This window comes from Lonchura striata, chromosome 15 (genome assembly GCF_046129695.1).
Source record: "Lonchura striata isolate bLonStr1 chromosome 15, bLonStr1.mat, whole genome shotgun sequence".
Taxonomy (NCBI): domain Eukaryota; kingdom Metazoa; phylum Chordata; class Aves; order Passeriformes; family Estrildidae; genus Lonchura; species Lonchura striata.
This window is the reverse complement of record NC_134617.1, coordinates 18,526,695-19,099,751: the sequence shown is the minus strand read 5'-3', so window position 1 is coordinate 19,099,751 and position 573,057 is coordinate 18,526,695. Positions and strand designations below refer to the sequence as shown.

General features: G+C 52.2%; 5 protein-coding genes and 2 long non-coding RNA genes across 7 annotated transcripts; 3 read left to right on the top strand and 4 right to left on the bottom strand.

Annotated features, from left to right (window-relative positions):
• Nucleotides 1–294,590: 294,590 nt before the first annotated feature.
• On the top strand, nucleotides 294,591–532,805 carry LOC144247141 (uncharacterized; the record flags this gene model as incomplete). The annotated part of the gene is made up of 2 exons (XM_077786745.1): nucleotides 294,591–295,282; nucleotides 530,479–532,805. Coding segments are annotated over 2 exons (1,377 nt in total), but the record flags the coding sequence as incomplete, so codon positions are not given.
• On the bottom strand, nucleotides 303,506–450,803 carry LOC144247136 (uncharacterized). The gene is made up of 2 exons (XM_077786730.1): nucleotides 449,693–450,803; nucleotides 303,506–303,975 (listed from the first exon to the last, which is right to left on the bottom strand). The coding sequence occupies exons 1-2, from the start codon at nucleotides 450,801–450,803 to the stop codon at nucleotides 303,506–303,508; spliced, it is 1,581 nt and encodes a 526-aa protein (XP_077642856.1).
• On the bottom strand, nucleotides 317,822–318,825 carry LOC144247133 (uncharacterized). Its single transcript, XR_013340836.1, has 2 exons — nucleotides 318,530–318,825; nucleotides 317,822–318,081 (listed from the first exon to the last, which is right to left on the bottom strand). It is a non-coding gene; the product is annotated as an uncharacterized LOC144247133 (long non-coding RNA).
• LOC144247131 (olfactory receptor 14J1-like) lies at nucleotides 372,456–373,388 on the bottom strand. The gene has a single exon (XM_077786727.1). It carries the CDS (start codon nucleotides 373,386–373,388, stop codon nucleotides 372,456–372,458), a length of 933 nt encoding a protein of 310 aa, XP_077642853.1.
• LOC144247137 (olfactory receptor 14J1-like) lies at nucleotides 422,294–423,096 on the bottom strand. Its single transcript, XM_077786731.1, has 2 exons — nucleotides 422,536–423,096; nucleotides 422,294–422,338 (listed from the first exon to the last, which is right to left on the bottom strand). Exons 1-2 carry the CDS (start codon nucleotides 423,094–423,096, stop codon nucleotides 422,294–422,296), a joined length of 606 nt encoding a protein of 201 aa, XP_077642857.1.
• LOC144247135 (uncharacterized) lies at nucleotides 458,851–462,020 on the top strand. The gene is given in 5 exon segments (XM_077786729.1): nucleotides 458,851–458,862; nucleotides 459,562–459,782; nucleotides 459,864–460,187; nucleotides 460,250–460,993; nucleotides 460,995–462,020. Coding segments are annotated over 5 exon segments (2,310 nt in total). The 3' UTR covers nucleotides 462,004–462,020.
• LOC144247132 (uncharacterized) lies at nucleotides 510,353–513,338 on the top strand. The gene is made up of 2 exons (XR_013340835.1): nucleotides 510,353–512,190; nucleotides 513,210–513,338. It is a non-coding gene; the product is annotated as an uncharacterized LOC144247132 (long non-coding RNA).
• Nucleotides 532,806–573,057: the final 40,252 nt, after the last annotated feature.

Below are 573,057 nucleotides of genomic sequence, written 5' to 3'. Positions count from 1 at the left end.
TGTACTCTTCCATTTCCACGTCCATCTCCTCATCCTCATCAACCTCCATCTCTTCCTCTCCAGTCTGTTCTCCATCCACCTCCATCTCCTCCTCCGTATCCATTATTGTGTCCACCTCCATCTCTTCCTCTCCTCTCTTTTCTCCCTCCACTTCCATCTTCTCCTCTCTATCAGTCTGTCTGTCCACCTCCATCTTGTCTTCTCTACCTGCAACAGCCTGCAGAGGTAGAAAACCTCAGAGTGGGGTCCCTGTCCCACCCCATCCCCCCAGAACTCCAGCCCACACCCGGGCAGCTGGGGGGATCCACCTCCATGGAATGGCACCGTACCTTCCTCAGGACAAATGTGAGCATCCTGCAGGGATGGATGACACAATCCAGGCCTTAGGCAGCTTTTGAGACTGATGAGATGAGGTCTCGGGGGCAGGAACAAGAAGGGTGACAGGAGCAGCAGGAGCAGCGTGCAGCGTGTGCTGAGCCCAGGGCCAACGGTCGTGTTGTGCTGCTTGCTGGCTGCTGGCAGTTCCAGATGGGACATGGATTGTGACATGACCACTGAGCTAGAGAGCCTTTGGTTCCATGCTTAGCAACGTTCCCCCAGACCATGGTGCTCAGAGCCCTGTTCCCAAGGATGGAGCATCCACAGCCTGGGCCAGTGCCTCAGCACCCTCAGTGGAAGAGAGCAGCTTCCTCAGATCCAACTTCAATCAGCCTCCTGCAGCTGAAAGCCGTCCCCCCTTGTCCTGTTGCCACAGGCCCTGTGGAACACCCTGTCCCAATCTTTCTTGTGGCACCCTTGCAGTCCTGCAGAGCTGCAGTGAGGCCTCCCCAGGGTCTCCTCTTTCCAGGCTGAGCATCCCCAGCCCCACGTGGAAAGCAGGCAGTGTGATCTGGGGGAGTCCAGGCTGGAGTCAAATGGCATCAGGAACTGAGAGACGGAAGCTTTAGGCCCAGGTTTGCCTCTCAATGTACAAAATTAATAAGAGTGGAGGGCAAGATGGTGGGACACTGCTTCTGCTCTAATTGGTGAATATAGTTTCTGTTTTTTTTCTTTTTTTCTCTCATGCCGTTGCAGTTTTGGCTGTTTGAAAGGAAGCTTGGCACAATATCCATTGTCTTCTCCATTTGGGAATCACCGAGCAGAGTTTGGGCAAGCTGATGTTGCAGAGCAAATCCTGCAAATGTACTGGTCATCCTGAGCCTGGAGAATGCAGTTAAACCCAGCCAAAAGTAATTTCTGGAAAGTCAAGCCTGGTGTACATTCTCTTGACTTTGGCTATGCCAACTTCACCTGAGTCTTATGAAAAAGCAAACAAAAGACTCAAACCAAAACAGACAAAACCTAGAAACAAACAAACCCATGCAAACCAATCAAACAAAGAAACTAAAAAAACCCCAAATAAAACCAAAGGGAATGAAGAGTTAGTATTACTTTTGAGTTCATCACAGCAGGTAAATGGCTGCTTTCCACAGGATCACCATAAAAAGCCACAGATAACAGCTGCTCCAAAATACACCCAACAGGAGAACCATCAAAGTGATACATAGCAACTCTGGGGGCAGCTCCCCATTAAGGTGAGGGATGAGCACACAGTGCTACAGCTCCAGCCTTCCCCACCCTGCAGGCTGCTCTTTGCTCCTGATGTAAGAGCCTTGCAGGACTGTGGCCCCTCTCGGTGCATTATAAATCATTCCCACAGCTCTCACTTGAGCCACTGGCATGTCCAGAGCGAGATCCAGGCACAATCCTACTGCCCACTGAGCCTCTCTGGGAGATCCTGAGCATCTTCCTGCCCAGAGCCACAAAAGAGCTCAGGCTCTGCCTGAACTGGGTTTTCAGGGGAGGTTTCCATATCCCTGCGAGATGTGCTCATCCTTCATCAGGCTGTGCCCAGCCTGGATCAGGGCAGGTTGGATGCCACATGGGATCCATCCTTTGCCCTGCCATGTGATCCTCCATGCAGTGGGGATAAAAAGCCCAGCACTGGGGAACCCCAGGTGCTGCAGCAGGGATAGTTTTGGGAGAAACACGGAGCTGTGCATGGCCAGCTTGAAGTCTGCACTGCTGCGAGCACCAGGCCTGCCATGCTGAGCCCAGGGCCACAACCAGTGCTCACCCGGGCTGGGACATTGAGTCCCAACATGGGATCCCATGGGACAGGGCACGCTGGGATTCGCCCCTGCAGCTCCCCAGTGTGTCCAGAGAGACAGCAAGGAGACAGTGACCTCTGTCAGCGGGACCCTCTGAGTGGGACAACCACTGCTGGGGTGGCTGTGCCAGCTCCCCCATGAACCTCCAGCCCTGGGAACCGGGAGCAAGTGGAAAACACAACTTGGCCAATACTGCCTGTGCTGGAAGCAAATGGAAAGAGAACTGGGGTGTGAAAACCCAAGGTTGTTTATTTACATAAGAACAGCAATGAAAACACAGAACACATTTACTTTTGTAAGAATATTTGTAATAACAACAATTTATAGAATGTATATACCTAAGAACATATCTAACAACAATATTTGAAATGTATTTACAGAAGACAAAACGAAGCCCTAAAACCTATATGCCAAAAACAAGAACAAACTCTAAAAACTATGTACAAAACGGGTGCCATTTCAGTCCAGGATCTCCATCATTTCGGGAAGAAAAGCAGGTGCCATGGTCACTCCAGTCAGGCACAGAGGGCTCTACCGTGTGTCCCCAGGCTGGCACACTGGGACTCTGCTGCCAGAGCTGAGGCTGGCTGGTTCTGGGGCCTGGGCCCCAGGCACTGCCATGGGGCTTGTGTGGCCCAAAGCAAGAACAGGACAGGCTGGGCATGGCCAGCAGAACCCAAGGCACTGGGTACCACGTGCCTGAGCAGGGACCACCCAGCCCAATCCCGCCCCAGCCTGGCTGAAGGGAACCCACTGTGCCTGTGGGGACCACATGCCTGTCCTGCTGCTGGCATTGCTCTTCATCCCAGGACCATGGCCTCCTCTTCATCTTCCTCATCAATGTCCATCTCCTCGGTGTACTCTTCCATTTCCACGTCCATCTCCTCATCCTCATCAACCTCCATTTCTTCCTCTCCAGTCTGTTCTCCATCCACCTCCATCTCCTCCTCCGTATCCATTATTGTGTCCACCTCCATCTCTTCCTCTCCTCTCTTTTCTCCCTCCACTTCCATCTTCTCCTCTCTATCAGTCTGTCTGTCCACCTCCATCTTGTCTTCTCTACCTGCAACAGCCTGCAGAGGTAGCAAAACCTCAGAGTGGGGTCCCTGTCCCACCCCATGCCCCCAGAACTCCTGTCCACACCCAAGCAGCTGGCGGGATCCACCTCCATGGAATGGCACCGTACCTTCCTCAGGACAAATGTGAGCATCCTGCAGGGATGGATGACACAATCCAGGCCTTAGGCAGCTTTTGCGACCGATGAGATGAGGTCTCGGGGACAGGAACAAGAAGGGTGACAGGAGCTGCAGGAGCAGCGTGCAGCGTGTGCTGAGCCCAGGGCCAACGGTCGTGTTGTGCTGCTTGCTGGCTGCTGGCAGTTCCAGATGGGACATGGATTGTGACATGACCACTGAGCTAGAGAGCCTTTGGTTCCATGCTTAGCAACGTTCCCCCAGACCATGGTGCTCAGAGCCCTGTTCCCAAGGATGGAGCATCCACAGCCTGGGCCAGTGCCTCAGCACCCTCAGTGGAAGAGAGCAGCTTCCTCAGATCCAACTTCAATCAGCCTCCTGCAGCTGAAAGCCGTCCCCCCTTGTCCTGTTGCCACAGGCCCTGTGGAACACCCTATCCCAATCTTACTTGTGGCACCCTTGCAGTCCTGCAGAGCTGCAGTGAGGCCTCCCCAGGGTCTCCTCTTTCCAGGCTGAGCATCCCCAGCCCCACGTGGAAAGCAGGCAGTGTGATCTGGGGGAGTCCAGGCTGGAGTCAAATGGCATCAGGAACTGAGAGACGGAAGCTTTAGGCCCAGGTTTGCCTCTCAATGTACAAAATTAATAAGAGTGGAGGGCAAGATGGTGGGACACTGCTTCTGCTCTAATTGGTGAATATAGTCTCTGTTTTTTTCTTTTTTTCTCTCATGCCCTTGCAGTTTTGGCTGTTTGAAAGGAAGCTTGGCACAATATCCATTGTCTTCTCCATTTGGGAATCACCGAGCAGAGTCTGGGCAAGCTGATGTTGCAGAGCAAATCCTGCAAATGTACTGGTCATCCTGAGCCTGGAGAATGCAGTTAAACCCAGCCAAAAGTAATTTCTGGAAAGTCAAGCCTGGTGTACATTCTCTTGACTTTGGCTATGCCAACTTCACCTGAGTCTTATGAAAAAGCAAACAAAAGACTCAAACCAAAACAGACAAAACCTAGAAACAAACAAACCCATGCAAACCAATCAAACAAAGAGACTAAAAAAACCCCAAATAAAACCAAAGGGAATGAAGAGTTAGTATTAGTTTTGAGTTCATCACAGCAGGTAAATGGCTGCTTTCCACAGGATCACCATAAAAAGCCACAGATAACAGCTGCTCCAAAATACACCCAACAGGAGAACCATCAAAGTGATACATAGCAACTCTGGGGGCAGCTCCCCATTAAGGTGAGGGATGAGCACACAGTGCTACAGCTCCAGCCTTCCCCACCCTGCAGGCTGCTCTTTGCTCCTAATGTAAGAGCCTTGCAGGACTGTGGCCCCTCTCGGTGCATTATAAATCATTCCCACAGCTCTCACTTGAGCCACTGGCATGTCCAGAGCGAGATCCAGGCACAATCCTACTGCCCGCTGAGCCTCTCTGGGAGATCCTGAGCATCTTCCTGCCCAGAGCCACAAAAGAGCTCAGGCTCTGCCTGAACTGGGTTGTCAGGGGAGGTTTCCATATCCCTGCGAGATGTGCTCATCCTTCATCAGGCTGTGCCCAGCCTAGATCAGGGCAGGTTGGATGCCACATGGGATCCATCCTTTGCCCTGCCATGTGATCCTCCATGCAGTGGGGATAAAAAGCCCAGCACTGGGAAACCCCAGGTGCTGCAGCAGTGATAGTTTTGGGAGAAACACGGAGCTGTGCATGGCCAGCTTGAAGTCTGCACTGCTGCGAGCACCAGGCCTGCCATGCTGAGCCCAGGGCCACAACCAGTGCTCACCCGGGCTGGGACATTGAGTCCCAACATGGGATCCCATGGGACAGGGCACGCTGGGATTCGCCCCTGCAGCTCCCCAGTGTGTCCAGAGAGACAGCAAGGAGACAGTGACCTCTGTCAGCGGGACCCTCTGAGTGGGACAACCACTGCTGGGGTGGCTGTGCCAGCTCCCCCATGAACCTCCAGCCCTGGGAACCGGGAGCAAGTGGAAAACACAACTTGGCCAATACTGCCTGTGCTGGAAGCAAATGGAAAGAGAACTGGGGTGTGAAAACCCAAGGTTGTTTATTTACATAAGAACAGCAATGAAAACACAGAACACATTTACTTTTGTAAGAATATTTGTAATAACAACAATTTATAGAATGTATATACCTAAGAACATATCTAACAACAATATTTGAAATGTATTTACAGAAGACAAAACGAAGCCCTAAAACCTATATGCCAAAAACAAGAACAAACTCTAAAAACTATGTACAAAACGGGTGCCATTTCAGTCCAGGATCTCCATCATTTCGGGAAGAAAAGCAGGTGCCATGGTCACTCCAGTCAGGCACAGAGGGCTCTACCGTGTGTCCCCAGGCTGGCACACTGGGACTCTGCTGCCAGAGCTGAGGCTGGCTGGTTCTGGGGGCTGGGCCCCAGGCACTGCCATGGGGCTTGTGTGGCCCAAAGCAAGAACAGGACAGGCTGGGCATGGCCAGCAGAACCCAAGGCACTGGGTACCACGTGCCTGAGCAGGGACCACCCAGCCCAATCCCGCCCCAGCCTGGCTGAAGGGAACCCACTGTGCCTGTGGGGACCACATGCCTGTCCTGCTGCTGGCATTGCTCTTCATCCCAGGACCATGGCCTCCTCTTCATCTTCCTCATCAATGTCCATCTCCTCGGTGTACTCTTCCATTTCCACGTCCATCTCCTCATCCTCATCAACCTCCATTTCTTCCTCTCCAGTCTGTTCTCCATCCACCTCCATCTCCTCCTCCGTATCCATTATTGTGTCCACCTCCATCTCTTCCTCTCCTCTCTTTTCTCCCTCCACTTCCATCTTCTCCTCTCTATCAGTCTGTCTGTCCACCTCCATCTTGTCTTCTCTACCTGCAACAGCCTGCAGAGGTAGCAAAACCTCAGAGTGGGGTCCCTGTCCCACCCCATGCCCCCAGAACTCCTGTCCACACCCAAGCAGCTGGGGGGATCCACCTCCATGGAATGGCACCATACCTTCCTCAGGACAAATGTGAGCATCCTGCAGGGATGGATGACACAATCCAGGCCTTAGGCAGCTTTTGAGACCGATGAGATGAGGTCTCGGGGACAGGAACAAGAAGGCTGACAGGAGCTGCAGGAGCAGCGTGCAGCGTGTGCTGAGCCCAGGGCCAACGGTCGTGTTGTGCTGCTTGCTGGCTGCTGGCAGTTCCAGATGGGACATGGATTGTGACATGACCACTGAGCTAGAGAGCCTTTGGTTCCATGCTTAGCAACGTTCCCCCAGACCATGGTGCTCAGAGCCCTGTTCCCAAGGATGGAGCATCCACAGCCTGGGCCAGTGCCTCAGCACCCTCAGTGGAAGAGAGCAGCTTCCTCAGATCCAACTTCAATCAGCCTCCTGCAGCTGAAAGCCGTCCCCCCCTTGTCCTGTTGCCACAGGCCCTGTGGAACACCCTGTCCCAATCTTTCTTGTGGCACCCTTGCAGTCCTGCAGAGCTGCAGTGAGGCCTCCCCAGGGTCTCCTCTTTCCAGGCTGAGCATCCCCAGCCCCACGTGGAAAGCAGGCAGTGTGATCTGGGGGAGTCCAGGCTGGAGTCAAATGGCATCAGGAACTGAGAGACGGAAGCTTTAGGCCCAGGTTTGCCTCTCAATGTACAAAATTAATAAGAGTGGAGGGCAAGATGGTGGGACGCTGCTTCTGCTCTAATTGGTGAATATAGTCTCTGTTTTTTTTCTTTTTTTCTCTCATGCCGTTGCAGTTTTGGCTGTTTGAAAGGAAGCTTGGCACAATATCCATTGTCTTCTCCATTTGGGAATCACCGAGCAGAGTCTGGGCAAGCTGATGTTGCAGAGCAAATCCTGCAAATGTACTGGTCATCCTGAGCCTGGAGAATGCAGTTAAACCCAGCCAAAAGTAATTTCTGGAAAGTCAAGCCTGGTGTACATTCTCTTGACTTTGGCTATGCCAACTTCACCTGAGTCTTATGAAAAAGCAAACAAAAGACTCAAACCAAAACAGACAAAACCTAGAAACAAACGAACCCATGCAAACCAATCAAACAAAGAGACTAAAAAAACCCCAAATAAAACCAAAGGGAATGAAGAGTTAGTATTAGTTTTGAGTTCATCACAGCAGGTAAATGGCTGCTTTCCACAGGATCACCATAAAAAGCCACAGATAACAGCTGCTCCAAAATACACCCAACAGGAGAACCATCAAAGTGATACATAGCAACTCTGGGGGCAGCTCCCCATTAAGGTGAGGGATGAGCACACAGTGCTACAGCTCCAGCCTTCCCCACCCTGCAGGCTGCTCTTTGCTCCTGATGTAAGAGCCTTGCAGGACTGTGGCCCCTCTCGGTGCATTATAAATCATTCCCACAGCTCTCACTTGAGCCACTGGCATGTCCAGAGCGAGATCCAGGCACAATCCTACTGCCCGCTGAGCCTCTCTGGGAGATCCTGAGCATCTTCCTGCCCAGAGCCACAAAAGAGCTCAGGCTCTGCCTGAACTGAGTTGTCAGGGGAGGTTTCCATATCCCTGCGAGATGTGCTCATCCTTCATCAGGCTGTGCCCAGCCTGGATCAGGGCAGGTTGGATGCCACATGGGATCCATCCTTTGCCCTGCCATGTGATCCTCCATGCAGTGGGGATAAAAAGCCCAGCACTGGGGAACCCCAGGTGCTGCAGCAGTGATAGTTTTGGGAGAAACACGGAGCTGTGCATGGCCAGCTTGAAGTCTGCACTGCTGCGAGCACCAGGCCTGCCATGCTGAGCCCAGGGCCACAACCAGTGCTCACCCGGGCTGGGACATTGAGTCCCAACATGGGATCCCATGGGACAGGGCACGCTGGGATTCGCCCCTGCAGCTCCCCAGTGTGTCCAGAGAGACAGCAAGGAGACAGTGACCTCTGTCAGCGGGACCCTCTGAGTGGGACAACCACTGCTGGGGTGGCTGTGCCAGCTCCCCCATGAACCTCCAGCCCTGGGAACCGGGAGCAAGTGGAAAACACAACTTGGCCAATACTGCCTGTGCTGGAAGCAAATGGAAAGAGAACTGGGGTGTGAAAACCCAAGGTTGTTTATTTACATAAGAACAGCAATGAAAACACAGAACACATTTACTTTTGTAAGAATATTTGTAATAACAACAATTTATAGAATGTATATACCTAAGAACATATCTAACAACAATATTTGAAATGTATTTACAGAAGACAAAACGAAGCCCTAAAACCTATATGCCAAAAACAAGAACAAACTCTAAAAACTATGTACAAAACGGGTGCCATTTCAGTCCAGGATCTCCATCATTTCGGGAAGAAAAGCAGGTGCCATGGTCACTCCAGTCACGCACAGAGGGCTCTACCGTGTGTCCCCAGGCTGGCACACTGGGACTCTGCTGCCAGAGCTGAGGCTGGCTGGTTCTGGGGCCTGGGCCCCAGGCACTGCCATGGGGCTTGTGTGGCCCAAAGCAAGAACAGGACAGGCTGGGCATGGCCAGCAGAACCCAAGGCACTGGGTACCACGTGCCTGAGCAGGGACCACCCAGCCCAATCCCGCCCCAGCCTGGCTGAAGGGAACCCACTGTGCCTGTGGGGACCACATGCCTGTCCTGCTGCTGGCATTGCTCTTCATCCCAGGACCATGGCCTCCTCTTCATCTTCCTCATCAATGTCCATCTCCTCGGTGTACTCTTCCATTTCCACGTCCATCTCCTCATCCTCATCAACCTCCATTTCTTCCTCTCCAGTCTGTTCTCCATCCACCTCCATCTCCTCCTCCGTATCCATTATTGTGTCCACCTCCATCTCTTCCTCTCCTCTCTTTTCTCCCTCCACTTCCATCTTCTCCTCTCTATCAGTCTGTCTGTCCACCTCCATCTTGTCTTCTCTACCTGCAACAGCCTGCAGAGGTAGCAAAACCTCAGAGTGGGGTCCCTGTCCCACCCCATGCCCCCAGAACTCCTGTCCACACCCAAGCAGCTGGGGGGATCCACCTCCATGGAATGGCACCGTACCTTCCTCAGGACAAATGTGAGCATCCTGCAGGGATGGATGACACAATCCAGGCCTTAGGCAGCTTTTGAGACTGATGAGATGAGGTCTCGGGGACAGGGACAAGAAGGCTGACAGGAGCTGCAGGAGCAGCGTGCAGCGTGTGCTGAGCCCAGGGCCAACGGTCGTGTTGTGCTGTTTGCTGGCTGCTGGCAGTTCCAGATGGGACATGGATTGTGACATGACCACTGAGCTAGAGAGCCTTTGGTTCCATGCTTAGCAACGTTCCCCCAGACCATGGTGCTCAGAGCCCTGTTCCCAAGGATGGAGCATCCACAGCCTGGGCCAGTGCCTCAGCACCCTCAGTGGAAGAGAGCAGCTTCCTCAGATCCAACTTCAATCAGCCTCCTGCAGCTGAAAGCCGTCCCCCCCTTGTCCTGTTGCCACAGGCCCTGTGGAACACCCTGTCCCAATCTTTCTTGTGGCACCCTTGCAGTCCTGCAGAGCTGCAGTGAGGCCTCCCCAGGGTCTCCTCTTTCCAGGCTGAGCATCCCCAGCCCCACGTGGAAAGCAGGCAGTGTGATCTGGGGGAGTCCAGGCTGGAGTCAAATGGCATCAGGAACTGAGAGACGGAAGCTTTAGGCCCAGGTTTGCCTCTCAATGTACAAAATTAATAAGAGTGGAGGGCAAGATGGTGGGACGCTGCTTCTGCTCTAATTGGTGAATATAGTCTCTGTTTTTTTTCTTTTTTTCTCTCATGCCGTTGCAGTTTTGGCTGTTTGAAAGGAAGCTTGGCACAATATCCATTGTCTTCTCCATTTGGGAATCACCGAGCAGAGTCTGGGCAAGCTGATGTTGCAGAGCAAATCCTGCAAATGTACTGGTCATCCTGAGCCTGGAGAATGCAGTTAAACCCAGCCAAAAGTAATTTCTGGAAAGTCAAGCCTGGTGTACATTCTCTTGACTTTGGCTATGCCAACTTCACCTGAGTCTTATGAAAAAGCAAACAAAAGACTCAAACCAAAACAGACAAAACCTAGAAACAAACGAACCCATGCAAACCAATCAAACAAAGAGACTAAAAAAACCCCAAATAAAACCAAAGGGAATGAAGAGTTAGTATTAGTTTTGAGTTCATCACAGCAGGTAAATGGCTGCTTTCCACAGGATCACCATAAAAAGCCACAGATAACAGCTGCTCCAAAATACACCCAACAGGAGAACCATCAAAGTGATACATAGCAACTCTGGGGGCAGCTCCCCATTAAGGTGAGGGATGAGCACACAGTGCTACAGCTCCAGCCTTCCCCACCCTGCAGGCTGCTCTTTGCTCCTGATGTAAGAGCCTTGCAGGACTGTGGCCCCTCTCGGTGCATTATAAATCATTCCCACAGCTCTCACTTGAGCCACTGGCATGTCCAGAGCGAGATCCAGGCACAATCCTACTGCCCGCTGAGCCTCTCTGGGAGATCCTGAGCATCTTCCTGCCCAGAGCCACAAAAGAGCTCAGGCTCTGCCTGAACTGAGTTGTCAGGGGAGGTTTCCATATCCCTGCGAGATGTGCTCATCCTTCATCAGGCTGTGCCCAGCCTGGATCAGGGCAGGTTGGATGCCACATGGGATCCATCCTTTGCCCTGCCATGTGATCCTCCATGCAGTGGGGATAAAAAGCCCAGCACTGGGGAACCCCAGGTGCTGCAGCAGTGATAGTTTTGGGAGAAACACGGAGCTGTGCATGGCCAGCTTGAAGTCTGCACTGCTGCGAGCACCAGGCCTGCCATGCTGAGCCCAGGGCCACAACCAGTGCTCACCCGGGCTGGGACATTGAGTCCCAACATGGGATCCCATGGGACAGGGCACGCTGGGATTCGCCCCTGCAGCTCCCCAGTGTGTCCAGAGAGACAGCAAGGAGACAGTGACCTCTGTCAGCGGGACCCTCTGAGTGGGACAACCACTGCTGGGGTGGCTGTGCCAGCTCCCCCATGAACCTCCAGCCCTGGGAACCGGGAGCAAGTGGAAAACACAACTTGGCCAATACTGCCTGTGCTGGAAGCAAATGGAAAGAGAACTGGGGTGTGAAAACCCAAGGTTGTTTATTTACATAAGAACAGCAATGAAAACACAGAACACATTTACTTTTGTAAGAATATTTGTAATAACAACAATTTATAGAATGTATATACCTAAGAACATATCTAACAACAATATTTGAAATGTATTTACAGAAGACAAAACGAAGCCCTAAAACCTATATGCCAAAAACAAGAACAAACTCTAAAAACTATGTACAAAACGGGTGCCATTTCAGTCCAGGATCTCCATCATTTCGGGAAGAAAAGCAGGTGCCATGGTCACTCCAGTCACGCACAGAGGGCTCTACCGTGTGTCCCCAGGCTGGCACACTGGGACTCTGCTGCCAGAGCTGAGGCTGGCTGGTTCTGGGGCCTGGGCCCCAGGCACTGCCATGGGGCTTGTGTGGCCCAAAGCAAGAACAGGACAGGCTGGGCATGGCCAGCAGAACCCAAGGCACTGGGTACCACGTGCCTGAGCAGGGACCACCCAGCCCAATCCCGCCCCAGCCTGGCTGAAGGGAACCCACTGTGCCTGTGGGGACCACATGCCTGTCCTGCTGCTGGCATTGCTCTTCATCCCAGGACCATGGCCTCCTCTTCATCTTCCTCATCAATGTCCATCTCCTCGGTGTACTCTTCCATTTCCACGTCCATCTCCTCATCCTCATCAACCTCCATTTCTTCCTCTCCAGTCTGTTCTCCATCCACCTCCATCTCCTCCTCCGTATCCATTATTGTGTCCACCTCCATCTCTTCCTCTCCTCTCTTTTCTCCCTCCACTTCCATCTTCTCCTCTCTATCAGTCTGTCTGTCCACCTCCATCTTGTCTTCTCTACCTGCAACAGCCTGCAGAGGTAGCAAAACCTCAGAGTGGGGTCCCTGTCCCACCCCATGCCCCCAGAACTCCTGTCCACACCCAAGCAGCTGGGGGGATCCACCTCCATGGAATGGCACCGTACCTTCCTCAGGACAAATGTGAGCATCCTGCAGGGATGGATGACACAATCCAGGCCTTAGGCAGCTTTTGAGACTGATGAGATGAGGTCTCGGGGACAGGGACAAGAAGGCTGACAGGAGCTGCAGGAGCAGCGTGCAGCGTGTGCTGAGCCCAGGGCCAACGGTCGTGTTGTGCTGTTTGCTGGCTGCTGGCAGTTCCAGATGGGACATGGATTGTGACATGACCACTGAGCTAGAGAGCCTTTGGTTCCATGCTTAGCAACGTTCCCCCAGACCATGGTGCTCAGAGCCCTGTTCCCAAGGATGGAGCATCCACAGCCTGGGCCAGTGCCTCAGCACCCTCAGTGGAAGAGAGCAGCTTCCTCAGATCCAACTTCAATCAGCCTCCTGCAGCTGAAAGCCGTCCCCCCTTGTCCTGTTGCCACAGGCCCTGTGGAACACCCTGTCCCAATCTTACTTGTGGCACCCTTGCAGTCCTGCAGAGCTGCAGTGAGGCCTCCCCAGGGTCTCCTCTTTCCAGGCTGAGCATCCCCAGCCCCACGTGGAAAGCAGGCAGTGTGATCTGGGGGAGTCCAGGCTGGAGTCAAATGGCATCAGGAACTGAGAGACGGAAGCTTTAGGCCCAGGTTTGCCTCTCAATGTACAAAATTAATAAGAGTGGAGGGCAAGATGGTGGGACACTGCTTCTGCTCTAATTGGTGAATATAGTCTCTGTTTTTTTTCTTTTTTTCTCTCATGCCGTTGCAGTTTTGGCTGTTTGAAAGGAAGCTTGGCACAATATCCATTGTCTTCTCCATTTGGGAATCACCGAGCAGAGTCTGGGCAAGCTGATGTTGCAGAGCAAATCCTGCAAATGTACTGGTCATCCTGAGCCTGGAGAATGCAGTTAAACCCAGCCAAAAGTAATTTCTGGAAAGTCAAGCCTGGTGTACATTCTCTTGACTTTGGCTATGCCAACTTCACCTGAGTCTTATGAAAAAGCAAACAAAAGACTCAAACCAAAACAGACAAAACCTAGAAACAAACAAACCCATGCAAACCAATCAAACAAAGAGACTAAAAAAACCCCAAATAAAACCAAAGGGAATGAAGAGTTAGTATTAGTTTTGAGTTCATCACAGCAGGTAAATGGTTGCTTTCCACAGGATCACCATAAAAAGCCACAGATAACAGCTGCTCCAAAATACACCCAACAGGAGAACCATCAAAGTGATACATAGCAACTCTGGGGGCAGCTCCCCATTAAGGTGAGGGATGAGCACACAGTGCTACAGCTCCAGCCTTCCCCACCCTGCAGGCTGCTCTTTGCTCCTGATGTAAGAGCCTTGCAGGACTGTGGCCCCTCTCGGTGCATTATAAATCATTCCCACAGCTCTCACTTGAGCCACTGGCATGTCCAGAGCGAGATCCAGGCACAATCCTACTGCCCGCTGAGCCTCTCTGGGAGATCCTGAGCATCTTCCTGCCCAGAGCCACAAAAGAGCTCAGGCTCTGCCTGAACTGAGTTGTCAGGGGAGGTTTCCATATCCCTGCGAGATGTGCTCATCCTTCATCAGGCTGTGCCCAGCCTAGATCAGGGCAGGTTGGATGCCACATGGGATCCATCCTTTGCCCTGCCATGTGATCCTCCATGCAGTGGGGATAAAAAGCCCAGCACTGGGGAACCCCAGGTGCTGCAGCAGTGATAGTTTTGGGAGAAACACGGAGCTGTGCATGGCCAGCTTGAAGTCTGCACTGCTGCGAGCACCAGGCCTGCCATGCTGAGCCCAGGGCCACAACCAGTGCTCACCCGGGCTGGGACATTGAGTCCCAACATGGGATCCCATGGGACAGGGCACGCTGGGATTCGCCCCTGCAGCTCCCCAGTGTGTCCAGAGAGACAGCAAGGAGACAGTGACCTCTGTCAGCAGGACCCTCTGAGTGGGACAACCACTGCTGGGGTGGCTGTGCCAGCTCCCCCATGAACCTCCAGCCCTGGGAACTGGGAGCAAGTGGAAAACACAACTTGGCCAATACTGCCGGTGATGGAAGCAAATGGAAAGAGAACTGGGGTGTGAAAACCCAAGGTTGTTTATTTCCATAAGAACAGCAATGAAAACACAGAACACATTTACTTTTGTAAGAATATTTGTAATAACAACAATTTATAGAATGTATATACCTAAGAACATATCTAACAACAATATTTGAAATGTATTTACAGAAGACAAAACGAAGCCCTAAAACCTATATGCCAAAAACAAGAACAAACTCTAAAAACTATGTACAAAAGGGTGCCATTTCAGTCCAGGATCTCCATCAGTCCGGGAAGAAAAGCAGGTGCCATGGTCACTCCAGTCAGGCACAGAGGGCACTTCCGTGTGTCCCCAGGCTGGCACACTGGGACTCTGCTGCCAGAGCTGAGGCTGGCAGGGTCTGGGGGCTGGGCCCCAGGCACTGCCATGGGGCTTGTGTGGCCCAAAGCAAGAACAGGACAGGCTGGGCATGGCCAGCAGAACCCAAGGCACTGGGTACCACGTGCCTGAGCAGGGACCACCCAGCCCAATCCCGCCCCAGCCTGGCTGCAGGGAACCCACTGTGCCTGTGGGGACCACATGCCTGTCGTGCTGCTGGCATCGCTCTTCATCCCAGGACCATGGCCTCCTCTTCATCTTCCTCATCAATGTCCATCTCCTCGGTGTACTCTTCCATTTCCACGTCCATCTCCTCATCCTCATCAACCTCCATCTCTTCCTCTCCAGTCTGTTCTCCATCCACCTCCATCTCCTCCTCCGTATCCATTATTGTGTCCACCTCCATCTCTTCCTCTCCTCTCTTTTCTCCCTCCACTTCCATCTTCTCCTCTCTATCAGTCTGTCTGTCCACCTCCATCTTGTCTTCTCTACCTGCAACAGCCTGCAGAGGTAGAAAACCTCAGAGTGGGGTCCCTGTCCCACCCCATCCCCCCAGAACTCCAGCCCACACCCGGGCAGCTGGGGGGATCCACCTCCATGGAATGGCACCGTACCTTCCTCAGGACAAATGTGAGCATCCTGCAGGGATGGATGACACAATCCAGGCCTTAGGCAGCTTTTGAGACTGATGAGATGAGGTCTCGGGGGCAGGAACAAGAAGGGTGACAGGAGCAGCAGGAGCAGCGTGCAGCGTGTGCTGAGCCCAGGGCCAACGGTCGTGTTGTGCTGCTTGCTGGCTGCTGGCAGTTCCAGATGGGACATGGATTGTGACATGACCACTGAGCTAGAGAGCCTTTGGTTCCATGCTTAGCAACGTTCCCCCAGACCATGGTGCTCAGAGCCCTGTTCCCAAGGATGGAGCATCCACAGCCTGGGCCAGTGCCTCAGCACCCTCAGTGGAAGAGAGCAGCTTCCTCAGATCCAACTTCAATCAGCCTCCTGCAGCTGAAAGCCGTCCCCCCTTGTCCTGTTGCCACAGGCCCTGTGGAACACCCTGTCCCAATCTTTCTTGTGGCACCCTTGCAGTCCTGCAGAGCTGCAGTGAGGCCTCCCCAGGGTCTCCTCTTTCCAGGCTGAGCATCCCCAGCCCCACGTGGAAAGCAGGCAGTGTGATCTGGGGGAGTCCAGGCTGGAGTCAAATGGCATCAGGAACTGAGAGACGGAAGCTTTAGGCCCAGGTTTGCCTCTCAATGTACAAAATTAATAAGAGTGGAGGGCAAGATGGTGGGACACTGCTTCTGCTCTAATTGGTGAATATAGTCTCTGTTTTTTTTCTTTTTTTCTCTCATGCCGTTGCAGTTTTGGCTGTTTGAAAGGAAGCTTGGCACAATATCCATTGTCTTCTCCATTTGGGAATCACCGAGCAGAGTTTGGGCAAGCTGATGTTGCAGAGCAAATCCTGCAAATGTACTGGTCATCCTGAGCCTGGAGAATGCAGTTAAACCCAGCCAAAAGTAATTTCTGGAAAGTCAAGCCTGGTGTACATTCTCTTGACTTTGGCTATGCCAACTTCACCTGAGTCTTATGAAAAAGCAAACAAAAGACTCAAACCAAAACAGACAAAACCTAGAAACAAACAAACCCATGCAAACCAATCAAACAAAGAAACTAAAAAAACCCCAAATAAAACCAAAGGGAATGAAGAGTTAGTATTACTTTTGAGTTCATCACAGCAGGTAAATGGCTGCTTTCCACAGGATCACCATAAAAAGCCACAGATAACAGCTGCTCCAAAATACACCCAACAGGAGAACCATCAAAGTGATACATAGCAACTCTGGGGGCAGCTCCCCATTAAGGTGAGGGATGAGCACACAGTGCTACAGCTCCAGCCTTCCCCACCCTGCAGGCTGCTCTTTGCTCCTGATGTAAGAGCCTTGCAGGACTGTGGCCCCTCTCGGTGCATTATAAATCATTCCCACAGCTCTCACTTGAGCCACTGGCATGTCCAGAGCGAGATCCAGGCACAATCCTACTGCCCACTGAGCCTCTCTGGGAGATCCTGAGCATCTTCCTGCCCAGAGCCACAAAAGAGCTCAGGCTCTGCCTGAACTGGGTTTTCAGGGGAGGTTTCCATATCCCTGCGAGATGTGCTCATCCTTCATCAGGCTGTGCCCAGCCTGGATCAGGGCAGGTTGGATGCCACATGGGATCCATCCTTTGCCCTGCCATGTGATCCTCCATGCAGTGGGGATAAAAAGCCCAGCACTGGGGAACCCCAGGTGCTGCAGCAGGGATAGTTTTGGGAGAAACACGGAGCTGTGCATGGCCAGCTTGAAGTCTGCACTGCTCTGAGCACCAGGCCTGCCATGCTGAGCCCAGGGCCACAACCAGTGCTCACCCGGGCTGGGACATTGAGTCCCAACATGGGATCCCATGGGACAGGGCACGCTGGGATTCGCCCCTGCAGCTCCCCAGTGTGTCCAGAGAGACAGCAAGGAGACAGTGACCTCTGTCAGCGGGACCCTCTGAGTGGGACAACCACTGCTGGGGTGGCTGTGCCAGCTCCCCCATGAACCTCCAGCCCTGGGAACCGGGAGCAAGTGGAAAACACAACTTGGCCAATACTGCCTGTGCTGGAAGCAAATGGAAAGAGAACTGGGGTGTGAAAACCCAAGGTTGTTTATTTACATAAGAACAGCAATGAAAACACAGAACACATTTACTTTTGTAAGAATATTTGTAATAACAACAATTTATAGAATGTATATACCTAAGAACATATCTAACAACAATATTTGAAATGTATTTACAGAAGACAAAACGAAGCCCTAAAACCTATATGCCAAAAACAAGAACAAACTCTAAAAACTATGTACAAAACGGGTGCCATTTCAGTCCAGGATCTCCATCATTTCGGGAAGAAAAGCAGGTGCCATGGTCACTCCAGTCAGGCACAGAGGGCTCTACCGTGTGTCCCCAGGCTGGCACACTGGGACTCTGCTGCCAGAGCTGAGGCTGGCTGGTTCTGGGGCCTGGGCCCCAGGCACTGCCATGGGGCTTGTGTGGCCCAAAGCAAGAACAGGACAGGCTGGGCATGGCCAGCAGAACCCAAGGCACTGGGTACCACGTGCCTGAGCAGGGACCACCCAGCCCAATCCCGCCCCAGCCTGGCTGAAGGGAACCCACTGTGCCTGTGGGGACCACATGCCTGTCCTGCTGCTGGCATTGCTCTTCATCCCAGGACCATGGCCTCCTCTTCATCTTCCTCATCAATGTCCATCTCCTCGGTGTACTCTTCCATTTCCACGTCCATCTCCTCATCCTCATCAACCTCCATTTCTTCCTCTCCAGTCTGTTCTCCATCCACCTCCATCTCCTCCTCCGTATCCATTATTGTGTCCACCTCCATCTCTTCCTCTCCTCTCTTTTCTCCCTCCACTTCCATCTTCTCCTCTCTATCAGTCTGTCTGTCCACCTCCATCTTGTCTTCTCTACCTGCAACAGCCTGCAGAGGTAGCAAAACCTCAGAGTGGGGTCCCTGTCCCACCCCATGCCCCCAGAACTCCTGTCCACACCCAAGCAGCTGGCGGGATCCACCTCCATGGAATGGCACCGTACCTTCCTCAGGACAAATGTGAGCATCCTGCAGGGATGGATGACACAATCCAGGCCTTAGGCAGCTTTTGCGACCGATGAGATGAGGTCTCGGGGACAGGAACAAGAAGGGTGACAGGAGCTGCAGGAGCAGCGTGCAGCGTGTGCTGAGCCCAGGGCCAACGGTCGTGTTGTGCTGCTTGCTGGCTGCTGGCAGTTCCAGATGGGACATGGATTGTGACATGACCACTGAGCTAGAGAGCCTTTGGTTCCATGCTTAGCAACGTTCCCCCAGACCATGGTGCTCAGAGCCCTGTTCCCAAGGATGGAGCATCCACAGCCTGGGCCAGTGCCTCAGCACCCTCAGTGGAAGAGAGCAGCTTCCTCAGATCCAACTTCAATCAGCCTCCTGCAGCTGAAAGCCGTCCCCCCTTGTCCTGTTGCCACAGGCCCTGTGGAACACCCTATCCCAATCTTACTTGTGGCACCCTTGCAGTCCTGCAGAGCTGCAGTGAGGCCTCCCCAGGGTCTCCTCTTTCCAGGCTGAGCATCCCCAGCCCCACGTGGAAAGCAGGCAGTGTGATCTGGGGGAGTCCAGGCTGGAGTCAAATGGCATCAGGAACTGAGAGACGGAAGCTTTAGGCCCAGGTTTGCCTCTCAATGTACAAAATTAATAAGAGTGGAGGGCAAGATGGTGGGACACTGCTTCTGCTCTAATTGGTGAATATAGTCTCTGTTTTTTTCTTTTTTTCTCTCATGCCCTTGCAGTTTTGGCTGTTTGAAAGGAAGCTTGGCACAATATCCATTGTCTTCTCCATTTGGGAATCACCGAGCAGAGTCTGGGCAAGCTGATGTTGCAGAGCAAATCCTGCAAATGTACTGGTCATCCTGAGCCTGGAGAATGCAGTTAAACCCAGCCAAAAGTAATTTCTGGAAAGTCAAGCCTGGTGTACATTCTCTTGACTTTGGCTATGCCAACTTCACCTGAGTCTTATGAAAAAGCAAACAAAAGACTCAAACCAAAACAGACAAAACCTAGAAACAAACAAACCCATGCAAACCAATCAAACAAAGAGACTAAAAAAACCCCAAATAAAACCAAAGGGAATGAAGAGTTAGTATTAGTTTTGAGTTCATCACAGCAGGTAAATGGCTGCTTTCCACAGGATCACCATAAAAAGCCACAGATAACAGCTGCTCCAAAATACACCCAACAGGAGAACCATCAAAGTGATACATAGCAACTCTGGGGGCAGCTCCCCATTAAGGTGAGGGATGAGCACACAGTGCTACAGCTCCAGCCTTCCCCACCCTGCAGGCTGCTCTTTGCTCCTAATGTAAGAGCCTTGCAGGACTGTGGCCCCTCTCGGTGCATTATAAATCATTCCCACAGCTCTCACTTGAGCCACTGGCATGTCCAGAGCGAGATCCAGGCACAATCCTACTGCCCGCTGAGCCTCTCTGGGAGATCCTGAGCATCTTCCTGCCCAGAGCCACAAAAGAGCTCAGGCTCTGCCTGAACTGGGTTGTCAGGGGAGGTTTCCATATCCCTGCGAGATGTGCTCATCCTTCATCAGGCTGTGCCCAGCCTAGATCAGGGCAGGTTGGATGCCACATGGGATCCATCCTTTGCCCTGCCATGTGATCCTCCATGCAGTGGGGATAAAAAGCCCAGCACTGGGAAACCCCAGGTGCTGCAGCAGTGATAGTTTTGGGAGAAACACGGAGCTGTGCATGGCCAGCTTGAAGTCTGCACTGCTGCGAGCACCAGGCCTGCCATGCTGAGCCCAGGGCCACAACCAGTGCTCACCCGGGCTGGGACATTGAGTCCCAACATGGGATCCCATGGGACAGGGCACGCTGGGATTCGCCCCTGCAGCTCCCCAGTGTGTCCAGAGAGACAGCAAGGAGACAGTGACCTCTGTCAGCGGGACCCTCTGAGTGGGACAACCACTGCTGGGGTGGCTGTGCCAGCTCCCCCATGAACCTCCAGCCCTGGGAACCGGGAGCAAGTGGAAAACACAACTTGGCCAATACTGCCTGTGCTGGAAGCAAATGGAAAGAGAACTGGGGTGTGAAAACCCAAGGTTGTTTATTTACATAAGAACAGCAATGAAAACACAGAACACATTTACTTTTGTAAGAATATTTGTAATAACAACAATTTATAGAATGTATATACCTAAGAACATATCTAACAACAATATTTGAAATGTATTTACAGAAGACAAAACGAAGCCCTAAAACCTATATGCCAAAAACAAGAACAAACTCTAAAAACTATGTACAAAACGGGTGCCATTTCAGTCCAGGATCTCCATCATTTCGGGAAGAAAAGCAGGTGCCATGGTCACTCCAGTCAGGCACAGAGGGCTCTACCGTGTGTCCCCAGGCTGGCACACTGGGACTCTGCTGCCAGAGCTGAGGCTGGCTGGTTCTGGGGGCTGGGCCCCAGGCACTGCCATGGGGCTTGTGTGGCCCAAAGCAAGAACAGGACAGGCTGGGCATGGCCAGCAGAACCCAAGGCACTGGGTACCACGTGCCTGAGCAGGGACCACCCAGCCCAATCCCGCCCCAGCCTGGCTGAAGGGAACCCACTGTGCCTGTGGGGACCACATGCCTGTCCTGCTGCTGGCATTGCTCTTCATCCCAGGACCATGGCCTCCTCTTCATCTTCCTCATCAATGTCCATCTCCTCGGTGTACTCTTCCATTTCCACGTCCATCTCCTCATCCTCATCAACCTCCATTTCTTCCTCTCCAGTCTGTTCTCCATCCACCTCCATCTCCTCCTCCGTATCCATTATTGTGTCCACCTCCATCTCTTCCTCTCCTCTCTTTTCTCCCTCCACTTCCATCTTCTCCTCTCTATCAGTCTGTCTGTCCACCTCCATCTTGTCTTCTCTACCTGCAACAGCCTGCAGAGGTAGCAAAACCTCAGAGTGGGGTCCCTGTCCCACCCCATGCCCCCAGAACTCCTGTCCACACCCAAGCAGCTGGGGGGATCCACCTCCATGGAATGGCACCATACCTTCCTCAGGACAAATGTGAGCATCCTGCAGGGATGGATGACACAATCCAGGCCTTAGGCAGCTTTTGAGACCGATGAGATGAGGTCTCGGGGACAGGAACAAGAAGGGTGACAGGAGCTGCAGGAGCAGCGTGCAGCGTGTGCTGAGCCCAGGGCCAACGGTCGTGTTGTGCTGCTTGCTGGCTGCTGGCAGTTCCAGATGGGACATGGATTGTGACATGACCACTGAGCTAGAGAGCCTTTGGTTCCATGCTTAGCAACGTTCCCCCAGACCATGGTGCTCAGAGCCCTGTTCCCAAGGATGGAGCATCCACAGCCTGGGCCAGTGCCTCAGCACCCTCAGTGGAAGAGAGCAGCTTCCTCAGATCCAACTTCAATCAGCCTCCTGCAGCTGAAAGCCGTCCCCCCTTGTCCTGTTGCCACAGGCCCTGTGCAACACCCTGTCCCAATCTTACTTGTGGCACCCTTGCAGTCCTGCAGAGCTGCAGTGAGGCCTCCCCAGGGTCTCCTCTTTCCAGGCTGAGCATCCCCAGCCCCACGTGGAAAGCAGGCAGTGTGATCTGGGGGAGTCCAGGCTGGAGTCAAATGGCATCAGGAACTGAGAGACGGAAGCTTTAGGCCCAGGTTTGCCTCTCAATGTACAAAATTAATAAGAGTGGAGGGCAAGATGGTGGGACACTGCTTCTGCTCTAATTGGTGAATATAGTCTCTGTTTTTTTTCTTTTTTTCTCTCATGCCGTTGCAGTTTTGGCTGTTTGAAAGGAAGCTTGGCACAATATCCATTGTCTTCTCCATTTGTGAATCACCGAGCAGAGTCTGGGCAAGCTGATGTTGCAGAGCAAATCCTGCAAATGTACTGGTCATCCTGAGCCTGGAGAATGCAGTTAAACCCAGCCAAAAGTAATTTCTGGAAAGTCAAGCCTGGTGTACATTCTCTTGACTTTGGCTATGCCAACTTCACCTGAGTCTTATGAAAAAGCAAACAAAAGACTCAAACCAAAACAGACAAAACCTAGAAACAAACAAACCCATGCAAACCAATCAAACAAAGAGACTAAAAAAACCCCAAATAAAACCAAAGGGAATGAAGAGTTAGTATTAGTTTTGAGTTCATCACAGCAGGTAAATGGCTGCTTTCCACAGGATCACCATAAAAAGCCACAGATAAGAGCTGCTCCAAAATACACCCAACAGGAGAACCATCAAAGTGATACATAGCAACTCTGGGGGCAGCTCCCCATTAAGGTGAGGGATGAGCACACAGTGCTACAGCTCCAGCCTTCCCCACCCTGCAGGCTGCTCTTTGCTCCTGATGTAAGAGCCTTGCAGGACTGTGGCCCCTCTCGGTGCATTATAAATCATTCCCACAGCTCTCACTTGAGCCACTGGCATGTCCAGAGCGAGATCCAGGCACAATCCTACTGCCCGCTGAGCCTCTCTGGGAGATCCTGAGCATCTTCCTGCCCAGAGCCACAAAAGAGCTCAGGCTCTGCCTGAACTGGGTTGTCAGGGGAGGTTTCCATATCCCTGCGAGATGTGCTCATCCTTCATCAGGCTGTGCCCAGCCTGGATCAGGGCAGGTTGGATGCCACATGGGATCCATCCTTTGCCCTGCCATGTGATCCTCCATGCAGTGGGGATAAAAAGCCCAGCACTGGGGAACCCCAGGTGCTGCAGCAGTGATAGTTTTGGGAGAAACACGGAGCTGTGCATGGCCAGCTTGAAGTCTGCACTGCTGCGAGCACCAGGCCTGCCATGCTGAGCCCAGGGCCACAACCAGTGCTCACCCGGGCTGGGACATTGAGTCCCAACATGGGATCCCATGGGACAGGGCACGCTGGGATTCGCCCCTGCAGCTCCCCAGTGTGTCCAGAGAGACAGCAAGGAGACAGTGACCTCTGTCAGCGGGACCCTCTGAGTGGGACAACCACTGCTGGGGTGGCTGTGCCAGCTCCCCCATGAACCTCCAGCCCTGGGAACCGGGAGCAAGTGGAAAACACAACTTGGCCAATACTGCCTGTGCTGGAAGCAAATGGAAAGAGAACTGGGGTGTGAAAACCCAAGGTTGTTTATTTACATAAGAACAGCAATGAAAACACAGAACACATTTACTTTTGTAAGAATATTTGTAATAACAACAATTTATAGAATGTATATACCTAAGAACATATCTAACAACAATATTTGAAATGTATTTACAGAAGACAAAACGAAGCCCTAAAACCTATATGCCAAAAACAAGAACAAACTCTAAAAACTATGTACAAAACGGGTGCCATTTCAGTCCAGGATCTCCATCATTTCGGGAAGAAAAGCAGGTGCCATGGTCACTCCAGTCACGCACAGAGGGCTCTACCGTGTGTCCCCAGGCTGGCACACTGGGACTCTGCTGCCAGAGCTGAGGCTGGCTGGTTCTGGGGCCTGGGCCCCAGGCACTGCCATGGGGCTTGTGTGGCCCAAAGCAAGAACAGGACAGGCTGGGCATGGCCAGCAGAACCCAAGGCACTGGGTACCACGTGCCTGAGCAGGGACCACCCAGCCCAATTCCGCCCCAGCCTGGCTGAAGGGAACCCACTGTGCCTGTGGGGACCACATGCCTGTCCTGCTGCTGGCATTGCTCTTCATCCCAGGACCATGGCCTCCTCTTCATCTTCCTCATCAATGTCCATCTCCTCGGTGTACTCTTCCATTTCCACGTCCATCTCCTCATCCTCATCAACCTCCATTTCTTCCTCTCCAGTCTGTTCTCCATCCACCTCCATCTCCTCCTCCGTATCCATTATTGTGTCCACCTCCATCTCTTCCTCTCCTCTCTTTTCTCCCTCCACTTCCATCTTCTCCTCTCTATCAGTCTGTCTGTCCACCTCCATCTTGTCTTCTCTACCTGCAACAGCCTGCAGAGGTAGCAAAACCTCAGAGTGGGGTCCCTGTCCCACCCCATGCCCCCAGAACTCCTGTCCACACCCAAGCAGCTGGCGGGATCCACCTCCATGGAATGGCACCGTACCTTCCTCAGGACAAATGTGAGCATCCTGCAGGGATGGATGACACAATCCAGGCCTTAGGCAGCTTTTGCGACCGATGAGATGAGGTCTCGGGGACAGGAACAAGAAGGGTGACAGGAGCTGCAGGAGCAGCGTGCAGCGTGTGCTGAGCCCAGGGCCAACGGTCGTGTTGTGCTGCTTGCTGGCTGCTGGCAGTTCCAGATGGGACATGGATTGTGACATGACCACTGAGCTAGAGAGCCTTTGGTTCCATGCTTAGCAACGTTCCCCCAGACCATGGTGCTCAGAGCCCTGTTCCCAAGGATGGAGCATCCACAGCCTGGGCCAGTGCCTCAGCACCCTCAGTGGAAGAGAGCAGCTTCCTCAGATCCAACTTCAGTCAGCCTCCTGCAGCTGAAAGCCGTCCCCCCTTGTCCTGTTGCCACAGGCCCTGTGGAACACCCTATCCCAATCTTACTTGTGGCACCCTTGCAGTCCTGCAGAGCTGCAGTGAGGCCTCCCCAGGGTCTCCTCTTTCCAGGCTGAGCATCCCCAGCCCCACGTGGAAAGCAGGCAGTGTGATCTGGGGGAGTCCAGGCTGGAGTCAAATGGCATCAGGAACTGAGAGACGGAAGCTTTAGGCCCAGGTTTGCCTCTCAATGTACAAAATTAATAAGAGTGGAGGGCAAGATGGTGGGACACTGCTTCTGCTCTAATTGGTGAATATAGTCTCTGTTTTTTTCTTTTTTTCTCTCATGCCCTTGCAGTTTTGGCTGTTTGAAAGGAAGCTTGGCACAATATCCATTGTCTTCTCCATTTGGGAATCACCGAGCAGAGTCTGGGCAAGCTGATGTTGCAGAGCAAATCCTGCAAATGTACTGGTCATCCTGAGCCTGGAGAATGCAGTTAAACCCAGCCAAAAGTAATTTCTGGAAAGTCAAGCCTGGTGTACATTCTCTTGACTTTGGCTATGCCAACTTCACCTGAGTCTTATGAAAAAGCAAACAAAAGACTCAAACCAAAACAGACAAAACCTAGAAACAAACAAACCCATGCAAACCAATCAAACAAAGAGACTAAAAAAACCCCAAATAAAACCAAAGGGAATGAAGAGTTAGTATTAGTTTTGAGTTCATCACAGCAGGTAAATGGCTGCTTTCCACAGGATCACCATAAAAAGCCACAGATAACAGCTGCTCCAAAATACACCCAACAGGAGAACCATCAAAGTGATACATAGCAACTCTGGGGGCAGCTCCCCATTAAGGTGAGGGATGAGCACACAGTGCTACAGCTCCAGCCTTCCCCACCCTGCAGGCTGCTCTTTGCTCCTGATGTAAGAGCCTTGCAGGACTGTGGCCCCTCTCGGTGCATTATAAATCATTCCCACAGCTCTCACTTGAGCCACTGGCATGTCCAGAGCGAGATCCAGGCACAATCCTACTGCCCGCTGAGCCTCTCTGGGAGATCCTGAGCATCTTCCTGCCCAGAGCCACAAAAGAGCTCAGGCTCTGCCTGAACTGGGTTGTCAGGGGAGGTTTCCATATCCCTGCGAGATGTGCTCATCCTTCATCAGGCTGTGCCCAGCCTAGATCAGGGCAGGTTGGATGCCACATGGGATCCATCCTTTGCCCTGCCATGTGATCCTCCATGCAGTGGGGATAAAAAGCCCAGCACTGGGAAACCCCAGGTGCTGCAGCAGTGATAGTTTTGGGAGAAACACGGAGCTGTGCATGGCCAGCTTGAAGTCTGCACTGCTGCGAGCACCAGGCCTGCCATGCTGAGCCCAGGGCCACAACCAGTGCTCACCCGGGCTGGGACATTGAGTCCCAACATGGGATCCCATGGGACAGGGCACGCTGGGATTCGCCCCTGCAGCTCCCCAGTGTGTCCAGAGAGACAGCAAGGAGACAGTGACCTCTGTCAGCGGGACCCTCTGAGTGGGACAACCACTGCTGGGGTGGCTGTGCCAGCTCCCCCATGAACCTCCAGCCCTGGGAACCGGGAGCAAGTGGAAAACACAACTTGGCCAATACTGCCTGTGCTGGAAGCAAATGGAAAGAGAACTGGGGTGTGAAAACCCAAGGTTGTTTATTTACATAAGAACAGCAATGAAAACACAGAACACATTTACTTTTGTAAGAATATTTGTAATAACAACAATTTATAGAATGTATATACCTAAGAACATATCTAACAACAATATTTGAAATGTATTTACAGAAGACAAAACGAAGCCCTAAAACCTATATGCCAAAAACAAGAACAAACTCTAAAAACTATGTACAAAACGGGTGCCATTTCAGTCCAGGATCTCCATCATTTCGGGAAGAAAAGCAGGTGCCATGGTCACTCCAGTCAGGCACAGAGGGCTCTACCGTGTGTCCCCAGGCTGGCACACTGGGACTCTGCTGCCAGAGCTGAGGCTGGCTGGTTCTGGGGGCTGGGCCCCAGGCACTGCCATGGGGCTTGTGTGGCCCAAAGCAAGAACAGGACAGGCTGGGCATGGCCAGCAGAACCCAAGGCACTGGGTACCACGTGCCTGAGCAGGGACCACCCAGCCCAATCCCGCCCCAGCCTGGCTGAAGGGAACCCACTGTGCCTGTGGGGACCACATGCCTGTCCTGCTGCTGGCATTGCTCTTCATCCCAGGACCATGGCCTCCTCTTCATCTTCCTCATCAATGTCCATCTCCTCGGTGTACTCTTCCATTTCCACGTCCATCTCCTCATCCTCATCAACCTCCATTTCTTCCTCTCCAGTCTGTTCTCCATCCACCTCCATCTCCTCCTCCGTATCCATTATTGTGTCCACCTCCATCTCTTCCTCTCCTCTCTTTTCTCCCTCCACTTCCATCTTCTCCTCTCTATCAGTCTGTCTGTCCACCTCCATCTTGTCTTCTCTACCTGCAACAGCCTGCAGAGGTAGCAAAACCTCAGAGTGGGGTCCCTGTCCCACCCCATGCCCCCAGAACTCCTGTCCACACCCAAGCAGCTGGGGGGATCCACCTCCATGGAATGGCACCATACCTTCCTCAGGACAAATGTGAGCATCCTGCAGGGATGGATGACACAATCCAGGCCTTAGGCAGCTTTTGAGACCGATGAGATGAGGTCTCGGGGACAGGAACAAGAAGGGTGACAGGAGCTGCAGGAGCAGCGTGCAGCGTGTGCTGAGCCCAGGGCCAACGGTCGTGTTGTGCTGCTTGCTGGCTGCTGGCAGTTCCAGATGGGACATGGATTGTGACATGACCACTGAGCTAGAGAGCCTTTGGTTCCATGCTTAGCAACGTTCCCCCAGACCATGGTGCTCAGAGCCCTGTTCCCAAGGATGGAGCATCCACAGCCTGGGCCAGTGCCTCAGCACCCTCAGTGGAATAGAGCAGCTTCCTCAGATCCAACTTCAATCAGCCTCCTGCAGCTGAAAGCCGTCCCCCCTTGTCCTGTTGCCACAGGCCCTGTGGAACACCCTGTCCCAATCTTACTTGTGGCACCCTTGCAGTCCTGCAGAGCTGCAGTGAGGCCTCCCCAGGGTCTCCTCTTTCCAGGCTGAGCATCCCCAGCCCCACGTGGAAAGCAGGCAGTGTGATCTGGGGGAGTCCAGGCTGGAGTCAAATGGCATCAGGAACTGAGAGACGGAAGCTTTAGGCCCAGGTTTGCCTCTCAATGTACAAAATTAATAAGAGTGGAGGGCAAGATGGTGGGACACTGCTTCTGCTCTAATTGGTGAATATAGTCTCTGTTTTTTTTCTTTTTTTCTCTCATGCCGTTGCAGTTTTGGCTGTTTGAAAGGAAGCTTGGCACAATATCCATTGTCTTCTCCATTTGTGAATCACCGAGCAGAGTCTGGGCAAGCTGATGTTGCAGAGCAAATCCTGCAAATGTACTGGTCATCCTGAGCCTGGAGAATGCAGTTAAACCCAGCCAAAAGTAATTTCTGGAAAGTCAAGCCTGGTGTACATTCTCTTGACTTTGGCTATGCCAACTTCACCTGAGTCTTATGAAAAAGCAAACAAAAGACTCAAACCAAAACAGACAAAACCTAGAAACAAACAAACCCATGCAAACCAATCAAACAAAGAGACTAAAAAAACCCCAAATAAAACCAAAGGGAATGAAGAGTTAGTATTAGTTTTGAGTTCATCACAGCAGGTAAATGGCTGCTTTCCACAGGATCACCATAAAAAGCCACAGATAACAGCTGCTCCAAAATACACCCAACAGGAGAACCATCAAAGTGATACATAGCAACTCTGGGGGCAGCTCCCCATTAAGGTGAGGGATGAGCACACAGTGCTACAGCTCCAGCCTTCCCCACCCTGCAGGCTGCTCTTTGCTCCTGATGTAAGAGCCTTGCAGGACTGTGGCCCCTCTCGGTGCATTATAAATCATTCCCACAGCTCTCACTTGAGCCACTGGCATGTCCAGAGCGAGATCCAGGCACAATCCTACTGCCCGCTGAGCCTCTCTGGGAGATCCTGAGCATCTTCCTGCCCAGAGCCACAAAAGAGCTCAGGCTCTGCCTGAACTGGGTTGTCAGGGGAGGTTTCCATATCCCTGCGAGATGTGCTCATCCTTCATCAGGCTGTGCCCAGCCTGGATCAGGGCAGGTTGGATGCCACATGGGATCCATCCTTTGCCCTGCCATGTGATCCTCCATGCAGTGGGGATAAAAAGCCCAGCACTGGGGAACCCCAGGTGCTGCAGCAGTGATAGTTTTGGGAGAAACACGGAGCTGTGCATGGCCAGCTTGAAGTCTGCACTGCTGCGAGCACCAGGCCTGCCATGCTGAGCCCAGGGCCACAACCAGTGCTCACCCGGGCTGGGACATTGAGTCCCAACATGGGATCCCATGGGACAGGGCACGCTGGGATTCGCCCCTGCAGCTCCCCAGTGTGTCCAGAGAGACAGCAAGGAGACAGTGACCTCTGTCAGCGGGACCCTCTGAGTGGGACAACCACTGCTGGGGTGGCTGTGCCAGCTCCCCCATGAACCTCCAGCCCTGGGAACCGGGAGCAAGTGGAAAACACAACTTGGCCAATACTGCCTGTGCTGGAAGCAAATGGAAAGAGAACTGGGGTGTGAAAACCCAAGGTTGTTTATTTACATAAGAACAGCAATGAAAACACAGAACACATTTACTTTTGTAAGAATATTTGTAATAACAACAATTTATAGAATGTATATACCTAAGAACATATCTAACAACAATATTTGAAATGTATTTACAGAAGACAAAACGAAGCCCTAAAACCTATATGCCAAAAACAAGAACAAACTCTAAAAACTATGTACAAAACGGGTGCCATTTCAGTCCAGGATCTCCATCATTTCGGGAAGAAAAGCAGGTGCCATGGTCACTCCAGTCACGCACAGAGGGCTCTACCGTGTGTCCCCAGGCTGGCACACTGGGACTCTGCTGCCAGAGCTGAGGCTGGCTGGTTCTGGGGGCTGGGCCCCAGGCACTGCCATGGGGCTTGTGTGGCCCAAAGCAAGAACAGGACAGGCTGGGCATGGCCAGCAGAACCCAAGGCACTGGGTACCACGTGCCTGAGCAGGGACCACCCAGCCCAATCCCGCCCCAGCCTGGCTGCAGGGAACCCACTGTGCCTGTGGGGACCACATGCCTGTCGTGCTGCTGGCATTGCTCTTCATCCCAGGACCATGGCCTCCTCTTCATCTTCCTCATCAATGTCCATCTCCTCGGTGTACTCTTCCATTTCCACGTCCATCTCCTCATCCTCATCAACCTCCATCTCTTCCTCTCCAGTCTGTTCTCCATCCACCTCCATCTCCTCCTCCGTATCCATTATTGTGTCCACCTCCATCTCTTCCTCTCCTCTCTTTTCTCCCTCCACTTCCATCTTCTCCTCTCTATCAGTCTGTCTGTCCACCTCCATCTTGTCTTCTCTACCTGCAACAGCCTGCACAGGTAGCAAAACCTCAGAGTGGGGTCCCTGTCCCACCCCATGCCCCCAGAACTCCTGTCCACACCCAAGCAGCTGGGGGGATCCACCTCCATGGAATGGCACCGTACCTTCCTCAGGACAAATGTGAGCATCCTGCAGGGATGGATGACACAATCCAGGCCTTAGGCAGCTTTTGAGACCGATGAGATGAGGTCTCGGGGACAGGAACAAGAAGGCTGACAGGAGCTGCAGGAGCAGCGTGCAGCGTGTGCTGAGCCCAGGGCCAACGGTCGTGTTGTGCTGCTTGCTGGCTGCTGGCAGTTCCAGATGGGACATGGATTGTGACATGACCACTGAGCTAGAGAGCCTTTGGTTCCATGCTTAGCAACGTTCCCCCAGACCATGGTGCTCAGAGCCCTGTTCCCAAGGATGGAGCATCCACAGCCTGGGCCAGTGCCTCAGCACCCTCAGTGGAAGAGAGCAGCTTCCTCAGATCCAACTTCAATCAGCCTCCTGCAGCTGAAAGCCGTCCCCCCTTGTCCTGTTGCCACAGGCCCTGTGGAACACCCTATCCCAATCTTACTTGTGGCACCCTTGCAGTCCTGCAGAGCTGCAGTGAGGCCTCCCCAGGGTCTCCTCTTTCCAGGCTGAGCATCCCCAGCCCCACGTGGAAAGCAGGCAGTGTGATCTGGGGGAGTCCAGGCTGGAGTCAAATGGCATCAGGAACTGAGAGACGGAAGCTTTAGGCCCAGGTTTGCCTCTCAATGTACAAAATTAATAAGAGTGGAGGGCAAGATGGTGGGACACTGCTTCTGCTCTAATTGGTGAATATAGTCTCTGTTTTTTTCTTTTTTTCTCTCATGCCCTTGCAGTTTTGGCTGTTTGAAAGGAAGCTTGGCACAATATCCATTGTCTTCTCCATTTGGGAATCACCGAGCAGAGTCTGGGCAAGCTGATGTTGCAGAGCAAATCCTGCAAATGTACTGGTCATCCTGAGCCTGGAGAATGCAGTTAAACCCAGCCAAAAGTAATTTCTGGAAAGTCAAGCCTGGTGTACATTCTCTTGACTTTGGCTATGCCAACTTCACCTGAGTCTTATGAAAAAGCAAACAAAAGACTCAAACCAAAACAGACAAAACCTAGAAACAAACAAACCCATGCAAACCAATCAAACAAAGAGACTAAAAAAACCCCAAATAAAACCAAAGGGAATGAAGAGTTAGTATTAGTTTTGATTTCATCACAGCAGGTAAATGGCTGCTTTCCACAGGATCACCATAAAAAGCCACAGATAACAGCTGCTCCAAAATACACCCAACAGGAGAACCATCAAAGTGATACATAGCAACTCTGGGGGCAGCTCCCCATTAAGGTGAGGGATGAGCACACAGTGCTACAGCTCCAGCCTTCCCCACCCTGCAGGCTGCTCTTTGCTCCTGATGTAAGAGCCTTGCAGGACTGTGGCCCCTCTCGGTGCATTATAAATCATTCCCACAGCTCTCACTTGAGCCACTGGCATGTCCAGAGCGAGATCCAGGCACAATCCTACTGCCCGCTGAGCCTCTCTGGGAGATCCTGAGCATCTTCCTGCCCAGAGCCACAAAAGAGCTCAGGCTCTGCCTGAACTGGGTTGTCAGGGGAGGTTTCCATATCCCTGCGAGATGTGCTCATCCTTCATCAGGCTGTGCCCAGCCTGGATCAGGGCAGGTTGGATGCCACATGGGATCCATCCTTTGCCCTGCCATGTGATCCTCCATGCAGTGGGGATAAAAAGCCCAGCACTGGGGAACCCCAGGTGCTGCAGCAGTGATAGTTTTGGGAGAAACACGGAGCTGTGCATGGCCAGCTTGAAGTCTGCACTGCTGCGAGCACCAGGCCTGCCATGCTGAGCCCAGGGCCACAACCAGTGCTCACCCGGGCTGGGACATTGAGTCCCAACATGGGATCCCATGGGACAGGGCACGCTGGGATTCGCCCCTGCAGCTCCCCAGTGTGTCCAGAGAGACAGCAAGGAGACAGTGACCTCTGTCAGCGGGGCCCTCTGAGTGGGACAACCACTGCTGGGGTGGCTGTGCCAGCTCCCCCATGAACCTCCAGCCCTGGGAACCGGGAGCAAGTGGAAAACACAACTTGGCCAATACTGCCTGTGCTGGAAGCAAATGGAAAGAGAACTGGGGTGTGAAAACCCAAGGTTGTTTATTTACATAAGAACAGCAATGAAAACACAGAACACATTTACTTTTGTAAGAATATTTGTAATAACAACAATTTATAGAATGTATATACCTAAGAACATATCTAACAACAATATTTGAAATGTATTTACAGAAGACAAAACGAAGCCCTAAAACCTATATGCCAAAAACAAGAACAAACTCTAAAAACTATGTACAAAACGGGTGCCATTTCAGTCCAGGATCTCCATCATTTCGGGAAGAAAAGCAGGTGCCATGGTCACTCCAGTCACGCACAGAGGGCTCTACCGTGTGTCCCCAGGCTGGCACACTGGGACTCTGCTGCCAGAGCTGAGGCTGGCTGGTTCTGGGGCCTGGGCCCCAGGCACTGCCATGGGGCTTGTGTGGCCCAAAGCAAGAACAGGACAGGCTGGGCATGGCCAGCAGAACCCAAGGCACTGGGTACCACGTGCCTGAGCAGGGACCACCCAGCCCAATCCCGCCCCAGCCTGGCTGCAGGGAACCCACTGTGCCTGTGGGGACCACATGCCTGTCCTGCTGCTGGCATTGCTCTTCATCCCAGGACCATGGCCTCCTCTTCATCTTCCTCATCAATGTCCATCTCCTCGGTGTACTCTTCCATTTCCACGTCCATCTCCTCATCCTCATCAACCTCCATCTCTTCCTCTCCAGTCTGTTCTCCATCCATCTCCATCTCCTCCTCCGTATCCATTATTGTGTCCACCTCCATCTCTTCCTCTCCTCTCTTTTCTCCCTCCACTTCCATCTTCTCCTCTCTATCAGTCTGTCTGTCCACCTCCATCTTGTCTTCTCTACCTGCAACAGCCTGCACAGGTAGCAAAACCTCAGAGTGGGGTCCCTGTCCCACCCCATGCCCCCAGAACTCCTGTCCACACCCAAGCAGCTGGGGGGATCCACCTCCATGGAATGGCACCGTACCTTCCTCAGGACAAATGTGAGCATCCTGCAGGGATGGATGACACAATCCAGGCCTTAGGCAGCTTTTGAGACTGATGAGATGAGGTCTCGGGGACAGGAACAAGAAGGGTGACAGGAGCAGCAGGAGCAGCGTGCAGCATGTGCTGAGCCCAGGGCCAACGGTCGTGTTGTGCTGCTTGCTGGCTGCTGGCAGTTCCAGATGGGACATGCATTGTGACATGACCACTGAGCTAGAGAGCCTTTGGTTCCATGCTTAGCAACGTTCCCCCAGACCATGGTGCTCTGAGCCCTGTTCCCAAGGATGGAACATCCACAGCCTGGGCCAGTGCCTCAGCACCCTCAGTGGAAGAGAGCAGCTTCCTCAGATCCAACTTCAATCAGCCTCCTGCAGCTGAAAGCCGTCCCCCCTTGTCCTGTTGCCACAGGCCCTGTGGAACACCCTGTCCCAATCTTTCTTGTGGCACCCTTGCAGTCCTGCAGAGCTGCAGTGAGGCCTCCCCAGGGTCTCCTCTTTCCAGGCTGAGCATCCCCAGCCCCACGTGGAAAGCAGGCAGTGTGATCTGGGGGAGTCCAGGCTGGAGTCAAATGGCATCAGGAACTGAGAGACGGAAGCTTTAGGCCCAGGTTTGCCTCTCAATGTACAAAATTAATAAGAGTGGAGGGCAAGATGGTGGGACACTGCTTCTGCTCTAATTGGTGAATATAGTCTCTGTTTTTTTTCTTTTTTTTCTCTCATGCCATTGCAGTTTTGGCTGTTTGAAAGGAAGCTTGGCACAATATCCATTGTCTTCTCCATTTGTGAATCACCGAGCAGAGTCTGGGCAAGCTGATGTTGCAGAGCAAATCCTGCAAATGTACTGGTCATCCTGAGCCTAGAGAATGCAGTTAAACCCAGCCAAAAGTAATTTCTGGAAAGTCAAGCCTGGTGTACATTCTCTTGACTTTGGCTATGCCAACTTCACCTGAGTCTTATGAAAAAGCAAACAAAAGACTCAAACGAAAACAGACAAAACCTAGAAACAAACAAACCCATGCAAACCAATCAAACAAAGAGACTAAAAAAACCCCAAATAAAACCAAAGGGAATGAAGAGTTAGTATTAGTTTTGATTTCATCACAGCAGGTAAATGGCTGCTTTCCACAGGATCACCATAAAAAGCCACAGATAACAGCTGCTCCAAAATACACCCAACAGGAGAACCATCAAAGTGATACATAGCAACTCTGGGGGCAGCTCCCCATTAAGGTGAGGGATGAGCACAGAGTGCTACAGCTCCAGCCTTCCCCACCCTGCAGGCTGCTCTTTGCTCCTGATGTAAGAGCCTTGCAGGACTGTGGCCCCTCTCGGTGCATTATAAATCATTCCCACAGCTCTCACTTGAGCCACTGGCATGTCCAGAGCGAGATCCAGGCACAATCCTACTGCCCGCTGAGCCTCTCTGGGAGATCCTGAGCATCTTCCTGCCCAGAGCCACAAAAGAGCTCAGGCTCTGCCTGAACTGGGTTGTCAGGGGAGGTTTCCATATCCCTGCGAGATGTGCTCATCCTTCATCAGGCTGTGCCCAGCCTGGATCAGGGCAGGTTGGATGCCACATGGGATCCATCCTTTGCCCTGCCATGTGATCCTCCATGCAGTGGGGATAAAAAGCCCAGCACTGGGGAACCCCAGGTGCTGCAGCAGTGATAGTTTTGGGAGAAACACGGAGCTGTGCATGGCCAGCTTGAAGTCTGAACTGCTGTGAGCACCAGGCCTGCCATGCTGAGCCCAGGGCCACAACCAGTGCTCACCCGGGCTGGGACATTGAGTCCCAACATGGGATCCCATGGGACAGGGCACGCTGGGATTCGCCCCTGCAGCTCCCCAGTGTGTCCAGAGAGACAGCAAGGAGACAGTGACCTCTGTCAGCGGAACCCTCTGAGTGGGACAACCACTGCTGGGGTGGCTGTGCCAGCTCCCCCATGAACCTCCAGCCCTGGGAACCGGGAGCAAGTGGAAAACACAACTTGGCCAATACTGCCTGTGCCGGAAGCAAATGGAAAGAGAACTGGGGTGTGACAACCCAAGGTTGTTTATTTACATAAGAACAGCAATGAAAACACAGAACACATTTACTTTTGTAAGAATATTTGTAATAACAACAATTTATAGAATGTATATACCTAAGAACATATCTAACAACAATATTTGAAATGCATTTACAGAAGACAAAACGAAGCCCTAAAACCTATATGGCAAAAACAAGAACAAACTCTAAAAACTATGTACAAAAGGGTGCCATTTCAGTCCAGGATCTCCATCAGTCCGGGAAGAAAAGCAGGTGCCATGGTCACTCCAGTCAGGCACAGAGGGCACTTCCGTGTGTCCCCAGGCTGGCACACTGGGACTCTGCCGCCAGAGCTGAGGCTGGCTGGGTCTGGGGGCTGGGCCCCAGGCACTGCCATGGGGCTTGTGTGGCCCAAAGCAAGAACAGGACAGGCTGGGCATGGCCAGCAGAACCCAAGGCACTGAGTACCACGTGCCTGAGCAGGGACCACCCAGCCCAATCCCGCCCCAGCCTGGCTGCAGGGAACCCACTGTGCCTGTGGGGACCACATGCCTGTCGTGCTGCTGGCATCGCTCTTCATCCCAGGACCATGGCCTCCTCTTCATCTTCCTCATCAATGTCCATCTCCTCAGTGTACTCTTCCATTTCCACGTCCATCTCCTCATCCTCATCAACCTCCATCTCTTCCTCTCCAGTCTGTTCTCCATCCACCTCCATCTCCTCCTCCGTATCCATTATTGTGTCCACCTCCATCTCTTCCTCTCCTCTCTTTTCTCCCTCCACTTCTATCTTCTCCTCTCTATCAGTCTGTCTGTCCACCTCCATCTTGTCTTCTCTACCTGCAACAGCCTGCAGAGGTAGCAGAACCTCAGAGTGGGGTCCCTGTCCCACCCCATCCACCCAGAACTCCAGCCCACATCCGGGCAGCTGGGGGGATCCACCTCCATGGAATGGCACCGTACCTTCCTCAGGACAAATGTGAGCATCCTGCAGGGATAGATGACACAATCCAGGCCTTAGGCAGCTTTTGAGACCGATGAGATGAGGTCTCGGGGGCAGGAACAAGAAGGCTGACAGGAGCAGCAGGAGCAGCGTGCAGCGTGTGCTGAGCCCAGGGCCAGCGGTCGTATTGTGCTGCTTGCTGGCTGCTGGCAGTTCCAGATGGGACATGGATTGTGACATGACCACTGAGCTAGAGAGCCTTTGGTTCCATGCTTAGCAACGTTCCCCCAGACCATGGTGCTCAGAGCCCTGTTCCCAAGGATGGAGCATCCACAGCCTGGGCCAGTGCCTCAGCACCCTCAGTGGAAGAGAGCAGCTTCCTCAGATCCAACTTCAATCAGCCTCCTGCAGCTGAAAGCCGTCCCCCCTTGTCCTGTTGCCACAGGCCCTGTGCAACACCCTGTCCCAATCTTTCTTGTGGCACCCTTGCAGTCCTGCAGAGCTGCAGTGAGGCCTCCCCAGGGTCTCCTCTTTCCAGGCTGAGCATCCCCAGCCCCACGTGGAAAGCAGGCAGTGTGATCTCGGGGAGTCCAGGCTGGAGTCAAATGGCATCAGGAACTGAGAGACGGAAGCTTTAGGCCCAGGTTTGCCTCTCAATGTACAAAATTAATAAGAGTGGAGGGCAAGATGGTGGGACACTGCTTCTGCTCTAATTGGTGAATATAGTCTCTGTTTTTTTCTTTTTTTCTCTCATGCCGTTGCAGTTTTGGCTGTTTGAAAGGAAGCTTGGCACAATATCCATTGTCTTCTCCATTTGGGAATCACCGAGCAGAGTCTGGGCAAGCTGATGTTGCAGAGCAAATCCTGCAAATGTACTGGTCATCCTGAGCCTGGAGAATGCAGTTAAACCCAGCCAAAAGTAATTTCTGGAAAGTCAAGCCTGGTGTACATTCTCTTGACTTTGGCTATGCCAACTTCACCTGAGTCTTATGAAAAAGCAAACAAAAGACTCAAACGAAAACAGACAAAACCTAGAAACAAACAAACCCATGCAAACCAATCAAACAAAGAGACTAAAAAAACCCCAAATAAAACCAAAGGGAATGAAGAGTTAGTATTAGTTTTGAGTTCATCACAGCAGGTAAATGGCTGCTTTCCACAGGATCACCATAAAAAGCCACAGATAACAGCTGCTCCAAAATACACCCAACAGGAGAACCATCAAAGTGATACATAGCAACTCTGGGGGCAGCTCCCCATTAAGGTGAGGGATGAGCACAGAGTGCTACAGCTCCAGCCTTCCCCACCCTGCAGGCTGCTCTTTGCTCCTGATGTAAGAGCCTTGCAGGACTGTGGCCCCTCTCGGTGCATTATAAATCATTCCCACAGCTCTCACTTGAGCCACTGGCATGTCCAGAGCGAGATCCAGGCACAATCCTACTGCCCGCTGAGCCTCTCTGGGAGATCCTGAGCATCTTCCTGCCCAGAGCCACAAAAGAGCTCAGGCTCTGCCTGAACTGGGTTGTCAGGGGAGGTTTCCATATCCCTGCGAGATGTGCTCATCCTTCATCAGGCTGTGCCCAGCCTGGATCAGGGCAGGTTGGATGCCACATGGGATCCATCCTTTGCCCTGCCATGTGATCCTCCATGCAGTGGGGATAAAAAGCCCAGCACTGGGGAACCCCAGGTGCTGCAGCAGTGATAGTTTTGGGAGAAACACGGAGCTGTGCATGGCCAGCTTGAAGTCTGCACTGCTGCGAGCACCAGGCCTGCCATGCTGAGCCCAGGGCCACAACCAGTGCTCACCCGGGCTGGGACATTGAGTCCCAACATGGGATCCCATGGGACAGGGCACGCTGGGATTCGCCCCTGCAGCTCCCCAGTGTGTCCAGAGAGACAGCAAGGAGACAGTGACCTCTGTCAGCGGGACCCTCTGAGTGGGACAACCACTGCTGGGGTGGCTGTGCCAGCTCCCCCATGAACCTCCAGCCCTGGGAACCGGGAGCAAGTGGAAAACACAACTTGGCCAATACTGCCTGTGCTGGAAGCAAATGGAAAGAGAACTGGGGTGTGAAAACCCAAGGTTGTTTATTTACATAAGAACAGCAATGAAAACACAGAACACATTTACTTTTGTAAGAATATTTGTAATAACAACAATTTATAGAATGTATATACCTAAGAACATATCTAACAACAATATTTGAAATGTATTTACAGAAGACAAAACGAAGCCCTAAAACCTATATGCCAAAAACAAGAACAAACTCTAAAAACTATGTACAAAAGGGTGCCATTTCAGTCCAGGATCTCCATCAGTCCGGGAAGAAAAGCAGGTGCCATGGTCACTCCAGTCAGGCACAGAGGGCTCTTCCGTGTGTCCCCAGGCTGGCACACTGGGACCCTGCCGCCAGAGCTGAGGCTGGCTGGGTCTGGGGGCTGGGTCCCAGGCACTGCCATGGGGCTTGTGTGGCCCAAAGCAAGAACAGGACAGGCTGGGCATGGCCAGAAGAACCCAAGGCACTGGGTACCACGTGCCTGAGCAGGGACCACCAGCCAAATCCCGCCCCAGCCTGGCTGCAGGGAACCCACTGTGCCTGTGGGGACCACATGCCTGTCGTGCTGCTGGCATTGCTCTTCATCCCAGGACCATGGCCTCCTCTTCATCTTCCTCATCAATGTCCATCTCCTCGGTGTACTCTTCCATTTCCACGTCCATCTCCTCATCCTCATCAACCTCCATCTCTTCCTCTCCAGTCTGTTCTCCATCCACCTCCATCTCCTCCTCCGTATCCATTATTGTGTCCACCTCCATCTCTTCCTCTCCTCTCTTTTCTCCCTCCACTTCCATCTTCTCCTCTCTATCAGTCTGTCTGTCCACCTCCATCTTGTCTTCTCTACCTGCAACAGCCTGCAGAGGTAGCAAAACCTCAGAGTGGGGTCCCTGTCCCACCCCATGCCCCCAGAACTCCTGTCCACACCCAAGCAGCTGGCGGGATCCACCTCCATGGAATGGCACCGTACCTTCCTCAGGACAAATGTGAGCATCCTGCAGGGATGGATGACACAATCCAGGCCTTAGGCAGCTTTTGAGACCGATGAGATGAGGTCTCGGGGACAGGAACAAGAAGGCTGACAGGAGCTGCAGGAGCAGCGTGCAGCGTGTGCTGAGCCCAGGGCCAACGGTCGTGTTGTGCTGCTTGCTGGCTGCTGGCAGTTCCAGATGGGACATGGATTGTGACATGACCACTGAGCTAGAGAGCCTTTGGTTCCATGCTTAGCAACGTTCCCCCAGACCATGGTGCTCAGAGCCCTGTTCCCAAGGATGGAGCATCCACAGCCTGGGCCAGTGCCTCAGCACCCTCAGTGGAAGAGAGCAGCTTCCTCAGATCCAACTTCAATCAGCCTCCTGCAGCTGAAAGCCGTCCCCCCTTGTCCTGTTGCCACAGGCCCTGTGGAACACCCTGTCCCAATCTTACTTGTGGCACCCTTGCAGTCCTGCAGAGCTGCAGTGAGGCCTCCCCAGGGTCTCCTCTTTCCAGGCTGAGCATCCCCAGCCCCACGTGGAAAGCAGGCAGTGTGATCTGGGGGAGTCCAGGCTGGAGTCAAATGGCATCAGGAACTGAGAGACGGAAGCTTTAGGCCCAGGTTTGCCTCTCAATGTACAAAATTAATAAGAGTGGAGGGCAAGATGGTGGGACACTGCTTCTGCTCTAATTGGTGAATATAGTCTCTGTTTTTTTCTTTTTTTCTCTCATGCCGTTGCAGTTTTGGCTGTTTGAAAGGAAGCTTGGCACAATATCCATTGTCTTCTCCATTTGTGAATCACCGAGCAGAGTCTGGGCAAGCTGATGTTGCAGAGCAAATCCTGCAAATGTACTGGTCATCCTGAGCCTGGAGAATGCAGTTAAACCCAGCCAAAAGTAATTTCTGGAAAGTCAAGCCTGGTGTACATTCTCTTGACTTTGGCTATGCCAACTTCACCTGAGTCTTATGAAAAAGCAAACAAAAGACTCAAACCAAAACAGACAAAACCTAGAAACAAACAAACCCATGCAAACCAATCAAACAAAGAGACTAAAAAAACCCCAAATAAAACCAAAGGGAATGAAGAGTTAGTATTAGTTTTGAGTTCATCACAGCAGGTAAATGGCTGCTTTCCACAGGATCACCATAAAAAGCCACAGATAACAGCTGCTCCAAAATACACCCAACAGGAGAACCATCAAAGTGATACATAGCAACTCTGGGGGCAGCTCCCCATTAAGGTGAGGGATGAGCACACAGTGCTACAGCTCCAGCCTTCCCCACCCTGCAGGCTGCTCTTTGCTCCTGATGTAAGAGCCTTGCAGGACTGTGGCCCCTCTCGGTGCATTATAAATCATTCCCACAGCTCTCACTTGAGCCACTGGCATGTCCAGAGCGAGATCCAGGCACAATCCTACTGCCCGCTGAGCCTCTCTGGGAGATCCTGAGCATCTTCCTGCCCAGAGCCACAAAAGAGCTCAGGCTCTGCCTGAACTGGGTTGTCAGGGGAGGTTTCCATATCCCTGCGAGATGTGCTCATCCTTCATCAGGCTGTGCCCAGCCTGGATCAGGGCAGGTTGGATGCCACATGGGATCCATCCTTTGCCCTGCCATGTGATCCTCCATGCAGTGGGGATAAAAAGCCCAGCACTGGGGAACCCCAGGTGCTGCAGCAGTGATAGTTTTGGGAGAAACACGGAGCTGTGCATGGCCAGCTTGAAGTCTGCACTGCTGCGAGCACCAGGCCTGCCATGCTGAGCCCAGGGCCACAACCAGTGCTCACCCGGGCTGGGACATTGAGTCCCAACATGGGATCCCATGGGACAGGGCACGCTGGGATTCGCCCCTGCAGCTCCCCAGTGTGTCCAGAGAGACAGCAAGGAGACAGTGACCTCTGTCAGCGGGACCCTCTGAGTGGGACAACCACTGCTGGGGTGGCTGTGCCAGCTCCCCCATGAACCTCCAGCCCTGGGAACCGGGAGCAAGTGGAAAACACAACTTGGCCAATACTGCCTGTGCTGGAAGCAAATGGAAAGAGAACTGGGGTGTGAAAACCCAAGGTTGTTTATTTACATAAGAACAGCAATGAAAACACAGAACACATTTACTTTTGTAAGAATATTTGTAATAACAACAATTTATAGAATGTATATACCTAAGAACATATCTAACAACAATATTTGAAATGTATTTACAGAAGACAAAACGAAGCCCTAAAACCTATATGCCAAAAACAAGAACAAACTCTAAAAACTATGTACAAAACGGGTGCCATTTCAGTCCAGGATCTCCATCATTTCGGGAAGAAAAGCAGGTGCCATGGTCACTCCAGTCACGCACAGAGGGCTCTACCGTGTGTCCCCAGGCTGGCACACTGGGACTCTGCTGCCAGAGCTGAGGCTGGCTGGTTCTGGGGGCTGGGCCCCAGGCACTGCCATGGGGCTTGTGTGGCCCAAAGCAAGAACAGGACAGGCTGGGCATGGCCAGCAGAACCCAAGGCACTGGGTACCACGTGCCTGAGCAGGGACCACCCAGCCCAATCCCGCCCCAGCCTGGCTGCAGGGAACCCACTGTGCCTGTGGGGACCACATGCCTGTCGTGCTGCTGGCATTGCTCTTCATCCCAGGACCATGGCCTCCTCTTCATCTTCCTCATCAATGTCCATCTCCTCGGTGTACTCTTCCATTTCCACGTCCATCTCCTCATCCTCATCAACCTCCATCTCTTCCTCTCCAGTCTGTTCTCCATCCACCTCCATCTCCTCCTCCGTATCCATTATTGTGTCCACCTCCATCTCTTCCTCTCCTCTCTTTTCTCCCTCCACTTCCATCTTCTCCTCTCTATCAGTCTGTCTGTCCACCTCCATCTTGTCTTCTCTACCTGCAACAGCCTGCACAGGTAGCAAAACCTCAGAGTGGGGTCCCTGTCCCACCCCATGCCCCCAGAACTCCTGTCCACACCCAAGCAGCTGGGGGGATCCACCTCCATGGAATGGCACCGTACCTTCCTCAGGACAAATGTGAGCATCCTGCAGGGATGGATGACACAATCCAGGCCTTAGGCAGCTTTTGAGACCGATGAGATGAGGTCTCGGGGACAGGAACAAGAAGGCTGACAGGAGCTGCAGGAGCAGCGTGCAGCGTGTGCTGAGCCCAGGGCCAACGGTCGTGTTGTGCTGCTTGCTGGCTGCTGGCAGTTCCAGATGGGACATGGATTGTGACATGACCACTGAGCTAGAGAGCCTTTGGTTCCATGCTTAGCAACGTTCCCCCAGACCATGGTGCTCAGAGCCCTGTTCCCAAGGATGGAGCATCCACAGCCTGGGCCAGTGCCTCAGCACCCTCAGTGGAAGAGAGCAGCTTCCTCAGATCCAACTTCAATCAGCCTCCTGCAGCTGAAAGCCGTCCCCCCTTGTCCTGTTGCCACAGGCCCTGTGGAACACCCTATCCCAATCTTACTTGTGGCACCCTTGCAGTCCTGCAGAGCTGCAGTGAGGCCTCCCCAGGGTCTCCTCTTTCCAGGCTGAGCATCCCCAGCCCCACGTGGAAAGCAGGCAGTGTGATCTGGGGGAGTCCAGGCTGGAGTCAAATGGCATCAGGAACTGAGAGACGGAAGCTTTAGGCCCAGGTTTGCCTCTCAATGTACAAAATTAATAAGAGTGGAGGGCAAGATGGTGGGACACTGCTTCTGCTCTAATTGGTGAATATAGTCTCTGTTTTTTTCTTTTTTTCTCTCATGCCCTTGCAGTTTTGGCTGTTTGAAAGGAAGCTTGGCACAATATCCATTGTCTTCTCCATTTGGGAATCACCGAGCAGAGTCTGGGCAAGCTGATGTTGCAGAGCAAATCCTGCAAATGTACTGGTCATCCTGAGCCTGGAGAATGCAGTTAAACCCAGCCAAAAGTAATTTCTGGAAAGTCAAGCCTGGTGTACATTCTCTTGACTTTGGCTATGCCAACTTCACCTGAGTCTTATGAAAAAGCAAACAAAAGACTCAAACCAAAACAGACAAAACCTAGAAACAAACAAACCCATGCAAACCAATCAAACAAAGAGACTAAAAAAACCCCAAATAAAACCAAAGGGAATGAAGAGTTAGTATTAGTTTTGATTTCATCACAGCAGGTAAATGGCTGCTTTCCACAGGATCACCATAAAAAGCCACAGATAACAGCTGCTCCAAAATACACCCAACAGGAGAACCATCAAAGTGATACATAGCAACTCTGGGGGCAGCTCCCCATTAAGGTGAGGGATGAGCACACAGTGCTACAGCTCCAGCCTTCCCCACCCTGCAGGCTGCTCTTTGCTCCTGATGTAAGAGCCTTGCAGGACTGTGGCCCCTCTCGGTGCATTATAAATCATTCCCACAGCTCTCACTTGAGCCACTGGCATGTCCAGAGCGAGATCCAGGCACAATCCTACTGCCCGCTGAGCCTCTCTGGGAGATCCTGAGCATCTTCCTGCCCAGAGCCACAAAAGAGCTCAGGCTCTGCCTGAACTGGGTTGTCAGGGGAGGTTTCCATATCCCTGCGAGATGTGCTCATCCTTCATCAGGCTGTGCCCAGCCTGGATCAGGGCAGGTTGGATGCCACATGGGATCCATCCTTTGCCCTGCCATGTGATCCTCCATGCAGTGGGGATAAAAAGCCCAGCACTGGGGAACCCCAGGTGCTGCAGCAGTGATAGTTTTGGGAGAAACACGGAGCTGTGCATGGCCAGCTTGAAGTCTGCACTGCTGCGAGCACCAGGCCTGCCATGCTGAGCCCAGGGCCACAACCAGTGCTCACCCGGGCTGGGACATTGAGTCCCAACATGGGATCCCATGGGACAGGGCACGCTGGGATTCGCCCCTGCAGCTCCCCAGTGTGTCCAGAGAGACAGCAAGGAGACAGTGACCTCTGTCAGCGGGGCCCTCTGAGTGGGACAACCACTGCTGGGGTGGCTGTGCCAGCTCCCCCATGAACCTCCAGCCCTGGGAACCGGGAGCAAGTGGAAAACACAACTTGGCCAATACTGCCTGTGCTGGAAGCAAATGGAAAGAGAACTGGGGTGTGAAAACCCAAGGTTGTTTATTTACATAAGAACAGCAATGAAAACACAGAACACATTTACTTTTGTAAGAATATTTGTAATAACAACAATTTATAGAATGTATATACCTAAGAACATATCTAACAACAATATTTGAAATGTATTTACAGAAGACAAAACGAAGCCCTAAAACCTATATGCCAAAAACAAGAACAAACTCTAAAAACTATGTACAAAACGGGTGCCATTTCAGTCCAGGATCTCCATCATTTCGGGAAGAAAAGCAGGTGCCATGGTCACTCCAGTCACGCACAGAGGGCTCTACCGTGTGTCCCCAGGCTGGCACACTGGGACTCTGCTGCCAGAGCTGAGGCTGGCTGGTTCTGGGGCCTGGGCCCCAGGCACTGCCATGGGGCTTGTGTGGCCCAAAGCAAGAACAGGACAGGCTGGGCATGGCCAGCAGAACCCAAGGCACTGGGTACCACGTGCCTGAGCAGGGACCACCCAGCCCAATCCCGCCCCAGCCTGGCTGCAGGGAACCCACTGTGCCTGTGGGGACCACATGCCTGTCCTGCTGCTGGCATTGCTCTTCATCCCAGGACCATGGCCTCCTCTTCATCTTCCTCATCAATGTCCATCTCCTCGGTGTACTCTTCCATTTCCACGTCCATCTCCTCATCCTCATCAACCTCCATCTCTTCCTCTCCAGTCTGTTCTCCATCCATCTCCATCTCCTCCTCCGTATCCATTATTGTGTCCACCTCCATCTCTTCCTCTCCTCTCTTTTCTCCCTCCACTTCCATCTTCTCCTCTCTATCAGTCTGTCTGTCCACCTCCATCTTGTCTTCTCTACCTGCAACAGCCTGCACAGGTAGCAAAACCTCAGAGTGGGGTCCCTGTCCCACCCCATGCCCCCAGAACTCCTGTCCACACCCAAGCAGCTGGGGGGATCCACCTCCATGGAATGGCACCGTACCTTCCTCAGGACAAATGTGAGCATCCTGCAGGGATGGATGACACAATCCAGGCCTTAGGCAGCTTTTGAGACTGATGAGATGAGGTCTCGGGGACAGGAACAAGAAGGGTGACAGGAGCAGCAGGAGCAGCGTGCAGCATGTGCTGAGCCCAGGGCCAACGGTCGTGTTGTGCTGCTTGCTGGCTGCTGGCAGTTCCAGATGGGACATGCATTGTGACATGACCACTGAGCTAGAGAGCCTTTGGTTCCATGCTTAGCAACGTTCCCCCAGACCATGGTGCTCTGAGCCCTGTTCCCAAGGATGGAACATCCACAGCCTGGGCCAGTGCCTCAGCACCCTCAGTGGAAGAGAGCAGCTTCCTCAGATCCAACTTCAATCAGCCTCCTGCAGCTGAAAGCCGTCCCCCCTTGTCCTGTTGCCACAGGCCCTGTGGAACACCCTGTCCCAATCTTTCTTGTGGCACCCTTGCAGTCCTGCAGAGCTGCAGTGAGGCCTCCCCAGGGTCTCCTCTTTCCAGGCTGAGCATCCCCAGCCCCACGTGGAAAGCAGGCAGTGTGATCTGGGGGAGTCCAGGCTGGAGTCAAATGGCATCAGGAACTGAGAGACGGAAGCTTTAGGCCCAGGTTTGCCTCTCAATGTACAAAATTAATAAGAGTGGAGGGCAAGATGGTGGGACACTGCTTCTGCTCTAATTGGTGAATATAGTCTCTGTTTTTTTTCTTTTTTTTCTCTCATGCCATTGCAGTTTTGGCTGTTTGAAAGGAAGCTTGGCACAATATCCATTGTCTTCTCCATTTGTGAATCACCGAGCAGAGTCTGGGCAAGCTGATGTTGCAGAGCAAATCCTGCAAATGTACTGGTCATCCTGAGCCTAGAGAATGCAGTTAAACCCAGCCAAAAGTAATTTCTGGAAAGTCAAGCCTGGTGTACATTCTCTTGACTTTGGCTATGCCAACTTCACCTGAGTCTTATGAAAAAGCAAACAAAAGACTCAAACGAAAACAGACAAAACCTAGAAACAAACAAACCCATGCAAACCAATCAAACAAAGAGACTAAAAAAACCCCAAATAAAACCAAAGGGAATGAAGAGTTAGTATTAGTTTTGATTTCATCACAGCAGGTAAATGGCTGCTTTCCACAGGATCACCATAAAAAGCCACAGATAACAGCTGCTCCAAAATACACCCAACAGGAGAACCATCAAAGTGATACATAGCAACTCTGGGGGCAGCTCCCCATTAAGGTGAGGGATGAGCACAGAGTGCTACAGCTCCAGCCTTCCCCACCCTGCAGGCTGCTCTTTGCTCCTGATGTAAGAGCCTTGCAGGACTGTGGCCCCTCTCGGTGCATTATAAATCATTCCCACAGCTCTCACTTGAGCCACTGGCATGTCCAGAGCGAGATCCAGGCACAATCCTACTGCCCGCTGAGCCTCTCTGGGAGATCCTGAGCATCTTCCTGCCCAGAGCCACAAAAGAGCTCAGGCTCTGCCTGAACTGGGTTGTCAGGGGAGGTTTCCATATCCCTGCGAGATGTGCTCATCCTTCATCAGGCTGTGCCCAGCCTGGATCAGGGCAGGTTGGATGCCACATGGGATCCATCCTTTGCCCTGCCATGTGATCCTCCATGCAGTGGGGATAAAAAGCCCAGCACTGGGGAACCCCAGGTGCTGCAGCAGTGATAGTTTTGGGAGAAACACGGAGCTGTGCATGGCCAGCTTGAAGTCTGAACTGCTGTGAGCACCAGGCCTGCCATGCTGAGCCCAGGGCCACAACCAGTGCTCACCCGGGCTGGGACATTGAGTCCCAACATGGGATCCCATGGGACAGGGCACGCTGGGATTCGCCCCTGCAGCTCCCCAGTGTGTCCAGAGAGACAGCAAGGAGACAGTGACCTCTGTCAGCGGAACCCTCTGAGTGGGACAACCACTGCTGGGGTGGCTGTGCCAGCTCCCCCATGAACCTCCAGCCCTGGGAACCGGGAGCAAGTGGAAAACACAACTTGGCCAATACTGCCTGTGCCGGAAGCAAATGGAAAGAGAACTGGGGTGTGACAACCCAAGGTTGTTTATTTACATAAGAACAGCAATGAAAACACAGAACACATTTACTTTTGTAAGAATATTTGTAATAACAACAATTTATAGAATGTATATACCTAAGAACATATCTAACAACAATATTTGAAATGCATTTACAGAAGACAAAACGAAGCCCTAAAACCTATATGGCAAAAACAAGAACAAACTCTAAAAACTATGTACAAAAGGGTGCCATTTCAGTCCAGGATCTCCATCAGTCCGGGAAGAAAAGCAGGTGCCATGGTCACTCCAGTCAGGCACAGAGGGCACTTCCGTGTGTCCCCAGGCTGGCACACTGGGACTCTGCCGCCAGAGCTGAGGCTGGCTGGGTCTGGGGGCTGGGCCCCAGGCACTGCCATGGGGCTTGTGTGGCCCAAAGCAAGAACAGGACAGGCTGGGCATGGCCAGCAGAACCCAAGGCACTGAGTACCACGTGCCTGAGCAGGGACCACCCAGCCCAATCCCGCCCCAGCCTGGCTGCAGGGAACCCACTGTGCCTGTGGGGACCACATGCCTGTCGTGCTGCTGGCATCGCTCTTCATCCCAGGACCATGGCCTCCTCTTCATCTTCCTCATCAATGTCCATCTCCTCAGTGTACTCTTCCATTTCCACGTCCATCTCCTCATCCTCATCAACCTCCATCTCTTCCTCTCCAGTCTGTTCTCCATCCACCTCCATCTCCTCCTCCGTATCCATTATTGTGTCCACCTCCATCTCTTCCTCTCCTCTCTTTTCTCCCTCCACTTCTATCTTCTCCTCTCTATCAGTCTGTCTGTCCACCTCCATCTTGTCTTCTCTACCTGCAACAGCCTGCAGAGGTAGCAGAACCTCAGAGTGGGGTCCCTGTCCCACCCCATCCACCCAGAACTCCAGCCCACATCCGGGCAGCTGGGGGGATCCACCTCCATGGAATGGCACCGTACCTTCCTCAGGACAAATGTGAGCATCCTGCAGGGATAGATGACACAATCCAGGCCTTAGGCAGCTTTTGAGACCGATGAGATGAGGTCTCGGGGGCAGGAACAAGAAGGCTGACAGGAGCAGCAGGAGCAGCGTGCAGCGTGTGCTGAGCCCAGGGCCAGCGGTCGTATTGTGCTGCTTGCTGGCTGCTGGCAGTTCCAGATGGGACATGGATTGTGACATGACCACTGAGCTAGAGAGCCTTTGGTTCCATGCTTAGCAACGTTCCCCCAGACCATGGTGCTCAGAGCCCTGTTCCCAAGGATGGAGCATCCACAGCCTGGGCCAGTGCCTCAGCACCCTCAGTGGAAGAGAGCAGCTTCCTCAGATCCAACTTCAATCAGCCTCCTGCAGCTGAAAGCCGTCCCCCCTTGTCCTGTTGCCACAGGCCCTGTGCAACACCCTGTCCCAATCTTTCTTGTGGCACCCTTGCAGTCCTGCAGAGCTGCAGTGAGGCCTCCCCAGGGTCTCCTCTTTCCAGGCTGAGCATCCCCAGCCCCACGTGGAAAGCAGGCAGTGTGATCTCGGGGAGTCCAGGCTGGAGTCAAATGGCATCAGGAACTGAGAGACGGAAGCTTTAGGCCCAGGTTTGCCTCTCAATGTACAAAATTAATAAGAGTGGAGGGCAAGATGGTGGGACACTGCTTCTGCTCTAATTGGTGAATATAGTCTCTGTTTTTTTCTTTTTTTCTCTCATGCCGTTGCAGTTTTGGCTGTTTGAAAGGAAGCTTGGCACAATATCCATTGTCTTCTCCATTTGGGAATCACCGAGCAGAGTCTGGGCAAGCTGATGTTGCAGAGCAAATCCTGCAAATGTACTGGTCATCCTGAGCCTGGAGAATGCAGTTAAACCCAGCCAAAAGTAATTTCTGGAAAGTCAAGCCTGGTGTACATTCTCTTGACTTTGGCTATGCCAACTTCACCTGAGTCTTATGAAAAAGCAAACAAAAGACTCAAACGAAAACAGACAAAACCTAGAAACAAACAAACCCATGCAAACCAATCAAACAAAGAGACTAAAAAAACCCCAAATAAAACCAAAGGGAATGAAGAGTTAGTATTAGTTTTGAGTTCATCACAGCAGGTAAATGGCTGCTTTCCACAGGATCACCATAAAAAGCCACAGATAACAGCTGCTCCAAAATACACCCAACAGGAGAACCATCAAAGTGATACATAGCAACTCTGGGGGCAGCTCCCCATTAAGGTGAGGGATGAGCACAGAGTGCTACAGCTCCAGCCTTCCCCACCCTGCAGGCTGCTCTTTGCTCCTGATGTAAGAGCCTTGCAGGACTGTGGCCCCTCTCGGTGCATTATAAATCATTCCCACAGCTCTCACTTGAGCCACTGGCATGTCCAGAGCGAGATCCAGGCACAATCCTACTGCCCGCTGAGCCTCTCTGGGAGATCCTGAGCATCTTCCTGCCCAGAGCCACAAAAGAGCTCAGGCTCTGCCTGAACTGGGTTGTCAGGGGAGGTTTCCATATCCCTGCGAGATGTGCTCATCCTTCATCAGGCTGTGCCCAGCCTGGATCAGGGCAGGTTGGATGCCACATGGGATCCATCCTTTGCCCTGCCATGTGATCCTCCATGCAGTGGGGATAAAAAGCCCAGCACTGGGGAACCCCAGGTGCTGCAGCAGTGATAGTTTTGGGAGAAACACGGAGCTGTGCATGGCCAGCTTGAAGTCTGCACTGCTGCGAGCACCAGGCCTGCCATGCTGAGCCCAGGGCCACAACCAGTGCTCACCCGGGCTGGGACATTGAGTCCCAACATGGGATCCCATGGGACAGGGCACGCTGGGATTCGCCCCTGCAGCTCCCCAGTGTGTCCAGAGAGACAGCAAGGAGACAGTGACCTCTGTCAGCGGGACCCTCTGAGTGGGACAACCACTGCTGGGGTGGCTGTGCCAGCTCCCCCATGAACCTCCAGCCCTGGGAACCGGGAGCAAGTGGAAAACACAACTTGGCCAATACTGCCTGTGCTGGAAGCAAATGGAAAGAGAACTGGGGTGTGAAAACCCAAGGTTGTTTATTTACATAAGAACAGCAATGAAAACACAGAACACATTTACTTTTGTAAGAATATTTGTAATAACAACAATTTATAGAATGTATATACCTAAGAACATATCTAACAACAATATTTGAAATGTATTTACAGAAGACAAAACGAAGCCCTAAAACCTATATGCCAAAAACAAGAACAAACTCTAAAAACTATGTACAAAAGGGTGCCATTTCAGTCCAGGATCTCCATCAGTCCGGGAAGAAAAGCAGGTGCCATGGTCACTCCAGTCAGGCACAGAGGGCTCTTCCGTGTGTCCCCAGGCTGGCACACTGGGACCCTGCCGCCAGAGCTGAGGCTGGCTGGGTCTGGGGGCTGGGTCCCAGGCACTGCCATGGGGCTTGTGTGGCCCAAAGCAAGAACAGGACAGGCTGGGCATGGCCAGAAGAACCCAAGGCACTGGGTACCACGTGCCTGAGCAGGGACCACCAGCCAAATCCCGCCCCAGCCTGGCTGCAGGGAACCCACTGTGCCTGTGGGGACCACATGCCTGTCGTGCTGCTGGCATTGCTCTTCATCCCAGGACCATGGCCTCCTCTTCATCTTCCTCATCAATGTCCATCTCCTCGGTGTACTCTTCCATTTCCACGTCCATCTCCTCATCCTCATCAACCTCCATCTCTTCCTCTCCAGTCTGTTCTCCATCCACCTCCATCTCCTCCTCCGTATCCATTATTGTGTCCACCTCCATCTCTTCCTCTCCTCTCTTTTCTCCCTCCACTTCCATCTTCTCCTCTCTATCAGTCTGTCTGTCCACCTCCATCTTGTCTTCTCTACCTGCAACAGCCTGCAGAGGTAGCAAAACCTCAGAGTGGGGTCCCTGTCCCACCCCATGCCCCCAGAACTCCTGTCCACACCCAAGCAGCTGGCGGGATCCACCTCCATGGAATGGCACCGTACCTTCCTCAGGACAAATGTGAGCATCCTGCAGGGATGGATGACACAATCCAGGCCTTAGGCAGCTTTTGAGACCGATGAGATGAGGTCTCGGGGACAGGAACAAGAAGGCTGACAGGAGCTGCAGGAGCAGCGTGCAGCGTGTGCTGAGCCCAGGGCCAACGGTCGTGTTGTGCTGCTTGCTGGCTGCTGGCAGTTCCAGATGGGACATGGATTGTGACATGACCACTGAGCTAGAGAGCCTTTGGTTCCATGCTTAGCAACGTTCCCCCAGACCATGGTGCTCAGAGCCCTGTTCCCAAGGATGGAGCATCCACAGCCTGGGCCAGTGCCTCAGCACCCTCAGTGGAAGAGAGCAGCTTCCTCAGATCCAACTTCAATCAGCCTCCTGCAGCTGAAAGCCGTCCCCCCTTGTCCTGTTGCCACAGGCCCTGTGGAACACCCTGTCCCAATCTTACTTGTGGCACCCTTGCAGTCCTGCAGAGCTGCAGTGAGGCCTCCCCAGGGTCTCCTCTTTCCAGGCTGAGCATCCCCAGCCCCACGTGGAAAGCAGGCAGTGTGATCTGGGGGAGTCCAGGCTGGAGTCAAATGGCATCAGGAACTGAGAGACGGAAGCTTTAGGCCCAGGTTTGCCTCTCAATGTACAAAATTAATAAGAGTGGAGGGCAAGATGGTGGGACACTGCTTCTGCTCTAATTGGTGAATATAGTCTCTGTTTTTTTCTTTTTTTCTCTCATGCCGTTGCAGTTTTGGCTGTTTGAAAGGAAGCTTGGCACAATATCCATTGTCTTCTCCATTTGGGAATCACCGAGCAGAGTCTGGGCAAGCTGATGTTGCAGAGCAAATCCTGCAAATGTACTGGTCATCCTGAGCCTGGAGAATGCAGTTAAACCCAGCCAAAAGTAATTTCTGGAAAGTCAAGCCTGGTGTACATTCTCTTGACTTTGGCTATGCCAACTTCACCTGAGTCTTATGAAAAAGCAAACAAAAGACTCAAACCAAAACAGACAAAACCTAGAAACAAACAAACCCATGCAAACCAATCAAACAAAGAGACTAAAAAAACCCCAAATAAAACCAAAGGGAATGAAGAGTTAGTATTAGTTTTGAGTTCATCACAGCAGGTAAATGGCTGCTTTCCACAGGATCACCATAAAAAGCCACAGATAACAGCTGCTCCAAAATACACCCAACAGGAGAACCATCAAAGTGATACATAGCAACTCTGGGGGCAGCTCCCCATTAAGGTGAGGGATGAGCACACAGTGCTACAGCTCCAGCCTTCCCCACCCTGCAGGCTGCTCTTTGCTCCTGATGTAAGAGCCTTGCAGGACTGTGGCCCCTCTCGGTGCATTATAAATCATTCCCACAGCTCTCACTTGAGCCACTGGCATGTCCAGAGCGAGATCCAGGCACAATCCTACTGCCCGCTGAGCCTCTCTGGGAGATCCTGAGCATCTTCCTGCCCAGAGCCACAAAAGAGCTCAGGCTCTGCCTGAACTGGGTTGTCAGGGGAGGTTTCCATATCCCTGCGAGATGTGCTCATCCTTCATCAGGCTGTGCCCAGCCTGGATCAGGGCAGGTTGGATGCCACATGGGATCCATCCTTTGCCCTGCCATGTGATCCTCCATGCAGTGGGGATAAAAAGCCCAGCACTGGGGAACCCCAGGTGCTGCAGCAGTGATAGTTTTGGGAGAAACACGGAGCTGTGCATGGCCAGCTTGAAGTCTGCACTGCTGCGAGCACCAGGCCTGCCATGCTGAGCCCAGGGCCACAACCAGTGCTCACCCGGGCTGGGACATTGAGTCCCAACATAGGATCCCATGGGACAGGGCACGCTGGGATTCGCCCCTGCAGCTCCCCAGTGTGTCCAGAGAGACAGCAAGGAGACAGTGACCTCTGTCAGCGGGACCCTCTGAGTGGGACAACCACTGCTGGGGTGGCTGTGCCAGCTCCCCCATGAACCTCCAGCCCTGGGAACCGGGAGCAAGTGGAAAACACAACTTGGCCAATACTGCCTGTGCTGGAAGCAAATGGAAAGAGAACTGGGGTGTGAAAACCCAAGGTTGTTTATTTACATAAGAACAGCAATGAAAACACAGAACACATTTACTTTTGTAAGAATATTTGTAATAACAACAATTTATAGAATGTATATACCTAAGAACATATCTAACAACAATATTTGAAATGTATTTACAGAAGACAAAACGAAGCCCTAAAACCTATATGCCAAAAACAAGAACAAACTCTAAAAACTATGTACAAAACGGGTGCCATTTCAGTCCAGGATCTCCATCATTTCGGGAAGAAAAGCAGGTGCCATGGTCACTCCAGTCACGCACAGAGGGCTCTACCGTGTGTCCCCAGGCTGGCACACTGGGACTCTGCTGCCAGAGCTGAGGCTGGCTGGGTCTGGGGGCTGGGCCCCAGGCACTGCCATGGGGCTTGTGTGGCCCAAAGCAAGAACAGGACAGGCTGGGCATGGCCAGCAGAACCCAAGGCACTGTGTACCACGTGCCTGAGCAGGGACCACCCAGCCCAATCCCGCCCCAGCCTGGCTGCAGGGAACCCACTGTGCCTGTGGGGACCACATGCCTGTCCTGCTGCTGGCATTGCTCTTCATCCCAGGACCATGGCCTCCTCTTCATCTTCCTCATCAATGTCCATCTCCTCGGTGTACTCTTCCATTTCCACGTCCATCTCCTCATCCTCATCAACCTCCATTTCTTCCTCTCCAGTCTGTTCTCCATCCACCTCCATCTCCTCCTCCGTATCCATTATTGTGTCCACCTCCATCTCTTCCTCTCCTCTCTTTTCTCCCTCCACTTCCATCTTCTCCTCTCTATCAGTCTGTCTGTCCACCTCCATCTTGTCTTCTCTACCTGCAACAGCCTGCAGAGGTAGCAAAACCTCAGAGTGGGGTCCCTGTCCCACCCCATGCCCCCAGAACTCCTGTCCACACCCAAGCAGCTGGGGGGATCCACCTCCATGGAATGGCACCGTACCTTCCTCAGGACAAATGTGAGCATCCTGCAGGGATGGATGACACAATCCAGGCCTTAGGCAGCTTTTGAGACTGATGAGATGAGGTCTCGGGGGCAGGAACAAGAAGGCTGACAGGAGCAGCAGGAGCAGCGTGCAGCGTGTGCTGAGCCCAGGGCCAATGGCTGTGTTGTGCTGCTTGCTGGCTGCTGGCAGTTCCAGATGGGACATGGATTGTGACATGACCACTGAGCTAGAGAGCCTTTGGTTCCATGCTTAGCAACGTTCCCCCAGACCATGGTGCTCAGAGCCCTGTTCCCAAGGATGGAGCATCCACAGCCTGGGCCAGTGCCTCAGCACCCTCAGTGGAAGAGAGCAGCTTCCTCAGATCCAACTTCAATCAGCCTCCTGCAGCTGAAAGCCGTCCCCCCTTGTCCTGTTGCCACAGGCCCTGTGGAACACCCTGTCCCAATCTTACTTGTGGCACCCTTGCAGTCCTGCAGAGCTGCAGTGAGGCCTCCCCAGGGTCTCCTCTTTCCAGGCTGAGCATCCCCAGCCCCACGTGGAAAGCAGGCAGTGTGATCTGGGGGAGTCCAGGCTGGAGTCAAATGGCATCAGGAACTGAGAGACGGAAGCTTTAGGCCCAGGTTTGCCTCTCAATGTACAAAATTAATAAGAGTGGAGGGCAAGATGGTGGGACACTGCTTCTGCTCTAATTGGTGAATATAGTCTCTGTTTTTTTTCTTTTTTTCTCTCATGCCGTTGCAGTTTTGGCTGTTTGAAAGGAAGCTTGGCACAATATCCATTGTCTTCTCCATTTGGGAATCACCGAGCAGAGTCTGGGCAAGCTGATGTTGCAGAGCAAATCCTGCAAATGTACTGGTCATCCTGAGCCTGGAGAATGCAGTTAAACCCAGCCAAAAGTAATTTCTGGAAAGTCAAGCCTGGTGTACATTCTCTTGACTTTGGCTATGCCAACTTCACCTGAGTCTTATGAAAAAGCAAACAAAAGACTCAAACCAAAACAGACAAAACCTAGAAACAAACAAACCCATGCAAACCAATCAAACAAAGAGACTAAAAAAACCCCAAATAAAACCAAAGGGAATGAAGAGTTAGTATTAGTTTTGAGTTCATCACAGCAGGTAAATGGCTGCTTTCCACAGGATCACCATAAAAAGCCACAGATAACAGCTGCTCCAAAATACACCCAACAGGAGAACCATCAAAGTGATACATAGCAACTCTGGGGGCAGCTCCCCATTAAGGTGAGGGATGAGCACAGAGTGCTACAGCTCCAGCCTTCCCCACCCTGCAGGCTGCTCTTTGCTCCTGATGTAAGAGCCTTGCAGGACTGTGGCCCCTCTCGGTGCATTATAAATCATTCCCACAGCTCTCACTTGAGCCACTGGCATGTCCAGAGCGAGATCCAGGCACAATCCTACTGCCCGCTGAGCCTCTCTGGGAGATCCTGAGCATCTTCCTGCCCAGAGCCACAAAAGAGCTCAGGCTCTGCCTGAACTGGGTTTTCAGGGGAGGTTTCCATATCCCTGCGAGATGTGCTCATCCTTCATCAGGCTGTGCCCAGCCTGGATCAGGGCAGGTTGGATGCCACATGGGATCCATCCTTTGCCCTGCCATGTGATCCTCCATGCAGTGGGGATAAAAAGCCCAGCACTGGGGAACCCCAGGTGCTGCAGCAGTGATATTTTTGGGGGCAACACGGAGCTGTGCATGGCCAGCTTGAAGTCTGCACTGCTCTGAGCACCAGGCCTGCCATGCTGAGCCCAGGGCCACAACCAGTGCTCACCCGGGCTGGGACATTGAGTCCCAACATGGGATCCCATGGGACAGGGCACGCTGGGATTCGCCCCTGCAGCTCCCCAGTGTGTCCAGAGAGACAGCAAGGAGACAGTGACCTCTGTCAGCGGGGCCCTCTGAGTGGGACAACCACTGCTGGGGTGGCTGTGCCAGCTCCCCCATGAACCTCCAGCCCTGGGAACCGGGAGCAAGTGGAAAACACAACTTGGCCAATACTGCCTGTGCCAGAAGCAAATGGAAAGAGAACTGGGGTGTGAAAACCCAAGGTTGTTTATTTACATAAGAACAGCAATGAAAACACAGAACACATTTACTTTTGTAAGAATATTTGTAATAACAACAATTTATAGAATGTATATACCTAAGAACATATCTAACAACAATATTTGAAATGTATTTACAGAAGACAAAACGAAGCCCTAAAACCTATATGGCAAAAACAAGAACAAACTCTAAAAACTATGTACAAAAGGGTGCCATTTCAGTCCAGGATCTCCATCAGTCCGGGAAGAAAAGCAGGTGCCATGGTCACTCCAGTCAGGCACAGAGAGCTCTTCCGTGTGTCCCCAGGCTGGCACACTGGGACTCTGCTGCCAGATCTGAGGCTGGCTGGGTCTGGGGGCTGGGCCCCAGGCACTGCCATGGGGCTTGTGTGGCCCAAAGCAAGAACAGGACAGGCTGGGCATGGCCAGCAGAACCCAAGGCACTGGGTACCACGTGCCTGAGCAGGGACCACCCAGCCCAATCCCGCCCCAGCCTGGCTGCAGGGAACCCACTGTGCCTGTGGGGACCACATGCCTGTCGTGCTGCTGGCATCGCTCTTCATCCCAGGACCATGGCCTCCTCTTCATCTTCCTCATCAATGTCCATCTCCTCGGTGTACTCTTCCATTTCCACGTCCATCTCCTCATCCTCATCAACCTCCATCTCTTCCTCTCCAGTCTGTTCTCCATCCACCTCCATCTCCTCCTTCGTATCCATTATTGTGTCCACCTCCATCTCTTCCTCTCCTCTCTTTTCTCCCTCCACTTCCATCTTCTCCTCTCTATCAGTCTGTCTGTCCACCTCCATCTTGTCTTCTCTACCTGCAACAGCCTGCAGAGGTAGCAAAACCTCAGAGTGGGGTCCCTGTCCCACCCCATGCCCCCAGAACTCCAGCCCACACCCGGGCAGCTGGGGGGATCCACCTCCATGGAATGGCACCGTACCTTCCTCAGGACAAATGTGAGCATCCTGCAGGGATGGATGACACAATCCAGGCCTTAGGCAGCTTTTGAGACTGATGAGATGAGGTCTCGGGGGCAGAAACAAGAAGGCTGACAGGAGCAGCAGTAGCAGCGTGCAGCGTGTGCTGAGCCCAGGGCCAGCGGTCATGTTGTGCTGCTTGCTGGCTGCTGGCAGTTCCAGATGGGACATGCATTGTGACATGACCACTGAGCTAGAGAGCCTTTGGTTCCATGCTTAGCAACGTTCCCCCAGACCATGGTGCTCAGAGCCCTGTTCCCAAGGATGGAGCATCCACAGCCTGGGCCAGTGCCTCAGCACCCTCAGTGGAAGAGAGCAGCTTCCTCAGATCCAACTTCAATCAGCCTCCTGCAGCTGAAAGCCGTCCCCCCTTGTCCTGTTGCCACAGGCCCTGTGGAACACCCTGTCCCAATCTTACTTGTGGCACCCTTGCAGTCCTGCAGAGCTGCAGTGAGGCCTCCCCAGGGTCTCCTCTTTCCAGGCTGAGCATCCCCAGCCCCACGTGGAAAGCAGGCAGTGTGATCTGGGGGAGTCCAGGCTGGAGTCAAATGGCATCAGGAACTGAGAGACGGAAGCTTTAGGCCCAGGTTTGCCTCTCAATGTACAAAATTAATAAGAGTGGAGGGCAAGATGGTGGGACACTGCTTCTGCTCTAATTGGTGAATATAGTCTCTGTTTTTTTCTTTTTTTCTCTCATGCCCTTGCAGTTTTGGCTGTTTGAAAGGAAGCTTGGCACAATATCCATTGTCTTCTCCATTTGGGAATCACCGAGCAGAGTCTGGGCAAGCTGATGTTGCAGAGCAAATCCTGCAAATGTACTGGTCATCCTGAGCCTGGAGAATGCAGTTAAACCCAGCCAAAAGTAATTTCTGGAAAGTCAAGCCTGGTGTACATTCTCTTGACTTTGGCTATGCCAACTTCACCTGAGTCTTATGAAAAAGCAAACAAAAGACTCAAACCAAAACAGACAAAACCTAGAAACAAACAAACCCATGCAAACCAATCAAACAAAGAGACTAAAAAAACCCCAAATAAAACCAAAGGGAATGAAGAGTTAGTATTAGTTTTGAGTTCATCACAGCAGGTAAATGGCTGCTTTCCACAGGATCACCATAAAAAGCCACAGATAACAGCTGCTCCAAAATACACCCAACAGGAGAACCATCAAAGTGATACATAGCAACTCTGGGGGCAGCTCCCCATTAAGGTGAGGGATGAGCACACAGTGCTACAGCTCCAGCCTTCCCCACCCTGCAGGCTGCTCTTTGCTCCTAATGTAAGAGCCTTGCAGGACTGTGGCCCCTCTCGGTGCATTATAAATCATTCCCACAGCTCTCACTTGAGCCACTGGCATGTCCAGAGCGAGATCCAGGCACAATCCTACTGCCCGCTGAGCCTCTCTGGGAGATCCTGAGCATCTTCCTGCCCAGAGCCACAAAAGAGCTCAGGCTCTGCCTGAACTGGGTTGTCAGGGGAGGTTTCCATATCCCTGCGAGATGTGCTCATCCTTCATCAGGCTGTGCCCAGCCTAGATCAGGGCAGGTTGGATGCCACATGGGATCCATCCTTTGCCCTGCCATGTGATCCTCCATGCAGTGGGGATAAAAAGCCCAGCACTGGGAAACCCCAGGTGCTGCAGCAGTGATAGTTTTGGGAGAAACACGGAGCTGTGCATGGCCAGCTTGAAGTCTGCACTGCTGCGAGCACCAGGCCTGCCATGCTGAGCCCAGGGCCACAACCAGTGCTCACCCGGGCTGGGACATTGAGTCCCAACATGGGATCCCATGGGACAGGGCACGCTGGGATTCGCCCCTGCAGCTCCCCAGTGTGTCCAGAGAGACAGCAAGGAGACAGTGACCTCTGTCAGCGGGACCCTCTGAGTGGGACAACCACTGCTGGGGTGGCTGTGCCAGCTCCCCCATGAACCTCCAGCCCTGGGAACCGGGAGCAAGTGGAAAACACAACTTGGCCAATACTGCCTGTGCTGGAAGCAAATGGAAAGAGAACTGGGGTGTGAAAACCCAAGGTTGTTTATTTACATAAGAACAGCAATGAAAACACAGAACACATTTACTTTTGTAAGAATATTTGTAATAACAACAATTTATAGAATGTATATACCTAAGAACATATCTAACAACAATATTTGAAATGTATTTACAGAAGACAAAACGAAGCCCTAAAACCTATATGCCAAAAACAAGAACAAACTCTAAAAACTATGTACAAAACGGGTGCCATTTCAGTCCAGGATCTCCATCATTTCGGGAAGAAAAGCAGGTGCCATGGTCACTCCAGTCAGGCACAGAGGGCTCTACCGTGTGTCCCCAGGCTGGCACACTGGGACTCTGCTGCCAGAGCTGAGGCTGGCTGGTTCTGGGGGCTGGGCCCCAGGCACTGCCATGGGGCTTGTGTGGCCCAAAGCAAGAACAGGACAGGCTGGGCATGGCCAGCAGAACCCAAGGCACTGGGTACCACGTGCCTGAGCAGGGACCACCCAGCCCAATCCCGCCCCAGCCTGGCTGAAGGGAACCCACTGTGCCTGTGGGGACCACATGCCTGTCGTGCTGCTGGCATCGCTCTTCATCCCAGGACCATGGCCTCCTCTTCATCTTCCTCATCAATGTCCATCTCCTCGGTGTACTCTTCCATTTCCACGTCCATCTCCTCATCCTCATCAACCTCCATCTCTTCCTCTCCAGTCTGTTCTCCATCCACCTCCATCTCCTCCTCCGTATCCATTATTGTGTCCACCTCCATCTCTTCCTCTCCTCTCTTTTCTCCCTCCACTTCCATCTTCTCCTCTCTATCAGTCTGTCTGTCCACCTCCATCTTGTCTTCTCTACCTGCAACAGCCTGCAGAGGTAGCAAAACCTCAGAGTGGGGTCCCTGTCCCACCCCATGCCCCCAGAACTCCTGTCCACACCCAAGCAGCTGGGGGGATCCACCTCCATGGAATGGCACCATACCTTCCTCAGGACAAATGTGAGCATCCTGCAGGGATGGATGACACAATCCAGGCCTTAGGCAGCTTTTGAGACCGATGAGATGAGGTCTCGGGGACAGGAACAAGAAGGGTGACAGGAGCTGCAGGAGCAGCGTGCAGCGTGTGCTGAGCCCAGGGCCAACGGTCGTGTTGTGCTGCTTGCTGGCTGCTGGCAGTTCCAGATGGGACATGGATTGTGACATGACCACTGAGCTAGAGAGCCTTTGGTTCCATGCTTAGCAACGTTCCCCCAGACCATGGTGCTCAGAGCCCTGTTCCCAAGGATGGAGCATCCACAGCCTGGGCCAGTGCCTCAGCACCCTCAGTGGAATAGAGCAGCTTCCTCAGATCCAACTTCAATCAGCCTCCTGCAGCTGAAAGCCGTCCCCCCTTGTCCTGTTGCCACAGGCCCTGTGCAACACCCTGTCCCAATCTTACTTGTGGCACCCTTGCAGTCCTGCAGAGCTGCAGTGAGGCCTCCCCAGGGTCTCCTCTTTCCAGGCTGAGCATCCCCAGCCCCACGTGGAAAGCAGGCAGTGTGATCTGGGGGAGTCCAGGCTGGAGTCAAATGGCATCAGGAACTGAGAGACGGAAGCTTTAGGCCCAGGTTTGCCTCTCAATGTACAAAATTAATAAGAGTGGAGGGCAAGATGGTGGGACACTGCTTCTGCTCTAATTGGTGAATATAGTCTCTGTTTTTTTTCTTTTTTTCTCTCATGCCGTTGCAGTTTTGGCTGTTTGAAAGGAAGCTTGGCACAATATCCATTGTCTTCTCCATTTGTGAATCACCGAGCAGAGTCTGGGCAAGCTGATGTTGCAGAGCAAATCCTGCAAATGTACTGGTCATCCTGAGCCTGGAGAATGCAGTTAAACCCAGCCAAAAGTAATTTCTGGAAAGTCAAGCCTGGTGTACATTCTCTTGACTTTGGCTATGCCAACTTCACCTGAGTCTTATGAAAAAGCAAACAAAAGACTCAAACCAAAACAGACAAAACCTAGAAACAAACAAACCCATGCAAACCAATCAAACAAAGAGACTAAAAAAACCCCAAATAAAACCAAAGGGAATGAAGAGTTAGTATTAGTTTTGAGTTCATCACAGCAGGTAAATGGCTGCTTTCCACAGGATCACCATAAAAAGCCACAGATAAGAGCTGCTCCAAAATACACCCAACAGGAGAACCATCAAAGTGATACATAGCAACTCTGGGGGCAGCTCCCCATTAAGGTGAGGGATGAGCACACAGTGCTACAGCTCCAGCCTTCCCCACCCTGCAGGCTGCTCTTTGCTCCTGATGTAAGAGCCTTGCAGGACTGTGGCCCCTCTCGGTGCATTATAAATCATTCCCACAGCTCTCACTTGAGCCACTGGCATGTCCAGAGCGAGATCCAGGCACAATCCTACTGCCCGCTGAGCCTCTCTGGGAGATCCTGAGCATCTTCCTGCCCAGAGCCACAAAAGAGCTCAGGCTCTGCCTGAACTGGGTTGTCAGGGGAGGTTTCCATATCCCTGCGAGATGTGCTCATCCTTCATCAGGCTGTGCCCAGCCTGGATCAGGGCAGGTTGGATGCCACATGGGATCCATCCTTTGCCCTGCCATGTGATCCTCCATGCAGTGGGGATAAAAAGCCCAGCACTGGGGAACCCCAGGTGCTGCAGCAGTGATAGTTTTGGGAGAAACACGGAGCTGTGCATGGCCAGCTTGAAGTCTGCACTGCTGCGAGCACCAGGCCTGCCATGCTGAGCCCAGGGCCACAACCAGTGCTCACCCGGGCTGGGACATTGAGTCCCAACATGGGATCCCATGGGACAGGGCACGCTGGGATTCGCCCCTGCAGCTCCCCAGTGTGTCCAGAGAGACAGCAAGGAGACAGTGACCTCTGTCAGCGGGACCCTCTGAGTGGGACAACCACTGCTGGGGTGGCTGTGCCAGCTCCCCCATGAACCTCCAGCCCTGGGAACCGGGAGCAAGTGGAAAACACAACTTGGCCAATACTGCCTGTGCTGGAAGCAAATGGAAAGAGAACTGGGGTGTGAAAACCCAAGGTTGTTTATTTACATAAGAACAGCAATGAAAACACAGAACACATTTACTTTTGTAAGAATATTTGTAATAACAACAATTTATAGAATGTATATACCTAAGAACATATCTAACAACAATATTTGAAATGTATTTACAGAAGACAAAACGAAGCCCTAAAACCTATATGCCAAAAACAAGAACAAACTCTAAAAACTATGTACAAAACGGGTGCCATTTCAGTCCAGGATCTCCATCATTTCGGGAAGAAAAGCAGGTGCCATGGTCACTCCAGTCACGCACAGAGGGCTCTACCGTGTGTCCCCAGGCTGGCACACTGGGACTCTGCTGCCAGAGCTGAGGCTGGCTGGTTCTGGGGGCTGGGCCCCAGGCACTGCCATGGGGCTTGTGTGGCCCAAAGCAAGAACAGGACAGGCTGGGCATGGCCAGCAGAACCCAAGGCACTGGGTACCACGTGCCTGAGCAGGGACCACCCAGCCCAATCCCGCCCCAGCCTGGCTGCAGGGAACCCACTGTGCCTGTGGGGACCACATGCCTGTCCTGCTGCTGGCATTGCTCTTCATCCCAGGACCATGGCCTCCTCTTCATCTTCCTCATCAATGTCCATCTCCTCGGTGTACTCTTCCATTTCCACGTCCATCTCCTCATCCTCATCAACCTCCATCTCTTCCTCTCCAGTCTGTTCTCCATCCACCTCCATCTCCTCCTCCGTATCCATTATTGTGTCCACCTCCATCTCTTCCTCTCCTCTCTTTTCTCCCTCCACTTCCATCTTCTCCTCTCTATCAGTCTGTCTGTCCACCTCCATCTTGTCTTCTCTACCTGCAACAGCCTGCAGAGGTAGCAAAACCTCAGAGTGGGGTCCCTGTCCCACCCCATGCCCCCAGAACTCCTGTCCACACCCAAGCAGCTGGGGGGATCCACCTCCATGGAATGGCACCGTACCTTCCTCAGGACAAATGTGAGCATCCTGCAGGGATGGATGACACAATCCAGGCCTTAGGCAGCTTTTGAGACCGATGAGATGAGGTCTCGGGGACAGGAACAAGAAGGCTGACAGGAGCTGCAGGAGCAGCGTGCAGCGTGTGCTGAGCCCAGGGCCAACGGTCGTGTTGTGCTGCTTGCTGGCTGCTGGCAGTTCCAGATGGGACATGGATTGTGACATGACCACTGAGCTAGAGAGCCTTTGGTTCCATGCTTAGCAACGTTCCCCCAGACCATGGTGCTCAGAGCCCTGTTCCCAAGGATGGAGCATCCACAGCCTGGGCCAGTGCCTCAGCACCCTCAGTGGAAGAGAGCAGCTTCCTCAGATCCAACTTCAATCAGCCTCCTGCAGCTGAAAGCCGTCCCCCCTTGTCCTGTTGCCACAGGCCCTGTGGAACACCCTATCCCAATCTTACTTGTGGCACCCTTGCAGTCCTGCAGAGCTGCAGTGAGGCCTCCCCAGGGTCTCCTCTTTCCAGGCTGAGCATCCCCAGCCCCACGTGGAAAGCAGGCAGTGTGATCTGGGGGAGTCCAGGCTGGAGTCAAATGGCATCAGGAACTGAGAGACGGAAGCTTTAGGCCCAGGTTTGCCTCTCAATGTACAAAATTAATAAGAGTGGAGGGCAAGATGGTGGGACACTGCTTCTGCTCTAATTGGTGAATATAGTCTCTGTTTTTTTCTTTTTTTCTCTCATGCCGTTGCAGTTTTGGCTGTTTGAAAGGAAGCTTGGCACAATATCCATTGTCTTCTCCATTTGGGAATCACCGAGCAGAGTCTGGGCAAGCTGATGTTGCAGAGCAAATCCTGCAAATGTACTGGTCATCCTGAGCCTGGAGAATGCAGTTAAACCCAGCCAAAAGTAATTTCTGGAAAGTCAAGCCTGGTGTACATTCTCTTGACTTTGGCTATGCCAACTTCACCTGAGTCTTATGAAAAAGCAAACAAAAGACTCAAACCAAAACAGACAAAACCTAGAAACAAACAAACCCATGCAAACCAATCAAACAAAGAGACTAAAAAAACCCCAAATAAAACCAAAGGGAATGAAGAGTTAGTATTAGTTTTGATTTCATCACAGCAGGTAAATGGCTGCTTTCCACAGGATCACCATAAAAAGCCACAGATAACAGCTGCTCCAAAATACACCCAACAGGAGAACCATCAAAGTGATACATAGCAACTCTGGGGGCAGCTCCCCATTAAGGTGAGGGATGAGCACAGAGTGCTACAGCTCCAGCCTTCCCCACCCTGCAGGCTGCTCTTTGCTCCTGATGTAAGAGCCTTGCAGGACTGTGGCCCCTCTCGGTGCATTATAAATCATTCCCACAGCTCTCACTTGAGCCACTGGCATGTCCAGAGCGAGATCCAGGCACAATCCTACTGCCCGCTGAGCCTCTCTGGGAGATCCTGAGCATCTTCCTGCCCAGAGCCACAAAAGAGCTCAGGCTCTGCCTGAACTGGGTTGTCAGGGGAGGTTTCCATATCCCTGCGAGATGTGCTCATCCTTCATCAGGCTGTGCCCAGCCTGGATCAGGGCAGGTTGGATGCCACATGGGATCCATCCTTTGCCCTGCCATGTGATCCTCCATGCAGTGGGGATAAAAAGCCCAGCACTGGGGAACCCCAGGTGCTGCAGCAGTGATAGTTTTGGGAGAAACACGGAGCTGTGCATGGCCAGCTTGAAGTCTGCACTGCTGCGAGCACCAGGCCTGCCATGCTGAGCCCAGGGCCACAACCAGTGCTCACCCGGGCTGGGACATTGAGTCCCAACATGGGATCCCATGGGACAGGGCACGCTGGGATTCGCCCCTGCAGCTCCCCAGTGTGTCCAGAGAGACAGCAAGGAGACAGTGACCTCTGTCAGCGGGGCCCTCTGAGTGGGACAACCACTGCTGGGGTGGCTGTGCCAGCTCCCCCATGAACCTCCAGCCCTGGGAACCGGGAGCAAGTGGAAAACACAACTTGGCCAATACTGCCTGTGCTGGAAGCAAATGGAAAGAGAACTGGGGTGTGAAAACCCAAGGTTGTTTATTTACATAAGAACAGCAATGAAAACACAGAACACATTTACTTTTGTAAGAATATTTGTAATAACAACAATTTATAGAATGTATATACCTAAGAACATATCTAACAACAATATTTGAAATGTATTTACAGAAGACAAAACGAAGCCCTAAAACCTATATGCCAAAAACAAGAACAAACTCTAAAAACTATGTACAAAACGGGTGCCATTTCAGTCCAGGATCTCCATCATTTCGGGAAGAAAAGCAGGTGCCATGGTCACTCCAGTCACGCACAGAGGGCTCTACCGTGTGTCCCCAGGCTGGCACACTGGGACTCTGCTGCCAGAGCTGAGGCTGGCTGGTTCTGGGGCCTGGGCCCCAGGCACTGCCATGGGGCTTGTGTGGCCCAAAGCAAGAACAGGACAGGCTGGGCATGGCCAGCAGAACCCAAGGCACTGGGTACCACGTGCCTGAGCAGGGACCACCCAGCCCAATCCCGCCCCAGCCTGGCTGCAGGGAACCCACTGTGCCTGTGGGGACCACATGCCTGTCCTGCTGCTGGCATTGCTCTTCATCCCAGGACCATGGCCTCCTCTTCATCTTCCTCATCAATGTCCATCTCCTCGGTGTACTCTTCCATTTCCACGTCCATCTCCTCATCCTCATCAACCTCCATCTCTTCCTCTCCAGTCTGTTCTCCATCCATCTCCATCTCCTCCTCCGTATCCATTATTGTGTCCACCTCCATCTCTTCCTCTCCTCTCTTTTCTCCCTCCACTTCCATCTTCTCCTCTCTATCAGTCTGTCTGTCCACCTCCATCTTGTCTTCTCTACCTGCAACAGCCTGCACAGGTAGCAAAACCTCAGAGTGGGGTCCCTGTCCCACCCCATGCCCCCAGAACTCCTGTCCACACCCAAGCAGCTGGGGGGATCCACCTCCATGGAATGGCACCGTACCTTCCTCAGGACAAATGTGAGCATCCTGCAGGGATGGATGACACAATCCAGGCCTTAGGCAGCTTTTGAGACTGATGAGATGAGGTCTCGGGGACAGGAACAAGAAGGGTGACAGGAGCTGCAGGAGCAGCGTGCAGCGTGTGCTGAGCCCAGGGCCAACGGTCGTGTTGTGCTGCTTGCTGGCTGCTGGCAGTTCCAGATGGGACATGCATTGTGACATGACCACTGAGCTAGAGAGCCTTTGGTTCCATGCTTAGCAACGTTCCCCCAGACCATGGTGCTCTGAGCCCTGTTCCCAAGGATGGAACATCCACAGCCTGGGCCAGTGCCTCAGCACCCTCAGTGGAAGAGAGCAGCTTCCTCAGATCCAACTTCAATCAGCCTCCTGCAGCTGAAAGCCGTCCCCCCTTGTCCTGTTGCCACAGGCCCTGTGGAACACCCTGTCCCAATCTTTCTTGTGGCACCCTTGCAGTCCTGCAGAGCTGCAGTGAGGCCTCCCCAGGGTCTCCTCTTTCCAGGCTGAGCATCCCCAGCCCCACGTGGAAAGCAGGCAGTGTGATCTGGGGGAGTCCAGGCTGGAGTCAAATGGCATCAGGAACTGAGAGACGGAAGCTTTAGGCCCAGGTTTGCCTCTCAATGTACAAAATTAATAAGAGTGGAGGGCAAGATGGTGGGACACTGCTTCTGCTCTAATTGGTGAATATAGTCTCTGTTTTTTTTCTTTTTTTTCTCTCATGCCATTGCAGTTTTGGCTGTTTGAAAGGAAGCTTGGCACAATATCCATTGTCTTCTCCATTTGTGAATCACCGAGCAGAGTCTGGGCAAGCTGATGTTGCAGAGCAAATCCTGCAAATGTACTGGTCATCCTGAGCCTAGAGAATGCAGTTAAACCCAGCCAAAAGTAATTTCTGGAAAGTCAAGCCTGGTGTACATTCTCTTGACTTTGGCTATGCCAACTTCACCTGAGTCTTATGAAAAAGCAAACAAAAGACTCAAACCAAAACAGACAAAACCTAGAAACAAACAAACCCATGCAAACCAATCAAACAAAGAGACTAAAAAAACCCCAAATAAAACCAAAGGGAATGAAGAGTTAGTATTAGTTTTGATTTCATCACAGCAGGTAAATGGCTGCTTTCCACAGGATCACCATAAAAAGCCACAGATAACAGCTGCTCCAAAATACACCCAACAGGAGAACCATCAAAGTGATACATAGCAACTCTGGGGGCAGCTCCCCATTAAGGTGAGGGATGAGCACAGAGTGCTACAGCTCCAGCCTTCCCCACCCTGCAGGCTGCTCTTTGCTCCTGATGTAAGAGCCTTGCAGGACTGTGGCCCCTCTCGGTGCATTATAAATCATTCCCACAGCTCTCACTTGAGCCACTGGCATGTCCAGAGCGAGATCCAGGCACAATCCTACTGCCCGCTGAGCCTCTCTGGGAGATCCTGAGCATCTTCCTGCCCAGAGCCACAAAAGAGCTCAGGCTCTGCCTGAACTGGGTTGTCAGGGGAGGTTTCCATATCCCTGCGAGATGTGCTCATCCTTCATCAGGCTGTGCCCAGCCTGGATCAGGGCAGGTTGGATGCCACATGGGATCCATCCTTTGCCCTGCCATGTGATCCTCCATGCAGTGGGGATAAAAAGCCCAGCACTGGGGAACCCCAGGTGCTGCAGCAGTGATAGTTTTGGGAGAAACACGGAGCTGTGCATGGCCAGCTTGAAGTCTGCACTGCTGCGAGCACCAGGCCTGCCATGCTGAGCCCAGGGCCACAACCAGTGCTCACCCGGGCTGGGACATTGAGTCCCAACATGGGATCCCATGGGACAGGGCACGCTGGGATTCGCCCCTGCAGCTCCCCAGTGTGTCCAGAGAGACAGCAAGGAGACAGTGACCTCTGTCAGCGGAACCCTCTGAGTGGGACAACCACTGCTGGGGTGGCTGTGCCAGCTCCCCCATGAACCTCCAGCCCTGGGAACCGGGAGCAAGTGGAAAACACAACTTGGCCAATACTGCCTGTGCCGGAAGCAAATGGAAAGAGAACTGGGGTGTGACAACCCAAGGTTGTTTATTTACATAAGAACAGCAATGAAAACACAGAACACATTTACTTTTGTAAGAATATTTGTAATAACAACAATTTATAGAATGTATATACCTAAGAACATATCTAACAACAATATTTGAAATGCATTTACAGAAGACAAAACGAAGCCCTAAAACCTTAATGGCAAAAACAAGAACAAACTCTAAAAACTATGTACAAAAGGGTGCCATTTCAGTCCAGGATCTCCATCAGTCCGGGAAGAAAAGCAGGTGCCATGGTCACTCCAGTCAGGCACAGAGGGCACTTCCGTGTGTCCCCAGGCTGGCACACTGGGACTCTGCTGCCAGAGCTGAGGCTGGCTGGGTCTGGGGGCTGGGCCCCAGGCACTGCCATGGGGCTTGTGTGGCCCAAAGCAAGAACAGGACAGGCTGGGCATGGCCAGCAGAACCCAAGGCACTGAGTACCACGTGCCTGAGCAGGGACCACCCAGCCCAATCCCGCCCCAGCCTGGCTGCAGGGAACCCACTGTGCCTGTGGGGACCACATGCCTGTCGTGCTGCTGGCATCGCTCTTCATCCCAGGACCATGGCCTCCTCTTCATCTTCCTCATCAATGTCCATCTCCTCAGTGTACTCTTCCATTTCCACGTCCATCTCCTCATCCTCATCAACCTCCATCTCTTCCTCTCCAGTCTGTTCTCCATCCACCTCCATCTCCTCCTCCGTATCCATTATTGTGTCCACCTCCATCTCTTCCTCTCCTCTCTTTTCTCCCTCCACTTCTATCTTCTCCTCTCTATCAGTCTGTCTGTCCACCTCCATCTTGTCTTCTCTACCTGCAACAGCCTGCAGAGGTAGCAGAACCTCAGAGTGGGGTCCCTGTCCCACCCCATCCACCCAGAACTCCAGCCCACATCCGGGCAGCTGGGGGGATCCACCTCCATGGAATGGCACCGTACCTTCCTCAGGACAAATGTGAGCATCCTGCAGGGATAGATGACACAATCCAGGCCTTAGGCAGCTTTTGAGACCGATGAGATGAGGTCTCGGGGGCAGGAACAAGAAGGCTGACAGGAGCAGCAGGAGCAGCGTGCAGCGTGTGCTGAGCCCAGGGCCAGCGGTCGTGTTGTGCTGCTTGCTGGCTGCTGGCAGTTCCAGATGGGACATGGATTGTGACATGACCACTGAGCTAGAGAGCCTTTGGTTCCATGCTTAGCAACGTTCCCCCAGACCATGGTGCTCAGAGCCCTGTTCCCAAGGATGGAGCATCCACAGCCTGGGCCAGTGCCTCAGCACCCTCAGTGGAAGAGAGCAGCTTCCTCAGATCCAACTTCAATCAGCCTCCTGCAGCTGAAAGCCGTCCCCCCTTGTCCTGTTGCCACAGGCCCTGTGCAACACCCTGTCCCAATCTTTCTTGTGGCACCCTTGCAGTCCTGCAGAGCTGCAGTGAGGCCTCCCCAGGGTCTCCTCTTTCCAGGCTGAGCATCCCCAGCCCCACGTGGAAAGCAGGCAGTGTGATCTCGGGGAGTCCAGGCTGGAGTCAAATGGCATCAGGAACTGAGAGACGGAAGCTTTAGGCCCAGGTTTGCCTCTCAATGTACAAAATTAATAAGAGTGGAGGGCAAGATGGTGGGACACTGCTTCTGCTCTAATTGGTGAATATAGTCTCTGTTTTTTTCTTTTTTTCTCTCATGCCGTTGCAGTTTTGGCTGTTTGAAAGGAAGCTTGGCACAATATCCATTGTCTTCTCCATTTGGGAATCACCGAGCAGAGTCTGGGCAAGCTGATGTTGCAGAGCAAATCCTGCAAATGTACTGGTCATCCTGAGCCTGGAGAATGCAGTTAAACCCAGCCAAAAGTAATTTCTGGAAAGTCAAGCCTGGTGTACATTCTCTTGACTTTGGCTATGCCAACTTCACCTGAGTCTTATGAAAAAGCAAACAAAAGACTCAAACCAAAACAGACAAAACCTAGAAACAAACAAACCCATGCAAACCAATCAAACAAAGAGACTAAAAAAACCCCAAATAAAACCAAAGGGAATGAAGAGTTAGTATTAGTTTTGAGTTCATCACAGCAGGTAAATGGCTGCTTTCCACAGGATCACCATAAAAAGCCACAGATAACAGCTGCTCCAAAATACACCCAACAGGAGAACCATCAAAGTGATACATAGCAACTCTGGGGGCAGCTCCCCATTAAGGTGAGGGATGAGCACAGAGTGCTACAGCTCCAGCCTTCCCCACCCTGCAGGCTGCTCTTTGCTCCTGATGTAAGAGCCTTGCAGGACTGTGGCCCCTCTCGGTGCATTATAAATCATTCCCACAGCTCTCACTTGAGCCACTGGCATGTCCAGAGCGAGATCCAGGCACAATCCTACTGCCCGCTGAGCCTCTCTGGGAGATCCTGAGCATCTTCCTGCCCAGAGCCACAAAAGAGCTCAGGCTCTGCCTGAACTGGGTTGTCAGGGGAGGTTTCCATATCCCTGCGAGATGTGCTCATCCTTCATCAGGCTGTGCCCAGCCTGGATCAGGGCAGGTTGGATGCCACATGGGATCCATCCTTTGCCCTGCCATGTGATCCTCCATGCAGTGGGGATAAAAAGCCCAGCACTGGGGAACCCCAGGTGCTGCAGCAGTGATAGTTTTGGGAGAAACACGGAGCTGTGCATGGCCAGCTTGAAGTCTGCACTGCTGCGAGCACCAGGCCTGCCATGCTGAGCCCAGGGCCACAACCAGTGCTCACCCGGGCTGGGACATTGAGTCCCAACATGGGATCCCATGGGACAGGGCACGCTGGGATTCGCCCCTGCAGCTCCCCAGTGTGTCCAGAGAGACAGCAAGGAGACAGTGACCTCTGTCAGCGGGACCCTCTGAGTGGGACAACCACTGCTGGGGTGGCTGTGCCAGCTCCCCCATGAACCTCCAGCCCTGGGAACCGGGAGCAAGTGGAAAACACAACTTGGCCAATACTGCCTGTGCTGGAAGCAAATGGAAAGAGAACTGGGGTGTGAAAACCCAAGGTTGTTTATTTACATAAGAACAGCAATGAAAACACAGAACACATTTACTTTTGTAAGAATATTTGTAATAACAACAATTTATAGAATGTATATACCTAAGAACATATCTAACAACAATATTTGAAATGTATTTACAGAAGACAAAACGAAGCCCTAAAACCTATATGCCAAAAACAAGAACAAACTCTAAAAACTATGTACAAAAGGGTGCCATTTCAGTCCAGGATCTCCATCAGTCCGGGAAGAAAAGCAGGTGCCATGGTCACTCCAGTCAGGCACAGAGGGCTCTTCCGTGTGTCCCCAGGCTGGCACACTGGGACCCTGCCGCCAGAGCTGAGGCTGGCTGGGTCTGGGGGCTGGGTCCCAGGCACTGCCATGGGGCTTGTGTGGCCCAAAGCAAGAACAGGACAGGCTGGGCATGGCCAGAAGAACCCAAGGCACTGGGTACCACGTGCCTGAGCAGGGACCACCAGCCAAATCCCGCCCCAGCCTGGCTGCAGGGAACCCACTGTGCCTGTGGGGACCACATGCCTGTCGTGCTGCTGGCATTGCTCTTCATCCCAGGACCATGGCCTCCTCTTCATCTTCCTCATCAATGTCCATCTCCTCGGTGTACTCTTCCATTTCCACGTCCATCTCCTCATCCTCATCAACCTCCATCTCTTCCTCTCCAGTCTGTTCTCCATCCACCTCCATCTCCTCCTCCGTATCCATTATTGTGTCCACCTCCATCTCTTCCTCTCCTCTCTTTTCTCCCTCCACTTCCATCTTCTCCTCTCTATCAGTCTGTCTGTCCACCTCCATCTTGTCTTCTCTACCTGCAACAGCCTGCAGAGGTAGCAAAACCTCAGAGTGGGGTCCCTGTCCCACCCCATGCCCCCAGAACTCCTGTCCACACCCAAGCAGCTGGCGGGATCCACCTCCATGGAATGGCACCGTACCTTCCTCAGGACAAATGTGAGCATCCTGCAGGGATGGATGACACAATCCAGGCCTTAGGCAGCTTTTGAGACCGATGAGATGAGGTCTCGGGGACAGGAACAAGAAGGCTGACAGGAGCTGCAGGAGCAGCGTGCAGCGTGTGCTGAGCCCAGGGCCAACGGTCGTGTTGTGCTGCTTGCTGGCTGCTGGCAGTTCCAGATGGGACATGGATTGTGACATGACCACTGAGCTAGAGAGCCTTTGGTTCCATGCTTAGCAACGTTCCCCCAGACCATGGTGCTCAGAGCCCTGTTCCCAAGGATGGAGCATCCACAGCCTGGGCCAGTGCCTCAGCACCCTCAGTGGAAGAGAGCAGCTTCCTCAGATCCAACTTCAATCAGCCTCCTGCAGCTGAAAGCCGTCCCCCCTTGTCCTGTTGCCACAGGCCCTGTGGAACACCCTGTCCCAATCTTACTTGTGGCACCCTTGCAGTCCTGCAGAGCTGCAGTGAGGCCTCCCCAGGGTCTCCTCTTTCCAGGCTGAGCATCCCCAGCCCCACGTGGAAAGCAGGCAGTGTGATCTGGGGGAGTCCAGGCTGGAGTCAAATGGCATCAGGAACTGAGAGACGGAAGCTTTAGGCCCAGGTTTGCCTCTCAATGTACAAAATTAATAAGAGTGGAGGGCAAGATGGTGGGACACTGCTTCTGCTCTAATTGGTGAATATAGTCTCTGTTTTTTTCTTTTTTTCTCTCATGCCGTTGCAGTTTTGGCTGTTTGAAAGGAAGCTTGGCACAATATCCATTGTCTTCTCCATTTGGGAATCACCGAGCAGAGTCTGGGCAAGCTGATGTTGCAGAGCAAATCCTGCAAATGTACTGGTCATCCTGAGCCTGGAGAATGCAGTTAAACCCAGCCAAAAGTAATTTCTGGAAAGTCAAGCCTGGTGTACATTCTCTTGACTTTGGCTATGCCAACTTCACCTGAGTCTTATGAAAAAGCAAACAAAAGACTCAAACCAAAACAGACAAAACCTAGAAACAAACAAACCCATGCAAACCAATCAAACAAAGAGACTAAAAAAACCCCAAATAAAACCAAAGGGAATGAAGAGTTAGTATTAGTTTTGAGTTCATCACAGCAGGTAAATGGCTGCTTTCCACAGGATCACCATAAAAAGCCACAGATAACAGCTGCTCCAAAATACACCCAACAGGAGAACCATCAAAGTGATACATAGCAACTCTGGGGGCAGCTCCCCATTAAGGTGAGGGATGAGCACACAGTGCTACAGCTCCAGCCTTCCCCACCCTGCAGGCTGCTCTTTGCTCCTGATGTAAGAGCCTTGCAGGACTGTGGCCCCTCTCGGTGCATTATAAATCATTCCCACAGCTCTCACTTGAGCCACTGGCATGTCCAGAGCGAGATCCAGGCACAATCCTACTGCCCGCTGAGCCTCTCTGGGAGATCCTGAGCATCTTCCTGCCCAGAGCCACAAAAGAGCTCAGGCTCTGCCTGAACTGGGTTGTCAGGGGAGGTTTCCATATCCCTGCGAGATGTGCTCATCCTTCATCAGGCTGTGCCCAGCCTGGATCAGGGCAGGTTGGATGCCACATGGGATCCATCCTTTGCCCTGCCATGTGATCCTCCATGCAGTGGGGATAAAAAGCCCAGCACTGGGGAACCCCAGGTGCTGCAGCAGTGATAGTTTTGGGAGAAACACGGAGCTGTGCATGGCCAGCTTGAAGTCTGCACTGCTGCGAGCACCAGGCCTGCCATGCTGAGCCCAGGGCCACAACCAGTGCTCACCCGGGCTGGGACATTGAGTCCCAACATAGGATCCCATGGGACAGGGCACGCTGGGATTCGCCCCTGCAGCTCCCCAGTGTGTCCAGAGAGACAGCAAGGAGACAGTGACCTCTGTCAGCGGGACCCTCTGAGTGGGACAACCACTGCTGGGGTGGCTGTGCCAGCTCCCCCATGAACCTCCAGCCCTGGGAACCGGGAGCAAGTGGAAAACACAACTTGGCCAATACTGCCTGTGCTGGAAGCAAATGGAAAGAGAACTGGGGTGTGAAAACCCAAGGTTGTTTATTTACATAAGAACAGCAATGAAAACACAGAACACATTTACTTTTGTAAGAATATTTGTAATAACAACAATTTATAGAATGTATATACCTAAGAACATATCTAACAACAATATTTGAAATGTATTTACAGAAGACAAAACGAAGCCCTAAAACCTATATGCCAAAAACAAGAACAAACTCTAAAAACTATGTACAAAACGGGTGCCATTTCAGTCCAGGATCTCCATCATTTCGGGAAGAAAAGCAGGTGCCATGGTCACTCCAGTCACGCACAGAGGGCTCTACCGTGTGTCCCCAGGCTGGCACACTGGGACTCTGCTGCCAGAGCTGAGGCTGGCTGGTTCTGGGGGCTGGGCCCCAGGCACTGCCATGGGGCTTGTGTGGCCCAAAGCAAGAACAGGACAGGCTGGGCATGGCCAGCAGAACCCAAGGCACTGTGTACCACGTGCCTGAGCAGGGACCACCCAGCCCAATCCCGCCCCAGCCTGGCTGCAGGGAACCCACTGTGCCTGTGGGGACCACATGCCTGTCCTGCTGCTGGCATTGCTCTTCATCCCAGGACCATGGCCTCCTCTTCATCTTCCTCATCAATGTCCATCTCCTCGGTGTACTCTTCCATTTCCACGTCCATCTCCTCATCCTCATCAACCTCCATTTCTTCCTCTCCAGTCTGTTCTCCATCCACCTCCATCTCCTCCTCCGTATCCATTATTGTGTCCACCTCCATCTCTTCCTCTCCTCTCTTTTCTCCCTCCACTTCTATCTTCTCCTCTCTATCAGTCTGTCTGTCCACCTCCATCTTGTCTTCTCTACCTGCAACAGCCTGCAGAGGTAGCAAAACCTCAGAGTGGGGTCCCTGTCCCACCCCATGCCCCCAGAACTCCTGTCCACACCCAAGCAGCTGGGGGGATCCACCTCCATGGAATGGCACCGTACCTTCCTCAGGACAAATGTGAGCATCCTGCAGGGATGGATGACACAATCCAGGCCTTAGGCAGCTTTTGAGACTGATGAGATGAGGTCTCGGGGGCAGGAACAAGAAGGCTGACAGGAGCAGCAGGAGCAGCGTGCAGCGTGTGCTGAGCCCAGGGCCAATGGCTGTGTTGTGCTGCTTGCTGGCTGCTGGCAGTTCCAGATGGGACATGGATTGTGACATGACCACTGAGCTAGAGAGCCTTTGGTTCCATGCTTAGCAACGTTCCCCCAGACCATGGTGCTCAGAGCCCTGTTCCCAAGGATGGAGCATCCACAGCCTGGGCCAGTGCCTCAGCACCCTCAGTGGAAGAGAGCAGCTTCCTCAGATCCAACTTCAATCAGCCTCCTGCAGCTGAAAGCCGTCCCCCCTTGTCCTGTTGCCACAGGCCCTGTGGAACACCCTGTCCCAATCTTACTTGTGGCACCCTTGCAGTCCTGCAGAGCTGCAGTGAGGCCTCCCCAGGGTCTCCTCTTTCCAGGCTGAGCATCCCCAGCCCCACGTGGAAAGCAGGCAGTGTGATCTGGGGGAGTCCAGGCTGGAGTCAAATGGCATCAGGAACTGAGAGACGGAAGCTTTAGGCCCAGGTTTGCCTCTCAATGTACAAAATTAATAAGAGTGGAGGGCAAGATGGTGGGACACTGCTTCTGCTCTAATTGGTGAATATAGTCTCTGTTTTTTTTCTTTTTTTCTCTCATGCCGTTGCAGTTTTGGCTGTTTGAAAGGAAGCTTGGCACAATATCCATTGTCTTCTCCATTTGGGAATCACCGAGCAGAGTCTGGGCAAGCTGATGTTGCAGAGCAAATCCTGCAAATGTACTGGTCATCCTGAGCCTGGAGAATGCAGTTAAACCCAGCCAAAAGTAATTTCTGGAAAGTCAAGCCTGGTGTACATTCTCTTGACTTTGGCTATGCCAACTTCACCTGAGTCTTATGAAAAAGCAAACAAAAGACTCAAACCAAAACAGACAAAACCTAGAAACAAACAAACCCATGCAAACCAATCAAACAAAGAGACTAAAAAAACCCCAAATAAAACCAAAGGGAATGAAGAGTTAGTATTAGTTTTGAGTTCATCACAGCAGGTAAATGGCTGCTTTCCACAGGATCACCATAAAAAGCCACAGATAACAGCTGCTCCAAAATACACCCAACAGGAGAACCATCAAAGTGATACATAGCAACTCTGGGGGCAGCTCCCCATTAAGGTGAGGGATGAGCACAGAGTGCTACAGCTCCAGCCTTCCCCACCCTGCAGGCTGCTCTTTGCTCCTGATGTAAGAGCCTTGCAGGACTGTGGCCCCTCTCGGTGCATTATAAATCATTCCCACAGCTCTCACTTGAGCCACTGGCATGTCCAGAGCGAGATCCAGGCACAATCCTACTGCCCACTGAGCATCTCTGGGAGATCCTGAGCATCTTCCTGCCCAGAGCCACAAAAGAGCTCAGGCTCTGCCTGAACTGGGTTTTCAGGGGAGGTTTCCATATCCCTGCGAGATGTGCTCATCCTTCATCAGGCTGTGCCCAGCCTGGATCAGGGCAGGTTGGATGCCACATGGGATCCATCCTTTGCCCTGCCATGTGATCCTCCATGCAGTGGGGATAAAAAGCCCAGCACTGGGGAACCCCAGGTGCTGCAGCAGTGATATTTTTGGGGGCAACACGGAGCTGTGCATGGCCAGCTTGAAGTCTGCACTGCTCTGAGCACCAGGCCTGCCATGCTGAGCCCAGGGCCACAACCAGTGCTCACCCGGGCTGGGACATTGAGTCCCAACATGGGATCCCATGGGACAGGGCACGCTGGGATTCGCCCCTGCAGCTCCCCAGTGTGTCCAGAGAGACAGCAAGGAGACAGTGACCTCTGTCAGCGGGGCCCTCTGAGTGGGACAACCACTGCTGGGGTGGCTGTGCCAGCTCCCCCGTGAACGTCCAGCCCTGGGAACCGGGAGCAAGTGGAAAACACAACTTGGCCAATACTGCCTGTGCCAGAAGCAAATGGAAAGAGAACTGGGGTGTGAAAACCCAAGGTTGTTTATTTACATAAGAACAGCAATGAAAACACAGAACACATTTACTTTTGTAAGAATATTTGTAATAACAACAATTTATAGAATGTATATACCTAAGAACATATCTAACAACAATATTTGAAATGTATTTACAGAAGACAAAACGAAGCCCTAAAACCTATATGGCAAAAACAAGAACAAACTCTAAAAACTATGTACAAAAGGGTGCCATTTCAGTCCAGGATCTCCATCAGTCCGGGAAGAAAAGCAGGTGCCATGGTCACTCCAGTCAGGCACAGAGAGCTCTTCCGTGTGTCCCCAGGCTGGCACACTGGGACTCTGCTGCCAGATCTGAGGCTGGCTGGGTCTGGGGGCTGGGCCCCAGGCACTGCCATGGGGCTTGTGTGGCCCAAAGCAAGAACAGGACAGGCTGGGCATGGCCAGCAGAACCCAAGGCACTGGGTACCACGTGCCTGAGCAGGGACCACCCAGCCCAATCCCGCCCCAGCCTGGCTGCAGGGAACCCACTGTGCCTGTGGGGACCACATGCCTGTCGTGCTGCTGGCATCGCTCTTCATCCCAGGACCATGGCCTCCTCTTCATCTTCCTCATCAATGTCCATCTCCTCGGTGTACTCTTCCATTTCCACGTCCATCTCCTCATCCTCATCAACCTCCATCTCTTCCTCTCCAGTCTGTTCTCCATCCACCTCCATCTCCTCCTTCGTATCCATTATTGTGTCCACCTCCATCTCTTCCTCTCCTCTCTTTTCTCCCTCCACTTCCATCTTCTCCTCTCTATCAGTCTGTCTGTCCACCTCCATCTTGTCTTCTCTACCTGCAACAGCCTGCAGAGGTAGCAAAACCTCAGAGTGGGGTCCCTGTCCCACCCCATGCCCCCAGAACTCCAGCCCACACCCGGGCAGCTGGGGGGATCCACCTCCATGGAATGGCACCGTACCTTCCTCAGGACAAATGTGAGCATCCTGCAGGGATGGATGACACAATCCAGGCCTTAGGCAGCTTTTGAGACTGATGAGATGAGGTCTCGGGGGCAGAAACAAGAAGGCTGACAGGAGCAGCAGTAGCAGCGTGCAGCGTGTGCTGAGCCCAGGGCCAGCGGTCATGTTGTGCTGCTTGCTGGCTGCTGGCAGTTCCAGATGGGACATGCATTGTGACATGACCACTGAGCTAGAGAGCCTTTGGTTCCATGCTTAGCAACGTTCCCCCAGACCATGGTGCTCAGAGCCCTGTTCCCAAGGATGGAGCATCCACAGCCTGGGCCAGTGCCTCAGCACCCTCAGTGGAAGAGAGCAGCTTCCTCAGATCCAACTTCAATCAGCCTCCTGCAGCTGAAAGCCATCCCCCCTTGTCCTGTTGCCACAGGCCCTGTGGAACACCCTGTCCCAATCTTTCTTGTGGCACCCTTGCAGTCCTGCAGAGCTGCAGTGAGGCCTCCCCAGGGTCTCCTCTTTCCAGGCTGAGCATCCCCAGCCCCACATGGAAAGCAGGCTGTGTGATCTGGGGGAGTCCAGGCTGGAGTCAAATGGCATCAGGAACTGAGAGACGGAAGCTTTAGGCCCAGGTTTGCCTCTCAATGTACAAAATTAATAAGAGTGGAGGGCAAGATGGTGGGACACTGCTTCTGCTCTAATTGGTGAATATAGTCTCTGTTTTTTTTCTTTTTTTCTCTCATGCCGTTGCAGTTTTGGCTGTTTGAAAGGAAGCTTGGCACAATATCCATTGTCTTCTCCATTTGTGAATCACCGAGCAGAGTCTGGGCAAGCTGATGTTGCAGAGCAAATCCTGCAAATGTACTCGTCATCCTGAGGCTGGAGAATGCAGTTAAACCCAGCCAAAAGTAATTTCTGGAAAGTCAAGCCTGGTGTACATTCTCTTGACTTTGGCTATGCCAACTTCACCTGAGTCTTATGAAAAAGCAAACAAAAGACTCAAACCAAAACAGACAAATCCTAGAAACAAACAAACCCATGCAAACCAATCAAAGAGACTAAAAAAACCCCAAATAAAACCAAAGGGAATGAAGATTTAGTATTAGTTTTGAGTTCATCACAGCAGGTAAATGGCTGCTTTCCACAGGATCACCATAAAAAGCCACAGATAACAGCTGCTCCAAAATACACCCAACAGGAGAACCATCAAAGTGATACATAGCAACTCTGGGGGCAGCTCCCCATTAAGGTGAGGGATGAGCACACAGTGCTACAGCTCCAGCCTTCCCCACCCTGCAGGCTGCTCTTTGCTCCTGATGTAAGAGCCTTGCAGGACTGTGGCCCCTCTCGGTGCATTATAAATCATTCCCACAGCTCTCACTTGAGCCACTGGCATGTCCAGAGCGAGATCCAGGCACAATCCTACTGCCCGCTGAGCCTCTCTGGGAGATCCTGAGCATCTTCCTGCCCAGAGCCACAAAAGAGCTCAGGCTCTGCCTGAACTGGGTTTTCAGGGGAGGTTTCCATATCCCTGCGAGATGTGCTCATCCTTCATCAGGCTGTGCCCAGCCTGGATCAGGGCAGGTTGGATGCCACATGGGATCCATCCTTTGCCCTGCCATGTGATCCTCCATGCAGTGGGGATAAAAAGCCCAGCACTGGGGAACCCCAGGTGCTGCAGCAGGGATAGTTTTGGGAGAAACACGGAGCTGTGCATGGCCAGCTTGAAGTCTGCACTGCTGCGAGCACCAGGCCTGCCATGCTGAGCCCAGGGCCACAACCAGTGCTCACCCGGGCTGGGACATTGAGTCCCAACATGGGATCCCATGGGACAGGGCACGCTGGGATTCGCCCCTGCAGCTCCCCAGTGTGTCCAGAGAGACAGCAAGGAGACAGTGACCTCTGTCAGCGGGACCCTCTGAGTGGGACAACCACTGCTGGGGTGGCTGTGCCAGCTCCCCCATGAACCTCCAGCCCTGGGAACCGGGAGGAAGTGGAAAACACAACTTGGCCAATACTGCCTGTGCCGGAAGCAAATGGAAAGAGAACTGGGGTGTGAAAACTCAAGGTTGTTTATTTACATAAGAACAGCAATGAAAACACAGAACACATTTACTTTTGTAAGAATATTTGTAATAACAACAATTTATAGAATGTATATACCTAAGAACATATCTAACAACAATATTTGAAATGTATTTACAGAAGACAAAACGAAGCCTTAAAACCTATATGGAAAAAACAAGAACAAACTCTAAAAACTATGTACAAAAGGGTGCCATTTCAGTCCAGGATCTCCATCAGTCCGGGAAGAAAAGCAGGTGCCATGGTCACTCCAGTCAGGCACAGAGAGCTCTTCCGTGTGTCCCCAGGCTGGCACACTGGGACTCTGCTGCCAGAGCTGAGGCTGGCTGGGTCTGGGGGCTGGGCCCCAGGCACTGCCATGGGGCTTGTGTGGCCCAAAGCAAGAACAGGACAGGCTGGGCATGGCCAGCAGAACCCAAGGCACTGTGTACCACGTGCCTGAGCAGGGACCACCCAGCCCAATCCCGCCCCAGCCTGGCTGCAGGGAACCCACTGTGCCTGTGGGGACCACATGCCTGTCGTGCTGCTGGCATTGCTCTTCATCCCAGGACCATGGCCTCCTCTTCATCTTCCTCATCAATGTCCATCTCCTCGGTGTACTCTTCCATTTCCACGTCCATCTCCTCATCCTCATCAACCTCCATCTCTTCCTCTCCAGTCTGTTCTCCATCCACCTCCATCTCCTCCTTCGTATCCATTATTGTGTCCACCTCCATCTCTTCCTCTCCTCTCTTTTCTCCCTCCACTTCCATCTTCTCCTCTCTATCAGTCTGTCTGTCCACCTCCATCTTGTCTTCTCTACCTGCAACAGCCTGCAGAGGTAGCAAAACCTCAGAGTGGGGTCCCTGTCCCACCCCATCCCCCCAGAACTCCAGCCCACACCCGGGCAGCTGGGGGATCCACCTCCATGGAATGGCACCGTACCTTCCTCAGGACAAATGTGAGCATCCTGCAGGGATGGATGACACAATCCAGGCCTTAGGCAGCTTTTGAGACTGATGAGATGAGGTCTCGGGGACAGGAACAAGAAGGGTGACAGGAGCAGCAGGAGCAGCGTGCAGCGTGTGCTGAGCCCAGGGCCAACGGTCGTGTTGTGCTGCTTGCTGGCTGCTGGCAGTTCCAGATGGGACATGGATTGTGACATGACCACTGAGCTAGAGAGCCTTTGGTTCCATGCTTAGCAACGTTCCCCCAGACCATGGTGCTCAGAGCCCTGTTCCCAAGGATGGAACATCCACAGCCTGGGCCAGTGCCTCAACACCCTCGGTGGAAGAGAGCAGCTTCCTCAGATCCAACTTCAATCAGCCTCCTGCAGCTGAAAGCCGTCCCCCCTTGTCCTGTTGCCACAGGCCCTGTGGAACACCCTGTCCCAATCTTTCTTGTGGCACCCTTGCAGTCCTGCAGAGCTGCAGTGAGGCCTCCCCAGGGTCTCCTCTTTCCAGGCTGAGCATCCCCAGCCCCACGTGGAAAGCAGGCAGTGTGATCTGGGGGAGTCCAGGCTGGAGTCAAATGGCATCAGGAACTGAGAGACGGAAGCTTTAGGCCCAGGTTTGCCTCTCAATGTACAAAATTAATAAGAGTGGAGGGCAAGATGGTGGGACACTGCTTCTGCTCTAATTGGTGAATATAGTCTCTGTTTTTTTTCTTTTTTTCTCTCATGCCGTTGCAGTTTTGGCTGTTTGAAAGGAAGCTTGGCACAATATCCATTGTCTTCTCCATTTGCGAATCACCGAGCAGAGTCTGGGCAAGCTGATGTTGCAGAGCAAATCCTGCAAATGTACTCGTCATCCTGAGCCTAGAGAATGCAGTTAAACCCAGCCAAAAGTAATTTCTGGAAAGTCAAGCCTGGTGTACATTCTCTTGACTTTGGCTATGCCAACTTCACCTGAGTCTTATGAAAAAGCAAACAAAAGACTCAAACCAAAACAGACAAAACCTAGAAACAAACAAACCCATGCAAACCAATCAAACAAAGAGACTAAAAAAACCCCAAATAAAACCAAAGGGAATGAAGAGTTAGTATTAGTTTTGAGTTCATCACAGCAGGTAAATGGCTGCTTTCCACAGGATCACCATAAAAAGCCACAGATAACAGCTGCTCCAAAATACACCCAACAGGAGAACCATCAAAGTGATACATAGCAACTCTGGGGGCAGCTCCCCATTAAGGTGAGGGATGAGCACACAGTGCTACAGCTCCAGCCTTCCCCACCCTGCAGGCTGCTCTTTGCTCCTGATGTAAGAGCCTTGCAGGACTGTGGCCCCTCTCGGTGCATTATAAATCATTCCCACAGCTCTCACTTGAGCCACTGGCATGTCCAGAGCGAGATCCAGGCACAATCCTACTGCCCGCTGAGCCTCTCTGGGAGATCCTGAGCATCTTCCTGCCCAGAGCCACAAAAGAGCTCAGGCTCTGCCTGAACTGGGTTGTCAGGGGAGGTTTCCATATCCCTGCGAGATGTGCTCATCCTTCATCAGGCTGTGCCCAGCCTGGATCAGGGCAGGTTGGATGCCACATGGGATCCATCCTTTGCCTTGCCATGTGATCCTCCATGCAGTGGGGATAAAAAGCCCAGCACTGGGGAACCCCAGGTGCTGCAGCAGGGATAGTTTTGGGAGAAACACGGAGCTGTGCATGGCCAGCTTGAAGTCTGCACTGCTGCGAGCACCAGGCCTGCCATGCTGAGCCCAGGGCCACAACCAGTGCTCACCCGGGCTGGGACATTGAGTCCCAACATGGGATCCCATGGGACAGGGCACGCTGGGATTCGCCCCTGCAGCTCCCCAGTGTGTCCAGAGAGACAGCAAGGAGACAGTGACCTCTGTCAGCGGGACCCTCTGAGTGGGACAACCACTGCTGGGGTGGCTGTGCCAGCTCCCCCATGAACCTCCAGCCCTGGGAACCGGGAGGAAGTGGAAAACACAACTTGGCCAATACTGCCTGTGCCGGAAGCAAATGGAAAGAGAACTGGGGTGTGAAAACTCAAGGTTGTTTATTTACATAAGAACAGCAATGAAAACACAGAACACATTTACTTTTGTAAGAATATTTGTAATAACAACAATTTATAGAATGTATATACCTAACAACATATCTAACAACAATATTTGAAATGTATTTACAGAAGACAAAACGAAGCCTTAAAACCTATATGGAAAAAACAAGAACAAACTCTAAAAACTATGTACAAAAGGGTGCCATTTCAGTCCAGGATCTCCATCAGTCCGGGAAGAAAAGCAGGTGCCGTGGTCACTCCAGTCAGGCACAGAGAGCTCTTCCGTGTGTCCCCAGGCTGGCACACTGGGACTCTGCTGCCAGAGCTGAGGCTGGCTGGGTCTGGGGGCTGGGCCCCAGGCACTGCCATGGGGCTTGTGTGGCCCAAAGCAAGAACAGGACAGGCTGGGCATGGCCAGCAGAACCCAAGGCACTGGGTACCACGTGCCTGAGCAGGGACCACCCAGCCCAATCCCGCCCCAGCCTGGCTGCAGGGAACCCACTGTGCCTGTGGGGACCACATGCCTGTCGTGCTGCTGGCATTGCTCTTCATCCCAGGACCATGGCCTCCTCTTCATCTTCCTCATCAATGTCCATCTCCTCGGTGTACTCTTCCATTTCCACGTCCATCTCCTCATCCTCATCAACCTCCATCTCTTCCTCTCCAGTCTGTTCTCCATCCACCTCCATCTCCTCCTTCGTATCCATTATTGTGTCCACCTCCATCTCTTCCTCTCCTCTCTTTTCTCCCTCCACTTCCATCTTCTCCTCTCTATCAGTCTGTCTGTCCACCTCCATCTTGTCTTCTCTACCTGCAACAGCCTGCAGAGGTAGCAAAACCTCAGAGTGGGGTCCCTGTCCCACCCCATCCCCCCAGAACTCCAGCCCACACCCGGGCAGCTGGGGGGATCCACCTCCATGGAATGGCACCGTACCTTCCTCAGGACAAATGTGAGCATCCTGCAGGGATGGATGACACAATCCAGGCCTTAGGCAGCTTTTGAGACTGATGAGATGAGGTCTCGGGGACAGGAACAAGAAGGCTGACAGGAGCAGCAGGAGCAGCGTGCAGCGTGTGCTGAGCCCAGGGCCAACGGTCATGTTGTGCTGCTTGCTGGCTGCTGGCAGTTCCAGATGGGACATGGATTGTGACATGACCACTGAGCTAGAGAGCCTTTGGTTCCATGCTTAGCAACGTTCCCCCAGACCATGGTGCTCTGAGCCCTGTTCCCAAGGATGGAGCATCCACAGCCTGGGCCAGTGCCTCAGCACCCTCAGTGGAAGAGAGCAGCTTCCTCAGATCCAACTACAATCAGCCTCCTGCAGCTGAAAGCCGTCCCCCCTTGTCCTGTTGCCACAGGCCCTGTGGAACACCCTGTCCCAATCTTTCTTGTGACACCCTTGCAGTCCTGCAGAGCTGCAGTGAGGCCTCCCCAGGGTCTCCTCTTTCCAGGCTGAGCATCCCCAGCCCCACGTGGAAAGCAGGCAGTGTGATCTGGGGGAGTCCAGGCTGGAGTCAAATGGCATCAGGAAATGAGAGACGGAAGCTTTAGGCCCAGGTTTGCCTCTCAATGTACAAAATTAATAAGAGTGGAGGGCAAGATGGTGGGACACTGCTTCTGCTCTAATTGGTGAATATAGTCTCTGTTTTTTTCTTTTTTTCTCTCATGCCGTTGCAGTTTTGGCTGTTTGAAAGGAAGCTTGGCACAATATCCATTGTCTTCTCCATTTGTGAATCACCGAGCAGAGTCTGGGCAAGCTGATGTTGCAGAGCAAATCCTGCAAATGTACTGGTCATCCTGAGCCTGGAGAATGCAGTTAAACCCAGCCAAAAGTAATTTCTGGAAAGTCAAGCCTGGTGTACATTCTCTTGACTTTGGCTATGCCAACTTCACCTGAGTCTTATGAAAAAGCAAACAAAAGACTCAAACCAAAACAGACAAAACCTAGAAACAAACAAACCCATGCAAACCAATCAAACAAAGAGACTAAAAAAACCCCAAATAAAACCAAAGGGAATGAAGAGTTAGTATTAGTTTTGAGTTCATCACAGCAGGTAAATGGTTGCTTTCCACAGGATCACCATAAAAAGCCACAGATAACAGCTGCTCCAAAATACACCCAACAGGAGAACCATCAAAGTGATACATAGCAACTCTGGGGGCAGCTCCCCATTAAGGTGAGGGATGAGCACACAGTGCTACAGCTCCAGCCTTCCCCACCCTGCAGGCTGCTCTTTGCTCCTGATGTAAGAGCCTTGCAGGACTGTGGCCCCTCTCGGTGCATTATAAATCATTCCCACAGCTCTCACTTGAGCCACTGGCATGTCCAGAGCGAGATCCAGGCACAATCCTACTGCCCGCTGAGCCTCTCTGGGAGATCCTGAGCATCTTCCTGCCCAGAGCCACAAAAGAGCTCAGGCTCTGCCTGAACTGGGTTTTCAGGGGAGGTTTCCATATCCCTGCGAGATGTGCTCATCCTTCATCAGGCTGTGCCCAGCCTGGATCAGGGCAGGTTGGATGCCACATGGGATCCATCCTTTGCCCTGCCATATGATCCTCCATGCAGTGGGGATAAAAAGCCCAGCACTGGGGAACCCCAGGTGCTGCAGCAGGGATAGTTTTGGGGGCAACACGGAGCTGTGCATGGCCAGCTTGAAGTCTGCACTGCTCTGAGCACCAGGCCTGCCATGCTGAGCCCAGGGCCACAACCAGTGCTCACCCGGGCTGGGACATTGAGTCCCAACATGGGATCCCATGGGACAGGGCACGCTGGGATTCGCCCCTGCAGCTCCCCAGTGTGTCCAGAGAGACAGCAAGGAGACAGTGACCTCTGTCAGCGGGACCCTCTGAGTGGGACAACCACTGCTGGGGTGGCTGTGCCAGCTCCCCCATGAACCTCCAGCCCTGGGAACCGGGAGCAAGTGGAAAACACAACTTGGCCAATACTGCCTGTGCCAGAAGCAAATGGAAAGAGAACTGGGGTGTGAAAACCCAAGGTTGTTTATTTACATAAGAACAGCAATGAAAACACAGAACACATTTACTTTTGTAAGAATATTTGTAATAACAACAATTTATAGAATGTATATACCTAAGAACATATCTAACAACAATATTTGAAATGTATTTACAGAAGACAAAACGAAGCCCTAAAACCTATATGGCAAAAACAAGAACAAACTCTAAAAACTATGTACAAAAGGGTGCCATTTCAGTCCAGGATCTCCATCAGTCCGGGAAGAAAAGCAGGTGCCATGGTCACTCCAGTCAGGCACAGAGAGCTCTTCCGTGTGTCCCCAGGCTGGCACACTGGGACTCTGCTGCCAGATCTGAGGCTGGCTGGGTCTGGGGGCTGGGCCCCAGGCACTGCCATGGGGCTTGTGTGGCCCAAAGCAAGAACAGGACAGGCTGGGCATGGCCAGCAGAACCCAAGGCACTGGGTACCACGTGCCTGAGCAGGGACCACCCAGCCCAATCCCGCCCCAGCCTGGCTGCAGGGAACCCACTGTGCCTGTGGGGACCACATGCCTGTCGTGCTGCTGGCATCGCTCTTCATCCCAGGACCATGGCCTCCTCTTCATCTTCCTCATCAATGTCCATCTCCTCGGTGTACTCTTCCATTTCCACGTCCATCTCCTCATCCTCATCAACCTCCATCTCTTCCTCTCCAGTCTGTTCTCCATCCACCTCCATCTCCTCCTTCGTATCCATTATTGTGTCCACCTCCATCTCTTCCTCTCCTCTCTTTTCTCCCTCCACTTCCATCTTCTCCTCTCTATCAGTCTGTCTGTCCACCTCCATCTTGTCTTCTCTACCTGCAACAGCCTGCAGAGGTAGCAAAACCTCAGAGTGGGGTCCCTGTCCCACCCCATGCCCCCAGAACTCCAGCCCACACCCGGGCAGCTGGGGGGATCCACCTCCATGGAATGGCACCGTACCTTCCTCAGGACAAATGTGAGCATCCTGCAGGGATGGATGACACAATCCAGGCCTTAGGCAGCTTTTGAGACTGATGAGATGAGGTCTCGGGGGCAGAAACAAGAAGGCTGACAGGAGCAGCAGTAGCAGCGTGCAGCGTGTGCTGAGCCCAGGGCCAGCGGTCGTGTTGTGCTGCTTGCTGGCTGCTGGCAGTTCCAGATGGGACATGCATTGTGACATGACCACTGAGCTAGAGAGCCTTTGGTTCCATGCTTAGCAACGTTCCCCCAGACCATGGTGCTCAGAGCCCTGTTCCCAAGGATGGAGCATCCACAGCCTGGGCCAGTGCCTCAGCACCCTCAGTGGAAGAGAGCAGCTTCCTCAGATCCAACTTCAATCAGCCTCCTGCAGCTGAAAGCCATCCCCCCTTGTCCTGTTGCCACAGGCCCTGTGGAACACCCTGTCCCAATCTTTCTTGTGGCACCCTTGCAGTCCTGCAGAGCTGCAGTGAGGCCTCCCCAGGGTCTCCTCTTTCCAGGCTGAGCATCCCCAGCCCCACATGGAAAGCAGGCTGTGTGATCTGGGGGAGTCCAGGCTGGAGTCAAATGGCATCAGGAACTGAGAGACGGAAGCTTTAGGCCCAGGTTTGCCTCTCAATGTACAAAATTAATAAGAGTGGAGGGCAAGATGGTGGGACACTGCTTCTGCTCTAATTGGTGAATATAGTCTCTGTTTTTTTTCTTTTTTTCTCTCATGCCGTTGCAGTTTTGGCTGTTTGAAAGGAAGCTTGGCACAATATCCATTGTCTTCTCCATTTGTGAATCACCGAGCAGAGTCTGGGCAAGCTGATGTTGCAGAGCAAATCCTGCAAATGTACTCGTCATCCTGAGGCTGGAGAATGCAGTTAAACCCAGCCAAAAGTAATTTCTGGAAAGTCAAGCCTGGTGTACATTCTCTTGACTTTGGCTATGCCAACTTCACCTGAGTCTTATGAAAAAGCAAACAAAAGACTCAAACCAAAACAGACAAAACCTAGAAACAAACAAACCCATGCAAACCAATCAAAGAGACTAAAAAAACCCCAAATAAAACCAAAGGGAATGAAGATTTAGTATTAGTTTTGAGTTCATCACAGCAGGTAAATGGCTGCTTTCCACAGGATCACCATAAAAAGCCACAGATAACAGCTGCTCCAAAATACACCCAACAGGAGAACCATCAAAGTGATACATAGCAACTCTGGGGGCAGCTCCCCATTAAGGTGAGGGATGAGCACACAGTGCTACAGCTCCAGCCTTCCCCACCCTGCAGGCTGCTCTTTGCTCCTGATGTAAGAGCCTTGCAGGACTGTGGCCCCTCTCGGTGCATTATAAATCATTCCCACAGCTCTCACTTGAGCCACTGGCATGTCCAGAGCGAGATCCAGGCACAATCCTACTGCCCGCTGAGCCTCTCTGGGAGATCCTGAGCATCTTCCTGCCCAGAGCCACAAAAGAGCTCAGGCTCTGCCTGAACTGGGTTTTCAGGGGAGGTTTCCATATCCCTGCGAGATGTGCTCATCCTTCATCAGGCTGTGCCCAGCCTGGATCAGGGCAGGTTGGATGCCACATGGGATCCATCCTTTGCCCTGCCATGTGATCCTCCATGCAGTGGGGATAAAAAGCCCAGCACTGGGGAACCCCAGGTGCTGCAGCAGTGATAGTTTTGGGAGAAACACGGAGCTGTGCATGGCCAGCTTGAAGTCTGCACTGCTGCGAGCACCAGGCCTGCCATGCTGAGCCCAGGGCCACAACCAGTGCTCACCCGGGCTGGGACATTGAGTCCCAACATGGGATCCCATGGGACAGGGCACGCTGGGATTCGCCCCTGCAGCTCCCCAGTGTGTCCAGAGAGACAGCAAGGAGACAGTGACCTCTGTCAGCGGGACCCTCTGAGTGGGACAACCACTGCTGGGGTGGCTGTGCCAGCTCCCCCATGAACCTCCAGCCCTGGGAACCGGGAGCAAGTGGAAAACACAACTTGGCCAATACTGCCTGTGCCGGAAGCAAATGGAAAGAGAACTGGGGTGTGAAAACTCAAGGTTGTTTATTTACATAAGAACAGCAATGAAAACACAGAACACATTTACTTTTGTAAGAATATTTGTAATAACAACAATTTATAGAATGTATATACCTAACAACATATCTAACAACAATATTTGAAATGTATTTACAGAAGACAAAACGAAGCCTTAAAACCTATATGGAAAAAACAAGAACAAACTCAAAAAACTATGTACAAAAGGGTGCCATTTCAGTCCAGGATCTCCATCAGTCCGGGAAGAAAAGCAGGTGCCATGGTCACTCCAGTCAGTCACAGAGAGCTCTTCCGTGTGTCCCCAGGCTGGCACACTGGGACTCTGCTGCCAGAGCTGAGGCTGGCTGGGTCTGGGGGCTGGGCCCCAGGCACTGCCATGGGGCTTGTGTGGCCCAAAGCAAGAACAGGACAGGCTGGGCATGGCCAGCAGAACCCAAGGCACTGGGTACCACGTGCCTGAGCAGGGACCACCCAGCCCAATCCCGCCCCAGCCTGGCTGCAGGGAACCCACTGTGCCTGTGGGGACCACATGCCTGTCGTGCTGCTGGCATTGCTCTTCATCCCAGGACCATGGCCTCCTCTTCATCTTCCTCATCAATGTCCATCTCCTCGGTGTACTCTTCCATTTCCACGTCCATCTCCTCATCCTCATCAACCTCCATCTCTTCCTCTCCAGTCTGTTCTCCATCCACCTCCATCTCCTCCTTCGTATCCATTATTGTGTCCACCTCCATCTCTTCCTCTCCTCTCTTTTCTCCCTCCACTTCCATCTTCTCCTCTCTATCAGTCTGTCTGTCCACCTCCATCTTGTCTTCTCTACCTGCAACAGCCTGCAGAGGTAGCAAAACCTCAGAGTGGGGTCCCTGTCCCACCCCATCCCCCCAGAACTCCAGCCCACACCCGGGCAGCTGGGGGATCCACCTCCATGGAATGGCACCGTACCTTCCTCAGGACAAATGTGAGCATCCTGCAGGGATGGATGACACAATCCAGGCCTTAGGCAGCTTTTGAGACTGATGAGATGAGGTCTCGGGGACAGGAACAAGAAGGGTGACAGGAGCAGCAGGAGCAGCGTGCAGCGTGTGCTGAGCCCAGGGCCAACGGTCGTGTTGTGCTGCTTGCTGGCTGCTGGCAGTTCCAGATGGGACATGGATTGTGACATGACCACTGAGCTAGAGAGCCTTTGGTTCCATGCTTAGCAACGTTCCCCCAGACCATGGTGCTCAGAGCCCTGTTCCCAAGGATGGAACATCCACAGCCTGGGCCAGTGCCTCAACACCCTCGGTGGAAGAGAGCAGCTTCCTCAGATCCAACTTCAATCAGCCTCCTGCAGCTGAAAGCCGTCCCCCCTTGTCCTGTTGCCACAGGCCCTGTGGAACACCCTGTCCCAATCTTTCTTGTGGCACCCTTGCAGTCCTGCAGAGCTGCAGTGAGGCCTCCCCAGGGTCTCCTCTTTCCAGGCTGAGCATCCCCAGCCCCACGTGGAAAGCAGGCAGTGTGATCTGGGGGAGTCCAGGCTGGAGTCAAATGGCATCAGGAACTGAGAGACGGAAGCTTTAGGCCCAGGTTTGCCTCTCAATGTACAAAATTAATAAGAGTGGAGGGCAAGATGGTGGGACACTGCTTCTGCTCTAATTGGTGAATATAGTCTCTGTTTTTTTTCTTTTTTTCTCTCATGCCGTTGCAGTTTTGGCTGTTTGAAAGGAAGCTTGGCACAATATCCATTGTCTTCTCCATTTGCGAATCACCGAGCAGAGTCTGGGCAAGCTGATGTTGCAGAGCAAATCCTGCAAATGTACTCGTCATCCTGAGCCTGGAGAATGCAGTTAAACCCAGCCAAAAGTAATTTCTGGAAAGTCAAGCCTGGTGTACATTCTCTTGACTTTGGCTATGCCAACTTCACCTGAGTCTTATGAAAAAGCAAACAAAAGACTCAAACCAAAACAGACAAAACCTAGAAACAAACAAACCCATGCAAACCAATCAAACAAAGAGACTAAAAAAACCCCAAATAAAACCAAAGGGAATGAAGAGTTAGTATTAGTTTTGAGTTCATCACAGCAGGTAAATGGCTGCTTTCCACAGGATCACCATAAAAAGCCACAGATAACAGCTGCTCCAAAATACACCCAACAGGAGAACCATCAAAGTGATACATAGCAACTCTGGGGGCAGCTCCCCATTAAGGTGAGGGATGAGCACACAGTGCTACAGCTCCAGCCTTCCCCACCCTGCAGGCTGCTCTTTGCTCCTGATGTAAGAGCCTTGCAGGACTGTGGCCCCTCTCGGTGCATTATAAATCATTCCCACAGCTCTCACTTGAGCCACTGGCATGTCCAGAGCGAGATCCAGGCACAATCCTACTGCCCGCTGAGCCTCTCTGGGAGATCCTGAGCTTCTTCCTGTCCAGAGCCACAAATGAGCTCAGGATCTGCCTGAACTGGGTTGTCAGGGGAGGTTTCCATATCCCTGCGAGATGTGCTCATCCTTCATCAGGCTGTGCCCAGCCTGGATCAGGGCAGGTTGGATGCCACATGGGATCCATCCTTTGCCCTGCCATGTGATCCTCCATGCAGTGGGGATAAAAAGCCCAGCACTGGGGAACCCCAGGTGCTGCAGCAGTGATAGTTTTGGGAGAAACACGGAGCTGTGCATGGCCAGCTTGAAGTCTGCACTGCTGTGAGCACCAGGCCTGCCATGCTGAGCCCAGGGCCACAACCAGTGCTCACCCGGGCTGGGACATTGAGTCCCAGCATGGGATCCCATGGGACAGGGCACGCTGGGATTCGCCCCTGCAGCTCCCCAGTGTGTCCAGAGAGACAGCAAGGAGACAGTGACCTCTGTCAGCGGGACCCTCTGAGTGGGACAACCACTGCTGGGGTGGCTGTGCCAGCTCCCCCATGAACCTCCAGCCCTGGGAACCGGGAGGAAGTGGAAAACACAACTTGGCCAATACTGCCTGTGCCAGAAGCAAATGGAAAGAGAACTGGGGTGTGAAAACTCAAGGTTGTTTATTTACATAAGAACAGCAATGAAAACACAGAACACATTTACTTTTGTAAGAATATTTGTAATAACAACAATTTATAGAATGTATATACCTAAGAACATATCTAACAACAATATTTGAAATGTATTTACAGAAGACAAAACGAAGCCTTAAAACCTATATGGAAAAAACAAGAACAAACTCTAAAAACTATGTACAAAAGGGTGCCATTTCAGTCCAGGATCTCCATCAGTCCGGGAAGAAAAGCAGGTGCCATGGTCACTCCAGTCAGGCACAGAGAGCTCTTCCGTGTGTCCCCAGGCTGGCACACTGGGACTCTGCTGCCAGAGCTGAGGCTGGCTGGGTCTGGGGGCTGGGCCCCAGGCACTGCCATGGGGCTTGTGTGGCCCAAAGCAAGAACAGGACAGGCTGGGCATGGCCAGCAGAACCCAAGGCACTGGGTACCACGTGCCTGAGCAGGGACCACCCAGCCCAATCCCGCCCCAGCCTGGCTGCAGGGAACCCACTGTGCCTGTGGGGACCACATGCCTGTCGTGCTGCTGGCATTGCTCTTCATCCCAGGACCATGGCCTCCTCTTCATCTTCCTCATCAATGTCCATCTCCTCGGTGTACTCTTCCATTTCCACGTCCATCTCCTCATCCTCATCAACCTCCATCTCTTCCTCTCCAGTCTGTTCTCCATCCACCTCCATCTCCTCCTTCGTATCCATTATTGTGTCCACCTCCATCTCTTCCTCTCCTCTCTTTTCTCCCTCCACTTCCATCTTCTCCTCTCTATCAGTCTGTCTGTCCACCTCCATCTTGTCTTCTCTACCTGCAACAGCCTGCAGAGGTAGCAAAACCTCAGAGTGGGGTCCCTGTCCCACCCCATCCCCCCAGAACTCCAGCCCACACCCGGGCAGCTGGGGGATCCACCTCCATGGAATGGCACCGTACCTTCCTCAGGACAAATGTGAGCATCCTGCAGGGATGGATGACACAATCCAGGCCTTAGGCAGCTTTTGAGACTGATGAGATGAGGTCTCGGGGACAGGAACAAGAAGGGTGACAGGAGCAGCAGGAGCAGCGTGCAGCGTGTGCTGAGCCCAGGGCCAACGGTCGTGTTGTGCTGCTTGCTGGCTGCTGGCAGTTCCAGATGGGACATGGATTGTGACATGACCACTGAGCTAGAGAGCCTTTGGTTCCATGCTTAGCAACGTTCCCCCAGACCATGGTGCTCTGAGCCCTGTTCCCAAGGATGGAGCATCCACAGCCTGGGCCAGTGCCTCAGCACCCTCAGTGGAAGAGAGTAGCTTCCTCAGGTCCAACTTCAATCAGCCTCCTGCAGCTGAAAGCCGTCCCCCCTTGTCCTGTTGCCACAGGCCCTGTGGAATACCCTGTCCCAATCTTTCTTGTGGCACCCTTGCAGTCCTGCAGAGCTGCGGTGAGGCCTCCCCAGGGTCTCCTCTTTCCAGGCTGAGCATCCCCAGCCCCACGTGGAAAGCAGGCAGTGTGATCTGGGGGAGTCCAGGCTGGAGTCAAATGGCATCAGGAAATGAGAGACGGAAGCTTTAGGCCCAGGTTTGCCTCTCAATGTACAAAATTAATAAGAGTGGAGGGCAAGATGGTGGGACACTGCTTCTGCTCTAATTGGTGAATATAGTCTCTGTTTTTTTTCTTTTTTTCTCTCATGCCGTTGCAGTTTTGGCTGTTTGAAAGGAAGCTTGGCACAATATCCATTGTCTTCTCCATTTGTGAATCACCGAGCAGAGTCTGGGCAAGCTGATGTTGCAGAGCAAATCCTGCAAATGTACTCGTCATCCTGAGGCTGGAGAATGCAGTTAAACCCAGCCAAAAGTAATTTCTGGAAAGTCAAGCCTGGTGTACATTCTCTTGACTTTGGCTATGCCAACTTCACCTGAGTCTTATGAAAAAGCAAACAAAAGACTCAAACCAAAACAGACAAAACCTAGAAACAAACAAACCCATGCAAACCAATCAAACAAAGAGACTAAAAAAACCCCAAATAAAACCAAAGGGAATGAAGAGTTAGTATTAGTTTTGAGTTCATCACAGCAGGTAAATGGCTGCTTTCCACAGGATCACCATAAAAAGCCACAGATAACAGCTGCTCCAAAATACACCCAACAGGAGAACCATCAAAGTAATACATAGCAACTCTGGGGGCAGCTCCCCATTAAGGTGAGGGATGAGCACACAGTGCTACAGCTCCAGCCTTCCCCACCCTGCAGGCTGCTCTTTGCTCCTGATGTAAGAGCCTTGCAGGACTGTGGCCCCTCTCGGTGCATTATAAATCATTCCCACAGCTCTCACTTGAGCCACTGGCATGTCCAGAGCGAGATCCAGGCACAATCCTACTGCCCGCTGAGCCTCTCTGGGAGATCCTGAGCTTCTTCCTGTCCAGAGCCACAAATGAGCTCAGGTTCTGCCTGAACTGGGTTGTCAGGGGAGGTTTCCATATCCCTGCGAGATGTGCTCATCCTTCATCAGGCTGTGCCCAGCCTGGATCAGGGCAGGTTGGATGCCACATGGGATCCATCCTTTGCCCTGCCATGTGATCCTCCATGCAGTGGGGATAAAAAGCCCAGCACTGGGGAACCCCAGGTGCTGCAGCAGTGATAGTTTTGGGAGAAACACGGAGCTGTGCATGGCCAGCTTGAAGTCTGCACTGCTGTGAGCACCAGGCCTGCCATGCTGAGCCCAGGGCCACAACCAGTGCTCACCCGGGCTGGGACATTGAGTCCCAGCATGGGATCCCATGGGACAGGGCACGCTGGGATTCGCCCCTGCAGCTCCCCAGTGTGTCCAGAGAAACAGCAAGGAGACAGTGACCTCTGTCAGCGGGACCCTCTGAGTGGGACAACCACTGCTGGGGTGGCTGTGCCAGCTCCCCCATGAACCTCCAGCCCTGGGAACCGGGAGGAAGTGGAAAACACAACTTGGCCAATACTGCCTGTGCCGGAAGCAAATGGAAAGAGAACTGGGGTGTGAAAACTCAAGGTTGTTTATTTACATAAGAACAGCAATGAAAACACAGAACACATTTACTTTTGTAAGAATATTTGTAATAACAACAATTTATAGAATGTATATACCTAAGAACATATCTAACAACAATATTTGAAATGTATTTACAGAAGACAAAACGAAGCCTTAAAACCTATATGGAAAAAACAAGAACAAACTCTAAAAACTATGTACAAAAGGGTGCCATTTCAGTCCAGGATCTCCATCAGTCCGGGAAGAAAAGCAGGTGCCATGGTCACTCCAGTCAGGCACAGAGAGCTCTTCCGTGTGTCCCCAGGCTGGCACACTGGGACTCTGCTGCCAGAGCTGAGGCTGGCTGGGTCTGGGGGCTGGGCCCCAGGCACTGCCATGGGGCTTGTGTGGCCCAAAGCAAGAACAGGACAGGCTGGGCATGGCCAGCAGAACCCAAGGCACTGGGTACCACGTGCCTGAGCAGGGACCACCCAGCCCAATCCCGCCCCAGCCTGGCTGCAGGGAACCCACTGTGCCTGTGGGGACCACATGCCTGTCGTGCTGCTGGCATTGCTCTTCATCCCAGGACCATGGCCTCCTCTTCATCTTCCTCATCAATGTCCATCTCCTCGGTGTACTCTTCCATTTCCACGTCCATCTCCTCATCCTCATCAACCTCCATCTCTTCCTCTCCAGTCTGTTCTCCATCCACCTCCATCTCCTCCTTCGTATCCATTATTGTGTCCACCTCCATCTCTTCCTCTCCTCTCTTTTCTCCCTCCACTTCCATCTTCTCCTCTCTATCAGTCTGTCTGTCCACCTCCATCTTGTCTTCTCTACCTGCAACAGCCTGCAGAGGTAGCAAAACCTCAGAGTGGGGTCCCTGTCCCACCCCATCCCCCCAGAACTCCAGCCCACACCCGGGCAGCTGGGGGATCCACCTCCATGGAATGGCACCGTACCTTCCTCAGGACAAATGTGAGCATCCTGCAGGGATGGATGACACAATCCAGGCCTTAGGCAGCTTTTGAGACTGATGAGATGAGGTCTCGGGGGCAGGAACAAGAAGGGTGACAGGAGCAGCAGGAGCAGCGTGCAGCGTGTGCTGAGCCCAGGGCCAACGGTTGTGTTGTGCTGCTTGCTGGCTGCTGGCAGTTCCAGATGGGACATGGATTGGGACATGACCACTGAGCTAGAGAGCCTTTGGTTCCATGCTTAGCAACGTTCCCCCAGACCATGGTGCTCAGAGCCCTGTTCCCAAGGATGGAGCATCCACAGCCTGGGCCAGTGCCTCAGCACCCTCAGTGGAAGAGAGCAGCTTCCTCAGATCCAACTTCAATCAGCCTCCTGCAGCTGAAAGCCGTCCCCCCTTGTCCTGTTGCCACAGGCCCTGTGGAATAGCCTGTCCCAATCTTTCTTGTGGCACCCTTGCAGTCCTGCAGAGCTGCGGTGAGGCCTCCCCAGGGTCTCCTCTTTCCAGGCTGAGCATCCCCAGCCCCACGTGGAAAGCAGGCAGTGTGATCTGGGGGAGTCCAGGCTGGAGTCAAATGGCATCAGGAAATGAGAGACGGAAGCTTTAGGCCCAGGTTTGCCTCTCAATGTACAAAATTAATAAGAGTGGAGGGCAAGATGGTGGGACACTGCTTCTGCTCTAATTGGTGAATATAGTCTCTGTTTTTTTTCTTTTTTTCTCTCATGCCGTTGCAGTTTTGGCTGTTTGAAAGGAAGCTTGGCACAATATCCATTGTCTTCTCCATTTGGGAATCACCGAGCAGAGTCTGGGCAAGCTGATGTTGCAGAGCAAATCCTGCAAATGTACTCGTCATCCTGAGGCTGGAGAATGCAGTTAAACCCAGCCAAAAGTAATTTCTGGAAAGTCAAGCCTGGTGTACATTCTCTTGACTTTGGCTATGCCAACTTCACCTGAGTCTTATGAAAAAGCAAACAAAAGACTCAAACCAAAACAGACAAAACCTAGAAACAAACAAACCCATGCAAACCAATCAAACAAAGAGACTAAAAAAACCCCAAATAAAACCAAAGGGAATGAAGAGTTAGTATTAGTTTTGAGTTCATCACAGCAGGTAAATGGCTGCTTTCCACAGGATCACCATAAAAAGCCACAGATAACAGCTGCTCCAAAATACACCCAAGAGGAGAACCATCAAAGTAATACATAGCAACTCTGGGGGCAGCTCCCCATTAAGGTGAGGGATGAGCACACAGTGCTACAGCTCCAGCCTTCCCCACCCTGCAGGCTGCTCTTTGCTCCTGATGTAAGAGCCTTGCAGGACTGTGGCCCCTCTCGGTGCATTATAAATCATTCCCACAGCTCTCACTTGAGCCACTGGCATGTCCAGAGCGAGATCCAGGCACAATCCTACTGCCCGCTGAGCCTCTCTGGGAGATCCTGAGCATCTTCCTGCCCAGAGCCACAAAAGAGCTCAGGTTCTGCCTGAACTGGGTTGTCAGGGGAGGTTTCCATATCCCTGCGAGATGTGCTCATCCTTCATCAGGCTGTGCCCAGCCTGGATCAGGGCAGGTTGGATGCCACATGGGATCCATCCTTTGCCCTGCCATGTGATCCTCCATGCAGTGGGGATAAAAAGCCCAGCACTGGGGAACCCCAGGTGCTGCAGCAGTGATAGTTTTGGGAGAAACACGGAGCTGTGCATGGCCAGCTTGAAGTCTGCACTGCTGTGAGCACCAGGCCTGCCATGCTGAGCCCAGGGCCACAACCAGTGCTCACCCGGGCTGGGACATTGAGTCCCAACATGGGATCCCATGGGACAGGGCACGCTGGGATTCGCCCCTGCAGCTCCCCAGTGTGTCCAGAGAGACAGCAAGGAGACAGTGACCTCTGTCAGCGGAACCCTCTGAGTGGGACAACCACTGCTGGGGTGGCTGTGCCAGCTCCCCCATGAACCCCCAGCCCTGGGAACCGGGAGCAAGTGGAAAACACAACTTGGCCAATACTGCCTGTGCTGGAAGCAAATGGAAAGAGAACTGGGGTGTGAAAACCCAAGGTTGTTTATTTACATAAGAACAGCAATGAAAACACAGAACACATTTACTTTTGTAAGAATATTTGAAATAACAACAATTTATAGAATGTATATACCTAAGAACATATCTAACAACAATATTTGAAATGTATTTACAGAAGACAAAACGAAGCCCTAAAACCTATATGCCAAAAACAAGAACAAACTCTAAAAACTATGTACAAAACGGGTGCCATTTCAGTCCAGGATCTCCATCATTTCGGGAAGAAAAGCAGGTGCCATGGTCACTCCAGTCACGCACAGAGGGCTCTACCGTGTGTCCCCAGGCTGGCACACTGGGACTCTGCTGCCAGAGCTGAGGCTGGCTGGGTCTGGGGGCTGGGCCCCAGGCACTGCCATGGGGCTTGTGTGGCCCAAAGCAAGAACAGGACAGGCTGGGCATGGCCAGCAGAACCCAAGGCACTGGGTACCACGTGCCTGAGCAGGGACCACCCAGCCAAATCCCGCCCCAGCCTGGCTGAAGGGAACCCACTGTGCCTGTGGGGACCACATGCCTGTCCTGCTGCTGGCATTGCTCTTCATCCCAGGACCATGGCCTCCTCTTCATCTTCCTCATCAATGTCCATCTCCTCGGTGTACTCTTCCATTTCCACGTCCATCTCCTCATCCTCATCAACCTCCATCTCTTCCTCTCCAGTCTGTTCTCCATCCACCTCCATCTCCTCCTCCGTATCCATTATTGTGTCCACCTCCATCTCTTCCTCTCCTCTCTTTTCTCCCTCCACTTCCATCTTCTCCTCTCTATCAGTCTGTCTGTCCACCTCCATCTTGTCTTCTCTACCTGCAACAGCCTGCAGAGGTAGCAAAACCTCAGAGTGGGGTCCCTGTCCCACCCCATCCCCCCAGAACTCCAGCCCACACCCGGGCAGCTGGGGGGATCCACCTTCATGGAATGGCACCGTACCTTCCTCAGGACAAATGTGAGCATCCTGCAGGGATGGATGACACAATCCAGGCCTTAGGCAGCTTTTGAGACTGATGAGATGAGGTCTCGGGGGCAGGAACAAGAAGGCTGACAGGAGCAGCAGGAGCAGCGTGCAGCGTGTGCTGAGCCCAGGGCCAACGGTCGTGTTGTGCTGCTTGCTGGCTGCTGGCAGTTCCAGATGGGACATGGATTGGGACATGACCACTGAGCTAGAGAGCCTTTGGTTCCATGCTTAGCAACGTTCCCCCAGATCATGGTGCTCAGAGCCCTGTTCCCAAGGATGGAGCATCCACAGCCTGGGCAAGTGCCTCAGCACCCTCAGTGGAAGAGAGCAGCTTCCTCAGATCCAACTTCAATCAGCCTCCTGCAGCTGAAAGCCGTCCCCCCTTGTCCTGTTGCCACAGGCCCTGTGGAATACCCTGTCCCAATCTTTCTTGTGGCACCCTTGCAGTCCTGCAGAGCTGCGGTGAGGCCTCCCCAGGGTCTCCTCTTTCCAGGCTGAGCATCCCCAGCCCCACGTGGGAAGCAGGCAGTGTGATCTGGGGGAGTCCAGGCTGGAGTCAAATGGCATCAGGAACTGAGAGACGGAAGCTTTAGGCCCAGGTTTGCCTCTCAATGTACAAAATTAATAAGAGTGGAGGGCAAGATGGTGGGACACTGCTTCTGCTCTAATTGGTGAATATAGTCTCTGTTTTTTTTCTTTTTTTCTCTCATGCCGTTGCAGTTTTGGCTGTTTGAAAGGAAGCTTGGCACAATATCCATTGTCTTCTCCATTTGTGAATCACCGAGCAGAGTCTGGGCAAGCTGATGTTGCAGAGCAAATCCTGCAAATGTACTCGTCATCCTGAGGCTGGAGAATGCAGTTAAACCCAGCCAAAAGTAATTTCTGGAAAGTCAAGCCTGGTGTACATTCTCTTGACTTTGGCTATGCCAACTTCACCTGAGTCTTATGAAAAAGCAAACAAAAGACTCAAACCAAAACAGACAAAACCTAGAAACAAACAAACCCATGCAAACCAATCAAACAAAGAGACTAAAAAAACCCCAAATAAAACCAAAGGGAATGAAGAGTTAGTATTAGTTTTGAGTTCATCACAGCAGGTAAATGGCTGCTTTCCACAGGATCACCATAAAAAGCCACAGATAACAGCTGCTCCAAAATACACCCAAGAGGAGAACCATCAAAGTAATACATAGCAACTCTGGGGGCAGCTCCCCATTAAGGTGAGGGATGAGCACACAGTGCTACAGCTCCAGCCTTCCCCACCCTGCAGGCTGCTCTTTGCTCCTGATGTAAGAGCCTTGCAGGACTGTGGCCCCTCTCGGTGCATTATAAATCATTCCCACAGCTCTCACTTGAGCCACTGGCATGTCCAGAGCGAGATCCAGGCACAATCCTACTGCCCGCTGAGCCTCTCTGGGAGATCCTGAGCATCTTCCTGCCCAGAGCCACAAAAGAGCTCAGGTTCTGCCTGAACTGGGTTGTCAGGGGAGGTTTCCATATCCCTGCGAGATGTGCTCATCCTTCATCAGGCTGTGCCCAGCCTGGATCAGGGCAGGTTGGATGCCACATGGGATCCATCCTTTGCCCTGCCATGTGATCCTCCATGCAGTGGGGATAAAAAGCCCAGCACTGGGGAACCCCAGGTGCTGCAGCAGTGATAGTTTTGGGAGAAACAAGGAGCTGTGCATGGCCAGCTTGAAGTCTGCACTGCTGTGAGCACCAGGCCTGCCATGCTGAGCCCAGGGCCACAACCAGTGCTCACCCGGGCTGGGACATTGAGTCCCAACATGGGATCCCATGGGACAGGGCACGCTGGGATTCGCCCCTGCAGCTCCCCAGTGTGTCCAGAGAGACAGCAAGGAGACAGTGACCTCTGTCAGCGGAACCCTCTGAGTGGGACAACCACTGCTGGGGTGGCTGTGCCAGCTCCCCCATGAACCCCCAGCCCTGGGAACCGGGAGCAAGTGGAAAACACAACTTGGCCAATACTGCCTGTGCCGGAAGCAAATGGAAAGAGAACTGGGGTGTGACAACCCAAGGTTGTTTATTTACATAAGAACAGCAATGAAAACACAGAACACATTTACTTTTGTAAGAATATTTGTAATAACAACAATTTATAGAATGTATATACCTAAGAACATATCTAACAACAATATTTGAAATGTATTTACAGAAGACAAAACGAAGCCCTAAAACCTATATGCCAAAAACAAGAACAAACTCTAAAACCTATGTACAAAAGGGTGCCATTTGAGTCCAGGATCTCCATCAGTCCGGGAAGACAAGCAGGTGCCATGGTCACTCCAGTCAGGCACAGAGGGCTCTTCCGTGTGTCCCCAGGCTGGCACACTGGGACTCTGCTGCCAGAGCTGAGGCTGGCTGGGTCTGGGGACTGGGCCCCAGGCACTGCCATGGGGCTTGTGTGGCCCAAAGCAAGAACAGGACAGGCTGGGCATGGCCACCAGAACCCAAGGCACTGGGTACCACGTGCCTGAGCAGGGACCACCCAGCCCAATCCCACCCCAGCCTGGCTGCAGGGAACCCACTGTGCCTGTGGGGACCACATGCCTGTCGTGCTGCTGGCATTGCTCTTCATCCCAGGACCATGGCCTCCTCTTCATCTTCCTCATCAATGTCCATCTCCTCGGTGTACTCTTCCATTTCCACGTCCATCTCCTCATCCTCATCAACCTCCATCTCTTCCTCTCCAGTCTGTTCTCCATCCACCTCCATCTCCTCCTCCGTATCCATTATTGTGTCCACCGCAATCTCTTCCTCTCTTCTCTTTTCTCCCTCCACTTCCATCTTCTCCTCTCTATCAGTCTGTCTGTCCACCTCCATCTTGTCTTCTCTACCTGCAACAGCCTGCAGAGGTAGCAAAACCTCAGAGTGGGGTCCCTGTCCCACCCCATCCCCCCAGAACTCCAGCCCACACCCGGGCAGCTGGGGGGATCCACCTCCATGGAATGGCACCGTACCTTCCTCAGGACAAATGTGAGCATCCTGCAGGGATGGATGACACAATCCAGGCCTTAGGCAGCTTTTGAGACTGATGAGATGAGGTCTCGGGGGCAGGAACAAGAAGGGTGACAGGAGCAGCAGGAGCAGCGTGCAGCGTGTGCTGAGCCCAGGGCCAACGGTCGTGTTGTGCTGCTTGCTGGCTGCTGGCAGTTCCAGATGGGACATGGATTGTGACATGACCACTGAGCTAGAGAGCCTTTGGTTCCATGCTTAGCAACGTTCCCCCAGACCATGGTGCTCAGAGCCCTGTTCCCAAGGATGGAACATCCACAGCCTGGGCCAGTGCCTCAGCACCCTCAGTGGAAGAGAGCAGCTTCCTCAGATCCAACTTCAATCAGCCTCCTGCAGCTGAAAGCCGTCCCCCCTTGTCCTGTTGCCACAGGCCCTGTGGAACACCCTGTCCCAATCTTTCTTGTGGCACCCTTGCAGTCCTGCAGAGCTGCAGTGAGGCCTCCCCAGGGTCTCCTCTTTCCAGGCTGAGCATCCCCAGCCCCACGTGGAAAGCAGGCAGTGTGATCTGGGGGAGTCCAGGCTGGAGTCAAATGGCATCAGGAACTGAGAGACGGAAGCTTTAGGCCCAGGTTTGCCTCTCAATGTACAAAATTAATAAGAGTGGAGGGCAAGATGGTGGGACACTGCTTCTGCTCTAATTGGTGAATATAGTCTCTGTTTTTTTTCTTTTTTTCTCTCATGCCGTTGCAGTTTTGGCTGTTTGAAAGGAAGCTTGGCACAATATCCATTGTCTTCTCCATTTGTGAATCACCGAGCAGAGTCTGGGCAAGCTGATGTTGCAGAGCAAATCCTGCAAATGTACTCGTCATCCTGAGGCTGGAGAATGCAGTTAAACCCAGCCAAAAGTAATTTCTGGAAAGTCAAGCCTGGTGTACATTCTCTTGACTTTGGCTATGCCAACTTCACCTGAGTCTTATGAAAAAGCAAACAAAAGACTCAAACCAAAACAGACAAAACCTAGAAACAAACAAACCCATGCAAACCAATCAAACAAAGAGACTAAAAAAACCCCAAATAAAACCAAAGGGAATGAAGAGTTAGTATTAGTTTTGAGTTCATCACAGCAGGTAAATGGCTGCTTTCCACAGGATCACCATAAAAAGCCACAGATAACAGCTGCTCCAAAATACACCCAACAGGAGAACCATCAAAGTGATACATAGCAACTCTGGGGGCAGCTCCCCATTAAAGTGAGGGATGAGCACACAGTGCTACAGCTCCAGCCTTCCCCACCCTGCAGGCTGCTCTTTGCTCCTGATGTAAGAGCCTTGCAGGACTGTGGCCCCTCTCGGTGCATTATAAATCATTCCCACAGCTCTCACTTGAGCCACTGGCATGTCCAGAGCGAGATCCAGGCACAATCCTACTGCCCGCTGAGCCTCTCTGGGAGATCCTGAGCATCTTCCTGCCCAGAGCCACAAAAGAGCTCAGGCTCTGCCTGAACTGGGTTGTCAGGGGAGGTTTCCATATCCCTGCGAGATGTGCTCATCCTTCATCAGGCTGTGCCCAGCCTGGATCAGGGCAGGTTGGATGCCACATGGGATCCATCCTTTGCCCTGCCATGTGATCCTCCATGCAGTGGGGATAAAAAGCCCAGCACTGGGGAACCCCAGGTGCTGCAGCAGTGATAGTTTTGGGAGAAACACGGAGCTGTGCATGGCCAGCTTGAAGTCTGCACTGCTGCGAGCACCAGGCCTGCCATGCTGAGCCCAGGGCCACAACCAGTGCTCACCCGGGCTGGGACATTGAGTCGCAACATGGGATCCCATGGGACAGGGCACGCTGGGATTCGCCCCTGCAGCTCCCCAGTGTGTCCAGAGAGACAGCAAGGAGACAGTGACCTCTGTCAGCGGGACCCTCTGAGTGGGACAACCACTGCTGGGGTGGCTGTGCCAGCTCCCCCATGAACCTCCAGCCCTGGGAACTGGGAGCAAGTGGAAAACACAACTTGGCCAATACTGCCGGTGCCGGAAGCAAATGGAAAGAGAACTGGGGTGTGAAAACCCAAGGTTGTTTATTTACATAAGAACAGCAATGAAAACACAGAACACATTTACTTTTGTAAGAATATTTGTAATAACAACAATTTATAGAATGTATATACCTAAGAACATATCTAACAACAATATTTGAAATGTATTTACAGAAGACAAAACGAAGCCCTAAAACCTATATGGCAAAAACAAGAACAAACTCTAAAACCTATGTACAAAAGGGTGCCATTTCAGTCCAGGATCTCCATCAGTCCGGGAAGAAAAGCAGGTGCCATGGTCACTCCAGTCAGGCACAGAGGGCTCTTCCGTGTGTCCCCAGGCTGGCACACTGGGACTCTGCTGCCAGAGCTGAGGCTGGCTGGGTCTGGGGGCTGGGCCCCAGGCACTGCCATGGGGCTTGTGTGGCCCAAAGCAAGGACAGGACAGGCTGGGCATGGCCAGCAGAACCCAAGGCACTGGGTACCACGTGCCTGAGCAGGGACCACCCAGCCGAATCCCGCCCCAGCCTGGCTGAAGGGAACCCACTGTGCCTGTGGGGACCACATGCCTGTCCTGCTGCTGGCATTGCTCTTCATCCCAGGACCATGGCCTCCTCTTCATCTTCCTCATCAATGTCCATCTCCTCGGTGTACTCTTCCATTTCCACGTCCATCTCCTCATCCTCATCAACCTCCATCTCTTCCTCTCCAGTCTGTTCTCCATCCACCTCCATCTCCTCCTCCGTATCCATTATTGTGTCCACCTCCATCTCTTCCTCTCCTCTCTTTTCTCCCTCCACTTCCATCTTCTCCTCTCTATCAGTCTGTCTGTCCACCTCCATCTTGTCTTCTCTACCTGCAACAGCCTGCAGAGGTAGCAAAACCTCAGAGTGGGGTCCCTGTCCCACCCCATGCCCCCAGAACTCCAGCCCACACCCGGGCAGCTGGGGGGATCCACCTCCATGGAATGGCACCGTACCTTCCTCAGGACAAATGTGAGCATCCTGCAGGGATGGATGACACAATCCAGGCCTTAGGCAGCTTTTGAGACTGATGAGATGAGGTCTCGGGGGCAGGAACAAGAAGGGTGACAGGAGCAGCAGGAGCAGCGTGCAGCGTGTGCTGAGCCCAGGGCCAGCGGTTGTGTTGTGCTGCTTGCTGGCTGCTGGCAGTTCCAGATGGGACATGGATTGTGACATGACCACTGAGCTAGAGAGCCTTTGGTTCCATGCTTAGCAACGTTCCCCCAGACCATGGTGCTCAGAGCCCTGTTCCCAAGGATGGAGCATCCACAGCCTGGGCCAGTGCCTCAGCACCCTCAGTGGAAGAGAGCAGCTTCCTCAGATCCAACTTCAATCAGCCTCCTGCAGCTGAAAGCCGTCCCCCCTTGTCCTGTTGCCACAGGCCCTGTGCAACACCCTGTCCCAATCTTTCTTGTGGCACCCTTGCAGTCCTGCAGAGCTGCAGTGAGGCCTCCCCAGGGTCTCCTCTTTCCAGGCTGAGCATCCCCAGCCCCACGTGGAAAGCAGGCTGTGTGATCTGGGGGAGTCCAGGCTGGAGTCAAATGGCATCAGGAACTGAGAGACGGAAGCTTTAGGCCCAGGTTTGCCTCTCAATGTACAAAATTAATAAGAGTGGAGGGCAAGATGGTGGGACACTGCTTCTGCTCTAATTGGTGAATATAGTCTCTGTTTTTTTTCTTTTTTTCTCTCATGCCGTTGCAGTTTTGGCTGTTTGAAAGGAAGCTTGGCACAATATCCATTGTCTTCTCCATTTGTGAATCACCGAGCAGAGTCTGGGCAAGCTGATGTTGCAGAGCAAATCCTGCAAATGTACTCGTCATCCTGAGGCTGGAGAATGCAGTTAAACCCAGCCAAAAGTAATTTCTGGAAAGTCAAGCCTGGTGTACATTCTCTTGACTTTGGCTATGCCAACTTCACCTGAGTCTTATGAAAAAGCAAACAAAAGACTCAAACCAAAACAGACAAAACCTAGAAACAAACAAACCCATGCAAACCAATCAAACAAAGAGACTAAAAAAACCCCAAATAAAACCAAAGGGAATGAAGAGTTAGTATTAGTTTTGAGTTCATCACAGCAGGTAAATGGCTGCTTTCCACAGGATCACCATAAAAAGCCACAGATAACAGCTGCTCCAAAATACACCCAACAGGAGAACCATCAAAGTGATACATAGCAACTCTGGGGGCAGCTCCCCATTAAAGTGAGGGATGAGCACACAGTGCTACAGCTCCAGCCTTCCCCACCCTGCAGGCTGCTCTTTGCTCCTGATGTAAGAGCCTTGCAGGACTGTGGCCCCTCTCGGTGCATTATAAATCATTCCCACAGCTCTCACTTGAGCCACTGGCATGTCCAGAGCGAGATCCAGGCACAATCCTACTGCCCGCTGAGCCTCTCTGGGAGATCCTGAGCATCTTCCTGCCCAGAGCCACAAAAGAGCTCAGGCTCTGCCTGAACTGGGTTGTCAGGGGAGGTTTCCATATCCCTGCGAGATGTGCTCATCCTTCATCAGGCTGTGCCCAGCCTGGATCAGGGCAGGTTGGATGCCACATGGGATCCATCCTTTGCCCTGCCATGTGATCCTCCATGCAGTGGGGATAAAAAGCCCAGCACTGGGGAACCCCAGGTGCTGCAGCAGTGATAGTTTTGGGAGAAACACGGAGCTGTGCATGGCCAGCTTGAAGTCTGCACTGCTGCGAGCACCAGGCCTGCCATGCTGAGCCCAGGGCCACAACCAGTGCTCACCCGGGCTGGGACATTGAGTCGCAACATGGGATCCCATGGGACAGGGCACGCTGGGATTCGCCCCTGCAGCTCCCCAGTGTGTCCAGAGAGACAGCAAGGAGACAGTGACCTCTGTCAGCGGGACCCTCTGAGTGGGACAACCACTGCTGGGGTGGCTGTGCCAGCTCCCCCATGAACCTCCAGCCCTGGGAACTGGGAGCAAGTGGAAAACACAACTTGGCCAATACTGCCGGTGCCGGAAGCAAATGGAAAGAGAACTGGGGTGTGAAAACCCAAGGTTGTTTATTTACATAAGAACAGCAATGAAAACACAGAACACATTTACTTTTGTAAGAATATTTGTAATAACAACAATTTATAGAATGTATATACCTAAGAACATATCTAACAACAATATTTGAAATGTATTTACAGAAGACAAAACGAAGCCCTAAAACCTATATGGCAAAAACAAGAACAAACTCTAAAACCTATGTACAAAAGGGTGCCATTTCAGTCCAGGATCTCCATCAGTCCGGGAAGAAAAGCAGGTGCCATGGTCACTCCAGTCAGGCACAGAGGGCTCTTCCGTGTGTCCCCAGGCTGGCACACTGGGACTCTGCTGCCAGAGCTGAGGCTGGCTGGGTCTGGGGGCTGGGCCCCAGGCACTGCCATGGGGCTTGTGTGGCCCAAAGCAAGGACAGGACAGGCTGGGCATGGCCAGCAGAACCCAAGGCACTGGGTACCACGTGCCTGAGCAGGGACCACCCAGCCGAATCCCGCCCCAGCCTGGCTGAAGGGAACCCACTGTGCCTGTGGGGACCACATGCCTGTCCTGCTGCTGGCATTGCTCTTCATCCCAGGACCATGGCCTCCTCTTCATCTTCCTCATCAATGTCCATCTCCTCGGTGTACTCTTCCATTTCCACGTCCATCTCCTCATCCTCATCAACCTCCATCTCTTCCTCTCCAGTCTGTTCTCCATCCACCTCCATCTCCTCCTCCGTATCCATTATTGTGTCCACCTCCATCTCTTCCTCTCCTCTCTTTTCTCCCTCCACTTCCATCTTCTCCTCTCTATCAGTCTGTCTGTCCACCTCCATCTTGTCTTCTCTACCTGCAACAGCCTGCAGAGGTAGCAAAACCTCAGAGTGGGGTCCCTGTCCCACCCCATGCCCCCAGAACTCCAGCCCACACCCGGGCAGCTGGGGGGATCCACCTCCATGGAATGGCACCGTACCTTCCTCAGGACAAATGTGAGCATCCTGCAGGGATGGATGACACAATCCAGGCCTTAGGCAGCTTTTGAGACTGATGAGATGAGGTCTCGGGGGCAGGAACAAGAAGGGTGACAGGAGCAGCAGGAGCAGCGTGCAGCGTGTGCTGAGCCCAGGGCCAGCGGTTGTGTTGTGCTGCTTGCTGGCTGCTGGCAGTTCCAGATGGGACATGGATTGTGACATGACCACTGAGCTAGAGAGCCTTTGGTTCCATGCTTAGCAACGTTCCCCCAGACCATGGTGCTCAGAGCCCTGTTCCCAAGGATGGAGCATCCACAGCCTGGGCCAGTGCCTCAGCACCCTCAGTGGAAGAGAGCAGCTTCCTCAGATCCAACTTCAATCAGCCTCCTGCAGCTGAAAGCCATCCCCCCTTGTCCTGTTGCCACAGGCCCTGTGCAACACCCTGTCCCAATCTTTCTTGTGGCACCCTTGCAGTCCTGCAGAGCTGCAGTGAGGCCTCCCCAGGGTCTCCTCTTTCCAGGCTGAGCATCCCCAGCCCCACGTGGAAAGCAGGCAGTGTGATCTGGGGGAGTCCAGGCTGGAGTCAAATGGCATCAGGAACTGAGAGACGGAAGCTTTAGGCCCAGGTTTGCCTCTCAATGTACAAAATTAATAAGAGTGGAGGGCAAGATGGTGGGACACTGCTTCTGCTCTAATTGGTGAATATAGTCTCTGTTTTTTTTCTTTTTTTCTCTCATGCCGTTGCAGTTTTGGCTGTTTGAAAGGAAGCTTGGCACAATATCCATTGTCTTCTCCATTTGTGAATCACCGAGCAGAGTTTGGGCAAGCTGATGTTGCAGAGCAAATCCTGCAAATGTACTGGTCATCCTGAGCCTGGAGAATGCAGTTAAACCCAGCCAAAAGTAATTTCTGGAAAGTCAAGCCTGGTGTACATTCTCTTGACTTTGGCTATGCCAACTTCACCTGAGTCTTATGAAAAAGCAAACAAAAGACTCAAACCAAAACAGACAAAACCTACAAACAAACGAACCCATGCAAACCAATCAAACAAAGAGACTAAAAAAAAACCCAAATAAAACCAAAGGGAATGAAGAGTTAGTATTAGTTTTGAGTTCATCACAGCAGGTAAATGGCTGCTTTCCACAGGGTCACCATAAAAAGCCACAGATAACAGCTGCTCCAAAATACACCCAACAGGAGAACCATCAAAGTGATACATAGCAACTCTGGGGGCAGCTCCCCATTAAGGTGAGGGATGAGCACAGAGTGGTACAGCTCCAGCCTTCCCCACCCTGCAGGCTGCTCTTTGCTCCTGATGTAAGAGCCTTGCAGGACTGTGGCCCCTCTCGGTGCATTATAAATCATTCCCACAGCTCTCACTTGAGCCACTGGCATGTCCAGAGCGAGATCCAGGCACAATCCTACTGCCCGCTGAGCCTCTCTGGGAGATCCTGAGCATCTTCCTGCCCAGAGCCACAAAAGAGCTCAGGCTCTGCCTGAACTGGGTGTTCAGGGGAGGTTTCCATATCCCTGCGAGATGTGCTCATCCTTCATCAGGCTGTGCCCAGCCTAGATCAGGGCAGGTTGGATGCCACATGGGATCCATCCTTTGCCCTGCCATGTGATCCTCCATGCAGTGGGGATAAAAAGCCCAGCACTGGGGAACCCCAGGTGCTGCAGCAGGGATAGTTTTGGGAGAAACACGGAGCTGTGCATGGCCAGCTTGAAGTCTGCACTGCTCTGAGCACCAGGCCTGCCATGCTGAGCCCAGGGCCACAACCAGTGCTCACCCGGGCTGGGACATTGAGTCCCAACATGGGATCCCATGGGACAGGGCACGCTGGGATTCGCCCCTGCAGCTCCCCAGTGTGTCCAGAGAGACAGCAAAGAGACAGTGACCTCTGTCAGCGGGACCCTCTGAGTGGGACAACCACTGCTGGGGTGGCTGTGCCAGCTCCCCCATGAACCTCCAGCCCTGGGAACTGGGAGCAAGTGGAAAACACAACTTGGCCAATACTGCCGGTGCCGGAAGCAAATGGAAAGAGAACTGGGGTGTGAAAACCCAAGGTTGTTTATTTACATAAGAACAGCAATGAAAACACAGAACACATTTACTTTTGTAAGAATATTTGTAATAACAACAATTTATAGAATGTATATACCTAAGAACATATCTAACAACAATATTTGAAATGTATTTACAGAAGACAAAACGAAGCCCTAAAACCTATATGGCAAAAACAAGAACAAACTCTAAAAACTATGTACAAAAGGGTGCCATTTGAGTCCAGGATCTCCATCAGTCCGGGAAGAAAAGCAGGTGCCATGGTCACTCCAGTCAGGCACAGAGGGCTCTTCTGTGTGTCCCCAGGCTGGCACACTGGGACTCTGCTGCCAGAGCTGAGGCTGGCTGGGTCTGGGGGCTGGGCCCCAGGCACTGCCATGGGGCTTGTGTGGCCCAAAGCAAGCACAGGACAGGCTGGGCATGGCCAGCAGAACCCAAGGCACTGGGTACCACGTGCCTGAGCAGGGACCACCCAGCCCAGTCCCGCCCCAGCCTGGCTGCAGGGAACCCACTGTGCCTGTGGGGACCACATGCCTGTCCTGCTGCTGGCATCGCCCTTCATCCCAGGACCATGGCCTCCTCTTCATCTTCCTCATCAATGTCCATCTCCTCGGTGTACTCTTCCATTTCCACGTCCATCTCCTCATCCTCATCAACCTCCATCTCTTCCTCTCCAGTCTGTTCTCCATCCACCTCCATCTCCTCCTCCGTATCCATTATTGTGTCCACCGCAATCTCTTCCTCTCCTCTCTTTTCTCCCTCCACTTCCATCTTCTCCTCTCTATCAGTCTGTCTGTCCACCTCCATCTTGTCTTCTCTACCTGCAACAGCCTGCAGAGGTAGCAAAACCTCAGAGTGGGGTCCCTGTCCCACCCCATGCCCCCAGAACTCCAGCCCACACCCGGGCAGCTGGGGGGATCCACCTCCATGGAATGGCACCGTACCTTCCTCAGGACAAATGTGAGCATCCTGCAGGGATGGATGACACAATCCAGGCCTTAGGCAGCTTTTGAGACTGATGAGATGAGGTCTCGGGGGCAGGAACAAGAAGGGTGACAGGAGCAGCAGGAGCAGCGTGCAGCGTGTGCTGAGCCCAGGGCCAGCGGTTGTGTTGTGCTGCTTGCTGGCTGCTGGCAGTTCCAGATGGGACATGGATTGTGACATGACCACTGAGCTAGAGAGCCTTTGGTTCCATGCTTAGCAACGTTCCCCCAGACCATGGTGCTCAGAGCCCTGTTCCCAAGGATGGAGCATCCACAGCCTGGGCCAGTGCCTCAGCACCCTCAGTGGAAGAGAGCAGCTTCCTCAGATCCAACTTCAATCAGCCTCCTGCAGCTGAAAGCCGTCCCCCCTTGTCCTGTTGCCACAGGCCCTGTGGAACACCCTGTCCCAATCTTTCTTGTGGCACCCTTGCAGTCCTGCAGAGCTGCAGTGAGGCCTCCCCAGGGTCTCCTCTTTCCAGGCTGAGCATCCCCAGCCCCACGTGGAAAGCAGGCAGTGTGATCTGGGGGAGTCCAGGCTGGAGTCAAATGGCATCAGGAACTGAGAGACGGAAGCTTTAGGCCCAGGTTTGCCTCTCAATGTACAAAATTAATAAGAGTGGAGGGCAAGATGGTGGGACACTGCTTCTGCTCTAATTGGTGAATATAGTCTCTGTTTTTTTTCTTTTTTTCTCTCATGCCGTTGCAGTTTTGGCTGTTTGAAAGGAAGCTTGGCACAATATCCATTGTCTTCTCCATTTGTGAATCACCGAGCAGAGTTTGGGCTAGCTGATGTTGCAGAGCAAATCCTGCAAATGTACTGGTCATCCTGAGCCTGGAGAATGCAGTTAAACCCAGCCAAAAGTAATTTCTGGAAAGTCAAGCCTGGTGTACATTCTCTTGACTTTGGCTATGCCAACTTCACCTGAGTCTTATGAAAAAGCAAACAAAAGACTCAAACCAAAACAGACAAAACCTACAAACAAACGAACCCATGCAAACCAATCAAACAAAGAGACTAAAAAAAAACCCAAATAAAACCAAAGGGAATGAAGAGTTAGTATTAGTTTTGAGTTCATCACAGCAGGTAAATGGCTGCTTTCCACAGGGTCACCATAAAAAGCCACAGATAACAGCTGCTCCAAAATACACCCAACAGGAGAACCATCAAAGTGATACATAGCAACTCTGGGGGCAGCTCCCCATTAAGGTGAGGGATGAGCACAGAGTGGTACAGCTCCAGCCTTCCCCACCCTGCAGGCTGCTCTTTGCTCCTGATGTAAGAGCCTTGCAGGACTGTGGCCCCTCTCGGTGCATTATAAATCATTCCCACAGCTCTCACTTGAGCCACTGGCATGTCCAGAGCGAGATCCAGGCACAATCCTACTGCCCACTGAGCCTCTCTGGGAGATCCTGAGCATCTTCCTGCCCAGAGCCACAAAAGAGCTCAGGCTCTGCCTGAACTGGGTGTTCAGGGGAGGTTTCCATATCCCTGCGAGATGTGCTCATCCTTCATCAGGCTGTGCCCAGCCTAGATCAGGGCAGGTTGGATGCCACATGGGATCCATCCTTTGCCCTGCCATGTGATCCTCCATGCAGTGGGGATAAAAAGCCCAGCACTGGGGAACCCCAGGTGCTGCAGCAGGGATAGTTTTGGGAGAAACACGGAGCTGTGCATGGCCAGCTTGAAGTCTGCACTGCTCTGAGCACCAGGCCTGCCATGCTGAGCCCAGGGCCACAACAAGTGCTCACCCGGGCTGGGACATTGAGTCCCAACATGGGATCCCATGGGACAGGGCACGCTGGGATTCGCCCCTGCAGCTCCCCAGTGTGTCCAGAGAGACAGCAAGGAGACAGTGACCTCTGTCAGCGGGACCCTCTGAGTGGGACAACCACTGCTGGGGTGGCTGTGCCAGCTCCCCCATGAACCTCCAGCCCTGGGAACTGGGAGCAAGTGGAAAACACAACTTGGCCAATACTGCCGGTGCCGGAAGCAAATGGAAAGAGAACTGGGGTGTGAAAACCCAAGGTTGTTTATTTACATAAGAACAGCAATGAAAACACAGAACACATTTACTTTTGTAAGAATATTTGTAATAACAACAATTTATAGAATGTATATACCTAAGAACATATCTAACAACAATATTTGAAATGTATTTACAGAAGACAAAACGAAGCCCTAAAACCTATATGGCAAAAACAAGAACAAACTCTAAAAACTATGTACAAAAGGGTGCCATTTGGGTCCAGGATCTCCATCAGTCCGGGAAGAAAAGCAGGTGCCATGGTCACTCCAGTCAGGCACAGAGGGCTCTTCCGTGTGTCCCCAGGCTGGCACACTGGGACTCTGCTGCCAGAGCTGAGGCTGGCTGGGTCTGGGGGCTGGGCCCCAGGCACTGCCATGGGGCTTGTGTGGCCCAAAGCAAGGACAGGACAGGCTGGGCATGGCCAGCAGAACCCAAGGCACTGGGTACCACGTGCCTGAGCAGGGACCACCCAGCCCAATCCCGCCCCTGCCTGGCTGCAGGGAACCCACTGTGCCTGTGGGGACCACATGCCTGTCGTGCTGCTGGCATCGCTCTTCATCCCAGGACCATGGCCTCCTCTTCATCTTCCTCATCAATGTCCATCTCCTCGGTGTACTCTTCCATTTCCACGTCCATCTCCTCATCCTCATCAACCTCCATCTCTTCCTCTCCAGTCTGTTCTCCATCCACCTCCATCTCCTCCTCCGTATCCATTATTGTGTCCACCGCAATCTCTTCCTCTCCTCTCTTTTCTCCCTCCACTTCCATCTTCTCCTCTCTATCAGTCTGTCTGTCCACCTCCATCTTGTCTTCTCTACCTGCAACAGCCTGCAGAGGTAGCAAAACCTCAGAGTGGGGTCCCTGTCCCACCCCATCTCCCCAGAACTCCAGCCCACACCCGGGCAGCTGGGGGGATCCACCTCCATGGAATGGCACCGTACCTTCCTCAGGACAAATGTGAGCATCCTGCAGGGATGGATGACACAATCCAGGCCTTAGGCAGCTTTTGAGACTGATGAGATGAGGTCTCGGGGGCAGGAACAAGAAGGGTGACAGGAGCAGCAGGAGCAGCGTGCAGCGTGTGCTGAGCCCAGGGCCAACGGTCGTGTTGTGCTGCTTGCTGGCTGCTGGCAGTTCCAGATGGGACATGGATTGTGACATGACCATTGAGCTAGAGAGCCTTTGGTTCCATGCTTAGCAACGTTCCCCCAGACCATGGTGCTCAGAGCCCTGTTCCCAAGGATGGAGCATCCACAGCCTGGGCCAGTGCCTCAGCACCCTCAGTGGAAGAGAGCAGCTTCCTCAGATCCAACTTCAATCAGCCTCCTGCAGCTGAAAGCCGTCCCCCCTTGTCCTGTTGCCACAGGCCCTGTGCAACACCCTGTCCCAATCTTTCTTGTGGCACCCTTGCAGTCCTGCAGAGCTGCAGTGAGGCCTCCCCAGGGTCTCCTCTTTCCAGGCTGAGCATCCCCAGCCCCACGTGGAAAGCAGGCAGTGTGATCTGGGGGAGTCCAGGCTGGAGTCAAATGGCATCAGGAACTGAGAGACGGAAGCTTTAGGCCCAGGTTTGCCTCTCAATGTACAAAATTAATAAGAGTGGAGGGCAAGATGGTGGGACACTGCTTCTGCTCTAATTGGTGAATATAGTCTCTGTTTTTTTCTTTTTTTCTCTCCTGCCCTTGCAGTTTTGGCTGTTTGAAAGGAAGCTTGGCACAATATCCATTGTCTTCTCCATTTGTGAATCACCGAGCAGAGTTTGGGCAAGCTGATGTTGCAGAGCAAATCCTGCAAATGTACTGGTCATCCTGAGCCTGGAGAATGCAGTTAAACCCAGCCAAAAGTAATTTCTGGAAAGTCAAGCCTGGTGTACATTCTCTTGACTTTGGCTATGCCAACTTCACCTGAGTCTTATGAAAAAGCAAACAAAAGACTCAAACCAAAACAGACAAAACCTACAAACAAACGAACCCATGCAAACCAATCAAACAAAGAGACTAAAAAAAAACCCAAATAAAACCAAAGGGAATGAAGAGTTAGTATTAGTTTTGAGTTCATCACAGCAGGTAAATGGCTGCTTTCCACAGGGTCACCATAAAAAGCCACAGATAACAGCTGCTCCAAAATACACCCAACAGGAGAACCATCAAAGTGATACATAGCAACTCTGGGGGCAGCTCCCCATTAAGGTGAGGGATGAGCACACAGTGCTACAGCTCCAGCCTTCCCCACCCTGCAGGCTGCTCTTTGCTCCTGATGTAAGAGCCTTGCAGGACTGTGGCCCCTCTCGGTGCATTATAAATCATTCCCACAGCTCTCACTTGAGCCACTGGCATGTCCAGAGCGAGATCCAGGCACAATCCTACTGCCCGCTGAGCCTCTCTGGGAGATCCTGAGCATCTTCCTGCCCAGAGCCACAAAAGAGCTCAGGCTCTGCCTGAACTGGGTTTTCAGGGGAGGTTTCCATATCCCTGCGAGATGTGCTCATCCTTCATCAGGCTGTGCCCAGCCTAGATCAGGGCAGGTTGGATGCCACATGGGATCCATCCTTTGCCCTGCCATGTGATCCTCCATGCAGTGGGGATAAAAAGCCCAGCACTGGGGAACCCCAGGTGCTGCAGCAGGGATAGTTTTGGGAGGAACACGGAGCTGTGCATGGCCAGCTTGAAGTCTGCACTGCTGTGAGCACCAGGCCTGCCATGCTGAGCCCAGGGCCACAACCAGTGCTCACCCGGGCTGGGACATTGAGTCCCAACATGGGATCCCATGGGACAGGGCACGCTGGGATTCGCCCCTGCAGCTCCCCAGTGTGTCCAGAGAGACAGCAAGGAGACAGTGACCTCTGTCAGCGGAACCCTCTGAGTGGGACAACCACTGCTGGGGTGGCTGTGCCAGCTCCCCCATGAACCTCCAGCCCTGGGAACTGGGAGCAAGTGGAAAACACAACTTGGCCAATACTGCCGGTGCCGGAAGCAAATGGAAAGAGAACTGGGGTGTGAAAACCCAAGGTTGTTTATTTACATAAGAACAGCAATGAAAACACAGAACACATTTACTTTTGTAAGAATATTTGTAATAACAACAATTTATAGAATGTATATACCTAAGAACATATCTAACAACAATATTTGAAATGTATTTACAGAAGACAAAACGAAGCCCTAAAACCTATATGGCAAAAACAAGAACAAACTCTAAAAACTATGTACAAAAGGGTGCCATTTGGGTCCAGGATCTCCATCAGTCCGGGAAGAAAAGCAGGTGCCATGGTCACTCCAGTCAGGCACAGAGGGCTCTTCCGTGTGTCCCCAGGCTGGCACACTGGGACTCTGCTGCCAGAGCTGAGCCTGGCTGGGTCTGGGGTCTGGGCCCCAGGCACTGCCATGGGGCTTGTGTGGCCCAAAGCAAGGACAGGACAGGCTGGGCATGGCCACCAGAACCCAAGGCACTGGGTACCACGTGCCTGAGCAGGGACCACCCAGCCCAATCCCGCCCCAGCCTGGCTGCAGGGAACCCACTGTGCCTGTGGGGACCACATGCCTGTCGTGCTGCTGGCATCGCTCTTCATCCCAGGACCATGGCCTCCTCTTCATCTTCCTCATCAATGTCCATCTCCTCGGTGTACTCTTCCATTTCCACGTCCATCTCCTCATCCTCATCAACCTCCATCTCTTCCTCTCCAGTCTGTTCTCCATCCACCTCCATCTCCTCCTCCGTATCCATTATTGTGTCCACCTCCATCTCTTCCTCTCCTCTCTTTTCTCCCTCCACTTCCATCTTCTCCTCTCTATCAGTCTGTCTGTCCACCTCCATCTTGTCTTCTCTACCTGCAACAGCCTGCACAGGTAGCAAAACCTCAGAGTGGGGTCCCTGTCCCACCCCATCCCCCCAGAACTCCAGCCCACACCCGGGCAGCTGGGGGGATCCACCTTCATGAAATGGCACCGTACCTTCCTCAGGACAAATGTGAGCATCCTGCAGGGATGGATGACACAATCCAGGCCTTAGGCAGCTTTTGAGACTGATGAGATGAGGTCTCGGGGGCAGGAACAAGAAGGGTGACAGGAGCAGCAGCAGCAGCGTGCAGCGTGTGCTGAGCCCAGGGCCAACGGTTGTGTTGTGCTGCTTGCTGGCTGCTGGCAGTTCCAGATGGGACATGGATTGTGACATGACCACTGATCTAGAGAGCCTTTGGTTCCATGCTTAGCAACGTTCCCCCAGACCATGGTGCTCAGAGCCCTGTTCCCAAGGATGGAGCATCCACAGCCTGGGCCAGTCCCTCAGCACCCTCAGTGGAAGAGAGCAGCTTCCTCAGATCCAACTTCAATCAGCCTCCTGCAGCTGAAAGCCGTCCCCCCTTGTCCTGTTGCCACAGGCCCTGTGGAACACCCTGTCCCAATCTTTCTTGTGGCACCCTTGCAGTCCTGCAGAGCTGCAGTGAGGCCTCCCCAGGGTCTCCTCTTTCCAGGCTGAGCATCCCCAGCCCCACGTGGAAAGCAGGCAGTGTGATCTGGGGGAGTCCAGGCTGGAGTCAAATGGCATCAGGAACTGAGAGACGGAAGCTTTAGGCCCAGGTTTGCCTCTCAATGTACAAAATTAATAAGAGTGGAGGGCAAGATGGTGGGACACTGCTTCTGCTCTAATTGGTGAATATAGTCTCTGTTTTTTTTCTTTTTTTCTCTCATGCCGTTGCAGTTTTGGCTGTTTGAAAGGAAGCTTGGCACAATATCCATTGTCTTCTCCATTTGTGAATCACCGAGCAGAGTCTGGGCAAGCTGATGTTGCAGAGCAAATCCTGCAAATGTACTGGTCATCCTGAGGCTGGAGAATGCAGTTAAACCCAGCCAAAAGTAATTTCTGGAAAGTCAAGCCTGGTGTACATTCTCTTGACTTTGGCTATGCCAACTTCACCTGAGTCTTATGAAAAAGCAAACAAAAGACTCAAACCAAAACAGACAAAACCTAGAAACAAACAAACCCATGCAAACCAATCAAACAAAGAGACTAAAAAAACCCCAAATAAAACCAAAGGGAATGAAGAGTTAGTATTAGTTTTGAGTTCATCACAGCAGGTAAATGGCTGCTTTCCACAGGATCACCATAAAAAGCCACAGATAACAGCTGCTCCAAAATACACCCAACAGGAGAACCATCAAAGGAATACATAGCAACTCTGGGGGCAGCTCCCCATTAAGGTGAGGGATGAGCACACAGTGCTACAGCTCCAGCCTTCCCCACCCTGCAGGCTGCTCTTTGCTCCTGATGTAAGAGCCTTGCAGGACTGTGGCCCCTCTCGGTGCATTATAAATCATTCCCACAGCTCTCACTTGAGCCACTGGCATGTCCAGAGCGAGATCCAGGCACAATCCTACTGCCCACTGAGCCTCTCTGGGAGATCCTGAGCATCTTCCTGCCCAGAGCCACAAAAGAGCTCAGGCTCTGCCTGAACTGGGTTTTCAGGGGAGGTTTCCATATCCCTGTGAGATGTGCTCATCCTTCATCAGGCTGTGCCCAGCCTGGATCAGGGCAGGTTGGATGCCACATGGGATCCATCCTTTGCCCTGCCATGTGATCCTCCATGCAGTGGGGATAAAAAGCCCAGCACTGGGGAACCCCAGGTGCTGCAGCAGGGATAGTTTTGGGAGAAACACGGAGCTGTGCATGGCCAGCTTGAAGTCTGCACTGCTCTGAGCACCAGGCCTGCCATGCTGAGCCCAGGGCCACAACCAGTGCTCACCCGGGCTGGGACATTGAGTCCCAACATGGGATCCCATGGGACAGGGCACGCTGGGATTCGCCCCTGCAGCTCCCCAGTGTGTCCAGAGAGACAGCAAGGAGACAGTGACCTCTGTCAGCGGGACCCTCTGAGTGGGACAACCACTGCTGGGGTGGCTGTGCCAGCTCCCCCATGAACCTCCAGCCCTGGGAACTGGGAGCAAGTGGAAAACACAACTTGGCCAATACTGCCGGTGCCGGAAGCAAATGGAAAGAGAACTGGGGTGTGAAAACCCAAGGTTGTTTATTTACATAAGAACCGCAATGAAAACACAGAACACATTTACTTTTGTAAGAATATTTGTAATAACAAAAATTTATAGAATGCATATACCTAAGAACATATCTAACAACAATATTTGAAATGTATTTACAGAAGACAAAACGAAGCCCTAAAACCTATATGGCAAAAACAAGAACAAACTCTAAAAACTATGTACAAAAGGGTGCCATTTCAGTCCAGGATCTCCATCAGTCCGGGAAGACAAGCAGGTGCCATGGTCACTCCAGTCAGGCACAGAGGGCTCTTCCGTGTGTCCCCAGGCTGGCACACTGGGACTCTGCTGCCAGAGCTGAGGCTTGCTGGGTCTGGGGGCTGGGCCCCAGGCACTGCCATGGGGCTTGTGTGGCCCAAAGCAAGAACAGGACAGGCTGGGCATGGCCACCAGAACCCAAGGCACTGGGTACCACGTGCCTGAGCAGGGACCACCCAGCCCAATCCCGCCCCAGCCTGGCTGCAGGGAACCCACTGTGCCTGTGGGGACCACATGCCTGTCGTGCTGCTGGCATCGCTCTTCATCCCAGGACCATGGCCTCCTCTTCATCTTCTTCATCAATGTCCATCTCCTCGGTGTACTCTTCCATTTCCACGTCCATCTCCTCATCCTCATCAACCTCCATCTCTTCCTCTCCAGTCTGTTCTCCATCCACCTCCATCTCCTCCTCCGTATCCATTATTGTGTCCACCTCCATCTCTTCCTCTCCTCTCTTTTCTCCCTCCACTTCCATCTTCTCCTCTCTATCAGTCTGTCTGTCCACCTCCATCTTGTCTTCTCTACCTGCAACAGCCTGCACAGGTAGCAAAACCTCAGAGTGGGGTCCCTGTCCCACCCCATGCCCCCAGAACTCCAGCCCACACCCGGGCAGCTGGGGGGATCCACCTCCATGGAATGGCACCATACCTTCCTCAGGACAAATGTGAGCATCCTGCAGGGATGGATGACACAATCCAGGCCTTAGGCAGCTTTTCAGACTGATGAGATGAGGTCTCGGGGACAGGAACAAGAAGGGTGACAGGAGCAGCAGCAGCAGCGTGCAGCGTGTGCTGAGCCCAGGGCCAGCGGTCGTGTTGTGCTGCTTGCTGGCTGCTGGCAGTTCCAGATGGGACATGGATTGTGACATGACCACTGAGCTAGAGAGCCTTTGGTTCCATGCTTAGAAACGTTCCCCCAGACCATGGTGCTCAGAGCCCTGTTCCCAAGGATGGAGCATCCACAGCCTGGGCCAGTGCCTCAGCACCCTCAGTGGAAGAGAGCAGCTTCCTCAGATCCAACTTCAATCAGCCTCCTGCAGCTGAAAGCCGTCCCCGCTTGTCCTGTTGCCACAGGCCCTGTGGAACACCCTGTCCCAATCTTTCTTGTGGCACCCTTGCAGTCCTGCAGAGCTGCAGTGAGGCCTCCCCAGGGTCTCCTCTTTCCAGGCTGAGCATCCCCAGCCCCACGTGGAAAGCAGGCAGTGTGATCTGGGGGAGTCCAGGCTGGAGTCAAATGGCATCAGGAACTGAGAGACGGAAGCTTTAGGCCCAGGTTTGCCTCTCAATGTACAAAATTAATAAGAGTGGAGGGCAAGATGGTGGGACACTGCTTCTGCTCTAATTGGTGAATATAGTCTCTGTTTTTTTTTCTTTTTTTCTCTCATGCCGTTGCAGTTTTGGCTGTTTGAAAGGAAGCTTGGCACAATATCCATTGTCTTCTCCATTTGTGAATCACCGAGCAGAGTCTGGGCAAGCTGATGTTGCAGAGCAAATCCTACAAATGTACTGGTCATCCTGAGCCTGGAGAATGCAGTTAAACCCAGCCAAAAGTAATTTCTGGAAAGTCAAGCCTGGTGTACATTCTCTTGACTTTGGCTATGCCAACTTCACCTGAGTCTTATGAAAAAGCAAACAAAAGACTCAAACCAAAACAGACAAAACCTAGAAACAAACAAACCCATGCAAACCAATCAAACAAAGAGACTAAAAAAACCCCAAATAAAACCAAAGGGAATGAAGAGTTAGTATTAGTTTTGAGTTCATCACAGCAGGTAAATGGCTGCTTTCCACAGGATCACCATAAAAAGCCACAGATAACAGCTGCTCCAAAATACACCCAAGAGGAGAACCATCAAAGTAATACATAGCAACTCTGGGGGCAGCTCCCCATTAAGGTGAGGGATGAGCACACAGTGCTACAGCTCCAGCCTTCCCCACCCTGCAGGCTGCTCTTTGCTCCTGATGTAAGAGCCTTGCAGGACTGTGGCCCCTCTCGGTGCATTATAAATCATTCCCACAGCTCTCACTTGAGCCACTGGCATGTCCAGAGCGAGATCCAGGCACAATCCTACTGCCCACTGAGCCTCTCTGGGAGATCCTGAGCATCTTCCTGCCCAGAGCCACAAAAGAGCTCAGGCTCTGCCTGAACTGGGTTTTCAGGGGAGGTTTCCATATCCCTGCGAGATGTGCTCATCCTTCATCAGGCTGTGCCCAGCCTGGATCAGGGCAGGTTGGATGCCACATGGGATCCATCCTTTGCCCTGCCATGTGATCCTCCATGCAGTGGGGATAAAAAGCCCAGCACTGGGGAACCCCAGGTGCTGCAGCAGGGATAGTTTTGGGAGAAACACGGAGCTGTGCATGGCCAGCTTGAAGTCTGCACTGCTCTGAGCACCAGGCCTGCCATGCTGAGCCCAGGGCCACAACCAGTGCTCACCCGGGCTGGGACATTGAGTCCCAACATGGGATCCCATGGGACAGGGCACGCTGGGATTCGCCCCTGCAGCTCCCCAGTGTGTCCAGAGAGACAGCAAGGAGACAGTGACCTCTGTCAGCGGGACCCTCTGAGTGGGACAACCACTGCTGGGGTGGCTGTGCCAGCTCCCCCATGAACCTCCAGCCCTGGGATCCGGGAGCAAGTGGAAAACACAACTTGGCCAATACTGCCTGTGCCAGAAGCAAATGGAAAGAGAACTGGGGTGTGAAAACCCAAGGTTGTTTATTTACATAAGAACAGCAATGAAAACACAGAACGCATTTACTTTTGTAAGAATATTTGTAATAACAACAATTTATAGAACGTATATACCTAAGAACATATCTAACAACAATATTTGAAATGTATTTACAGAAGACAAAACGAAGCCCTAAAACCTATATGGCAAAAACAAGAACAAACTCTAAAAACTATGTACAAAAGGGTGCCATTTGAGTCCAGGATCTCCATCAGTCCGGGAAGACAAGCAGGTGCCATGGTCACTCCAGTCAGGCACAGAGGGCTCTTCCGTGTGTCCCCAGGCTGGCACACTGGGACTCTGCTGCCAGAGCTGAGGCTGGCTGGGTCTGGGGGCTGGGCCCCAAGCACTGCCATGGGGCTTGTGTGGCCCAAAGCAAGAACAGGACAGGCTGGGCATGGCCAGCAGAACCCAAGGCACTGGGTACCACGTGCCTGAGCAGGGACCACCCAGCCCAATCCCGCCCCAGCCTGGCTGCAGGGAACCCACTGTGCCTGTGGGGACCACATGCCTGTCGTGCTGCTGGCATCGCTCTTCATCCCAGGACCATGGCCTCCTCTTCATCTTCCTCATCAATGTCCATCTCCTCGGTGTACTCTTCCATTTCCACGTCCATCTCCTCATCCTCATCAACCTCCATCTCTTCCTCTCCAGTCTGTTCTCCATCCACCTCCATCTCCTCCTCCGTATCCATTATTGTGTCCACCTCCATCTCTTCCTCTCCTCTCTTTTCTCCCTCCACTTCCATCTTCTCCTCTCTATCAGTCTGTCTGTCCACCTCCATCTTGTCTTCTCTACCTGCAACAGCCTGCAGAGGTAGCAAAACCTCAGAGTGGGGTCCCTGTCCCACCCCATCCCCCCAGAACTCCAGCCCACACCCGGGCAGCTGGGGGGATCCACCTCCATGGAATGGCACCGTACCTTCCTCAGGACAAATGTGAGCATCCTGCAGGGATGGATGACACAATCCAGGCCTTAGGCAGCTTTTGAGACCGATGAGATGAGGTCTCGGGGACAGGAACAAGAAGGCTGACAGGAGCAGCAGCAGCAGCGTGCAGCGTGTGCTGAGCCCAGGGCCAACGGTTGTGTTGTGCTGCTTGCTGGCTGCTGGCAGTTCCAGATGGGACATGGATTGGGACATGACCACTGAGCTAGAGAGCCTTTGGTTCCATGCTTAGAAACGTTCCCCCAGACCATGGTGCTCAGAGCCCTGTTCCCAAGGATGGAGCATCCACAGCCTGGGCCAGTGCCTCAGCACCCTCAGTGGAAGAGAGCAGCTTCCTCAGATCCAACTTCAATCAGCCTCCTGCAGCTGAAAGCCGTCCCCCCTTGTCCTGTTGCCACAGGCCCTGTGCAACACCCTGTCCCAATCTTTTTTGTGGCACCCTTGCAGTCCTGCAGAGCTGCAGTGAGGCCTCCCCAGGGTCTCCTCTTTCCAGGCTGAGCATCCCCAGCCCCACGTGGAAAGCAGGCTGTGTGATCTGGGGGAGTCCAGGCTGGAGTCAAATGGCATCAGGAACTGAGAGACGGAAGCTTTAGGCCCAGGTTTGCCTCTCAATGTACAAAATTAATAAGAGTGGAGGGCAAGATGGTGGGACACTGCTTCTGCTCTAATTGGTGAATATAGTCTCTGTTTTTTTCTTTTTTTCTCTCATGCCCTTGCAGTTTTGGCTGTTTGAAAGGAAGCTTGGTACAATATCCATTGTCTTCTCCATTTGTGAATCACCGAGCAGAGTCTGGGCAAGCTGATGTTGCAGAGCAAATCCTGCAAATGTACTGGTCATCCTGAGCCTGGAGAATGCAGTTAAACCCAGCCAAAAGTAATTTCTGGAAAGTCAAGCCTGGTGTACATTCTCTTGACTTTGGCTATGCCAACTTCACCTGAGTCTTATGAAAAAGCAAACAAAAGACTCAAACCAAAACAGACAAAACCTAGAAACAAACAAACCCATGCAAACCAATCAAACAAAGAGACTAAAAAAACCCCAAATAAAACCAAAGGGAATGAAGAGTTAGTATTAGTTTTGAGTTCATCACAGCAGGTAAATGGCTGCTTTCCACAGGATCACCATAAAAAGCCACAGATAACAGCTGCTCCAAAATGCACCCAACAGGAGAACCATCAAAGTGATACATAGCAACTCTGGGGGCAGCTCCCCATTAAGGTGAGGGATGAGCACACAGTGCTACAGCTCCAGCCTTCCCCACCCTGCAGGCTGCTCTTTGCTCCTGATGTAAGAGCCTTGCAGGACTGTGGCCCCTCTCGGTGCATTATAAATCATTCCCACAGCTCTCACTTGAGCCACTGGCATGTCCAGAGCGAGATCCAGGCACAATCCTACTGCCCACTGAGCCTCTCTGGGAGATCCTGAGCATCTTCCTGCCCAGAGCCACAAAAGAGCTCAGGCTCTGCCTGAACTGGGTTGTCAGGGGAGGTTTCCATATCCCTGCGAGATGTGCTCATCCTTCATCAGGCTGTGCCTAGCCTGGATCAGGGCAGGTTGGATGCCACATGGGATCCATCCTTTGCCCTGCCATGTGATCCTCCATGCAGTGGGGATAAAAAGCCCAGCACTGGGGAACCCCAGGTGCTGCAGCAGTGATAGTTTTGGGAGAAACACGGAGCTGTGCATGGCCAGCTTGAAGTCTGCACTGCTCTGAGCACCAGGCCTGCCATGCTGAGCCCAGGGCCACAACCAGTGCTCACCCGGGCTGGGACATTGAGTCCCAACATGGGATCCCATGGGACAGGGCACGCTGGGATTCGCCCCTGCAGCTCCCCAGTGTGTCCAGAGAGACAGCAAGGAGACAGTGACCTCTGTCAGCGGGGCCCTCTGAGTGGGACAACCACTGCTGGGGTGGCTGTGCCAGCTCCCCCGTGAACGTCCAGCCCTGGGAACCGGGAGCAAGTGGAAAACACAACTTGGCCAATACTGCCTGTGCCAGAAGCAAATGGAAAGAGAACTGGGGTGTGAAAACCCAAGGTTGTTTATTTACATAAGAACAGCAATGAAAACACAGAACACATTTACTTTTGTAAGAATATTTGTAATAACAACAATTTATAGAATGCATATACCTAAGAACATATCTAACAACAATATTTGAAATGTATTTACAGAAGACAAAACGAAGCCCTAAAACCTATATGGCAAAAACAAGAACAAACTCTAAAAACTATGTACAAAAGGGTGCCATTTGAGTCCAGGATCTCCATCAGTCCGGGAAGACAAGCAGGTGCCATGGTCACTCCAGTCAGGCACAGAGGGCTCTTCCGTGTGTCCCCAGGCTGGCACACTGGGACTCTGCTGCCAGAGCTGAGGCTTGCTGGGTCTGGGGGCTGGGCCCCAGGCACTGCCATGGGGCTTGTGTGGCCCAAAGCAAGAACAGGACAGGCTGGGCATGGCCAGCAGAACCCAAGGCACTGGGTACCACGTGCCTGAGCAGGGACCACCCAGCCCAATCCCGCCCCAGCCTGGCTGCAGGGAACCCACTGTGCCTGTGGGGACCACATGCCTGTCGTGCTGCTGGCATCGCTCTTCATCCCAGGACCATGGCCTCCTCTTCATCTTCCTCATCAATGTCCATCTCCTCGGTGTACTCTTCCATTTCCACGTCCATCTCCTCATCCTCATCAACCTCCATCTCTTCCTCTCCAGTCTGTTCTCCATCCACCTCCATCTCCTCCTCCGTATCCATTATTGTGTCCACCTCCATCTCTTCCTCTCCTCTCTTTTCTCCCTCCACTTCCATCTTCTCCTCTCTATCAGTCTGTCTGTCCACCTCCATCTTGTCTTCTCTACCTGCAACAGCCTGCACAGGTAGCAAAACCTCAGAGTGGGGTCCCTGTCCCACCCCATGCCCCCAGAACTCCAGCCCACACCCGGGCAGCTGGGGGGATCCACCTCCATGGAATGGCACCATACCTTCCTCAGGACAAATGTGAGCATCCTGCAGGGATGGATGACACAATCCAGGCCTTAGGCAGCTTTTCAGACTGATGAGATGAGGTCTCGGGGACAGGAACAAGAAGGGTGACAGGAGCAGCAGCAGCAGCGTGCAGCGTGTGCTGAGCCCAGGGCCAACGGTCGTGTTGTGCTGCTTGCTGGCTGCTGGCAGTTCCAGATGGGACATGGATTGTGACATGACCACTGAGCTAGAGAGCCTTTGGTTCCATGCTTAGCAACGTTCCCCCAGACCATGGTGCTCAGAGCCCTGTTCCCAAGGATGGAGCATCCACAGCCTGGGCCAGTGCCTCAGCACCCTCAGTGGAAGAGAGCAGCTTCCTCAGATCCAACTTCAATCAGCCTCCTGCAGCTGAAAGCCGTCCCCGCTTGTCCTGTTGCCACAGGCCCTGTGGAACACCCTGTCCCAATCTTTCTTGTGGCACCCTTGCAGTCCTGCAGAGCTGCAGTGAGGCCTCCCCAGGGTCTCCTCTTTCCAGGCTGAGCATCCCCAGCCCCACGTGGAAAGCAGGCAGTGTGATCTGGGGGAGTCCAGGCTGGAGTCAAATGGCATCAGGAACTGAGAGACGGAAGCTTTAGGCCCAGGTTTGCCTCTCAATGTACAAAATTAATAAGAGTGGAGGGCAAGATGGTGGGACACTGCTTCTGCTCTAATTGGTGAATATAGTCTCTGTTTTTTTTTCTTTTTTTCTCTCATGCCCTTGCAGTTTTGGCTGTTTGAAAGGAAGCTTGGCACAATATCCATTGTCTTCTCCATTTGTGAATCACCGAGCAGAGTCTGGGCAAGCTGATGTTGCAGAGCAAATCCTGCAAATGTACTGGTCATCCTGAGCCTGGAGAATGCAGTTAAACCCAGCCAAAAGTAATTTCTGGAAAGTCAAGCCTGGTGTACATTCTCTTGACTTTGGCTATGCCAACTTCACCTGAGTCTTATGAAAAAGCAAACAAAAGACTCAAACCAAAACAGACAAAACCTAGAAACAAACAAACCCATGCAAACCAATCAAACAAAGAGACTAAAAAAACCCCAAATAAAACCAAAGGGAATGAAGAGTTAGTATTAGTTTTGAGTTCATCACAGCAGGTAAATGGCTGCTTTCCACAGGATCACCATAAAAAGCCACAGATAACAGCTGCTCCAAAATACACCCAAGAGGAGAACCATCAAAGTAATACATAGCAACTCTGGGGGCAGCTCCCCATTAAGGTGAGGGATGAGCACACAGTGCTACAGCTCCAGCCTTCCCCACCCTGCAGGCTGCTCTTTGCTCCTGATGTAAGAGCCTTGCAGGACTGTGGCCCCTCTCGGTGCATTATAAATCATTCCCACAGCTCTCACTTGAGCCACTGGCATGTCCAGAGCGAGATCCAGGCACAATCCTACTGCCCACTGAGCCTCTCTGGGAGATCCTGAGCATCTTCCTGCCCAGAGCCACAAAAGAGCTCAGGCTCTGCCTGAACTGGGTTGTCAGGGGAGGTTTCCATATCCCTGCGAGATGTGCTCATCCTTCATCAGGCTGTGCCCAGCCTGGATCAGGGCAGGTTGGATGCCACATGGGATCCATCCTTTGCCCTGCCATGTGATCCTCCATGCAGTGGGGATAAAAAGCCCAGCACTGGGGAACCCCAGGTGCTGCAGCAGTGATAGTTTTGGGAGAAACACGGAGCTGTGCATGGCCAGCTTGAAGTCTGCACTGCTCTGAGCACCAGGCCTGCCATGCTGAGCCCAGGGCCACAACCAGTGCTCACCCGGGCTGGGACATTGAGTCCCAACATGGGATCCCATGGGACAGGGCACGCTGGGATTCGCCCCTGCAGCTCCCCAGTGTGTCCAGAGAGACAGCAAGGAGACAGTGACCTCTGTCAGCGGGGCCCTCTGAGTGGGACAACCACTGCTGGGGTGGCTGTGCCAGCTCCCCCATGAACCTCCAGCCCTGGGAACCGGGAGCAAGTGGAAAACACAACTTGGCCAATACTGCCTGTGCCAGAAGCAAATGGAAAGAGAACTGGGGTGTGAAAACCCAAGGTTGTTTATTTACATAAGAACAGCAATGAAAACACAGAACACATTTACTTTTGTAAGAATATTTGTAATAACAACAATTTATAGAATGCATATACCTAAGAACATATCTAACAACAATATTTGAAATGTATTTACAGAAGACAAAACGAAGCCCTAAAACCTATATGGCAAAAACAAGAACAAACTCTAAAAACTATGTACAAAAGGGTGCCATTTCAGTCCAGGATCTCCATCAGTCCGGGAAGACAAGCAGGTGCCATGGTCACTCCAGTCAGGCACAGAGGGCTCTTCCGTGTGTCCCCAGGCTGGCACACTGGGACTCTGCTGCCAGAGCTGAGGCTTGCTGGGTCTGGGGGCTGGGCCCCAGGCACTGCCATGGGGCTTGTGTGGCCCAAAGCAAGAACAGGACAGGCTGGGCATGGCCAGCAGAACCCAAGGCACTGGGTACCACGTGCCTGAGCAGGGACCACCCAGCCCAATCCCGCCCCAGCCTGGCTGCAGGGAACCCACTGTGCCTGTGGGGACCACATGCCTGTCGTGCTGCTGGCATCGCTCTTCATCCCAGGACCATGGCCTCCTCTTCATCTTCCTCATCAATGTCCATCTCCTCGGTGTACTCTTCCATTTCCACGTCCATCTCCTCATCCTCATCAACCTCCATCTCTTCCTCTCCAGTCTGTTCTCCATCCACCTCCATCTCCTCCTCCGTATCCATTATTGTGTCCACCTCCATCTCTTCCTCTCCTCTCTTTTCTCCCTCCACTTCCATCTTCTCCTCTCTATCAGTCTGTCTGTCCACCTCCATCTTGTCTTCTCTACATGCAACAGCCTGCAGAGGTAGCAAAACCTCAGAGTGGGGTCCCTGTCCCACCCCATCTCCCCAGAACTCCAGCCCACACCCGGGCAGCTGGGGGGATCCACCTCCATGGAATGGCACCATACCTTCCTCAGGACAAATGTGAGCATCCTGCAGGGATGGATGACACAATCCAGGCCTTAGGCAGCTTTTGAGACCGATGAGATGAGGTCTCGGGGACAGGAACAAGAAGGCTGACAGGAGCAGCAGCAGCAGCGTGCAGCGTGTGCTGAGCCCAGGGCCAACGGTTGTGTTGTGCTGCTTGCTGGCTGCTGGCAGTTCCAGATGGGACATGGATTGGGACATGACCACTGAGCTAGAGAGCCTTTGGTTCCATGCTTAGAAACGTTCCCCCAGACCATGGTGCTCAGAGCCCTGTTCCCAAGGATGGAGCATCCACAGCCTGGGCCAGTGCCTCAGCACCCTCAGTGGAAGAGAGCAGCTTCCTCAGATCCAACTTCAATCAGCCTCCTGCAGCTGAAAGCCGTCCCCCCTTGTCCTGTTGCCACAGGCCCTGTGCAACACCCTGTCCCAATCTTTTTTGTGGCACCCTTGCAGTCCTGCAGAGCTGCAGTGAGGCCTCCCCAGGGTCTCCTCTTTCCAGGCTGAGCATCCCCAGCCCCACGTGGAAAGCAGGCTGTGTGATCTGGGGGAGTCCAGGCTGGAGTCAAATGGCATCAGGAACTGAGAGACGGAAGCTTTAGGCCCAGGTTTGCCTCTCAATGTACAAAATTAATAAGAGTGGAGGGCAAGATGGTGGGACACTGCTTCTGCTCTAATTGTTGCATATAGTCTCTGTTTTTTTCTTCTTTTCTCTCATGCCCTTGCAGTTTTGGCTGTTTGAAAGGAAGCTTGGTACAATATCCATTGTCTTCTCCATTTGTGAATCACCAAGCAGAGTCTGGGCAAGCTGATGTTGCAGAGCAAATCCTGCAAATGTACTGGTCATCCTGAGCCTGGAGAATGCAGTTAAACCCAGCCAAAAGTAATTTCTGGAAAGTCAAGCCTGGTGTACATTCTCTTGACTTTGGCTATGCCAACTTCACCTGAGTCTTATGAAAAAGCAAACAAAAGACTCAAACCAAAACAGACAAAACCTAGAAACAAACAAACCCATGCAAACCAATCAAACAAAGAGACTAAAAAAACCCCAAATAAAACCAAGGGGAATGAAGAGTTAGTATTAGTTTTGAGTTCATCACAGCAGGTAAATGGCTGCTTTCCACAGGATCACCATAAAAAGCCACAGATAACAGCTGTTCCAAAATGCACCCAACAGGAGAACCATCAAAGTGATACATAGCAACTCTGGGGGCAGCTCCCCATTAAGGTGAGGGATGAGCACAGAGTGCTACAGCTCCAGCCTTCCCCACCCTGCAGGCTGCTCTTTGCTCCTGATGTAAGAGCCTTGCAGGACTGTGGCCCCTCTCGGTGCATTATAAATCATTCCCACAGCTCTCACTTGAGCCACTGGCATGTCCAGAGCGAGATCCAGGCACAATCCTACTGCCCGCTGAGCCTCTCTGGGAGATCCTGAGCATCTTCCTGCCCAGAGCCACAAAAGAGCTCAGGCTCTGCCTGAACTGGGTTGTCAGGGGAGGTTTGCATATCACTGCGAGATGTGCTCATCCTTCATCAGGCTGTGCCCAGCCTGGATCAGGGCAGGTTGGATGCCACATGGGATCCATCCTTTGCCCTGCCATGTGATCCTCCATGCAGTGGGGATAAAAAGCCCAGCACTGGGGAACCCCAGGTGCTGCAGCAGTGATAGTTTTGGGAGAAACACGGAGCTGTGCATGGCCAGCTTGAAGTCTGCACTGCTGCGAGCACCAGGCCTGCCATGCTGAGCCCAGGGCCACAACAAGTGCTCACCCGGGCTGGGACATTGAGTCCCAACATGGGATCCCATGGGACAGGGCACGCTGGGATTCGCCCCTGCAGCTCCCCAGTGTGTCCAGAGAGACAGCAAGGAGACAGTGACCTCTGTCAGCGGGGCCCTCTGAGTGGGACAACCACTGCTGGGGTGGCTGTGCCAGCTCCCCCATGAACCTCCAGCCCTGGGAACCGGGAGGAAGTGGAAAACACAACTTGGCCAATACTGCCTGTGCCGGAAGCAAATGGAAAGAGAACTGGGGTGTGACAACCCAAGGTTGTTTATTTACATAAGAACAGCAATGAAAACACAGAACACATTTACTTTTGTAAGAATATTTGTAATAACAACAATTTATAGAATGCATGTACCTAAGAACATATCTAACAACAATATTTGAAATGTATTTACAGAAGACAAAACGAAGCCCTAAAACCTATATGGCAAAAACAAGAACAAACTCTAAAAACTATGTACAAAAGGGTGCCATTTGAGTCCAGGATCTCCATCAGTCCGGGAAGAAAAGCAGGTGCCGTGGTCACTCCAGTCAGGCACAGAGAGCTCTACCGTGTGTCCCCAGGCTGGCACAGTGGGACTCTGCTGCCAGAGCTGAGGCTGGCTGGGTCTGGGGGCTGGGCCCCAGGCACTGCCATGGGGCTTGTGTGGCCCAAAGCAAGAATAGGACAGGCTGGGCATGGCCACCAGAACCCAAGGCACTGGGTACCACATGCCTGAGCAGGGACCACCCAGCCCAATCCCGCCACAGCCTGGCTGCAGGGAACCCACTGTGCCTGTGGGGACCACATGCCTGTCCTGCTGCTGGCATCGCTCTTCATCCCAGGACCATGGCCTCCTCTTCATCTTCCTCATCAATGTCCATCTCCTCGGTGTACTCTTCCATTTCCACGTCCATCTCCTCATCCTCATCAACCTCCATCTCTTCCTCTCCAGTCTGTTCTCCATCCACCTCCATCTCCTCCTCCGTATCCATTATTGTGTCCACCTCCATCTCTTCCTCTCCTCTCTTTTCTCCCTCCACTTCCATCTTCTCCTCTCTATCAGTCTGTCTGTCCACCTCCATCTTGTCTTCTCTACCTGCAACAGCCTGCACAGGTAGCAAAACCTCAGAGTGGGGTCCCTGTCCCACCCCATGCCCCCAGAACTCCAGCCCACACCCGGGCAGCTGGGGGGATCCACCTCCATGGAATGGCACCATACCTTCCTCAGGACAAATGTGAGCATCCTGCAGGGATGGATGACACAATCCAGGCCTTAGGCAGCTTTTCAGACTGATGAGATGAGGTCTCGGGGACAGGAACAAGAAGGGTGACAGGAGCAGCAGCAGCAGCGTGCAGCGTGTGCTGAGCCCAGGGCCAACGGTCGTGTTGTGCTGCTTGCTGGCTGCTGGCAGTTCCAGATGGGACATGGATTGTGACATGACCACTGAGCTAGAGAGCCTTTGGTTCCATGCTTAGCAACGTTCCCCCAGACCATGGTGCTCAGAGCCCTGTTCCCAAGGATGGAGCATCCACAGCCTGGGCCAGTGCCTCAGCACCCTCAGTGGAAGAGAGCAGCTTCCTCAGATCCAACTTCAATCAGCCTCCTGCAGCTGAAAGCCGTCCCCGCTTGTCCTGTTGCCACAGGCCCTGTGGAACACCCTGTCCCAATCTTTCTTGTGGCACCCTTGCAGTCCTGCAGAGCTGCAGTGAGGCCTCCCCAGGGTCTCCTCTTTCCAGGCTGAGCATCCCCAGCCCCACGTGGAAAGCAGGCAGTGTGATCTGGGGGAGTCCAGGCTGGAGTCAAATGGCATCAGGAACTGAGAGACGGAAGCTTTAGGCCCAGGTTTGCCTCTCAATGTACAAAATTAATAAGAGTGGAGGGCAAGATGGTGGGACACTGCTTCTGCTCTAATTGGTGAATATAGTCTCTGTTTTTTTTTCTTTTTTTCTCTCATGCCCTTGCAGTTTTGGCTGTTTGAAAGGAAGCTTGGCACAATATCCATTGTCTTCTCCATTTGTGAATCACCGAGCAGAGTCTGGGCAAGCTGATGTTGCAGAGCAAATCCTGCAAATGTACTGGTCATCCTGAGCCTGGAGAATGCAGTTAAACCCAGCCAAAAGTAATTTCTGGAAAGTCAAGCCTGGTGTACATTCTCTTGACTTTGGCTATGCCAACTTCACCTGAGTCTTATGAAAAAGCAAACAAAAGACTCAAACCAAAACAGACAAAACCTAGAAACAAACAAACCCATGCAAACCAATCAAACAAAGAGACTAAAAAAACCCCAAATAAAACCAAAGGGAATGAAGAGTTAGTATTAGTTTTGAGTTCATCACAGCAGGTAAATGGCTGCTTTCCACAGGATCACCATAAAAAGCCACAGATAACAGCTGCTCCAAAATACACCCAAGAGGAGAACCATCAAAGTAATACATAGCAACTCTGGGGGCAGCTCCCCATTAAGGTGAGGGATGAGCACACAGTGCTACAGCTCCAGCCTTCCCCACCCTGCAGGCTGCTCTTTGCTCCTGATGTAAGAGCCTTGCAGGACTGTGGCCCCTCTCGGTGCATTATAAATCATTCCCACAGCTCTCACTTGAGCCACTGGCATGTCCAGAGCGAGATCCAGGCACAATCCTACTGCCCACTGAGCCTCTCTGGGAGATCCTGAGCATCTTCCTGCCCAGAGCCACAAAAGAGCTCAGGCTCTGCCTGAACTGGGTTGTCAGGGGAGGTTTCCATATCCCTGCGAGATGTGCTCATCCTTCATCAGGCTGTGCCCAGCCTGGATCAGGGCAGGTTGGATGCCACATGGGATCCATCCTTTGCCCTGCCATGTGATCCTCCATGCAGTGGGGATAAAAAGCCCAGCACTGGGGAACCCCAGGTGCTGCAGCAGTGATAGTTTTGGGAGAAACACGGAGCTGTGCATGGCCAGCTTGAAGTCTGCACTGCTCTGAGCACCAGGCCTGCCATGCTGAGCCCAGGGCCACAACCAGTGCTCACCCGGGCTGGGACATTGAGTCCCAACATGGGATCCCATGGGACAGGGCACGCTGGGATTCGCCCCTGCAGCTCCCCAGTGTGTCCAGAGAGACAGCAAGGAGACAGTGACCTCTGTCAGCGGGGCCCTCTGAGTGGGACAACCACTGCTGGGGTGGCTGTGCCAGCTCCCCCGTGAACCTCCAGCCCTGGGAACCGGGAGCAAGTGGAAAACACAACTTGGCCAATACTGCCTGTGCCAGAAGCAAATGGAAAGAGAACTGGGGTGTGAAAACCCAAGGTTGTTTATTTACATAAGAACAGCAATGAAAACACAGAACACATTTACTTTTGTAAGAATATTTGTAATAACAACAATTTATAGAATGCATATACCTAAGAACATATCTAACAACAATATTTGAAATGTATTTACAGAAGACAAAACGAAGCCCTAAAACCTATATGGCAAAAACAAGAACAAACTCTAAAAACTATGTACAAAAGGGTGCCATTTCAGTCCAGGATCTCCATCAGTCCGGGAAGACAAGCAGGTGCCATGGTCACTCCAGTCAGGCACAGAGGGCTCTTCCGTGTGTCCCCAGGCTGGCACACTGGGACTCTGCTGCCAGAGCTGAGGCTTGCTGGGTCTGGGGGCTGGGCCCCAGGCACTGCCATGGGGCTTGTGTGGCCCAAAGCAAGAACAGGACAGGCTGGGCATGGCCACCAGAACCCAAGGCACTGGGTACCACGTGCCTGAGCAGGGACCACCCAGCCCAATCCCGCCCCAGCCTGGCTGCAGGGAACCCACTGTGCCTGTGGGGACCACATGCCTGTCGTGCTGCTGGCATCGCTCTTCATCCCAGGACCATGGCCTCCTCTTCATCTTCCTCATCAATGTCCATCTCCTCGGTGTACTCTTCCATTTCCACGTCCATCTCCTCATCCTCATCAACCTCCATCTCTTCCTCTCCAGTCTGTTCTCCATCCACCTCCATCTCCTCCTCCGTATCCATTATTGTGTCCACCTCCATCTCTTCCTCTCCTCTCTTTTCTCCCTCCACTTCCATCTTCTCCTCTCTATCAGTCTGTCTGTCCACCTCCATCTTGTCTTCTCTACATGCAACAGCCTGCAGAGGTAGCAAAACCTCAGAGTGGGGTCCCTGTCCCACCCCATCTCCCCAGAACTCCAGCCCACACCCGGGCAGCTGGGGGGATCCACCTCCATGGAATGGCACCATACCTTCCTCAGGACAAATGTGAGCATCCTGCAGGGATGGATGACACAATCCAGGCCTTAGGCAGCTTTTGAGACCGATGAGATGAGGTCTCGGGGACAGGAACAAGAAGGCTGACAGGAGCAGCAGCAGCAGCGTGCAGCGTGTGCTGAGCCCAGGGCCAACGGTTGTGTTGTGCTGCTTGCTGGCTGCTGGCAGTTCCAGATGGGACATGGATTGGGACATGACCACTGAGCTAGAGAGCCTTTGGTTCCATGCTTAGAAACGTTCCCCCAGACCATGGTGCTCAGAGCCCTGTTCCCAAGGATGGAGCATCCACAGCCTGGGCCAGTGCCTCAGCACCCTCAGTGGAAGAGAGCAGCTTCCTCAGATCCAACTTCAATCAGCCTCCTGCAGCTGAAAGCCGTCCCCCCTTGTCCTGTTGCCACAGGCCCTGTGCAACACCCTGTCCCAATCTTTTTTGTGGCACCCTTGCAGTCCTGCAGAGCTGCAGTGAGGCCTCCCCAGGGTCTCCTCTTTCCAGGCTGAGCATCCCCAGCCCCACGTGGAAAGCAGGCTGTGTGATCTGGGGGAGTCCAGGCTGGAGTCAAATGGCATCAGGAACTGAGAGACGGAAGCTTTAGGCCCAGGTTTGCCTCTCAATGTACAAAATTAATAAGAGTGGAGGGCAAGATGGTGGGACACTGCTTCTGCTCTAATTGTTGCATATAGTCTCTGTTTTTTTCTTCTTTTCTCTCATGCCCTTGCAGTTTTGGCTGTTTGAAAGGAAGCTTGGTACAATATCCATTGTCTTCTCCATTTGTGAATCACCAAGCAGAGTCTGGGCAAGCTGATGTTGCAGAGCAAATCCTGCAAATGTACTGGTCATCCTGAGCCTGGAGAATGCAGTTAAACCCAGCCAAAAGTAATTTCTGGAAAGTCAAGCCTGGTGTACATTCTCTTGACTTTGGCTATGCCAACTTCACCTGAGTCTTATGAAAAAGCAAACAAAAGACTCAAACCAAAACAGACAAAACCTAGAAACAAACAAACCCATGCAAACCAATCAAACAAAGAGACTAAAAAAACCCCAAATAAAACCAAGGGGAATGAAGAGTTAGTATTAGTTTTGAGTTCATCATAGCAGGTAAATGGCTGCTTTCCACAGGATCACCATAAAAAGCCACAGATAACAGCTGTTCCAAAATGCACCCAACAGGAGAACCATCAAAGTGATACATAGCAACTCTGGGGGCAGCTCCCCATTAAGGTGAGGGATGAGCACAGAGTGCTACAGCTCCAGCCTTCCCCACCCTGCAGGCTGCTCTTTGCTCCTGATGTAAGAGCCTTGCAGGACTGTGGCCCCTCTCGGTGCATTATAAATCATTCCCACAGCTCTCACTTGAGCCACTGGCATGTCCAGAGCGAGATCCAGGCACAATCCTACTGCCCGCTGAGCCTCTCTGGGAGATCCTGAGCATCTTCCTGCCCAGAGCCACAAAAGAGCTCAGGCTCTGCCTGAACTGGGTTGTCAGGGGAGGTTTGCATATCACTGCGAGATGTGCTCATCCTTCATCAGGCTGTGCCCAGCCTGGATCAGGGCAGGTTGGATGCCACATGGGATCCATCCTTTGCCCTGCCATGTGATCCTCCATGCAGTGGGGATAAAAAGCCCAGCACTGGGGAACCCCAGGTGCTGCAGCAGTGATAGTTTTGGGAGAAACACGGAGCTGTGCATGGCCAGCTTGAAGTCTGCACTGCTGCGAGCACCAGGCCTGCCATGCTGAGCCCAGGGCCACAACAAGTGCTCACCCGGGCTGGGACATTGAGTCCCAACATGGGATCCCATGGGACAGGGCACGCTGGGATTCGCCCCTGCAGCTCCCCAGTGTGTCCAGAGAGACAGCAAGGAGACAGTGACCTCTGTCAGCGGGGCCCTCTGAGTGGGACAACCACTGCTGGGGTGGCTGTGCCAGCTCCCCCATGAACCTCCAGCCCTGGGAACCGGGAGGAAGTGGAAAACACAACTTGGCCAATACTGCCTGTGCCGGAAGCAAATGGAAAGAGAACTGGGGTGTGACAACCCAAGGTTGTTTATTTACATAAGAACAGCAATGAAAACACAGAACACATTTACTTTTGTAAGAATATTTGTAATAACAACAATTTATAGAATGCATGTACCTAAGAACATATCTAACAACAATATTTGAAATGTATTTACAGAAGACAAAACGAAGCCCTAAAACCTATATGGCAAAAACAAGAACAAACTCTAAAAACTATGTACAAAAGGGTGCCATTTGAGTCCAGGATCTCCATCAGTCCGGGAAGAAAAGCAGGTGCCGTGGTCACTCCAGTCAGGCACAGAGAGCTCTACCGTGTGTCCCCAGGCTGGCACAGTGGGACTCTGCTGCCAGAGCTGAGGCTGGCTGGGTCTGGGGGCTGGGCCCCAGGCACTGCCATGGGGCTTGTGTGGCCCAAAGCAAGAATAGGACAGGCTGGGCATGGCCACCAGAACCCAAGGCACTGGGTACCACATGCCTGAGCAGGGACCACCCAGCCCAATCCCGCCACAGCCTGGCTGCAGGGAACCCACTGTGCCTGTGGGGACCACATGCCTGTCCTGCTGCTGGCATCGCTCTTCATCCCAGGACCATGGCCTCCTCTTCATCTTCCTCATCAATGTCCATCTCCTCGGTGTACTCTTCCATTTCCACGTCCATCTCCTCATCCTCATCAACCTCCATCTCTTCCTCTCCAGTCTGTTCTCCATCCACCTCCATCTCCTCCTCCGTATCCATTATTGTGTCCACCTCCATCTCTTCCTCTCCTCTCTTTTCTCCCTCCACTTCCATCTTCTCCTCTCTATCAGTCTGTCTGTCCACCTCCATCTTGTCTTCTCTACCTGCAACAGCCTGCACAGGTAGCAAAACCTCAGAGTGGGGTCCCTGTCCCACCCCATCTTCCCAGAACTCCAGCCCACACTCGGGCAGCTGGGGGGATCCACCTCCATGGAATGGCACCGTACCTTCCTCAGGACAAATGTGAGCATCCTGCAGGGATGGATGACACAATCCAGGCCTTAGGCAGCTTTTGAGACTGATGAGATGAGGTCTCGGGGGCAGGAACAAGAAGGGTGACAGGAGCAGCAGGAGCAGCGTGCAGCGTGTGCTGAGCCCAGGGCCAACGGTCGTGTTGTGCTGCTTGCTGGCTGCTGGCAGTTCCAGATGGGACATGGATTGTGACATGACCACTGAGCTAGAGAGCCTTTGGTTCCATGCTTAGCAACGTTCCCCCAGACCATGGTGCTCAGAGCCCTGTTCCCAAGGATGGAGCATCCACAGCCTGGGCCAGTGCCTCAGCACCCTCAGTGGAAGAGAGCAGCTTCCTCAGATCCAACTTCAATCAGCCTCCTGCAGCTGAAAGCCGTCCCCCCTTGTTCTGTTGCCACAGGCCCTGTGGAACACCCTGTCCCAATCTTTCTTGTGGCACCCTTGCAGTCCTGCAGAGCTGCAGTGAGGCCTCCCCAGGGTCTCCTCTTTCCAGGCTGAGCATCCCCAGCCCCACGTGGAAAGCAGGCAGTGTGATCTGGGGGAGTCCAGGCTGGAGTCAAATGGCATCAGGAACTGAGAGACGGAAGCTTTAGGCCCAGGTTTGCCTCTCAATGTACAAAATTAGTAAGAGTGGAGGGCAAGATGGTGGGACACTGCTTCTGCTCTAATTGGTGAATATAGTCTCTGTTTTTTTCTTTTTTTCTCTCCTGCCCTTGCAGTTTTGGCTGTTTGAAAGGAAGCTTGGCACAATATCCATTGTCTTCTCCATTTGTGAATCACCGAGCAGAGTCTGGGCAAGCTGATGTTGCAGAGCAAATCCTGCAAATGTACTGGTCATCCTGAGCCTGGAGAATGCAGTTAAACCCAGCCAAAAGTAATTTCTGGAAAGTCAAGCCTGGTGTACATTCTCTTGACTTTGGCTATGCCAACTTCACCTGAGTCTTATGAAAAAGCAAACAAAAGACTCAAACCAAAACAGACAAAACCTAGAAACAAACAAACCCATGCAAACCAATCAAACAAAGAGACTAAAAAAACCCCAAATAAAACCAAAGGGAATGAAGAGTTAGTATTAGTTTTGAGTTCATCACAGCAGGTAAATGGCTGCTTTCCACAGGATCACCATAAAAAGCCACAGATAACAGCTGCTCCAAAATACACCCAAGAGGAGAACCATCAAAGTAATACATAGCAACTCTGGGGGCAGCTCCCCATTAAGGTGAGGGATGAGCACACAGTGCTACAGCTCCAGCCTTCCCCACCCTGCAGGCTGCTCTTTGCTCCTGATGTAAGAGCCTTGCAGGACTGTGGCCCCTCTCGGTGCATTATAAATCATTCCCACAGCTCTCACTTGAGCCACTGGCATGTCCAGAGCGAGATCCAGGCACAATCCTACTGCCCACTGAGCCTCTCTGGGAGATCCTGAGCATCTTCCTGCCCAGAGCCACAAAAGAGCTCAGGCTCTGCCTGAACTGGGTTTTCAGGGGAGGTTTCCATATCCCTGCGAGATGTGCTCATCCTTCATCAGGCTGTGCCCAGCCTGGATCAGGGCAGGTTGGATGCCACATGGGATCCATCCTTTGCCCTGCCATGTGATCCTCCATGCAGTGGGGATAAAAAGCCCAGCACTGGGGAACCCCAGGTGCTGCAGCAGGGATAGTTTTGGGAGAAACACGGAGCTGTGCATGGCCAGCTTGAAGTCTGCACTGCTCTGAGCACCAGGCCTGCCATGCTGAGCCCAGGGCCACAACCAGTGCTCACCCGGGCTGGGACATTGAGTCCCAACATGGGATCCCATGGGACAGGGCACGCTGGGATTCGCCCCTGCAGCTCCCCAGTGTGTCCAGAGAGACAGCAAGGAGACAGTGACCTCTGTCAGCGGGACCCTCTGAGTGGGACAACCACTGCCGGGGTGGCTGTGCCAGCTCCCCCATGAACCTCCAGCCCTGGGATCCGGGAGCAAGTGGAAAACACAACTTGGCCAATACTGCCTGTGCCGGAAGCAAATGGAAAGAGAACTGGGGTGTGAAAACCCAAGGTTGTTTATTTACATAAGAACAGCAATGAAAACACAGAACGCATTTACTTTTGTAAGAATATTTGTAATAACAACAATTTATAGAACGTATATACCTAAGAACATATCTAACAACAATATTTGAAATGTATTTACAGAAGACAAAACGAAGCCCTAAAACCTATATGGCAAAAACAAGAACAAACTCTAAAAACTATGTACAAAAGGGTGCCATTTGAGTCCAGGATCTCCATCAGTCCGGGAAGACAAGCAGGTGCCATGGTCACTCCAGTCAGGCACAGAGGGCTCTTCCGTGTGTCCCCAGGCTGGCACACTGGGACTCTGCTGCCAGAGCTGAGGCTGGCTGGGTCTGGGGGCTGGGCCCCAGGCACTGCCATGGGGCTTGTGTGGCCCAAAGCAAGAACAGGACAGGCTGGGCATGGCCAGCAGAACCCAAGGCACTGGGTACCACGTGCCTGAGCAGGGACCACCCAGCCCAATCCCGCCCCAGCCTGGCTGCAGGGAACCCACTGTGCCTGTGGGGACCACATGCCTGTCGTGCTGCTGGCATCGCTCTTCATCCCAGGACCATGGCCTCCTCTTCATCTTCCTCATCAATGTCCATCTCCTCGGTGTACTCTTCCATTTCCACGTCCATCTCCTCATCCTCATCAACCTCCATCTCTTCCTCTCCAGTCTGTTCTCCATCCACCTCCATCTCCTCCTCCGTATCCATTATTGTGTCCACCTCCATCTCTTCCTCTCCTCTCTTTTCTCCCTCCACTTCCATCTTCTCCTCTCTATCAGTCTGTCTGTCCACCTCCATCTTGTCTTCTCTACCTGCAACAGCCTGCAGAGGTAGCAAAACCTCAGAGTGGGGTCCCTGTCCCACCCCATCCCCCCAGAACTCCAGCACACACTCGGGCAGCTGGGGGGATCCACCTCCATGGAATGGCACCGTACCTTCCTCAGGACAAATGTGAGCATCCTGCAGGGATGGATGACACAATCCAGGCCTTAGGCAGCTTTTGAGACTGATGAGATGAGGTCTCGGGGGCAGGAACAAGAAGGGTGACAGGAGCAGCAGGAGCAGCGTGCAGCGTGTGCTGAGCCCAGGGCCAACGGTCGTGTTGTGCTGCTTGCTGGCTGCTGGCAGTTCCAGATGGGACATGGATTGTGACATGACCACTGAGCTAGAGAGCCTTTGGTTCCATGCTTAGCAACGTTCCCCCAGACCATGGTGCTCAGAGCCCTGTTCCCAAGGATGGAGCATCCACAGCCTGGGCCAGTGCCTCAGCACCCTCAGTGGAAGAGAGCAGCTTCCTCAGATCCAACTTCAATCAGCCTCCTGCAGCTGAAAGCCGTCCCCCCTTGTTCTGTTGCCACAGGCCCTGTGGAACACCCTGTCCCAATCTTTCTTGTGGCACCCTTGCAGTCCTGCAGAGCTGCAGTGAGGCCTCCCCAGGGTCTCCTCTTTCCAGGCTGAGCATCCCCAGCCCCACGTGGAAAGCAGGCAGTGTGATCTGGGGGAGTCCAGGCTGGAGTCAAATGGCATCAGGAACTGAGAGACGGAAGCTTTAGGCCCAGGTTTGCCTCTCAATGTACAAAATTAGTAAGAGTGGAGGGCAAGATGGTGGGACACTGCTTCTGCTCTAATTGGTGAATATAGTCTCTGTTTTTTTCTTTTTTTCTCTCCTGCCCTTGCAGTTTTGGCTGTTTGAAAGGAAGCTTGGCACAATATCCATTGTCTTCTCCATTTGTGAATCACCGAGCAGAGTCTGGGCAAGCTGATGTTGCAGAGCAAATCCTGCAAATGTACTGGTCATCCTGAGCCTGGAGAATGCAGTTAAACCCAGCCAAAAGTAATTTCTGGAAAGTCAAGCCTGGTGTACATTCTCTTGACTTTGGCTATGCCAACTTCACCTGAGTCTTATGAAAAAGCAAACAAAAGACTCAAACCAAAACAGACAAAACCTAGAAACAAACAAACCCATGCAAACCAATCAAACAAAGAGACTAAAAAAACCCCAAATAAAACCAAAGGGAATGAAGAGTTAGTATTAGTTTTGAGTTCATCACAGCAGGTAAATGGCTGCTTTCCACAGGATCACCATAAAAAGCCACAGATAACAGCTGCTCCAAAATACACCCAAGAGGAGAACCATCAAAGTAATACATAGCAACTCTGGGGGCAGCTCCCCATTAAGGTGAGGGATGAGCACACAGTGCTACAGCTCCAGCCTTCCCCACCCTGCAGGCTGCTCTTTGCTCCTGATGTAAGAGCCTTGCAGGACTGTGGCCCCTCTCGGTGCATTATAAATCATTCCCACAGCTCTCACTTGAGCCACTGGCATGTCCAGAGCGAGATCCAGGCACAATCCTACTGCCCACTGAGCCTCTCTGGGAGATCCTGAGCATCTTCCTGCCCAGAGCCACAAAAGAGCTCAGGCTCTGCCTGAACTGGGTTTTCAGGGGAGGTTTCCATATCCCTGCGAGATGTGCTCATCCTTCATCAGGCTGTGCCCAGCCTGGATCAGGGCAGGTTGGATGCCACATGGGATCCATCCTTTGCCCTGCCATGTGATCCTCCATGCAGTGGGGATAAAAAGCCCAGCACTGGGGAACCCCAGGTGCTGCAGCAGGGATAGTTTTGGGAGAAACACGGAGCTGTGCATGGCCAGCTTGAAGTCTGCACTGCTCTGAGCACCAGGCCTGCCATGCTGAGCCCAGGGCCACAACCAGTGCTCACCCGGGCTGGGACATTGAGTCCCAACATGGGATCCCATGGGACAGGGCACGCTGGGATTCGCCCCTGCAGCTCCCCAGTGTGTCCAGAGAGACAGCAAGGAGACAGTGACCTCTGTCAGCGGGACCCTCTGAGTGGGACAACCACTGCCGGGGTGGCTGTGCCAGCTCCCCCATGAACCTCCAGCCCTGGGATCCGGGAGCAAGTGGAAAACACAACTTGGCCAATACTGCCTGTGCCGGAAGCAAATGGAAAGAGAACTGGGGTGTGAAAACCCAAGGTTGTTTATTTACATAAGAACAGCAATGAAAACACAGAACGCATTTACTTTTGTAAGAATATTTGTAATAACAACAATTTATAGAACGTATATACCTAAGAACATATCTAACAACAATATTTGAAATGTATTTACAGAAGACAAAACGAAGCCCTAAAACCTATATGGCAAAAACAAGAACAAACTCTAAAAACTATGTACAAAAGGGTGCCATTTGAGTCCAGGATCTCCATCAGTCCGGGAAGACAAGCAGGTGCCATGGTCACTCCAGTCAGGCACAGAGGGCTCTTCCGTGTGTCCCCAGGCTGGCACACTGGGACTCTGCTGCCAGAGCTGAGGCTGGCTGGGTCTGGGGGCTGGGCCCCAGGCACTGCCATGGGGCTTGTGTGGCCCAAAGCAAGAACAGGACAGGCTGGGCATGGCCAGCAGAACCCAAGGCACTGGGTACCACGTGCCTGAGCAGGGACCACCCAGCCCAATCCCGCCCCAGCCTGGCTGCAGGGAACCCACTGTGCCTGTGGGGACCACATGCCTGTCGTGCTGCTGGCATCGCTCTTCATCCCAGGACCATGGCCTCCTCTTCATCTTCCTCATCAATGTCCATCTCCTCGGTGTACTCTTCCATTTCCACGTCCATCTCCTCATCCTCATCAACCTCCATCTCTTCCTCTCCAGTCTGTTCTCCATCCACCTCCATCTCCTCCTCCGTATCCATTATTGTGTCCACCTCCATCTCTTCCTCTCCTCTCTTTTCTCCCTCCACTTCCATCTTCTCCTCTCTATCAGTCTGTCTGTCCACCTCCATCTTGTCTTCTCTACCTGCAACAGCCTGCAGAGGTAGCAAAACCTCAGAGTGGGGTCCCTGTCCCACCCCATCCCCCCAGAACTCCAGCACACACCCGGGCAGCTGGGGGGATCCACCTCCATGGAATGGCACCGTACCTTCCTCAGGACAAATGTGAGCATCCTGCAGGGATGGATGACACAATCCAGGCCTTAGGCAGCTTTTGAGACCGATGAGATGAGGTCTCGGGGACAGGAACAAGAAGGCTGACAGGAGCAGCAGCAGCAGCGTGCAGCGTGTGCTGAGCCCAGGGCCAACGGTTGTGTTGTGCTGCTTGCTGGCTGCTGGCAGTTCCAGATGGGACATGGATTGGGACATGACCACTGAGCTAGAGAGCCTTTGGTTCCATGCTTAGAAACGTTCCCCCAGACCATGGTGCTCAGAGCCCTGTTCCCAAGGATGGAGCATCCACAGCCTGGGCCAGTGCCTCAGCACCCTCAGTGGAAGAGAGCAGCTTCCTCAGATCCAACTTCAATCAGCCTCCTGCAGCTGAAAGCCGTCCCCCCTTGTCCTGTTGCCACAGGCCCTGTGCAACACCCTGTCCCAATCTTTCTTGTGGCACCCTTGCAGTCCTGCAGAGCTGCAGTGAGGCCTCCCCAGGGTCTCCTCTTTCCAGGCTGAGCATCCCCAGCCCCACGTGGAAAGCAGGCTGTGTGATCTGGGGGAGTCCAGGCTGGAGTCAAATGGCATCAGGAACTGAGAGACGGAAGCTTTAGGCCCAGGTTTGCCTCTCAATGTACAAAATTAATAAGAGTGGAGGGCAAGATGGTGGGACACTGCTTCTGCTCTAATTGTTGCATATAGTCTCTGTTTTTTTCTTCTTTTCTCTCATGCCCTTGCAGTTTTGGCTGTTTGAAAGGAAGCTTGGTACAATATCCATTGTCTTCTCCATTTGTGAATCACCAAGCAGAGTCTGGGCAAGCTGATGTTGCAGAGCAAATCCTGCAAATGTACTGGTCATCCTGAGCCTGGAGAATGCAGTTAAACCCAGCCAAAAGTAATTTCTGGAAAGTCAAGCCTGGTGTACATTCTCTTGACTTTGGCTATGCCAACTTCACCTGAGTCTTATGAAAAAGCAAACAAAAGACTCAAACCAAAACAGACAAAACCTAGAAACAAACAAACCCATGCAAACCAATCAAACAAAGAGACTAAAAAAACCCCAAATAAAACCAAGGGGAATGAAGAGTTAGTATTAGTTTTGAGTTCATCACAGCAGGTAAATGGCTGCTTTCCACAGGATCACCATAAAAAGCCACAGATAACAGCTGTTCCAAAATGCACCCAACAGGAGAACCATCAAAGTGATACATAGCAACTCTGGGGGCAGCTCCCCATTAAGGTGAGGGATGAGCACACAGTGCTACAGCTCCAGCCTTCCCCACCCTGCAGGCTGCTCTTTGCTCCTGATGTAAGAGCCTTGCAGGACTGTGGCCCCTCTCGGTGCATTATAAATCATTCCCACAGCTCTCACTTGAGCCACTGGCATGTCCAGAGCGAGATCCAGGCACAATCCTACTGCCCGCTGAGCCTCTCTGGGAGATCCTGAGCATCTTCCTGCCCAGAGCCACAAAAGAGCTCAGGCTCTGCCTGAACTGGGTTGTCAGGGGAGGTTTGCATATCACTGCGAGATGTGCTCATCCTTCATCAGGCTGTGCCCAGCCTGGATCAGGGCAGGTTGGATGCCACATGGGATCCATCCTTTGCCCTGCCATGTGATCCTCCATGCAGTGGGGATAAAAAGCCCAGCACTGGGGAACCCCAGGTGCTGCAGCAGTGATAGTTTTGGGAGAAACACGGAGCTGTGCATGGCCAGCTTGAAGTCTGCACTGCTGCGAGCACCAGGCCTGCCATGCTGAGCCCAGGGCCACAACAAGTGCTCACCCGGGCTGGGACATTGAGTCCCAACATGGGATCCCATGGGACAGGGCACGCTGGGATTCGCCCCTGCAGCTCCCCAGTGTGTCCAGAGAGACAGCAAGGAGACAGTGACCTCTGTCAGCGGGGCCCTCTGAGTGGGACAACCACTGCTGGGGTGGCTGTGCCAGCTCCCCCATGAACCTCCAGCCCTGGGAACCGGGAGGAAGTGGAAAACACAACTTGGCCAATACTGCCTGTGCCGGAAGCAAATGGAAAGAGAACTGGGGTGTGACAACCCAAGGTTGTTTATTTACATAAGAACAGCAATGAAAACACAGAACACATTTACTTTTGTAAGAATATTTGTAATAACAACAATTTATAGAATGCATATACCTAAGAACATATCTAACAACAATATTTGAAATGTATTTACAGAAGACAAAACGAAGCCCTAAAACCTATATGGCAAAAACAAGAACAAACTCTAAAAACTATGTACAAAAGGGTGCCATTTGAGTCCAGGATCTCCATCAGTCCGGGAAGAAAAGCAGGTGCCGTGGTCACTCCAGTCAGGCACAGAGAGCTCTACCGTGTGTCCCCAGGCTGGCACAGTGGGACTCTGCTGCCAGAGCTGAGGCTGGCTGGGTCTGGGGGCTGGGCCCCAGGCACTGCCATGGGGCTTGTGTGGCCCAAAGCAAGAATAGGACAGGCTGGGCATGGCCACCAGAACCCAAGGCACTGGGTACCACATGCCTGAGCAGGGACCACCCAGCCCAATCCCGCCACAGCCTGGCTGCAGGGAACCCACTGTGCCTGTGGGGACCACATGCCTGTCCTGCTGCTGGCATCGCTCTTCATCCCAGGACCATGGCCTCCTCTTCATCTTCCTCATCAATGTCCATCTCCTCGGTGTACTCTTCCATTTCCACGTCCATCTCCTCATCCTCATCAACCTCCATCTCTTCCTCTCCAGTCTGTTCTCCATCCACCTCCATCTCCTCCTCCGTATCCATTATTGTGTCCACCTCCATCTCTTCCTCTCCTCTCTTTTCTCCCTCCACTTCCATCTTCTCCTCTCTATCAGTCTGTCTGTCCACCTCCATCTTGTCTTCTCTACCTGCAACAGCCTGCACAGGTAGCAAAACCTCAGAGTGGGGTCCCTGTCCCACCCCATCTTCCCAGAACTCCAGCCCACACTCGGGCAGCTGGGGGGATCCACCTCCATGGAATGGCCCCGTACCTTCCTCAGGACAAATGTGAGCATCCTGCAGGGATGGATGACACAATCCAGGCCTTAGGCAGCTTTTGAGACTGATGAGATGAGGTCTCGGGGGCAGGAACAAGAAGGGTGACAGGAGCAGCAGGAGCAGCGTGCAGCGTGTGCTGAGCCCAGGGCCAACGGTCGTGTTGTGCTGCTTGCTGGCTGCTGGCAGTTCCAGATGGGACATGGATTGTGACATGACCACTGAGCTAGAGAGCCTTTGGTTCCATGCTTAGCAACGTTCCCCCAGACCATGGTGCTCAGAGCCCTGTTCCCAAGGATGGAGCATCCACAGCCTGGGCCAGTGCCTCAGCACCCTCAGTGGAAGAGAGCAGCTTCCTCAGATCCAACTTCAATCAGCCTCCTGCAGCTGAAAGCCGTCCCCCCTTGTTCTGTTGCCACAGGCCCTGTGGAACACCCTGTCCCAATCTTTCTTGTGGCACCCTTGCAGTCCTGCAGAGCTGCAGTGAGGCCTCCCCAGGGTCTCCTCTTTCCAGGCTGAGCATCCCCAGCCCCACGTGGAAAGCAGGCAGTGTGATCTGGGGGAGTCCAGGCTGGAGTCAAATGGCATCAGGAACTGAGAGACGGAAGCTTTAGGCCCAGGTTTGCCTCTCAATGTACAAAATTAGTAAGAGTGGAGGGCAAGATGGTGGGACACTGCTTCTGCTCTAATTGGTGAATATAGTCTCTGTTTTTTTCTTTTTTTCTCTCCTGCCCTTGCAGTTTTGGCTGTTTGAAAGGAAGCTTGGCACAATATCCATTGTCTTCTCCATTTGTGAATCACCGAGCAGAGTCTGGGCAAGCTGATGTTGCAGAGCAAATCCTGCAAATGTACTGGTCATCCTGAGCCTGGAGAATGCAGTTAAACCCAGCCAAAAGTAATTTCTGGAAAGTCAAGCCTGGTGTACATTCTCTTGACTTTGGCTATGCCAACTTCACCTGAGTCTTATGAAAAAGCAAACAAAAGACTCAAACCAAAACAGACAAAACCTAGAAACAAACAAACCCATGCAAACCAATCAAACAAAGAGACTAAAAAAACCCCAAATAAAACCAAAGGGAATGAAGAGTTAGTATTAGTTTTGAGTTCATCACAGCAGGTAAATGGCTGCTTTCCACAGGATCACCATAAAAAGCCACAGATAACAGCTGCTCCAAAATACACCCAAGAGGAGAACCATCAAAGTAATACATAGCAACTCTGGGGGCAGCTCCCCATTAAGGTGAGGGATGAGCACACAGTGCTACAGCTCCAGCCTTCCCCACCCTGCAGGCTGCTCTTTGCTCCTGATGTAAGAGCCTTGCAGGACTGTGGCCCCTCTCGGTGCATTATAAATCATTCCCACAGCTCTCACTTGAGCCACTGGCATGTCCAGAGCGAGATCCAGGCACAATCCTACTGCCCACTGAGCCTCTCTGGGAGATCCTGAGCATCTTCCTGCCCAGAGCCACAAAAGAGCTCAGGCTCTGCCTGAACTGGGTTTTCAGGGGAGGTTTCCATATCCCTGCGAGATGTGCTCATCCTTCATCAGGCTGTGCCCAGCCTGGATCAGGGCAGGTTGGATGCCACATGGGATCCATCCTTTGCCCTGCCATGTGATCCTCCATGCAGTGGGGATAAAAAGCCCAGCACTGGGGAACCCCAGGTGCTGCAGCAGGGATAGTTTTGGGAGAAACACGGAGCTGTGCATGGCCAGCTTGAAGTCTGCACTGCTCTGAGCACCAGGCCTGCCATGCTGAGCCCAGGGCCACAACCAGTGCTCACCCGGGCTGGGACATTGAGTCCCAACATGGGATCCCATGGGACAGGGCACGCTGGGATTCGCCCCTGCAGCTCCCCAGTGTGTCCAGAGAGACAGCAAGGAGACAGTGACCTCTGTCAGCGGGACCCTCTGAGTGGGACAACCACTGCCGGGGTGGCTGTGCCAGCTCCCCCATGAACCTCCAGCCCTGGGATCCGGGAGCAAGTGGAAAACACAACTTGGCCAATACTGCCTGTGCCGGAAGCAAATGGAAAGAGAACTGGGGTGTGAAAACCCAAGGTTGTTTATTTACATAAGAACAGCAATGAAAACACAGAACGCATTTACTTTTGTAAGAATATTTGTAATAACAACAATTTATAGAACGTATATACCTAAGAACATATCTAACAACAATATTTGAAATGTATTTACAGAAGACAAAACGAAGCCCTAAAACCTATATGGCAAAAACAAGAACAAACTCTAAAAACTATGTACAAAAGGGTGCCATTTGAGTCCAGGATCTCCATCAGTCCGGGAAGAAAAGCAGGTGCCATGGTCACTCCAGTCAGGCACAGAGGGCTCTTCCGTGTGTCCCCAGGCTGGCACACTGGGACTCTGCTGCCAGAGCTGAGGCTGGCTGGGTCTGGGGGCTGGGCCCCAGGCACTGCCATGGGGCTTGTGTGGCCCAAAGCAAGAACAGGACAGGCTGGGCATGGCCAGCAGAACCCAAGGCACTGGGTACCACGTGCCTGAGCAGGGACCACCCAGCCCAATCCCGCCCCAGCCTGGCTGCAGGGAACCCACTGTGCCTGTGGGGACCACATGCCTGTCGTGCTGCTGGCATCGCTCTTCATCCCAGGACCATGGCCTCCTCTTCATCTTCCTCATCAATGTCCATCTCCTCGGTGTACTCTTCCATTTCCACGTCCATCTCCTCATCCTCATCAACCTCCATCTCTTCCTCTCCAGTCTGTTCTCCATCCACCTCCATCTCCTCCTCCGTATCCATTATTGTGTCCACCTCCATCTCTTCATCTCCTCTCTTTTCTCCCTCCACTTCCATCTTCTCCTCTCTATCAGTCTGTCTGTCCACCTCCATCTTGTCTTCTCTACCTGCAACAGCCTGCAGAGGTAGCAAAACCTCAGAGTGGGGTCCCTGTCCCACCCCATCCCCCCAGAACTCCAGCACACACCCGGGCAGCTGGGGGGATCCACCTCCATGGAATGGCACCGTACCTTCCTCAGGACAAATGTGAGCATCCTGCAGGGATGGATGACACAATCCAGGCCTTAGGCAGCTTTTGAGACTGATGAGATGAGGTCTCGGGGGCAGGAACAAGAAGGGTGACAGGAGCAGCAGGAGCAGCGTGCAGCGTGTGCTGAGCCCAGGGCCAACGGTCGTGTTGTGCTGCTTGCTGGCTGCTGGCAGTTCCAGATGGGACATGGATTGTGACATGACCACTGAGCTAGAGAGCCTTTGGTTCCATGCTTAGCAACGTTCCCCCAGACCATGGTGCTCAGAGCCCTGTTCCCAAGGATGGAGCATCCACAGCCTGGGCCAGTGCCTCAGCACCCTCAGTGGAAGAGAGCAGCTTCCTCAGATCCAACTTCAATCAGCCTCCTGCAGCTGAAAGCCGTCCCCCCTTGTTCTGTTGCCACAGGCCCTCTGGAACACCCTGTCCCAATCTTTCTTGTGGCACCCTTGCAGTCCTGCAGAGCTGCAGTGAGGCCTCCCCAGGGTCTCCTCTTTCCAGGCTGAGCATCCCCAGCCCCACGTGGAAAGCAGGCAGTGTGATCTGGGGGAGTCCAGGCTGGAGTCAAATGGCATCAGGAACTGAGAGACGGAAGCTTTAGGCCCAGGTTTGCCTCTCAATGTACAAAATTAGTAAGAGTGGAGGGCAAGATGGTGGGACACTGCTTCTGCTCTAATCGGTGAATATAGTCTCTGTTTTTTTCTTTTTTTCTCTCCTGCCCTTGCAGTTTTGGCTGTTTGAAAGGAAGCTTGGCACAATATCCATTGTCTTCTCCATTTGTGAATCACCGAGCAGAGTCTGGGCAAGCTGATGTTGCAGAGCAAATCCTGCAAATGTACTGGTCATCCTGAGCCTGGAGAATGCAGTTAAACCCAGCCAAAAGTAATTTCTGGAAAGTCAAGCCTGGTGTACCTTCTCTTGACTTTGGCTATGCCAACTTCACCTGAGTCTTATGAAAAAGCAAACAAAAGACTCAAACCAAAACAGACAAAACCTAGAAACAAACAAACCCATGCAAACCAATCAAACAAAGAGACTAAAAAAACCCCAAATAAAACCAAAGGGAATGAAGAGTTAGTATTAGTTTTGAGTTCATCACAGCAGGTAAATGGCTGCTTTCCACAGGATCACCATAAAAAGCCACAGATAACAGCTGCTCCAAAATACACCCAACAGGAGAACCATCAAAGTGATACATAGCAACTCTGGGGGCAGCTCCCCATTAAGGTGAGGGATGAGCACACAGTGCTACAGCTCCAGCCTTCCCCACCCTGCAGGCTGCTCTTTGCTCCTGATGTAAGAGCCTTGCAGGACTGTGGCCCCTCTCGGTGCATTATAAATCATTCCCACAGCTCTCACTTGAGCCACTGGCATGTCCAGAGCGAGATCCAGGCACAATCCTACTGCCCGCTGAGCCTCTCTGGGAGATCCTGAGCATCTTCCTGCCCAGAGCCACAAAAGAGCTCAGGCTCTGCCTGAACTGGGTTGTCAGGGGAGGTTTCCATATCCCTGCGAGATGTGCTCATCCTTCATCAGGCTGTGCCCAGCCTAGATCAGGGCAGGTTGGATGCCACATAGGATCCATCCTTTGCCCTGCCATGTGATCCTCCATGCAGTGGGGATAAAAAGCCCAGCACTGGGGAACCCCAGGTGCTGCAGCAGTGATAGTTTTGGGAGAAACACGGAGCTGTGCATGGCCAGCTTGAAGTCTGCACTGCTGTGAGCACCAGGCTGCCATGCTGAGCCCAGGGCCACAACCAGTGCTCACCCGGGCTGGGACATTGAGTCCCAACATGGGATCCCATGGGACAGGGCACGCTGGGATTCGCCCCTGCAGCTCCCCAGTGTGTCCAGAGAGACAGCAAGGAGACAGTGACCTCTGTCAGCGGGGCCCTCTGAGTGGGACAACCACTGCTGGGGTGGCTGTGCCAGCTCCCCCATGAACCTCCAGCCCTGGGAACCGGCAGCAAGTGGAAAACACAACTTGGCCAATACTGCCTGTGCCAGAAGCAAATGGAAAGAGAACTGGGGTGTGAAAACCCAAGGTTGTTTATTTACATAAGAACAGCAATGAAAACACAGAACACATTTACTTTTGTAAGAATATTTGTAATAACAACAATTTATAGAATGTATATACCTAAGAACATATCTAACAACAATATTTGAAATGTATTTACAGAAGACAAAACGAAGCCCTAAAACCTATATGGCAAAAACAAGAACAAACTCTAAAAACTATGTACAAAAGGGTGCCATTTGAGTCCAGGATCTCCATCAGTCCGGGAAGAAAAGCAGGTGCCATGGTCACTCCAGTCAGGCACAGAGAGCTCTTCCGTGTGTCCCCAGGCTGGCACAGTGGGACTCTGCTGCCAGAGCTGAGGCTGGCTGGGTCTGGGGGCTGGGCCCCAGGCACTGCCATGGGGCTTGTTTGTGGCCCAAAGCAAGAACAGGACAGGCTGGGCATGGCCAGCAGAACCCAAGGCACTGGGTACCACGTGCCTGAGCAGGGACCACCCAGCCCAATCCTGCCCCAGCCTGGCTGCAGGGAACCCACTGTGCCTGTGGGGACCACATGCCTGTCCTGCTGCTGGCATTGCTCTTCATCCCAGGACCATGGCCTCCTCTTCATCTTCCTCATCAATGTCCATCTCCTCGGTGTACTCTTCCATTTCCACGTCCATCTCCTCATCCTCATCAACCTCCATCTCTTCCTCTCCAGTCTGTTCTCCATCCACCTCCATCTCCTCCTCCGTATCCATTATTGTGTCCACCTCCATCTCTTCCTCTCCTCTCTTTTCTCCCTCCACTTCCATCTTCTCCTCTCTATCAGTCTGTCTGTCCACCTCCATCTTGTCTTCTCTACCTGCAACAGCCTGCAGAGGTAGCAAAACCTCAGAGTGGGGTCCCTGTCCCACCCCATCCCCCCAGAACTCCAGCCCACACCCGGGCAGCTGGGGGGATCCACCTCCATGGAATGGCACCGTACCTTCCTCAGGACAAATGTGAGCATCCTGCAGGGATGGATGACACAATCCAGGCCTTAGGCAGCTTTTGAGACTGATGAGATGAGGTCTCGGGGGCAGGAACAAGAAGGGTGACAGGAGCAGCAGGAGCAGTGTGCAGCGTGTGCTGAGCCCAGGGCCAACGGTTGTGTTGTGCTGCTTGCTGGCTACTGGCAGTTCCAGATGGGACATGGATTGGGACATGACCACTGAGCTAGAGAGCCTTTGGTTCCATGCTTAGCAACGTTCCCCCAGACCATGGTGCTCAGAGCCCTGTTCCCAAGGATGGAGCATCCACAGCCTGGGCCAGTGCCTCAGCACCCTCAGTGGAAGAGAGCAGCTTCCTCAGATCCAACTTCAATCAGCCTCCTGCAGCTGAAAGCCGTCCCCCCTTGTCCTGTTGCCACAGGCCCTGTGGAACACCCTGTCCCAATCTTTCTTGTGGCACCCTTGCAGTCCTGCAGAGCTGCGGTGAGGCCTCCCCAGGGTCTCCTCTTTCCAGGCTGAGCATCCCCAGCCCCACGTGGAAAGCAGGCAGTGTGATCTGGGGGAGTCCAGGCTGGAGTCAAATGGCATCAGGAACTGAGAGACGGAAGCTTTAGGCCCAGGTTTGCCTCTCAATGTACAAAATTAATAAGAGTGGAGGGCAAGATGGTGGGACACTGCTTCTGCTCTAATTGGTGCATATAGTCTCTGTTTTTTTCTTCTTTTCTCTCATGCCCTTGCAGTTTTGGCTGTTTGAAAGGAAGCTTGGTACAATATCCATTGTCTTCTCCATTTGTGAATCACCAAGCAGAGTCTGGGCAAGCTGATGTTGCAGAGCAAATCCTGCAAATGTACTGGTCATCCTGAGCCTGGAGAATGCAGTTAAACCCAGCCAAAAGTATTTTCTGGAAAGTCAAGCCTGGTGTACATTCTCTTGACTTTGGCTATGCCAACTTCACCTGAGTCTTATGAAAAAGCAAACAAAAGACTCAAACCAAAACAGACAAAACCTAGAAACAAACAAACCCATGCAAACCAATCAAACAAAGAGACTAAAAAAACCCCAAATAAAACCAAGGGGAATGAAGAGTTAGTATTAGTTTTGAGTTCATCACAGCAGGTAAATGGCTGCTTTCCACAGGATCACCATAAAAAGCCACAGATAACAGCTGCTCCAAAATACACCCAACAGGAGAACCATCAAAGTGATACATAGCAACTCTGGGGGCAGCTCCCCATTAAGGTGAGGGATGAGCACACAGTGCTACAGCTCCAGCCTTCCCCACCCTGCAGGCTGCTCTTTGCTCCTGATGTAAGAGCCTTGCAGGACTGTGGCCCCTCTCGGTGCATTATAAATCATTCCCACAGCTCTCACTTGAGCCACTGGCATGTCCAGAGCGAGATCCAGGCACAATCCTACTGCCCACTGAGCCTCTCTGGGAGATCCTGAGCATCTTCCTGCCCAGAGCCACAAAAGAGCTCAGGCTCTGCCTGAACTGGGTTTTCAGGGGAGGTTTGCATATCACTGCGAGATGTGCTCATCCTTCATCAGGCTGTGCCCAGCCTGGATCAGGGCAGGTTGGATGCCACATGGGATCCATCCTTTGCCCTGCCATGTGATCCTCCATGCAGTGGGGATAAAAAGCCCAGCACTGGGGAACCCCAGGTGCTGCAGCAGGGATAGTTTTGGGAGAAACACGGAGCTGTGCATGGCCAGCTTGAAGTCTGCACTGCTGCGAGCACCAGGCCTGCCATGCTGAGCCCAGGGCCACAACAAGTGCTCACCCGGGCTGGGACATTGAGTCCCAACATGGGATCCCATGGGACAGGGCACGCTGGGATTCGCCCCTGCAGCTCCCCAGTGTGTCCAGAGAGACAGCAAGGAGACAGTGACCTCTGTCAGCGGGGCCCTCTGAGTGGGACAACCACTGCTGGGGTGGCTGTGCCAGCTCCCCCATGAACCTCCAGCCCTGGGAACCGGGAGCAAGTGGAAAACACAACTTGGCCAATACTGCCTGTGCCGGAAGCAAATGGAAAGAGAACTGGGGTGTGAAAACCCAAGGTTGTTTATTTACATAAGAACAGCAATGAAAACACAGAACGCATTTACTTTTGTAAGAATATTTGTAATAACAACAATTTATAGAATGCATATACCTAAGAACATATCTAACAACAATATTTGAAATGTATTTACAGAAGACAAAACGAAGCCCTAAAACCTATATGCCAAAAACAAGAACAAACTCTAAAAACTATGTACAAAAGGGTGCCATTTCAGTCCAGGATCTCCATCAGTCCGGGAAGAAAAGCAGGTGCCGTGGTCACTCCAGTCAGGCACAGAGAGCTCTACCGTGTGTCCCCAGGCTGGCACAGTGGGACTCTGCTGCCAGAGCTGAGGCTGGCTGGGTCTGGGGGCTGGGCCCCAGGCACTGCCATGGGGCTTGTGTGGCCCAAAGCAAGAACAGGACAGGCTGGGCATGGCCACCAGAACCCAAGGCACTGGGTACCACGTGCCTGAGCAGGGACCACCCAGCCCAATCCCGCCCCAGCCTGGCTGCAGGGAACCCACTGTGCCTGTGGGGACCACATGCCTGTCGTGCTGCTGGCATCGCTCTTCATCCCAGGACCATGGCCTCCTCTTCATCTTCCTCATCAATGTCCATCTCCTCGGTGTACTCTTCCATTTCCACGTCCATCTCCTCATCCTCATCAACCTCCATCTCTTCCTCTCCAGTCTGTTCTCCATCCACCTCCATCTCCTCCTCCGTATCCATTATTGTGTCCACCTCCATCTCTTCCTCTCCTCTCTTTTCTCCCTCCACTTCCATCTTCTCCTCTCTATCAGTCTGTCTGTCCACCTCCATCTTGTCTTCTCTACCTGCAACAGCCTGCGGAGGTAGCAAAACCTCAGAGTGGGGTCCCTGTCCCACCCCATCCCCCCAGAACTTCAGCCCACACCCGGGCAGCTGGGGGAATCCACCTTCATGGAATGGCACCGTACCTTCCTCAGGACAAATGTGAGCATCCTGCAGGGATGGATGACACAATCCAGGCCTTAGGCAGATTTTGAGACCGATGAGATGAGGTCTCGGGGACAGGAACAAGAAGGGTGACAGGAGCAGCAGCAGCAGCGTGCAGCGTGTGCTGAGCCCAGGGCCAACGGTCGTGTTGTGCTGCTTGCTGGCTGCTGGCAGTTCCAGATGGGACATGGATTGGGACATGACCACTGAGCTAGAGAGCCTTTGGTTCCATGCTTAGCAACGTTCCCCCAGACCATGGTGCTCAGAGCCCTGTTCCCAAGGATGGAGCATCCACAGCCTGGGCCAGTGCCTCAGCACCCTCAGTGGAAGAGAGCAGCTTCCTCAGATCCAACTTCAATCAGCCTCCTGCAGCTGAAAGCCGTCCCCCCTTGTCCTGTTGCCACAGGCCCTGTGGAACACCCTGTCCCAATCTTTCTTGTGGCACCCTTGCAGTCCTGCAGAGCTGCAGTGAGGCCTCCCCAGGGTCTCCTCTTTCCAGGCTGAGCATCCCCAGCCCCACGTGGAAAGCAGGCAGTGTGATCTGGGGTAGTCCAGGCTGGAGTCAAATGGCATCAGGAACTGAGAGACGGAAGCTTTAGGCCCAGGTTTGCCTCTCAATGTACAAAATTAATAAGAGTGGAGGGCAAGATGGTGGGACACTGCTTCTGCTCTAATTGGTGAATATAGTCTCTGTTTTTTTTCTCTTTTTCTCTCATGCCCTTGCAGTTTTGGCTGTTTGAAAGGAAGCTTGGTACAATATCCATTGTCTTCTCCATTTGTGAATCACCGAGCAGAGTCTGGGCAAGCTGATGTTGCAGAGCAAATCCTGCAAATGTACTGGTCATCCTGAGCCTGGAGAATGCAGTTAAACCCAGCCAAAAGTAATTTCTGGAAAGTCAAGCCTGGTGTACATTCTCTTGACTTTGGCTATGCCAACTTCACCTGAGTCTTATGAAAAAGCAAACAAAAGACTCAAACCAAAACAGACAAAACCTAGAAACAAACGAACCCATGCAAACCAATCAAACAAAGAGACTAAAAAAAACCCCAAATAAAACCAAAGGGAATGAAGAGTTAGTATTAGTTTTGAGTTCATCACAGCAGGTAAATGGCTGCTTTCCACAGGATCACCATAAAAAGCCACAGATAACAGCTGCTCCAAAATACACCCAACAGGAGAACCATCAAAGGAATACATAGCAACTCTGGGGACAGCTCCCCATTAAGGTGAGGGATGAGCACACAGTGCTACAGCTCCAGCCTTCCCCACCCTGCAGGCTGCTCTTTGCTCCTGATGTAAGAGCCTTGCAGGACTGTGGCCCCTCTCGGTGCATTATAAATCATTCCCACAGCTCTCACTTGAGCCACTGGCATGTCCAGAGCGAGATCCAGGCACAATCCTACTGCCCACTGAGCCTCTCTGGGAGATCCTGAGCATCTTCCTGCCCAGAGCCACAAAAGAGCTCAGGCTCTGCCTGAACTGGGTTTTCAGGGGAGGTTTCCATATCCCTGCGAGATGTGCTCATCCTTCATCAGGCTGTGCCCAGCCTGGATCAGGGCAGGTTGGATGCCACATGGGATCCATCCTTTGCCCTGCCATGTGATCCTCCATGCAGTGGGGATAAAAAGCCCAGCACTGGGGAACCCCAGGTGCTGCAGCAGGGATAGTTTTGGGAGAAACACGGAGCTGTGCATGGCCAGCTTGAAGTCTGCACTGCTCTGAGCACCAGGCCTGCCATGCTGAGCCCAGGGCCACAACCAGTGCTCACCCGGGCTGGGACATTGAGTCCCAACATGGGATCCCATGGGACAGGGCACGCTGGGATTCGCCCCTGCAGCTCCCCAGTGTGTCCAGAGAGACAGCAAGGAGACAGTGACCTCTGTCAGCGGGGCCCTCTGAGTGGGACAACCACTGCTGGGGTGGCTGTGCCAGCTCCCCCATGAACCTCCAGCCCTGGGAACTGGGAGCAAGTGGAAAACACAACTTGGCCAATACTGCCGGTGCCGGAAGCAAATGGAAAGAGAACTGGGTTGTGAAAACCCAAGGTTGTTTATTTACATAAGAACAGCAATGAAAACACAGAACACATTTACTTTTGTAATAATATTTGTAATAACAACAATTTATAGAATGTATATACCTAAGAACATATCTAACAACAATATTTGAAATGTATTTACAGAAGACAAAACGAAGCCCTAAAACCTATATGGCAAAAACAAGAACAAACTCTAAAAACTATGTACAAAAGGGTGCCATTTGAGTCCAGGATCTCCATCAGTCCGGGAAGACAAGCAGGTGCCATGGTCACTCCAGTCAGGCACAGAGGGCTCTTCCGTGTGTCCCCAGGCTGGCACACTGGGACTCTGCTGCCAGAGCTGAGGCTGGCTGGGTCTGGGGGCTGGGCCCCAGGCACTGCCATGGGGCTTGTGTGGCCCAAAGCAAGAACAGGACAGGCTGGGCATGGCCAGCAGAACCCAAGGCACTGGGTACCACGTGCCTGAGCAGGGACCACCCAGCCCAATCCCGCCCCAGCCTGGCTGCAGGGAACCCACTGTGCCTGTGGGGACCACATGCCTGTCGTGCTGCTGGCATCGCTCTTCATCCCAGGACCATGGCCTCCTCTTCATCTTCCTCATCAATGTCCATCTCCTCGGTGTACTCTTCCATTTCCACGTCCATCTCCTCATCCTCATCAACCTCCATCTCTTCCTCTCCAGTCTGTTCTCCATCCACCTCCATCTCCTCCTCCGTATCCATTATTGTGTCCACCTCCATCTCTTCCTCTCCTCTCTTTTCTCCCTCCACTTCCATCTTCTCCTCTCTATCAGTCTGTCTGTCCACCTCCATCTTGTCTTCTCTACCTGCAACAGCCTGCGGAGGTAGCAAAACCTCAGAGTGGGGTCCCTGTCCCACCCCATCCCCCCAGAACTCCAGCCCACACCCGGGCAGCTGGGGGGATCCACCTTCATGAAATGGCACCGTACCTTCCTCAGGACAAATGTGAGCATCCTGCAGGGATGGATGACACAATCCAGGCCTTAGGCAGCTTTTGAGACCGATGAGATGAGGTCTCGGGGGCAGGAACAAGAAGGGTGACAGGAGCAGCAGGAGCAGCGTGCAGCGTGTGCTGAGCCCAGGGCCAACGGTTGTGTTGTGCTGCTTGCTGGCTGCTGGCAGTTCCAGATGGGACATGGATTGTGACATGACCACTGAGCTAGAGAGCCTTTGGTTCCATGCTTAGCAACGTTCGCCCAGACCATGGTGCTCAGAGCCCTGTTCCCAAGGATGGAGCATCCACAGCCTGGGCCAGTGCCTCAGCACCCTCAGTGGAAGAGAGCAGCTTCCTCAGATCCAACTTCAATCAGCCTCCTGCAGCTGAAAGCCGTCCCCCCTTGTCCTGTTGCCACAGGCCCTGTGGAACACCCTGTCCCAATCTTTCTTGTGGCACCCTTGCAGTCCTGCAGAGCTGCGGTGAGGCCTCCCCAGGGTCTCCTCTTTCCAGGCTGAGCATCCCCAGCCCCACGTGGAAAGCAGGCAGTGTGATCTGGGGTAGTCCAGGCTGGAGTCAAATGGCATCAGGAACTGAGAGACGGAAGCTTTAGGCCCAGGTTTGCCTCTCAATGTACAAAATTAATAAGAGTGGAGGGCAAGATGGTGGGACAATGATTCTGCTCTAATTGATGAATATAGTCTCTGTTTTTTTTCTTTTTTTCTCTCATGCCGTTGCAGTTTTGGCTGTTTGAAAGGAAGCTTGGCACAATATCCATTGTCTTCTCCATTTGTGAATCACCGAGCAGAGTCTGGGCAAGCTGATGTTGCAGAGCAAATCCTGCAAATGTACTGGTCATCCTGAGCCTGGAGAATGCAGTTAAACCCAGCCAAAAGTAATTTCTGGAAAGTCAAGCCTGGTGTACATTCTCTTGACTTTGGCTATGCCAACTTCACCTGAGTCTTATGAAAAAGCAAACAAAAGACTCAAACCAAAACAGACAAAACCTAGAAACAAACAAACCCATGCAAACCAATCAAATAAAGAGACTAAAAAAACCCCAAATAAAACCAAAGGGAATGAAGAGTTAGTATTAGTTTTGAGTTCATCACAGCAGGTAAATGGCTGCTTTCCACAGGATCACCATAAAAAGCCACAGATAACAGCTGCTCCAAAATACACCCAACAGGAGAACCATCAAAGTGATACATAGCAACTCTGGGGGCAGCTCCCCATTAAGGTGAGGGATGAGCACAGAGTGGTACAGCTCCAGCCTTCCCCACCCTGCAGGCTGCTCTTTGCTCCTGATGTAAGAGCCTTGCAGGACTGTGGCCCCTCTCGGTGCATTATAAATCATTCCCACAGCTCTCACTTGAGCCACTGGCATGTCCAGAGCAAGATCCAGGCACAATCCTACTGCCCGCTGAGCCTCTCTGGGAGATCCTGAGCATCTTCCTGCCCAGAGCCACAAAAGAGCTCAGGCTCTGCCTGAACTGGGTTTTCAGGGGAAGTTTCCATATCCCTGCGAGATGTGCAAATCCTTCATCAGGCTGTGCCCAGCCTGGATCAGGGCAGGTTGGATGCCACATGGGATCCATCCTTTGCCCTGCCATGTGATCCTCCAGGCAGTGGGGATAAAAAGCCCAGCACTGGGGAACCCCAGGTGCTGCAGCAGGGATAGTTTTGGGAGAAACACGGAGCTGTGCATGGCCAGCTTGAAGTCTGCACTGCTCTGAGCACCAGGCCTGCCATGCTGAGCCCAGGGCCACAACCAGTGCTCACCCGGGCTGGGACATTGAGTCCCAACATGGGATCCCATGGGACAGGGCACGCTGGGATTCGCCCCTGCAGCTCCCCAGTGTGTCCAGAGAGACAGCAAGGAGACAGTGACCTCTGTCAGCGGGACCCTCTGAGTGGGACAACCACTGCTGGGGTGGCTGTGCCAGCTCCCCCATGAACCTCCAGCCCTGGGAACTGGGAGCAAGTGGAAAACACAACTTGGCCAATACTGCCTGTGCCGGAAGCAAATGGAAAGAGAACTGGGGTGTGAAAACCCAAGGTTGTTTATTTACATAAGAACAGCAATGAAAACACAGAACACATTTACTTTTGTAAGAATATTTGTAATAACAACAATTTATAGAATGCATATACCTAAGAACATATCTAACAACAATATTTGAAATGTATTTACAGAAGACAAAACGAAGCCCTAAAACCTATATGGCAAAAACAAGAACAAACTCTAAAAACTATGTACAAAAGGGTGCCATTTCAGTCCAGGATCTCCATCAGTCCGGGAAGACAAGCAGGTGCCATGGTCACTCCAGTCAGGCACAGAGGGCTCTTCCGTGTGTCCCCAGGCTGGCACACTGGGACTCTGCTGCCAGAGCTGAGGCTGGCTGGGTCTGGGGGCTGGGCCCCAGGCACTGCCATGGGGCTTGTGTGGCCCAAAGCAAGAACAGGACAGGCTGGGCATGGCCAGCAGAACCCAAGGCACTGGGTACCACGTGCCTGAGCAGGGACCACCCAGCCCAATCCCGCCCCAGCCTGGCTGCAGGGAACCCACTGTGCCTGTGGGGACCACATGCCTGTCGTGCTGCTGGCATCGCTCTTCATCCCAGGACCATGGCCTCCTCTTCATCTTCCTCATCAATGTCCATCTCCTCGGTGTACTCTTCCATTTCCACGTCCATCTCCTCATCCTCATCAACCTCCATCTCTTCCTCTCCAGTCTGTTCTCCATCCACCTCCATCTCCTCCTCCGTATCCATTATTGTGTCCACCTCCATCTCTTCATCTCCTCTCTTTTCTCCCTCCACTTCCATCTTCTCCTCTCTATCAGTCTGTCTGTCCACCTCCATCTTGTCTTCTCTACCTGCAACAGCCTGCACAGGTAGCAAAACCTCAGAGTGGGGTCCCTGTCCCACCCCATGCCCCCAGAACTCCAGCCCACACCCGGGCAGCTGGGGGGATCCACCTCCATGGAATGGCACCGTACCTTCCTCAGGACAAATGTGAGCATCCTGCAGGGATGGATGACACAATCCAGGCCTTAGGCAGCTTTTGAGACTGATGAGATGAGGTCTCGGGGACAGGAACAAGAAGGGTGACAGGAGCAGCAGGAGCAGCGTGCAGCGTGTGCTGAGCCCAGGGCCAACGGTCGTGTTGTGCTGCTTGCTGGCTGCTGGCAGTTCCAGATGGGACATGGATTGTGACATGACCACTGAGCTAGAGAGCCTTTGGTTCCATGCTTAGCAACGTTCCCCCAGACCATGGTGCTCTGAGCCCTGTTCCCAAGGATGGAGCATCCACAGCCTGGGCCAGTGCCTCAGCACCCTCAGTGGAAGAGAGCAGCTTCCTCAGATCCAACTTCAATCAGCCTCCTGCAGCTGAAAGCCGTCCCCCCTTGTCCTGTTGCCACACGCCCTGTGGAACACCCTGTCCCAATCTTTCTTGTGGCACCCTTGCAGTCCTGCAGAGCTGCAGTGAGGCCTCCCCAGGGTCTCCTCTTTCCAGGCTGAGCATCCCCAGCCCCACGTGGAAAGCAGGCAGTGTGATCTGGGGGAGTCCAGGCTGGAGTCAAATGGCATCAGGAACTGAGAGACGGAAGCTTTAGGCCCAGGTTTGCCTCTCAATGTACAAAATTAATAAGAGTGGAGGGCAAGATGGTGGGACACTGCTTCTGCTCTAATTGGTGAATATAGTCTCTGTTTTTTTTTCTTTTTTTCTCTCATGCCGTTGCAGTTTTGGCTGTTTGAAAGGAAGCTTGGCACAATATCCATTGTCTTCTCCATTTGTGAATCACCGAGCAGAGTCTGGGCAAGCTGATGTTGCAGAGCAAATCCTACAAATGTACTGGTCATCCTGAGCCTGGAGAATGCAGTTAAACCCAGCCAAAAGTAATTTCTGGAAAGTCAAGCCTGGTGTACATTCTCTTGACTTTGGCTATGCCAACTTCACCTGAGTCTTATGAAAAAGCAAACAAAAGACTCAAACCAAAACAGACAAAACCTAAAAACAAACAAACCCATGCAAACCAATCAAACAAAGAGACTAAAAAAACCCCAAATAAAACCAAAGGGAATGAAGAGTTAGTATTAGTTTTGAGTTCATCACAGCAGGTAAATGGCTGCTTTCCACAGGATCACCATAAAAAGCCACAGATAACAGCTGCTCCAAAATACACCCAACAGGAGAACCATCAAAGTGATACATAGCAACTCTGGGGGCAGCTCCCCATTAAGGTGAGGGATGAGCACACAGTGCTACAGCTCCAGCCTTCCCCACCCTGCAGGCTGCTCTTTGCTCCTGATGTAAGAGCCTTGCAGGACTGTGGCCCCTCTCGGTGCATTATAAATCATTCCCACAGCTCTCACTTGAGCCACTGGCATGTCCAGAGCGAGATCCAGGCACAATCCTACTGCCCACTGAGCGTCTCTGGGAGATCCTGAGCATCTTCCTGCCCAGAGCCACAAAAGAGCTCAGGCTCTGCCTGAACTGGGTTTTCAGGGGAGGTTTCCATATCCCTGCGAGATGTGCTCATCCTTCATCAGGCTGTGCCCAGCCTGGATCAGGGCAGGTTGGATGCCACATGGGATCCATCCTTTGCCCTGCCATGTGATCCTCCAGGCAGTGGGGATAAAAAGCCCAGCACTGGGGAACCCCAGGTGCTGCAGCAGGGATAGTTTTGGGAGAAACACGGAGCTGTGCATGGCCAGCTTGAAGTCTGCACTGCTCTGAGCACCAGGCCTGCCATGCTGAGCCCAGGGCCACAACCAGTGCTCACCCGGGCTGGGACATTGAGTCCCAACATGGGATCCCATGGGACAGGGCACGCTGGGATTCGCCCCTGCAGCTCCCCAGTGTGTCCAGAGAGACAGCAAGGAGACAGTGACCTCTGTCAGCGGGACCCTCTGAGTGGGACAACCACTGCCGGGGTGGCTGTGCCAGCTCCCCCATGAACCTCCAGCCCTGGGAACTGGGAGCAAGTGGAAAACACAACTTGGCCAATACTGCCGGTGCCGGAAGCAAATGGAAAGAGAACTGGGGTGTGAAAACCCAAGGTTGTTTATTTACATAAGAACAGCAATGAAAACACAGAACACATTTACTTTTGTAAGAATATTTGTAATAACAACAATTTATAGAATGCATATACCTAAGAACATATCTAACAACAATATTTGAAATGTATTTACAGAAGACAAAACGAAGCCCTAAAACCTATATGGCAAAAACAAGAACAAACTCTAAAAACTATGTACAAAAGGGTGCCATTTCAGTCCAGGATCTCCATCAGTCCGGGAAGACAAGCAGGTGCCATGGTCACTCCAGTCAGGCACAGAGGGCTCTTCCGTGTGTCCCCAGGCTGGCACACTGGGACTCTGCTGCCAGAGCTGAGGCTGGCTGGGTCTGGGGGCTGGGCCCCAGGCACTGCCATGGGGCTTGTGTGGCCCAAAGCTAGAACAGGACAGGCTGGGCATGGCCAGCAGAACCCAAGGCACTGGGTACCACGTGCCTGAGCAGGGACCACCCAGCCCAATCCCGCCCCAGCCTGGCTGCAGGGAACCCACTGTGCCTGTGGGGACCACATGCCTGTCGTGCTGCTGGCATCGCTCTTCATCCCAGGACCATGGCCTCCTCTTCATCTTCCTCATCAATGTCCATCTCCTCGGTGTACTCTTCCATTTCCACGTCCATCTCCTCATCCTCATCAACCTCCATCTCTTCCTCTCCAGTCTGTTCTCCATCCACCTCCATCTCCTCCTCCGTATCCATTATTGTGTCCACCTCCATCTCTTCCTCTCCTCTCTTTTCTCCCTCCACTTCCATCTTCTCCTCTCTATCAGTCTGTCTGTCCACCTCCATCTTGTCTTCTCTACCTGCAACAGCCTGCGGAGGTAGCAAAACCTCAGAGTGGGGTCCCTGTCCCACCCCATCCCCCCAGAACTCCAGCCCACACCCGGGCAGCTGGGGGGATCCACCTTCATGAAATGGCACCGTACCTTCCTCAGGACAAATGTGAGCATCCTGCAGGGATGGATGACACAATCCAGGCCTTAGGCAGCTTTTGAGACTGATGAGATGAGGTCTCGGGGGCAGGAACAAGAAGGGTGACAGGAGCAGCAGGAGCAGCGTGCAGCGTGTGCTGAGCCCAGGGCCAACGGTTGTGTTGTGCTGCTTGCTGGCTGCTGGCAGTTCCAGATGGGACATGGATTGTGACATGACCACTGAGCTAGAGAGCCTTTGGTTCCATGCTTAGCAACGTTCCCCCAGACCATGGTGCTCAGAGCCCTGTTCCCAAGGATGGAGCATCCACAGCCTGGGCCAGTGCCTCAGCACCCTCAGTGGAAGAGAGCAGCTTCCTCAGATCCAACTTCAATCAGCCTCCTGCAGCTGAAAGCCGTCCCCCCTTGTCCTGTTGCCACACGCCCTGTGGAACACCCTGTCCCAATCTTTCTTGTGGCACCCTTGCAGTCCTGCAGAGCTGCAGTGAGGCCTCCCCAGGGTCTCCTCTTTCCAGGCTGAGCATCCCCAGCCCCACGTGGAAAGCAGGCAGTGTGATCTGGGGGAGTCCAGGCTGGAGTCAAATGGCATCAGGAACTGAGAGACGGAAGCTTTAGGCCCAGGTTTGCCTCTCAATGTACAAAATTAATAAGAGTGGAGGGCAAGATGGTGGGACACTGCTTCTGCTCTAATTGGTGAATATAGTCTCTGTTTTTTTTCTTTTTTTCTCTCATGCCGTTGCAGTTTTGGCTGTTTGAAAGGAAGCTTGGCACAATATCCATTGTCTTCTCCATTTGTGAATCACCGAGCAGAGTCTGGGCAAGCTGATGTTGCAGAGCAAATCCTGCAAATGTACTGGTCATCCTGAGCCTGGAGAATGCAGTTAAACCCAGCCAAAAGTAATTTCTGGAAAGTCAAGCCTGGTGTACCTTCTCTTGACTTTGGCTATGCCAACTTCACCTGAGTCTTATGAAAAAGCAAACAAAAGACTCAAACCAAAACAGACAAAACCTAGAAACAAACGAACCCATGCAAACCAATCAAACAAAGAGACTAAAAAAACCCCAAATAAAACCAAGGGGAATGAAGAGTTAGTATTAGTTTTGAGTTCATCACAGCAGGTAAATGGCTGCTTTCCACAGGATCACCATAAAAAGCCACAGATAACAGCTGCTCCAAAATACACCCAACAGGAGAACCATCAAAGTGATACATAGCAACTCTGGGGGCAGCTCCCCATTAAGGTGAGGGATGAGCACACAGTGCTACAGCTCCAGCCTTCCCCACCCTGCAGGCTGCTCTTTGCTCCTGATGTAAGAGCCTTGCAGGACTGTGGCCCCTCTCGGTGCATTATAAATCATTCCCACAGCTCTCACTTGAGCCACTGGCATGTCCAGAGCGAGATCCAGGCACAATCCTACTGCCCGCTGAGCCTCTCTGGGAGATCCTGAGCATCTTCCTGCCCAGAGCCACAAAAGAGCTCAGGCTCTGCCTGAACTGGGTTTTCAGGGGAGGTTTCCATATCCCTGCGAGATGTGCTCATCCTTCATCAGGCTGTGCCCAGCCTGGATCAGGGCAGGTTGGATGCCACATGGGATCCATCCTTTGCCCTGCCATGTGATCCTCCAGGCAGTGGGAATAAAAAGCCCAGCACTGGGGAACCCCAGGTGCTGCAGCAGTGATAGTTTTGGGAGAAACACGGAGCTGTGCATGGCCAGCTTGAAGTCTGCACTGCTGCGAGCACCAGGCCTGCCATGCTGAGCCCAGGGCCACAACCAGTGCTCACCCTGGCTGGGACATTGAGTCCCAGCATGGGATCCCATGGGACAGGGCACGCTGGGATTCGCCCCTGCAGCTCCCCAGTGTGTCCAGAGAGACAGCAAGGAGACAGTGACCTCTGTCAGCGGGACCCTCTGAGTGGGACAACCACTGCTGGGGTGGCTGTGCCAGCTCCCCCATGAACCTCCAGCCCTGGGAACCGGGAGCAAGTGGAAAACACAACTTGGCCAATACTGCCTGTGCCGGAAGCAAATGGAAAGAGAACTGGGGTGTGAAAACCCAAGGTTGTTTATTTACATAAGAACAGCAATGAAAACACAGAACACATTTACTTCTGTAAGAATATTTGTAATAACAACAATTTATAGAATGTATAAACGTAAGAAAATATCTAACAACAGTATTTGAAATGTATTTACAGAAGACAAAACGAAGCCCTAAAACCTATATGGCAAAAACAAGAACAAACTCTAAAAACTATGTACAAAAGGGTGCCATTTGAGTCCACGATCTCCATCAGTCCGGGAAGAAAAGCAGGTGCTGTGGTCACTCCAGTCAGGCACAGAGAGCTCTTCCGTGTGTCCCCAGGCTGGCACACTGGGACTCTGCTGCCAGAGCTGAGGCTGGCTGGGTCTGGGGGCTGGGCCCCAGGCACTGCCATGGGGCCTGTGTGGCCCAAAGCAAGCACAGGACAGGCTGGGCATGGCCACCAGAACCCAAGGCACTGGGTACCACGTGCCTGAGCAGGGACCACCCAGCCCAATCCAACCCCAGCCTGGCTGCAGGGAACCCACTGTGCCTGTGGGGACCACATGCCTGTCCTGCTGCTGGCATTGCTCTTCATCCCAGGACCATGGCCTCCTCTTCATCTTCCTCATCAATGTCCATCTCCTCGGTGTACTCTTCCATTTCCACGTCCATCTCCTCATCCTCATCAACCTCCATCTCTTCCTCTCCAGTCTGTTCTCCATCCACCTCCATCTCCTCCTCCGTATCCATTATTGTGTCCACCTCCATCTCTTCCTCTCCTCTCTTTTCTCCCTCCACTTCCATCTTCTCCTCTCTATCAGTCTGTCTGTCCACCTCCATCTTGTCTTCTCTACCTGCAACAGCCTGCACAGGTAGCAAAACCTCAGAGTGGGGTCCCTGTCCCACCCCATCCCCCCAGAACTTCAGCCCACACCCGGGCAGCTGGGGGGATCCACCTTCATGGAATGGCACCGTACCTTCCTCAGGACAAATGTGAGCATCCTGCAGGGATGGATGACACAATCCAGGCCTTAGGCAGCTTTTGAGACCGATGAGATGAGGTCTCGGGGACAGGAACAAGAAGGGTGACAGGAGCAGCAGGAGCAGCGTGCAGCGTGTGCTGAGCCCAGGGCCAACGGTCGTGTTGTGCTGCTTGCTGGCTGCTGGCAGTTCCAGATGGGACATGGATTGTGACATGACCACTGAGCTAGAGAGCCTTTGGTTCCATGCTTAGCAACGTTCCCCCAGACCATGGTGCTCTGAGCCCTGTTCCCAAGGATGGAGCATCCACAGCCTGGGCCAGTGCCTCAGCACCCTCAGTGGAAGAGAGCAGCTTCCTCAGATCCAACTTCAATCAGCCTCCTGCAGCTGAAAGCCGTCCCCCCTTGTCCTGTTGCCACAGGCCCTGTGGAACACCCTGTCCCAATCTTTCTTGTGGCACCCTTGCAGTCCTGCAGAGCTGCAGTGAGGCCTCCCCAGGGTCTCCTCTTTCCAGGCTGAGCATCCCCAGCCCCACGTGGAAAGCAGGCAGTGTGATCTGGGGGAGTCCAGGCTGGAGTCAAATGGCATCAGGAACTGAGAGACGGAAGCTTTAGGCCCAGGTTTGCCTCTCAATGTACAAAATTAATAAGAGTGGAGGGCAAGATGGTGGGACACTGCTTCTGCTCTAATTGGTGAATATAGTCTCTGTTTTTTTTCTTTTTTTCTCTCATGCCGTTGCAGTTTTGGCTGTTTGAAAGGAAGCTTGGCACAATATCCATTGTCTTCTCCATTTGTGAATCACCGAGCAGAGTCTGGGCAAGCTGATGTTGCAGAGCAAATCCTGCAAATGTACTGGTCATCCTGAGCCTGGAGAATGCAGTTAAACCCAGCCAAAAGTAATTTCTGGAAAGTCAAGCCTGGTGTACATTCTCTTGACTTTGGCTATGCCAACTTCACCTGAGTCTTATGAAAAAGCAAACAAAAGACTCAAACCAAAACAGACAAAACCTAGAAACAAACGAACCCATGCAAACCAATCAAACAAAGAGACTAAAAAAACCCCAAATAAAACCAAGGGGAATGAAGAGTTAGTATTAGTTTTGAGTTCATCACAGCAGGTAAATGGCTGCTTTCCACAGGATCACCATAAAAAGCCACAGATAACAGCTGCTCCAAAATACACCCAACAGGAGAACCATCAAAGTGATACATAGCAACTCTGGGGGCAGCTCCCCATTAAGGTGAGGGATGAGCACACAGTGCTACAGCTCCAGCCTTCCCCACCCTGCAGGCTGCTCTTTGCTCCTGATGTAAGAGCCTTGCAGGACTGTGGCCCCTCTCGGTGCATTATAAATCATTCCCACAGCTCTCACTTGAGCCACTGGCATGTCCAGAGCGAGATCCAGGCACAATCCTACTGCCCGCTGAGCCTCTCTGGGAGATCCTGAGCATCTTCCTGCCCAGAGCCACAAAAGAGCTCAGGCTCTGCCTGAACTGGGTTTTCAGGGGAGGTTTGCATATCACTGCGAGATGTGCTCATCCTTCATCAGGCTGTGCCCAGCCTGGATCAGGGCAGGTTGGATGCCACATGGGATCCATCCTTTGCCCTGCCATGTGATCCTCCATGCAGTGGGGATAAAAAGCCCAGCACTGGGGAACCCCAGGTGCTGCAGCAGTGATAGTTTTGGGAGAAACACGGAGCTGTGCATGGCCAGCTTGAAGTCTGCACTGCTGCGAGCACCAGGCCTGCCATGCTGAGCCCAGGGCCACAACCAGTGCTCACCCGGGCTGGGACATTGAGTCCCAACATGGGATCCCATGGGACAGGGCACGCTGGGATTCGCCCCTGCAGCTCCCCAGTGTGTCCAGAGAGACAGCAAGGAGACAGTGACCTCTGTCAGCGGGACCCTCTGAGTGGGACAACCACTGCTGGGGTGGCTGTGCCAGCTCCCCCATGAACCTCCAGCCCTGGGAACCGGGAGGAAGTGGAAAACACAACTTGGCCAATACTGCCTGTGCCGGAAGCAAATGGAAAGAGAACTGGGGTGTGAAAACCCAAGGTTGTTTATTTACATAAGAACAGCAATGAAAACACAGAACACATTTACTTTTGTAAGAATATTTGTAATAACAACAATTTATAGAATGTATAAACCTAAGAACATATCTAACAACAATATTTGAAATGTATTTACAGAAGACAAAACGAAGCCCTAAAACCTATATCTCAAAAATAAGAACTAATTCTTAACACTATGTACAAAAGGGTGCCATTTGAGTCCAGGATCTCCATCAGTCCGGGAAGAAAAGCAGGTGCCATGGTCACTCCAGTCAGGCACAGAGGGCTCTACCGTGTGTCCCCAGGCTGGCACAGTGGGACTCTGCTGCCAGAGCTGAGGCTGGCTGGGTCTGGGGGCTGGGCCCCAGGCACTGCCATGGGGCTTGTGTGGCCCAAAGCAAGAACAGGACAGGCTTGGCATGGCCAGCAGAACCCAAGGCACTGGGTACCACGTGCCTGAGCAGGGACCACCCAGCCCAATCCCGCCCCAGCCTGGCTGCAGGGAACCCACTGTGCCTGTGGGGACCACATGCCTGTCGTGCTGCTGGCATCGCTCTTCATCCCAGGACCATGGCCTCCTCTTCATCTTCCTCATCAATGTCCATCATCTTGGTGTACTCTTCCATTTCCACGTCCATCTCCTCATCCTCATCAACCTCCATCTCTTCCTCTCCAGTCTGTTCTCCATCCACCTCCATCTCCTCCTCCGTATCCATTATTGTGTCCACCTCCATCTCTTCCTCTCCTCTCTTTTCTCCCTCCACTTCCATCTTCTCCTCTCTATCAGTCTGTCTGTCCACCTCCATCTTGTCTTCTCTACCTGCAACAGCCTGCAGAGGTAGCAAAACCTCAGAGTGGGGTCCCTGTCCCACCCCATCCCCCCAGAACTCCAGCCCACACCCGGGCAGCTGGGGTAGTCCACCTTCATGGAATGGCACCGTACCTTCCTCAGGACAAATGTGAGCATCCTGCAGGGATGGATGACACAATCCAGGCCTTAGGCAGCTTTTGAGACCGATGAGATGAGGTCTCGGGGACAGGAACAAGAAGGGTGACAGGAGCAGCAGGAGCAGCGTGCAGCGTGTGCTGAGCCCAGGGCCAACGGTCGTGTTGTGCTGCTTGCTGGCTGCTGGCAGTTCCAGATGGGACATGGATTGTGACATGACCACTGAGCTAGAGAGCCTTTGGTTCCATGCTTAGCAACGTTCCCCCAGACCATGGTGCTCAGAGCCCTGTTCCCAAGGATGGAGCATCCACAGCCTGGGCCAGTGCCTCAGCACCCTCAGTGGAAGAGAGCAGCTTCCTCAGATCCAACTTCAATCAGCCTCCTGCAGCTGAAAGCCGTCCCCCCTTGTCCTGTTGCCACAGGCCCTGTGGAACACCCTGTCCCAATCTTTCTTGTGGCACCCTTGCAGTCCTGCAGAGCTGCAGTGAGGCCTCCCCAGGGTCTCCTCTTTCCAGGCTGAGCATCCCCAGCCCCACGTGGAAAGCAGGCAGTGTGATCTGGGGGAGTCCAGGCTGGAGTCAAATGGCATCAGGAACTGAGAGACGGAAGCTTTAGGCCCAGGTTTGCCTCTCAATGTACAAAATTAATAAGAGTGGAGGGCAAGATGGTGGGACACTGCTTCTGCTCTAATTGGTGAATATAGTCTCTGTTTTTTTCTTTTTTTCTCTCATGCCCTTGCAGTTTTGGCTGTTTGAAAGGAAGCTTGGCACAATATCCATTGTCTTCTCCATTTGTGAATCACCGAGCAGAGTCTGGGCAAGCTGATGTTGCAGAGCAAATCCTGCAAATGGACTGGTCATCCTGAGCCTGGAGAATGCAGTTAAACCCAGCCAAAAGTAATTTCTGGAAAGTCAAGCCTGGTGTACATTCTCTTGACTTTGGCTATGCCAACTTCACCTGAGTCTTATGAAAAAGCAAACAAAAGACTCAAACCAAAACAGACAAAACCTAGAAACAAACAAACCCATGCAAACCAATCAAACAAAGAGACTAAAAAAACCCCAAAGAAAACCAAAGGGAATGAAGAGTTAGTATTAGTTTTGAGTTCATCACAGCAGGTAAATGGCTGCTTTCCACAGGATCACCATAAAAAGCCACAGATAACAGCTGCTCCAAAATACACCCAACAGGAGAACCATCAAAGTGATACATAGCAACTCTGGGGGCAGCTCCCCATTAAGGTGAGGGATGAGCACACAGTGCTACAGCTCCAGCCTTCCCCACCCTGCAGGCTGCTCTTTGCTCCTGATGTAAGAGCCTTGCAGGACTGTGGCCCCTCTCGGTGCATTATAAATCATTCCCACAGCTCTCACTTGAGCCACTGGCATGTCCAGAGCGAGATCCAGGCACAATCCTACTGCCCGCTGAGCCTCTCTGGGAGATCCTGAGCATCTTCCTGCCCAGAGCCACAAAAGAGCTCAGGCTCTGCCTGAACTGGGTTGTCAGGGGAGGTTTCCATATCCCTGCGAGATGTGCTCATCCTTCATCAGGCTGTGCCCAGCCTGGATCAGGGCAGGTTGGATGCCACATGGGATCCATCCTTTGCCCTGCCATGTGATCCTCCATGCAGTGGGGATAAAAAGCCCAGCACTGGGGAACCCCAGGTGCTGCAGCAGTGATATTTTCAGGAGAAACACGGAGCTGTGCATGGCCAGCTTGAAGTCTGCACTGCTGTGAGCACCAGGCCTGCCATGCTGAGCCCAGGGCCACAACCAGTGCTCACCCGGGCTGGGACATTGAGTCCCAACATGGGATCCCATGGGACAGGGCACGCTGGGATTCGCCCCTGCAGCTCCCCAGTGTGTCCAGAGAGACAGCAAGGAGACAGTGACCTCTGTCAGCGGGGCCCTCTGAGTGGGACAACCACTGCTTGGGTGGCTGTGCCAGCTCCCCCATGAACCTCCAGCCCTGGGAACCGGGAGCAAGTGGAAAACACAACTTGGCCAATACTGCCTGTGCCGGAAGGAAATGGAAAGAGAACTGGGGTGTGAAAACCCAAGGTTGTTTATTTACATAAGAACAGCAATGAAAACACAGAACACATTTACTTTTGTAAGAATATTTGTAATAACAACAATTTATAGAATGTATATACCTAAGAACATATCTAACAACAATATTTGAAATGTATTTACAGAAGACAAAACAAAGCCCTAAAACCTATATGCCAAAAACAAGAACAAACTCTAAAAACTATGTACAAAAGGGTGCCATTTGAGTCCAGGATCTCCATCAGTCCGGGAAGAAAAGCAGGTGCCATGGTCACTCCAGTCAGGCACAGAGAGCTCTTCCGTGTGTCCCCAGGCTGGCACACTGGGACTCTGCTGCCAGAGCTGAGGCTGGCTGGGTCTGGGGGCTGGGCCCCAGGCACTGCCATGGGGCTTGTGTGGCCCAAAGCAAGAACAGGACAGGCTGGGCATGGCCAGCAGAACCCAAGGCACTGGGTACCACGTGCCTGAGCAGGGACCACCCAGCCCAATCCTGCCCCAGCCTGGCTGCAGGGAACCCACTGTGCCTGTGGGGACCACATGCCTGTCCTGCTGCTGGCATTGCTCTTCATCCCAGGACCATGGCCTCCTCTTCATCTTCCTCATCAATGTCCATCTCCTCGGTGTACTCTTCCATTTCCACGTCCATCTCCTCATCCTCATCAACCTCCATCTCTTCCTCTCCAGTCTGTTCTCCATCCACCTCCATCTCCTCCTCCGTATCCATTATTGTGTCCACCTCCATCTCTTCCTCTCCTCTCTTTTCTCCCTCCACTTCCATCTTCTCCTCTCTATCAGTCTGTCTGTCCATCTCCATCTTGTCTTCTCTACCTGCAACAGCCTGCGGAGGTAGCAAAACCTCAGAGTGGGGTCCCTGTCCCACCCCATCCCCCCAGAACTCCAGCCCACACCCGGGCAGCTGGGGGGATCCGCCTCCATGGAATGGCACCGTACCTTCCTCAGGACAAATGTGAGCATCCTGCAGGGATGGATGACACAATCCAGGCCTTAGGCAGCTTTTGAGACTGATGAGATGATGTCTCAGGGGCAGGAACAAGAAGGGTGACAGGAGCAGCAGGAGCAGCGTGCAGCGTGTGCTGAGCCCAGGGCCAACGGTCGTGTTGTGCTGCTTGCTGGCTGCTGGCAGTTCCAGATGGGACATGGATTGTGACATGACCACTGAGCTAGAGAGCCTTTGGTTCCATGCTTAGCAACGTTCCCCCAGACCATGGTGCTCAGAGCCCTGTTCCCAAGGATGGAGCATCCACAGCCTGGGCCAGTGCCTCAGCACCCTCAGTGGAAGAGAGCAGCTTCCTCAGATCCAACTTCAATCAGCCTCCTGCAGCTGAAAGCCGTCCCCCCTTGTCCTGTTGCCACAGGCCCTGTGGAACACCCTGTCCCAATCTTTCTTGTGGCACCCTTGCAGTCCTGCAGAGCTGCAGTGAGGCCTCCCCAGGGTCTCCTCTTTCCAGGCTGAGCATCCCCAGCCCCACGTGGAAAGCAGGCAGTGTGATCAGGGGGAGTCCAGGCTGGAGTCAAATGGCATCAGGAACTGAGAGACGGAAGCTTTAGGCCCAGGATTGCCTCTCAATGTACAAAATTAATAAGAGTGGAGGGCAAGATGGTGGGACACTGCTTCTGCTCTAATTGGTGAATATAGTCTCTGTTTTTTTCTTTTTTTCTCTCATGCCGTTGCAGTTTTGGCTGTTTGAAAGGAAGCTTGGCACAATATCCATTGTCTTCTCCATTTGTGAATCACCGAGCAGAGTCTGGGCAAGCTGATGTTGCAGAGCAAATCCTGCAAATGTACTGGTCATCCTGAGCCTGGAGAATGCAGTTAAACCCAGCCAAAAGTAATTTCTGGAAAGTCAAGCCTGGTGTACATTCTCTTGACTTTGGCTATGCCAACTTCACCTGAGTCTTATGAAAAAGCAAACAAAAGACTCAAACCAAAACAGACAAAACCTAGAAACAAACAAACCCATGCAAACCAATCAAATAAAGAGACTAAAAAAACCCCAAATAAAACCAAAGGGAATGAAGAGTTAGTATTAGTTTTGAGTTCATCACAGCAGGTAAATGGCTGCTTTCCACAGGATCACCATAAAAAGCCACAGATAACAGCTGCTCCAAAATACACCCAACAGGAGAACCATCAAAGTGATACATAGCAACTCTGGGGGCAGCTCCCCATTAAGGTGAGGGATGAGCACACAGTGCTACAGCTCCAGCCTTCCCCACCCTGCAGGCTGCTCTTTGCTCCTGATGTAAGAGCCTTGCAGGACTGTGGCCCCTCTCGGTGCATTATAAATCATTCCCACAGCTCTCACTTGAGCCACTGGCATGTCCAGAGCGAGATCCAGGCACAATCCTACTGCCCGCTGAGCCTCTCTGGGAGATCCTGAGCATCTTCCTGCCCAGAGCCACAAAAGAGCTCAGGCTCTGCCTGAACTGGGTTGTCAGGGGAGGTTTCCATATCCCTGCGAGATGTGCTCATCCTTCATCAGGCTGTGCCCAGCCTGGATCAGGGCAGGTTGGATGCCACATGGGATCCATCCTTTGCCCTGCCATGTGATCCTCCATGCAGTGGGGATAAAAAGCCCAGCACTGGGGAACCCCAGGTGCTGCAGCAGTGATATTTTTGGGAGAAACACGGAGCTGTGCATGGCCAGCTTGAAGTCTGCACTGCTGTGAGCACCAGGCCTGCCATGCTGAGCCCAGGGCCACAACCAGTGCTCACCCGGGCTGGGACATTGAGTCCCAACATGGGATCCCATGGGACAGGGCACGCTGGGATTCGCCCCTGCAGCTCCCCAGTGTGTCCAGAGAGACAGCAAGGAGACAGTGACCTCTGTCAGCGGGACCCTCTGAGTGGGACAACCACTGCTGGGGTGGCTGTGCCAGCTCCCCCATGAACCTCCAGCCCTGGGAACTGGGAGCAAGTGGAAAACACAACTTGGCCAATACTGCCTGTTCCAGAAGCAAATGGAAAGAGAACTGGGGTGTGAAAACCCAAGGTTGTTTATTTACATAAGAACAGCAATGAAAACACAGAACACATTTACTTTTGTAAGAATATTTGTAATAACAACAATTTATAGAATGCATATACCTAAGAACATATCTAACAACAATATTTGAAATGTATTTACAGAAGACAAAACGAAGCCCTAAAACCTATATGGCAAAAACAAGAACAAACTCTAAAACCTATGTACAAAAGGGTGCCATTTCAGTCCAGGATCTCCATCAGTCCGGGAAGAAAAGCAGGTGCCATGGTCACTCCAGTCAGGCACAGAGGGCTCTACCGTGTGTCCCCAGGCTGGCACAGCGGGACTCTGCTGCCAGAGCTGAGGCTGGCTGGGTCTGGGGGCTGGGCCCCAGGCACTGCCATGGGGCTTGTGTGGCCCAAAGCAAGAACAGGACAGGCTGGGCATGGCCACCAGAACCCAAGGCACTGGGTACCACGTGCCTGAGCATGGACCAGCCAGCCCAATCCCGCCCCAGCCTGGCTGCAGGGAACCCACTGTGCCTCTGGGGACCACATGCCTGTCCTGCTGCTGGCATTGCTCTTCATCCCAGGACCATGGCCTCCTCTTCATTTTCCTCATCAATGTCCATCTCCTCGGTGTACTCTTCCGTTTCCACGTCCATCTCCTCATCCTCATCAACCTCCATCTCTTCCTCTCTAGTCTGTTCTCCATCCACCTCCATCTCCTCCTCCGTATCCATTATTGTGTCCACCTCCATCTCTTCCTCTCCTCTCTTTTCTCCCTCCACTTCCATCTTCTCCTCTCTATCAGTCTGTCTGTCCACCTCCATCTTGTCTTCTCTACCTGCAACAGCCTGCAGAGGTAGCAAAACCTCAGAGTGGGGTCCCTGTCCCACCCCATCCCCCCAAAACTCCAGCTCACACCCGGGAAGCTGGGGGGATCCGCCTCCATGGAATGGCACCGTACCTTCCTCAGGACAAATGTGAGCATCCTGCAGGGATGGATGACACAATCCAGGCCTTAGGCAGCTTTTGAGACTGATGAGATGAGGTCTCGGGGGCAGGAACAAGAAGGCTGACAGGAGCAGCAGGAGCAGCGTGCAGCGTGTGCTGAGCCCAGGGACAACGGTCGTGTTGTGCTGCTTGCTGGCTGCTGGCAGTTCCAGATGGGACATGGATTGTGACATGACCATTGAGCTAGAGAGCCTTTGGTTCCATGCTTAGCAACGTTCCCCCAGACCATGGTGCTCAGAGCCCTGTTCCCAAGGATGGAGCATCCACAGCCTGGGCCAGTGCCTCAGCACCCTCAGTGGAAGAGAGCAGCTTCCTCAGATCCAACTTCAATCAGCCTCCTGCAGCTGAAAGCCGTCCCCCCTTGTCCTGTTGCCACAGGCCCTGTGGAACACCCTGTCCCAATCTTTCTTGTGGCACCCTTGCAGTCCTGCAGAGCTGCAGTGAGGCCTCCCCAGGGTCTCCTCTTTCCAGGCTGAGCATCCCCAGCCCCACGTGGAAAGCAGGCAGTGTGATCAGGGGGAGTCCAGGCTGGAGTCAAATGGCATCAGGAACTGAGAGACGGAAGCTTTAGGCCCAGGTTTGCCTCTCAATGTACAAAATTAATAAGAGTGGAGGGCAAGATGGTGGGACACTGCTTCTGCTCTAATTGGTGAATATAGTCTCTGTTTTTTTCTTTTTTTCTCTCATGCCCTTGCAGTTTTCGCTGTTTGAAAGGAAGCTTGGCACAATATCCATTGTCTTCTCCATTTGTGAATCACCGAGCAGAGTCTGGGCAAGCTGATGTTGCAGAGCAAATCCTGCAAATGTACTGGTCATCCTGAGCCTGGAGAATGCAGTTAAACCCAGCCAAAAGTAATTTCTGGAAAGTCAAGCCTGGTGTACATTCTCTTGACTTTGGCTATGCCAACTTCACCTGAGTCTTATGAAAAAGCAAACAAAAGACTCAAACCAAAACAGACAAAACCTAGAAACAAACAAACCCATGCAAACCAATCAAATAAAGAGACTAAAAAAACCCCAAATAAAACCAAAGGGAATGAAGAGTTAGTATTAGTTTTGAGTTCATCACAGCAGGTAAATGGCTGCTTTCCACAGGATCACCATAAAAAGCCACAGATAACAGCTGCTCCAAAATACACCCAACAGGAGAACCATCAAAGTGATACATAGCAACTCTGGGGGCAGCTCCCCATTAAGGTGAGGGATGAGCACAGAGTGGTACAGCTCCAGCCTTCCCCACCCTGCAGGCTGCTCTTTGCTCCTGATGTAAGAGCCTTGCAGGACTGTGGCCCCTCTCGGTGCATTATAAATCATTCCCACAGCTCTCACTTGAGCCACTGGCATGTCCAGAGCGAGATGCAGGCACAATCCTACTGCCCGCTGAGCCTCTCTGGGAGATCCTGAGCATCTTCCTGCCCAGAGCCACAAAAGAGCTCAGGCTCTGCCTGAACTGGGTTGTCAGGGGAGGTTTCCATATCCCTGCGAGATGTGCTCATCCTTCATCAGGCTGTGCCCAGCCTGGATCAGGGCAGGTTGGATGCCACATGGGATCCATCCTTTGCCCTGCCATGTGATCCTCCATGCAGTGGGGATAAAAAGCCCAGCACTGGGGAACCCCAGGTGCTGCAGCAGTGATAATTTTGGGAGAAACACGGAGCTGTGCATGGCCAGCTTGAAGTCTGCACTGCTGTGAGCACCAGGCCCGCCATGCTGAGCCCAGGGCCACAACCAGTGCTCACCCGAGCTGGGACATTGAGTCCCAACATGGGATCCCATGGGACAGGGCATGCTGGGATTTGCCCCTGCAGCTCCCCAGTGTGTCCAGAGAGACAGCAAGGAGACAGTGACCTCTGTCAGCAGGACCCGCTGAGTGGGACAACCACTGCTGGGGTGGCTGTGCCAGCTCCCCCATGAACCTCCAGCCCTGAGAACCAGCAGCAAGTGGAAACCACAACTTGGCCAATACTGCCTGTGCCAGAAGCAAATGGAAAGAGAACTGGGGTGTGAAAACCCAAGGTTGTTTATTTACATAAGAACAGCAATGAAAACACAGAACACATTTACTTTTGTAAGAATATTTGTAATAACAACAATTTATAGAATGTATATACCTAAGAACATATCTAACAACAATATTTGAAATGTATTTACAGAAGACAAAACGAAGCCCTAAAACCTATATGGCAAAAACAAGAACAAACTCTAAAAACTATGTACAAAAGGGTGCCATTTGAGTCCAGGATCTCCATCAGTCCGGGAAGAAAAGCAGGTGCCATGGTCACTCCAGTCAGGCACAGAGGGCTCTTCCGTGTGTCCCCAGGCTGGCACACTGGGACTCTGCTGCCAGAGCTGAGGCTGGCTGGGTCTGGGGCCTGGGCCCCAGGCACTGCCATGGGGCTTGTGTGGCCCAAAGCAAGAACAGGACAGGCTGGGCATGGCCACCAGAACCCAAGGCACTGGGTACCACGTGCCTGAGCAGGGACCACCCAGCCCAATCCCGCCCCAGCCTGGCTGCAGGGAACCCACTGTGCCTGTGGGGACCACATGCCTGTCCTGCTGCTGGCATCGCTCTTCATCCCAGGACCATGGCCTCCTCTTCATCTTCCTCATCAATGTCCATCTCCTCGGTGTACTCTTCCATTTCCAAGTCCATCTGCTCATCCTCATCATCCTCCATCTCTTCCTCTCCAGTCTGTTCTCCATCCACCTCCATCTCCTCCTCCGTATCCATTATTGTGTCCACCTCCATCTCTTCCTCTCCTCTCTTTTCTCCCTCCACTTCCATCTTCTCCTCTCTATCAGTCTGTCTGTCCACCTCCATTTTGTCTTCTCTGCCTGCAACAGCCTGCAGAGGTAGCAAAACCTCAGAGTGGGGTCCCTGTCCCACCCTATCCCCCCAGAACTCCAGCCCACACCCAAGCAGCTGGGGGGATCCACCTTCATGGAATGGCACCGTACCTTCCTCAGGACAAATGTGAGCATCCTGCAGGGATGGATGACACAATCCAGGCCTTAGGCAGCTTTTGAGACTGATGAGATGAGGTCTCGGGGGCAGGAACAAGAAGGCTGACAGGAGCAGCAGCAGCAGGGTGCAGCGTGTGCTGAGCCCAGGGCCAACGGTCGTGTTGTGCTGCTTGCTGGCTGCTGGCAGTTCCAGATGGGACATGGATTGTGACATGACCACTGAGCTAGAGAGCCTTTGGTTCCATGCTTAGCAACGTTCCCCCAGACCATGGTGCTCAGAGCCCTGTTCCCAAGGATGGAGCATCCACAGCCTGGGCCAGTGCCTCAGCACCCTCAGTGGAAGAGAGCAGCTTCCTCAGATCCAACTTCAATCAGCCTCCTGCAGCTGAAAGCCGTCCCCCCTTGTCCTGTTGCCACAGGCCCTGTGGAACACCCTGTCCCAATCTTTCTTGTGGCACCCTTGCAGTCCTGCAGAGCTGCAGTGAGGCCTCCCCAGGGTCTCCTCTTTCCAGGCTGAGCATCCCCAGCCCCACGTGGAAAGCAGGCAGTGTGATCAGGGGGAGTCCAGGCTGGAGTCAAATGGCATCAGGAACTGAGAGACGGAAGCTTTAGGCCCAGGATTGCCTCTCAATGTACAAAATTAATAAGAGTGGAGGGCAAGATGGTGGGACACTGCTTCTGCTCTAATTGGTGAATATAGTCTCTGTTTTTTTCTTTTTTTTCTCTCATGCCCTTGCAGTTTTGGCTGTTTGAAAGGAAGCTTGGCACAATATCCATTGTCTTCTCCATTTGTGAATCACCGAGCAGAGTCTGGGTAAGCTGATGTTGCAGAGCAAATCCTGCAAATGGACTGGTCATCCTGAGCCTGGAGAATGCAGTTAAACCCAGCCAAAAGTAATTTCTGGAAAGTCAAGCCTGGTGTACATTCTCTTGACTTTGGCTATGCCAACTTCACCTGAGTCTTATGAAAAAGCAAACAAAAGACTCAAACCAAAACAGACAAAACCTAGAAACAAACAAACCCATGCAAACCAATCAAACAAAGAGACTAAAAAAACCCCAAAGAAAACCAAAGGGAATGAAGAGTTAGTATTAGTTTTGAGTTCATCACAGCAGGTAAATGGCTGCTTTCCACAGGATCACCATAAAAAGCCACAGATAACAGCTGCTCCAAAATACACCCAACAGGAGAACCATCAAAGTGATACATAGCAACTCTGGGGGCAGCTCCCCATTAAGGTGAGGGATGAGCACAGAGTGGTACAGCTCCAGCCTTCCCCACCCTGCAGGCTGCTCTTTGCTCCTGATGTAAGAGCCTTGCAGGACTGTGGCCCCTCTCGGTGCATTATAAATCATTCTCACAGCTCTCACTTGAGCCACTGGCATGTCCAGAGCGAGATCCAGGCACAATCCTACTGCCCGCTGAGCCTCTCTGGGAGATCCTGAGCATCTTCCTGCCCAGAGCCACAAAAGAGCTCAGGCTCTGCCTGAACTGGGTTGTCAGGGGAGGTTTCCATATCCCTGCGAGATGTGCTCATCCTTCATCAGGCTGTGCCCAGCCTGGATCAGGGCAGGTTGGATGCCACATGGGATCCATCCTTTGCCCTGCCATGTGATCCTCCATGCAGTGGGGATAAAAAGCCCAGCACTGGGGAACCCCAGGTGCTGCAGCAGTGATATTTTTGGGAGAAACACGGAGCTGTGCATGGCCAGCTTGAAGTCTGCACTGCTCTGAGCACCAGGCCTGCCATGCTGAGCCCAGGGCCACAACCAGTGCTCACCCGGGCTGGGACATTGAGTCCCAACATGGGATCCCATGGGACAGGGCACGCTGGGATTCGCCCCTGCAGCTCCCCAGTGTGTCCAGAGAGACAGCAAGGAGACAGTGACCTCTGTCAGCGGGACCCTCTGAGTGGGACAACCACTGCTGGGGTGGCTGTGCCAGCTCCCCCATGAACCTCCAGCCCTGGGAACTGGGAGCAAGTGGAAAACACAACTTGGCCAATACTGCCTGTTCCAGAAGCAAATGGAAAGAGAACTGGGGTGTGAAAACCCAAGGTTGTTTATTTACATAAGAACAGCAATGAAAAGACAGAACACATTTACTTTTGTAAGAATATTTGTAATAACAACAATTTATAGAATGCATATACCTAAGAACATATCTAACAACAATATTTGAAATGTATTTACAGAAGACAAAACGAAGCCCTAAAACCTATATGGCAAAAACAAGAACAAACTCTAAAACCTATGTACAAAAGGGTGCCATTTCAGTCCAGGATCTCCATCAGTCCGGGAAGAAAAGCAGGTGCCATGGTCACTCCAGTCAGGCACAGAGGGCTCTACCGTGTGTCCCCAGGCTGGCACAGCGGGACTCTGCTGCCAGAGCTGAGGCTGGCTGGGTCTGGGGGCTGGGCCCCAGGCACTGCCATGGGGCTTGTGTGGCCCAAAGCAAGAACAGGACAGGCTGGGCATGGCCACCAGAACCCAAGGCACTGGGTACCACGTGCCTGAGCATGGACCAGCCAGCCCAATCCCGCCCCAGCCTGGCTGCAGGGAACCCACTGTGCCTCTGGGGACCACATGCCTGTCCTGCTGCTGGCATTGCTCTTCATCCCAGGACCATGGCCTCCTCTTCATTTTCCTCATCAATGTCCATCTCCTCGGTGTACTCTTCCGTTTCCACGTCCATCTCCTCATCCTCATCAACCTCCATCTCTTCCTCTCTAGTCTGTTCTCCATCCACCTCCATCTCCTCCTCCGTATCCATTATTGTGTCCACCTCCATCTCTTCCTCTCCTCTCTTTTCTCCCTCCACTTCCATCTTCTCCTCTCTATCAGTCTGTCTGTCCACCTCCATCTTGTCTTCTCTACCTGCAACAGCCTGCAGAGGTAGCAAAACCTCAGAGTGGGGTCCCTGTCCCACCCCATCCCCCCAAAACTCCAGCTCACACCCGGGAAGCTGGGGGGATCCGCCTCCATGGAATGGCACCGTACCTTCCTCAGGACAAATGTGAGCATCCTGCAGGGATGGATGACACAATCCAGGCCTTAGGCAGCTTTTGAGACTGATGAGATGAGGTCTCGGGGGCAGGAACAAGAAGGCTGACAGGAGCAGCAGGAGCAGCGTGCAGCGTGTGCTGAGCCCAGGGACAACGGTCGTGTTGTGCTGCTTGCTGGCTGCTGGCAGTTCCAGATGGGACATGGATTGTGACATGACCATTGAGCTAGAGAGCCTTTGGTTCCATGCTTAGCAACGTTCCCCCAGACCATGGTGCTCAGAGCCCTGTTCCCAAGGATGGAGCATCCACAGCCTGGGCCAGTGCCTCAGCACCCTCAGTGGAAGAGAGCAGCTTCCTCAGATCCAACTTCAATCAGCCTCCTGCAGCTGAAAGCCGTCCCCCCTTGTCCTGTTGCCACAGGCCCTGTGGAACACCCTGTCCCAATCTTTCTTGTGGCACCCTTGCAGTCCTGCAGAGCTGCAGTGAGGCCTCCCCAGGGTCTCCTCTTTCCAGGCTGAGCATCCCCAGCCCCACGTGGAAAGCAGGCAGTGTGATCAGGGGGAGTCCAGGCTGGAGTCAAATGGCATCAGGAACTGAGAGACGGAAGCTTTAGGCCCAGGTTTGCCTCTCAATGTACAAAATTAATAAGAGTGGAGGGCAAGATGGTGGGACACTGCTTCTGCTCTAATTGGTGAATATAGTCTCTGTTTTTTTCTTTTTTTCTCTCATGCCCTTGCAGTTTTCGCTGTTTGAAAGGAAGCTTGGCACAATATCCATTGTCTTCTCCATTTGTGAATCACCGAGCAGAGTCTGGGCAAGCTGATGTTGCAGAGCAAATCCTGCAAATGTACTGGTCATCCTGAGCCTGGAGAATGCAGTTAAACCCAGCCAAAAGTAATTTCTGGAAAGTCAAGCCTGGTGTACATTCTCTTGACTTTGGCTATGCCAACTTCACCTGAGTCTTATGAAAAAGCAAACAAAAGACTCAAACCAAAACAGACAAAACCTAGAAACAAACAAACCCATGCAAACCAATCAAATAAAGAGACTAAAAAAACCCCAAATAAAACCAAAGGGAATGAAGAGTTAGTATTAGTTTTGAGTTCATCACAGCAGGTAAATGGCTGCTTTCCACAGGATCACCATAAAAAGCCACAGATAACAGCTGCTCCAAAATACACCCAACAGGAGAACCATCAAAGTGATACATAGCAACTCTGGGGGCAGCTCCCCATTAAGGTGAGGGATGAGCACAGAGTGGTACAGCTCCAGCCTTCCCCACCCTGCAGGCTGCTCTTTGCTCCTGATGTAAGAGCCTTGCAGGACTGTGGCCCCTCTCGGTGCATTATAAATCATTCCCACAGCTCTCACTTGAGCCACTGGCATGTCCAGAGCGAGATGCAGGCACAATCCTACTGCCCGCTGAGCCTCTCTGGGAGATCCTGAGCATCTTCCTGCCCAGAGCCACAAAAGAGCTCAGGCTCTGCCTGAACTGGGTTGTCAGGGGAGGTTTCCATATCCCTGCGAGATGTGCTCATCCTTCATCAGGCTGTGCCCAGCCTGGATCAGGGCAGGTTGGATGCCACATGGGATCCATCCTTTGCCCTGCCATGTGATCCTCCATGCAGTGGGGATAAAAAGCCCAGCACTGGGGAACCCCAGGTGCTGCAGCAGTGATAATTTTGGGAGAAACACGGAGCTGTGCATGGCCAGCTTGAAGTCTGCACTGCTGTGAGCACCAGGCCCGCCATGCTGAGCCCAGGGCCACAACCAGTGCTCACCCGAGCTGGGACATTGAGTCCCAACATGGGATCCCATGGGACAGGGCATGCTGGGATTTGCCCCTGCAGCTCCCCAGTGTGTCCAGAGAGACAGCAAGGAGACAGTGACCTCTGTCAGCAGGACCCGCTGAGTGGGACAACCACTGCTGGGGTGGCTGTGCCAGCTCCCCCATGAACCTCCAGCCCTGAGAACCAGCAGCAAGTGGAAACCACAACTTGGCCAATACTGCCTGTGCCAGAAGCAAATGGAAAGAGAACTGGGGTGTGAAAACCCAAGGTTGTTTATTTACATAAGAACAGCAATGAAAACACAGAACACATTTACTTTTGTAAGAATATTTGTAATAACAACAATTTATAGAATGTATATACCTAAGAACATATCTAACAACAATATTTGAAATGTATTTACAGAAGACAAAACGAAGCCCTAAAACCTATATGGCAAAAACAAGAACAAACTCTAAAAACTATGTACAAAAGGGTGCCATTTGAGTCCAGGATCTCCATCAGTCCGGGAAGAAAAGCAGGTGCCATGGTCACTCCAGTCAGGCACAGAGGGCTCTTCCGTGTGTCCCCAGGCTGGCACACTGGGACTCTGCTGCCAGAGCTGAGGCTGGCTGGGTCTGGGGCCTGGGCCCCAGGCACTGCCATGGGGCTTGTGTGGCCCAAAGCAAGAACAGGACAGGCTGGGCATGGCCACCAGAACCCAAGGCACTGGGTACCACGTGCCTGAGCAGGGACCACCCAGCCCAATCCCGCCCCAGCCTGGCTGCAGGGAACCCACTGTGCCTGTGGGGACCACATGCCTGTCCTGCTGCTGGCATCGCTCTTCATCCCAGGACCATGGCCTCCTCTTCATCTTCCTCATCAATGTCCATCTCCTCGGTGTACTCTTCCATTTCCAAGTCCATCTGCTCATCCTCATCATCCTCCATCTCTTCCTCTCCAGTCTGTTCTCCATCCACCTCCATCTCCTCCTCCGTATCCATTATTGTGTCCACCTCCATCTCTTCCTCTCCTCTCTTTTCTCCCTCCACTTCCATCTTCTCCTCTCTATCAGTCTGTCTGTCCACCTCCATTTTGTCTTCTCTGCCTGCAACAGCCTGCAGAGGTAGCAAAACCTCAGAGTGGGGTCCCTGTCCCACCCTATCCCCCCAGAACTCCAGCCCACACCCAAGCAGCTGGGGGGATCCACCTTCATGGAATGGCACCGTACCTTCCTCAGGACAAATGTGAGCATCCTGCAGGGATGGATGACACAATCCAGGCCTTAGGCAGCTTTTGAGACTGATGAGATGAGGTCTCGGGGGCAGGAACAAGAAGGCTGACAGGAGCAGCAGCAGCAGGGTGCAGCGTGTGCTGAGCCCAGGGCCAACGGTCGTGTTGTGCTGCTTGCTGGCTGCTGGCAGTTCCAGATGGGACATGGATTGTGACATGACCACTGAGCTAGAGAGCCTTTGGTTCCATGCTTAGCAACGTTCCCCCAGACCATGGTGCTCAGAGCCCTGTTCCCAAGGATGGAGCATCCACAGCCTGGGCCAGTGCCTCAGCACCCTCAGTGGAAGAGAGCAGCTTCCTCAGATCCAACTTCAATCAGCCTCCTGCAGCTGAAAGCCGTCCCCCCTTGTCCTGTTGCCACAGGCCCTGTGGAACACCCTGTCCCAATCTTTCTTGTGGCACCCTTGCAGTCCTGCAGAGCTGCAGTGAGGCCTCCCCAGGGTCTCCTCTTTCCAGGCTGAGCATCCCCAGCCCCACGTGGAAAGCAGGCAGTGTGATCAGGGGGAGTCCAGGCTGGAGTCAAATGGCATCAGGAACTGAGAGACGGAAGCTTTAGGCCCAGGATTGCCTCTCAATGTACAAAATTAATAAGAGTGGAGGGCAAGATGGTGGGACACTGCTTCTGCTCTAATTGGTGAATATAGTCTCTGTTTTTTTCTTTTTTTTCTCTCATGCCCTTGCAGTTTTGGCTGTTTGAAAGGAAGCTTGGCACAATATCCATTGTCTTCTCCATTTGTGAATCACCGAGCAGAGTCTGGGTAAGCTGATGTTGCAGAGCAAATCCTGCAAATGGACTGGTCATCCTGAGCCTGGAGAATGCAGTTAAACCCAGCCAAAAGTAATTTCTGGAAAGTCAAGCCTGGTGTACATTCTCTTGACTTTGGCTATGCCAACTTCACCTGAGTCTTATGAAAAAGCAAACAAAAGACTCAAACCAAAACAGACAAAACCTAGAAACAAACAAACCCATGCAAACCAATCAAACAAAGAGACTAAAAAAACCCCAAAGAAAACCAAAGGGAATGAAGAGTTAGTATTAGTTTTGAGTTCATCACAGCAGGTAAATGGCTGCTTTCCACAGGATCACCATAAAAAGCCACAGATAACAGCTGCTCCAAAATACACCCAACAGGAGAACCATCAAAGTGATACATAGCAACTCTGGGGGCAGCTCCCCATTAAGGTGAGGGATGAGCACAGAGTGGTACAGCTCCAGCCTTCCCCACCCTGCAGGCTGCTCTTTGCTCCTGATGTAAGAGCCTTGCAGGACTGTGGCCCCTCTCGGTGCATTATAAATCATTCTCACAGCTCTCACTTGAGCCACTGGCATGTCCAGAGCGAGATCCAGGCACAATCCTACTGCCCGCTGAGCCTCTCTGGGAGATCCTGAGCATCTTCCTGCCCAGAGCCACAAAAGAGCTCAGGCTCTGCCTGAACTGGGTTGTCAGGGGAGGTTTCCATATCCCTGCGAGATGTGCTCATCCTTCATCAGGCTGTGCCCAGCCTGGATCAAGGCAGGTTGGATGCCACGTGGGATCCATCCTTTGCCTTGCCATGTGATCCTCCATGCAGTGGGGATAAAAAGCCCAGCACTGGGGAACCCCAGGTGCTGCAGCAGGGATAATTTTGGGAGAAACACGGAGCTGTGCATGGCCAGCTTGAAGTCTGCACTGCTCTGAGCACCAGGCCTGCCATGCTGAGCCCAGGGCCACAACCAGTGCTCACCCGGGCTGGGACATTGAGTCCCAACATGGGATCCCATGGGACAGGGCACGCTGGGATTCGCCCCTGCAGCTCCCCAGTGTGTCCAGAGAGACAGCAAGGAGACAGTGACCTCTGTCAGCGGGGCCCTCTGAGTGGGACAACCACTGCTGGGGTGGCTGTGCCAGCTCCCCCATGAACCTCCAGCCCTGGGAACCGGGAGCAAGTGGAAACCACAACTTGGCCAATACTGCCTGTGCCACAAGCAAATGGAAAGAGAACTGGGGTGTGAAAACCCAAGGTTGTTTATTTACATAAGAACAGCAATGAAAACACAGAACACATTTACTTTTGTAAGAATATTTGTAATAACAACAATTTCTAGAATGTATATACCTAAGAACATATCTAACAACAATATTTGAAATGTATTTACAGAAGACAAAACGAAGCCCTAAAACCTATATGGCAAAAACAAGAACAAACTCTAAAAACTATGTACAAAAGGGTGCCATTTGAGTCCAGGATCTCCATCAGTCCGGGAAGAAAAGCAGGTGCCATGGTCACTCCAGTCAGGCACAGAGGGCTCTACCGTGTGTCCCCAGGCTGGCACACTGGGACTCTGCTGCCAGAGCTGAGGCTGGCTGGGTCTGGGGGCTGGGCCCCAGGCACTGCCATGGGGCTTGTGTGGCCCAAAGCAAGAACAGGACAGGCTGGGCATGGCCACCAGAACCCAAGGCACTGGGTACCACGTGCCTGAGCAGGGACCACCCAGCCCAATCCCGCCCCAGCCTGGCTGCAGGGAATCCACTGTGCCTGTGGGGACCACATGCCTGTCCTGCTGCTGGCATCGCTCTTCATCCCAGGACCATGGCCTCCTCTTCATCTTCCTCATCAATGTCCATCTCCTCGGTGTACTCTTCCATTTCCACGTCCATCTCCTCATCCTCATCAACCTCCATCTCTTCCTCTCCAGTCTGTTCTCCATCCACCTCCATCTCCTCCTCCGTATCCATTATTGTGTCCACCTCCATCTCTTCCTCTCCTCTCTTTTCTCCCTCCACTTCCATCTTCTCCTCTCTATCAGTCTGTCTGTCCACCTCCATTTTGTCTTCTCTGCCTGCAACAGCCTGCAGAGGTAGCAAAACCTCAGAGTGGGGTCCCTGTCCCACCCCATCCCCCCAGAACTCCAGCCCACACCCGGGCAGCTGGGGGGATTCACCTTCATGGAATGGCACCGTACCTTCCTCAGGACAAATGTGAGCATCCTGCAGGGATGGATGACACAATCCAGGCCTTAGGCAGCTTTTGAGACTGATGAGATGAGATCTTGGGGGCAGGAACAAGAAGGGTGACAGGAGCAGCAGGAGCAGCGTGCAGCGTGTGCTGAGCCCAGGGACAACGGTCGTGTTGTGCTGCTTGCTGGCTGCTGGCAGTTCCAGATGGGACATGGATTGTGACATGACCATTGAGCTAGAGAGCCTTTGGTTCCATGCTTAGCAACGTTCCCCCAGACCATGGCGCTCTGAGCCCTGTTCCCAAGGATGGAGCATCCACAGCCTGGGCCAGTGCCTCAGCACCCTCAGTGGAAGAGAGCAGCTTCCTCAGATCCAACTTCAATCAGCCTCCTCCAGCTGAAAGCCGTCCCCCCTTGTCCTGTTGCCACAGGCCCTGTGGAACACCCTGTCCCAATCTTTCTTGTGGCACCCTTGCAGTCCTGCAGAGCTGCAGTGAGGCCTCCCCAGGGTCTCCTCTTTCCAGGCTGAGCATCCCCAGCCCCACGTGGAAAGCAGGCAGTGTGATCTGGGGGAGTCCAGGCTGGAGTCAAATGGCATCAGGAACTGAGAGACGGAAGCTTTAGGCCCAGGATTGCCTCTAAATGTACAAAATTAATAAGAGTGGAGGGCAAGATGGTGGGACGCAGCTTCTGCTCTAATTGGTGAATATAGTCTCTGTTTTTTTTCTTTTTTTCTCTCATGCTCTTGCAGTTTTGGCTGTTTGAAAGGAAGCTTGGCACAATATCCATTGTCTTCTCCATTTGTGAATCACCGAGCAGAGTCTGGGCAAGCTGATGTTGCAGAGCAAATCCTGCAAATGTACTGGTCATCCTGAGCCTGGAGAATGCAGTTAAACCCAGCCAAAAGTAATTTCTGGAAAGTCAAGCCTGGTGTACATTCTCTTGACTTTGGCTATGCCAACTTCACCTGAGTCTTATGAAAAAGCAAACAAAAGACTCAAACCAAAACAGACAAAACCTAGAGACAAACAAACCCATGCAAACCAATCAAACAAAGAGACTAAAAAAACCCCAAATAAAACCAAAGGGAATGAAGAGTTAGTATTAGTTTTGAGTTCATCACAGCAGGTAAATGGCTGCTTTCCACAGGATCACCATAAAAAGCCACAGATAACAGCTGCTCCAAAATACACCCAACAGGAGAACCATCAAAGTGATACATAGCAACTCTGGGGGCAGCTCCCCATTGAGGTGAGGGATGAGAACACAGTGCTACAGCTCCAGCCTTCCCCACCCTGCAGGCTGCTCTTTGCTCCTGATGTAAGAGCCTTGCAGGACTGTGGCCCCTCTCGGTGCATTATAAATCATTCCCACAGCTCTCACTTGAGCCACTGGCATGTCCAGAGCGAGATCCAGGCACAATCCTACTGCCCGCTGAGCCTCTCTGGGAGATCCTGAGCATCTTCCTGCCCAGAGCCACAAAAGAGCTCAGGCTCTGCCTGAACTGGGTTCTCAGGGGAGGTTTCCATATCCCTGCGAGATGTGCTCATCCTTCATCAGGCTGTGCCCAGCCTGGATCAGGGCAGGTTGGATGCCACATGGGATCCATCCTTTGCCCTGCCATGTGATCCTCCATGCAGTGGGGATAAAAAGCCCAGCACTGGGGAACCCCAGGTGCTGCAGCAGTGATAGTTTTGGGAGAAACACGGAGCTGTGCATGGCCAGCTTGAAGTCTGCACTGCTCTGAGCACCAGGCCTGCCATGCTGAGCCCAGGGCCACAACCAGTGCTCACCCGGGTTGGGACATTGAGTCCCAACATGGGATCCCATGGGACAGGGCACGCTGGGATTCGCCCCTGCAGCTCCCCAGTGTGTCCAGAGAGACAGCAAGGAGACAGTGACCTCTGTCAGCGGGGTCCTCTGAGTGGGACAACCACTGCTGGGGTGGCTGTGCCAGCTCCCCCATGAACCTCCAGCCCTGGGAACCGGGAGCAAGTGGAAACCACAACTTGGCCAATACTGCCTGTGCCGGAAGCAAATGGAAAGAGAACTGGGGTGTGAAAACCCAAGGTTGTTTATTTACATAAGAACAGCAATGAAAACACAGAACACATTTACTTTTGTAAGAATATTTGTAATAACAACAATTTATAGAAGGTATATACCTAAGAACATATCTAACAACAATATTTGAAATGTATTTACAGAAGACAAAACAAAGCCCTAAAACCTATATGGCAAAAACAAGAACAAACTCTAAAAACTATGTACAAAAGGGTGCCATTTGAGTCCAGGATCTCCATCAGTCCGGGAAGAAAAGCAGGTGCCATGGTCACTCCAGTCAGGCACAGAGGGCTCTTCCGTGTGTCCCCAGGCTGGCACACTGGGACTCTGCTGCCAGAGCTGAGGCTGGCTGGGTCTGGGGGCTGGGCCCCAGGCACTGCCATGGGGCTTGTGTGGCCCAAAGCAAGAACAGGACAGGCTGGGCATGGCCAGCAGAACCCAAGGCACTGGGTATCACGTGCCTGAGCAGGGACCACCCAGCCCAATCCCGCCCCAGCCTGGCTGCAGGGAATCCACTGTGCCTGTGGGGACCACATGCCTCTCGTGCTGCTGGCATCGCTCTTCATGCCAGGACCATGGCCTCCTCTTCATCTTCCTCATCAATGTCCATCTCCTCGGTGTACTCTTCCATTTCCACGTCCATCTCCTCATCCTCATCAACCTCCATCTCTTCCTCTCCAGTCTGTTCTCCATCCACCTCCATCTCCTCCTCCGTATCCATTATTGTGTCCACCTCCATCTCTTCCTCTCCTCTCTTTTCTCCCTCCACTTCCATCTTCTCCTCTCTATCAGTCTGTCTGTCCACCTCCATTTTGTCTTCTCTGCCTGCAACAGCCTGCAGAGGTAGCAAAACCTCAGAGTGGGGTCCCTGTCCCACCCCATCCCCCCAGAACTCCAGCCCACACCCGGGCAGCTGGGGGGATTCACCTTCATGGAATGGCACCGTACCTTCCTCAGGACAAATGTGAGCATCCTGCAGGGATGGATGACACAATCCAGGCCTTAGGCAGCTTTTGAGACTGATGAGATGAGGTCTTGGGGGCAGGAACAAGAAGGGTGACAGGAGCAGCAGGAGCAGCGTGCAGCGTGTGCTGAGCCCAGGGACAACAGTCGTGTTGTGCTGCTTGCTGGCTGCTGGCAGTTCCAGATGGGACATGGATTGTGACATGACCATTGAGCTAGAGAGCCTTTGGTTCCATGCTTAGCAACGTTCCCCCAGACCATGGCGCTCTGAGCCCTGTTCCCAAGGATGGAGCATCCACAGCCTGGGCCAGTGCCTCAGCACCCTCAGTGGAAGAGAGCAGCTTCCTCAGATCCAACTTCAATCAGCCTCCTGCAGCTGAAAGCCGTCCCCCCTTGTCCTGTTGCCACAGGCCCTGTGGAACACCCTGTCCCAATCTTTCTTGTGGCACCCTTGCAGTCCTGCAGAGCTGCAGTGAGGCCTCCCCAGGGTCTCCTCTTTCCAGGCTGAGCATCCCCAGCCCCACGTGGAAAGCAGGCAGTGTGATCTGGGGGAGTCCAGGCTGGAGTCAAATGGCATCAGGAACTGAGAGACGGAAGCTTTAGGCCCAGGATTGCCTCTCAATGTGCAAAATTAATAAGAGTGGAGGGCAAGATGGTGGGACGCAGCTTCTGCTCTAATTGGTGAATATAGTCTCTGTTTTTTTCTTTTTTTCTCTCATGCCCTTGCAGTTTTGGCTGTTTGAAAGGAAGCTTGGCACAATATCCATTGTCTTCTCCATTTGTGAATCACCGAGCAGAGTCTGGGCAAGCTGATGTTGCAGAGCAAATCCTGCAAATGTACTGGTCATCCTGAGCCTGGAGAATGCAGTTAAACCCAGCCAAAAGTAATTTCTGGAAAGTCAAGCCTGGTGTACATTCTCTTGACTTTGGCTATGCCAACTTCACCTGAGTCTTATGAAAAAGCAAACAAAAGACTCAAACCAAAACAGACAAAACCTAGAAACAAACAAACCCATGCAAACCAATCAAACAAAGAGACTAAAAAAACCCCAAAGAAAACCAAAGGGAATGAAGAGTTAGTATTAGTTTTGAGTTCATCACAGCAGGTAAATGGCTGCTTTCCACAGGATCACCATAAAAAGCCACAGATAACAGCTGCTCCAAAATACACCCAACAGGAGAACCATCAAAGTGATACATAGCAACTCTGGGGGCAGCTCCCCATTAAGGTGAGGGATGAGCACACAGTGCTACAGCTCCAGCCTTCCCCACCCTGCAGGCTGCTCTTTGCTCCTGATGTAAGAGCCTTGCAGGACTGTGGCCCCTCTCGGTGCATTATAAATCATTCTCACAGCTCTCACTTGAGCCACTGGCATGTCCAGAGCGAGATCCAGGCACAATCCTACTGCCCGCTGAGCCTCTCTGGGAGATCCTGAGCATCTTCCTGCCCAGAGCCACAAAAGAGCTCAGGCTCTGCCTGAACTGGGTTGTCAGGGGAGGTTTCCATATCCCTGCGAGATGTGCTCATCCTTCATCAGGCTGTGCCCAGCCTGGATCAAGGCAGGTTGGATGCCACGTGGGATCCATCCTTTGCCTTGCCATGTGATCCTCCATGCAGTGGGGATAAAAAGCCCAGCACTGGGGAACCCCAGGTGCTGCAGCAGGGATAGTTTTGGGAGAAACACGGAGCTGTGCATGGCCAGCTTGAAGTCTGCACTGCTCTGAGCACCAGGCCTGCCATGCTGAGCCCAGGGCCACAACCAGTGCTCACCCGGGCTGGGACATTGAGTCCCAACATGGGATCCCATGGGACAGGGCACGCTGGGATTCGCCCCTGCAGCTCCCCAGTGTGTCCAGAGAGACAGCAAGGAGACAGTGACCTCTGTCAGCGGGGCCCTCTGAGTGGGACAACCACTGCTGGGGTGGCTGTGCCAGCTCCCCCATGAACCTCCAGCCCTGGGAACCGGGAGCAAGTGGAAACCACAACTTGGCCAATACTGCCTGTGCCACAAGCAAATGGAAAGAGAACTGGGGTGTGAAAACCCAAGGTTGTTTATTTACATAAGAACAGCAATGAAAACACAGAACACATTTACTTTTGTAAGAATATTTGTAATAACAACAATTTCTAGAATGTATATACCTAAGAACATATCTAACAACAATATTTGAAATGTATTTACAGAAGACAAAACGAAGCCCTAAAACCTATATGGCAAAAACAAGAACAAACTCTAAAAACTATGTACAAAAGGGTGCCATTTGAGTCCAGGATCTCCATCAGTCCGGGAAGAAAAGCAGGTGCCATGGTCACTCCAGTCAGGCACAGAGGGCTCTACCGTGTGTCCCCAGGCTGGCACACTGGGACTCTGCTGCCAGAGCTGAGGCTGGCTGGGTCTGGGGGCTGGGCCCCAGGCACTGCCATGGGGCTTGTGTGGCCCAAAGCAAGAACAGGACAGGCTGGGCATGGCCACCAGAACCCAAGGCACTGGGTACCACGTGCCTGAGCAGGGACCACCCAGCCCAATCCCGCCCCAGCCTGGCTGCAGGGAATCCACTGTGCCTGTGGGGACCACATGCCTGTCCTGCTGCTGGCATCGCTCTTCATCCCAGGACCATGGCCTCCTCTTCATCTTCCTCATCAATGTCCATCTCCTCGGTGTACTCTTCCATTTCCACGTCCATCTCCTCATCCTCATCAACCTCCATCTCTTCCTCTCCAGTCTGTTCTCCATCCACCTCCATCTCCTCCTCCGTATCCATTATTGTGTCCACCTCCATCTCTTCCTCTCCTCTCTTTTCTCCCTCCACTTCCATCTTCTCCTCTCTATCAGTCTGTCTGTCCACCTCCATTTTGTCTTCTCTGCCTGCAACAGCCTGCAGAGGTAGCAAAACCTCAGAGTGGGGTCCCTGTCCCACCCCATCCCCCCAGAACTCCAGCCCACACCCGGGCAGCTGGGGGGATTCACCTTCATGGAATGGCACCGTACCTTCCTCAGGACAAATGTGAGCATCCTGCAGGGATGGATGACACAATCCAGGCCTTAGGCAGCTTTTGAGACTGATGAGATGAGATCTTGGGGGCAGGAACAAGAAGGGTGACAGGAGCAGCAGGAGCAGCGTGCAGCGTGTGCTGAGCCCAGGGACAACGGTCGTGTTGTGCTGCTTGCTGGCTGCTGGCAGTTCCAGATGGGACATGGATTGTGACATGACCATTGAGCTAGAGAGCCTTTGGTTCCATGCTTAGCAACGTTCCCCCAGACCATGGCGCTCTGAGCCCTGTTCCCAAGGATGGAGCATCCACAGCCTGGGCCAGTGCCTCAGCACCCTCAGTGGAAGAGAGCAGCTTCCTCAGATCCAACTTCAATCAGCCTCCTCCAGCTGAAAGCCGTCCCCCCTTGTCCTGTTGCCACAGGCCCTGTGGAACACCCTGTCCCAATCTTTCTTGTGGCACCCTTGCAGTCCTGCAGAGCTGCAGTGAGGCCTCCCCAGGGTCTCCTCTTTCCAGGCTGAGCATCCCCAGCCCCACGTGGAAAGCAGGCAGTGTGATCTGGGGGAGTCCAGGCTGGAGTCAAATGGCATCAGGAACTGAGAGACGGAAGCTTTAGGCCCAGGATTGCCTCTAAATGTACAAAATTAATAAGAGTGGAGGGCAAGATGGTGGGACGCAGCTTCTGCTCTAATTGGTGAATATAGTCTCTGTTTTTTTCTTTTTTTCTCTCATGCTCTTGCAGTTTTGGCTGTTTGAAAGGAAGCTTGGCACAATATCCATTGTCTTCTCCATTTGTGAATCACCGAGCAGAGTCTGGGCAAGCTGATGTTGCAGAGCAAATCCTGCAAATGTACTGGTCATCCTGAGCCTGGAGAATGCAGTTAAACCCAGCCAAAAGTAATTTCTGGAAAGTCAAGCCTGGTGTACATTCTCTTGACTTTGGCTATGCCAACTTCACCTGAGTCTTATGAAAAAGCAAACAAAAGACTCAAACCAAAACAGACAAAACCTAGAGACAAACAAACCCATGCAAACCAATCAAACAAAGAGACTAAAAAAACCCCAAATAAAACCAAAGGGAATGAAGAGTTAGTATTAGTTTTGAGTTCATCACAGCAGGTAAATGGCTGCTTTCCACAGGATCACCATAAAAAGCCACAGATAACAGCTGCTCCAAAATACACCCAACAGGAGAACCATCAAAGTGATACATAGCAACTCTGGGGGCAGCTCCCCATTGAGGTGAGGGATGAGAACACAGTGCTACAGCTCCAGCCTTCCCCACCCTGCAGGCTGCTCTTTGCTCCTGATGTAAGAGCCTTGCAGGACTGTGGCCCCTCTCGGTGCATTATAAATCATTCCCACAGCTCTCACTTGAGCCACTGGCATGTCCAGAGCGAGATCCAGGCACAATCCTACTGCCCGCTGAGCCTCTCTGGGAGATCCTGAGCATCTTCCTGCCCAGAGCCACAAAAGAGCTCAGGCTCTGCCTGAACTGGGTTCTCAGGGGAGGTTTCCATATCCCTGCGAGATGTGCTCATCCTTCATCAGGCTGTGCCCAGCCTGGATCAGGGCAGGTTGGATGCCACATGGGATCCATCCTTTGCCCTGCCATGTGATCCTCCATGCAGTGGGGATAAAAAGCCCAGCACTGGGGAACCCCAGGTGCTGCAGCAGTGATAGTTTTGGGAGAAACACGGAGCTGTGCATGGCCAGCTTGAAGTCTGCACTGCTCTGAGCACCAGGCCTGCCATGCTGAGCCCAGGGCCACAACCAGTGCTCACCCGGGTTGGGACATTGAGTCCCAACATGGGATCCCATGGGACAGGGCACGCTGGGATTCGCCCCTGCAGCTCCCCAGTGTGTCCAGAGAGACAGCAAGGAGACAGTGACCTCTGTCAGCGGGGTCCTCTGAGTGGGACAACCACTGCTGGGGTGGCTGTGCCAGCTCCCCCATGAACCTCCAGCCCTGGGAACCGGGAGCAAGTGGAAACCACAACTTGGCCAATACTGCCTGTGCCGGAAGCAAATGGAAAGAGAACTGGGGTGTGAAAACCCAAGGTTGTTTATTTACATAAGAACAGCAATGAAAACACAGAACACATTTACTTTTGTAAGAATATTTGTAATAACAACAATTTATAGAAGGTATATACCTAAGAACATATCTAACAACAATATTTGAAATGTATTTACAGAAGACAAAACAAAGCCCTAAAACCTATATGGCAAAAACAAGAACAAACTCTAAAAACTATGTACAAAAGGGTGCCATTTGAGTCCAGGATCTCCATCAGTCCGGGAAGAAAAGCAGGTGCCATGGTCACTCCAGTCAGGCACAGAGGGCTCTTCCGTGTGTCCCCAGGCTGGCACACTGGGACTCTGCTGCCAGAGCTGAGGCTGGCTGGGTCTGGGGGCTGGGCCCCAGGCACTGCCATGGGGCTTGTGTGGCCCAAAGCAAGAACAGGACAGGCTGGGCATGGCCAGCAGAACCCAAGGCACTGGGTATCACGTGCCTGAGCAGGGACCACCCAGCCCAATCCCGCCCCAGCCTGGCTGCAGGGAATCCACTGTGCCTGTGGGGACCACATGCCTCTCGTGCTGCTGGCATCGCTCTTCATCCCAGGACCATGGCCTCCTCTTCATCTTCCTCATCAATGTCCATCTCCTCGGTGTACTCTTCCATTTCCACGTCCATCTCCTCATCCTCATCAACCTCCATCTCTTCCTCTCCAGTCTGTTCTCCATCCACCTCCATCTCCTCCTCCGTATCCATTATTGTGTCCACCTCCATCTCTTCCTCTCCTCTCTTTTCTCCCTCCACTTCCATCTTCTCCTCTCTATCAGTCTGTCTGTCCACCTCCATTTTGTCTTCTCTGCCTGCAACAGCCTGCAGAGGTAGCAAAACCTCAGAGTGGGGTCCCTGTCCCACCCCATCCCCCCAGAACTCCAGCCCACACCCGGGCAGCTGGGGGGATTCACCTTCATGGAATGGCACCGTACCTTCCTCAGGACAAATGTGAGCATCCTGCAGGGATGGATGACACAATCCAGGCCTTAGGCAGCTTTTGAGACTGATGAGATGAGGTCTTGGGGGCAGGAACAAGAAGGGTGACAGGAGCAGCAGGAGCAGCGTGCAGCGTGTGCTGAGCCCAGGGACAACAGTCGTGTTGTGCTGCTTGCTGGCTGCTGGCAGTTCCAGATGGGACATGGATTGTGACATGACCATTGAGCTAGAGAGCCTTTGGTTCCATGCTTAGCAACGTTCCCCCAGACCATGGCGCTCTGAGCCCTGTTCCCAAGGATGGAGCATCCACAGCCTGGGCCAGTGCCTCAGCACCCTCAGTGGAAGAGAGCAGCTTCCTCAGATCCAACTTCAATCAGCCTCCTGCAGCTGAAAGCCGTCCCCCCTTGTCCTGTTGCCACAGGCCCTGTGGAACACCCTGTCCCAATCTTTCTTGTGGCACCCTTGCAGTCCTGCAGAGCTGCAGTGAGGCCTCCCCAGGGTCTCCTCTTTCCAGGCTGAGCATCCCCAGCCCCACGTGGAAAGCAGGCAGTGTGATCTGGGGGAGTCCAGGCTGGAGTCAAATGGCATCAGGAACTGAGAGACGGAAGCTTTAGGCCCAGGATTGCCTCTCAATGTGCAAAATTAATAAGAGTGGAGGGCAAGATGGTGGGACGCAGCTTCTGCTCTAATTGGTGAATATAGTCTCTGTTTTTTTCTTTTTTTCTCTCATGCCCTTGCAGTTTTGGCTGTTTGAAAGGAAGCTTGGCACAATATCCATTGTCTTCTCCATTTGTGAATCACCGAGCAGAGTCTGGGCAAGCTGATGTTGCAGAGCAAATCCTGCAAATGTACTGGTCATCCTGAGCCTGGAGAATGCAGTTAAACCCAGCCAAAAGTAATTTCTGGAAAGTCAAGCCTGGTGTACATTCTCTTGACTTTGGCTATGCCAACTTCACCTGAGTCTTATGAAAAAGCAAACAAAAGACTCAAACCAAAACAGACAAAACCTAGAAACAAACAAACCCATGCAAACCAATCAAACAAAGAGACTAAAAAAACCCCAAAGAAAACCAAAGGGAATGAAGAGTTAGTATTAGTTTTGAGTTCATCACAGCAGGTAAATGGCTGCTTTCCACAGGATCACCATAAAAAGCCACAGATAACAGCTGCTCCAAAATACACCCAACAGGAGAACCATCAAAGTGATACATAGCAACTCTGGGGGCAGCTCCCCATTAAGGTGAGGGATGAGCACACAGTGCTACAGCTCCAGCCTTCCCCACCCTGCAGGCTGCTCTTTGCTCCTGATGTAAGAGCCTTGCAGGACTGTGGCCCCTCTCGGTGCATTATAAATCATTCCCACAGGTCTCACTTGAGCCACTGGCATGTCCAGAGCGAGATGCAGGCACAATCCTACTGCCCGCTGAGCCTCTCTGGGAGATCCTGAGCATCTTCCTGCCCAGAGCCACAAAAGAGCTCAGGCTCTGCCTGAACTGGGTTGTCAGGGGAGGTTTCCATATCCCTGCGAGATGTGCTCATCCTTCATCAGGCTGTGCCCAGCCTGGATCAGGGCAGGTTGGATGCCACATGGGATCCATCCTTTGCCCTGCCATGTGATCCTCCATGCAGTGGGGATAAAAAGCCCAGCACTGGGGAACCCCAGGTGCTGCAGCAGTGATATTTTTGGGAGAAACACGGAGCTGTGCATGGCCAGCTTGAAGTCTGCACTGCTCTGAGCACCAGGCCTGCCATGCTGAGCCCAGGGCCACAACCAGTGCTCACCCGGCTGGGACATTGAGTCCCAACATGGGATCCCATGGGACAGGGCACGCTGGGATTCGCCCCTGCAGCTCCCCAGTGTGTCCAGAGAGACAGCAAGGAGACAGTGACCTCTGTCAGCAGGATCCTCTGAGTGGGACAACCACTGCTGGGGTGGCTGTGCCAGCTCCCCCATGAACCTCCAGCCCTGGGAACCGGGAGCAAGTGGAAACCACAACTTGGCCAATACTGCCTGTGCCACAAGCAAATGGAAAGAGAACTGGGGTGTGAAAACCCAAGGTTGTTTATTTACATAAGAACAGCAATGAAAACACAGAACACATTTACTTTTGTAAGAATATTTGTAATAACAACAATTTCTAGAATGTATATACCTAAGAACATATCTAGCAACAATATTTGAAATGTATTTACAGAAGACAAAACGAAGCCCTAAAACCTATATGGCAAAAACAAGAACAAACTCTAAAAACTATGTACAAAAGGGTGCCATTTCAGTCCAGGATCTCCATCAGTCCGGGAAGAAAAGCAGGTGCCATGGTCACTCCAGTCAGGCACAGAGGGCTCTACCGTGTGTCTCCAGGCTGGCACACTGGGACTCTGCTGCCAGAGCTGAGGCTGGCTGGGTCTGGGGGCTGGGCCCCAGGCACTGCCATGGGGCTTGTGTGGCCCAAAGCAAGAACAGGACAGGCTGGGCATGGCCACCAGAACCCAAGGCACTGGGTACCACGTGCCTGAGCAGGGACCACCCAGCCCAATCCCGCCCCAGCCTGGCTGCAGGGAACCCACTGTGCCTGTGGGGACCACATGCCTGTCCTGCTGCTGGCATCGCTCTTCATCCCAGGACCATGGCCTCCTCTTCATCTTCCTCATCAATGTCCATCTCCTCGGTGTACTCTTCCATTTCCACGTCCATCTCCTCATCCTCATCAACCTCCATCTCTTCCTCTCCAGTCTGTTCTCCATCCACCTCCATCTCCTCCTCCGTATCCATTATTGTGTCCACCTCCATCTCTTCCTCTCCTCTCTTTTCTCCCTCCACTTCCATTTTCTCCTCTCTATCAGTCTGTCTGTCCACCTCCATTTTGTCTTCTCTACCTGCAACAGCCTGCAGAGGTAGCAAAACCTCAGAGTGGGGTCCCTGTCCCACCCCATCCTCCCAGAACTCCAGCCCACACCCAAGCAGCTGGGGGGATCCACCTTCATGGAATGGCACCGTACCTTCCTCAGGACAAATGTGAGCATCCTGCAGGGATGGATGACACAATCCAGGCCTTAGGCAGCTTTTGAGACTGATGAGATGAGGTCTTGGGGGCAGGAACAAGAAGGGTGACAGGAGCAGCAGGAGCAGCGTGCAGCGTGTGCTGAGCCCAGGGCCAACGGCTGTGTTGTGCTGCTTGCTGGCTGCTGGCAGTTCCAGATGGGACATGGATTGTGACATGACCACTGAGCTAGAGAGCCTTTGGTTCCATGCTTAGTAACGTTCCCCCAGACTATGGTGCTCAGAGCCCTGTTCCCAAGGATGGAGCATCCACAGCCTGGGCCAGTGCCTCAGCACCCTCAGTGGAAGAGAGCAGCTTCCTCAGATCCAACTTCAATCAGCCTCCTGCAGCTGAAAGCCGTCCCCCCTTGTCCTGTTGCCACAGGCCCTGTGGAACACCCTGTCCCAATCTTTCTTGTGGCACCCTTGCAGTCCTGCAGAGCTGCAGTGAGGCCTCCCCAGGGTCTCCTCTTTCCAGGCTGAGCATCCCCAGCCCCACGTGGAAAGCAGGCAGTGTGATCTGGGGAAGTCCAAGCTGGAGTCAAATGGCATCAGGAACTGAGAGACGGAAGCTTTAGGCCCAGGATTGCCTCTCAATGTACAAAATTAATAAGAGTGGAGGGCGAGATGGTGGGACGCAGCTTCTGCTCTAATTGGTGAATATAGTCTCTGTTTTTTTCTTTTTTTCTCTCATGCTCTTGCAGTTTTCGCTGTTTGAAAGGAAGCTTGGCACAATATCCATTGTCTTCTCCATTTGTGAATCACCGAGCAGAGTCTGGGCAAGCTGATGTTGCAGAGCAAATCCTGCAAATGTACTGGTCATCCTGAGCCTGGAGAATGCAGTTAAACCCAGCCAAAAGTAATTTCTGGAAAGTCAAGCCTGGTGTACATTCTCTTGACTTTGGCTATGCCAACTTCACCTGAGTCTTATGAAAAAGCAAACAAAAGACTCAAACCAAAACAGACAAAACCTAGAAACAAACCAACCCATGCAAACCAATCAAACAAAGACACTAAAAAAACCCCAAAGAAAACCAAAGGGAATGAAGAGTTAGTATTAGTTTTGAGTTCATCACAGCAGGTAAATGGCTGCTTTCCACAGGATCACCATAAAAAGCCACAGATAACAGCTGCTCCAAAATACACCCAACAGGAGAACCATCAAAGTGATACATAGCAACTCTGGGGGCAGCTCCCCATTAAGGTGAGGGATGAGCACAGAGTGCTACAGCTCCAGCCTTCCCCACCCTGCAGGCTGCTCTTTGCTCCTGATGTAAGAGCCTTGCAGGACTGTGGCCCCTCTCGGTGCATTATAAATCATTCCCACAGCTCTCACTTGAGCCACTGGCATGTCCAGAGCGAGATCCAGGCACAATCCTACTGCCCACTGAGCCTCTCTGGGAGATCCTGAGCATCTTCCTGCCCAGAGCCACAAAAGAGCTCAGGCTCTGCCTGAACTGGGTTGTCAGGGGAGGTTTCCATATCCCTGCGAGATGTGCTCATCCTTCATCAGGCTGTGCCCAGCCTGGATCAAGGCAGGTTGGATGCCACGTGGGATCCATCCTTTGCCCTGCCATGTGATCCTCCATGCAGTGGGGATAAAAAGCCCAGCACTGGGGAACCCCAGGTGCTGCAGCAGTGATAGTTTTGGGAGAAACACGGAGCTGTGCATGGCCAGCTTGAAGTCTGCACTGCTGTGAGCACCAGGCCTGCCATGCTGAGCCCAGGGCCACAACCAGTGCTCACCCGGGCTGGGATATTGAGTCCCAACATGGGATCCCATGGGACAGGGCACGCTGGGATTCGCCCCTGCAGCTCCCCAGTGTGTCCAGAGAGACAGCAAGGAGACAGTGACCTCTGTCAGCGGGGCCCTCTGAGTGGGACAACCACTGCTGGGGTGGCTGTGCCAGCTCCCCCATGAACCTCCAGCCCTGGGAACCGGGAGCAAGTGGAAACCACAACTTGGCCAATACTGCCTGTGCCGGAAGCAAATGGAAAGAGAACTGGGGTGTGAAAACCCAAGGTTGTTTATTTACATAAGAACAGCAATGAAAACACAGAACACATTTACTTTTGTAAGAATATTTGTAATAACAACAATTTCTAGAATGTATATACCTAAGAACATATCTAACAACAATATTTGAAATGTATTTACAGAAGACAAAACGAAGCCCTAAAACCTATATGGCAAAAACAAGAACAAACTCTAAAAACTATGTACAAAAGGGTGCCATTTCAGTCCAGGATCTCCATCAGTCCGGGAAGAAAAGCAGGTGCCATGGTCACTCCAGTCAGGCACAGAGGGCTCTTCCGTGTGTCCCCAGGCTGGCACACTGGGACTCTGCTGCCAGAGCTGAGGCTGGCTGGGTCTGGGGGCTGGGCCCCAGGCACTGCCATGGGGCTTGTGTGGCCCAAAGCAAGAACAGGACAGGCTGGGCGTGGCCACCAGAACCCAAGGCACTGGGTACCACGTGCCTGAGCAGGGACCACCCAGCCCAATCCCGCCCCAGCCTGGCTGCAGGGAACCCACTGTGCCTGTGGGGACCACATGCCTGTCCTGCTGCTGGCATCGCTCTTCATCCCAGGACCATGGCCTCCTCTTCATCTTCCTCATCAATGTCCATCTCCTCGGTGTACTCTTCCATTTCCACGTCCATCTCCTCATCCTCATCAACCTCCATCTCTTCCTCTCCAGTCTGTTCTCCATCCACCTCCATCTCCTCCTCCGTATCCATTATTGTGTCCACCTCCATCTCTTCCTCTCCTCTCTTTTCTCCCTCCACTTCCATCTTCTCCTCTCTATCAGTCTGTCTGTCCACCTCCATTTTGTCTTCTCTACCTGCAACAGCCTGCAGAGGTAGCAAAACCTCAGAGTGGGGTCCCTGTCCCACCCCATCCCCCCAGAACTCCAGCCCACACCCAAGCAGCTGGGGGGATCCACCTTCATGGAATGGCACCGTACCTTCCTCAGGACAAATGTGAGCATCCTGCAGGGATGGATGACACAATCCAGGCCTTAGGCAGCTTTTGAGACTGATGAGATGAGGTCTTGGGGGCAGGAACAAGAAGGGTGACAGGAGCAGCAGCAGCAGCGTGCAGCGTGTGCTGAGCCCAGGGCCAACGGCTGTGTTGTGCTGCTTGCTGGCTGCTGGCAGTTCCAGATGGGACATGGATTGTGACATGACCACTGAGCTAGAGAGCCTTTGGTTCCATGCTTAGTAACGTTCCCCCAGACCATGGTGCTCAGAGCCCTGTTCCCAAGGATGGAGCATCCACAGCCTGGGCCAGTGCCTCAGCACCCTCAGTGGAAGAGAGCAGCTTCCTCAGATCCAACTTCAATCAGCCTCCTGCAGCTGAAAGCCGTCCCCCCTTGTCCTGTTGCCACAGGCCCTGTGGAACACCCTGTCCCAATCTTTCTTGTGGCACCCTTGCAGTCCTGCAGAGCTGCAGTGAGGCCTCCCCAGGGTCTCCTCTTTCCAGGCTGAGCATCCCCAGCCCCACGTGGAAAGCAGGCAGTGTGATCTGGGGAAGTCCAAGCTGGAGTCAAATGGCATCAGGAACTGAGAGACGGAAGCTTTAGGCCCAGGATTGCCTCTCAATGTACAAAATTAATAAGAGTGGAGGGTGAGATGGTGGGACGCAGCTTCTGCTCTAATTGGTGAATATAGTCTCTGTTTTTTTCTTTTTTTCTCTCATGCTCTTGCAGTTTTCGCTGTTTGAAAGGAAGCTTGGCACAATATCCATTGTCTTCTCCATTTGTGAATCACCGAGCAGAGTCTGGGCAAGCTGATGTTGCAGAGCAAATCCTGCAAATGTACTGGTCATCCTGAGCCTGGAGAATGCAGTTAAACCCAGCCAAAAGTAATTTCTGGAAAGTCAAGCCTGGTGTACATTCTCTTGACTTTGGCTATGCCAACTTCACCTGAGTCTTATGAAAAAGCAAACAAAAGACTCAAACCAAAACAGACAAAACCTAGAAACAAACCAACCCATGCAAACCAATCAAACAAAGAGACTAAAAAAACCCCAAAGAAAACCAAAGGGAATGAAGAGTTAGTATTAGTTTTGAGTTCATCACAGCAGGTAAATGGCTGCTTTCCACAGGATCACCATAAAAAGCCACAGATAACAGCTGCTCCAAAATACACCCAACAGGAGAACCATCAAAGTGATACATAGCAACTCTGGGGGCAGCTCCCCATTAAGGTGAGGGATGAGCACAGAGTGCTACAGCTCCAGCCTTCCCCACCCTGCAGGCTGCTCTTTGCTCCTGATGTAAGAGCCTTGCAGGACTGTGGCCCCTCTCGGTGCATTATAAATCATTCCCACAGCTCTCACTTGAGCCACTGGCATGTCCAGAGCGAGATCCAGGCACAATCCTACTGCCCACTGAGCCTCTCTGGGAGATCCTGAGCATCTTCCTGCCCAGAGCCACAAAAGAGCTCAGGCTCTGCCTGAACTGGGTTGTCAGGGGAGGTTTCCATATCCCTGCGAGATGTGCTCATCCTTCATCAGGCTGTGCCCAGCCTGGATCAAGGCAGGTTGGATGCCACGTGGGATCCATCCTTTGCCCTGCCATGTGATCCTCCATGCAGTGGGGATAAAAAGCCCAGCACTGGGGAACCCCAGGTGCTGCAGCAGTGATAGTTTTGGGAGAAACACGGAGCTGTGCATGGCCAGCTTGAAGTCTGCACTGCTGTGAGCACCAGGCCTGCCATGCTGAGCCCAGGGCCACAACCAGTGCTCACCCGGGCTGGGATATTGAGTCCCAACATGGGATCCCATGGGACAGGGCACGCTGGGATTCGCCCCTGCAGCTCCCCAGTGTGTCCAGAGAGACAGCAAGGAGACAGTGACCTCTGTCAGCGGGGCCCTCTGAGTGGGACAACCACTGCTGGGGTGGCTGTGCCAGCTCCCCCATGAACCTCCAGCCCTGGGAACCGGGAGCAAGTGGAAAACACAACTTGGCCAATACTGCCTGTGCCGGAAGCAAATGGAAAGAGAACTGGGGTGTGAAAACCCAAGGTTGTTTATTTACATAAGAACAGCAATGAAAACACAGAACACATTTACTTTTGTAAGAATATTTGTAATAACAACAATTTCTAGAATGTATATACCTAAGAACATATCTAACAACAATATTTGAAATGTATTTACAGAAGACAAAACGAAGCCCTAAAACCTATATGGCAAAAACAAGAACAAACTCTAAAAACTATGTACAAAAGGGTGCCATTTCAGTCCAGGATCTCCATCAGTCCGGGAAGAAAAGCAGGTGCCATGGTCACTCCAGTCAGGCACAGAGGGCTCTTCCGTGTGTCCCCAGGCTGGCACACTGGGACTCTGCTGCCAGAGCTGAGGCTGGCTGGGTCTGGGGGCTGGGCCCCAGGCACTGCCATGGGGCTTGTGTGGCCCAAAGCAAGAACAGGACAGGCTGGGCGTGGCCACCAGAACCCAAGGCACTGGGTACCACGTGCCTGAGCAGGGACCACCCAGCCCAATCCCGCCCCAGCCTGGCTGCAGGGAACCCACTGTGCCTGTGGGGACCACATGCCTGTCCTGCTGCTGGCATCGCTCTTCATCCCAGGACCATGGCCTCCTCTTCATCTTCCTCATCAATGTCCATCTCCTCGGTGTACTCTTCCATTTCCACGTCCATCTCCTCATCCTCATCAACCTCCATCTCTTCCTCTCCAGTCTGTTCTCCATCCACCTCCATCTCCTCCTCCGTATCCATTATTGTGTCCACCTCCATCTCTTCCTCTCCTCTCTTTTCTCCCTCCACTTCCATCTTCTCCTCTCTATCAGTCTGTCTGTCCACCTCCATTTTGTCTTCTCTACCTGCAACAGCCTGCAGAGGTAGCAAAACCTCAGAGTGGGGTCCCTGTCCCACCCCATCCCCCCAGAACTCCAGCCCACACCCAAGCAGCTGGGGGGATCCACCTTCATGGAATGGCACCGTACCTTCCTCAGGACAAATGTGAGCATCCTGCAGGGATGGATGACACAATCCAGGCCTTAGGCAGCTTTTGAGACTGATGAGATGAGGTCTTGGGGGCAGGAACAAGAAGGGTGACAGGAGCAGCAGCAGCAGCGTGCAGCGTGTGCTGAGCCCAGGGCCAACGGCTGTGTTGTGCTGCTTGCTGGCTGCTGGCAGTTCCAGATGGGACATGGATTGTGACATGACCACTGAGCTAGAGAGCCTTTGGTTCCATGCTTAGTAACGTTCCCCCAGACCATGGTGCTCAGAGCCCTGTTCCCAAGGATGGAGCATCCACAGCCTGGGCCAGTGCCTCAGCACCCTCAGTGGAAGAGAGCAGCTTCCTCAGATCCAACTTCAATCAGCCTCCTGCAGCTGAAAGCCGTCCCCCCTTGTCCTGTTGCCACAGGCCCTGTGGAACACCCTGTCCCAATCTTTCTTGTGGCACCCTTGCAGTCCTGCAGAGCTGCAGTGAGGCCTCCCCAGGGTCTCCTCTTTCCAGGCTGAGCATCCCCAGCCCCACGTGGAAAGCAGGCAGTGTGATCTGGGGAAGTCCAAGCTGGAGTCAAATGGCATCAGGAACTGAGAGACGGAAGCTTTAGGCCCAGGATTGCCTCTCAATGTACAAAATTAATAAGAGTGGAGGGTGAGATGGTGGGACGCAGCTTCTGCTCTAATTGGTGAATATAGTCTCTGTTTTTTTCTTTTTTTCTCTCATGCTCTTGCAGTTTTCGCTGTTTGAAAGGAAGCTTGGCACAATATCCATTGTCTTCTCCATTTGTGAATCACCGAGCAGAGTCTGGGCAAGCTGATGTTGCAGAGCAAATCCTGCAAATGTACTGGTCATCCTGAGCCTGGAGAATGCAGTTAAACCCAGCCAAAAGTAATTTCTGGAAAGTCAAGCCTGGTGTACATTCTCTTGACTTTGGCTATGCCAACTTCACCTGAGTCTTATGAAAAAGCAAACAAAAGACTCAAACCAAAACAGACAAAACCTAGAAACAAACCAACCCATGCAAACCAATCAAACAAAGAGACTAAAAAAACCCCAAAGAAAACCAAAGGGAATGAAGAGTTAGTATTAGTTTTGAGTTCATCACAGCAGGTAAATGGCTGCTTTCCACAGGATCACCATAAAAAGCCACAGATAACAGCTGCTCCAAAATACACCCAACAGGAGAACCATCAAAGTGATACATAGCAACTCTGGGGGCAGCTCCCCATTAAGGTGAGGGATGAGCACAGAGTGCTACAGCTCCAGCCTTCCCCACCCTGCAGGCTGCTCTTTGCTCCTGATGTAAGAGCCTTGCAGGACTGTGGCCCCTCTCGGTGCATTATAAATCATTCCCACAGCTCTCACTTGAGCCACTGGCATGTCCAGAGCGAGATCCAGGCACAATCCTACTGCCCACTGAGCCTCTCTGGGAGATCCTGAGCATCTTCCTGCCCAGAGCCACAAAAGAGCTCAGGCTCTGCCTGAACTGGGTTGTCAGGGGAGGTTTCCATATCCCTGCGAGATGTGCTCATCCTTCATCAGGCTGTGCCCAGCCTGGATCAAGGCAGGTTGGATGCCACGTGGGATCCATCCTTTGCCCTGCCATGTGATCCTCCATGCAGTGGGGATAAAAAGCCCAGCACTGGGGAACCCCAGGTGCTGCAGCAGTGATAGTTTTGGGAGAAACACGGAGCTGTGCATGGCCAGCTTGAAGTCTGCACTGCTGCGAGCACCAGGCCTGCCATGCTGAGCCCAGGGCCACAACCAGTGCTCACCCGGGCTGGGATATTGAGTCCCAACATGGGATCCCATGGGACAGGGCACGCTGGGATTCGCCCCTGCAGCTCCCCAGTGTGTCCAGAGAGACAGCAAGGAGACAGTGACCTCTGTCAGCGGGGCCCTCTGAGTGGGACAACCACTGCTGGGGTGGCTGTGCCAGCTCCCCCATGAACCTCCAGCCCTGGGAACCGGGAGCAAGTGGAAACCACAACTTGGCCAATACTGCCTGTGCCGGAAGCAAATGGAAAGAGAACTGGGGTGTGAAAACCCAAGGTTGTTTATTTACATAAGAACAGCAATGAAAACACAGAACACATTTACTTTTGTAAGAATATTTGTAATAACAACAATTTATAGAATGTATATACCTAAGAACATATCTAACAACAATATTTGAAATGTATTTACAGAAGACAAAACGAAGCCCTAAAACCTATATGCCAAAAACAAGAACAAACTCTAAAAACTATGTACAAAAGGGTGCCATTTCAGTCCAGGATCTCCATCAGTCCGGGAAGAAAAGCAGGTGCCATGGTCACTCCAGTCAGGCACAGAGGGCTCTTCCGTGTGTCCCCAGGCTGGCACACTGGGACTCTGCTGCCAGAGCTGAGGCTGGCTGGGTCTGGGGGCTGGGCCCCAGGCACTGCCATGGGGCTTGTGTGGCCCAAAGCAAGAACAGGACAGGCTGGGCGTGGCCACCAGAACCCAAGGCACTGGGTACCACGTGCCTGAGCAGGGACCACCCAGCCCAATCCCGCCCCAGCCTGGCTGCAGGGAACCCACTGTGCCTGTGGGGACCACATGCCTGTCCTGCTGCTGGCATCGCTCTTCATCCCAGGACCATGGCCTCCTCTTCATCTTCCTCATCAATGTCCATCTCCTCGGTGTACTCTTCCATTTCCACGTCCATCTCCTCATCCTCATCAACCTCCATCTCTTCCTCTCCAGTCTGTTCTCCATCCACCTCCATCTCCTCCTCCGTATCCATTATTGTGTCCACCTCCATCTCTTCCTCTCCTCTCTTTTCTCCCTCCACTTCCATCTTCTCCTCTCTATCAGTCTGTCTGTCCACCTCCATTTTGTCTTCTCTACCTGCAACAGCCTGCAGAGGTAGCAAAACCTCAGAGTGGGGTCCCTGTCCCACCCCATCCCCCCAGAACTCCAGCCCACACCCAAGCAGCTGGGGGGATCCACCTTCATGGAATGGCACCGTACCTTCCTCAGGACAAATGTGAGCATCCTGCAGGGATGGATGACACAATCCAGGCCTTAGGCAGCTTTTGAGACTGATGAGATGAGGTCTTGGGGGCAGGAACAAGAAGGGTGACAGGAGCAGCAGCAGCAGCGTGCAGCGTGTGCTGAGCCCAGGGCCAACGGCTGTGTTGTGCTGCTTGCTGGCTGCTGGCAGTTCCAGATGGGACATGGATTGTGACATGACCACTGAGCTAGAGAGCCTTTGGTTCCATGCTTAGTAACGTTCCCCCAGACCATGGTGCTCAGAGCCCTGTTCCCAAGGATGGAGCATCCACAGCCTGGGCCAGTGCCTCAGCACCCTCAGTGGAAGAGAGCAGCTTCCTCAGATCCAACTTCAATCAGCCTCCTGCAGCTGAAAGCCGTCCCCCCTTGTCCTGTTGCCACAGGCCCTGTGGAACACCCTGTCCCAATCTTTCTTGTGGCACCCTTGCAGTCCTGCAGAGCTGCAGTGAGGCCTCCCCAGGGTCTCCTCTTTCCAGGCTGAGCATCCCCAGCCCCACGTGGAAAGCAGGCAGTGTGATCTGGGGAAGTCCAAGCTGGAGTCAAATGGCTTCAGGAACTGAGAGACGGAAGCTTTAGGCCCAGGATTGCCTCTCAATGTACAAAATTAATAAGAGTGGAGGGCGAGATGGTGGGACGCAGCTTCTGCTCTAATTGGTGAATATAGTCTCTGTTTTTTTCTTTTTTTCTCTCATGCTCTTGCAGTTTTCGCTGTTTGAAAGGAAGCTTGGCACAATATCCATTGTCTTCTCCATTTGTGAATCACCGAGCAGAGTCTGGGCAAGCTGATGTTGCAGAGCAAATCCTGCAAATGTACTGGTCATCCTGAGCCTGGAGAATGCAGTTAAACCCAGCCAAAAGTAATTTCTGGAAAGTCAAGCCTGGTGTACATTCTCTTGACTTTGGCTATGCCAACTTCACCTGAGTCTTATGAAAAAGCAAACAAAAGACTCAAACCAAAACAGACAAAACCTAGAAACAAACCAACCCATGCAAACCAATCAAACAAAGAGACTAAAAAAACCCCAAAGAAAACCAAAGGGAATGAAGAGTTAGTATTAGTTTTGAGTTCATCACAGCAGGTAAATGGCTGCTTTCCACAGGATCACCATAAAAAGCCACAGATAACAGCTGCTCCAAAATACACCCAACAGGAGAACCATCAAAGTGATACATAGCAACTCTGGGGGCAGCTCCCCATTAAGGTGAGGGATGAGCACAGAGTGCTACAGCTCCAGCCTTCCCCACCCTGCAGGCTGCTCTTTGCTCCTGATGTAAGAGCCTTGCAGGACTGTGGCCCCTCTCGGTGCATTATAAATCATTCCCACAGCTCTCACTTGAGCCACTGGCATGTCCAGAGCGAGATCCAGGCACAATCCTACTGCCCACTGAGCCTCTCTGGGAGATCCTGAGCATCTTCCTGCCCAGAGCCACAAAAGAGCTCAGGCTCTGCCTGAACTGGGTTCTCAGGGGAGGTTTCCATATCCCTGCGAGATGTGCTCATCCTTCATCAGGCTGTGCCCAGCCTGGATCAAGGCAGGTTGGATGCCACGTGGGATCCATCCTTTGCCCTGCCATGTGATCCTCCATGCAGTGGGGATAAAAAGCCCAGCACTGGGGAACCCCAGGTGCTGCAGCAGTGATAGTTTTGGGAGAAACACGGAGCTGTGCATGGCCAGCTTGAAGTCTGCACTGCTGCGAGCACCAGGCCTGCCATGCTGAGCCCAGGGCCACAACCAGTGCTCACCCGGGCTGGGATATTGAGTCCCAACATGGGATCCCATGGGACAGGGCACGCTGGGATTCGCCCCTGCAGCTCCCCAGTGTGTCCAGAGAGACAGCAAGGAGACAGTGACCTCTGTCAGCGGGACCCTCTGAGTGGGACAACCACTGCTGGGGTGGCTGTGCCAGCTCCCCCATGAACCTCCAGCCCTGGGAACCGGGAGCAAGTGGAAAACACAACTTGGCCAATACTGCCTGTGCCGGAAGCAAATGGAAAGAGAACTGGGGTGTGAAAACCCAAGGTTGTTTATTTACATAAGAACATCAATGAAAACACATTTACTTTTGTAAGAATATTTGTAATAACAACAATTTCTAGAATGTATATACCTAAGAACATATCTAACAACAATATTTGAAATGTATTTACAGAAGACAAAACGAAGCCCTAAAACCTATATGCCAAAAACAAGAACAAACTCTAAAAGCTATGTACAAAAGGGTGCCATTTCAGTCCAGGATCTCCATCAGTCCGGGAAGAAAAGCAGGTGCCATGGTCACTCCAGTCAGGCACAGAGGGCTCTTCCGTGTGTCCCCAGGCTGGCACACTGGGACTCTGCTGCCAGAGCTGAGGCTGGCTGGGTCTGGGGGCTGGGCCCCAGGCACTGCCATGGGGCTTGTGTGGCCCAAAGCAAGCACAGGACAGGCTGGGCATGGCCAGCAGAACCCAAGGCACTGGGTACCATGTGCCTGAGCAGGGACCACCCAGCCCAATCCCGCCCCAGCCTGGCTGCAGGGAACCCACTGTGCCTGTGGGGACCACATGCCTGTCCTGCTGCTGGCATCGCTCTTCATCCCAGGACCATGGCCTCCTCTTCATCTTCCTCATCAATGTCCATCTCATGATTGGTTGCTATGTGACTTGTACTATTATCTTAAAAGTATCTTTATGTTCGATACATGCCTGTCCAGCTGGCCTTGCAGTTAGAACAGCTTAGTACCCCCTTTGTTCTTCTCTATCTACTTCTACATACTAAGCAATTTCAATATCCTGCTTTCTGCTCATCATCTATTCTTCAGGGCCATGCGAACTTTGCAGCAGTCACGTAGCCCTCCCTATTTGGATTAATTTTACAGTATCATGTCCCTTGTCGTTCAACCATTCCTCTGTCAGGCTCTCTTCATCTCCCCCGTTTTCCTTTTGGACAAGAAGGTGTGCATTCAACATTTTCTGCAAAAGCTGCTGCATCAAGCCTTGTAAGCAAGTAAACACACAGGGCAAAACAAGCAAAAGTATCACAATTATGCTTAGAACTATTATGCCATATTTGATGATGTCCCTCAACCATGGTCCGATCCCCAATCCTTTCAACCAGCCTTCCAAGCCCAATCCGTCCTCCACCTTCAACTGTTGAGTTAGCTCGGTCAATTTTCGTATTTGCTTATGGATAGATGTAGAGTGATCAGATAAGTTCATGCAGCACATTCCTTCAAATTCCTCACAACCATGACCTTGGGCTAGCAATAGGAAATCTATAGCCGCCCTATTCTGCAGTGTGGCATGTCTTACTCAGTCTACGTCCAAAAGCATGTCACTTAAGGCCTTCGATGTAGCATTCGTCTGTTTAGCTAGCCAGCATCCCAGCTTGTTGAGTTGAGCTAATGCTCCTGCTGAGGCAACACCAGGCGCTAGGAAAGAGGCAGCAATAATCACCTCAGGGGACCAAAATCTAACATTATCTTGACAGTTACTGGCAAAGTTATGTACACTGCATCACAATCTGCTGCCATGATGACGCCGAGCCATGTCTAATATCATTGATGTGTTGGGTGTCAGCAATGACAATCTTCCTAACGAACAAGGGCCTCCCTTTATTTTGGAAGGTATGCCAGCCCAAGCTCTGTCACCACAAATAAAGAATATTCCTCGGGGCAAAGAAAGCGGATTATTTGTTGACTTTGAAACCTTTTTGGCCGTGTACTGACACCAGATACTACTGTTTCTGTAAATTGGCAAAGTGGAATTAACGACAATTGCAGACTCATTGATTCTCTGTTGCTTGCTTGTCCAGTTAAAGTACAAACAGCAATCCATGCCAACTGCCCCCAGTAGCTCTAGCTCCTGGGGTTCTGCCGGGGCGATCGGTAAGTAGGGCACCCACCTGTCCCAATTATCTACAGTAGTATTCAAATTTAAATTATCACAAGTTGGAACACGTGTAGGACATGGCCATGTATCCAATGGTAGACCGACTAGGCAGGTGGAAAACGGATTGCCTGGGGAAGATAAAGCAAGACAGATGGACTCTTGCCCTGTTAGATTTGCCATTGTGACCCATACATTTGTTTTAGGTTGAGGTGGGACGTATGCCTGCACACTTAGCAGCACGGCTGCGACGACGAAACCTCCTACACTGCGTGTCCCATTCCTCTGGGTCAACTTGCCACTGAATGGGGATGCCGATACCATTCTGACAACAGGAATCTATAATCCCTGTCCTTTTAACACCTAGAATTTTCTCTACTAAGTGCTGTACCCTCCAAGCTAGCCTTCTTAATTCCAGGTCTTCTGTATTTTCTATTAATCTCAGGCTCTCCCTGATAGGCTGACCTGTTAGTCGTGTTAAAGCGCGCTGTGGTGAGTCAAAGCTCCACTGGCGCTGACAGGTAAGACACCAGAATGCAGAGGTAAGGTGGTGCTGATGAATCCACCAACGATGAGAGCACCCTCCACAATATATTTTTACCCAAGATTGGTGGTCATAACTATTGCAAGTCAAGCAAGCAAGCGGACAAAAGCGGTCAAAGTCTCTAGCTAAATGAGGCAAGAGGCAGTCTTCAACTTCTCTCTGCAAGTCAAACAGGAACTTAGTCTGAAACTCTTCTTCTAGATCATACAGGATCCTGGAGATTGTCCTCTGTAGGCGCTGCCTCCTCCTCTGCTCCGGGCTGGTCATTGGTGGGCCGCACCCACTTAGCTGGGACCCACACAGTACCTGTTGGTGTAGAAACACACAGATAGCCCCTGCCCCAGTATAATACTTTGGCTGGACCTTGCCAAATCCCTGTTTTTGGATCTCTATACCTGACTACCATTTGCGGAGGGGTAGGGGCTTTAGAGGCAAAATGAGTAATTGCTGCGGGTAACCCCCCATCTCCAAAAATACATAAGTGATTAAGCACAAACAGGCATTTCAATAACCTATCCTGCACGCTGACTGTATCAATGTATTTTTCCAGATATTGTTTAAGAGTTCCATTGGTTCTCTCTACTATTGCCTGTCCAGTAGGGGAGTTTGCAATCCCTGTAACGTGTGTGATGTTCCATGTTTGCATAAAGCGGGCAACACGTTTACTGCAATAAGCAGGGCCATTATCAGTCTTGATCGTCTGAGGCACTCCCATAACCGCGATACAGCTGCTGAGATGTCGCTCCACATGAAGGGCCCGTTCTCCTGTCTGAGCAGTAGCCCATATGTAATGGCTGTAAGTATCAATAGTCACATGGACGTACTTCAAGCGACCAAAACTAGGTACATGGGTGACATCCATCTGCCAAAGTTCATTAGCTTGCAGGCCTCGCGGATTTACTCCTATTCCCAGGCCCACTCCTCTGTTGTGATGGCTACATATGGGGCAAGCCTTAACAATAGCTCTAGCTTCTTGTAGTGGAATACGGAACTCCTGTGATAGGCCTTTGGCATTCTGATGAAAGATAGCATGGTTCTCTCGGGCCATTGTTTGCAGTGGAAGTCCTACTTGATGAGCAATTGACACTGACACTAATTTGTCGGCTCTGGCATTGCCTGCTCCCAGTCCTTCATTCCATTTGTGGCTGCAGACATGTATGATAGAATATGCCTCCCTTCTGTTCCTTAAGGTGCGCTTTAATTGAAGAAAGAGCTCGTAAAGGCGCTGATTTTGGACCTCCTTGATGGCGGCATCTTCAATCCTTGATGCCACTCCTACGACATAGAGTGAGTCAGAAACAACGTTCAGCGGCCCCAACAAGTGAGACACTGCCCAAATAACTGCCCTTAACTCCAATGTCTGTAAGTTGTCCTGAAATGTTGCCTCCAGTATCTGGTAATGCCATTGTTGTTCTGTCTTCCAGACCACAGCCGCTCTGCGTGATTTGCGGCCTGCGTCTGTGAAAGCTGTAATGGCATTTGAGATAGGCTTCTCCTTTCTGAGGGGTTTCTGTATCCATGTCCATTTTCCTACCCATTGTAATTGTTTGGGTGTAAGGGGTCCTGTACTAACAGTAGCTGCAGATGAAAGCAATGCTTCGGCAAGGGGTGCAGAGTTTAGAAGGTACCAGTCCAAAGTGGGTTTTTCCATGGGTATATTGATTTTTACTGGTTCTGAACCACTTATCTCTAAAATACGAGTACGTCCCTTCTTGATAAGTGTTGCCAGGCTGTCGACCTTGGAGGTTACTGTTCTTTTTTGCTGTAATGGGGGTGAGATCCATTCTAGCACCACCGTCTCCCCCGTTTTCTTTTCATGCTGGGTGACAGCCCCTAATAGGTGGTCCTCAGTGTTCCAAATGGTCAAATGGAAAGGAAGATCAGGATCAAGACGTCTCACAAAACCAGTAGAGATGCAGTGTGTAATGTCGTGTAAAGCACGACGTTGATCTGACGTCAGATGAACTGGAGTGCAGGGATCGGTTCCTTTGAGGAGTGGGCGCAGTTTATCTAAAAGAGTATTAGGAATTCCAGTAACTGGCTTGAGCCATTGTAGGTCGCCCAAAAGCCTTTGCGCTTCATGCAAGGTGTTGACTGATGACTGGATAGATAGCTTCTGTGGTGTAATTCGCTGTTGAGTGATCGTCCATCCCAAGTATTTCCATGGAGCAGAAAATTGAATTTTGTTGGCTGCAATGACGAGAGAAGACTTCTCTAAGGTATGCAGGATATAATGGATTTGAGAGTCTAAAAAGGGGGTTGCTTGTGCGAACAGAATATCATCCATGTAGTGATAGATGATGGTATCGGGCATGCGTTGTCGCAGTGGCTGAAGTGCTGCATCCACATATAGCTGACAAATTGTAGGCGAATTACGCATTCCTTGTGGCAAAACCGTCCATTCAAATCTCCTGGCTGGCTCGCCATGATTGAGGGCAGGGAGAGTAAAGGCAAACCTTTTAGTATCTGCAGGGTGCAGAGCAATAGTAAAAAAGCAGTCTTTCAAATCTATAACTAAAATGGGCCATTCTTGTGGTAACATAGCAGGATTCGGCATCCCCGGTTGCAGTGCTCCCATAGGTTCCATCTGATCATTTACTGCTCTGAGATCATGCAAGAGCCGGTAATTGCCCGACTTTTTCTTGATAACAAAGATCGGAGTGTTCCAAGGGCTTGTGGATGGTCTAAGATGTCCCTGCTTGTATTGTTCATCAACCAACAAATGTGCCTGCTCCAGACTTTCCCGTTTCAAAGGCCATTGCTTAACTACCACAGGCTCGTTAGTAGTCCATGTAAGTGGTAGCGGGAAGATCCAAGCAATGGCCGTCACTGAAAAGAATGATCGTTGGTAAGGACGAGGCCCAACTGGGCCAGAACATCACGGCCAATCAAGCATTGAACAGCAGGTGGTAAGGTTGTTATAGAGAGCGCTGCAGACGCCTGTCTCCCTTCAATTTCAACAGTCAGCACTGGGGTGCGGCTTGCGAGTGTCATTCCGCCAATGCCGCTCACCGTGGTTGCTGTGGGCTGGGTGGGCCAAGACGCAGGCCAATGACCTGGGTCAATAATGCTGGTATCTGCGCCCGTATCCAGAAGTCCTTTAAGCACAATGCTGTGTCCCTGATGGATCAAGCGACAGGATTTCCTGGGGCGGGTGTTGAGATCCAAGGTAAGCAATGCGAGACCTCCTGTTGAGCCAAATCCCTCTGGAGTCCTGGGGACTTGGGATATAGGTTCCAATCCTTTGGTCATTTGTGGCAGTGGGATTAACTGAGCAATCCTTTGACCTTTTGGTACTGTCACAGGGGGATATGGCGTATGAGCAATGATCATGATTTCGCCGCAGCAGTCGGCATCGATGATCCCTGGTTCCACAAAGAGGCCTAAAATAGAGGCTGAAGAGCGGCCAATAATGAGTCCTCCCATAGCTTGTCCGTGTATTCGCAAGGGGCCATGGATTCCAGTTGGAATTTTATGTGGTCTTGAAGTTAGGAGATCAGTGTCTACTGCGGCTGCCAAGTCCAGGCCGAGGCTCCCGCAGGTGGCAGGCTGGAATTGCTGAGTGGCTTCATTTCTGCAGCTGCTATTTGTGTCCCGGCGCGGCCGCTGATCGCGCTGCTCCTGAAGTTTCCCTGCTTCTTTTTGCATGCGTTAGAGTTGTGGGTGTTTGATTGGCATCTGCCACACCAGACTCCTGTTGCTCCACATTCCCTTTGAGTGTGACCTAAGTTTCCACAGCGGTAGCATTTTACACGTGCCCCCCCAGTAGTATTAGAATGGGGGCGCCCAGCCGTAGCCTGAAGGGGAGCAAGGGCTGCTAAAACCTGATTTTGAGAGCTTGCCTGTTCTCGTAATCCCTGTCCTATCTCTTGCAAAGCATTAACCAATAGTGCCTGAGTTCCAACTGGTACTGAAGCAGCCTTTTCTAGCAATGCTTGGACAGTCCAATCCCCAGGGATAGAAGTAATCAAATTTCTAGTTGTGGGATTGCTATTCTGGAGTATGCACTGCTTAAGTAGGGCATCCTGCATATGATCAGCCACCCCTGCTTTGGACAACGCCTCCATTATTTTATCTACGAATGTGCCAAGAGGCTCCTCCCTGCCTTGTTTAATCCCCATATATATTGGAATTCCACCCGGGGTCTTGACTTTGTCTATGGCTCTTCTTGCCACCACTGTGGCTTCTCTTAATTTGTCAGGTCCTAGTGCCGCCTGTTGTTCTAAGCGTACATGATTACCCTGTCCCATGAGTTCGGCTACAGTAAGCCCTGCCAAAGGATCCCCCTGAGCCCTTGGTAAATTGGCACTTCTCTCCGCTTCCTCTCTCCAGCGTGCCTCAAAAAGTAAGCGTTGATGCGGCGTGAAGATCAATTTGGCCATTCCCCTAACATTGGAAGGCAATAAAGTGTGAGCATTAAAAATAAAATCAAGCATTTGCTTGGCAGGCTCACTGGCGATACCATAGCTCCCCACAGTAGCGCGCAGCTGTGTCAACAGTTTCCAGTCCATGCTCTGGACCTGCGCAGTGTACCCCCCGTCGCCATTCGGCGAAAATATCACCGGAAACGCAAGGGTTTCCTGTGCTGCCGTGAAGAGCTCAGCGTCCCCCGTCTGCATGCCCTCCTGTGCAATAGCAGCCCATAACTCACGTCGTCCCTTAGCCATGGCCTCCACGAGGTCAGAATCTGCCCTAGGGACAGGCGCCTGGCCGGGAGACGGCGGATGCCGCGAGGAGGGTGCTACGGTAACATTTTGAATTACCGGAGGGGGACGCGATGGTGGGGGTAGAGGGGGAGCTGATGGCAGCACCTCAATGCCACGAGTATCTGTGGGCGGTGCAGGCATTTCAGGAGCAGAGATGGGGACAGGGAAATTTGTAAGGACCGGAGGGTTAGGCTCACTAGAAGAAAGCGAGGGTTCATATTCCTTATTTTTCTCCCCGGCCGTCCGTATCCCTTCCACCGCCTTCTTTTCTGCCTGACACATTAGCAATTCACTATGAACTACCCGCCAAAGCTTTCCCATCTTCTTACCCGTTTTATCCTCATCTAACACTAACTCCACCAACTTATCCCCATATTTCCTCCATTCGGAAAGTTCACGAACACTATGGGGGTTAACGAAAAAGCCGTAAGACTCAGCATGATGCAATAGCGAAGGGAGATCCTTATCTAAGTCAATCCCCCTAATCTGCCTTTTTCTAAGAGAAGCACTAAATAAATCATATGCTGCTTGCCTTTCCATGATTACGTCGGTACCGTTGCTGGCTCCTTCAGGCTTCGGCAGCACGTATCGGCTGAGCCCGCTTCTACAGTCACTCAGGGCGCAGAGCAGAGCGTTTCGCCTCTTCTCTTTATTTTCGCCGTCCTTCCAGCTGCAGGACCCGAACTCCAACGTAGCACCTCTCTCGCCTTAGGCTCGGATCAGGTCCCTGCTTTCGGGGGCCAGTTGTTAGAGGGAATGCCGCGGGAGACAAGACTCATGATATCATGATCATCAAGTCTCAGTTTATTGTAACAGATTACACAGTTTATATATATTCGTTAATTAGCTCATACATATTGCAAAAGCCAAGCTCATGATTGGTTGCTATGTGACTTGTACTATTATCTTAAAAGTATCTTTATGATCGATACATGCCTGTCCGGCTGGCCTTGCAGTTAGAACAGCTTAGTACCCCCTTTGTTCTTCTCTATCTACTTCTAAATACCAAGCAGTTTCAATATCCTGCTTTCTGCACACCATCTACTCTTCAGGGCCACGCGAACGTTGAAGCAGTCACGTAGCCCTCCCTATTTGGATTAATTTTACAGTATCATGTCCCTTGTTGTTCAACCATTCCTCTGTCAGGCTCTCTTCACTCTTCCATTTCCACGTCCATCTCCTCATCCTCATCAACCTCCATCTCTTCCTCTCCAGTCTGTTCTCCATCCACCTCCATCTCCTCCTCCGTATCCATTATTGTGTCCACCTCCATCTCTTCCTCTCCTCTCTTTTCTCCCTCCACTTCCATATTCTCCTCTCTATCACTCTGTCTGTCCACCTCCATCTTCTCTACCTACAACAGCCTGCAGAGGTAGCAAAACCTCAGAGTGGGGTCCCTGTCCCACCCCATGCCCCCAGAACTCCAGCCCATACCCGGGCAGCTGGGGGGATCCGCCTCCATGGAATGGCACCGTACCTTCCTCAGGACAAATGTGAGCATCCTGCAGGGATGGATGACACAATCCAGGCCTTAGGCAGCTTTTGAGACTGATGAGATGAGGTCTCGGGGACAGGAACAAGAAGGGTGACAGGAGCAGCAGGAGCAGCGTGCAGCGTGTGCTGAGCCCAGGGCCAGCGGTTGTGTTGTGCTGCTTGCTGGCTGCTGGCAGTTCCAGATGGGACATGGATTGTGACATGACCATTGAGCTAGAGAGCCTTTGGTTCCATGCTTAGCAACGTTCCCCCAGACCATGGCGCTCAGAGCCCTGTTCCCAAGGATGGAGCATCCACAGCCTGGGCCAGTGCCTCAGCACCCTCAGTGGAAGAGAGCAGCTTCCTCAGATCCAACTTCAATCAGCCTCCTGCAGCTGAAAGCCGTCCCCCCTTGTCCTGTTGCCACAGGCCCTGTGGAACACCCTGTCCCAATCTTTCTTGTGGCACCCTTGCAGTCCTGCAGAGCTGCAGTGAGGCCTCCCCAGGGTCTCCTCTTTCCAGGCTGAGCATCCCCAGCCCCACGTGGAAAGCAGGCAGTGTGATCTGGGGGAGTCCAGGCTGGAGTCAAATGGCATCAGGAACTGAGAGACAGAAGCTTTAGGCCCAGGTTTGCCTCTCAATGTACAAAATTAATAAGAGTGGAGGGCAAGATGGTGGGACACTGCTTCTGCTCTAATTGGTGAATATAGTCTCTGTTTTTTTTCTTTTTTTCTCTCATGCCGTTGCAGTTTTGGCTGTTTGAAAGGAAGCTTGGCACAATATCCATTGTCTTCTCCATTTGTGAATCACCGAGCACAGTCTGGGCAAGCTGATGTTGCAGAGCAAATCCTGCAAATGTACTGGTCATCCTGAGCCTGGAGAATGCAGTTAAACCCAGCCAAAAGTAATTTCTGGAAAGTCAAGCCTGGTGTACATTCTCTTGACTTTGGCTATGCCAACTTCACCTGAGTCTTATGAAAAAGCAAACAAAAGACTCAAACCAAAACAGACAAAACCTAGAAACAAACAAACCCATGCAAACCAATCAAACAAAGAGACTAAAAAAACACCAAATAAAACCAAAGGGAATGAAGAGTTAGTATTAGTTTTGAGTTCATCACCGCAGGTAAATGGCTGCTTTCCACAGGATCACCATAAAAAGCCACAGATAACAGCTGCTCCAAGATACACCCAACAGGAGAACCATCAAAGTAACACATAGCAACTCTGGGGGCAGCTCCCCATTAAGGTGAGGGATGAGCACAGAGTGGTACAGCTCCAGCCTTCCCCACCCTGCAGGCTGCTCTTTGCTCCTGATGTAAGAGCCTTGCAGGACTGTGGCCCCTCTCGGTGCATTATAAATCATTCCCACAGCTCTCACTTGAGCCACTGGCATGTCCAGAGCGAGATCCAGGCACAATCCTACTGCCCGCTGAGCCTCTCTGGGAGATCCTGAGCATCTTCCTGCCCAGAGCCACAAAAGAGCTCAGGCTCTGCCTGAACTGGGTTCTCAGGGGAGGTTTCCATATCCCTGCGAGATGTGCTCATCCTTCATCAGGCTGTGCCCAGCCTGGATCAGGGCAGGTTGGATGCCACATGGGATCCATCCTTTGCCCTGCCATGTGATCCTCCATGCAGTGGAGATAAAAAGCCCAGCACTGGGGAACCCCAGGTGCTCCAGCAGTGATATTTTTGGGAGAAACACGGAGCTGTGCATGGCCAGCTTGAAGTCTGCACTGCTGTGAGCGCCAGGCCTGCCATACTGAGCACAGGGCCACAACCAGTGCTCACCCGGGCTGGGACATTGAGTCCCAACATGGGATCCCATGGGACAGGGCACACTGGGATTCGCCCCTGCAGCTCCCCAGTGTGTCCAGAGAGACAGCAAGGAGACAGTGACCTCTGTCAGCGGAACCCTCTGAGTGGGACAACCACTGCTGGGGTGCCTGTGCAAGCTCCCCCATGAACCTCCAGCCCTGGGAACCGGGGGCAAGTGGAAAACACAACTTTGCTAATACTGCCTGTGCCGGAAGCAAATGGAAAGAGAACTGGGGTGTGAAAACCCAAGGTTGTTTATTTACATAAGAACAGCAATGAAAACACAGAACACATTTACTTTTGTAAGAATATTTGTAATAACAACAATTTATAGAATGTATATACCTAAGAACATATCTAACAACAATATTTGAAATGTATTTACAGAAGACAAAACGAAGCCCTAAAACCTATATGCCAAAAACAAGAACAAACTCTAAAAACTATGTACAAAAGGGTGCCATTTCAGTCCAGGATCTCCATCAGTCCAGGAAGAAAAGCAGGTGCCATGGTCACTCCAGTCAGGCACAGAGGGCTCTACCGTGTGTCCCCAGGCTGGCACACTGGGACTCTGCTGCCAGAGCTGAGGCTGGCTGGGTCTGGGGGCTGGGCCCCAGGCACTGCCATGGGGCTTGTGTGGCCCAAAGCAAGCACAGGACAGGCTGGGCATGGCCACCAGAACCCAAGGCACTGGGTACCACGTGCCTGAGCAGGGACCACCCAGCCCAATCCCGCCCCAGCCTGGCTGCAGGGAACCCACTGTGCCTGTGGGGACCACATGCCTGTCCTGCTGCTGGCATCGCTCTTCATCCCAGGACCATGGCCTCCTCTTCATCTTCCTCATCAATGTCCATCTCCTCGGTGTACTCTTCCATTTCCACGTCCATCTCCTCATCCTCATCAACCTCCATCTCTTCCTCTCCAGTCTGTTCTCCATCCACCTCCATCTCCTCCTCCGTATCCATTATTGTGTCCACCTCCATCTCTTCCTCTCCTCTCTTTTCTCCCTCCACTTCCATCTTCTCCTCTCTATCACTCTGTCTGTCCACGTCCATCTTGTCTTCTCTACCTGCAACAGCCTGCAGAGGTAGCAAAACCTCAGAGTGGGGTCCCTGTCCCACCCCATCCCCCCAGAACTCCAGCCCACACTCGGGCAGCTGGGGGGATCCGCCTCCATGGAATGGCACCGTACCTTCCTCAGGACAAATGTGAGCATCCTGCAGGGATGGATGACACAATCCAGGCCTTAGGCAGCTTTTGAGACTGATGAGATGATGTCTCAGGGGCTAGAACAAGAAGGGTGAGAGGAGCAGCAGGAGCAGCGTGCAGCGTGTGCTGAGCCCAGGGCCAACGGTTGTGTTGTGCTGCTTGCTGGCTGCTGGCAGTTCCAGATGGGACATGGATTGTGACATGACCATTGAGCTAGAGAGCCTTTGGTTCCATGCTTAGCAACGTTCCCCCAGACCATGGTGCTCAGAGCCCTGTTCCCAAGGATGGAGCATCCACAGCCTGGGCCAGTGCCTCAGCACCCTCAGTGGAAGAGAGCAGCTTCCTCAGATCCAACTTCAATCAGCCTCCTGCAGCTGAAAGCCGTCCCCCCTTGTCCTGTTGCCACACGCCCTGTGCAACACCCTGTCCCAATCTTTCTTGTGGCACCCTTGCAGTCCTGCAGAGCTGCAGTGAGGCCTCCCCAGGGTCTCCTCTTTCCAGGCTGAGCATCCCCAGCCCCACGTGGAAAGCAGGCAGTGTGATCTGGGGGAGTCCAGGCTGGAGTCAAATGGCATCAGGAACTGAGAGACGGAAGCTTTAGGCCCAGGTTTGCCTCTCAATGTATAAAATTAATAAGAGTGGAGGGCAAGATGGTGGGACACTGCTTCTGCTCTAATTGGTGAATATAGTCTCTGTTTTTTTTCTTTTTTTCTCTCATGCCGTTGCAGTTTTGGCTGTTTGAAAGGAAGCTTGGCACAATATCCATTGTCTTCTCCATTTGTGAATCACCGAGCAGAGTCTGGGCAAGCTGATGTTGCAGAGCAAATCCTGCAAATGTACTGGTCATCCTGAGCCTGGAGAATGCAGTTAAACCCAACCAAAAGTAATTTCTGGAAAGTCAAGCCTGGTGTACATTCTCTTGACGTTGGCTGTGCCAACTTCACCTGAGTCTTATGAAAAAGCAAACAAAAGACTCAAACCAAAACAGACAAAACCTAGAAACAAACAAACCCATGCAAACCAATCAAACAAAGAGACTAAAAAAACCCCAAATAAAACCAAAGGGAATGAAGAGTTAATATTAGTTTTGTCGTGGTTTGACACGGAAAGATAATTTTTTCCGGAAGGAAGAGGTCAATTTAGATCTTGTCCAATTGAAAGTAGACACGCCTCTGAGAACACAGAGGGGTTGAAAGCAGAATTCCCAGGGGAACTCGCTCTCTTTGGTTCCGGTCAGCGTGCAGTGCAGACCTTCCCCCGCCCAGCCACGAGCTGGGTGGGGGAGGGGAAGCCCCCATGGCCTGAGAAAGGTAGGCCGAAAGCCCCAAGGGTGGTGAAAGGACTGGAACCGGGCTGGCCCCTGCAGATGGAAGGGTGGAAGAAATCTGGGATGTCTCCATTTCCCCCCCCCAGAGTTCCTCTCCTGAGAGGGAGAGAGAAAGCCGCAAGGAAGGAGGAGCGGGGGGAGCTGCTGCAAGGTGCCCAGTTGTGTGGGAGTTGCTGAATGTCCGGGCATCGAGCCATCCTGGGAGTTCGGACTTTTAACCCTTCCTTGAGAAATGAAAGCTTTGTGAATTTTCCTTTCCCCTCCTCGGTTTGAAAGAGAGGAAGAGGGACACCTTGGACCCTGGGATGGGATGTTGGAAGGAGGAATTCTGGATGGGAGGGGGACAAGGAGTGGCTTTTGGCTCGACTTTTCCATGTTAGCCACAACCTGAACCAAATCTTCTCCTTCAAGAGGGACTGTGTTTTGGGAGGATGCCAGTGAGTCAAGAGACCTGCTTCAGCTGAGAAAAAGACAAAAGTGGAGTGAACAGAGAAAAGGTTGGGGGGTTTGTGGTGGCGCCCCCTTGCCCTGGAAAGGAAAAGAGAAGAGAAGAAGATCTCTGTTCTTGAGCCCTCGGCCCCAGGGGAAAATGGGGGGGGGACTGTGGTCCCAAACAATGAAAAACTGAACTGTTGTTTTCTCCCCTCTTGGCAGGGCATCCTTGAAAGGGAAAATCCTAAAAGCAGTCTGTCCATCCATGCATTGGTGGTGAGAGCACTGTGCATGGAAAGGAGAAGGGTCACCATGGCAAACTTTTTCTCCGGGCGGTGCCATGTGTGACATGGAAACACAGGATGTGAAGCTGTGTTTCTTGGGGGGGTCTGTGGCACAGGAGAGACTCTGTTCCCTCGATGGACTGAGTATCAGTTGTTTGAAGAGTGGAAACCTGATTGGGGTCCAGATTGTTCTCACTGTGGTTTGTTGGAGTTGGGTGGTGGGGGGGAGGAATGTTTTGCAAGGTTTTCATTTGGATCTTTGTGTGGTTTTTTTTTCCCTTCTTTAGTTTTCTCTTTTCTTTTGTAGTGGTAGTTTAATAAAGTTTTTTCCTGTTATTAGGCTTGGGCCTGCTTTGCTCTATTCTAGATTCCACATCACAGCATTCAAGGTAGGGATCACATTTTCATGGGGGCACTGGCATTGTGCCAGTGTCAAACCATGACAAGTTTTGAGTTCATCACGGCAGGTAAATGGCTGCTTTCCACAGCATCACCATAAAAAGCCACAGATAACAGCTGCTCCAAAATACACCCAACAGGAGAACCATCAAAGTGATACATAGCAACTCTGGGGGCAGCTCCCCATTAAGGTGAGGGATGAGCACAGAGTGCTACAGCTCCAGCCTTCCCCACCCTGCAGGCTGCTCTTTGCTCCTGATGTAAGAGCCTTGCAGGACTGTGGCCCCTCTCGGTGCATTATAAATCATTCCCACAGCTCTCACTTGAGCCACTGGCATGTCCAGAGCGAGATCCAGGCACAATCCTACTGCCCACTGAGCCTCTCTGGGAGATCCTGAGCATCTTCCTGCCCAGAGCCACAAAAGAGCTCAGGCTCTGCCTGAACTGGGTTCTCAGGGGAGGTTTCCATATCCCTGCGAGATGTGCTCATCCTTCATCAGGCTGTGCCCAGCCTGGATCAGGGCAGGTTGGATGCCACATGGGATCCATCCTTTGCCCTGCCATGTGATCCTCCATGCAGTGGAGATAAAAAGCCCAGCACTGGGGAACCCCAGGTGCTGCAGCAGTGATATTTTTGGGAGAAACACGGAGCTGTGCATGGCCAGCTTGAAGTCTGCACTGCTGTGAGCGCCAGGCCTGCCATACTGAGCCCAGGGCCACAACCAGTGCTCACCCGGGCTGGGACATTGAGTCCCAACATGGGATCCCATGGGACAGGGCACACTGGGATTCGCCCCTGCAGCTCCCCAGTGTGTCCAGAGAGACAGCAAGGAGACAGTGACCTCTGTCAGCGGAACCCTCTGAGTGGGACAACCACTGCTGGGGTGCCTGTGCAAGCTCCCCCATGAACCTCCAGCCCTGGGAACCGGGGGCAAGTGGAAAACACAACTTTGCTAATACTGCCTGTGCCGGAAGCAAATGGAAAGAGAACTGGGGTGTGAAAACCCAAGGTTGTTTATTTACATAAGAACAGCAATGAAAACACAGAACACATTTACTTTTGTAAGAATATTTGTAATAACAACAATTTATAGAATGTATATACCTAAGAACATATCTAACAACAATATTTGAAATGTATTTACAGAAGACAAAACGAAGCCCTAAAACCTATATGCCAAAAACAAGAACAAACTCTAAAAACTATGTACAAAAGGGTGCCATTTCAGTCCAGGATCTCCATCAGTCCAGGAAGAAAAGCAGGTGCCATGGTCACTCCAGTCAGGCACAGAGGGCTCTACCGTGTGTCCCCAGGCTGGCACACTGGGACTCTGCTGCCAGAGCTGAGGCTGGCTGGGTCTGGGGGCTGGGCCCCAGGCACTGCCATGGGGCTTGTGTGGCCCAAAGCAAGCACAGGACAGGCTGGGCATGGCCAGCAGAACCCAAGGCACTGGGTACCACGTGCCTGAGCAGGGACCACCCAGCCCAATCCCGCCCCAGCCTGGCTGCAGGGAACCCACTGTGCCTGTGGGGACCACATGCCTGTCCTGCTGCTGGCATCGCTCTTCATCCCAGGACCATGGCCTCCTCTTCATCTTCCTCATCAATGTCCATCTCCTCGGTGTACTCTTCCATTTCCACGTCCATCTCCTCATCCTCATCAACCTCCATCTCTTCCTCTCCAGTCTGTTCTCCATCCACCTCCATCTCCTCCTCCGTATCCATTATTGTGTCCACCTCCATCTCTTCCTCTCCTCTCTTTTCTCCCTCCACTTCCATCTTCTCCTCTCTATCACTCTGTCTGTCCACGTCCATCTTGTCTTCTCTACCTGCAACAGCCTGCAGAGGTAGCAAAACCTCAGAGTGGGGTCCCTGTCCCACCCCATCCCCCCAGAACTCCAGCCCACACTCGGGCAGCTGGGGGGATCCGCCTCCATGGAATGGCACCGTACCTTCCTCAGGACAAATGTGAGCATCCTGCAGGGATGGATGACACAATCCAGGCCTTAGGCAGCTTTTGAGACTGATGAGATGATGTCTCAGGGGCTAGAACAAGAAGGGTGAGAGGAGCAGCAGGAGCAGCGTGCAGCGTGTGCTGAGCCCAGGGCCAACGGTTGTGTTGTGCTGCTTGCTGGCTGCTGGCAGTTCCAGATGGGACATGGATTGTGACATGACCATTGAGCTAGAGAGCCTTTGGTTCCACGCTTAGCAACGTTCCCCCAGACCATGGTGCTCAGAGCCCTGTTCCCAAGGATGGAGCATCCACAGCCTGGGCCAGTGCCTCAGCACCCTCAGTGGAAGAGAGCAGCTTCCTCAGATCCAACTTCAATCAGCCTCCTGCAGCTGAAAGCCGTCCCCCCTTGTCCTGTTGCCACACGCCCTGTGCAACACCCTGTCCCAATCTTTCTTGTGGCACCCTTGCAGTCCTGCAGAGCTGCAGTGAGGCCTCCCCAGGGTCTCCTCTTTCCAGGCTGAGCATCCCCAGCCCCACGTGGAAAGCAGGCAGTGTGATCTGGGGGAGTCCAGGCTGGAGTCAAATGGCATCAGGAACTGAGAGACGGAAGCTTTAGGCCCAGGTTTGCCTCTCAATGTATAAAATTAATAAGAGTGGAGGGCAAGATGGTGGGACACTGCTTCTGCTCTAATTGGTGAATATAGTCTCTGTTTTTTTTCTTTTTTTCTCTCATGCCGTTGCAGTTTTGGCTGTTTGAAAGGAAGCTTGGCACAATATCCATTGTCTTCTCCATTTGTGAATCACCGAGCAGAGTCTGGGCAAGCTGATGTTGCAGAGCAAATCCTGCAAATGTACTGGTCATCCTGAGCCTGGAGAATGCAGTTAAACCCAACCAAAAGTAATTTCTGGAAAGTCAAGCCTGGTGTACATTCTCTTGACGTTGGCTGTGCCAACTTCACCTGAGTCTTATGAAAAAGCAAACAAAAGACTCAAACCAAAACAGACAAAACCTAGAAACAAACAAACCCATGCAAACCAATCAAACAAAGAGACTAAAAAAACCCCAAATAAAACCAAAGGGAATGAAGAGTTAATATTAGTTTTGTCGTGGTTTGACACGGAAAGATAATTTTTTCCGGAAGGAAGAGGTCAATTTAGATCTTGTCCAATTGAAAGTAGACACGCCTCTGAGAACACAGAGGGGTTGAAAGCAGAATTCCCAGGGGAACTCGCTCTCTTTGGTTCCGGTCAGCGTGCAGTGCAGACCTTCCCCCGCCCAGCCACGAGCTGGGTGGGGGAGGGGAAGCCCCCATGGCCTGAGAAAGGTAGGCCGAAAGCCCCAAGGGTGGTGAAAGGACTGGAACCGGGCTGGCCCCTGCAGATGGAAGGGTGGAAGAAATCTGGGATGTCTCCATTTCCCCCCCCCAGAGTTCCTCTCCTGAGAGGGAGAGAGAAAGCCGCAAGGAAGGAGGAGCGGGGGGAGCTGCTGCAAGGTGCCCAGTTGTGTGGGAGTTGCTGAATGTCCGGGCATCGAGCCATCCTGGGAGTTCGGACTTTTAACCCTTCCTTGAGAAATGAAAGCTTTGTGAATTTTCCTTTCCCCTCCTCGGTTTGAAAGAGAGGAAGAGGGACACCTTGGACCCTGGGATGGGATGTTGGAAGGAGGAATTCTGGATGGGAGGGGGACAAGGAGTGGCTTTTGGCTCGACTTTTCCATGTTAGCCACAACCTGAACCAAATCTTCTCCTTCAAGAGGGACTGTGTTTTGGGAGGATGCCAGTGAGTCAAGAGACCTGCTTCAGCTGAGAAAAAGACAAAAGTGGAGTGAACAGAGAAAAGGTTGGGGGGTTTGTGGTGGCGCCCCCTTGCCCTGGAAAGGAAAAGAGAAGAGAAGAAGATCTCTGTTCTTGAGCCCTCGGCCCCAGGGGAAAATGGGGGGGGGACTGTGGTCCCAAACAATGAAAAACTGAACTGTTGTTTTCTCCCCTCTTGGCAGGGCATCCTTGAAAGGGAAAATCCTAAAAGCAGTCTGTCCATCCATGCATTGGTGGTGAGAGCACTGTGCATGGAAAGGAGAAGGGTCACCATGGCAAACTTTTTCTCCGGGCGGTGCCATGTGTGACATGGAAACACAGGATGTGAAGCTGTGTTTCTTGGGGGGGTCTGTGGCACAGGAGAGACTCTGTTCCCTCGATGGACTGAGTATCAGTTGTTTGAAGAGTGGAAACCTCATTGGGGTCCAGATTGTGTCTCACTGTGGTTTGTTGGAGTTGGGTGGTGGGGGGGAGGAATGTTTTGCAAGGTTTTCATTTGGATCTTTGTGTGGTTTTTTTTTCCCTTCTTTAGTTTTCTCTTTTCTTTTGTAGTGGTAGTTTAATAAAGTTTTTTCCTGTTATTAGGCTTGGGCCTGCTTTGCTCTATTCTAGATTCCACATCACAGCATTCAAGGTAGGGATCACATTTTCATGGGGGCACTGGCATTGTGCCAGTGTCAAACCATGACAAGTTTTGAGTTCATCACGGCAGGTAAATGGCTGCTTTCCACAGCATCACCATAAAAAGCCACAGATAACAGCTGCTCCAAAATACACCCAACAGGAGAACCATCAAAGTGATACATAGCAACTCTGGGGGCACCTCCCCATTAAGGTGAGGGATGAGCACAGAGTGCTACAGCTCCAGCCTTCCCCACCCTGCAGGCTGCTCTTTGCTCCTGATGTAAGAGCCTTGCAGGACTGTGGCCCCTCTCGGTGCATTATAAATCATTCCCACAGCTCTCACTTGAGCCACTGGCATGTCCAGAGCGAGATCCAGGCACAATCCTACTGCCCGCTGAGCCTCTCTGGGAGATCCTGAGCATCTTCCTGCCCAGAGCCACAAAAGAGCTCAGGCTCTGCCTGAACTGGGTTCTCAGGGGAGGTTTCCATATCCCTGCGAGATGTGCTCATCCTTCATCAGGCTGTGCCCAGCCTGGATCAGGGCAGGTTGGATGCCACATGGGATCCATCCTTTGCCTTGCCATGTGATCCTCCATGCAGTGGGGATAAAAAGCCGAGCACTGGGGAACCCCAGGTGCTGCAGCAGTGATATTTTTGGGAGCAACACGGAGCTGTGCATGGCCAGCTTGAAGTCTGCACTGCTGTGAGCACCAGGCCTGCCATGCTGAGCCCAGGGCCACAACCAGTGCTCACCCGGGCTGGGACATTGAGTCCCAACATGGGATCCCATGGGACAGGGCACACTGGGATTCGCCCCTGCAGCTCCCCAGTGTGTCCAGAGAGACAGCAAGGAGACAGTGACCTCTGTCAGCGGAACCCTCTGAGTGGGACAACCACTGCTGGGGTGGCTGTGCCAGCTCCCCCATGAACCTCCAGCCCTGGGAACCGGGAGCAAGTGGAAAACACAACTTGGCCAATACTGCCTGTGCCGGAAGCAAATGGAAAGAGAACTGGGGTGTGAAAACCCAAGGTTGTTTATTTACATAAGAACAGCAATGAAAACACAGAACACATTTACTTCTGTAAGAATATTTGTAATGACAACAATTTATAGAATGTATATACCTAAGAACATATCTAACAACAATATTTGAAATGTATTTACAGAAGACAAAACGAAGCCCTAAAACCTATATGCCAAAAACAAGAACAAACTCTAAAAACTATGTACAAAAGGGTGCCATTTCAGTCCAGGATCTCCATCAGTCCAGGAAGAAAAGCAGGTGCCATGGTCACTCCAGTCAGGCACAGAGGGCTCTACCGTGTGTCCCCAGGCTGGCACACTGGGACTCTGCTGCCAGAGCTGAGGCTGGCTGGGTCTGGGGGCTGGGCCCCAGGCACTGCCATGGGGCTTGTGTGGCCCAAAGCAAGCACAGGACAGGCTGGGCATGGCCAGCAGAACCCAAGGCACTGGGTACCACGTGCCTGAGCAGGGACCACCCAGCCCAATCCCGCCCCAGCCTGGCTGCAGGGAACCCACTGTGCCTGTGGGGACCACATGCCTGTCCTGCTGCTGGCATCGCTCTTCATCCCAGGACCATGGCCTCCTCTTCATCTTCCTCATCAATGTCCATCTCCTCGGTGTACTCTTCCATTTCCACGTCCATCTCCTCATCCTCATCAACCTCCATCTCTTCCTCTCCAGTCTGTTCTCCATCCACCTCCATCTCCTCCTCCGTATCCATTATTGTGTCCACCTCCATCTCTTCCTCTCCTCTCTTTTCTCCCTCCACTTCCATCTTCTCCTCTCTATCACTCTGTCTGTCCACCTCCATCTTGTCTTCTCTACCTGCAACAGCCTGCAGAGGTAGCAAAACCTCAGAGTGGGGTCCCTGTCCCACCCCATCCCCCCAGAACTCCAGCCCACACTCGGGCAGCTGGGGGGATCCGCCTCCATGGAATGGCACCGTACCTTCCTCAGGACAAATGTGAGCATCCTGCAGGGATGGATGACACAATCCAGGCCTTAGGCAGCTTTTGAGACTGATGAGATGATGTCTCAGGGGCTAGAACAAGAAGGGTGAGAGGAGCAGCAGGAGCAGCGTGCAGCGTGTGCTGAGCCCAGGGCCAACGGTTGTGTTGTGCTGCTTGCTGGCTGCTGGCAGTTCCAGATGGGACATGGATTGTGACATGACCATTGAGCTAGAGAGCCTTTGGTTCCATGCTTAGCAACGTTCCCCCAGACCATGGTGCTCAGAGCCCTGTTCCCAAGGATGGAGCATCCACAGCCTGGGCCAGTGCCTCAGCACCCTCAGTGGAAGAGAGCAGCTTCCTCAGATCCAACTTCAATCAGCCTCCTGCAGCTGAAAGCCGTCCCCCCTTGTCCTGTTGCCACAGGCCCTGTGGAACACCCTGTCCCAATCTTTCTTGTGGCACCCTTGCAGTCCTGCAGAGCTGCAGTGAGGCCTCCCCAGGGTCTCCTCTTTCCAGGCTGAGCATCCCCAGCCCCACGTGGAAAGCAGGCAGTGTGATCTGGGGGAGTCCAGGCTGGAGTCAAATGGCATCAGGAACTGAGAGACGGAAGCTTTAGGCCCAGGTTTGCCTCTCAATGTATAAAATTAATAAGAGTGGAGGGCAAGATGGTGGGACACTGCTTCTGCTCTAATTGGTGAATATAGTCTCTGTTTTTTTTCTTTTTTTCTCTCATGCCGTTGCAGTTTTGGCTGTTTGAAAGGAAGCTTGGCACAATATCCATTGTCTTCTCCATTTGTGAATCACCGAGCAGAGTCTGGGCAAGCTGATGTTGCAGAGCAAATCCTGCAAATGTACTGGTCATCCTGAGCCTGGAGAATGCAGTTAAACCCAACCAAAAGTAATTTCTGGAAAGTCAAGCCTGGTGTACATTCTCTTGACGTTGGCTGTGCCAACTTCACCTGAGTCTTATGAAAAAGCAAACAAAAGACTCAAACCAAAACAGACAAAACCTAGAAACAAACAAACCCATGCAAACCAATCAAACAAAGAGACTAAAAAAACCCCAAATAAAACCAAAGGGAATGAAGAGTTAATATTAGTTTTGTCGTGGTTTGACACGGAAAGATAATTTTTTCCGGAAGGAAGAGGTCAATTTAGATCTTGTCCAATTGAAAGTAGACACGCCTCTGAGAACACAGAGGGGTTGAAAGCAGAATTCCCAGGGGAACTCGCTCTCTTTGGTTCCGGTCAGCGTGCAGTGCAGACCTTCCCCCGCCCAGCCACGAGCTGGGTGGGGGAGGGGAAGCCCCCATGGCCTGAGAAAGGTAGGCCGAAAGCCCCAAGGGTGGTGAAAGGACTGGAACCGGGCTGGCCCCTGCAGATGGAAGGGTGGAAGAAATCTGGGATGTCTCCATTTCCCCCCCCCAGAGTTCCTCTCCTGAGAGGGAGAGAGAAAGCCGCAAGGAAGGAGGAGCGGGGGGAGCTGCTGCAAGGTGCCCAGTTGTGTGGGAGTTGCTGAATGTCCGGGCATCGAGCCATCCTGGGAGTTCGGACTTTTAACCCTTCCTTGAGAAATGAAAGCTTTGTGAATTTTCCTTTCCCCTCCTCGGTTTGAAAGAGAGGAAGAGGGACACCTTGGACCCTGGGATGGGATGTTGGAAGGAGGAATTCTGGATGGGAGGGGGACAAGGAGTGGCTTTTGGCTCGACTTTTCCATGTTAGCCACAACCTGAACCAAATCTTCTCCTTCAAGAGGGACTGTGTTTTGGGAGGATGCCAGTGAGTCAAGAGACCTGCTTCAGCTGAGAAAAAGACAAAAGTGGAGTGAACAGAGAAAAGGTTGGGGGGTTTGTGGTGGCGCCCCCTTGCCCTGGAAAGGAAAAGAGAAGAGAAGAAGATCTCTGTTCTTGAGCCCTCGGCCCCAGGGGAAAATGGGGGGGGGACTGTGGTCCCAAACAATGAAAAACTGAACTGTTGTTTTCTCCCCTCTTGGCAGGGCATCCTTGAAAGGGAAAATCCTAAAAGCAGTCTGTCCATCCATGCATTGGTGGTGAGAGCACTGTGCATGGAAAGGAGAAGGGTCACCATGGCAAACTTTTTCTCCGGGCGGTGCCATGTGTGACATGGAAACACAGGATGTGAAGCTGTGTTTCTTGGGGGGGTCTGTGGCACAGGAGAGACTCTGTTCCCTCGATGGACTGAGTATCAGTTGTTTGAAGAGTGGAAACCTGATTGGGGTCCAGATTGTTCTCACTGTGGTTTGTTGGAGTTGGGTGGTGGGGGGGAGGAATGTTTTGCAAGGTTTTCATTTGGATCTTTGTGTGGTTTTTTTTTCCCTTCTTTAGTTTTCTCTTTTCTTTTGTAGTGGTAGTTTAATAAAGTTTTTTCCTGTTATTAGGCTTGGGCCTGCTTTGCTCTATTCTAGATTCCACATCACAGCATTCAAGGTAGGGATCACATTTTCATGGGGGCACTGGCATTGTGCCAGTGTCAAACCATGACAAGTTTTGAGTTCATCACGGCAGGTAAATGGCTGCTTTCCACAGCATCACCATAAAAAGCCACAGATAACAGCTGCTCCAAAATACACCCAACAGGAGAACCATCAAAGTGATACATAGCAACTCTGGGGGCAGCTCCCCATTAAGGTGAGGGATGAGCACAGAGTGCTACAGCTCCAGCCTTCCCCACCCTGCAGGCTGCTCTTTGCTCCTGATGTAAGAGCCTTGCAGGACTGTGGCCCCTCTCGGTGCATTATAAATCATTCCCACAGCTCTCACTTGAGCCACTGGCATGTCCAGAGCGAGATCCAGGCACAATCCTACTGCCCACTGAGCCTCTCTGGGAGATCCTGAGCATCTTCCTGCCCAGAGCCACAAAAGAGCTCAGGCTCTGCCTGAACTGGGTTCTCAGGGGAGGTTTCCATATCCCTGCGAGATGTGCTCATCCTTCATCAGGCTGTGCCCAGCCTGGATCAGGGCAGGTTGGATGCCACATGGGATCCATCCTTTGCCCTGCCATGTGATCCTCCATGCAGTGGAGATAAAAAGCCCAGCACTGGGGAACCCCAGGTGCTCCAGCAGTGATATTTTTGGGAGAAACACGGAGCTGTGCATGGCCAGCTTGAAGTCTGCACTGCTGTGAGCGCCAGGCCTGCCATACTGAGCCCAGGGCCACAACCAGTGCTCACCCGGGCTGGGACATTGAGTCCCAACATGGGATCCCATGGGACAGGGCACACTGGGATTCGCCCCTGCAGCTCCCCAGTGTGTCCAGAGAGACAGCAAGGAGACAGTGACCTCTGTCAGCGGAACCCTCTGAGTGGGACAACCACTGCTGGGGTGCCTGTGCAAGCTCCCCCATGAACCTCCAGCCCTGGGAACCGGGGGCAAGTGGAAAACACAACTTTGCTAATACTGCCTGTGCCGGAAGCAAATGGAAAGAGAACTGGGGTGTGAAAACCCAAGGTTGTTTATTTACATAAGAACAGCAATGAAAACACAGAACACATTTACTTTTGTAAGAATATTTGTAATAACAACAATTTATAGAATGTATATACCTAAGAACATATCTAACAACAATATTTGAAATGTATTTACAGAAGACAAAACGAAGCCCTAAAACCTATATGCCAAAAACAAGAACAAACTCTAAAAACTATGTACAAAAGGGTGCCATTTCAGTCCAGGATCTCCATCAGTCCAGGAAGAAAAGCAGGTGCCATGGTCACTCCAGTCAGGCACAGAGGGCTCTACCGTGTGTCCCCAGGCTGGCACACTGGGACTCTGCTGCCAGAGCTGAGGCTGGCTGGGTCTGGGGGCTGGGCCCCAGGCACTGCCATGGGGCTTGTGTGGCCCAAAGCAAGCACAGGACAGGCTGGGCATGGCCAGCAGAACCCAAGGCACTGGGTACCACGTGCCTGAGCAGGGACCACCCAGCCCAATCCCGCCCCAGCCTGGCTGCAGGGAACCCACTGTGCCTGTGGGGACCACATGCCTGTCCTGCTGCTGGCATCGCTCTTCATCCCAGGACCATGGCCTCCTCTTCATCTTCCTCATCAATGTCCATCTCCTCGGTGTACTCTTCCATTTCCACGTCCATCTCCTCATCCTCATCAACCTCCATCTCTTCCTCTCCAGTCTGTTCTCCATCCACCTCCATCTCCTCCTCCGTATCCATTATTGTGTCCACCTCCATCTCTTCCTCTCCTCTCTTTTCTCCCTCCACTTCCATCTTCTCCTCTCTATCACTCTGTCTGTCCACGTCCATCTTGTCTTCTCTACCTGCAACAGCCTGCAGAGGTAGCAAAACCTCAGAGTGGGGTCCCTGTCCCACCCCATCCCCCCAGAACTCCAGCCCACACTCGGGCAGCTGGGGGGATCCGCCTCCATGGAATGGCACCGTACCTTCCTCAGGACAAATGTGAGCATCCTGCAGGGATGGATGACACAATCCAGGCCTTAGGCAGCTTTTGAGACTGATGAGATGATGTCTCAGGGGCTAGAACAAGAAGGGTGAGAGGAGCAGCAGGAGCAGCGTGCAGCGTGTGCTGAGCCCAGGGCCAACGGTTGTGTTGTGCTGCTTGCTGGCTGCTGGCAGTTCCAGATGGGACATGGATTGTGACATGACCATTGAGCTAGAGAGCCTTTGGTTCCATGCTTAGCAACGTTCCCCCAGACCATGGTGCTCAGAGCCCTGTTCCCAAGGATGGAGCATCCACAGCCTGGGCCAGTGCCTCAGCACCCTCAGTGGAAGAGAGCAGCTTCCTCAGATCCAACTTCAATCAGCCTCCTGCAGCTGAAAGCCGTCCCCCCTTGTCCTGTTGCCACACGCCCTGTGCAACACCCTGTCCCAATCTTTCTTGTGGCACCCTTGCAGTCCTGCAGAGCTGCAGTGAGGCCTCCCCAGGGTCTCCTCTTTCCAGGCTGAGCATCCCCAGCCCCACGTGGAAAGCAGGCAGTGTGATCTGGGGGAGTCCAGGCTGGAGTCAAATGGCATCAGGAACTGAGAGACGGAAGCTTTAGGCCCAGGTTTGCCTCTCAATGTATAAAATTAATAAGAGTGGAGGGCAAGATGGTGGGACACTGCTTCTGCTCTAATTGGTGAATATAGTCTCTGTTTTTTTTCTTTTTTTCTCTCATGCCGTTGCAGTTTTGGCTGTTTGAAAGGAAGCTTGGCACAATATCCATTGTCTTCTCCATTTGTGAATCACCGAGCAGAGTCTGGGCAAGCTGATGTTGCAGAGCAAATCCTGCAAATGTACTGGTCATCCTGAGCCTGGAGAATGCAGTTAAACCCAACCAAAAGTAATTTCTGGAAAGTCAAGCCTGGTGTACATTCTCTTGACGTTGGCTGTGCCAACTTCACCTGAGTCTTATGAAAAAGCAAACAAAAGACTCAAACCAAAACAGACAAAACCTAGAAACAAACAAACCCATGCAAACCAATCAAACAAAGAGACTAAAAAAACCCCAAATAAAACCAAAGGGAATGAAGAGTTAATATTAGTTTTGTCGTGGTTTGACACGGAAAGATAATTTTTTCCGGAAGGAAGAGGTCAATTTAGATCTTGTCCAATTGAAAGTAGACACGCCTCTGAGAACACAGAGGGGTTGAAAGCAGAATTCCCAGGGGAACTCGCTCTCTTTGGTTCCGGTCAGCGTGCAGTGCAGACCTTCCCCCGCCCAGCCACGAGCTGGGTGGGGGAGGGGAAGCCCCCATGGCCTGAGAAAGGTAGGCCGAAAGCCCCAAGGGTGGTGAAAGGACTGGAACCGGGCTGGCCCCTGCAGATGGAAGGGTGGAAGAAATCTGGGATGTCTCCATTTCCCCCCCCCAGAGTTCCTCTCCTGAGAGGGAGAGAGAAAGCCGCAAGGAAGGAGGAGCGGGGGGAGCTGCTGCAAGGTGCCCAGTTGTGTGGGAGTTGCTGAATGTCCGGGCATCGAGCCATCCTGGGAGTTCGGACTTTTAACCCTTCCTTGAGAAATGAAAGCTTTGTGAATTTTCCTTTCCCCTCCTCGGTTTGAAAGAGAGGAAGAGGGACACCTTGGACCCTGGGATGGGATGTTGGAAGGAGGAATTCTGGATGGGAGGGGGACAAGGAGTGGCTTTTGGCTCGACTTTTCCATGTTAGCCACAACCTGAACCAAATCTTCTCCTTCAAGAGGGACTGTGTTTTGGGAGGATGCCAGTGAGTCAAGAGACCTGCTTCAGCTGAGAAAAAGACAAAAGTGGAGTGAACAGAGAAAAGGTTGGGGGGTTTGTGGTGGCGCCCCCTTGCCCTGGAAAGGAAAAGAGAAGAGAAGAAGATCTCTGTTCTTGAGCCCTCGGCCCCAGGGGAAAATGGGGGGGGGACTGTGGTCCCAAACAATGAAAAACTGAACTGTTGTTTTCTCCCCTCTTGGCAGGGCATCCTTGAAAGGGAAAATCCTAAAAGCAGTCTGTCCATCCATGCATTGGTGGTGAGAGCACTGTGCATGGAAAGGAGAAGGGTCACCATGGCAAACTTTTTCTCCGGGCGGTGCCATGTGTGACATGGAAACACAGGATGTGAAGCTGTGTTTCTTGGGGGGGTCTGTGGCACAGGAGAGACTCTGTTCCCTCGATGGACTGAGTATCAGTTGTTTGAAGAGTGGAAACCTCATTGGGGTCCAGATTGTGTCTCACTGTGGTTTGTTGGAGTTGGGTGGTGGGGGGGAGGAATGTTTTGCAAGGTTTTCATTTGGATCTTTGTGTGGTTTTTTTTTCCCTTCTTTAGTTTTCTCTTTTCTTTTGTAGTGGTAGTTTAATAAAGTTTTTTCCTGTTATTAGGCTTGGGCCTGCTTTGCTCTATTCTAGATTCCACATCACAGCATTCAAGGTAGGGATCACATTTTCATGGGGGCACTGGCATTGTGCCAGTGTCAAACCATGACAAGTTTTGAGTTCATCACGGCAGGTAAATGGCTGCTTTCCACAGCATCACCATAAAAAGCCACAGATAACAGCTGCTCCAAAATACACCCAACAGGAGAACCATCAAAGTGATACATAGCAACTCTGGGGGCACCTCCCCATTAAGGTGAGGGATGAGCACAGAGTGCTACAGCTCCAGCCTTCCCCACCCTGCAGGCTGCTCTTTGCTCCTGATGTAAGAGCCTTGCAGGACTGTGGCCCCTCTCGGTGCATTATAAATCATTCCCACAGCTCTCACTTGAGCCACTGGCATGTCCAGAGCGAGATCCAGGCACAATCCTACTGCCCGCTGAGCCTCTCTGGGAGATCCTGAGCATCTTCCTGCCCAGAGCCACAAAAGAGCTCAGGCTCTGCCTGAACTGGGTTCTCAGGGGAGGTTTCCATATCCCTGCGAGATGTGCTCATCCTTCATCAGGCTGTGCCCAGCCTGGATCAGGGCAGGTTGGATGCCACATGGGATCCATCCTTTGCCTTGCCATGTGATCCTCCATGCAGTGGGGATAAAAAGCCGAGCACTGGGGAACCCCAGGTGCTGCAGCAGTGATATTTTTGGGAGCAACACGGAGCTGTGCATGGCCAGCTTGAAGTCTGCACTGCTGTGAGCACCAGGCCTGCCATGCTGAGCCCAGGGCCACAACCAGTGCTCACCCGGGCTGGGACATTGAGTCCCAACATGGGATCCCATGGGACAGGGCACACTGGGATTCGCCCCTGCAGCTCCCCAGTGTGTCCAGAGAGACAGCAAGGAGACAGTGACCTCTGTCAGCGGAACCCTCTGAGTGGGACAACCACTGCTGGGGTGGCTGTGCCAGCTCCCCCATGAACCTCCAGCCCTGGGAACCGGGAGCAAGTGGAAAACACAACTTGGCCAATACTGCCTGTGCCGGAAGCAAATGGAAAGAGAACTGGGGTGTGAAAACCCAAGGTTGTTTATTTACATAAGAACAGCAATGAAAACACAGAACACATTTACTTCTGTAAGAATATTTGTAATGACAACAATTTATAGAATGTATATACCTAAGAACATATCTAACAACAATATTTGAAATGTATTTACAGAAGACAAAACGAAGCCCTAAAACCTATATGCCAAAAACAAGAACAAACTCTAAAAACTATGTACAAAAGGGTGCCATTTCAGTCCAGGATCTCCATCAGTCCAGGAAGAAAAGCAGGTGCCATGGTCACTCCAGTCAGGCACAGAGGGCTCTACCGTGTGTCCCCAGGCTGGCACACTGGGACTCTGCTGCCAGAGCTGAGGCTGGCTGGGTCTGGGGGCTGGGCCCCAGGCACTGCCATGGGGCTTGTGTGGCCCAAAGCAAGCACAGGACAGGCTGGGCATGGCCACCAGAACCCAAGGCACTGGGTACCACGTGCCTGAGCAGGGACCACCCAGCCCAATCCCGCCCCAGCCTGGCTGCAGGGAACCCACTGTGCCTGTGGGGACCACATGCCTGTCCTGCTGCTGGCATCGCTCTTCATCCCAGGACCATGGCCTCCTCTTCATCTTCCTCATCAATGTCCATCTCCTCGGTGTACTCTTCCATTTCCACGTCCATCTCCTCATCCTCATCAACCTCCATCTCTTCCTCTCCAGTCTGTTCTCCATCCACCTCCATCTCCTCCTCCGTATCCATTATTGTGTCCACCTCCATCTCTTCCTCTCCTCTCTTTTCTCCCTCCACTTCCATCTTCTCCTCTCTATCACTCTGTCTGTCCACCTCCATCTTGTCTTCTCTACCTGCAACAGCCTGCAGAGGTAGCAAAACCTCAGAGTGGGGTCCCTGTCCCACCCCATCCCCCCAGAACTCCAGCCCACACTCGGGCAGCTGGGGGGATCCGCCTCCATGGAATGGCACCGTACCTTCCTCAGGACAAATGTGAGCATCCTGCAGGGATGGATGACACAATCCAGGCCTTAGGCAGCTTTTGAGACTGATGAGATGATGTCTCAGGGGCTAGAACAAGAAGGGTGAGAGGAGCAGCAGGAGCAGCGTGCAGCGTGTGCTGAGCCCAGGGCCAACGGTTGTGTTGTGCTGCTTGCTGGCTGCTGGCAGTTCCAGATGGGACATGGATTGTGACATGACCATTGAGCTAGAGAGCCTTTGGTTCCATGCTTAGCAACGTTCCCCCAGACCATGGTGCTCAGAGCCCTGTTCCCAAGGATGGAGCATCCACAGCCTGGGCCAGTGCCTCAGCACCCTCAGTGGAAGAGAGCAGCTTCCTCAGATCCAACTTCAATCAGCCTCCTGCAGCTGAAAGCCGTCCCCCCTTGTCCTGTTGCCACAGGCCCTGTGGAACACCCTGTCCCAATCTTTCTTGTGGCACCCTTGCAGTCCTGCAGAGCTGCAGTGAGGCCTCCCCAGGGTCTCCTCTTTCCAGGCTGAGCATCCCCAGCCCCACGTGGAAAGCAGGCAGTGTGATCTGGGGGAGTCCAGGCTGGAGTCAAATGGCATCAGGAACTGAGAGACGGAAGCTTTAGGCCCAGGTTTGCCTCTCAATGTATAAAATTAATAAGAGTGGAGGGCAAGATGGTGGGACACTGCTTCTGCTCTAATTGGTGAATATAGTCTCTGTTTTTTTTCTTTTTTTCTCTCATGCCGTTGCAGTTTTGGCTGTTTGAAAGGAAGCTTGGCACAATATCCATTGTCTTCTCCATTTGTGAATCACCGAGCAGAGTCTGGGCAAGCTGATGTTGCAGAGCAAATCCTGCAAATGTACTGGTCATCCTGAGCCTGGAGAATGCAGTTAAACCCAACCAAAAGTAATTTCTGGAAAGTCAAGCCTGGTGTACATTCTCTTGACGTTGGCTGTGCCAACTTCACCTGAGTCTTATGAAAAAGCAAACAAAAGACTCAAACCAAAACAGACAAAACCTAGAAACAAACAAACCCATGCAAACCAATCAAACAAAGAGACTAAAAAAACCCCAAATAAAACCAAAGGGAATGAAGAGTTAATATTAGTTTTGTCGTGGTTTGACACGGAAAGATAATTTTTTCCGGAAGGAAGAGGTCAATTTAGATCTTGTCCAATTGAAAGTAGACACGCCTCTGAGAACACAGAGGGGTTGAAAGCAGAATTCCCAGGGGAACTCGCTCTCTTTGGTTCCGGTCAGCGTGCAGTGCAGACCTTCCCCCGCCCAGCCACGAGCTGGGTGGGGGAGGGGAAGCCCCCATGGCCTGAGAAAGGTAGGCCGAAAGCCCCAAGGGTGGTGAAAGGACTGGAACCGGGCTGGCCCCTGCAGATGGAAGGGTGGAAGAAATCTGGGATGTCTCCATTTCCCCCCCCCAGAGTTCCTCTCCTGAGAGGGAGAGAGAAAGCCGCAAGGAAGGAGGAGCGGGGGGAGCTGCTGCAAGGTGCCCAGTTGTGTGGGAGTTGCTGAATGTCCGGGCATCGAGCCATCCTGGGAGTTCGGACTTTTAACCCTTCCTTGAGAAATGAAAGCTTTGTGAATTTTCCTTTCCCCTCCTCGGTTTGAAAGAGAGGAAGAGGGACACCTTGGACCCTGGGATGGGATGTTGGAAGGAGGAATTCTGGATGGGAGGGGGACAAGGAGTGGCTTTTGGCTCGACTTTTCCATGTTAGCCACAACCTGAACCAAATCTTCTCCTTCAAGAGGGACTGTGTTTTGGGAGGATGCCAGTGAGTCAAGAGACCTGCTTCAGCTGAGAAAAAGACAAAAGTGGAGTGAACAGAGAAAAGGTTGGGGGGTTTGTGGTGGCGCCCCCTTGCCCTGGAAAGGAAAAGAGAAGAGAAGAAGATCTCTGTTCTTGAGCCCTCGGCCCCAGGGGAAAATGGGGGGGGGACTGTGGTCCCAAACAATGAAAAACTGAACTGTTGTTTTCTCCCCTCTTGGCAGGGCATCCTTGAAAGGGAAAATCCTAAAAGCAGTCTGTCCATCCATGCATTGGTGGTGAGAGCACTGTGCATGGAAAGGAGAAGGGTCACCATGGCAAACTTTTTCTCCGGGCGGTGCCATGTGTGACATGGAAACACAGGATGTGAAGCTGTGTTTCTTGGGGGGGTCTGTGGCACAGGAGAGACTCTGTTCCCTCGATGGACTGAGTATCAGTTGTTTGAAGAGTGGAAACCTGATTGGGGTCCAGATTGTGTCTCACTGTGGTTTGTTGGAGTTGGGTGGTGGGGGGGAGGAATGTTTTGCAAGGTTTTCATTTGGATCTTTGTGTGGTTTTTTTTTCCCTTCTTTAGTTTTCTCTTTTCTTTTGTAGTGGTAGTTTAATAAAGTTTTTTCCTGTTATTAGGCTTGGGCCTGCTTTGCTCTATTCTAGATTCCACATCACAGCATTCAAGGTAGGGATCACATTTTCATGGGGGCACTGGCATTGTGCCAGTGTCAAACCATGACAAGTTTTGAGTTCATCACGGCAGGTAAATGGCTGCTTTCCACAGCATCACCATAAAAAGCCACAGATAACAGCTGCTCCAAAATACACCCAACAGGAGAACCATCAAAGTGATACATAGCAACTCTGGGGGCACCTCCCCATTAAGGTGAGGGATGAGCACAGAGTGCTACAGCTCCAGCCTTCCCCACCCTGCAGGCTGCTCTTTGCTCCTGATGTAAGAGCCTTGCAGGACTGTGGCCCCTCTCGGTGCATTATAAATCATTCCCACAGCTCTCACTTGAGCCACTGGCATGTCCAGAGCGAGATCCAGGCACAATCCTACTGCCCGCTGAGCCTCTCTGGGAGATCCTGAGCATCTTCCTGCCCAGAGCCACAAAAGAGCTCAGGCTCTGCCTGAACTGGGTTCTCAGGGGAGGTTTCCATATCCCTGCGAGATGTGCTCATCCTTCATCAGGCTGTGCCCAGCCTGGATCAGGGCAGGTTGGATGCCACATGGGATCCATCCTTTGCCTTGCCATGTGATCCTCCATGCAGTGGGGATAAAAAGCCGAGCACTGGGGAACCCCAGGTGCTGCAGCAGTGATATTTTTGGGAGAAACACGGAGCTGTGCATGGCCAGCTTGAAGTCTGCACTGCTGTGAGCACCAGGCCTGCCATGCTGAGCCCAGGGCCACAACCAGTGCTCACCCGGGCTGGGACATTGAGTCCCAACATGGGATCCCATGGGACAGGGCACACTGGGATTCGCCCCTGCAGCTCCCCAGTGTGTCCAGAGAGACAGCAAGGAGACAGTGACCTCTGTCAGCGGAACCCTCTGAGTGGGACAACCACTGCTGGGGTGGCTGTGCCAGCTCCCCCATGAACCTCCAGCCCTGGGAACCGGGAGCAAGTGGAAAACACAACTTGGCCAATACTGCCTGTGCCGGAAGCAAATGGAAAGAGAACTGGGGTGTGAAAACCCAAGGTTGTTTATTTACATAAGAACAGCAATGAAAACACAGAACACATTTACTTCTGTAAGAATATTTGTAATGACAACAATTTATAGAATGTATATACCTAAGAACATATCTAACAACAATATTTGAAATGTATTTACAGAAGACAAAACGAAGCCCTAAAACCTATATGCCAAAAACAAGAACAAACTCTAAAAACTATGTACAAAAGGGTGCCATTTCAGTCCAGGATCTCCATCAGTCCGGGAAGAAAAGCAGGTGCCATGGTCACTCCAGTCAGGCACAGAGGGCTCTACCGTGTGTCCCCAGGCTGGCACACTGGGACTCTGCTGCCAGAGCTGAGGCTGGCTGGGTCTGGGGGCTGGGCCCCAGGCACTGCCATGGGGCTTGTGTGGCCCAAAGCAAGCACAGGACAGGCTGGGCATGGCCAGCAGAACCCAAGGCACTGGGTACCACGTGCCTGAGCAGGGACCACCCAGCCCAATCCCGCCCCAGCCTGGCTGCAGGGAACCCACTGTGCCTGTGGGGACCACATGCCTGTCCTGCTGCTGGCATCGCTCTTCATCCCAGGACCATGGCCTCCTCTTCATCTTCCTCATCAATGTCCATCTCCTCGGTGTACTCTTCCATTTCCACGTCCATCTCCTCATCCTCATCAACCTCCATCTCTTCCTCTCCAGTCTGTTCTCCATCCACCTCCATCTCCTCCTCCGTATCCATTATTGTGTCCACCTCCATCTCTTCCTCTCCTCTCTTTTCTCCCTCCACTTCCATCTTCTCCTCTCTATCACTCTGTCTGTCCACCTCCATCTTGTCTTCTCTACCTGCAACAGCCTGCAGAGGTAGCAAAACCTCAGAGTGGGGTCCCTGTCCCACCCCATCCCCCCAGAACTCCAGCCCACACTCGGGCAGCTGGGGGGATCCGCCTCCATGGAATGGCACCGTACCTTCCTCAGGACAAATGTGAGCATCCTGCAGGGATGGATGACACAATCCAGGCCTTAGGCAGCTTTTGAGACTGATGAGATGATGTCTCAGGGGCTAGAACAAGAAGGGTGAGAGGAGCAGCAGGAGCAGCGTGCAGCGTGTGCTGAGCCCAGGGCCAACGGTTGTGTTGTGCTGCTTGCTGGCTGCTGGCAGTTCCAGATGGGACATGGATTGTGACATGACCATTGAGCTAGAGAGCCTTTGGTTCCATGCTTAGCAACGTTCCCCCAGACCATGGTGCTCAGAGCCCTGTTCCCAAGGATGGAGCATCCACAGCCTGGGCCAGTGCCTCAGCACCCTCAGTGGAAGAGAGCAGCTTCCTCAGATCCAACTTCAATCAGCCTCCTGCAGCTGAAAGCCGTCCCCCCTTGTCCTGTTGCCACAGGCCCTGTGGAACACCCTGTCCCAATCTTTCTTGTGGCACCCTTGCAGTCCTGCAGAGCTGCAGTGAGGCCTCCCCAGGGTCTCCTCTTTCCAGGCTGAGCATCCCCAGCCCCACGTGGAAAGCAGGCAGTGTGATCTGGGGGAGTCCAGGCTGGAGTCAAATGGCATCAGGAACTGAGAGACGGAAGCTTTAGGCCCAGGTTTGCCTCTCAATGTATAAAATTAATAAGAGTGGAGGGCAAGATGGTGGGACACTGCTTCTGCTCTAATTGGTGAATATAGTCTCTGTTTTTTTTCTTTTTTTCTCTCATGCCGTTGCAGTTTTGGCTGTTTGAAAGGAAGCTTGGCACAATATCCATTGTCTTCTCCATTTGTGAATCACCGAGCAGAGTCTGGGCAAGCTGATGTTGCAGAGCAAATCCTGCAAATGTACTGGTCATCCTGAGCCTGGAGAATGCAGTTAAACCCAACCAAAAGTAATTTCTGGAAAGTCAAGCCTGGTGTACATTCTCTTGACGTTGGCTGTGCCAACTTCACCTGAGTCTTATGAAAAAGCAAACAAAAGACTCAAACCAAAACAGACAAAACCTAGAAACAAACAAACCCATGCAAACCAATCAAACAAAGAGACTAAAAAAACCCCAAATAAAACCAAAGGGAATGAAGAGTTAATATTAGTTTTGTCGTGGTTTGACACGGAAAGATAATTTTTTCCGGAAGGAAGAGGTCAATTTAGATCTTGTCCAATTGAAAGTAGACACGCCTCTGAGAACACAGAGGGGTTGAAAGCAGAATTCCCAGGGGAACTCGCTCTCTTTGGTTCCGGTCAGCGTGCAGTGCAGACCTTCCCCCGCCCAGCCACGAGCTGGGTGGGGGAGGGGAAGCCCCCATGGCCTGAGAAAGGTAGGCCGAAAGCCCCAAGGGTGGTGAAAGGACTGGAACCGGGCTGGCCCCTGCAGATGGAAGGGTGGAAGAAATCTGGGATGTCTCCATTTCCCCCCCCCAGAGTTCCTCTCCTGAGAGGGAGAGAGAAAGCCGCAAGGAAGGAGGAGCGGGGGGAGCTGCTGCAAGGTGCCCAGTTGTGTGGGAGTTGCTGAATGTCCGGGCATCGAGCCATCCTGGGAGTTCGGACTTTTAACCCTTCCTTGAGAAATGAAAGCTTTGTGAATTTTCCTTTCCCCTCCTCGGTTTGAAAGAGAGGAAGAGGGACACCTTGGACCCTGGGATGGGATGTTGGAAGGAGGAATTCTGGATGGGAGGGGGACAAGGAGTGGCTTTTGGCTCGACTTTTCCATGTTAGCCACAACCTGAACCAAATCTTCTCCTTCAAGAGGGACTGTGTTTTGGGAGGATGCCAGTGAGTCAAGAGACCTGCTTCAGCTGAGAAAAAGACAAAAGTGGAGTGAACAGAGAAAAGGTTGGGGGGTTTGTGGTGGCGCCCCCTTGCCCTGGAAAGGAAAAGAGAAGAGAAGAAGATCTCTGTTCTTGAGCCCTCGGCCCCAGGGGAAAATGGGGGGGGGACTGTGGTCCCAAACAATGAAAAACTGAACTGTTGTTTTCTCCCCTCTTGGCAGGGCATCCTTGAAAGGGAAAATCCTAAAAGCAGTCTGTCCATCCATGCATTGGTGGTGAGAGCACTGTGCATGGAAAGGAGAAGGGTCACCATGGCAAACTTTTTCTCCGGGCGGTGCCATGTGTGACATGGAAACACAGGATGTGAAGCTGTGTTTCTTGGGGGGGTCTGTGGCACAGGAGAGACTCTGTTCCCTCGATGGACTGAGTATCAGTTGTTTGAAGAGTGGAAACCTGATTGGGGTCCAGATTGTGTCTCACTGTGGTTTGTTGGAGTTGGGTGGTGGGGGGGAGGAATGTTTTGCAAGGTTTTCATTTGGATCTTTGTGTGGTTTTTTTTTCCCTTCTTTAGTTTTCTCTTTTCTTTTGTAGTGGTAGTTTAATAAAGTTTTTTCCTGTTATTAGGCTTGGGCCTGCTTTGCTCTATTCTAGATTCCACATCACAGCATTCAAGGTAGGGATCACATTTTCATGGGGGCACTGGCATTGTGCCAGTGTCAAACCATGACAAGTTTTGAGTTCATCACGGCAGGTAAATGGCTGCTTTCCACAGCATCACCATAAAAAGCCACAGATAACAGCTGCTCCAAAATACACCCAACAGGAGAACCATCAAAGTGATACATAGCAACTCTGGGGGCACCTCCCCATTAAGGTGAGGGATGAGCACAGAGTGCTACAGCTCCAGCCTTCCCCACCCTGCAGGCTGCTCTTTGCTCCTGATGTAAGAGCCTTGCAGGACTGTGGCCCCTCTCGGTGCATTATAAATCATTCCCACAGCTCTCACTTGAGCCACTGGCATGTCCAGAGCGAGATCCAGGCACAATCCTACTGCCCGCTGAGCCTCTCTGGGAGATCCTGAGCATCTTCCTGCCCAGAGCCACAAAAGAGCTCAGGCTCTGCCTGAACTGGGTTCTCAGGGGAGGTTTCCATATCCCTGCGAGATGTGCTCATCCTTCATCAGGCTGTGCCCAGCCTGGATCAGGGCAGGTTGGATGCCACATGGGATCCATCCTTTGCCTTGCCATGTGATCCTCCATGCAGTGGGGATAAAAAGCCGAGCACTGGGGAACCCCAGGTGCTGCAGCAGTGATATTTTTGGGAGAAACACGGAGCTGTGCATGGCCAGCTTGAAGTCTGCACTGCTGTGAGCACCAGGCCTGCCATGCTGAGCCCAGGGCCACAACCAGTGCTCACCCGGGCTGGGACATTGAGTCCCAACATGGGATCCCATGGGACAGGGCACACTGGGATTCGCCCCTGCAGCTCCCCAGTGTGTCCAGAGAGACAGCAAGGAGACAGTGACCTCTGTCAGCGGAACCCTCTGAGTGGGACAACCACTGCTGGGGTGGCTGTGCCAGCTCCCCCATGAACCTCCAGCCCTGGGAACCGGGAGCAAGTGGAAAACACAACTTGGCCAATACTGCCTGTGCCGGAAGCAAATGGAAAGAGAACTGGGGTGTGAAAACCCAAGGTTGTTTATTTACATAAGAACAGCAATGAAAACACAGAACACATTTACTTCTGTAAGAATATTTGTAATGACAACAATTTATAGAATGTATATACCTAAGAACATATCTAACAACAATATTTGAAATGTATTTACAGAAGACAAAACGAAGCCCTAAAACCTATATGCCAAAAACAAGAACAAACTCTAAAAACTATGTACAAAAGGGTGCCATTTCAGTCCAGGATCTCCATCAGTCCGGGAAGAAAAGCAGGTGCCATGGTCACTCCAGTCAGGCACAGAGGGCTCTACCGTGTGTCCCCAGGCTGGCACACTGGGACTCTGCTGCCAGAGCTGAGGCTGGCTGGGTCTGGGGGCTGGGCCCCAGGCACTGCCATGGGGCTTGTGTGGCCCAAAGCAAGCACAGGACAGGCTGGGCATGGCCAGCAGAACCCAAGGCACTGGGTACCACGTGCCTGAGCAGGGACCACCCAGCCCAATCCCGCCCCAGCCTGGCTGCAGGGAACCCACTGTGCCTGTGGGGACCACATGCCTGTCCTGCTGCTGGCATCGCTCTTCATCCCAGGACCATGGCCTCCTCTTCATCTTACTCATCAATGTCCATCTCCTCGGTGTACTCTTCCATTTCCACGTCCATCTCCTCATCCTCATCAACCTCCATCTCTTCCTCTCCAGTCTGTTCTCCATCCACCTCCATCTCCTCCTCCGTATCCATTATTGTGTCCACCTCCATCTCTTCCTCTCCTCTCTTTTCTCCCTCCACTTCCATCTTCTCCTCTCTATCAGTCTGTCTGTCCACCTCCATCTTGTCTTCTCTACCTGCAACAGCCTGCAGAGGTAGCAAAACCTCAGAGTGGGGTCCCTGTCCCACCCCATCCCCCCAGAACTCCAGCCCACACTCGGGCAGCTGGGGGGATCCGCCTCCATGGAATGGCACCGTACCTTCCTCAGGACAAATGTGAGCATCCTGCAGGGATGGATGACACAATCCAGGCCTTAGGCAGCTTTTGAGACTGATGAGATGATGTCTCAGGGGCTAGAACAAGAAGGGTGAGAGGAGCAGCAGGAGCAGCGTGCAGCGTGTGCTGAGCCCAGGGCCAACGGTTGTGTTGTGCTGCTTGCTGGCTGCTGGCAGTTCCAGATGGGACATGGATTGTGACATGACCATTGAGCTAGAGAGCCTTTGGTTCCATGCTTAGCAACGTTCCCCCAGACCATGGTGCTCAGAGCCCTGTTCCCAAGGATGGAGCATCCACAGCCTGGGCCAGTGCCTCAGCACCCTCAGTGGAAGAGAGCAGCTTCCTCAGATCCAACTTCAATCAGCCTCCTGCAGCTGAAAGCCGTCCCCCCCTTGTCCTGTTGCCACAGGCCCTGTGGAACACCCTGTCCCAATCTTTCTTGTGGCACCCTTGCAGTCCTGCAGAGCTGCAGTGAGGCCTCCCCAGGGTCTCCTCTTTCCAGGCGGAGCATCCCCAGCCCCACGTGGAAAGCAGGCAGTGTGATCTGGGGGAGTCCAGGCTGGAGTCAAATGGCATCAGGAACTGAGAGACGGAAGCTTTAGGCCCAGGTTTGCCTCTCAATGTATAAAATTAATAAGAGTGGAGGGCAAGATGGTGGGACACTGCTTCTGCTCTAATTGGTGAATATAGTCTCTGTTTTTTTTCTTTTTTTCTCTCATGCCGTTGCAGTTTTGGCTGTTTGAAAGGAAGCTTGGCACAATATCCATTGTCTTCTCCATTTGTGAATCACCGAGCAGAGTCTGGGCAAGCTGATGTTGCAGAGCAAATCCTGCAAATGTACTGGTCATCCTGAGCCTGGAGAATGCAGTTAAACCCAACCAAAAGTAATTTCTGGAAAGTCAAGCCTGGTGTACATTCTCTTGACGTTGGCTGTGCCAACTTCACCTGAGTCTTATGAAAAAGCAAACAAAAGACTCAAACCAAAACAGACAAAACCTAGAAACAAACAAACCCATGCAAACCAATCAAACAAAGAGACTAAAAAAACCCCAAATAAAACCAAAGGGAATGAAGAGTTAATATTAGTTTTGTCGTGGTTTGACACGGAAAGATAATTTTTTCCGGAAGGAAGAGGTCAATTTAGATCTTGTCCAATTGAAAGTAGACACGCCTCTGAGAACACAGAGGGGTTGAAAGCAGAATTCCCAGGGGAACTCGCTCTCTTTGGTTCCGGTCAGCGTGCAGTGCAGACCTTCCCCCGCCCAGCCACGAGCTGGGTGGGGGAGGGGAAGCCCCCATGGCCTGAGAAAGGTAGGCCGAAAGCCCCAAGGGTGGTGAAAGGACTGGAACCGGGCTGGCCCCTGCAGATGGAAGGGTGGAAGAAATCTGGGATGTCTCCATTTCCCCCCCCCAGAGTTCCTCTCCTGAGAGGGAGAGAGAAAGCCGCAAGGAAGGAGGAGCGGGGGGAGCTGCTGCAAGGTGCCCAGTTGTGTGGGAGTTGCTGAATGTCCGGGCATCGAGCCATCCTGGGAGTTCGGACTTTTAACCCTTCCTTGAGAAATGAAAGCTTTGTGAATTTTCCTTTCCCCTCCTCGGTTTGAAAGAGAGGAAGAGGGACACCTTGGACCCTGGGATGGGATGTTGGAAGGAGGAATTCTGGATGGGAGGGGGACAAGGAGTGGCTTTTGGCTCGACTTTTCCATGTTAGCCACAACCTGAACCAAATCTTCTCCTTCAAGAGGGACTGTGTTTTGGGAGGATGCCAGTGAGTCAAGAGACCTGCTTCAGCTGAGAAAAAGACAAAAGTGGAGTGAACAGAGAAAAGGTTGGGGGGTTTGTGGTGGCGCCCCCTTGCCCTGGAAAGGAAAAGAGAAGAGAAGAAGATCTCTGTTCTTGAGCCCTCGGCCCCAGGGGAAAATGGGGGGGGGACTGTGGTCCCAAACAATGAAAAACTGAACTGTTGTTTTCTCCCCTCTTGGCAGGGCATCCTTGAAAGGGAAAATCCTAAAAGCAGTCTGTCCATCCATGCATTGGTGGTGAGAGCACTGTGCATGGAAAGGAGAAGGGTCACCATGGCAAACTTTTTCTCCGGGCGGTGCCATGTGTGACATGGAAACACAGGATGTGAAGCTGTGTTTCTTGGGGGGTCTGTGGCACAGGAGAGACTCTGTTCCCTCGATGGACTGAGTATCAGTTGTTTGAAGAGTGGAAACCTGATTGGGGTCCAGATTGTGTCTCACTGTGGTTTGTTGGAGTTGGGTGGTGGGGGGGAGGAATGTTTTGCAAGGTTTTCATTTGGATCTTTGTGTGGTTTTTTTTTCCCTTCTTTAGTTTTCTCTTTTCTTTTGTAGTGGTAGTTTAATAAAGTTTTTTCCTGTTATTAGGCTTGGGCCTGCTTTGCTCTATTCTAGATTCCACATCACAGCATTCAAGGTAGGGATCACATTTTCATGGGGGCACTGGCATTGTGCCAGTGTCAAACCATGACAAGTTTTGAGTTCATCACGGCAGGTAAATGGCTGCTTTCCACAGCATCACCATAAAAAGCCACAGATAACAGCTGCTCCAAAATACACCCAACAGGAGAACCATCAAAGTGATACATAGCAACTCTGGGGGCACCTCCCCATTAAGGTGAGGGATGAGCACAGAGTGCTACAGCTCCAGCCTTCCCCACCCTGCAGGCTGCTCTTTGCTCCTGATGTAAGAGCCTTGCAGGACTGTGGCCCCTCTCGGTGCATTATAAATCATTCCCACAGCTCTCACTTGAGCCACTGGCATGTCCAGAGCGAGATCCAGGCACAATCCTACTGCCCGCTGAGCCTCTCTGGGAGATCCTGAGCATCTTCCTGCCCAGAGCCACAAAAGAGCTCAGGCTCTGCCTGAACTGGGTTCTCAGGGGAGGTTTCCATATCCCTGCGAGATGTGCTCATCCTTCATCAGGCTGTGCCCAGCCTGGATCAGGGCAGGTTGGATGCCACATGGGATCCATCCTTTGCCTTGCCATGTGATCCTCCATGCAGTGGGGATAAAAAGCCGAGCACTGGGGAACCCCAGGTGCTGCAGCAGTGATATTTTTGGGAGCAACACGGAGCTGTGCATGGCCAGCTTGAAGTCTGCACTGCTGTGAGCACCAGGCCTGCCATGCTGAGCCCAGGGCCACAACCAGTGCTCACCCGGGCTGGGACATTGAGTCCCAACATGGGATCCCATGGGACAGGGCACACTGGGATTCGCCCCTGCAGCTCCCCAGTGTGTCCAGAGAGACAGCAAGGAGACAGTGACCTCTGTCAGCGGAACCCTCTGAGTGGGACAACCACTGCTGGGGTGGCTGTGCCAGCTCCCCCATGAACCTCCAGCCCTGGGAACCGGGAGCAAGTGGAAAACACAACTTGGCCAATACTGCCTGTGCCGGAAGCAAATGGAAAGAGAACTGGGGTGTGAAAACCCAAGGTTGTTTATTTACATAAGAACAGCAATGAAAACACAGAACACATTTACTTCTGTAAGAATATTTGTAATAACAACAATTTATAGAATGTATATACCTAAGAACATATCTAACAACAATATTTGAAATGTATTTACAGAAGACAAAACGAAGCCCTAAAACCTATATGCCAAAAACAAGAACAAACTCTAAAAACTATGTACAAACGGGTGCCATTTCAGTCCAGGATCTCCATCAGTCCGGGAAGAAAAGCAGGTGCCATGGTCACTCCAGTCAGGCACAGAGGGCTCCACTGTGTGCCCCCAGGCTGGCACAGCGGGACTCTGCTGCCAGAGCTGAGGCTGGCTGGGTCTGGGGGCTGGGCCCCAGGCACTGCCATGGGGCTTGTGTGGCCCAAAGCAAGCACAGGACAGGCTGGGCATGGCCAGCAGAACCCAAGGCACTGGGTACCACGTGCCTGAGCAGGGACCACCCAGCCCAATCCCGCCCCAGCCTGGCTGCAGGGAACCCACTGTGCCTGTGGGGACCACATGCCTGTCCTGCTGCTGGCATCGCTCTTCATCCCAGGACCATGGCCTCCTCTTCATCTTCCTCATCAATGTCCATCTCCTCGGTGTACTCTTCCATTTCCACGTCCATCTCCTCATCCTCATCAACCTCCATCTCTTCCTCTCCAGTCTGTTCTCCATCCACCTCCATCTCCTCCTCCGTATCCATTATTGTGTCCACCTCCATCTCTTCCTCTCCTCTCTTTTCTCCCTCCACTTCCATCTTCTCCTCTCTATCACTCTGTCTGTCCACCTCCATCTTGTCTTCTCTACCTGCAACAGCCTGCAGAGGTAGCAAAACCTCAGAGTGGGGTCCCTGTCCCACCCCATCCCCCCAGAACTCCAGCCCACACTCGGGCAGCTGGGGGGATCCGCCTCCATGGAATGGCACCGTACCTTCCTCAGGACAAATGTGAGCATCCTGCAGGGATGGATGACACAATCCAGGCCTTAGGCAGCTTTTGAGACTGATGAGATGATGTCTCAGGGGCTAGAACAAGAAGGGTGAGAGGAGCAGCAGGAGCAGCGTGCAGCGTGTGCTGAGCCCAGGGCCAACGGTTGTGTTGTGCTGCTTGCTGGCTGCTGGCAGTTCCAGATGGGACATGGATTGTGACATGACCATTGAGCTAGAGAGCCTTTGGTTCCATGCTTAGCAACGTTCCCCCAGACCATGGTGCTCAGAGCCCTGTTCCCAAGGATGGAGCATCCACAGCCTGGGCCAGTGCCTCAGCACCCTCAGTGGAAGAGAGCAGCTTCCTCAGATCCAACTTCAATCAGCCTCCTGCAGCTGAAAGTCGTCCCCCCCTTGTCCTGTTGCCACAGGCCCTGTGGAACACCCTGTCCCAATCTTTCTTGTGGCACCCTTGCAGTCCTGCAGAGCTGCAGTGAGGCCTCCCCAGGGTCTCCTCTTTCCAGGCGGAGCATCCCCAGCCCCACGTGGAAAGCAGGCAGTGTGATCTGGGGGAGTCCAGGCTGGAGTCAAATGGCATCAGGAACTGAGAGACGGAAGCTTTAGGCCCAGGTTTGCCTCTCAATGTATAAAATTAATAAGAGTGGAGGGCAAGATGGTGGGACACTGCTTCTGCTCTAATTGGTGAATATAGTCTCTGTTTTTTTTCTTTTTTTCTCTCATGCCGTTGCAGTTTTGGCTGTTTGAAAGGAAGCTTGGCACAATATCCATTGTCTTCTCCATTTGTGAATCACCGAGCAGAGTCTGGGCAAGCTGATGTTGCAGAGCAAATCCTGCAAATGTACTGGTCATCCTGAGCCTGGAGAATGCAGTTAAACCCAACCAAAAGTAATTTCTGGAAAGTCAAGCCTGGTGTACATTCTCTTGACGTTGGCTGTGCCAACTTCACCTGAGTCTTATGAAAAAGCAAACAAAAGACTCAAACCAAAACAGACAAAACCTAGAAACAAACAAACCCATGCAAACCAATCAAACAAAGAGACTAAAAAAACCCCAAATAAAACCAAAGGGAATGAAGAGTTAATATTAGTTTTGTCGTGGTTTGACACGGAAAGATAATTTTTTCCGGAAGGAAGAGGTCAATTTAGATCTTGTCCAATTGAAAGTAGACACGCCTCTGAGAACACAGAGGGGTTGAAAGCAGAATTCCCAGGGGAACTCGCTCTCTTTGGTTCCGGTCAGCGTGCAGTGCAGACCTTCCCCCGCCCAGCCACGAGCTGGGTGGGGGAGGGGAAGCCCCCATGGCCTGAGAAAGGTAGGCCGAAAGCCCCAAGGGTGGTGAAAGGACTGGAACCGGGCTGGCCCCTGCAGATGGAAGGGTGGAAGAAATCTGGGATGTCTCCATTTCCCCCCCCCAGAGTTCCTCTCCTGAGAGGGAGAGAGAAAGCCGCAAGGAAGGAGGAGCGGGGGGAGCTGCTGCAAGGTGCCCAGTTGTGTGGGAGTTGCTGAATGTCCGGGCATCGAGCCATCCTGGGAGTTCGGACTTTTAACCCTTCCTTGAGAAATGAAAGCTTTGTGAATTTTCCTTTCCCCTCCTCGGTTTGAAAGAGAGGAAGAGGGACACCTTGGACCCTGGGATGGGATGTTGGAAGGAGGAATTCTGGATGGGAGGGGGACAAGGAGTGGCTTTTGGCTCGACTTTTCCATGTTAGCCACAACCTGAACCAAATCTTCTCCTTCAAGAGGGACTGTGTTTTGGGAGGATGCCAGTGAGTCAAGAGACCTGCTTCAGCTGAGAAAAAGACAAAAGTGGAGTGAACAGAGAAAAGGTTGGGGGGTTTGTGGTGGCGCCCCCTTGCCCTGGAAAGGAAAAGAGAAGAGAAGAAGATCTCTGTTCTTGAGCCCTCGGCCCCAGGGGAAAATGGGGGGGGGACTGTGGTCCCAAACAATGAAAAACTGAACTGTTGTTTTCTCCCCTCTTGGCAGGGCATCCTTGAAAGGGAAAATCCTAAAAGCAGTCTGTCCATCCATGCATTGGTGGTGAGAGCACTGTGCATGGAAAGGAGAAGGGTCACCATGGCAAACTTTTTCTCCGGGCGGTGCCATGTGTGACATGGAAACACAGGATGTGAAGCTGTGTTTCTTGGGGGGGTCTGTGGCACAGGAGAGACTCTGTTCCCTCGATGGACTGAGTATCAGTTGTTTGAAGAGTGGAAACCTCATTGGGGTCCAGATTGTGTCTCACTGTGGTTTGTTGGAGTTGGGTGGTGGGGGGGAGGAATGTTTTGCAAGGTTTTCATTTGGATCTTTGTGTGGTTTTTTTTTCCCTTCTTTAGTTTTCTCTTTTCTTTTGTAGTGGTAGTTTAATAAAGTTTTTTCCTGTTATTAGGCTTGGGCCTGCTTTGCTCTATTCTAGATTCCACATCACAGCATTCAAGGTAGGGATCACATTTTCATGGGGGCACTGGCATTGTGCCAGTGTCAAACCATGACAAGTTTTGAGTTCATCACGGCAGGTAAATGGCTGCTTTCCACAGCATCACCATAAAAAGCCACAGATAACAGCTGCTCCAAAATACACCCAACAGGAGAACCATCAAAGTGATACATAGCAACTCTGGGGGCACCTCCCCATTAAGGTGAGGGATGAGCACAGAGTGCTACAGCTCCAGCCTTCCCCACCCTGCAGGCTGCTCTTTGCTCCTGATGTAAGAGCCTTGCAGGACTGTGGCCCCTCTCGGTGCATTATAAATCATTCCCACAGCTCTCACTTGAGCCACTGGCATGTCCAGAGCGAGATCCAGGCACAATCCTACTGCCCGCTGAGCCTCTCTGGGAGATCCTGAGCATCTTCCTGCCCAGAGCCACAAAAGAGCTCAGGCTCTGCCTGAACTGGGTTCTCAGGGGAGGTTTCCATATCCCTGCGAGATGTGCTCATCCTTCATCAGGCTGTGCCCAGCCTGGATCAGGGCAGGTTGGATGCCACATGGGATCCATCCTTTGCCTTGCCATGTGATCCTCCATGCAGTGGGGATAAAAAGCCGAGCACTGGGGAACCCCAGGTGCTGCAGCAGTGATATTTTTGGGAGCAACACGGAGCTGTGCATGGCCAGCTTGAAGTCTGCACTGCTGTGAGCACCAGGCCTGCCATGCTGAGCCCAGGGCCACAACCAGTGCTCACCCGGGCTGGGACATTGAGTCCCAACATGGGATCCCATGGGACAGGGCACACTGGGATTCGCCCCTGCAGCTCCCCAGTGTGTCCAGAGAGACAGCAAGGAGACAGTGACCTCTGTCAGCGGAACCCTCTGAGTGGGACAACCACTGCTGGGGTGGCTGTGCCAGCTCCCCCATGAACCTCCAGCCCTGGGAACCGGGAGCAAGTGGAAAACACAACTTGGCCAATACTGCCTGTGCCGGAAGCAAATGGAAAGAGAACTGGGGTGTGAAAACCCAAGGTTGTTTATTTACATAAGAACAGCAATGAAAACACAGAACACATTTACTTCTGTAAGAATATTTGTAATAACAACAATTTATAGAATGTATATACCTAAGAACATATCTAACAACAATATTTGAAATGTATTTACAGAAGACAAAACGAAGCCCTAAAACCTATATGCCAAAAACAAGAACAAACTCTAAAAACTATGTACAAACGGGTGCCATTTCAGTCCAGGATCTCCATCAGTCCGGGAAGAAAAGCAGGTGCCATGGTCACTCCAGTCAGGCACAGAGGGCTCCACTGTGTGCCCCCAGGCTGGCACAGCGGGACTCTGCTGCCAGAGCTGAGGCTGGCTGGGTCTGGGGGCTGGGCCCCAGGCACTGCCATGGGGCTTGTGTGGCCCAAAGCAAGCACAGGACAGGCTGGGCATGGCCAGCAGAACCCAAGGCACTGGGTACCACGTGCCTGAGCAGGGACCACCCAGCCCAATCCCGCCCCAGCCTGGCTGCAGGGAACCCACTGTGCCTGTGGGGACCACATGCCTGTCGTGCTGCTGGCATCGCTCTTCATCCCAGGACCATGGCCTCCTCTTCATCTTCCTCATCAATGTCCATCTCCTCGGTGTACTCTTCCATTTCCACGTCCATCTCCTCATCCTCATCAACCTCCATCTCTTCCTCTCCAGTCTGTTCTCCATCCACCTCCATCTCCTCCTCCGTATCCATTATTGTGTCCACCTCCATCTCTTCCTCTCCTCTCTTTTCTCCCTCCACTTCCATCTTCTCCTCTCTATCACTCTGTCTGTCCACCTCCATCTTGTCTTCTCTACCTGCAACAGCCTGCAGAGGTAGCAAAACCTCAGAGTGGGGTCCCTGTCCCACCCCATCCCCCCAGAACTCCAGCCCACACTCGGGCAGCTGGGGGGATCCGCCTCCATGGAATGGCACCGTACCTTCCTCAGGACAAATGTGAGCATCCTGCAGGGATGGATGACACAATCCAGGCCTTAGGCAGCTTTTGAGACTGATGAGATGATGTCTCAGGGGCTAGAACAAGAAGGGTGAGAGGAGCAGCAGGAGCAGCGTGCAGCGTGTGCTGAGCCCAGGGCCAACGGTTGTGTTGTGCTGCTTGCTGGCTGCTGGCAGTTCCAGATGGGACATGGATTGTGACATGACCATTGAGCTAGAGAGCCTTTGGTTCCATGCTTAGCAACGTTCCCCCAGACCATGGTGCTCAGAGCCCTGTTCCCAAGGATGGAGCATCCACAGCCTGGGCCAGTGCCTCAGCACCCTCAGTGGAAGAGAGCAGCTTCCTCAGATCCAACTTCAATCAGCCTCCTGCAGCTGAAAGCCGTCCCCCCCTTGTCCTGTTGCCACAGGCCCTGTGGAACACCCTGTCCCAATCTTTCTTGTGGCACCCTTGCAGTCCTGCAGAGCTGCAGTGAGGCCTCCCCAGGGTCTCCTCTTTCCAGGCGGAGCATCCCCAGCCCCACGTGGAAAGCAGGCAGTGTGATCTGGGGGAGTCCAGGCTGGAGTCAAATGGCATCAGGAACTGAGAGACGGAAGCTTTAGGCCCAGGTTTGCCTCTCAATGTATAAAATTAATAAGAGTGGAGGGCAAGATGGTGGGACACTGCTTCTGCTCTAATTGGTGAATATAGTCTCTGTTTTTTTTCTTTTTTTCTCTCATGCCGTTGCAGTTTTGGCTGTTTGAAAGGAAGCTTGGCACAATATCCATTGTCTTCTCCATTTGTGAATCACCGAGCAGAGTCTGGGCAAGCTGATGTTGCAGAGCAAATCCTGCAAATGTACTGGTCATCCTGAGCCTGGAGAATGCAGTTAAACCCAACCAAAAGTAATTTCTGGAAAGTCAAGCCTGGTGTACATTCTCTTGACGTTGGCTGTGCCAACTTCACCTGAGTCTTATGAAAAAGCAAACAAAAGACTCAAACCAAAACAGACAAAACCTAGAAACAAACAAACCCATGCAAACCAATCAAACAAAGAGACTAAAAAAACCCCAAATAAAACCAAAGGGAATGAAGAGTTAATATTAGTTTTGTCGTGGTTTGACACGGAAAGATAATTTTTTCCGGAAGGAAGAGGTCAATTTAGATCTTGTCCAATTGAAAGTAGACACGCCTCTGAGAACACAGAGGGGTTGAAAGCAGAATTCCCAGGGGAACTCGCTCTCTTTGGTTCCGGTCAGCGTGCAGTGCAGACCTTCCCCCGCCCAGCCACGAGCTGGGTGGGGGAGGGGAAGCCCCCATGGCCTGAGAAAGGTAGGCCGAAAGCCCCAAGGGTGGTGAAAGGACTGGAACCGGGCTGGCCCCTGCAGATGGAAGGGTGGAAGAAATCTGGGATGTCTCCATTTCCCCCCCCCAGAGTTCCTCTCCTGAGAGGGAGAGAGAAAGCCGCAAGGAAGGAGGAGCGGGGGGAGCTGCTGCAAGGTGCCCAGTTGTGTGGGAGTTGCTGAATGTCCGGGCATCGAGCCATCCTGGGAGTTCGGACTTTTAACCCTTCCTTGAGAAATGAAAGCTTTGTGAATTTTCCTTTCCCCTCCTCGGTTTGAAAGAGAGGAAGAGGGACACCTTGGACCCTGGGATGGGATGTTGGAAGGAGGAATTCTGGATGGGAGGGGGACAAGGAGTGGCTTTTGGCTCGACTTTTCCATGTTAGCCACAACCTGAACCAAATCTTCTCCTTCAAGAGGGACTGTGTTTTGGGAGGATGCCAGTGAGTCAAGAGACCTGCTTCAGCTGAGAAAAAGACAAAAGTGGAGTGAACAGAGAAAAGGTTGGGGGGTTTGTGGTGGCGCCCCCTTGCCCTGGAAAGGAAAAGAGAAGAGAAGAAGATCTCTGTTCTTGAGCCCTCGGCCCCAGGGGAAAATGGGGGGGGGACTGTGGTCCCAAACAATGAAAAACTGAACTGTTGTTTTCTCCCCTCTTGGCAGGGCATCCTTGAAAGGGAAAATCCTAAAAGCAGTCTGTCCATCCATGCATTGGTGGTGAGAGCACTGTGCATGGAAAGGAGAAGGGTCACCATGGCAAACTTTTTCTCCGGGCGGTGCCATGTGTGACATGGAAACACAGGATGTGAAGCTGTGTTTCTTGGGGGGTCTGTGGCACAGGAGAGACTCTGTTCCCTCGATGGACTGAGTATCAGTTGTTTGAAGAGTGGAAACCTGATTGGGGTCCAGATTGTGTCTCACTGTGGTTTGTTGGAGTTGGGTGGTGGGGGGGAGGAATGTTTTGCAAGGTTTTCATTTGGATCTTTGTGTGGTTTTTTTTTCCCTTCTTTAGTTTTCTCTTTTCTTTTGTAGTGGTAGTTTAATAAAGTTTTTTCCTGTTATTAGGCTTGGGCCTGCTTTGCTCTATTCTAGATTCCACATCACAGCATTCAAGGTAGGGATCACATTTTCATGGGGGCACTGGCATTGTGCCAGTGTCAAACCATGACAAGTTTTGAGTTCATCACGGCAGGTAAATGGCTGCTTTCCACAGCATCACCATAAAAAGCCACAGATAACAGCTGCTCCAAAATACACCCAACAGGAGAACCATCAAAGTGATACATAGCAACTCTGGGGGCACCTCCCCATTAAGGTGAGGGATGAGCACAGAGTGCTACAGCTCCAGCCTTCCCCACCCTGCAGGCTGCTCTTTGCTCCTGATGTAAGAGCCTTGCAGGACTGTGGCCCCTCTCGGTGCATTATAAATCATTCCCACAGCTCTCACTTGAGCCACTGGCATGTCCAGAGCGAGATCCAGGCACAATCCTACTGCCCACTGAGCCTCTCTGGGAGATCCTGAGCATCTTCCTGCCCAGAGCCACAAAAGAGCTCAGGCTCTGCCTGAACTGGGTTCTCAGGGGAGGTTTCCATATCCCTGCGAGATGTGCTCATCCTTCATCAGGCTGTGCCCAGCCTGGATCAGGGCAGGTTGGATGCCACATGGGATCCATCCTTTGCCTTGCCATGTGATCCTCCATGCAGTGGGGATAAAAAGCCGAGCACTGGGGAACCCCAGGTGCTGCAGCAGTGATATTTTTGGGAGAAACACGGAGCTGTGCATGGCCAGCTTGAAGTCTGCACTGCTGTGAGCACCAGGCCTGCCATGCTGAGCCCAGGGCCACAACCAGTGCTCACCCGGGCTGGGACATTGAGTCCCAACATGGGATCCCATGGGACAGGGCACACTGGGATTCGCCCCTGCAGCTCCCCAGTGTGTCCAGAGAGACAGCAAGGAGACAGTGACCTCTGTCAGCGGAACCCTCTGAGTGGGACAACCACTGCTGGGGTGGCTGTGCCAGCTCCCCCATGAACCTCCAGCCCTGGGAACCGGGAGCAAGTGGAAAACACAACTTGGCCAATACTGCCTGTGCCAGAAGCAAATGGAAAGAGAACTGGGGTGTGAAAACCCAAGGTTGTTTATTTACATAAGAACAGCAATGAAAACACAGAACACATTTACTTCTGTAAGAATATTTGTAATGACAACAATTTATAGAATGTATATACCTAAGAACATATCTAACAACAATATTTGAAATGTATTTACAGAAGACAAAACGAAGCCCTAAAACCTATATGCCAAAAACAAGAACAAACTCTAAAAACTATGTACAAACGGGTGCCATTTCAGTCCAGGATCTCCATCAGTCCGGGAAGAAAAGCAGGTGCCATGGTCACTCCAGTCAGGCACAGAGGGCTCCACTGTGTGCCCCCAGGCTGGCACAGCGGGACTCTGCTGCCAGAGCTGAGGCTGGCTGGGTCTGGGGGCTGGGCCCCAGGCACTGCCATGGGGCTTGTGTGGCCCAAAGCAAGAACAGGACAAGCTGGGCATGGCCACCAGAACCCAAGGCACTGGGTACCACGTGCCTGAGCAGGGACCACCCAGCCCAATCCCGCCCCTGCCTGGCTGCAGGGAACCCACTGTGCCTGTGGGGACCACATGCCTGTCCTGCTGCTGGCATCGCTCTTCATCCCAGGACCATGGCCTCCTCTTCATCTTACTCATCAATGTCCATCTCCTTGGTGTACTCTTCCATTTCCACGTCCATCTCCTCATCCTCATCAACCTCCATCTCTTCCTCTCCAGTCTGTTCTCCATCCACCTCCATCTCCTCCTCCGTATCCATTATTGTGTCCACCTCCATCTCTTCCTCTCCTCTCTTTTCTCCCTCCACTTCCATCTTCTCCTCTCTATCAGTCTGTCTGTCCACCTCCATCTTGTCTTCTCTACCTGCAACAGCCTGCAGAGGTAGCAAAATCTCAGAGTGGGGTCCCTGTCCCACCCCATCCCCCCAGAACTCCAGCCCACACCCGGGCAGCTGGGGGGATCCACCTCCATGGAATGGCACCGTACCTTCCTCAGGACAAATGTGAGCATCCTGCAGGGATGGATGACACAATCCAGGCCTTAGGCAGCTTTTGAGACTGATGAGATGAGGTCTCGGGGGCAGGAACAAGAAGGGTGACAGGAGCAGCAGGAGCAGCGTGCAGCATGTGCTGAGCCCAGGGCCAACGGTTGTGTTGTGCTGCTTGCTGGCTGCTGGCAGTTCCAGATGGGACATGGATTGTGACATGACCATTGAGCTAGAGAGCCTTTGGTTCCATGCTTAGCAACGTTCCCCCAGACCATGGCGCTCTGAGCCCTGTTCCCAAGGATGGAGCATCCACAGCCTGGGCCAGTGCCTCAGCACCCTCAGTGGAAGAGAGCAGCTTCCTCAGATCCAACTTCAATCAGCCTCCTGCAGCTGAAAGCCGTCCCCCCTTGTCCTGTTGCCACAGGCCCTGTGGAACACCCTGTCCCAATCTTTCTTGTGGCACCCTTGCAGTCCTGCAGAGCTGCAGTGAGGCCTCCCCAGGGTCTCCTCTTTCCAGGCTGAGCATCCCCAGCCCCACGTGGAAAGCAGGCAGTGTGATCAGGGGGAGTCCAGGCTGGAGTCAAATGGCATCAGGAACTGAGAGACGGAAGCTTTAGGCCCAGGTTTGCCTCTCAATGTACAAAATTAATAAGAGTGGAGGGCAAGATGGTGGGACGCAGCTTCTGCTCTAATTGGTGAATATAGTCTCTGTTTTTTTTCTTTTTTTCTCTCATGCCGTTGCAGTTTTGGCTGTTTGAAAGGAAGCTTGGCACAATATCCATTGTCTTCTCCATTTGTGAATCACCGAGCAGAGTCTGGGCAAGCTGATGTTGCAGAGCAAATCCTGCAAATGTACTGGTCATCCTGAGCCTGGAGAATGCAGTTAAACACAGCCAAAAGTAATTTCTGGAAAGTCAAGCCTGGTGTACATTCTCTTGACTTTGGCTATGCCAACTTCACCTGAGTCTTATGAAAAAGCAAACAAAAGACTCAAACCAAAACAGACAAAACCTAGAAACAAACGAACCCATGCAAACCAATCAAACAAAGAGACTAAAAAAACCCCAAATAAAACCAAAGGGAATGAAGAGTTGGAATTAGTTTTGACTTCATCACAGCAGGTAAATGGCTGCTTTCCACAGGATCACCATAAAAAGCCACAGATAACAGCTGCTCCAAAATACACCCAACAGGAGAACCATCAAAGTGATACATAGCAACTCTGAGGGCAGCTCCCCATTAAGGTGAGGGATGAGCTCAGAGTGGGAAGACGCAGGACGCGTGAGTATAGGCCGGTTTCCCGCTCGGTTTGGGGTGGTTTTCCCGGAGTGCTGTGTGTGAGAGGTCTCATAGAGACCAAGTGAGTGCGGACTCTGTATTAGTGCGTTTTCCATTCCCCGCGAGGGGCTTGGCCACGAACCAGGGGAGCACGTGTGTGAGAAATTGAGTGCACTCCGGAAGATGGGACAGAGGAAAAGCAAGCCCTCTGGTCCCATAGGAGAGGGGACCCATGCTAAGCTTCCCCAGATTCCCAGGGATAGCCCCTTGGGTTTGATGATAATTAATTGGGATGCTTTCCCATCTAGAAAAGGGAAAGACAAAGTTAAAATGATACATTATTGTATGGAAGTGTGGGGGGGGAAACAAATTAGGGGAGACCATTTGTATTGGCCGGTATTCGGGTCCCTTGAGGATTGGATTTGTCAGGCTCTAAATATATATGTTAACTCAAAGGAAGCCTTTGATTCAGAAGAGAGCAAATATGCTTCCCTGTGGACAGTTGGGGAGACAAGGACAAAACTATTTGCCTTATCAGCCAGGGAAGAGAACAAGAAAAACAAGGAGGATTATGGCTGCAGTTGTGCGGGAAGGGCCTAACCCTAATTCCCGTGCAAGGAATGTAGAACAAAGGGAGAATCGGGAGCAGAGTTATATTTCTAGGGAAGGAAAAGGAAGAGGTCGTGAAATTGTCTGCTTCTACTGTGGAAAGAAGGGACATATGAAGAGGGGATGCAGACAATGGATAGCGGATGAGAAGGCCTTTAAGGAAGATTAGGGGTGTCAAGGGCTCTATTTGTTGGGGAAGAAACATCATAAGGAGCCCTTGGTAAAGCTTAAAGTGGGACCCCAACAACAAGAGATGGAATTTTTAGTGGATACCGGGGCTGAAAGATCCACGGTGCAAGCCTTGCCGCTTGGATGTAAAAAGTCATCTGACACTGTACATGTAATTGGGGCAAAAGGAGAGTGTCGCGGCGCGGCATGCGCCCCCCCTCGCCGTGATACCCCGAGCGGTGGCGTGCTGGGCGGCGAGAGGGAAGAGAAGGGGCGGCCGCTCCCCCCGGGGTGCTCTGCTGTCCCAGTCGGTGGCGCAGGAACAGAGGAAGGCGACATGGGACTTGGGGGTGAACAAGATGGATTTATTCAGTGAGCCCCAAGACCTTATGGAGAGGGTGAACAAAGGTTTTATACAGAACTCAAGAGGAGGGGAGTAGGAACAACAACCAATGAGGGTAGGGCTGGGGAGGAGTTTAAGGCAGGACTAACATAGCACAAACCAATCAGGGGAAACAGGGGAGGGGAGTAACACAAAGTAACCAATAGGGTGTTGAGCCTCACTAAATAGACAGGGAATGGTCTGGAAGTAGGGGAGGAGGCCGAGAGGAATGACAGGGAATGTTCTGGGGAAAGGGGCAGGGAAAGGGAGGATTGACAACTTGGAGGGGAGTGGGTTAGGGAAGAGCTTGGGAAGATTGACAGTTGGGGAGAGGAGGAGATTGGGGGGTTGGGGGGTGAACAGACACTGAACAAATATCAAATAAAATAAAAACACACCACCGCATCTCCCCCTTTCTTTTTACAAAAGGAAGGAGAGTTTTGGTGTTTAAACATATCAATACATCATATAAATAATACAAACTTCATATTCAAGATACAGTAAAATCATATGGTAAAATTACAAATTACTAAATGGACATAAGTTGAAAACTATCAGAAAAATATAAACTAATTACGATTACAGGATTACTTAATATAAAATATACAAAATTGTTTTTGATATATAATACAAAAGTAAATGGACCACATGAAATAAAAATTTTGAAGTACTTTAGGACAAAGCTTAGAGACATCTGCTATAATATAGTGTAAAAAACTTAACTCTACACATTAATGAAGTTGATGAAATCTGAGTTCTGGAAATAAATTAAAACAGATGCTTTGCTGTTAAATGACAGAGCTTCAATTAACTCAGAAAAAAATCATATGTCTCCCAGTCCCTACTGCCGATTAAGACTTTTCTAGCAAATTGTAATTTGTTTTTCTGGAAGAACTTACATGACTTGAACCTCAATATGTTCCACTATGAAATCTTATGGAACTGAAAACTCATGTTGATATAAATCAAATAAGGTTAAAACCCAATTTAGTTAAGAATTAATTCTTGGCTGCTGTGCAGATAATTTTAATTTAGTTTAAAGTGTAAACACCTAAGGCAGATGCCAGTACTGACACAAACATCCAGCAGCATCTGATTTAACATTGTGACACATTCTTATATTCTCTGTTGGACAGTATTAGCACGACCATTCGGAAATCAAAGTGAGGAAACATTGAAATGGAGTGCTCTTCTCCCAGGAAATAATTTATAAAACTTCTTTCAGACATTTCTGACCATTTGGCAACACACAGGCTAAGAAGCGCTATTGACTCCATGTACTTAAGATGAACAGTTGTGTTTGTAAACTTTTATATAATAGAATTAAAATGCTTATCATTTCACAATCACAACAAATTAATATCATATCATTACTTAAAGGAGTAAGAGTTCAAGACCAAGTATTTCTTCAGAACTCCAGAACAGCTAGGACAGAGTCTTATCTTCAGAGTTCTGGGAGCACTTATGCAGTTCTGTCTAAGAAAACACAAGCTATAAAGAATTCAAGGAAATGTGGTCATAGGTCTTAAATGTCTCACAGCTTTCTGCCATGGCATTTGTGTGAAATCATCAGCTCAAGGGTACGTATTTTTGTACTTGCTGGGATCCAATCTCTGCGACATAAACTGCTTCACTCCTCATGTCTACATCCACAAGATGTGGCTTGATTTCATCAGCCAGCTGGACACTGTGGACTACGGCACAGTCCCCAATGGAGCCAACTGGAGGTGCTGCCAAGATTGCCAACCGGTTGATATTCAGCTGAGCTACAATCAGGTATTTGTAATCAGCAGTAAACCTGACAGAATAAAGTCCATCTTCTGAAAAACAGCCGCTCCAATACTCGAGCCACTCTCCCGTAATCTTATCTGTGCCTGTTGGTGGCTTTGAGAGAGCCTGCCGCCGTGGAGGCTGGGCTTGTTGCTGCTGCTGTTGAGCCAGTTGGAGATGGGTGGCTGTGTAGAGGAGCTGGAACTGGTGGTGCTGGAACTGCTGCTGCTTGGCTCAGGTTGAGGGAATGGCCTGCAACTTTGTCTGGCCAAATTGTTCTTACATCAGACACAAAACTACTCAAAACTTTCTGTTTTGCTGCTCTGAGTAGCAATCTAAAATAATGTAAATAATATTAGATGGGATGGTTAAGTGATTGAAAACAAGCAGAAATAAATATTGGAATCTAATTGAAACAACTGCAATAAAACAATTGAAATAAAATATTTGAATTTGAATAAAACAATTATAATTAAATTAATTGGAATTAAAATTACATAATTGTAATAAAGAAACAATTGTAACAAACAATGATAATAAAGATAAATAATGCGTTAAAATAATTAAAATGAATAAATCTAAGAAACAATCAAATAGAATTGAAATCAGATTTACCAAGAATAATTAAAAATCAGGTGATTGAAATAGAAGGAAATAATTAACAGAATTTAAACTAAATAATGGAATTAGAGTGATTGAAATCACTACTATCCAACTTAAATAGAATGATTAAATAGAATTATTGGAATTAAATAATTAATTTGGACAATTTTTTGTCTAATAACACAATCAAATAAAGTAATTGATAAACTGAAAACAATTAAGATGTAGATTTAATATAAAACTATATTATTCAAATGATTCCAACAAAAACAACTAAATAAGATAATTTGAATAATCTATATTAAAAGATCAACTAAATATAACTAATAAATTTTAAACCTCGCAGCAATGCAGCAAGCCTAAAGTAGCGCAGCAGCTACATGATCCTTGTAGCAATGATGATCACAAATGCAGCCTTTCTTTCTATAAAATATAACTTAACAAGTAAATTATTCGAAAAATAATTAGAAGTAAAAGGAAGATTTTGTAGTTAAATAAAAAGGAACATTGGGTAGGGTACATTAAGGAATAGGTTGGGGAAATCAGACAATCACTTAATTAGTGATTGCCATGATTAGTAGGGGAATCGGTAAAGGGTGGACAGGGATGCCGCCATTTTAGGGGGAAGACAAAATGGCGGATCCTCAGTCCCGGGTTTCGGCTCTTTGTCCTTGGAGGAAGATCCCTCCCGACCTTCCCCTCAGAGGACGAGCCCGAAGAAGGAGGGGAATGTCCAACCCCGCCTCCCCCAATAGGAACTGGCCTCGTGCAGGGACGGTGCAGGGCCATTGGGGAAGGGATGGGACTGGCGGGAAACTAGGGGCGGAAAAGAAGGGTCAAGGCGGGAAAGCAGGTTCCAAGCAGCGTGGCCAGCGCCATCTTGGCAGGGGGTGCCGGGTACACTGCCCTTAGTTTGAGCAGTGTCCGGCAGGGCACTTGGGGCGGCTTGGCCATAGCCATCCCCAAGGGAGGATAGGGAAAAGGTTTAGGAAAGTCCGAGGGGATGAGGGTATGGGGAGCTTCACAGAAGCAAAGGGAAATTTACAGGAGGGGGGCCCGACTCAGGTGGATATAAAGAGCCTCTTTTAATAACCCTCCCATAATTAACATGTTGCCCTCTTAACTGTTCCTTATTGGTGTTTTTTCTCTACCCCCTCCGTCCAGCCCAGCATGGGGAGGGGAGGATAGAAAAAACACCCTCTCAAGAAAAAGAAAAAGCGATCAAATATGGGTCCCCACAGAAGACTAGGGGAAAAGTACTACTCAAAGGTAGCCCCCCCCCAGAAAAAGAAAACCCACCCGCCTGCCAGGGACATGCAAGGCTACAGCCCCTGTCTGGGCGCAGACGGGGGTTAAAACACGAAAAGAAAAGTGGCAGACCCAGCCACCCGTCGGGGCGACCCCAACCCCGTATAGCCCACCTTACCTTCTGGGCCCGGGCGGTGATGACTTGAATCTTTTTCTTGATCTGATGGAAGAATCGCCCTCGAACTGGAGGTGTTCCCTCTCGGTCTGGCCCTTCCGGAGGCCTGGGTGTTCCCGTTAAACCAGGACTCGTCCCCGAAGCCCTGGTTTCGGCCACTATCGGCCTCTGGTGGTCTCACTGCCAATGCTGACCGAGGAACCCCTTCTCGGTCAGCCCTTCTTCGGGCTCCCCCGAGCCACTGCCAGACCGCCCCTCTTCGCCCTTAGGTAAGTCTACCCGCCAAAAAAATTTGCAGCCCGGCCGTGGCTGCTCCCAGGCAGGGTAGAGAGCACGATGACAAGGGCGCAAGAGGGTCCCGGAGCCTCAATCTTCTCCGCTCGGCGTCCGGCTCCTCTTAGCACCGGGCAGAGCTCTCACGGCCGCAGATGTTCTTCTTCCCTCCTTCTTCTCCTGTGAGGCGGGCGCCCCCACGAATTTGCCCGTTTCTTCTAGAAGACGAAGGAGGGAACCATCCTCTGCTACCATTTGTCGCGGCGCGGCATGCGCCCCCCCTCGCCGTGATACCCCGAGCGGTGGCGTGCTGGGCGGCGAGAGGGAAGAGAAGGGGCGGCCGCTCCCCCCGGGGTGCTCTGCTGTCCCAGTCGGTGGCGCAGGAACAGAGGAAGGCGACATGGGACTTGGGGGTGAACAAGATGGATTTATTCAGTGAGCCCCAAGACCTTATGGAGAGGGTGAACAAAGGTTTTATACAGAACTCAAGAGGAGGGGAGTAGGAACAACAACCAATGAGGGTAGGGCTGGGGAGGAGTTTAAGGCAGGACTAACATAGCACAAACCAATCAGGGGAAACAGGGGAGGGGAGTAACACAAAGTAACCAATAGGGTGTTGAGCCTCACTAAATAGACAGGGAATGGTCTGGAAGTAGGGGAGGAGGCCGAGAGGAATGACAGGGAATGTTCTGGGGAAAGGGGCAGGGAAAGGGAGGATTGACAACTTGGAGGGGAGTGGGTTAGGGAAGAGCTTGGGAAGATTGACAGTTGGGGAGAGGAGGAGACTGGGGGGTTGGGGGGTGAACAGACACTGAACAAATATCAAATAAAATAAAAACACACCACCGCAGGAGAGCCCTTTGAGGTATCTGTTATCAAGGATGTGATGGTAGAAACTGATTCCAAATTTGGTATAGGTTCTTTACTACTGGTACCTGAAGCAGATTACAATTTATTAGGGAGAGATCTGATAATAGAATTGGGTATTAATTTAGAAATTGTAAATAAAGAATTACAGATAAAGCTCTGCCCTTTAAGGGTGGAGGATGAAAAGAAAATTAATCCTGAGGTGTGGTATACCCCAGAAACGGTGGGGAAATTGCAGATTAAGCCTTTCTCAGTGGAAATAAGTAATCCTGGCAAACCCGTAAGAATAAAACAATACCCTATCCCTAGGGAGGAAAAATTAGGACTAAAACCTGAAATAGATAGGTTATTGGAAAAAGGGCTTTTAGAGCCCTGTATGTCTCCCTTCAATACTCCCATCCTGCCTGTAAAAAAAGTCAGATGGGTCCTACAGATTGGTGCACGATTTAAGAGAAATAAATAAGAGGACTTTGGCCCGGTTTCCAGTAGTTGCAAATCCATATACTTTGTTGAGCCGTCTGGGACCTGAAAATCGATGGTATAGTGTTATTGATCTAAAGGATGCCTTTTGGGCATGCCCCCTGGATGAGAAAAGTAGGGATTATTTTGCATTTGAATGGGAGGAAGGGAATTAGCTCACAGGCCTTTTGCCAAAATACAAATAGACCTCACTGAAATGCCTAAAGTGGGTAGATATAAATATTTGTTAGTAATAGTAGATCATCTCACCCATTTTGTAGAGGCTTACCCCACTACTCGGACTACTGCTCAGACAGTGGTCAGAATATTATTAGAAGAAATAATCCCTAGATATGGGATAGTAGAAACAATAGATTCTGATAGGGGACCCCACTTTGTGTCCAAAATAACTGATATCTCACATACTCTGGGAATTAAGTGGGAATACCATACCCCATGGCATCCCCAAAGTTCGGGAAGAGTGGAAAGAATGAATGGGGAACTAAAAAAGCAATTAACCAAATTAATAATAGAAACAAAATTGACATGGGTCAAGTGTCTCCCTTTAGCCCTATTGTACATAAGAACAAGACCCAGAGCAGATGTTGGGATTTCCTCTTTTGAAATGCTATACGGGATGCCATATGATTTGGAGGAACCCCGAGACCACCCCCGGTTGAAGGACTATAAAATAACCTCATATATTATTGCCTTAATAAAACGCCGCAATGAACTTTGGGAAAAAGGAATCATTACGCAAAGACCCCCTTTAGATTTAAAAATACATAAAATGCACCCAGGAGACTATGTGTTAATAAAATCCTGGAAAGAATCTACACTAACCCCACAATGGGAAGGTCCTTATCTTGTGTTACTCACTACAGAAACTGCAATTTGGACTGCAGAAAGAGGATGGACACATGCCAGTCGAGTAAAAGGACCAGTTAACAACACTGTGTGGCAAGTAACCAGTCCTCCCGGGAACCTGAAATTGAAGTTACAGAGAAACTAATGGACTCTTATCAGATTGAATACACATCAGACTTATATTACTTAGATAGTGGACTAATTAGTAATTCAAGTGTTAGAGTAAAGTGTAAAAATCAAAATTGTAATTGCTATCCTTTTGTATGCTATATCTGTAAGGTGTGTGGGGAACGGTGGTGGTCACATTGCAACAGAGGGTATCCTCCACGAGGAACTTGCAATTCCTGTTGGAACGTACAAAGAGAGATTACAGCTTGGGTACTGACCTGTAAAGTGACTAGAGGGGAAATCCGATTGGAATCTAAAGAGTGGTGGGAAATTTTCTCAAAGGGCATTCACCCAGACTATTACTGCTACCATACAAACGAGCCGAGCCCATTTGTGGCAGAGATCATAGAAGGCCTTTGTAGGAAAGACCTAAAAGGGGTCAGTTGTACCGCACCGGAGGTAAAAGATCAGAATTGGCGTTCTTATTGCATGCGGCAAGGCACTAGAGGGCATAAATCCCCTCCTGAAGAATACTCTTGCTGCCGAGAAGATGGTACACCCTGTGGCTCGAAGCACCCGAGTCGACGGGCGAGGCAGAGGAGTAAACAGCTGTGGAGGAAGGAGTCCTCAGGATGGAATACGCAAGCAATATTTGCGGAACTACCCCGGGACTGGGAGTAACAAAGGCAGAAATAGTTTTTGGGCTCAAGGGTATTTTGGTGATAACCAGCTAATAGAGGGAAAGAAGTCACAAGTGTATAATTGTTGCAGTGTGAGAAACCAGACCCCACATGCCATTTGCTTACTGCTTGTGATTTTCCTTTGTATATCTTGTAATACTGCGGAAGTAACAACTCATGAACCTTTCAAGTGGACTTTAGGAAGATGGGAGGATTCACGAGTTATAAGGAGCTGGAACTGGGGTGGCATCCCTAGTAAATCAACAAAAGGAATTTAAAGCATTAAGAATTTCAGTAGATAAAGATCTGAGTAAAATTGAGCAGGCCATCGATGGATTAGTAAAATCATTACGGTCCCTATCTGAGGTGGTGTTGCAGAACAGAAGGGGTTTAGACTTGCTATTATTACAACAAGGGGGATTGTGTGTAGCCCTGAAGGAGGAATGCTGTGCATACGCTGATCATACTGGAGTTGTTACAGACACCATGGCAGAATTAAGGAGAAGATTAGAGCAGAGAAAGAGGGAAAGAGAGGCACAGCAAAGTTGGTATGAATCATGGTTCAATCAATCTCCTTGGTTAACTACCTTGTTATCCACCCTTGCAGGACCTCTGATATTGATAATATTGGGACTGACCTTTGGGCCATGCATCTTCAATAAGGCAATAGAAATAGTGAAGGGACGCTTAGAGGCAGCACATTTAATGCTCATTAGGGCAAAATATGAACCCATACACGATGTAGATGAGACCCTAATACTAAGTCACCAAGAGTTACAAAGATTCAGTGAACAAAATAAAGATGAACAAGAAAAAGGGGGGAATTGAGATAAGTAGAAGATCATTTGTTCACTGTGGTATGCTTGCTTACCTTGGTTTGCATAAGAATGTACTGGTGTGTCTTTGAAATGCTTATTTGCTTACAAGGTGATAAGGAGGTTGAGATTAAAGTCCTGGGTGTGTGTATCTGGTCTGCTTGCTGTATCTCAAAAGAAGAGACTTAGAAACTATCACAACGACCAGACTCAGACTACATCTGGAGAGTCACGCCTGCAAGGAGAAGGGGGGGAATAAAAGGAAGGTTGGGACAGAACATTTTTGCGCGCCGTTGGTGGAGAAGGAGACTCCCGGCCGCCCAGCGCTGTGCTTTGCCTGCCTTACTCGCTTGCTATTTTAAATAAAATTTCTTTATTGAATTAAGACACTTCAAATTGTCGTGTAACAATTTATAACAGGGCCCTAAAAAATTCTGCTGGATTGAGGGATAAGCATGCCCAAGAGCATCCAGGATTAAACCTGCTGGGTTGAGGGATTTGCATTCCAAGAGCACCCAGGGTTGCAAGATTTAAGATATGCCCACGGGGATCTGGGGTTGGACAACAGTAACATTAACACCTAAAATTCTGCTGGGTTGAGAGACATCCAGGATTAAACATGCTGGGTTGATGGATTAACATTCCATGAGCACTCAGGGTGTAGATATGTAATGTAGACTGTTTGAAAGTAAAAGGTATCTTCTTGTTGTATGTGAGAGTGAGTGAAAAATAAAAGTGAGTAAATGTAGATTAATGGAAGTGCATATAATGTAGATTGTTTATTTTGAGCTTTACTTTATCTCCTTGGAGGGAGGTGGATTGTGTTGAATGGTATTGTGAGAGAAAGGACTTTTTGAGTAGTTGAAAGAAGGTGGTATTCAGGTTGTTAGAGAAAGTGGGAAACAGAGGCAGAGGACTTGTGAAGAAACGTGAGGAATGGACTATCACATCTAAACTGGTGACACCAAATTGACTTTCAACCAGGACTGGGTGGTAATGGTTTGGGAAGACCCAAATGATCCAAGGCAGGTACAAAGAATAACACCTAACTGAGAAATAAGGCAAAGTTTGCATCACTGGTTCTAAGCCCTGCCTGAATAAGCCCTGAGACGCCTCCGACACCTTCTTGGAAGAGGAACACTGCCACTTCAAACAGGAGGATCGGGAGTGTTTGAGTCAAAGAGTTCTTATAGTCTGGCCTTAGCCTGTGACTTGTACAGGGAAGAAAGGAAATTGCCATCAGTGCTATACTGTATACTTTATTTGATTCATCCCAATACTGGACATGCCAGCTGGGTTACAAGTGAATGTTCAAATTATGGGAATAATTGGTGTTGTATCTCACAAAATCTATGTTCTTGTTGCAAGACGTATCAGTACTGAATCAATTCCCAATACAGATAGAACTCAAAACAACTGAAGTAATAACTCTGTTTTGTGGATGGGAATTATTAGTGCCTGTTGACTGAGAGATACCTGAGGAACAATGGGAAACCACAGTTAAGGAGTGTCAAAAAGGACTTGCCTAAAAATATCAGTAAAAAGGAGTGACAAGGGAAACAGAGGGCAAGCCTGGATTGAGCACTGTACTCACCAGCGAGAAGATCACACGTACCTGCTGTGGGCAGCAACCCCACAGGCAGGGGAGGTGGGGGTATAAGCCATGCCAGACCTCTGTCATTCCTGTTTCTGTCTCCCATTTGTTGTCTTTTCCCTTCTGAGATAGCAGCAAGATCGTGTCACAAATGTTACAGAAAGTGTTACATGCAAAGAAACCAAAGTTCCTTTTTGTTACACACACCCATGTCAACAGCCACAGACTCACCCAAATTGAGTACCTGCAGGCAAAATGGGGAAAAATATTGGATTACAAGGAAATTAGGAAAATGTGATAATAGATGGGGCATCGAATGTCTGAAAGGAGAGAGATGGATTTGCTTTACATTTGATCTTAGAGATATAGTCCAAGATTTGGTATAAAGACAATTAATAAACAAAAAGGTGAAACCAGCACAGCAATCTAGCTCTGTATTGACTCCAAATTGTATACTGCGTCATATTATAGGCCTCCATGCTGTTATAGAGGAGATAACAAAGCTGCTCAGGCACTGGAATTAATATCAAATTGTGAGAAACTGCATTGACTTGTTTGTTCATCAAAAGTATGAAATTAGGATAAAAGGGGGGGAAGTCGGGACATGGAATTTGCAGGCTTGACTGGTAACCACAAACAAAGATTGTGAAAGATTTTGCAGGACTGGCTGGAACTGATAACCGCAGTGGAAACCCATTGTTGCTGAAAACTGATAAACCAAAGTGGAAGAAGACACACCACCCCACTTGTGAAATCCATTGTTTTTGGGACTGATAACCACGGTGGAACGAGACTCACCACCCCCACTCATGCAAGATAAAAAGGGACTGAAGAGAAGGAAAGGTTGTCAGCTTTTGGTGGAGCCAGGCTCCCAGCTGAACCCAGCGCTGTTTTGCTTGCTATCGCTTGCTGTAATTAATAAAATTATTAATTGATCTTAAAAGGCTGAATCAAATTATTCGCCTCAACTTATAACAGATTTGGTGCCGTGACTCAGATCGGAACACCCAGAGAGGAGGTCTCCTGAGGAGGCGCCCCACTGCCTTTGCTTTAACAGTGGCCTTACGGGGACACTCCTCCCCGGACTCCGACCGATGAACCTAAAATCCGATAGCAAGCAAGGAACTGCCGGCTACCCCCTTAATCTTTGTGCACGAAGCCCCAGGCGAAGACACCGGATGGTGTAAGTATTTTCCGAAGGACCTGGTGTCCGGAGGAGGCCTGTTCTGGGAGAACGGGACCGCCTGGTCGGGGGTGGGGATCCTGGAGTGTGATGAGTGTGATGTATGAGAGGGGAGCCGGCAGCTCGGACTGCCCAAGCAAGTGCGGACCTCATAGTAGTGTGGTTCCCATATCTGGCGACGGACTGGGCCACGAATTGAGGGAAGCAAGTGTGTGTGTGAGAGAAGGCACTCCAGAAGATGGGTCAGAGGAAAAGCAAGCCTGCTGAACCCATGGGTGGGGGAATCCCCGTAAAACTTCCCCATATTTCAGAGGATAGTCCATTAGGCTTAATGATTAAATATTGGAATGCCTTTCCTTCTAGGAATGGAAAAGGTAAAGTAAAAATGGCTCATTACTGCATGGAAGTTTGGGGGGGAAAACAAATAAGAGGGGATCAGTTATATTGGCCAGTATTTGGGTCTTCTGAGGATTGGATCTGTCAGGCCCTAAATATTTACGTTAATTCAAAAGAACCCTTTAATCTAGAAGAAAGTGAATATGCAGCCCTCTGGATAAGAGGAGAAACAAGAGCAAAATTATTTGCTCTCAATACCGAGAGGAAGAAAAAGAGGTCAAAAGAAATTTAATTACCTCCAGGCATTCCCCCTCCATACATACCACCACCACCCCCACCTCTTCCATTGCCACCTCCACCGCCACAGCTTTTAGACCCCCCCCTCCCGGAACCTTCGCTAATCGACCACCCGGGTCCCTCGGCACCCACCCAAGAATTATCGGAGGATGAGGGACCGGAAGGTGAAAGGTTGGAGGAAAATATCCCTGAGGGTTCTCGGCGAGTAACCCGAAGCCAGACCCAACAAAAGGGAAAGCAAGAATTGGGTATATTTCCCCTTAGAGAGCATGGAATGGGAATGGTGCCTAACCCGAATGCTGCGCAACCAGGACAGCCTGCTCAGATTCTGGGAATAGGGTACATATCCGTCCCATTAAACTCAGGGGATGTTAGGGAATCTAAAAAGGAAATGGGACATTTGTTAGAAGATCCTTTAGGGGTGGCGGAGCGGTTGGATCAATTTTTGGGACCTAATATTTATACTTGGGAGGAGATGCAATCCATGTTAGGGATTTTGTTTTCTGCAGAAGAAAGGAGAATGATTAGAGAAACGAGCATGAGAATCTGGGATGATGAACATCAACAGGGACCATTAGCAGATATTAAATGGCCCCTACATAATCCCCAGTGGAATAATCAAGACCCGTTACACCGTACCCATATGGGCGATTTGCGAAATATAATAATACAGGGAATAAGGAAGGCTGTCCCTCATGGACAGAATGTACAAAAGGCATTCAAGGAACAACAAAAGAAGGATGAAGATCCAACTGAGTGGTTGGAGAGGCTGAGAAAAGCCTTTCAGTTATATTCAGGGGTGGACCCTAACACTCCTGAAGGTGACACATTGTTGAAAGTTCATTTTGTGGTAAATTCGTGGGTGGATATTGGAAAGAAGTTGGAAAAGTTAGAAGGGTGGCAAGCAAGGGGGCTGGATGAGTTACTGTGGGAGGCCCAGAAGGTTTATGTTAGGAGGGAGGATGAGAACTACAAGAAGAAGTCTAAGATTATGTTAGCAGCTGTAAGGGAAGGACAGAGGCAATCTCCCCAGAGAAGGGGTGGTGGTCACCCAGGAGGTTTGAGGGGAGCTGGTCGACAGGTGCATGAAGGAAGACAAGGTGGAGGAGATAGAATTGTTTGCTTTTATTGTGGGGAAAAGGAACATATGAAGCAGGAATACTGACAAAGGATGGCTGATGAAGAGCAGTTTAAGGAAGATTACAGGTGTCAGGGGCTCTATCTGCTGGGGACAAGAGAAAGAACAAAGCCCTTGGTAAAATTAAAAAAAAAAAAAAAGTCCCCAGCAGCAAGAATATGAGTTCCTTGTGGACTCAGGGACGGAAAGATCGACCGTCCAGACCCTTCCCCAAGGGTGTAAGATTTCATCTGAAATAATACAGGTGATTGGAGCCAAAGGGGAACCCTTTGGAGTACCTATAATCAAGGATGTGCTCTTAAAAAGTAACTCCAAATTAAGAATTGGGTCGTTTTTATTAGTACCAGAAGCAGATTATAATTTACAGGGAAGGGATTTAATGATTGAATTAGAAACAGGGATAGAGATTAATAAGGGAGAACTGACAGTAAAATTGTGTCCTCTCCAGGCTGAAGATGAGAAAAAGATTAATCCAGAAGTTTGGTACACCCCTGAAAGTATAGGAAAATTAAGTATTAAACCCTTTGAAGTAACTATTAGGAACCCGGAGATACCTGTCAGAATTAGACAATATCCTATATCTAAGGAGGGGAGGCAAGGACTGAAACCAGAAATAGAAAGGCTTTACAAAAAAAAAAAAAACAAAAAACCAGGCTTACAGGCGATAGTGGCCACTGCTCTCCTAGTAGAGGAAGCTGGGAAGATAACCTTTAGAAGTGAGCTAAAAACCTTATCTCCCTATAACATTCATGGAGTTTTGCAACAGCAGGCCGACAAATAGATAACGGATGCCAGATTCCTAAAGTATGAAGGCATCCTAGTCTCCTCTCCTAAGTTAAGAAACAATGGGCCTGAAAAACCCAGCCCAGTTTTTTTTATATAAAGAACCAATTACAGAACTAACACATTATTACCTCCAACAAATAAAAGAACAAACAAAAATAAGGCCAGATCTTGAGGAAGAAAAACTAAAAGAAGGGACTCAATTATATGTGGACAAGTTCTCTCAAGTTCTGAGAAAAAAAAAAAAACAAAAAAAAAATCCGGGTATGCTATAATAGATGAGAAAAACATTTAAGACAGTAGAATCTAGTCCCCTTAGCCCCAGCTGGTCGGCCCAAGCATGCAAATTATATGCTGTGCTTAAAGCTCTAAATTTATTGAAAGGAAAAAGTGGGACTATTTTTACTAATTCTAAATATGCCCATAAAGTAGTTCATACTTTTAGTAAAATTTGAGAAGAAAAGAAGACTACAAAAACTGCAATACGGATGGCCGAAAAAGAGTGGACGCATGCCAGTCGAGTTAAAAGTCCAGCCACCACGGATGACCAGTGGAAGGTAGACAGCCAGCCTGGGAATTTGAAGGTTACCATTAAGAAAAATCTATGAACTCTGTGTACATCATTTAAGTCGATCGCAAAAGAGAACAAAAAGGGATATAATTACCTACTTATTAGTAATTATTTAGTAGTTTATAATAAGGTAAATTATAATTATTATCCTTTTGTATGTGTTAGTAATTATTTTAACGATTATTTAATAATTTGTAATAAGGTAAATTGTGATTGTTGTCCTTTTAAGTTCTTTACATGTAAAATTTGCCAAGAACGGTGGCAGGTCCATTGCCAAGGGGGGAAGCCACCAACTGGGGTCTGAACAGAAATTGTGGTAAAATCAAGAAAATTGAAAAATCAGTAGATTTGTTTGGAGTCTGAGGACTGGTAAAAAAAAAAAACAAAAAAAGAAAAACTTTATATATATATATATATATATATATATATATACACACCAAAGGAGTGCATCAGGAAACTTTTGTTTCCATACTAACGAACCCACTCCATTTGTTGCCCAAATTCTAAAAAGGTGTTGTCAGAGGGAACTAAAGGGGGTCCCATGCCACCCACCCCCGGTCAAAGATAAAAATAGGGAACAGTACAAAGTTAGGCGGGAGCAGGGGAAGGGACGCCTAGGCAAGTACCGCTGCTGCCGAGAAGATAATTTACCTCGCGGCTCGAAGCAACCGGGTCGGCGAGCGAGGCAGAGGGGAAAAAGCCAGGTCCCCCCGCAATGGAATAATGCTGAAATGCTCCAACTATTGCCAACTGAGTACTAGGCTCCCCCAGACGACCGGTCTAATTTCCTCTGAAACACCAGAAAGGCAACAAACCCAAAAAGGGAAAACAGAATATCATGCCACAAAAACAAGGTCAGGACCCCACCCTTATTGGCAAATTATAAGTATTTTAATGCTTTATATCATACATAAGGGGGAGAGTTCCCCGGTCCTGCACCAGCCCTTTAAGTGGACGCTAACCGGAATAGATGGCAGGGTAATTCGGAGTCAGATAACATCCAAACCCCCTATTTTTACCCCACAGTTATGTGAACTAGCCCCTGTAGAGCCCTGTTTTAATACCGCAGGATTTTACATGTGTCCAGCATCGAACCCAGGAAAGGGGTATTGCAATTACCCTGGAGAATATTTCTGTGGGTACTGGGGGTGTGAAACAATAGCCTCAGACTGGCAAGCAGCAGGAGATAAATTTCTTAAAGTATCATGGGGACCCTATGGGTGTACCCCTCCACAAAAGGATTCTAGTGGCGCCTTCTTGGGCGGGTGGAAAGGGAGTTGCCAATTTGTACATTTAAACATAACTGAGCCCACAGACCCAGGATGGATGGTGGGAAGATCATGGGGCTTTCGGTATTGGGAACCTGGAAAAGACAGAGGGAGCGTATTTACCATAAAGAAAGGGCCTGTACCAGCAGACACATAGGCAGTGGGCCCTAATCCTGTAATAGTTGGGGATTTAACAGCTAGGAACCTGATAACGGATAACCAAACTACAACTCCTACAACAGCGCCAAGTGGGGATTCCCGGTTTAACACTCTCTGGAAATTAATGGAGGGAGTATATAAAGTCTTAAATGCTACTCAGCCAGAATTAACAGAACACTGTTGGCTCTGCTTTGATGTTAGGCCTCCATTTTACGAAGCTGTAGGGATATCTGAAAAAGCGAGACGTCTTAATAGTAGCAATCCCCCGCAATGTAATTGGAAAGATTCCCGGGGTAAAGGAATGACTTTGGCTTCAATAACAGGGAGGGGACGATGTATTGGCAGAGTACCCACACACCTGGAATATTTATGTGAGACTGTTACTAAAGCTAAATGGGAAGATACTCCAGCTAAATGGCTAGTTCCTGCTAAAAACACCAAGTGGATCTGCTCAAAAGGAGGATTCACCCCCTGTATTTCCTTAGAAATATTTAACAAAACCTCTAACTATTGTATACAGGTGGCTGTGATTCCCAAAATTATCTATCACCCCAACGAATATATGTATAATGTACAAAACATCCCAGAACACCACATACAAAAACGAGAGCCTTTGACCGCACTTACAGTGGCAGTTTTAATGCTTGCAGTGGGAGCAGGTATCGGTACGGGAGTAGCCTCCCTAGTAAAACAAACAAAGGAGTTTAATTCCCTGAGGATTGCTGTAGACGAAGATTTGGAACGTATAGAACAATCAATATTAGCATTGGAAAAGTCAGTAAGGTCCTTGTCGGAAGTAGTTCTGCAGAATAGAAGAGGACTAGATCTTCTATTCTTACAACAGGGAGGACTGTGTGCGGCTCTCCGGGAAGAATGTTGTGTGTATGCAGATCACACTGGGGTGGTACGAGACACTATGACAAAACTGGAAGCAGGACTTGAGAAAAGGAAAAGGGAAAGGGAGGCCCAGCAGAGCTGGTATGAGACCTGGTTTAATCACTCCCCTTGGTTAACTACCTTGCTATCTACAATTGCGGGTCCTTTAATATTATTAGTGTTAGGAATAACATTTGGCCCATGTATATTCAACAAGGCAATTGAAATAGTAAAAAGAAGATTGGAAGCAGCACACCTGATGCTAATCAAACCCAAATATGAAACTCTCCCTGGAGAACCTGAAGTAAAAGGGACTTTGATTCTAGCCCACCAAGAAATAAAACGATTTGATGAACAAAATGATAAAATATGAAATGGGAGACTGTGAGAAACTGCATTGACTTGTTTGTTCATCAAAAGTATGAAATTAGGATAAAAGGGGGGGAAGTCGGGACATGGAATTTGCAGGCTTGACTGGTAACCACAAACAAAGATTGTGAAAGATTTTGCAGGACTGGCTGGAACTGATAACCGCAGTGGAAACCCATTGTTGCTGAAAACTGATAAACCGAAGTGGAAGAAGACACACCACCCCACTTGTGAAATCCATTGTTTTTGGGACTGATAACCACGGTGGAACGAGACTCACCACCCCCACTCATGCAAGATAAAAAGGGACTGAAGAGAAGGAAAGGTTGTCAGCTTTTGGTGGAGCCAGGCTCCCAGCTGAACCCAGCGCTGTTTTGCTTGCTATCGCTTGCTGTAATTAATAAAATTATTAATTGATCTTAAAAGGCTGAATCAAATTATTCGCCTCAACTTATAACAAATTCATAAAGGCCAAACAAAAACTGCAGTGTACCAGAATAGGCTGGCTTTAGACCATTTATTGGCTAATGAAGGGGTGTTTGTGGAAAGTTTAATATATCAGATTGTTGAAAATAGATGACAACGGGGAGGTCATCCTAGAAAAAAACAACCCAGATACCAATCCAAAAATGGGAAAACAATGTTAAAAACTAACTAGTGGGGTAATGTATTGAGCATGGGATGGTGGAAGAAATGGGGATTCTTCCTTTTATGTGTTACAACTGTTATAAATTAAAATTTGTCCAGCCAAATTAATATGAAAAAATAAAATATTTATTTTGCAATCAAATTCTATCTAGGCCAGCCACAAGGAAAGAACAGAGCCGAGCCCGGGGTCGGCCCTGGGTGTGCAACGAAGAGGTCAGCCTCAGCAGAGGTTTTCCTCTAAGCCCACACACCTCCATCCTGGCACAAGCGGTTTTTATAGGGAAAATTCTGCCCGAGGCCAAGATTTCAGCAATCAGTCTTTTCTTCCATTAAGAGTCTATATGTTAATGAGATTTTCTTTTTTGGTGATGAGGGAGAACAATTCAGTGTCTGGAGTTTGTTGAATCCCTTGATGAAATTTACGGGAGGGAACGCTGCATTCACCTGTGTCTGCCCAAGGATTTCCATGATATCCATCTCGGGTCCTTCAGGCAAGGATCAGCACCGGGGTTCCTGTATCTCCCCAGCCATGGCCCATCTCCTGGGGAGCCGCACCTTCTTACTTGTAAATCAGTTTCCAATATACACCCGGTCTCACCTGCGAGGGTGGGGGGGGGAATCCTTATACAAACGTGTAGAGTGTTAGAGTGTTCTAACAAATCCAACAAATATTCAATGTCACATATATCATATTAGAAATGGCGCCAATTATATCTGCTACATATAACAGTATGGTAAATGTAGCTTTGTAGATAAAATGAAGCTTTAGTAGTAAAAAAGAAACTATGTATGTGTGTGGGGGGCGGGGGGTTTAAGGAATGAGATACTCGCTTCAAGGAACACGCAAATTCTCCAGAGAAGAGCAATTTATGGTTTTCTTATTAGAAGAAGCTGATTTCTTCACGCCTTGCTCAGACTCGAAGACCCCGTGGGGATTAAAGAAAACAGTTGACATACAACAGAGTTTTTTGTTTCAAATATAATGTATGCATAACCACGAAGGATATATGAATATGCAACAGTGTATTGTTTTAGGGGTGATTCCTTTATTCACAAGGTACATTCCTCTTGGCTTAAGTACCAGAGAGCAGCTGGACCTCAGATATTCTTTCTTTTTTATTGTCTTGTAATTGTCTTAACTCTAAATTTTTATCAGTCTAATTCTATTCCTATTTTTTCCACCATTTTATTATTATAAAAATTTTAAAATTCTAAAAACCAAGTGATTGGCATTTTTCACAAATTCCTATCAGGAGACAGAGAACCCATTTATCATTTCAATGGCATCATTAGATTACAAACTGTCCTCGGAATGAGAACCAACCAGACAGCTCCAGCTCCTGACCTTCCTGCCGACCAAGCCACTGAAATGAGGAACACAACATTTCACCAGGGGATGGGATCAGATTATCTGTTAGCAGGAAAAAAAGCAGTTTGAGGAAAACTAAATGACTCAAACTGCTGCTGGCAAAGAGATGACAAGGGGAAAGTGTTGAAAAAGATAATAAAGGAAATAGGAAAGCAGTTTATGTACGGGTCCAAGCATGGAAAGGATGGGAATGAGACACGGTTTTCCGGCTCCCCGGCAGACCAGGGGTTAAACGTTGGGTGTCTCCTGGATTGTCCCCGGAAAGCGCCCATCTCTGCACCGAGCTACCTTTTTTCATTTGTAAATTAGGTCTTTCTTTCTCTGCCAACTGTGGTTTCTCCAGCCCCGGCTGCAGTCACTGGTCATTTAAAACTTTAAGAATCTTTTTGTACAAGCACAACTGACTTGATGCATATTTTATATAAGCACGAATTATTCCATAACATATATTAGAATGGGGCTGAGGAAATCTCCCTGCAGGTCCATGGAGATGCAGAGATCCCCTGCGGGTCCACGGGGATGCAGAGATCCCCCTGCAGGTCCATGGGGATGCAGAGATCCCCTGCAGGTCCATGGGGATGCAGAGATCCCCTGCAGGTCCATGGGGATGCAGAGATCCCCTGCAGCCTCTGGAGGAGCCGGGCTGGAGCTCGGCGATGCCTGAGAGGAGGCTGTGAGCCCGCGGGCAGAGGGGCCCCGCTGGAGCAGCCTGTCCTGGCAGGACTGAGCCCGTGGCACAGTGACCCACGCTGCAGCACTCGGAGGGGGCTGTGCCCAGGGGATGGACTCCGCTCCGAGAAGTTCCTGGAGAAGTCTCGGCCGGGAGAGAGCGCAGGGTGCAGCAGGGAACGACTCCTGTCCCTGAGCAGAGGGAGAAGCCCCGGGGGATGAGCTGAGCATGGCCCCATTCCCTGTCTCCTGCCCTGCCGGGGGAGGAGGTGCAGCTGGGAGCAGGGAGGCGTGGGGAAAGCTGCATTTAAGGCTCTGCACCGACTTCTCCTTCTCCTGCTCCGAGTCTTTGGAGTTTTCTGCCAGAAATCTCTCCCCTGCCCCACCCACCCACAGGGCTTCGGGCAGGTTTCCCTTTTCGGGGGAAATCAAAGCGAAGCACTGATGCGCTAACGAGGGGCAGGGGAAGTGAGGCTCCTGGGCTTCCCGAAGAGGCGGAGGCACGGGAGGCGCAGGGCCGGGAAAGCCGTGGCGGGAGGCGCGGAGAAGTTTGTTTGTGTGGGCAGCTCAATCCCGGCTCGGCCCGGGCCCGTGCCGGGGCTGTTCCTCATCTCCGGCTTTCCCCTCACGCAGCCCGGGGGCGCCGAGAGCGCGGGGCGAGGCGGGGCCGTGCGCAGAGCCCGCCCCGAGCTCGCTGCCATTGGCCGCCGGTGCCGTCAGTCGCGGTTGCGGCGCGCTGATTGGTGGGAGCGGGGCGCGGCGCGGCCCCGGCGGCGGGCTGAGGGCGGCCGTGGCCGCGCAGCGCCGCCATTGGCCGAGCGGCTGTGCGGGCCCGGCAGCGGCGGCAGCGGCCGGAGCGCGGTGAGGCGGCGGCGGCGGAGCTCGGAGGCGGCCCCGGCGCAGGTGGGAGCCGCGCTGGGCTCTGCGGGGGCTCGGGGCTGGCTGCGGGCGGAGGGGGCGGCAGGGGGCTCCGGCGGCTCGCCGGTGCCGTGTCCGGCCCGTGCCGGCCCCTGGCTGAGGGCGCTGCGGGAGCGGCTGCCCGCGGTCTCCTTCCCGCCGGGGCCGGGCAGGAGCCGCTGCCGGAGCAGCGCTGGCTCGGCCCGGCTGCTGTGGGTAGGACAGAGGGGCTGCCCCGCGGCCGGGAGCGGGCGGGGAAATTCCCGTCGCCGGAGGTTCGTGTGCCCGGGGGAGAGCGAGGAGTCCTGTCAAAGTGACTTTATTGCCGAGCAGGGGCAGAGGCCGTGGGGCATTTGCCGTGCGCTCTCTGCCGTGGCTGTAGTCCGCAGCCTCCTTTTTATCCTCATTTTCCCAGCGGCATCTCCCTCTGCCTTTGCCCACCGGCTGAGTTCCTTGGAAGGTTCCGACTTCCCGATGCGCCTGGAGCCTGTCCTCGTTAATGTGCACCCTCCATTTGTAGAACAGCCGATATTCATGTCTCTGTTAAGTCTTTGTTCTTCTCCTCGAAGTTCGGGAATGTAGCGGCACTTTGAGCAGCTGTCTGGGTAGATTTGGAACATTTATTGGACCTGATGGTTTCTCACGTTGCTTCCTTATCTACAAGTGCCCGGCCCTATCTCCAGGCAGATTCACTCCTTGACTCTGTTTTGTTCTTCCCGGGTCCTCTTTGGTTTTGGGATTATTCTCGGTGCCCTCATTCCCTGTCCTTTTGTCGCCGTTTGTGGATCAGGAGGCCTGGCTGCCACCTGCATGCCCTGGCTCAGCTGCTGGATGAGCTGCACTGCCAAGGTGTGGAGCATGGTAAAAAGATGAGAGTTGCTGCAGCACAGAAGAGGAGAAGCAGCATTCCTTTAACCCCTGGTGTGCTGGGTAGCCACGAAAGGGTGTCCCATTCCCATCCTTTCCATGTTTGGAGGAATACATAAACTGCTCTCCTATTTCCTTTGTTAGCTTTTTCAGCACTTTTCCCTTGTAATTTCTTTACCAGCAGCCGTTTAAGCCATTTAGTTTTCCACAAACTCCTGTTTTTTCTGCTAACAGATAATCTGATCCCATCCCCTGGTGAAATGTTGTGTTCCTCATTTCAGTGGCTTGGTCGGCAGGAAGGTCAGGAGCTGGAGCTGTCTGGTTGGTTCTTATTCTGAGGACAGCTTGTAATCAAATGATGCCATTGAAATGATAAATGGGTTCTCTGCCTCCTGATATGAATTGGTTTGGGTTCCCAGGGGCTGGTCCATGGTGTTGTAGGATTTGTTCTGGTGGCCCTTCAATGCTTTTCCCCATTTTAGGGTGCTCCCGCAAGCTAGGGTTGCATCAATTGACCGTTTTTTTCTTATTCCATCATCAAATACTTGAATTCCAACTGATTTCCCTAAACCTCTTCTAGCAAAAACCCCAGTGCTCTGATACAGCCTGTACAGCACAGACAGAGGCAGCAGATGTTGGAGTGGGCAGAGGGATGATCCCCCCCCCCTTATTTTAGTGAAGTTTTCCCAACATTCTCCATTTGCTGTTTCCCTTTGCAGCTTCAGCTTTTCTGTTTCAGAGTCAGACATCCTCAGCATGGGCTCTGCTTTCATCTGTGCAGATTCCATCTGTGCAAGCAGGCAGAGCTCGGGGTGAGGGGCAGAGGGGATCAGCCAATTCCTGCCCCAGGCAAGAAGAGCCAGGTACATTGTCTCCTCTATGCCCCAGCGGTGTTAATTTGCATTTCTAAAGCTCCTGTCCAGACTGCCTGCTTAAGAGTTTAGGGGTCACCTTTATATCTCTTCTAGTGATGCAGCCTAAAGGTGAACTTCAAAAAACCCAGATCAAAATTTTGGTATCTTTTACAGCTACGCACAAACATAGACAAAAAATCCCAAGGTAATTCAGCTTTTTCTACTTCCCCCCCCTCAGAAAAAAAAACTCATTCTCACATCCTTTACCCGGATTTCTTTGCTTCTGCTGTTAATGAGGTGGGAAGTGCTGGATTTCCTTCTCAGCCTTTTGCAGACCAGGTGTCTGCAGCCCTGCCGGGGGCAGTGTCTGGGGTAGGTGTTGGTTGCTGTTTGCTGCTGGGGTTGATGTTTTGCTGCTGGTCGTTATCTTTGTGGGTCTCTTTTGGGCCATTCCCAGTGTGTTGAGATGTGAAACTCATCTCCACTGAGTGGTGTAACATCCCTTAACAAAACCTTTAACATTTGTTTCCCCAAGGCCAAGGCAAAGCAAGCCTGAGTAGAGAAATCAAAGGTTAACAATGTTCAAGTCTGTGAGCTGGTCTATTTTCCATGGATGCACTGGCAGGCAGGGCAGTGTGTGAGTGTGAGTGAGAGCCAGAGTGGAATTGTCCTGGTGTCTCCCCAGCAGCTGTGGCAGTGCAGGCCCAGCGAGCACTGAAGCTGCAGCAGTGGCAGCAAGGGCTGGCCCCGGTGGCTGGAGCTGCCCAGGGAGGGTGGCCAGGCCGAGGATTTCAGCAGAGGAGGTGTGGGCAGGCCCAGGGCCTTGCCCCGCTGTGGAGCCCTGGCTGCTGCTGCGCTGCCTTCAGTGCAGGCTCAGGGGGGCCTCCCATCCTCCTGCTGCAGGCGGGAAGTGCAAATCTCCGGGGCTGCAGAGACCTGGAGCCCAGGCTGAGGGGTCCCCCCGTGTTCAGCTGTGCTGGCGGCTGTTTCTGGCCTCGGGGCCCCTTGGCATGGGCCACGCCACTTGGCCACCAGTGGTGCTGCTTTGCACTCCTTAGGCAGAGCCCATGTCCTGCTTGGATGTTGGCAGCAGCAAAGTGCCAAGGCAGGCTCTGTGCCAGCCCAGCTTCCTGGGGGAGAGATTGCACCAGAGACAGGATTCTGGCCACGGACTGCTTTAAATGTGCATCCCTTATCTCCACCCTGCACTAGGTGGAGAATTCCCAGGTAAGGATTCCCGAGATCAATTGCAAGGGGAAATAATGGAATATCTGCCCTGGGTGTGGCCCTTCTTCTTGCCCAAGCCAATGGCAAAAGCCGTCCCCATGGCATCTTGGTTTCTATCCCCAGCTTCCAAAGGTGTTTCTTTCTTTCCCCATTCATTCTTTGTACCCAGCCTGAGCTGTGGGGGTGCCAGGGGTTCTGGAGGTCCCACTGTATTCCTAAAGCTGCCATAACCCCCTGGAGAATCTTTCCTGGAGAATGAGTTCTGCTTGTCTGAGTCTGTTTCTTCCACAATCCCTTTTATTGGAATTATTATTTTTAGAAATACCCTAATAAGTGATCCAGTAGTTGCTGAGCAATCAGAATTGCTTTTGCCCCCGTTAGGTAAGGTGGTGTCACCAGAAGATATTGAAGCCTTCCTGCTCAGGGCATTTCAGTGCCAGGCTCTTACAAGCACACACAGCTGTGCTGGTTGAGCTGACCATGGGGGTAACCTGCGCTTTGTCTGATTCCCTTTCCTCAATAACAGCGTGTCTTGGAACTCTTTTCCCTTCTGCTGCCCTTGAAGAGCCATCCACAAAGACATTTTCTGCCTCAGGCCAGGCAATGTCTCCTGAATCTCCCCCAGGCTGGGTCTGGAGCTGTGTCACTTGAATGCAGTGCTGGGTTTCTTCCCAGCCCCTCTGTGGGCTGTTCAAACAGGAGGCTGGGTTAAACCCTTCCCCTGTCCTCAGTTCTGAACCCTCCTGTGCCACTGAACAAGTTTCACACTGTAATAACCGAGCACTGCTCATCCATTGCGAGGCTCTTTTGGTGATCAAAGCTTGAACTTGATGGCAGACTGGAACAGTTGGAGATCCTGTTGTCATCAGGTTTTGGGCCTCGGTTCTGTTGAAGCTGTGGCTGCACAATTCTGCAGACAATGAGGCCACTTTGGCCACTGGGTGAAACATTTTGGCCCAAGGATTCCTTTGGCATGGCCCTGTTGAACATTCATCTGCAATTCCAATTTCTTTTCTGAGTGTGGAAGAGCCCCAGCTGAGGCATCAATATTTTTGGTTGTTCATTTTCTCAAGTTTTGCTCACTTTCTCGTGTCCATACCACAGCCTGGAGGCTGTCTGGGGTTAAAAAGTCCTGCAATGCTCTGGCTGGAACAGAGAATCCTCAATCCAGGCTGTGGAATTCCTGTTAATCCTCAGAATTGTCGCAGATCTTTTTTGGTTTTGGGAAATGTTACTTCTCATATTGCCCAGACCTTCTCTAGGTCAATCTACCATAAACCTTCAGTCAAAATATGTCCCAAATATTTAATCTTTGTCTCCATCATTTCCACTTCTTTTTCAGATACTCAAAAGGTATTTTTTCGATAGCAAATTGAGCCATTTCACAGGGTCTTTGGCTAGCACTTGTTCTTGTTCTCCTCATTGGAGCCATTCGATTCCCTGACTGGCAGGATAGGAGTGCTGTAGGGAGACATCCCTGGCTCCAAGAGCCCTGCCTTTAGCAGGGACTCCATACCAGACTGTGAGCCCTTCCTTCCCTCCCCTGGAACAGGGTGTTGCTTTTAGACACCACTTGTCCTGGTTGCTTCCAAGTAACTTGGAGAGGCTCCACATCAAATTTTCCCTGGGGCTGCCCACACCTCTGGGTTCCCTTCAGCAGAGGCCTTGGCAGACATTTGACACGAAGGTACAGCAGCAATAGCCTCTGTATCACCTTTTACAATATTGCAATGCCACCATCAAATTCCTTCCTAGTTAATAACAATCAGAGTAGGAAGAAAAAGAAATTAGTTTATTTCAAATCTATCCTCCAAAGCATGTAATAATGATTGAACAAATGATACCAGCTCAGCTTTCCCATTTATTCCCTTAATAATGAAAACATTCCTTTACAGTTTTCCCCCCTTAGGTGTAAGATTCAGAGTGGATGGAGAGGCCCCTGTGTCCATCAGGAGAGGCCTCCTCTGGATGCAGACCCAGCCTGAATGTTCTCCAGGGCTCCAGTGTGGTGGGTCCCCGGTGGGATGGGAGCTCAGAGAGCCCTGCCAATCCATGTCCATGCAGGGGTGGACTTGCTCCTGCTGAGGGTGCTGCTGTCTGTGCTTGCAGTGTCCTTGTGGGCTGCAGCTGGAGCCCTGACTCCTCACCAGGGGCTGTTTGGGTGGGCTGTGCCCTGGCCAGGAGGGCAATGCCTCTGCCAGGTGCTTGTGGCCGACCCCGTCATGCCCCGGGTGCTGGGGCCCCCTTGGGCCCTGGGGTTGATCCCTCAGGGGCTGAGGGAACTCTGCCGTGGCCTTTGCCTTCAGCTTGGCCTTTTGCTCATCCCTTCTTGCCTTCAGCTGCTGTGCCCTTGTGCCCAAGTGCTGCAGGGCCTTCTTGTGCCACTCCTGCAGCCCCGGTCACTGCCTGTGGGTGCTCATCCTGTGAGAGCTGCTGAGCTTTCTGCAAAACCTTTCCTTTCTGCAGGGACCCAAACCAAATCCTGAACAGCAAATCCTGATCCTTCCATGTGCACTCTGCATTTCCCAGCTGTTCCTTTGTGTTCCCCGTTGTGCTCAGGGTCCCTGCCCAGCCCGTGTGGCAGAGCCGGTGCCTGTCCTGCCGCAGTGTCCAAAGGCGGCCCCCCCGGCGGGCAGGGCCGGCAGCTCCCCGGGGCCGGGCAGCGGCCGGGGCGTCCCGCAGCCTCCTGGGGGCCGGGGGCCACTGCCGGCCCTGCCCGGGGCTGGTGGGGTCAGGCAGCGCCCGGCGCTGAGCCCCGGCTGCCCCACAGCCCCGGCCTGGCCCCGCAGCTCCCCACAGGCCCCAGCCCGTGCTCCCGGTGCCGCACCTCTGCGCCCGGTGCTGCCGCAGAGAAACCCCTGCCATCCTGACCTCCTGCTTTTCCTCTCCTGGAAACTGGGAATTCAAAATATTAGCTGGCAAATTGTGAGGTTAAGACTCTGTGGAAAAACATCCCTATCCAGAGTATTTTTCTCTTCCTTCTCTTTGCTATCATCCTTTTTCTTACCACATCGATTCCTCCTGCTGCTTCTTGCCTGAACCATATTGCTGCACACTCCCCTTCACCTGATTCCTTCCCAGCACACCAACTCCATCCATCCCCTGTTGTCCAAATCCCTTCTCCACTTCTTCTGCATTCTCCCAAGGGACCCTTCAGAGACATTTTGGGATCATCATCCCTTTGGCCAGGACCCCTCCCTGGCTTTCCCTTTTCTCCCCTCCATGGGTGCCCTGCCATGTTCACTCCCCGAGGATCCCAGGGCACTCACTGATGAGATTTTCAGTGCTCTCTCCCTGCTGACTCTTCACAGACCCCCTGATGTGTCACTCGTCTGTCTCCTGGTCACTCCCGGGTCCCCAATCAATCCCCGGTGCTGCCGCCAGCCAAGGGAGCCGATCACCCAAAGTGGGTGAGGCACCTTCAGCTGCACTCCCTGCCCGCCGCCCCGGAGGGTGGAAGGAATTTGGGATGAGCCCCAGGGTGTGTGGAAAAATTGACATCACCAGAGGATTCTGTCCACAGAGCAGACAGAGGAGTCCTGTAAATGGAATTTTATTCCTAAAAATGGGAGAGGCCATGGGACATTCCCCATGGGATCTCTCCAATTGTTGGAGGACACAGCTTCCTTTTCATCCTATTTCTCCTGGCCACATCTCCCTCTGCTTTCCCCATTGGCTGAAGTACTTGAGCGCTACAGACTTCCCAATCCACCTACTACATACCCACCTTGATATGCTCCGTGCTTTCATATAGCAAACGATATTCATGGCTCTGTTAAGTCTTGTTCTTCTGGAAGCTCATGAATAGAGCAGGACCTTGGCTGAGCAGCAGTCTCTATCATCAATTAGTAACATTTTCTGAAACCGATGTCTTCTCCTGTCACTTCCTAACATAAAATTCCCTGGCCCTATCTCCGAGCAGATTCAGAGCATCTGTTAGTAAAGACACTTTCCTGTTGTTCCTTTCATGGGGTCCCCCGTTTGTGGGACATCCCCCCTGGAGCAGGGTGTCCCCTCTGTGCTGCAGCCCCAGGGCTCGGGCAGAGCTCAGCCAATCAGAGCCCGCGGCGCTGATGACTCACCAGTTGCCAGGCAGACTCGCAGCTCCCCGCGTTCCCCACCTGGACCCACCTGCGCCCCCCCTCGGCCCCATGGCCCCGCGAGGGGAATTTGGGGAGGTGGGAGTGGGGCAGCACCAAGGCCGGGCCCCCCCGCGCTGTCCTGGCGGGAGCGGCTGCAGTGGGGACCGAGTGCGGGCAGGAGCGGCCGAGAGCCCAGCGCTGCCCCAGCCCGGCCTGCCCCAGCTCCATCCCTGCCCCTGCGCTGGGATGCTGTGGGGCTGGGGGGAAGAGGGAGCCGGCAGTGGGTGCTGGGCCTGGGGCCAGGAGGAGAAGGGAAGGAGAAGCAGGCTTGAGGAACAGAATGGTCAAAGGATGCAGGTGGCAGGAGAAGGTGGGATTGTGCAGGAGAAGGAAAAATAGCAGGAGGAAAAGGAGTGTGAGGAAGAGTAGAGACACAGGAGGAGAAGGAGGAGCAGAAAGAGGAAGCAGCAGAAGGTTCCACCCCTCCCTGTGTCTGCAGCCTCCCCCCCAGCCCAGGAGTGCTGCTCCCCCCACATGCAGCAGGTGACTATGGAGGGGGGTCCACGATTTTCAGGGGGTGAATCTTGGTGTTTCTGAGCTTTCTTGGGCTAAATGTTGGTGCTTTGGTTTTATGTGGCAGCTGAATCTTTATGTTTTGGAGGAGGTTTTTCCTGAGCTGTGATGTTTAGGGAGTTTTTGTTCTGTGTCTTGAAGTTTGCAGGATTTTTGGGCTGAATCTTGGTGTTTTGTGTCTTAAGAAACCTTGCTTTCCCTGGGGTTTCTTATAGACACAAGATTCCCAATAACTTCCTCCTTGGGCAAGGAGGAACCTCCAGTCCAAGATGCTCTCCTCCTGTTTTTTCCCCAAACCAGGATTTGACATTACCAGGGCGTGGCTGGATGGAGGAGGAGGAAAAGCCCCGGAGATGCTGCAGGAGGAGGAGCTGCAAACCCAGCCCAGGGAGCTGCAGGGAGGAAAGAGCCCCCCTGAGCCAGGAAGGCGGGCGGAGATCCAGGCAGAGCTCGGAGCTGGTGGAGAAGCCTCATGGCAGGGAGAAGCCCCACAAGTGCTTGGAATGTGGGAAGGATTTCAGCCGGAGCTCCAGCCTGGTCTGTCATCAGAGGATCCATACTGGGGAGAGGCCCTACGAGTGTGAGGAGTGTGGGAAGAGGTTTCGGACCACTGCCAATCTCCTCGTACATGAGCGGATTCACACAGAGGAGAGGCCCTACCGCTGCCCCGACTGTGGGAAGGGCTTCAAGCAAAACTCCAACCTCACTATGCACCGGCGCATCCACACTGGAGAGAGGCCCTACGAGTGTGGGAAGTGTCAGAAGAGTTTCATACACATGTCTGGCCTGATCGAGCACCAGGTGATCCACACTGGGGAACGGCCCTATGACTGTTTGGAATGTGGGAAGAGCTTTGGGTGGAGCTCTGCCCTGAGAACACACCAGCGCATCCACACTGGGGAACGGCCCTACGAGTGTCCCCAGTGTGGGAAGAGGTTTCAGACCAGCTCCAGTGTCCTCAGACATGAGCGGATTCACACAGAGGAGAGGCCGTTCCGCTGCCCTGAATGTGGGAAGGGCTTCAAACGAAACTGCCACCTCACCATGCACCAGCGCATCCACACCGGGGAGAGGCCCTACGAGTGTGGGAAGTGTGGGAAGAGCTTCTCCATGAGCTCAAACTTGACCACACACCAACGGAGGCACCACTAAGGGAAGCCCTGTGAGTGCCCCACGTGAGGAAAGAGCTTGGAGTGAGGGAAGAGAGTGAGGAAAGAGCTCAGTGTTACCAGGTGATGTGATGTCATGAAGAATGTGTACCCAATGGGAAATTGTTACCAAAAACAGAGCCCTCTATAAGCCCCATACAAGTCAATCCCTGTATAAACACCTGGTACACTCAATAAAATTGGCTTTGGTCTAAACTGGGATGTCCCCGTCTCTCCATGGTGGATAACCCTGTTGTGGGTGATCCCCGTTGGCTGGGGGAAGGCGCTGGAGGGATTTCTTTCCCTTCTCCTGGTGCTGCCGTGGTTTGGTTGGTAATAAATTCCCTCCCTGTGCCCAGGCCGGGTCTGTTGTCCCCGTGCCGGTGCTCGGGGCGGGATCTCTCCCGTTCCTTCTCTGCACTGCCGGGCCTCTCCTCAGCCAATGAGAGAACGCGGTGGAGAAGAGTCAGCCAATCAGCGAGAGCGGGGCTGATGACTCACCAGTTGCCGGGCAGACCCGCAGCAGGCAGTGTTCCCCACCTGGACCCGCCCTCCCTGCCCAGGGCCGGCCCCGCCGTGGGGTCCCCCCAAGTCCCTCCCCAGTGCCCCCATGAACTGGGCTGGGTTTAACTGGGAAGCTTTACTGGGAACACTGGGAGCAGGGGGCAGGGGCAGAGTGACAGCAGGGCTGGGGGACACTCGACCCCCCCAAAATCAGCCTGGGGATGGAGTGGGGGGGTGCTGGCCGGGCCCGAGGCCACTGGGAGGGGCTGGTCGGCTCAGGAGCTCAGTGGGCAGAGAAAAGGGGGTGACACTGGGCTGGGGGCCCTGGGGAGCACACAAACTCCAGAGGAGAGGGGACACGACTCACGGGACTCCCCAGACTCTCTTGTGCAGGTAGAACCCGATCCCCAGTGCCAGGAAGACAAAACCCAACTCAGGAGTCTCCAGTTCCTGTCAGCATCTTGCTGTGGCAGCATCCAGCAGCATCTCTGGAGTTTCCACAGGGGTCAGGATCTCCCAAAAACTCTCACAGACACCTAGACCCCTCCAAGCACCCTCCAGGTCACTCCCAGCCCACTTAGGATCCCCTGAAACCTCCCTCTTGATCCCTTCCTGACCTCCCCAGGACCCACCAAAGCCCCTCCTGTCCCTCTCAGGATCCCACAGCCTCCTTCCAGTCGCCCCCACTGCCCCAGGACCCCCAAATCCTCTCCCAGTCTCTTCCCAGTGCCTACCAGGACTTCCAGAACCCCATCCTACCCTCCCCAGTATCCTTCAAACCTCTTCTTAGCCCTTCCAAACCTACAACCTCCTCTCCCAGTTAAAATCAGGCTCTCTCCAACTCCCTCCCAGGTGCTCCCAGCACATCCCAGTGGCTCTCCCAGCACCCCCAGTTCCTCCCCCGTACCCCAGTTCTGGGTCACAGGGAGTTCCAGGCTGAGGTGAGCCCAGCCTGGGTTGGGGTTTCCAGCAGCACCAGGAGCTGGTGGGTCCAGTCCCCGTTGGGGACCACGTTGGTGGCCACCACAGAGAACTCCTGCTGGCCCTGGAACCACCTCAGCTGGATGGGAGCAGGCGGCTGGGGCCGGGCTGGGAGCTCGAGGGCAGCAGAGAGATGGACACGCTGGGGGGCACTGGGAGAGAGTGGGTGTAATAAATAAAATGGTCGGTGTTCATCAAAATGAATGTTAAAGGAGATAATTTGAACTGAGTAGGGAATGCAACTAGCATAGAAGACTGTGTAACTAATTATATACAAGTTGACTTTTAGGCCAAGGACAATCTGCAAGGAAGATGAGGAGCCTTCATTCCTATGACCACCTAGGGCAGAAAAAAAGACCCCCAGCAACCAATTGCACCGGCACAGAGTGCATCGAGAGAAAATACGTCACCTGGAAATAAAAAGGGACTATAAAAACAAAAAGGTCAAAGTGGGAAGGTGTGCCGTGGCAGAGCAGAGGCTCCCCGGCCACCCAGCGTTGTTCTTTTGTGCCCTGGGCTGTGGGGCCATCTCCGCGTCTCTGCTGCTCTCCAGGCTTCTCAGGAAACGCTGCTCTGTGCGGCCGAGTTCCTCAAGAGGAGGGATCTTGGAGAGCTGGTGCAGAACCAGAAGCTGTGGCAGTTCCCCGAGTGCCTGGTAAGGAGGGCCGGGAAGCCGCAGCCCCAGCCTGGAGCAGCCCCTGAGCGCGGTGCTCGGTGTGCGGGCTGGCAGCTGTGCCCCTGCCCGCTGCTGCAGCCCGAGGCTGCGCGGGCTCTGCTCCAGGCTCCTGCGGCCCGAGCCGGGTGCCCATGGAGCCCCGGCCCGGGGGGCTGTGGGGCCAACCCTTCCCTCCTGTCGCTCTCTCCAGCTGGCAGAGGACAGCAGCAGCGTGGCCGAGCACCTGCGCCGGGCCCTGCCCTACCTGCAGAGCCCACAGGAGCCCCTGCGAGAGGCGGCCGTCAGGTTCATGGGTGAGCCACGAGCCGGGCCAGGAGGGCGTGTGGGCACAGGGCTGGCGGCGCCGCTGGCAGGGAGCTGTGCCCGGGGCCTGACAGGCTCTGTGTTCCCAGGGACGGCCGGGCGGCACCTGAGGGGGAGGAAGGAAGAGCTCCAGCTCCTCTCTGAGGGTGACCGAGGGCAGCGGGCTGCCAGCGGGGGCGGCCGGGGGAGCTGTGAGCCCTGCCCCGGCTGCGGAGGGCTCTGCTCCCAGTGCGGACCAGGGCCGGCGTGGGCAGAGCACACAGAGCTTTCAGGGCACCTGGGGATTCGTGGCCAGCAGCTTTGGGCTGATCCAGCTGGTCCCTGCTCCCTGCTGGCCATGGCCAGAGCCGGCTGGGATGGCCCTGGCACAGGGATCTCCTCGGGTCCCCTCAGATGCGGGAACTGACCATGGCGCTGTTCCTCTCTCTTTCAGCCCTTGAAGGCTTGGAAAATGACATCAGTGTGGACGTCGCAAGCCTGGCAGTTCAAACACCGTACATCGTCCAGGAAGCAGAGAGAGCTCCATATTCCATCTTTGACAGCCTGCGTGATCGGCTCTGCAGGGCATGGAGGAGACGGCCTCGTCTGTCGGGGCTCGGCTGGCTGCGCTGCTGGAGCTCTGCAGAGAGCTGATCCCAAAGGCTCTGTCTGCTGGGGCCACCTGAGCCAGCAGGAATGTTTAGTTTCTTTAAGATTGTTCTTTTCTTTCTTTTTGTTTTTCTTTAGCTTTAAATATAGGATGTGTTGCTATAGACAGACTCCCAGGATCTTTCTTTGGCTACCCAGGCTCTGCAGGGCCAAGGGGAAGAGGGAGAAAAGGGTTCCTGGGCTCAGCAAGCTGCCCAGGCATGCAGGGTTGCAGGGAAAATGGCCAGAAGCCCCTTGGCCTTTGGTGGTTCTGCTGAAGCCTCTGTGCTGCCCACAGAGCAGATGGGCAGGGCCTGGAGCTGTGGGGATCTCTGTGAGAGCGGTGCCTGTAGATGGCCACAAGCCCTGTCCCAGGCAGGAAGCGCCATCCGTGTCCTCCTGCCCGTGTGTTGCTGGCTGGATTGCTGAGAGCTCCCAGGTGCCTCTTGCTGGGGCTCCTCTGGAGCTCCTGTGGGGCTGTGGCGCTGCTGCCGAGCAGGCTGGCTGGGCTGGGGAGACCCTGAGGGGACGGGGCCACAAAGGGATGAGGGGCTGCGGGAGCCCTGACAGGACAAGGCAGTGGGAAGGCACGGGGGGGACGTGTGAGGGAGTGGGTAACGTTGGCTCGGGGAGGAAAGTGGGTTGGAGCCAAAGAGACCACTCACCCCGATGTTCGTGAGGCAAACAGAGCACATTTATTCTCAAGCCCTTCTTTCTAAAGGGCCTTTGAAAACCCAGTCTGGATGATTTCACTGCTCTGATCTCTGTGCCCCTTCAGATTCTGGCCTGGGCAATGCCTGCAGCCTTGGGAGAGATGTGATGGGCCCGGCCCCTGTCAGTCAAACCAGGGCTGGTACATTCACCCCGTACAAGCCAGCCTGCACGGTGACACGGCAACAGAGTGCGAGGCACAGCTCCGGGAGCTCCCCGTGAACCTCAGCTCTGGGACCACTGTCTGCCCCAAGCTTCAGGGGCTGCAGTGGGAGCCCGGTTGGGCTCTGCCCTGGGGCCATCCTGCAGGGACAGCTGCAAACAGGGAGCATTCCCTGCCACAAAGAGCCAAGGCAGGGCTGCAGGGCAGCTGCTCCAGCCCCGACTGCACTGCTGAGTGCTGTGCTCTGGGGCTGGGGCTCCCCGCACAGGAGACTGCACTGGTGTGCCAGAGGAGACACAGAAGCTGCAGCTTCAGCCTAACTGAGGTGGGTGCGTGGGCTGGGAAGAGTGGGGAGGCTCCAGGGGATTCACAGAGCTCATCCTGCTGCAAGGACGAGGAAAAGGGAGCGGGAACTCAGCAGTGACGAGAGCTGGGGGCTGGAGAGCAGCTCTCAATGACACTAAAATCCCACCAGACCTCTGAGACATTGCTGCTCCTCAGCCAGTGACAGGATGAGTCCCTATGCCTGGGGCTCAGCCTTCCTCATGGTGAGGGGCACCAGGGAAGGCAAGAGTGTGATGGAGACTGGAATAGGCTGGGAACTCACTGGGGGAAAAGAGGGAGCAGTTGGGTAGTAAAAGGCAGGTGGGAGAGAGAACTGTTCAGAGAAGGGCTGAGCTACTTCTTGAGCAAGCTGCAAAAACTCATTTGGGGTCATCCCAGATTGATTTCATTTCAGAAGTTATTGAACAAGCTTATTTTTGGGTGGTGGCATGTTTTCTCTTGAAGGTGTACACTCTGCAGACTTGAGCTGTGTGTCCTGGTTTGTAAGATAAGCTTGTATTCTATTTGCCAGCTGTTGAAGGTTGGGGCAGGTTTGTTATCTCTCCCAAAGACAATGGTTTGCCCCGTAGAGGTAATGGTTTGTTTATACACCATTGACTGACTCACTGCAGGGCTGGTAAATGTAACACCATCCCATTGTGAGATGTTCCACCCAGAGGGGGAAGCCAAGCACTCTTTTATGGTATAAAGTGGTACCTTTTTGGGGACAGAGCAGCTCTCTCTTTGGGGGATTGCCAGAGAAGCAGCTACTTCGGCGGGATTCCTGGAGAAGCGGCTGGAGCGCAGTGAGGCGGCGGCGGCGGAGCTCAGAGGCGGCCCCGGCGCAGAGGAAGACCGACCTGACTGCCACCAGATCTTCAGAGGAAAACTATACCCTTCTAAAGATCACCACTGCAGCTGCAATTCATCACCCACTGCAAGAGGAGCAGCTGTCATTCCAACTGGACTGCTACCAGCACCCCGACTCCTCAGGGTGTCAGGTCGTGGACTTTATCACTAGTTTTTGTTTGTACCAATTGCATTTGCCTTTTTAAATTGTTATCTAGTTTTCTCCTAGTAAAGAATTGTTACTCCCATTCCCATATCTTTGCCTGAGAGCCTTTTAATTTAAAAATCCTGGTAATTCGGAGGGAGGGGGGTTTACCTTCTCCATTGCACAGGAGGCTTTTGCCCTCCTTCACAGACTCCTGTCTTGTCAAACCAAGACAGATTTTGGCGCATCAATGTGGGGCTCGAGGGCATTGAGAGGGAAAAAGGATTAACAGTTCTTAAGTAATTTGGTTTTTTGTTGTGTGTAGAAACATCTTAAGCATCACCATGTGGTCTAGTTTATCTTGATTTGGGTGGCATGTGATCGTAGCTATACTTTTCCCATTTGCAGACCCTTATCTAAAAATGGGTCCTATAACTAAGGCTACTGTGTCTGTTATCAAGTTTGGCTTCTGGGTTAATTAGGTAAGGAATTCATGGATCTTTAATTTCCTCTGGAAGGCAGGTACATGGATTCATAGCTATCACACATTAACTGTATGTTTTTGGGGTTACTTTAATAACGGTACCTACTGCGAGGAAATAGCACCTGGGCAAACTTTCTCCCAACCTTTTAACCATCTTTTTGGGTCTGCTCCACCAGTTCTCAAAGGGTTAAGATCCTTTCTAAGTGCTAATGATATCGTACAATGGGTGGTGTTGCTGATCTGCCTGTTTTATTTAGCACTCAGAGATAAGGGAAGATTAACCTGGATAACTACCCTCACACCTACACCACAGACTCGAGATGCTGCTGCTCCAGAGCCTGACCCTGCCCCACAGCCCACCTCAGAAATGAACCGCCCAGATTGGGTGAGGGCTCTGGTTAAGGAGATACGAGAGATGCTGAAGGAGTGCATTTCCCCAGCTGGTGAGAAACCGGCCCTTTGCCTTGAGGAGGGACAGTCTAATAGCACAGCTGTGGAACCCACAGATGTTACAACTGTCCAGGTTCCAGCTGAACCACAAAGGCAGTCACGGTCAGCAGCAGTTGCCCCGGTAGAAACAAGGAAGTCTAAGGTGAAAGCAGAGCACCCTGCAGATAGGGACAGGAATGGAGGAACCTCACAACCCACAGGGGAGCCAGAGATTGCTATCATCACCGAGTCCCTGACGTACGAAAGTCTTCGCAATCTGCATAAAGACATTGTGCGACGAGGGCATGAGGCTTATGCTACCTGGCTACTCTGGGTTTGGGATCTTATGGGTACAGGCGTGCAGCTGGATGGTGGTGAGGCAAGGAACTTGGGACCCTTGACCCAGGACTCGGGTATAAATCAGGTTTTTGTAAGGGAACCAGGGTCCCTTTCTCTCTGGGAGCGGCTCTTAATGAGTGTCAGGGAGAGGTTTGTCCACAGAGAGAGAATGCAAGAGCACCATCATAGAATGCGCTGGAAGACCCTCGAGGAAGGGATCCAACAGCTGAGGGAAGTGGCAGTATTGGAGGTACTCTTTGGGAGGGATGGACGACACAATAATGACCCCGACAAGGTCAGGTGTACGGGACAAATGCTGTGGAGTCTGGCAAATCTTGGGCCATCTCAATACACCACCTTCATTGCAACAATCAATGCTGACGCTCACTGAGAGACAGTGGGTTCTGTTGCCAACATACTTAGGAATTATGAGAGTATGATTAATGGCCCAATGCAGGCTCATATCTCAGCTGTGATTAAGGAGCAGCAAGATGATGACAAGAACTGGGGACTCCGAGTTGGGCTTCGTCTTCCTGGCACTGGGGATCGACTGTACCTGCGCAAGAAAGGGGGGTCCCAGGGGTCGTGTCTCCCCTCCCCCAGAGTGTGGGTGCTCGCCGGGGTCCCCAGCCCCGTGTCACCCCCTTTTCTCTGCCCACAGAGCTCCTGAGCCGCCGGCGGCCGCAGCCTCTCCCTGTGACCTCGGGCCTGGCCGGGACCACCACTCCATCCCTACGCTGATTTTGGGGGCGTCCTGTGTCCCCCCAGCCCTGCTGTCACTCTGCCCCTGCCCGCCTGCTCCCAGTGTTCCCAGTAAAGCTTCCCAGTTAAACCCAGCCCAGTTCATGGGGGCACTGGGGAGGGACTTGGGGGGACCCCACGGCGGGGCCGGCCCTGGGCAGGGAGGGCGGGTCCAGGTGGGGAACACTGCCTGCTGCGGGTCTGCCCGGCAACTGGTGAGTCATCAGCCCCGCTCGCTCTCATTGGCTGACTCTTCTCCACCGCGTTCTCTCATTGGCTGAGGAGAGGCCCGGCAGTGCAGAGAAGGAACGGGAGAGATCCCGCCCCGAGCACCGGCACGGGGACAACAGACCCGGCCTGGGCACAGGGAGGGAATTTATTACCAACCAAACCACGGCAGCACCAGGAGAAGGGAAAGAAATCCCTCCAGCACCTTCCCCCACCCAACGGGGATCACCCACAACAGGGTTATCCACCATGGAGAGACGGGGACATCCCAGTTTAGAGCAAAGCCAATTTTATTGAGTGTACCAGGTGTTTATACAGGGATTGACTTGTATGGGGCTTATAGAGAGCTCTGTTTTTGGTAACAATTTCCCATTGGTTACACATTCTTGGTGACATCCAGTAACCTGGGAACATTTATTTTATCACAAAGTCTCACACCATGTTGCTTGGCCACTTCTTGCCCAGGGAGACTTAAACTGTGTCTGTGTCTCCCACAGTTTCTGCTCAGTCAGGCCTCAGGTATCGGGCCCCTTTATCAGCTCCATTGCTTTACTCTCTGTTTTATTCCCCATATGGGGGCACCAGGGCTCTGCCCCACGGGGGTCACTGGGGATCATCCAGCCCAGATCCTTCCATGGGGGATGGAGCTGCAGCAGCACACCAAGCTCTTCCCTCACTCTCTTCCCTCACTCATGGCACTCACAGGGCTTCCCTTAGTGGCGCCTCCTTTGGTGTTGGGTCAAGTTTGAGATCTGTGAAAAGCCCTTCCCACACTTCCCACACTCGTAGGGCCTCTCCCCAGTGTGGATGCGCCGGTGCACGGTGAGGCTGGAGCTTTGCTTGAAGCCCTTCCCGCAGTCAGGGCAGCGGAATGGCCTCTCCTCTGTGTGACTCCGCTCATGTCTGAGGACATCGGAGCTGGTCCGAAACCTCTTCCCACACTGGGAACACTCGTAGGGCCTTTCCCCAGTGTGGATGCGCTGGTGTTTTCTCAGGTCTGAGCTCCACCCAAAGCTCTTCCCACAATCCAAGCACTCATAGGGCCGTTCCCCAGTGTGGATCACCATGTGCCGGAGCAGGTCCGAGCTGTCTCTGACACTCTTCCCACACTCCCCACACTCGTAGGGCCTCTCCCCAGTGTGGATCCTCTCGTGCCGGATCAGGGTGCAGCTCCGGCTGAAACCTTTCCCACATTCCAAGCACTTGTGGGGCTTCTCCCTGCCATGAGGCTTCTCCACCAGCTCCGAGCTCCGCCTGGATCTCCGCCCGCCTTCCTGGCTCAGGGGGGCTCTTTCCTCCCTGCAGCTCCCTGGGCTGGGTTTGCAGCTCCTCCTCCTGCAGCATCTCCGGGGCTTTTCCTCCTCCTCCATCCAGCCACGCCCTGGCAATGAAAAATCCTGGTTTGAGGGAAAAACAAGAGGAGAGCACCTTGGACTGGAGGTTCCTCCTTGCCCAAGTTCATCTCAGGAAGTCATTGGGAATCTTGTGTCTGTAAGAACCTCCAAAACACCAAGATTCAGCCCAAGAATCCCACAAACTTTAAGACACAAAACAAAACCTCCCCAAACATCACAGCTCAGCAAAAACCTCCTCCAAAACATAAAGATTCAGCTGCCACATAAAACCAAAGCACCAACATTTAGCCCAAGAAAGCTCAGAAACACCAAGATTCACCCCCTGAAAATCGTGGACCCCCCTCCATAGTCACCTGCTGCATGTGGGGGGAGCAGCACTCCTGGGCTGGGGGGGAGGCTGCAGACACAGGGAGGGGTGGAACCTTCTGCTGCTTCCTCTTTCTGCTCCTCCTCCTCCTCCTGTGTCTCTACTCTTCCTCACACTCCTTTTCCTCCTGCTATTTTTCCTTCTCCTGCACAATCCCACCTTCTCCTGCCACCTGCATCCTTTGACCATTCTGTTCCTCAAGCCTGCTTCTCCTTCCCTTCTCCTCCTGGCCCCAGGCCCAGCACCCACTGCCGGCTCCCTCTTCCCCCCACACCCACAGCATCCCAGCGCAGGGGCAGGGATGGAGCTGGGGCAGGTCGGGCTGGGGCAGCGCTGGGCTCTCGGCCGCTCCCGCCCGCACTCGGTCCCCACTGCAGCCGCTCCCGCCAGGACAGCGCGGGGGGGCCCGGCCTTGGTGCTGCCCCACTCCCACCTCCCCAAATTCCCCTCGCGGGGCCATGGGGCCGAGGGGGGGCGCAGGTGGGTCCAGGTGGGGAACGCGGGGAGCTGCGAGTCTGCCTGGCAACTGGTGAGTCATCAGCGCCGCGGGCTCTGATTGGCTGAGCTCTGCCCGAGCCCTGGGGCTGCAGCACAGAGGGGACACCCTGCTCCAGGGGGGATGTCCCACAAACGGGGGACCCCATGGAAGGAACAACAGGAAAGTGTCTTTACTAACAGATGCTCTGAATCTGCTCGGAGATAGGGCCAGGGAATTTTATGTTAGGAAGTGACAGGAGAAGACATCGGTTTCAGAAAATGTTACTAATTGATGATAGAGACTGCTGCTCAGCCAAGGTCCTGCTCTATTCATGAGCTTCCAGAAGAACAAGACTTAACAGAGCCATGAATATCGTTTGCTATATGAAAGCACGGAGTATATCAAGGTGGGTATGTAATAGGTGGATTGGGAAGTCTGTACCTCTCAAGTACTTCAGCCAATGGGGAAAGCAGAGGGAGATGTGGCCAGGAGAAATAGGATGAAAAGGAGGCTGTGTGCTCCAACAATTGGAGAGATCCCATGAGGACTGTCCCCTACTCTTTCCCATTTTTAGGAATTAAATTATTTTACAGGATTCTCTGTCTGCTTTGTGGACAGAATCCTCTGGTGATGTCAATTTTTCCACACACCTTGGGGCCCATCCGGAATTCCTTCCACTGTCCGGGGCGGCGGGCAGGGAGTGCAGCTGAAGGTGCCTCACCCACTTTGGGTGATCGGCTCCCTTGGCTGGCGGCAGCACCGGGGATTGATTGGGGACCCGGGAGTGAGCAGGAGACAGACGAGTGACACATCAGGGGGTCTGTGAAGAGTCAGCAGGGAGAGAGCACTGAAAATCTCATCAGTGAGTGCCCTGGGATCCTCGGGGAGTGAACATGGCAGGGCACCCATGGAGGGGAGAAAAGGGAAAGCCAGGGAGGGTCCTGGCCAAAGGGATGATGATCCCAAAATGTCTCTGAAGGGTCCCTTGGGAGAATGCAGAAGAAGTGGAGAAGGAATTTGGACAACAGGGGATGGATGGAGTTGGTGTGCTGGGAAGGAATCAGGTGAAGGGGAGTGTGCAGCAATATGGTTCAGGCAAGAAGCAGCAGGAGGAATCGATGTGGTAAGAAAAAGGATGATAGCAAAGAGGAGGAAGAGAAAAATACTCTGGATAGGGATGTTTTTCCACAGAGTCTTAACCTCACAATTTGCCAGCTAATATTTTGAATTCCCAGTTTCCCAGACAGGAAAAGCAGGAGGTCAGGATGGCAGGGGTTTCTCTGCGGCAGCACCGGGCGCAGAGGTGCGGCACCGGGAGCACGGGCTGGGGCCTGTGAGGAGCTGCGGGGCCAGGCCGGGGCTGTGGGGCAGCCGGGGCTCAGCGCCGGGCGCTGCCTGACCCCACCAGCCCCGGGCAGGGCCGGCAGTGGCCCCCGGCCCCCAGGAGGCTGCGGGACGCCCCGGCCGCTGCCCGGCCCCGGGGAGCTGCCGGCCCTGCCCGCCGGGGGGGCCGCCTTTGGACACTGCGGCAGGACAGGCACCGGCTCTGCCACACGGGCTGGGCAGGGACCCTGAGCACAGGGGGAAAACAAAGGAACAGCTGGGAAATGCAGAGTGCACATGGAAGGATCAGGATTTGCTGTTCAGGATTTGGTTTGGGTCCCTGCAGAAAGGAAAGGTTTTGCAGAAAGCTCAGCAGCTCTCACAGGATGAGCACCCACAGGCAGTGACCGGGGCTGCAGGAGTGGCACAAGAAGGCCCTGCAGCACTTGGGCACAAGGGCACAGCAGCTGAAGGCAAGAAGGGATGAGCAAAAGGCCAAGCTGAAGGCAAAGGCCACGGCAGAGTTCCCACAGCCCCTGAGGGATCAACCCCAGGGCCCAAGGGGGCCCCAGCACCCGGGGCATGACGGGGTCGGCCACAAGCACCTGGCAGAGGCATTGCCCTCCTGGCCAGGGCACAGCCCACCCAAACAGCCCCTGGTGAGGAGTCAGGGCTCCAGCTGCAGCCCACAAGGACACTGCAAGCACAGACAGCAGCACCCTCAGCAGGAGCAAGTCCACCCCTGCATGGACATGGATTGGCAGGGCTCTCTGAGCTCCCATCCCACCGGGGACCCACCACACTGGAGCCCTGGAGAACATTCAGGCTGGGTCTGCATCCAGAGGAGGCCTCTCCTGATGGACACAGGGGCCTCTCCATCCACTCTGAATCTTACACCTAAGGGGGGAAAACTGTAAAGGAATGTTTTCATTATTAAGGGAATAAATGGGAAAGCTGAGCTGGTATCATTTGTTCAATCATTATTACATGCTTTGGAGGATAGATTTGAAATAAACTAATTTCTTTTTCTTCCTACTCTGATTGTTATTAACTAGGAAGGAATTTGATGGTGGCATTGCAATATTGTAAAAGGTGATACAGAGGCTATTGCTGCTGTACCTTCGTGTCAAATGTCTGCCAAGGCCTCTGCTGAAGGGAACCCAGAGGTGTGGGCAGCCCCAGGGAAAATTTGATGTGGAGCCTCTCCAAGTTACTTGGAAGCAACCAGGACAAGTGGTGTCTAAAAGCAACACCCTGTTCCAGGGGAGGGAAGGAAGGGCTCACAGCCTGGTATGGAGTCCCTGCTAAAGGCAGGGCTCTTGGAGCCAGGGATGTCTCCCTACAGCACTCCTATCCTGCCAGTCAGGGAATCGAATGGCTCCAATGAGGAGAACAAGAACAAGTGCTAGCCAAAGACCCTGTGAAATGGCTCAATTTGCTATCGAAAAAATACCTTTTGAGTATCTGAAAAAGAAGTGGAAATGATGGAGACAAAGATTAAATATTTGGGACATATTTTGACTGAAGGTTTATGGTAGATTGACCTAGAGAAGGTCTGGGCAATATGAGAAGTAACATTTCCCAAGACCAAAAAAGATCTGCGACAATTCTGAGGATTAACAGGAATTCCACAGCCTGGATTGAGGATTCTCTGTTCCAGCCAGAGCATTGCAGGACTTTTTAACCCCAGACAGCCTCCAGGCTGTGGTATGGACACGAGAAAGTGAGCAAAACTTGAGAAAATGAACAACCAAAAATATTGATGCCTCAGCTGGGGCTCTTCCACACTCAGAAAAGAAATTGGAATTGCAGATGAATGTTCAACAGGGCCATGCCAAAGGAATCCTTGGGCCAAAATGTTTCACCCAGTGGCCAAAGTGGCCTCATTGTCTGCAGAATTGTGCAGCCACAGCTTCAACAGAACCGAGGCCCAAAACCTGATGACAACAGGATCTCCAACTGTTCCAGTCTGCCATCAAGTTCAAGCTTTGATCACCAAAAGAGCCTCGCAATGGATGAGCAGTGCTCGGTTATTACAGTGTGAAACTTGTTCAGTGGCACAGGAGGGTTCAGAACTGAGGACAGGGGAAGGGTTTAACCCAGCCTCCTGTTTGAACAGCCCACAGAGGGGCTGGGAAGAAACCCAGCACTGCATTCAAGTGACACAGCTCCAGACCCAGCCTGGGGGAGGTTCAGGAGACATTGCCTGGCCTGAGACAGAAAATGTGTTTCTGGATGGCTCTTCAAGGGCAGCAGAAGGGAAAAGAGTTCCAAGACACGCTGTTATTGAGGAAAGGGAATCAGACAAAGCGCAGGTTACCCCCATGGTCAGCTCAACCGGCACAGCTGTGTGTGCTTGTAAGAGCCTGGCACTGAAATGCCCTGAGCAGGAAGGCTTCAATATCTTCTGGTGACACCACCTTACCTAACGGGGGCAAAAGCAATTCTGATTGCTCAGCAACTACTGGATCACTTATTAGGGTATTTCTAAAAATAATAATTCCAATAAAAGGGATTGTGGAAGAAACAAACTCAGACAAGCAGAACTCATTCTCCAGGAAAGATCCTCCAGGGGCTTATGGAAACTTTAGGAATACAATGGGACCTCCAGAACCCCTGGCACCCCCACAGCTCAGGCTGGGTACAAAGAATGAATGGGGAAAGAAAGAAACACCTTTGGAAGCTGGGGATAGAAACCAAGATGCCATGGGGACGGCTTTTGCCATTGGCTTGGGCAAGAAGAAGGGCCACACCCAGGGCAGATATTCCATTATTTCCCCTTGCAATTGATCTCGGGAATCCTTACCTGGGAATTCTCCACCTAGTGCAGGGTGGAGATAAGGGATGCACATTTAAAGCAGTCTGTGGCCAGAATCCTGTCTCTGGTGCAATCTCTCCCCCAGGAAGCTGGGCTGGCACAGAGCCTGCCTTGGCACTTTGCTGTTGCCAACATCCAAGCAGGACATGGGCTCTGCCTAAGGAGTGCAAAGCAGCACCACTGGTGGCCAAGTGGCGTGGCCCATGCCAAGGGGCCCCGAGGCCAGAAACAGCCGCCAGCACAGCTGAACACGGGGGGACCCCTCAGCCTGGGCTCCAGGTCTCTGCAGCCCCGGAGATTTGCACTTCCCGCCTGCAGCAGGAGGATGGGAGGCCCCCCTGAGCCTGCACTGAAGGCAGCGCAGCAGCAGCCAGGGCTCCACAGCGGGGCAAGGCCCTGGGCCTGCCCACACCTCCTCTGCTGAAATCCTCGGCCTGGCCACCCTCCCTGGGCAGCTCCAGCCACCGGGGCCAGCCCTTGCTGCCACTGCTGCAGCTTCAGTGCTCGCTGGGCCTGCACTGCCACAGCTGCTGGGGAGACACCAGGACAATTCCACTCTGGCTCTCACTCACACTCACACACTGCCCTGCCTGCCAGTGCATCCATGGAAAATAGACCAGCTCACAGACTTGAACATTGTTAACCTTTGATTTCTCTACTCAGGCTTGCTTTGCCTTGGCCTTGGGGAAACAAATGTTAAAGGTTTTGTTAAGGGATGTTACACCACTCAGTGGAGATGAGTTTCACATCTCAACACACTGGGAATGGCCCAAAAGAGACCCACAAAGATAACGACCAGCAGCAAAACATCAACCCCAGCAGCAAACAGCAACCAACACCTACCCCAGACACTGCCCCCGGCAGGGCTGCAGACACCTGGTCTGCAAAAGGCTGAGAAGGAAATCCAGCACTTCCCACCTCATTAACAGCAGAAGCAAAGAAATCCGGGTCCAAGAGGAAACCAAATACTAAAAACTACAGGACTTGAAACTATAGAACATTAAACCAGTGGATGTAGATTGCTTCAGACAGCACAAGTTTGGGAAAAACCGAGTAAAACCCATATGTAATGGAACAATTTTCTCAGGCTATGTGGGAATGGAATGACTTCTGTTGCACATCCTGGCCAGAATCAAGGAATGCCTTGATTCTAACACTAAAAAGAATAGTGAAGTTCTCCTTTTTCCTGAAGTTTCAGTGCAAAGTTTATAGCAACAGAGTATTTTTTTATTACTCATACTTCTATATAGCTGGTTATGTTTGGGTAAAGGATGTGAGAATGAGTTTTTTTTTCTGAGGGGGGGGAAGTAGAAAAAGATGAATTACCTTGGGATTTTTTGTCTATGTTTGTGCGTAGCTGTAAAAGATACCAAAATTTTGATCTGGGTTTTTTGAAGTTCACCTTTAGGCTGCATCACTAGAAGAGATATAAAGGTGACCCCTAAACTCTTAAGCAGGCAGTCTGGACAGGAGCTTTAGAAATGCAAATTAACACCGCTGGGGCATAGAGGAGACAATGTACCTGGCTCTTCTTGCCTGGGGCAGGAATTGGCTGATCCCCTCTGCCCCTCACCCCGAGCTCTGCCTGCTTGCACAGATGGAATCTGCACAGATGAAGGCAGAGCCCATGCTGAGGATCTCTGACTCTGAAACAGAAAAGGCTGAAGCTGCAAAGGGAAACAGCAAATGGAGAATGTTGGGAAAACTTCACTAAAATAAGGGGGAGGGGATCATCCCTCTGCCCATTCCAACATCTGCTGCCTCTGTCTGTGCTGTACAGGCTGTATCAGAGCACTGGGGTTTTTGCTAGAAGAGGTTTAGGGAAATCAGTTGGAATTCAAGTATTTGATGATGGAATAAGAAAAAAACGGTCAATTGATGCAACCCTAGCTTGCGGGAGCACCCTAAAATGGGGAAAAGCATTGAAGGGCCACCAGAACAAATCCTACAACACCATGGACCAGCCCCTGGGAACCCAAACCAATTCATATCAGGAGGCAGAGAACCCATTTATCATTTCAATGGCATCATTTGATTACAAGCTGTCCTCAGAATAAGAACCAACCAGACAGCTCCAGCTCCTGACCTTCCTGCCGACCAAGCCACTGAAATGAGGAACACAACATTTCACCAGGGGATGGGATCAGATTATCTGTTAGCAGAAAAAACAGGAGTTTGTGGAAAACTAAATGGCTTAAACGGCTGCTGGTAAAGAAATTACAAGGGAAAAGTGCTGAAAAAGCTAACAAAGGAAATAGGAGAGCAGTTTATGTATTCCTCCAAACATGGAAAGGATGGGAATGGGACACCCTTTCGTGGCTACCCAGCACACCAGGGGTTAAAGGAATGCTGCTTCTCCTCTTCTGTGCTGCAGCAACTCTCATCTTTTTACCATGCTCCACACCTTGGCAGTGCAGCTCATCCAGCAGCTGAGCCAGGGCATGCAGGTGGCAGCCAGGCCTCCTGATCCACAAACGGCTACAAAAGGACAGGGAATGAGGGCACCGAGAATAATCCCAAAACCAAAGAGGACCCGGGAAGAACAAAACAGAGTCAAGGAGTGAATCTGCCTGGAGATAGGGCCGGGCACTTGTAGATAAGGAAGCAACGTGAGAAACCATCAGGTCCAATAAATGTTTCAAATTGGCCCATACAGCTGCTCAAAGTCCCGCTACATTCCCGAACTTCGAGGAGAAGAACAAAGACTTAACAGAGCCATGAATATCGGCTGTTCTACAAAAGGAGGGTGCACATTAACGCGGACAGGCAGCAGGCGCATCGGGAAGTCGGAACCTTCCAAGGAACTCAGCCGGTGGGCAAAGGCAGAGGGAGATGCGGCCGGGAAAATGAGGATAAAAAGGAGGCTGCGGGCTACAGCCACGGCAGAGAGCGTACGGCAAATGCCCCACGGCCTCTGCCCCTGCTCGGCAATAAAGTCACTTTGACAGGACTCCTCGCTCTCCCCCGGGCACACGAACCTCCGGCGACGGGAATTTCCCCGCCCGCTCCCGGCCGCGGGGCAGCCCCTCTGTCCTACCCACAGCAGCCGGGCCGAGCCAGCGCTGCTCCGGCAGCGGCTCCTGCCCGGCCCCGGCGGGAAGGAGACCGCGGGCAGCCGCTCCCGCAGCGCCCTCAGCCCGGGGCCGGCACGGGCCGGACACGGCACCGGCGAGCCGCCGGAGCCCCCTGCCGCCCCCTCCGCCCGCAGCCGGCCCCGAGCCCCCGCAGAGCCCAGCGCGGCTCCCACCTGCGCCGGGGCCGCCTCCGAGCTCCGCCGCCGCCGCCTCACCGCGCTCCGGCCGCTGCCGCCGCTGCCGGGCCCGCACAGCCGCTCGGCCAATGGCGGCGCTGCGCGGCCACGGCCGCCCTCAGCCCGCCGCCGGGGCCGCGCCGCGCCCCGCTCCCACCAATCAGCGCGCCGCAACCGCGACTGACGGCACCGGCGGCCAATGGCAGCGAGCTCGGGGCGGGCTCTGCGCACGGCCCCGCCTCGCCCCGCGCTCTCGGCGCCCCCGGGCTGCGTGAGGGGAAAGCCGGAGATGAGGAACAGCCCCGGCACGGGCCCGGGCCGAGCCGGGATTGAGCTGCCCACACAAACAAACTTCTCCGCGCCTCCCGCCACGGCTTTCCCGGCCCTGCGCCTCCCGTGCCTCCGCCTCTGCGGGAAGCCCAGGAGCCTCACTTCTCCTGCCCCTCGTTAGCGCATCAGTGCTTCGCTTTGATTTCCCCCCTAAAGGGAAACCTGCCCCAAGCCCTGTGGGTGGGTGGGGCAGGGGAGAGATTTCTGGCAGAAAACTCCAAAGACTCGGAGCAGGAGAAGGAGAAGTCAGTGCAGAGCCTTAAATGCAGCTTTCCCCACGCCTCCCTGCTCCCAGCTGCACCTCCTCCCCCGGCAGGGCAGGAGACAGGGAATGGGGCCATGCTCAGCTCATCCCCCGGGGCTTCTCCCTCTGCTCAGGGACAGGAGTCGTTCCCTGCTGCACCCTGCGCTCTCTCCCGGCCGAGACTTCTCCAGGAACTTCTCGGAGCGGAGTCCATCCCCTGGGCACAGCCCCCTCCGAGTGCTGCAGCGTGGGTCACTGTGCCACGGGCTCAGTCCTGCCAGGACAGGCTGCTCCAGCGGGGCCCTCTGCCCGCGGGCTCACAGCCTCCTCTCAGGCATCGCCGAGCTCCAGCCCGGCTCCTCCAGGGGCTGCAGGGGATCTCTGCATCCCCACGGACCTGCAGGGGATCTCTGCATCCCCACGGACCTGCAGGGGATCTCTGCATCCCCATGGATCTGCAGGGGATCCCTGCATCCCCATGGACCTGCAGGGGGATCTCTGCAGCCCCATTGTAATATATGTTATGGAATAATTTGTGCTTATGAAAAATATACATCAAGTCAGTTGTGCCTCTAGAAAAAGATTCTTCAAGTTTTAAATGAGCAGTGGCTGCAGCCGGGGCTGGAGAAACCACAGTTGGCAGAGAAAGAAAGACCTAATTTACAAATGAAAAAAGGTAGCTCGGTGCAGAGATGGGCCCTTTCCGGGGAAAATCCAGGAGACACCCAACGTTTAACCTCTGGTCTGCCGGGGAGCCAGAAAACCGTGTCCCATTCCCATCCTTTCCATGCTTGGACCAATACAGAAACTGCTTTCCTATTTCCTTTATTATCTTTTTCAATACTTTCCCATTGTCATCTCTTTGCCAACATCAGTCTGATTAATTTAGTTTTCCACAAACTGCTTTTTTTTCTGCTAACAGATAATCTGATCCCATCCCCTGGTGAAATGTTGTGTTCCTCATTTCAGTGGCTTGGTCGGCAGGAAGGTCAGGAGCTGGAGCTGTCTGGTTGGTTCTCATTCCGAGGACAGTTTGTAATCTAATGATGCCATTGAAATGATAAATGGGTTCTCTGTCTCCTGATAGGAATTTGTGAAAAATAGCAATCACTTGGTTTTTAGAATTTTAAAAGTTTAGTAATAAAAAAATGGTGAAAAAATAGGAATGTAATTAGACTGATAAAAATTTATAGTTAGGACAATTACAAGACAATAAAAAGGAAAGAATATCTGAGGTCCAGATGCTCTCAGGCACTTAAGCCAAGAGGAATGTACCTTGCGAATGAAGGAATCACCCCTAAAACAATACACTGTTGCATATTCATATATCCTTCATGGTTATGCATACATTATATTTGAAACAAAAAACTCTGTCTGTTGTATGTCAACTGCTTTCTTTAATTCCCACGGGGTCTTCGAGTCTGAGCAAGGCGTGAAGAAATCAGCTTCTTCTAATAAGAAAACCATAAATTGCTCTTCTCTGGAGAATTTGCATGTTCCTTGAAGCGAGTATCTCATTCCTTAAACCCCTCCCCCAAGACACACATACATAGTTTCTTTTTTACTACTAAAGCTTCATTTTATCTACAAAGCTACATTTACCATACTGTTATATGTAGCAGATATAATTGGCGCCATTTCTAGCACGATATATGTGATATTGAATATTTGTTAGATTTGTTAGAACACTCTAACAGTCTACACGTTTGTATTAGGATTCCCCCCCTCCCTCGCAGGTGAGACCGGGTGTATATTGGAAACTGATTTACAAGTAAGAAGGTGAGGCTCCCCAGGAGATGGGCCATGGCTGGGGAGATACAGGAACCCCCGGTGCTGATCCCTGCCTGAAGGACCCGAGATGGATATCATGGAAATCCTTGGGCAGACACAGGTGAATGCAGCGTTCCCTCCCGTAAATTTCATCAAGGGATTCAACAAACTCCAGACACTGAATTGTTCTCCCTCATCACCAAAAAAGAAAATCTTATTAACATGTGGACTCTAAAGAGAAGACTGACTGCCGAAATCTTGGCCTCAGGCAGAATTTTCCCTATAAAACCTGCATGTGCCAGGCTGGAGGTGTGTGGGCTTAGAGGAAAACCTCTGCTGAGGCTGATCTCTTCGTTGCACACCCAGGGCCGACCCCGGGCTCGGCTCTGTTCTTTCCTTGTGGCTGGCCAGGTAGAATTTGATTGCAAAATAAATATTTTATTTTTTCATATTAATTTGGCTGGACAAATTTTCATTTATAACAGTTGTAACACATAAAAGGAAGAATCCCCATTTCTTCCACCATCCCATCCTCAATACATTACCCCACCAGTTAGTTTTTAACACTGTTTTCCCATTTTTGGATTGGTGTCTGGGTTGTTTTTTTCTAGGATGACCTCACCGTTGTCATCTATTTTCAACAGTCTGATATATTAAACTTTCCACAAACACCCCCTTCATTAGCCAATAAATAGTCTAAAACCAACCTATTCTGGTACACTGCAGTTTTTCCCCATTTTGCCTGCAGGTACTTAATTTGGATGGGTCATAACAGTGGCTGTTGACATGGGGGTGTGTAATAAAAATGAACTTTGGTTTCTTTCCGTGTAACACTTTCTGTAGCATTTGTGACACGATCTTGCTGCTATCTCAGAAGGGAAAAGACAACAAATGAGAGAGAGAAACAGGAATGACAGAGGTCTGGCATGGCTTATACCCCCACCTCCCCTGCCTGTGGGGCTGCTGCCCACAGCAGGTACGTGTGATCTTCTCGCTGGTGAGTACAGTGCTCAATCCAGGCTTGCCCTCTGTTTCCCTTGTCACTCCTTTTTGCTTATTTTTCTATGCAAGTCCTTTTCAACACTCCTTTGGTGTGTTTTGGTGTTGCCCATTTTAGATGTGATAGTCCATTCCTCATGTTTCTTCACAAGTCCTCTGCCTCTGTTTCCCACTTTCTCTAACAACCTGAATACCATCTTCTTTCAACTACTCAAAAAGTCCTTTCTCTCACAATACCATTCAACACAATCCACCTGCCTCCAAGGAGATAAAGTAAAGCTCAAAATAAACAATCTACATTATATATACTTCCATTAATCTACATTTACTCACTTTTATTTTTCACTCACTTTCACATACAAGGTACCTTTTACTTTCAGTCTACATTACATATCTACACCCTGAGTGCTCATGGAATGTTAATCCATCAACCCAGCAGGTTTAATCCTGGATGTCTCTCAACCCAGCAGAATTTTAGGTGTTACTGTTTTCCAACCCCAGATCCCCTTGGACATTTTTAACCTTCAGTCCTGCTGTGTTGTCCAACCCCAGATCCCCTTGGGCATAACCTCAATCCACAACCCTGAGTGCTCTTGGAATGCAAATCCCCCAACCCTCGGGAAGGAGCCCCTAGAAAACAAACCCCCACAGCTCCTCCCCACCCACCTGATTTGGGAAGAATTTTCTCTGAGAGAAGTGGAAAAGAACCTGTTTATTTAACAAACAAAACACTCCCCAGCATTAAAAAAAATGAATAACACCAGATGACAACAAAACTCTTTCACCACTCTGAAGAGATGACAAATCCAGAAAGTCTCTCCTGGGGGTGGTCGCCCGGGTCTGGGCGCTGGGGATTGCTCTGGGCACTGGGGATGGCTGCTGCAGATCACAGAGCGCAGGCTCCCGGTGCTCCTCGGGGTTCCCAGGTCCCAGTCCAGAGCAGGTTGGATGGTATTCAGGAAAGGGAAAGGGAAAGAAACAGTCCAGGGAAAGAATTGGAATGCCTAGTTAAACTAACTAACAGGAAAAAGCAAAGGCAAGAGCGGAAGCAAGAGCAAGCAAACAAAGCCAGCAAAAGCAAGCCAAGCCAGCCTGCACAAGCCTCTTGTGGAGAACAGACCATGGTGGGAGGTGAGCCAGCTGATAACAAGACAAAACAAACCTTCATTTTAGAGTCAGTTCTGAGAGCACAGAACAGAATATCAAACATGAACAGAACCCACGATTGGGGATACAAACACCAGAACCTCACCCTGGGACACCTGGGTTCCCACATCAGCAGGAGACAGTTCCTGACAGTCGAAGGGTCAGTGGCAGGGTCCTCATCACACCCGTTCCTTAAATGTTATCTGGCCATGCAGACGGTTTTAGCTACTTCCACAAGTACTTTAAATCAACATTGGCTGTTTCACAAATACCTCTGAGTTATTACTGTCAGTTAGTTACAAAAATAAAAGAATTAGTTATTATTTCACAACTACAGCTACTTCTGCAAAAGTTAACATTCTAATGCACAACACATGGCATTCACTTCAATATTTTGCAAAAGCCAAAGCTATCATGTATGTTTTTCACACTGTGCACAAACTAAACTATCAGCCATGAATGATGTTCTGAGGATATGAGCTACACAGGGGCCAGGGCATTGGCCACAAAAAGCTGACAAATTATACTACAGCAAAAGCAGTTAAAAGTGATTACAAACTGTACTGTATCAAAATCGTTGTGATTAAGAATAATTTTCAGAAGTCAAGACATAAGAGCAAAAGCCACCAACTACATAGTTCTCTATAACAAACCCAGGGCAGGTGTTTCCCTTGCAGGGAGCACTGGGGCCTTCCCCGGGCCCCTTCTGCCCTCTGGCAGAGCCGGTGGCATTTTCCAGCACACGCAGTTTGTAACCAAGAGTCGGGTGCAGCCCAGAAGGCTCCGAGCGCCTCCTCCCAGGCCGACTCTGCAGATCCGAGGCTGCTCTGGGCTCTGCCAGGGCTCTGCTGGGGCTCAGCTCTGGGCCAGGCTGGGCCCGCTCTCCCCTCACATTGCTCCGGGCAGCCGAGTCACGGAGGGAGGAGGAGGAAGGGACACCTCAAGGGACTTGAGGTTTAAAAGAGTTTTTATTCAAAAAACTGCCATACCAAACAGGCTGTCATAAGAGCCGTAACAAACAGGCTGTCCTAACTACCATAACCAACTAGCACTGCTAACTACCATCACTAATCAGTTGTCCTAACTAACTACTTTAACTAAAAGCTGTCCTCAAGTGCTTCATCTCCTCCGCTGCTCCCTCAGTTGCTTTGCTGCGGTGATCAGAGGGGTCAGGCTGGAGAGAGGCTTGGCTGATGATAAAAATGGGTGCTGCCCAAAAAATAAAAAAGAAATAAATGAACTGTTACTTTCCAGAGCCAACTTCCTCACAGGCTCTGTTGCAACAGGACAAAGGGAAATGGTCTGAAACTCAGGAGAGGGAAGCAGGCTCAGGTTAGATCGCAGGCAGAATCTTTTTGCCAGGAGAGTGGGGAAACACTGACAGAAGGTGCCCAGGGATGTGGGAGGTGCCTCCTCCCTGGGAACATCCAAGCTCAGGCCAGGCAGGGCTCTGAGCACCTGACCTGCCTGAAGATGGCCCTGCTCCTCGTGGGGCACCAGGGGCAGATGCCCTCGAAAGGACCCTGCCAAGCCAAACCCGGCGAGGATTCTGCTTGCTTTGCGTGTGGAACGCAGCGAGGCTGGAGACTATCGGAGGGGCCCCAGCAGAAAACCCCTCCCTGGTGCTGCTGCTTCCCCTCGGCCGCTCGGCATTCACCTGCAGCAGCTCCTGGGCAGACCAGCGCTGCTCCTCGTCCGGCTCCAGGCTGCACTCGAGGAAGTCCCGCAGCAGAGCCGACAGGCGCCGGGGCTCCTGCAGCTGCGGGGTCCCGTTGTGCCGGATCAGAGCGCGAGCCTGCAGGAAAAGCAAACTCAGCGCTCTGCCAGCTTCCTTCCCACCCACAGGTGCTCACAGCGACCCCGGGTTCTCAGCCCCAGCTCCAGGGGCACTTTCCTCCCTGGCACGGATGCTGCTCACAGCTTATTTTCCTGTGCCAACCAAAAAACCCAAACCCTGGTGCTGCCACAGCCATTGGAAAGAGCTGATGCGCTTGCTTCACATTTTCAGGTCATCCTCAGAGCCAGAAGAGCTGCAACAGCGTAAATCCCAAAGCAAATTGTTGCTGGAGACTGCAGAATATTTGTCTGTGTTGGGGCTCGAGTGCTCTGGGAATTCCCTTCCCCAGGTGCAGAAACCTCCAGCTGCTGCTCCCAGTGCAGGGTCACCCTGTGCTCACAGGGCTCTGCAGCCCCTGGAGAATTTGCCTCTTACCATGGCCCTCGTTTCCTTGAAGTAAGGAGGTTCTCCTTCCACCATCTCGATGGTCACAATGCCAAAGGACCAGATGTCCACCTTGGGGCCATAAGGAGAACTGGTCACAACTTCTGGGGCCATCCAGTGAGCAGTGCCCACCATGGAGCTGCGCCGGTCCTGCTCAGAGCTGAGCTGAGCACAGAGGCCAAAATCAGCTGAGGACAGAAACAAACACGTCAAGGGCAGCTGGAATGAGGAAACTGAGCACCAAGACTCGCCACCCAGTCTGAGAATGCAGTAGTGAAGTCAGCTGGAAAAGTGCTCCGGGCTGTAGCCAAGGGAAGGTGGAACTGGACCCTTAAAGAAACCCTCAGCTTTCGTGCAGTGGCTTTTACTGATTCCCTTGAAGCTTTAGATTCCAACTCCTGCCCCTCTGGCTGGGCCATACCCAGAGCAAAGCCACCCCTGGCACCCTGCTGCTCTCCGGAGCTCTCTGCAGGGGCAGCCGCTCTCAGCTGGCAGCAGGGGCCGGGCAGTGCCCCCAGCAGCCCTTGTGGGGCTCTGGCCGGCACTGGGAAGCAACCCCACAGCCGCACCCGGGAGCGCCGTGCCTGGCCAGGAACACCCACCCAGCTTGACAGAGCCGGCCATGCCCAGGAGGATGTTGGAGCTCTTCAGATCTCTGTGGATCATCCGGTTCGCATGGAGGAAATCCAGGCCCTGCAGGCACTGAGAGAGAACAAGAAACACCAGGACAAAAACCAATGGCCGGAATCTATCACACAAGAAGGGACAGGTCTGAATTCTGCCAGCAGCAGCTTTGCTGTGACAGGCCAGGAGTGCAGAGCAGACAGGCTCCAGGCAAACGGTTCAGGGCAAAGCTGAGAACAGCACATCAAATCCAGAACAGACAGAGAGTGCCACAACAGCAGGAAAGAGAGCAAGAACAGAGCAGAAGTGCAGCGATGCTGGCAGGCCGTTCACTGCAGAGGCTCTTTCTTCTCCAGCTCATAAAAACAACAGAGAAACAGAGCCCTGAGCATGGAGCCACTCCTGTTCTCACGCCTGTGTGGAAGGACCATCGTGTCCAAGCCGTGGCAGCCACAGGCAGGATCCCTCACCTCCCGACTTACAGCTGCCATCTCTCCTTCAGCCATGCGTGTCTGTCTGACAACGTCCTGCAAAATTCCTCCATCCATGTATTCCATCACCAGCCAGAGATCTCCGTCAACAAGGAAGCTGGAAGAGGAAAGCAGTGGCATGGAGACAAATGTGCAGTGCTCAATTCCCCCATGGAAAAGCCTGGAGTGGAGTTTTGTTTCCAGGTCACTTGTCCATGAGGACAGAATCAGATGGAGAGACATTCCTGCCAGGCTGCAGAGTCCTTGGAATCTGCACAGTCTAAAGGAAGAGACCCCTGTGAGAAAGGAGAGGCCTTAGATGGCAAGCAGGTGAAAAATGCAGTTTAGCAACAGCCCAGATCAGTGTGGAACCACAACACTGGCCCCCAGCTGGTTCAGCTTCTGAGCTCATCAGTTCCACCATTCCCTGCAGAACAAGGCAACACAACTCCCAGGGTTATCCAGGGGAGGAGGCCATGCAGCACTTGGGACAAAAGCAATCAGAAACCTTTCAGAAAGTCCCTTCAGAAACAGGCAAGGCCAGTGAAAAATGGGCAAATGAGGCATTTCTGGAAACAAGGCCCTGGTTTTCCTGGCATCTGCAGCAATGGAAAAGGGCTGGGAAGAAGAAGCCAAGGGAAATAATTTCTGCTGTGGTTTATCAGCACTTGTTGTAAGACACAGAAAATGGGGTCAACTTGAAGGAAAAAACAAACCAAAGTAACCAAAGCACACGGAGGGAGCGAACTGCCAGGCTGCTGTTTTGGGAAGATACGGCTGGGTCAGGCATTTTCAAAACAGGCTACAGACTACGGGTGCCAGGAAAGGTTAAGGCAGGGCCCATGCACGGGATGAGGCCTGGAGCACTCACCTGTCCAAAGAGTTGACAATGTTGGGGTTCTTCTTGTCCTTCAGGAGCAGGAGCTCGTTCACAGCGCGTTCCCCGTTCTGCCCTCTGAGACTCATTTTCTTTATGGCCACCTGAGGGGACATTGCAGACCTTTAACTGGAGGAGTCTGTGGCAGGAGGCCACAGCCAACACGGGGCGAGGCTTTTTGGAGTGACAGAGCCGGGCTGTGCCAAACTGCCCCGGGATGGGCACCAGAGCTCAGCAAGGGCCACTCCCACAGCCCATTGCTCTGCTCGCTGGGGCTGCTTACAGGACACATGGCCAGAGACATTTGGCCTTGCAAGCTCTGCAGAAATGGCCCCTCAGCTGTCAGCCTCCCAGCTCTAACCACATTCTCTGCACCTACAGTCTTCTCAAATGGCCTCAACACTCTCATTATTATTCAAACACATTTTGCAAGCAGGAGGTCATTCTGGTTCTGTGAAAACAGAGCAAAACAGCCAGTAACCCTTTAGCAATTGCATGGGATTTGGTCATGATTTCAGATGCAGCTGCTTTGTTTGGGATTGCACAACAAAGCAAACACACACATCCATTGCTCAGGTGATCCCTGTCACAGGCTGTCACTGACCCCAGACCCAAACAACTGCAGGGTTTAGGAGAGAGCTTTGCTCTGGACATCCATCTTCTCATTTCTCTCCCTCTCTCTCTGTGGACAGCTGAAGTGGAATTAAATCCCCAAATTGAGCCCAAGCAGGATCTCACCCTAATTAGGCCTTGAGGTACCCTTTGAAGATGAAAGGCAGTATGGAAAAACTGCTAAATAGTGTTCCTGTTTGCAGCTAAGGTGAAGATAAATTGGGCCTCAGTCTCCAGCCCTGATCCATTCACACTTTTAGATATGAAGAGCAAGCCAGCGTGTCCTGCTCTGACAGACACCGCTGCCCTCCTTGCATCCCTTTGGGCACTCCAGAAGGACTGAGTGTGTCCCAGCTGTGCTCTGCAGGCTGACACTGCTCTGCCTTCAGAGGAGCAGCCTGTGCAGGAAAGCTCTGCTGGCCCCCAGAGCTGCAGCCACAGCTCCCAGCAGAGGGGAGAGCCTTGGAGAGCTGCCAGACGTGCTGGGCGTGTTGGCACTGACCTCTCCTCCAGTGGCCCTGTCGAGTCCTTTGGAAACGGTTCCGAAAGCCCTGGAGACAAAACAGCAGAGAAGAAAGAAGCAGCACTTGAGGCCCTGGGAGTGAAAGCCAGCCCAGACAGGAGATCTCTGCTGCCTGCAGTGCTCACAAACACCTGGGTGCATTGACCCTTGCAACAACAGCGCAGCAGCCACCAGCCCTCTGCCATGCCAGGTGTGCAAGAGAAAACTGAGACCCAACACGAAGGAATTGGGCTGGAGCAAATCCCAAATGTCCACAGTTAATTGCTTTAGTTGAAAACCTGAGGTGAGCAATGGGTGTCTAAAGAACTGGAAAAGAATGCATTTCATCCTTTTCCATTTCCTGCCTAAGACCTGCAGGATCCACAAGGGCCCTGCCATCAGGCAGGTGATGCATTTTCCCCCAGAGTGCATCAGATCTGTGTCTGTTGCTGAATGTATGGGCTCTACGAGCTGTGCTAGAATAGAGCACTCATTAGTTCATCTCTGGTTCCTGTTTCAAAACCATTAGGTTGTTAATGCTGACTAGAGGATATTTTTTGAAGCAAAATATTTGAAAGAAATCTCCTTGAGAACTCTTTTCTGACAGTCACCAGATGGTGTGTGGCTCTTTTAAGCAATCCAGTTCCAGACACAGAAGATCTCCCAGGTCCTGCTCCTTGCTGCAGGCAGGACACTGCCAGCCTCAGGGGCCTGTGACGGCTCCTTCTGACCACAGTTCTCAATTCTGATCAGGACTGAGAGACAGCAGGATGGCACCCCAGTGTCTGAAGGTGTTTGGAGCTCTCCTGACTTCTCCCTTGATCCTGCACCAGCACAGCCCCTGGGCTGCTTGTGCAGAAGTAGCTGCCGTGCACTTACCCTTGGCCAATCTGCTCCACCTCCAGGTATTTCTCGGCAGGCTCCTCCATGCTCACGATGTTCCCTGAAAGAAACCACGTGGAAGAGGCTCCCTCCCAGAGCGAGACCCCGCCAGAGCAGAGCCAGAATGCAGCCCCACTCCCTGGGGCCGTGAGCCCCTTGGTCTCAGCTGGGGAAGGACAATAAATGCCCCTGTGACATTCAGCTGCAGAGCAACGCTGGCTGCAGCTGATGCCGAGACACACACACAGCCCCCTGCTCTGAACACAGGAACAGAGCAGACGTACTCAGCTGCACCAGGCACCACTCCCCTCTCCCCTCTGGCTGCAGGGCTGTGCTGCTGTCAGAACCTTCAGCCCAGGATCCCACAGCAGAGGGAGGTTCCGTGTCCTCTTCCCAAGCACAGGGAGGATCAGTGTCCTCTTCCCAAGCACAGGGAGGTTCTGGGTCCTCTTCCCAAAATGCTGCAGGTTCGCCATCATCTTTCCAGTTGCCTCTGGACTGTTTTCCTTATCTCCTGTGAATGGGCCCATCAATGTTTCCCACATGGCTCAGAGATAACTCCCTCCAGAGCCATTTCTGTTTAACAGGGGATCAAGTGTTGCAGCATTTCTGAGCATTTCTGAGGTCATGATTTATGTTTGGAATGAGATTTGAGCTACTCCAGTCTGGGCCTCAGATTTGGGCCCTGTGAGGCCTTCCAGCCTCTGAAACAGTTAGAAATTAAGAGTTTGTGGTGCAGTTAGAAATTGTATTAAGGTGTGATGGGGAGCACTGGGCTGTCTGGGTGTGAAGTAGTAGAGGTTTATAGTATAAGGTTTCGGCCACTTTAAGACAAAGATAAACAATGTTAGCTTGCCAATCAGAGTGCCTTTGTAAATTGTAAACTATGTAGAAGTGTATAAAAACTGCCATCTTCTCTCAAATAAGTGGAGAACATTGCATTAATAATATTGTTTGGATGTGCGTTCTGTCCGGCCAGCTTTCTGGTTTTATGACGTCCCTGGCTTTTATCAAGGACCCACTGTGTTACTGAGAATGAAATCAGCCCATGGTGAGATGCTCCATCCAGGGGGAAGAGCTAAACAATCCCACCTAGATATATCCTGGGATTTCTAGACAGAGAGGCAGCCTTCCCACAGGTTTCCAAGAGGACACAGCTAGGGTTTTCCACTGGACCGACTACAACTTTTCTACAGGACCACTGCTCCAACAGAAACCAGCTTTGGCTGCCCTCGGGCAGAGAAGCCCTTTTGGGGCACAGGTTTCTGGGGCACGAGACGGGCACCGGTGCTGCCAGGGCTCGGGGGAACTCTGCTTGGGCAGGGACTGTGCCTCACCTGCTGCTGTCAGCGCTGCCCGGGCCCCAGGGCTCAGAGCAGCATTCCTGCCCTGGCCCACACGTTCCTGGTCTGTGTCCCACGGCCGTGCTCAGGATGGCCACCATGTGGGACGTGTCCCGAGGAGGCCGTGCCAGCTTCTGTGGAGGCCCCGTGCCCTTCCCGCCGCGGCTGCGTCGGCAGCTGCGGGGGCTCCTGCTGCTCTGAGCCCGCAGAGCAGGGCAGCGTTTGCTGATGGGCTGAGCCCTTCCTAAAGATCCTGTTGGGCTGTCTGACACACCTGGGGCAAGGCATTCCTTCCAACCTGGGCCACTCTGGGGGGCTGGGGGTGGCCCCAGGGCAGGTGGCAGTGCGTGCAAGGGCCCTTGGTGACACGGTGCAGCATGGTCACCGTGGAATGGAACGGGACAGGGGATCCAAGGGCCCTTGGTGACACGGTGCAGCATGGTCACCGTGGAATGGAACGGGACAGGGATTCCAAGGGCCCTTTGTGACACGCAGTGGCAGAGGTGTTGGCAGTGACAAGGCCACACCACTGTGCTCGGTGCACGCGACGGGACAGGACAGGACAGAGTGGTGCTGTGAGGAGCCCTCGCACAGCCACTCGTTCCTGGCTGACTCCGAGGCTTTCCCGAGGCGTTACTCCTGCAGGTGATGTCGTGGGCAGAGCAGAGCATTTGGTGACCCTTGGCCTTCCCAAGGCATCTCTTCTGCAGCTGCCCTCGAGGGCAGACTGTGGCATTTGCACCATCCTTGACAGGAGTCTCCTGTCCTTGTGGCTGGAGCCCCCAAGAGCAGAGTGCAGGACTTGCTGACTTGGACCGTTTCCGAGCCACCTTCTCCTACAAGTAGCCATGAATCCAGGTAGTGACGTAGAGCACAGACCTACAACTGTGCCCAGGGTGGCCTGGGGCAAGGAAAAGAAAGAAGGCCCTGGAGCTGCCCCAGCACAGCAGCCTGAAGAAGTGAAGCAGTTCCAGACACGGCAGAAGGGTGAATGGCAGAGCCAGGCCACTTGGACACAGACAGCTTGGCCCCATCCCATCCCATCCCATCCCATCCCATCCCATCCCATCCCATCCCATCCCATCCCATCCCATCCCATCCCATCCCATCCCATCCCATCCCATCCCCTGGGGACGTGCCCATAGACAGGACAGAAGAGGGCCTGGGCAGACACCCCGCAGTGCCCGTGCTACATGCCCTGGGGCATCCCGGGTCTGTCCCTGCCTGGGCAGCGCAGGGCTGGGCTGTGTTCTCCGGCCTCTCCCGCAGCCCCTCAGCTCGGGCTGCACTCGCTCTTTGCCAGGTGCAGCCGTGCAGCGCACACGAGAGCAGGAACGCACCCGTGGCCGCTTCCACAGAACAGCGCAGGTACCTGCAGCCATCCCCACCTGGGCTGGGCCTGCTGGCACTGCTCAGCCCAGCAGCACGCCTGCAGCACTCCATGGCTTCTTGACCTTCTCCAAAGCTCGTTTGCAAATTCATCAAGAGAATTCAGCAGGAAGAGACCAGCGCCATGGGCCCTGGGCTCAGAGCATACTCAGAGCTCCTCGGACATGAGACCAGTGCCACCCTGCTGGATTTGCTTGTGCAGAGGGGTGTTTCCAGAGCAGAGTAAGTAGGCAGCTGTGGCCAGGCTTCAATTCCCCTATGAGTCACATGGCTTCCCAAGCCACAGTGCTGGGCCCTGTGAGCCTTTGAGGCCATCGCAGTGCGGTGGGGAGGGAAGCACTTCTCTGGGGACCCTGGGAACACTGCTCCCTCTGGCAGCTTTCCAAGTCTCCCTGTGCCTTCTCCAGGTGCCCGCCATGGTGAGGTACATCCACCAGTGGCTCACGGCCAATGATTCTGCTGAGCACAGGCTGGACAACGCCCTGCTGTATCTCACAGAAGCGCAGCCAAATGACGCAGTAATGACACTCCTGCGTGTGGCCCCATCCTGTGACAGGTACGGGGCCCACCTGCCCAGAGGGCTCAGGGCTCACCCCAACCCATCGCCCTGCACAGCCTGTCCCAGGTGTCTGACCCACAGAGAGTCCCAGGGCCCTCTGGCTGCTCCCTCTGCCAGCCCTGGCACGTCAGCCCCCGAGCCTGCTGCCATGCTCCCTCGCTGCCCCACAGGGGCCTGTCCCCACAGGGCTGGGCTGTCTGAATGCTGCTGGAGAGGGGCAGTGGGAAAAGACAGAGCCGTCGGTCAACCCAGGCCCCTAGAGATGCCCAGGCCACGGTGCTGTGTCTGAGATCCCCTGAGACAGAGCTCTAACCCCACAGAGCTGCCATGGCCATGTGGAAGACCATCATGTGCACACCCTGGACTGCAGAGCTGGCACAGCAGATACTCCTGGATGTGCTGGGGAGCTGGCCAGAGCACAGCACGTGCACCTCCGATGGGGACAAAATGGGTGTCTTTGTTCTGGCTGTGAGTTTCTGCCAGTGGCCTTTGCTGGCCCCAAGGTCACCTGTCCAGCAGCTCTCCATCCTCCTTCCCCCACTGCATCTCCCTGCCTCAGGGCCTGAAAGCTGGCCTAGGGACAGCTGCAGGGCCACCAGGCCCGCTGCTCCCCCTGTGTCTCTCTGGGCCTCTCCCTGCCACGCTCGGGCCCTTTCACACGAACACCTCGGCACTGAGCGCTGTCTCAGGGGGCTTTGTCCTTTTCAGGCAACTGTGGTGATATGGAAGATCCTCCAGGAGTCCTGTGTCCCAGATATAGTGATGGAGCATTTCCCACAGTTATTTTTGCATCTGCTCTTCCAAGTGCTCTTCAGAACCAAAGAGATGCCAGAGGCGGTTGATACCTTCTGGAAGGGATGCCAGGAAGAACACGGCCTTGCCACCAGCCCCAACAGGTGCTCTATCCCAATCCTTCTGTCCCTGCCACATGGCCAGGGCAGGAGCCCATGCTCCCAGCGTGACCCGGGCTTTGCTCTGCACTCAGGTTTGCAGTGAGGACCCTGAAGTCCCTGCTGTGCCAAATGGACTATGAGGATGTGGTGTTGTCAATGGAGCGCAAGCGTGGCTGGGACACGCTGCTCTGTGCTGACACCCACATTTATGCCGTGGGTCTGCTGGCCAGGTGAGACCCCCTTCGCCCCATTGCTCCCGGCATTTGTGCTCTGTGTCTGGGGTATCCCACTCAGTCCCCGTGGCTGTGGGCCAGAGGGACGAGGGATGGCCAAGCAGACTGGGAAAGGCTGGGAGAGGAGGGTGCCCAGTAGCAGCCACATCTCAAAGGGCCCAAGTCCCCCTGCAGGGTGGGGGGTAGAGACAAGAACTGCATCAGTCTGTCCTGGGAGGGGCTTCCCCCCCGGCTCAGGGTCTTAGTGTCATAGGAGCGGGCCCCCAGCCGGGTAATCATTATCACTGACTCCATGTATTGCAGAAGTCTGATCAATAATTAACTTTATTAGGAAACCCATTGTTCTTATAGATAGTTATGATATAGGTAGATTTAATTGGTTTTCTAGTCTAAACACTATCACCATTAGTTAATTAAGAAAGAACCCTTTGGTAGACAAATCTCCATAACATATTCCACATGTTCACAATACGAGGTGCAGCATGTTAAGATAAGAATGTTTTTTCTTTCTTTCCTCTGATCTTCTCAGACTTTCTCAGGCAATGCCTGGGAAAGTTGTCTGTTTCTCTCTGAGGCCAGAGAGCTGCTGCCACATCTTAGTGCCATTTTCCGCCTTCCAGGGAGATGCGCAATGAATCCACCCCCTTGTGCAAAAGCATCTCATGCTGTCTCCTTGAGTTGCTCCGCAAAGAGATGCCATACTGGAACTTCCCTGCCCTGGCATTCCTTGTGGAGGTGAGTTTGAAGGCCGGCGCTGCCTCCCAGCTCTCTGCCCTCTCGTAGCCGCAGCTGCCTGGGATGGTGCCCACGCCCTGTGCTGCTGCCTGGTCCCCGCCCTGTGCGGTTCTGGGCTCCTGCCGGCCGGGTCCCCTGTCACTGCCCTGTGCCTTTCAGGTCCTGCATTGCCTGGACTTGAGAGCATGCAGTGACAGCATCATGGATCTCTTGTCGAGGCACTTGCTGAGTGAGCGCACAGAGATGTGCCGCCAGGTTCTGAGGGCCCTCCTCTTGCTCAGGGATAATCCCTCGCTGGTAAGGAGGGGCAGCAGCTGAAGCCGTGCAGGCAGCGTGGGGCTGGGGAACGCAGTCACTGGAACTTGGCTGGGCTTCAGGCACTGGGGCAGCCGCTCCCAGCTCTCCTGCCTCCCACTTCAGCTGCCCGAGTGCTGTGGGACAGGCCTTTGGCCTCTGGGCCCTGTGGCAGCAGGGTGGCCTTTCACACACCTTTGCTCCGCCCAGGCCAAAAGAATGTGGAGCCTGACCGAAAGCCTCGGAGAGCTCCTGCAGGAAAATGATAGTGATATGGTCAGGATGGCCATTGTTCTAGTTAGTGATTTGTTCCTGGATAATGACGCCCCAATACCCAGCCGCATCACCCTGCAGCTGGCTAAGGTGCTCCTGCCACTCTTTGACCACATAAGGCTCTGTGCCCTCAGCCACGGCCACTGGCTGCTGCCCAGACACTTGGTGCCCTGTGGAGATGCAGGCCTGCACCAACGTGGGCCAGAATCAGCTGATGCCAAGGTCTTGTTTCCTTCCTGTTCCACAGGATGATAGCCACGTGCAGCAGCTCTCCATGTTTGTCTTTCCAACCTTGCTGTCTGCTGTAGCAGAAGAAGGAAAAAAGCCCCTGATGACACAAGTGTGTAAGAGCCTGCTGCCACTCTTCTTCCACTGCCATGAGGAGAATCAGTGTGTGGCAGAGGTGAGGACTCGCGGGCTGCTGCTGTCCCCTTGGGAGGGGGCTCGGCTGCCTCCTGTCCTGGCGCCTTGCGGGCTGCAGCCTCTTCCTGGCCCTGGCACAAGCATGATGATCCTGGGCTCTGGGCTGCGGGGACATTTCCATGTCTCTATTGCTCTCCAGGCTTCTCAGGAAACCCTGCTTTGTTTGGCCAAATTCCTGAATAGGAGAGACCTTGAAAAATCTGTAAAGAAGGAGAAACTGTGGAGGTTCATTAAGATCCTGGTAAGGAGGGCCGGGAAGCTGCAGCCCCAGCCTGGAGCAGCCCCTGAGCGCGGTGCTCGGTGTGCGGGCTGGCAGCTGTGCCCCTGCCCGCTGCTGCAGCCCGAGGCCGCGCGGGCTCTGCTCCAGGCTGTGCTGTCAGTGTCACATCACAGACATGTCAGTGTGACATCACAGAGATGACTCTGTGACATCACAGAGAGCTTCATGGTATCATTGAGATGTCAGTGTCACATCACAGAGAGCTGTGTGAAATCACAGAGATGTCTCTGTGACATCACAGGACCTTGCATGACATCACAAAGATGTAAGTGTGACATCAAAGACAGCTGTCTGTGTGACATCACAGACATGTCGTTGTGACATCACAGAGATGTCAATGTGACATCACAGAGAGCTGTGTGACATCACAGGGATGTCAGAGTGACATCACAGAGATGTCTAGGTAACATCAAGTGGAGCTTGTGTGACATCACAAAGATGACCTTGTGGCATGACAGAGAACCGTGTGACATGACAGAGAGTTGTGTGACATCAAAGAGATGTCCATGTGACATCACAAAAAATTGTGTGACATCACAGAAATGTCAGTGTGACATCACAGATGTGACCGCGTGACATGACAGAGAGATGTGTGACATCAAAGGGATGCCAATGTAATATCACAGTATTTTGTGCGACATCACGGATATGCCAGTGTTACATCACAGAGATGTCCGGGTGACATCACAAAAAGTTGTGTGACACCACAGAGAGCTGTGTGACATTAAAGAGAGTTGTGTGACATCACAGAAATGTCAGTGTGACATCAAAGAGAGTTGTGTGACATCAGAGAGATGTCTGTGTGACATTACAAAATACTGTGTGACATCACAGAGATGACTGTGTGACATCACAGGAGGTTGTGTGACATCACTGAGATCTCAGTGTGACATAACAGAGATGACCGTGTGACATCACAGAGAGCTGTGTGACATCACAGTGAGTCAATGTGACATCACAGAGATATCCATGTGACATCACAGATATCTGTGTGACATCACAAAGAGCTGTGTGACATCATAGAGATCTCCATGTGACATCACAGAAATGTCTCTGTGACATCATAGGAGGTTGTGTGACATCACAAAGGTGTCCATGTGACATCACAGAGAGTGGTATGACATCACAGAGATGTCATTATGACATCACAGAGTGTGTGAAATCACAGGGAAGTCAATGTGACATCACAGAGAGCTGTGTGACATCACAGAGATGTCAGTGTGACATCACAGAGATGTCATCTTGACATCACAGAGATGTTCATGTGACATCACAGGAGGCTGTGTGACATCACAGAGATGTCCATGTGATGTCACAGAGAGCTATGTGACATCACAGATATGTCAGTGTGACCTCACAGATATGTCTCTGTGACATCACAGGAAGTTGTGTGACATAACAGAGATGTCAGTGTGACCTCACAGAGAGCTTTGTGACATCACAGGGTTAGTGTGAAATCACAGAGAGCTGTGCCACGTCACAAAGGTTTCAGTGTGACATCATAGAGATGTAATTGTGACATCATAGGAGGTTGTATGACATCACTGAGCTGACCGTGTGGCATCACAGAGAGCTGTGTGACATCACAGAGATGTCAGAGTGACCTCACACAGATGTCTTTGTGACATCAAGTGGAGATTGTGTGACATCACAAAGATGATCTTGTGACATGACAGAGAGCAGTGTGACATCACAGAGATGTCCATGTGACATCACAAAAAGCTGTGTGACATCTCAGAGAGCTATGTGACATTAAAGACAGTTGTGTGACATCACAGAAATATCAGTGTGACATCAAAGAGAGTTGTGTGTCTGTGTGACCTCACAAAAAGATGTGTGAAATCACAGAGTTGATTGTGTGACATCACAGGAGGTTGTGTGATATCACAGAGATCTAAGTGTGACATCACAGAGAGCTGTGTGACGTCACAGACATATCAGTGTGACATCAAAGAGAGTTGTGTGACATCACAGAGATGCCCGTGTGACATCACAGAGAGCTGTCTGACATTAGAGAGATGTCAGTGTGACATCACAAAAATGTCTCTGTGACATCAGAGGAGGATGTGTGAGAGCACAGCGATGTCCATGTGACATCACATAGAGCTTTGTGGCGTCACAGAGTTGTCTGTGTACATCACAAGAGATATTGTGACATCAGAAAGATGTCCCTGTGAAATCACAGAGAGCTGTGTGACACAACAGAGATGTCAGTGTGACATCACAGGAAGTTGTATGATATCACAGAAATGTTTGTGGGACATCACAGAGGGCTTTGTGACATCACATAGCTGTCACTGTGACATCACAAACAGCTATGTGACCTCACAGTTTCAGTGTGACATCACAGAGATGTCCGTGTGACATCACAGAGAGGCCGAAGGCCTGTCCCAAAGCACTGGGGCAGGTGAGGCAGGAGAGCTGGGAGCAGCTGCCTCAGCTCCTGAAGCCCTGACAGACCAAGGGGCTGCTTTGCCCAACACAGCTTCAGCCACTGCCCCCTTCTCACCATCCAAGGATCCTTGGTGAGCAGTGCGAGGCCTCAGTCAGGCTCCACATTCTTTTGGCCTGTATGGAACACAAGTGTGTGAAAGGCCACCCTGCTGCCACAGGGCCCAGAGGCCAAAGGCCTGTCCCGCAGCACTCGGGCAGCTGAAGTGGGAGGCAGGAGAGCTGGGAGCGGCTGACCCAGTGCCTGAAGCCCAGCCAAGTTCCAGCGACTGCATTCCCCAGCCCCACGCTGCCTGCACGGCTTCAGCTGCTGCCCCTCCTTACCAGTGAGGGATTATCCCTGAGCAAGAGGAGGGCCCTCAGAACCTGGCGGCGCATCTCTGTGCACTCACTCAGCAAGTGCCTCAACAAGAGATCCATGATGATGTCACTGCATGCGCTCAAGTCCAAGCAATGCAGGACCTGAAAGGCACAGGGCAGTGACAGGGGACCCGGCCGGCAGGAGCCCAGAACCGCACAGGGCGGGGACCAGGCAGCAGCGCAGGGCGTGGGCACCGTCCCAGGCAGCTGCGGCTACGAGAGGGCAGAGAGCTGGGAGGCAGCGCCAGCATTCAGACTCACCTCCACAAGGAATGCCAGGGCAGGGAAGTTCCAGTATGGCATCTCTTTGCTGAGCAACTCAAGGAGACAGCCTGAGATGCTTTTGCACAAGGGGGTGGATTCATTGCGCATCTCCCTGGAAGGCGGAAAATGGCACTAAGATGTGGCAGCAGCTCTCTGGCCTCAGAGAGAAACAGACAACCTTCCCAGGCATCGCCTGAGAAAGTCTGAGAAGATCAGAGGAAAGAATAAAAATCATTCTTATCTTAACATGCTGCACCTGGTTTTGTGAACATATGGAATATGTTACGGAGATTTGTCTACCAAAGGGTGCTTTCTTAATTAACTAATGGTGATAGTGTTTAGACTAGAAAACCAATTAAATCTACCTATATCATAACTATCTATAAGAACAATGGGTTTCCTAATAAAGTTAATTATTGATCAGACTTCTGCAATACATGGAGTCAGTGATAATGATTACCTGGCTGGGGCCCCGCTCCTATGACACTAAGACCCTGAGCCAGGGTGCGGGGAAGCCCCTCCCAGCACAGACTGATGCAGTTCCTGTCTTTACCCCCCACCCTGCAGGGGGACTTGGGCCCTTTGAGATGTGGCTGCTACTGGGCACCCTCCTCTCCCAGCCTTTCCCAGTCTGCTTGGCCATCCCTCGTCCCTCTGGCCCACAGCCACGGGGACTGAGTGGGATACCCCAGACACAGAGCACAAATGCCGGGAGCAATGGGGCGAAGGGGGTCTCACCTGGCCAGCAGACCCACGGCATAAATGTGGGTGTCAGCACAGAGCAGCGTGTCCCAGCCACGCTTGCGCTCCATTGACAACACCACATCCTCATAGTCCATTTGGCACAGCAGGGACTTCAGGGTCCTCACTGCAAACCTGAGTGCAGAGCAAAGCCCGGATCACACTGGGAGCACTGGCTCCTGCCCTGGCCATGTGGCAGGGACAGAAGGATTGGGATAGAGCACCTGTTGGGGCTGGTGGCAAGGCCGTGTTCTTCCTGGCATCCCTTCCAGAAGGTATCAACCGCCTCTGGCATCTCTTTGGTTCTGAAGAGCACTTGGAAGAGCAGATGCAAAAATAACTGTGGGAAATGCTCCATCACTATATCTGGGACACAGGACTCCTGGAGGATCTTCCATATCACCACAGTTGCCTGAAAAGGACAAAGCCCCCTGAGACAGCGCTCAGTGCCGAGGTGTTCGTGTGAAAGGGCCCGAGCGTGGCAGGGAGAGGCCCAGAGAGACACAGGGGGAGCAGCGGGCCTGGTGGCCCTGCAGCTGTCCCTAGGCCAGCTTTCAGGCCCTGAGGCAGGGAGATGCAGTGGGGGAAGGAGGATGGAGAGCTGCTGGACAGGTGACCTTGGGGCCAGCAAAGGCCACTGGCAGAAACTCACAGCCAGAACAAAGACACCCATTTTGTCCCCATCGGAGGTGCACGTGCTGTGCTCTGGCCAGCTCCCCAGCACATCCAGGAGTATCTGCTGTGCCAGCTCTGCAGTCCAGGGTGTGCACATGATGGTCTTCCACATGGCCATGGCAGCTCTGTGGGGTTAGAGCTCTGTCTCAGGGGATCTCAGACACAGCACCGTGGCCTGGGCATCTCTAGGGGCCTGGGTTGACCGACGGCTCTGTCTTTTCCCACTGCCCCTCTCCAGCAGCATTCAGACAGCCCAGCCCTGTGGGGACAGGCCCCTGTGGGGCAGCGAGGGAGCATGGCAGCAGGCTCGGGGGCTGACGTGCCAGGGCTGGCAGAGGGAGCAGCCAGAGGGCCCTGGGACTCTCTGTGGGTCAGACACCTGGGACAGGCTGTACAGGGCGATGGGTTGGGGTGAGCCCTGAGCCCTCTGGGCAGGTGGGCCCCGTACCTGTCAAAGGATGGGGCCACACGCAGGAATGTCATTACTGCGTCATTTGGCTGCGCTTCTGTGAGATACAGCAGGGCGTTGTCCAGCCTGTGCTCTGCAGAATCATTGGCCGTGAGCCACTGGTGGATGTACCTCACCATGGCGGGCACCTGGAGAAGGCACAGGGAGACTTGGAAAGCTGCCAGAGGGAGCAGTGTTCCCAGGGTCCCCAGAGAAGTGTTTCCCTCCCCACCGCACTGCGATGGCCTCAAAGGCTCACAGGGCCCAGCACTGTGGCTTGGGAAGCCATGTGACTCATGGGGCAATTGAAGCCTGGCCACATCTGCCTACTTGCTCTGCTCTGGAAACACCCCTCTGCACAAGCAAATCCAGCAGGGTGGCACTGGTCTCATGTCCGAGGAGCTCTGAGTATGCTCTGAGCCCAGGCCCCATGGCGCTGGTCTCTTCCTGCCAAATTCTCTTGATGAATTTGCAAACGAGCTTTGGAGAAGGTCAAGAAGCCATGGAGTGCTGCAGGTGTGTTGCTGGGCTGAGCAGTGCCAGCAGGCCCAGCCCAGGTGGGGATGGCTGCAGGTACCTGCGCTGTTCTGCGGAAGCGGCCATGGGCGGGTTCCTGCTCTTGTGTCTGGTCCAGGGCTGCACCTGGCAAAGAGCGAGCGCAGCCCGAGCTGAGGGGCTGCGGGAGAGGCCGGAGAACACAGCCCAGCCTTGCCTGCCCAGGCAGGGACAGCCCCAGGATGCCCCAGGTGGATGGAGCACGGCCACTGCAGGGTGTCTGATCTGTAGTAGATAGGGACAGGCGAACGGATGATTTTGGGATGTGACGGAAAGAAAGACCCCCATCCCCCTCTCACCCTGCAACATGTTATCCATTACCCCAAAGAATGTAACCACACCTAACCCAGTAGTTTTCCACTCCTGACTAACCCTAGAGACCCTGCCAACCCCCCCTGACGTAGCAGAGTCCCCCAAGACTATTTAAACCCATGAGATAAGATAATAAAGGCTTTTCGACCATCCACCACATTGGTGTCCTGCGTGTGTCGTTAGCCCGAGTGGCCCAGGGAAGACTGGGCTGCCGTGCTGTTCCTTGCAACCAGGTCGCCGTTGCCTCCCATGAAGGCAAGATATCTGGTGCTGAAACACGGAAAAAATTCGCTCGGGTAGCAGGTGTCGCCTGGACAAGAGCAGCGGCCAGACCGGTGAGACCGTGTTCTCGGCGAGGGAGACGTCCCAGGACCCGCGATCGTCATGGACGCCATCGCCAGGGTCATAAGTGAGGTTCATAAGCAATGGGGAATTGAGTGTAAGCCCAAAGACTTTTATCTTGCTATAGCAAGGCTGCTTGAGCTTGGGGCAATTGAACGCCCTGTGGAGGTTCTGCATCCAGAAATATGGGAAAAATGCACAGCCATGCTGGCCGAGGACACGAAATCCTCAGGCAGCGGCAAATGCCTTAAGGCGTAGGGCAAAGTAGAGAAAGCCCTGCTCAGAGCAATAGAAGAGCAAGAGACATGGAGAGCAGCGCGTACGTGTTTATTGGTTACACCCAAGCTAGGCGTAGGAGCGGCAACGCAAACCGCCCCTGAGGGTAATCCGCCCAGGAGCGGGGATCCGGGGGGGCCCAGCGCGTCACCCCCCTCCCCAGACCAGAGCCCAAATCCCCCCACGGAACCTTCCCAAAAATCCGCGGCTTCCCCATCCGCCCCACCGCCGCCGGTCGGTGGCCCGCTGCCAGAAGTGCAGCGGCGCGCGGGGTTCTGTTGGCGGAGGCTGGCGGGGGAAGCCAGAGGCGCAGAAGCCATGGCTCGGGAGGAGATCCTGCCCATGCCGCCACCGTACCCCTTTGAAAATGGCGCCGGCAGCCAAGGGGAGGGGCCGGGCGCGGGCAGTCTCGGCGCGAAGAGCCCAGAGGCGTGGAGTTTTGCTAATGAGCGTGTGCGGGAGAAAGAGGAGGAGAGCGGCAGAGGGCTCGGAGCCAATTGGCAGCCGCGCCTAACGCCACTACCATGTAAGGGAGAAACCCACCCCTGCAGGAGGCAGGGCGAGCCCGGGGGGCGGCAGCAGTGCCACCCCCGGGGGGAGGAGCGGGGTCGGAGCCGCACAAAATGGCACCAAGCCCCAGAAGTTTGCTGGCATTCGACTTCCGACTCGGAGTCCGGCAGCAGCTCCGGCAGCTCAGAAGAGCTGCCGGGAGCCGGCTGGGACTCTGAGACGGAGGAAACAGAGCCAACGCAATTTAAAACAAAACCAAGTAAAGCTTTAAGCCGCACCGAAAAGCAGCCACAATACGAACCAGCCCAGTTTACCGACTGGGGAGAAATAAAAATAGCCTGCGCTGAATGGTCCCCAGCCGGCATGGCAGCCCGCCGCGGCGCCTCCACCCCAAACACGCCCAAGAAGAGCCTGTTGGGGCTGCGGGAGGAAGGGGCATCTCGCCAAGGACTGCAGGTCCCAGCCCCAGGGAAACAGGAGAGAGAAGGGGTGTGCGGGCCGCACTCAGCCTCCTCCCGCCGCGAATGCAAGGCAGCCCATCTATGCCAACCCCCAGTGGGACGGGGTGCCCTTATACCCCATACCCCCACAGGAGGCAGCCAGCTTCGTACCCTCACCAGCAAATTTCGCAACACAGCCTGCGGTACCTTCGTACCCACTAGCACCGCAAGCAGCGCCTGCACCGCAGAGTCAGCAAGACTCGCCCCAGAACGGGACCCCTGGGTAGCCCTGGCCATGAAAATAGGAAAGAGCCCCCGAAGGTGTGGGGGACGTGCTGCCTTTTTGGTAGTCAGGACCCCCACGTCATAGGGCTTCAGTTTTAGGCAGACACAGGAGCAGACTGCTCAGTTTTTCCCCAAGCACTGTAGCCCCGACACTGGCAATGCAAAGAAGTCTCCCCAGTGAACGGAGTGAAAAAGCCATCCCGAGCTTGGAAAAGCACCCAATTAGTAGCTATAACACTTCATACAAAAAAGAAAAAAACACAACCCACCCCAAAACCTTGCCCCCAAAAGTCACCGACACCCCGGCTAGCCATACAGATGCCTTCCAGATAAGCTGCACAGCCAAGTCCGATCCAAACCCAAACTTTCGTATACTAAAAGCTACCTTTCTAACCCTAAACGAAACCAAACCGAACCTGACTAACTCCTGTTAGCTTTGTTATAATGTTAAACCCCCTTTCTACGAAGGTATTGCTTTAAACACCCCCTTCAGTTACTCCACAGCCGATGCCCCCCACCAGTGCAGATGGGACACTCCCCGCAGAAGAATCACCCTGAGTCAAATCACAGGACAGGGCAAATGTTTTGGCAATGCAACTTTAGCAAAGCAAAAAAGCAACTTCTGCACTAAAGTTGTCAAGCCCAACAGAAAGACCAATAAGTAGGTGGTCCCATCCACATCTAGAATGTGGGTTTGCTAGCGATCCAGAGTGAGTCCTTGTGTGTTCCTTGCCAAATTTAATGACTCTATCGACTTCTGTGTCCAAGTTCTGATTGTTCCTAAGGTCCTGTACCACTCAGATAAAGAAGTGCACCACCTTTTCGAAGAACCTGACAAACTCCACAAAAGAGAAATAATCACAGGTATAACTATCGCAATGCTGCTCGGCCTGAGAGCAGCTAGCACAGCCACGACTGTCTCAGCCATCGCAACCCAACAGCACGGACTCTCTCAGCTACAAATGACCATTAACAAAGACCTGTAGAAGATCAAGAAATCCATCTCCTATCTAGAAAAATCAGTCTCTTTGCTTTCAGAAATAATTTTACAGAATAAGCGAGGAATAGACCTCTTGTTCATGCAACAAGAAGGACTGTGTGCAGCTTTAAAAGAGGAATGCTGCTTTTATGCAGATCATACGGGAGTCGTTAAAGACTCCATGGCAGAACTCCAAGATAGACTGGCTCAGAGAAAGAGAGACAGGGAAACCCAGCAGAGCTAGTTCGAATCCTGGTTCAATCAATCACCTTAGCTCACCACTTTAATTTCCGCCCTGGTAGGTCCACTGGCAATACTGCTTTTAGCTGTTACCATAAGACCATGCCTGCTAAACAAGCTAGTCTCGTTTGTTCAGGCCCGTCTAGAACGGGCGAACATTCTGTTCGTGGGCCAGCAACAAATGCTGTAAACCAAAAACTGCGAACACAGTCAGTTGCAAAAGCCTTCGAAACTCACCTTGCGAGAATTACTCAGGTTTACCAAACCCCTTTTTTCCTTACCAAGTTACAAGTTTGTACCTCACTCCAGTGCCTATATCTACAACTACCTCATTTTATTTATAAAAAGGAGGGGAGAGATGTAGTAGATAGGGACAGGCGAACGGAAGATTTCGGGATGTGACGGAAAGAAAGACCCCCATCCCCCTCTCACCCTGCAACATGTTATCCATTACCCCAAAGAATGTAACCACACCTAACCCAGTAGTTTTCCACTCCTGACTAACCCTAGAGACCCTGCCAACCCCCCCTGACGTAGCAGAGTCCCCCAAGACTATTTAAACCCATGAGATAAGATAATAAAGGCTTTTCGACCATCCACCACATTGGTGTCCTGCGTGTGTCGTTAGCCCGAGTGGACCAGGGAAGACTGGGCTGCCGTGCTGTTCCTTGCAACCAGGTCGCCGTTGCCTCCCATGAAGGCAACACTGCCCGGGCCGCTCTTCCGTCCTGTCCATGGACATGTCACCAGAGTATGGGATGTGACGGGATGGGATGGGATGGGATGGGATGGGATGGGATGGGATGGGATGGGATTGGGCCAAGCTGGCTGAAGGCACCGGCCTTGCAGCCTGGCTCTGCCACTCACCCTCCTGTGGTGGATGGAACGGCACCACCTCTTCAGTCTCCGGTGCTGGGGCAGCTGCAGGGTCTCCTTCTTCCTCCTCCATCCAGGTCAGCTTGGGCACTCTCAGGGCTCCCTGCCCCATGTCACTGACTGGATTTCTGGCTACCCTCAGGAGAGATGCCTTGGAAAACTCTGGGCTACCAAGTCCCACGCTCTGCCCTCAAGGGCACCTGCAGAATTTAAGTCTCGGAAGGCCGCAGGTCACCGAGTCCTGTGGTCTGGCCTCGAGGTCAGCTGCAGGAATAATGCCTCAGAAAAGCTCTGGGTCGGACAGGAACGAGCGCGCTGTGCGGGGGCTCCTCACAGCACCGCTCTGTCCCGTCCTGTCCCTTCGCCTGCTCCAAGCACTGTGGCGTGCTCTTGCCACTTCCAGCTCCTATGCCAGCATGTGTCACAAAGGGCCCTTGGAAACCCAGCTCCATTCCATGCTGCACCGTGTCAGCAAGGGCCCTTGGACACCGGGCTCCATTCCATGCTGCATGTGTCACAAAGGGCCCTTGGAAACACTGCCCCCTGCGCTGGGGCTGCCCCCTGCCCACCCAAAGTGGTCCAGGTTGGAAGGAATCCCTGGCCTCAAGTGTCTGAGACAGCCCAGCAGGATCTTTAGGAAGGGCTCAGCCCATCAGCAAACGCTGCCCTGCTCTGCAGGCTCAGGGCAGCAGAAGGAGCCCCCAGGGCTGCCGACGCAGCCGCGCTGGGAAGGGCACAGGGTGTTCCACAGAAGCTGGCACGGCCTCCTCGGGACACATCCCGGCTCGTGGCCATCCCAAACCCGCAAGTGTGACACAGACAAGGAACTGTGGGCCAGGGCAGGAATGCTGCTCTGAGCCCTGGGGCCTGGGGAGCGCTGGCACCAGCAGGTGAGGCAGAGTCCCTGCCCAAGCAGACCTGCCACCCCCGAAGCCCTGGCAGGGCTGGTGCCATCTCCTGCCCCAAAGACCTGTGCCCCTGGGGGGCTTCTGTGCCAGAGGGAGCCAAAGCCCAGGGGCACTGGGGGCTGTGCTCCTGCCTGCAGGGGCTGTTGGCAGGAACACCTGGAGCAACTGCTGGCAACAATGACTAGATGGCAAAATGGTTAACCCTGCCCCGGGATAGAGATCTAAGTGGCCATTAGAGTACAGCTCTCCCCTCTTGTTCCCTGCAGCAGAATCAGGACCATGAACAAAAGCAGTCACAGATATTCTTTCTGGGCCCTATAAGCAAAGCTGTGCCAAACCACAGATGCTGCCTTCAAACAGACTCAAATTCCAGCCTAGACCTCTCACCTCCCAGACAACTCATTCTCCAACACACCTCCAACACCAACAGCCTGCAAACACCACACAGAAGCCCTCAGCATCCCGCCAGGACCCCCAGCTGTCCCTGTCCCTGTCCCGGTCCCTGTCCCTGTCCCTGTCCTTGTCCCTGTCCCTTTCCCACCCTCCCACAGATGCCCTGGTTCCCTGATATGCCATGGGATGGCACTCAGGAGGATCTGCTCCAAGGCCTTCCCCAGCAGCAAGCTCAGGCTGCCAGGCCTATGGATCCCGGATCATCCTTCCCACGGAGCCTTCCATTGGCACGGCTCTTCCATTGGCACATCTGCGCTCAGCTGGGACTACTCCGCTCACCCAGGGCTCCTGGTAAAGGATGGAGAGCAGCCTGGCAAGCTCTTTCTCCAGCTCCCTCTGTGCTCTTGGGGAAGGTAGAACCTTCCACAGGAAAGCAACTGCTGCCAGAAGGAGTGGGTGGCACCAGGCAGCTCTGGGGAAGCCCCTCAGGAATGCTGTATCCTGAGGGAACACTGTTGGCCTTGACCTGTTGGCACCTGCAAAAGCTTCAAATCAGCTGCCTCAGCTTCCAGGGCCTCTCTTGGCCAGCATCCGGACGTGGATGCAGGACGGCTGCCAGGCACTGCTGGGACCCAGCGGGACAGGACCGGCTGTCTCGTGCCCACGCAGCAGCCCTGACACAGCCAGGGCCATCCCGAGAGCAGACAGACGCTCACGGGCCAGCAGAGAGGAGCAAGGAGCCCTGGGCTCCTCTCAGGGTACCTCAGCTGGGCTCGCTCCACAACACGCCCCCATTGGAAGGCCTGCTGATGTCCAGCTGCCAGAAATGCCTCCCTTGTGCTCTCCAAGATGCACAGGGAGAGCCAGTGAGCAGGGCACTTGGGAGGCAAACCTTCCAAGCCTTTTCTGAGGCCTGGCACACACCAAGATCAGCCAAGACTCTCCACCACACTGCCTGGCCCACCCAGCCCAGCTCTGTGCTGGCCCTGGGCCACAGCAGCTCCCAGCAAGCAGGAGGCAAATCTTGCCAAGAGTCGCAACACAGCAGACAGGGAAGATGTGAAAAGTGAGTGTGTAAAGGCCTTTTAATTCACAGCTCCCACAGAGAGCTTTGGGGCTCACAGATGGACAGAGATGGTTCTGCTCACCCCTCTGTCCAAAGGGGGGTAACACACGCTGCTGCAGGTGCTTGGGTTGGTCTCTGCAGGTCCAGGTGGATGCCAAACCTGCTCTTCACAGGCTTCTCCCTTGCCCTGCCCCTCTGCCAGGTTCTCTAAAAACCCTACAGCCCTGCCTTTGCCCTGTCTTTTGGGGGTAAGAAATGGATTCTGTAGCTTTGTGAAACCAAGCCCCGTCTCGTTTGTTCCTGGCACCCGCAGCTGCACGCTCCCTGGACACCATGAACTCAACTTCTGGAGGATTTGTGGGTTCTGGGGGAATTTTGGGCAGTGTTCTCCATCTCTTTGCACTCCAAAAGCCAAGAGGGATGAATTTGTCACCACAAAACCACTCAATTCCACTAAAAACAACTGAATTTTTACCTATAAAGGCACAATCCCACCTCAAATTGCATGTTCTGACCTCAAAAAAACTCAATCCCACAGAAAGCTCACTTGATTCCACAGCTGCCAGGGTGAGATGGGGTTGGGAGGAGATTGGGAGAAGTGGGATCCCAGTTTGGAGTGGTGGGATGTATTTGATAGCAAAGAAAACTTTCAGAGTTACTGATTTATGTCCCCTTCATTTTCAGTCAGTTCTGTTTGTAGAGTGGCTCCTTCTCAGCTGATTAAATTCCTATAAAAATCATTTTTTTAAAATCAGCTGGCCCAAACAATCCAAAAACCAACATTAATATAAAACCACCCATCTGCAATTATATTTTTTAAAACTATTTAAATTTTTTTAGAGTGTTTAAGGGTGTTTTTAAAGTTTAATTGTTTGGTTAAATTGTATGAGACATTATAGTGGTGTTTGGTTTCGTGTTTAGTATATTTGTAGTGTGAATTCTTTTACTCAGGTGTGTTCGATTGTATGTTTAGATTGGCCGGTGCTGCGAGAGGCGCTGGGCTCTGCCTGGCAACTGATGAGTCAGAGCCGTCCCGGGCGCTGATTGGCTGAAAATCGCCAGGCGGGACCAGCGCCGAGTTCCTGCCTGGGAACTGAATCGTCATCAACGCCGCGCGCTCTGATTGGCCAGGATCTGCTTCGGGGCGGGGCCGGGAGGAACTGGGGACCCCCAGGAGCCCCCCGGGTTTGGGGGTTTCCATCCCCCCTCGGCCCCCGGGGCGGCCTTGGGGCCACCCCAACACCCCAAAATGGGGAGGGTCCCCGGAGCCGCTTGGAAGTCCCAAAAATGGGCTGGAAGCGGCAGGAGCCGCCCCAAGAAGGGATTGAAGGGTCCGGTCCGGGAATGGCTCCGATCCGGATTGGGGCGGGCTGGGATTGAGGGAGGGTCCGGTCAGCGGCTGCGGAGGGGCTGGGATTGGGGAGGGGTCCGGGATTGAGGGGATGGGTCCATTCCGGGACTGGGGCAGGATCGCTCCCTGGGGGTGGGCTCCATTATTGAGTCAGGGTCTCTCCCCTTCCCGATCCCAATCCCGTTCCCTGATCCTGTTCCCGATCCCATTCCCATTTCTGTTCCCGTTCCCGGGCCAGTTCCCGATCCCGATCTCATTCCCAACCCCATTACACTCCCACTCCGGATCCCGATCCCATTCCCGTTCCTGTTCTCGATCCCGATCCCACCGCTGTTTCCAGGGAATGGCTCCTATCCCAACCCCGACCCCAAACCCGGGGGGTCAAACATTGGGGTCAAACACCCCAAATCCCAACACTGGGAGGGGAGAGGTCAAACACCCCCAAAACCAAACTCTGGGATGTCAACCTCCCCCCTGCCCCAAACCCCAAATTTTAGGATCAAACCCCCCAAATCCCAGATCCTGGGGTGTCAAACACTCCCAAAATCCCAAACGTTGGTGTTAAACCCTCCTGACCCGAAATCCTGGGTTTCAAAATATTTGGGGTGTCCAACACCCCCAATTCCCAAAGTCTGGGGTCAAATACCACCAAATCCCAAATCCTGATGTGTCAAACACCCCCAGCCCCCAAAGTTTGGGGTTAAAACCCCCAATCGCCGACTCCTGGGGTTTGAAATACCTGGGTTGTCCAACCCTCCTCCTCTCCAAAGTTTGGGGTGAAACCCCTCAATTCCCAAACTTTGGGGTCAACCTCCTCAATCCCAAACCCTGGGGTGTCAAATACCCCTGATCTCCCCCACTTTGGGGTTAAATCCCCCAAAATCAGTTGGTCAATCCCCCCAGTTTCCAAATTTTTGGGTCTAAACCCCCAAACCCCAAATCCTGGGGGTTGAAACACCTGGGTTGTCCAATCACCCTGATCCCAACGTTTGGGGGTGAAACCCCCTGATCCCCAAATCATGGGAAAAAAACCGCAAAATCCCAAAGCCTGGGGTGTTGAACTCCCCCAGTTCCCAAAGTTTGGGGTCAAAAACTCCCAAACCCCAAGGTGTCAAACCCCCCTAAACCCCAAATTTTAGGATCAATCCTCCCAGTCCCCAAAGTTTCGGGTCATGACCCCCCCATATCCACTCCAGTCCTGGGGGACACAGTGGGGTTTGTTTGGGGTTATTTGGGGTTTGTTTGGGGTTATTTGGGGTTTGTTTGGGGTTTTTTGGGGTTTGTTTGGGGTTATTTGGGGTTTGTTTGGGGTTATTTGGGGCAGCTCCAGGTGCAATGTCTGCAGAAAGACCCTGGGTACAACACCGGGAAAAAAAGGGGAATGGGTGGGAATTGGGGGATTCAGGATGGGGAAAGATCCTGCGTGGGAAAAGGGGATTTATGGTGGACAGGGAAGGATTTGGGATGGGAAAAGGGGATTTGGGATGTGGAAAGGGGAGCGAGGCGGGGAATTGGGGTGGAAAAGAGAGATTTTGGTATTGGAAAAGGGATTTGGGGACAGACAAAGGATGTGGGGAGAAAAAAGGAGAATTTGTCATGGGAAAAGGAGGATTTAGGTTGGGAAAAGAAGGATTTAGGGTCAAAAAGACATTAGGGATTAAAAGTGATTTTGGGGTTAAAAAAGGAGGATTTGGAATAAAAAAAATGAGGATTTGGGATAGAAAAGGAGGATGTAGGACAAAAAAGGATTTAGGATAAAAAAGGGAGGATTTGGGCTGGGCTGAGCTGAACTTACCTGGGGGAGTGGGGGCGTGCAGGGGGTTTGGGGCAGGGTCAGGACCATTTTTGGGGCAGTTTTCTGAGATTTTGGAGTATTTTCTTGGGATTTGGCGGGAGGTCTATGGGATTTGGGTGCAGGTTTATGGGATTTAGGGTGTTTAGGGGTGGTTTTAAGGGATTTTTGGGTGTTTCTATGGGATTTGGGAGCACTTTTATGGGATTTCAGGGGTTTCTATGGGATTTTGGGGTGCTTTGAGGGATTTCAGGGTATTTCTATGGGATTTTTAGGTGGTCTGGAGGGACTGCAGGGTGTTTCCATGGGATTTTGGGGCAGCTTGAAGGCATTTGAGGTGTTTTGGGGCAGATTTATGGCATTCAGGTGCAGCTTTGAAGAATTTCAGGGTGGTTTGGAGGGATTTCAAGGCATTCCTCTGAGATTACAGGGTGGTTTGGAGGGATTTGGGGTGTTTGGGGGCAGATTTTGGTTATTTAGTGGTGGGTTTGAGGCAGTTTTTGAGGGGTATTTCAGGCCCATTTTGGGGGGGTTTGGGGTTATTTTGGTGGGGTTTGGGGTGTTCTGGGTCACTTTTTGGTGAAGGAGATCTCCATGGGTGGCTCTGGGTGATGCTGGAGCCCTGCAGGGCCTCGCGGGCGGCGCCCGCCTGCACCTCGGTGTCCAACTGCAGCGAGGCGATGTCGCGGCGCCCGGGCACCAGCGCAGCTCCTGGAACCCCGGGAACCTGGGATGGGAACAGGGCCAGGAGAGCCCGGAACACCCGGGAACCTTCCCCAGACACCCGGGAATGTTCCCCAGACACCCGGGAATGTTCCCCAGACACCCGGGAATGTTCCCCAGACACCCGGGAACCTTCCCCAGACACCTGGGAACCTCCCCCAGACACCCCGGGAACCTCCCCCATACACCCCGGGAATGTTCCCCAGACACCCAGAAATGTTCCCCAGACACCCGGGAATATCCCCCAAAATCAAGAAATGCTCAAAAAAAAAAAAAAAATCCTAAACATTTCCCCCAGAAATTCAGAAATGTTCCCCAAAGAAATCCAGAAATGTTCCTCAAAAAACTCCTGAAATATTCTCAAAAAACTAGGAAATTTACCCAGAAAATCCAGAAACATTTCTCCCCAAATCCAAACCCAACCCTGTTCCCCATCCGGAATAATTTCCAAACAATACAGAAACATTCCAAAAAAATCCAGAAATTCCCCCTCAAAAAAATCCAAAAATCCCTCCCCAAAAAACCAGAAACTCCCCCACCAAAAAAATTCAGAAATTCCCCCCTAAAAAATCCAGAAATTCATCCCCAAAAATCCAGAAATTTCCCACCAAAACTCCAAATTATTCCTCCCTAAGAAGTCCAGAATTTCCTCCCACTCAAATTTGTTATTTTCCTCAAAAAACTCAGAAATTTCCTCCTAAAAATCCAGACATTCCCCCCCAAAATTCCAATATTGTCCAAAAAAAATCCAGCCCCAAGCCCCCTCAGCCTCTCACCCCCCAAGCCCCAAAATCCCGCAGTGCCCCAAAGCCCGGCCGGAATGCCGGAATGCCGGGATTGCCCCAGATCTCCCTGGCTGAGGAGCAGGGGGAGCATCAGCTCCTGGGGCTGCTCAGGGAGCTGGGCAGGAACAGGATGTGCTTCGGGGCTTTGCCACAGCTGGGGGACACGGGAGACAAACCCCAAAAGCTGCCCCAGAGCTGCCCAAAGTCACTCTGGATACGCAACACAAAATCTGCCCAAAATCCCAAGAGAAAACACCAAAATCCCAACAAAATCCTGAAAAAAAAACCACAAAAAAATACCCCACCGAAATATTAATAATTTAAAAAAACTCACAAAAATCTCCCCAAAATCCCCCACAAAAATATCACCAAAATCCCATAAAATCCCCAAAAAAACTACCCAAAATCCAGCAAAAATCTCCCAAAAAATACTCCCAAAACCCCACCAAAATCCAATAAAAATCACTCAAAATCCTCACAAAAAATCCCACCAAAAATACCATTAAAATCACATAAAAAATCCACCATAGAATCCTCGAAAATGCCAGAAAATCCACACAAAATCCCAGGAAAATCTCCACAAAAATTCCACCCAAAAGCCCACAAAAATCACCCCAAAACTCCTCACAAAAATCACCCCAAGGCTCATAGAAATCCCTCAAAATCCCCATAAAAAATTGCCCTCAAAATCCCCAGAAATCCCACAGAAAAATCCCTCAAAAAGTCCCACTAAATTCCCATGAAAATCCCACAGAATCCACACAGAAAAAAACTGTACAAAAATGCCCCCAAAAGTTCCCCAATCACACAAAATCCACACAAAAAAATCCCACCAAATCACCCAAAATATCCCACCAAAATTTCCCCAAAACCCCCCCAAAATCCACACCAAATCCACTCAAAAAATTCGCACCAAAATCCCACCAAGCCCCTCTCAAATTCCCCAAAAATGCCCCCAAGTCCTATCACATCCCACCCGAAGTGCGAGGAAATCCACCCAAAAAATCCCCACGAAAACTTCCCTCAAAATCCCAGCCAAACCTCCCAGAAGCAGCCCAAGAATCCCGCAGAGATCGCTGCGAGTGCCCGAATCGCCCGGAACAATCCCCGAGCCATCCCCGCCCGGCCCCGCGCTCCGGCCCCGCTCTCTGTGGGGCCGGGGCCTCTCCCCCCTTGGCTCTGCGCTGGTCCCGTTCGCGCTCCGCTCCCGCTCCCGCCCCACCAGCGCTCCCTGCCCTGGGCCGCGCTGGCCGAGCCCGGCCGGGCGCGCTGGATCCGCTGGGACGGCGCATCCCGGCCCCGGCCCCGGCCCCGCGGGGCTCCCGGGGCAGCTCCGGCCGGGATGCGGCACTGCCGCGGGGCTTTGGGCTTTCCCGGCGCTGCCCGGCGGCTCCCGGGGATCTGCGGCTTCCCGAGGGACTCGGGGAGCTTCCAGAGGGGACCTGGGCTGGCTCCGGGGGGATTTGGGATCACTCCGGGGGGAGCTGGGGACGGCTCGGGGGGTTTGGGGTTGTTCCCGAGGATTTTGGGGGGATCTGGAAGAGGCTCCAGAGGGGATCTGGGGCTTTCTGAGGGGTCTGGGGGAATTCAGAGGGGATCTGGGGAGGATTTGGGGCTTTCTGAGGGATCTGGGGGAATTCTCAGGGATTTGGGGCAGTTCCAAGAAGGATTTTGGGGTTTTCCAAGCGATTTTCAAGAGTTCTGAGGGATTTGGGGAGGCTCCAGAAGGGATCTGGGGCAGTTCCAAGAGCAATCAGGGACGTTTTTGAGGGATATTGGAAAGTCCTAGAAGGAATTTGGTAAATTCCAGCAGGATTTTGGGGGAATTCAGAGGAATTTAGGAGGTTCCAACAGGGGTCTAGGGTCCTTCCCAGGGGATTGGGGGTGGATTTCTGTTTCTTCCCTGGATTTCAGGCTTTTTCCCAACATTTCCTGTTTTCCCAAGGATCTGTGGATTTTCCCCTGGATTTGGATCTCACTGTGGGGTAGAAGGGGAAGGTTTGTGAGATTCAGTGTGAATTCTGGGGGGTTCCTGGCTGGATTTGGGTGTTTCCCACAGGATTTTGGGTGGGTTCCCAATTGAATTTTGTGCTTTTTTTCCCAGAATTTCAGGATTGTTCCCAAAATTGGGGTATTTTTCTGAAGATTCTGCTGTTACCACGGGTTTATCCCAGAAGGGGAAGCTCTGGGGAGTTTTAGGGTGGATTTTAGGGATAATTGAGGCTGGATTTGGGTTTTTTTCCCAAGGATTTTGGAGTTTTCCCCAGGATTTCAGGATTGTTCCCAAAATCGCAGGACATCTACTCTTATTTCTCTCTCACCATGGGCTTGTGGTAGAAGGGGAAGCTTTGGGGGGCTCCTGGTTGGACTATGGGGATATTTGAGGCTGCATTTTCAGTTTTTCCCTCAGGAATTAAGGATTTATCCCAGAATTTCAGGATTTTTTCCCAAAATGTCAGGATTTTCCCAAGGATTTGGATCTCACCATGGACTTGTCATAGAAGGGGAAGCTTTAAGAGGTTCCTGGTTGGATTTAGGGGGTGTTCCCAATTCGATTTCAGGGATTCTTGATGGGATTTTGGGGGGAATCCTGGTTGAGTTTGGTTTTTTTCCCTCAGGATTTTGGGTTTTTTCCCTGAGAATTCCAGGATTTTCCCCTGCATTTCTGTCTCACCACGGGCTTGTCATAAAAGGGGAAGCTTTGGGGTGTTCGGGGTGCATTTGGAGGGTTTCCAAGTTGGATTTTGGGGATATCTGAGGCCAGAGTTTGGCGGGTTTTCCCCAGAATTCCAGTTCTTTCCCCAGTGCCAGAACTCCCCCAGTCGCTGTCTCCCCACGGGTTGGCCGCAGGAGGGGAAGCCCTGCAGGGAGCGCAGGGCGTTGGTGGCGCTGCTCATCTCCCTGAAGGTGAGGAAGGCCTGGCCCCGCAGGCCGAGACTGCGCCGCACCAAAATGTCCAAAATCTGCCCAAACGGCGAGGAAACGGCGCAGAGGGACTTCTCCAGCTCGGGGACACCCAGGGGACAGCCTGAGCCCCTGGGGACAGGCACGGACACTCTCAGAGCCCCCAGGACCCCCCAGCCATCCCCGTCCTCCTTGGTGTCCCGGTTCAGGTGGTTGATGGAGATGCTGGGCTGGGGCCGGGGGTCCTGCACCGCCAGGGCCGGGACCCCTCTGTGGGGACAGGGGGGCTTCAGGGGCGTCTGGGGCTGCGACCCCTTCACCCCCTGGCACCCCTTTAGGTGTCCCCAGAGCCCCAAATCCACCCCAGACCCACCTAAAGCCCCCAGGTACCCTCAGATCCCCCCACTTTACCCCAAAATTGACCCCAGACCCACCTGAGACCGCCCAAATCCTATTGGACCCCCCCAAATCCCCCTTACACCCCTGAATCCTACCTAAACCCTATGAAATCCCCTCGGACCCCCCCAAATTCCCTCAGATCCCCTCAGAACCCCCCAATTCCTCTCACAACCCCCCCCAAAATCCCCTCAGACCCTCCCAATTCCCCTCAGATCCCGCTAAACTCATCTGAGAATGCTCCAGACCCTCTCAAGCTCCCCCCTAAGCTCCCTAAACCCCCTCAGACCCACCAAAGCCCCCTCAGACCCCTCATTCCCCCCAAACCCACCGCACACTCCCTATTTCCCGTCAATCCCCCCCAAAATCCCCAATTTCTCCCCAGACCCGCCCCAAACCCCCCCAGCTCCCCCCGGCCCCCCCTCAGCTCCTCCTCAGCCGCGCTCCCCTCACAGTTTCCCGCCTCCGCCGCGCGCGCGGGCTCCCCAGCCAATAGCGGCGCGCCCCGTGCCGAACCGACCAATCAGCGTGCGGCTCCCCTCAGCAGCGCCCGCCTCCCCGCGCCGCGGCAGCCAATCAGAGGGAGCCGGGAGCGGGCTCGGGCGGGCCCTGCGGGCGGCGCTGCCAGAGCGGGGGAGGTGCTGGGAGAGGCCGGAGCTGCGGGAGCGGCTGGGGCGGCGCCGCTGGGGAGGGGGGTCCGCACAGGGGCTGGGGCTGGGGATGGGGGGGCTGGGGGGATCGGGGCCTTTGGGGAGGGATCCGGGGGGAGTTTCGGGAGGGGTCTGGGGGTCCTGGAGCGGTTTTGGGGGGTCTGGGGGTCCAGATGCTCCCGCAGCAGAAGTGCTGTCAGTCTGTTCATTCAGCACTGTCAGAGCTGGGCCCTCTCCCAGCGAGGCTGGAGCCTCACCTGTGGCTGGAGGCACCTGCAGGAATTCCCAGTGTCCAGGAGTGGCTCTGCAGCCCTTGGCTGTGACAGCTTCCCCAGCTGCTGTGTGGATCTGGGGGATGGCAAAGCCTGAGGGTAACTGGTGCTGGATCTTTCTTAGCCACTACTGCAACCTTTGGTGGTGATGGTTGGGTGCATTGCTGAGCTGCTCCTGCTGTGATCCTTTGTGCTTTGAGCTACAGTCAATGGCACTGGTTCCTTCAGCTGGTGTCTGTGCCTTTGGTGCTGACCCTGCCCAGGGGTAAAACAAAACTGGCACAGTCTGGCCAGATCACAACAAAATGTCACTTTTTATATGTAAATGTGAGGAATCAGTCCCATCAGAAATTCCCAGATGGGAAGCCCTTCCCTGGAGTTCCCTAACTCTGGAGTGGGCTGAGGTGGGAGCACCATGTGAGCAGTGGAACAGTCGGTTAAAAGAGGCTGAACCCCTGGATGCCTTAAAATGCATCCAAAAATTGCATATGGAAGAAGGAAAAAAACTTGTGGGTTTGGGAAGATGAGGGTGAATTTTGTTAACAGCACATTTGAAACAGCACCAACAGAAGGAAGAATTGTTTTTGGAATGCTCCCACATGGAGGGACAGAGAAAGGTTTAAATAATGAATCAGGTTCATTTGTGCAAGGGAAATATAATTATTATTATTAATAATAGCAGTTATATAAAAATATAATGTGATCATATATATTTTTTGACATAATAAAAAATTGATAATGTGAAATAATTCTGACAATACTAATTTGTCAGCTTTGGCTGCTCGCTGTGACACTGAATCCCCTACAGAAAAGGACTGGGCAAGACGCAAATGTCAGTGGTAAATTCTGCAAGATTGTATACAAAGAATAAAGGAGGAAGGGATGAAATTGGCTATTTTTATAGGGCTTGCTGATACTGTGGTGTGGAATGCTTTGTGGGTTACATGAGAAATACAGTGATTAGGAGTGCTGGGGTTTTCATGTACCAGACAATCCACAAGCTGCAGGATTGGTTGAACGGGTGAAGGGGTTGTTAAAAGAGCAGTTGAAGAATGAGGATCTGGGAACCTGTCCCCATGGAGAACCCATCTCCAGATGTGCTCCATGCCCTTAACAATGGCCCCTGGGGAAATGGAAACCCCCTGGCTGTGCACGGCTGCTCCCAATGTGCAAATACAGCCCTGGGCAGTGAGACTGGGACTGCCTGGGAAATTGTTCTGGGTGTGATGGCCCTGGCAGGGCCAACCCAGAGGCTGCAGGGCTGGACCTTCATGCACTGGAATTAGTCAGGATAAATCAGAAGCAAAGGAGAGTTAACAATACAGGAACAGGAATCCAGAGTCCTCCAGGACACTTTGGTTTGGTAACTGCTCACTGGAGCTTGGCCTTGCAAAGTGCTCATGTCATGGGAGGAGGAACTGATGGAGATTATCAAGGGGTAAATGCAGTAATTTGGTTAAAGGACAGTGAACAAGATTGGATTATTCAAACCCATGACAGGGTAGCACAATTATTGACATTGTGTTTAAAACAATTGGGAAAAAAGGAGATCCACCTCAAATCACTGCTGTTGGTGGAGATAAAGGGTTTGGATCCAGCAGTGCTAATAATGGAGCCAGAGTGTGGCTCCAGAGGCCAAAAGGCCCTCCCGAGGCAGCTGAAGGAACAGCTCCTGGGAAGGACAGCAGTGTTTGAATCCTGAAACCTGGGCAGGAATGATGGGAATGTGTCCCTGCAGCCAAGTGCTCTGTGTGAGAACAGGTAGATATTACAGGAGATTGTTTTACACATCCTGCCAGACCAAATCTCCCTGTTTGCCCCAGTGAAAACTCGTGACCTGGGCTCCATCTAGGATGGAGCCAGGGCCAGGCTCTTGTACTGCCCAAGGTGCATCCCTTGAAGGCCTTTTAATAAATACCTGCTTTATTCCTTTAACACTGCCTGGCTCTGTTCTAGGCAGCCTCTCAAGGCATCACCACCAAACCAAGGGAACACGGACCAGGTCTGGCTGGCTGGGCCTCCTGGGGACCACCTGGCCACCTTGGCATGTCGAGGGCTGCTTCTCACCTGCCCTGAAGCCCTGGGGCTCTGGGCTTTCCTTCCTATGGGAGAGAACTCTCCTTCTCCTCCATGGGCCATGGCCGAAATTGGGATTCCTTCTCCAAATTTCCTTATATTGCAAAGATTGTTCCCAGATGAAATCTGCCAGGAGAGACAGCTCTAGCTGCCTTGGTCACCTAGGGGCCACCTCTCATCTGCATTTCAAACACTGGAATCATGTGCTTTTCTTTTCTTTCTCAACCAGGCACCTATGGCCAAAACTGGGCATCTGCCTCCAGAATTCCCTGTATCCAAGCATAGCTCCCAGATAAAAGCTGCCAGGACTGACAAGTCTGGATGGCCTTGGCTTCCTGAGGGCTGGCACTCATCTGTCTCTGAAACACTGCGGCTCTATGCTTTCCTTCCTAATGAAAAGAACTCTTCTTCCTGTCCAGGCACCCACAGACAAAACTGAGATTCCATCTCCAAAATGCCCTGTGTACAAGGATAGCCCCTAGACGAAAGGTACCAGGAGAGACAGGTCTGGATGGCTTGGCCTAATGGTGGCCACCTCTCATCTTCTTCCAGAACACTTAAACTTCGTACTTCTCTTTCCTACAGGAAAAAAAAATCATTCATCCTCTCATGGCCAAAACTGGAATTCCACCTCCAAAACTCCGTACATCCAAGGAGTGCTTCCAAGTGAAACCAGTCAGGCGAGACAGGTCTGGCTGCCTTTGTCCCCTTGGGGGCTGCCTCTCACCTGCATTTGAAACACTGGGGCTCTGGGCTTTCCTTCCTATGGAAAAGAGCCCTCCTTCTAATCTACACAGAAATGGCTGGAATTGGGGTTCCACCTCCCAATTTCCCTATATCCAAGGGTTGCTCCCAGGCAAAGTGCCCGTACCATCAAGGCTGGCTGGCCTTGGCCTCTGGTGGCTGCCCCTGCCACACTGGGGCTCAGTTCTTTCCTTCCCATGGAGATCACTGTGACACTGTGGGCACCTCATGGAACCAAGGGGATCATTGTGGCACCACTGGAACCCATGGAACCAAGGGGCCATGATGACACCGTGGGGCTTCATGGACCCAGAGACCATTATGACTCTGTGGGGCCTGATGGAACCATGGAGACCCTTCAGGAGCTTGTGTCACCAAGGGGGCATTGTGACACCTCAGGGCCTCCTAGAAGCAAGGGACCATTGGGACACTGTGGGGCCCCATGGAACTGAGGGAACATGGACCAGGTCTGGCTGGCTTGGCCTGCCAGGGGCCTCCTGAGATGTCTGGCTGATGTTGGAATGTCAAGGGCTGCCTCTCATCAGCTCCTGGAGCATGGGGCCTAGTGCTCTCTTTCGGAAAAGAACTGTCTGGCATTTCAGATGCCCATTGCCAAAACTGACAGTGCCTAATACATTCCCCATATTCAAGGGGTTCTCTCAGAACAAAATCGGGGCGCTGCGTCTGGCCTTTGCCTCTGGTGGTCACCTCTCATCTGCCCCCAAAATATTGAGGTATGTTCCTTCATTCCTATGGAATAGAAATGGTCTTCATGTCCAAGGCCCATGGCCAAAATAAGAATTGGCCACCAAGCCTGGCCAGTGTTACATAACCATCTGCAGGCCCCAGGGAGATATTGACTCTGCCAGTGCTGCCATCCTCCCTCCAGTGAGAGAAAAGGACACAGGGCAGGCGCACAGAGGAGCAACATGAACACACCGAGGGCAGGGAAGAGGAAGTTGAGATCCAGATGGGAGGGATGAGGAGATGCCTTGATCTTGGGGCTGGAATCCTCTGCTAAAGCTATGGAGAAGGATTTCATTGATACATCAGACTCTCTTTTTCCCTATAATGCATTGAAAAGTATGGGGAGGTGACTTGTTCAGCAAAGGCCTCCATGCTAAAGTAAGCAAATGTTGCAGTAGCTGTGATCCCATAAGAGGTTTGAACAGACAAAGAGTACAGAGTCATGAGACCCTGTGCCCTCAGGGAGAGAAGAAGACCTCTGTTCCCAGAGCTGAAGATGATTTTGGAAATAGATGAAGAGAACCTTTGGTCTTAAATAGCTCATCTTTAAACCAATACTGCATAAGTTGACATGGCCCATAAACACAGCTGTGGGAAAAGCTGTGAAAAAATGGGAGGGACTTCATGATTGCAGATTTCTCCAGGCAGCTGCTATTTCTGGAAATGAAAAGCCATGAGATAATTGTTTTCTTGTAGAGAAGTCTCCATAACATTAACGAGAGAAACTTCTCTCCCTAAGTGAACTGAAGAAAGACTATTCTACAGTTGGAAAACTGATGGAAAATTTTAGGTTTTGCCCCTTAACATAGTTAGTAAGTAAGAAAATGTTGTATGGAGAAGGGAAGTGTTCTGAATGTTTTGTTGTAATTATTATTCTCTTTTTTTTAGTTACTTATAACAAACTTTTCTCTATACTCCTTAACTTTGAGCCTACTTTGCCTTTCTCCTAATTCTATCTTACAGCAGGAAATGAGTAACTATATTCTAGTCAGTGCACTGGTAATTAGCCAACACTGAACACACCACACTAATTGATGCATTGGCTGAGAAACCTGAAACTGATGAACCAAAACCACTACAGAGACTTCCTGATGAACTGCACTAGAGCAGAGAGAAATCAAGGAAGACCCATGGTTTGTCAGGACTTGCTTGATCCTAATGAGCCTCATGGTGCATTTGGAGCTGAGACCTGGAACCTCGAGCCCTGAGAGGAGATTGCACAAACTTTCCAGGAGTCAAAGTCAGAAGAAAACCTCAAAGTGTCTCAAAGCATTAATGGGACCCACTGAGGTCCATGCCCAACACAGGCTCCTCATGGACTCCTTGGAGAAGAGAATTAGAGGCCAGGATGGCATAAAAACCCGCTCAGAGACTCAAAATGGCACAAAAACCTCTCAGTGTGGAAAGGAAAATCCAAAGTACCTGAAAAATGGTGAGTATCTCAAAGTATTAATGAACCTCACTGAGTGTCAGTAGAAAGCTCTCCAGGGACTCATTAAAGCAGATAATTGGGGCCATGATTGCACAAACTTCTCACAGAGTCTGTATCAAAAGGGAAAGCCAAGTTCCTTAAAGAACTGAGTATCTTGAAGCATTAATGCGCCCCACTGAGTGTTGTTCCTGACAAAGCCTCTCCAGGGACTAATTAAAGCAGATAATTGGAGGCCAGGATTGCACAAAGCTCTCAGAGACTCCAAGGCAAAAGCCAAACCCAAAGACCTTTGAAAAACCTGCAGTCCCTGGGAGCATGAAGGAGCCCGCAGGGCCATTCCTGACCAAGGCTCCCCAGGGACTCCTTCCAGCAGATCCTTGAGGCCACTGGGATGTGGGCTGGGGGGGGATGCAGAGGGCAGGAGCAGGGGCTGACAGTGCCCAGCCTGGCTGGGGCTGTGCCAGGAGGCCCCAGGGCCTCAGGACAAGGTGTCTCCTCACAGCCCTTGGTGGCACAGACACTGCTGTGCCCCAGGGCAACAAGACTTGGCTTCTCTTTGTCCCCACCTGGCATCAGTGCCTCCAGTTCTCTGCTCTGCCTGGGGCCTGGGGACACTTTCTCAGTCGTGTCTCTCAGTGGGACCCATTAAAAGTCCAAGAAACTTTGGAGTTGGATTCTGACTTGGAGTTCTGGAGAGGTTTCTGCAGCTCCCTCTCAGGGCCTGATGTTCAGGGCCTGAGCACAAAGCCCCAGAGGGTCATTAAAGTCCTTGTGCTGTGTCTGTGCTGCTGAGCTGGGCCGGGCTCCTGGCACAGAGGGAGATCCTGGTAATCAAGCAGAGCTTCAAAAGCACATTTCTCTTGCTGAGCGGCTCTTCTCCCAGCCCAGCAGGGCTGGGGCACTGCCTGCAGCCAGCCCAGGCACAGCACAGAGGCACAGAGAGCTTCAATCAGTCAGGGCTGGGAAGAGGCTGAGAAGTGCCCGGGGCAGAATCACTGCCAGCCCTTGGCACAGGAACCTCTGGCTGCAGGACAATGCAGCTGCAGCTCCTGGAGAGATCTCCTAAAGCTGGAACATGCCAATGCCCACAGACCCTGTGAGTACTGAGTGTTTCTGGTGCAGGGAAGGTGAAATGCTCATGAAGCTCTGACATGCTGAGGGCTTCTGATTAGTCATAGAATATTTCCAAGACAAGGATTTTGATAAAAATTTGGAAATTTCCTAAGAATTTGTAGTCAGCTGTCTACTATTGAAGAATGGCAGGGAAAGAAGGATAAATATTAAAGGTTGATTATGAATATTGACAAGTGCATGAGACGTCTGAACTGTTACTTTTAGTGATCAGTAGGTTCACAGGAGATCCCTAATGTGCTTTCAGCCACTCTGCCCATGGACAGCACCAGCATCACCTTTGCTGGAGCCATCAGGCTCAGTCTGAGCTGTCCTCTCTCCCAGCTGCAAACAGAACCTGCCCCCAGCCCGTGCCCTGCAAACAGGCAGGGTTCTGTCAGGCCAAGGAGAGGGCACAGAGATTTGGGGTCTGGGAGTGCTGACAGGGAGAGATCAGGCACAGGGAAACACCTGCAGGAGGAAAATCTCCCGGAAGCAGAGAGAAGATCAGGGAAGGAGAGAAAACAAAACCCAGAAATGCTGAGGCAGGGAGAGTTTAGAGATATCCAGAGGATCCCCTCCAGTGCAGCCCCTCCCTCTGCACAAGCCCCCTCCCTCCTGTGCCCCAGCCAAGCCTCTGCCCTCAGGGCCGGGGCTCCAAGGCGTGCAGCCCCTCCTGTGCAGGCAGAGCTGCAGCAGAGCCGTGGGGCAGCTCTGCAGCCCCGGGCCCAGTTCCCTCTGCAGAGCACAGGGCTGGGAGCAGCTGCCCGGCACTGGGGGCTCTGGCAGGGGGCACAGCTGGCTCAGGGTGACACAGCTGTCCCCAGTGCCCGGCTCTGGGCAATGCTGGCAGTGCAGCCAGGGAAGGAGCTGCACCTCCCTTCATCCAGTGCCATCAGAGGGACACTTGGAAGTGTCCCTGAGATTTCAGTCCAAGCTGGGAGCTTCAATGCAGGGTGCCAACCTGTCTTAGAGCATCTCTGAGTTATAAGATTGATGGGGAGAGGCAGAAATGTTCTGAGACTGAAAATGCTTCTGGGTTGGTGAAATGAGCAATGTGAGTCCCTGACTACAAATGTGGAGCTGGGCTGTGGTGGATCCATCTGCTCTCAGATGTACCTGGGGGTTTTTATGGGAAAATGTGGGAAGCTGATCATCCTAACCCAGAGAAAGGTTAAAGCCCAGAGAAATTCTAAAGACGTCAGAATGACAGAGCATCTCCCCTCACTCTCCTCTCATCACTTTGCCACAGAGAACTTACTCATTTCTCCCAGAGTGCAGCAGGAATGTTGAGGATTTCTGATTTCCAGGAACAGCAGGACTGATATAAGGGTGTTTATGAAGAAAACCCCAGAATTGTAGAACACAAAAACTGTCTATATGTGTTCCATGTGAGGGGGTATGGGAAATTACTTTGATTTTGGTTACAGGCATCGCCTCTAATTCTTCACTGTCCTTTCTCCATGAACAGGTGCCCATGTGCAGCCACAGCAAATGTCCAACAGCAGCTCCATCAGCCACTTCCTCCTGCTGGCACTGGCAGACACGCGGCAGCTGCAGCTCCTGCACTTCTGCCTCTTCCTGGGCATCTCCCTGGCTGCCCTCCTGGGCAACGGCCTCATCATCAGCGCCGTAGCCTGCGGCCACCACCTGCACACACCCATGTTCTTCTTCCTGCTCAACCTGGCCCTCAGTGACCTGGGCTCCATCTGCACCACTGTCCCCAAAGCCATGCACAATTCCCTCTGGGACACCAGCACCATCTCCTACACAGGATGTGCTGCTCAGATCTTTTTCTTTATGCTCTTCATTGGAGCAGAGATTTCCATCCTGACCATCATGTGCTACGACCGCTGCATGTCCATCTGCAAACCCCTGCACTACGGGACCCTCCTGGGCAGCAGAGCTTTTGCCCACATGGCAGCAGCTGCCTGGGCCAGTGGCTTTCTCAATGCTCTCATGCACACAGCCAATACATTTTCCCTGCCCCTGTGCCATGGCAATGCCCTGGGCCAGTTCTTCTGTGAAATCCCACAGATCCTCAAGCTCTCCTGCTCCAATTCCCACCTCAGGGAACTTGGGCTTCTTGTTTTCTCCTATGTACAGATCGTCAGGGCTGTGCTGAGGTTCCCTTCTGAGCAGGGACGGCACAAAGCCTTTTCCACCTGCCTCCCTCACCTGGCTGTAATCTCTCTCTTTGTCAGCACTGCAGAATTTGCTCACCTGAAGCCTGCCTCGATGTCCTCCCCATCCCTGGATCTGGCCCTGTCAGTTCTGCGCGATGAAATCCTGCTCAGCGTGGGCAACTAAGCCCTTGAAGGACTTAGTGTCAGGTCAAGGCTTGCTTTCCCTCCCAAAGGCTTCCCTTGGCAGCCTTGGGCAGGGGATTCATCCTCCCTCCCTCCTCCTTCCCACAGACCTGCTCTGAACCACTCCATGGGCACTTTCCATTCTCTGTGTCTGTCCTCAAGTGCAGTGCCAACCTGGGTCAGTCCTGGCCCTGTCCTGATCTCCCAGGAGCTCGCAGGCTGAAATGGCAACGCTCAGCCAAACCAGGGCACTGCCCCTGCCAGCAGCACCCCCACAAGCAGCATCAGCAGCAGCAGCAGCAGCAGCAGCAGAAGCAGCAGCAGCAGCAGCAGCAGCAGCAGCTGCAGTCGCCTCTCACCTGTTGGTGCCCCTGCACTGCAGCCCCTCCCGCTGGCACCAACGTTCCCTTGTGGCCTTGGAGACAGTCATGAATCCATCCATGGGGTCACAGAGCCATGGAATCCCAGAGTTCCAGGTTCCTGGAATCCTAGAGTCATTGAATCTTGAGAACCACACACAGAGGAGGAGGAGGAGGAGGAGGAGGCGGAGAGGGAGGAGGAAGAGGAGGAGGAGGAGGAGGAAAATGAGGAGGAGGAGGATAAGGAGGAGGAGGAGAAGGAAGAGGAAGAGGAGGAGGAAGAGGAGGAGGCGGAGAAGGACGAGGAGGAGGAGGAGGAGGATGAGGAGGATGAGGAGGAGGACGAGGAAAAGGACGAGGAGGAGGACGAGGAGGACGACGACGAAGAGGAGGTGGAAGATGAGGAGGAGGAATAGGAGGAGGAAGAGAGAACAAGGACAAGGAGGATGAGGAGGAGGAGGTGGAGAACGAGGAGGAAGAGGAGAATGAGGATGAGGAGGAGGAGGAGGAGGAGGAGGAGGACAATGACAAGGACGATGAGGAGGGGGAGGAGAAAGAGGAGGAGCAGGAGGAGGAAGAGGAGGAGGAGGAAGACGACAAGGACTGGGGCAAGCACAAGGAAGATGAGGAGGAGGAGGACAAGGAAGAGGACGAGGCAGAGAAGCATGAAGAGGAGGAATAGAAGGAGGAAGAGAGAGGACAAGGACAAGGAGGATGATGAGGATGAGGAGGAGGAGGACAACAAAGAGGAGGAGGAGGAGAAGAAGGATGAGGACGAGGACGAGGGGGAGAAGGATGAGGATGAGAAAAAGGATGAAGATGCAGACGACAAGTAGGAGGAGGAGGAGGAGGAGGAAAAGAAAGATGAACAGGAGGAGGAGGAGGACAAGGTGGAGAATAAACAGGAGGAGGACAAGGATGAGGAGGACCAGGAGGAGAAGGACGAGAAGGATGAGAATGAGCAGGATGGGGAGGACGAGGAGGAGGAAGAGGAGGAGGATGAGGAGGAGGAGAATGAGGAGAATGAGGATGAGGAGGACAATGAGGAGGATGAGGAGGATAAGGTTGCGGAGGATAAGGAGGAGGAGGATGATGAGGAGGACAAGGATGAGGAAAAGGACAAGGATAAGGAGGATAAGGAGGACAAGGAGGACAAGGAGGAAAAGGAGGAGGAGGACGAGGAAGACGAGGAGGAGGAGGAGAAATAGGAGGATAAAGAGGATGAGAATGAGGATGTGGAGGAGGACAAAGAGGAGGAGGACGAGGAAGACGAGGAGGAGGAGGAGAAGGAGGACGAGGAGGAGGATGAGGAGGATGAGGAGGAGGACGAGGAGGACGAGGATGAGGACGAGGAGGAGGACGAGGAGGACGAGGAGGAGGAGGAGGAGGACGAGGACGAGGACGAGGACGAGGACGAGGACGAGGACGAGGAGGAGGAGTAGGAGGACGAGGACAAGGACAAGGAGGAAGAGGGGGACGAGGAGGAGGAGGAGGACGAGGTGGACGCGGAGGAGGAGGACGAGGAGGACGAGGAGGACGAGGTGGACGAGGAGGAGGAGGACGAGGAGGATGAGGAGGAGGATGAGCAGGAGGACGAGGAGGAGGACGAGGAGGACGAGGAGGAGGACGAGGAGGAGGACAAGGAGGAGGACGAGGACGAGGATGAGGAGGATGATGAGGAGGAGGACTAGGAGGACGAGAAGGAGGACAAGGAGGACAAGGAGGAGGACAAGGAGGAGGAGGACGAGGAGGAAGAGGAGAATGAGGATGAGGAGGAGGAGGAGGAGGAGAACAATGACAAAGAGGATGAGGAGGGGGAGGAGAAAGAGGAGGAGCAGGAGGAGGAAGAGGAGGAGGAGGAAGATGAGAAGGACTAGGGCAAGCACAAGGAAGATGAGGAGGAGGAGGAGGACAAGGAAGAGGAGGAGGCAGAGAAGCATGAAGAGGAGGAATAGGAGGAGGAAGAGAGAGGACAAGGACAAGGAGGATGATGAGGATGAGGGGGAGGAGGACAACGAGAAGGAGGAGGAGGAGATGAAGGATGAGGACGAGGACGAAGAGGAGAAGGATGAGGATGAGGAAAAGGATGAAGATGCAGAGGACAAGTAGGAGGAAGAGGAGGAGGAGGAGAAGGATGATGAACAGGAGGAGGAGGAGGACAAGGTGGAGAATAAACAGGAGGAGAAGGATGAGGAGGACCTGGAGGAGAAGGACAAGAAGGATGAGGATGAGCAGGATGGGGAGGACGAGGAGGAGGAAGAGGAGGAGGATGAGGAGGAGGAGAATGAGGAGAATGAGGATGAGGAGGACAATGAGAAGGATGAGGAGGATAAAGAGGAGGAAGATGAGGAGGAGGACAAGGATGGGGAAAAGGATGAGGATGAGGAGAAATAGGAGGATAAAGAGGATGAGAATGAGGATGTGGAGGAGGACAAGGAGGAGGAGGACGAGGTGGACGAGGAGGAGGACGAGGACGAGGACGACGACGACGAAGAGGAGGTGGAAGATGCGGAGGAGGAATAGGAGGAGGAAGAAAGAGAATGAGGACAAGGAGGATGATGATGATGAGGAGGAGGAGAATGAGGAGGAAGAGGAGAATGAGGGGAGGAGGAGGAGGAGGAGGACAATGACAAGGAGGATGAGGATGGGGAGGAAAAAGAGGGGAAGCAGGAGGAGGAAGAGGAGGAGGAGGAAGACAGCAAGGACTAGGGTAAGCACAAGGAAGATGAGGGTAAGGAGGAGGACAAGGAAGAGGAGGAGGCAGAGAAACATGAAGAGGAGGAATAGGAGGAGGAAGAGAGAGGACAAGGACAAGGAGGATGATGAGGATGAGGAGGAGGAGGACAACGAGGAGGAGGAGGAGGAGAAGAAGGATGAGGATGAGGAGGAGAAGGATGAGAATGAGGAAACGGATGAAGACACAGAGGACAAGGAGGACGTTCTCGTCCTTGTCCTCCTCCTTATCCTCCTCCTCCTCTTCGTCCTCCTCGTCCTCCTCCTCTTCCTCCTCCTCCTCCTCGTCCTCCTCATCCTCCTCGTCCTCCTCGTCCTCCTCCTACTCCTCCTCCTACTCCTCCTCCTCCTCATTGTCCTCCTCCACATCCTCATTCTCATCCTCTTTATTCTATTCCTCCTCCTCGTCCTCGTCTTCCTCGTCCTCCTCGTCTTCCCCATCCTCCTCCTCCTTGTCCTACTTATCCTCTTCGTCCTCCTTGTCCTCCTCATCCTCATCCTTTTCCTCATCCTTGTCCTCATCCTCCTCCTCCTCCTCCTTATCCTCTGCATCATTATCCTCCTCATCCTCCTCATTGTCCTCCTTATTCTCATTCTCCTCCTTCTCCTCCTCCTCATCTTCCTCCTCTTCCTCCTCCTCGTCCTCCCCATCCTGCTCATCCTCATCCTTCTCGTCCTTCTCATCCTGGTCCTCCTCATCCTTGTCCTCCTCCTCTTTATTCTCCACTTTGTCCTCCTCCTCCTCCTCCTGTTCATCTTCATTCTCCTCCTCCTCCTCCTCCTCCTCCTTGTCCTCTTCATCTTCATCCTTTTCCTCATCCTCATCCTTCTCCTCCTCGTCCTCATCCTCATCATCCTCCTTGTCCTTGTCCTCTCTCTTCCTCCTCCTATTCCTCCTCTTCATGCTTCTCTGCCTCCTCCTCTTCCTTGTCCTCCTCCTCCTCATCTTCCTTGTGCCTGCCCTAGTCTTTGTCATCTTCCTCCTCCTCCTCTTCCTCCTTCTGCTCCTCCTCTTTCTCCTCCCCATCCTCAACCTCTTTGTCATTGTCCTCCTCCTCCTCCTCATCCTCATTCTCCTCTTCCTCCTCGTTCTCCTCCTCCTCATCATCATCCTCCTTGTCCTCGTTCTCTCTCTTCCTCCTCCTATTCCTCCTCATCTTCCACCTCCTCTTCGTCATCGTCCTCCTCGTCGTCCTCCTTGTCCTCCTCCTCGTCCTTCTCCTCGTCCTCCTCCTCGTCCTCCTCCTCATCGTCCTCCTCCTCCTCTTCCCCCTCCTCCTCCTCTTCTTCCTCCTCCTCGTCCTCCTCGTTCTCCTTCCCCTTGTCCTCCTCGTCCTCCTCATCCTCCTTGTCCTCCTCGTCCTCGTCCTCCTCGTCTTCATCCTCCTCCTCCTCCTCATCTTCCTCCTCCTCGTCTTTGTCCTCCTCGTCGTCCTCGTCCTCCTCCTCCTCCTCTTCCTCCTCCTCGTCCTCCTTGTCCTCCTCCTCGTCCTCCTCCTTGTCCTCCTCCTCCTCCTTGTCTTCCTCATCCTCGTCATTGTCCTCCTCCACATCCTCATTCTCATCCTCTTTATCCTCCTATTCCTCCTCCTCCTCCTCATCTTCCTCGTCCTCCTCCTCCTTGTCCTCCTCCACATCCTCATTCTCATCCTCTTTATCCTCCTATTTCTCCTCCTCCTCCTCGTCTTCCTCGTCCTCCTCCTCCTTGTCCTCCTTGTCCTCCTCGTCCTCCTCATCCTCGTCCTTTTCCTCATCCTTGTCCTCCTCCTCATCCTCCTCCTCCTTATCCTCCACATCCTTATCCTCGTCATCCTCATTGTCCTCCTCATCCTCATTCTCCTCCTTCTCCTCCTCCTAATCTTCCTCCTCTTCCTCCTCCTTATCCTCCCCACCCTGCTCATCCTCATCTTCCTCGTCCTTCTCCTCCTGGTCCTCCTCATCCTTGTACTCCTTTTGTTTATTCTCCACCTTGTCCTCCTCCTCCTCCTGTTCATCTTCCTTCTCCTCCTCCTCCTCCTCCTACTTGTCCTCTGCATCTTCATCCTTTTCCTCATCCTCATCCTTCTCCTCCTCGTCCTCGTCCTCATCCTTCTTCTCCTCCTCCTTCTCCTCGCTGTCCTCCTCCTCCTCATCCTCATCATCCTCCTTGTCCTTGTCCTCTCTCTTCCTCCTTCTATTCCTCCTCTTCATGCTTCTCTGCTTCCTCCTCTTCCTTGTCCTCCTCCTCCTCCTCCTCATCTTCCTTGTGCTTGCCCTAGTCCTTTTCATCTTCCTCCTCCTCCTCTTCCTCCTCCTGCTCCTCCTCTTTCTCCTCCCCATCCTCATCCTCTTTGTCATTGTCCTCCTCCTCCTCCTCATCCTCATTCTCCTCTTCATCCTCGTTCTCCTCCTCCTCCTCATCATCCTCCTTGTCCTCGTTCTCTCTCTTCCTTCTCCTATTACTCCTCCTCATCTTCTACCTCCTCTTCGTCGTCATTGTTGTCGTGGTCGTCCTCCTCCTCCTCCTCCTCGTCCTCCTCCTCGTTCTCCTCCTCGTCCTCCTGCTCGTCCTCCTCCTCGTCGTCCTCCTTGTCCTCCTCCTCCTCCTCCTCCTCGTCCTCATCCTCCTCCTCCTCCTCCTCCTCCTGTTCATCCTCGTCCTCCTCGTCCTCCTTGTCCTCCTCCTTGTCCTCCTTGTCCTCCTTCTCGTCCTCCTAGTCCTCCTCGTCCTCGTCCTCGTCCTCCTCCTCCTCCTCCTCTTCCTCCTCCTCATCCTTCCCATCCTGCTCATTCTCATCCTCCTCGTCCTTCTCCTCCTGGTCCTCCTCATCCTTGTCCTCATCCTCTTTATTCTCCTCCTTTTTCTCGTCCTCCTCCTGTTAATCTTCCTTCTCCTCCTCCTCCTCCTCCTCCTTCTCTTCCTCCTTGTCCTCTTCATCTTCATCCTTTTTCTCATCGTCATCCTTCTCCTCCTCGTCCTCATCCTTCTTCTCCTCCCCCTCCTCCTCGTTGTCCTCCTCCTCCTCATCCTCATCATCCTCCTTGTCCTTGTCCTCTCTCTTCCTCCTCCTATTTCTCCTCTTCATGCTTCTCTGCCTCCTCCTCTTCCTTGTCCTCCTCCTCCACCTCCTCATCTTCCTTGTGCTTGCCCTAGTCCTTGTTGTCGTCCTCCTCCTCCTCTTCCTCCTCCTGCTCCTCCTCATTCTCCTCCCCCTCCTCATCCTCCTTGTCATTGTCCTCCTCCTCCTCCTCCTCCTCCTCCTCCTCATCCTCATTCTCCTCTTCCTCCTCGTTGTCCTCCTCCTCATCATCATCCTCCTTGTCCTCGTTCTCTCTCTTCCTCCTCCTGTTCCTCCTCCTCATCTTCCACCTCCTCTTTGTCCTCGTTGTCGTCGTCGTCGTCATCGTTGTCGTTGTCCTCGTCCTCCTCCTCGTCCTCCTCCTCGTCCTCCTCCTTCTCCTCCTCATCCTCCTCGTCCTCCTCCTCGTCCTCCTCATCCTCCTCATCGTCCTCCTCCTCCTCCTCCTCCTCGTCTTCCTCGTCCTCCTCCTCCTTGTCCTCCTCCACATCCTCATTCTCATCCTCTTTATCCTCCTATTCCTCTTCTTCCTCCTCGTCTTCCTCATCCTCCTCCTCCTTGTCCTCTTCGTCCTCCTCGTCCTCCTTGTCCTCCTCTTCCTCGTCCTTTTCCTCATCCTTGTCCTACTCCTCATCCTCCTCCTCCTTATCCTCCGCATCCTTATCCTCCTCATCCTCCTCATTGTCGTCCTCATCCTCATTCTCCTCCTCCTCCTCCTCCTCCTCATCTTCCTTGTGCTTGCCCTAGTCCTTGTCATCTTCCTCCTCCTCCTCTTCCTCCTCCTGCTCCCCCTCTTTCTCCTCCCCCTCCTCATCCTCCTTGTCATTGTTCTCCTCCTCCTCCTCTTCCTCATTCTCATTCTCCTCTTCCTCCTCGTTCTCCTCCTCCTCATCATCATACTCCTTGTCCTCGTTCTCTCTCTTCCTCCTCCTATTCCTCCTCCTCATCTTCCACCTTTTCTTCGTCGTCGTCCTCCTCGTCCTCCTCCTCGTCCTCCTCCTCGTCCTTCTCCTCGTTGTCCTTGTCGTCCTCTTCGTCCTCCTCCTCGTACTCCTACTCGTCTTCCTCGTCCTCGTCCTCGTCCTCGTCCTCGTCCTCGTCCTCGTCCTCGTCCTCGTCGTCGTCCTCCTCCTCCTCCTCCTCCTCCTCCTCGACCTCCTCCTCCTCGTCCTCCTTGTCCTCGTTCTCTCTCTTCCTCCTCCTATTCCTCCTCCTCATCTTCCACCTTTTCTTCGTCGTCCTCCTCCTCGTCCTCCTCGTCGTCCTCCTCGTCGTCCTCGTCATCCTCCTCGTCCTCCTCCTCGTCCTCCTCCTCGTCCTCTTCCTCCTCGTCCTCGTCCTCTTCCTCATCCTCGTCGTCCTCCTTCTCCTCCTCCTCCTCCTCCTCCTCGACCTCCTCGTCCTCCTTGTCCTCTGCATCTTCATCCTTTTCCTTATCTTCATCCTTCTCCTCCTAATCCTCGTCCTCATCCTTCTTCTCCTCCTCCTCTTCCTCGTTGTCCTCCTCCTCCTCATCCTCATCATCCTCCTTGTCCTTGTCTGAAGAGAGGTTGGCAGAGGAATGGTTGTACAACAGGGGACATGATGCTGTAAAATTAATCCAAGTAGGGTGGGCTACGTGACTGCTGCAAGGTTCGCATGACCCTGAAGAGCAGATGGTGTGCAGAAAGCAGGATATTGAAACTGCTTGGTATGTAGAAGTAGATAGAGAAGAACAAAGAAGTGCTAAGCCCTTCTAACTGCAAGGCCAGCTGGACAGGCAAGTATCAAACACAAAGATACTTTTAAAATAACAGTACAAGTCACATAGCAACCAATCATGAGCTTGGCTTTTGCAATATGTATGAGCTAATTAATGAACATATATAAACTGTGTAATCTGTCACAATAAACTGAGACTTGATGATCATGATAGCATGAGTCTTGTCTCCCACGGCACCCTCCAACACAAGTGCCCCGGCAGTGGGAACCACAACTCATCAGGTTTGTGTCCTTTGGGCTCAGGGACTGGTGACACTCGGAGGCACAGAAAGGTTTCTTGCCAACAAACACAAGTTGAACATTTGAACAGTTTAATAACCATCACAGCTCTTCCCTCATCTCTCTGGGATGTCCCTGCAGCATCTGACATGTCCCCCACACCCAAGGCATTTCTGTACAGGAACAGCTTCAGATAAAGACATAAGAAAAGGTAGTTCTTTGATATATATAAGCACAATAAGGATGTTGACTGATATGGTATTTATATTAACCTCTGAAAGACTGGGCAACTTCTGGAAGCTCAAAGCATGAAGCCAGTCAGTTGAGAGGCACTTTAATGACCAGAAACCATCTGGTGAAGGAAATCTGGGAGCAGCAGGAAGGACATAAATCCAGTTGGACTAGTGATGACCTTAGACATGGCCATTTAAACAGGAGAGCTGGAAACGCCTGAAGGAAGAGGGAGAGGAAATAATAAACTGAATATTGGTGACACAAGTAGAAGGCAATGTCAGTATTTCTCCTCCTGCCAACACTACACTTCTAGGAAATTCCTGTTCCAGGTGGGAAAACTTTGCCATTTCTTAAAAGTACTGAAGTAACCCAGATAATAAAAATTTGATTCCATAACATGAAATGTATGAGTATTAACACCTGGGCCCCTTTCCAGGCAGACATCAGCTGTGTGCCCATGAACAGGCAGTGCCACTTGTGCCCTGAGGTGCCAAGCTGGGACTGGATCTCTCAGAGAGGAGCTGAGGGAGAGCAGAGCACCTTGCAAGCTGCAGGTCCCTGCCAGCCCCGCAGGGCTCCTGTGCCATCAACATCTGCTCTGCTCCAGTCTGGAACAGGGCCCAGCACGGTGCCGGGACCATCAGAGAGCTGAGGTGTGTGCTGGAATTCCATGCCCTCCCCATGGCACAGCAGCCCTGCATTTCCCTCCTCCAGCCTTGGTCTCCAGCACAGCCATGGAGGCTCTTTGGGCTCCTGAGTGTTCCTGCAGCCCCAAGGGCAGCTGAGCTCTGCCTTGGGCACAGGCAGCCCTGGCCAGCGCAGGCCATGCTCAGCAATTCCTTGTCTGTGCCCGGCCTTGCTGCCAGCCCCGGCAGCGGCTGCGTGGCCCCTCGGTGGCCCTGTGCTGGCCCAGCCATGGTGCCACAGCCCCTGTGCAGCCCAGCCCAGGACAGGAGCATTGCGGCTGGGAACGGCCCCTGTGCCGTGGGGCCCTGGGCAGCCTTGGGGCTCTGTGCCCCATGGCCTCCCTGCTGGGCAGCCTCTGCCAGCTCCTGCCGAGCCCGTGGCACCTGTGGGGCTGCACAGACAGCCCTGCCCGGGCTCTTCCGGCCTCTGGGCCAGCAGAGAGGCGGCCAGGGCTGGCCATGGCCGGGAACAGGCCCTGAGCCCCGCAGGAGGATGGAGCTGGGCCACAGCCAAACTCAGCCCAGGGCAGAGCTGGGCTCAGCAGCCAGGGCTGCCCAGGGCTGGCACAGACAGAGGCTGGCACTGACAAATGTCCTGGGCCCCTCCCTGCTCTGTCCATGCCCCAATGGCACAGAGCAGCCTCCTGTCTCGGGCTCTTGCCTGTTTTCAATGCCTGCCCAGGCGCTGGCCCTGCCCCACAAGGCCTGGGCTGAGTCCTGCCCCTGCCCGCTCAGCCAGGCTGAGATGGACACTGATGGTTTCTGTGCCAGGCTCTCCCAGCCCAGCCCAGCTCCCTGCCAGCTCTGCCAGCTGCCCTGAGCTCTGGGCAGCACCAAGGGCCTCTCCCCAGCACAGCCCAGCCAGCTCTGGCCCCACAGCTCTGCTCAGCCCAGGCTGCTCTGGGCACTGCCCCACGGCCTCAGCCCCTGCCAAGGGCACAGCAGCAGCTGCAGCTCAGCCAGGACTCAGCCCCACCATGGGGGAAGGGGCTTGGCCAAGGCCAAAGGAGTTCCCTGGCTGCCCTGCTCCCCTCTGCCTGAGGTGCTGAGAGCTCTGCAGCCCCTCCTGCCATCCCATCTGCCCAGGCCAGCACAAGAGCCCCGGCCTTGGGGCCCTCCAGAGCTGCTCCTGCTCCAGGCCCAGGGCCCATCCCAGAGCTGGGGCAGCCACAAAGCTGTGCCCATTTCTGCTCATTGCTGCCCTGATGGGGATGGATCCTCAGTCACTTGGGGGTTGCTGATGATTTTTACTGCTCCAGATGCCTCTTCTTTCTTGAGCTCTTCACTTCAGGAATTCATTTACAAAAGCTCATAAACATTTGTTCAAGATGCCTGAACAGGTACTGGTGAGGCTCAGAGGCACAGAAAGTTTCTCTTCATGGCCAACAGACCATGGATGAACAGGACACAATTTAATAACAATCACGCTCTTCCCTGAGCTATGTGCAACATCCCAGAAGTGTCTAATGAGTCCAGCATCCACAAGTGATTTCCATACTAAAATTAATTTTAGACAAACATGGTTCTGTGATAGATATAAACACAATTAAGTTCTTGTATCAGGATGCTCATCCTGGAGTGGGGGCAATACAACTCAAACAATTCCAGGTACTGATTTTTTAATGGGAAACAGCCCTTAAAAACAAAGGAGTCCAGGAAGGATGGACATAGTTCAAGACTATCTTAAGGGGGAAGGAGCAGCCCATCCCAGTGTGGCAAAAGATGAGCTGGTGAGGAAAATGACTGTCCTGGCTGCCCATGGAGCTTTTGTGGGAACTTAGGGGAAAGAAGAGGGTGCATCAACTTTGGGCAGAAGGTCAGGCAACTTAGCAAGCGTTTAAGGATGTTGTTAGGTAATGTAGGAAAAAAAAAAGGAAAGAGGTGAAATCTCAATTAGAGATTAACCTGGCCACTTCTGTGAAAAATAATAAAAAAGTTGTCTATGAATAAGTTAATAGCAAAACGTGGTATAAGGGGAATTCTACTCTTTATTGGATGAAGTGGAGATTAGAGTAACTAAAGAAAAGGAAAAGGCCAAACTACTTAATAACTTGTATGTCTCAATTTTCATTTTATGGAGAGGTTGTCCTCAGGACAAGCTTTCTCCTGAGCTAGTAGATGGACACAGGGAGCAGGACAGGCCCCTGTAATCCAGGAGAAAGCAGCTGCTGACCTACTGAGCCACTCAGATGCTCACAGGTGGATGGGATGGGATCCATCCTAGGGGGATGAGGGAGCTGGTGGATGAGCTCCCCAAGCTGCTTTCCATCATTTACCATCAGTCCTGGCTCACCAGGGAGGTCCCAGAGCACTGGAGGTGCCAGTGGGAGCCCATCCCCAAGAAGGGCTGGAAGGAGGATCTGGGGAGCTCCAGGCCTGCCAGCCTGACCTCGGTGCCCGGCAAGGTTATGGAACAGATCACCTTGAGAGCCACCACAGGGCACCCACAGGATGGCCGAGGGGTCAGAGCCAGCCAGCGTGGATTTAAGAGGGGCAAGTCCTGCCTGAGCAACCTGATCTCCTTTTATAACCAGGTAACGCACCTGTGGGTGTGGGAAAGGCTGTGGATGTGTCCATCTGGACTTCAGCAGAGCCTTGGACACTGTCTGTGACAGCATTCCCTGGAAAAGCTGCAGCCCACGGCTTGGGCAGGTTCCCTCCTGGCTGGGAGATGGAAGAGCTGGCTGGAGGCTGGGCCCAGAGAGGGGTGGGGATGGTGCTGCACCCAGCTGGTGTCCAGTCCCTGGCGCTGTCCCCAGGGATCTGTGTTGGGCCCAGTCCTGTCTAACATCTTCGCTGATGATCTGGGGGAGGGGATCGAGCTCACCATCCCCAAATTTGCAGGTGACACCAAGCTGGGTGTGAGTGTGGATCTGCTGGAGGGCAGGACAAGAAGACACAGCCTTCAGCTGCGCCAGGGGAGGTTTAGGCTGGACAAGAGGAAGAAGTTTTTCACAGAAAGGGTGAGTGAGCATTGGAATGGGCAGGCCAGGGGGGAGGTGGCAGAGTCACTGTCCCTCTCCAGTGGCACTCAGTGGCATGGTCTGGGTGACAAGGTGGTATTAGGGCATTGGTTGGATTTGATGATCCCAAAGGTCTTTTCCAGCCTATTTGATTCTGACATCCTGTGATGATTGGGGCACTCTGGGGCCATTTTGACCCTGCAGGGCCTCGTGGAACTAAGAGGACCATGGTGACACTGTGCAGCCCCATAGAACCAGGGCTCCATTGTGGTGCTCTGGGGCCAAATGGAACCAGGGAGTCCCCGTGACACTGGGTCCTGGTGGAACCACAGAGGCCATGGTGACACTGCGGGGCCTCGTGTGACCGAGGGGTTTCACCACTGTGACACTGCCAAACCAAGGAGAGCATTGGGAGAGTCCAGGGCCCAGGGGAACCAAGGGGCCCTTCTGACACTGCGGGGCCTCATGGGACCAAGGGGACATTGTGACACTGCAGGACCTTGTGTAACCAAGGGGCCACTGTGACACTCTGGGGCCTCAGGGAATCTGGAAGGCCCTTGTGACACTGTGTGGCCTCGTGGAAACAAGGAGTCCATTGTGACACTGAGGGGACTTGTGGAACCACAGAGAGCATTGTGACAGTGTGGGACCTCATGTGACCATGGGGCCTTTGTGACACCATGGGGCCCCATGGAACCAAGGGGCCACTGTGAAACTGCGGCACCAACAAGAACATTGTGACACTGTGGAGACCCATGGAACCAAGGAATCCATTGTCACATTTTGCGGCCCCATGGAACCAAGGAGACCAGTGTGACAGTGCAGGGCCTGGTGTAACCAAAGGGACATTTTGACGCTGAGGGGCCCCTTGGAACCAAGGACATCTTTGCAGATGACACCAAGCTGGATAGGAGTGTGGATCTGCTGGAGGGTAGGAGGGCTCTGCAGAGAGTCCAGGGTAGTCTGGATCCAGGGCCCAAATCCAACAAGGTGAGGTTTAACAAGTCCCAGTGCTGGGTCCTGCACTTTGACCACAACAACCCCTGCAGCGCTACAGGCTGGGGACAGAGGGGCTGGACAGCAGCCAGGCAGAAAGGGACCTGCAGGGACTGATGGACAGCAGGCTAGACATGAGCCAGCAGTGTGCCCAGGTGGCCAAGAAGGCCAATGGCTCCTGGCCTGGATCAGGAATGGTGTGGCCAGCAGGAGCAGAGCTGCTGTGCCAGCACTGATCTGCCCCAGCTCTGCACACAGACATTGCTGCTGCAGCTCCAGAGAATGCAGCAAAAGGGCATCTCTGCAGAAAACTGTGCTGGGAGATAATTTAGTTCCTTAAATCCACCAAGAGTTCAACCCCTCATTGACACAGTTTGTGGGCACAGGGAAGGTGGAAGTAACAAAATGAGAAATGGCACAAACAATGATACTTTTTTGTGGGCAATCTCAAAAACCTAAAACAAAGTAAAAAAGCACCTCTATAATGAAACCAACAATTAGTATCAAAGATTACTTTTATTACAAGTGATTTGCAGAAATTGGCCAGCTATTTAATGTTTCTGAAACCATCCAGTCATCAGTCTCCTCACTACAGCCTTGAGCTCCTGGTTACTCAGGCTGTAGATGAGGGGGTTCAGGGCTGGAGGCATCACTGAGTACAGAACTGACAGGGACAGATCCAGGGATGGGGAGGACTTTAAGGGGGGCTGCAGGTAGGCAAATACACCAGTGCTGACAAACAGAGAGACCACGGCCAGGTGAGGGAGGCAGGTAGAAAAGGCTTTGTGCCGTCCCTGCTCAGAGGGGATCCTCAGCACAGCCCTGAAGATTTGCACATAGGAGAAAATAATGAACACAGAACAACACAATGATAAACTACCAGTAACCACAAGAAGCCCAAGTTCCCTGAGATAAAACTTGGAGCAGGAGAGCTTGAGGATCTGTGGGATTTCACAGAAGAACTGGCCCAGGACATTGCCATGGCACAGGGGTAGGGAAAATGTATTGGCTGTGTGCATGAGAGCATTGAGAAAGGCACTGGCCCAGGCAGCTGCTGCCATGTGGGCACAAGCTCTGCTGCCCAGGAGGGTCCCGTAGTGCAGGGGTTTGCAGATGGACACGTAGCGGTCATAGCACATGATGGTCAGGAGGGAAAGCTCTGTTCCAAGGAAGAACAGAAGGAAAAAGAGCTGAGCAGCACATCCTGTGTAGGAGATGTTCCTGGTGTCCCAGAGGGAATTGTGCATGGCTTTGGGGACAGTGGTGCAGATGGAGCCCAGGTTGCTGAGGGCCAGGTTGAGCAGGAAGAAGAACATGGGTGTGTGCAGGTGGTGGCCGCAGGCTACGGCGCTGATGATGAGGCCGTTGCCCAGGAGGGCAGCCAGGGAGATGCCCAGGAAGAGGCAGAAGTGCAGGAGCTGCAGCTGCCGCGTGTCTGCCAGTGCCAGCAGGAGGAAGTGGCTGATGGAGCTGCTGTTGGACATCTGTGGTGTCTTGGCATGAGGACCTGTAAGAAAAGTAATCATGGAGTAGTTAGGTGTGGAAAGGTCTTTAAATATCCCAGCACAGCCTGGGGGCATTTTTTTCCCCACTGCCTGCCCAGGGCTCTGTGTCCTGGAGCTGTCCCTGTGCCCAGGGATGGGCCTGGCCAGAGCTGCCAGAGCCCAGTCCAGCCCTGGGGGCTCAGCTCTGCCCTGCAAACACCTCCCAGAACTGGCACTGCCCAGGGCCAGCTCTTTCTCTCCAGTCTCTGATGACAACATCAGAGAAATCCTGAGGAGGCTGGAAAAGTGGCACTGATGCTGCCTCTAAGGGACCCTGTCCTGATTTCTGTCACTACCTGGTTTATTCAGATCTCAGGAAAAGCTTGTTTATTTTTCTTAACATGAAGTGAGAGATTAATATGTATGGGAAATTTCCATTCCAGGCAACACAGAGCAGTACATTAAAAAAACCAGGATTTTCCCTTTTATGCAGCCCATGCCTTGCTGTGCTCCCTGTATAATCTGCTGGGAAATATTCTGCAGTTAATTGTTGTGCTGGGAGCAGTCCTGAACAATGCAGCATCTTCACCACACAAGGAGAACACTTCCAATCATTATGAGCTGTATCCTTCCCCCCAGATCTTTTCCCTCAGCACTGGGAGCAGCTTCCTCAGCCAGCTGAGAGCTGTCCCTGACAGGCAGCAGAGTCCCTGGCCCAGCACAGCGTCCTGAGCTGCAGGACCCTGCTCTGCAGGACAGCCCTGGGCACCCCTGGCTGCTCTGCACAGGAGATGAGCAGAGAATGCACTCACAGGGTCTGTGGGCATTGGCATGTTCCAGCTTTAGGAGATCTCTCCAGGAGCTGCAGCTGCATTGTCCTGCAGCCAGAGGTTCCTGTGCCAAGGGCTGGCAGTGATTCTGCCCCAGGCACTTCTCAGCCCCTTCCCAGCCCTGACTGATTGAAGCTCTCTGTGCCTCTGTGCTGTGCCCGCGCTGGCTGCAGGCAGTGCCCCAGCCCTGCTGGGCTGGGAGAAGAGCTGCTCAGCAAGAGCAATGTGCTTTTGAAGCTCTGCTTGGTTACCAGCATCACCCTCTGTGCCAGGACCCTGACCCAGCTCAGCAGCACAGACACAGCACAAGGACTTTAATGAACCTCTGGGGCTTTGTGCTTAGCCCTGAACATCAGGCCCTGGGAGGGAGCTGCAGAAACCTCTGCAGAACTCCAAGTCATAATCCAACTCCAAAGTTTTTTGGACTTTTAATGGGTCCCACTGAGGGACACGACTGAGAAAGTGTCCCCAGGCCCCAGGCCGAGCAGAGAACTGGAGGCACTGATGCCAGGTGGGGACAAAGAGAAGCCAAGTCTTGGTGCCCTGGGGCACAGCAGGGTCTGTGCCACCAAGGGCTATGAGGAGACACCTTGTCCTGAGACCCTGGGGCCTCCTGGCACAGCCCCAGCCAGGCTGGGCACTGTCAGCCCCTGGTCCTGCCCTCAGCATCCCCCCCTAGCCCACATCTCAGTGGCCTCAAGGATCTGCTGGAAGGAGTCCCTGGGGAGCCTTGGTCAGGAATGGCCCTGGGGGCTCCTTCATGCTGCCAGGGACTGCAGGTTTTTCAAAGGACTCTGGCTTTTGCTTTTGCCTTGGAATCTCTTAGAGCTTTGTGCAATCCTGGCCTCCAATTAACTGCTTTAATTAGTCCCTGCAGAGTCTTTGTCAGTCACAGCACTCAGTGGGGCTCATTAATGCTTCAAGGTACTTCAGTTTTTTAAGGTAATTGGTGTTTCACTTTTGTTACAGACTCTGTGAGAGGCTTGTGCAATCATTGCCCCAATTATCTGCTTTAATGTGTCCCTTGAGAGCTTTGTACTGACACTCAGTGGGGTTCATTAATACTCTGAGATACTCAAATTTTGCGAGGTTCTTTGAATTCTTCTTCCAAAACTGAGAGGTTTTTGTGCCATTTGGAGTCTCTGAGAGGTTTTTGTGCCATCCTGGCCTCCAATACTCTCCTCCTAGGCATCCATGAGGAGCCTGTGTTGGGGATGGACCTCAGTGGGTCCCATTAAGACCTCGAGAAACTTTGGGGTTTTTTTCTGACTTTTGCCTCCTGGAAGGGTTTGTGCAATCTCCTCTCAGGCCCTGAGGTTCCAGGACTCAGGTCCAAATGCACCATGGGGCTCATTAGGATCAAGCAAGTCCTGACAAACCATGGCTGTGCCTCGATTTCCCTCTTGTCTGCGGCAGTTCATCAGGAAGATTTCTATGGTAGTTTTCGTTTGCCTATTTGATATTTCTCAGTCAATGCATCAATTAGTGTGGTGGGTTCAGTGCTGGCTAATTACCAGTGCACACACTAGAATATACTTACTCATTTCCTGCTGCGAGATAGGATTAGGAGAAAGGCAAAGTGGGCTCAAAACTTTAAAAGAGTGTAAAGAAAAGTTTATTAGCAGTAACTAAATGAAAGAGTTATAAGAATATGAACAAAACTTTCAGAACACATCCTCTCTCCATACAACCTGACAATGTAGAGACAAAACCTGAAATTTTCAGTCAGTTTACCACCTCTAGAATATTTTAATGTTTCTTCAGTTCACATCAGGAGAGAAGTACCTCTTGTTAATGTTATGGAGAATTGTCCACAAGAAAACAGTTATCTCATGGCTTTTCATTTCCATGAATAACCACTGCCTGGAAAAATCTTCAATTGTGAGGTCACTCCCATGTTTTCACAGCTTTTCCCACAGCTCTGTTTAGCGGCCATGCCAACTTATGGGGTATTAGTTTAAAGATGAGCTGTTTAAGGGCAAAGGATCTCTTCATCTATTTCTGAAATCATCTTCAGCTCTGGGAACAGAGGTCTTCTTCTCTCCCTGAGGGCACAGGGTCTCATAACTCTTCTCTCTTTCAATGTTCAGACTTCTCATGGGATCACAGCTACTTCAACATTTGCTTACTTTAGCATGGAGGTCTTTGCTGAACAAGTCATCTCCCCATAGTTTTCAATGTTTTATAGGGAAAAAGAGAGTCTGATGTATCCATGACATCCTTCTCCATAGCTTTACCAGAGGATTTCAGCCCCAAGATCAAGGCATCTCCTCATCCCTCCCATCTGGGACTCAACTTCCTCTTCCCTGACCTCGGTGTGTTCATGTTGCTCCTCTGTGTTCCTGCCCTGTGTCCTTTTCTCTCACTGGAGGGAGGATGGCAGCTCTGGCAGAGTCAATATCTCCCCCTGGGTCTACAGATGGCTATTTGACTCCGGCTGGGCTTGATGGCCAATTCTAATTTTGGCCATGGTTCCTGGTCATGAGGACCAGTTTTTTTCCATAGGAATGAAGAAACAGAGTCCCACTGTTTTAGGGGCAAATGAGAAGTGACCACCTAAGGACAAGGCCAGCCAGAGCTGCCAGATTTTGTTCTTAGAGATACCCTTGAATATAGGAAATTTTTTAGGCAGACTGTCAGTTTTGGCAATGGGCATCTGAAAAGACAGACGGTTCTTTCCCATACAAAGAAGAGCACAGAGCCCCAGTGCTCCAGGAGCTGATGACAGGCAGCCCTTGACATTCCAACATCAGCCAGACCTGTCAGGTGGCCCCTGGCAGGCCAAGCCAGCCAGACCTGGTCCATGTTCCCTCAGTTCCATTGGGCCCCACAATGTCCCAATGATCCCTTGCTTCCACAAGGCCCTGAGATGTCACAATGCCCCCTTGGTGACACCAGGCCCTGAAGGGTCAGAATGGTCTTCATGGTTCCATCAGGCCCCACAGAGTCATAATGGTCTCTGGGTCCATGAAGCCCCGCGGTGTCACCATGGCCCCTTGGTTCCATGGGCTCCAGTAGTGCCACAATGATCCCCTTGGTTCCATGAGGTGCCCACAGTGTCACAGGGATCTCCATGGGAAGGAAAGAACCGAGCCCCAGTATGGCAGGGGCAGCCACCAGAGGCCAAGGCTGGCCAGAGTTGTCAGTTCTGGAAGATTTTGGCTGGGAGCAACCCTTGGATGTAGGGAATTTTAGAGGTGGGATCCCAGTTTCAGATATGGACACCTGGAGAAGTACAGGTTTTTCCATAGGAAGGAAAGCACAGAGCCAAAATGTTTCAAAGGCAGAAGAAGAAAGAGGTGGCTTCTGGGAGGCTGAGACATCCAGACCTGTTCTTCATGGCAGCTTTTGTCATGGAAGAATCCTTGCATACACAGAATTTGGGAGGAGGAATCTCAATTTTGAACACAGTCACCTTGAGAAGAAGGACAAGTCTTTTCATTGGAAGGAAAGCACCAAGTCCCAGCGTTTCTAAAGCAGATTAGAGGCAGCTCCCAAGAGGCCAAGGGCAGCCAGACCTGTTTGTCGTGGCAGCTTTCACTTGGGAGCTATCCTTGGATGTACAGAGTTTTGGAGGAGGAATCCCAGTTTTGGCCATGACCCATGGAGGAGAAGGAGAGTTCTCTCCCATTGGAAGGAGAGCCCAGAGTCCCAGGGCTTCAGGGCAGGTGAGAAGCAGCCCTGGACATGCCAAGGTGGCCAGGTGCTCCCCAGGAGGCCCAGCCAGCCAGACCTGGTCCATGCTCCCTTGGTTTGGTGGTGATGCCTTGAGAGGCTGCCTAGAACAGAGCCAGGCAGTGTTAAAGGAATAAAGCAGGATTTATTAAAAGGCCTTCAAGGGATACACCTTGGGCAGTACAAGAGCCTGGCCCTGGCTCCATCCTAGATGGAGCCCAGGTCATGAGTTTTCACTGGGGCAAACAGGGGGATTTGGTCTGGCAGGATGTGTAAAACAATCTCCTGTAATATCTACCTGTTCTCACACAGAGCACTTGGCTGCAGGGACACATTCCCGTCATTCCTGGCCAGGTTTCAGGATTCAAACACTGCTGTCCTTCCCAGGAGCTGTTCCTTCAGCTGCCTCGGGAGGCCTTTTGGCCTCTGGAGCCACACTCTGGCTCCATTATTAGCACTGCTGGATCCAAACCCTTTATCTCCACCAACAGCAGTGATTTGAGGTGGATATCCTTTTTTCCCAATTGTTTTAAACACTGACAATATTAGTAATTGTGCTACCCTGACATGGGTTTGAATAATCCAATCTTGTTCACTATTGTTTAACTAAATTACTTTAATTTTCCCTTGATAATCAGTTCTTCCTCCCATGGCATGAGCACTTTGCAAGGCCAAGCTCCAGTGAGCAGTTATCAAACCAAAGTGTCCTGGAGGAATCTGGATTCCTGTTCCTGCATTGTTAACTCTCATTTGCTTCTGAATTATCCTGACTAATTCCAGTGGATGAAGGTCCAGCCCTGCAGCCTTTGGGCTGGCCCTGCCAGGGCCATCACACCCAGAACAATTTCCCAGGCAGTCCCAGTCTCACTGCCCAGGGCTGTATTTGCACATTGGGAGCAGCCGTGCACAGCCAGGGGGTTTCCATTTCCCCAGGGGCCATTGTTAAGGGCATGGAGCACATCTGGAGATGGGTTCTCCATGGGGACAGGTTCCCATCTCCTCATTCTTTAACTGCTCTTTGAACAACCCCTCCTCCACCTCCTCCTCCTCATCCTCCTCATCGTCCTACTTCTCATCCCCATCCTCGTCCTCATCCTCGTCCTCATCCTCGTCTTCGTCCTCATGCTCGTCCTCGTCCTCCTCGTCCTCCTACTCCCCCTCCTTCTCCTCTTCCTCCTCCTACTGGTCTTCCTCGTCCTCCTTGTCCTGTTCCTCCTCCTTGTCCTCCTCCTCCATTTACTCGTCCTCCTACTCCTCCTCCTCCTCGTCCTCCTTGTCCTCCTTGTCATCCTAGTCCTCCCCCTCCTTCTCCTCCTCCTTGTCCTGATCATCCTTACCCTCCTTCTCCTCATCATCCTCCTCCACATCCTCATTTTCATCCTCTTCCACCTCCTATTCCTCCTCCTCCTCCTCGTCTTCCTCATCCTTCTCCTCCTTGTCCTCCTTGTCCTCCTTGTCCTCCTGGTCCTCCTCCTCCTTGTCCTTTTCTTCATCCTCATCCTCCTCCTCCTCGTCATCCTCCTCCTCCTTATCCTCCTCATCCTTATCCTCCTCCTCCTCCTCATCGTCCTCCTCCTCATCCTCATTCTCCTCCTTCTCCTCCTCCTCATCTTCCTCCTTCTCCTCCTCCTCTGCATCCTGCTCGTCCTCATCCTCCTCGTCCTTTTCCTCCTGGTCCTCCTCATCCTTGTCCTCCTCCTCCTCCTTTTCTTTATTCTCCTCCTTGTCCTCCTCCTCCTCCTGTTCATCTTCCTTCTCCTCCTCATCCTCCTCATCCTCTCCTTGTGCTCATCCTCTTCCTTGTCCTCCTCCTCGTTCTTCTCCTCATCATCATCATCCTCCTTGTCCTCATTCTCTCTCTTCCTCCTCCTATTCCTCCTCCTCATCTTCCACCTCCTCTTCGTCCTCCTTGTCTCGTCCTCCTCTTCTTCCTCCTCCTCCTCCTCTGAGTGTGGTTCTCAGGATTCAATGACTCTAGGATTCCAGGAACCTGGAACTCTGGGATTCCATGGCTCTGTGACCCCATGGATGGATTCAGGACTGTCTCCATGGCCATGACGGAACGTTGGTGCCAGCAGAAGGGGCTGCAGTGCAGGGGCACCAACAGCTGAGAGGCGACTGCAGCTGCTGCTGCTGCTGCTGCTGCTGCTGCTGCTGCTGCTGCTGCTGCTGCTCCTTGTGGGGGTTCTGCTGGCAGGGGCAGGGCCCTGGTGTGGCTGAGCATTGCCATCTCAGCCTGCGAGCTCCTGGGAGCTCAGGACAGAGCCAGGACTGGCCCAGGTTGGCAATGCACTTGAGGACGGACACAGAGAATGGAAAGTGCCCATGGAGTGGTTCCAAGCAGGTCTGTGGGAAGGAGGAGGGAGGGAGGATGAATCCCCTGCCCAAGGCTGCCAAGGGAAAGGCTTTGAGAGGGAAAGGAAGCCTTGACCTGACACTAAGTCCTTCAAGGTCTCATTTGCCCACGCTGAGCAGGATTTCATTGGGCTTTGTCTCAAGGCAGTGGCAGGGACAGAAGTGGTGGGAGTAGCTGGAAAGCAGGGCCGTGTATTCCCTACCCCCAGCCCATTTGGGCAAGGTCTCCATTGTCTGCCTGCAGCCAGCCTGGGGGGCCCTTCTTCTCCTCCTCCTGCTTGGGGGACTGGGCTTGGTTTCTCCTGCCATCTGCAATGCTGAGCTTCTCTCTCCTCAAACCTGGCTGCTCAGGTTCATGTCCCTGTGTCTCGCACCTTCCTCCTCTTCCTCCTCACCACATGCTCATGGAGCCTCTTTGGGCAGCTGGACTGGAACTGGCAGCAGCAGGCGAGCCCTGAGGAGCACCTCTGGCCTCCAGCCTTTCTGCAGGGCTGGCCAGAGCCTTCCTGCCAGGGGCGAGCCTCTTTCCTGTCTCTTCCCGAGGCAATATAGTCTGGATCTTGGCTCTGTCCTCCTTTCTTTCTCTTTCAGGGAAGGATCAGCCATGGCTGAAGGAATCTTCCATAGGTACCTGGTGCTGATGGCCATTGTCAGCATCAACCAGCCCCCTGGAAAAAATGGGATTTCTCCTGAGGATGATAAAGGAATTGTCCAGAGGATGAAGGAGAGGGAAGTAAACCTTTGGCAGCACCAGCTGCACTTGGAGGAGGAAATTGCAGACCTGGAAGCCAGACAGGAGTGTCTGGCATGGCCTCTGTGGGAACTGGAAGGAAAGATCCATTGTCACACATGCACGGTGGTTTGCTTGGCTGTCCCTGCCACATTCATGATCTGGAGGCAGCGTAGGAATGGAGCCAGAGGGGAGCACAGAGAAGAAGAGATTGACCTGGGGCTCCTGGGGAAAGCCTGGAAAGGAGTGGCCTTTCTGACAAAGCCCTTGTACTGCTCAGGGCCATTTGCATCTCCATGGGCAGAACTGGAGGATATCTTCCAGCATTTGTGGATAGATTTGTTGAATTACCTCTTAAATTACTTCATTCCTGTAAGAAAATCTTGCTGCTTGAAATTCTTTAAGTTCCTTAGGTTAAGAATATCCTTATTTCTGTATATTTATTGTTAAATATTCTGTATTGATTGCTATAATCTCTGTATTGATTGTTAGAAATACTCTTTCTATTGATTGCTAGAAATACTCTCTGTATTGATTGTTAGATATACCCTATATTGTTAGAAATACTCTGTACTGATTGTTAGAAATACTCTCTTTTGATTGCTATCATCTCTGTATTGGCTGTTATACTCTGTATTGATTGTTAGAAATAGTTTCTGTATTGATATTAGAAATACTCTCTGTATTCATTGTTATAAATACTAGGCTTCCATTAATAAGATAGATTTAAGCAAAGGAATAAACTTTTCAGAATTGTTTGTTTTCAACCAGATGACTTCCTGTTATCTTTAGCCTCGGGCATTTTCCTTGCACCCTGTGCTCCCCTTACAGGCTGAAATGCAAACACCACAGAAACAGAGACCCTGTGTGCAAAGCACAGCCAGGGGTGTGTGCTCCTCTGAAGGGACAGACATTTAGGGGAGGATGTCTCAGAAGGAGGCTGTGGACATTGTGGCTGGAAAGCAGGGAAGGAACAGTTTGGCACGAGCTTTCCTTCAGCAGGAGGGGAGCACACAGAGGAGTTTGTGTCAAGTGGAGTCTGACACTGCCATCCAGTGCTGGCAAGAAGGGTGGAGCAGAGAAGCTGAGAAAAGGGCCTCAGCATGTTTAGTGATGAAGTCTGGACTTCAGTGATGGGGACAAAACCTTTCTAAACTGAACATTGAATCTCAAACCCATAGCATTTTGGGAAGGAATGTTACTTTCTTCACAGTATCAATATATTTTCCTACCCATTTCAGGTAAGAAAGGATTTCACTCCTTGTCTGCATTAGTGGATGTTGGAATTCCTAGTGCTCCCTTCAGACTTCCAGGGATTGGAAGGTGCACTGTGGGCTGTGAGGAAACACTTCCCAGGCATGGCCGAGGTTGTACATCTGTTCAAACAAAGGGGAACTGGAGAGGGTTCTTTCAAAGTGTGACTCCTCCCTATTCCATCAGCAATAGTCTCACAGGATTTATGGGTCAGGAACATGTACAACACATGGCAGGGAAGCTGGGCAAGCAGTGAGTGCTGTACCAGCACGGCCAGAACAGTGCAAGAGCCAACGCCAAACAGGCTGAGGCACCCAGGCCAATCCCATCTTTCCAGGGCTCTGGGCTGAGCACACAGCTTCAATAACGTCAGGTGCTCCCCCACAGAGCCTTCTGCAGAGCTCTGGGTTAGGACTGACAGCTTTCCTCTTTATTTCATACTAGAAAGGGAAATTTTTCTCTCATTTTGCCCATCTTACATATGCAGATGTGATGGGAGGCCATCTCCCTGTTTGTGTAGGTGTTGAACCTGGGAAAGACAGTCTGTAGTGTCAGCTGGATACCTGAGGGCTGTCACATAAGCAGTAAGTGTGAGCTGTCAATTTAAATCATGATCAGGAATGTAGTATGTTCCAATCCTTAACATTAAAATTCAGTGCCACCTGTGGCTCCAGTGGGATGTAGATCAGGCATGTGTCTTTACCAAAAACGTAATGGTTATTATAATACTTTTCAATTGGGATTGGGTCCAAAAGCAGGAGGGTCTTGGTGCGAAATTAGTATTCAGCCTAATCATTGCAACTAATTAATTAGTTTTATTGAATAAATGCACATGTACAAATGTGCCAGCAGTTAGTCTCTGCGATGAGTAGGTTTGAGGCATTTTTTCATTTAGTCTGTAGTGTGAACTTCAGTGTCTGCAGACTTACATATTAAATTTCTCTCTTGGTCACCACTTGATGATTATCATCACTAGAATTAAATTCCTAGTGTAGTGAGGAGGTGGGAAATAGATAAGAAAATCTGTTGGGTTTGCATGGCCAGGTTTTGGTAGGTGAAGTAATGGTTTCTGTTAGAAGCTGTTGGAAGCTCCCCCATGTGCACAGAGCAAATGCCAGCTGGCTCCAGGAGCCCCAGGCTCGGAGCCAGTCAGAAAGCCAACCAAGTGAGAGCAGAGGGAGGGCACCTTCCAGTCTCTCTTGGGCATGGCCACAAAACAGCCCCTGCTGCTTCTTCCTCCGCCTGTGTTTGGGGTGTGCTGGTGGCAGAGCCAGCCAGGTTGTGCTCTGCCTTCCAGAGCCTGTTGGGAGCGGGCATGAAAAACGCTGCATGCACAGCGGAGAGTCCTGGAAGGTGCTGACAAGAGCATCCTGCGGGAGCAGGGCTCTGGGCTCTGGCCAGGAACAGCCTGGTTTTGCTGCCGTGACCACAGGCTGGAGTTGAAGCAGGTGAAGAGGCAGTGAGCAGCTTGTGTTTGTAGAGGGCCTGGGGCTGTACCTCTGAACCTCCACCTGGAAACACACTTGGGGGAATAGGAGCTACAGCTGGAGTGCCTGTCCTGAAAGGACATGAAGGCCTTCAGCCTTGCCAGCATTTCTTAAGGGCGTGTTGGTGTTGGCCAGAAAAGCTGCACATTTGGGTAAAGGCATTTGGAGAACAGGGGCTTGCTTCTCAAGGAAAGTGCTTCCCAGGGAGCTCCCAGTGAGGCAGGTGCGAGTGTCCCCCTTTGGCTCTCTGTGCTCCTTTCAGTCCTTGAGGCCCACTGCACTTGGCAGAGGGGCAGGGCAAGGGAGAAGCCTGTGAAGAGCTGGTTTGGCATCCACCTGGACCTGCAGGAACCAACCAAAGCACCTGCAGCAGTGTGTGTTACCCCCCTTTGGACAGAGGGGTGAGCAGAACCATCTCTGTCCATCTGTGAGCCCCAAAGCTCTCTGTGGGAGCTGTGAATTAAAAGGCCTTTACACACTCACTTTTCACATCTTCCCTGTCTGCTGTGTTTGAACTCTTGGCAAGATGCATTTGCCTCCTGCTTGCTGGGAGCTGCTGTGGCCCAGGGCCAGCACAGAGCTGGGCTGGGTGGGCCAGGCAGTGTGGTGCAGAGTCTTGGCTGATCTTGGTGTGTGCCTGGCCTTAGCAAAGGCTTGGAAGGTTTGCCTCCCAAGTGTCCTGCTCACTGGCTCTCCCTGTGCATCTTGGAGAGCACAAGGGAGGCATTTCTGGCAGCTGGACATCAGCAGGCCTTCCAATGGGGGCGTGTTGTGGAGCGAGCCCAGCTGAGGTACCCTGAGAGGAGCCCAGGGCTCCTTGCTCCTCTCTGCTGGCCCGTGAGCGTCTGTCTGCTCTCGGGATGGCCCTGGCTGTGTCAGGGCTGCTGCGTGGACACGAGACAGCCGGTCCTGTCCCGCTGGGTCCCAGCAGTGCTTGGCAGCCGTCCTGCATCCACGTCAGGATGCTGGCCAAGAGAGGCCCTGAGAGCTGAGGCAGCTGATTTGAAGCTTTTGCAGGTGCCAACAGGTCAAGGCCAACAGTGTTCCCTCAGGATACAGCATTCCTGAGGGGCTTCCCCAGAGCTGCCTGATGCCACCCACTCCTTGTGGCAGTAGTTGCTTTCCTGTGGAAGGTTCTACCTTCCCCAAGAGCACAGAGGGAGCTGGAGAAAGAGCTTGCCAGGCTGCTCTCCATCCTTTACCAGGAGCCCTGGGTGAGCGGAGTAGTCCCAGCTGAGCGCAGATGTGCCAATGGAAGAGCCTTGCCAATGGAAGGTTCGGTGGGAAGGATGATCCAGGATCCATAGGCCTGGCAGCCTGAGCTTGCTGCCGGGGAAGGCCTTGGAGCAGATCCTCCTGAGTGCCATCCCACGGCACATGCAGGGAACCAGGGCATCTGCGGGAATGTGGGACAGGGACAGGGACAGGGACAGGGACAAGGACAGGGACAGGGACAGGGACAGGGACAGGGACAGGGACAGGGACAGGAACAGGGACAGGGACAGGGACAGTTGCGGGTCCTGGCGGGATGTTGAGGGCTTCTGTGTGGTGTTTGCAGGCTGTTGGTTTTGGAGGTGTGTTGGGGAAGGAGTTGTCTGGGAGGTGAGAGGTCTAGGCTGGAATCTGAGTCCATTTGAAGGCAGCATCTGTGGTTTTGCACAGCTTTGCTAATGGGGCGCAGAAAGAATATCTGTGACTGTTTCTGTTCATGGTCCTGATTCTGCTGCAGGGAACAAGAGGGGAGAGCTGTACTCTAATGGCCACTTAGATCTCTATCCCGGGGCAGGGTTAACCATTTTGCCATCTACTCATTGTTGCCAGCAGTTGCTCCAGGTGTTCCTGCCAACAGCCCCTGCAGGCAGGAGCACAGTCCCCAGTGCCCCTGGGCTTTGGCTCCCTCTGGCACAGAAGCCCCCAGGGGCACAGGTCTCTGGGGCAGGAGATGGCACCAGGCCTGCCAGGGCTTCGGGGCTGACAGGTCTGCTTGGGCAGGGACTCTGCCTCACCTGCTGGTGTCAGCACTCCCCGGGCCCCAGGGCTCAGAGCAGCATTCCTTCCCTGGCCCACACGTTCCTTGTCTGTGCCACACTTGCGGGTTTGGGATGGCCACGAGCCAGGATGTGTCCCGAGGAGGCCATGGCAGCTTCTGTGGAAGGCCCTGTGCCCTTCCCGCCGCGGCTGCGTCGGCAGCCCTGGGGGCTCCTTCTGCTGCCCTGAGCCCGCAGAGCAGGGCAGCGTTTGCTGATGGGCTGAGCCATTCCTAAAGATCCTGTTGGGCTGTCTCAGACACTTGAGACCAGGGATTCCTTCCAACCTGGACCACTTTGGGTGGGCAGGGTGTGGCCTCAGGGCAGGTGGCAGTGTTTCCAAGGGCCCTTTGTGACACATGCAGCATGGAATGGAGCTGGGTGTCCAAGGGCCCTTGCTGACACGATGCAGCATGGAATGGAGCTGGGTTTCCAAGGGCCCTTTGTGACACGTGCTGACATAGGAGCTGGAAGTGGCAAGAGCACGCCACAGTGCTTGGAGCAGGGGATGGGACAGGACGGGACAGTGCGGTGCTGTGAGGAGCCCCCGCACAGCGCGCTCGTTCCTGCCCTACCCGGAGCTTTTCTGAGGCATTGTTCCTGCAGCTGACCTCGAGGCCAGACCACAGGACTCGGTGACCTGTGGACTTCCGAGGCTTCAATTCTGAAGGTGCCCTCGAGGGCAGAGCATGGAACTTGATACCCCAGAGATTTCCAAGTTATCTCTCCTGAGGGTAGCCAGAAATCCAGTCAGTGACATGGGGCAGGGAGACCTGAGAGTGCCCAAGCTGACCTGGATGGAGGAGGAAGAAGGCGACCCTGCAGCTGCCCCAGCACAGGAGACTGAAGAGGTGGTGCCGTTCCATCCACCGCAGGAGGGTGAGTGGCAGAGCCAGGCCGCAGGTCTGGTGCCTTCAGCCAGCTTGGCCACATCCCATCCCATCCCATCCCATCCCATCCCATCCCATCCCATCCCATCCCATCCCATCCCATCCCATCCCATCCCATCCCCTGGGGTCGTGCCCATGGACAGGATGGAATAGGGGCCGGGCAGACACCCCGCAGTGGCCGTGCTCCATCCACCTGGGGCATCCCAGGGCTGTCCCTGCCTGGGCAGCGCAGGGCTGGGCTGTGTTCTCCAGCCTCTCCTGCAGCCCCTCAGCTCGGGCTGCACTCGCTCTTTGCCAGGTGCAGCCGTGCAGCGCACACGAGAGCAGGAACGCACCCGTGGCCGCTTCCGCAGAACAGCGCAGGTACCTGCAGCCATCCCCACCTGGGCTGGGCCTGCTGGCACTGCTCAGCCCAGCAGCACGCCTGCAGCACTCCATGGCTTCTTGCCCTTCTCCTACAGCTCGTTTGCAAATTCATCAAGAGAATTCGGCAGGAAGACACCAGCGCCATGGGCCCTGGGCTCAGAGCATACTCAGAGCTCCTCGGACATGAGACCAGTGCCGCCCTGCTGGATTTGCTTGTGCAGAGGGGTGTTTCCAGAGCAGAGCAAGTAGGCAGCTGTGGCCAGGCTTCAATTCCCCCATGAGTCACACGGCTTCCCAAGCCACAGTGCTGGGCCCTGTGAGCCTTTGAGGCCATCACATTGTGGTGGGAAGGGAAACACTTCTCTGGGGACCCTGGGAACACTGCTCCCTCTGGCAGCTTTCCAAGTCTCCCTGTGCCTTCTCCAGGTGCCCGCCATGGTGAGGTACATCCACCAGTGGCTCATGGCCAATGATTCTGCAGAGCACAGGCTGGACAACGCCCTGCTGTATCTCACAGAAGCGCAGCCAAATGACGCAGTAAAGACACTCCTGACTGTGGCGCCATCCTGTGACAGGTATGGGGCCCACCTGCCCAGAGGGCTCAGGGCTCACCCCAACACATCACCCTGTACAGCCTGTGCCAGGTGTCTGACCCACAGAGAGTCCCAGGCCCCTCTGGCTGGTCCCTCTGCCAGCCCTGGCACGTCAGCCCCGAGCCTGCTGCCATTCTCCCTCGCTGCCCCTCAGGGGCCTGTCCCCACAGGGCTGGGCTGCCTGGCTGCTGCTGGAGAGGGGCAGCGGGCAACGGCAGAGCCGTCGGTCAACCCGGGCCCCTTGAGATGCCCAGGCCACGGTGCTGTGTCTGAGATCCCCTGAGACAGATCTCTAACCCCACAGAGCTGCCATGGCCATGTGGAAGAGCATCATGTGCTCACCCTGGACTGCAGAGTTGGCACAGCAGATACTCCTGGATGTGCTGGGGAGCTGGCCAGAGCACAGCACGTGCACCTCCGATGGGGACAAAACGGGTGTCTTTGTCCTCATTGTGAGTTTCTGCCTTTGCTGGCCCCAAGGCCACCTCTCCAGCAGCTCTCCATCCTCCTTTCCCCACTGCATCTCCCTGCCTCAGGGCCTGAAAGCTGGCCTAGGGACAGCTCCAGGGCCACCAGGCCCGGTGCTCCCCCTGTGGCCCTCCGGGCCTCTCCGTCCCATGCTCGGGCCCTGTCACACGAACACCTCGGCACTGAGCGCTGTAATGGGGGGCTTTGTCCTTTGCAGGCAGCTGTGGTGATATGGAAGATCCTCCAGGAGCCCTGTGTCCCAGATATAGTGATGGTGCATTTCCCACAGTTATTTGTGCATCTGCTCTTCCAAGTGTTCTTCAGCACCAAAGAGATGCCAGAGGAGGTTGATACCTTCTGGAAGGGATGCCAGGAAGAACACGGCCTTGTCACCAGCCCCAACAGGTGCTCCATTCCAGTCCTTCTGTACCTGCCACATGGCCAGGGCAGGAGCCAGTGTTCCCAGTGTGACCCGGGCTTTGCTCTGCACTCAGGTTTGCAGTGAGGACCCTGAAGTCCCTGCTGTGCCAAATGGACTATGAGGATGTGGTGTTGTCAATGGAACGCAAGCGTGGCTGGGACACGCTGCTCTGTGCTGACACCCACCATTATGCCGTGGGTCTGCTGGCCAGGTGAGACCCCCTTCTCCCCATTGCTCCCGGCATTTGTGTTCTGTGTCTGGGGTATCCCACTCAGTCCCTGTGGCTGTGGGCCAGAGGCACGAGGGACGGCCAAGCAGACTGGGAAAGGCTGGGAGAAAAGGCTGCCCAGTAGCAGCCACATCTCAAAGGCCCCAGGTCCCCCTGCAGGGTGGGGGGTAAAGACAAGAACTGCATCAGTCTGTCCTGGGAGGGGCTTCCCCGCCCCGGCTCAGGGTCTTAGTGTTGTAGGAGTGGGCCCCCGGCCAGGTAATCATTATCACTGACTCCATGTATTGCAGAAGTCTGATCAATAATAATCTTTATTAGGAAACCCATTGTTCTTATAGATAGTTATGATATAGGTTGATTTTAATTGCTTTTCTAGTCTAAACAGTATCACCATTAGTTAATTAAGAAAGTACCCTTTGGTAGACAAATCTCGGTAACATATTCCATATGTTCACAATACCAGGTGCAGCATGTTAAGACAAGAATGTTTTTTCATTCTTTCCTCTGATCTTCTCAGACTTTCTCAGGCGATGCCTGGGAAAGTTGTCTGTTTCTCTCTGAGGCCAGAGAGCTGCTGCCACATCTTAGTGCCATTTCCCCCCGTGCAGGGAGATGTGCAATGAATCCATCCACTTGTGCAAAAGCATCTCATGCTGTCTCCTTGAGTTGCTCCGCAAAGAGATGCCATACTGGAACTTCCCTGCCATGGCATTCCTTGTGGAGGTGAGTCTGAAGGCCGGCACTGCCTCCCAGCTCTCTGCCCTCTCGTAGCCGCAGCTGCCTGGGACGGTGCCCACGCCCTGTGCTGCTGCCTGGTCCCCGCCCTGTGCGGTTCTGGGCTCCTGCCGGCCGGGTCCCCTGTCACTGCCCTGTGCCTTTCAGGTCCTGCATTGCCTGGACTTGGGTGCATGCAGTGACAGCATCATGGATCTCTTGTTGAGGCACTTGCTGAGTGAGCGCACAGAGATGCGCCGCCAGGTTCTGAGGGCCCTCCTCTTGCTCAGGGATAATCCCTCGCTGGTAAGGAGGGGCAGCAGCTGAAGCCGTGCAGGCAGCGTGGGGCTGGGGAACGCAGTCGCTGGAACTTGGCTGGGCTTCAGGCACTGGGGCAGCCGCTCCCAGCTCTCCTGCCTCCCACTTCAGCTGCCCGAGTGCTTCAGGACAGGCCCTGTGGCAGCAGGGTGGCCTTTCGCACACTTTTGTTCCAAACAGGCCAAAAGAATGTGGAGCCTGACCGAAAGCCTCGGGGAGCTCCTGCAGGAAAATGATAGTGATGTGGTCAGGATGACCATTGTTCTACTTAGTGATTTGTTCCTGGATAATCACGCCCCAATACCCAGCCCCATTGCCCTGCAGCTGGCTAAGGTGCTTCTGCCACTCTTTGACCATGTAAGGTTCTGTGCCCTCAGCCATGGTCACTGGCTGCTGCCCAGACACTTGGTGCCCTGTGGAGATGCAGGCCTGCACCAACGTGGGCCAGAATCAGCTGATGCCAAGGTCTTGTTTCCTTCCTGTTCCACAGGATGATAGTCACGTGCAGCAGTTCTTCATGTTTGTCTTTCGAACCTTGCTGTCTGCTGTAGCAGAAGAAGGAAAAAAGTCCCTGATGACACAAGTGTGTCAGAGCCTGCTGCCACTCTTCTTCCACTGCCATGATGAGAATCAGTGTGTGGCAGAGGTGAGGACTCGCGGGCTGCTGCTGTCCCCCTGGGAGGGGGCTCGGCTGCCTCCTGCCCTGGTGCCTGGTGGGCTGCATCCTCCTCCTGGCCCTGGCACAGGGATGCTGATTCTGGGCCCTGGGCTGTGGGGCCATTTCCGTGTCTCTATTGCTCTCCAGGCTTCTCAGGAAACCCTGCTTTGTTTGGCCAAATTCTTAAACAGGAGAGATCTTGAAAAATCTGTAAAGAAGGAGAAATTGTGGAGGTTCATTAAGATCCTGGTAAGGAGGGCCGGGAAGCCGCAGCCCCAGCCTGGAGCAGCCCCTGAGCGCGGTGCTCGGTGTGCGGGCTGGCAGCTGTGCCCCTGCCCGCTGCTGCAGCCCGAGGCCGCGCGGGCTCTGCTCCAGGCTGTGATATCAGTGTCACATCACAGAAATGTCAGTGTGACATCACAGACATGACCGTGTGACATCACAGAGAGCTTCATGGTATCATAGAGATGTCAGTGTCACATCACAGAGAGCTGTGTGAAATCACAGAGATGTCTCTGTGACATCACAGGAGTTTGCATGACATCACAGAGATGTAAGTGTGACATCACAGACAGCTGTCTGTGTGACATCACAGACATGTCATTGTGACATCACATAAATGTCAATGTGACATCACAGAGAGCTGTGTGACATCACAGGGATGTCAGAGTGACATCACAAAGATGTCTAGGTGACATCAAGTGGAGCTTGTGTGACATCACAAAGATGACCTTGTGACATGACAGAGAACAGTGACATGACAGAGAGTTGTGTGACATCAAAGAAATGTCGTGTGATGTCACAAAAAGCTGTGTGACATCACAGAAATGTCAGTGTGACATCACCGATGTGACCGCGTGACATGACAGAGAACTGTGTGACATCAAAGGGATGCCAATGTAATATCACAGTATTTTGTGCGACATCACGGATATGACAGTGTTACATCACAGAGATGTCTGTGTGACATCACAAAAAGTTGTGTGACACCACAGAGAGCTGTGTGACATTAAAGAGAGTTGTGTGACATCACAGAAATGTCAGTGTGACATCAGAGTTCTGTGACATCAGAGAGATGTCTGCGTGACATCACAAAACACTGTGTGACATCACAGAGATTGCCGTGTGACGTCATAGGAGGTTGTGTGACATCACTGAGATCTCAGTGTGACATAACAGAGATGACAGTGTGACATCACAGAGAGCTGTGTGACATCACAGTGAGTCAATGTGACATCACAGAAATGTCTCTGTGACGTCACAGGAGGTTGTGTGACATCACAAAGCTATCCATGTGACATCACAGACAACGGTGTGACATCACAGAGATGTCATTATGACATCACAGAGTGTGTGACATCACAGGGAAGTCAATGTGACATCACAAAGAGCTGTGTGACATCAGAGAGATGTCAGTGTGACATCACAGAGATGTCCATGTGACGTCACAGAGAGCTATGTGACGTCACAGAGATGTCAGTGTGACCTCACAGAGAGATTTGTGACATCAGAGGGTTAGTGTGATATCACAGAGAGCTGTGCCACGTCACAAAGGTTTCAGTGTGAAATCATAGAGATGTCATTGTGACATCATAGGAGGTTGTATGACATCACTGAGCTGACCGTGTGGCATCACAGAGAGCTGTGTGACATCACAGAGATGTCAGAGTGACCTCACACAGATGTCTATGTGACATCAAGTGGAGGTTGTGTGACATCACAAAGATGACCTTGTGACATGACAGAGAGCAGTGTGATATCACAGAGATGTCCATGTGACATCACAAAAAGCTGTGTGACATCACAGAGAGCTATGTGACATCACAGAGATGTCAGTGTGACATCACAGGAAGTTGTATGATATCACAGAAATATTTGTGGAACATCACAGAGGGCTTTGTGACATCACATAGCTGTCACTGTGACGTCACAAACAGCTATGTGACCTCACAGTTTCAGTGTGACCTCACAGGGTCATTGTGACATCACAGAGAGGCCGAAGGCCTTTCCCAAAGCCCTGGGGCAGGTGAGGCAGGAGAGCTGGGAGCAGCTGCCTCAGCTCCTGAAGCCCTGCCAGCCCATGGGGCTACTTTGCCCAGCGCAGCTTCAGCCACTGCCCCCTTCTCACCATCCAAGGATCCTTGGTGAGCACTGCAAGGCCTCAGTCAGGCTCCACATTCTTTTGGCCTGTATGGAACACAAGTGTGTGAAAGGCCACCCTGCTACCACAGGGCCCAGAGGCCAAAGGCCTGTCCCGCAGCACTCGGGCAGCTGAAGTGGGAGGCAGGAGAGCTGGGAGCGGCTGACCCAGTGCCTGAAGCCCAGCCAAGTTCCAGCGACTGCGTTCCCCAGCACCACGCTGCCTGCACGGCTTCAGCTGCTGCCCCCTCCTTACCAGTGAGGGATTATCCCTGAGCAAGAGGAGGGCTCTCAGAACCTGGCGGCGCATCTCTGTGCACTCACTCAGCAAGTGCCTCGACAAGAGATCCATGATGCTGTCACTGCATGCTCTCAAGTCCAGGCAATGCAGGACCTGAAAGGCACAGGGCAGTGACAGGGGACCCGGCCGGCAGGAGCCCAGAACCGCACAGGGCGGGGACCAGGCAGCAGCACAGGGCGTGGGCACCGTCCCAGGCAGCTGCGGCTACGAGAGGGCAGAGAGCTGGGAGGCAGCGCCGGCCTTCAGACTCACCTCCACAAGGAATGCCAGGGCAGGGAAGTTCCAGTATGGCATCTCTTTGCGGAGCAACTCAAGGAGACAGCATGAGATGCTTTTACACAAATCGATGGATTCATTGTGCATCTCCCTGCACGGGGGGAAATGGCACTAAGATGTGGCAGCAGCTCTCTGGCCTCAGAGAGAAACAGACAACTTTCCCAGGCATCACCTTAGAAAGTCTGAGAAGATCAGAGGAAAGAATGAAAAAACATTCTTATCTTAACATGCTGCACCTGGTATTGTGAACATATGGAATATGTTACCGAGATTTGTCTACCAAAGGGTACTTTCTTAATTAACTAATGGTGATACTGTTTAGACTAGAAAAGCAATTAAATCTACCTATATCATAACTATCTATAAGAACACTGGGTTTCTTAATAAAGATTATTATTGATCAGACTTCTGCAATACATGGAGTCAGTGATAATGATTACCTGGCCGGGGGCCCGCTCCTACAACACAAAGACCCTGAGCTGGGGGGGAAGCCCCTCCCAGGACAGACTGATGCAGTTCTTGTCTCTACCCCCCACCCTGCAGGGGGACCTGGGCCCTTTGAGATGTGGCTGCTACTGGGCAGCCTCCTCTCCCAGCCTTTCCCAGTCTGCTTGGCCATCCCTCGTGCCTCTGGCCCACAGCCACAGGGACTGAGTGGGATACCCCAGACACAGAACACAAATGCCGGGAGCAATGGGGAGAAGGGGGTCTCACCTGGCCAGCAGACCCACGGCATAATGGTGGGTGTCAGCACAGAGCAGCGTGTCCCAGCCACGCTTGCGTTCCATTGACATCACCACATCCTCATAGTCCATTTGGCACAGCAGGGACTTCAGGGTCCTCACTGCAAACCTGAGTGCAGATCAAAGCCCGGGTCACACTGGGAGCACTGGCTCCTGCCCTGGCTGTGTGGCAGGGACAGAAGGACTGGGATGGAGCACCTGTTGGGGCTGGTGGGAAGGCTGTGCTCTTCCTGGCATCTCTTCCAGAAAATAGTGACCTCCTCTGATATCTCTTTGGTGCTGAAGAACACTTGGAAGAGCAGATGCACAAATAACTGCGGGAAATGCTCCATCACTATATCTGGGACACAGCGCTCCTGGAGGATCTTCCACATCACCACAGTTGCCTGCAAAGGACAAAGCCCCCTGAGACAGCGCTCAGTGCCGAGGTGTCCGTGTGGCAGGGCCCAAGCACGGAAGGGAGGGGCCCGGAGAGACACAGGGGGAGCACCAGGCCTGGTGGCCCTGGAGCTGTCCCTAGGCCAGCTTTCAGGCCCTGAGGCAGGGAGATGCAGTGGGGGAAGGAGGATGGAGAGCTGCTGGACAGGTGACCTTGGGGCCAGCAAAGGCCACTGGCAGAAACTCACAGTGAGGACAAAGACACCCGTTTTGTCCCCATCGGAGGTGCACGTGCTGTGCTCTGGCCAGCTCCCCAGCACATCCAGGAGTATCTGCTGTGCCAGCTCTGCAGTCCAGGGTGAGCACATGATGGTCTTCCACATGGCCATGGCAGCTCTGCAGGGTTAGAGCTCTGTCTCAGGGGATCTCAGACACAGCACCGTGGCCTGGGCATCTCAAGGGGCCCGGGTTGACCGACAGCTCTGCCTTTGCCCACTGCCCCTCTCCAGCAGCAGCCAGGCAGCCCAGCCCTGTGGGGACAGGCCCCTGTGGGACAATGAGGGAGCATGGCAGCAGGCTCGGGGGCTGACGTGCCAGGGCTGGCAGAGGGAGCAGCCAGAGGGCCCTGGGACTCTCTGTTGGTCAGACACCTGGGACAGGCTGTGCAGGGCGATGGGTTGGGGAGCCCTGAGCCCTCTGGGCAGATGGGCCCCATACCTGTCACAGGATGGGGCCACACGCAGGAATGTCATTACTGCGTCATTTGGCTGCGCTTCTGTGAGGTACAGCAGGACATTGTCCAGCCTGTGCTCAGCAGAATCATTGGCCATGAGCCACTGGTGGATGTCTCACCATGGTGTGCACCTGGAGAAGGCACAGGGAGACTTGGAAAACTGCCAGAGTGAGCAGTGTTCCCAGTGTCCCCAGAGAAGTGTTTCCCTTCCCACCGCACTGCGATGGCCTCAAAGGCTCACAGGGGCCAGCACTGTGGCTTGGGAAGCCGTGTGACTCATGGGGGAATTGAAGCCTGGCCACAGCTGCCTACTTGCTCTGCTCTGGAAACACCCCTCTGCACAAGCAAATCCAGCAGGGCGGCACTGGTCTCATGTCCGAGGAGCTCTGAGTATGCTCTGAGCCCAGGGCCCATGGCGCTGGTCTCTTCCTGCCGAATTCTCTTGATGAATTTGCAAACGAGTTGTAGGAGAAGGGCAAGAAGCCATGGAGTGCTGCAGGCGTGCTGCTGGGCTGAGCAGTGCCAGCAAGCCCAGCCCAGGTGGGGATGGCTGCAGGTACCTGCGCTGTTCTGCGGAAGCGGCCACGGGTGCGTTCCTGCTCTCGTGTGCGCTGCACGGCTGCACCTGGCAAAGAGCGAGCGCAGCCTGAGCTGAGGGGCTGCGGGAGAGGCCGGAGAACACAGCCCAGCCCTGCGCTGCCCAGGCAGGGACAGCCCTGGGATTCCCCAGGGGATGGAGCACGGCCACTGCGGGGTGTCTGCCCAGGCCCTATTCCATCCTGTCCATGGGCACGACCCCAGGGGATGGGATGGGATGGGATGGGATGGGATGGGATGGGATGGGATGGGATGGGATGGGATGGGATGGGATGGGATGGGGAAAGCTGTCTCTGTCCAAGTGGCCTGGCTCTGCCACTCACCCTCCTGCGGTGGATGGAACGGCACCACCTCTTCAGGCTGCTGTGCTGGGGCAGCTCCAGGGCCTTCTTTCTCCTCCTTCCCCCAGGCCAGCTTGGGCACGCTCGCAGGTCTGTGCTCTACGTCACTGCCTGGATTCATGGCTGCTTGTAGGAGAAGGTGGCTCAGAAAAGGTTTGAGTCAGCAAGTCCTGAACTCTGGTCTTTAGGGTCCTAGCCGCAAGGACAGGAGTCTCCTGTCAAGGATGATGCTAAGCAAACACCACAGTCTGCCCTCGAGGGCAGCTGCAGAAGAGATGCCTCGGGAAGGCCAGGGGTCACCAAGTGCTCTGGTCTGCCCGCAAGGTCACCTGCAGGAGTAACGCCTTGGGAAAGCTCTGGGTCAGCCAGGAACAAGTGGCTGTGCGAGGGCTCCTCACAGCACCACTCTGTCCTGTCCTGTCCCGTCACGTGCACTGAGCACTGTGGTGTGGCCTTGTCACCGCCAACACCTCTGCCACAGCGTGTCACAAAGGGCCCTTGGATCCCCTGTCCCGTTCCATTCCACGGTGAACATGCTGCACCGTGTCACCAAGGGCCCTTGCACACACTGCCACCTGCCCTGGGGCCACCCCCAGCCCCCCAGAGTGGCCCAGGGTGGAAGGAATGCCTTGCCCCAGGTGTGTCAGACAGCCCAACAGGATCTTTAGGAAGGGCTCAGCCCATCAGCAAACGCTGCCCTGCTCTGGGGCCCGGGCAGCGCTGACAGCAGCAGGTGAGGCACAGTCCCCGCCCAAGCAGAGTTCCCCCGAGCCCTGGCAGCACCGGTGCCCGTCTCCTGCCCCAGAAACCTGTGCCCCAAAAGGGCTTCTCTGCCAGAGGGCAGTCAAAGCTGGTTTCTGTTGGAGCAGTGGTCCTGTAGAAAAGGTGTAGTCGGTCCAGTGGAAAACCCCAGCTGTGTCCTCTTGGAAACCTGTGGGAAGGCTGCCTCTCTGTGTAGAAATCCCAGGATATATCTAGGTGGGAATGTTTAGCTCTTCCCCCTGGGTGGAGCATCTCACCATGGGCTGATGTCATTCTGAGTAACACGGTGGGTCCTTGATAAAAGCCAGGGACGTCATAAAACGGGAAAGCTGGCAGACAGAACGCACATCCAAACAATATAATTAATGCAACGTTCTCCGCTTATTTGAGAGAAGATGGCAGTTTTTATACACTTCTACATAGTTTACAATTTACAAAGGCACTCTGATTGGCAAGCTAACATTGTTTATCTTTGTCTTAAGGTGGCCGAAACCTTATACTATAAACCTCTACTACTTCACACCCAGACAGCCCAGTGCTTCCCATCACACCTTAATACAATTTCTAACTGTGCCACAAATTCTTAATATCTAACTGCGTCAGAGGCTGGAAGGCCTCACAAGGCCCAAATCTGAGGCCCAGACTGGAGTAGCTCAAATCTCATTCCAAACATAAATCATGATCTCTCTCTCTCAGAAATGCTGCAATACTTGATCCCCTGTTAAACAGAAATGGCTTTTGAGGGAGTTATCTCTGAGCCATGTGGGGAGACATTGATGGGCCCATTCACAGGAGATAAGGAAAACAGTCCAGAGGCAACTGCTACACAGATAGCAGTGGAAAACATCTGGCCTCTCAATCTCAGACAACAAACAAACTGTAGGTTTACTGATAAATGAAATTGGATACTGAAAGATTAAATAAACGATGGGGAAAAAACATAGATTCCATGAAAATTAAAATCTAAAAGTGAGGGTCATACATTAGAGGGGAATCTTTGGTATCAGGCATATCAGGAAGTCTGTACCGCTTAAGTGCCTCATCCAGTGTGGAAAAACAGAAGGGAAATTAGGATAAAAAGGAGGCTGCGTCCTCCAAAAATTGGAAAGACCTCAAGGGAATGCCCCATGGCCTCTCCCTTTATTTGAATAAAATAAAAGGACTCCTCTGTCTCTGTTTAGGACATCAACCTGTGGCAGCAGCTCTCTGGCCACAGAGAGAAACAACTTTCCCAGGCATTGTCCTGGGGGCAGGCTGTGAGAAGATCAGAGAAAAGAATGAGAAACAATTCTTCTCTTCACTTGCTGCACCTGCTGTTGTGAACATGTGGAATGTATTGAGATTTGTTTGCCAAAGGGTATTTTTTTAATTAGCCAATGGTGGTGGTGATTGGATTAGTGGACCAATTACATCCAGGTGTATTATAACTGTATAAAAGCAATGGGTTTCTTAATAATTATATATAATATAATAAAGAGGTTGATCAGCCTTCTGTGAATCCTGGGGTCAATACTAATTATTACCCAGCTGGGGGCCTATGACAATGACATAAACCTCTGGTGTTTGTGGAGTAATTTTCCTGACAAGTTCTTCCCAAACTGTTCCAACGGGGATCACTCTTCCACAGAGCGCAGTCCTTCAAGGACAGCCTGCTCCAGCTCGGGTCCTCCCAGGATCACACGTCCAACCAGGAAACCTCCTCTGGGGTAGGCTCCTCTCTCCACAGGTCTGCAGGTCCCTGCCAGCAATCTGTTCCAGCACAGGCCTCCCACGGGCTCACAGCCTCCTCTCAGGCATCCTCCTGCTGGGGCATGTGCTCCTGCAGGGCTGCAGGGCAATCTCAGCATCCCCGTGCCCTCCCTGTGCTCAGGGCTCAGCTGCCTCCCCAGGGTGCCCCAGGGCTGCAGGGCAATCTCAGCATCCCTGTGCCCTCCCTGTGGTCAGGGCTCAGCTGCCTCCCCAGGGCTGCCCCAGGGCTGCAGGGCAATCTCAGCATCCCCGTGCCTGGAGCACCTCTTGCCCCTCCTGCACAGACCTGGCTGTCTGCAGGGCTGCTCCTCTCACACATCCTCACTCCTTTCTGGACACAATTCCTTTGCTGCACTTGCTTTTCCCTTCTTCAGTGAGTTTACATATTCACAGCAATAACAGAGGCATCAGCACCATCCCTGGACGGGCCCGGCCAGGACAGTGGGCCTCTCCTGGAGCCGGCTGGCATTTGCTCTGTGGGCATGGGGGAGCTTCCAACAGCTTCTTACAGAAACCATTACTTCACCTACCAAAACCTGCCCATGCAAACCCAACAGACTTTCTTATCTAGTTCCCACCTCCTCACTACACTAAGAATTTAATTCTAGTGATGATAATCATCAAGTGGTGACCAAGAGAGAAATTTAGTATGTAAGTCTGTAGGCACTGAAGTTCACACTACAGACTAAATGAAAAAATGCCTCAAACCTACTCATCACAGAGACTAGCTGCTGGCACATTTGTGCATGTGCATTTATTCAATAAAATTCATAATTAGTTGTAATGATTAGGCTGGATAGTAATTTCGCACCAAGACCCTCCTGCATTTGGACCCAATCCCAATTGAAAAGTATTAAAATAACCATTACATTTTTGGTAAAGACACATGCCTGATCCACAGCCCACTGGAGCCACAGGTAGCACTGAATTTTAATGTTAAGGATTGGAACATACTACATTCCTGATCATGATTTAAATTGACAGCTCACTCTTACTGCTTATGTGACAACCCTCAGGTATCCATCTGACACTACAGACTGTCTTTCTCAGGTTCAACACCTGAGAGAAAAATTGAGAGAAATGAGGAAAAATTGAGAGAAATTGAGCAAAATGAGAGAAAAATTTCCCTTTCTGATATGAAATAAAGAGGAAAGCTGTCAGTCCTAACCCAGAGCTCTGCAGAAGGCTCTGTGGGGAGCACACCTGACGTTATTGAAGCTGTGTGTTCAGCCCAGAGCCCTGGAAAGATGGGACTGGCCTGGCTGCCTCAGCCTGTTTGGCTCTGGCTCTTGCACCGTTCTGGCCCTGCTGGTACAGCACTCACTGCTTGCCCAGCTTCCCTGCCATGTGTTGTACATGTTCAGGACCCATAAATCCTGTGAGACTATTGCTGATGGAATAGGGAGGAGTCACACTTTGAAAGAATCCTCTTCAGTTCCCCTTTGTTTGAACAGAGGTAATTCAACAAATCTTTCCACAAATGCTGGAAGATATCCTCCAGTTCTACCCATGGAGATGCATATGGCCCTGAGCAGCACAAAGGGCTTTTTCAGGAAGGCCACTCCTTTCCAGGCTTTCCCCAGGAGCCCCGGGTCAGTCTTTTCTTCTCTGTGCTCCCCTCTGGCTCCATTGCTACGCTGCCTCCAAATCATGAATGTGGCAGGGACAGCCAAGCAAACCACCGTGCATGTGTGCCATTGGATCTTTCCCTCCAGTTCCCACAAAGGCCATGCCAGACACTCCTGTCTGGCTTCCAGGTCTGCAATTTCCTCCTCCAAGTGCAGCTGGTGCTGCCAAAGGATTACCTCCTGCTCCTTCATCTTCTGGACAATTCCTTTATCATCCTCAGGAGAAATCCCATTCTTTCCAGAAGGCTGGTTGATGCTGAGAATGGCCATCAGCACCAGGTACCTATGGAAGATTCCTTCAGCCATGGCTGATCCTTCCCTGAAAGAGAAAGAAAGGAGGACAGAGCCAAGATCCAGACTATATTGCCTCGGGAAGAGACAGGAAAGAGGCTCGCCCCTGGCAGGAAGGCTCTGGCCAGCCCTGCAGAAAGGCTGGAGGCCAGAGGTGCTCCTCAGGGCTCGCCTGCTGCTGCCAGTTCCAGTCCAGCTGCCCAAAGAGGCTCCATGAGCACGTGGTGAGGAGGAAGAGGAGGAAGGTGTGAGACACAGGGACACAAACCTGAGCAGCCGGGTTTGAGGAGAGAGAAGCTCAGCATTGCAGATGGCAGAAGAAACCAAGCCCAGTCCCCCAAGCAGGAGGAGGAGAGGAAGGGCCCCCAGGCTGGCTGCAGGCAGACAATGGAGACCTTTCCCAGATGTTCCCAAATGGGCTGGGGGGAGGGAATACACGGCCCTGCTTTCCACCTGCTCCCACCACTTCTGACCCTGCCACTGCCTTGAGACAAAGCCCGATGAAATCCTGCTCAGCGTGGGCAAATGAGCCCTTGAAAGGCTTAGAGTCAGGTCAAGGCTTCCTTTCCCTCCCAAAGCCTTCCCTTGGCAGCCTTGGGCAGGGGATTCATCCTCCCTCCCTCCTCCTTCCCACAGACCTGCTCAGAACCACTCCATGGGCACTTTCCATTCTCTGTGTCTGTTCTCAAGTGCATTGCCAAGCTGGGTCAGTCCTGGCTCTGTCCTGAGCTCCCAGGAGCTCACAGGCTGAGATGGCAATGCTCAGCCACACCAGGGCCCTGCCCCTGCCAACAGCACCCCCACAAGCAGCAGCAGCAGAGGCGGCAGCAGCAGCAGCAGCAGCAGCAGCAGCAGCAGCAGCAGCAGCAGCTGCAGTTGCCTCTCAGCTGTTGGTGCCCCTGCATTGCAGCCCATCCCGCTGGCACCTACGTTCCCTCGTGGCCTTGGAGACAGTCCTGAATCCATCCATGGGGTCACAGAGCCATGGAATCCCAGAGTTCCAGGTTCCTGGAATCCTAGAGTCATTGAATCTTGAGAACCAAACTCAGAGGAGGAGGAGGAGGAGGAGGAGGAGGAGGAGGAGGACAAGGAAGAGGAGGAGGAGGAGGAAGATGAGGAGGAGGAATAGGAGGAGGAAGAGAGAGAACGAGGACAAGGAGGATGATGAGGAGGATGAGGATGAGGAGGAGTATGAGGAGGAGGAGGAGAAGAAGGATGAGGAGGATGAGGACGAGGAGGAGGAGGATGAGGAGGAGAAGGAAGATGAACAGGAGGAGGAGGAGGACAAGGAGGACAATAAAGAAAAGGAGGAGGACCACGAGGAAAAGGATGGGGAGGATGAGGATGAGCAGGATAGGGAGGACGAGGAGGAAAAGGAGAAGGAAGATGAGGAGGAGGAGAAAGAGGAGCATGAGGAGGAAGAGGAGGAGGAAGATGAGGAGGAGGAGAAAGAAGAGAATGAGGATGAAGAGGAGGACGATGAGGAGGAGGGGGATAAGGATGAGGAGGATAAGGAGGAGGACGATGTGGAGGAGGAGGAGGACAAGGATGAGGAAAAGGACAAAGATGAGGAGGACAAGGAAGACGAGGAGGACAAGGAGGAGGAGGAGGAATAGGAGGAGGAAGAGGGTGAGAATGAGGATGTGGAGGGAGATGATGAGGAGGAGGAGGATAAAGATGAGCAGGACAAGAAGGAGGAGAAGGAGGGGGAGGACTAGGATGACAAGGAGGACAATCAGGAGGAGGAGGAGAAGAAGGAGGAGGAGGAGGAGGAGGACGCGGACGAGGATGAGGACGAGGACGAGGATGAGGACGAGGATGGGAACAAGAAGGAGGAAGATGAAGAGGAGGAGGAGGAGGAGGAGGAGGCGGAGAAAGGGTTGTTCAAAGAGCAGTTGAAAGAATGAGTGCTGGGAACCTGTCCCCATGGAGAACCCATCTCCAGATGTGCTCCATGCCCTTACCAATGGCCCCTGGGGAAATGGAAACCCCCTGGCTGTGCACGGCTGCTCCCAATGTGCAAATACAGCCCTGGGCAGTGAGACTGGGACTGCCTGGGAAATTGTTCTGGGTGTGATGGCCCTGGCAGGGCCAGCCCAGAGGCTGCAGGGCTGGACCTTCATGCACTGGAATTAGTCAGGATAAATCAGAAGCAAAGGAGAGTTAGCAATACAGGAACAGGAATCCAGATTCCTCCAGGACACTTTGGTTTTTTTAACTGCTCACTGGAGCTTGGCCTTGCAAAGTGCTCCTGTCATGGGAGGAGGAACTGATGCAGATTATCAAGGGGAAAATGAAGTAATTTGGCTTAAGGATAGTGAACAAGATTGGATTATTCAACCCCATAACAGGGTAGCACAATTATTGACATTGTCAGTGTTTAAAACAATTGGGGAAAAAAGGAGGTCCACCTGAAATCACTGCTGTTGGTGGAGATAAAGGGTTTGGATCCAGCAGTTCTAATAATGGAGCCAGAGTGTGGGTCCAGAGGCCAAAAGGCCTCCCGAGGCAGCTGATGAACAGCTCCTGGGAAGGACAGCAGTGTTTGAATCCTGAAACCTGGCCAGGAATGACGGGAATGTGTCCCTGCAGCCAAGTGCTCTGTGTGAGAAGAAGTAGATATTACAGGAGATTGTTTTACACATCCTGCCAGACCAAATCCCCCTGTTTGCCCCAGTAAAAACTCGTGACCTGGGTTCCATCTAGGATGGAGCCAGGGCCAGGCTCTTGTACTGCCCAAGGTGTATCCCTTGAAGGCCTTTTAATAAATACCTGCTTTACTCCTTTAACACTGCCTAGCTCTGTTCTAGGCAGCCTCTCAAGGCATCACCACCAAACCAAGGGAACATGGACCAGGTCTAGCTGGCTCTGTCCTCTGGTGATTGTCTTAGACCATGAGCTGAATATTTTCATTTGAAAACACCATGGAGAGGGCCCAGAGATCTCCCAACGAGGGGTTCTGAGCCCTTGGGTACATGGCCAGTGCATATGGACAAAGGAGCTCTGAGCTCTTTGCTGCCGTGGTGGTTTTGCATCACAGAACTGATGTCCTGAGAGAAGCTGCTAGCAGTTTCCTCCGTGTCTGACAAAAACCAATCAGTAATTAGCTTTGAGAGCTGACAGTCTGTTAAAGCACTAAGGAAGCTGCAGACGCCTCTGTGCAGACACAAGTTAGAGATGAGAAAGCCTGGCTGGGTCTCTCTCCCTTCTGGCCCCACAGAGGTGCTGAGGCCGGCCCAGCCCCGTCTCGGCCGTGGGGCCTGGCGGCTCCTGCCGTGGGGCCGGGCCCCTTCCCAGGGAGCCGCCAGGCGCCATCGGCTGCCGGGCAGGGCAGGGGAGGCCACGGGGCCGAGGCCGGGCCGTGGCTGCGGGTGCTGACATCTGGCCCTGCCGAGCCCTGCCCCGCCGCCAGCCCGGGCCCGGCCAGGATCCGCCGGGCCCCAGGAGCAGCCCCGGGCCGGGCCGGCTCGGCCAAGGCTCTGCCGCCCTTGGGCTTCGCCCGCAGCCGGCGGGCAGGGCAGGAGAAGCCATCGGCCCCGGCCGTGCTGCTGCTGGGCTCTGGCCTGGCTGCTGAGATCCTGGCCCTGCCCCAGCGCGGCCCAGCCTGACACAGCCCCAGCGCAGCCGCTGCAGAAACCTCCATGGCAAAACAGCTCCGGCCGCAAGCACCGAGCCCGGCCGGGCTCACGGAACCATCTGCAGCCCCAGGAGATATTGACTCTGCCAGTGCTGCCATCCTCCCTCCACTGAGAGAAAAGGACACAGGGCAGGCACACAGAGGAGCAGCATGGACACACCGAGGGCAGGGAAGAGGAAGTTGAGTCCCAGATGGGAGGGATGAGGAGATGCCTTGATCTTGGGGCTGAAATCCTCTGGTAAAGCTATGGAGAAGGATGTCATTGATACATCAGACTCTCTTTTTCCCTATAAGGCATTGAAAAGTATGGGGAGATGACTTGTTTCAGCAGAGGCCTCCATGCTAAAGTGAGCAAATGTTGCAGTAGCTGTGATCCCACGAGAAGTTTGAACAGAGAAAGGGAGAACAGTGATGAGACCCTGTGCCCTCAGGGAGAGAAGAAAACCTCTGTTCCCAGAGATGAAGATGATTTCAGAAATAGATTAAGAGAACCTTTGGTCTTAAACAGCTCATCTCAAAACTAATACCCCATAATTTGGCATGGGCCATAAACACATCTGTGGGAAAAGGTGGGAAAAGATGGGGGGGAGTTCACGATTGCAGATTTCTCCAGGCAGCTGCTATTTGTAGAAGTGAAAATCCATGAGATAACTGTTGTCTTGTGGAGAAGTCTCCATAACATTAACAAGAGGCACTTCTCTCCCTAAGTGAACTGCAGAAAGACTGTTCTAGAGGTGGTAAACTGACTGAAAATTTTAGGTTTTGTCTCTTTACATTGTCCGATTGTATAGACAGAGGAAGTGTTCTGAAAGTTTAGTTCTGATTCTTATTACTCTTTCTTTTAGTTTCTGTTAACAAACTTTTCTTTATACTCTTAAAGTTTTGATCCCACTTTGCCTTTCTCCTAATCCTATCTCACAGCACGAAATGAGTAAGAATATTCTAGTGAAAGCACTGGTAATAAGCCAACACAGAACCAACCACACTATTTGATGCATTGGCTGAGAAATCTCATAGTGGCAAACCAAAACCTCTACAAAAACTTCCTGATGAACTGCCCCAGACAAGAGAGAAATCAAGGCAGAGCCATGGTTTGTCAGGACTTGCTTGATCCCCATGGTGCATTTGGAGCTGAGCCCTGCAACCTCAGAGCCTGAGAGGAGATTGCACAAACCTTTCCAGGAGTTAGAGCCAGAGGAAACACCCAAAGTGTCACAAAACATTAATGGGACACACTGAGGTCCATCCCTAACACAGGCTCCTCATGGACTCTATGGAGGAGAGAACTGGAGGCCAGGATGGCACAAAAATCTCTCAGAGACTCAAAATGGCACAAAAACCTCTCAGTGTGGAAAGGACAATCCAAAGTACCTCAAAAAAGTTGAGTATCTCAAAGTATTAATGAGCTCCACTGAGTGTCAATTCAAAGCACAGAAGGGACTCATTAAAACAGATAATTTGAGGCTGAGACTGCACTGTCACATAAAGTCTGTATCAAAAGGGAAACACCAAGTACCTTAAAGAACTGAAGTACCTTGAAGCATTAATGAGCCCACTGAGTGTTGTTACTGACAAAGACTATCCAGGGACTAATTACAGCAGATTATTGGAGGCCAGGATTGCACAAACCTAACAGAGACTCCAAGGCAAAAGCAAAAGCCAAAGTCCTTTGAAAAACCTTCAGACCCTGGCAGCATGAAGGAGCCCCCAGGGCCATTCCTGACCAAGGCTCCCCAGGGACTCCTTCCAGCAGATCCTTGAGGCCATTGGGATGTGGGCTAGGTGGGGATGCTGAGGGAAGGACCAGGGTGTGACAGTGCCCAGCCTGGCTGGGGCTGTGCCAGGAGGCCCCAGGGCCTCAGGACAAGGTGTCTCCTCACAACCCTTGGTGGCACAGACCCTGCTGTGCCCCAGGGCACCAAGACTTGGCTTCTCTTTGTCCCCACCTGCCATCAGTGCCTCCAGTTCTCTGCTCTGCCTGGGGACTGGGGACACTTTCTGTCTAGGTTCGACAAGACAGGAATCTGCGAAGGAGGGCTAAAGCCTCCTGTGCAATGGAGAAGGTAAACCCCCTCCCTCCGAATTACTAGGAGTTTTAAATCAAAAGGCTCTCAGGCAAAGATATGGGAATGGGAGTAACAATTCTTTACTAGGAGAAAACTAGACAACAATTTAAAAAGGCAAATGCAATCGGTACAAACAAAACCAGTGAAAAAGTCCAGAACCTGAGGATTCGGGGTGCCAGTAGCAGTCCTGCTGGGACAATTGCTCCCCTTGCAGTGGTTGATGAATTGCAGCTGCAGTGGTGATCTTTTGAAGGGTATAGTTTTCCTCTGAAGATCTGGTGGCAGTGGGGCCGGTCTTCCTCTGTGCCGGGGTTGCCTCCGAGCTCCGCCGCCGTCGCCTCAGTGCGCTCCGGCTGCTTCGCTGCGAGTGCCGCCAAAGAGAGCTGCTTCTCTGGCAATCCCCCAAAGTAAAGAGCTGCTCTGTCCCCAAAAAGATACCCCCTTATATCCAATAAAAGAGTGCTTGGCTTCCCCCCTCTGGGTGGAACATCTCACAATAGGATGGTGTTACGTTACCAGCCCTGCATTGAATCAGTCAATGGCCCATTAGCAAACCATTACCTCTTAGGAGCAAAACCGGTTCTTGGAAAAGATAACAAACCTGCCCAACAGGTTTGCCTTCAACAGATGGCAAATAGAATACAAGCTTATCTTACAACCCAGGACATTATCCACCCCTTATTCTATTTCCATCTGCACACCATGAAATCTTACACCCAGTTCTCACTTAAGACCAAGTTTCCCTATGGTACACAGCGGGTCTCCCCATCTTTCTGCATTACCCACCAAGTGTAACCAGGTCCTTGAGAAAAAACAATCCCACAAATGGGTTGGTCTTTGCCTGAGGTGGGATTAATCCAAACAGTTTTCCCTAAAATACCTTTCATATGTACTACAGGGACCTTATCTCCATCTACTGTGTGTAAGGGTTCTGACTGGGCAGGGCCAGCTCGATTGACAGACCCTCGGGTGTTGACCATCCAGGTTGCTTTTGCCAGGTTAATTTCCCAGTTTCTAAATGTTCCTCCACCAAGTGCCTTTAGGGTAGTCTTCAGGAGTCCGTTGCACCGTTCAACTTTGCCGGCAGCTGGAGCATGATAGGGAATATGATATATCCATTCGATACCATGTTCTCTGGCCCAGGTGTTGATAAGGCTGTTCTTGAAATGGGTGCCGTTGTCAGACTCAATTCTCTCAGGTGTGCCGTGTCTCCACAGGACTTGCTTTTCCAAGCCTAAGATGGTGTTCCGGGCAGTGGCATGAGGTACAGGGAAAGTCTCCAGCCATCCAGTGGTGGCTTCCACCATGGTCAGCACGTAGCGCTTGCCTTGGCGTGTCTGGGGCAGTGTGATGTAGTCAATCTGCCAGGCCTCCCCATACTTGTACTTGGACCACCGCCCACCATACCATAGGGGCTTTACTGCTTCGCCTGTTTGATGGCAGCACAGTTCTCACAGTCATGGATATCCTGAGAAATATTGTCCATGGTTAGATCCACCCCTTGGTCTCGTGACCACTTGTAGGTGGCATCTCTGCCCTGATGGCCTGAGGCATCATGAGCGCATCGAGCCAGGAACAACTCCCCCTTATGGTGCCAATCTAAGTCTATCTTTGACACCTCTATTCCTGCTGCCTGATCTACCTGCTCGTTGTTTCAGTGCTCCTCATTAGCCCGACTTTTGGGGACATGGGCATCTACATGACGGACTTTCACCGTCAGCTTTTCCACCCGAGAGGCAATGTCTTTCCATATATCAGCAGCCCAGATTGGCTTTCCTCTACGTTGCCGGTTGGCCTTCCTCCACCTTCCCAGCCAGCCCCACAGAGCATTGGCTACCATCCATGAATCAGTATAAAGGTAGAGCTTTGGCCACTTCTCCCTTTCAGCAATATCCAGAGCCAGCTGAACGGCCTTGAGTTCAGCGAGTTGGCTTGATCCACCTTCTCCTCCGGTAGCTTGTGCAACTTGGCGTGTGGGGCTCCATACGGCTGCTTTCCACTTCCAGTTCATCCCTACAATGTGACAGGAGCCGTCAGTGAAAAGAGCGTAGCAGGTCTCCTCTGCTGGTAGTTGGTTGTATGGTGGAGCTTCTTCAGCCCTTGCCACTTGTACCTGCTCCTCATCATCAGTGAGACCAAAGTTTTCACCTTCTGGCCAGTTCGTAATTATCTCCAAAATCCCAGGGCGATTCAGGTTTCCAATACGGGCGCGTTGAGTGATGAGGGCAATCCATTTGCTCCATGTGGCGTCAGTGGCATGGTGGGTAGTAGGAACCTTTCCTTTGAACATCCACCCCAGCACCGGTAGTCGGGGTGCCAGGAGGAGTTGTGTTTCTGTGCCAATTACCTCCGAGGCGGCTTGAACTCCTTCAAATGCAGCCAAGATTTCCTTCTCTGTGGGAGTGTAGTTGGCTTCAGACCCTCTGTAACTTCGGCTCCAGAATCCCAGTGGTCGGCCTCGAGTCTCCCCAGGCACTTTCTGCCAAAGGCTCCAGGACAACCCATGGTTCCCGGCTGCAGAGTAGAGCACATTCTTGACCTCTGGTCCCGTTCTGACTGGGCCAAGGGCTACAGCATGAGCGATCTCCTGCTTGATCTGGGTGAAGGCTTGTTGCTGCTCAGGGCCCCAGTGGAAATCATTCTTCTTTCGGGTAACCAGATAAAGAGGGCTCACAATCTGGCTATACTCAGGAATGTGCATTCTCCAGAAACCAATGGCACCTAGGAAAGCTTGTGTTTCCTTTTTGCTGGTTGGTGGGGACATAGCCCTGATCTTGTTGATGACCTCAGTGGGAATCTGGCGCCGTCCATCTTGCCATTTCACTCCCAGGAACTGGATCTCTCGGGCAGGTCCCTTGACTTTGCTCTTCTTGATGGCAAAGCCAGCTTCTAGTAGTATCTGGATGATCCTCTCACCTTTCTCAAACACTTCTGCCGCTGTGCTCCCCCACACAATCATGTCATCAATGTATTGCAGGTGTTCTGGAGCCTCACCCTTTACTAGTGCAGTCTGGATCAGTCCATGGCAGATGGTGGGGCTGTGTTTCCACCCCTGGGGCAGTCGGTTCCAGGTGTACTGCACGCCCCTCCAGGTGAAAGAGAACTGAGGCATGAATTCTGCTGCCAGAGGAATGGAGAAAAACGCATTAGCAATATCAATGGTGGCATACCACTTTGCTGCCTTGGACTCCAGCTCGTACTGGAGTTCCAGCATATCCGGTACAGCAGCGCTCAGTGGCGGAGTCACTTCATTTAAGCCACGATAGTCCACAGTCAATCTCCATTCTTGGTCAGATTTGCGCACAGGCCAGATGGGGCTGTTGAAGGGTGAGTGGGTTTTGCTGACCACCCCTTGGCTCTCCAGCTCCCGAATCATTTTGTGGATGGGGATCACGGCATCTCGATCCGTCCGATACTGCCGGCGGTGCACTGTCGAGGTCGCAATTGGCACGCGTTGTTCTTCCACCCTTAGGAGTCCTACTGCAGAGGGGTTTTCTGACAGTGCAGGCAAGGCGTTCAATTGCCTAATGTCTTCTGCCTCTACAGCGGCTATTCCAAAAGCCCACCTGAGTCCCTTTGGGTCTTTGTAATATCCGTTCCGGAGGAAGTCTATGCCTAGGATACACGGAGCATCTGGGCCAGTCACTATAGGATGTTTCTTCCACTCCTTCCCAGTCAGGCTCACCTCGGCTTCCACCAGAGTCAATTGTTGTGATCCCCCTGTCACACCAGCAATGGAAACAGGCTCTGCCCCCACATGTCCCGATGGTATCAGAGTACACTGTGCACCAGTATCAACTAAAGCATCATATCTTTGTGGCTCTGATGTGCCAGGCCATTGGATCCACACTGTCCAGAAGATCCGGTTTTCCCGTGCCTCTCCCTGGCTAGAGACAGGGCCCCTCTAACACTGGTTATCATTCCTTCCCTGGGCATACATACTAGAGGTCCCTTCAAGGGGGTCTGACAGATCGTACCCACAAGCTTGGTCACGGGAGGTTGAGGCTACCTTCACTTTGGTGGCACTCCCCTGGTTAGAGTTTCCCTCCTTAAGTTGACAGACCCATGCTGCCAGGACAGAAGTGGGTTTCCCATCCCACCTCCCCATGTCTTCCCCATGGTCACGCAGGAAGAACCACAGATTAGCCCTTGGGGTGTACCCTCTCTCTCTAGCTGGGGATTGTTGGGCGCTGATTCTGGGGCCTGTGACTCTCATGGGTGCTGTATTAACCTTCCTTATATCCTCCCTCATCTCCTCTTTAAACTCCTTAATCACAGCTGAGATATGAGCCTGCATTGGGCCATTAATCATACTCTCATAATTCCTAAGTTTGTTGGCAACAGAACCCACTGTCTCCCGGTGAGCGTCAGCATTGATTGTTGCAATGAAAGTGGTGTATTGAGATGGCCCCAGATTTGCTAGACTCCACAGCATTTGTCCCGTACACCTGACCTTGTCGGGGTCATTATTGTGTCGTCCATCCCTCCCAAAGAGTACCTCCAATACTGCCACTTCCCTCAGCTGTTGGATCCCTTCCTCGAGGGTCTTCCAGCGCATTCTATGATGGTGCTCTTGCATTCTCTGTCTGTGGACAAACCTCTCCCTGACACTCATTAAGAGCCGCTCCCAGAGAGAAAGAGACCCTGGTTAGCTTACAGAAACCTGATTTATACCCAAATCCTGGGTCAAGGGTCCCAAGTTCCTTGCCTCACCACCGTCCAGCTGCACGCCTGTACCCATAAGATCCCAAACCCGAAGTAGCCAGGTAGCATAAGCCTCACGCCCTCATCGCACAATGTCTTTATGCAGATTACGAGGACTTTTGTACGTCAGGGACTCGGTGATGATAGCAATCTCTGGCTCCCCTGTGGGTTGTGAGGTTCCTCCATTCCTGTCCCTATCTGCAGGGTGCTCTGCTTTCACCTTAGACTTCCTTGTTTCTACCGGGGCAACTGCTGCTGACCGTGACTGCCTTTGTGGTTCAGCTGGAACCTGGACAGTTGTAACATCTGTGGGTTCCACAGCTGTACTATTAGACTGTCCCTCCTCAAGGCAAAGGGCCGGTTTCTCACCAGCTGGGGAAATGCACTCCTTCAGCATCTCTCGTATCTCCTTAACCAGAACCCTCACCCAATCTGGGCAGTTCATTTCTGAGGTGGGCTGTGGGGCAGGGTCAGGCTCTGGAGCAGCAGCATCTCGAGTCTGTGGTGTAGGTGTGAGGGTAGTTATCCAGGTTAATCTTCCCTTATCTCTGAATGCTAAATATAACAGGACTATCAGCAACACCACCCATTGTATGGTATCATTAGCACTTAGAAAGGATCTTAACCCTTTGAAAACTGGTGGAGCAGACCCAAAAAGATGGTTAAAAGGTTGGGAGAAAGTTTGCCCAGGCGCTATTTCCTCGCAGTAGGTACCATTATTAAAGTAACCCCAAAAACATACAGTTAATGTGTGATAGCTATGAATCCATGTACCTGACTTCCAGAGGAAATTAAAGATCCATGAATTCCTCACCCAATTAACCCAGAAGCCAAACTTGACAATAGACACCGTAGCCTTAGTTATAGGACCCATTTTTAGATAAGGGTCTGCAAATGGGAAAAGTATAGTTACGATCACATGCCACCCAAACCAAGGTAAACTAGACCACATGGTGATGCTGAAGATGTTTTTACACGCAACAAAAAACCAAATTACTTAAGAACTGTTAATCCTTTTTCCCTGTCAATGCCCTCGGGCCTCACGTTGGTGCGCCAAAATCTGTCTAGGTTCGACAAGACAGGAATCTGCGAAGGAGGGCTAAAGCCTCCTCTGCAATGGAGAAGGTAAACCCCCCCCTCCGACTTACTAGGAGTTTTAAATCAAAAGGCTCTCAGGCAAAGATATGGGAATGGGAGTAACAATTCTTTACTAGGAGAAAACTAGACAACAATTTAAAAAGGCAAATGCAATCGGTACAAACAAAACCAGTGGAAAAAAAAAAAAAGTCCAGAACCTGAGGATTCGGGGTGCCAGTAGCAGTCCTGCTGGGACAATTGCTCCCCTTGCAGTGATTGATGAATTGCAGCTGCAGTGGTGATCTTTTGAAGGGTATAGTTTTCCTCTGAAGATCTGGTGGCAGTGGGGCCGGTCTTCCTCTGTGCCGGGGTTGCCTCCGAGCTCCGCCGCCGCCGCTTCCCCGGCTGTTTCGCTGCGAGATATGCGAAGAAGAGAGAGCGAGCTGCTTCTCTGGGAATCCCGCGAAGAGAGAGTGTGAGCTGCTTCTCTCGGAGTCCCGCCCAGAGAGCTGCCTCCTCTCCCCAAAAAGCTACCCCTTTAAACAATAATAGAGTGCTTGGCTTCCCCCTCTGGGTGGGACCCCTCACGGTGTTACATTTACCAGCCCTGCAGCGAGTCAGTCAATAGTGTATAAGCAATACGGGGCAAACCATTGTCTTTGGGAGAGATAACAAAACCTGCCAAACAGGTTTGCCTTCAACAGATGGCAAATAGAATACAAGCTTATCTTACAACCCAGGACACTGGAGAGGAAGAGATGGAGGTGGATGCGGATGTGGAAGAGGAAATGGATGTGGACATGGAAGAGTACACCGAGGACATGGATGTTGATTAAAAAGATGAAGAGGAGGCCATGGTCCTGCGATGAAGGGCGATGCCAGCAGCAGGACAGGCATGTGGTCCCCACAAGCTGAGTGGGTTCCCTGCAGCCAGGCTGGGGCGGGGCTGGGCTGGGTGGTCTCTGCTCAGGCCCGTGGTACCCAGTGTCTTGGATTCTGGTGGCCATGCCCAGCCTGTCCTGTGCTTGCTTTGGGCCACACAAGCCCCATGGCAGTGCCTGGGGCCCAGCCCCCAGACCCAGCCAGCCTCAGCTCTGGCAGCAGAGTCCCGCTGTGCCAGCCTGGGGACACACGGAAGAGCCCTCTGTGCCTGACTGCAGTGACCATGGCACCTGCTTTTGTTCCTGACTGATGGAGATCCCGGACAGTGATGGCACCCTTTTGTACATAGTTTTTAGAGTTTGTTGTTGCCTTTAGGATATAGGTTTTAGGGCTTTCTTTTGTCTTCTGTAAATACATTTCAAATACTGTTGTTAGATATGTTCTTAGGTATATACTTTCTATAAACTGTTGTTATTACAAATATTCTTACAAATCTAAATGTGTTCTGTGTTTTCATCGCTGTTCTTCTGTAAATAAACAATCGTGATTTTTCCCACCCCAGTTCTCTTTCCATTTGCTTCAGGCACAGGCAGTATTGGCCAAGTTGCGGTTTCCACTTGCTCCAGGTTCCCATGGCTGGAGGTTCATGGGGGAGCTGGCACAGCCACCCCAGCAGTGGTTGTCCCACTCAAAGGGTCCCACTGACAGAAGTCACTGTCTCCTTGCAGTCTCTCTGGACACACTGGGTAGCTGCAGGGGCGAATCCCAGCGTGCCCTGTCCCATGGGATCCCATGTTGGGACTCAGTGTCCCAGCCAGGGTGAGCACTGCTTGTGGCCCTGGGCTCAGCATGGCAGGCCTGGTGCTCGCAGCAGTGCAGACTTCAAGCTGGCCATGCACAGCTCCGTGTTTCTCCCAAAAATATCACTGCTGCAGCACCTGGGGTTCCCCAGTGCTTGGCTTTTTATCCCCACTGCATGGAGGATCACATGGCAGGGCAAAGGATGGATCCCATGTGGCATCCAGCCTGCCCTGATCCAGGCTGGGCACAGCCTGATGAACGATGAACACATCTCGCAGGGACATGGAAAGCTCCCCTGAAAACCCAGTTCAGGGAGAGCCTGAGCTCTTTTGTGGCTCTAGGTAGGAAGATGCTCAGGATCTCCCAGAGAGGCTCAGCAGGCAGTAGGATTGTGCCTGCATCTCGCTCTGGAGATGCCAGTGGCTCAAGTGAGAGCTGTGGGAATGATTTATAATGCACCGAGAGGGGCCACAGTCCTGCAAGGCTCTTACATCAGGAGCAAAGAGCAGCCTGGAGGCTGGGGAAGGCTGGAGCTGTACCACTGGGTGCTCATCCCTCACCTTCATGGGGAGCTGCCCCCAGAGTTGCTATGTATCACTTTGATGGTTCTCCCGTTGGGTGTATTTTGGAGCAGCTGTTATCTGTGGCTTTTTATGGTGATCCCGTGGAAAGCAGCCACTTGCCTGCTGTGATGAACTCAAAACTAATACTAACTCCTCATTCCCTTTGGTTTTATTTGGATTTTTTAAATCTGTTTGTTTGATTGGTTTGCGTGGGTTTGTTTGCTTCTGGGCTTTGTCGGTTTTGGTTTGAGTTTTTTGTTTGCTTTATTATAAGATTCAGGTGAAGTTGGCATAGCCAAACTCAAGAAAATGTACACCAGGCTTGACTTTCCAGAAATTACTTTTGGCTGGGTTTAATGGAATCCTCCAGGCTCAGGATCACCAGTACATTGGCAGGTTTTGCTCTGCAACATCAGCTTGCCCAGACTCTGCTCGGTGTTTCACAAATGGAGAAGACAATGGATATTGTGCCAAGCTTCCTTTCAAACAGCCAAACCTGCATCAGCAGGACAGAAAAAAAGAAAAAAACAGAGACTAGATTCACCAATTAGAGCAGAACCAGTGTCCCACCATCTTGCCCTCCACTCTTATTAATTTTGTACATTGAGAGGCAAAGCTGGGCCTAAAGCTTCCATCTCTCCATTCCTGATGCCATTTGACTCTAGCCTGGACTCCCCCTGATCACACTGCCTGATGTCCACGTGGGGCTGGGGATGCTCAGCCTGGAAAGAGGAGACCCTGGGGAAGCCTCACTGCAGCTCTGCAGCACTGCAAGGGTGCCACAAGAAAGACTGGGACAGAGTGTTGCACAGGGCCTGTGGCAACAGGACAAGGGGGGACGGCTTTCAGCTGCAGGAGGCTGATTGAAGCTGGATCTGAGGAAGCTGCTCTTTGCCACTGAGGGTGCTGAGGCACTGGTCCAGGCTGTGGATGCTCCATCCTTGGGAACAGGGCTCTGAGCACCATGCTCTGGGGGAACGTTGCTAAGCATGGAACCAAAGGCTCTCTAGCTCAATGGTCATGTCACAATCCATGTCCCACCTGGAACTGCCAGCACCCAGCAAGCAGCACAACACAACTGCTGGCCCTGGGCTCAGCACACGCTGCACGCTGCTCCTGCTGCTCCTGTCACCCTTCTTGTTCCTGCCCCGATACCTCAGAGCATCAGTCTCCAAAGCTGCCTAAGGCTTGGATTGTGTCATCCATCCCTGCAGGATGCTGACATTTGTCCTGAGGAAGGTACGGTGCCATTCCATGGAGGTGGATCCCCCCAGCTGCCCGGGTGGGCTGGAGTTCTGGGGGGATGGGGTGGGACAGGGACCCCACTCTGAGGTTTTGCTACCTCTGCAGGCCGTGGAAAGCAGAGAGGACAAGATCTTGGTGGACACAAAGACTGATAGAGAGGGGAAGATGGAAGTGGATGGAGAAAAGACAGGAGAGGAAGAGATGGAGGTGGACACACCAATTGATAAGGAGGAGGAGATGGAGGTGGATGGAGGACAGACTGGAGAGGAAGAGATGGAGGTGGATGTGGATGTGGAAGAGGAAATGGATGTGGACATGGAAGAGTACACCGAGGACATGGATGTTGATTAAAAAGATGAAGAGGAGGCCATGGTCCTGGGATGAAGGGCGATGCCAGCAGCAGGACAGGCATGTGGTCCCCACAGGCAGAGTGGGTTCCCTGCAGCCAGGCTGGGGCGGGATTGGGCTGGGTGGTCCCTGCTCAGGAACGTGGTACCCAGTGCCTTGGGTTCTGGTGGCCATGCCCAGCCTGTCCTGTGCTTGCTTTGGGCCACACAAGCCCCATGGCAGTGCCTGGGGCCCAGCCCCCAGACCCAGCCAGCCTCAGCTCTGGCAGCAGAGTCCCCCTGTGCCAGCCTGGGGACACATGGAAGAGCCCTCTGTGCCTGACTGCAGTGACCATGGCACCTGCTTTTCTTCCTGGAGTGATGGAGATCCCGGACAGAGATGGCACCCTTTTGTACATAGTTTTTAGAGTTTGTTGTTGCCTTTAGGATATAGGTTTTAGGGCGTTGTTTTTTCTTCTGTAAATACATTTCAGATATTGTTGTTAGATATGTTCTTAGGTATATACTTTCTATAAACTGTTGTTATTACAAATATTCTTACAAATATAAATGTGTTCTGTGTTTTCATTGCTGTTCTTCTGTAAATAAACAACCGTGATTTTTCCCACCCCAGTTCTCTTTCCATTTGCTTCAGGCACAGGCTGTATTGGCCAAGTTGTGTTTTCCACTTGCTCCCGCTTCCCAGGGCTGGAGGTTCATGGGGGAGCTGGCACAGCAACCCCAGGAGTGGTTGTCCCACTCAGAGGGTCCCGCTGACAGGGGTCACTGTCTCCTTGCAGTCTCTCTGGACACACTGGGTAGCTGCAGGGGCAAATCCCAGTGTGCCCTGTCCCATGGGATCCCATGTTGGAGCAGGGCTGAACCTGCGTTGTCCTGCAGAGCCTCATCCATGGCTATTCTTTGGGTAGCCCCAGTGATAGTAAAAGGGTTTTTAAATCTTAGGGATTTAGGTTTAACAGGAAAAATAAGCTTAGTAGGCCCTGGAAAAATAAATACCCTAAGCACCAGAAGATCTTGTACTCACTAGAACTGCACCTGTGTATCTCGTACATGATAAATGATAGAATAGTTAGATGTGACGATTGTTTAGTAATTAAATATAATTACTCTTTAATCATTAGAATAATAATGAGAAACTGTGGTCAGGGACCTAAGAAAGATCACAAGAAACTCATGTCAATGTATATAATAGAACAATATAATTTTAATAATAAATATGTGAGTTATGTAACGATAGAATATAAAATACTTTCAGCTCAAAAGCCATGTTGGAGTCAGATTTGGCTCTGTACCCCTGACTCCCAGCGCTCTTAGTAAATCACCTGCATATAATCATATCCCGTGATTATGTGTGTTCCAGAACGCTAACACCCAGGCCAGCCAGGGTGCACTGGGCTGTGGGCAACCCCTGTTCCTGGGCATCCTGAGGGGCTGGAGCAGCCTGGAGGCAGCCTCAGCACAGGGGCCTTGGTCCTACATGGACCGAGATTTCCTTTGGTGCCACGTCCCCGCCCCAGACCACTGTCCTCAGCCTCAGCTAGCTCTCCTGCAGGGTGAGTAGGGCGAGTGGAAGCACTCTCTGCTGTACCCGGCTGGGCTTTGGAGAGTGCTTTGTGGGTCCTGAGGTCGCTGCTGATTCCAACGGCGAGGAAATGAGTAGAGACACTCGTTGGGGGCAAAAATCCCTCATCCAAGCCCTGGCACTCAGAGCAGCTGAGGAATGGAGTCACATCCAGGGGTGTCCCCAGGGCTCAGGACTGGGGCCAGGTCAGTGAAATCTCTTTATTGCTGATCTGGACGAGGCCATCGAGGGCACCCTCAGGCAGTTCCAGGTGAGCCCAGGCTGGGTGGGAGTGTGGCTGTGCTGGAGGGCAGGAAGCTCTGCAGAGGGATCTGGACAGGCTGGAGCCATGGGCCCAGGACAATGGGATGAGGTTCACCAAGGCCAAGGGCTGGGTCCTGCCCTGGGCTCACAACCACCCCAAATCCCTGGCCGTGCCCTGCCCCTGATCCCCACAGCCTGTCCTGTTCCCTTCATCCCTGCATTGCCAGGGACTTTCTGGGACAAGGGTGCTCTGCTCTGGGGATGGAGGGAGGGCCAAGTGCCACCACTGGAGTGGGAACCACAACTCATCAGGTTTGTGTCCTTTCCGGTCAGGAACTGGTGAGACTCAGAGGCACAGAAAGTTTCTCTTCATGGCCAACAGACCATGGTTGAACAGGACACAATTTAATAACAATCACGCTCTTCCGCGAGCTATGTGCAATGTCCCAGAAGAGTCTGATGAGTCCACCATCCACAAGTGATTTTCATGCTAGAATGAATTTCCGACAAACGTGGTTCTGTGATAGATATAAACACAGTTAGGTTCTTGTATCAGGATGCTCATCCTGAAGTGGGGGAAAAACAGCTCAAACAATTCCTGATTTGCAAAGCTGTCAGTGGTGGATGGAGAAGGGAGGTCAGGCTGCTTTTGGTGCTGAGGAAATGCTGAAATCAGCCTGACTCATTTCATCTCCTCCTGGCCTGGCTGATCTCCCCTCTTTCCCCTTACACCCATTGGCTTTTGTCTCCCACCAGGCCACCGGTGAAGAGCCTGGCTCTGTGTTCTCCATCCCCTCCTCGCTGGCACTGCCAGGCTGGGATGAGGAGCCCCTCAGCCTTCCCTGCTCCGGGCTGGACAAGCCCAGCTCCCTCAGCCTCTGCTCACAGCCCAAGGGCTCCAGCCCCACCTTGGAGGCTCTTCCCTAAGCCTGCTCCAGCTGCCAGACATCTTTCCTGCCCTGGGGAACCCAACCCAGGCCACAGGGACCTGGATAATCCACATCCTTGATGTCCTGATCACTCAGCCCTGGCCCCTTGTCCCCATGTCAGGCTCTGGGGTGGATCCTGTGGAACATCCTTTGGTGGAGGCTGTGGCTCCAGGGGGACCGGGGGGATACCAGGGGACAGGGACCCCACTGGGCATGAACAGCATTGGACTTGTTGGGAGAAACTGTGAGGGGGAGCTGGGGTGGAATGACCAACCCAGTGACCTCACAGAGCCCACCTGGGACGTCACACAGCCCCTCTGGGATGTCACAGAGCCCCTCTGGGATGTCACACAGCCTCTCTGAGATGTCACAGCCCATTCTGTAATGTCACACAGCTGGTCTCTGATGTCACAGCCAACTCTGTGATGTCACAGTCTGCTCTGCAATTTCAAAGCTCTGTCCTGTGATGTCAAAGCCTGCTCTGCAATGTCACAGAGATGGCCTATGATGTCATAACTTCTTGATGGTCTCACATAAACCACTCTATGATGTCATGGACCATTCTGTCATAGATTACTCATGAGATGTCATAGCCCACTCTTTGACCTCATATGACCAGATGATAAATTGTCTTCACCAGGTGAGCTGACACCTGGAGCTTGTTCTCCAAATCCCAGGCCTATGGAAACCACACAATGCCCATTGTGGGAGAAGGGGAACTGGAAGTTCACCAGCCTCAGTGTCCTGCCAGCTCAGCCAAGCCCACAGGAACATTTGGGTCCACGACCACCAGAAACCACCAGAGAGACCCCCAGGACAGAAGAACACATGGGTAAAGGGGAGGGGAAATATGTTAATGATTCTGGGCAAATGATTATCAGATGTGTGTTTAGTCCAGCACAATCAATGAATATGTGTGCAAAATACAGAATATGAACAGAAACTTTCCTGTACCCAGCATGCTCGGCTTTGGGGGGAGCTATCTCCCGTGCATCCAGCTGAATAAAGAATGCTGCTTCTTAATGCTGCACTGGTGTTAAGGAGTTTTCTGTTTTACTGAATTTTTGGTAACACTCCCACTCCCAAGGAAAGATCTGTCTGCTGCTGTTCACAACCAGAGAAGGGCTGGTGGCAGATGTGGGGGTCGGAGGCTGCCTGGGGCACAGTGATCATGAAATAATCAAGTTTTAAATGATCTGTGACAGAAAGAGGGGCAGCAACAAAACTTCCACACTGGAATTAGGAAGGGCAGCCTTGGGCCTATTTAGGATGCAGATTTCGGGAGTACCAAATCAGGTACTGATTTTTTAAGGGAAACAGCCTTTAAAAATAAAGGGGTTCAGGAAGGATGGACACAGTTCCAGAAAGTAATCTTATGGGGGAAGGAGCAGCCTGTCCCAGTGTTGGAAAAGACGAGTTGGTGAGGAAATTTACTGTCCTGGCTGCCCATAGAGTTTTTGTGGTAATTCGGGGGGAAAAGGTACTGTCAAGTTAGCAAGTGTTTAAGGGTGTTGTTAGGTCATTCAGAAAAAAAGGAATGAGATGAAAGCTCAATTAGAACTTAACCTGGCCACTTCTGTAAAAAGAACAAAAAATGTGTTTATAAAAAAAATTATAGCAAACGGAAGGAGAAGGAGAAGTTCTACTCTTTATTGATTCAGTGGAGAATATAGTAACTGAAGATAAGGAAAAGGCCAAACTACTTAACACCTTGTTTGTCGCAATTTTCAACATATGAACAAGTTGTCCTCAGGACAAGAGTTCTCCTGAGCTGGTAGATGGGCACAGGGAGCAGAACAGCTCCCTGTAATCCAGGTGGAAGCAGCTGCTGACCTGCTGAGCCACTCAGATGCTCACAGGTGGATGGGATCAGATGGGATCCATCCTAGGGGGATGAGGGAGCTGGTGGATGAGCTCCCCAAGCTGCTCCCCATCATTTACCATCAGTCCTGGCTCACCAGGGAGGTCCCAGAGCACTGGAGGTGCCAGTGTGTGCCCCTTCCCAAGAAGGGCTGGAAGGAGGATGTGGGGAGCTCTAGGCCTGTCAGCCTGACCTCAGTGCCCAGCAAGGTTATGGAACAGATCACCTTGAGAGCCACCACAGGGCACCCACAGGATGGCCGAGGGGTCAGAGCCAGCCAGCGTGGATTTAAGAGGGGCAGGTCCTGCCTGAGCAACCTGATCTCCTTTTATAACCAGGTGACCCACCTGTGGATGTGGGAAAGGCTGTGGATGTTTCCATCTGGACTTCAGCAAAGCCTTGGACACTGTCTGTGACAGCATTCCCTGGAAAAGCTGCAGCCCACGGCTTGGGCAGGTTCCCTCCTGGCTGGGCGATGGAAGAGCTGGCTGGAGGCTGGGCCCAAAGAGGGGTGGGGATGGTGCTGCACCCAGCTGGTGTCCAGTCCCTGGTGCTGTCCCCAGGGATCTGTGTTGGGCCCAGTCCTGTTTAACATCTTCACCGATGATCTGGGTGAGGGGATCGAGCCCACCATCCCCAAATTTTCAGATGACACCAAGCTGGGTGTGAGTGTTGATCTAGTGGAGGGCAGGACAAGAAGACACAGCTTTCAGCTGCACCAGGGGAGGTTTGGGCTTGACAAGAGGAAGAAGTTCTTCACAGAAAGGGTGAGTGGGCATTGGAATGGGCAGGCTAGGGGGGAGGTGGCAGAGTCACTGTCCCTCTCCAGTGGCACTCAGTGGCATGTCTGGGTGACAAGGTGGTATTAGGGCATTGGTTGGACTTGATGATCCCAAAGGTCTTTTCCAGCCTATTTGATTCTGACATCCTGTGATGATTGGGGCACTCTGGAGCCATTGTGACCCTGCAGGGCCTCGTGGAACTAAGAGGACCATGGTGACACTGTGCAGCCCCATAGAACCAGGGCTCCATTGTGGTGCTCTGGGGCCAAAGGGAAACAGGGAGTCCCCGTGACACTGGGTCCTGGTGGAACCACAGAGGCCATGGTGACACTGCGGGGCCTCGTGTGACCGAGGGGTTTCACCACTGTGACACTGCCAAACCAAGGAGAGCATTGGGAGAGTCCGGGGCCCAGTGGAACCAAGGGGCCGTTCTGACACTGCGGGGCCTCATGGAACCAAGGGGACATTGTGACACTGCAGGACCTTGTGTAACCAAGGGGCCACTGTGACACTCTGGGGCCTCAGGGATTTTGGAAGGCCGTTGTGACACTGTGTGGCCTCGTGGAAACAAGGAGTCCATTGTGACACTGAGGGGACTTGTGGAAGCACAGAGAGCATTGTGACAGTGTGGAACCTCATGTGACCATGGGGCCTTTGTGACACCCTGGGGCCCCCATGGAACCAAGGGGCCACTGTGAAACTGCGGCACTAAGGAGAACATTGTGACACTGTGAACCCCATGGAACCAAGGAAAACATTGTCACATTTTGGGGCCCCATGGAACCAAGGACAATTTTGCAGATGACACCAAGCTGGATGTGAGTGTTGACCTGTGGGAGGGTAGAAGGGCTCTGCACAGGGCCCTGGACAGGCTGGATCCAGGGCCCAAATCCAACAAGGTGAGGTTTAACAAGTCCAAGTGCCGGGTCCTGCACTTTGGCCACAACAACCCCTGCAGTGCTACAGGCTGGGGACAGAGTGGCTGGACAGCAGCCAGGCAGACAGGGACCTGCAGGGACTGATGGACAGCAGGCTGGACATCAGCCAGCAGTGTGCCCAGGTGGCCAAGAAGGCCAATGGCTCCTGGCCTGGATCAGGAATGGTGTGGCCAGCAGGAGCAGAGCTGCTGTGCCAGCACTGATCTGCCCCAGCTCTGCACACAGACATTGCTGCTGCAGCTCCAGAGAAGGCAATAAAAGAGCATCTCTGCAGAAAACTCTGCTGGGAGATCCTTTAGTTTCTTGAAAGCCACCGAGAGCGCATTGACACAGTCTGCGGCTACAGGGAAGGTGGAGAAAAACAAAATGACAAATGGCGCAAAAATTACATTTATTGTGGACAATATTTAAAAAAGTAAAACACAGGAAAAAAAATCCCCACAACTAATTTGACAAGAAGTACTAAAGATGACTTTTGTTACAAGTGATTTCAAGAAATTGGCCAGCATTTTAATGTTTCTGAAAGTATTCAGTCACCAATGTCCACACTGCAACCTTGAGCTCCTGGTTCCTCAGGCTGTAGATGAGGGGGTTCAGGGCTGGAGGCACCACCGAGTACAGAACTGACAGGGCCAGATCCAGGGATGGGGAGGAGATGGAGGGGGGCTTCAGATAGGCAAACACTGCAGTGCTGACAAACAGGAAGACCACGGCCAGGTGAGGGAGGCAGGTGGAAAAGGCTTTGTGCCGTCCCTGCTCAGAGGGGATCCTCAGCACAGCCCTGAAGATCTGCACATAGGAGAAAACAATGAACACAAAACAACCAAATGCCAAACACACACTAACAGCAAGAAGCCCAAGTTCCCTGAGGTAGGATTTAGAGCAGGAGAGCTTGAGGATCTGTGGGATTTCACAGAAAAACTGGCCCAGGGCATTGCCATGGCACAGGGGCAGGGAAAATGTATTGGCTGTGTGCAGCAGAGCACTGAGAAAGGCACTGGCCCAGGCAGCTGCTGCCATGTGGGCACAAGCTCTGCTGCCCAGGAGGGTCCCGTAGTGCAGGGGTTTGCAGATGGACACGTAGCGGTCGTAGCACATGATGGTCAAGAGGGAATACTCTGCTGAGATAAAGAACAGAAAGAAGAAGATCTGAGCAGCACATCCTGTGTAGGAGATGTTCCTGGTGTCCCAGAGGGAATTGTGCATGGCTTTGGGGACAGTGGTGCAGATGGAGCCCAGGTCGCTGAGGGCCAGGTTGAGCAGGAAGAAGAACATGGGCGTGTGCAGGTGGTGGCCGCAGGCTACGGCGCTGATGATGAGGCCGTTGCCCAGGAGGGCAGCCAGGGAGATGCCCAGGAAGAGGCAGAAGTGCAGGAGCTGCAGCTGCCGCGTGTTTGCCAGTGCCAGCAGGAGGAAGTGGCTGATGGAGCTGCTGTTGGACATTTGCTGTGGCTGCACATGGGCACCTGTTCATGGAGAAAGGACAGGGACAAGTCAGGAGAGGCTGCTTGGAGCCAAACCTGGGCCATTCCCCGCAGACTGTCCTGCTGGGACTCACCCACCTTTGTTCCTGCTCTGGGAAAACCTTCACCCAGGTCCCTGCCTGATCTCCAGTTGTGCTGGCTGAATGTGCCAGGAGCAGCAAGGGCTGTGTGTGGGGGCTCTCGAGGAGCCATCCCTGCCCTGCTGCCCTGGGTTTGTGGCCCTGTGGCAGAGGGACAAGGCTGGATATTCAGGATTTGTCACAGAAGTTTCTCTTACTGCAGAAAAGCTTGCTAGCATCTGCACTCCCAGATCTAAGGAATGGCAGGAGTTGATTTAAGGAATTGTTATCCTACCCACACAACATTCCTGGCTCTCTGAGGTCAGAAATCCCCAGCATTCCTGCTGCACTCAGAGTTTGCCACTGAGAGATGTGAGAGGCAAAGGATTCCCTGTGGCTGAGGGAAGCTGAGGGGCTGGATGGGTTTGTTCCCCCAGCACTGCTCTGCTCAGCCCCCTCTGCTTCCCTGAGCATCTCCCTGGGCCTGGACATCCCCTCCTGAGAGGTGCCTTGTCCCTGCCAGCGCTCACAGAGCCCATCCCACCCTGTGTGCCCTCGGCCCGGCCCTACAGAAACCTGCCTGTGTGCAGGGCCCTGGCTGGGGCAGGCTCTGTGTGCAGCTGGGCAAGGGCAGCTCAGGAGAGCCCTGCTGGGCCCTGCAGAGGTGATGCTGCTGCTGCCCAGGGCTGAGGAGTGGCTGAAGGCCCTTTGGGAGGCTCCCAGCAGAGACACTGACCACCCAAAGTCACAGTTCTGGAGTCCCTGTAAATGTTCAAACATTCCTTTGATGATCCTGTGTGTCCCTTTCAACCCAGAATGTTCTGTGATTCTGGGATTTCAATTCCTGTTCTGCTTCTCTCATCCCACTGTTGTCTATAATCAAAAGAGAAAGAAAAGAACTCTTGCAACAGTGTTATAGCAGTAAAAACCAGACCTTTATTGGAAGCTTCCAGGTAGCCCAGGGGCACACCCAGCCTCTGATTTCAACAATTCATTGAGGTTAATTAATTAGAATATTTAAGAAGAACATCCAATAGGAGATTCAGTTGCCCCAGTTACATAACCCAGGCTCAATCCACTGGAGTAGGTCCAAAGGCTTTTTTGCCTTCACATATTTTGTGACTGCTCACATTCTGGTCAAAACTTAAAATGCTCTTATTGCAGGCCTTCTTCCTCATAATAAGACTATACAGTATTTCAGGAGTATATTTAGACAGTCAACTTATTCTAGTAAAATCCAAGAGATAGGTAGAAAACACTAGAGACAGCTAAGGATTATAGTTATATAAGTACAAATTAGTAGTTTAATAGAGCTAATTGAGAGTTTAATAGAGTTATGTAAGGATTATAGATTTATAACTATATCATACCAATTTACAGACCTATGGATATATGAAAAATGTATAAAAAGCAAAAATACTTTTTGTCATCACCCCAAATTTCCAACCTTCTCCAAGCAGGAAATTGAAAACACTCTCAGGAAATCTCCTGATCATTACAGCAATCCCACGCTTACCTTCTTTGGGAAGTGCCCTCCGGAGCTGTGCCCAGGCTGGTCTGGAGCTGGGAGCAGCCCTGCCCCAGCCAGCCCCTCTCAGCAGCAGCACCTGCCCTGCTCAGGGTGGCTCCTTCCCCCCACAGCTCCTGGCGAGCGCTGGGAGCAGCTCCAGGGCCGGCTGAGAGTTGTCCCTGGCAGGCAGCAGAGTCCCTGGCCCAGCACAGCGCCCTGGGCTGCAGGACCCTGCTCTGCAGGACAGCCCTGGGCACCCCTGGCTGCTCTGCACAGGAGATGAGCAGAGAATGCACTCACAGGGTCTGTGGGCATTGGCATGTTCCAGCTTTAGGAGATCTCTCCAGGAGCTGCAGCTGCATTGTCCTGCAGCCAGAGGTTCCTGTGCCAAGGGCTGGCAGTGATTCTGCCCCAGGCGCTTGTCAGCCCCTTCCCAGCCCTGACTGATTGAAGCTCTCTGTGCCTCTGTGCTGTGCCCGGGCTGGCTGCAGGCAGTGCCCCAGCCCTGCTGGGCTGGGAGAAGAGCTGCTCAGCAAGAGAAATGTGCTTTTGAAGCTCTGCTTGCTTACCAGCATCACCCTCTGTGCCAGGAGCCCAGCCCAGCAGCACAGACACAGCACAAGGACTTTAATGACCCTCTGGGGCTTTGTGCTCAGCCCTGAACATCAGGCCCTGAGAGGGAGCTGCAGAAACCTCTCCAGAGCTCCAAGTCAGAATCCAACTCCAAAGTTTCTCTGGCTTTTAATGGGTCCCTCTGAGGGACACAACTGAGAAAGTGTCCCCAGGCCCCAGGCAGAGCAGAGAACTGGAGGCACTGATGCCAGGTGGGGACAAAGAGAAGCCAAGTCTTGGTGCCCTGGGGCACAGCAGGGTCTGTGCCACCAAGGGCTGTGAGGAGACACCTTGTCCTGAGGCCCTGGGGCCTCCTGGCACAGCCCCAGCCAGGCTGGGCACTGTCAGCCCCTGGTCCTGCCCTCAGCATCCCCCCCTAGCCCACATCCCAGTGGCCTCAAGGATCTGCTGGAAGGATTCCCTGGGGAGCCTTGGTCAGGAATGGCCCTGGGGGCTCCTTCATGCTCCCAGGGACTGTAAGTTTTTCAAAGGACTTTGGCTTTTGCTTTTGCCTTGGAGTCTTTGACAGCTTTCTTCAATCATGGCCTCCAATATTCTGCCGTAATTAATCCCTGGAGAGGCTTTGTCAGTAACAACACTCAGTGGGGCCCATTAATTCTTCAAGGTACTTCAGTTATTTGAAGGTACTTAGTGTCTGCCTTTTGCTACAGACTCTGTGAGAGGTTTGTGCAATCATGGCCCCAATTATCTGCTTTAATGAGTTCCTTGAGAACTTTGTACTGACACTCAGTGGAGCTCATGAATACTTTGAGATTCTTAACTTTTGTAACGTACTTTGGATTTTCCTTTCCACATTGAGAGTTCTTTGTGCCATTTTCAGTCTCTGAGAGGTTTTTGTGCCATCCTGGCCTCCAGTTCTCTCCTCCAAGGAATTCATGAAGAGTCTGTGATATAGATTGACCTTTGTGGGTCCCATTAATGCTTTAGACTCCAACGACTTTGGGGTTTTCCTCTGACTTTGACTCCGGGAAAGGTTTCTGCAATCTCCTCTCAGTCCTAAGGTTCCAGGGCTCAGCTCCAAATGCACCACGGGGCTCATTAGGATCAAGCAAGTCCTGACAAACCATTGCTCTGCATGCATTTCTCTCTGCTCTTGTGCAGTTTTTCAGGAAGTTTCTGTAGTGGTTTTGGTTCACCATTTTGATATTTCTCAGCCAATGCATCAACTATTTTGGTGTGTTCAGTGTTGGCTAATTACCAGTGCACTCACTAGAATATATTTACTCATTTCCTGCTATAAGATAGGATTGGGAGAAAGGCAAAGAAGGCTCAAAATATTAAAAGGGTATAAATAAAATTGTATTAACAATAACTAAAGAGGGAATAATAAGAATTAGAGGAAAACTTTCAGAACACTTCCTCTCTCCATACAACCTGACAATGTAAAGAGACAACACATAAAATTTTCCATCACTTTACCACATCTAAAATAGTCTTTCTTCACTTCACTGAGGCAGAGAAGTTCTTCTTGTTAATGTTATGGAGACTTCTCCACAAGAAAACAGTTATCTCATGGCTTTTCATTTCCACAAATAGCAGCTGCCTGGAGAAATCTGCAATCGTGAACTCCCTCCCATCTTTTCCCACCTTTTCCCACAGCTGTGCTTATGGGCCATGCCAAGTTATGGGATATTAGTTTCAAGATGAGCTGTTTAAGAGCAGAGGTTCTCTTCATCTCTTTCGGAAATCATCTTCATCTCTGGGAACAGAGATCTTCTTCTCTCCCTGAGGGCACAGGGTCTCATCACTGTTCTCCCTTTCTCTGTTCAAAATTCTCACAGGAGATCACAGCTACTTCGACATTTGCTTACTTTAGCATGGAGGCCTTTGCTGAAACAAGTCATCGCCTCATACTTTTCAATGCATTATATGGAAAAATAGAATCTGATCTATCAATGACATCCTTCTCCATAGCTTTAGCAGAGGATTCCAGCCCCAGGATTAAGGCATTTCGTCATCCCTCCCATCTGGGACTCAACTTCCCCTTCTCTGCCCTCGGTGTGTTCATGCTGCTCCTCTGTGTGCCTGCCCTGTGTCCTTTTCTCTCACTGGAGGGAGGATGGCAGCACTGGCAGAGTCAATATCTCCCGGGGCTGCAGATGGTTCCGTGAGCCCGGCCGGGCTCGGTGCTTGCGGCCGGAGCTGTTTTGCCATGGAGGTTTCTGCAGCGGCTGCGCTGGGGCTGTGTCAGGCTGGGCTGCGCTGGGGCAGGGCCAGGATCTCAGCAGCCAGGCCAGAGCCCAGCAGCAGCACGGCCGGGGCCGATGGCTTCTCCTGCCCTGCCCACCGGCTGCGGGCGAAGCCCAAGGGCGGCAGAGCCTTGGCCGAGCCGGCCCGGCCCGGGGCTGCTCCTGGGGCCCGGCGGATCCTGGCCGGGCCCGGGCTGGCGGCGGGGCAGGGCTCGGCAGGGCCAGATGTCAGCACCCGCAGCCACGGCCCGGCCTCGGCCCCGCGGCCTCCCCTGCCCTGCCCGGCAGCCGATGGCGCCTGGCGGCTCCCTGGGAAGGGGCCCGGCCCCACGGCAGGAGCCGCCCGGCCCCACGGCCGAGACGGGCCTGGGCCGGCCTCGGCACCTCTGTGGGGCCAGAAGGGACAGAGACCCAGCCAGGCTTTCTCATCTCTAACTTGTCCATATGTAGTGGTCATGTGCCCAAGGGCTCAGAACCCCTCCTTGGGAGATCTCTGGGCTCTCTCCAAGGTGTTTTCAAAAGAAAACATTCAGCTCATAGTCTAAGAAAAGCACCAGAGGACAGGGCCAGCCTGACCTGTCTGTCCTGGTTACTTTTGTCTGGGAAAAATCCTTGGATATTCAGAATTTGGGAGGCCAAATTCTAATTTTGGCCATGGCCCTTGGACATGAAGGCCAGTTCTTTTCCACAGGAATGAAGGAATAGTGTGCCAATGTTTCCAGGAGGAAAGAGAGGTGACCACCAGAGGCCAACCAGAGCTGTCAGATTTTTTTCTGAGAGATACCCTTGCATATAGGAATTTTTAGGGAGAATACCAGTTTTGGCAATGAGCATCTGAAATGAGGAACAGTTCTTTTCCACAGCAAGGAAAGCACAGAGCTCCAGTGCTCCAGGAGCTGATGAGAGGCAGACCTTGGCATTCCAACATCAGCCACACCTGTCAGGTGGCCCCTGGCAGGCCAAGCCAGCCAGACCTGCTCCATGTTCCCTCGCTTCCATGGGGTCCCTTGCTTCCAGGAGGCCCTGAGGTGTCACAATGCCCCCTTGGTGACACGAGGCCCTGAAGGATCCCAATGGTCTCCATGGTTCCATCAGGCCCCACAGAGTCATAATGGTCTCTGGGTCCCTGAAGCCCCATGGTGTCACCATGGCCCCTTTGCGGTGGTGTGTCTTTAATTTGATTTTTGTTCAATATCTGTTTCCCCTCCCCCATCCCTAATCTCCTCTTCTCCCCAGTTGTCAGTATTCCCTAGCTCTCCCCTAACCCCCTCATCTCCAAGTTGTCAATCCTCCCTTTCCCTGGAACCTTCCCTGTCATTCCTCCTAGCCCCCACCTCTGCTTCCAGAGAATTCCCTGTCTGTTTAGTGAGGCTCGAAACCCTATTGCTTATTTTGTGTTATTCCACTCCCCTGCTTCCCCTGACAGGTTTGTGATGGGTTAATTCTGCCCTAAACTCCTCCCCTGCTATTCCCTCATTGGTTGCTCTTCCTACACCCATCTCCCTGAATTCTTCTATAAAAGCTCTGCTCCCGCTCCCGAGGGGGTCTTGGGGCTCACTGAATAAAACCATCCTGTTCATCCCCAAGTCCCGTGTCGCCTCCGTCTGTTGCCGCACCACCGACTGGGACTGCAGAGCTTCACAGGAGGAGCGGCCGCCCGTTCTCTTCCCTCTCGCCGCCCAGCACGGCACCGCTCAGGGTATCGCGGCGAGGGGAAGTGCATGCCACGCAACAACACCCCTTGGTTCCATAGGCTCCAGTGGTGCCACAAGGATCCCCTTGGTTCCATGAGGTGCCCACAGTGTCACAGTGATCTCCATGGGAAGGAAAGCACTGAGCCCCAGTGTGGCAGGGGCAGCCAACAGAGGCCAAGGCCAGCCAGGCTTGATGGTACTGGCAGATTTTGGCTGGGAGCAACCCTTGGATATAGGGAATTTGGGAGGTTGGATCCCAGTTTCAGATATGGACACCTGGAGAAGGACAGTTTTTTCCACAGGAAAGAAAGCACAGAGCCCAAGTGTTTGAAAGGCAGAAGAAGAAAGAGGTGGCTCCTGGAAGTCTCAGGCAAACAGACCTGTTCTTCCAGACAGCTTTTTTCATGGAGGAATCCTTGCATACATGGAATTTGGGAGGAGGAATCTCAATTTTGACCAGGGACACTTTGAGAAGAAGGACAATTCTTTTTATTGGAATGAAAGCACCAATCCCCAGTGTTTCAAAAGCAGATGAGAGGCAGCCCCCAAGAGGCGAAGGGCGCCCCGACCTGTCTGTCCTGGCAGCTTTCACTTGGGAGCAATCCTTGGATGCAGAGTTTTGGAGGAGGAATCCCAATTTTGGCCATGGCCCATGGAGGAGGAGAGTTCTCTCCCATAGGAAGGAGAGCCCAGAGCCCCAGGGCTTCAGGGCAGGTGAGAAGCAGCCCTCGACATGCCAAGGTGGCCAGGTGGTCCCCAGGAGGCCCAGCCAGCCAGACCTGGTCCGTGCTCCCTTGGTTTGGTGGTGATGCCTTGAGAGGCTGCCTAGAACAGAGCTAGGCAGTGTTAAAGGAATAAAGCAGGTATTTATTAAAAGGTCTTCAAGGGATACACCTTGGGCAGTACAAGAGCCTGGCCCTGGCTCCATCCTAGGTGGAGTCCAGGTCACGAGTTTTCACTGGGGCAAAAGGGAGATTTGATCTGGCAGGATGTGTAAAACAATCTCCTGTAATATCTACCTGTTCTCACACAGAGCACTTGGCTGCAGGGACACATTCCCGTCATTCCTGGCCAGGTTTCAGGATTCAAACACTGCTGTCCTTCCCAGGAGCTGTTCCTTCAGCTGCCTCGGGAGGCCTTTTGGCCTCTGGACCCACACTCCGGCTCCATTATTAGCACTGCTGGATCCAAACCCTTTATCTCCACCAACAGCAGTGATTTCAGGTGGATCTCCTTTTTTCCCCCAATTGTTTTAAACACTAGCAATATCAATAATTGTGCTACCCTGTCATGGGGTTGAATAATCCAATCTTGTTCGCTATCCTTTAACCAAATTACTTCATTTACCCCTTGATAATCTGCATCAGTTCCTCCTCCCATGACATGAGCACTTTGCAAGGCCAAGCTCCAGTGAGCAGTTATCAAACCAAAGTGTCCTGGAGGAATCTGGATTCCTGTTCCTGTATTGTTAACTCTCATTTGCTTCTGATTTATCCTGACTAATTCCAGTGGATGAAGGTCCAGCCCTGCAGCCTCTGGGCTGGCCCTGCCAGGGCCATCACACCCAGAACAATTTCCCAGGCAGTCCCAGTCTCACTGCCCAGGGCTGTATTTGCACACTGGGAGCAGCCGTGCACAGCCAGGGGGTTTCCATTTCCCCAGGGGCCATTGTTAAGGGCATGGAGCACATCTGGGAGATGGGTTCTCCATGGGGACAGGTTCCCAGCACTCATTTTTAACTGCTCTTTTAACAACCCCTTCTCCGCCTCCTCGTCCTCGTCCTCCTCTTCGTCTTCCTCCTTCTTGTTCCCATCCTCGTCCTCATCCTCGTCCTCATCCTCATCCTCGTCCTCATCCTCATCCTCCTCCTCATCCTTGTCCTCCTCCTCCTCCTTTTCTTTATTCTCCTCCTTGTCCTCCTCCTCTTCCTGTTCATCTTCCTTCTCCTCCTCATCCTCCTCATCCTCCTCCTCCTTGTCCTCCTCTTCATTCTTTTCCTCATCCTCATCCTCCTCCTCTTCGTCCTCGTCCTCCTCATTCTTCTCCTCCTCCTCCTCATCCTCCTTGTCCTCATCCTCATCCTCCTCCTCCTCCTCCTCCTCCTCCTCCTCTGAGTGTGGTTCTCAGGATTCAATGACTCTAGGATTCCAGGAACCTGGAACTCTGGGATTCCATGGCTCTGTGACCCCATGGATGGATTCAGGACTGTCTCCAAGGCCACAAGGGAACGTTGGTGCCAGCGGGAGGGGCTGCAGTGCAGGGGCACCAACAGCTGAGGGGCAACTGCAGCTGCTGCTGCTGCTGCCGCTGCCGCTGCTGCTGCTGCTGCTGCTGCTGCTGCCGCTGCTGCTGCTGCTTGTGGGGGTGCTGCTGGCAGGGGCAGGGCCCTGGTGTGGCTGAGCATTGCCATCTCAGCCTGGGAGCTCCTGGGAGCTCAGGACAGAGCCAGGACTTCTCCCCAGGTTGGCACTGCACTTGAGGACAGACACAAAGAATGGAAAGTGCCCATGGAGTGGTTCCGAGCTGGTCTGTGGGAAGGATGAGGGAGGGAGGATGAATCCCCTGCCCAAGACTGCCAAGGGAAGGCTTTGGGAGGGAAAGGAAGCCTTGACCTGACATTAAGTCCTTCAAGGACTCAGTTGCCCACGCTGAGCAGGATTTCATCAGGCTTTGTCTCATGACAGTGTCAGGGTCAGAAGTGGTGGGAGGAGCTGAAAAGTAGGGCCATGTATTCCCTCCCCCCAGCCCATTTGGGAACATTTGGGCAAGGTCTCCATTGTCTGCCTGCAGCCAGCTTGGGGGCCCTTCCTCTCCTCCTCCTGCTTGGGGGACTGGGCTTGGTTTCTTCTGCCATCTGCAATGCTGAGCTTCTCTCTCCTCAAACCTGGCTGCTCAGGTTTGTGTCCCTGTGTCTCGCACCTTCCTCCTCTTCCTCCTCACCACTTGCTCATGGAGCCTCTTTGGGCAGCTGGACTGGAACGGGCAGCAGCAAGCGAGCCCTGAGGAGCACCTCTGGCCTCCAGCCTTTCTGCAGGGCTGGCCAGAGCCTTCCTGCCAGGGGCGAGCCTCTTTCCTGTCTCTTCCCGAGGCAATATAGTCTGGATCTTGGCTCTGTCCTCCTTTCTTTCTCTTTCAGGGAAGGATCAGCCATGGCTGAAGGAAACTTCTGTAGGTACCTGGTGCTGATGGCCATTGTCAGCATCAACCAGCCCCCTGGAACGAATGGGATTTCTCCTGAGGATGATAAAGGAATTGTCCAGAGGATGAAGGAGCAGGAGGTGATCCTTTGGCAGCACCAGCTGCACTTGGAGGAGGAAATTGCAGACCTGGAAGCCAGACAGGAGTGTCTGGCATGGCCTTTGTGGGAACTGGAGGGAAAGATCCAATGGCACACATGCACAGTGGTTTGTGGGACATCACAGAGGGCTTTGTGACATCACATAGCTGTCACTGTGACATCACAAACAGCTATGTGACCTCACAGTTTCAGTGGGACATCACAGAGATGTCTGTGTGACATCACAGAGAGGCCGAAGGCCTTTCCCAAAGCACTGGGGCAGGTGAGGCAGGAGAGCTGGGAGCAGCTGCCTCAGCTCCTGAAGCCCGGCCAGCCCAAGGGGCTGCTTTGCCCAGCTCAGCTTCAGCCACTGCCCCCTTCTCACCATCCAAGGATCCTTGGTGAGCACTGCGAGGCCTCAGTCAGGCTCCACATTCTTTTGGCCTGTTTGGAACAAAAGTGTGTGAAAGGCCACCCTGCTACCACAGGGCCCAGAGGCCAAAGGCCTGTCCCGCAGCACTCGGGCAGCTGAAGTGGGAGGCAGGAGAGCTGGGAGCGGCTGCCCCAGTGCCTGAAGCCCAGCCAAGTTCCAGCGACTGTGTTCCCCAGCCCCACGCTGCCTGCACGGCTTCAGCTGCTGCCCCTCCTTACCAGTGAGGGATTATCCCTGAGCAAGAGGAGGGCCCTCAGAACCTGGCGGCGCATCTCTGTGCACTCACTCAGCAAGTGCCTCAACAAGAGATCCATGATGCTGTCACTGCATGCGCTCAAGTCCAGGCAATGCAGGACCTGAAAGGCACAGGGCAGTGACAGGGGACCCGGCCAGCAGGAGCCCAGAACCGCACAGGGCGGGGACCAGGCAGCAGCACAGGGCGTGGGCACCGTCCCAGGCAGCTGCAGCTACGAGAGGGCAGAGAGCTGGGAGGCAGCGCCGGCCTTCAGACTCACCTCCACAAGGAATGCCAGGGCAGGGAAGTTCCAGTATGGCATCTCTTTGCTGAGAAACTCAAGGAGACAGCATAAGATGCTTTTGCACAAGCAGGTGGATTCATTGTGCATCTCTCTGCAAGGAGGAAAATGGCACTAAGATGTGGCAGCAGCTCTCTGGCCTCAGAGAGAAACAGACAACTTTCCAAGGCATGGCCTGAGAAGTCTGAGAAGATCAGAGGAAAGAATGAAAATCATTCTTATCTTAACATGCTGCACCTGGTATTGTGAACATAAGGAATATGTTACGGAGATTTGTCTACCAAAGGGTGTTTTCTTAATTAACTAATGGAGATAGTGATTAGACTAGAAAACCAATTAAATCTACCTATATCATAACTATCTATAAGAACAATGGGTTTCCTAATAAAGTTAATTATTGATCAGACTTCTGCAATACATGGAGTCAGTAATAATGATTACCCAGCTGGGGGCCTGCCCCTACGACACTATGACCCTGAGCCAGGGTGGGGGGAAGCCCCTCCCAGGACAGACTGACGCAGTTCTTGTCTTTACCCCCCACCCTGCAGGGGGACCTGGGCCCTTGGAGATGTGGCTGCTACTGGGCACCCTCCTCTCCCAGCCTTTCCCAGTCTGCTTGGCCGTCCCTCGTGCCTCTGGCCCACAGCCACAGGGACTGAGTGGAATACCCCAGACACAGAGCACAAATGCCGGGAGCAATGGGGAGAACGGGGTCTCACCTGGCCAGCAGACCCACGGCATAAATGTGGGTGTCAGCACAGAGCAGCGTGTCCCAGCCACGCTTGCGTTCCATTGACACCACCACATCCTCATAGTCCATTTGGCACAGCAGGGACTTCAGGGTCCTCACTGCAAACCTGAGTGCAGAGCAAAGCCCGGGTCACACTGGGAACCTGGCTTTGCTCTGAACTGGCTCCTGCCCTGGCTGTGTGGCAGGGACAGAAGGACTGGGATGGAGAAATATTTGGGGCTAGTGGCAAGGCCGTGTTATTCCTGGCATCCCTTCCAGAAGGTATCGACCTCCTCTGGCATCTCTTTGGTGCTGAAGAACACTTGGAAGAGCAGATGCACAAATAACTGTGGGAAATGCACCATCACTATATCTGGGACACAGGACTCCTGGAGGATTTTCCATATCACCACAGTTGCCTGCAAAGGACAAAGCCCCCTGAGACAGCGCTCAGTGCCGAGGTGTTCGTGTGGCAGGGCCTGAGCACGGGAGGGAGAGGCCCGGAGAGACGCAGGGGGAGCACCAGGCCTCGTGGCCCTGAAGCTGCCCCGAGGCCAGGTTTCGGCCCAGTGCCTGAGGCAGGGAGACGCCGTGGGGGAGGGAGGATGGAGAACTACTGGAGAGGTGACCTTGGGGCCAGCAAAGGCAGAAACTCACAGCCAGGACAAAGACACCCATTTTGTCCCCATCGGAGGTGCACGTGCTGTGCTCTGGCCAGCTCCCCAGCACATCCAGGAGTATCTGCTGTGCCAGCTCTGCAGTCCAGGGTGTGCACATGAAGCTCTTCCACATGGCCATGGCAGCTCTGTGGGGTTAGAGATCTGTCTCAGGGGATCTCAGACACAGCACCATGGCCTGGGCATCTCTAGGGGCCTGGGTTGACCACCGGCTCTGTCTTTTCCCACTGCCCCTCTCCGGCAGCAGCCAGACAGCCCAGCCCTGTGGGGACAGGCCCCTGAGGGGCAGCGAGGGAGCATGGCAGCAAGGTCGGGGCTGACATGCCAGGGCTGGCAAAGGGAGCAGCCAGAGGGCCCTGGGACTCTCTGTTGGTCAGACACCTGGGACAGGCTGTGCAGGCTGATGGGCTGGGGAGCCCTGAGCCCTCTGGGCAGGTGGGCCCTGTACCTGTCACAGGATGGGGCCACACGCAGGAGTGTCATTACTGCGTCATTTGGCTGCGCTTCTGTGAGATACAGCAGGGCGTTGTCCAGCCTATGCTCAGCAGAATCATTGGCCATGAGCCACTGGTGGATGTACCTCACCATGGCGGGCACCTGGAGAAGGCACAGGGAGACTTGGAAAGCTGCCAGAGGGAGCAGTGTTCCCAGGGTCCCCAGAGAAGTGTTTCCCTCCCCACCGCACTGCGATGGCCTCAAAGGCTCACAGGGCCCAGCACTTTGGCTTGGGAAGCCGTGTGACTCATGGGGGAATTGAAGCCTGGCCACAGCTGCCTACTTGCTCTGCTCTGGAAACACCCCTCTGCACAAGCAAATCCAGCAGGGCGGCACTGGTCTCATGTCCGAGGAGCTCTGAGTATGCTCTGAGCCCAGGGCCCATGGCGCTGGTGTCTTCCTGCCGAATTCTCTTGATGAATTTGCAAACGAGCTGTAGGAGAAGGGCAAGAAGCCATGGAGTGCTGCAGGTGTGCTGCTGGGCTGAGCAGTGACAGCAGGCCCAGCCCAGGTGGGGATGGCTGCAGGTACCTGCGCTGTTCTGCGGAAGCGGCCACGGGTGCGTTCCTGCTCTCGTGTGCGCTGCACGGCTGCACCTGGCAAAGAGCGAGCGCAGCCCGAGCTGAGGGGCTGCGGGAGAGGCCGGAGAACACAGCCCAGCCCTGCGCTGCCCAGGCAGGGACAGCCCCAGGATGCCCCAGGGCATGGAGCACGGCCACTGCAGGGTGTCTGACCTGTAGTAGATAGGGACAGGCGAACAGAAGATTTTGGGATGTGACAGAAAGAAAGACCCCCATCCCCCTCTCACCCTGCAACATGTTATCCATTACCCCAAAGAATGTAACCACACCTAACCCAGTAGTTTTCCACTCCTGACTAACCCTAGAGACCCTGCCAACCCCCCCCTGACGTAGCAGAGTCCCCCAAGACTATTTAAACCCATGAGATAATAAACGCTTTCGACCGTTCACCACATTGGTGTCCTGCGTGTGTCGTTAGCCCGAGTGGACCAGGGGAGACTGGGCTGCCGTGCTGTTCCTTGCAACCAGGTCGCCGTTGCCTCCCATGAAGGCAACACTGCCCGGGCCGCTCTTCCGTCCTGTCCATGGACATGTCACCAGAGGATGGGATGTGACGGGATGGGATGGGATGGGATGGGATGGGATGGGATGGGATGGGATGGGATGGGATGGGATGGGATGGGATGGGACGGGACGGGACGGGACGGGACGGGATGGGATGGGATGGGATGGGATGGGATGGGATGGGATGGGATGGGATGGGGCCAAGCTGGCTGAAGGCACCGGCCTTGCAGCCTGGCTCTGCCACTCACCCTCCTGTGGTGGATGGAACAGCACCACCTCTTCAGTCTCCTGTGCTGGGGCAGCTGCAGGGTCGCCTTCTTCCTCCTCCATCCAGGTCAGCTTGGGCACTCTCAGGGCTCCCTGCCCCATGTCACTGACTGGATTTCTGGCTATCCTCAGGAGAGATGCCTTGGAAAACTCTGGGGTACCAAGTCCCACGCTCTGCCCTCAAGGGCACCTGCAGAATTTAAGTCTCGGAAGGCCGCAGGCTACTGAGTCCTGTGGTCTGGCCTCGAGGTCAGCTGCAGGAACAATGCCTCAGGAAAGCTCCGGGTCGGACAGGAACGAGCGCGCTGTGCGGGGGCTCCTCACAGCACCGCTCTGTCCCGTCCTGTCCCTTCGCCTGCTCTGAGCACTGTGGCGTGCTCTTGCCACTTCCAGCTCCTATGTCAGCATGTGTCACAAAGGGCCCTTGGACGCCGGGCTCCATTCCATGCCGCATGTGTCACAAAGGGCCCTTGGACACCGGGCTCCATTCCATGCTGCATGTGTCACAAAGGGCCCTTGCACGCACTGCCCCCTGCGCTGGGGCTGCCCCCTGCCCACCCAAAGTGGCCCAGGTTGGAAGGAATCCCTGGCCTCAAGTGTCTGAGACAGCCCAACAGGATCTTTAGGAATGGCTCAGCCCATCAGCAAACGCTGCCCTGCTCTGCGGGCTCAGGGCAGCAGAAGGAGCCCCCAGGGCTGCCGACGCAGCCGCGCTGGGAAGGGCACAGGGCCTTCCACAGAAGCTGGCACGGCTTCCTCAGGACACGTCCTGGCTTGTGGCCATCCCAAACCCCCGGGTGTGACACGGACAAGGAACTGTGGGCCAGGGCAGGAATGCTGCTCTGAGCCCTGGGGCCCGGGGAGCGCTGACACCAGCAGGTGAGGCAGAGTCCCTGCCCAAGCAGACCTGCCACCCCCGAAGCCCTGGCAGGGCTGGTGCCATCTCCTGCCCCAGAGACCTGTGCCCCTGGGGGGCTTCTGTGCCAGAGGGAGCCAAAGCCCAGGGGCACTGGGGACTGTGCTCCTGCCTGCAGGGGCTGTTGGCAGGAACACCTGGAGCAACTGCTGGCAACAATGACTAGATGGCAAAATGGTTAACCCTGCCCCGGGATAGAGATCTAAGTGGCCATTAGAGTACAGCTCTCCCCTCTTGTTCCCTGCAGCAGAATCAGGACCATGAACAAAAGCAGTCACAGATATTCTTTCTGGGCCCTATAAGCAAAGCTGTGCCAAACCACAGATGCTGCCTTCAAACAGACTCAAATTCCAGCCTAGACCTCTCACCTCCCAGACAACTCATTCTCCAACACACCTTCAACACCAACAGCCTGCAAACACCACACAGAAGCCCTCAACATCCCGCCAGGACCCTCAGCTGTCCCTGTTCCTGTCCCTGTCCCTGTCCTGGTCCCTGTCCCTGTCCCGGTCCCTGTCCCTGTCCCTGTCCCTGTCCCGGTCCCTGTCCCTGTCCCTGTCCCTGTCCCTGTCCCTGTCCCTGTCCTTGTCCCTGTCCCACCCTCCCACAGATGCCCTGGTTCCCTGATATGCCATGGGATGGCACTCAGGAGGATCTGCTCCAAGGCCTTCCCCGGCAGCAAGCTCAGGCTGCCAGGCCTATGGATCCTGGATCATCCTTCCCACTGAGCCTTCCATTGGCACGGCTCTTCCATTGGCACATCTGCACTCAGCTGGGACTACTCCGCTCACCCAGGGCTCCTGGTAAAGGATGGAGAGCAGCCTGGCAAGCTCTTTCTCCAGCTCCCTCTGTGCTCTTGGGGAAGGTAGAACCTTCCACAGGAAAGCAACTGCTGCCACAAGGAGTGGGTGGCATCAGGCACCTCTGGGGAAGCCCCTCAGGAATGCTGTATCCTGAGGGAACACTGTTGGCCTTGACCTGTTGGCACCTGCAAAAGCTTCAAATCAGCTGCCTCAGCTCTCAGGGCCTCTCTTGGCCAGCATCCGGACGTGGATGCAGGACGGCTGCCAGGTACTGCTGGGACCCAGCGGGACAGGACTGGCTGTCTCGTGCCCACGCAGCAGCCCTGACACAGCCAGGGCCATCCCGAGAGCAGACAGACGCTCACAGGCCAGCAGAGAGGAGCGAGGAGCCCTGGGCTCCTCTCAGGGTATCTCAGCTGGGCTCGCTCCACAACACGCCCCCATTGGAAGGCCTGCTGATGCCCAGCTGCCAGAAATGCCTACCTTGCACTCTCCAAGATGCACAGGGAGAGCCAGTGAGCAGGGCACTTGGGAGGCAAACCTTCCAAGCCTTTTCTGAGGCCTGGCACACACCAAGATCAGCCAAGACTCTCCACCACACTGCCTGGCCAAAGGGGGACACTTGGATCTGCTTCACTGGGAGCTCTCTGGGAAGCACTTTACTTGAGAAGCAAGCCCCTGTCCTCCAAAGGCATTTCCCCAAATGTGCAGCTTTTCTGCTCAACACCAACACACCCTTAAGAAACGCTGGCAAGGCTGAAGGCCTTCATGTCCTTTCAGGACAGGCACTCCAGCTGTAGCTCCTATTCCCCCAAGTGCGTTTCCAGGTGGAGGTTCAGAGGTGCAGCCCCAGGCCCTCTACAAACACAAGCTGCTCACTGCCTCTTCACCTGCCCCAACTCCTGCCTGCACTCACGGCACCCAAACCAGGCTGTTCCCGACGAGACCTGTCTTGGTTTGAAAAGACAGGAGTCTGTGAAGGAAGGCAGAAGCCTCCCATGAAATTGAAAAGGTAAACCTCCTTGCTTCCGAATTACCACAATTTCAAAATTAAAAGGCTCTCAGGCAAAGATATGGGAATGGGATTAACAATTCTTTACTAGGAAAAAAACTACAAAAAAAAAATTTGTACAAACAAAACTACTAATAGAGTCAGAAACCTGACACGCTGAGGAGTCAGGGTACTGGTAATAGTCCAGTTAAATGATGGCTGCTCCTCCTAGAGTGGCAGATGAAATGCTGCTGGAGCGGAGATCTGCAGAAGGGTTTAGTTTTCTCTGAGGTCTGGTGCTGGAGTGGATGGGCCTGGTCTTCCTCTGGGAATCCAGCAGGGAAGAAGCTGCTCCTCTGGGAATCCAGCAAAGAGGCTGTTGTGATGGCCAAAAAAATTGTATGCATGTAGGGAGCCTTGGCTCCTCCCTCTGGGTGGAGCATCTCACAATGGGATGATGTAACTTTACCAGTCATGCAGTGAGTCATTCAATGGTCCATAAACAGAAGATATCTCCCCCGAGGGAGACATTGTTCTCTGAAGAGATAAGAAAACTGCCAAACCTCCAACAGATGGCAATAGAATACATGCTTATCTTGCAAATCAGGACATTATCCACCCCTTATTCTATTTCCATCTGCATCACAATGAAATCTTACACCCAGTTCTCACTTAAGACCAGGTTTCTCTGTGGTACACAACCAGTTTCCCCATCTTTCTGCATTACCCACCAAGTGTAACCAGGTCCTTGAGAAAAAACAATCCCACGGATGGGTTTGTCTTTGCCTGTGGTGGGATTAATCCAAACAGTTTTCCCTAAAATACCTTTCATATGTACTACAGGGACCTTATCTCCATCTACTGTGTATAAGGGTTCTGACTGGGCAGGACCAGCTCGATTGATGGACCCTTGGGTGTTGACTATCCAGGTTGCTTTTGCCAGGTTAATTTCCCAGTTTCTAAATGTTCCCCCACCAAGTGCCTTTAGGGTAGTCTTAAGGAGTCCGTTGCACCGTTCAACTTTGCTGGCAGCTGGAGCATGATAGGGAATATGATATATCCATTCGATACCATGTTCTCTGGCCCAGGTGTTGATAAGGCTGTTCTTGAAATGGGTGCCATTGTCAGACTCAATTCTCTCAGGTGTGCCGCGTCTCCACAGGACTTGCTTTTCTATGCCTAAGATGGTGTTCCGGGCAGTGGCATGAGGTACAGGGAAAGTCTCCAGCCATCCAGTGGTGGCTTCTACCATGGTCAGCACGTAGCGCTTGCCTTGGTGTGTCTGGGGCAGTGTGATGTAGTCAATCTGCCAGACCTTCCCATAGCTGTACTTGGACCACCGCCCACCATACCAGAGGGGCTTTACCTGCTTCGCCTGTTTGATGGCAGCACAGTTCTCACAGTCATGGATATCCTGAGAAATATTGTCCATGGTTAGATCCACCCCTTGGTCTCGTGACCACTTGTAGGTGGCATCTCTGCCCTGATGGCCTGAGGCATCATGAGCGCATCGAGCCAGGAACAACTCCCCCTTATGGTGCCAATCTAAGTCTATCTTTGACACCTCTATTCCTGCTGCCTGATCTACCTGCTCGTTGTTTCGGTGCTCCTCATTAGCCCGACTTTTGGGGACATGGGCATCTACATGACGGACTTTCACCGTCAGCTTTTCCACCCGAGAGGCAATGTCTTTCCATATATCAGCAGCCCAGATTGGTTTTCCTCTACGTTGCCAGTTGGCCTTCCTCCACCTTCCTAGCCAGCCCCACAGAGCATTGGCTACCATCCATGAATCAGTATAAAGGTAGAGCTTTGGCCACTTCTCCCTTTCAGCAATGTCCAGAGCCAGCTGAACGGCCTTGAGTTCGGCGAGTTGGCTTGATCCACCTTCTCCTCCGGTAGCTTGTGCAACTTGGCGTGTGGGGCTCCATACGGCTGCTTTCCACTTCCAGTTCATCCCTACAATGTGACAGGAGCCGTCAGTGAAAAGAGCGTAGCAGGTCTCCTCTGCTGGTAGTTGGTTGTATGGTGGAGCTTCTTCAGCCCTTGCCACTTGTACCTGCTCCTCATCATCAGTGAGACCAAAGTTTTCACCTTCTGGCCAGTTCGTAATTATCTCCAAAATCCCAGGGCGATTCAGGTTTCCAATACGGGCGCGTTGAGTGATGAGGGCAATCCATTTGCTCCATGTGGCGTCAGTGGCATGGTGGGTAGTAGGAACCTTTCCTTTGAACATCCACCCCAGCACCGGTAGTCGGGGTGCCAGGAGGAGTTGTGTTTCTGTGCCAATTACCTCCGAGGCGGCTTGAACTCCTTCAAATGCAGCCAAGATTTCCTTCTCTGTGGGAGTGTAGTTGGCTTCAGACCCTCTGTAACTTCGGCTCCAGAATCCCAGTGGTCGGCCTCGAGTCTCCCCAGGCACTTTCTGCCAAAGGCTCCAGGACAACCCATGGTTCCCGGCTGCAGAGTAGAGCACATTCTTGACCTCTGGTCCCGTTCTGACTGGGCCAAGGGCTACAGCATGAGCGATCTCCTGCTTGATCTGGGTGAAGGCTTGTTGCTGCTCAGGGCCCCAGTGGAAATCATTCTTCTTTCGGGTAACCAGATAAAGAGGGCTCACAATCTGGCTATACTCAGGAATGTGCATTCTCCAGAAACCAATGGCACCTAGGAAAGCTTGTGTTTCCTTTTTGCTGGTTGGTGGGGACATAGCCCTGATCTTGTTGATGACCTCAGTGGGAATCTGGCGCCGTCCATCTTGCCATTTCACTCCCAGGAACTGGATCTCTCGGGCAGGTCCCTTGACTTTGCTCTTCTTGATGGCAAAGCCAGCTTCTAGTAGTATCTGGATGATCCTCTCACCTTTCTCAAACACTTCTGCCGCTGTGCTCCCCCACACAATCATGTCATCAATGTATTGCAGGTGTTCTGGAGCCTCACCCTTTTCTAGTGCAGTCTGGATCAGTCCATGGCAGATGGTGGGGCTGTGTTTCCACCCCTGGGGCAGTCGGTTCCAGGTGTACTGCACGCCCCTCCAGGTGAAAGAGAACTGAGGCATGAATTCTGCTGCCAGAGGAATGGAGAAAAACGCATTAGCAATATCAATGGTGGCATACCACTTTGCTGCCTTGGACTCCAGCTCGTACTGGAGTTCCAGCATATCCGGTACAGCAGCGCTCAGTGGCGGAGTCACTTCATTTAAGCCACGATAGTCCACAGTCAATCTCCATTCTTGGTCAGATTTGCGCACAGGCCAGATGGGGCTGTTGAAGGGTGAGTGGGTTTTTCTGACCACCCCTTGGCTCTCCAGCTCCCGAATCATTCTGTGGATGGGGATCACGGCATCTTGATCCGTCCGATACTGCCGGCGGTGCACTGTCGAGGTCGCAATTGGCACGCGTTGTTCTTCCACCCTTAGGAGTCCTACTGCAGAGGGGTTTCCTGACAGTCCAGGCAAGGTGTTCAATTGCTTAATGTCTTCTGCCTCTACAGCGGCTATTCCAAAAGCCCACCTGAGTCCCTTTGGGTCTTTGTAATATCCGTTCCGGAGGAAGTCTATGCCTAGGATACACGGAGCATCTGGGCCAGTCACTATAGGATGTTTCTTCCACTCCTTCCCAGTCAGGCTCACCTCGGCTTCCACCAGAGTCAATTGTTGTGATCCCCCTGTCACACCAGCAATGGAAACAGGCTCTGCCCCCACATGTCCCGATGGTATCAGAGTACACTGTGCACCAGTATCAACTAAAGCATCATATCTTTGTGGCTCTGATGTGCCAGGCCATTGGATCCACACTGTCCAGAAGATCCGGTTTTCCCGTGCCTCTCCCTGGCTAGAGACAGGGCCCCTCTAACACTGGTTATCATTCCTTTCCTGGGCATACATACTAGAGGTCCCTTCAAGGGGGTCTGACAGATCGTACCCACAAGCTTGGTCACGGGAGGTTGAGGCTACCTTCACTTTGGTGGAACTCCCCTGGTTAGAGTTTCCCTCCTTAAGTTGACGGACCCATGCTGCCAGGACAGAAGTGGGTTTCCCATCCCACCTCCCCATGTCTTCCCCATGGTCACGCAGGAAGAACCACAGATTAGCCCTTGGGGTGTACCCTCTCTCTCTAGCTGGGGATTGTTGGGCGTTGATTCTGGGGCCCGTGACTCTCACGGGTGCTGTATTAACCTTCCTTATCTCCTCCCTCATCTCCTCTTTAAACTCCTTAATCACAGCTGAGATATGAGCCTGCATTGGGCCATTAATCATACTCTCATAATTCCTAAGTTTGTTGGCAACAGAACCTATTGTCTCCCGGTGGGCGTCAGCATTGATTGTTGCAATGAAGGTGGTGTAGTGAGATGGCCCAAGATTTGCCAGACTCCACAGCATTTGTCCCGTACACCTGACCTTGTCAGGGTCATTATTGTGTCGTCCATCCCTCCCAAAGAGTACCTCCAATGCTGCCACTTCCCTCAGCTCTTGGATCCCTTCCTCGAGGGTCTTCCAGCGCATTCTATGATGGTGCTCTTGCATTCTCTCTCTGTGGACAAACCTCTCCCTGACACTCATTAAGAGCCGCTCCCAGAGAGAAAGAGACCCTGGTTCCCTTACAAAAATCTGATTTATACCCGAGTCCTGGGTCAAGGGTCCCAAGTTCCTTGCCTCACCACCGTCCAGCTGCATGCCTGTACCCATAAGATCCCAAACCCGGAGTAACCAAGTAGCATAAGCCTCACGCCCTCATCGCACAATGTCTTTATGCAGATTACAAAGACTTTCGTACATCAGGGACTCGGTGATGATAGCAATCTCTGGCTCCCCTGTGGGTTGTGAGGTTCCTCCATTCCTGTCCCTATCTGCAGGGTGCTCTGCTTTCACCTTAGACTTCCTTGTTTCTACCGGGGCCACTGCTGCTGGCCGTGACTGCCTTTGTGGTTCAGCTGGAACCTGGACAGTTGTAACATCTGTGGGTTCCACAGCTGTACTATTAGACTGTCCCTCCTCAAGGCAAAGGGCCGGTTTCTCACCAGCTGGGGAAACGCACTCCTTCAGCATCTCTCGTATCTCCTTAACCAGAACCCTCACCCAATCTGGGCGGTTCATTTCTGAGGTGGGCTGTGGGGCAGGGTCAGGCTCTGGAGCAGCAGCATCTCGAGTCTGTGGTGTAGGTGTGAGGGTAGTTATCCAGGTTAATCTTCCCTTATCTCTGAATGCTAAATATAACAGGACTATCAGCAACACCACCCATTGTATGGTATCATTAGCACTTAGAAAGGATCTTAACCCTTTGAGAACTGGTGGAGCAGACCCAAAAAGATGGTTAAAAGGTTGGGAGAAAGTTTGCCCAGGCGCTATTTCCTCGCACTAGGTACCGTTATTAAAGTAACCCCAAAAACATACAGTTAACGTGTGATAGCTATGAATCCATGTACCTGCCTTCCAGAGGAAATTAAAGATCCATGAATTCCTCACCCAATTAACCCAGAAGCCAAACTTGATAACAGACACCGTAGCCTTAGTTATAGGACCCATTTTTAGATAAGGGTCTGCAAATGGGAAAAGTATAGCTACGATCACATGCCACCCAAACCAAGGTAAACTAGACCACATGGTGATGCTGAAGATGTTTTTACACGCAACAAAAAACCAAATTACTTAAGAACTGTTAATCCTTTTTCCCTCTCAATGCCCTCGAGCCCCACGTTGATGCGCCAAAATCTGTCTAAGTTCGACAAGACAGGAATCTGCGAAGGAGGGCTAAAGCCTCCTCTGCAATGGAGAAGGTAAACCCCCTCCCTCCGAATTACTAGGAGTTTTAAATCAAAAGACTCTCAGGCAAAGATATGGGAATGGGAGTAACAATTCTTTACTAGGAGAAAACTAGACAACAATTTAAAAAGGCAAATGCAATCGGTACAAACAAAACCAGTGAAAAAGTCCAGAACCTGAGGATTCGGGGTGCCAGTAGCAGTCCTGCTGGGACAATTGCTCCCCTTGCAGTGGTTGATGAATTGCAGCTGCAGTGGTGATCTTTTGAAGGGTATAGTTTTCCTCTGAAGATCTGGTGGCAGTGGGGACGGTCTTCCTCTGCGCCGGGGTTGCCTCCGACCTCCGCCGCCGCCGCCTCCCCGGCTGTTTTGCTGCGAGATCCCGCGAAGAAGAGAGAGCGAGCTGCTTCTCTGGGAATCCCGCGAAGAGAGAGAGAGAGAGCTGCTTCTCTGGCAATCCCCCAAAGTAAAGAGCTGCTCTGTCCCCAAAAAGGTACCCCCTTATATCCAATAAAAGAGTGCTTGGCTTCCCCCCTCTGGGTGGAACATCTCACAATAGGATGGTGTTATGTTACCAGCCCTGCATTGAATCAGTCAATGGCCCACTAACAAACCATTACCTCTTAGGAGCAAAACCAGTTCTTGGAAAAGATAACAAAACCTGCCCAACAGGTTTGCCTTCAACAGATGGCAAATAGAATACAAGCTTATCTTACAACCCAGGACAGATGGACAAATCCTGGCTTGGGGGAAAAACAAAGGGTGAGCACCTTGGTCCTGCTGCCCAAGTCCAGCTCGAGAAGTCACCACCCTGTTCACAGTTGGATGGGCCCAGACTCTGCTCATCTCCAGAGTCCCCCACTCCTCCAGGCTGCTGGGATCCCCCAGCTCCAGGATTGGCCATTGCTGCTCTCCCCACTCCGATGCCAATTGGAACCCCAAAACCAATGTCCCCCCCCCAAACTGTTACCACTGCCCCAGCCAGTACAGAGATCGCTACAGGAACCCTTCACAAGTCTCCAAAGGGGCATCTGCGTCTCACCTTTGGGGCAATGCAAGATCCAAATATCCCTTTCCCTGCAAAAAAAACTCCCAGAAATCCCCCAATGGATTTGGGGTGAGCTCCCCCTCCCCACTTACCTACAGGATCTGGGGGAGTCAATGCTGCCCTGACCAGGGGAGCTGCAGACTCGGCAGAAGGGCAGGCAAACCGTGTGGATCTGCTGCGGTTCCTCCTCTTCCTCCTCCTGTTCCTGTTCCTTCTTTTCCCTAACCTCCTCCTCATCTCTCTCTCCTCTTCCTACTGCTCCTCCTCCCTGACCACCCCAAATCCCCCTTTCCTACCCACCTCTCCCCCATGGCTGCAGCACCAGCGTTTGGGTAGAGGGAACCTCCCATGAGCCCCCCAGGTATGGGCAGGGGGCTTGGGGACCCACCCAGTGCAGATCCATTCCCCCCTCCCAGAGCCTCACGGAAATCACTCCAGGGATCAAGCGATGGGGACACTAAGGGATCCCCATGGAACCACCCATTTTTGATCCCATCCCCACCCTTCCCTCCCCACTCCCATTGTTCCCCCAACCCAAAGACCCCTCCCAACTCAATCTGAGGGTCCCATTCCTCTCCTGGTCGGAATCCTCTTTTCTCCTGCTCTCCCACTCCTTCCCCATTGTGCCTCCAGCTCTACCTCTCACCCCTGGGCTTGGATTTGGGGATCCAGGCCCCTCCTGTTCAGTTTGGGGATCACATCCCCCCTTTCCCTCAATTCAGGCAGCTCCTGGCAGCTTTTTCCTGGGAGGAATCCCTGAGTTTTGGGATATTTAGGATGTAGCTTAGGAGGAGGACAGCTCTGTTGGGCTTTCCCCTCCCTGTTGTGGCCCCTCAGCTGTCCCCAACACCCTGGGGGTGTTGGGATTTCCCTCCTAGGGACAAGGATGTTCATCCCCTTCCAGGAGCCCAGTGCCCACCTGGGGCTCCAGGTCAGGGGTCCTTGAGCAGCTGCCCCAGAACCTCCACCAGGGTCTCCCAGTGCAGCCGGAGCCGCTCGGCCTGGGCTCCCCAAAGGCCTCAGCAAGGTCCAAGTCCTGCCCAGGAACCCTCAACTCCCTCAAACCCAGCATCCCCCACATCCCCTGCAAGTTCCTCCCATGGCACCAGCCATGGCCATGTCCCCACTTGTCACTGGCCATGTCCCACCATGTCCTCACCCATGGCTATCTCCCCACCATGTTTCCATCCCTGTCACTGTCCCCCATGTCTCCATCCATGCCTGTGTCTCCCCATGTCCCTAGGGAATGGCCCTGTCCCCCTCCATGTCCATGCGTGCCCATGTCACTCTCCATGTCTAATGCTTTTTCTCTTTTTGAGCCTGGTCTTATAAGCTCTCAGAGATAAGCATTATACCCTTGATAGCTCAGCTACCTCAGGTGGCATAAAACAAGCAGGATGGCTCATGTGACAGTGTTGGGAATAAAAAGTTTTAATAAAAGTCAAAAATGAAAAAGCTTTTTACAGAGAAAAGCCAAGTCAGGGCAAGAGGTTCTTGCTCTTGCTAAAACACTTAACAAAACCAATTAACTTTTTTTGTTCTCTTCTTTTCTAGGGAATTGCTTAGGTGGGACTTTTTGGCTCCTGTCCAATTAGCTACCCTTAAGTTTGAGGTGAAGTCCACAAGGTCCTATGAGGTGTCTTTCAACCAAATTGAGGAGAGAAACACCTGGCCTTTGTCCTTTTTAAGGGAACAAAAGGTTAACTTGTTTACTCTGTCAACAGAGGGCACATTCTTACACGTGTCCCACCATGTCTATGTCCTACCATGACCACATCCACTAACTTAGTTCAATGTCTATTTTTACTTCAATATTGGATATTTTAAAGGGATAAAGAGAAATGAAAACAAAATCAAGGCCAAAAGAAAAAGACTTCCATGTCCATGCCGGCTGAGGATCCACGTGCTTGGGTGGAGGGAAGAACCTTTTTGGTGGAGTTTCTACCCCACTGTCTCCAAAATCTTGGTCTTTTCCCCAGTTTTTCCACCATCTGGCTGCAGAAGACACCCTTGGGCAATAGGAAATCAAAATCGTGGAATCCCTGAAGTTGGAAAAGACCTTGTCCTGGTTCAGAGCAAATTTGGGAGAGAACCTCCAAAGGGATTCCTCTGGAAAGCAGATTCAATTGGCTCCTCCCCCAGCCAGTTTGGTAAAAATACCTCCTTGGAGAAAAGTCGAAAAAACTGTTTTTTAAAGAATAAAACCTAAACAATATTAAACAATAAAACCTCTTGCTGCTCTAAAAGAGAGACAAAGTCAGGAAGTCCCTCCATGGGTTGTAGCTCAGCTCACTAAGTCTCTTATCAGTCCCTCCGGTGCTGGAAATGCCACAGTCCAGGCCTGGCCCGCTGGGCCACAGGTGTGAGCTGCCGGTGCTCTTCTGGGTGTTCAGGCCAGAGCAGGTTTAAACAGGTCCAAAGAAAAGGGAAAAACAGCCACAGTCCAGGGAACTTCTCTGCCACAGCTAGCTAAAACTAATTAACAGCAAAGGAGAGATCTGTACCTCTGTCTGTCCATCTGCAGACAACCCGGCCCAGGAGCAAGAATGTGGAGGAGTGAGTGCAGTTTCTGAAAACAAACTCTGCCCTTCTCTCCCTCCTTTGCTCTCGGAACAAGTCTTAAAGGTGCAAAAATTATAACTCACTATAAACAGAACAGACAACTGGAGATACAAGCATCATATAGTCAACCTAGGACATACCTCCAAGACCATTCAGTATTCCTTGATGCCACCAGAAGATAGGATTGAATGCAAAAGATTTTATGGAGTTGGAAGTCATTAAATCTGCTCTCCCCAAGGAATTCCCATTGTTGGTCTGTGCCCCAGTGGATGTTCCTGCCACTGGGTTTATCTAGGTGCCCAGAGGGAACGAGGAAGATGTGGAGCCTCCCAGTCAAGAGTCTTCCCAACACAGATAACCAGGCCCATAGATCACCAAGACTGTCCAATGAAGGTCACTGAGGATCATCCAACGTGGATCCTCCCATAGGGAATGGAGCTGGAAGGAGCATAAGAAGCTCTTCCCACCCTTGGGGAACTCACAGGGCTTCCCCCCTTAGTGGCGCCTCCTTTGGTGTTTGATCAAGGCTGATCTCTGTGAGAAGCTCTTCCCACACTTCCCACACTCGTAGGGCCTCTCCCCGGTGTGGATGTGCCAGTGCTCGGTGAGGTGGGAGTTGTGCTTGAAGCCCTTCCCGCAGTCGGGGCAGCGGTACGGCCTCTCCTCTGTGTGACTCCGCTGATGTACGAGGAGACTGGAGCTGATCTGAAACCTCTTCCCACACTGGGAACACTCGTAGGGCTTCTCCCCGCTGTGGATGCGCTGGTGCTTTCTCAGGTCTGAGTGCCACCCATAGCTCTTCCCACATTCCAAGCAGGTGTAGGGCCGTTCCCCAGTGTGGATCACCTGGTGCCGAATCAGGGCTGAGCTTTCCCTGAAACTCTTCCCACATTCCCCACACTTGTAGGGCTTTTCCCCAGTATGGATCTTTTTGTGTTCCATAAGCTGGGAGTTGAGGCTGAAGCTCATCCCACACACCCCACACTCGTAGGGCTTTTCTCCAGTGTGGATCCTCTCGTGTCTCCTCAGGCCAGAGCTGTGCCTGAAGCTCTTCCCACATTCCCCACACTCATAGGGTTTTTCCCCAGTGTGGATCCTCTGGTGTTGCATCAGGTAGCCCTTCTGGCTGAAGCTCATCCCACATTTCCCACACTCATAAGGCCGATCCCCAGTGTGGATTACCGAGTGCTGTATCAGGCTGCTCCTCTGGCTGAAGCTCTTCCCACATTCCCCACACTCAAAGGGCTTTTCCCCAGTGTGGATCCTCTGATGTTGGATCAGAATGGAGTTCTGGCTGAAGCTCCTCCCACACTCCCCACACTCAAAGGGCCTCTCCCCGGTGTGGAATCTCTGGTGAAGTTTCAAACTGGAGCTCCACCTGAAACACTTTCCACATTCCTCACACTCGTAGGGCCGTTCCCCAGTGAGGATCACCTGGTGCTCGATCAGGTGGGAGCTCCGGCTGAAACCCTTCCCACATTCCAAGCACTTGTGGGGCTTCTCCCTGCCACGAGGCTTCTCCACCAGCTCTGAGCTCTGGCTGGATCTCTGCCCACCTTCCTGGCTCAGGGGGGCTCTTTCCTCCCTGCAGCTCCCTGGGCTGGGTTTGCTGCCACTCCTTGTGCGGGATCTCCAGGGCTTTTCCTCCTCCTCCATTTCCTCCATTTTCATTCCTCCCCGGGAATGAAAAATCCTGGTCTGGGGAAAAAAAAAAAAGAACAGAGCATCTTGGACTGGGAGTTTCTCCTGTCCCCACTTCATCTCACCAAGTCATTGGGCATTGTGTGTCTATAAGAACCTCCAAAACACCAAGGTTCAGCATAAAAATCCTCAAAACTTTAAGACACAGATCAAAACCTCCCCAAACATCAAGATTCAGTAAAAAATTCCTCCAAAACATAAAGATTCAGCCCCTAAAAAAAATAAAGCACCAACATTTAACCCAATAAAGCTGAGAAATGCCGTGATTCACCCCTGTGAAAATCGTGGAACCCCTCAACAGTCACGTGCTGCATGTGGGGTGACAATGCTCCTGGGGCTGAGGGGAGGCTATAGATACAAGGAGGGATGGAACCTTGTGGTGATCCTTGTTTCTTCTCCTCCTCCTCCGGTGTCCCTATTCTTCCTCACACTCCTCTTCCTCCTGCTATTCCTCCTTCTCCTGCACAATCCCACCCTCTCCTGCCACCTGCATCCTTTGACCATTCTGTTCCTCAAGCCTGCTTCTCCTTCCCTTCTCCTCCTGCCCCCAGGCCCAGCACCCACTGCCGGCTCCCTCTTCCCCCCAGACCCACCGCATCCCAGCGCAGGGGCAGGGATGGAGCTGGGGCAGGTCGGGCTGGGGCAGCGCTGGGCTCTCGGCCGCTCCCGCCCGCACTCGGTCCCCACTGCAGCCGCTCCCGCCAGGACAGCGCGGGGGGGCCCGGCCTTGGCGCTGCCCCACTCCCACCTCCCCAAATTCCCCTCGCGGGGCCATGGGGCCGAGGGGGGGCGCAGGTGGGTCCAGGTGGGGAACGCGGGGAGCTGCGAGTCTGCCTGGCAACTGGTGAGTCATCAGCGCCGCGGGCTCTGATTGGCTGAGCTCTGCCCGAGCCCTGGGGCTGCAGCACAGAGAGGACACCCTGCTCCAGGGGGGATGTCCCACAAACGGGGGACCCCATGGAAGGAACCACAGGAAAGTGTCTTTACAAACAGATGCTCTAAAGCTGCTCGGAGATAGGGCCAGGCAACTTTTTTATGTAAGGAAGTGACAGGAGAAGACATCGGTTTCAGAAAATTTTATTAATTGATGACACAGACTGCTGCTCAGCCAAGGTCCTGCTCTATTCATGAACTTCCAGAAGAACAACAAAGACTTAACAGAGCCATTAATATCGTTTGCTATATGAAAGTGGGGTGCATATTAATGGTGTATGTAGTAGGTGGACTGGGATATCTGTAGCTCTCAAGTACTTCAGCCAATTAGGAAAGAGAGAGTGAGATGTGGCCAGGAGAATTAGGATGAAAAGGAGGGCTGTGTCCTTCAACAATTGGAGAGATCCCATGGGAAATGTCCCATGGCCTCTCCCAGTTTTAGAAATGAAATTACTTTTACAGTACTCCTCTGTATTCTTTGTGGACAGAATCGTCTGGTGATGTCAATTTTCCCGCACACCCTGGGGCTCATCCCGAATTCCTTCCACCCTCCGGGGCGGCGGGCAGGGAGTGCAGCTGAAGGTGCCTCACCCACTTTGGGTGATCGGCTCCCTTGGCTGGCAGTGGCACTGGGGATTGATTTGGGACCCGGGAGTGACCAGGAGACAGATGAGTGACACATCAGGGGGTCTGTGAAGAGTCAGCAGGGAGAGAGCACTGAAAATCTCATCAGTGAGTGCCCTGGGATCCTCGGGGAGTGAACATGGCAGGGCACCCATGGAGGGGAGAAAAGGGAAAGCCAGGGAGGGTCCTGGCCAAAGTGATGATTATCCCAAAATGTCTCTGAAGGGTCCCTTGGGAGAATGTTGAGGTAGTTTGCATATTTCCCCAGAGGTAATTAAGGACATGGACACCCAAGGGGGGCAATAAGGGAAGGGGAGAAGGGATTTGGACAACAGGGGATGGATGGGGTTGGTGTGCTGGGAAGGGATCGGGTGAAGAGGAGTGTGCAGGAATATGGTTCAGGTAAGAAGCAGCAGGAGGAATCTATGTGGTAAGAAAAAGGATGATGGAAAAGAGGAGAAAGAGAAAAATACAGAGGACTGAAATGTTTTTCAACAGGGTCTTATCCTCACATTTGCCAGCTGATCCAGATCCTTTCCATCCCCGGTTTCCAGAAGAGGAAAAGCAGGAGGTCAGGATGCCAGGGGTTTCTCTGCGCTGGCAGCGGCAGCACCGGGCGCAGAGGTGCGGCACCGGGAGCACGGGCTGGGGCCTGTGGGGAGCTGCGGGGCCAGGCCGGGGCTGTGGGGCAGCCGGGGCTCAGCGCCGGGCGCTGCCTGACCCCACCAGCCCCGGGCAGGGCCGGCAGTGGCCCCCGGCCCCCAGGAGGCTGCGGGACGCCCCGGCCGCTGCCCGGCCCCGGGGAGCTGCCGGCCCTGCCCGCCGGGGGGGCCGCCTTTGGACACTGCGGCAGGACAGGCACCGGCTCTGCCACACGGGCTGGGCAGGGACCCTGAGCACAACGGGGAAAACAAAGGAACAGCTGGGAAATGCAGCGTGCACATGGAAGGATCAGGATTTTCTGTTCAGGATTTCGTTTGGGTCCCTGCAGAAAGGAAAGGTTTTGCAGAAAGCTCAGCAGCTCTCAGAGGATGAGCACCCACAGGCAGTGACCGGGGCTGCAGGAGTGGCACAAGAAGCCCTGCAGCACTTGGGCACAAGGGCACAGCAGCTGAAGGCAAGAAGGGATGAGCAAAAGGCCAAGCTGAAGGCAAAGGCCACGGCAGAGTTCCCTCAGCCCCTGAGGGATCAACCCCAGGGCCCAAGGGGGCCCCAGCACCCGGGGCATGACGGGGTCGGCCACAAGCACCTGGCAGAGGCATTGCCCTCCTGGCCAGGGCACAGCCCACCCAAACAGCCCCTGGTGAGGAGTCAGGGCTCCAGCTGCAGCCCACAAGGACACTGCAAGCACAGACAGCAGCACCCTCAGCAGGAGCAAGTCCACCCCTGCATGGACATGGATTGTCAGGGCTCTCTGAGCTCCCATCCCACCAAGGACCCACCACACTGGAGCCCTGCAGAACATTCAGGCTGGGTCTGCATCCAGAGGAAGCCTCTCCTGATGGACACAGGGGCCTCTCCATCCACTCTGAATATTACACCTAAAGGGGGAAAATTGTAAAGGAGTGTTTTCATTATTAAGGGAATAAATGGGAAAGCTGAGCTGGTATCAATCATTTGTTCAATCGCTATTAGGAGCTGTGGGGGATAGGTTTGAAATAAACTAATTTCTTTTTCTTCCTACTCTGATTGTAATTAACTAGGAAGGAATTTGATGGTGGTATTGTAATATTGTAAAAGGTGACACAGAGGCTATTGCTGCTGTACCTTTGTGTCAAATGTCTGGGAAGGCCTGTGCTGAAGGGAACCCAGAGGTGTGGGCAGCCCCAGGGAAAATTTGATGTGGAGCCTCTCCAAACTACTTGGAAGCAACCAGGACAAGTGGTGTCTAAAAGCAACACCCTGTTCCAGGGGAGGGAAGGAAGGGCTCACAGCCTGGTATGGAGTCCCTGCTAAAGGCAGGGCTCTTGGAGCCAGGGATGTCTCCCTACAGCACTCCTATCCTGCCAGTCAGGGAATCAGATGGCTCCAATGAGGAGGACAAGAACAAGTGGTAGACAAAGCCCCAGTGAAATGGCTGAATTTCCTGGCTAAAAATATCTTTTGAGTATTGGGGAAAAAAAAAAAAAACAAATGGTAAATGGTGGAGAAAAAGGTTAAATATTTGGGAAATACTGGGACTGAAGATTCCTGGTGAATTGACCCAGAGAGGCACTGGGCAATCTCAGAAGTAACATTTCCCTGGACCAAAAAGGAGCTGAGACAATTTTGAGGATAAATAGGGAATTACACAGCCTGGATTGAGGATTCTCTGTTCCAGCCAGAACATTGTAGGACTTTTTAACCTCAGACAGCCTCCATGCTGTGGTATAGAGAGGAGAAAGAGAGCAAAACTTGAGAAAATGAACAACCAAAAATATTGATGCCTCAGCTCTGTCTCTTCCAGACTCAGAAAAGAAATTGGAATTGTAGGTGAATGTTCAACAGGGCCATGCCAAAGGAATCCTTGGGCCAAAATGTTTCACCCAGTGGCCAAAGTGGCCTCATTGCCTGCAGAATTGTGCAGCCACAGCTTCAACAGAACCGAGGCCCAAAACCTGATGACAACAGGATCTCCAACTGTTCCAGTCTGCCATCAAGTTCAAGCTTTGATCACCAAAAGAGCCTCGCAATGGATGAGCAGTGCTCGGTTATTACAGTGTGAAACTTGTTCAGTGGCACAGGAGGGTTCAGAACTGAGGACAGGGGAAGGGTTTAACCCAGCCTCCTGTTTGAACAGCCCACAGAGGGGCTGGGAAGAAACCCAGCACTGCATTCAAGTGACACAGCTCCAGACCCAGCCTGGGGGAGATTCAGGAGACATTGCCTGGCCTGAGGCAGAAAATGTCTTTGTGGATGGCTCTTCAAGGGCAGCAGAAGGGAAGAGAGTTCCAAGACACGCTGTTATTGAGGAAAGGGAATCAGACAAAGCGCAGGTTACCCCCATGGTCAGCTCAACCGGCACAGCTGTGTGTGCTTGTAAGAGCCTGGCACTGAAATGCCCTGAGCAGGAAGGCTTCAATATCTTCTGGTGACACCATCTCACCTAACAGGGGGCCAAAAGCAATTCTGACTGCTCAGCAACCACTGGATCACTTACTAAGGCATTTCTAAAAGACATCATTCCAATAAAAGGGACTGTGGAAGCCATAGACTCAGAGAGCAGAACTAATTTTGCAGGAGAGTTCCTCCAGGGGGTTATGGCAGCTTTAGGAATACAAATGGGACCTCCAGAAACCCTGGCACCCCCAGAGCTCAGGCTGGGTACAAAGAATGAATGGGGATAAAAAGAAACACCTTTAGAAGCTGGGGATTAGATAGTAATAGTTTCAGCAAGTTTTAGAATGGATTTTCTCAGTGAAGATGGAGTCTCCAGCACCCTAACTTTTGGCTATTTATGGAGAAGGCACTGCACATAACAGCTGAGGCTTCCAAAGTGGCTCAAAGTGCAGATGTCTGTTTAGAATGGTGAAGGACATAGGTATGATTCACTAGTAACTTTCAAATACCTGCTCTAAAGCTGGAGTTACTCAAAGAAGAGAGAACTACTTCAACACTTGTAAAGAAGCACCATTTTTTCCAAATCTAATTTTCACATGTAGCTGAATTTTTCAAGAATTGTGTTTTTTATCATACTATGAGTGCAAAACAATCTATAAGAAGTGTTTAAAAACAGATTGTTAACAGGAAAAAGTGATCAAAAGATCTATTTCCTCTTGTATTAACAATTGAAATATGACTGAAGAAGGGATCAACTCTGCAGTCCCCTGAACCAAACTCACAACTTCTTTAACAGCATGCTCAAAGTTTTCTATACTTCAAGCTTTTCTAGAAAATTCACTTTCTTAATTTCTGCTGTTTCTGTAGCCCCAGACCCTGTATAGTTTATACCAGCTGCATTCTACAGAAGGGATACCCAACTGAGGATACAAATTGCCTGCTGAATGGCCTTCTCTGACTCCATGCTGTTACTTTTGGCCTCAGATGGCACAGAAAATGCTCTCCAGTTGACTTGCTTCCAAATGCCAAAAAACCCCAACCCCCAAACTTTTAAACATAAAACAGAAGGAAAGCTTAATTATTTGAGTTAAAATAGCACTGCAAAACAGTTATTCACAAATATAGCAATAAAAGTGTTATAAAAGATGTGCCTCCTGATACATAAAGATATCCTGAAGAATGATTTTGTATTGTTTATATACATTCAAAATTAGTTTTCATCTTTTTTACTGAAAACTGCGTTTTCATAGACAAACAGAATTTTTTCCTATAACTGGATATCTGCCTGGCAGACATAAATGTTTCTGTCAAACTCACCATTCTGCCATGGATATCAGAAGACATCTTGGAGTGACATGGACAGGGTTTTGCTTCCTTTATTAATGTTTCCATTCTTTGGTTCTCACATGACCTGTGTCATTTCTGTATTTAAATTCAGAAGCTCTTGCCAGAATACTCTTTCAACTTTGTTTGTAGTCACAATGCAAGAGGTCTGCAACTCTTGCTTTAATTTGGGACAGGATTTATTTCTTCTTGTAACTGAAGACTAATGGCAGACATCACCTTCCTCATTTCTCCTGAAGTAATGCCTCAATTCTCTGTCTGGGTTAGCTGGCTAAATTATTTCCTTTCTAAATAGTCAGGTTCTGCTCTGTATAGAGAACTGTGACTTTCAGTGCTTAATATAAGCAAGCACTGAGAGGAGGGATGTACTGAGAAGACTATTTTCTGCGAGATACATATAATATCCTTTCTGCTCCATGTGTTCCTGCTGCAGCCTCAGTTGTAGCTGCAGGTCCAGAGTTTGATAAGGATTTAAAAAATGTTGGTCACCACTTAGGGTCGATTAGACTAGCAATGTCCAGAGGTTTAGAAATTGCATCCTGTAGAAAAGGAGTTTTTCCTCAAAAGCCTGTAAAATGTACAGGGTCACATAGACCAGAAACCTCATCTTTCCCTTATGTCAAAATGGCTCCTAGCTAAATTTCTGGGACCCTCTATGCTAAAATAAGAGAGGTTTGTCAAAGTAAAGCTAATAGTGGCAAAATTCCTTAGCCCAACAAATCAATTGAAATGTCAAGTGCAAATTAAGGATCAGAAAGGAGAGAAAGAAAATAAGAGGTAAAAATAGTCTAACAGAGGGTCCTGACTTAATCATATCAACAGCTGAAGTTAAAAGGTTAGCAGAGGTTGATCTGACTGTTAATGTTTTCTCATCATTTTGTTTATGAGAAAGAAGAAGGGAAGAAGCCTTCCATCCCTGGTATCAGGTTAAGTTCCTCTGCTTGAGTGGAACAACTCAGTACTCCAAATATAAAAGCTCCAAAGAAGCTCACACAAGGATGTTTGTCTCGAACTGTAATTGGAGTAGATCCATTTGTTTGTGTAATTGCCACCATGGTGGAAATCTGTGCTTCTCTATTTGTGCAACTGCAAATATTTTCTAGGAATGAACCATCTGAATTTTAATATCCCATAGATTCAGTGCAATACAGCATATTACAATATCTTGACCTTTTCAGTGTTCCATAAATTGATTGTCTGGTTGTTCCTGTCCCTCCTCGTTTACAGGCCTGGAAACCTTAGAAGAAGAGGTAACATGGCTATCTCTGAGTCGTATCTTTTATATTTATCAGCATTTCCAGAATCACACTTCTAGTGTCTTGAAGGCTTGACAGAAGTTACATACTGTGTGCCTGAGGTGCAGTAGCATATAAAATCATGCCAGAAAAGGCAGGGATGAGTGCCACAGGCAGGCTCACAAGGTTCACCACAGGTGGTCCTGTTGAAGGTCACATTGGTTGACCAGCATTGTTATAAAATTGTGATCTCTCCAGTGAGTTATTCTGACAGCCAGATAAACCCCAGCTAAGTAAATGTCATGGACAACCTTCAACCAACCAAATGTAACTGTTTAATTAATGTGCTTTTCCGAAGTAAATTAAAAAGCAGAGGGAAAAGGCTTCTGGTCTTTAAAGGATGCATAAAGCAGAAAATGAAAGATCTGAATATGAAAGGGAGAGAATCCTCTTAAAGCTGAGGATACAGTGGTAAGAAAAATTATTATTCATTTGCAGACATCACCTCAAACTGATGGACTAGTGAAAAGAAGATACAAATTTTAATAACTGCAAATGTTGGAGTAAGATGCAGAGAAAGAGCAATTGCCACTTTTTCATTGCTTGTCTTCCATCAAAGAAGGGAGAGGGGAAATTCACATTTGGTAGTGTTTATTACAATTATTATGCCCTCAAAAAAAAAGAAAAAAAAAAAAAAGCCGCCAACCCCACAATTATAGAACAAAACAGAAATGCTCTGAGGTGGCTCAAATTCTTCCTCTGAGACTAAATGCAGATATTTTTTCTCAAGATGCTTTTTCACTTCCAGATGTGCCTTCAGGTCCAACATGTGCCTTGAGGTAAATTCCTCTGCCTAGTGAGTGTGCAGCTGAAGAGGCTATTACTGTTTTGGTAGCTTCCTACAAGCATAGCTCAAGCCATCTCATCTGCCCCTTCCAGCAGCAGCAGAAAGAGGTGTTGGGGTGTTTTGTCTCAAGCGCTGAACAGAACAGGATGCAGATGACATGCATCACCTTTTGAAGTCTCACATCCAGTCTGGGGTAGGGGGAGTGCTGTGTGGCTGTGAGACAAACTACATAAGAGAGCCTGAAACGCAAAAAAAGACTTCAGTTCCTTTCTTCTCTGCATCGGGGCCATGATGAGTTCCATGACCGGGCTGGGACGGCGGGCGGGGCTGGCCTGTGATGCGCTCTGGACTCTGTGACAGCACAGGGGCCGTGTCACAATGGGGGCAACTATAAAAGGCCCCAGGCCGGTGCCGCTGCCCCAGTAGAGCCTCAGCAAGCGGTGAGTACACAGCAGAGAGGAGAGGGGGCTGGAGGAGGGCTGGGACAGGAGCGCCGGTCCCTGGGGCTGCCCCGTCTCCAGGGCCCAGCGCCGGGCGCAGCGCCTTGCTGGGGGCGCGGGGCGCGCGGGGCAGCGGTGCAGCCTTGACAGCTGCCGGGGGCCCTTTCCTTCCTGCCACCACATCCCTGCCGCTCCTGCCCCTCACTGTCTCCATTCCGGCCCCACTGCCCCTCCTGTGTGTCCTCCTGCAGACCATGGCTTTACTGTCACTGCTGTTTGTGCTTGTGCAAAGCCTGATCCAGTACCCCCAGCCAGCTGGGGATGGGCTGGATGAGGCCACGCACCAGAGAATGCGGGAGCGTCAGGAGCTGCTGGACCGTGAGATGGCCCAGCTGATGCAGGAGCTGGAGCAGGGGCCCCTGCAGCAGCAGGATGAGGGCTGGGGAGCCATGCTCTTTGGTGCCCTGCAGCAGTGGCCATTCTGGGTTCTTGCTGGCATCCTGCTCCTCTTGGGCCTGTGGCTGGGCTGCAGGAGAAGGAGCTGTGAGGCCAGCAGCAGCAGCAAGGACCAGAGCTCCCGCAAGACCTTGGGAGATGAGAGAATAACTGAACAGGAAGAAGACACCGCTGATCCAGAGGAAGGTGAAGAAGACAGAGATATGACTCTGGAGGCAGAAAACAGCGGCACTGAAGATGACAGAGAAGGCAGTCCTGTGGCTGCAGATGATGGCAACAAGGATGATGCCACTGAAGACAATTATGATGTGAAGATAAAGGAGGACAGCGATGTCAACAGTGGCAATTATGATGTGAAGGAAGACAGCGATGTCGACAATGGCTATCACTTAAAGAAAGAAGAACAGAGTGATGGGGATATGCCAGGAGACACTACCACTGAAGGAAATGAAGAAGAACCTGGCAATGTTGCTGGAAATAAAGAAGATCTAGAGAAGCAAATAAAGAAAAAACTAAGGATGTACAGGTGGACCAAGACAAGGACACTGGAAAGGAAGAAGGAGAAGGAAATGAAGAAAAAAACAATAGTGTTACTATAAAGGCAGGCAAAAACACTGATGTAAATGAAGGTGAAGACAATGTAGATGGAACAGAAGAATACATGGATGTGAAGGTGCAGGAAAGCAGACGTGCCAATGACCAAAGAAGTAAAGACTGGACTGGGCAGGAAGATAGCAATCAATGTGGGAATGAAATTGCCCATAGTGGTTTTCCTGCACCTGAGGAAGTAAATAAGGATGTGATAGCAGAAGATGGCAATGACAGAAACAAGGATGAATAACAGGCTGATGTGAATGTGGAGGGAAACAAGAATAATGATAGACAAGAAGAGGAACAAGGTAATGTGGCTGCCAGTGAAAAAGGTGGCAGTGATGGTGGCAGGGAAGAAAATGCCAGTGGTGGAATTGAAAACAGAGAAGACACCCAAGATGCTGGGAATGAGAAGGACATCCTTTTAATGGATGGTATAGAGTGGCCTGTGGAGGACCTGGAGAGAGGCTGCTCAGTGACAGCTGAGCTGATGGAGAGCTTCACACGTGTCTTTGTGTACAGCGTGAGCAATAGCTTTGATCCGGTGCCTCAAGTAGCCATTGGGGTGGGCAGTGCCTTTGAGGGCTGGAGCCCCCATGAGTGGGATGGGGTGTACCGTGTGCTGGTCCCACTGAATCCCGCCAGGGCACACCTTCCACCTAGAGCCAAGCAGTGCAGGGCAGACGGCAGCAAGGACCTTCAGCGTCCGTGTGGAGCTGGTGTGCACGTGTGAGAGCGAGCAGCTGGGCGAGAAGCTGTTGTGCCTCCTGCACCACTCGCAGGAGGAGCTGCGGCGGAAGCAGCAGTGCAGCCTCCTGGAGACACTCTGCACCGGCTCCTACCTGGATGTGGAGAAAACCTCCCGCTGGTTCTTCCAGATGGTGAGATGCTCGTGGCTGCATGTGCCTCAGTCATACTCTTGGCACTTGGTGTTTCAGCTCTGCAGCCGGTCCTGCCAATTCCAGCTGAGCAGAGGCAAGAGGACCCTGTCGGTGGAGATGCTTTTTTGGGTGTGCCAAGGGGACTATGACATCTTTGTGGTCAACCAGCCCTTAGAGGCCCAGAAAGGCAACTCCGGTAACCTTGTGAGCAGTCAGCCCGCCAAGGCCAACATCCTCACAAGAACAGCATGGCCTGAGACATTCGCTGTGGCGGAGGCAAAATTCTTCCAGCACATTGCCAGGCAGATACCATGTAAGAGGTTGCACCTGAAATACCTGCAGCTCTTCACCTGCATGCTGAGCGGCACAGGTTTTTCCAACTCTAACTGGAAGACTCTGGTCATGCATGTGTTAAACATCTTACCGCCCGTCTACTGGCGCAGGAAGGAATTTCCACTGCGGCTGTGGGACATCATGGCATACATGCAGCTCTGCCTGAAATGGAAACACCTGGACCATTTTGTTCTAGGCAACGAGAAGCTTCCTGCAGAGATCAGCTTGCCGCCAGCAATGCAAAAGGTTGAGCCACTCAACCTCTTTGAGTACCTGGCCCGAGATCCAGATGCCCACAGAAAGGCAATGGAGGCTTATGCTCAGCTGCACTTTCACCTCTGGATGATGCTCTCCAACACTGAGAAGAATTCCCTGCACAAAGCTCTGATGGAGAAGTTCGCAGCTGATTGCTGTGACGTCGACTCTTTGTGATTGTTGTATTTGTCCGTGGCAATCCTGAAGCTGCTTTCCTGCTCCTGTGAAAGGAAGATGGTGCAGCACATGGTTTCGTTGTGCAGACACTTCCATGAGTGGCCTTGCCCTTCACCTTCCATTTGCAACAGTGCTGTTGCCTAAGTCAAGGAGGCAGAAACGGGCTCCACCTGCACATCCTTGCAGAAGAACAACAGTGAAGCTTATGGAGGTTGCTTGGAATACCTCGAAGACAGCAACCTAGCCTATTAGGGACTTAATGTAGTTATTTAGTGAGTTGTAGTTTTAATTAGACTTGTTTCTTAGCATTCATTCCAGAGGCCCTTTAGTGTTGGCAGTATATAACTATTTTGCAAAGCTACCCTTAGTGTAGAGAAATAGAGTTTAGACTAGATTAGTTTAAACCCTTAGTTTAGAGAATTACCCTTAGTTTAGAGAATTCCCCCAGTTGCTTGTCTGCTTTTAAACAATACTTGAATATCTATGTTTGAGAAACTAATAAAAGAAGTTAAGTTTTTCAAATTGCCTGAAATGCGTCATTCTTTGTACGTAACCCTCTATATCTTTGAGAATGTCCTTCCTATACCTCTATCTGAAATAGACTCTTTGCAAACAGAGATGTTGGATATATTAAGTATGCTGTCTCTTGAGCATTTCCATAGAAATGCTTGAAGTTTGAAGTGAAAATGCCCTGAAATGCCTGAAATTTTGCAGCAGAGTACTCCTGAATTTTTTTAGCAATCTTTGGAAAGATTGCTGAAGTTTTCTTTACACAGTCACTTTTACAACTCCTAGGGAACAATTTAGTCCTAAAAGATTGAGCTACCCTTCAGTAATAGCTGCCCTTCAGCAATATCTACATATATATGTGTGAAGAAATAATAAAAGAAGAAAAATTTCTCAAATTGCCTGAAATCTGTCCTTCTTTTTATTTGACCCACCATTTATAGCAGAAAACAAAACAGGTCCTGATAGAGGCAGCTAATTAAAGGAAGAAGAAGAAGCTTCAACTTCTGAGTAAAAAACTACAAATGAACACAGTGATAGTTACAGCATGGTCACACTGTCTAGGTGTGCTCTAACCCTTGAGCTGTAGTGTAGCAAATTTGAGTAAAGTAGCAGTGTCTTCCAAAAAACAATCTATTTTCCCTCCATATCCAAACTAAAGCTGTCAATGTACCTGCCATTAAAGCAGTTAGTCACTTGCATGGGGCTGCAGGGTAAAACATTGCTTGATCTGCTCAAGTCCCCCAACTTTTTCTGTGGCATTTAAATCCTGAGAAGATATAAATAACCTATCTTTATCAATTTGGCTGATATTTAGCTTTGAGCAGCATACTAATTCATAGTAAGGAGCAAAGTGCAAGAAAAAACAATACAAACAGTAGAAATGAAAATAATATGCAGGAAAAGAAAGGCCAGTCATGAAGCAGGTGAGAGCAGCCACCCCACAGTTTCCTAAAGCCCACAAAGATTTGCTCTAGGTGGCCAATCAAGCTTTTTGGTTCTTTGGCATATCTCAATTCTTCCTTGCTTCAGGTACTCTGTACTTCTCACCTCCTTCCACCAAGGCAGAAATAGGCTGTAATAAGTACTGCAACCCAAATCCTCTCAGTCCCCAAGTATTAGTGAATTACTATCCAAAATAAAAAGGCTGCTTTAACCCCCAGCTTGCTCAATGACAGTGCCTTCAGTCTAAGGAGCAAGGTACACCCAGGAGGATTCACAGCAATGACACAAGGTTCAAATGTCGTCATGGGCAGTCAATCTTCGCTTTGTGCTCTGTGAAGCATGGCCAGTGGGCAGCGATTTAATCTCTTGAGTCACCCCTGGTTAAAAGTGCACTGGTTTCCTCTTCTTTCTTTGCCTTTCAAGGTCTTCCAAGCCAGAAGCAAGGCAGAAGCTCACAGAAATCTTGAGGTAAGAAGCAGTGTCCTTCCAAGGATTCTGACCTTGCTATGGCTCACATACGAAGCAAATCAGCCCTGCAAAATAGGACTTCTCTGCATTTTCCATGTGGATCAGAATATTCGAAAATAACTGGAAAGCTTGCTCTTTCAGAGTCATGCAGGGCTTAGGCAATTTTTTCCATTAATGTATATTGACACTACTTACCATTTCATTATCTGTTCTCCTTGTAAAATAAGTTGTGTAGCTCTGAATTTGATTTCTACTGCTTATGCTTATTATGGCAGCATGGTTATGTCACAGTGTTTCCAAGAGAAGAGATAATTGTAGAGAAAAATTTATGAGAACAATAGAAACTTCTAGGATGGACAAGCTCTCAGGCTCTGTTTCTTCAGTTCTGGAAATATTTATTATGATTACAGTGCATTAAAGACACAGAATTGTATGAGTATAGGGGAAAATACCCATAAGTACTTTTGTCACCATCTTTAAAAAGCCATTTAAAGTCATCACCATTCAACTCAAACTCTTTAAAATACTGGTTTACATATTTTAATTGTTGCTGGCAAGGAAAGTTTAGTGCTCATGATTTTTCTGTAAGGCTGCATCCTCATATAATCAATTTTCAGGCTCCTCATAATGTTTTCCTGAAGTATCCAAAGAAAAGAAATGCACCTCATACAGAAATGATGTGAAATACAATCTGACATCAAAATGACCTGAGGTACTGTTGTTCCCTAGAAATGAAATAAAATTTAAAACAACATAAAATACTTAAAGTATAGAAATGTTTCTGTATCTGGCAGGGCAAAGTAGCACAACCATCCCAGGAGGCTTGTTCTCATTTTCATTATCACTACTGTATAGTCCACACTTCAGAAAAAATAGCTCTGTAAATTTTGGTTTTGTAGTTTTTAGCTTTAAACAATTCCAGAAAAATTGGGGGACAAAGTGGGGAGTGTTTATTTTTTATTCAGTCTTTTCAGTGGTTATTTTTTTCAGTCCATTATCCTACTGTGGCTACATTATGTTCTTATGCTCAAATTTCCAGATTTGACTACATGTATTTAAAAACAACAGCAGAGGATTTTTTTATTAAAAGCATTAAAAACAACCACTTGAACCATGAGCCATTTTACCCAGCTCTGATACTGAATTTCTTTCCTTTGTCAGCTCTATACATATGTCAGAGATTGAGGATTTTTCTTTTTATGCACAAACTCTGTACAGTAATTGCATCTTCTATGGAACATCAAATCTTTTAGCAAAAAGACCATCGTACTGAAGGAATACTTGGTTATATAACTGGGAGATATAATCCAGAATAAGTGCTTGGCCCATGCAATAGTGACTGATATCTCAACATGTCAGAGTAAATGATGGAATTTAATTGTTAAACTTTTTCAACATGGAAAAAAATACCACTGACAGTGATTGCTGTTGGTTTGATCTGTATCTTGGCAAACCCCCAGATTTTTAGTCAAGCAAAAACAAGAACAAAAAATTTAGTTTCCCCTGCAAATATTTAAGGATTTTTATTGCTCACAGAATACTGGAAAGTGACAACAAAAAAAAAGAGAGAAAAAGAAAAAAAGTGAGAGACACCTGCTTCTGTTAGTGACTCCTGCTTGCAAGTTTGTTACTCACACCATTGGGGGCAGGAGAGAATGAGCACCTGTCCCCAGGCTGAGGAACTTGTATGGCACTGCACAGTCCCTATCTCTGCACAGTGAGAAGGATGGCTGGGGCTGAAAAAAGCCCCATTCTATCTTTTTGAGGAAGAAAGGAAGGCAGCTGCAATAGTTTTAGGAGTGGCTGACAGCTGAAAGTATGACTTGTGAAGATGCTCTTTGATGAATGTACAGCATACGTGGAGGAAAAATAAGAGTTTGCCAAGTGCAGACATCTTCTATTCTCTTATAGCTAAAGCTGCTTTGATCTCAACCTGACAAGCGATGTGTATATTATACCACTGAAACCACTTTAGTCTTTTCAACTCAATAAACAAATAGCCCAGGGACCTAAATGCGGGATGACCACGCTCCAGCACGGTGTAGGTGGAGGGAGGCAGAGATCTCTGAAGGTTGCTCTTGGGGAAAGAGGTTTATTGGGGGTGCAGGAAGGTCCGAGCCTCGTGCTCTCAGGCGTAGCATGTGGCCGGGTTTAAGCGGGCAAGGGAGTGGAGAGACAAAAGGAGGGTTTAGGAGAGGGGAAGCCCCAGGGTGGGAGGGAGAAGTTCTAAGAGGGGAGGAAGTTCTAAGAGAGGGGAGAAGTTCCAAGAGCGAGAAGAGGTTCCAAGCGGCCGCATGGCTTCTCGGAGCCCCCTTATCAGGGGCTCCTAGGTGGGCTGGGATAAGGCATGGGCCAATGGGGTTACAGACACTAATGTTTTAGGGGCAGGTACAGAGGTGCGGGATGAGCCACACATCTTCTGGGGCGTGAGATGTGAAGAGAGCCTGACAGAGGAATGGTTGTACAACAGGGGACATGATACTGTAAAATTAATCCAAATAGGGAGGGCTACGTGACTGCTGCAAAGTTTGCATGACCCTGAAGAGTAGATGGTGTGCAGAAAGCAGGATATTGAAACTGCTTGGTATGTAGAAATAGATAGAGAACAAAGGGGTACTAAGCTGTTCTAACTGCAAGGCCAGCTGGACAGGCAAGTATCGATCACAAAGATACTTTTAAGATAATAGTACAAGTCACGTAGCAACCAATCATGAGCTTGGCTTTTGCAATATGTATGAGCTAATTAACGAACATATATAAACTGTGTAATCTGTTACAATAAACTGAGACTTGATGATCATGATATCATGAGTCTTGTCTCCCGCGGCATCCCTCCAACAACTGGCTCCCGAAAGCAGGGACCTGATCCGAGCCTAAGGCGAGAGAGGTGCTGCGTTGGGGTTCGGGTCCTGCGGCTGGAAGGACGGCGAAAATAAAGAGAAGAGGCGAAACGCTCTTCTCCGCGCCCTGAGTGACCGTAGAAGCGGGCTCAGCCGATACGTGCTGCCGAAGCCTGAAGGAGCCAGCAACGGTACCGACGTAATCATGGAAAGGCAAGCAGCATATGATTTATTTAGTGCTTCTCTTAGAAAAAGGCAGATTAGGGGGATTGACTTAGATAAGGATCTCCCTTCGCTATTGCATCATGCTGAGTCTTACGGCTTTTTCATTAACCCCCATAGTGTTCATGAACTTTCAGAATGGAGAAGATATAGGGATAAGTTGTGGGAATTAGTGTTAGATGAGGATAAACCGGGCAAGAAAATGAGTAAACTTTGGAGAGTGGTTGATAACGAATTGTTAATGTGTCAGGCAGAAAAGAGGGCGGTGGAAGTGATACGGACAGCTCTGGAGAAAAATAAGGAATGTAAACCCTCGCTTCTCTCCAGTGAGCCAAACCCTCCGGTTCTCACAAATTTTCCCGTTCCCATCTCTGCTTCTGAAATGCCTGTACCTCCCATAGACACTAGTAGCATTGAGGTGCTGGAAATTGAGATCCAAATTGCTTTATGGCAACGGGACTGGGATCCCAAATTCACTTTGTGTGAACGGGGATCAGGTAGAACGGAGCGGGCGCGGGGCCAGACAGAGTGGGGCCGGCCAGCACCGAGCCGGAGGCAAGCCCAGGGCGGAGCGGACATCAGCCGAGAGACGGAAGGCTCCTTGCTGCCGAGCAGCAGCGCAAGGGGGGAGAGGGGCGTTCCCGGGGCTCAGCCGCGCTGGAGCCGGAGCAGGCGGGGCGCGGCCGTGGCGGGGGTGTCTCTTCTCCCATCCACAAGGTGACACAACAAGGACGGGAGCGAGGCGGCGCCGCCCCTCATCGCCCCGCAGCGCCCAGCAATGGCGGCGGAGATGGCGGCACAGTCCTGGTTGCCATGGCAGCGACAACGCCGAGAGCAGCAGCGCCACCGGTGGCGGGATCGCAACACTACAGCAAAAATTTCAACAGCATCTTCCCAATTTCTTACAAGAGTCAGAAGACGTAATGAAAAAGTACAGCAGGACCGAGTGTTTTCCAAGATACCAAAAAGGCTGAACATTATGTGAATCAATGTTATTTCAAATATGATATAGATAAAAATCACTGTATAAAGATAGAAATTTTAGTAATCATTTAATTACCAAAAATGTCTCTGAAAACCAAGAGTTGAGAAAATGTCACCTGATGGAATTTTTGTATTGAGTTTGTAATCTCTGTCTTTGGGTTTTTATACATAATATTATAAGTAATAATGATTTTTAAGTTTTATAGATAATACGATAAATAGTGATTGTTAAGTTTTTGTAAGTAATGATAAGTAGTGATTGTTACTAATGTTATATGAGTGCTTTAAAATGATTGTCTTAAACTATTTTAAACATTTCTTGTTAATAGGTTGATCATAAAATGTGAGTTGTCTGATTTTTGTGATAAGAATTATTATTAAGGTATTAAGGTATTAAGGCATTAAGGTATTAAGGTGTTGTTATAGTATTTACAGTCAGTTTTCATATGTTTTATTGTCTCTTTAGGTGATTGATTACAAGATATTTTTTCAGGATCCTGTGTTTTTGATTTTTTAACTACTCATCCAATCTTTTATGCAGCTGCAATTCATCTTCCTTTAAAAATTCATTGTCCAAATTTTAGTTCAAGATTTCAGACTTCAAATTTTCAGATTTCTGAAGAAAGGGTTTGTTGTATTTAGAGAATTTTTGTCTTGAAAGAGATTTTAGACAGGTTCAATTATTTGATAGTTTGATAAAGTTTTAATAATAAGGTTTTTTACTTGTAACTGTTATTTCTAGGACTTTTGTTTTATAATGTGTTAAAACATATCCTCCAATTAGAGTTTGAGCTCTGGCCAAGCTCTGGCTCTACGTGGATGGTGTAATTGACCCAGGTGTTTTCTGCATCAAAAAGTATTCAAGTCCTTTTGGCTTGACAATTTGACCATGTAGGGCAGCTGAGCCTCAAAGGGAGTTTTGGAGAGACATGATCCGGACATGTTTTATCCAAATCTCTGTTGTTTTAAGGTTTATCAGCTGCTGCAGACTCTGGGATGACAATTTGATAGTGTAGCACTTGGTAACTGTGATTTTATATGTAATATTAATTGTGTATTATCTAATTGATTTTTATTTGTTGTTAGTTTCTTTACTATATGCATTGTTTTGTTCTTGATGTTTTTTCATGTTTATTATAAAGATGTTGATATTTCCATTTCTTCATGCAAATTTTAGGAAACAGAATTGAGAGAGGACCCTCCAGTCCCTGTGGGGAGTGTTGAGTTTGTTTGTGTTTTAGCAGGTGCAGAATCTAGATAGATTTCAGTGAAGAATGTTAAACTTATCAATTTCAAGAGAACACTAATCTCTCCACAAGTAAATCAGAGGATGCACAGCAAAAGTGGATTGTGCAAAGATTTGTGTTTCACCCACAGAAGATTGTAGACTTTGGGTTTTTTCATAAGTGTGTTTTTAATTATGTTATAGACTTTTTTGCTAAGTTTTAATGAGTTTTAGTAATGCCTGTGATTTTTCTGTTCATTTTACCATTGCTTTTCAATGGCAAAAGAAAAAGAGGAACAATCAATTAGATAATCAAAAGCATAGCATTAAGTTTATCATAAATATAGTTTGTATTTAGAATTAAGTTTGTTCCTTTCATGTTAAACAGAACAATCAAAACCATGAGAAATATGAAGTGGGGTGCACTTCTGTAATACTAACCTCATTTTTCACCCCACGAGTTGCTTCAGTGCAAGCTCTCACACAATTGAAAATCCTAGCCTACTGGACAAAAAAGTAAATTAGTATTCCATCTAAAATGTTGAGTGAGCTTGCCACAAATATAAGTAATATCTGTCATGCAGTTCTGCAAAACAGAGCAGCTGCCACTAATTTACTTCTTCTAGCCCAAGGTCATAGTTGTGAAGAATTTGAAGGAATGTGCTGTATGAACTTACTGATCACTCTACATCCATCCATAAGCAAATACGAAAATTGACCGAGCTAACTCAACAGTTAAAGGTAGAGGATAGATTAGGTTTAAAAAGATAGCTAAAAGGATTGGGGATCGGACCATAGTTAAGAGACATTATCAAATACAGCATAATAGTTCTAAGCATAATTGTGATACTTTTGCTTGTTTTGCCCTGTGTGTTTACTTGCTTGCAAGGCTTGATGCAGCAGATTGTGCAGAAAATGCTGAATGCACAACTTCTTGTACAAAAGGAAAACGGGGGAGATGAAGAGAGCCTGACAGAAGAATGGTTGAACGACAAGGGACATGATACTGTAAAATTAATCCAAATAGGGAGGGCTACGTGACTGCTGCAAAGTTCGCATGGCCCTGAAGAATAGATGATGTGCAGAAAGCAGGATATTGAAACTGCTTGGTATGTAGAAGTAGATAGAGAAGAACAAAGGGGGTACTAAGCTGTTCCAACTGCAAGGCCAGCCGGACAGGCATGTATCGATCATAAAGATACTTTAAAGATAATAGTACAAGTCACATAGCAACCAATCATGAGCTTGGCTTTTGCAATATGTATGAGCTAATTAACGAACATATATAAACTGTGAAATCTGTTACAATAAACTGAGACTTGATGATCATGATATCATGAGTCTTGTCTCCCGCGGCATTCCCTATAACAGGGCACTGCCTGCAGCCAGCCCGGGCACAGCACAGAGGCACAGAGAGCTTCAATCAGTCAGGGCTGGGAAGGGGCTGAAAAGTGCCTGAGGCAGAATCACTGCCAGCCCTTGGCACAGGAATCTCTGGCTGCAGGACAATGCAGCTGCAGCTCCTGGAGAGATCTCCTAAAGCTGGAACATGCCAATGCCCACAGATCCTGTGAGTACTGAGTATTTCTGGTGCAGGGGACGTGAAATGCTCATGGAGCTCTGACATGGTGAGGGCTTCTGATCCTCCATAGAATATTTCCAAGACAAGGATTTTTATAAAAATGAGGACATTTCAAAGACTTTGTATTCTGTTTTCTACTATTGGAGAATAGCAGGGATGGGGGATAAATATTAAAGGTTGATTAGGAATTTTGAGAATTGCCTGAGGTATCTGAACTGTTACTTTTAGTGATCTAGAGATTCACAGGAGATCCCTAATGTGCTTTCAGCCCCTCTGCCCATGGACAGCCCCAGCATCACCTTTGCTGGAGCCATCAGGCTCAGTCTGAGCTGTCCTTTCTCCCAGCTGCAAACAGAACCTGCCCCCAGCCTGTGCCCTGCAAACAGGCAGGGTTCTGTCAGGCCAAGGAGAGGGCACAGAGATTTGGGGTCTGGGAGTGCTGGCAGGGAGAGATCAGGCACAGGGAAACACCTGCAGGAGGAAAATCTCCAGGAAGCAGAGAGAAGATCAGGGAAGGAGAGAAAACAAAACCCAGAAATGCTGAGGCAGGGAGAGTTTAGAGATGTCCAGAGGATCCCCTCCAGTGCAGCCCCTCCCTCTGAACAAGCCCCCTCCCTCCTGTGCCCCAGCCAAGCCTCTGCCCTCAGGGCCGGGGCTCCAAGGCGTGCAGCCCCTCCTGTGCAGGCAGAGCTGCAGCAGAGCCGTGGGGCAGCTCTGCAGCCCCGGGCCCAGTTCCCTCTGCAGAGCACAGGGCTGGGAGCAGCTGCCCGGCACTGGGGGCTCTGGCAGGGGGCACAGCTGGCTCAGGGTGACACAGCTGTCCCCAGTGCCCGGCTCTGGGCAATGCTGGCAGTGCAGCCAGGGAAGGAGCTGCACCTCCCTTCATCCAGTGCCATCAGAGGGACACTTGGAAGTGTCCCTGAGATTCCAGTCCAAGCTGTGAGCTTCAATCCAGGGTGCAAACATGTCCTAGAGCATCTCTGAGTTATAAGATTGATGGGGAAAGGCAGAAGTGTTCTGAGACTGAAAATGCTTCTGGGTTGGTGAAATGAGCAATGTGAGTCCTTGCCTACAAATGTGCAGCTGGGCTGTGGTGGATCCATCTACTCTCAGCAGTACCTGGGGGTTTTTTAGGGAAAATGTTTGAAGCTGATCATCCTAATCCAGAGAAAGGTTAAAGCCCAGAGAAATTCTAAAGAGGTCAGAATGACAGAGCATCTCCCCTCACTCTCCTCTCATCACTTTGCTGCACAGAACTTATTCATTTCTCCCTGAGTGAAGCAGAAATGCTGAGGATTTCTGACTTCCAGGAACAGCAGTACTCATATAAGGGTGTTTATGAAGAAAACCCCAGAATTGTAGAACACAAAAGACTGTCTATGTGTGTTCTAGGGGAGGGGGTATGGGAAATGTCTTTGATTTTGGTTACAGGCATTGCCTCTAATTCTTCACTGTCCTTTCTCCATGAACAGGTGCCCATGTGCAGCCACAGCAAATGTCCAACAGCAGCTCCATCAGCCACTTCCTCCTGCTGGCACTGGCAGACACGCGGCAGCTGCAGCTCCTGCACTTCTGCCTCTTCCTGGGCATCTCCCTGGCTGCCCTCCTGGGCAACGGCCTCATCATCAGCGCCGTAGCCTGCGGCCACCACCTGCACACGCCCATGTTCTTCTTCCTGCTCAACCTGGCCCTCAGCGACCTGGGCTCCATCTGCACCACTGTCCCCAAAGCCATGCACAATTCCCTCTGGGACACCAGGAACATCGCATTCAAGGGATGTACTGCACAGGTCTTGTTCTTTCTCTTCTTCATCACAGCAGAGTATTTCCTGCTGACCATCATGTGCTACGACCGCTACGTGTCCATCTGCAAACCCCTGCACTATGGGACCCTCCTGGGCAGCAGAGCTTGTGCCCACATGGCAGCAGCTGCCTGGGCCAGTGCCTTTCTCAATGCTCTCATGCACACAGCCAATACATTTTCCCTGCCCCTGTGCCATGGCAATGCCCTGGGCCAGTTCTTCTGTGAAATCCCACAGATCCTCAAGCTCTCCTGGTCTAAATCCTACATCAGGGAACTCAGGCTCATTGAAGTTACTGCTTGTTTAGGACTAGGTTGTTTTGTGTTCATTGTTTTCTCCTATGTGCAGATCTTCAGGACTGTGCTGAGGATCCCCTCTGAGCAGGGACGGCACAAAGCCTTTTCCACCTGCCTCCCTCACCTGGCTGTGGTCTCCCTTTTTGTCAGCACTATGATGTTTGCTCACCTGAAGCCCCCCTTGATCTCCTCCCCATCCCTGGATCTTGCACTGTCAGTTCTGTACTCAGTGGTGCCTCCAGGCCTGAACCCCCTCATCTACAGCCTGAGGAACCAGGAGCCCAAGGCTGCAGTGTGGAGACAGATGACTGGATGCTTTCAGGAACATTAAAGTGCAGGCCAATTTCTGGAAATCACTTGTAATAAAAGTTATCTTTGATACTTCTTGTTGTTTTCCTCTTGGAGGTTCTTTTTCTTTGTTTTACATTTTAATGTTGTCCACAAAGAAATGTCATTATTTGTGTCATTTCTCATTTTATTTCTCCCCACCTTCCCTGTGGCCACAGACTGTGTCATTGAGGGGCTGTGCTCTCAGTGTTTTTAAAGGAACTAAAGGATGTCCCAGCACAGTTTTCTGCAGAGATGCCCTTTTGTTGCCTTCTCTGGAGCTGCAGCAGCAATGTCTGTGTGCAGAGCTGGGGCAGATCAGGGCTGGCACAGCAGCTGTGCCCAGGAGCAGCAGCACTTGGTGCTGCCAGTGCTGCTCCCGTGGCCCTGCCCCGCTGCCCTGGTGGCCCTGGTGTTGCTGCAGGGCCTGAGTGCTCTCGGGGCCGGGCACAGTCCTGGGGGTGGCAGTGCCGGGGCTGCAGCAGGGACAGGCCATGGGCACTGCTGGGGCAGCGCTGACGCCTCAGGCCAGGGCCTGGGGGCTCCAGGCTCCTTGCCCAGGCTCTCTCAAGAACACGGCCAGGCCAATGCTCAGCACAGAAAACCACCGTGAGCAGCCCCAGGCTGGCCGTGGGCAGGCTGGGGGCAAACAGCACGGCTGGTGCTCTGCAAGGGCCCTGGGGGAGACGGGAAGGAGCAGCAGAGCAGGGGCTGATCCATCCCCAGTGCGCTGCACAGCCCAGGGCAGCGTCCCAGAGCGTCCTCATGGAGCTGCCAACAACATCCCCCCTCTGCAGCCCTGGCCTCTCCCCCAGCTCACAGAGGTGCCACATCCTTGCAGGCACAGACACGGCAGCACTGGCTCAGCAGCCCCTGTTTGCATTGCACACAGCAGGCAGGAGCACCCCCATGCTGGTGCAGTGGGGACATGAACCTGAGGCAGCACAAATGCCATCAGCCCTTGGGGCCAGGAAGGGCTGGGGACACCAGGGAAACCACTCAGCTTTGTCCTGGCCTCTGCAGTCAGCCAGAAAGTTTGTTCCCATCAGCTGGGAGTTTCCTGTCCCACTGCAGACGCTGCTGCTCAGAGCCAGGGCTGCCTGGCAGCCACCCCCAAACTGCCCTGAGCATTTCCTTGGCTTCACCTTTGCTTTCTTTACTCTTCCTGATACAAATTTCTTCCTCTTGCCCAGCCCTGTTCCCTCCTCTGCACACAGACCATCCCTGTTTGCCCTTTCCTCTCTGGCCCCACTCTCCATTGCAGTTCCTGACTTGGCACATTGGGAACATCCCTTGGGGAGCAGGATCATCCCACAAGTGCTGCAGGAATTGTCTGCAGGCTCCTGCAGTGCCTGGTGCTGCTCCCTTGCCAGAGGCACCCCAGGCCAGGGGTGCACATCTGGGCTGCTGTGTCTGGCTGTGGGGCTCCCTGTTCTGGGCAGTGAGGAGGAGCTGCAGAGGCTCTGCAGGACTGACAGGATGGGCTTTGGGGCTGTGAGGAGAAGCTGAGGGACCTGGGCTGCTGGAGCTTCTGAAGAGGAGGCCCAGGGCTCCTTCTGCAACTGCTCCAAGGGTGGTTTCAGAGAATCCCAGAATCAACAAGGCTGGAAAAGTCCTTGGAGGTCATCAAGTCCAACCTGTGCCCTGACACCGCCTTGTCTTCCCTGAGCTTCCTCTTCTCCAGGATCAAATACCCCAGCTCACTCAGCTGCTCTTCACAGTACTTGTGCTCCAGACCCCTCACCAGCCTTGTTGCCTTTCTCTGGACATGCTCTAGCCCCTCCATGTCCGCCCTAAATTGGGGGTCCCAAACCAGACACAGCACTCGAGGTGCTGCCGAACCAGTGCCCAGCACAGGGGAAGGATCACTGCCCTGCTTCTGCTGGCCACACCATTCCTGATCCAGGCCAGGAGCCATTGGCCTTCTTGGCCACCTGGGCACTCTGCTGGCTCATGTCCAGCCTGCTGTCCATCAGTCCCTGCAGGTCCCTTTCTGCCTGGCTGCTGTCCAGCCCTCTGTCCCCAGCCTGTAGTGCTGCAGGGGTTGTTGTGGCCAAAGTGCAGGACCCGGCACTTGGACTTGTTAAACCTCACCTTGTTGGATTTGGGCCCTGGATCCAGCCTGTCCAGGGCCCTGTGCAGAACCCTCCTACCCTCCAGCAGATCAACACTTCTAGACAACTTGGTGTCACCAGGGTTCCATGAGGCCCCAGAGTGTCCCAGTGGTCTCCATGATTCCATGAGGCCTCCCAGTGTCACAATGTCCCTTTGGTTCCATGGGAACCCTTGGTGTCACAAAGTCCCTTGGATCCTTGGGCCCTGCAGTGTCACAATGTCACCATGGTCCCCCAAGGCCCTGCAGTGTCACAGTGCATCCTTGGTTCCATGAGGTCTGGCAGGGCAGCAATGCTCTCCTTGGTCCCACAGTGTCACAATGGCCTCTTGGTCCCAAGGGCCACCACAGTGTCAAACATGTTTCCTGCATTCCGTGAGTTCCTGAGGGGCAGCACTGGCCCCTCGGTTCCATAGGGCCCTGCAGGGTCACAATGGCCCCATCATGACACGAGGTCTTGCTCTGTCAAAAAGCTCTGCATGGTTCCACAAGGCACTGCAGGGTCACAGTGGCCTCTTGGTTCCATGAAGCCTCAGAGTGCCACAATGAATTCCTTGGTGCTGCAGTGTCCTGGACACTTCCTAAATTGGGGACCCCAGAACTGGACCCAGCACTCGAGGTGCTGCCCAACCAGTGCCCAGCACAGGTGAAATGTGGATGAAAACTAAAAACCCCACAATTCCAATAAAGATTTGTAAAGAATGGTATGTTTATTTACAGCGCTGGACACATGTAGGGACTCATTGCCCTTCAATGGACATGCGCACCCCTGAGAAGTCCCAAACCTTTTTTATTACCCTTAATTAATTTCCATAGGCATAGAATTTCACAATAGGTTCATGCATATTCATTCTCATGATTTCATGTTACACTTACAGCTAGTTACACTTGTTCTTGTCAGAAAGTACAGAAAGAACTCCTGGGTCACTCTGCGTGGTCTGTTTAAAGGCCCAAGCAGTCTTTCTTATCTCTTTTTAGTGTGGAAATTTGCATTCTTTCTCTTTAGCTGGGGCAACTTTGCTAGTGCTGCAGTTACCAGACTAAACAGCATATTTCACTCATGTTAGCAAGCTCAAAGGAGCACATTTCACCTAAATCCAAATGGATTTCTACCCTGTTAAATTTTCACTCTGTCTCGCAGGGGAAGAATCACTGCCCTGGTCCTGCTGGCCACAAGATTCCTGATGCATAGGAATGCCAGGGGTTGGATGAGGGAAATGGTGGCGGGGGGGAGGCAGGGACGAAGTGTTATTGATTGTTAGCCATGAAGGATCATGATTTTCATATGTATTCAGATTGCATAACAAGGTGCTGGGGGTCAATATCAATTGGATATTGCTGATATCAAGATATAAATAAGAAAAGTTAAAAGGACAAAACAATTCTCTCTGCATTGTTTTCAATATAGTCTATCCACTTTGAAGACACTTCTGAAATCTGGTCCTGTCCTGACTGGGCCAAGGGCTACAGCATGAGCGATCTCCTGCTTGATCTGGGTGAAAGCTTGTTTGCTGCTCAGGGCCCCAGTGGAAATTGGTTTTTTTGTGGGCGACCAGGTAGGGAGGGCTCAAAATCTGGCCATACTTGAGAATGTGCATTCTCCAAAAACCTATGGCACCTAGGAAAGCTTGTGTTTCCTTCTTGGTGGTGGATAGAGACATCACGGTGATCTTATTGATGACCTCAGTTGGAATCTGACTCTGTCCATCTTGCCACTTTACCCCAGGAACTGGATCTCTCAGGCAGGACCCTTGACTTTGCTCTTCTTGATGGCAAAGCTTCCAGCAGAACCTGGACGATCCTCTCTCCTTTCTCAAACACTTCCATTGCTGTGTTCCCCCACCAGTGATATCACTGATGTACTGCAAGTGTTCTGGAGTTTCTCCCTTTTCCAGTGGAGCCTGGATCAGTCCATGGCAGATGGTGGGGCTGTGCTTCCACCACTGGGGCAGTCGGTTCCAGGAGTACTGCACGCCCCTCCAGGTGAAAGCAAACTGAGGCCTGCATTCTGCTGCCAGAGGAATGGAGAAAAACGCATTAGCAATGTCAGCAGTGGCGTACCACTCTGCTGCCTTGGACTCCAGCTCGTACTGGAGTTCCAGCATGTCCAGCACAGCAGCGCTGTGGAGTTACTTTATTCAAGCCACAATAGTCCACAGTCAATCTCCATTCTTTGTCAGATTTGCGCACAGGACAGATGGGGCTGTGGAACGGTGAGTGGGCCTTACTGACCACCCCTTGGCTCTCCAGCTCACGGATCATTCTGTGGATGGGGATCACGGCATCCCAATTCGTTCAATACTGCCGGCGGTGCACTGTCGAGGTGGCAATTGGTACTTGTTGCTCTTCCAGCCTCAGGAGTCCTACTGCAGATGGGTTCTCTGACAGTCCAGGCAAGGTGTTCAATTGCCTAATGTCCTCTGCCTCTGCAGCAGCTATGCCAAAAGCCCACCTGAGTCCCTTTGGGTCTTTGTAATATCTGTTCCGGAGGAAGTCTATGCCTAGGATACACGGAGCATCTGGGCCAGTCACTATAGGATGTTTCTTCCACTCCTTCCCAGTCAGGCTCACCTCAGCTTCCACCAGAGTCAATTGTTGTGATCCCCCTGTCACACCAGCAATGGAAACAGGCTCTGCCCCCACATGTCCCGATGGTATCAGAGTACACTGTGCACCAGTATCAACTAAAGCATCATATTTTTGTGGCTCTGATGTGCCAGGCCATCGGATCCACACTGTCCAGAAGACACGGTTTTCCCGTGCCTCTCCCTGGCTAGAGACAGGGCCCCTCTAACACTGGTTATTATTTCTTTCCTAAGCCCACATGGTATAGGTACTTTCAAGGAGATCTGACAGATCATACCCGGCAGCTCGGTCATGGGAGGCTGAGGCTACCTTCACTTTACTGGAATTCCCTTGGTCAGTGCTTCCCTCCTTGAGCTGACTCACCCACGCTGCCAGGACAGAAATGGGTTTCCCATCCCACCTTCCCATGTCTTCCCCATGGTCACGCAGAAAGAACCCCAGGCCAGCCCGTGGGGCGTACCCTCTCTCTCTGGCTGGGGAACGTTGGGCTCTGACTTTGGGGCCTGTGACTCGCACTGGGGCAATGTGGGAACTGTTCCTCCTCACCTCCACCCTCATCTCCCTCATCTCCTCTTTGAGTTCCTTGCCCACAGCAGAGCCATGAGCCTGCACTGGGCCATGGATCATACTCTCACAATTTCTCAGCTGCTGGCAGCAGAGCCCACTGTCTCTCGGCTGTTATCGGCATTGATCGTGGCAATGAAGGTGGTGTACTGAGATGGCCCCAGCCTTGCCAGACTCCACAGCATTTGCTCTGTGCACCTGACCTTGTCGGGGTCATTATCATGCTGTCCATCCCTCCCAAAGAGTACCTCCAATGCTGCCACTTCCCTCAGCTCTTGGATCCCTTCCTCAAGGGTTTCCCAGCACGTTCTGTGCTGGTGCTCCTGCATTCTCTCCCTGTGGACAAACCTCTCTCTGACACTCATTAAAATCCACTCCCAGAGGGAAAGGGACCCTGGCTCCCTTACAAAAATCTGATTCATACCTGAGCTTTGGGTTAAGGGTCCCAAATTCCTTGCCTCACCACCATCCAGCTGGACACCTGTACCCATGAGGTCTCAGACTTGAAGCAGTCAGGTTGTATAAGCTTCACGTCTCCGTCATTCAATGTCCTTGTGCAGGTTACAGAGACTTTTGTGCGTCAGGGACTCGGTGATGATCGCAACCTTTAGTTCCCCTATGGGTTGTGAGGGCCTTCCCTTATCTGGGTGCTCTGATTCCATCTTAGACCTCCTTGTTTCCACAGGGGCGACTGCTGCTGGCTGTGGCTGCCTTTGTGGCTCAGCTGGAACCTGGACAGTTCTAACATCTGTGGGTTCCACTGCTGCCCCATCAGACTCTCCTTTTTTGGGGCAGGGGGAGGGCTTCTCACCAGCTGGGGAAATGCACTCCTTCAGCATCTCCTGCATCTCCCTCACCAGACCCCCACCCAGTCTGGGTGGTTCATATCTGGGGTGGCTGTGGGGCAGGGTCAGGCTCTGGGGCAGCAGCATCCCTGGTCTCTGGGGCCGTGTCAGGTTCTGGGCTGGGTGTCAGGGTGGTTTTCCAGGTTAATCTTCCCTTGTCTCTCAGTGCCAAATAGAACAGGGCTAACAGCAACACAGCCCCTGTATGATATCATTGGTATTTGGAGTGGATCTGAGCCCTTCACAAACTGGTGGGGCAGCCCCAAAGAGATGGTTAAAGGCTTGGGAGAAAATTTCCCCCGGTGTCATTTCCTCACAGTAGGTGCCACTATTAAAGTAACCCCAAAAGCACACAGTCAGTGTGTGACAGCTGTGAATCCATGTGCCTGCTTCCCAGAGGAAGTTAAAGATGCATGAATTCTTCCCTTTATTCACCCATAAAACAAACCGGAGAACAGCCACAGCAGCCTTGGCTGTAGGAGCCGTGTTTAGATCAGGGCCTGCAAATGGAGAAATGCAGCCACGGTTCCGTGCCACCCAAACCAGGGCAGGCTGGAGCACAGGGTGCCGCTGAACGAGGTTTCTGTAGCAGCACACAGAAATTGGATTACTCAAGAACTGTTATTCTCTTTTTTGTTTCTGTGCCCTCGAGCTGCACGTTGGGTGCCAAAATCTGTCTTGGTTTGCAAAGACAGGAGTCTGCTAAGGAAGGCAGGACCCTCCCTGAAATGGGGAAAAAAATAAATGTAGAACCCCCTCCCTGTAAATTGCTATAAATTTGAAGTTAAGGGTGACTCTCAGGCAAAAATATGGGAGCAGGAATAACAGTTCTTTATTAGGGAAGAAAATAAAAAGATAAAATAAACAATGCAGTGAACCAACCTCTAACAGATGGCAATTGAATACATCTTGCCTTGCAGTCTAGGACAACAACTTATTCAGCATGAATCACATCCATTTACCACATCCCCTTACCCCCTGATATTGCCCACCTGGGACTGACATCCCAAAACATTTTTTAAAAATTGTGCATTTTTCTTCATAATTAAAATTAAGTGAATTTTTAATTAAATTAATTAAACTGATTGATTTTTGATAATAATAATTAAAATTTTATTTTGCTTATGCATAAAAATATTATTCTATATTTTAGCATTTCATCTTAATGCTTCTATAAAAAAATCTCTGTATGTTTTTTGCAACCAAAAACGGATTGGTCATTGGTTCTAAGTAACACAATTCCCTTCATTAATTCATTGACCACTATTGGCTATTGATTTTACCCCCTTTATTGTATTTTCCTTTATTTGTATTATTTTTATCATCATTTTTATCATTTTCACAGACAGGGTAAAAGCGGCCACTTTGCGCCCACGGAGACATTTCTGGGCACATTTGGGGCAGTTTTGTGTCTGGGGAGGGAATTCAGAGAGAACTTGAGGGTCTGGGGGCCCCTGGGGGAGCCGGGCGGGCGCTTGGAGGGGCACTCAGGGATCCTGAGGGGCAGTTCGGGGTCCGGGGGAGCACTCGGGGGTCCGGGGCCCTGGAGGTCAGCGAGGGGAATTTGGGGCCCTTCGGGGTCCGGGGGAGCACTCGGGGGAGCTTGGGGAGATTTACCCGGGTTCCTCAGGGCGCAGGGCGCGGCAGGAATTTTAGGCGCGGAACTGTGTTCTGAGGGGCTCTGGGGCCGCGGGGGATGAGAGGAGAGGAATTCCCAGAAGTGGCTGTACCGGGCACCTGTGGGGCTGGGAGCACTCAGGGGATCCGAGGACGGTTTTAGGGGGTCCCGAATGGGCGCTGAGGGCACTTGGGGATCCCGGAGGGTCTGGGGGACACTGATGGGACAGATGGGGGCGGTACCGGGGTTCTGTGGAGCGCGGGGCATGACGGGCGTTGTAGTCCCGGCTTTAATGGGGCTCTATGGGGCTGCGGGGCATGATGGGAGTTGTAGGCAAAAGAAAAGATGGCGCAGACCCCAGGCACCGCCCCCAAAGCCATGATCCCTGACGCTTATTGGTTGGAAGCAGTGATGGGCGGGACCCTCCGCCAATGGGAGGTGGCGGGGACGGGAACAGCCCATTCCAGTACAGCTCCAGTGCCCCTCCAGGCCGTCCCAGCACAGCCCAGTTCATCCCCAGTACAGCCCAGTAGAAACCGAGTTCCCCTCCAATCTTTCCCAGTACAGCCCAGTCCCTCCCAATACACCTGAGTTCATTCCCAGGCCCTCCCAGTTCATCCCAATGTCATCCACAGTATGCCCCAGTATTGCCCAGTCTTCCCCACAATGTCCCTAGTTTGTCCCAGTATCCCCCAGTTTCACTCACAGTTTCACTCCCAGTATGTCCCAGTGTGTCCCAGCCCACCCAGATTCCCCCTCAGCATTCCTCATGTTCCCAGGCTGTCCCAGTGCCCCACAGGATCACTCCCAGTATGTCCCAGTGTCTCCCACAGCATTCCCAGTGTTCCCCAGTATGTCCCAGTCCTCCCCAGTGTTTCCAAGGACAGTTTAATTTCTCAGGGCTGCCGTGGCAGCCAAACCCAGCAGTGGGGTCAGTGCAGTGCCCATGGCCACAGCCCCTTGCAGTGCCCAGTGCAGCTGGGGCTGATGATCCACCCTCACAGCTGGCCCTGGGCCGGTCTGGAGGAGTTTTGGTGGCACCTTGGGCTGGCACACACCTGAGGAGGGTGTCTGTTTTCATGGGGAAACTCAGGGGTTTTAGATTGTTCCAAACATAGAAAAAGGGAAAGCCCTTCTTAGGCTGGGTGCAGCCAGCTCTGCAGGCACAGCAGGTCCCAGGTGAGTGAGGACACACAGGATGGGCTGGGGCAATGTGGAGCAAGGTTGTCCACGCTGGGCCAGAGCTCAGGGCACAGCTTCTCCGAGCAGGCCAGAGCTCCTGAGGGGAGACCCTGGGTCAATATCAATCATAGAATGCTGAATAGCCTCTGATCTAAAGAGAAATGTAATAAATTACACGCTTTAAAACAGGAATGTGTATTTCTTACAAGCAGATTGAAATCTTTCTCCACAACTGGAATAGGAAAACTTTAATGACCCTCTCAGGGCTTTGGTGTTGTTTACATCAGACTCAGTCCCTGAGAGTGTCTTCAAAAAACTTCTAAAGAACTCAAAGTTAAATTAAAACTCCAAAGTTTCTTGAAGTTTTAATGGGTCCCACTGAGGAACAGGACTGAGAAAGTTTCCCCAGGTTCCCGTCAGAGCAGAACACTGGAGTCAGTGATGACAGCTGGGCACAAGCAAGGGAAAGGTGTCTCTGGTGCTGAGCAAACCTGGATGTGTTTCAGGAATGCAAAGGGCCCAGGCCTGAGCCCCAGCCCCTGGCAAGGCAGATCCTGTCCCTCCCTCATTGCTCAGGGCTCTTCCCGGGATGGGCACTGGCATGTGGGGATGTGCAGTGCCAAGGGCAGGACCATGGGGCGGCCCCTGCCAGGCTGCTGAGCAGGGACAAGGAGGCACTGAGGCCCCAGGGCTGCAAGGGTCACTTGTCCCCTGGTGGCCTCAGGCCCAGGGCCAGCAGCCATGGCCAAAGGGCTGCACAGGTTGGCTCTGTCAGGGCCTTGCAGCTGCTGCACATCCCTGAGCCCTCTGCAGCCCAGGCTGTCCCACGGTGTCCCCGCCCTGCGCCTCTGTCCCTGCAGGCTGTCATCACCCCCAGCTGCCTCACCTCGCTGGCCCTTACTTTGCTGGCAGCTCTGCCTCCTGCTGCCCCTGCCTGGCCACACAAAGCCTTGGGCTGCTCCAGGCTCCTGCTGGGGACGTGTTGCACCACAGCCCTGCCCTGGGAGGGAAATTCCTTTCTCCTCCTGTGTCCAGTCTGGACTTCCCCAGCTGCATTTGGGGCATAATTTCTCTCCCTGCCTGATTCCCACTATGGAGAAAAGCTCCACCATTTTAGAATCCACCTTTCAAGCCCTGCCAGGCCACTCCTGATCTGTCCTCAGTCTCTTCACAGCTGAGCCCAGGCACATCAGCCTCCATACGTGGGTTATGTTCTTGAGGCCTGCAAAACCCAGCTCGGGAGATCTCTGGGCCCTGTCCAAGGTGTTTGCAAAGGAAAACATTCTGCTCATATCACCAGAGGCCAAGGCCAGGCAGAACTGTCTGTCCTGGCAGCTTTTGTCTGGGAGCAATCCTAGGATAGATGGAATTTTGGTGGCCACATTCCAGCTCCTGCCATGGCCCCTGGACAAGAGGGTCAGTTCTTTTCTGCAGGAAGGAAGGCACAGAGCCCCAGTGCTTCTGAGGCAACTGAGATGCGACCATCAGAGGCCAAGGCCAGCCAGAGCTGGCAGGTCTTTTTCTGGCAGATACCCTTGCATACAGGAAATTTTTGAGGGGAAGTACCAATTTTGTCCATGGATGTCTGAAAAGAGGGACAGTTATTTTCCATAGCAAGGAAAGCACGGAGCCCCAGTGGTTCATGGGCAGATGAGAAGCAGTCCTTGACATTCCAAGATCAGCCAGACCTGTCAGGTGGCCCCTGGGAGGCCAACCCAGCCAGACCTGTTCCCTGTTCCCCTCATTCCATGGATCCCCACAGTGTCCCAATGGTCTCTTGCTTCCAGGAGGCCCTGAGGTGTCACAATGCCCCCTTGGTGACACGAGGCCCTGAAGGGTTGGGATGGTCTCCACGGTTCCACAAGGCCCCACAGAGTCATGGTGGTCTCTGGGTTCCATGGAGCTCCGTGGTGTCACCGTGGCCCCAGAGTTTCACAATGGACTCCATGGTTCCACCAGGTCCTCACCGTGCCACCATGGTCTCCACAGGAAGGGAACAACCCAGCCCCAGTGCTGCAGGGGCAGATGAGCCACAGCCACCAGAGGCCAAGGGCAGCCAGATCAGATGGTGCTGGCAGATTTTGTCCTTGGATATAGGGAATTTTAGAGGTGGAATGCCAGTTTCAGACCTGGCTGCCTGGAGGAGAAGGACAGTTCTTTTCCATAGGAAGGCAAGCACAGAACACCGGTGTTTCAGGGGCAGATGAAAGGTGACCATCAGAGGCCAAGGGCAGCCAGACCTCTCTGTTCTGGTATTTTTTTGTCTGAAAGCAACCCTTGGATTTAGGGAATCTGGGAGGTGGAACCCCGGTTTTGGCCATTTCTGCATTGTTAGGAAGGACGGTTCTTTTCCATAGGAAGGAAAGCCCAGAGCCCCACTGTTGCAGGGGCAGAAGCAGAGAGAGAAGGCTCCTGGGAGGCCAAGCCATCCAGACCTGTTTGTCCTGGCAGCTTTTGTCACTGAGAAATCCTTGGACCTAGGGAATTCTGGAGGAGGATTCCAAACTTTGGCCACAGGCATCTGGTCAAGATGGATGGTTTTTCCCACAGGAAAGAGAAGCGTGGAGCCCAGGTGTTTTGGAAGAAGATGAGAGGTGGTCACCATAGGCCAAGAGAGCCAGACCTGTCTCTCCTGGCACCTTTCATCTGGGGGAAATCCTTGGATATTCAGAATTTTGAAGGTGGAATCTCAGTTCTGGCCATGGGCACCTGGGCAGGAAGAAGAGTTCTTTTCATCAGAAAGGAAAGCACAAAGCCCCAGTGTTTCAAAGGCAGATAAGAATCAGCTCTTTGGAAACCAAGGCCAGCCAGACTTGTCTCTCCTGGAAGCTTTCACCTGGGAGAAATCCTTGGATATAGGGAATCCTGGAGGTGGATTCCCAACTTTGGCCATGGGTGCCTGGATGTGAAAGGTGCTTTTTTCCCATAAGAAAGAAAAGCACAGGGTCCCAGTGTTTCACAGGAAGATGAGAGGTGGCCCCTGGGTGGCCAAGCCAGCCAGACCTGTCTGTCCTGGCAGATTTCATCTGGGAACAATCTTTGCATAGAAGCAAACTAAGAAGAGGAATCCAAATGCTGGCCATGGGCACCTGGAGGAGAAGGACAGTTCTTTCCACAGGAAGGAGAGCACCGAGCCCCAGTGCTCCAGGGGCAGATGAGCAGCAGCCCTGGACATGCCAAGGTCAGCTGGACCTGTCAGGTGGCCCCCAGGTGGCCCAGCCAGCCAGGCCTTGATGCCTTGAGAAGCCACCTAGAGCAGAGGCTGGACAGTGTTACAGGAGTAAAGTGGGGATTTATTAAAAAGGCCTTCAAAGGATTCACCTGGGCAGCACAAGGGCCTGGCTGAGGGTACATCCAGGATGGACGCCAGGTCACGCATTTTCACACTTTTGTAAGATTTGGTTCATTTCCATATTGAGGTTAATTGTCCAATTACACCTTCAGATTATGCAGCCCCACCCTCCCAGTCTGCTCTCCTCAATTTGCTGTTGTTTTCACTTTTTGGGCCCAAAGCTGCAGCGGTGTCTTTGGTTCTCGGGCAGGAAAAGGATTGTTTTGTCTGACTACACTGTAAGAAAACTTGCTGACACTCTGCATGAAGTTTAGAGTTACAGATACAGGACAGAATTGGGAAAATATGGAAGCTAAAACTTAAGGCATCAGCCTGTCCCATGTTCCCTTGGTTCCATGGGGACCCACAGTGTCACAATGGCTCCTCTGTGACACTCTGGCCTGCACAGTGTCACCCTGGGCCCTTGGATCCATGGGAGCTTCCCAATGGTCCCCTCTGATTCCACGAGGTCCCCAAAGTGTCACAACTGACCCATGGCTCCATGAGGTTCCCCAGTGTCACCAGGGTGTCCTTGGACCTGCCTTGTCACAACTGACCCATGGCTCCATGAGGCTCCATGAGGTTCCCCAGTGTCACCGTGGTCGCTGTCAGAGGCTGGATGAGATCAATGTCCCCAGACACCTTGGGCTGAGCTGTCAATCAGTCACACAGATGGGACAGCGCTCACCCAGCTCTGAACACCTGAGATATCAGAAGTCCCAGCTGGGGGGAGGCCCACGAAGGCCCAGGGGCTTAAAACCAAGGAGCACAATGTCAGCCTCTCTTATGGACTCTGCCTTCTCCTGGGGTTTGTGTCTCGCCAGCACTGGAGCCCCAGGAGCTGGGAGCCACATGTGTGTCTTTCTGTGGAGCTTCTGTCTTCCTGTCTCTCTCTCTCTTTCCTCCCCTTCTAATGCTCTTTATATGGAACATTTGTGGGTACCTGAACAACTTCAGTGTTTAGGGCTTTCCAGGCTAAATGGGCTGACGGAATGAAGTTACAGCTGTGAAAAGTGATTTAAGTTGGATTGGATTTGTATTAAACGCTTTTCCAAAGTTTCTTGTTCTTTTGTACTTTGCCAGTAATATTTTGGTGGTCCCGAATGGGCGCTGAGGGGCACTTGGGGGTCCCGGAGGGTCTGGGGGACACTGATGGGACAGATGGGGGCGGTACCGGTGTTCTGTGGAGCGCGGGGCATGACGGGCGTTGTAGTCCCGGCTTTACTGGGGCTCTATGGGGCCGCAGAGCATGACGGGAGTTGTAGGCAAAAGAAAAGATGGCGCAGACTCCAGGCACCGCTCCCAAAGCCATGATTCCTGACGCTGATTGGTTGGAGCCGTGATAGGCAGGAGCCTCGGCCAATGGGAGGCAGTGGGGGGCGGGAACAGCCCATTCAACCCCTCCAGTCCCTCCCAGTACAGCCCAGTTCATCCCCAGCACAGCCCAGTACAGCCCCAGTACAGCCCAGTACAGCCCCAGTGCCCCTCCAGTCCCTCCCAGTACAGCCCAGTCCCTCCCAATACACCTGAGTTCATTCCCAGGCCCTCCCAGTTCCCCCCAGTGCCATCCATATCCCGCTCCAGTGTCCCCCAGCCTTCCCCACAGCGTTCCCGCCCATTGCGGGGCAGCGGCGCAGATGGAATGTCCTGCGGCCCTCCTCCTCTCCAAGCAGAGCACAAATCCCAGCTCGGAGGAGGCTTCCCCAGAGAGGGCTCCGGCACCTGTCTCAGCCCGAGTGTCCCTGCAGAGGAACAGGGCATTTTTCAGGCACTTCCACAAGCTCAGGGTTCCCATTTCATGGGGAATCTGGGATGAAAATGGCCTTTTTCAGAAAGACAAATGCAGAGGAGATGGATTAGAAATTATTTGGAAAAAGTGACCCTTCTTCCAAACAAAGTTCACCAAGTCATTGCCTGCATTTCTCCTTTTCAGGTTCTTACAGTCATCTCCTGAAAGGTCCAGATTGTTCTGGTGCTTTTCATGAACTGATTGAACTCTTGATATATATCAGTGCATGAGATGTGGAAGCTTCTAAACTGAACACAGAAACAAACTCCCTCTGTCAGCCCATTTCCATCTTCTACATCACTTTCAGCTGTCCATGGGGATGTTGGAATTATTATCACACAGCTCTCCATTTCTGGCTGCAGGCTCTGGAGATTCTTTCTCTGCATTCAGTCAGGCTTGCATACCCTGACAATTCCTGGTAGCCCATCATGGTTTCTTAGGGTAGAACAATAACAGTGAAAATCTCACCAATGGCCCAACTGCCCAGCCCACAAGATAAAGAAAGAACAAATTGTAAAGTTCTTCAACTATTTGTCCCACTTTTCTGCAAGAGTCAAGCTGCACACATGGTGTGGAAAGGCAAGAAAAGCTGCAGCTGGTGGCACATCTTGTGACAAAAGCTGCTCAAAGCTTCCTCGTCTTCCAGCAAAGGTTCTTGGAAAACTGAAACAGCTTTTAAGAAATGAAATGAAAATGGAAAGAAACAATCCAAGATGTATTTCTCTGTTTATTTTTATGCTACCCTTTTCTATCTTTCACTACTTCTCCTTCTCACTAATTGCAAGTGGATCTCACTTTTATGATCCACGACGTGGCAAGTTTTAGACAGTGTAAAATATCATGAGCTACACACAGTTTGCCTTCCCCTGTTTTGTTTTGTTTTTTGGTGTTTTCTTTTTGGAGATCAGTGCTGGGGACTAAGTGCAGTTCTTGGATCAGGTACAAATTCAGCACTGAGGGAATGTGCTCCAAGAGTGTTTGACCCTCAGCAGGGACAATGCACAGCAGTGACCGAGGGGATTCCTGTGCTCCTGGGCAGGAGTCCAGGCTCTGGGTCTGGGCTGGACACGGCAAAGTTCCCGTGTTTGGACAGGCTCAGGAGCTGCCCCGGGGAGCGCGGGGCTGGGCACGGGGGCGAGCGGGCAGCGGACACACGGACACGGGACACACGGACACAGGGACACATGGATATGGACACACGGACATGGGGACACACGCACACTCGACATACGGACACGGGGACACATGGACACGGGGACACACGGACACGGGACAGATGGATACAGGGACACACAGACACGGGGACACATGGAAACGGGGACACACGGACATGGAATTTCAGCTGCAGCGGCTGCAGTGGCAGCAAAAGCAGCGAAAGCAGCGAAAGCAACCAGCACTAGGGTGAGCTGGTGAGTGAGCCGGGCCAGCGGCAGAAGCCGGGCCGTGCCGGGCAGGGCTGAGCCGGGGCCCGGCAGGGTGGGAGCTGCCAGGACGCCTGGAGGGAGAGCGGGCATGGGGCCAGCGCAGGGCGCAGAGCATCCCGGGCTGGCCGAGGGGTTCCCGACCCCCGGCACGGCATCAGCCCCACTGACGGCATCGTGCTCCTCCCGCAGCCCCACGGCACCAGCGCAGCCCTGGAGATCGCGCTGCTGGACAAGGTCTCCTCTGGCTGTGCTGGTGTCATTCACCTCCTGGAGTGGCTTCAGCTCCCCGACAGCTTTGTGCTGGTGCTGGAGCATCCGGAGCGGTGCCAGGACCTGTCGGGTTCCCTGGCGGAGCGGGGGTTCCTGCCGGAGGAGGAGGCGCGGGGGCTGCTCCTCCAGGTGCTGGAGGCTGCAGCATCCCCCTGATGAACTGTGTCTGTGTTCCACAGGAACCCTGTCCTACAGCCCACCAGAGGGGATCCACCAGCAACGCTACCACGGCGAGGCAGCGACGATCTGGTCCCTGGGCCTCCTGCTGCACCACCTGGTCATGGGGAAGCTCCCATTCAGGAGGGGCCAGGAGATATCTGGGGAAAGATCTTGTTCCCACCATGGCTCTCTCAAGGTGGATCCTCATCTGTGGGCACAGGGGGAATACCAGTGCTGGGAGACAGCAGCAGCTCATGGGCATTCTGCTCTGGCAGCTGCTGAGGAGGTGGCACATGTCCTGTTCTCCTGCTCTTCTCCAAACAGAGAATCCATGGGGAAGTTTAGGCCCAGCTCTGGGCACACTCAGCATGGCCTGGGCATGGGAACAGGGGGCAACTTCTCCAGCTGACTGGTGATTGCTGGTTTCTCTCCCCAGAGTGCCTGGATGTCATTAAGAGGTGTTTGTCCATGCAGCCCTTGAACAGGCCATCCTTAGAAGAGCTTTTCCGTGATCCTTGGGTGCAGGGAGTTCCTCTGCCCTAGAAGATGGGAGAGATCCACGTGCACAGTTGGATCCAGGGGCCTGGCAGGTAACAGCTGCACACATCGCTTGGCACTCAGTGGCAAAGCCAACCAGACAGGTTTTGTCCTGCCTGTAGCTCTGAGCAGGGGTCAGCAGAAGGGAACACAGCTCATGGGCTGGAGCTGAGCTGGAGACCTGGTGTGGCAAGCACAGGGGGCCACCATCCCCCTGATTTTGCTTGCCATGGTTCATGGATTCTGGGGCCCTGGGCAGAGCCCTGACAGCCTGGTCTGGCCCAGGGAAGAAGGAGCCCCTGGAGAAGCTGTCCCAGGTGGGGCTGCTGCTGCTGGGGACAGCGAGGATGACGTCAAGGATGACAACCTCTTGCTCCACCTGGTCTCTGGCAGGCTGAAGATGGTGGACTTTGATTCTGACATCTCCTTGAAAGCCAGGTTCCACAGGGAATTTGCAGATGAGTCCACACGCAGGGGGATGCTCCCAGATTTCGGCATTGCTCAGCCTGGCTGGGAACCAAAGGTTCCCCCTTTGCTGGGGCGGATGCAGCTGATCCTTCAGTCGGCTGCCAGGCTGCTTTTGGCAGGGCTGGGGACATGGGCTGGGGTGGATATGAAATGGGAGTGGGCTCCTGGCCCTAACAACAGCCCCCAGCACCCACCGTGCCCCGGGCTGGGGCTGGGCTGGGGCAGCCAGCCTGACACAAACAAACCCCCATGGTGGGAGCAGAGGTGGGACTCCAGACCCTGTGCAGGGGCTGCTTTGCTTTGCAGGCAAGGAAGGACTTGGGCTGCTCCACTGCCCTTGTTTGCTTTGGGATCACCATGGGGGCAGTGCAGGGGAAGGGAGAAAGCCTGGGATTCCCTCACCCATGGTGGGTTTTTCCCTGGCATGCAGGGGTTGGGCCTTCCTTAGGGCCCTGACAGAGATAAGATTTTTGACCTTTTTTCTTGTTCCCCTTTTTCTCTGTAACCTATTTTCCATAATTTGATGTTTGTCTTTCTAGAGGAAGTGTTTCAGGTGGAGTCCAGTCTGGATCAGGAAGTGCTTGGGAGCAGCTGTGGTGTGGATGGGCTGTGCCCTTGGAGAAGGCTGAGGGCATCGTTTGGGAGCATCTTTTCTTCCAGCGGGGGATGGCGTGAGGTGGGTCCTGTCTGCTGGGGATGGTGGGATCAGAGCTTTGGGGAGATGGCAGTGAGCACAGGAGCGTCCTGCTCTGGGCAGCTGCTGAGGGCTGGAGGTGCCGTGGCTGGCTGCAGGCTGGGCACATGTTCTGCCCTCCTGCTCTGCTCCCAAAGGCAGCAGTGATGGGCAGCTCTGGGCACAGCTCTGGCACGGCCACCATGGCCTGGGCACCGCGGGCGGCTGGGACAAGGGGACAGGAGCCTTCAGCTGACGGGGCTTTCTGGTTTCTCTCCTTGCAGCCGGGCTCTGTGGGTGCTGAGGCTGCTCTGGGCTCTGCCAGGGCCCTGCTGGAGCTCAGCACCAGGCTGCAATCAGCCAAAGGAGAAATGGGGTGCCCTGCAGCACAGACTGGCTTGAGCATTTCAGCAACACAGCTCAAGTTTGCAGAGTGTACACCTCCAAGAGAAAACATGCCACCACCCAAAAAATAAGCTTGTTCAATAACTTCTGAAATTGAATCAATCTGGGATGACCCCAAATGACTTTTTGCAGCTTGCTCAAGCAGTAGCTCAGCACTTCTCTGACCAGTTCTCTCCCCCACCTGCCTTTTACTTCCCAACTGTTCCCTCTTTTCCCCCAGTGAGTTCCCAGCCCATTCCAGTCTCCATAACACTGTTGCCTTCCCTGGTGCCCCTCACCATGAGGAAGGCCGAGCCCCCAGGCTTAGGGACTCATCCTCTCACTGCTGAGGAGCAGCAATGTCTCAGAGGTCTGGTGGGATTTTAGTGTCATTCAGAGCTGCTCTCCAGCCCCCAGCTCTCCTCACTGCTGAGTTCCCGCTCCCTTTTCCTCGTCCTTGCAGCAGGATGAGCTCTGTGAATCTCCTGGAGCCTCCTCACTCATCCCAGCCCACAAACCCACCTCGGTAAGGCTGAAGCTGCAGCTTCTCTGTCTCCTCTGGCACACCAGTGCAGTCCCCTGTGCAGGCAGCCCCAGCCCCAGAGCACAGCATTCAGCAGTGCAGTCGGGGCTGGAGCAGCTGCCCTGCAGCCCCACCTTGGCTCTTTGTGGCAGGGAATGCTCCCTGTTTGCAGCTGTCCCAAGGCTGCAGGCATTGCCCAGGCCAGAATCTGAAGGGGCACAGAGATCAGAGCAGTGAAATCATCCAGACTGGGTTTTCAGAGGCCCTTTAGAAGGAAGGGCTTGAGAATAAAAGTGCTCTGTTTGCCACACGAACATCGAGGTGAGTGGTCTCTTTGGCTCCAACCCACTTTCCTCCCCGAGCCAACATTACCCACTCCCTCACACGTCCCCCTCGTGCCTTCCCACTGCCTTGTCCTGTCAGGGCTTCCGCAGCCCCTCATCCCTTCGTGGACCCGTCCCCTCAGGGTCTCCCCAGCCCGGCCAACCTCCCCGGCAGCAGCGCCGCAGCCCCACAGGAGCTCCAGAGGAGCCCCACCAAGAGGCACCTGGGAGCCCTCAGCAATCCAGCCAGGAACACACGGGGAGGAGGACACGGATGGCGCTTCCTGCCTGGGACAGGGCTTGTGGCCGTCTCCAGGCACCGCTCTCACAGAGATCCCCACAGCTCCAGCCCCTGCCCATCTGCTCTGTGGGCAGCACAGAGGCTTCAGCAGAACCACCAAAGGCCAAGGGGCTTCTGGCCATTTTCCCTGCAACCCTGCAAGCCTGGGCAGCTTGCTGAGCCCAGGAACCCTTTTCTCCCTCTTCCCCTAGGCCCTGCAGAGCCTGGGCAGCAAAAGAAAGATGCTGGGAGTCTGTCTATTACAACACATCCTATATTAACATGCTAAAGAGAAACAAAAGAAGAAAAGAACAATGTTAAAGAAATAAAACATTCCTGCTGGCTCAGGTGGCCCCAGCAGACAGAGCCTCTGGAATCAGCTCTCTGCAGAGCTCCAGCAGCGCAGCCAGCCGAGCCCCGACAGACGAGGCCGTCTCCTCCATGCCCTGCAGAGCCGATCACACAGGTTATTGAAGATGGAATATGGAGCTCTCTCTGCTTCCTGGAGGATGTACAGTGTCTGAACTGCCAGGCTTCCGACGGCGTCACTGATGTCATTGGTCAGGCCTTCAAGGGCTGAAAGAGAGAGGAACAGAGCCATGGTCAGTTCCCACATCTGAGGGGACCCGAGGGGACTCTGTGCCAGGGCCATCCCAGCCGGCTCTGGCCATGGCCAGCAGGGAGCAGGGACCAGCCGGATCAGCCCGAAGCTGCTGGCCACGAATCCCCCAGGTGCCCTGAAAGCTCTGTGTGCTCTGTCCACGCTGCCCCTGGTCTGCACAGGGAGCAGAGCCCTCCGCAGCCGGGGCAGGGCTCGCAGCTCCCCCGCCAGCCCCCGCTGGCAGCCCGCTGCCCTCACTCACCCTCAGAGAGGAGCTGGAGCTCTTCCTTCCTCCCCCTCAGGTGCCGCCCGGCCGTCCCTGGGAACACAGAGCCTGTCAGGCCCAGGGCACAGCTCCCTGCCAGCGGCGCCGCCAGCCCTGTGCCCACACGCCCTCCTGGCCCGGCTCGTGGCTCACCCATGAACCTGACGGCCGCCTCTCGCAGGGGCTCCTGTGGGCTCTGCAGGTAGGGCAGGGCCCGGCGCAGGTGCTCGGCCACGCTGCTGCTGTCCTCTGCCAGCTGGAGAGAGCGACAGGAGGGAAGGGTTGGCGCCGCAGCCCCCCGGGCCGGGGCTCCATGGGCACCCGGCTGGGGCCGCAGGAGCCTGGAGCAGAGCCCGCGCGGCCTCGGGCTGCAGCAGCGGGCAGGGGCACAGCTGCCAGCCCGCACACCGAGCACCGCGCTCAGGGGCTGCTCCAGGCTGGGGCTGCGGCTTCCCGGCCCTCCTTACCAGGATCTCAATGAACTTCCACAGTTTCTCCTTCTTTACAGATTTTTGAAGATGTCTCCTGTTCAGGAATTTGGCCACACAAAGGAGGGTTTCCTGAGAAGCCTGGAGAGCAGTAGAGACACGGAAATCGCCCTACAGCCCAGGATCAGCATCCCTGTGCCAGGGCCAGGAGGAGGATCCAGCCTACTAGGTGCCAGGGTAGGAGGCAGCCAAGCCCTCTCCCAGGGGAACAGCAGCAGCCCGCGAGTCCTCACCTCTGCCACACTCTGATTCTCATCATGGCAGTGGAAGAAGAGTGGGAGCAGGCTGTGACACACTTGTGTCATCAGGAGCTTTTTTCCTTCCTCTTCTGCAGTAGACAGCAAGGTTCGAAATACAAACATGGAGATCCACTGCACATGCCTGTCATCCTGTGTAACAGGAAGGAAACAAGACCTTGGCATCAGCTGATTCTGGCCCACGTTGGTGCAGGCCTGCATCTCCACAGGGCACCAAGTGTCTGGGCAGCAGCCAGTGGCCATGGCTGAGGGCACAGAGCCTTACGTGTTCAAAGAGTGGCAGGAGCACCTTAGCCAGCTGCAGGGCGATGGGGCTGGGTATTGGGGCGTCATTATCCAGGAACAAATCACTAACTAGAACAATGGCCATCCTGACCACATCACTGTCATTTTCCTGCAGGAGCTCCCCGAGGCTTTCGGTCAGGCTCCACATTCTTTTGGCCTGTGCGGAGCAAAGGTGTGTGAAAGGCCACCCTGCTGCCACAAGGCCCAGAGGCCAAAGGCCTGTCCCACAGCCCTTGGGCAGCTGAAGTGGGAGGCAGGAGAGCTGGGAGCAGCTGACCCAGTGCCTGAAGCCCAGCCAAGTTCCAGCAACTGCGTTCCCCAGCCCCACGCTGCCTGCACGGCTTCAGCTGCTGCCCCTCCTTACCAGCGAGGGATTATCCCTGAGCAAGAGGAGGGCCCTCAGAACCTGGCGGCGCATCTCTGTGCACTCACTCAGCAAGTGCCTCGACAAGAGATCCATGATGCTGTCACCACATGCACCCAAGTCCAGGCAATGCAGGACCTGAAAGGCACAGGGCAGTGACAGGGGACCCGGCCGGCAGGAGCCCAGAACCGCACAGGGCGGGGACCAGGCAGCAGCGCAGGGCGTGGGCACCGTCCCAGGCAGCTGCAGCTACGAGAGGGCAGAGAGCTGGGAGGCAGTGCCGGCCTTCAGACTCACCCCCACAAGGAATGCCAGGGCAGGGAAGTTCCAGTATGGCATCTCTTTGCGGAGCAACTGAAGGAGACAGTCTGAGATGCTTTTACACAAATCGATGGATTCATTGTGCATCTCCCTGGAAGGCGGAAAATGGCACTAAGATGTGGCAGCAGCTCTCTGGCCTCAGAGAGAAACAGACAACCTTCCCAGGCATCGTCTGAGAAAGTCTGAGAAGATCAGAGGAAAGAATGAAAAAACATTCTTATCTTAACATGCTGCACCTGGTATTGTGAACATCTGAATATGTTACGGAGATTTGTCTACCTAAGCGTGATTTTTTAATTAACTAATGGTGATAATGTTTAGACTTGAAAACCCATTAAATCAATCTATATCATAACTATCTATAAGAACACTGGGTTTCTTAATAATAATTATTATTGATCGGACCTCTGAAATATATGGAGTCAGTGATAATGATCACCCAGCTGGGGGCCTGCTCCTATGACACTAAGACCCTGAGCTGGGGGGGGAAGCCCCTCCCAGGACAGACTGATGCAGTTCTTGTCTTTACCCCCCACCCTGCAGGGGGACCTGGGCCCTTGGAGATGTGGCTGCTACTGGGCACCCTCCTCTCCCAGCCTTTCCCAGTCTGCTTGGCCGTCCCTCGTGCCTCTGGCCCACAGCCACAGGGACTGAGTGGAATACCCCAGACACAGAGCACAAATGCCGGGAGCAATGGGGAGAAGGGGGTCTCACCTGGCCAGCAGACCCACGGCATAAATGTGGGTGTCAGCACAGAGCAGCGTGTCCCAGCCACGCTTGCGCTCCATTGACAACACCACATCCTCATAGTGCAGTCGGCACAGCAGGGACTTCAGGGTCCTCACTGCAAACCTCAGTGCAGAGCAAAGCCCGGGTCACACTGGGAGCACTGGCTCCTGCCCTGGCCATGTGGCAGGTACAGAAGGACTGGGATAGAGCACCTGCTGGGGCTGGTGGCAAGGCCGTGTTCTTCCTGGCATCCCTTCCAGAAGGTACCAACCGCCTCTGGCATCTCTTTGGTGCTGGAGAACACTTGGAAGAGCAGATGCACAAATAACTGCGGGAAATGCTCATCCACTATATCTGGGACACAGCGCTCCTGGAGGATCTTCCATATTACCACAGTTGCCTGCAAAGGACAAAGCCCCCCAAGACAGCGCTCAGTGCCGAGGTGTTCGTGTGACAGGGCCCGAGCGTGGCAGGGAGAGGCCCAGAGAGACACAGGGGGAGCAGCGGGCCTGGTGGCCCTGCAGCTGTCCCTAGGCCAGCTTTCAGGCCCTGAGGCAGGGAGATGCAGTGGGGGAAGGAGGATGGAGAGCTGCTGGACAGGTGGCCTTGGGGCCAGCAAAGGCCACTGGCAGAAACTCACAGCCAGGACAAAGACACCCGTTTTGTCCCCATCGGAGGTGCACGTGCTGTGCTCTGGCCAGCTCCCCAGCACATCTAGGAGTATCTGCTGTGCCAGCTCTGCAGTCCAGGGCGTGCACATGATGGTCTTCCACATGGCCATGGCAGCTCTGTGGAGTTAGAGATCTGTCTCAGGGGATCTCAGACACAGCACCGTGGCCTGGGCATCTCAAGGGGCCCGGGTTGACCGACGGCTCTGTCTTTTCCCACTGCCCCTCTCCAGCAGCATTCAGACAGCCCAGCCCTGTGGGGACAGGCCCCTGTGGGGCAGCGAGGGAGCATGGCAGCAGGCTCGGGGGCTGACGTGCCAGGGCTGGCAGAGGGAGCAGCCAGAGGGCCCTGGGACTCTCTGTGGGTCAGACACCTGGCACAGGCTGTACAGGGCGATGGGTTGGGGTGAGCCCTGAGCCCTCTGGGCAGGTGGGCCCTGTACCTGTCACAGGATGGGGCCACACGCAGAAGTGTCATTACTGCGTCATTTGGCTGCGCTTCTGTGAGATACAGCAGGGCGTTGTCCAGCCTGTGCTCTGCAGAATCATTGGCCATGAGCCACTGGTGGATGTACCTCACCATGGCAGGCACCTGGAGAAGGCACAGGGAGACTTGGGAAGCTGCCAGAGGGAGCAGTGTTCCCAGTGTCCCCAGAGAAGTGCTTCCCTTCCCACCACAATGTGATGGCCTCAAAGGCTCACAGGGCCCAGCACTGTGGCTTGGGAAGCCGTGTGACTCATGGGGGAATTGAAGCCTGGCCACAGCTGCCTACTTGCTCTGCTCTGGAAACACCCCTCTGCACAAGCAAATCCAGCAGGGCGGCACTGGTCTCATGTCCGAGGAGCTCTGAGTATGCTCTGAGCCCAGGGCCCATGGCGCCGGTCTCTTCCTGCCGAATTCTCTTGATGAATTTGCAAACGAGCTGTAGGAGAAGGGCAAGAAGCCATGGAGTGCTGCAGGCGTGCTGCTGGGCTGAGCAGTGCCAGCAGGCCCAGCCCAGGTGGGGATGGCTGCAGGTACCTGCGCTGTTCTGCGGAAGCGGCCACGGGTGCGTTCCTGCTCTCGTGTGCGCTGCACGGCTGCACCTGGCAAAGAGCGAGTGCAGCCCGAGCTGAGGGGCTGCGGGAGAAGCCGGAGAACACAGCCCAGCCCTGCGCTGCCCAGGCAGGGACAGCCCCGTGATGGCCCAGGGCATGGAGCACGGCTGTGGGGTGTCTGCCCGGCCCCTATTCCATCCTGACCATGGGCATGGCCCCAGGGGATGGGATGGGATGGGATGGGATGGGATGGCATGGGATGGGATGGCATGGCATGGCATGGCATGGCATGGCATGGCATGGGGCCAAGCTGGCTGCAGGCACCATCCCTGTGGCCCAGCTCTTCCACTCACCCTTCTGCCGTGGCTGGAACTGCTCCACCTCTTCAGGCTGCTGTGCTCGGGCAGCTCCAGGAACTTCTTTCTCCTCCTTCCCCCAGGCCAGCTTGGGCACACTTGCAGGTCTGAGCTCTATGTCGCTGCCTGGATTCATGGCTGCTTGCAGAAGGTGAAAAGGAAAAGGTCCAAGTCAGCAAGTGCTGCAGTCGTGCCTTGAGGGCACCTGCAAGAGTGAAGTCTTGGCAAGGCTACAGGACAGCAAGTCCTGCACTCTGCTCTTGGGGCTCCAGCCACAAGGACAGGAGACTCCTGTCAAGGATGGTGCAAATGCCACGGTCTGCCCTCGAGGGCAGCTGCAGAAGAGATGCCTCGGGAAGGCCAGGGGTCACCAAGTGCTCTGGTCTGGCCACGAGCTCACCTGCAGGAGTAATACCTTGGGAAAGCTCTGGGTCAGCAAGGAACGAGTGGCTGTGCGAGGGCTCCTCACAGCACTGCTCTCTCGCGTCCTCTCTCGTCGTGTGCACCGAGCACTGTGGAGTGTAACTGTAACTTGTAACTGCCAACACCTCTGCCAGAGCGTGTCACCAAGGGCCCTTGGAATCCCTGCCCCGTTCCATTCCACGGTGACCATGCTGCACCGTGTCACCAAGGGCCCTTGGAATCCCTGTCCCGTTCCATTCCACGGTGACCATGCTGCACCGTGTCACCAAGGGCCCTTGGATCCCCTGTCCCGTTCCATTCCACGGTGACCATGCTGCACCGTGTCACCAAGGGCCCTTGCACGCACTTCCACCTGCCCTGGGGCCACCCCCAGCCCCCCAGAGTGGCCCAGGTTGGAAGGAATGCCTTGCCCCAGGTGTGTCAGACAGCCCAACAGGATCTTTAGGAAGGGCTCAGCCCATCAGCAAACGCTGCCCTGCTCTGCGGGCTCAGAGCAGCAGGAGCCCCCGCAGCTGCCGACGCAGCCGCGGCGGGAAGGGCACGGGGCCTCCACAGAAGCTGGCACGGCCTCCTCAGGACACGTCCCACATGGTGGCCATCATAAGCACGGCCATGGGACACAGACCAGGAACGTGTGGGCCAGGGCAGGAATGCTGCTCTGAGCCCTGGGGCCCGGGCAGCGCTGACAGCAGCTGGTGAGGCACAGTCCCTGCCCAAGCAGAGTTCCCCCGAGCCCTGGCAGCACCGGTGCCCGTCTCCTGCCCAGAAACCTGTGCCCCAAAAGGGCTTCTCTGCCAGAGGGCAGCCAAAGCTGGTGTGTACTGGGGGCTGTGCTCCGTCCTACAGGGGCTGTTGGTAGCAGCACCTGGAGCAACTGGGGGCAACACTTGGTGCGTGTCAGATGTTGTTGCTCCTTCCTGGGATGATTTTTTCATGGAAGGGATTAGCAGCAGAACAGAAACACCAACAACTACTGAACTTCACAGGACAAAGAGACTCCACCGAAACACTGCCATGTTTCCTTGTGCTTTTGCGTCTTTCTTGCACTCTGAAAGAAGAAGAATTGGCCCAAGCCCTGCTATTCAAATCTCCAGCTGCTGTGTGTCTTCCTGTGGCAGCTCACTGCAAACACAACTGGCTGCCTGCTCAGCTGGGCAATGGACGGCCACAAATAGGGAGGGCCCTGGTGAACATCTCTTTGGTCTCATGGGGCAGCGAGGGCACAGGAGACAAAGACTGCTCCTCCCGAGTTCATGGGGCAACAGAGAGATTTTATTTCCCAAGCCCCCCCTTAGACAGGGCATTTGAAAGACCAGGCCTGGAAGCTCTCATTGGTTTGAGCTCCACGCCCCTTCAGGTTCTGGCCTGTGAGGTGCCTGCAGTTTTGGGAGATATTTGATTGGTCAAGACCCCTGTCAATCATGGGAACACCTCACCCTTCTTTTCTTTATCAAATTCTGTGTATTGTTCTCTGTCACCCATCTGCAAGGGCCCTTTGCAAACATGGGGACAGAGGACAGCATGCATCTAATTTACACTGCAGCTGCAGCATTCCCCTTCAGGAACTGTTAGGGGAGAACTCAGGCCACAGGCATAATGCTTCTTGGTTACAAATTGAACTTATCTCTAAAAGCAGAAAGTATTTAACCCTGAGCCCATTTAACCCTTAGAGAAAAACCCAATTTTATAAAACAACCTTTCAGCACTTGATCCCTTGGAAAAAAACCGAACTCCCAGAAAAGAGTCTGTAAACAGAAAAACTGTTTGCAAACATGAGAAATAATTTGTAAAGAAATCAAGTCCTTCTATGAACTGTCCATGAGGCAGGTGATCATTTTTAATGCTGTCTGTGGTTTCCAGTGTCCATATTTTAGGCAGCTGCATTGTACTGTTGTAGGATTTATTGTAAAACATGAGAACAGACTCAGAGGGGAGGAGGGTGTGCCCTCAATCCAACCCCTTTCCCCTTTTTTCTTTGTCTAAGAAATAATAATAGGAACAGCACATGTATTTTGAATACTATTAACTTATGCAAACTTTCATCCAGGTTTACTGATAATATTTTTCTTTACCAGCCAGGTTCAGGGCAAAGAACTTGATTGGGAGATGTTTTGATAAGGGCAAGGAACTCGGTTGGGAGATATTTTCTGTATTTATATTTTATCTAGTGCAAACCATATACTTTTTTCCCTTTGTTAGAAGTTAGAAATTTTTTATTGACTTTAATAGCTGACTTTTAACTTTTAAAATGATGACAAGTGGCAGAATTCAGTGAAAAAACTTTACAACTGCACTTTGCTTATGAAAAATCCAATCTCTGTGTGTACCTCAGTGGATATTCCTTGAATCATACCAGTTTATCTTGAAGCAATGCAACAATAATTATTAGAATATTAAGAAAAGGCATGTTAATACACATACTAGGACTTCTTTAAGACAATGATTTACTAAAATATGAATATCAATCTAATATCGATATCCAACTGAGACAGACAAAAACTCTCTAAGAGTTTAAAGTTAGAAAGTGTATGTTTATTGAGACAGCTGGGCAGTACGTGGGATAATTCCCTAATGCACACTGCAAAAATCACAGGTATTACAAAGCTTTTTTATTTACAGAGGTCTTGAATACACAAAATATGAATGCATATTCATATCCCTGTCACTTCCTCTGCTCCGCTTCATATGCTAATTGGCAAAAAGGCTATTAAGCATGTGTGGTTCTGTTCCCGGGGCCATTTTGGGGAGGAGTCTCCAAAATGAGGAAGTAAAATAAGTCTTCCTCGTTCTGACATTTCTGCCTTTCCTATGCATACGTGACAAATGAATCTTTGCCGTTTTCCTGTGCTTAATGGATCCCTAAAGTATGGGAAGTCTGCAACTGTTTTTGTGCCCCTGAAATCTGTTTATCAGCAGGATTGGGGCTGGGATGTGCCCTGGTGCCTGGGACATCATCAGGAGCGGGGCTGGGATGTGCTCTGGTGCCTGGACATCACCAGGAGCAGGGCTGGGATGTGCTCTGGTGCCTGGGACATCACCAGGAGCGGGGCTGGGATGTGCCCTGGTGCCTGGGACATCACCAGGAGCAGGGCTGGCTCTGATGCTCTCCAGTGCCTGGGACATGACAAGGGGCGGTGCTGGCTGGGGTTTGTTTGGTGCCTGTGCAATCCCAAGGGCAGTGTCACAGCGGGGCAGCTCTCAGTGTCCCCAGCAGGTCACAGTGTCCAGGGCAGCCCGTGCCAGCGGTCACTGCGCACACGGGGCAGGCTGGGCTGGACAGGGGACGGGGCAGAAACACTGCCCCGGGACTGGGGTCTCCCCCTGCCTCTGAGGCCCAGCCCCTGCTGGGAGCGCCTTGGGCAGGGTACGGGGCTGCTGCTGGGCCAGGGGGACAGGCCGTGCCCCCTGTCCCCTGCTGCTGGGCCAGGGGGACAGGCCGTGCCCCCTGTCCCCTGCTGCTGGGCCAGGGGGACAGGCCGTGCCCCCTGCCAGCTGCCCAAGCCCCTCTGATGCCTGTCCCTCGTCCCTGTGGCTCCTGTCCCCACCACTCCCCACCGCCTTCACTCCCTCCTTCAAAGCCCCACTCAACCCCTTCACAGTGACCTCTGGAAAGAAAGAATGAATGAAGGAAAGGAAGTGTTGGCTGTTCACCCTGGCTGGATGTCAGGCACCCACCAAAGCTGCTCTCTCACTCCCCTCCAGAGATGGACAGCAGAGAGAAAACAGAATGAAGGCTTTATGGGTTGAGCTATGGACTGGGACAGATCACTCAGCAAATACCATTATGGGCAAAACATTTCCAAAATTGTAGATATTAATGGAATTTATTGCTATCTGGATCAGGGCAGGATAGTGAGGAGTAAAACCAAGCTTTAAAAACACCTTCTGCCCTTCCCTCCCTCCTTCCCAGCTCTACCTCCCCCCCCAGTGGGTGCAGGGAGACAGGGAATGGGGGCTCTGGTCAGTTCATCCCCTATTGTTTCTCCTGCTGCTCGGGGGGAGGAGTCGTTCCCCTGCTGTGCCAGGGGTCCCTTCTGGAGACACTTCTCCATGAACTTCTCCACGGTGAGTTCATCCCACGGACAGCAGTTCTCCACAAGCTGCTGCAGCGTGGCTCGCTCCTCCATGGGCTCACAAGTCCTGGCAGGGCCCTGCTCCAGTGTGGGCTCCTCTCCAGGGGTTTGCAGGTCCCTGCCAGGTCCCTGCTCCAGCACAAATTTCTCATGGGGTCACAGCCTCCGCTCAGTCATCCCCCTGCTCCAGCACGGGCTCCTCCAGGCGCTGCAGGTGCATCTCTGCCCTCCGTGCCCTCCACGGGCTGCAGGGCCCAGCTGCCTCACCAGGGTCTGACCAGGGAATCTCAGGGCAATCAGCTCCAGCAGCTGGAGCAGCTCCTGCCCCTCCTGCCCTGCCCTGCCCTGGGGGTGTGCAGAGCTGTTCCCCTCACAGGTCCTCACCCTGCTCCTCCCTGCTCACAGTCACAACTCCAGCATCACCCATTTCCTTAAATCTCTTATTCCAAAGGTGTTACCACCATTTCTAACTGGGCCAGCCTTGGCCAGCAGCCAGTCTGTCCTGGAGCCAGCTGGAATTGACTCTGTGGGACATGGAGGAGCAGCTGCTCTCACAGAAGCTGCTCCTAGAGCTCCTCCCTTACCAAAACCTGGCCATGCAAACCTGGTATAAGTATGGTAGAGTTTTTATTACCACTATTAATTCTTATTATTTCTATTACCTCTATTTTTGCTATTAATGGTACAGTTGTTATTATTATTACTAGTATTTTTAGTCTTTTGGACTCTGTATTAATAGTGGCTAGATTAGAACTGGAAACAAAGGTACTTCATTGCAAGTAACGGTTAGAGTTCTGTCAGCCTCTTGCCCTGCCCTGTTCTGTGTCATTGCTGTGTCTGTGTGTGAAGCTACTGCTGCCAGGCCTCCCTATTTCTCTGGTTTGGGAAATTCCATGGCATTGCTCACATGTCAGAAAGAGAAAGCTCATTCCATTCAAACGCATGCCCTTAGCTCTTTGAGTCCCACTGTTGGAAGCTTGTTTTCTAACATTGTCGACTTTCTCAGCTTCTGTTAATATTTGTGATTTTATAACAAAATGTTCTTGGATGTGATTGTGCAAGATTCTCTAATCAGCTTCCAGTTTGCTCTTGGGTTTCTTACCGGTGTGTCCGAGCTGAAGGCAGCATTTTGGGTGGGAGGCTTCAGTGGGAGCTGGGATTGCCTCGGCAGCAGCTGGTTTTGCAATGTGAGCAGCGCTGACAGAGATTCCGTGCGCTGAATATTCCGCCTGGTTGGAGCCGCAGTGCCCGGCTGGAGGGAGCCGCGCCGGGCGCTGCGGGTTGTGCCGGGCCGGGCAGCGGCCGCAGCCCCGGCAGGGCCCGGCCGTGGACACGGAGCCTTTGCTGGGCAGGGCTCGGCCCTGCGGCGCCGGGCGGGCGGTGCCGCTCCCGCCGGGAGCCTGCGGGAGCCGGGACAGCGAGAGAGCCCGGGCCGAGCATCAGCCCCGGGGCACGGCCCGGGAGGGGGCACAGCCCGGGGGTCCCGCAGAGCCTCCCTGCTCCAGAGCCGCGCCTGCCGCAGCGGGGCAGCTGCGGCACCTGCGGGGCACGGAGGAGCCGCAGGCGGCGTTCCGAGCGCTCCTTCGGGGCAGGATTTTGTCCCGCTGCGGGGAATTCCCGCGGGCCGGGCGGGCCGGGGCCGCTGCCGAGCGCCGCCGCCTTTCCCGGGAGCCGCCGGGCAGAGCTCTCTGCTCGGGGCTGGGAAAAACACCTTCACTGCCCTGGGAACATTTAAAAAGTTTAATACAGGGCAAGAGGAGACAAGGGCCATAGAGCAAAGGTTGTTGCGGCCGGGTGCATCTCGGCACTGAGCCAAGAGCACACGGTTATCTCCGGAGATACCCCTTGAATACCTTTTCCCCTACACCAGCCGGTTGCATATTCATAGTCCCTTATGCATAGTAAACTTTTTCCCAAGCTAGTTTACATATTCCAAGAACTCTTCAGCATGGCTCCTCCTCGGTTCCACCTTTTTAGGGCATGTGTATTCCTTGGTTGTGGTTTTGGTCCTTTTTTATCTCATCTTCAGTTTTGGCCCCGGCCCACACTGCCTTCAGACGGTGAGTGCTGACGGTTGGCAGATCTGTACAGGTGTCCTCATCCTGTGCTCACTGGATGTTATCCCATCCAAGCAGGAATTTTAACACAAGCATGCTTCTATCAGCTATGGCACTACTATGTCTGAACGTAATCAATGAACAACAGAAATAAAAACTATATAACAAAGTTATTGTAACACCACACATATAAAATCCAATGGAATATTTGCAAAAAGCCAATATTATAATATGTATCTATAACAGGGCCAAGGGCCGGGTGCCCGCTCGGTGGCCCCGGGACAGCAGAATTTTGGGGTCCCGGTGCTGGCTGCCGGCAGAGCCCCGGCGCTGGGCCGGGGATGCGTGGGACCCTCCCGCGGTGGGGTTGGGCTGCCCGGGGCAGGCGCCGCATCGTCAGCCCGGAGCCACCGGGGATCGCCCGGTACCGGCGGGGCGGGGCTGGGGAGCGGAGAAGGGCGGCACCGGAGTGGGGGGACCCTCTGCAGCCTGCGGGGTCGGACATACCGATAAGGGGGTCCCCGGGAGCCTGGAACGTTGTGAAAAACGCTAATCACTTGGTTTTTAAAATTTTAAACGTTTAATAATAATAAAATGGTTATAAAAATAGTAACACAATTAGAGTAATCAAATTTAGAGTTAGGACAATTACAAGACAATAAAAAGCAAAAAATTATAGACGTCCAGATGCTCTCGGACACTTAAGCCAGGACAAGCATGCCTTGTGAACAAAGGAATAATCTTTAAAGCAATAGCCTATTGCATATTCATGTATCTCATACATGATGCATAAATTACTTGCAAACTAGGAACTTTTCTGGATTTTGTCAACTTCTTTCCCTTAATCCTGGTGCTTCCATAAAGATGGAGACAAGATGGAAGAATGTTTGTCTTTTCTGATAAGGAGGTTGTAACTCTTTATGTGCCCCAAGTCACCGCCATCCCTGTGTGAAGAGTTTATTGATTATCTCATCTCTTGCTTGGGCAAGTAAAAAAATCCTACATTGCAGAGTTTCTATTTTAATATTATGTTGTTACCTAAAACTCTATTTAACACACTACTTAAGAGAATTAATACAGCATAACTTTCTAACATTACACATATAATATTCATTGTAACATTTGTGAAAAGCCAATCATAAAATAAGCATTCTACACAGAAAGTGTTGAAATGGTAAAACCAGTCAAAACCCCTTAGGAATTGGAAGGAAAACCAGAGGCAGTGGCAGCTAACACCTCAGAAACCCGTGGCTTTTGCTCCTCTCTTCGACCTGAGAGATTCCTGGGCAGGGGCGACTCTTCCAATTGCATCAGCGTGGCCATGGCTGGGAAGGGCAGCGAGCAGATGCGTTGAGCTTCTCCTGCCAGCCCCTGAAGTGCCAGCTGTCATTTGTGTGCGCTGAGGATTCCCTTCAGGCTCGGAGCTGGCGCAGCTGCTCCTGGGCGCTGCTCGCCCGCGGGCGCAGCGGTGCTGCAGCCGCTGTCCTGCACACAGGGAGGGCTCTGGAGCCTCCCAGGGCCACCAAGGAGCGGAGCAGGGAACGTGCCGGGATCTGCTGCAGGACCGTGGGGCTGTGGGGGATCCTTCGGTCTCTTGGATGGGGCAGAGAGGGGGCAAATGGAATCAAGGTGAGACAGGGATCAGGCAGCCCCACGCCAGGCAGCGTTTTCTCCTCTGAGAGCTCCTCTGAGCTGAGCGAGCTGGTGAATCCTGCGGAGCAAATGAGACCCGGGAGCGAGGGAAGGGCTGGCTGGGGAGTCAGATAAACCCAGTGCGTATTTCCCTTTCCAAGGGGCTCCTGGGGAGACAAAGGAGACAAGAAGGATTCCCCATCTCATGACATTCCCTTTTTTCCTTCAGTAGCCCTATTGCAGTCACTGCATACAAGAGTTTAATTGATCCCTTTGATGCCAGGGAGCAGCCAGAACTTGAACCTCTCTGGATCCAGCCCTGTCTGCCTATCACCGAGCAGAGGGAAAAGATAAAGAACCTGGGTGGGGGTTGAGCCAAAATGGCATTTTGCCACTTCTAATCTTCTCCCAGCTTTTGCAGCAGGGCAACAACCCCATCGCTGCAAACCACTCCCTTTTGCAAGGCACACGTGGACCTCGCTGGTAGCTCAGGGCTCCTGAAGGGGCTGCTGCAGTTGGCAACTGGAGCTGTTGTTGAACTTTTCACATTGCTTACCCCCCCCCCATCCAAATGCCATCAACTGTCTGAGGAAGGACACAAAAATATTACCCTGGAGAAAGTGGGGCCAAAAGCTTGGAAAAGGATAAAAGAAATGTTCTTATGATGACAATGACAAAAAAACACAATTTATTTTTGACAGCAAATGAATACCCACAGCCCTCCAGCCCTCCCAGACTGGCAGGCCGATTGGGGCCGTTTCCATGGCATGAGGAGCTGGCAGCCTGCAGAGAGAAACCAGAGAGCCACGGTCAGTCACAGAAGGCTCCTGTGCCCCTGTCCCACCATGGCCTGTGCCTGGGCCAGGCTGCTGTGTGCTCAGAGCCCAAACCTCCTGACCCATTCTCCGTTTTTAGACAAGGGCAGAGTGGTAAGCCACATTCCATCTCCTCTGCTGAAGCACAGCCCAGCAGCCTCCTCAGCAGCTGCAAGGGCGGGATGCCCGTGTGCCTAGTTTCCTGGCTCCCCGGCAGACCAGGGGTTAAACGTTGGGTGTCTCCTGGATTGTCCCCGGAAAGAGCCCATCTCTGCACCCAGCTACCTTTTTTCATTTGGAAATTAGGTCTTTCTTTCTCTGCCAACTGGTTTCTCCAGCCCCGGCTGCAGCCACTGGTCATATAAAACTTTAAGAATCTTTTTCTACAAGCACAACTGACTTGATGTATATTTTACACAAGCACAAATTATTCCATAACATATATTACAATGGAGCTGCGGAGATCCCCTGCAGGTCCATGGGGATGCAGAGATCCCCCTGCAGGTCCATGGGGATGCAGAGATCCCCTGCAGGTCCATGGGGATGCAGAGATCCCCTGCAGCCCCTGGAGGAGCCGGGCTGGAGCTCGGCGATGCCTGAGAGGAGGCTGTGAGCCCGCGGGCAGAGGGGCCCCGCTGGAGCAGCCTGTCCTGGCAGGACTGAGCCCGTGGCACAGTGACTCACGCTGCAGCACTCGGAGGGGGCTGTGCCCAGGGGATGGACTCCGCTCCGAGAAGTTCCTGGAGAAGTCTCCGCCGGGAGAGAGCGCAGGGTGCAGCAGGGAACGACTCCTGTCCCTGAGCAGAGGGAGAAGCCCCGGGGGATGAGCTGAGCATGGCCCCGTTCCCTGTCTCCTGCCCTGCCGGGGGAGGAGGTGCAGCTGGGAGCAGGGAGGCGTGGGGAAAGCTGCATTTAAGGCTCTGCACTGACTTCTCCTTCTCCTGCTCCGCGTCTTTGGAGTTTTCTGCCAGAAATCTCTCCCCTGCCCCACCCACCCACAGGGCTTGGGGCAGGTTTCCCTTTTCGGGGGAAATCAAAGCGAAGCACTGATGCGCTAACGAGGGGCAGGAGAAGTGAGGCTCCTGGGCTTCCCGCAGAGGCGGAGGCACGGGAGGCGCAGGGCCGGGAAAGCCGTGGCGGGAGGCGCGGAGAAGTTTGTTTGTGCGGGCAGCTCAATCCCGGCTCGGCCCGGGCCCGTGCCGGGGCTGTTCCTCATCTCCGGCTTTCCCCTCACGCAGCCCGGGGGCGCCGAGAGCGCGGGGCGAGGCGGGGCCGTGCGCAGAGCCCGCCCCGAGCTCGCTGCCATTGGCCGCCGGTGCCGTCAGTCGCGGTTGCGGCGCGCTGATTGGTGGGAGCGGGGCGCGGCGCGGCCCCGGCGGCGGGCTGAGGGCGGCCGTGGCCGCGCAGCGCCGCCATTGGCCGAGCGGCTGTGCGGGCCCGGCAGCGGCGGCAGCGGCCGGAGCGCGGTGAGGCGGCGGCGGCGGAGCTCGGAGGCGGCCCCGGCGCAGGTGGGAGCCGCGCTGGGCTCTGCGGGGGCTCGGGGCCGGCTGCGGGCGGAGGGGGCGGCAGGGGGCTCCGGCGGCTCGCCGGTGCCGTGTCCGGCCCGTGCCGGCCCCGGGCTGAGGGCGCTGCGGGAGCGGCTGCCCGCGGTCTCCTTCCCGCCGGGGCCGGGCAGGAGCCGCTGCCGGAGCAGCGCTGGCTCGGCCCGGCTGCTGTGGGTAGGACAGAGGTGCTGCCCCGCGGCCGGGAGCGGGCGGGGAAATTCCCGTCGCCGGAGGTTCGTGTGCCCGGGGGAGAGCGAGGAGTCCTGTCAAAGTGACTTTATTGCCGAGCAGGGGCAGAGGCCGTGGGGCATTTGCCGTGCGCTCTCTGCCGTGGCTGTAGTCCGCAGCCTCCTTTTTATCCTCATTTTCCCGGCCGCATCTCCCTCTGCCTTTGCCCACTGGCTGAGTTCCTTGGAAGGTTCCGACTTCCCGATGCGCCTGGAGCCTGTCCTCGTTAATGTGCACCCTCCATTTGTAGAACAGCCGATATTCATGGCTCTGTTAAGTCTTTGTTCTTCTCGGCGAATTTCGGGAATGTAGCGGGACTTTGAGCAGCTGTCTGGGTCAATTTGTACCATTTATTGGAACTGATGGTTTCTCCCGTTACTTCCTTCTCTACAACTCCCTGGCTCTATCTCCAGGGAGATTCACTCCTTGACTCTGTTTTGTCCTTCCCGGGTCCTCTTTGGTTTTGGGATTATTCTCGGTGCCCTCATTCCCTGTCCTTTTGTAGCCGTTTGTGGGTCAGGAGGCCTGGCTGCCACCTGCATGCCCTGGCTCAGCTGCTGGATGAGCTGCACTGCCAAGGTGTGGAGCATGGTAAAAAGATGAGAGTTGCTGCAGCACAGAAGAGGAGAAGCAGCATTCGTTTAACCCCTGGTGTGCTGGGGAGCCAGGAAACCGTGTCCCATTCCCATCCTTTCTGTGTTTGACCAATACATAAACTGCTCTCCTATTTCATTTGTTATCCTTTTCACCACTTTTCCCTTGTCATCTCTTTACCAGCAGCAGTTTGAGTCATTTAGTTTTCCACAAACTCCTGCTTTTTCTGCTAACAGATAATCTGATCCCATCCCCTGGTGAAATGTTGTGTTCCTCATTTCAGTGGCTTGGTCGGCAGGAAGGTCAGGAGCTGGAGCTGTCTGGTTGGTTCTTATTCTGAGGACAGCTTGTAATCTAATGATGCCATTGAAATGATAAATGGTTCTCTGTCTCCTGATATGAATTTGTGAGAAATGCCAATCACTTGGTTTTTAAATGTTAGAAGTTTAATAATAGTGAAATGGTTCAAAAAGTAGGAATACAATTAGACTAATTAAAATTTAGAGTTAGGATGATTACAAGACAATAAAAACAAAGACTTACAGATGTCAGGATGCTCTCTTGGGCACTTAAGCCACAACAAGCATACCTTGTGAATAAAGGAATCACCCCTAAAAAAATACACTGTTGCATATTCATATATCCTTCATGGTTATGCATACATTTTATTTAAAACAAGAAACTCTGTCTGTTGTTGTATGTCAGCTGTTTTTTTAATCCCCACGGCGTGCTTCAGTCTGAGCAAGGCCTGAAGAAATTAGCTTCTTCTAGTAAGAAAACAATAAATTGCTCTTGTCTGGAGAATTTAGGTGTTCCTTGAGTGAATTTAGGTGTTCTCATTCCTTAACCCCCCCCCCCCCCCGCAATGCATATTTTCTCTTTTAACTACTAAAGCTTCATTTTATCTTCAAAGATACATTTACCATACTATTAAAATGTTAATACAGCACAACTTATCAATGTAATATAATACATATAGTAACTATCTGCGTGGAGCCAGATAACATGCATTTTTCACAAAATTTTTTTGGTTCCCAGGGGCTGGTCCATGGTGTTGTAGGATTTGTTCTGTTGGCCCTTTATCTTTTTCCCCATTTTTGAGTGCTCCCTGCAGCTGAAGTTGCATCAATTTACCATTTTTTTCTTAATCCTTCATCATATACTTGAATTCCAACTGATTTCCCTGAACTTGTTCTAGCAAAACCCCCAGTGCTCTGATACACCCTGTACAGCACAGACAGTGACAGCAGATGTTGGAGTGGGCAGAGGGATGATCCCCCCCTTATTTTAGTGAAGTTTTCACAACATTCTCCATTTGCTGTTTCCCTTTGCAGCTTCAGCCATTTCTGTTGCAGAGTCAGAGATCCTCAGCATGGGCTCTGCCTTCAGCTGTGCAGATTCCATCTGTGCAAGCAGGCAGAGCTTGGGGTGAGGGGCAGAGGGAATCAGCCAATTCCTGCCCCAGGCAAGAAGAGCCAGGTACATTGTCCCCAGTTTGCCCCAGCAGTGTTAAATTTGCATTTCTGAAGCTCCTCCTGGGTGCCTGGAATGCAGCTTCTCTTCCACAGCAGCCTTCAGCAGCCTCAGTTGTGCCCCCCCCCACAATCTGATGCTTTTTTTTTTCCTTCAAATCATCTATTTATTGTTCATGAGTTAAAGGGTCACCTTTAAATCTCATCTAGTTTTGAAAATTTTGAAAAACTCTAATCACTTGGTTTTTAAAATTTTAAAAGTTTAATAATAATAAAATGGTTATAAAAATAATAATACAATTAGAATTAGGACAATTACAAGACAAAAAGAGCAAAGAATTATGGATGTCCAGATGCTCTCGGACCCTAAGTCAAGAGAAGCTTGACTTGTGAACAAAGGAATCACCCTTAAACCAAGACACTTGTTGCATATTCATACATCCTTCATCGTTATGCATACATTCTGTTCTAAACAAGAAACTCTGTTGTATGTCAACTGTTCCCTTTAATCCCCTGGCGTCTTCAAGTCTGAGCAAGGCCTGAAGAAATTAGCTTCTCCTGATAAGAAGCCATAAATTCCTCTCCTTTGGAAGGTTTAGGTGTTCTTCGAAGGGAGCATCTCATTCCTAAAAAGAAAACTCCCCCCACATACATAATCTCTATTTTAACATAATGTTGTAACCTAAAACTACACTTAACACAATATGCAAGGGAATTAATACAGCATAACTTTCTAACATTACACATATAATATTCATTGTAACATTTGCAAAAAGCCAATCATAAATATGCATTTTTCACAATCCCACCTCTTACTGCTCAAGCCAAATGATTTATAAAGAATATTTCCTGTCCTCTTGCATTCTTTGGACTCTGTTGGTAATCAAATAAAACATGGGATTAAACAAAGAAGAAATGTCAAAACACTTGTAACACATAAAAGGAAGAATCCTAATTTCTTCCACCATCCCATTCTCAATACATTACCCCACCTGCTAGTTTTTAACGTTATTTTCCCATTTTTGGACTGATACCTGGGTCATAATTTTTTTCTGATATCCTTTGTTTTTTCCAGGATGACATCCTCATTGCCATCTATTTTCAACAATCTGTACACCCCATTCTTTAGCCAATAAATAGTGTAAAGCCAACCTATTTTAATGCACTGCAGGTGATGTTTGGCTTTGCAGACTCCATATTAATTCCAATGCCTGAGCAGCTTTGTTTATTATCTTCTCTATAACTGCTTGGAGTAATTTAATATGACTCAGGATATAATTTGGGGTTAACACAGAGCTAGACTGCTGTGCTTGTTTTACCTTTTTTTTTTACTAACTGTCTCTTTACCGAATCTTGGACTATATTTCTAAGATCAAATGTAAAACAAATCCATCTCTCTCCTTTTGGACATTCCATGCCCCAAGTATTACTACTTTTTCCTAAGTTCTTTGTAATGTGATAATTTTCCCCCTTTTTCCTGCAGGTACTTAATTTGGATGGGTTATAACAGTGGCTGTTGACATGGGTGTGTGTACCAAAAAGGAACTTTGGTTTCTTTCCATGTGATACTTTCTGTAGCATTTGTGACACGATCTTGCTGCTATCTCAGAAGGGAAAAGACAACAAATGAGGGACAGAAACAGGAATGACAGAGGTCTGGCTTGGCTTATACCCCCACCTCCCCTGCCTGGTGGGCTGCTGCCCACAGCAGGTACGTGTGATCTTCTCGCTGGTGAGTACAGTGCTCAATCCAGGCTTGCCCTCTGTTTCCCTTGTCACTCCTTTTTTACTCATTTCCAGGCAAATTGTTTTTGACACCTTTTAACTGTGGTTTTCCACCATTCCTCAGGTATCTCTCAGTCCACAGGCATTGATAATCCCCATCTACAAAAGCAATTTATTACTTCAGTTTTTGAGGTCTTTCTGTATAGGGGATTGATTCAGTACTCAATACTTCTTGCCACGAGAACATAGATTTTGTGAGCTACAATGCCAATTATTCTCATAATTTAAACATTCACTTATAACCCAGCTGCCATGTCCAATATGGGGATGAATCAAATAAAGTATACAGCATAGTATTAATGGCAATTTCCCTTCTTGCCTGTACAAGCCACAGGCTAAGGCCAGACTATCAGAACTCTTTGACTCAAACACTCCTGATCCTCCTGTTTGAAGTGGCAGTGTTCCTCTGCCAAGGAGGTGTCAGAGACATCTCAGGGCTTATTCAGGCAGGGCTTAGAACCAGTGATGCAAGCTTTGCCTTATTTCTCAGTTAGGTGTTATTCTTTGTACCTGCCTTGGATCATTTGGCTCTCCCCAAACCATTACCACCCAGTCCTGGTTGAAAGTCAATTTGGTATCACCCAGTTTAGATGTGATAGTCCATTCCTCACGTTTCTTCACAAATTCTTCTATTTTGCTGGCATGAATTCACCCTCTTTTCCATGGTTGGGATTGCTGCTTTAGTAGTACCTGGAAAGGACTTCTTAATAACACAGTGTTAAAAGAAAAACAATACTGCATTAACTTTCACCATTAGTTTTCTTCAAAACTTTCTGGGTTTAACTAAAAACTTTTTCTGTAGCTGCTTCTTCTTCTTGTATCCAGCTGTGCTAATTGCTGCAGAGGCCAATTCTTCTTCTTGTGAGCTATAATTAGTTAAATAAAAAAAGACTAGCCCAAATTTAACACAAGATGTATCACATCTCTTGGTTTTTTGCTTTTTAGGCAACATCCAACTGTTTTAGTCTTACAGACCCATTCTTCAGAACAAAAGCCTCCTTTCCTTAACAACAAAAATCAGAAGGAAAAAAAAGAAGTCTTGTTTAAAAAAATAAAGCACATTGTGAGAGTCAACTATCTCTGCTTTGATCTTATCTCTATTGGTGGTCCAGCTCTCCCTCTTTTTCACAGCTTTGCCTTTGACTGTACTTCCTCACTCCTCTCCCCTTGTTGTCACTCTGTCTAGCAGGAATGGGGGAGAACTTACAAATAGCGACGGTATGGGGACTTTGGGGTGTATTTCACTCTTTCTCTTTCTTTCTCTTTCCCTTTCTCTCTCTTTCTCTTTTTCTCTCTTCTTCTCTCTTCTCCCTTTCTCTCTCTTTTGCCCTCTTTTTCTCTCTTCACATTTCAACATCCACATTCCAATATCAGTCCACTTTCTAACATTAGTCCTACATCCTGGAGAGGTGAGTCTGCCAATCACCTCTCCCTCCTTTTTCAACTTCCTTACAAATTTAATTACTTTTGTTATGTGTGTTCTGCAGGCCTTTAATTCACGGCACCCTCCACCAAGGGCTACCAGCTACCCACAGCTGACAGTGCTAAAACTAAAGACTTATTTTGCTGTCACAATTTTCCATTCACAAGCTTGAAAGGGTTGTAGGAACAAGGTAAACAAAAACTTACTTCTGAAGTGATCTTGCCTGCAATAAAAAATTTAAGGCAATGCTTGTTAGTGCAATATAATTTGCAAAGAAGCCAAGGTTTGATTTGGGAAGGGCATCTGAGGACACAGAGCATGAGTTTTACAAATCTATAATTTGAAGAGGGAATAGACAAAATGTGGATACAGTGGGGGAGACAGCAAGTAAGGAATTTATCTCTGCAATACTCTCTTTTTGACTGCCAGGAGACACTCTCTGAAGAGGTTCTTACAGTACAAACAATAACTGGATGGGAAGAGGCACTCTTGAATTTAAGCTTTGGTGTCAAAGTAGGAAACTGCCCCTGAGCACTGCAGTGCTGGAGCACCCTGCCTGCAAACTCACCAGAGGCAAGCCACTGCTGCCACGCTGCAGGGCTGCCTGCAGCACAGAGGGAACCATGGCCAAGCCCTCCCCGCAGGCCTGGGTAATCCATACAAGGAATCACAATTGCTTCATAGCTCTCTAACTCATTCAAGAAATAGGAAACTGTAGTAAACAGAGATCTCCCTCACCATCTTTTTCATATGTGTGTGTCACACACCCACTGTGATGCTGGAAGTAACAAATTGTTTACATTAAAAGATACTCAAACTTTTTCTTCATTTAGCTTTGTAGTTTCCCTTTTCTATATGTAGCCACCTCCCATTGTGGGAAAAAATGAGCCCTATGTTTTTGACAAGTGTTTTGTATGCACAATTTTATTTGCTGTTCTAGATACACTGCAAGTAGTTAGCACTTCCAGAAAAACTAGGAAACAAACAAAACAAAAAAACTAAGAAAGCAAAACACATTTGGGTACATGAAAAAGGACTGGTTGGAAGGAAAATTGTTTGCTTGACCTACCAAGCAGCTGGTGTTACCTTTAGTTTAACTTTACACACTGAGAACACTTGATTGAACAGCCTGCATTGACTCAAATTAATAGCAGGTTTTGCTATGTCACAGCTGTAAACTAGTTTTTCAATCCTAGAGTACAGTAAGTTATGTCTTTCAAGATAAAAATCACAATGCAAATTGGAAGAAATTTAGTACTGCATGAGGTGTGCACACAATTAATTTACCTCTAGAAGTCAGTTTATGACTTTCCTCTACTAGGATTGCAGTAGCTGCTACAGCTTGAATACACACTGGCCAGCCTTGATTTACTGGATCCCACATCTTTGATAAATAAGCCACGGGTCTCTTTACTCCTCCCCACTCTTGAAACAAAACCCTATGAGCTACCCCTTTTTTTTCATTTACATATAAATGAAAGGGTTTTGCTAGTGAAGGTGAGCTTAAAGTTGATATGGGGGTTAGTTTTAACTTATTTTTTCTTAATTTTTCATTATCCTTTTTGATCCGTTTTATATCATCTCCCTCTGACAATTTTTTTTATTCAAAAATTTTACTGCCTGTGTATATCCTTCAATCCACAATCTATAATATCCCAATAATCTGAGTATCTTTCTGATTTCCCCCTTTGAAGAGGGAGGGGGAAGGGATAGAATCCCTGTGTTTCAGTCTGGGTTGAGCTTCCAACTACCCTTTCTAAGCAAGTGTCTGTTAGAGGGAATGCCGCGGGAGACAAGACTCATGATATCATGATCATCAAGTCTCAGTTTATTGTGACAGATTACACAGTTTATATATGTTCGTTAATTAGCTCATACATATTGCAAAAGCCAAGCTCATGATTGGTTGCTATGTGACTTGTACTATTATCTTAAAAGTATCTTTATGATCGATACATGCCTGTCCAGCTGGCCTTGCAGTTAGAACAGCTTAGTACTCCTTTGTTCTTCTCTATCTACTTCTACATACCAAGCAGTTTCAATATCCTGCTTTCTGCACACCATCTACTCTTCAGGGCCATGCGAACTTTGCAGCAGTCACGTAGCCCTCCCTATTTGGATTAATTTTACAGTATCATGTCCCTTGTCGTTCAACCATTCCTCTGTCAGGCTCTCTTCATCTCCCCCGTTTTCCTTTTGTACAAGAAGGTGTGCATTCAGCATTTTCTGCAAAAGCTGCTGCATCAAGCCTTGCAAGCAAGTAAACACACAGGGCAAAACAAACAAAAGTATCACAATTATGCTTAGAACTATTATGCCGTATTTGATAATGTCTCTTAACTATGGTCCGATCCCCAATCGTTTTAGCTATCTTTTTAAACCTAATCTATCCTCTACCTTTAACTGTTGAGTTAGCTCGGTCAATTTTCGTATTTGCTTATGGATAGATGTAGCGTGATCAGATAAGTTCATACAGCACATTCCTTCAAATTCTTCACAACTATGACCTTGGGCTAGAAGAAGTAAATTAGTGGCAGCTGCTCTGTTTTGCAGAACTGCATGACAGATACTACCTATATTTGTGGCAAGCTCACTTAACATTTTAGATGAAATATTAATTTATTTTTCTGTCCAGTAGGCTAGGATTTTTAATTGTGTGAGAGCTTGCACTGAAGCAACTCGTGGGGTGAAAAATGAGGTTAGTATTACAGAAGTGCACCCCACTTCATATTTCTCATGGTTTTGATTGTTCTGTTTAACATGAAAGGAACAAACTTAATTCTAAATACAAACTATATTTATGATAAACTTAATTTTATGCTTTTGATTATCTAATTGATTGTCCCTCTTTTTCTTTTGCCATTGAAAAGCAATGGTAAAATGAACAGAAAAATCACAGGCATTACTAAAACTCATTAAAACTTAGTAAAAAAAGTCTATAACATAATTAAAAACACACCTATGAAAAAACCCAAAGTCTACAATCTTCTGTGGGTGAAACACAAATCTTTGCACAATCCACTTTTGCTGTGCATCCTCTGATTTACTTGTGGAGAGATTAGTGTTCTCTTGAAATTGATAAGTTTAACATTCTTCAATGAAATCTATCCAGATTCTGCACCTGCTAAAACACAAACAAACTCAACACTCCCCACAGGGACTGGAGGGTCCTCTCTCAATTCTGTTTCCTAAAATTTGCATGAAGAAATGGAAATATCAACATCTTTATAATAAACATGAAAAAACATCAAGAACAAAACAATGCATATAGTAAAGAAACTAACAACAAATAAAAATCAATCAGATAATACACAATTAATATTACATATAAAATCACAGTTACCAAGTGCTACACTATCAAATTGTCATCCCAGAGTCTGCAGCAGCTGATAAACCTTAAAACAACAGAGATTTGGATAAAACATGTCCGGATCATGTCTCTCCAAAACTCCCTTTGAGGCTCAGCTGCCCTACATGGTCAAATTGTCAAGCCAAAAGGACTTGAATACTTTTTGATGCAGAAAACACCTGGGTCAATCACACCATCCACGTAGAGCCAGAGCTTGGCCAGAGCTCAAACTCTAATTGGAGGATATGTTTTAACACATTATAAAACAAAAGTCCTAGAAATAACAGTTATAAGTAAAAAACCTTATTATTAAAACTTTATCAAACTATCAAATAATTGAACCTGTCTAAAATCTCTTTCAAGACAAAAATTCTCTAAATACAACAAACCCTTTCTTCAGAAATCTGAAAATTTGAAGTCTGAAATCTTGAACTAAAATTTGGACAATGAATTTTTAAAGGAAGATGAATTGCAGCTGCATAAAAGATTGGATAAAGAAAACACATGAGTAGTTAAAAAATCAAAAACACAGGATCCTGAAAAAATATCTTGTAATCAATCACCTAAAGAGACAATAAAACATATGAAAACTGACTGTAAATACTATAACAACACCTTAATACCTTAATACCTTAATAATAATTCTTATCACAAAAATCAGACAACTCGCATTTTATGATCAACCTATTAACAAGAAATGTTTAAAATAGTTTAAGACAATCCTTTTAAAGCACTCATATAACATTAGTAACAATCACTACTTATCATTACTTACAAAAACTTAACAATCACTATTGATCGTATTATCTATAAAACTTAAAAATCACTATTACTTAGATTATTATCTATAAAAACCCAAAGACGGAGATTACAAACTCAATACTAAAATTCCATCAGATGACATTTTCTCAACTCTTTGTTTTCAGAGACATTTTTGGTAATTAAATCATTACTAAAATTTCTATCTTTATACAGTGATTTTTATCTATATCATATTTGAAATAACATTGATTCACATAATGTTCATCCTTCTTGGTATCTTGGAAAACACTCGGTCCTGCTGTACTTTTTCATTACGTCTTCTGACTCTTGTAAGAAATTGGGAAGATGCTGTTGAAATTTTTGCTGTAGTGTTGCGATCCCGCCATCGGCGGCGCTGCTGCTCTCGGCGTTGTCGCTGCCATGGCAACCAGGACTGTGCCGCCATCTCCGCCGCCATTGCTGGGCGCTGCGGGGCGATGAGGGGCGGCGCCGCCTCGCTCCCGTCCTTGTTGTGTCACCTTGTGGATGGGAGAAGAGACACCCCCGCCACGGCCGCGCCCCGCCTGCTCCGGCTCCAGCGTGGCTGAGCCCCAGGAACGCCCCTCTCCCCCCTTGCGCTGCTGCTCGGCAGCAAGGAGCCTTCCGTCTCTCGGCTGATGTCCGCTCCGCCCTGGGCTTGCCTCCGGCTCGGTGCTGGCCGGCCCCACTCTGTCTGGCCCCGCGCCTGCTCCGTTCTACCTGATTCCCGTTCACACAAAGTGAATTTGGGATCCCAGTCCCGTTGCATAAAGCAATTTGGATCTCAATTTCCAGCACCTCAATGCTACTAGTGTCTATGGGAGGTACAGGCATTTCAGAAGCAGAGATGGGAATGGGAAAATTTGTGAGAACCGGAGGGTTTGGTTCACTGGAGAGAAGCGAGGATTTCCATTCCTTATTTTTCTCCAGAGCTGTCCGTATCACTTCCACCGCCCTCTTTTCTGCCTGACACATTAACAATTCGTTATCAACCACTCTCCAAAGTTTACTCATTTTCTTGCCCGGTTTATCCTCATCTAACACTAATTCCCACAACTTATCCCTATATCTTCTCCATTCTGAAAGTTTATGAACACTATGGGGGTTAATGAAAAAGCCGTAAGACTCAGCATGATGCAATAGCGAAGGGAGATCCTTATCTAAGTCAATCCCCCTAATCTGCCTTTTTCTAAGAGAAGCACTAAATAAATCATATGCTGCTTGCCTTTCCATGATTACGTCGGTACCGTTGCTGGCTCCTTCAGGCTTCGGCAGCACGTATCGGCTGAGCCCGCTTCTACGGTCACTCAGGGCGCGGAGCAGAGCGTTTCGCCTCTTCTCTTTATTTTCGCCGTCCTTCCAGCCGCAGGACCCGAACCCCAACGCAGCACCTCTCTCGCCTTAGGCTCGGATCAGGTCCCTGCTTTCGGGAGCCAGTTGTTGGAGGGATGCCGCGGGAGACAAGACTCATGATATCATGATCATCAAGTCTCAGTTTATTGTGACAGATTACACAGTTTATATATGTTCGTTAATTAGCTCATACATATTGCAAAAGCCAAGCTCATGATTGGTTGCTATGTGACTTGTACTATTATCTTAAAAGTATCTTTATGATCGATACATGCCTGTCCAGCTGGCCTTGCAGTTAGAACAGCTTAGTACTCCTTTGTTCTTCTCTATCTACTTCTACATACCAAGCAGTTTCAATATCCTGCTTTCTGCACACCATCTACTCTTCAGAGCCATGCGAACTTTGCAGCAGTCACATAGCCCTCCCTATTTGGATTAATTTTACAGTACCATGTCCCTTGTCGTTCAACCATTCCTCTGTCAGGCTCTCTTCAAGTGTCCAAGATATTTTACCTCTGATTCTATAAATTGCAGCTTCCCTTTTGATACCCTTAATCCTTTTTCCCCAAGAAAATTCAAAAGCTTTATAGTAGCCTCTCTAACTTCAGCTTCAGCTTCCCCAGAAAGTAAAAGATTATCCACATATTAGATAATTTGTATTCCAGGGGGAGTGGGGAAAGTTTGTAGTATTGTTTCTAAAGCTTGTCCAAATAAGTTTGGGGATTCTGTAAGCCCCTGTGGTAGTTTTGTCCATCTTAATTTCTGTTTTCTCCCAGTTAGTGAGTCCTTCCATTCAAAAGCAAAGATAACTTGCTCTCCTGGGCTAATGGGCAAGCCCAAAAGGCATCTTTAAGGTCTACTACACTAAACCACTGATGCTGGGGAGGAACTTTACTGAAAAGAGTATAAGGATTTGGTACCACTGGATAGTGGGTCTGAGTTCCTTTGTTAACCTCCCTTAAGTCTTGTACCAGTCTATAGCTCCCATCAGGCTTCTTTACTGGGAGTATTGGGGTATTATGGGGAGACATACAAGGTTCTAATGTCCCATCCTTTATTAGTCCTTCTATTACTGGCTTTAAACATTCCCGTCCTTCTAAAGATATAGGATACTGCCGTACACATATGGGACAATTTTTTTTCCTCAGTTGTAATCTTTATTGGGTCAATATTTAATCTTCCCCTATTTCCCTCCCCAGCCCAAACTTCCTTGTTAATTCTTCTTCCATCCTCCTGGCCTAGTTTTAAAAGTCTAGCTGTCATCTTCCATTCTTTTGGAACAACCCCTATTCCTAATTTCACTTGTAAATCTCGTCCCAATAAATTGCTACCTGCCCCTGGGACCAAGAAAACATCCCTCATCCAAAATCTAGTTTCTCCCTCTATTACCACATTTTTAATAACGGGTACTGTGGGACTCTCTCCTTTTGCTCCTGTTACTTTTACAGTATCTATGTTTACACTATAATCTTATGGAATATTTAACAGAAAAGTTATTTCTGCCCTTGTGTCTACCACAAACTCCAATTTTTCTTCTTGGGGAACGACTTTTAAAGCTATCATAGGCTTTACATGGTATCTGTTCCCTGAAAAAATAGAGGCTCTGACATCCTTATTCTTCTTCGGTGCCCATCTCTTTACAAATTCTCAGATCTGTTACCCTCTTAGGACAATCTCTCTTATAATGACCTTTGCCCTTACAGTAAAAGTAGACATTCTTACAATATTTCTGAAACTTTGCATTGGGATTTTATTCTTTCCTGTTCCCCTGTCTCTACCACTATCATATCTAGGAATAGGGCCTGTGGGTTTTTTATTGCTTTCTTGCAATTGTTTCCTCGCATGGTGACTGCCATAATCTTTGCTTTTAGTTTGGCTTTGGCCACAGACTTTCTGAGCCTCCTTTAATGAATCATCTAATAATCTGTCCTGCCAATCTTCAATTTTTTCCATTATCTGGCCAAGCACAAAGTTAATCCTTAACAAAGCTTTTTTCACATCAGTCTCAGGATCCACTCTGGAACACTGCCTCCTATTTCTCCCCAGTCTGTCCAACCACTCAGCTGGAGCCTCCCCCCTTCCCTGCTGTGCCCCAAAAGTCCCCTCAGCACTTTGCCCTCGAGATGCTGCCCCCCTATTCTGCCGACAATCAAATGTGATACTCATTCATATGTTTTCTCCCCTCCTCATAATTTTGACCCCACTCAGGAGGTGTGGTTGGCATTTGCCCTCCTCGGGGGGCCCTGTGGATTTTCTTTAGTCCAGACTTTTATGCCTGCAATTCTGATCATTTGCCTTTCTTCTTAAGAAAATAGTATCTTTATTATCGACCACATTTCTTCCCAAATATAAATGTTTGAACCTAAAAATTGGTCTAATTGTTCAGCAGTGCTTATGAGATCCTCCAAAATCCCTTTGATTTCCTTTTTAAAATTCCTGACCCCAGAAGAAGTCAAAGGAGCATTCACAAAGCCGGCTCCACGCCCTCCCATCGGGACCTCTCTTAGTGGAAATAGATCCATGCCTTTATCCCAGTCTCTTTCTATAGCCTTTCTCCCGTGCTGTGAGGAAGAGTCCGGAGAATGTTGCCTCCTAACTGAACTCCCTGTGTTCCTGTAAGGGGCGTCCTCCAGACAGAAAGAGTTTCTCGGAGCTGGGGCTGCGGTTCCTGGGGAGCGGAGCTCCGGGCAGGAAGGGGCTGAGGGCAGGGCCCAGCGCCCAGCCCTGGTCCTCCGAAGGCGGAGCCCGGACAGGGTGTGCTGCCGGAGCCGCCGCAGGAGGGGCAGTGCCGGGGGTACCAGCCGGGAGCGAGATCGGCCCGCCCGCGGTTAGGGGCGGCTGGGCCGGTGCTCCCGGCAGAGGCAAAGCAGCAGCGGCGGTGCCCAGCGCAGCCGGGACGGGCAGAGTCGCCGGGGCTGGGGCAGAGAAATCAGCCGCGGGAGGAGCCCCGGGATGGGCCGGGCGGGAGCGCCGGGAGCCCGGCGGGCGGAGCAGCCGGGCGGGCCGGGGCCGGGGCCGGCCGGGCAGCCGCGAGCAGCGGGACGGGGCCGGGCACAGCGGCTGCGGGCGGCGGGGCGGGACCGGGAGCGCTGCGGCGGGGCGGGACCGGCAGAGCGGCCGCTGTGGGCGGTGGGCTCACAGCCGGGACGGGAACCGGGGCAGGAGCAGCCGCTGAGAGCAGCGAACCCGCGCCTGGGACGGGAGCGGGGCAGGAGCGGGCGGCGAGCCGGGAGCCGGGACAGGCGCCGGCACCGGGGCAGGCGGGGCCGAAGCGGGCGTGAACAGGGGCGGAGGGGGCAAAACCTGTGAAGGATCCCACTCCTTTTCCTCTTTTCCCCTCTTGTTCCCCTCCCTTTTCTTTCCCTTTGTCTTCTTTTTTACACGTTTTTAGTCCCATTTTCCAAAATCTTACCTAGTCATTCCATGCCTTTGTTTCCCACTTTCTCTAACAACCTGAATTACCACCCTCATTCAACTACACAAAAAGTCCTTTTTCTCACAATATCATTTAACACAATCTCATTCAAAATCATCCACCTTCCTTCAAGGAAATAAAGTAGAGATGAAAATAAGCAATCTACATTACATATACTTCCATTCATCTACATTTACTCACCTTTATCTCTCACTCTCACACACATTGACACCCTCAAGCCTGTTCATTCATACTTCTTGACTTCACAATTGTGTTATATGTACTTTTCATTTGCTCACGCTCACTCTTATTTTTCACTCACTCTCACGTTCAACAACAAGGTACCTTTTACTTTCAAACAATTTATATTGCATATCTACATATCTACATTTATTCTGAGTGCTCTTGGACTGTAACCCTTATCCATCAACCCAGCAGGTTTCATCCTGGATGTCTATTAATCCTAGATGTCCGGTGATTCTGCAGAATTTTAACACACCTATTACACTTTTAGGTGTTACTGGCCAGTTTCCGGTGTTCTTGGATATCCCTCAATCCAGCCACAACCCCAGATTCTCTTGGATATCCTTCGATCCGGCAACCCTGAGTGCTCTCAGGATATTAATCCCTAAACTGAGCAAATTAATGACCCTCCAAGGAAGACCCTCTCTTTTTTACCCTTTTATTTTTTTTAAATTTTCTATCCCCCCCACCAAGGTGTCCCACTTCTTCCCGGAGACCCAGTCCCAGTTTCCCCAGGGGGGTTTCTCTCACTCTTGTTTTCACATGCCTCGTCTCTTTACTGGCCGCTTTTCTCACAAAAATGACGGAAAGGCAGCATGGGAGACTCCACTCTCATTTGGCAAGTCTGGGATAACCAGCTCACCTCTCATTCACACGCATTCATTCCCCCCTTATCCACCCCATCCCAACAAATACTCACCTATCTTCTTTCCTTAGGTCTTTGTTCTTCATGTACACATTAATCTTAGGGACTAATTACCGTGGTTTTAGGGAATCCTTTCCCTTTTCTTTGTTTTATTGTCTCCTTTTGTCCCTGGATCAAAACCTGTGTCTGTCTGTCAGTCACACAGCAGGGGAACAGAGCGAAGCTGCCCAACCAGGGCAGGATGCGTCTCTTCACTGAGTCTCCTAAGGCACCGGCAGAGAGGTGTTAGCAACAATCCTCTGCTACCAAAATTGTGAAAAACGCCAATCACTTGGTTATTAAAATTTTAAAAGTTTAATAGTAATAAAATGGTTATAAAAATAATAATACAATTAGAGTAATAAAGTTTAGATTTAGGACAATTACAAGACAATAAAAAGCAAAGAATTATGGACATCCGGATGCTCTCAGACACTAAGTCAAGAAAAGCTTGACTTGTGAACAAAGGAATCACCCTTAAACCAAGACACTTGTTGCATAATCATACATCCTTCATCGTTATGCATACATTCTGTTCTAAACAAGAAACTCTGTTGTATGTCAACTGTTCCCTTTAATCCCCTGGCGTCTTCAAGTCTGAGCAAGGCCTGAAGAAATTAGCTTCTCCTGATAAGAAGCCATAAATTCCTCTCCTTTGGAAGATTTAGGTGTTCTTCGAAGGGAGCATCTCATTCCTAAAAAGAAAACTCCCCCCACATACATAATCTCTATTTTAACATAATGTTGTAACCTAAAACTACACTTAACACAATACGTAAGGGAATTAATACAGCATAACTTTCTAACATTACACATATAATATTCATTGTAACATTTGCAAAAAGCCAATCATAAATACGCATTTTTCACAAAAATGCAGCCTAAAGGTGAGTATTAAAAAGCCAGGACCAAAATTTTGGTATCTCTAAGAGCTATGCACAAGCATACACAAACAAATTCCAAGGCAATTCAGTTGTTTCTACTTCTCTTCAAAGTAAAAACTCATTCTCACATCCCTGACCCAAACCTAACTGGCAACATAGAAATAGGAGTAATACAAAAAATACTCTAATTCTCTAAACTTTGCACTGAAACTGCAGGAAAAAGAAAAACTCCACCAATATGTTTAGTGTTAGAGTCAAGGCATTCCTTGATTCTGGCCAGGATGTGCAACAAAAATCATTCCATCCCCACATAGCCCAGGTGTGCAGAGAAAATCGTTGCATGACACATGGGTTTTAGTTGATTTTTCCCAAACTTGATACAGTCTGAACGACTCTAAATCGATTGGTTTAATGTTCTGTAGTTTCAAGTTGTGCAGTTTTTAGTATTTGGTTTCCTATTGGGCCTGGATTTCTTTGCTTGTGCTGTTAATGAGGTGGGAAGTGCTGGATTTCCTTCTCAGCCTTTTGCAGACCAGGTGTCTGCAGCCCTGCCCGGGGCAGTGTCTGGGGTAGGTGCTGGTTGCTGTTTGCTGCTGGGGTTGATGTTTTGCTGCTGGTCGTTGTCTTTGTGGGTCTCTTTTGGGGCATTCCCAGTGTGTTGAGATGTTAAACTCATCTCCACTGAGTGGTGTAACATCCCTTAACAAAACCTTTAACATTTGTTTCCCCAAGGCCAAGGCAAAGCAAGCCTGAGTAGAGAAATCAAAGGTTAACAATGTTCAAGTCTATGAGCTGGTCTATTTTCCATGGATGCACTGGCAGGCAGGGCAGTGTGTGAGTGTGAGTGAGAGCCAGAGTGGAATTGTCCCGGTGTCTCCCCAGCAGCTGTGGCAGTGCAGGCCCAGCGAGCACTGAAGCTGCAGCAGTGGCAGCAAGGGCTGGCCCCGGTGGCTGGAGCTGCCCAAGGAGGGTGGCCAGGCCGAGGATTTCAGCAGAGGATGTGTGGGGCAGGCCCAGGGCCTTGCCCCGCTGTGGAGCCCTGGCTGCTGCTGCGCTGCCTTCAGTGCAGGCTCAGGGGGGCCTCCCATCCTCCTGCTGCAGGCGGGAAGTGCAAATCTCCGGGGCTGCAGAGACCTGGAGCCCAGGCTGAGGGGTCCCCCCGTGTTCAGCTGTGCTGGCGGCTGTTTCTGGCCTCGGGGCCCCTTGGCATGGGCCACGCCACTTGGCCACCAGTGGTGCTGCTTTGCACTCCTTAGGCAGAGCCCATGTCCTGCTTGGATGTTGGCAGCAGCAAAGTGCCAAGGCAGGCTCTGTGCCAGCCCAGCTTCCTGGGGGAGAGATTGCACCAGAGACAGGATTCTGGCCACAGACTGCTTTAAATGTGCATCCCTTATCTCCACCCTGCACTAGGTGGAGAATTCCTAGGTAAGGATTCCTGAGATCAATTGCAAGGGGAAATAATTGAATATCTGCCCTAGGTCTGGCTCTTCTTCTTACCCAAGCCAATGGCAAAAGCCGTACCCATGGCATCTTGGTTTCTATCCCCAGCTTCCAGAGGTGTTTCTTTCTTTCCCTATTCATTCTTTGTACCCAGCCTGAGCTCTGGGGGTGCCAGGGATTATGGAGGTCCCATTGTATTCCTAAAGCTGCCATAACCCCCTGGAGGATCTTTCCTGTGAAATGAGTTCTGCTCTCTGAGTCTGTTTCTTCCACAATGCCTTTTATTGGAATTATTTCTTTTGGAAATACCTTAATAAGTGATCCAGTGGTTGCTGAGCAGTCAGAATTGCTTTTGCCCCCCTGTTAGGTGAGATGGTGTCACCAGAAGATATTGAAGCCTTCCTGCTCAGGGCATTTCAGTGCCAGGCTCTTACAAGCACACACAGCTGTGCTGGTTGAGCTGACCATGGGGGGTAACCTGCGCTTTGTCTGATTCCCTTTCCTCAATAACAGCGTGTCTTGGAACTCTTTTCCATTCTGCTGCCCTTGAAGAGCCATCCACAAAGACATTTTCTGCCTCAGGCCAGGCAATGTCTCCTGAATCTCCCCCAGGCTGGGTCTGGAGCTGTGTCACTTGAATGCAGTGCTGGGTTTCTTCCCAGCCCCTCTGTGGGCTGTTCAAACAGGAGGCTGGGTTAAACCCTTCCCCTGTCCTCAGTTCTGAATCCTCCTGTGCCACTGAACAAGTTTCACACTGTAGTAACCAAGCACTGCTCATCCATTGCGAGGCTCTTTTGGTGATCAAAGCTTGAACTTGATGGCAGACTGGAACAGTCGGAGATCCTGTTGTCATCAGTTTTTGGGCCTCGGTTCCCGTGGAAGCTGTGGCTGCACAATTCTGCAGCCAATGAGGCCACTGTGGCCACTGGGTGAAACATTTTGGCCCAAGAATTCCTTTGGCATGGCCCTGTTTAACATTCACCTACAATTCCAATTTCTTTTCTGTAGGGAGTGCTGTGCTCCAGGACGGTTTAGGTGAATAGAGACGAGAGATCTCTGAAGGCTGCTCTTAGGATATGAGGTTTAGTAGGGATGGAGAAAGGTCTTGCTTGGGGCTGCCAGATGCAGCACCTGGCAAGCTTGAGGGGATGGGGGAGGGGAGAGAGAAGAGGATGCTCTAGGACAGGGTGGAGGTCCTGAGAGGGGGAAGATCCAAGAGAGCGTCTGGCCCCTCAGAGACCCCTTATCAGGGGCTTCAAGGTGGGCTGGAACAAGACTTGGGCCAATGGGGTTACAGGCACTTGATGTTTTAGGGGATGAACCATACATTTTGGGGGGTAAGATGGAACAGTCTATTTGACTTTTGGACTTATCTGTAGGTAACGGTATTGTCCAGCCAGTAGGGAGGATTGTTTTCAGCTTGGCTGTATTATGAATAATTATATTTCTCCATCCTTCCCAACACTTTTCTGAGTCTGGAAGAGCCACAGCTGAGGCATCAATATTTTTGGTTGTTCATTTTCTCAAGTTTTGCTCTCTTTCTCCTGTCCATACCACAATATGGAGGCTGTCTGGGGTTAAAAAGTCCTACAGTGTTCTGGCTGGAACAGAGACTCCTCAGTCCAGGTTATGTAATTCTCTTCTATTCCTCAGCATTGTCACAGCTCCTTTTTGTTCGTGGGTAGTGTTACTTCTGAGATTGCCCACACCCACTCTGGGTCATTCAACCACGAACCTTCAGTCAAAATCTATCCCAAATTTTTAACCTTTTTCTCCACCATTTGCCTTTTTATTTTACCAAGTACTCTGCATTTCCCAGCTGTTCCTTTGTGTTCCCCGTTGTGCTCAGGGTCCCTGCCCAGCCCGTGTGGCAGAGCCGGTGCCTGTCCTGCCGCAGTGTCCAAAGGCGGCCCCCCCGGCGGGCAGGGCCGGCAGCTCCCCGGGGCCGGGCAGCGGCCGGGGCGTCCCGCAGCCTCCTGGGGGCCGGGGGCCACTGCCGGCCCTGCCCGGGGCTGGTGGGGTCAGGCAGCGCCCGGCGCTGAGCCCCGGCTGCCCCACAGCCCCGGCCCGGCCCCGCAGCTCCCCACAGGCCCCAGCCCGTGCTCCCGGTGCCGCACCTCTGCGCCCGGTGCTGCCGCTGCCACCGCAGAGAAACCCCTGGCATCCTGACCTCCTGCTTTTCCTCTCCTGGAAACCGGGGATGGAAAGCATCTGGATCAGCTGGCAAATGTGAGGATAAGACCCTGCTGGAAAACATCCCAATCCTGAGTATTTTTCTGTTCCTCCTCTTTGCCATCATCCTTTTTCTTACCACACAGATTCCTCCTGCTGCTTCTTGCCTGAGCCATATTGCTGCACACTCCCCTTCACCTGATTCCTTCCCAGCATACCAACACCATCCATGCCCTGTTGTCCAAATCCCTTCTCCCCTTCCCTCATTGCCCCACTGGGTGTCCATGTCCTTAATTACCTCTGGGGGAATGTGCAAACTACCTCAACATTCTCCCAGGGGACCCTTCAGAGACAATTTGGGATCATCATCCCTTTGGCCAGGACCCCTCCCTGGATTATCCTTTTCTCCCCTCCATGGGTGCTCTGCCATGTTCACTTCCCAAAGATCCCAGGGCACTCACTGATGAGATTTTCAGTGCTCTCTCTCTGATGACTCTTCACAGACCCCCCTGATGTGTCACTGGTCTGTCTCCTGGTCACTCCCGGGTCCCCAATCAATCTCCGGTGCCTCTGCCAGCCAAGGGAGCCGATCACCCAAAGTGGGTGAGGCACCTTCAGCTGCACTCCCTGCCCGCCGCCCCGGATGGTGGAAGGAATTCGGGATGAACCCCTGGGTTTGCAGGAAAATTGACATCAGCAGAGGATTCTGTCCACAAAGAATACAGAGGAGTACTGTAAAAGTAATTTCATCCCTAAAAATGGGAGAGGCCAAGGGATATTCCCCATGTGATCTCTCCAATTGTTGGAGGACACAGCCTCCTTTTCATCCTAATTCTCCTGGCCTCATCTCCCTCTGCTTTCCCCATTGGCTGAAGTACTTGAGAGCTAGACTTCCCGATCCACCTACTACATACCCACCTTTATATGCTCCCTGCTTTTGTATAGCAGATGATATTCATGGCTCTGTTAAGTCTTTGTTCCTCTGGAAGTTCATGAATAGAGCAGGACCTTGGCTGAGCAGCAGCTTGTGTCATCAATTAATAACATTTTCTGAAACTGATGGCTTCTCCTGTCACTTCCTTATGTACAGGTCCCTGGCCCTATCTCCGAGCAGATTCAGAGCATCTGTTAGTAAAGACACTTTCCTGTGGTTCCTTCCATGGGGTCCCCCGTTTGTGGGACATCCCCCCTGGAGCAGGGTGTCCCCTCTGTGCTGCAGCCCCAGGGCTCGGGCAGAGCTCAGCCAATCAGAGCCCGCGGCGCTGATGACTCACCAGTTGCCAGGCAGACTCGCAGCTCCCCGCGTTCCCCACCTGGACCCACCTGCGCCCCCCCTCGGCCCCATGGCCCCGCGAGGGGAATTTGGGGAGGTGGGAGTGGGGCAGCACCAAGGCCGGGCCCCCCCGCGCTGTCCTGGCGGGAGCGGCTGCAGTGGGGACCGAGTGCGGGCGGGAGCGGCCGAGAGCCCAGCGCTGCCCCAGCCTGGCCTGCCCCAGCTCCATCCCTGCCCCTGCGCTGGGATGCTGTGGGTGTGGGGGGAAGAGGGAGCCGGCAGTGGGTGCTGGGCCTGGAGGCAGGAGGAGAAGGGAAGGAGAAGCAGGCTTGAGGAACAGAATGGTCAAAGGATGCAGGTGGCAGGAGAGGGTGGGATTGTGCAGGAGAAGGAGGAATAGCAGGAGGAAGAGGAGTGTGAGGAAGAATAGGGACACAGGAGGAGGAGGAGCAGAAACAAGGATCACCACAAGGTTCCATCCCTCCTTGTATCTATAGCCTCCCCTCAGCCCCAGGAGCATTGCCACCCCACATGCAGCAGGTGACTGTTGAGGGGTTCCACGATTTTCACAGGGGTGAATCATGGCATTCCTCAGCTTTATTGGGTTAAATGTTGGTAATTTTTTTTTTTTAGGGGCTGAATCTTTATGTTTTGGAGGAATTTTTTGCTGAATCTTGATGTTTGGGGAGGTTTTGATCTGTGTCTTAAAGTTTGGAGGATTTTTATGCTGAACCTTGGTGTTTTGGAGGTTCTTATAGACACACGATGCCCAATGACTTTGTGAGATGAATTGGGGACAGGAGGAACTCCCAGTCCAAGATGCTCTGTTCTTTTTTTTTTCCCCCAGACCAGGATTTTTCATTCCCGGGGAGGAATGAAAATGGAGGAAATGGAGGAGGAGGAAAAGCCCTGGAGATCCCGCACAAGGAGTGGCAGCAAACCCAGCCCAGGGAGCTGTGGGGAGGAAAGAGCCCCCCTGAGCCAGGAAGGCGGGCAGAGATCCAGCCAGAGCTCAGAGCTGGTGGAGAAGCCTCGTGGCAGGGAGAAGCCCCACAAGTGCTTGGAATGTGGGAAGGGTTTCAGGCGGAGCTTGGATCTGATCCAGCACCAGGTGATCCACACTGGGGAACGGCCCTACGAGTGTGAGGAATGTGGGAAGCGTTTCCGCTGGAGCTCCAACCTGAGACATCCCCAGAGGATCCACACCGGGGAGAGGCCCTTTGAGTGTGGGGAGTGTGGGAGGAGCTTCAACCGGAACTTCATTCTGATCCAACATCAGAGGATCCACACTGGGGAAAAGCCCTTTGAGTGTGGGGAATGTGGGAAGAGCTTCAGGCAGAGCTCTGACCTGAGGAAACATGAGAGGATCCACACTGGAGAAAAGCCCTACGAGTGTGGGGTGTGTGGGATGAGCTTCAGCCTCAACTCCCAGCTTACGGAACACAAAAAGATCCATACTGGGGAAAAGCCCTACAAGTGTGGGGAATGTGGGAAGAGTTTCAGAGAAAGCTCAGCCCTGATTCGGCACCAGGTGATCCACACTGGGGAACGGCCCTACACCTGCTTGGAATGTGGGAAGAGCTATGGGTGGCGCTCAGACCTGAGAAAGCACCAGCGCATCCACAGCGGGGAGAAGCCCTACGAGTGTCCCCAGTGTGGGAAGAGGTTTTGGATCAGCTCCAGTCTCCTCCTACATGAGCGGATTCACACAGAGGAGAGGCCGTTCCGCTGCCCCGACTGCGAGAAGGGCTTCAAGCACAACTCCAATCTCACTGTGCACCGGCGCATCCACACCGGGGAGAGGCCCTACGAGTGTGGGAAGTGTGGGAAGAGCTTCTCACAGAGATCAGCCTTGATCAAACACCAAAGGAGGCGCCACTAAGGGGGGAAGCCCTGTGAGTTCCCCAAGGGTGGGAAGAGCTTCTTATGCTCCTCCCAGCTCCATTCCCTATGGGAGGATCCACGTTGGATGATCCTCAGTGACCTTCATTGGGTAGTCTTGGTGATCTATGGGCCTGGTCATCTGTGTTGGGAAGACACTTGGCTGGGAGGCTCCACATCTTCCTCATTCCCTGTGGGCACCTAGATAAACCCAGTGGCAGGAACATCCACTGGGGCACAGACCAACAATGGGAATTCCTTGGGGAGAGCAGATTTAATGACTTCCAACTCCATAAAATCTTTTGCACTCAATCCTATCTTCTGGTGGCATCAAGGAATACTGAATGGTCTTGGAGGTATGTCCTAGGTTGACTATATGATGCTTGTATCTCCAGTTGTTTGTTGTGTTTATGGTGAATTATAATTTTTGCACCTTTAAGACTTGTTCCGAGAGCAAAGGAGGGAGAGAAGGGCAGAGTTTATTTTCAGAAACTGCACTCACTCCTCCACATTCCTGCTCCTGGGCCAGGTTGTCTGCAGATGGACAGACAGAGGTACAGAGCTCTCCTTTGCTGTTAATTAGTTTTAGCTAGCTGTGGCAGAGAAGTTCCCTGGACTGTGGCTGTTTTTCCCTTTTCTTTGGACTTGTTTAAACCTGCTCTGGCCTGAACACCCAGAAGAGCACCGGCAGCTCACACCTGTGGCCCAGCGGGCCAGGCCTGGACTGTGGCATTTCCAGCACCGGAGGGACTGATAAGAGACTGAGTGAGCTGAGCTACAACCCACGGAGGGACTTCCTGAGTTTGTCTCTCTTTTAGAGCAGCAAGAGGTTTTATTGTTTAATATTGCTTAAGTTTTATTCTTTAAAAAATAGTTTTTTCCAGTGTTCTCCAAGGAGGTATTTTTCCCAAACTGGCTTGGGGAGGAGCCAATTGAATCTGCTTTCCAGAGGAATCCCTTTGGAGGTTCTCTCCCAAATTTGCTCTGAACCAGGACAAGGTCTTTTCCAACTTCAGGGATTCCACGATTTTGATTTCCTATTGCCCAAGGGTGTCTTCTGCAGCCAGATGGTGGAAAAACTGGGGAAAAGACCAAGATTTTGGAGACAATGGGGTAGAAACTCCACCAAAAAGGTTCTTCCCTCCACCCAAGCACGTGGATCCTCAGCTGGCATGGACATGGAAGTCTTTTTCTTTTGGCCTTGATTTTGTTTTCATTTCTCTTTATCCCTTTAAAATATCCAATATTGAAGTAAAAATAGACATTGAACTAAGTTAGTGGATGTGGTCATGGTAGGACACAGACATGGTGGGACACGTGTAAGAATGTGCCCTCTGTTGACAGAGTAGACAAGTTACCTTTTGTTCCCTTAAAAAGGACAAAAGGCCAGGTGTTTCTCTCCTCAATTTGGTTGAAAGACACCTCATAGGACCTCTGGGACTTCACCTCAAACTTAAGGGTAGCTAATTGGACAGGAGCCAAAAAGTCCCACCTAAGCAATTCCCTAGAAAAGAAGAGAACAAAAGAAGTTAATTGCTTTTGTGAAGTGTTTTAGCAAGAGCAAGAACCTCTTTCCCTGACTTGGCTTTTCTCTGTAAAAAGCTTTTTTATTTTTGCCTTTTATTAAAACTTTTTATTCCCAACACTGTCACATGAGCCATCCTGCTTGTTTTATGCCACCTGAGGTAGCTGAGCTATCAAGGGTATAATGCTTATCTCTGAGAGCTTATAAGACCAGGCTCAAAAAGAGAAAAAGCATTAGACATGGAGAGTGACATGGGCACGCATGGACATGGAGGGGGACAGGGCCATCCCTAGGAACATGGGGAGACACAGGCATGGATGGAGACATGGGGGACAGTGACAGGGATGGAAACATGGTGGGGAGACAGCCATGGGTGAGGACATGGAGGGACATGGCCAGTGACAAGTGGGGACATGGCCATGGCCGGTGCCATGGGAGGAACTTGCAGGGGATGAGGGGGATGCTGGGTTTGAGGGAGTTGAGGGTTCCTGGGCAGGACTTGGACCTTGCTGAGGCCTTTGGGGAGCCCAGGCCGAGTGGCTCCGGCTGCGCTGGGAGAACCTGGTGGAGGTTCTGGGGCAGCTGCTCAAGGACCCCTGACCTGGAGCCCCAGCTGGGCACTGGGCTCCTGGAAGGGGATGAACGTCCTTGTCCCTAGGAGGGAAATCCCAACACCCCCAGGGTGTCGGGAACAGCTGAGGGGCCACAACAGGGAGGGGAAAGCCCAACAGAGCTGTCCTCCTCCTAAGCTACATCCTAAAAGTCCCAAAACTCAGGGATTCCTCCCAGGAAAAAGCTGCCAGGAGCTGCCTGAATTGAGGGAAAGGGGGGATGTGATCCCCAAACTGAACAGGAGGGGCCTGGATCCCCAAATCCAAGCCCAGGGGTGAGAGGTAGAGCTGGAGGCACAATGGGGAAGGGGTGGGAAAGCAGGGGAAAAGAGGATTCTGACCAGGAGAGGAATGGGACCCTCAGATTGAGTTGGGAGGGGTCTTTGGGTTGGGGGAACAATGGGAGTGGGGAGGGAAGGGTGGGGATGGGATCAAAAATGGGTGGTTCCATGGGGATCCCTTAGTGTCCCCATCACTTGATCCCTGGAGTGATTTCCGTGAGGCTCTGGGAGGGGGGAATGGATCTGCACTGGGTGGGTCCCCAAGCCCCCTGCCCATACCTGGGGGGCTCATGGGAGGTTCCCTCTACCCAAACGCTGGTGCTGCAGCCATGGGGGAGAGGTGGGTAGGAAAGGGGGATCTGGGGTGGTCAGGGAGGAGGAGCAGTAGGAAGAGGAGAGAGAGATGAGGAGGAGGTTAGGGAAAAGAAGGAACAGGAACAGGAGGAGGAAGAGGAAGAACCGCAGCAGATCCACACGGTTTGCCTGCCCTTCTGCTGAGTCTGCAGCTCCCCTGGTCATGGCAGCATTTACTCCCCCAGATCCTGCAGGTAAGTGGGGAGGGGGAGCTCACCCAAATCCATTGGGGGATTTCTGGGAGTTTTTTTTGCAGGGAAAGGGATATTTGGATCTTGCATTGCCCCAAAGGTGAGACGCAGATGCCCCTTTGGAGACTTGTGAAGGGTTCCTGTAGCGATCTCTGTACTGGCTGGGGCAGTGGTAACAGTTTGGGGGGGACATTGGTTTTGGGGTTCCAACTGGCATCGGAGTGGGGAGAGCAGCAATGGCCAATCCTGGAGCTGGGGGATCCCAGCAGCCTGGAGGAGTGGGGGACTCTGGAGATGAGCAGAGTCTGGGCCCATCCAACTGTGAACAGGGTGGTGACTTCTCGAGCTGGACTTGGGCAGCAGGACCAAGGTGCTCACCCTTTGTTTTTCCCCCAAGCCAGGATTTGTCCATCTGTCCTGGGTTGTAAGATAAGCTTGTATTCTATTTGCCATCTGTTGAAGGCAAACCTGTTGGGCAGGTTTTGTTATCTTTTCCAAGAACCGGTTTTGCTCCTAAGAGGTTTGTTAGTGGGCCATTGACTGATTCAATGCAGGGCTGGTAACATAACACCATCCTATTGTGAGATGTTCCACCCAGAGGGGGAAGCCAAGCACTCTTTTATTGGATATAAGGGGGTACCTTTTTGGGGACAGAGCAGCTCTTTACTTTGGGGGATTGCCAGAGAAGCAGCTCGCTCTCTCTCTCTTCGCGGGATTCCCAGAGAAGCAGCTCTCTCTCTCTTCTTCACGGGATCTCGCAGCAAAACAGCCGGGGAGGCGGTGGCGGCGGAGCTCGGAGGCAACCCCGGCGCAGATGAAGACCGTCCCCACTGCCACCAGATCTCCAGAGGAAAACTATACCCTTCTAAAGATCATCACTGCAGCTGCAATTCATCAACCACTGCAAGGGGAGTAATCGTCCCAGCAGGACTGCTACTGGCACCCCGAATCCTCAGGTTCTGGACTTTTTCACTGGTTTTGTTTGTACCGATTGCATTTGCCTTTTTAAATTGTTGTCTAGTTTTCTCCTAGTAAAGAATTGTTACTCCCATTCCCATATCTTTGCTTGAGAGCCTTTTGATTTAAAACTCCTAGTAATTCGGAGGGAGGGGGTTTACCTTCTCCATTGCAGAGGAGGCTTTAGCCCTCCTTCGCAGATTCCTGTCTTGTCGAACGTAGACAGATTTTGGCTCATCAACGTGGGGCTCGAGGGCATTGAGAGGGAAAAAGGATTAACAGTTCTTAAGTAATTTGGTTTTTTTGTTGTGTGTAAAAACATCTTCAGCATCACCATGTGGTCTAGTTTACCTTGGTTTGGGTGGCATGTGATCGTAGCTATATTTTTCCCATTTGCAGACCCTTATCTAAAAATGGGTCCTATAACTAAGGCTACGGTGTCTGTTATCAAGTTTGGCTTCTGGGTTAATTGGGTGAGGAATTCATGGATCTTTAATTTCCTCTGGAAGGCAGGTACATGGATTCATAGCTATCACACATTAACTGTATGTTTTTGGGGTTACTTTAATAACGGTACCTACTGCAAGGAAATAGCACCTGGGCAAACTTTCTCCCAACCTTTTAACCATCTTTTTGGGTCTGCTCCACCAGTTCTCAAAGGGTTAAGATCCTTTCTAAGTGCTAATGATACCATACAATGGGTGGTGTTGCTGATAGTCCTGTTATATTTAGCATTCAGAGATAAGGGAAGATTAACCTGGATAACTACCCTCACACCTACACCACAGACTCGAGATGCTGCTGCTCCAGAGCCTGACCCTGCCCCACAGCCCACCTCAGAAATGAACCGCCCAGATTGGGTGAGGGTTCTGGTTAAGGAGATACGAGAGATGCTGAAGGAGTGCATTTCCCCAGCTGGTGAGAAACCGGCCCTTTGCCTTGAGGAGGGACAGTCTAATAGTACAGCTGTGGAACCCACAGATGTTACAACTGTCCAGGTTCCAGCTGAACCACAAGGGCAGTCACGGTCAGCAGCAGTGGCCCCGGTAGAAACAAGGAAGTCTAAGGTAAAAGCAGAGCACCCTGCAGATAGGGACAGGAATGGAGGAACCTCACAACCCACAGGGGAGCCAGAGATTGCTATCATCACCGAGTCCCTGACGTACGAAAGTCTTTGTAATCTGCATAAAGACATTGTGTGACGAGGGCGTGAGGCTTATGCTACCTGGCTACTCCGGGTTTGGGATCTTATGGGTACAGGCGTGCAGCTGGACAGTGGTGAGGCAAGGAACTTGGGACCCTTGACCCAGGACTCGGGTATAAATCAGGTTTTTGTAAGGGAACCAGGGTCCCTTTCTCTCTGGGAGCAGCTCTTAATGAGTGTCAGGGAGAGGTTTGTCCACTGTCCTGGGTTGTAAGATAAGCTTGTATTCCATTTGCCATCTGTTGAAGGCGAACCGGTTGGACAGGTTTTTGTTATCTCTCTCAGAGACAATGGTTTGCCCTGTAGAGGCAATGGTTTGTTTATACACCATTGACTGATTCAATGAAGGGCTGGTAAATGTAACACCGTGAGGGGTCCCACCCAGAGGGGGGAAGCCAAGCACTCTATTGTTGTTTAAAAGGGGTAGCTTTTTGGGGAGAGGAGGCAGCTCTCTGGGCGGGACTCCGAGAGAAGCAGCTCTCTCTCTCTCTTCGCGGGATTCCCGGGGAAGCAGCTCTCTCTCGCTCTCTCTTCGGCGGCACTCACAGCGAAGCAGCCGGCGCGCGGAGGCGACAGCAGCGGAGCTCAGAGGCAACCCCGGCGCAGAGGAAGACCGGCCCCACTGCCACCAGATCTTCAGAGGAAAACTATACCCTTCTAAAGATCACCACTGCAGCTGCAATTCATCAACTATTGCAAGGGAAGCAATTGTCCCAGCAGAACTGATACTGGCATCCCTCAGGTTCTGGACTTTTTCTTTCACTGGTTTTGTTTGTACCGATTGCATTTGCCTTTTTAAATTGTTGTCTAGTTTTCTCCTAGTAAAGAATTGTTACTCCCATTCCCACATCTTTGCCTGAGAGCCTTTTAATTTAAAGATCCTGGTAATTCAGAGGGAGGGGGGTTTGCCGCTCTCCATTGCACAGGAGGCTTTGCCCTCTTTCACAGACTCCTGTCTTGTCGAACCAAGACAGAATTTGGCGCATCAATGTGGGGCTCGAGGGCATTGAGAGGGAAAAAGGATTAACAGTTCTTAAGTAATTTGGTTTTTTGTTGTGTGTAAAAACATCTTCAGCATCACCATGTGGTCTAGTTTACCTTGGTTTGGGTGGCATGTGATCGTAGCTATATTTTTCCCATTTGCAGACCCTTATCTAAAAATGGGTCCTATAACTAAGGCTACGGTGTCTGTTATCAAGTTTGGCTTCTGGGTTAATTGGGTGAGGAATTCATGGATCTTTAATTTCCTCTGGAAGGCAGGTACATGGATTCATAGCTATCACACGTTAACTGTATGTTTTTGGGGTTATTTTAATAACGGTACCTACTGCAAGGAAATAGCACCTGGGCAAACTTTCTCTCAACCTTTTAACCATCTTTTTGGGTCTGCTCCACCAGTTCTCAAAGGGTTAAGATCCTTTATAAGTGCTAATGATACCATACAATGGGTAGTGTTGCTGATAGTCCTGTTATATTTAGCATTCAGAGATAAGGGAAGATTAACCTGGATAACTACCCTCACACCTACACCACAGACTCGAGATGCTGCTGCTCCAGAGCCTGACCCTGCCCCACAGCCCACCTCAGAAATGAACCGCCCAGATTGGGTGAGGGTTCTGGTTAAGGAGATACGAGAGATGCTGAAGGAGTGCATTTCCCCAGCTGGTGAGAAACCGGCCCTTTGCCTTGAGGAGGGACAGTCTAATAGTACAGCTGTGGAACCCACAGATGTTACAACTGTCCAGGTTCCAGCTGAACCACAAGGGCAGTCACGGTCAGCAGCAGTGGCCCCGGTAGAAACAAGGAAGTCTAAGGTAAAAGCAGAGCACCCTGCAGATAGGGACAGGAATGGAGGAACCTCACAACCCACAGGGGAGCCAGAGATTGCTATCATCACCGAGTCCCTGACGTACGAAAGTCTTCGCAATCTGCATAAAGACATTGTGCGACGAGGGCGTGAGGCTTATGCTACCTGGCTACTCCGGGTTTGGGATCTTATGGGTACAGGCGTGCAGCTGGACGGTGGTGAGGCAAGGAACTTGGGACCCTTGACCCAGGACTCGGGTATAAATCAGGTTTTTGTAAGGGAACCAGGGTCCCTTTCTCTCTGGGAGCAGCTCTTAATGAGTGTCAGGGAGAGGTTTATCCACAGAGAGAGAATGCAAGAGCACCATCATAGAATGCGCTGGAAGACCCTCGAGGAAGGGATCCAACAGCTGAGGGAAGTGGCAGTATTGGAGGTACTCTTTGGGAGGGATGGACGACACAATGATGACCCTGACAAGGTCAGGTGTACGGGACAAATGCTGTGGAGTCTGGCAAATCTTGGGCCATCTCAATACGCCACCTTCATTGCAACAATCAATGCTGACACCCACCGGGAGACAATAGGTTCTGTTGCCAACAAACTTAGGAATTATGAGAGTATGATTAATGGCCCAATGCAGGCTCATATCTCAGCTGTGATTAAGGAATTTAAAGAGGAGATGAGGGAGGAGATAAGGAAGGTTAATACAGCACCCGTGAGAGTCACAGGCCCCAGAATCAGCACCCAACAATCCCCAGCTAGAGAGAGAGGGTACACCCCAAGGGCTAATCTGTGGTTCTTCCTGCGTGACCATGGGGAAGACATGGGGAGGTGGGATGGGAAACCCACTTCTGTCCTGGCAGCACGGGTCCGTCAACTCAAGGAGGGAAACTCTAACCGGAGGAGTTCCACCAAAGTGAAGGTAGCCTCAACCTCCCGTGACCAAGCTTGTGGGTACGATCTGTCAGACCCCCTTGAAGGGACCTCTAGTATGTATGCCCAGGGAAGGAATGATAACCAGTGTTAGAGGGGCCTTGTCTCTAGCCAGGGAGAGGCACGGGAAAACCGGATCTTCTGGACAGTGTGGATCCGATGGCCTGGCACATCAGAGCAACAGAAATATGATGCTTTAGTTGATACTGGTGCACAGTGTACTCTGATACCATCGGGACATGTGGGGGCAGAGCCTGTTTCCATTGCTGGTGTGACAGGGGGATCACAACAATTGACTCTGGTGGAAGCTGAGGTGAGCCTGACTGGGAAGGAGTGGAAGAAACACCCTATAGTGACTGGCTCAGATGCTCCGTGTATCCTAGGCATAGACTTCCTCCGGAACGGATATTACAAAGACCCAAAGGGACTCAGGTGGGCTTTTGGAATAGCCGCTGTAGAGGCAGAAGACATTAAGCAATTGAACGCCTTGCCTGGACTGTCAGGAAACCCCTCTGCAGTAGGACTCCTAAGGGTGGAAGAACAACGCGTGCCAATTGCGACCTCGACAGTGCACTGCCGGCAGTATCGGACAGATCGAGATGCCGTGATCCCCATCCACAAAATGATTCGGGAGCTGGAGAGCCAAGGGGTGGTCAGAAAAACCCACTCACCCTTCAACAGCCCCATCTGGCCTGTGCGCAAATCTGACCAAGAATGGAGATTGACTGTGGACTATCGTGGCTTAAATGAAGTGACTCCACCGCTGAGCGCTGCTGTGCCGGACATGCTGGAACTCCAGTATGAGCTGGAGTCCAAGGCAGCAAAGTGGTATGCCACCATTGATATTGCTAATGCGTTTTTCTCCATTCCTCTGGCAGCAGAATGCAGGCCTCAGTTTGCTTTCACCTGGAGGGGCGTGCAGTACACCTGGAACCGACTGCCCCAGGGGTGGAAACACAGCCCCACCATCTGCCATGGACTGATCCAGGCTGCACTAGAAAAGGGTGAGGCTCCAGAACACCTGCAATACATTGATGACATCATTGTGTGGGGGAGCACAGCGGCAGAAGTGTTTGAGAAAGGTGAGAGGATCATCCAGATACAAGTAGAAGCTGGCTTTGCCATCAAGAAGAGCAAAGTCAAGGGACCTGCCCGAGAGATCCAGTTCCTGGGAGTGAAATGGCAAGATGGACGGCGCCAGATTCCCACTGAGGTCATCAACAAGATCACAGCTATGTCCCCACCAACCAGCAAAAAGGAAACACAAGCTTTCCTGGGTGCCATAGGTTTCTGGAGAATGCACATTCCTGAGTATAGCCAGATTGTGAGCCCTCTTTATCTGGTTACCCGAAAGAAGAATGATTTCCACTGGGGCCCTGAGCAGCAACAAGCCTTCACCCAGATCAAGCAGGAGATCGCTCATGCTGTAGCCCTTGGCCCAGTCAGAACGGGACCAGACGTCAAGAATGTGCTCTACTCTGCAGCCGGGAACCATGGGTTGTCTTGGAGCCTTTGGCAGAAAGTGCCTGGGGAGACTCGAGGCCGACCACTGGGATTCTGGAGCCGAAGTTACAGAGGGTCTGAAGCCAACTACACTCCCACAGAGAAGGAAATCTTGGCTGCCTTTGAAGGAGTTCAAGCCGCCTCGGAGGTAATTGGCACAGAAATACAACTCCTCCTGGCACCCCGACTACCGGTGCTGGGGTGGATGTTTAAAGGAAAGGTTCCTACTACCCACCATGCCACTGACGCCACATGGAGCAAATGGATTGCCCTCATCACTCAACGCGCCCGTATTGGAAACCTGAATCGCCCTGGGATTTTGGAGATAATTACGAACTGGCCAGAAGGTGAAAACTTTGGTCTCACTGATGATGAGGAGCAGGTACAAGTGGCAAGGGCTGAAGAAGCTCCACCATACAACCAACTACCAGCAGAGGAGACCTGCTACGCTCTTTTCACTGACGGTTCCTGTCGCACCGTAGGGATGAACCGGAAGTGGAAAGCAGCCGTATAGAGCCCCACACGCCAAGTTGCACAAGCTACCGAAGGAGAAGGTGGATCGAGCCAACTCACCGAACTCAAGGCCGTTCAGCTGGCTCTGGACATTGCTGAAAGGGAGAAGTGGCCAAAGCTCTACCTTTATACTGATTCATGGATGGTAGCCAATGCTCTGTGGGGCTGGCTGGGAAGGTGGAGGAAGGCCAACTGGCAACGTAGAGGAAAGCCAATCTGGGCTGCTGATATATGGAAAGACATTGCCTCTCGGGTGGAAAAGCTGACGGTGAAAGTCCGTCATGTAGATGCCCATGTCCCCAAAAGTCGGGCTAATGAGGAGCACCGAAACAACGAGCAGGTAGATCAGGCAGCAGGAATAGAGGTGTCAAAGATAGACTTAGATTGGCACCATAAGGGGGAGTTGTTCCTGGCTCGATGGGCTCATGATGCCTCAGGTCATCAGGGCAGAGATGCCACCTACAAGTGGGCACGAGACCGAGGGGTGGATCTAACCATGGACAGTGTTTCCCAGGTTATCCATGACTGTGAGACGTGTGCTGCCATCAAACAGGCCAAGAGAGTGAAGCCCCTATGGTATGGTGGGCGGTGGTCCAAGTACAAGTATGGGGAAGCCTGGCAGATTGACTACATCACACTGCCCCAGACACGCCAAGGCAAGCGCTACGTGTTGACCATGGTGGAAGCCACCACTGGATGGCTAGAGACTTTCCCTGTACCTCATGCCACTGCCCGGAACACGATCTTAGGCTTGGAAAAGCAAGTCCTGTGGAGACACGGCACCCCTGAGAAAATTGAGTCTGACAACGGCACCCATTTCAAGAACAGCCTTATCAACACCTGGGCCAGAGAACATGGTATCGAATGGATATATCATATTCCCTATCATGCTCCAGCTGCCGGCAAATTTGAACGGTGCAACGGACTCCTTAAGACTACCCTGAAGGCACTTGGTGGGGGAACATTTAGAAACTGGGAAATTAATCTGGCAAAAAGCAACCTGGATGGTCAACACCCGGGGGTCTGTCAATCGAGCTGGCCCTGCTCAGTCAGAACCCTTACACGCAGTAGATGGAGATAAGGTCCCTGTAGTACATATGAAAGGTATTTTAGGGAAAACTGTTTGGATTAATCCCACCTCAGGCAAAGACCAACCCATTAGTGGGATTGTCTTTGCTCAAGGACCTGGTTACACTTGGTGGGTAATGCAGGAAGATGGGGAGACCCGCTGTGTACCACAGGGAAACTTGGTCTTAAGAGAGAACTGGGTGTAAGATTTCATGGTGTGCAGATGGAAATAGAATAAGGGGTGGATAATGTCCTGGGTTGTAAGATAAGCTTGTATTCCATTTGCCATCTGTTGAAGGCGAACCGGTTGGACAGGTTTTTGTTATCTCTCTCAGAGACAATGGTTTGCCCTGTAGAGGCAATGGTTTGTTTATACACCATTGACTGATTCAATGAAGGGCTGGTAAATGTAACACCGTGAGGGGTCCCACCCAGAGGGGGGAAGCCAAGCACTCTATTGTTGTTTAAAAGGGATAGCTTTTTGGGGAGAGGAGGCAGCTCTCTGGGCGGGACTCCGAGAGAAGCAGCTCTCTCTCTCTCTTCGCGGGATTCCCGGGGAAGCAGCTCTCTCTCGCTCTCTCTTCGGCGGCACTCACAGCGAAGCAGCCGGCGCGCGGAGGCGACGGCAGCGGAGCTCAGAGGCAACCCCGGCGCAGAGGAAGACCGGCCCCACTGCCACCAGATCTTCAGAGGAAAACTATACCCTTCTAAAGATCACCACTGCAGCTGCAATTCATCAACTATTGCAAGGGAAGCAATTGTCCCAGCAGAACTGATACTGGCATCCCTCAGGTTCTGGACTTTTTCTTTCACTGGTTTTGTTTGTACCGATTGCATTTGCCTTTTTAAATTGTTGTCTAGTTTTCTCCTAGTAAAGAATTGTTACTCCCATTCCCACATCTTTGCCTGAGAGCCTTTTAATTTAAAGATCCTGGTAATTCAGAGGGAGGGGGGTTTGCCGCTCTCCATTGCACAGGAGGCTTTGCCCTCTTTCACAGACTCCTGTCTTGTCGAACCAAGACATCCACAGAGAGAGAATGCAAGAGCACCATCATAGAATGCGCTGGAAGACCCTCGAGGAAGGGATCCAACAGCTGAGGGAAGTGGCAGTATTGGAGGTACTCTTTGGGAGGGATGGACGACACAATAATGACCCTGACAAGGTCAGGTGTACGGGACAAATGCTGTGGAGTCTGGCAAATCTTGGGCCATCTCAATACACCACCTTCATTGCAACAATCAATGCTGACGCCCACCGGGAGACAATAGGTTCTGTTGCCAACAAACTTAGGAATTATGAGAGTATGATTAATGGCCCAATGCAGGCTCATATCTCAGCTGTGATTAAGGAGTTTAAAGAGGAGATGAGGGAGGAGATAAGGAAGGTTAATACAGCACCCGTGAGAGTCACAGGCCCCAGAATCAGCACCCAACAATCCCCAGCTAGAGAGAGAGGGTACACCCCAAGGGCTAATCTGTGGTTCTTCCTGCGTGACCATGGGGAAGACATGGGGAGGTGGGATGGGAAACCCACTTCTGTCCTGGCAGCATGGTTGTCTTGGTTTGACAAGACAGGAGTCTGTGAAAGAGGGCAAAGCCTCCTGTGCAATGGAGAACGGCAAACCCCCCTCCCTCTGAATTACCAGGATCTTTAAATTAAAAGGCTCTCAGGCAAAGATATGGGAATGGGAGTAACAATTCTTTACTAGGAGAAAACTAGACAACAATTTAAAAAGGCAAATGCAATCGGTACAAACAAAACCAGTGAAAAAGTCCAGAACCTGAGGAGTCGGGGTGCCAGTAGCAGTCCTGCTGGGATGATTGCTCCCCTTGCAGTGGTTGATGAATTGCAGCTGCAGTGGTGATCTTTAGAAGGGTATAGTTTTCCTCTGGAGATCTGGTGGCAGTGGGGCCGGTCTTCCTCTGCGCCGGGGTTGCCTCTGAGCTCCGCCGCCATCGCCTCAGCGCGCTCCGGCTGCTTCGCTGCGAGTGCCGCCGAAGAGAGCTGCTTCTCTGGGAATCCCGCGAAGAGAGAGCGCGAGCTGCCTCTCTCCCCAAAAGCTACCCCTTTATACCCAATAAAAGAGTGCTTGGCTTCCCCCTCTGGGTGGAACATCTCACAATAGGATGGTGTTATGTTACCAGCCCTGCATTGAATCAGTCAATGGCCCAATAACAAACCATTACCTCTTAGGAGCAAAACCGGTTCTTGGAAAAGATAACAAAACCAGTCCAACAGTTTTGCCTTCAACAGATGGCAAATAGAATACAAGCTTATCTTACAACCCAGGACAATGGGTCCGTCAACTTAAGGAGGGAAACTTTAACCGGGGGTGTTCCACCGAAGTGAAGGTAGCCTCAACCTCCCGTGACCAAGCTTGTGGGTACGATCTGTCAGACCCCCTTGAAGGGACCTCTAGTATGTATGCCCAGGAAAGGGATGATAACCAGTGTTAGAGGGGCCCTGTCTCTAGCCAGGGAGAGGCACGGGAAAACCGGATCTTCTGGACAGTGTGGATCCGATGGCCTGGCACATCAGAGCCACAAAAATATGATGCTTTAGTTGATACTGGTGCACAGTGTACTCTGATACCATCGGGACATGTGGGGGCAGAGCCTGTTTCCATTGCTGGTGTGACAGGGGGATCACAACAATTGACTCTGGTGGAAGCCGAGGTGAGCCTGACTGGGAAGGAGTGGAAGAAACATCCTATAGTGACTGGCCCAGATGCTCCGTGTATCCTAGGCATAGACTTCCTCCGGAACGGATATTACAAAGACCCAAAGGGACTCAGGTGGGCTTTTGGAATAGCCGCTGTAGAGGCAGAAGACATTAAGCAATTGAACGCCTTGCCTGGACTGTCAGGAAACCCCTCTGCAGTAGGACTCCTAAGGGTGGAAGAACAAAGCATGCCAATTGCGACCTCGACAGTGCACCGCCGGCAGTATCGGACGGATCGAGATGCCGTGATCCCCATCCACAAAATGATTCGGGAGCTGGAGAGCCAAGGGGTGGTCAGCAAAACCCACTCACCCTTCAACAGCCCCATCTGGCCTGTGTGCAAATCTGACAAAGAATGGAGATTGACTGTGGACTATCGTGGCTTAAATGAAGTGACTCCGCCACTGAGCGCTGCTGTACCGGATATGCTGGAACTCCAGTACGAGCTGGAGTCCAAGGCAGCAAAGTGGTATGCCACCATTGATATTGCTAATGCATTTTTCTCCATTCCTCTGGCAGCAGAATGCAGGCCTCAGTTTGCTTTCACCTGGAGGGGCGTGCAGTACACCTGGAACCGACTGCCCCAGGGGTGGAAACACAGCCCCACCATCTGCCATGGACTGATCCAGGCTGCACTAGAAAAGGGTGAGGCTCCAGAACACCTGCAATACATTGATGACATCATTGTGTGGGGGAGCACAGCAGCAGAAGTGTTTGAGAAAGGTGAGAGGATCATCCAGATACTACTAGAAGCTGGCTTTGCCATCAAGAAGAGCAAAGTCAAGGGACCTGCCCGAGAGATCCAGTTCCTGGGAGTGAAATGGCAAGATGGACGGCGCCAGATTCCCACTGAGGTCATCAACAAGATCACAGCTATGTCCCCACCAACCAGCAAAAAGGAAACACAAGCTTTCCTGGGTGCCATAGGTTTCTGGAGAATGCACATTCCTGAGTATAGCCAGATTGTGAGCCCTCTTTATCTGGTTACCCGAAAGAAGAATGATTTCCACTGGGGCCCTGAGCAGCAACAAGCCTTCACCCAGATCAAGCAGGAGATCGCTCATGCTGTAGCCCTTGGCCCAGTCAGAACGGGACCAGAGGTCAAGAATGTGCTCTACTCTGCAGCCGGGAACCATGGGTTGTCCTGGAGCCTTTGGCAGAAAGTGCCTGGGGAGACTCGAGGCCGACCACTGGGATTCTGGAGCCGAAGTTACAGAGGGTCTGAAGCCAACTACACTCCCACAGAGAAGGAAATCTTGGCTGCCTTTGAAGGAGTTCAAGCCGCCTCGGAGGTAATTGGCACAGAAACACAACTCCTCCTGGCACCCCGACTACCGGTGCTGGGGTGGATGTTTAAAGGAAAGGTTCCTACTACCCACCATGCCACTGACGCCACATGGAGCAAATGGATTGCCCTCATCACTCAACGCGCCCGTATTGGAAACCTGAATCGCCCTGGGATTTTGGAGATAATTACGAACTGGCCAGAAGGTGAAAACTTTGGTCTCACTGATGATGAGGAGCAGGTACAAGTGGCAAGAGCTGAAGAAGCTCCACCATACAACCAACTACCAGCAGAGGAGACCTGCTATGCTCTTTTCACTGACGGCTCCTGTCACATTGTAGGGATGAACCGGAAGTGGAAAGCAGCCGTATGGAGCCCCACACGCCAAGTTGCACAAGCTACCGAAGGAGAAGGTGGATCAAGCCAGCTCGCTCAGCTCAAGGCCGTTCAGCTGGCTCTGGACATTGCTGAAAGGGAGAAGTGGCCAAAGCTCTACCTTTATACTGATTCATGGATGGTAGCCAATGCTCTGTGGGGCTGGCTGGGAAGGTGGAGGAAGGCCAACTGGCAACGTAGAGGAAAGCCAATCTGGGCTGCTGATATATGGAAAGACATTGCCTCTCGGGTGGAAAAGCTGATGGTGAAAGTCCGTCATGTAGATGCCCATGTCCCCAAAAGTCGGGCTAATGAGGAGCACCGAAACAACGAGCAGGTAGATCAGGCAGCAGGAATAGAGGTGTCAAAGATAGACTTAGATTGGCACCATAAGGGGGAGTTGTTCCTGACTCGATGCGCTCATGATGCCTCAGGCCATCAGGGCAGAGATGCCACCTACAAGTGGGCACGAGACCAAGGGGTGGATCTAACCATGGACAATATTTCTCAGGATATCCATGACTGTGAGAACTGTGCTGCCATCAAACAGGCGAAGCAGGTAAAGCCCCTATGGTATGGTGGGCGGTGGTCCAAGTACAAGTATGGGGAGGCCTGGCAGATTGACTACATCACACTGCCCCAGACACGCCAAGGCAAGCGCTATGTGCTGACCATGGTGGAAGCCACCACTGGATGGCTGGAGACTTTCCCTGTACCTCATGCCACTGCCCGGAACACCATCTTAGGCATAGAAAAGCAAGTCCTGTGGAGACGCGGCACACCTGAGAGAATTGAGTCTGACAACGGCACCCATTTCAAGAACAGCCTTATCAACACCTGGGCCAGAGAACATGGTATCGAATGGATATATCATATTCCCTATCATGCTCCAGCTGCCGGCAAAGTTGAACGGTGCAACGGACTCCTGAAGACTACCCTAAAGGCACTTGGTGGGGGAACATTTAGAAACTGGGAAATTAACCTGGCAAAAGCAACCTGGATAGTCAACACCCAAGGGTCCATCAATCGAGCTGGTCCTGCCCAGTCAGAACCCTTATACACAGTAGATGGAGATAAGGTCCCTGTAGTACATATGAAAGGTATTTTAGGGAAAACTGTTTGGATTAATCGCACCTCAGGCAAAGACAAACCCATCTGTGGGATTGTTTTTGCTCAAGGACCTGGTTACACTTGGTGGGTAATGCAGAAAGATGGGGAAACTGGTTGTGTACCACAGAGAAACCTGGTCTTAAGTGAGAACTGGGTGTAAGATTTCATTGTGATGCAGATGGAAATAGAATAAGGGGTGGATAATGTCCTGATTTGCAAGATAAGCATGTATTCTATTGCCATCTGTTGGAGGTTGGGCAGTTTTCTTATCTCTTCAGAGAACAATGTCTCCCTCGGGGGAGATATCTTCTGTTCATGGACCATTGAATGACTCACTGCATGACTGGTAAAGTTACATCATGCCATTGTGAGATGCTCCACCCAGGGGGAGGAGCCAAGGCTCCCTACATGCATACAATTTTTTTGGCCATCACAACAGCCTCTTTGCTGGATTCCCAGAGGAGCAGCTTCTTCCCTGCTGGATTCCCAGAGGAAGACCAGGCCCATCCACTCCAGCACCAGACCTCAGAGAAAACTAAACCCTTCTGCAGATCCCCGCTCCAGCAGCATTTCATCTGCCACTCTAGGAGGAGCAGCCATCATTTAACTGGACTATTACCAGTACCCTGACTCCTCAGCGTGTCAGGTTTCTGACTCTATCAGTAGTTTTGTTTGTACAAATTTTTTTTTTTTGTAGTTTTTTTCCTAGTAAAGAATTGTTAATCCCATTCCCATATCTTTGCCTGAGAGCCTTTTAATTTTGAAATTGTGGTAATTCGGAAGCAAGGAGGTTTACCTTTTCAATTTCATGGGAGGCTTCTGCCTTCCTTCACAGACTCCTGTCTTTTCAAACCAAGACAGGTCTGGTCGGGAACAGCCTGGTTTGGGTGCCGTGAGTGCAGGCAGGAGTTGGGGCAGGTGAAGAGGCAGTGAGCAGCTTGTGTTTGTAGAGGGCCTGGGGCTGCACCTCTGAACCTCCACCTGGAAACACACTTGGGGGAATAGGAGCTACAGCTGGAGTGCCTGTCCTGAAAGGACATGAAGGCCTTCAGCCTTGCCAGCGTTTCTTAAGGGTGTATTGGTGTTGGCCAGAAAAGCTGCACATTTGGGGAAATGCCTTTGGAGGACAGGGGCTTGCTTCTCAAGTAAAGTGCTTCCCAGAGAGCTCCCAGTGAAGCAGATCCAAGTGTCCCCCTTTGGCCAGGCAGTGTGGTGGAGAGTCTTGGCTGATCTTGGTGTGTGCCTGGCCTCAGAAAAGGCTTGGAAGGTTTGCCTCCCAAGTGCCCTACTCACTGGCTCTCCCTGTGCATCTTGGAGAGCACAAGGGAGGCATTTCTGGCAGCTGGGCATCAGCAGGCCTTCCAAGGGGGGCGTGTGGTGGAGCGAGCCCAGCTGAGATACCCTGAGAGGAGCCCAGGGCTCCTTGCTCCTCTCTGCTGGCCCGTGAGAGTCTGTCTGCTCTCGGGATGGCCCTGGCTGTGTCAGGGCTGCTGCGTGGGCACGAGACAGCCGGTCCTGTCCCGCTGGGTCCCAGCAGTGCCTGGCAGCCGTCCTGCATCCACGTCCGGATGCTGGCCAAGAGAGGCCCTGGGAGCTGAGGCAGCTGATTTGAAGCTTTTGCAGGTGCCAACAGGTCAAGGCCAACAGTGTTCCCTCAGGATACAGCATTCCTGAGGGGCTTCCCCAGAGGTGCCTGATGCCACCCACTCCTTGTGGCAGTAGTTGCTTTCCTGTGGAAGGTTCTACCTTCCCCAAGAGCACAGAGGGAGCTGGAGAAAGAGCTTGCCAGGCTGCTCTCCATCCTTTACTAGGAGCCCTGGGTGAGCGGAGTAGTCCCAGCTGAGCGCAGATGTGCCAATGGAAGAGCCGTGCCAATGGAAGGCTCGGTGGGAAGGATGATCCAGGATCCATAGGCCTGGCAGCCTGAGCTTGCTGCTGGGGAAGGCCTTGGAGCAGATCCTCCTGAGTGCCATCCCATGGCATATCAGGGAACCAGGGCATCTGTGGGAGGGTGGGACAGGGACAAGGACAGGGACAGGGACAAGGACAGGGACAGGGACAGGGACAGGGACAGGAACAGGGACAGCTGGGGGTCCTGGCGGGATGTTGAGGGCTTCTGTGTGGTGTTTGCAGGCTGTTGGTGTTGAAGGTGTGCTGGAGAATGAGTTGTCTGGGAGGTGAGAGGTCTAGGCTGGATTTTGAGTCTGTTTGAAGGCAGCATCTGTGGTTTGGCACAGCTTTGCTTATAGGGCCCAGAAAGAATATCTGTGACTGCTTTTGTTCATGGTCCTGATTCTGCTGCAGGGAACAAGAGGGGAGAGCTGTACTCTAATGGCCACTTAGATCTCTATCCCGGGGCAGGGTTAACCATTTTGCCATCTACTCATTGTTGCCAGCAGTTGCTCCAGGTGTTCCTGCCAACAGCCCCTGCAGGCACGAGCACAGCCCCCAGTGCCCCTGGGCTTTGGCTCCCTCTGGCACAGAAGCCCCCCAGGGGCACAGGTCTCTGGGGCAGGAGATGGCACCAGCCCTGCCAGGGCTTCGGGGGTGGCAGGTCTGCTTGGGCAGGGACTCTGCCTCACCTGCTGGTGTCAGCACTCCCTGGGCCCCAGGGCTCAGAGCAGCATTCCTGCCCTGGCCCACAGTTCCTTGTCCGTGTCACACCCGGGGGTTTGGGATGGCCACAAGCCAGGACATGTCCCGAGGAGGCCGTGCCAGCTTCTGTGGAAGGCCCTGTGCCCTTCCCAGCGCGGCTGCGTCGCCAGCCCTGGGGGCTCCTTCTGCTGCCCTGAGCCCACAGAGCAGGGCAGCGTTTGCTGATGGGCTGAGCCCTTCCTAAAGATCTTGTTGGGCTGTCTCAGACACTTGAGGCCAGGGATTCCTTCCAACCTGGGCCACTTTGGGTGGGCAGGGGGCAGCCCCAGCGCAGGGGGCAGTGTTTCCAAGGGCCCTTTGTGACACATGCAGCATGGAATGGAGCTGGGTTTCCAAGGGCCCTTGGTGCCACGGTGCAGCATGGAATGGATCCAGGTCTCCAAGGGCCCTTTGTGACACGTGCTGACATAGGAGCTGGAAGTGGCAAGAGCACGCCACAGTGCTCGGAGCAGGCGACGGGACAGGACAGGACAGAGCGGTGCTGTGAGGAGCCCCTGCACAGCGCGCTCGTTCCTGCCCTACCCGGAGCTTTTCTGAGGCATTATTCCTGCAGCTGACCTCGAGGCCAGACCACAGGACTCAGTAACCTGCGGCCTTCCGAGACTTCAATTCTGCAGGTGCCCTTGAGGGCAGAGCGTGGGACTTGGTACCCCAGAGTTTTCCAAGGCATCTCTCCTGAGGGTAGCCAGAAATCCAGTCAGTGACATGGGGCAGGGAGCCCTGAGAGTGCCCAAGCTGACCTGGATGGAGGAGGAAGAAGGCGACCCTGCAGCTGCCCCAGCACAGGAGACTGAAGAGGTGGTGCTGTTCCATCCACCACAGGAGGGTGAGTGGCAGAGCCAGGCTGCAAGGCCGGTGCCTTCAGCCAGCTTGGCCCCATCCCATCCCATCCCATCCCATCCCATCCCATCCCATCCCATCCCATCCCATCCCATCCCATCCCATCCCATCTCATCCCATCCCATCCCATCCTGTCACATCCCATACTCTGGTGACATGTCCATGGATAGGACGGAAGAGCGGCCCGGGCAGTGTTGCCTTCATGGGAGGCAACGGCGACCTGGTTGCAAGGAACAGCACGGCAGCCCAGTCTCCCCTGGGCCACTCGGGCTAACGACACACGCAGGACACCAATGTGGTGGACGGTCGAAAGCGTTTATTATCTTATCTCATGGGTTTAAATAGTCTTGGGGGACTCTGCTACGTCGGGGGGGGTTGGCAGGGTCTCTAGGGTTAGTCAGGAGTGGAAAACTACTGGGTTAGGTGTGGTTACATTCTTTGGGGTAATGGATAACATGTTGCAGGGTGAGAGGGGGATGGGGGTCTTTCTTTCTGTCACATCCCGAAATCTTCCGTTCGTCTGTCCCTATCTACTACATCTCTCCCCTCCTTTTTATAAATAAAATGAGGTAGTTGTAGATATAGGCACTGGAGTGAGGTACAAACTTGTAACTTGGTAAGGAAAAAAGGGGTTTGGTAAACCTGAGTAATTCTCGCAAGGTGAGTTTCGAAGGCTTTTGCAACTGACTGTGTTCGCAGTTTTTGATTTACAGCATTTGTTGCTGGCCCACGAACAGAATGTTCGCCCGTTCTAGACGGGCCTGAACAAACGAGACTAGCTTGTTCAGCAGGCATGGTCTTATGGTAACAGCTAAAAGCAGTATTGCCAGTGGACCTACCAGGGCAGAAATTAAAGTGGTGAGCTAAGGTGATTGATTGAACCAAGATTTGAACTAGCTCTGCTGGGTTTCCCTGTCTCTCTTTCTCTGAGCCAGTCTATCTCGGAGTTCTGCCATGGAGTCTTTAACGACTCCCATATGATCTGTATAAAAGCAGCATTCCTCTTTTAAAGCTGCACACAGTCCTTCTTGTTGCATGAACAAGAGGTCTAGTCCTCGCTTATTCTGTAAAATTATTTCTGAAAGCAAAGAGACTGATTTTTCTAGATAGGAGATGGATTTCTTGATCTTCTACAGGTCTTCGTTGATGGTCATTTGTAGCTGAGAGAGTCTGTGCTGTTGGGTTGCGATGGCTGAGACACTCGTGGCTGTGCTAGCTGCTCTCAGGCCGAGCAGCATTGCGATAGTTATACTTGTGATTATTTCTCTTTTGTGGAGTTTGTCAGGTTCTTCGAAAAGGTGGTACACTTCTTTATCTGAGTGGTACAGGACCTTAGGAACAATCAGAACTTGGACACAGAAGTCGATAGAGTCATTAAATTTGGCAAGGAACACACAAGGACTCACTCTGGATCGCTAGCAAACCCACATTCTAGATGCGGATGGGACCACCTACTTATTGGTCTTTCTGTGGGCTTGACAATTTTAGTGCAGAAGTTGCTTTTTTGCTTTGCTAAAGTTGCATTGCCAAAACATTTGCCCTGTCCTGTGATTTAACTCAGGGTGATTCTTCTGCGGGGAGTGTCCCATCTGCACTGGTGGGGGGCATCGGCTGTGGAGTAACTGAAGGGGGTGTTTAAAGCAATGCCTTCGTAGAAAGGGGGTTTAACATTATAACAAAGCTAACAGGAGTTAGTCAGGTTCGGTTTGGTTTTGTTTAGGGTTAGAAAGGTAGCTTTTAGTATACGAAAGATTGGGTTTGGATCGGACTTGGCTGTGCAGCTTATCTGGAAGGCATCTGTATGGCTAGCCGGGGTGTCAGTGACTTTTGGGGGGCAAGGTTTTGGGGTGGGTTGTGTTTTTTTCTTTTTTTGTATGAAGCGTTATAGCTACTAATTGGGTGCTTTTCCAAGCTCGGGACGGCTTTTTCACTCCGTTCACTGGGTGGACTTCTTTGCATTGCCAGTGTCGGGGCTACAGTGCTTGGGGAAAAATCGAGCAGTCTGCTCCTGTGTCTGCCTAAAACTGAAGCCCTATGACGTGGGGGTCCTGACTGCCATAAAGGCGGCACGTCCCCCACACCTTCGGGGGCTCTTTTCCTATTTCCATGGCCAGGGCTACCCAGGGGTCCCATTCTGGGGCGTCTCTTGCTGACTCTGCGGCACGGGCGCTGCTTGCGGTGGTAGTGGGTACGAAGGTACCGCAGGCTGTGTTGCGAAATTCGCTGGTGAGGGTATGAAGCTGGCTGCCTCCTGTGGGGGTATGGAGTATAAGGGCGCCCCATCCCACTGGGGGTTGGCATAGATGGGCTGCCTTGCATTCGCGGCGGGAGGAGGCTGAGTGCGGCCCGCACACCCCTTCTCTCTCCTGTTTCCCTGGGGCTGGGACCTGCAGTCTTTGGTGAGGTGCCCCTTCTTCCCGCAGCCCCAACAGGCTCTTCTCGGGCGTGTTTGGGGTGGAGGCGCCGCAGCGGGCTGCCATGCCGGCTGGGGACCATTCAGCGCAGGCTATTTTTATTTCTCCCCAGTCGGTAAACTGGGCTGGTTCGTATTGTGGCTGCTTTTCGGTGCGGCTTAAAGCTTTATTCGGTTTTGTTTTAAATTGCGTTGGCTCTGTTTCCTCCGTCTCAGAGTCCCAACCGGCTTCCGTCAGCTCTTCTGAGCTGCCGGAGCTGCTGCCGGACTCCGAGTTGGAAGTCGAATGCCAGCAAACTTCCGGGGCTCGGTGCCGTTTTGTGCGGCTCTGACCCCGCTCCTCCCCCCGGGGGTGGCGCCGCTGCCGCCCCCCGGGCTCGCGCTGCCTCCTGCAGGGGTGGGTTTCTCCCTTACATGGTAGCGGCGTCAGGCGCGGCTGCCAATTGGCTCCGAGCCCTCTGCCGCTCTCCTCCTCTTTCTCCCGCACACGCACATTACAAAACTCCGCGCCTCTGGGCTCTTCGCGCCGAGACTGCCCGCGCCCCGCCCCTCTCCTTGGCTGCCGGCGCCATTTTCAAAGGCATATGGAGGTGGCGTGAGCAGGATCTCCTCCTGAGCCACGGCCTCCGCACCTCTGGCTTCCCCCGCCAGCCTCTGCCAACAGAGCTCTGCGCGCTGCTGCACTTCTGGCAGCGGGCCACCGACCGGCGGTGGTGGGGCGGACGGGGAAGCCGCGGATTTTTGGGAAGGTTCTGTGGGGGGATTTGGGCTCTGGTCCGGGGAGGGGGGTGACGCGCTGGGCCCCCCCGGATCCCCGCTCCCGGGCGGATTACCCTCAGGGGCGGTTTGCGTTGCCGCTCCTACGCCTAGCTTGGGTGTAACCAATAAACACGTACGCGCTGCGCTACATGTCTCTTGCTCTTCTATTGCTCTGCGCAGGGCTTTCTCTACTTTGCCCTACGCCTTAAGGCATTTGCCGCTGCCTGAGGATTTCGTGTCCTCGGCCAGCACGGCTGTGCATTTTTCCCATATTTCTGGATGCAAAACCTCCACAGGGCGTTCAATTGCCCCAAGCTCAAGCAGCCTTGCTATAGCAAGATAAAAGATTTTGAGCTTACACTCAATTCCCCATTGCTTACGAACCTCACTTACGACCCTGGCGATGGCGTCTATGACGATCGCGGGTCCTGGGACGTCTCCCTCGCCGAGAACATGGTCTCACCGGTCTGGCCGCTGCTCTTGTCCAGGCGACACCCGCTACCCGAGCGAATTATTCCCGGGCTTCGGCACCAGTTATGTTGCCTTCAGGGGAAGGCAAGGCGACCTGGTTTCAAGGAAGAGCACGGCAGCCCAGTCTCCCCTGGGCCACTCGGGCTAACAACATGCGCTGGACACCAATGTGGTGAACGGTCAAAAGCCTTTATTATCTTATCTCATGGGTTTAAATAGTCTTGGGGGACTCTGCTACGTCAGGGGGGGTTGGCAGGGTCTCTAGGGTTAGTCAGGAGTGGAAAACTACTGGGTTAGGTGTGGTTACATTCTTTGGGGTAATGGATAACGTGTTGCAGGGTGAGAGGGGGATGGGGGTCTTTCTTTCGGTCACATCCCGAAATCTTCCGTTCGCCTGTCCCTATCTACTACAGGGCAGACACCCCACAGTGGCCGTGCTCCGTGCCCTGGGCCGTCGCGGGGCTGTCCCTGCCTGGGCAGCGCAGGGCTGGGCTGTGTTCTCCGGCCTCTCCCGCAGCCCCTCAGCTCGGGCTGCGCTCGCTCTTTGCCAGGTGCAGCCGTGCAGCGCACACGAGAGCAGGAACGCACCCGTGGCCGCTTCCACAGAACAGTGCAGGTACCTGCAGCCATCCCCACCTGGGCTGGGCCTGCTGTCACTGCTCAGCCCAGCAGCACGCCTGCAGCACTCCATGGCTTCTTGCCCTTCTCCTACAGCTCATTTGCAAATACATCAAGAGAATTTGGCAGGAAGAGACCAGCGCCATGGGCCCTGGGCTCAGAGCATACTCAGAGCTCCTTGGACATGAGACCAGTGCCGCCCTGCTGGATTTGCTTGTGCAGAGGGGTGTTTCCAGAGCAGAGCAAGTAGGCAGCTGTGGCCAGGCTTCAATTCCCCCATGAGTCACACGGCTTCCCAAGCCACAGTGCTGGCCCCTGTGAGCCTTTGAGGCCATCGCAGTGTGGTGGGAAGGGAAGCACTTCTCTGGGGACCCTGGGAACACTGCTCCCTTTGACAGCTTTCCAAGTCTCCCTGTGCCTTCTCCAGGTGCCCGCCATGGTGAGGTACATCCACCAGTGGCTCATGGCCAATGATTCTGCTGAGCACAGGCTGGACAACGCCCTGCTGTATCTCACAGAAGCGCAGCCAAATGACGCAGTAATGACACTCCTGCGTGTGGCCCCATCCTGTGACAGGTATGGGGCCCATCTGCCCAGAGGGCTCAGGGCTCACCCCAACCCATCGCCCTGTACAGCCTGTGCCAGGTTTTTGACCCACAGAGAGTCCCAGGGCCCTCTGGCTGCTCCCTCTGCCAGCCCTGGCACGTCAGCCCCCGAGCCTGCTGCCATTCTCCCTCGCTGCGCCACAGGGGCCTGTCCCCACAGGGCTGGGCTGCCTGGCTGCTGCTGGAGAGGGGCAGTGGGCAGAGGCAGAGCCGTCGGTCAACCCAGGCCCCTAGAGATGCCCAGGCCACGGTGCTGTGTCTGAGATCCCCTGAGACAGAGCTCTAACCCTGCAGAGCTGCCATGGCCATGTGGAAGACCATCATGTGCATGCCCTGGACTGCAGAGCTGGCACAGCAGATACTCCTAGATGTGCTGGGGAGCTGGCCAGAGCACAGCACGTGCACCTCCGATGGGGACAAAAAAGGTGTCTTTGTCCTGGCTGTGAGTTTCTGCCAGTGGACTTTGCTGGCCCCAAGGCCACCTCTCCAGCAGTTCTCCATCCTCCCTCCCCCACAGCGTCTCCCTGTCTCAGGCACTGGCCTGAAAGCTGGCCTAGGGACAGCTGCAGGGCCACCAGGCCCGCTGCTCCCCCTGTGGCTCTCTGGGCCTCTCCGTCCCGTGCTCGGGCTCTGCCACACAAACACCTCGGCACTGAGCGCTGTCTCAGGGGGCTTTGTCCTTTGCAGGCAACTGTGGTGATATGGAAGATCCTCCAGGAGCCCTGTGTCCCAGATATAGTGATGGAGCATTTCCCACAGTTATTTTTGCATCTGCTCTTCCAAGTGTTCTTCAGCACCAAAGAGATGCCAGAGGCGGTCGATACCTTCTGGAAGGGATGCCACGAAGGACATGGCCTTGCCACCAGCCCCAAATAGTGCTCCATCCCAGTCCTTCTGTCCCTGACACACAGCCAGGGCAGGAGCCAGTGCTCCCAGTGTGACCCGGGCTTTGCTCTGCACTCAGGTTTGCAGTGAGCACCCTGAAGTCCCTGCTGTCCCGAATGGACTATGAGGATGTGGTGTTGTCAATGGAGCGCAAGCGTGGCTGGGACACGCTGCTCTGTGCTGACACCCACATTTATGCTGTGGGTCTGCAGGCTAGATGAGACCCCCTTCTCCCCATTGCTCCCGGCATTTGTGCTCTGTGTCTGGGGTATCCCACTCAGTCCCCGTGGCTGTGGGCCAGAGGGACGAGGGATGGCCAAGCAGACTGGGAAAGGCTGGGAGAGGAGGGTGCCCAGTAGCAGCCACATCTCAAAGGGCCCAGGTCCCCCTGCAGGGTGGGGGGTAGAGACAAGAACTGCATCAGTCTGTCCTGGGAGGGGCTTCCCCCCCCGGCTCAGGGTCTTAGTTTCGTAGGAGCAGGCCCCCAGCCGGGTAATCATTATCACTGACTCCATGTATTGCAGAAGTCTGATCAATAATTAACTTTATTAGGAAACCTATTGTTCTTATAGATAGTTATGATATAGGTAGATTTAATTGGTTTTCTAGTCTAAACACTATCACCATTAGTTAATTAAGAAAGCACCCTTTGGTAGACAAATCTCCGTAACATATTCGGATGTTCACAATACGAGGTGCAGCATGTTAAGATAAGAATGATTTTCATTCTTTCCTCTGATCTTCTCAGACTTTCTCAGGCGATGCCTGGGAAAGTTGTCTGTTTCTCTCTGAGGCCAGAGAGCTGCTGCCACATCTTAGTGCCATTTTCCTCCTTGCAGAGAGATGCGCAATGAATCCACCTGCTTGTGCAAAAGCATCTCATGCTGTCTCCTTGAGTTTCTCAGCAAAGAGATGCCATACTGGAACTTCCCTGCCCTGGCATTCCTTGTGGAGGTGAGTCTGAAGGCCGGCGCTGCCTCCCAGCTCTCTGCCCTCTCGTAGCCGCAGCTGCCTGGGATGGTGCCCACGCCCTGCGCTGCTGCCTGGTCCCCGCCCTGTGCGGTTCTGGGCTCCTGCCGGCCGGGTCCCCTGTCACTGCCCTGTGCCTTTCAGGTCCTGCATTGCCTGGACTTGAGTGCATGCAGTGACAGCATCATGGATCTCTTGTCGAGGCACTTGCTGAGTGAGTGCACAGAGATGCGCCGCCAGGTTCTGAGGGCCCTCCTCTTGCTCAGGGATAATCCCTCGCTGGTAAGGAGGGGCATCAGCTGAAGCCGTGCAGGCAGCGTGGGGCTGGGGAACGCAGTCGCTCGAACTTGGCTGGGCTTCAGGCACTGGGTCAGCTGCTCCCAGCTCTCCTGCCTCCCACTTCAGCTGCCCGAGTGCTGCAGGACACGCCTTTGGCCTCTGGGCCCTGTGGCAGCAGGGTGGCCTTTCACACACCTTTGCTCCGCACAGGCCAAAAGAATGTGGAACCTGACTGAGACCTCGCACTGCTCACCAAGGATCCTTGGATGGTGAGAAGGGGGCAGTGGCTGAAGCTGCGCTGGGCAAAGCAGCCCCTTGGTCTGTCAGGGCTTCAGGAGCTGAGGCAGCTGCTCCCAGCTCTCCTGCCTCACCTGCCCCAGGGCTTTGGGAAAGGCCTTCGGCCTCTCTGTGATGTCACACAGACATCTCTGTGATGTCACACTGAAACTGTGAGGTCACATAGCTGCTTGTGATGTCACAGTGACAGCTATGTGATGTCACAAAGCCCTCTGTGATGTCCCACAAACATTTCTGTGATATCATACAACTTCCTGTGATGTCACACTGACATCTCTGTGATGTCACACAGCTCTCTGTGATTTCACAGGGACATCTTTCTGATGTCACAATATCTCTTGTGATGTACACAGACAACTCTGTGACGCCACAAAGCTCTATGTGATCGCTGTGCTCTCACACATCCTCCTCTGATGTCACAGAGAGATTTTTGTGATGTCACACTGACATCTCTCTAATGTCAGACAGCTCTCTGTGATGTCACACGGACATCTCTGTGATGTCACACATCTCTCTTTGCTATCACACTGACATGTCTGTGATGTCACACAGCTCTTTGTGATGTCACACTGAGATCTCTGTGATATCACACAACCTTCTGTGATGTCACACAATCATCTCTGTGATGTCACACATCTTTTTGTGAGGTCACACAGCCACACAACTCTCTTTGATGTCACACTGACATTTCTGTGATGTCACACAATTGTCTTTAATGTCACATAGCTCTCTGTGATGTCACACAGCTTTTTGTGACATCACTTGGACATCTCTGTGATGTCACACTGCTCTCTGTCATGTCACAAGATCATCTTTGTGATGTCACCAAATCTCCACTTGATGTCACAAAGACATCTGTGTGAGGTCACTCTGACATCTCTGTGATGTCACACAGCTCTCTGTGATGCCACACGGTCAGCTCAGTGATGTCATACAACCTCCTATGATGTCACAATTACATCTCTATGATGTCACACTGAAACCTTTGTGATGTGGCACAGCTCTCTGTGATTTCACACTAACCCTGTGATGTCACAAAGCTCTCTGTGAGGTCACACTGACATCTCTGTGATGTCACACAACTTCCTGTGATGTCACAGAGACATATCTGTGAGGTCACACTGACATATCTGTGATGTCACATAGCTCTCTGTGACATCACATGGACATCTCTGTGATGTCACACAGCCTCCTGTGATGTCACATGAACATCTCTGTGATGTCAAAATGACATCTCTGTGATGTCACACTGACATCTCTGTGATGTCACACAGCTCTCTGTGATGTCACATTGACTTCCCTGTGATTTCACACACTCTGTGATGTCATAATGACATCTCTGTGATGTCATACCACTCTCTGTGATGTCACATGGACACCTTTGTGATGTCACACAACCTACTGTGATGTCACAGAGACATTTCTGTGATGTCACATGGAGATCTCTGTGATGTCACACAGCTCTTTGTGATGTCACACGGACATCTCTGTGATGTCACATTGACTCACTGTGATGTCACACAGCTCTCTGTGATGTCACACGGTCATCTCTGTTATGTCACACTGAGATCTCAGTGATGTCACACAACCTCCTGTGATGTCACACAGTCATCTCTGTGATGTCACACAGTATTTTGTGATGTCACACAGACATCTCTCTGATGTCACACAACTCTCTTTGATGTCACACTGACATTTCTGTGATGTCACACAACTCTCTTTAATGTCACACAGCGCTCTGTGGTGTCACACAACTTTTTGTGATGTCACACAGACATCTCTGTGATGTAACACTGGCATATCCGTGATGTCGCACAAAATACTGTGATATTACATTGGCATCCCTTTGATGTCACACATCTCTCTGTCATGTCACGCGGTCACATCTGTGATGTCACACTGACATTTCTGTGATGTCACAGAATTTTTTGTGATGTCACACGGACATCTCTTTGATATCACACAACTCTCTGTCATGTCACACTGTTCTCTGTCATGTCACAAGGTCATCTTTGTGATGTCACACAAGCTCCACTTGATGTCATCTAGACATCTTTGTGATGTCGCTGCGACATCCCTGTGATGTCACACAGCTCTCTGTGATGTCACATTGACATCTCTGTGATGTCACACTTACATCTTTGTGATGTCATGCAAGCTCCTGTGATGTCACAGAGACATCTCTGTGATTTCACACAGCTCTCTGTGATGTGACACTGACATCTCAATGATACCATGAAGCTCTCTGTGATGTCACACGGTCATCTCTGTGATGTCACACTGACATGTCTGTGATGTGACACTGACATGTCTGTGATGTGACACTGACAGCACAGCCTGGAGCAGAGCCCGCGTGGCCTCGGGCTGCAGCAGCGCGCAGGGGCACAGCTGCCAGCCCACACACCGAGCACCGCGCTCAGGGGCTGCTCCAGGCTGGGGCTGCGGCTTCCCGGCCCTCCTTACCAGGATCTCAATGAACCTCCACATTTTCTCCTTCTTTACAGGTTTTTCAAGGTCTCTCCTATTCAGGAATTTGGCCACACAAAGCAGGGTTTCCTGAGAAGACTGGAGAGCAATAGAGACATGGAAATGTCCCCGCAGCCCAGAGCCCAGGATCATCATGCCTGTGCCAGGGCCAGGAGGAGGATGCAGCCTGCCAGGCGCCAGGGCAGGAGGCAGCCGAGCCCCCTCCCAGGGCGACAGCAGCAGCCCGCGAGTCCTCACCTCTGCCACACTCTGATTCTCATCATGGCAGTGGAAGAAGAGTGGCAGCAGGCTCTTACACACTTGTGTCATCAGGGGCTTTTTTTCCTTCTTCTGCTACAGCAGACAGCAAGGTTCGAAAGACAAACATGGAGAGCTGCTGCACGTGGCTATCATCCTGTGGAACAGGAAGGAAACAAGACCTTGGCATCAGCTGATTCTGGCCTACGTTGGTGCAGGCCTGCATCTCCACAGGGCACCAAGTGTCTGGGCAGCAGCCAGTGGCCGTGGCTGAGGGCACAGAGCCTTACATGGTCAAAGAGTGGCAGGAGCACCTTAGCCAGCTGCAGGGTGATGAGGCTGGGTATTGGGGCGTCATTGTCCAGGAACAAATCACTAACTAGAACAATGGCCATCCTGACCATATCACTATAATTTTCCTGCAGGAGCTCCCCGAGGCTTTCAGTCAGGCTCCACATTCTTTTGGCCTGTGCGGAGCAAAGGTGTGTGAAAGGCCACCCTGCTGCCACAGGGCCCAGAGGCCAAAGGCCTGTCCCACAGCCCTCGGGCAGCTGAAGTGGGAGGCAGGAGAGCTGGGAGCGGCTGCCCCAGTGCCTGAAGACCAGAAACTGTGTTCCCCAGCACCACGCTGCCTGCACGGCTTCAGCTGCTGCCCCCTCCTTACCAGCGAGGGATTATCCCTGAGCAAGAGGAGGGCCCTCAGAACCTGGCGGCGCATCTCTGTGCACTCACTCAGCAAGTGCCTCGACAAGAGATCCATGATGCTGTCACTGCATGCGCTCAAGTCCAGGCAATGCAGGACCTGAAAGGCACAGGGCAGTGACAGGGAACCCGGCCGGCAGGAGCCCAGAACCGCACAGGGCGGGGACCAGGCAGCAGAGCAGGGCGTGGGCACCATCCCAGGCAGCTGCGGCTACGAGAGGGCAGAGAGCTGGGAGGCAGCGCCGGCCTTCAGACTCACCTCCACAAGGAATGCCAGGGCAGGGAAGTGCCAGTACAGCATCTCTTTGCTGAGAAACTCAAGGAGACAGCATGAGATGCTTTTGCACAAGCAGGTGGATTCATTGTGCATCTCTCTGCAAGGAGGAAAATGGCACTAAGATGTGGCAGCAGCTCTCTGGCCTCAGAGAGAAACAGACAACTTTCCCAGGCATCGCCTGAGAAAGTCTGAGAAGATCAGAGGAAAGAAAGAAAAAACATTCTTATCTTAACATGCTGCACCTCGTATTGTGAACATGTGGTATATGTTATGGAGATTTGTCTACCAAAGGGTGCTTTCTTAATTAACTAATGGTGATAGTGTTTAGACTAGAAAACCAATTAAATCTACCTATATCATAACTATCTATAAGAACAATAGGTTTCCTAATAAAGTTAATTATTGATCAGACTTCTGCAATACATGGAGTCAGTGATAATGATTACCCGGCTGGGGGCCCGCTGCTATGACACTAAGACCCTGAGCCGGGGGGGAAGCCCCTCCCAGGACAGACTGATGCAGTTCTTGTCTCTACTCCCCACCCTGCAGGGGGACTTGGGCCCTTTGAGATGTGGCTGCTACTGGGCACCCTCCTCTCCCAGCCTTTCCCAGTCTGCTAGGCTGTCCCTCATCCCTCTGGCCCATGGCCATGGGGACTGAGTGGGATATCGCAGACACAGAGCACAAATGCCGGGAGCAGTGGGGAGAAGGTGGTCTCACCTGGCCAGCAGACCCACGGCATAAATGTGGGTGTCAGCACAGAGCAGCGTGTCCCAGCCACGCTTGTGTTCCATTGACAACACCACATCCTCATAGTGCAGTCGGCACAGCAGGGACTTCAGGGTCCTCACTGCAAACCTGAGTGCAGATCAAAACCCGGGTCACACTGGGAACACTAGCTTCTGCCCTGGCTGTGTGGCAGGGACAGAAGGACTGGGATGGAGCACTATTTGGGACTAGTGGCAAGGCCGTGTTCTTCCTGGCATCCCTTCCAGAAGGTATCGACCTCCTCTGGCATCTCTTTGGTTCTGAAGAGCACTTGGAAGAGCAGATGCAAAAATAACTGTGGGAAATGCTCCATCACTATATCTGGGACACAGGACTCCTGGAGGATCTTCCACATCACCACAGTTGCCTGCAAAGGACAAAGCCCCCTGAGACAGGGCTCAGTGCCGAGGTGTTTGTGTGGCAGGGCCCGAGCACGGGAGGGAGAGGCCCGGAGAGCCACAGGGGGAGCAGCGGGCCTGGTGGCCCTGGAGCTGCCCCGAGGCCAGGTTTTAGTCCAGCGCCTGAGGCAGGGAGATGCAGTAGGGGAAGGAGGATGGAGAACTGCTGGACAGGTGGCCTTGGGGCCAGCAAAGGCAGAAACTCACAGCCAGAACAAAGACACCCATTTTGTCCCCATCGGAGGTGCACGTGCTGTGCTCTGGCCAGCTCCCCAGCACATCTAGGAGTATCTGCTGTGCCAGCTCTGCAGTCCAGGGTGTGCACATGATGGTCTTCCACATGGCCATGGCAGCTCTGTGGGGTTAGAGCTCTGTCTCAGGGGATCTCAGACACAGCACCGTGGCCTGGGCATCTCTAGGGGCCTGGGTTGACCGACGGCTCTGCCTTTGCCCACTGCCCCTCTCCAGCAGCAGCCAGGCAGCCCAGCCCTGTGGGGACAGGCCCCTGTGGGGCAGCGAGGGAGAATGGCAGCAGGCTCGGGGATGACGTGCCAGGGCTGGCAGAGGGAGCAGCCAGAGGGCCCTGGGACTCTCTGTTGGTCAGAAACCTGGCACAGGCTGTACAGGGCGATGGGTTGGGGTGAGCCCTGAGCCCTCTGGGCAGATGGGCCCCATACCTGTCACAGGATGGGGCCACACGCAGGAGTGTCATTACTGCGTCATTTGGCTGCGCTTCTGTGAGATACAGCAGGGCGTTGTCCAGCCTGTGCTCCACAGAATCATTGGCCATGAGCCACTGGTGGATGTATCTCACCATGCCGGGCACCTGGAGAAGGCACAGGGAGACTTGGAAAGCTGCCAGAGGGAGCAGTGTTCCCAGGGTCCCCAGAGAAGTGTTTCCCTTCCCACTGCACTGCGATGGCCTCAAAGGCTCACAGGGGCCAGAACTTTGGCTTGGGAAGCCGTGTGACTCATGGGGGAATTGAAGCCTGGCCACAGCTGCCTACTTGCTCTGCTCTGGAAACACCACTCTGCACAAGCAAATCCAGCAGGGCGGCACTGGTCTCATGTCCGAGGAGCTCTGAGTATGCTCGGAGCCCAGGGCCCATGGCACTGGTCTCTTCCTGCCAAATTCTCTTGATGAATTTGCAAATGAGCTGTAGGAGAAGGGCAAGAAGCCATGGAGTGCTGCAGGCGTGCTGCTGGGCTGAGCAGTGACAGCAGGCCCAGCCCAGGTGGGGATGGCTGCAGGTACCTGCGCTGTTCTGCAGAAGCGGCCACGGGTGTGTTCCTGCTCTCGTGTGTGCTGCACGGCTGCACCTGGCAAAGAGCGAGCGCAGCCCGAGCTGAGGGGCTGCGGGAGAGGCTGGAGAACACAGCCCAGCCCTGCGCTGCCCAGGCAGGGACAGCCCCGCGACGGCCCAGGGCACGGAGCACGGCTGTGGGGTGTCTGCTCGGCCCCTATTCCATCCTGTCCATGGGCATGGCCCCAGGGGATGGGATGGGATGGGAGGGGATGGGATGGGATGGGATGGGATGGGATGGGATGGGATGGGATGGGATGGGATGGGATGGGATGGGATGGGATGGGGCCAAGCTGGCTGAAGGCACCAGACCTGCGGCCTGGCTCTGCCACTCACCCTTCTGTGCTGGATGGAACAGCACCACCTCTTCAGTCTCCTGTGCTGGGGCAGCTGCAGGGTCGCCTTCTTCCTCCTCCATCCAGGTCAGCTTGGGCACTCTCAGGGCTCCCTGCCCCATGTCACTGACTGGATTTCTGGCTACCCTCAGGAGAGATGCCTCGGAAAATTCTGGGCTAGCAAGTCCCACGCTCTGCCCTCGAGGGCACCTTCAGAATTGAAGCCTTGGAAGGCCACAGGTCATAGAGTCCTGCGGTCTGGCCTCGAGGTCAGCTGCAGGAACAATGCCTCAGAAAAGCTCCGGGTAGGGCAGGAACGAGCGCGCTGTGCGGGGGCTCCTCACAGCACCGCTCTGTCCCGTCCTGTCCCATCACCTGCTCCGAGCACTGTGGCGTGCTCTTGCCACTTCCAGCTCCTATGTCAGCACGTGTCACAAAGGGCCCTTGGAGACCTGGATCCGTTCCATGCTGCACCGTGTCACAAAGGGCCCTTGGAAACCCAGCTCCATTCCATGCTGCACCGTTGTCCTGGGTTGTAAGATAAGCTTGTATTCTATTTGCCATCTGTTGAAGGCAAACCTGTTGGGCAGGTTTTGTTATCTTTTCCAAGAACCGGTTTTGCTCCTAAGAGGTGATGGTTTGTTAGTGGGCCATTGACTGATTCAATGCAGGGCTGGTAACATAACACCATCCTATTGTGAGATGTTCCACCCAGAGGGGGAAGCCAAGCACTCTTTTATTGGGGTATAAAGGGGTAGCTTTTGGGGAGAGAGGCAGCTCGCGCTCTCTCTTCGCGGGATTCCCAGAGAAGCAGCTCTCTTCGGCGGCACTCGCAGCGAAGCAGCCGGAGCACGCTGAGGCGATGGCAGCAGAGCTCAGAGGCAACCCCGGCGCAGAGGAAGACCGGCCCCACTGCCACCAGATCTCCAGAGGAAAACTATACCCTTCTAAAGATCACCACTGCAGCTGCAATTCATCAACCACTGCAAGGGGAGCAATCATCCCAGCAGGACTGCTACTGGCACCCCGACTCCGCAGGTTCTGGACTTTTTCACTGGTTTTGTTTGTACCGATTGCATTTGCCTTTTTAAATTGTTGTCTAGTTTTCTCCTAGTAAAGAATTGTTACTCCCATTCCCACATCTTTGCCTGAGAGCCTTTTGATTTAAAACTCCTAGTAATTCAGAGGGAGGGGGTTTACCTTCTCCATTGCACAGGAGGCTTTAGCCCTCCTTCGCAGACTCCTGTCTTGTCGAACCAAGACAACCGTGTCAGCAAGGGCCCTTGGACACCGGGCTCCATTCCATGCTGCACCGTGTCACAAAGGGCCCTTGGAAACACTGCCCCCTGCCCTGGGGCTGCCCCCTGCCCACCCAAAGTGGCCCAGGTTGGAAGGAATCCCTGGCCTCAAGTGTCTGAGACAGCCCAGCAGGATCTTTAGGAAGGGCTCAGCCCATCAGCAAACGCTGCCCTGTTCTGTGGGCTCAGGGCAGCAGAAGGAGCCCCCAGGGCTGCCGACACAGCCGTGCTGGGAAGGGCACAGGGTCTTCCACAGAAGCTGCCACGGCCTCCTCGGGACACATCCCGGCTCGTGGCCATCCCAAACCCACAAGTGTGACACAGACAAGGAACGTGTGGGCCAGGGCAGGAATGCTGCTCTGAGCCCTGGGGCCTGGGGAGCGCTGGCACCAGCAGGTGAGGCAGAGTCCCTGCCCAAGCAGACCTGCCACCCCGAAGCCCTGGCAGGGCTGGTGCCGTCTCCTGCCCCAGAGACCTGTGCCCCTGGGGGCTTCTGTGCCAGAGGGAGCCAAAGCCCAGGGGCACTGGGGGCTGTGCTCCGTCTTGCAGGGGCTGTTGGCAGGAACACCTGGAGCAACTGCTGGCAACAATGAGTAGATGGCAAAATGGTTAACCCTGCCCCGGGATAGAGATCTAAGTGGCCAACAGAGTACAGCTCTCCCCTCTTGTTCCCTGCAGCAGAATCAGGACCATGAACAGAAGCCGTCACAGATATTCCTTCTGCGTCCCATAAGCAAAGCTGTGCCAAGTCACAGATGCTGCCTTCAAATGGACTCAAATTCCAGCCTAGACCTCTCACCTCCCAGACAGCTCCTTCCCCAACACACCTCCAACACCAACACCCTGCAAACACCGCACAGAAGCCCTCAGCATCCCGCCAGGACCCCCAGCTGTCCCCATCCCTCCGCAGAGTTTCCCTCCCTCCCGCAGACCCCCTGGTTCCCTGACATGCCATGGGATGGCACTCAGGAGGATCTGCTCCAAGGCCTTCCCCGGCAGCAAGCTCAGGCTGCCAGGCCTATGGATCCTGGATCATCCTTCCCACCGAGCCTTCCATTGGCACGGCTCTTCCATTGGCACATCTGCGCTCAGCTGGGACTACTCCGCTCACCCAGGGCTCCTGGTAAAGGATGGAGAGCAGCCTGGCAAGCTCTTTCTCCAGCTCCCTCTGTGCTCTTGGGGAAGGTAGAACCTTCCACAGGAAAGCAACTGCTGCCAGAAGGAGTGGGTGGCATCAGGCAGCTCCGGGGAAGCCCCTCAGGAATGCTGTATCCTGAGGGAACACTGTTGGCCTTGACCTGTTGGCACCTGCAAAAGCTTCAAATCAGCTGCCTCAGCTTCCAGGGCCTCTCTTGGCCAGCATCCTGACGTGGATGCAGGACGGCTGCCAGGCACTGCTGGGACCCAGCGGGACAGGACCGGCTGTCTCGTGCCCACGCAGCAGCCCTGACACAGCCAGGGCCATCCCGAGAGCAGACAGACGCTCACGGGCCAGCAGAGAGGAGCAAGGAGCCCTGGGCTCCTCTCAGGGTATCTTAGCTGGGCTCGCTCCACCACACGCCCCCATTGGAAGGCCTGCTGATGCCCAGCTGCCAGAAATGCCTCCCTTGTGCTCTCCAAGATGCACAGGGAGAGCCAGTGAGCAGGGCACTTGGGAGGCAAACCTTCCAAGCCTTTTCTGAGGCCAGGCACACACCAAGATCAGCCAAGACTCTCCACCACGCTGCCTGGCCCACCCAGCCCAGCTCTGTGCTGGCCCTGGGCCACAGCAGCTCCCAGCAAGCAGGAGGCAAATGCATCTTGCCAAGAGTTGAAACACAGCAGACAGGGAAGATGTGAAAAGTGAGTGTGTAAAGGCCTTTTAATTCACAGCTCCCACAGAGAGCTTTGGGGCTCACAGATGGACAGAGATGTTTCTCCTCACCCCTCTCTCCAAAGGGGGGTAACACACGCTGCTGCAGGTGCTTGGGTTGGTCTCTGCAGGTCCAGGTGGATGCCAAACCTGCTCTTCACAGGCTTCTCCCTTGCCCTGCCCCTCTGCCAGTTTTCTCTAAAAACCCCACAGCCCTGCCTTTGCCCTGTCTTTTGGGGGTAAGAAATGGATTCCGGAGCTTTGTGAAACCAAGCCCCGTCTCGTTTGCTCCTGGCACCCGCAGCTGCACTCTCCCTGGACACCATGAACTCAACTTCTGGAGGATTTGTGGGTTCTGGGGGAATTTTGGGCAGTGTTATCCATCTCTTTGCACTCCAAAAGCCAAGAGGAATGAATTTGTCATCACAAGACCACTCAATCCCACTAAAAACAACTGAATTTTAACCTATAAAGGCACAATCCCACCTCAAATTTCATGTTTTGACCTGAAAAAAACTCAATCCCACAGAAAGCTCACTTGATTCCACAGCTGCCAGGGTGAGATGGGGTTGGGAGGAGATTGGGAGAAGTGGGATCCCAGTTTGGAGTGGTGGGATGTATTTGATAGCAAAGAAAACTTTCAGAGTTACTGATTTATGTCCCCTTCATTTTCAGTCAGTTCTGTTTCTAGAGTGGCTCCTTCTCAGCTGATTAAATTCCTATAAAAATAATTTTTTTTTAAAATCAGCTGGCCCAAACAATCCAAAAACTAATATCCATATAACACCACCCATCTGCAATTATATTTTTTAAAACAACTTTAATTTTTTTAGAGTACTTAAGGGTATTATTAAAGTTTAATTGTTTGGTTAAATTGTATGAGACATTATAGTGGTGTTTGGTTTCGTGTTTAGTATATTTGTAGTGTGAATTCTTTTACTCAGGTGTGTTCGATTGTATGTTTAGATTGGCCGGTGCTGCGAGAGGCGCTGGGCTCTGCCTGGCAACTGATGAGTCAGAGCCGTCCCGGGCGCTGATTGGCTGAAAATCGCCAGGCGGGACCAGCGCCGAGTTCCTGCCTGGGAACTGAATCGTCATCAACGCCGCGCGCTCTGATTGGCCAGGATCTGCTTCGGGGCGGGGCCGGGAGGAACTGGGGACCCCCAGGAGCCCCCCGGGTTTGGGGGTTTCCATCCCCCCTCGGCCCCCGGGGCGGCCTTGGGGCCACCCCAACACCCCCAAAATGGGGAGGGTCCCCGGAGCCGCTTGGGAGTCCCAAAAATGGGCTGGAAGCGGCAGGAGCCGCCCCAAGAAGGGATTGAAGGGTCCGGTCCGGGAATGGCTCCGATCCGGATTGGGGCGGGCTGGGATTGAGGGAGGGTCCGGTCAGCGGCTGCGGAGGGGCTGGGATTGGGGAGGGGTCCGGGATTGAGGGGATGGGTCCATTCCGGGACTGGGGCAGGATCGCTCCCTGGGGGTGGGCTCCATTATTGAGTCAGGCTCTCTCCCCTTCCCGATCCCAATCCCCTTCCCTGATACTGTTCCCGATCCCAATCCCATTCCCATTTCTGTTCCCGTTCCCGGGCCAGTTCCCGATCCCGATCTCATTCCCAACCCCATTACACTCCCATTCCCAATCCCAATCCCATTCCCGTTCCTGTTCTCGATCCCGATCCCACCGCTGTTTCCAGGGAATGGCTCCTACCCCAACTCCGACCCCAAACCGGGGGGTCAAACATTGGGGTCAAACACCCCAAATCCCAACACTGGGAGGGGAGGGGGGGGTCAAACATCCCCAGACCCAAACTCTGGGATGTCAACCTCCACCCTGCCCCAAACTCCAAATTTTAGGATCAAACCCCCCAAATCCCAGATCCTGGGGTGTCAAACACTCCTCAATTCCCAGACGTTGTTGCTAAATCCTCCTGACTTGAAATCCTGGGGTTCAAAACATTTGGGGTGTCCAACACCCCCAATTCCCAAAGTCTGGGGTCAAATACCCCAAATCCCAAATCCTGATGTGTCAAACACCCCCAGCCCCCAAAGTTTGGGGTTAAAACCCCCAATCCCCGACTCCTGGGGTTTGAAATATCTGGGTTGTCCAACCCTCCTCCTCTCCAAAGGCTGGGGTCAAACCCCTCAATTCCCAAACTTTGGGGTCAACCCCCCCTAATCCCAAACCCTGGGGTGTCAAATCCCCCTGATCTCCTCCACTTTGGGGTTAAATCCCCCAAAATCAGTTGGTCAATCCCCCCAGTTTCCAAATTTTTGGGTCTAAACCCCCAAACCCCAAATCCTGGAGGTTGAAACACCTGGGTTGTCCAACCACCCTGATCCCAACGTTTGGGGGTGAAACCCCCTGATCCCCAAATTTTTGGAAAAAAACCCAAAATCCCAAATCCTGGGGTGTCAAACTCCCCCGTTCCCGAAGTTTGGGGTCAAAAACTCCCAAAGCCCGAGGTGTCAAACCCCCCTAAAACCCCAGATTTTAGGATCAATCCTCCCAGTCCCCAAAGTTTGGGGTCATGACCCCCCCAAATCCACTCCAGCCCTGGGGGACACAGTGGGGTTTGTTTGGGGTTATTTGGGGTTTGTTTGGGGTTATTTGGGGTTTGTTTGGGGTTTTTTGGGGTTTGTTTGGGTTTTTTTGGGGCAGCTCCAGGTGCAATGTCTGCAGAAAGACCCTGGGTACAACACTGGGAAAAAAAGGGGAATGGGTGGGAATTGGGGGATTCAGGATGGGGAAAGATCCTGGGTGGGAAAAGGGGATCTAGGGTGGACAGGGAAGGATTTGGGATGGGAAAAGGGGATTTGGGATGGGGAAAGGGGAATGAGGTGGGGAATTGGGGTGGAAAAGGGAGATTTTGGTATTGGAGAAGGGATTTGGGGACAGACAAAGGATGTGGGGAGAAAAAAGAATTTGTCATGGGAAAAGGAGGATTTAGGTTGGGAAAAGAAGGATTTGGGGTCAAAAAGACATTAGGGATTAAAAGTGATTTTGGGGTTGAAAAAAAAAGGAGGATTTGGGATAAAAAATGAGGATTTGGGATAGAAAAGGAGGATTTAGGATAAAAGAAGGATTTAGGATAAAAAAAAGAGAGGATTTTGGCTGACATGAGCTGGATTTACCTGGGGGAGTGGGGGCATGCAGGGGGTTTGGAGCAGGGTCAGGACCATTTTTGGGGCAGTTTTCTGAGATTTTGGAGTATTTTCTTGGGATTTGGTGGCAGGTCTATGGGATTAGGGTGCAGTTTTGTGGGATTTAGGGTGTTTAGGGGTCGTTTTGAGGGATTTTTGGGTGCTTCTATGGGATTTGGGAGCACTTTTATGGGATTTCAGGGTATTTCTATGGGATTTTGGGGTGGTCTGGAGCGACTGCAGGGTGTTTCTACGGGATTTTGGGGCAGCTTGAAGGCATTTGAGGTGTTTTGGGGCATGTTTAGGGTATTCTGGTGCAGCTTTGAAGAATTTTGGGGTGGTTTGGAGGGATTTCAGGGCATTTCTCTGAGATTACAGGGTGGTTTGGAGGGATTTGGGGTGTTTGGGGGCAGATTTTGGTTATTTAGGGGCGGGTTTGAGGCAGTTTTTGAGGGGTATTTCAGGCCCATTTTGGGGGGGTTTGGGGTTATTTTGGTGGGGTTTGGGGTGTTCTGGGTCACTTTTTGGTGAAGGAGATCTCCATGGGTGGCTCTGGGTGATGCTGGAGCCCTGCAGGGCCTCGCGGGCGGCGCCCGCCTGCACCTCGGTGTCCAACTGCAGCGAGGCGATGTCGCGGCGCCCGGGCACCAGCGCAGCTCCTGGAACCCCGGGAACCTGGGATGGGAACAGGGCCAGGAGAGCCCGGAACACCCGGGAACCTTCCCCAGACACCCGGGAACTTTCCCCAGACACCCGGGAACTTTCCCCAGACACCCGGGAACCTTCCCCAGACACCCGGGAACCTCCCCCAGACACCCGGGAACCTCCCCCAGACACCCGGGAACCTTCCCCAGACACCCAGGAATGTTCCCCAGACACCCGGGAACTTTCCCCAGACACCCGGGAACTTTCCCCAGACACCCGGGAACCTCCCCCAGACACCCGGGAACCTCCCCCAGACACCCGGGAATGTTCCGAAAAACCCAGGAACGTTCCTCCAGAAATCTGGGAATGTTCCCCCCAAATCCAGAAATGCCATCCAAAAAAAAAAAAAAAAAAAAAATAAAAATAAAAATCCTGAAATATTCTCCCAGAAATTCAGAAATTTTCCCCGAAGAAATCCAGAAATGATGCTCCAAAGAATCTTGGAACATTCCCAAAAACCTAGGAACTTCCTCCAGAAAATCCAGAAAATACTTCCCCCCCAAAAAAGCCAAACCCAACTCCATTGCCCATCCAGAAACATCCCCAAAAATTGCAGAAACATTCCCAAAAATCCAGACATTCCCCTTCAAATACTATCCATAAATCCCTCCCCTCAAAAAATTCAGAAATTCTTACCTAAAGAATCCAGAAATTTGCCCCCCAAATTCCAGAAATTTCCCACAAAAAATCCAGACAAAAATCCTGTATTTCCTCCCCCTCAAATCCTGGTATTTTCCCCCAAAATCCAGAAATTTCTCCCTAAAACCCCAGACATTCCCGCCCCCGCAAATCCTGATATTGTCCCAAAAAAATCTAGCCCCAAGCCCCCTCAGCCTCTCACCCCCCAAGCCCCAAAATCCCGCAGTGCCCCAAATCCTGGCCGGAATGCCGGGATTGGCCCAGATCTCCCTGGCTGAGGAGCAGGGGGAGCATCAGCTCCTGGGGCTGCTCAGGGAGCTGGGCAGGAACAGGATGTGCTTCGGGGCTTTCCCACAGCCGGGGGACACGGGAGACAAACCCCAAAAGCTGCCCCAGAGCTGCCCAAAGTCACTCTGGATACGCAACACAAAATCTGCCACAAATCCCACCAAAATCCTGAGAAAACCCACAAAACTCACACCAAAATACCCAAAAAACCCCACAAAAATCTCCCTTTAAAAATCC

Coding starts and splice junctions, on each gene's coding strand:
- LOC144247131 (XM_077786727.1), bottom strand. CDS start 373,388: ATGTCCAACAGCAGCTCCATCAGCCACTTCCTCCTGCTGGCACTGGCA.
- LOC144247137 (XM_077786731.1), bottom strand. CDS start 423,096: ATGTGCTACGACCGCTACGTGTCCATCTGCAAACCCCTGCACTACGGG. Junction 422,339..422,535: donor AGGTTGCAGTGTGGACATTG/GTGACTGAATAC, acceptor CCTTCCCTGTAG/CCGCAGACTGTGTCAATGCG.
- LOC144247136 (XM_077786730.1), bottom strand. CDS start 450,803: ATGGAGGAGGAGGAAAAGCCCTGGAGATCCCGCACAAGGAGTGGCAGC. Junction 303,976..449,692: donor GTGTGGGAAGTGTGGGAAGA/GCTTCTCACAGA, acceptor AATGTGGGAAAG/GTTTCAGCCGGAGCTGCACC.